Source organism: Salmo salar, chromosome 22 (assembly GCF_965601325.2).
Source record: "Salmo salar chromosome 22, fSalSal1, whole genome shotgun sequence".
Classification (NCBI taxonomy): domain Eukaryota; kingdom Metazoa; phylum Chordata; class Actinopteri; order Salmoniformes; family Salmonidae; genus Salmo; species Salmo salar.
In genome coordinates, this window is record NC_138312.1 from 25,505,940 (window position 1) to 25,990,566 (window position 484,627).

The following is a 484,627-nucleotide window of genomic DNA, read 5'->3' on the forward strand; positions in this document are numbered from 1 at the left end:
ATCTTTGTCCCCATGTGCAGTTGCAAACGGTAGTCTGGCTTTTTTATGGCGGGTTTGGAGCAGTGGCTTCTTTCTTGCTGAGCGGCCTTTCAGGTTTTGTCGATATAGGACTCGTTTTACTGTGGATACTGGGATTCATTTGCACTTTTCGCACCAAAGTACGTTCATCTCTAGGAGACCGAACGCGTCTCCTTCTTGAGCAGTATGATGGCTGCGTGCTCCCATGGAATTTATACTTGCGTACTATTGTTTGTATTGATGAACGTGGTACTTTCAGGCATTTGGAAATTGCTCTACAATTTTTTCCTGAGGTCTTGGCTGATTTCATTAGATTTTCCCATGAATGTCAAGCATAGAGGCACTGAGTTTGAAGGTAGACCTTGAAAACATCCACAGGTACATCTCCAATTGACACAAATGATGTCAATTAGCCTATTAGAAGCTTCTAAAGCCATGACATAATTTTCTAGAACTTCCCAAACTATTTAAAGGCACAGTCAACTTAGTGTATGTAAAGTTCTGACCCACTGGAATTGTGATACAGTGAATTATAAGTGAAATAATCTGTCTGTAAACAATTGTTGGAAAAATTACTTGTGTCATGCACAAAGTAGATGTCCTAACCGACTTTTCAAAACTATAGTTTGTTAACAAGAGATTTGTGGAGTGGTTGAAAAACGAGTTTTAATGACTCCAACTTAAGTGTATGTAACTGTGCACTATGTTCCTAAGATTTGTTGTTCATCATGTACGTTGAGAGGCGTGGGTCTTGGGTATAAAAGATCTTTGTACTTTTGTGTAATCACTTTTCAATGGTTCATTGAAGGTCAAGTGCTTTTGCAAAAGCATCTTAATAATTAAAGATGTAGTTTTAAGTATAACTGACTTGTGAGTGAAGTTTGTAACTCTCCTCATTTGGTAATGCAGAAATTAGCCACCACATTTGGCGACGGGGGTGGGATGTGAATCTTCACTCGGTGACCGCACCTGACGATCTGGGCAAATCGTGCACGAGGGATCCCTCAAACTTGGGATCTCAGGGAAACCACACTTCAGGAACGAAGCAGATGGACCCCCTTTTGATCTGAGAGGCAGCGAGCCGAGTGGATACCACATCTCGAACTTAGTTTTTTTTAAGAAACAGGTGAGCAAACCACACTTGAAGTCGAGTTTTTCGAAAAGCCACTGTTACGTGAGCTCTGAGTGTGTATTCCTTTGTGAGGGGGGCACCTTGGAGGCGTAAACAGGGCCGAATCAGAGGAGAGAAATCTGAGAGTTTGCGGACTCAAAGATACTCTGCCACTGGTCGGTTGCGGGCGACCTAGAGCCGTCCTGACACTGAATTGATCACAGTGGGGATTGGTGCGGTCTGTGGGGGTGAGGGGCCAGGGTGACTGTGTGTTCTCTGTGAAACATGGTACTTGGTGAACCCTGTTGGAATAAGAACCATTCTGAGAATGTCTGTGTGACTGTCTAAGTGACCCTCAGAGGTGGTGAATTCCAATTATTTTAAATGTGCTAGCCAGGTATGCCCTGGGTTACTCTGTGTGAGTATTTTTGTTAAAGTCACCACTAGGTAATCTTTGTAGGAGCGTTCTGTGTGAGCGGGGTAGGTTTACTCTGTGTGAGTAACCTTTCAATTATGTTCTTACTTTCTGTGTGAGTATCGGGCCAATCCTGCGTTGGTGATCCTTAAAGTTCTGTGTGAGTACCTAAGAATTTCTAACGTTTTATATGGATTCTATGAATATATGAAAATATGATAAATTGTATGTGTGTGTATAATCAATTACTAGAGATTTGATAAAGTAATGCTGAGAATATAATTAGATACAATTTAAACCACCCATTCGTAGACGTACGTAGGTTTTGAGTTGGTATCTTTAATGGATAATTTGATAAAGATGAGGTTTAAGCATTATTAAACTGTCTACAATGTTTGGGAAATTGTGCTCTAGAAACTGATTGGAGTGTGTCCACTTTTGGTTATCTTACCCTAACAATGTAACTATAAATGCTTATTGGATTATTGCTGTCTGGGTACAACAGTTGAAATAAAACTGCCCTTAAGGTCTGAAACTGTTTTATTTTTTCCTCCCAGTATGAGAGGTGTTGCTGGATTTATTGAATACACCGTTTTCTATAAAGTTAGAGCGAAATAAAGATGGAATCTTGACGTAATTTATAAAGTCGTACAAAGCCTAGGGTATCCATCAAACTAATTATCATTGCGTGATTGATGTGGTGTAGTAAAGTAGTTGAAATACGTTGAGAAAACATAATCTACTTTTATTAAAAGGCGAAAGATCTGTTTCCTAGTCTATGAATGTCGATTTTACTCTATGACTGCTGATCTATTCATTTGGCATGTGAATCATCGCCGGAGTAAAGCTTGGACCTTTAAATTAGGGCTATTTTCTGGGAACTGTCTCGGGAGTACGTGCCTGATTTTACAACTACCGACAAATGTAAAGTGGGTTTATTTGCGGGAAGTCTTGTTCATTTAAATAGCATTGGTGGTTCAGTGGTAGAATTCTCGCCTGCCACGCCGGAGGCCCGGGTTTGTTTCCCGGCCAATGCGCTAATGGACTAAAATCTAATGAATTCAATTATTGATATGTTTTGCCTGGAAAGATACGGTCGCTAGTGTTTGTTGAAGATATAAACTTAACGTTTTAATACCTTGTTTGATTCAAATTGAAAGACGAATTCATTCAACATAAATAGTTTTGATATATTTTTGATAATTCGTTGTCTGTTGCTGGAAATAACATAGCTCAGTTGGTAGAGCATGGTGTTTGCAACACCAGGGTTGTGGGTTCGATTCCCACGGGGGGCCAGCACAGAAAAAAAAAAAAAAAAAAAAAAAAATTGTATGAAATGTATGCATTCACTACTGTAAGTCGCTCTGGATAAGAGCGTCTGCTAAATGACTAAAATGTAAAAATGTAAACATACAGAGAATGTGAGTTGTATTTAAGTATCTGAATCAAGGAAGAGACAGTTACCTAAATCTAATCAATTATAATGAGCGGATAGGTAATTGCAATAGAGTAGTGGCACCGAAATGTGTTTTATTTTAGTTTAAAAGAGGTGAATGAAGTATTTTCTAAATTTGGCGATTTACATGTTATTTTTAAAGTCTTGGACATTTCATAAGTGTGAAGCCGAAAGAGAAGAGCAAGTTGTAAAGATTGGTTTTAATCTTACGATAGAGATAAGGCAGAACGTTGGTTGAGTAGGGGTTATATTTTTGCCTACAGGTTAAAAAAAAATAGGAGAGTTGGTTGTGAGCGCTGTGCTATATTTGGCGGTAAGCTATTCAGATCTGGATAGTTGAATCGTAAAAGGTTTGTGATAGTTTCTGGTTATTGATTCTTGGTTTGAATGTTTAGGTAACACCAGTGAATTTGAACAGGAAGTTAATGTATTCTAACATTATAATCTGTTTCCATTATGTGGAACAATGTCAGGTCAGTAAAGTGAATTACAGGTAGAGTTTATTTTTATTTTTACAGCGACAGTGCAAATTCATCACAGTTGTGTGTGTGTCTAATGGCAGGGTATTCCAGACATGGGAAGCTCTCACACTGAAAGCAGATTGACTGAAGGTGTTTTTCCTTAAGGGAACTATACAGTCATCTCTCATGGCGGACCTTCTGCTGCCACAAGGTTTGGGTTTTCTGTTTAACAAAAGTACTGAGTGGAAGGAGAGCCTGTATGCAGACAGACTGAATGGGTTTTAATGTTGAAAACAAGCCTGGGCCAAACTAGTAAAGTAGTATGTTGAGTGGGGGAGTATCATAGATTTGAAGTATAGTTTTGTTACCTCTATGGTTAAACAATTTCATATGTTTTGGAAATTAGCTAGGTTGAATTTGGTTGTTTGAATGACCTTTTTCATTTGTTTTTAAAAGAGAGGTTGGAATCAAGTATGATGCCGTGGAACTTAAAATCAGATATCACGTGGAACTTTTCTCCTGATACATAGACATCTGTCTCAGGGCCATCAGTTGTCTTTTTTGTGAGGAACATGCAGACTGTGTTTTGTGTTGGTTTTTTTGAGATGCAAACATGAGTCACTGAGCAATTTTGCATTCTGAACCATTACAGTAGTGAGTTCTTGTGTAGCTTGTTGTTTGTTATTTGCATGCATTGATCACTGTATCATCTGCATACATTGGAACTTCAGACCCTGTACAGACAGAAGGAAGATCATTAATGTACGAGCTGAACAGTACTGACCTTTGGGGAATGAAAACATTGTATATTATGAGTGGAAAAAAGTTAGTTTTGATTCTTACTCTGATGAGACAGCACAAACTTTTGAAAGGTTTGTTTGTACTAAATTTATGCAACAGGTTGAAATGATTTGACTGCTGGAAAGGGGTTATGGGTTTGTTTATTGTTTACTGTTTATTGTATATTTTTGGTGTTGATTTCACTTAATTAAACATTGTATAATCTGATGTGTTTGAGTAGGATTCTTTCCTCCGGGACGGATGGAAGTCAACTAATGTATGTATGTTAAAGGAGACATGGGAGAACACGTCTCAAACAACATTTTATTAAATGCCGGGGATTAAATATTGCTGATTCCTTACACTGAGAAATGTACTACGTTTTTTACAGAATTGTTTTTACATTTAGTGGGGTAACAGGAACAATCCAAAGGGGAAAAAGCTATCACATATTTGTTGGACACTGGTCTAGTAATGATACCAGGATAATTGTATCTAAGGGTAACGCATGTTCAATTAAGCATTCATATACATTGATGTAGATTAAAACTAATGATTAATGATTTGAGGGAGTACAGTGGAATTATTATTATTAGGTTTTGTTTGTAGTTAACTTTTGGGTTTCTGAATTGGTGTAGTATAATGAATGCTAACGAAGTGCTTTGTGTTTTTTCTTTGGGAAAATAGGGATTTCATTGTCTCTCTTTGGAATGTTTCCTGGGGCTATAATCTTGGGTGAGTGAGATTGAGGCCGTAAAATAGCAAAATGGAAAAGGCCTGGCAAATTTTTGTTTGTTTTTACTTCAGGGTTTGCAAATACACACACAACACATTTGTTATTACTATTTGTTGGTGTTTTTAAAATAATATGTTTGATTTGTTTTTCTATTTCCTTTGGGTTTGGTGAGTTTTCCATTTGACTTAGTGCTAAGATATCTTAAAGGGGTATACACACATGGAATTTTTAGAAGTTTGTATTTTCTGAGTTTTAATTAACCTCTATGGGCTAGGACCTACTCAACAGCCAGTTGAATCCTGTGGCGCGTTATTCAAATCCTTAGATATGCTATTACTTCAATTTTAAAAAAAATATGACTATTTTACACCATTTTAAAGATAAGACTCTCGTTAATCTAACCACACTGTCCGATTTCAAAAAGGCTTTACAACGAAAGCAAAACATTAGATTATGTCAGCAGAGTACCGAGCCAGAAATAATCAGACACCCATTTTTCAAGCTAGCATATAATGTCACATAAACCCAAACCACAGCTAAATGTAGCACTAACCTTTGATGATCTTCATCAGATGACACTCCTAGGACATTATGTTATACAATACATGCATGTTTTGTTCAATCAAGTTCATATTTATATCAAAAAACTGCTTTTTACATTAGCATGTGACTAGCATGTGACTAGCATTCCCACCGAACACTGCCGGTGAATTTACTAAATTACTCACGATAAACGTTCACAAAAAGCATAACAATTATTTTAAGAATTATAGATACAGAACTCCTCTATGCACTCGATATGTCCGATTTTAAAATAGCTTTTCGGTGAAAGCACATTTTGCAATATTCTCAGTAGATAGCCCGGCATCACAGGGCTAGCTATTTAGACACCCAGCAGGTTTAGCACTCATCAAAGTCAGATTTACTATAAGAAAAATGTTCTTACCTTTGTTGTCTTCGTCAGAATGCACTCCCAGGACTTCTACTTCAATAACAAATGTTGGTTTGGTCCAAAATAATCCATCGTTATATCCAAACAGCGGCGTTTTGTTCGTGCGTTCTAGACACTATCCTAAAGGCTAAATAAGGGTGACGAGCATGGTGCAATTCGTGACAAAAGAATTCTAAATATTCCATTACCGTACTTCGAAGCATGTCAACCGCTGTTTAAAATCAATTTTTATGCCATTTTTCTCATAAAAAAGCGATAATATTCCGACCGGGAATCTGCGTTTAGATAAACAGACAAAGGAAAACAAAACATTCAGTCGAAGCGGGCACGCGCCTAAGCCCATAGTACTCTGAGTGGCCACTTGCCAAAAGCGATAAAGTGTTTCAGCCAGAGCCTGCCTCGATATCGTTCAACGTTTTCCCGGGCTCTGAGACCCTATGGAAGACGTAGGAAGTGTCACGTTATTGCACAGATCCTGAGTCTTCAATAAAAAGAGCCAAGATGAAACACTACTTCTCAGACAGGCCACTTCCTGCTTGAAATCTTCTCAGGTTTTGGCCTGCCATAGGAGTTCTGTTATACTCACAGACACCATTCAAACAGTTTTAGAAACTTTAGGGTGTTTTCTATCCAAAGCCAATAATTATATGCATATTCTAGTTACTGGGCAGGAGTAGTAACCAGATTAAATCGGGTACGTTTTTTATCCAGCCGTGTCAATACTGCCCCCTATCCCCAACTGGTTAAACATGTGTATTCTTTTGATTATAAAATGTTCTGTAAACCTCAGATACAACATGTAGGAACTGTTTGACTATTTTCTTTAATTTGTCTAAAATAGTAAGAAACATTTCTGTGAAGGGGTCTGTATGACCTATGACCTGTGTCATGACTTTTCCTTGTAATGAATTTTGGGTCATTTGTTATACTGATTTCAAGGTAATTCGTGAAATTGATAATGATGATGGAGTTTAAAGTTCTTAGACATATTTGTAATTTGGACCTGTGATAGAGGGCATTGCCTTTAACCTCTTACATCTAGACGTTCCGCTAGCGGAACACCTGCTCCAATATCCAATGATAGGCGTGGCGCGAATTACAAATTCCTCAAAAATACAAAAACTTCAATTTTTCAAACATATGACTATTTCACAGCATTTTAAAGATAAGACTCTCCTTTATCTAACCACACTGTCCGATTTCAAAAAGGCTTTACAGCGAAAGCAAAACATTAGATTATGTCAGCAGAGTACCAAGCCAGAAATAATCAGACACCCATTTTTCAAGCTAGCATATAATGTCACAAAAACCCAGAAGACAGCTAAATGCAAAACTAACCTTTGATGATCTTCATCAGATGACACACCTAGGACATTATGTTATACAATACATGCATGTTTTGTTCAATCAAGTTCATATTTATATCAAAAAACAGCTTTTTACATTAGCATGTGACGTTCAGAACTAGCATACCCCCCGCAAACTTCCGGGGAATTTGCTAACAATTTACTAAATTACTCACGATAAACGTTCACAAAAAGCATAACAATTATTTTAAGAATTATAGATACAGAACTCCTCTATGCACTCGATATGTCCGATTTTAAAATAGCTTTTTGGTGAAAGCACATTTTGCAATATTCTAAGTACATAGCCCAGCCATCACGGGCTAGCTATTTAGACACCCGGCAAGTTTAGCCTTCACCAAAATCAGATTTACTATTATAAAAGTTTGATTACCTTTTGTTGTCTTCGTCAGAATGCACTCCCAGGACTGCTACTTCAATAACAAATGTTGGTTTGGTCCAAAATAATCCATCGTTATGTCCGAATAGCGGCGTTTTGTTTGTGCGTCCCAGACACTATCCAAAATGGTAAATCATGGTCGTGCGCATGGCGCAATTCGTGACAAAAAAATTCTAAATATTCCATTACCGTACTTCGAAGCATGTCAACCGCTGTTTAAAATCAATTTTTATGCAATTTATCTCGTAAAAAAACGATAATATTCCGACCGGGAATCTCCTTTTCGGCAAACAGAGGAAAAATCACAAAGACGGGGGCGGCCAGGGCACGCGCCTAAGCCCACAGTCCCTTGATCGGCCACTTGAGAAAGGCGATAATGTGTTTCAGCCTGGGGCTGGGATGACGACATTCAGGTTTTTCCCGGGCTCTGAGCGCCCATGGAAGACGTAGGAAGTGTCACGTTAGAGCAGAGATCCTTTGTAAAAGATAGAGATGGCAAAGAAGTTCAAGAAATGGTCAGACAGGCCACTTCCTGTAAAGGAATCTCTCAGGTTTTGACCTGCCATTTGAGTTCTGTTATACTCACAGACACCATTCAAACAGTTTTAGAAACTTTGGATTGTTTTCTATCCAAAGCCAATAATTATATGCATATTGTAGTTACTGGGCAGGAGTAGTAACCAGATTAAATCGGGTACGTTTTTTATCCAGTCGTGAAAATACTGCCCCCTAGCCATAACAGGATAACTTATCACCTGCACAGTGGCAGACTTTTCTGTTCACATAGTTTAACTCGTTTTAGGATGGTTCTTTTATGGTGATGTTGGTGCCGTCTATTGCAACGTTCATATTTGGGAATGCATTGATGTCAAAGAAACCCCTCTTGACTTCAACCTGTTGTGCAATGGTGTATGGAAATTGTATGTAACTGTTCGTTTTGCTGATGATTGCATCGGCTCATCGAGGGATGCAGATAGCACTTGGATGTGCACCGGAATGGCATGTGTTTGACTTTCTAAAGTAGGTCTTAAATTCTTGCAAAAATCATATAAGATTGGTTTTAGCAAACGATATCTGATGAGCCATTCAGTACTTTCTGCAAAAAAAATCACACCTGCCTGTCTCTATAAATGCACTCTTTGGGAAATGCAGCATGTGCCAAATCTTCCAACAGAGCAATATCAGCCTCTCATTCGATTTCTCATTATCTCAGTCTTTTATAGTATTTCATCAATGGTTTCACTTTCATACGTGCCTCTTATTCAACACATTTCTGTACTTTATATGGATTATTATTGTAACAAATGCACTGATGTGGTCAAATTATTGGATATAGCCTGTCAAGATGTTGCACGAATTCACAATGGAAATACAATGAAATCGAAAAATTATTTAGTTATTACTCTTACAATTTCAAAATGTTTCAACATACAGTATATTTTCCCCATTCACTAGGCTACGCTTGACAAGCAGTTCCCTTATTTCACCACTTGGTACTGTGCGTAAGCATAGTCATGGCTGTGCGTGCATTTACCACACTCTCAGGGAAACGTTCATGTTGATAAAACTCACACTTTGCTTGGAAATGATCCCACACATGGTTTACGCACAGATTTATGCCTACGCATGATTGATAAATGAGGCCCCAGGAATTTTGCAACCCTAGCTGTGAGCCATGTGGGTCGTGTCAGCCAGGCTAGGTTGTTACTGTAATGATGTTATTTTTCTGTTGCAGCCATTACCTTTGTAAAACATGTTTCATGAAGCATGCTTCCCATACGGCGAATGATGGGGAGTGATTGACTGAATTTATCTAATAACCTCTGAAGTTTTCTCTAAGAGTGCCCATCTGTTCCCCACGGAATCCAATCCAGGCATCCTGCGCTGTGTTCTGTTTAATATACAAAGACATGCTCCAGGTTTTTGAAGGACCTTCTTGGGAGTGGTGCCATAGTAGATTTAGACAAATGCACACATTTTTTGTAAACTGGTTTTAGTTCATGAGTCCCAATACTATATTTCCAATACCCCCTGTGGTCAAGTTATTGTGCTTTAGGTAATACAGCATCTACAAAGCCAAAAGCATGTACCTTCTCATATCCCCATTGAAAGACAAGAAAAAGTTGAATAATGACTTATAAAATAGTGTTGTTGAGAAGCAGATGGTTGGTTTGTCTCTCTTTGCTTAGTTTTTTTTCTTCTTCAAAACAAAGTTTGCAATGTAACATCTGCTGTGGAAAACATGCATTCTGATTGAGTCTTATGAAAGTCTATATCAAGCGGAAAGATATCAGAAATCCAATTCATGCATATCGAACAATGGCAGATTGTCTCTGACTGTGAGGTCAAATATTTCCCGCTGAATATTTATTTGGTTTAATATTTAATGGGGCTGTAAGGATACGGCTTGTGTCTGTGTGTGTGCACGCATATGTTTGAGTGCACACACACCCACACATGTTATTTTTAGGCACCAACCATGGATTTACAGATTTTTTTTTTTTAAATCACTCCAGCACAGCTCTATTGGCACTTGTCTTGGTTGTTCATCTTCTATATGATGCACAAACTAATCTAACTCACCTATCCCTACCTGCAAATGTGTTCCCTGAAGGACAGTTAAAAGCTTTCCCATATGATATATGGATATTTTTCTTCAAATTGCCTTACTGCTAATGTTCAGAATTGGTATAATGGCCATAGTTGATTTGGACACATGACCGGCCAGAGAAGTTAATGGAACATTCCAATCTCCCCGCATGAAATGAACTTGCTAATTGTGAATCGAAAAGCCAGTTCATATAATCTATGAAGGGAACCAGAGAACAAGCCAATTGCAATCTATCTGTTACCATTTTAGACGTGGCAATTGAATTAATATGTAAACTAATGACAGCAATGCACCAAAATTATGTTCATGTCAGTGTGCACACTATTCTTATTCATTTGCATCACTCAGAAGCTAGTAGAAAGTCAACCTTTTCAGATGGATTGGCAGGTCACGTCACTGAAGATGTACAGTCGTGAACAAAAGTTTTGAGAATGACACAAATATTAATTTTCACAAAGTCTGCTGCCTCAGTTTGTATGATGGCAATTTGCATATACTCCAGAATGTTATGAAGAGTGATCAGTTGAATGGCAATTAATTGCAAAGTCCCTCTTTGCCATGCAAATGAACTGAATCCCCCAAAAACATTTCCACTGCATTTCAGCCCTGCCACAAAAGGACCAGCTGACAGTGATTCAGTGATTCTCTTGTTAACCTGTTTGGGCTAGGGGGCAGTATTGAGAATTTTGGAAAAAAGATGTGCCCATTTTTAACTGCCTCCTACACCGACTCAGAAGCTAGAATATGCATATTATTGTTCAGGTTTGGATAGAAAACACCCTAAAGTTTCTAAAACTGTTTGAATGGTGTCTGTGAGTATAACAGAACTCCTATGGCAGGCAAAAACCTGACAAGGTTTCATGCAGGAAGTGGCCTGTCTGACAAGGAGTCGTGCGTCTTGCATCTGTTTATTGAAGAGTAAGGATCTTAGCTGTAACGTGACAATTCCCAGGGCTCCAATAGGCTCTCAGAACCCGGGAAAAACCTGAACGATGACGAGGCAGCCTCTGGCTGAAACAGATTATCGCCTTATCCAAGTGGCCGATCAGAGGACCATTGAATGAGGCGCGTGCACGATTCGCCCCCGTGGAGAAATTTCATTCGGCTGTTTAGCTTATTGCAGATTCCCGGGCGGAATATTATCGCTTTTCTACGAGATAAATGGCATAAAAATTGGTTTTAAACAGCGGTTGACATGCTTCGAAGTACGGTAATGGAATATTTAGACATTTTTTGTCACGCCATGCGCCATGCGCTCGACCGTTATTTACCATTCGTATAGTGTCTAGAACGCACGAACAAAACAGAGGATATTTGGATACGACGATGGATTATTTGGGACCAAACCTACATTTGTTATTGAAGTAGAAGTCCTGGGAGTGCATTCTGACGAAGAACAGGAAAGGTAAGAACATTTTTCTTATAGGAAATAGGATTTTGGTGAAGGCTAATCTTGCCGGGTGTCTAAATAGCTAGCCGTGATGGCTGGGCTATGTACTTAGAATATTGCAAAATGTGCTTCATCCGAAAAGCTATTTTAAAATCGGACATATCGAGTGCATAGAGGAGTAATGTATCTATAATTCTTAAAATAATTGTTATGCTTTTTGTGAACGTTTATCGTGAGTAATTTAGCAAACTGTTAGTAAATTCCCCGGAAGTTTGCGGGGGGTATGCTTTTTCTGAACGTCACATGCTAATGTAAAAAAGCTGTTTTTTGATATAAATATGAACTTGATTGAACAGACATGCATGTATTGTATAACATAATGTCCTAGGTGTGTCATCTGATGAAGATCATAAAAGGTTAGTGCTGCATTTAGCTGTGGTTTGGGTTTTTGTGACATTATATGCTAGCTTGAAAAATGGGTGTCTGATTATTTCTGGCTGGGCACTCTCCTGACATAATCTAATGTTTTGCTTTCGTTGTAAAGCCTTTTTGAAATCGGACAGTGTGGTTAGATTAAGGAGAGTCTTGTCTTTAAATAGCTGTAAAATAGTCATATGTTTGAGAAATTGAAGTAATAGTATTTCAAACGATTCAAAAATCGCGCCACTGAATTCAGGTGGCTGTTACGTAGGTGGGACGAATTCGTCCCGCCTTGCCCATAGAGGTTAACACAGGTGTGAGTGTTGACGAGGACAAGGCTGGAGATCACTCTGTCATGCTGATTGAGTTCGAATAACAGACTGGAAGCTTCAAAAGGAAGGTGGTGCTTGGAATCATTGTTCTTCCTCTGTCAGCCATGGTTACCTGCAAGGAAACACGTGCAGTCATCATTGCTTTGCACAAAAAGGGCTTCACAGGCAAGGATATTGCTGCCAGTAAGATTTCACCTAAATCAACCATTTATCGGATCATCAAGAACTTCAAGGAGAGTGGTTCAATTGTTGTGAAGAAGGCTTCAGGGCGCCCAAGAAAGTCCAGCAAGCGCCAGGACTGTCTCCTAAAGTTGATTCAGCTGCGGGATCAGGGCACCACCAGTACAAAGCTTGCTCAGGAATGGCAGCAGGCAGGTGTGAGTGCATCTGCACGCACAGTGAGGCGAAGTCTTTTGTTGGATAGCCTGGTGTCAAGAAGGGCAGCAAAGACGCCATTTCTCTCCAGGAGAAACATCAGGGACAGACTGATATTTTGCGAAAGGTACAGGGATTGGACTGCTGAGGACTGGGGTAAAGTCATTTTCTCTGATGAATCCCCTTTCCGATTGCTTGGGGCATCCGGAAAAAAGCTTGCCCGGAGAAGACAAGGTGAGCGCTACCATCAGTCCTGTGTCATTCCAACAGTAAAGCATCCTGAGACCATTCAAGTATGGGGTTGCTTCTCAGCCAAGAGAGTGGGCTCACTCACAATTTTGCCTAAGAACACACCCATGAATAAAGAATGGTATCAACACATCCTCAGAGAGCAACTTCTCCCAAACATCCAGGAACAGTTTGGTGATGAACAATGCCTTTTCCAGCATGATGGAGCACCTTGCCATAAGGCAAAAGTGATAACTATATGGCTTGGGGAACAAAACATCAATATTTTGGGTCCCTGGCCAGGAATCTCCCCAAACCTTAATCCCATTGAGAACTTATGGTCAATCCTCAAGAGGCTGGTGGACAAACAAAAACCCACAAATTCTGACAAACTCCAAGCATTGATTATGCAAGAATGGGCTGCCATCAGTCAGGATGTGGCCCAGAAGTTAACTGACAGCATGCCAGGGTGGATTGCAGAGGTCTTGCAAATATTGACTCTTTGCATCAACTTCATGTAATTGTCAATAAAAGCCTTTGACACTTATGAAATGCTTGTAATTATACTTCAGTATTCCATAGTAACATCTGACAAAAATATCTAAAGACTCTGAAGCAGCAGACTTTGTGGAATTAATATTTGTGTCATTCTCAAAACTTTTGGCCACGACTGTACTATTTGAAGGATTGTAGCCCTTTCCTGCATTCAATTGACCTAGTGGCCTCATGGGTGGAATGTTATTAATGTTTTTCAAAATGTATTCATTTATTAAGATTATTTTTTAAAAAAAATACATGTAGTGTTTCTATGTCAAACAGTTTTGTTATATTTCAGTCTTCTGTGATGTATGTTAAGTGTAATATTGGGATGCAAACTCAAAATGGAATATATTTCAAGTTGATATCTGACATGGTACATAACCATGTGTGTGAGGTGTAAACTTTTGTTCCAAAGTAGATTTAAGACTACCAAGAAACACTTAGTTTGACCATGATTTAGCCCACTGTAGTACATTACCAAGCACTTGTGTTTATTTAGCCTGTGATGAGACAGATCTGTAAATGAGTCCCTGGACAAAGAATGCTAAATCTGTCTGTTAGACAGTATATTCCCTGGTTCAGTGTTGGGTAGGTTACTTCCTAAATGTAATCCGTTACAGTTACTCGTTACCTGTCCAACATTTTGATCACTAATGTAACTTTGAGTCATTACTCAGTAATGTAATCTGATTACTTTAAGTTACTTTTGATTAATTTCCTCTTAAGAGGCATTAGAAGATGTCACGACTTCCGCCGAAGTAGGGTCCTTTCCTTGTTCGCGCGGCGCTCGGCGCTCGGCGTCGCCTGTCTTCTAGCCATCATCGATCCACTTTTCATTTTCCATTTGTTTTGTCTTGTTTTCCTCACACCTGGTTTCAATCCCCTCAATCACTTGTTTTGTATTTAACCCTCTGTTCCCCCCATGTCTTTGTGTGGGATTGTTTATTGTTTCATGTATGCGCATGTTAGGCTGGTTGCGCTGGGTTATGTCAACCCGTATTGTATTTCGTGTTCGTTGTGCCATGTGTTTTTGGTTCGCCTAATAAAAGGCTCTGTTTGCTACCCAATATCTGCTCTCCTGCGCCTGACTCCCTTACATCCATTTATGCATACCTAACAGAAGAAGACAAAAAGGATCCATCAAATGGATTTGGTGTGTCGTCATAGTGTTCTCATAGTGGAACAAACTTAAACGTTTACCTTTTGTCAATACAGAATTGTATGTCATTGAGAAAACAGAAAGGTGTCATAATTGTTTTTTTTTGCAAACATCCTTTCTGAATTTAAAAGTAATCCAAGAAGAAATCATCTCGTTTTTCAGAAGTATCTGTAATCTGATTACAATATTTTAGCTGGTAATGTAACTGATTACAGTTAGTGTTTTTGTAGGGCTTGTAGGAGAAGGCAGTTTTTAATGTCATACTTTAAGATGCATTTCAAATGCAGCTAATGGGTAAGTCTTAGACTATTTACAATGTGTATGGCCCAGTAGTGCGATACTAAATGTGTTTTTGTGATTGATCAATGACTATAAGTAAGGTTTTGAAAACTGGGTGAGGCAGTGTAGCTCCTTTTTAGGGTCAAACCAGTGCTTTGTGTTCTTAAATGTGAAAAATAGCAACATAGATATACTTGTTGTAATCTGTGTTTTGCTGATTGAAAATGGAGCCCTACTGTAGGTTTCAATTCACAACAATTCACAATTTACTGGAGATGGTATACAAGGACAGTGATAGTGTTGCAGGTCAACACAAATAGCCTAGTTCCATGCACAATACAAACTTTGTAAGAACTTGTTTCATTATAAGGTTTTACTGGTCTTGTTGAACCTATGCCCCTAACTTATGCAGCATATGTCTATGCAGTACATTAACTACTGTCACTGGCATCCAACAATGGTTCATTAGTATTTCAATAAGAGAAACCCCTAATGGAGGTAAAAGTCACATCCATTGAGTAAATGGGAGCATGGTGACGGTGACACCGGAGAGAGTGCCAGGTCTCCTGGACGATGATGGATGGTGACAATGGCTTCCATTATTTCAGAAGAGAAGGAGAATGCCTTTTGTGATGTTGAGGAGGACATTATTACACAATGCCCAGTCAAAACACATCAGACTAATGGAGGTCTTGGAGTTCATTCCAAAATATTAATTAAGTGTGTGTTGATAACAGGCGTACTAAATTATGGAGGGTAGACAGCTTAATGACATGGATGTACAGGAACAGGAGTATTAAAAAGCCCACTCCTTTTTTTCCATGGTCTTTATTCCTGGTAATGTTATGAAATGAGCAGTAATTAGTCTAACCAGTAGTTATGGTTGCTTTAGGCTACTCGTTTCGTTTTCGTTTCATGACTAAATAGAATGTAGTAATAATTTAGCTCTGTAACTTGCATAATGCAGACATCCAACATCTTGTTGAAAAGGGAACATACAGTGGGGTCAAAGCTTGTACAGAAAGCACCAGATCAAACACATTGTTTTGGTGTCAAGATATGATTTATATTTTCTAACAAATGTTTTCACACTTTAAAAACCAATGTTATTTATGTTAGGGATGACTTCCTTGCAAAAAAAACTGTACTTAAACGATGATCTGCTAATCAAAGTAAATTGCAGCATTTAGTGGAGATCCCAATGGCATAAAAACATAATTCCTTTCAGCACGATTGATGGCTTGTTTGCCCATGGTCCTCTGAGGCATGATGATTCTGTCTTTTCACACTGCATGTCTGCCGACAGCCCTGCTCCACGGTTAGCAAACAATGTCCAAATACTTTATTAATATTAAAGAAAAGCTATTTAGCCAGGTATCAATTATTCCACACAACATTGCTTGCTCCACTGCCTTCAACCTTCACTATCAGTGCACAGTGTAGAGACCACCTTATACAGAAAACCCTCTTCAAAGTAATGTAATAAAAAAAAGTAATGCAAATGTGAACTCAGTTACCAGGATTGATTGAAGATGACCCAGAGTTCTGGAATATACAGATCATATAGTATTAAGGGTGACGCATCAATAAAGTTATGCACCAATAAAGTTATGAATAAACAAAGTAACCAATAATGTATTTTCTGTCATGATAAATAATGTAATTCTGTAAGTTAATGAGCTAAAACAGCCCGTTGGAAACACTGAAATATAGAAAGACTGGTACAATGATAATTCTCTCATTAAAAGCTGTTCCAGAGTATTCATAGCCATTCATGCCAAATCAAAGTTAGACAAAGAAGGTGAGCAAGATGAAGCAAATAAAGAGTTTGGAAAAAACATGCTTTCCTGATTGATATTCAAATAAACCCTAGAGGAATCAACATGAAAAACGTAAGACAGATGGTCTCTGTGGCAGTCACTTTGGAATTTGCACATGTAAGAAAGTGATGGCAATCAAAACAAGGAACACACACTGAAATAACTTTATTCTTGACATTTTTCTTGTTTTTAATTTAATGCCCAACATCTCATCCTTTCCATCTCATCCCTTCATATTGGAAAACTGGTTCAGCATTTAATATGGCACTGTCCCACTGGGCACACACTGGTTGAGTCAACGTTGTTTCCACATAATTTCAATGAAATTACATTGAACCAACATGGAATAGACATTGAATTGACATTGGTGCCCAGCAGTGGTGTAAAGTACTTACAGTTTTTACAATCGCTTAAAGGCACACTCAGTGAAATCTTCAGACCAAGTCTGCAAAACTGCAAACACATTATCTGCTTTACACTCAGTTTGCAATTGTAAAACACACTTTTTGCAAAACACTAAACACATTTCTCTACATTAGACACATCATTCAAACTAACAGGTATTTTGAATTTGTATTTATTATGGATCCCCATTAGCTGCTACCAAAGCAGCAGCTACTCTTCCTGGGGTCCAGCAAAACTAAGGCAGTTTATACAATTTTAAAACATTACAATACATTCACAGATTTCACATTACACTGTGTGCCCTCAGGCCCCTACTCCACCACTACCACATATCTACAGTACTAAATCCATGTGCATGTATATTGCGTATGTTATCCTATGTGTGTGTGTGTGTGTGTGTGTGTGTGTGTGTGTGTGTGTGTGTGTGTGTGTGTGTGTGTGTGTGTGTGTGTGTGTGTGTATGTGTGTATGCATGTGTCTGTGCCAATGTTTGTATTGCTTCACAGTCCCCGCTGTTCCATAAACTGTTTTTTTAATCTGTTTTTTTAAATCTAATTTTACTTCTTGCGTCAGTTAGTTGTGGAATAGAGTTCCATGTAGTCATGGCTCTATGTAGTACTGTGTGCCTCCTATAGTCTGTTCTGGACTTGGGGACTGTGAGAGACTTATTGTGGCATGTCTTGTGGGGTATGCATGTAGTTTAGACAGACAGCTCGGTGCATTCAACATGTCAAAACCTCTCATAAATAAAAGTAGTGATGAAGTCAATTTCTCCTCCATTTTCAGCCAGGAGAGATTGACATGCATATTATTAATATTAGCTCTCTGTGTACATCCAAGGGCCAGCCGTGCTGCACTGTTCTGAGCCAATTGCAATTTTCCTAAGTCCTTTTTTTGTGGCACCTGACCACACGATTGAACAGTAGTTAAGGTGCGACAAAACTAGGGCCTGTAGGACTTGCCTGTAGGACCTGCCTTGTTGTTAAAAAGGCAGAGCATCACTTCATTATAGACAGACTTCTCCCCATCTTAGCTACTACTGCATCAATATGTTTTGACCATGACACTTTACAATCTAGTGTTACTCCAAGCAGTTTAGTCACCTCAACTTACTCAATTTTCACATTATTTATTGCAAGATTTAGTTGAGGTTTAGGGTTTAGTGAGTGTTTTGTTCCAAATACAATGCTTTTAGCGCTAACTTATTCCTTGCCACCCACTCTGAAACTAACTGCAGCTCTTTGTTGAGTGTTGCAGTCATTTCAGTCGCTGTAGTAGCTGACGTATATAGTGTTGAGTCATCCGCAAACATAGAATCTCTGGCTTTACTCAAAGTCAGTGGCATGTCGTTACCAAAAATTGAAAAAGTAAGGGGCCTATGGGGAATTCCTGATTCTAACTGGATTATATTTGATAGGCTTCCATTAAACACCCTCTGTGTTCTGTTAGACAAATAACTCTTTATCCACATTATAGCAGGGGATGTAAAGCCATAAAACATACGTTTTTCCAGCAGCAGACTATGATTGATAATGTCAAAAGCTGCACTGAAGTCTAACAAGACAGCCCCTACAATAATTTTGACATCAATTTCTCTTAGCCAATCATCGGTCATTTGTGTAAGTGCTGTGCTTGTTGAGTGTCCTTCCCTATAAGCATGCTGAAATTCTGTTGTCAATTTGTTTACTGTAAAATAGCATTGTATCTGGTCAAACACAATTTTTTTCCCCAGAAGTTTACTAAGGGTTGGTAACTGGCTGATTGGTCGGCTATTTGAGCCAGTAGAGGGGGCTTTACTTTTCTTGGGTAGCGGAATGACTTTAGCTTCCCTCCAGGCCAAGCTCTCTAGGGGGCTTAAATTGAACTTGTGGCAAATAGGAGTGGCAATATCATCTACTGTTATCCTAAGTAATTTTCCATCTAGTGTCAGACCCTGGTGGCTTGTCATTGTTGGTAGAAAACACACATTTTTTTCACCACACTGACTTTACGGAATTCAAAAGTGCAATTCTTGTCTTTCATAAATTGATCCCATATACTTGGATGTGTAGTGTCAGCGTTTGTTGCTGGCATTGCATCCCTAAGTTTGCTTATCTTGCCAATGAAAAAGTCATTAAAGTAGTTTACAATATCAGTGGGTTTTTTGATGAATGAGCCATCTGATTCAATGAATGAATCAATTTTTTCCCAAAATGTCATTTAAGGTGCCCCAAAGATATTTACTCTCATTATTTATATAATTTATCTTTGTTTCATAGTGTAGTTTCTTTTTATTTTTATTTAGTTTAGTCACATGATTTCTTAATTAGCAGTACGTTTGCCAATCAGTTGGGCTGCCAGACTTAATTGCCATACCCTTCGCCTCATCCCTTTTAACCATACAACATTTAAATTCCTCATCAATCCAAGGGGATTTAACAGCTTTTACAGTCATTTTCTTAATGGGTGTGTGCTTATTAGTAACTGGAATAAGTCGTTTCATAAATGCGTGTAGCGTCTGGTTGCTCCTCATTACACACCACAGACCAGCAAATATTCTTCACACCATCAACATATGAATCACTACAAAACTTCTTGTATGACCTCTTATACACTATTTTAGGCCCAGCCTTTGGAACTTTGGTTTTCCTAGATATGGCTATTATATTGTGATCACTACATCCTATGGATTTGGATACAGCTTCAAAGCAAATATCTGCAGCTTTAGTAAAAATGTGATCAATACATGTTGATGATTTAATTCCTGTGCTGTTTGTAACTACCATGGTAGGTTGACTGACAACCTGATCCAGGTTGTAGGCACTGGTTACAGTTTGAAAATCTTTTCTTGAGTGGGCAGCTTGATAGCCAGTCAATAATTAAAATCATCCAGAAAATATACTTCTCTGTTGATATCACATACATTATCAAGCATTTCACACATAATATCCAGATACTGACTGTTAGCACTTGGTGGTCTATAGCAGCTTCCCACAAGAATGGGCTTTAGGTGAGGCAGATGAACCTGTAGCCATATTACTTCAACAGTATTTGACATTAGATCGTCTCTAAGCTTTACAGGAATGTGGTTCTGAATATAGACCACAACACCGCCTCCGTTGGCATTTCTGTCTTTTCGGTAGACGTTATGAACATGTATTGCTACCACTGTATCATTTAAGGTATTATCTAAGTAAGTTTCAGAGATAGTCAGAATATGAATGTCGTCTGTTACAAGCAAGTTATTGACTTCATGGACCTTGTTTCTTAGGCTACATATGTTAATATGGGCTATTTGTAGCACTTTTCTGGGTTGCTAGATTGTTTTTAATGCTTTACTGGGAAGCTTATCAGGGGTAGACTTACTCATGTTATTTACATTGGAGCTGATAGTGCAGGATGAGGTGCATGAAGTGGTCTGTGCTAACAGTGTAACCCTGGTTTATAGGCTCATGATTACTACATACAATAGCTGTAGGATAAACAGATGTATTCAGTGCAATTATGGGTACATCAATTAAATGACTTACATTGTGTTTTCCAATGCCCCTAAGATCATGTACATTTGATGCAGCATTATGATGACTCATTGTAACAATGGTATGGATTAACTGAGCTGGTCTTGGATCATTTACCAGTCATTGTTTCAGCGCAGCCTTGAAATGCGTGGACAGAGTCCAGGAGCCAAGATGATTTGGTTGGACTCCGTCATTCCTGTAGGGTATCTTCTGTTTCCAGAAGGTGTCAAAGTTATCAATAAAAGTGACTCCAGCAGAGCTACAGTAGTCTTTTAGCCAGATCTGTGATGCCAGCAGTCTGCTGAATCTTTCACACTCGCGGCCCAACAATGGTACTGGACCTGAAATTATTGGCCGTTTTTTTGGAGTCTTTTAATGCTAAAATCAGTTCTTTAAAATCCATTTTATAAATGTTCCGAGCTAGCCCTCCTGATGTTGTTTGACCCCACATGGACTACAACAGTGTCAGCTCCTGGCATCTGTGGTAGAACAGTCGGAAGCAGCCTTGTTATGTCCTTTACTCGTGCTCCTGGGTAGCACAGGGTTTTTGCCTTGGGGACCGAGATTTTTGGAGTTTGTGCTGCAGGATGCAAATTTCTGTTTGAAAAAGCTAGCCTTTGCTTTCCTAACTGCCTGTGTATATTGGTTTCTAACTTCCCTTAAAAGTTGCATATTGCAGGGGCTATTCGATGATAATGCAGTACGCCACAGGATGTTTTTGTGCTGGTCAAGGGCAGTCAGGTCTGGAGTGAAACACGGGCTATATCTGTTCCTGGTTCTACATTTTTTAAGTGGGGCATGCTTATTTAAGATTGTGAGGAAAGCACTTTTAATTAATAACCAGACATCTTCTACTGACGGAATGAGGTCAATATCCATCCAGGATACCCAGGCCAGGTCGATTAGAAAGGCCTGCTCGATGAAGTGTTTTTGGGAGCGTTTGACATTGATTTGGGGTGGTCGTTTGACCGCAGACCTATTACGGACGCAAGCAATAAGGCAGTGATCACTGAGATCCTGGTTGAAGATAGCAGAGATGTATTTGGAGGGCAGGTTGGTTAGGATGATATCTATGAGGGTGCCTGTGTTTACGGATTTGGGGTTGTACCTGGTAGGTTCATTGATCATTTGTGTGAGATTGAGGGCATCAAGCTTAGATTGTAGGATGGCCGGGGTGATAAGCATGTCCCAGTTTAGGTCACCTAACAGCATGAGCTCTGAAGATAGATGGGGGGCAATCAATTCACATATGGTGTCCAGGGCACAGCTGGGGGCAGAATGTGGTCTATAGCAATCGACAAGAGCAACAATGTGAAAGGGAAAGCAGTGATGAAAAGCCATGCCACTACGGAAATACCGGTCTCTGAGATCATGCTCTCGAAAAACTGTACAATATGGTTTCTTTACACTGGGTACAATTTATAGTCCATTTGTTCCACAATAACATCATTCATAACAATATAGTTGGAGATTTACAAACTAGATTGAAATGATAGTAGTCCTCGGATAGTCCACTGCTTGGAAGACAGCAGATTGTAAAAATGCTATTTTTTCTTTGCATTGACAATTTATGGCAGAAAAATTTGACATTGTGCTAGAGAACATGGGATGAAGAGCAAAGCTGTCATCAAGGCAAATGGTGGCTACTTTGAAGAATCTTAAATACATTTTGATTTGTTTAACATTTTTTGGTTACTACATGATTCCATATGTGTTATTTCATAGTTTTGATGTCTTCACTATTATTCTACAATGTAGAAAATAGTAAAAAATTAAGAAAAACCGTTGAATGAGTAGGTGTGTCCAAACTTTTGACATGTACTGTATATATATATATATATATATATATATATATATATATATATATATATATATATATATATATATATATATATATATACACACAGTTGAAGTTGGACATTTACATACACCTTAGCCAAATACATTTAAACTACATTTTTCACAATTCCTGACATGTAATCCTAGTAAAAATTCCCTGTCTTAGGTCAGTTAGGATCATCAATTTATTTAAAGAATATGAAATGTCAGAATAATAGTAGAGAGAATGATTTATTTCAGCTTTTATTTCTTTCATCACATTCCCAGTGGGTCAGAAGTTTACAATCTATGCAACTCTCGATGCATGATTTGTCTTCTACTTGAAAACAGATGTGAATAAAACAGTAAATAAATAAATTATTACCACACAAAACATTTGATGATAATGGTTTATTGACGTGTGCCGGCAGTGTAACCTCTGACACTCGGAGCCATTCAATGTTGTTGTTTATGTATGTAGCTGTAGCATTAGAAATGTCATTCAAAAGGAGACATCTCACATATGCGGAAATTCTGGATATTTTTGTAAATTGAGTCAGAGTTTGAAAGTCAGGAACCATATTCTGACAGTAAGGAGCAGCCGCCCAGACTTGTGACCATTGTGAACCCTGAATCTTAGGACCCTTTGCCAACCGATCAAGTCCCAGGTCCCTCTGAAAATGCTGGTGGTGATGGAGGCAGACAAGTAGTGGGTGAAGTATGGCAGATCTGCGGTAGCTGGAAGGCCGCCAGCCATTTCACACCTCCTGGCCCTGCTGTTGGCTTTGAGTCCCAATCCGGAGTGTAAAGCCTCTTGCCATCTCCCTCTGAGGCAGAGTGCTGTTTCTGACAGAGGAGCTGGTGGGAGACATAGTGGAAGAGACCAATCACTATACCTTGGAGCTACAGTAGAAGAGAGAGCCAGAGGGAAGGGGAAGCTCACTAAATGGGCGACAGCTACAATTAATGAAATGTATACCTTCCTGGTGACAGTCCTTCTCATGGGAATAGTGAAGAACTCCCTAAGGGAATACTGGAGCACGGATCCTATGTTTTTTGCAACTCCCTTCTATGCCACTCTCTTTTCCCAAGGCAGCTTCCTAGTTCTGATGCAATGCCTACTGCCAATCTTAATGACCCTTACACAAAATAAGAAATGTACTTACCAGCCTGACATCAGCATTTGGTCAGGTCTTTGTGCCATACAAGGGCCTATGCATTGACGAGTCCCTGATGTTATGGAAGGGTAGGCTGACATTCTGTCAATATTTTCCCTCTGTCAAGTTCTTTGTTATGTTGTTGACAGAATTTGTCCAGGACATTATAGTCTACACAGGGTCCACCAATGACATCCAGCATTATGAGGGGCTTGAGATGTCTGGGTCCGTGATGATGACTATGCTGGCTCCTCATCACGGGAAGGGACACACCTTGTAAGTGGAAAATTGGTACAGCAGGCACACCCTCTTCAAGCATCTGCTCTCCAACCACAGAGGGGCCTGTGACACAGTCCGGTCGAACAGAAAGGAGATGACGGCATTCGGAAGCAGGAATATGCAGAGGAGGGAGGTGGAGATCAAGGACAACAGTCAACAGCTGGCAGTAAAGTGGCATGACAAACGAGATGTCCTTGTCCTCTCTACTGTCCATACAACAAACATGTTGGCCACAGGGAAGGTGGACCACCTGGCGGGAGAAAGAAAGATAAAACCAGACTGTGTGCTTGACTATAACCTCAAAATGGGGGCACTGGATAAGGCGGACATGATAAACAGTTTTGTGGAATGAGCTTGGTGGTATATATATTTTTCCATCTGATCGACACTGCTGTCCTCAATGGCCACATACACTACATGACCAAAAGTATGTGGACACATGCTCGTCGAACGTCTCATTCCAAAATCATGGCCATTAATATGGAGTTGGTCCCCTTTTGCTACTATAACAGCCTCCACTCTTCTGGGAAGGCTTTCCACTAGATGTTGGAACATTGATGCGGGGACTTGCTTCCATTCAGTCACAAGAGCATTAGTGAGGTCGGGCACTGATGTTGGGCGATTAGGCCTGGCTCGCAATTTATCACCAAAGGTGTCCGATGGGTTGATGTCAGGGCTCTGAGCAGTCCAGTCAAGTTCTTCCACATCAACCTCGACAAACCATTTCTGTATGGACCTCGCTTTGTGCATGGGGGCATTGTCATGCTCAAACAGAAAAGGACCTTCACCAAACTGTTGCCACAAATTTGGAAGCACAGAATCATCTAGAATATCATTGTATGCTGTAGCGTTAAGATTTCCCTTCACTGAAACTAAGGGGCCTAGCCCGAAACATGAATAACAGCCCAAGACTATTATTCCTCCTCCACCAAATTTTACAGTTGGCCCTACGCATTGGGGCAGGTAGCGTTCTCCTGGCATTCACCAAACCCAAATTTCGTCCGTCGATCTGGCAGATGGTAAAGCGTGATTCATCTCTCCAGAGAACTCGTTTCCACTGCTCAATGGTCTAAGGGCGATAAGTTTTACACCACTCCAGCCGACGCTTGGCATTGCGCATGGTGATATTAGGCTTGTGTGCGGCTGCTCAGCCATGGAAACCCCTTACATGAAGCTCCTGACAGACACTTATTGTGCAGATGTTTCTTCCAGACGCAGTTTGGATCTCGTTAGTGAGTGTTGCAACTGAGGACAGACGATTTCTACGTGCTTCAGTACTCGGCGGTCCCGTTCTGTGAGCTTGTGTGGTCTACCAATTCACGCCTGAGCCGTTGTTGCTCCTAGACATTTCCACTTCACAATAACAGCACTTACAGTTGACCAAGGTCTAGCCGGGCAGATATTTGATGAACTGACTTGTTGGAAAGGTGGCATCCAATGACAGTGCCACATGGAATGTCACTGAGCTCTTCAGTAAGGCCATTCTACTGCCAATGTTTGTCTATGGAGATTGCATGGCTGTGTGCTCGATTTTATACACCTGTCAGCAACGGGTGTGGCTTAAATATCCAAATCCACTAATTACTAATTTGAACGCGTGTCCACATACTTTTGTATATATATTATAGTTCACAGCCAGCTAACAGGTGAGATAATTACTGTAAACATTTTATTTTTGTCATTGAACATACTGTTCACATACAAATCATATACAGTTTCATTATGCAATTATATTGACAATATCTCACCAACCTACCCACACCCTCATTCTCTCCACTAACTCATCCTCCCCAACCCCTCTCCCTCTGCCTCACAGGTGAAGTGATTACCTACCAAAAGTACAGAGAGAACCTCATGAGAGAGCTGCTGGAGGAGCACCACAACCCTCAGCATCCATCCACTGGGAGCCTGCTGCAGACAATCCTCTACGCCTCACTGCGCAGGATTTTTCCTCCAAAGTCCCTCAATCTGCTGCTCAAGGCAGTCGCACAGAGGCACTGCAAGTTCTTCCACTCTATTGAGTTGTCAATCTTTTCTCAGTTTTTGTTGTTCAACCACTACCAATACTTCAATAAAATAGAAAACCATTACATATAGGCATACAGTATGTATTTTCTTGCTGTCGTGTCCTCCAGTAAAACTGTAAAGGAGTGTATGTTCAAACAGTATGTTTTTAGCATACAAAAGCTGGCCGTGGATAAATCCAATGGTTCACACTTTACGTTTTGCGTGAATGCCACCATCTGTCCATGGTTTCTGGTTTGGGTAGGTTTTAATAGTCACAGTGGGAACAACATCTCCTATACACTTCCTGATGAACTTAGTCACTGTGTCCGTGTATACGTTAATGTTATTCTTAGAGGCTACCGGGAACATTTCCCAGTCCGTGTGATCAAAACAGTCTTGAAGCATGGATTCTGATTGTTCAGACCTGCGTTAAATAGACCTTAGCACGTGTACTTCCTGTTTGAGTTTCTGCCTATAAGACGGGAGGAGCAAAATGGAGTAATGATCTAATTTTCCGAAGGGAGGGTGAGGGAGGGCCTTGTAGGCATTCCGGAAGGGGGAGTAGCAGTGGTCAAGCGTTTTTCCAGCGAGAGTACTACTGTACAGTCAATGTGTTGATAGAACTTCGGTAGAGTTTTCCTCAAATTTGCCTTGTTAAAATCCCCAGCTACAATAAATGTGGCCTCAGGATATGTGGTTTCCAGTTTACACAAAGTTCACTGTAGTTCCTTGAGGGCCATCATGGTATCGGCTTATGGGGGAATATACACGGCTGTGACTATAACCGATAACAATTCTCTTGGGAGGTAATACGGTCTGCATTTGATTGTGAGGTATTCTAGGTCAGGTGTACAAAAGGACTTTCTGTACGTTATCACAATCACACCATGAGTAGTTAATCATGAAACATACACCACCGCCTTTCTTCTTCCCGGATAGTTCTTTATTCCTGTCTGCGCGATGTACTGAGAACCCAGCTGGCTGTATGGACGGGGACAGTATATCCGGAGAGAGCCATGAATACGTGAAACAGAATATGTTAGAGTCTCTGATGTCTCTCTGGAAGGAGATCCTCACACTGAGCTCATCTACTTTATTGTCCAGAGACTGAACATTAGCGTGTAATATACTCGGAATGGTGGATGGTGTGCCTGCCTCCTGAGTCGGACTAGAAGTCCACTACGAATACCTCTTCTCCGCAGGCGGCATCTTGGAGCAATCTCTGGGAAAAGTTCAATTGCCCTGGGGGGTATGAACAAAGGATCCAATTCAGGAAAATCCGTGGTCGTAATGCTGGTGAGTTATTGTCGCTCTGATATCCAAAACGTATTTCCAGCTGTATGTAATAACACAAAAAACGTGCTGGGCTAATAATGTAAGAAATATCACACATAAAAACAAAATACTGCAAAGTTGCTGCCATGTATGTTGGCGCCATCTTACTTTAAGGAATACCCAGAGATTGCTCCCACGAATGCAATATTGGCAGCCATACCATTATGCAATATTGTGTGTAGATAATAAAGCAAAGAATATGAGCTAACACCAGACGGTGGGAACATTCACAACAGCTTTAAGAGTTGCAGCCTAAAACATATGATAGTATGTAAGACATGAAGATACCTAAATATATGCAGAAGATTAATTAATAGCTAATACATGAGGACTAGAATTAAGCAATCACTACAATTAGCATACAATACAATAGCATATGATAAAGTAAGAATAGAGTCACTAAGCTTTCACTAGAATAATACTACAAGAACGCAAAGATTGGCTGACAGGGAGGGACTACCTATGTCAAATGCATGCCACATGATTAGAATATGGCTAATAAATCAGAACCTCAACTTACTGCTGCAGATAAGGATGAAGTAGAGGGGGCTTAGACAAAAATATATTCAAAGATAAATTGTTTTCATTAAAAGCAATCACTTAAACATGAAAACACAGAATCTTGCACATTTCTCCATGTGCTTAAAACCTGTTGGGGCTAGGGGGCAGTATTTGAACGGCCAGATAAAAATGTACCCGATTTAAACGGCTTACTACTCTTGCCCAGAAACGAGAATATGCATATAATTAGTAGATTTGGATAGAAACCACTCTAAAGTTTCTAAACTGTTTGAATGGTGTCTGTGAGTATAACAGAACTCATATGGCAGGCCAAAACCTGAGAAGATTCCATACAGGAAGTGCCCTGTCTGACAATTTGTTCTCCTTCTGTGGCATCTCTATCGAAAATACAGCATCTCTGCTGTAACATGATATTTTCTAAGGCTTCCATTGGCTCTCAGAAGACGCCAGAAAGTGGAATGACATCTCTCCAGTCTCTGGGCGAAAAACAGCTGGAGATTTTGTGAGTGGTCAGGCTGAGAACAGTGACACTGGAGATGCGCGTTCATGGGAATTCTCCATGTTTTTCTTTCTCTCTTTGAATGAATACAATGTCACCCGGTTGGAATATTATCACTTTTTTATGAGAAAAATAGCATAAAAATTGATTTTAAACAGCGTTTGACATGCTTCGAAGTACGGTAATGGAATATTTTGACATTTTTTGTCACGAAATGCGCTCGCGCGTCACCCTTCGGATACTGACCTGAATGCACGAACAAAACGGAGCTATTTCAATATAACTATGGATTATTTGGAACAAAAACAACATTTATTGTTGAAGTAGAAGTCCTGGGAGTGCATTCTGATGAAGAACTGCAAAGGTAATCCAATTTTTCTTATAGTAAATCTGATTTTGGTGAGGGCCAAACTTGGTGGGTGTCAAATTAGCTAGCCATGATGGCTGGGCTATGTACTCAGAATAATGCAAAATGTGCTTTCGCCAAAAATCAATTTTAATCTGACACCGCGATTGCATAAAGGAGTTCTGTATCTATAATTCTTAAAATAATTGTTATGTATTTTTTTTAACTATAATCGTGAGTAATTTCGTAAATTCACCGGAAGTTTGCGGTGGGTATGCTAGTTCTGAACATCACATGCTAATGTAAAGCTGGTTTTTGATATAAATATGAACTTGATTGAACAAAACATGCATGTATTGTATAACATAATGTCCTAGGAGTGTAATCTGATGAAGATTATCAAAGGTTAGTGCTGCATTTAGATATGGTTTTGGTTTTTGTGACATATATGCTTGCTTTGAAAATGGCTGTGTGATTATTTTTGGCAGGGTACTCTCCTGACATAATCTAATGTTTTGCTTTCGCTGTAAAGCCTTTTTGAAATTGGACAATGTGGTTAGATTCATGAGAGTCTTGTCTTTAAAATGGTGTAAAATAGTCATATGTTTGAGAAATTGAAGTTATAGCATTTTTGAGGTATTTGTATTTCGCACCACACGATTCCACTGGCTGTTGGCTAGGTGGGACGCAAACGCCCAGGGAGGTCCATCAACACTTAATTGAATTAGGCTAGCCTCCCATTGAAGGTAGAGCTTGTTGTAATACCTCACTTTCACTATTTGACCATTTCAATGCACTGCATTAATGCACATGCTGGTCAGACAGAATTATCAAGACTAAATTATATTGAACACATACGACCTCTGTCTTGGAAACAGGAGACAAAGGGCTGTGAGACATGGTTTTAATTCTAGACACTAGAAAGGTAGGACGTATACAGAGGGTACGGGGCAACAGAGGACGAAGATCAGAGGGGCTAATGATCTTGGAGTGGGGGGGAGGTCTCGGCTTCCGGGGGTGTAGCCGCGGGGCTATAGCGGTATGCCAGCACATCTGGCTTGACCTTCTTGGATACCGGTCGGTGCTGCGGAAGCAAAGTGGCCCGGGCCTTACTGAACCCCTCCCGGAGGTCCTGGTACTCCACGGGGATTTCGGAGAGGTCCGGGTTTAATTTCCAAGCCCCCAGGAAGACGTCCCGGGGCAGGCAGAGCTGACTTCAGGCAATGAGTGTGGCAGGACGGGCTTCATCCCACGATGGCACCAGTAGCCCAGTCAATAGAGGGATTGTGTTGCTGGAGCCAAGAGAATCCCAATACCACAGGAACCTGTGGAGACTCAACTAGCAGGAATTTAATTGTCTCGCTGTGGTTCCCTGACACTTGTAGGTTGATGGGGGTGGTATGGTAGATGACCTGGCCTATAGAGCGCCTGTCCAGCGCTCTAACATCCATGGGAATGAAGAGAGGTTGAGTGGGGATGCCCAGCTCTGACGCCAGGGTAACGTCCATAAGACTCACATTGGCCCCCAAGTCGATGAGTACCTGGAGAGACTTGGACTGGTTGCCCCACAGCAGGATGGCATGGAGAGTGGGGCGAGTAAGGGGAGAACAACATTTTTCTTTAAGACTCACCAGAGTACTCACACCAACGAATGAGCTAGGTCTCTTGAAGGGACAGGTGGACACATAATGACCAGCAATACTGCAGTACAGACACCTCTGGATGTCAAGTCTGCATACGCGTTCAGCTGAAGACAGCCTAGCCTGTAGCTCAGTTGGTAGAGCATGGTGTTTGCAACGCCAGGGTTGTGGGTTCGATTCCCACGGGGGGCCAGCACAGAAAAAAAATGTATGAAATGTATGCATTCACTACTGTAAGTCGCTCTGGATAAGAGCGTCTGCTAAATGACTAAAATGTAAATGTAAATCTGCAACCTTCGGAGGCTCTTAGAGGAACTCGGGTAAGCTTGGATCCTCTTGGACGTAGACGCTGGGGACTTTCAGAGTTCATCAGATGCAAGGTGGGATCCTTGAGTGAGCGATTGGGACCGCAAACAAACCTCTTCTCCCTCCTACATTCCCATAGCCGACCATCGATCCAGATGGTTAAAGCGATGAGGTCCGTCGGTAGTTCCCAGGCTGCAAGTTCGTCCTTTACTTCCTCCGATAGTCAATAAACCAGAGAGGGTGTAAGGCACCGGAACTGCAGGCGGGCTCAGGGTCAAGTTAGGCAGAGGTTGGTAATCTAGAGTAGTGGGGCAAAGGTACAGGATGACAGGCAGGCTCAGGGCAGTCAGAAAGGTCAGATACTAGAAAACAGGAGCAAGAAACAGATGGGAGCAGGGAAATAAAACGCTGGTAGGTTCTAGGAACAAAATGAACTGGCAACAGACAAACAGAGAACACAGGTATAATAGACAGGGATAATGTGGAAGATGGGCGACACCTGGAAGGGACTGGAGACAAGCACAAAGACAGCTGAAACAGATCAGGGTGTGACAGTGGCATTACATTTTGTAGAGAGAGCTCAACAACCTAATGGTCTCATGTTTTCCAGTCTGCAGTGCTGTAAATAAATCCTATAAAATAATTTCAGGCATTGCTTTGTTGCACTGATAATGTGTCTCAATGATGTATACGACAAACAGATTGAATTTATATATGAGTATGAACTAATTTCGTCACACTTCATTTGGATAGTCTGGAATTTCCATCCGTAGATGCTCTACAGATGGTCATATTAGCAACAAACTGTCTGTTGATAAGCAACTGCTTGCTAAGGTTACGGTTAGGGTTAGGTTTAGAATAAGGGTCAGGGTATTGGTTTAAGGTTAGGTTTAGGGTTAGGGTTAGTACAAGGGTTAAGGTTAGGGTTAGAGCTGGAGCTAGGGTTAGTTTAAATGTTACTGATAGTCTGTAGAACATCTACAGATTGAATATCCAAATAAAGTAAAGCTTACTGTAAAGCACTATTCCAAACTGGAACATTTTCTAGTGTTTACTGCCAAATAATTGCAGGAATAAAATGCCATTTCAGCAAGGTGAGTTTTTTTTACTATAGATAACTTTTTTCTGAAACCTATTTGTTCTTCTTTATTTGTCACAAGAAAATAATTCTACAACACACCTGTCTTTGTATTGTGTCGGAAAACCATATATCTCTATTCAGATCATATTGGGAAAGTTAACTAACGAGCCATGAGATTTTGAATTGGACCGAGCTCTCTGACTCTCAGAATTTAGGGGCCAAACCATGCCATGATGTATGGGAGACTCCAGCAGAAAATCGATATGCTCACCACAATCCACGATTGAATCCACATGCCAACCACCACAGAGGGAAGATGAAACAGATTGTGGGCATGGTTTGTTACAGACATGCCATGCTGATATGGTCTCTGAGGCCTGCGTCTCACTTCAGTAAATCCCCTTGCCTGCAGGACGCTCCTACAGCATCTCTTTGATTGGATTGGAATATTTTGTTTTTTCAGTGCTGTCAGCCTCCATCCACCTTGTGTGAGACCGGTGGCACCTGCCATGACATAGTATGTTTTATCCCAGATCTTGTGTGTCCTTTAATGTACAGTGAATAACTAGCTTGGGGTTCTGATGCAGTGAGAACAATGGGAGTGAAATTAAAAGTAAGCAGTCTTTGCACACAGCTTTTGTTTTCCTGCAGTATTGTATCAATATCCTTGTGTGTTAGCATGATGTTAGTAACCCAGCAACTTAGGTAGAAACGCCTCTTTTTTCCCGTTTGCATGCATATTTGTGAATCTTAAGGATTGTTATATTTTTTTATGTGTATTAGGTTCTATATCAGCTTCCCAAAATGATCTTCGGTATCTACAGTGAGGGAAAAAAGTATTTGATCCCCTGCTGATTTTGCACGTTTGCACACTGACAAAGAAATGATCAGTCTATCATTTTAATGGTAAGTTTTTCTGAACAGTGAGTGACAGAATAACAACAAAAAAATCCAGAAAAACGCATGTCAAAAATGTTATAAAATGATTTGCATTTTAATGAGGGAAATAAGTATTTGACCCTCTGCAAAACATGACTTAGTACTTGGTGGCAAAACCCTTGTTGGCAATCACAGAGGTCAGATGTTTCTTGTAGTTGGCCACCAGGTTTACACACATCTCAGGAGGGATTTTGTCCCACTCCTCTTTGCAGATCTTCTCCAAGTCATTAAGGTTTCGAGGCTGACGTTTGGCAACTTGAACCTTCAGCTCCCTCCACAGATTTTCTATCTGATTAAGGTCTGGAGACTGGCTAGGCCACTCCAGGACCTTAATGTGCTTCTTCTTGAGCCACTCCTTTGTTGCCTTGGCTGTGTGTTTTGGGTCATTGTCATGCTTGAATACCCATCCACGACCCATTTTCAATGCCCTGGCTAAGGGAAGGAGGTTCTCACCCAAGATTTGACGGTACATGGCCCCGTCCATTGTCCCTTTGATGCGGTGAAGTTGTCCTGTCCCCTTAGCAGAAAAACACCCCCAAAGCATAATGTTTCCAGCTCCATGTTTGACGGTGGGGATGGTGTTCTTGGGGTCATAGGCAGCATTCCTCCTCCTCCAAACACGGCGAGTTGAGTTGATGCCAAAGAGCTCCATTTTGGTCTCATCTGACCACAACACTTTCACCCAGTTGTCCTCTGAATCATTCAGATGTTCATTGGCAAACTTCAGACGGGCATGTATATGTGCTTTCTTGAGCAGGGGGACCTTGCGGGTGCTGCAGGTTTTCAGTCCTTCACGGCGTAGTGTGTTACCAATTGTTTTCTTGGTGACTATGGTCCCAGCTGCCTTGAGATCATTGACAAGATCCTCCAGTGTAGTTCTGGGCTGATTCCTCACCGTTCTCATGATCATTGCAACTCCACGAGGTGAGATCTTGCATGGAGCCCAAGGCCGAGGGATATTGACAGTTATTTTGTGTTTCTTCCATTTGCGAAGAATCGCACCAAATGTTATCACCTTCTCACCAAGCTGCTTGGTGATGGTCTTGTAGCCCATTCCAGCCTTGTGTAGGTCTACAATCTTGTCCCTGACATCCTTGGAGAGCTCTTTGGTCTTGGCCATGGTGGAGAGTTTGGAATCTGATTGATTGATTGCTTCTGTGGACAGGTGTCTTCTATACAGATAACAAACTGAGATTAGGAGCACTCCCTTTAAGAGTGTGCCCCTAATCTCAGCTCATTACCTGATTAAAAGACACCTGGGAGCCAGAAATCTTTCTGATTGAGAGGGGGTCAAATACTTATTTCCCTCATTAAAATGCAAATCAATTTATAACATTTTTGACATACATTTTTCTGGATTTTTTTGTTGTTATTCTGTCTCTCACTGTTCAAATAAACCTACCATTAAAATTATAGACTGATCATTTCTTTGTCAGTGATCAAACGTACAAAATCAGCAGGGGATCAAATACTTTTTTCCCTCAGTGTATACCTCTGCTAATTTCCAATGATTGCCACCGCACTAGTGATGAGGGTACACACATTTGGGTTCCCAAGTGGCGCAGCGGTCTATGGCATTGCATCTCAGTGCATGAGGTGTCACTACAATCCCTAGTTAAAATCCAGGCTATATCTCATCTCGCCGTGATTAGGTGTCCCATTGGGTGGCGCACATTTGGCCCAACGTCCGGGTTTGGCCGGGGTAGGCCGTCGTTGTAAATAAGAATTTGTTCTTAACTGACTTGCCCCGTTAAAGAAAGGTTACATTTTAAAATATAATTTTAACTAGCCTATCATTTCCCATTTAGTTCTAGCACAGCTACTAATTTCATTTGTTACAACAAATAATTTCCCTATGGCTTTAAAGTTCACCTTAAAACACGGATTACTGTTATATTTAGCAGAATTTGTTTATATTGCTTATTATGTATTGGTATTTGTTCAAAGGGATCAAAAGAATAACAACATTCAAGCAAATTGGGAATCAAATGAAACAAACAAATTGTACGATGAGGTGAAGGGTAGGCCATAGTATATTTCCTTTGTTGTCAACACTTAATAATTTACAGGCCTTGTTCATATCCCTATTTTGTAAGCTGAAATTATTAAAAAAAAAAAAAATTGCCGAAGTCTCCACCGTGTTTGGATTCCTTTACTTTGTGTCAGATACCTCTTTAGATATGAACTTTTCTTATGTCCATTTGACAACTGTTTATTTGCAAAGCCAATTTGTAGTAAGAATGCTTGATATTTACATATTTGTTTCTTAACCTTGAAAGCAGTTTATGAACTAGGAGAGACTGCAATTCATACTATGGATTTGTTAAACTAGCCGTGTCCAGCAAAAGCTATAACTCTATGTCTCCCATCTAACATTTTATGCCCTCATCAGGCTAGTGACCTGGTGTAGCATAGAGCGTTATTGCTGAGGTCAAAAGGTTGTTCATGATAATTGATTGTTGGCAGTATGTGGGTGTTATTAATTTCTATCCTTTGGGTTACCAATGGAGCTTCAGGAAAATAAAAACTTGGTTACATATTGTATTATTGTATGTTAATTGGGTGAACTATTTCCATATGAGGTAAAGTTTGATAGTCACTTTTTTTCTCAATTATTTCTTTACACAAGATACACAAATGGTTGGATCCCAGACAAGCCCCCATGGCTGGTCGGTGAACACTGGTCGCTGCAAATTCCCCTGGCCTTCTAAGTAAAAATATTGATATCATGCAACGTTTGAATGCCAGGAAATCGTGTAAAAAGCCTCAACATCTGAGTTTGAGCATTATAGAGTGAAGATTTTGTGAATTTGTGAATTTCATGATCAGCTGAGGAGTTTTTTTTTCTTGGGATGTTGACATATCTTACGTCTGGTTTGTATGTATCTTAAGGGAGTAACCCTTAGGAATGACCCTGTCCTTGTAACCAGTAACCCAACAAGTTTAATCGAAGAAAATCAATATCTGTGGTCCTGACTCCACAGCTTGTCAAATAAAAAGAGAGTTGGTGCCATTTGTATATTTCGGGTGGTGTTGCTGACAGTCTGAATCTTTCGCTCAGAGCATGGGATGTCAGGAATGGTAAAAAAAATTGGGGCTTATCCAGAATACCTGAACAACTTTAGAAACATTTCAAGTCACCATTTTTTCTGTTTTCCTTTAACCTCACAGTGATTTATTAATGCAAAACCAATCTGTAAAGAATTGCAACATCAATCATATAAAACATTTGAGCCTTTTGAATGTTTTGTATGACCATTTTATCATGAGCTATATTTTGGAATAACTGCTTATAAATAGGGGCTAAATGTTTTATTTCACAATGGGTTCTGAAATGGGTTCTGTTAACTGGATGTAATAATGATGAGAGTATATTCTGTATTTTGGTCTTAACCTGTGATTTGATGTTGACATCCCCTCTGGATAAACCCTGATGTTGCTGCACTGGAAAAGTCCTTCCTTCCCTCCGCCTTTGATTAAAGAGACATGCATGAATGATCAGCCACAGCTGGCATCAGGCTGCATTTGTGAAGCTCTGTTATCCCAAACCCTGATTTTATTTTTGTCTGCATAGCTCTGTTTCCCTCCCTGGGCTATAGCATTATTCTGATGTCCATGGATGGCTACTGACACGGAAAACGCCCACATCAGGAAACAGAATTTCATGCCTTCATACACTCTTGGGTGAGAATATCCCTTTGCTGCAAGGGGAGCCCAGTGAATGTTATGGTTATGGCACAGAGAAGAGACTATTGGATAGGTACAATTCACAATGCAATGTCTTCAAATTCAGGGTCGTTTCTAGGATTTTTTTTAATGGTGGGGCAGAGGGGGGACCAAGCACCAGTCAGGGGTAGCCATGGTAAATCAGCAAATTGTATCACAAATGGCGTTGAAAATTTGCTTAAACTACAATGCATTCTGTTTCAACTGTTCATTTGTATTTGTCCCTAATCTATTAAAAATATATATTTTAAAATTAACACAGGGAAAATATTCAAGTTAAATACTGTAAATGTTAACTTAAGTGGTAACTCACTGGCATGGAATAATTATCAACCTTTGAAAGCAGTAATGATGAGATGGAATGATAGTCCTATTGTGCCTTCCTTCTTTTAATCACTGGTCGGATTCTGACTTGGTTAGATTGGTAAAAGCAATGAGGTGGGAACCTGGAAACCAATATTCATGGTTCTGGGTTAGGCCAATGCAGTTTCTGTGGGTGCATTTGTAAATTCACATTTATCTGTGGGTGCTAACAAAAGCTAGCTAGCAAGCTGCTGTAGAAAGTAGTGCTAATGCTTACATTCTTATGAGTTTTCATGAAGCAGCAGTTCTTCTGCCACAAGTCATTGCAGTAGCCACCCGAGTCAGCTGCTGTGCTCAGCTGACCCCAACGACCACGGAGAAACATGCTGATCTACGGACTGATTTCTGATAACAGTCAGTTCCTCTTAATTGTGTGGCTGCATGTCTACACCTTAATTTTTTTGTTTTAAATGTTGATGTCAGGAAGGAAGAGATGGCTGATTAGCTAGCTAGCTATGATCAAGTCCCTGCACTGGTGATCAATGTCATCCTTGCACAGAATTTATGCAGGAGATAGCCAATGGTTTCTTAAAAATATTTCACTATTCGCAAACTATTAAATTACTGTCACAACGTTTGTAATAATTGAACTAGCTATTTATTCTGCCTATTTCATGGAGAGTCATAGGAGAGTGCAGTGATATAAAAAAATGAGGAACTATGTTTACATTTTTTTGAATGGCAGATGCTCAGTATCCAATTTGAATATAAATTCCACGTCCTACAAGAAAAATCAGTTGAGGGACGAGCGTCGTGGAGGAGTGACACCATCTGACGTGAGACATGGCCTTACATGGAGAACATGTAAGCAAAAGAAAACTGCAAGACTGAATAGGAGAAAAAACAAGCAACAAACAAAGAAGATAGGCTTTTGAAAAATAACTATTCTTCATAAAATTGTAGTTATCTTAGCTAGCTGAATTGTTTACCAGTTGCTAAGCAGTGCTAGGGACTCTTTTGGAAGAAGCTAGCTAGCTAACGAAGAACAACAAAGAATATCTAGTTAACAGAAGAAAAGAAAGAGAAAATCAGGACAGAAGAAAAAGGATATCAAAGTGAAACAGTTCTCTAAAGACACAAGAGACAATAATACAAGAAACAACACTTCTGTAGCTTGTCAACTATGTGTCTGTCTATCCCTGTTCTCTCCCCTATGCACAGGCCATACAAACGCTTCACACCGCGTGGCCGCTGCCACTCTAACCTGGTGGTCCCAGCGCGCACGACCCACGTGGAGTTCCAGGTCTCCGGCAGCCTCTGGAACTGCCGGTCTGCAGCCAACAAGGCTGAGTTCATCTCAGCCTATGCTACCCTCCAGTCCCTAGACTTCCTGGCGCTGACGGAAACATGGATTACCACAGATAACACTGCTACTCCTACTGCTCTCTCTTCGTCTGCCCACGTGTTCTCGCATACCCCTAGAGCATCGAGCCAGCGGGGTGGTGGCACTGGAATCCTCATCTCTCCCAAGTGGACATTCTCTCTTTCTCCCCTGACCCATCTGTCTATCTCCTCATTTGAATTCCATGCTGTCACAGTTACCAGCCCTTTCAAGCTTAACATCCTTATCATTTATCGCCCTCCAGGTTCCCTTGGAGAGTTCATCAATGAGCTTGACGCCTTGATAAGTTCCTTTCCTGAGGATGGCTCACCTCACAGTTCTGGGTGACTTTAACCTCCCCACGTCTACCTTTGACTCATTCCTCTCTGCCTCCTTCTTTCCACTCCTCTCCTCTTTTGACCTCACCCTCTCACCTTCCCCCCCCTACTCACAAGGCAGGCAATACGCTTGACCTCATCTTTAATAGATGCTGTTCTTCCACTAATCTCATTGCAACTCCCCTCCAAATCTCCGACCACTACCTTGTATCCTTTTCCCTCTTGCTCTCATCCAACACTTCTCACTCTGCCCCTACTCGGATGGTATTGCGCCGTCCCAACCTTCGCTCTCTCTCTCCCGCTACTCTCTCCTCTTCCATCCTATCAACTCTTCCCTCTGCTCAAACCTTCTCCAACCTATCTCCTGATTCTGCCTCCTCAACCCTCCGCTCCTCCCTTTCTGCATCCTTTGATTTTCTCTGTCCCCTATCCTCCAGGCCGGCTCGGTCCTCCCCTCCTGCTCCGTGGCTCGACGACTCACTACGAGCTCACAGAACAGGGCTCCGGGCAGCCGAGCGGAAATGGAGGAAAACTCGCCTCCCTGCAGACCTGGCATCCTTTCACTCCCTCCTCTCTACATTCTCCTCTTCTGTCTCTGCTGCTAAAGCCACTTTCTACCACTCTAAATTCCAAGCATCTGCCTCTAACCCTAGGAAGCTCTTTGCTACCTTCTCCTCCCTCCTGAATCCTCCCCCCCCCCCCCCTCCTCCCTCTCTGCGGATGACTTCGTCAACCGTTTTGAAAAGAAGGTTGACGATATCCGATCCTCGTTTGCTAAGTAAAACGACACCGCTGGTCCTGCTCACACTGCCCTACCCTGTGCTTTGACCTCTTCCTCCCCTCTCTCTCCAGATGAAATCTCGCGTCTTGTGACGGCGGCCGCCCAACAACCTGCCCACTTGACCCTATCCCCTCCTCTCTTCTCCAGACCATTTCCGGAGACCTTCTCCCCTACCTCACCTCGCTCATCAACTCATCCTTGACCGCTGGCTACGTCCCTTCCGTCTTCAAGAGAGCGAGAGTTGCACCCCTTCTGAAAAAACCTACACTTGATCCCTCCGATGTCAACAACTACAGACCAGTATCCCTTCTTTCTTTTCTCTCCAAAACTCTTGAACGTGCCGTCCTTGGCCAGCTCTCCTGCTATCTCTCTCAGAATGACCTTCTTGATCCTAATCAGTCATTTTTCAAGACTGGTCATTCAACTGAGACTGCTCTTCTCTGTGTCACGGAGGCTCTCCGCACTGCTAAAGCTAACTCTCTCTCCTCTGCTCTCATCCTTCTAGACCTATCTGCTGCCTTTGATACTGTGAACCATCAGATCCTCCTCTCCACTCTCTCCGAGTTGGGCATCTCCGGCGCGGCCCACGCTTGGATTGCGTCCTACCTGACAGGTCGCTCCTACCAGGTGGCGTGGCGAGAATCTGTCTCCGCACCATGCGCTCTCACCACTGGTGTCCCCCAGGGCTCTGTTCTAGGCCCTCTCCTATTCTCGCTATACACCAAGTCACTTGGCTCTGTCATATCCTCACATGGTCTCTCCTATCATTGCTATGCAGATGACACACAATTAATCTTCTCCTTTCCCCCTTCTGATAACCAGGCGGCGAATCGCATCTCTGCATGTCTGTCAGACATATCAGTGTGGATGACGGATCACCACCTCAAGCTGAATCTTGGCAAGACGGAGCTGCTCTTCCCCCCGGGGAAGGACTGCCCGTTCCATGATCTCGCCATCACGGTTGACAACTCCCTTGTGTCCTCCTCCCAGAGTGCTAAGAACCTTGGCATGATCCTGGACAACACCCTGTCGTTCTCCACTAACATCAAGGCGGTGACCCAATCCTGTAGGTTCATGCTCTACAACATTCGCAGAGTACGACCCTGCCTCACACAGGAAGCGACGCAGGTCCTAATCCAGGCACTTGTCATCTCCCGTCTGGATTACTGCAACTTGCTGTTGGCTGGGCTCCCTGCCTGTGCCATTAAACCCCTACAACTCATCCAGAACACCGCAGCCCGTCTGGTGTTCAACCTTCCCAAGTTCTCTCACGTCACCCCGCTCCTCCGCTCCCTCCACTGGCTTCCAGTTGAAGCTCGCATCCGCTACAAGACCATGGTGATTGCCTACGAAGCTGTGAAGGGAACGGCACCTCCATACCTTCAGGCTCTGATCAGGCCCTACACCCAAACAAGGGCACTGCGTTCATCCACCTCTGGCCTGCTGGCCCCCCTACCTCTGAGGAAGCACAGTTCCCGCTCAGCCCAGTCAAAACTGTTCGCTGCTCTGGCACCCCAATGGTGGAACAAGCTCCCTCACGACGCCAGGACAGCGGAGTCAATCACCACCTTCCGGAGACACCTGAAACCCCACCTCTTTAAGGAATACCTAGGATAGGATAAAGTAATCCTTCTAACCCCCCCCCCCCCCCCCCCTTAAAAGATTTAGATGCACTATTGTAAAGTGGTTGTTCCACTGGATATCATAAGGTGAATGCACCAATTTGTAAGTCGCTCTGGATAAGAGCGTCTGCTAAATGACTTAAATGTAATGTAATGTAATTTCAATCAAATCAAAGTTTATCGGTCACATACACAGTTTTGCAGATGTTATCGCAGGTGCAGGGAAATGATTATGTTTCTAGCTCCAACAATGCAGCAATATCTAGCAATACAATAATAATACACACATAACCCAAAAGTGTTTTAAAAAAGAACAAGAAATATATCAGAACAAGCAATATGAAAACGAAAAAGTCAGAGTCCAGAATTTAAATATATAGTGCCTTCAGAAAGTATTCATACTCCTTGACTTTCAGATCTTCTTGTGTTATACACTGAATTCAAATTGATTAAAAAAAAAAGTCTCACCTATCTATACACAATATCCCGCAATGAAAAAGTGATAAAATGTTTTTAGAATTTTTTTGCAAATATATTGAAAAAGAAATACAGAAATATATAATTTACTACATAAGTATTCACACCCCTGAGTGAATACATGTTAGAATTATCTTTGATAGTGATTACAGCTGTGAGACTTTCTGGGTAAGTTTCGAAGAGCTTTGAATATCTGGATTGTACAATATTTGCCATTATTCTTTTCAAAATTCTTCAAGCTCTGTCAAAAACTCCCCAGTCCTTAATGATTACAAGCATACCCATAACATGATGCAGCCTCCACTATGCTTGAAAATATACAGTGGTACTCAGTAGTGTGTTGTATTGGATTTGCCCCAAACATAACAATTTGTATTCAGGACCAAAAGTGAATTGCTTTTTTTGCAGGTTGTAACACAACAAATGTGGAAAAAGTCAAAGGGTGGGAATAGTTTCTGAAGGCCAACCTCTATATGTGGCTGTAAATACTGTATATGGCTCAGAATAGAACAATTTTGTAACTTAAGCAGAACCCTCTGAAAAGGTTTCCAGATAGAACCAATTCAGGACAGCTATATACAGAACAAAAATATAAACGCAACATGTAAAGTGTTGGTCCCATGTTCAATGAGCTGAAATAAAAGATCTCAAACGGTCCCGTGTGGCTCAGTTGGTAGAGCATGGTGTTTGCAACACCAAGGTTGTGGGTTCGATTCCTACGGGGGACCAGTACGGAAAGAAAAATGTATGAAATGTATGCATTCACTACTGTAAGTTGCTCTGGATAAGAGCGTCTGCTAAATTCCTAAAATGTAAATGTGTTCTCTGACATCTCTCCCTAGCTCATGCCGATATACCCACTTGCTTCAAGATGTTGACTATCATCCCTGTGCCCAAAAAGGGTAAGTAACTGAACTGAATGACTACCGACCAGTATCACTCACTTCTGTCATCATGAGGTTCTTTGAAAGGCTAGTCAAAGACCATATCACCTCCTCCCTCCCCAACACACTTGACCCTCTCCAATTTGCCTACTGCCCTGACAGATCTATGGATGACACAATCTCCATTGCACTCCACTCTGCCCTTACCCACCTGGCCAAAAGGAATGCATTTGTGGCGATGCTGTTCATCGACTACAGCTCGGCCTTCAATTCCATAGTGCACTATAATCACATTACAAAGCTCACGGCCCTATGCAGCTATGTCCTGGACTTCCTGACAGGCCACCACCAGGTGGTGAAGATAACCTCTCTTGGGTAGGGGGCAGTATTTTGACGTCCGAATGAAGAAGGTGCCCAGAGTAAACTGCCTGCTACTTAGTCCCAGAAGCTAAGATATGCATATTATTAGTAGATTTGGATAGAAAACACTCTAAAGTCTCTAAAACGGTATGAATGATGTCTCTGAGTATAACAGAACTCATATGGCAGGCAAAAACCTGAGAAACAATCCAACCAGGAAGTGTGGAAATCTGAGGTTTGTAGTTTTTCAAGTGATTCCCTATCCAATATACAGTGTCTGTGGGGTCATTTTGCACTTCCTAAGACTTCCACTAGATGTCACAGTCTTTAGAACATTGTTTCATGCTTCTACTGTGAATGGGGAGAGAATAAGAGCATATGGAGTCAGATGACTGAGAAAATGACATGTGGCGCGCGCTCACGTGAGAGTTAGCTGTGTTCCTTTTCTTTTTTGAAGACAAAGGAGTCGTCCGGTTGGAATATTATGGAATATTTATGATAATAATATCCTAAAGATTGATTCTATACATCGTTTGACATGTTTCTACAAACTGTAATATAACTTTTTTGACTTTTTGTCTGAACTCACTGCGCAAGCACAGTGGATTTGGATTACTCGACTGAACGCGCAAACAAAATTGAGGTATTTGGACATAAAGGATGGACTTTATCAAAACAAATGAACATTTATTGTGGAACTGGGATTCCTGGGAGTGCATTCCAATGAAGATCAAAGGTAAGTGAATATTTATAATGCTATTTCTGAGTTTTGTTGACTCCACAAAATGGCGGGTTTGGTTTTGTGACTGAGCGCCGTACTCAGATTATTGCAAAGTGTGCTTTCGCTGTAAAGCTTTTTTTAAATCTGACACCACAGTTGCATTAAGGAGAAGTGTAGCTATAATTCTTTGAATGACAGTTGAATATTTTATCAACGTTTATGACGAGTATTTCTGTAAATTGATGTGCTCATTCACCGGAAGTTTTGGGAGGCAAAACATTTCTGAACATTACACGCCAATGTAAAATGGGGTTTTTGGATATAAATATGATTTTTATCGAGCAAAACATACATGTATTGTGTAACATGAAGTCCTACGAGAGCCATCTGATGAAGATCATCAAAGGTTAGTGATTAATTTTAGCTGTATTTCTGTTTTTTGTGTCACCTCTCCTTGCTTGGAAAATGGCTGTGTGGTTTTTCTTGTCTAGGCGCTGTCCTAACATAATCTAATGTTATGCTTTCGCCGTAAAGCCTTTTTGAAATCGGACAATGTGGTTGGATTAACGAGAAGTGTATCTTTAAAATGGGATATAATAGTTGTATGTTTGAGAAATTTGAATTATGAGATTTTTGTTGTTTTGAATTTGGCACCCTGCTATTTGGCACCCTGCTATTTCACTGGCTGTTGAATAGCGTCCCACATACCCCAGAGAGGATAAGCAACATTACCTCCTCGACACTGAATCTCAACACGGGGGTCCCACAAGGGTGCATCCTCAGTCCCCTCCTGTATTCCCTGTATACCCACGACTGTGTGGACTCACACAGTTCCAACTCCATCATCAAGACAACACAGTAGTAGGCCTGATTACAAATAATGACGTGGTGCCAGGTAAACAATCTCTCCCTCAACATTAGCAAAACAAAGGAGCTGATTGTGGACTTCAGAAGGAGCCAGGCTAGACACGCCCCCATCCTCATCAATGGGGATGCCATGGAGACGGTAAATAACTTCATATTCCTCTGTGTACACATTTCAGAGAAGCTGAAAATGGCACAACAGCAACTCTTCAACCTCAGAATGCTGTAGAAATTTGGCCTGTCCCTGAGGGTCCTCAAGGGGTTTTACAGGAGCACCGGTGAGAGCATATTGTCGGGCTGCACAGCCTGATACTGCAACTCCACTGCCACGGACCACAAGGTTCTTCAGAGGGTGATACAGTATGTTCTGCCGAATGCACCATTGGGTGCACACTGCCTGCCCTACAGGACACCTACAACACCAGATGTCGCAGCAAGGTCATCATGGACCCCAGCCACCCAAGCTATGCCCTGTTCTCCCCGCTTCGATCTCTCAGACACATGCAGTACAGGAGCATCATGACAAAAACTGGAAGGCTGGCCAATAGTTTCTATCCTCAGACCATCAGGCTGCTGAATAGCCACCATTAGTCAGCTACCTGCTCTCCCCTCCCCCCTGCTACTCCCCCTATGGACATTTCCCTCCCACACCTCCTCAATGGTCACTTATCTTACCTGCTCCCACTAGGGACATTATCCTCCACCCCTAACTTACTTTATCTCTGTCTCCACCCCAATGCCATTCAGTACTGTTGAAGTTGTTAATATGTACATTATAGATTTTCTTTAAATTGATTTTATTTCACTTGGTCCCATACCCCCTCAATGATCATGCTGTTCCCTCTATGGTCATCCCCCTCAACCCCCTCAACAGTCTATACTCTGCCTCCACCACATGGACATTTATTTATTCATCACTGCTACAGTTATGATGTATATAATGCTAATTCTATTTTTATTGTTGTTGTTTTTTATGACCATTTTAATTATTTTATTGGAGCTCAGAGCCTAAGATTTTCACTGTACCCTGCAATCACACCAGCAACCCTGTACATGTGAGAGAGTGAAGATTTTGTGAATTTCATGATCAGATGAGGAGTATTTTTTTCTTGGAATGTTGACATATCTTACCTCTGGTTTGTATGTATATATACGTAAATTGTTTGTGAAAAAAATGTTTTGGCCTTATTGCTATTAGCCCATACAAACACATTGATAACAAATTCACTACATGGAACAACAGATAGTCCCCAAAATATATCAGGACGTTTGTTCTTAATAAGTGTATCTCCGATATCTGAGAAATATAACAAAGATAATTTTTCATGTCGTTTTTTTTACATGTAATTAACCCCATATCTTTGTCATTGTCACGTTTTCTTAGGAGCAGGAAAGGGGCAGAGTCAAGAGCAGGAGACTGAGGTCCGGTAGTACAGAAGTTTTATTCCCCCGTTGAAAATAAGGTAGCCAAAAAAGCACAGGGTGCGCACAACACCCAAAGAGGAGAATCGTTCCAAAACGATAACGCACGGGGCGCAGCCCGGCAAACACAATACAGAAATGCAACACGAATACTGAATACTAAGGCAGCGCTAACTACCGTCTGCCCTCTTAGTGACATACAAACAATCCCGCACGAATTCCTGAACACAAAAGGACACACTAAATACAGTGCTACAATTTACTAAATTACTATTCGAAAACATTTTTAAAATGTAATATTGTCATTCTAAGATTTATAGATGAATATCTCTTGAAAGCACCTGTAATGCCAGATTTAAAAATAACTTTACTGGGTAATCACACTTTGCGATAAAAGGGGATGCGATACTCAGAAAAATAGGCTACCGTTACAGGTCAGCGCCATCTTGGAACAATCGCATATCAAATCTAGTCTTGTATACTATTGTCAATAATCCCTTACCTTTGATTATCTTCATCAGAAAGCAGTTCTAGGAATCCCAGGTCCACAACAAATGTATTTTCGTTCGAAAAAGTTAATCCTTTATGTTCCAATAGCTTGTTCTTGTTAGCGCGTTCTGAAGGCTGCACCAAAAGTTCCGTCGTGCGCGGGACTCCACTTTCGAAAAAATGCATTTTTTTATTTATTTAGGTTCGTTCAAACATGTCAAACGTTGTATAACATAAATCTTTAGGGCCTTTTTCAACCAGAGCTCCAATAAGATTCAATGGGGACGATTGCATTGTGTTTCAAAACGTTTCGAAAGGGGAGGGTAGCCAGGGGCGCCGGCGTCATAATGGTGATGGCCCTCTCCGTGTGACCACGTTCCACTGCGTCTCATTCATTTAGTTTTCACAGTAGAAGGCTCAAATCACTTTGTAAAGACTGGGGACATCTAGTGGAAGCAATAGGAAGTGCTCAATGAACCATTGCTCACTGTGTGATTTACAGGCAAACTGATGAAGTTGAGTCCGCAATTCAGAATTCCACTTCCTGTTATGATCGGTCTCGGGGTTTTGACTGCCATATGAGTTCTGTTATACTCACAGACACCATTCAAACAGTTTTAGAAATTTTAGGGTGTTTTCTATCCACAAGTATTAATTATATGCATATCCCAGCTTCTGAGTTTGAGTAGGAGGCCGTTTAAAATGGGCACAATTTTTTTTCAAAAATCGCTGTAGCGCCCCCTATCGTAGGCGAACGACAAGAGGTTAAAAGATATACAGTATCAGTCAAAAGTTTGGACACCCCTAATCATTCCAGGGTTTTTCTTTATTTTTACTATTTTCTACATTGTAGAATAATATTGAAGTCATCAAAACTACAAAATAACACAAATGGAATCATGCAGTAATCCATTTTTTTTTTTACAAATCAAAATATATTTTATATTTGAGATTCTTCAAAGTAGCCACCCTTTTCCTTTGATTACAGCTTTGCACACTCTTGGCAAAGAGTATATAAACCCTGGATAGCTGACACTATGTCTTGGCCATTTAGAGCCTTTGAAGCCACCGGGCCACCATTATCCTACTGCACTTTTAGGGGCTTTGATTAAATAGAGTCAATGTCCACGCCCCCACGAAAATCTAATTAGCATTTTTTTAAATCCCCATAAAACTCTGTCAGTTTAAACTAGCGCTATACTTTTTTGCACCACCATAAAAAAAGCCAGACTACGGTTTGGAACTGCACATGGGGACAAAGATCATACTTTTTGGCAAGCTTCCCCCTTTTTCCTCCAAACATAACGATTGTCATTATGGCCAAACAGTTCTATTTTTGTTTCATCAGACCAGAGGACATTTCTCCAAAAAGTACGATCTTTGTCTCCATGTGCAGTTTCAAACCGTAGTCTGTCTTTTTTATGTCGGTTTTGGAGCAGTGGCTTCTTCCTTGTTGAGCGGCCTCTCAACTTATGTCGATATAGGCCTCGTTTTACTGTGGATATAGACACTTTTGTACCTGTTTCCACCAGCATCTTCACAAGGTCCTTTGCTGTTGTTCTGGGATTGATTTGCACATTTCGCACCAAAGTACATTCATTTCTAGGAGACAGAACGCGTCTCTTTCCTGAGCGGTAAGATGGCTGGTGTTTATATACTGCTCAAAAAAATAAAGGGAACACTTAAACAACACAATGTAAGTCCAAGTCAATCACACTTCTGTGAAATCAAACTGTCCACTTAGGAAGCAACACTGATTGACAATACATTTCACATGCTGTTGTGCAAATGGAATAGACAACAGGTGGAAATGATAGGCAATTAGCAAGACACCCCCAATAAAGGAGTGGTTCTGCAGGTGGTGACCACAGACCACTTCTCAGTTCCTATGCTTCCTGGCTGATGTTTTGGTCACTTTTGAATGCTGGCGGTGCTTTCACTCTAGTGGTAGCATGAGACGGAGTCTACAACCCACACAAGTGGCTCAGGTAGTGCAGCTCATCCAGGATGGCACATCAATGCGAGCTGTGGCAAGAAGGTTTGCTGTGTCTGTCAGCGTAGTGTCCAGAGCATGGAGGTGCTACCAGGAGACAGGCCAGTACATCAGGAGATGTGGAGGAGGCCGTAGGAGGGCAACAACCCAGAAGCAGGACCGCTACCTCCGCCTTTGTGCAAGGAGGAGCAGGAGGAGCACTGCCAGAGCCCTGCAAAATGACCTTCAGCAGGCCACAAATGTGCATGTGTCTGCTCAAATGGTCAGAAACAGACTCCATGAGGGTGGTATGAGGGCCTGACGTCCACAGGTGGGGGTTGTGCTTACAGCCCATCACTGTGCAGGACGTTTGGCATTTGCCAGAGAACACCAAGATTGGCAAATTTGCCACTGGCGCCCTGTGCTTTTCACAGATGAAAGCAGGTTCACACTGAGCACATGTGACAGACGTGACAGAGTCTGGAGATGCCGTGGAGAACGTTCTGCTGCCTGCAACATCCTCCAGCATGACCGGTTTGGTGGTGGGTCAGTCATGGTGTGGGGTGGCATTTCTTTGGGGGGCCGCACAGCCCTCCATGTGCTCGCCAGAGGTAGCCTGACTGCCATTAGGTACCGAGATGAGATCCTCAGACCCCTTGTGAGACCATATGCTGGTGCGGTTGGCCCTGGGTTCCTCCTAATGCAAGACAATGCTAGACCTCATGTGGCTGGAGTGTGTCAGCAGTTCCTGCAAGAGGAAGGCATTGATGCTATGGACTGGCCCGCCCATTCCCCAGACCTGAATCCAATTGAGCACATCTGGGACATCATGTCTCGCTCCATCCACCAACGCCACGTTGCACCACAGACTGTCCAGGAGTTGGCACATGCTTTTGTCCAGGTCTGGGAGGAGATCCCTGAGGAGACCATCCGCCACCTCATCAGGAGCATGCCCAGGCATTGTAGGGAGGTCATACATGCACGTGGAGGCCACACACACTACTGAGCCTCATTTTGACTTTTTGAAGGACATTACATCAAAGTTGGATCAGCCTTAATTTTGAGTGTGACTCCAAATCCAGACCTCCATGGATTGATAAATTGGATTTCCATTGATTATTTTTGTGTGATTTTGTTGTCAGCACATTCAACTATGTAAAGAAAAAGTATTTAATAAGATTATTTAATTCATTCAGATCTAGGATGTGTTATTTTAGTGTTCCCTTTATTTTTTGAGCAGTGTACTTGCGTACTATTGTTTGTACAGATGAACATGGTACCTTCAGGTGTTTGAAAATTGCTCCCAAGGATGAACCAGACTTGTGGAGGTCTACAATTTATTTTCTAAGGTCTTGGCTGATTTCTTTTTATTTTCCCATGATGTCAAAGAAAGCAGCACTGAGTTTGAAGGTAGGCCTTGAAATACATCCACAGGTACACCTCCAATTGACTCAAATTATGTCAATTAGCCTATCAGAAGCTTCTAAAGCCATGACATCATTTTCTGTAATTTTCCAAGCTGTTTAAAGGCACAGTCAACTTAGTGTATGTAAACTTCTGACCCACTGGAATTGTGATACAGTGAATTATATGTGAAATAATCTGTCTGTAAGCAATTGTTGGAAAAATTACTTGTGTCATGCACAAAGTAGATGTCCTAATTCTTCAGAATAAAGAAAGTGCCAGAATTTTGCAGTCGTAAACTTGTGTCCGTTCTTTTTACTATTACAGGTATGTAACAGAACTTCCAAACGTTCTAAAATCAAAAGAACATGTAATAACATGCTATTTAACAACTTTGTCAAGGTATTATCACGTTAGGAAAGTTTTTGTGTCGAACTGAGTGAAAGAAGAACATGATTTACAATGAGTGAGAGTATATGTTAGCTTGATACAAGCAGAGACTATTTTACTGAGTAGCTTACAGTACTTGTACTGAATTTTGTCTACGAGATTTTATAAAGAATCAATTTTTTTGGGATTTCTGAGTTAGTTTTTACATGTTATTGGCTTTGTGTAAAATTGTGCTCACGAGCTGGTAAACTGGCGAGCACGCTCAGTCTGGAGCGTGGATTTTTAGTGAAGACAGTACGAGTGCATGAGAGAGAGACAATTTTGCGGAGGTGCTACTATCTTAAAGGTGAATGTATTGTTGTCAGTTTTGTATATTGTAGCGCTATATAGAACAACATTCAGTTATTTTTGTCTTCATATTGTATCTACTATTTTATGAATGTGAAATACATTTTGGTTTTCATGTGAAATCATACAGTAAGACAGGGTTATTTGTGAAAATGTTTTAATTCTGCTTTTTTTAATGTGAATGCTTTAAAAGTACGAACCAAAAAATTTACAATTGAACAATCAAAATAAAAACATTCTTCAGAATAAAGAACATTAGTCCGTTTTTTTTACTATCACAGGCCACCTCAGCTACAGACTGAGGCCAGTATCACCAGCTCCATTGCTGTCATTGTCAAGCCAAACATCTTAGCAGTTTGACATGATAATTCTTTAAGGAGTTGGCAAGAGAGCAGTAACAGACTGGCTCTCAGGCTAGTCTCAATGCAGTCTTTGCTGAAATCATGATCAATGATCTTGACTTCTGTTTACCACTTATTCCCCATCCCACCTCATAATTATTATTTCATTTTTTGTCATTGGGATGAAAAATCTCATAAGCTAGAGGTTTGAATTAAACATTTTTCATTTTCTTTTGTCAGTCCCATGGGAAAATGTCTCAATAAAACAGGCTACTTTTCTTGTGTGTGGACTGGTGATAAAGGCGGGGGTCTGTATGTGTTTGGAGGGGAAATGTAATATAAGAAACAATAAGTTAGCTAAGTCATATAAAGGCCCAGTGCGGTCAAAAACATGATTTCCTGTGTTTATATGTATTTCCTCACTTAGGTTAGTGAGAAATTGTGAAAATTATGATAATGCCCTTTTTAAAAGACCGCCTGAAATGTCAGACTGTTTGGGTGGATTCAAATTTTGGCCTTCCATTGTGACATCACCATCTGGTAAAATTAGTTAATAGCCCAATGAGAAAGAGAGTTCCAAATGTCTCTACCAATAACAGCTCATTTTCAGTTTTCCCCTCCCCACTCAGACCACTCCCAGACAGCTACATTCTTGACAATTTTAATTGAAAACAATCACAGTATGGTAATTAATTGTTACCAATAAATTATTTAATATTGGAAAAGGTGGACGTTCACTGTGGTCCTCTGGCCTAGCCACCAGCACCCCTAGGGCGTATTCATTACGGAAACCGTTTACCGTTTATTAAGACCCAAACGGAAGCAAACAGAGCAAAACTAGAGCCTCTATTGGACAAATTCACATAGGTCCCTCCCTGTTTCATTCCGTTTTCTTCTGTTTAAGAAATGTTTTGCAATTCGCGTTCACTACTTCATCCAAAGTCAACCATAACTCAATACCCTTCGCTACATTTTCTGGCCCCAGACCATGATCAATTGGGGTACTGTTAGATGACAAAGGCTTTCATGAAATGGTTTTAATTTCACATAATTTTCCAGAACAGATTATTTCTTCCTCTAATGAGCACTAATTTGGCCCATGTTGTGTGGAAAATGTAGTCGACAAAGTAAGGCATTGAGTTGATACATACACTGGATCCATTTTCCTTGTCATCCAAAGTCACAGGATTAACCTTATCTCAAAAAAGGTGAGTATTGATTACTTCTCTAATGCAGTGCATTTCAAACAGCAGATGTAAGAGACAATTTGGTCTGTTTCCAGAACCCAACCATTAACTGTGCTTTGAAATCAGTTGCTCCAGAAGGCCCAGTGGTGTTAATAGATGGCTGGCCTCACTGATAGGATTGTCCTGCAATTACTAATCAGTCTGCAGTGAACCCTCATCTCTCTGCACACGGCCTGGCCCTTTGCTCCTCTGTGACTGATTGTTTGTGCGGCCCTACCGATGCAGCACCCTGTAAAAAGAGCTTAGTCATTTTCTACTGTCTACTGACCACCATTAGAACCCCAGGCCTGACCACATGCCGCCTCTAGAAATTCACTTCTAACGACTGGACATCATGCATATCCTCACTTTGATGTTTGGACATTTTGGACATTTGGAGAGTTGACTAGTACAATTTGAAACTGATTATTAATATTGACACGGTTTGATTTGTATCTAATTAGAAACAGTAATATGTTATTCAAAGTTGAACATAATATATCTTTTAAAAATGTAACATAGAAATGCATTTTACTGATGAACCTGAGAGTTTTTGTTATTGATTATTTGTTATTGAATCTAAATTATGTGATAAACACGAGTGTGCTGTTAGTTTTAATAACAATCAGAAGAAAATGTAATGCATTAGTCACTGGAGGAAGAAGTGTGATTGCAGCCACACCAGAGAGAAACATGATGACTGTGACCCTTCCAACAGAGACATTCAAAGACACAAAGCATTTGGCAGCAGCCCTCCCTCTGACAGACTTCATCAGCAGTGGGCGAAATAAGTCTCTGTCAGTGTTTCATGCAGAGTACCAAAAGTCAACCATTAATATAGTTATTTCCCCCATACAGCACATTAAGGAAGATTACCAACAACTTTTTAGCCCCATTTACTTAGTGAACCCATATTGCAATTAGGTTATTGAAATATCCATTGATTTATCTAGATGGCTATACTCGTTTTAGATGTCGTTGGAGAAAAAAGCAATGCTAACTGAGGACCAGTGGGAGGTATCTATTGTTTACATTCCAGACACATACACTATCATTATATTATCATACATACTTTTTCAAGATGGCGTAGCAGTCAGACGTCTTTGTCCTTCGCCTTGTCGTGTCCCATGTATATATCTTTTTTATATATTTTTCTTCGCATATCTTTTTTATATTTTTCTAAACCTCAACTTCAAAATAATTTCCTGCAACCCGCCTCACCCAATGTAGTGTGGATCTGCTTTTTCTAAAGTTTTCTTTACCTCTGAATTGGAACCCCCCCAACAGAAGCTATCCAGCTAACTAGCTAGTAGTCAGCTAACCACTGCTAGTGGTCATCAGCTACCTTTAGCTCAGAGAGCTCTCGCTAGTTTGTACAACGCGATTCAAACCAGAGCATACGGACCTATTTTCTCTCCATATCCCCGGATTCCTACCGCAAGCTCTGAACCTTCTCACCTGGATCATCGCAGCTAGCCAGCTGCAATCCGAGTGACTACTCCTGGCTAACGTCTCTGTCCCGAAGCAAGCACCAATTAGCCCGGAGCTAGCCGATGCTAGGCCAATCTCCCGGCTAGCTGAAGAGGTCCATCAGACACTCCTGGACCCCTTTTACTGTCGGTACGGGGTACGGAACCGCCGTACCGGGGGTGGACCCTCTCTTTCTAATATTATCTGCTGAAATTGTTGCAACCCCTATTACTAGCCTGTTCAACCTCTCTTTTGTATTGTGTGAGATTCCCAAAGATTGGAAAGCTGCCACGATCATCCCCCTCTTCAAAGGGGAGACATTCTAGACCCAAACTGCTACAGACCTATATCTATCCTACCCTGCCTTTCTAAGGTCTATCATGGTGCCATCAGTTTTGTCACCAAAGCCCCATATACGACACACCACTGCGACCTGTATGCTCTCGTTGGCTGGCCCTCACGTCATACTCGCCGCCAAACCCACTGGCTCCAGGTCATCTACAAGTCTCTGCTTGGTAAAGCCCCGCCTTATCTCAGCTCACTGGTCACCATAGCAGCACCCACCCGTAGCACGCGCTCCAGCAGGTATATCTCACTAGTCACCCCCAAAGCCAATTCCTCCTTTGGCCGCCTTTCCTTCCAGTTCTCTGCTGCCAATGACTGGAATGAACTGCAAAAATCACTGAAGCTGGAGACTCATATCTCCCTCATTAGCTTTAAGCACAAGCTGTCAGAGCAGCTCACAGATCACTGCACCTGTACACAGCCCATCTGTAATATAGCCCATCCAACTACCTCATCCCCATGCTGTATTTATTAATTTATCTTGCTCCTTTGCACCCCAGTATCTCTAATTGCACATTCATCTTCTGCACATCAATCACTCCAGTGTTTAATTTGTATATTGTAATTACTTCGCCACCATGGCCTATTTATTGCCTTACCGCCCTTATCTTACCTCATTTGCACACACTGTATATCGATTTTTTTCTACTGTATTATTGACTGTATGTTTGTTTCTTCCATGTGTAACTCTGTGTTGTTGTATGTGTCAAACTGCTTTGCTTTAATCTTGGCCAGGTCGCAGTTGTAAATGAGAACTTGTTCTCAACTAGCCTACCTGGTTAAATAAAGGTGAAATAAATGTTAAAAATAAAGAATTATAACGCAAACAGGCACTGCTGCTCACCTTGCTTGTCAGTCAGTTTAAAGGTACATTTATTTGTTTGTGAATACCAGTTGAGTGCATTTTGGCAGGACGTTGTTGTCATCCCTAGTAATTATAAATTTTTCAGAAATATGGGAAAGTGTCATGACTCCTGCCGAGGGTGACTCCTCTCCCTGTTCGGGTGGCGCTCGGCGGTCGTCGTCACCGGCCTACTAGCTGCCACCGATCACTTTTTCCTTTTCTGTTGGTTTTGTCTTTATTAGTATCACCTGTGTTCCATTAGTGATTAGTTGGGTATTTAAGCCTGTTTCCCCACCTGTTCTGAGTGCGGGCTTATTTCTTACTTGCACTGTGTATTGTGTAAGTGGAACGTGTTTTGGGTCATTGTATTTTGATTACACCCTGTTGTTATTTTGGGTGTATACTCTCTTTGATGGTGCATTTATTAAAGCATGATAGCCAACGCTCTTGTTTCCTGCGCCTGACTCCACTACCACTACATCAAGCGTTACAGAAAGGCTGGAGCACTTAGTCTAGATAAAGCACATACCTTTACTACTGTCGGGGAGAGTGGGGTAAATTGAGAAATTCTTTACATTCATTTTCACTGCATCAAGAGAAATATAGTATTTTTTCTAATAAATATATCTACATACACTACAGGTCAAAAGTTTTAGAACAAGTGCTCATTAAAGGGGTTTTCTTTATTTTTTACTATTTTCTACATTGTAGAATAATAGTGAAGACATCAAAACTGTGAAATAACACATATGGAATCATGTAGTAAACAAAAAGGTTTTAAACAAATCAAAATATATTTTATATTTAGATTCTTCAAATAGCCACCCTTTGCCTTGATGACAGCTTTGCACTCTCTTGGTGTAGTACAAAATAGTACAAAGAACAAGTCTCGTTCTTTCAACAAAACATTGGCGACAACGTATTGTAGCTATGTCTCATGTCAATGTAACTGATGGGATTTGAACCCAGGTTTCCCACTGGAGAACCCAACGTCTTTGCCATTATACCAAAAGGAAATTATTTGGTGAATTTTTAAGTTGTAGGTAAGCTACCCATCATGAGACCATGAGCAACCATGACCGACTCATGTCCTCTACATTCAACCCCCTTTGACCTCCTCTCCCATGAGAGACCACTCCACATTGGCGCGCCATTGTAACTGGCGGGATTGGAATCATTAATTTCTTGAATCTTGCAAATCTCTGTTTTGGAAGATAGTGACAAAAGTTATCCTACTTACACTTTTTAGTCAATTTTTGGATTGCTATTGATGTTTATGAATACCCACATAAAAAATATGACAGTTTAGTATGGAATACTACAGTACTTACTATAGAATTCTATAGTAAATTGTAGTATACTTTAGAATACTATACTACACACTGTAGTATCCCTCAATCATGTGTAGTACTTACTATAGAATATTGTAGTATACTGTAGAATAGTAAATACTACAGTTTTATCCACAAAAAAAATCACTGTAGTAAATACTTCAGTAATGTCCGCAAAAACACTACGGTGTGCAAAACACTACACAGTATTAACTATAGTTAATCCTACAGTATACAATTTGCATATACACTTCCCATTTCCCTCCCCCATATTGCATTTTGTGCCACCTATAATTAAGAAACCTACAAGTACAGACCATATATTATGGCTATAGAGAAGAGCAGAAGCTCTGAGCTATCCATTCAGACCCCAGTCCTACCTATAGGTTATAGAAAATGTGCTCTTTTAGTTTTTCTCCAGTAGATTTCCTGAAAGAGAAAGCCTCCACATCTATGACAAAGATAATTAAACAAAAAGACTACAGTAAATTCTAGAGTAATGTCTGCAAAAACACTACAGTAAATACTACAGTATACTACATTCTGAAAAAACCCTCTAGTAAATACAGTAACACTTTACTTGACATAATATGTTATGACATGGTCATAACCATGTCATAATATGTCACAACAGCTGACATTACTTGTCATAATATGGTCATAGCACTGTCATGACCCATATTTACAACTGTTGTAAAAAATATTTTGTTATTTTATGGATGGTTAGGACAAGTACCTAAGACTGTCAAAACCTGCATATATTCAAATTATTTTACTCACTTTTGTTTAAAAGTATGTTTCTTAAATCCTTTGTTGTTGTATTGAATTCTTTAGTCATGTTTTTTTCTTCTTCATATTTAAAATAACTTGTGGAAAATACACTTTATGACACTATCAAGAACCATTATAACCATCAGAGTCATATAAGCCAGATACAGTAGGCCTATCATGTACATTCCCTTACTGAATATCAGTCATCAGTCAAAAAGAGGGTGTATTGTCCTCCTGAAATCTGCTCCTGCATTTATCCCAGTCATCAGCAACAGAGCATTGGGGTAGGTGCATGTCTGAAATCAATGTGTGTGCAATTACAATGATAATTTAATATGGTCAATTTAAAAAAGAGTATACAACATTAACATACTGTTGACACGTTGGCTATGGCGTAATGGAATGTTTTGCCTTGTGTGGTAGGTTTTTGTTGGTTTTGACACTCAAATATATAGGTTTCATAACCAGCCATAAAATAACGCAACATATCTCACAACATGTCTAAATATGTGTCATGACAGTTATGACCATATTATAACAGGTTAGGACAAGTTATGACATTGTGACATGGTTATGACCTTATCATAACGTGTTATGATGCTAGGTGTTGAGTAAAGTGTTACCGTAAATACTAGAGTATACTACGATCTGCAAAAACACTACATTAGGGCCTACCGAGGGGCGCAGCGGTGTAAGGCACTGCATCGCAGCGTTACGGCATCACTACAGCCTTGAGTTCAATCCCCGGCTGTGTCGTGACCGAGAGTCCAATAGGGTGGCGAACAATTGGCCCAGCATTGATATTAACTCCTAAGCCAATGTTGCTTTACTGGCTTCAATATTATAGTTTTCTCTGAGGCACTTCATCTCCAAACACCCCCCTCTCTTTGTAGATGCATTTATTGATATAATTAGATTTTATGTTATTTATCAGGATCCCCATTTGCCGACGCCAATGGTGACAGCTATTCTTACTGAGGTCCGAAACATAACGAAAAAGACATTAGATCGGACCTGGGGACCCCTGGTGGTTATTTCTTACAAAAACAAGAGGTAACGAAGTCAGTATTTCCTCAACTCTTAGCCTGTTTGGGCTAGGGGGCAGTATTGAGAATTTTGGAAAAATATGTGCCCATTTTTAACTGCCTCCTACACCAACTCAGAAGCTAGAATATGCATATTATTGTTCAGGTTTGGATAGAAAACACCCTAAAGTTTCTAAAACTGTTTGAATGGTGTCTGTGAGTATAACAGAACTCCTATGGCAGGCAAAAACCTGACAAGGTTTCATGCAGGAAGTGGCCTGTTTGACAAGGAGTCGTGCGTCTTGCATCTGTTTATTGAAGAGTAAGGATCTTAGCTGTAACGTGACAATTCCCAGGGCTCCAATAGGCTCTCAGGACCCGGGAAAATCATGAAGGTTGACGAGGCAGCCTCAGGCTGAAACAGATTATCACCTTATCCAAGTGTCCCATTAGGTGACAATGGAATGAGGCGCGTGCGCGATTAGCCCCCGTGGAGTATTTTAATTCGGCTGTTTAGTTTATTGCAGATTCCTGGTCGGAATATTATCGCTTTTCTACGAGATAAATGGCATAAAAATTGGTTTTAAACAGCGGTTGACATGCTTCGAAGTACGGTAATGGAATATTTAGACATTTTTTGTCACGCCATGCGCCATGCGCACGACCGTGGATTACCATTCGTATAGTGTCTAGAACGCACGAACAAAACGACGCTATTTGGATATAACTATGGATTATTTGGGACCAAACCTACATTTGTTATTGAAGTAGAAGTCCTGGGCGTGCATTCTGACGAAGAACAGGAAAGGTAAGAACATTTTTCTTATAGGAAATGTTATTATGGTGAAGGCTAATCTTGCCGGGTGTCTAAATAGCTAGCCGTGATGGCTGGGCTATGTACTTAGAATATTGCAAAATGTGCTTCATCCGAAAAGCTATTTTAAAATCGGACATATCGAGTGCATAGAGGAGTAATGTATCTATAATTCTTAAAATAATTGTTATGCTTTTTGTAAACGTTTATCGTGAGTAATTTAGCAAACTGTTAGTAAATTCCCCGGAAGTTTGCGGGGGGTATGCTTTTTCTGAACGTCACATGCTAATGTAAAAAGCTGTTTTTTGATATAAATATGAACTTGATTGAACAGACATGCATGTATTGTATAACATAATGTCCTAGGTGTGTCATCTGATGAAGATCATAAAAGGTTAGTGCTGCATTTAGCTGTGGTTTGGGTTTTGGTGACATTATATGCTAGCTTGAAAAATGGGTGTCTGATTATTTCTGGCTGGGCACTCTCCTGACATCATCTAATGTTTTGCTTTCGTTGTAAAGCCTTTTTGAAATCGGACAGTGTGGTTAGATAAACGAGAGTCTTGTCTTTAAATAGCTGTAAAATAGTCATATGTTTGAGAAATTGAAGTAATAGTATTTCAAACGATTCAAAAATCGCGCCACTGGATTAGACTGGCTGTTACGTAGGTGGGACGAATTCGTCCCGCCTAGCCCATAGAGGTTAGACAAGAGAGACTGGCATGCATAGTATTAATAGTAGCCCTCTTATTACAATGAAGAGCAAAATGTGTGGCTCTGTTCTGGGCCAGCTGCAGCTTAACTAGGTCTTTCTTTGCAGCACTTGACCTTATGACTTGACAATAATGAAGATAAGATAAAACTGGAGCCTGCTTTGTGGAGTGTGGTTTCAAAATAGTAGAGCATCACTTTATTACAGACAGATCTCTCTCCATCTTTACAACCATTGAGTCTATATTTTTTTACCATGACAGTTTACAGTCTAAGTCTCCTCAACTTGTTCCACAGCCACACCATTCATTACCAGATTCTAGAGCTTAGGGAATTATTTGTACCAAATACAATGCTCTTAGTTTTAGAGATGTTCAGGACCGGTTTATTACTGGCCACTCATTCCAAAACAGACTCTTTGTTAACCTCTCTAGGGTCGGTGGGACGAAATCGTCCCACCTACTCAACAGCCAGTTGAATCCCGTGGCGCGTTATTCAAATACCTTAGAAATGCTATTACTTCAATTTCTCAAACATATGACTATTTTACACCATTTTAAAGACAAGACTCTCGTTAATCTAACCACACTGTCCGATTTCAAAAAGGCTTTACAACGAAAGCAAAACATTAGATTATGTCAGCAGAGTACCAAGCCAGAAATAATCAGACACCCATTTTTCAAACTAGCATATAATGTCACATAAACCGAAACCACAGCTAAATGCAGCACTAACCTTTGATGATCTTCATCAGATGACAACCCTAGGACATTATGTTATACAATACATGCATGTTTTGTTCAATCAAGTTCATATTTATATCAAAAAACCAACTTTTTACTTTAGCATGTGACGTTCAGAACTAGCAAACTTCCGGTGAATTTACTAAATTACTCAAGATAAACGTTCACAAAAAACATAACAATTATTTTAAGAATTATAGATACAGAACTCCTCTATGCACTCGCTATGTCCGATTTTAAAATAGCTTTTCGGTGAAAGCACATTTTGCAATATTCTCAGTAGATAGCCCGGCATCACAGGGCTAGCTATTTAGACACCCACCAAGTTTAGCACTCACCAAAATCAGATTTACTATAAGAAAAATGTTATTACCTTTGCTGTCTTCGTCAGAATGCACTCCCAGGACTTCTACTTCAATAACAAATGTTGGTTTGGTTCAAAATAATCCATAGTTATGTTCAAATATCCTCTGTTTTGTTCGTGCGTTCAAGACACTATCCGAATGGTAAAGAAGGGTGACGCGCACGACGCATTTCGTGACAAAAAAATTCTTTTTATGCCATTTTTCTCGTAAAAAAAGCGATAATATTCCGACCGGGAAAGTGTGTTTAGGTTCAAAGACGAAAGAAAATAAAAACATGGGGTCGACTCGTGCACGCGCCTCAGCCCATTGTCCTCTGATAGAGCACTTGCCAAAAGCGCTAATGTTTTTAAGCCAGTGGCTGGAATTACATCATTCAGCTTTTTCCCGCCTTCTGAGAGCCTATGGGAGCCGTAGGAAGTGTCACGTTACAGCAAAGATCCTCAGTCTTCAATAAACAGAGTCAAGAAGCTCAAGGAATGGTCAGAGAGGGCACTTCCTGTACAGAATCTTCTCAGGTTTTTGCCTGCCATATGAGTTCTGTTATACTCACAGACACGATTCAAACAGTTTTAGAAACTTTAGGGTGTTTTCTATCCATATGTAATAATTATACGCATATTCTAGTTTCTGGGCAGTAGTAATAACCAGATTAAATCAGGTACGTTTTTTATCCGGCCGTGTAAATACTGCCCCCTACCCCCAACAGGTTAAGGGTTTTTAGTAACTTCATTAGCTGTGGTTGCTGATGCGTATATGGTTTAATTATCAGGATACATGGAAACACATACTTTGTTCAATGTCAGTGGCAGGTCATTGGTAAAAATAGAAAAGGGTAGAGGGCCTAGAGAGCTGCCCTGCAGTACACCACACTTGACATGTTTGACATTAGAGAAGGTTCCATTAAAGAAAACCTTCTGAATTATATTAGATAGATAGCGCTGCATCCATTATATGACAGAGGTTGAAAAGCCGTAACACAAGTTTTCTCAACAACAGGTTAGGGTCAATGAACTAAAATGCTGCACTGAAATCTAACAGTACACTTCCCACAATGTTCTTATTAACAATTTATTTTGACCAATCATCAGTCATTTGTGTCAGTGCAGTACATGTTGAGTGCCCTTTTCTATAATTATGCGGAAAGTCTGTTGATCATTTATTTACAGAGAAATAGCATTGTATTTGGTCAACAACAAAAAATCCAACAGTTTGCTGAGAGTTGGCAGCAAGCTGATAGGTCTGCTGTTAAAACCAAATAAAGGCCGCTTTTACCACTCTGGGGTAACGGAATGACTTTGGCTTCCCTCCAGGCTTGAGGACAAAGACTTTCCTCTAGGCTCAGATTAAAGATATGACAGATAGGTGTGGCTTTGTCTTTGTGCCCATCATTTCATTTTTACATTTTTCCATTATAACATTTTTTCCATCATTCTTTATATCATTGATCTTCATTTCATAATACAGGTTTCTTCTTTTCTTTGAGTTTAGTCACATAATTTCTCAATTTGCAGAAAGTTAGCCAGTCAGATGTGCAGCTAGACTCTATTAGCCATTCCTTTTGCCCCATCTCTTTCAACCATACAGTTTTTCAATTCCTCATCAATCCATGGAGCCTTAACAGTCAGTTTCTTAACAGGTGCATGTTTATCAATAATTGGAAGAAGCAATTTTATAAATTCCACAAGTGCAGCGTCTGAATGTTCCTTATTAATCACATCCGACCCAAAAAATGTTTTTACATCATCATATGATCTGTTATACACTATTTTAGGACCAGATTTGGGAACTTTGCCTTTCCTGGATATAGCCAATATATTGTGATCACTGCATCCAATGGGTACAGATACAGCATTAGAACAAAGTTCTACAGTATTAGTAGAAATGTGACCAATACTTGTGGATGATCTTGTTCCTGTAGTGTTTGTAAACACCCTGGTAGGTTGATTAATAACCTGAACCAGATTACAGGCACTGGTTACAGTGAGAAGCTTCCTCTTGAGCAGACAGATTGATGAAAACCAATCAATATTCTGATCCCCTAGAAAGTAGACCTCTCTCTTTACGTCACATACACAATCAAACACTTCACCCATATTATTTACAGTGGAGGAAAAAAGTATTTGATCCCCTGCTGATTTTGTACATTTGCCCACTTACAAAGAAATGATCAGTCTAACATTTTAATGGTAGGTTTATTTGAACAGTGAGAGACAGAATAACAACAAAAAAATCCAGAAAAACGCATGTCAAAATGTTATAAAATGATTTGCATTTTAATGAGGGAAATAAGTATTTGACCCCTCTGCAAAACATGACTTAGTACTTGGTGGCAAAACCCTTGTTGGCAATCACAGAGGTCAGACGTTTCTTGTAGTTGGCCACCAGGTTTGCACACATCTCAGGAGGGATTTTGTCCCACTCCTCTTTGCAGATCTTCTCCAAGTCATTAAGGTTTCGAGGCTGACGTTTGGCAACTTGAACCTTCAGTTCCCTCCACAGATTTTCTATGTGATTAAGGTCTGGAGACTGGCTAGGCCACTCCAGGACCTTAATGTGCTTCTTCTTGAGCCACTCCTTTGTTGCCTTGGCTGTGTGTTTTGGGTCATTGTCATGCTGGAATACCCATCCACGGCCCATTTTCAACGCCCTGGCTGAGGGAAGGAGGTTCTCAGCCAAGATTTGACGGTACATGGCCCCGTCTATCGTCCCTTTGATGCGGTGAAGTTGTCCTGTCCCCTTAGCAAAAAAACACCCCCAAAACATAATGTTTCCACCTCCATGTTTGACGGTGGAGATGGTGTTCTTGGGGTCATAGGCAGCATTCCTCCTCCTCCAAACACGGCGAGTTGAGTTGATGCCAAAGAGCTCCATTTTGGTCTCATTTGACCACAACACTTTCACCCAGTTGTCCTCTGAATCATTCAGATGTTCATTGGCAAACTTCAGACGGGCATGTAGTATATGTATTTTTGAGCAGGGGGACCTTGCGGGCGCTGCAGGATTTCAGTCCTTCACGGCGTAGTGTGTTACCAATTGTTTTCTTGGTGACTATGGTCCCAGCTGCCTTGAGATCATTGACAAGATCCTCCGGTGTAGTTCTGGGCTGATTCCTCACCATTCTCATGATCGTTGCAACTCCACGAGGTGAGATCTTGCATGGAGCCCCAGGCCGAGGGAGATTGACAGTTCTTTTGTGTTTCTTCCATTTGCGAATAATCGCACCAAATGTTGTCACCTTCTCACCAAACTGCTTGGTGATGGTCTTGTAGCCCAATCCAGCCTTGTGTAGGTCTACAATCTTGTCCCTGACATCCTTGGAGAGCTCTTTGGTCTTGGCTATGGTGGAGAGTTTGGAATCTGATTGATTGATTGCTTCTGTGGACAGGTGTCTTTTATACAGGTAACAAGCTGTGGTTAGGAGCACTCACTTTAAGAGTGTGCTCCTAATCTCAGCTCGTTACCTGTATAAAAGACACCTGGGAGCCAGAAATCTTTCTGATTGAGAGGGGGTCAAATACTTATTTCCCTCATTAAAATGCAAATCAATTTATAACATTTTTGACATGCGTTTTTCTGGAAATTTTTGTTGTTATTCTGTCTCTCACTGTTCAAATAAACCTACCATTAAAATTATTGACTGATCATTTCTTTGTCAGTGGGCAAACGTACAAAATCAGCAGGGGATAAAATACTTTCCCCCCGCACTGTACTGTAGTAGTTGGTGGCCTACAGCAACACACCAAAGAAATAGGCTTTAGATGTGCCAGGTGAACCTGCAACCACAACACTTTAATAACACCTGACATAAAATCTTCTCTAAGCATTACAGTGATATGGCTCTGCACACACAGTTGAAGTCGGACGTTTACATACACCTTAGCCAAATACATTTCAACTCAGTTTTTCACAATTCCTCAAAAATTCCCTGTCTTAGGTCAGTTAGGATCACCACTTTATTTAAAGAATGTGAAATGTCAGAATAATAGTAGAGAGAATGATTTACTTCAGCTTTTATTTCTTTCATCACATTCCCAGTGGGTCAGAAGTTCACATACACTCAATTAGAATTTGGTAGCATTGCCTTTAAATGGTTTAACTGGGGTCAAACGTTTCGAGTAGCCTTCCACAAGCTTCCCACAATAAGGGGTGAATTTTGTCCCATTCCTTCTGACAGAGATGGTGTAACTGAGTCAGGTTTGTAGGCCTCCTTGCTCGCACACACCTTTTCCGTTCTGCCCACACAGTTTCTTTAGGATTGAGGTCAGGGCTTTGTGATGGCCACTCCAATACCTTGACTTTGTTGTCCTTAAGCCATTTTGCCACAACTTTGGAGGTATGCTTGGGGTCATTATCCATTTGGACGACCCATTTGCGACCATGCTTTAACTTCCTGACTGATGTCTTGAGATGTTGCTTCATTATATCCACATCATTTTCCTTTCCTCATGATGCCATCTATTTTGTGAAGTCCACCAGTCCCTCCTGCAGCAAAGCACCCCCACAACATGATGCTGCCACCCCCTTGCTTCACTGTTGGGATGGTGTTCTTCAGCTAGCAAGCGTCCCCCTTTTCCCTCCAAACATAACGATGGTCATTATGGTCAAACAGTTCTATTTTTGTTTCATCAGACCAGACGACATTTCTACAAAAAGAACAATCTTTGTCCCCATGTGCAGTTGCAAACCGTAGTCTGGCTTTTTATGGCGGGTTTGGAGCAGTGGCTTCTTCCTTGCTGAGTGGCCTTTCAGGTTATGTCGATATAGGACTCGTTTTACTGTGAATATAGACACTTTTGTACCTGTTTCCTCCAGCATCTTCACAAGGTCCTTTGCTGTTGTTCTGGGATTAATTTGCACTTTTGAAGTACGTTCATCTCTAGGAGACAGAGCGCGTCTCTTTCCTGAGCGGTATGACGGCTGAGTGGTCCCATGGTGTTTATACTTGCGTACTATTGTTTGTACAGATGACCGTGGTACCTTCAGGCATTTGGAAATTGCTCCCTAGGATGAACCATTTATTTTCTGAGGTCTTGGCTGATTTCTTTTGAGTTTCACATGATGTCAAGCAAAGAGGCACTGCGTTTGAAGGTAGGCCTTGAAATACATCCACAGGTACACCTCCAATTGACTCAAATGATGATGTCAATTAGCATATCAGAAGCTTCTAAAGCCATGACATAATTTTCAGGATTTTTCCAAGCTGTTTAAAGCCACAGTCAACTTTGTGTAGTATGTAAACTTCTGACCCACTGGAATTGTGATACAGTGAATTATAAGTTAAATAATCTGTCTGTAAACATTTGTTGGAAACGAGTTTTAATGACTGCAACCTAAGTGTATGTAAACTTCTGACTTCAACTGTATATATAGCAACACCTCCCCCATAAGCCTTATTGTCTCTTCTATAGATGTCATGTCCTTGTATTGCTACTGCTGTATTATCAAATTAATTATCTAAGTGAGTCTCAGAAATGGCTAATATATATGAATGTTATCTGGTGCAAGTTTTTGATTTGATTAACCTTATTTATAAGGTTACATATCTTAATATGGGCTATTTTAGCCCTTTCCTGGATAAGTATCAGAGATAAACATAATATGGAAAAGAGCAAACAAAGCAGGAGAAAAACACTAAGGCAGATGTACACAATTTTAAATATTACAACATTACACTTCATAACACTTTTCACAACACATTAAGTGTGTTCCCTGGTAGGTTGATTAATAACCTGACACTGGTTACTACCACATATCTACAATACAAAATACATGTGTACGTGTGTGAAGAGTGCATGTCTTATCATGTGTATGTGTAAGCATGTGTCTGTGGGTGGGCTCCACCTCAATCTTTATGTGGTCCATCTTCAGTTTCTGTGATATCATTTCCCCGCTTTGTCTTCAGACTCCGTCCAAGTCTTGTGGAGATTCTACAATTCCATCCAGAACCATGTTGTTCCACCTGGATTGTCCCTCGAGATAATCAGATTTCTCTGTCATTGTTATCATGGATTCACGTACAGAACTGATGTCCTCTCTCAATGAATTACAGATGGCTGTCATCTTGCCGTTCTCCTGTTTAAACTCATCGAGCTGACACTGGGAGAACTGCAAACTGTTCTTCAGGTCCTGGAACTCTCTGGTCAGGTTGTCCATTATTTTATTAGTTTACTCCACCAGTATTTGGACACAACACTTGAAGCTATTTTCTTGTTGTTATAACAACTGCTTGTAGAACTATTTTTGTTTGTTTAAAAGATCCTTCACCTGTGATAAGAGACACCACTGTCCTCAACGGTACTCCCGCCGACTTTGATCTTTGTCATGGTAGCAACATAGGTTATGCTGTTACTCCTCACATGTCCAGACAGGGCAGGTCGCAGGGAAGATTGGAAACAACAAACAGCAGGGATCTAGACATCCACAAGCCCGGGACAATCTGAGGTACCAGTCACAATGGCTAACGTTCAAGCCCTCAAGAAAACCCTACTAGCTTGATGGGCTGCTAGCTTCCAGCTAGGCTAGCTGATATGTCAAGCAGCTCCTTAGACCCGGCCTTGGTCAGCAGGATCCCTGGCCAGATAGTAGCGGTCCCAGCAACTGATGCCATCCGCGTCGCAGGATCCAAACTGAAAAGGTAGCTAGCTATTAACTGAACTTTTCCAATAGACTTTCAAAACATTCCAAAACAACAAACCTTCTAAAACAACAAACCGAGCTCTCCCTCATTCTGCGTTCAAGAAAACTACATTTAGGCAGAGTGTTTGTGCTTATTTGATATGAATTCAGCCCTGGGTGAACTATTACTGGATTAATTTATTTTCACATTGTCCCTCATTCCGCTCATTCCGCGTTCAACAGGAAGTGACACATTCTGTAGTGCGTTCAAGAAAACTAAGTGTAGGTAGAGTGCTTGTGCTTATTTGACATGAATTCAGCCCTGGGTGAACTATTACTGGATTAATATATTTTCTTAATTAAAATAGCCTGTCCGTTGTTTTTTTTTTTTTTGCTGTGGATTTTATTTTTTTTTGCTGTGGAGTGGATTAGAATTGAGAATATTTGACCAAGCAGGAAGGAAGGCTGAATCAGAGCCAACCCGTGGGCAGCAGTTAGCCTAGTGGTTAGTGTTGGGCCAGTAACCGAAAGGTTGCTGGATCAAATCCCTGAGCTGACAAGGTAAAAATCTGTCCTTCTGCCACTGAGCAAGGCAGTTAACCCACTATGCCGTGGATGTTGATTTAAGACAGCCCCCCGGACCTCTCTGATTCAAAGGGGTTGGGTTAAATGCGGAAGACACATTTCAGTTTAATATATTCAGTTGTACAACTGACTAGGTATCCCCCTTTCCGGTAGACTGAATAGTTGACTGTCTAGGGCCCCAGAATATCAAATTTGCCCCCAAACTTGACATAAAAAATACAATGTGTTAATACAAAATTGTATTAAAATGTTATAGTTTTTTTGTGGTCAGGCAATAGGTCGTCATAAGTTCAGGGGGACCTCGTGCAACCTGCGCGAGTGGAGAGTTACAGATGTGGTATTATGTAGTGGCGGATGGGTGCAAGTTACACAAAAGCTGTGCTGCTGATAAGAGAGCGAGGAGGAGGGGGCAAGGCTAGGGTATGCATCTATCATGGCATCTAATAAAAGGTCATACCCGTCAGGTGCAGAGAAGAGGAAGAGGAGGAGGACAAGACGGTGCAAGGTAGAGAGAGGTACAGTTTGTTACCGTCTGTTATTAAGTATTTAGCTAACTATTAGCAAACTAGTTGTTAAAATCAATTTCTAGCTAGCTTCTGAAATAAATAAACACACCCAATACCACATATAAACAGATCTAGCCAGCCAAATGTTGAGGAGCACAATGCATATGCAGCCAAGTAGTTGAATGACAAACTTAATGATCTAGTTACTGTTCTGAAGGCAGGCGTGATAATTGATGCATTATGTTTGCAAATAAGGTACTTTTAGATAGGATACGTTTTGATAGCTTTGTTCCTGCCAGTTGCCATCCAAAAGATGATAATGATTAGTTGTACCATACGGATAATGACCAAAGACTTTAAACAAAGCTCAGCGAGTGAGTCAACTGGGCAAAGTGTACTTCCTCTGTGAAGATCCAAGGAACTGGGCTGTCACAATTGATATTGTATTAATTTAAAAGCTTCTACTCCAACCCTGAGTAGCTTTGCACTAGTAGAGTTGAATTGACCTGTTTCTAGGAAAGCTTGCTATTCTCATGTTGTGCTTCAATTTCACCTGGTTTTCTCGGGTCTCATAGCAAGGTCTATGTATCTCTGGGGATTCTGAATTGGGGCAGAGCTACTGTAAGGGCCTCTTGCCTATGCAGTTAGAACTCATTGATTTGCCAACCAAACACCTTGTACAGTTTTCTCCAAGAACACTTTAGGTTTGAATCAATTGAGAGAGAGCATCTTCACTTTCTAATAAACACATGGATAAACACATGAAGGTTGAAACAGAGGCAGTCCTTTCAACAGACACCCCTTCACCCTTTCCATCATCTAGCCCTTTAGAAAACACAGGCATGTTTCCATTTTGAATTGCAGGTATGTGACCCTTTTCCACCTTTGTAATATATTTCCTGTATTCACACGATTCATCCTGTTCTTTTGGTGGTGGACTATTCTTGATACACACTGGAAACTGTGGAGCGTAAAAAAAAAAGCATTACAGTTCTTGACACAAAACATTGCGCCTGGCACCTACTATCATACCCTGTTCAAAGGCACTTAAATATTTTGTCTTGCCCTCTGAAAGGCACACATACACTGTCCATGTCTCAATTGTCTCAAGGCTTAAATTGTCTCCTCCCCTTCATCTATACTGACTGCAGTGGATGTAAGTGACATCAATAAGGGATCATAGCTTTCACTTGGATTCACCTGGTCAGTCTATGTTATGAAAAGAGTGTTCTAAATGTTTTGTATAGTCAGTGTATAATTAGCTTTTAAATTAGAAAAAAAGGTACATTTGTAAGCCTCTCTTTGAACACATTCAAAGATATGCCAAGATCCCCCCCCCCATTGATTTCCAGGGGTGCTTTAGTGTTTATAAACCATCCGACCTGTTCTTTGTCAGTAATTAACAGCCCTCCCAGAGCCACACACCGAATGAATACACATCTGATCCTTAACACTAATTCAGTCAATCACCTCAAGGGAGATTTGACTAGCCATGTGAGGATATTCAGTTAGACCCATATGAAGATTTTCAGACAGACTGCTATGCAACAAAATGTGTTAAAACGTGTAACACAGTAAAATGTGTTTACTGTGTTACAGTAAATATTAAATCTGAACAAAAGTTGGATGATTGCCAAAGCGTTTGAATATACAGTATGTGGTAATATCACTAAGTGATTCCAATTACAAGGTCCAGTTCGCTGGTGTTCTTTTTTATAGTACATGTATGATCCATTGTATGGCCCTGTTGTAAGGTATATTCTGAAGCTATGACCATAAATATATGTTTTATTCCATTGAGTGCTATTCATAGCAGGTGAATCCGGTGTGTGGTTTGGCTTTGTCATTACGGGCTGCAGTATTCCCAGTTGGAGGCCTCTTTCCTCCATGGAATGACTAACGAGCCTTGCCTGGTATGACATGGTACACGTCTCTCTCCCAGCTCCCTCTGCAGTTTTGATTCAGGGGCTGGGGGATTGAGGGGCTTCAGTTGCAATTTGGGGAAATTATGTAATCACAGGAAGACAGAATTTTTGGACCACTCTCTGAGATTACTCTCCTCTCCACCAGTGATTACTGATCATTGGCAATAGAAAAAATAAGTATTCTCTCAATATGTTTTCTGTCTTCATTCTCACTTCATATGTCTGTGAAGACTCACTTTTGATGGGGTTTCAGAATTTCTATCTCTCTTAGTTTTTCAATCAGTATTCTGGGGTCTCTCCTCTTCTTTATTGTCTACAGGAGAGGCTACATGGTCCTGAGGGCATTATGCACAAAGTAGTGTCTTAAAACAACCACTTTGTTTGTTATTCTTAATCCTTAATCTACCCCTCATCTGATTCAGTTTTAATGGACAGAACTGAACATCTTTTCTTTATCAGAAAAAAACACTTTACCATTTATCACAGGTTGTTGCTTGGGAAATGGCAGACACTTACAGTGCCTTCAGAAACTATTCAGACCCCTTGACTTTTTCCACATTTTGTTACGTTACAGTCTTATTCTTATTTTTTTTTTAATTCAGCAATTTACACACAATACCCCATAATGTCAAAACAAAATAAGGTTTTTAGATATTTTAGCAAATTATTTAAAAAAAATATTTAAGTGTTTAGTACCTTTACTCAATACTTTGTCGACACACCTTTGGCAGTGATTACAGCCTTGAGTCTTCTTGGGTATGACCCAACAAGCTTGGCACATCTCTATTTGGGGAGTTTCTCCCATTTTTCTCTGCAGATCCTCTTAAGCTCTGTCAGGTTCGAGAGTTGCTGCACAGCTATTTTCAAGTCTCTCCAGAGATGTTAGATCAGGTTCCAGAGACTTGTCCCAAAGCCACTCCTGCGTTGTCTTGGCTGTGAGGTTAGGGTCGTTGTCCTGTCGCCCCAGTCTGAGGTCCTGAGGGCCCTGGAGCAGGTTATCATCAAGGCTCTCTCTTTACTTTGCTCCGTTCATCTTTCCCTCGATCCTGACTAGGCTCCCAGTACCTGTGTCTGAAAAACATCCCCACAGCATTATGCCGCCAACACCATGCTTCACCGTAGGGATGGTGAGCTCTCTGTAGCTCAGTTGGTAGAGCATGGTGTTTGCAACGCCAGGGTTGTGAGTTTGATTCCCACGGGGGGCCAGCACAGAAAAAAAAAAAAAATGTTTGAAATGTATGCATTCACTACTGTAAGTCACTCTGGATAAGAGCGTCTGCTAAATGACTAAAATGTAAATGTGTCAGGTTTCCTCCAGATGTGATGCTTGGCATTCAGGCCAAAGAGTTCAATCTTGGTTTCATCAGTCCAGAGAATCTTGTTACTCATGGTCTGAGAGTGCTTTAGGTGCCTTTTGGCAAATTCCAAGCGGGCTGTCATTGGCATTTTACTTTAAAGTTGCTTCCGTCTTGCCACTCTACCATAAAGGCCTGATTGCTGGAGAGATGGTTGTCCTTCTGAAAGTTTCTTTCATCTCCACAGAGGAACTCTGGAGCTCTGTCAGATTGACCATCAGGTTCTTGGTCGCCTCCCTGACCAAGGCCCTTCTCCCCTGATTTCTCAGTTTGGCAGGGCGGCCAGTTTGTTGTTATGTTTTTCACAATAGAAACTGACTGGTGAATGATGACTGGAGTAATTTTCATTCTAAGTGAGTAGATAAGATGTTTCTGAGCTCTAGGCTGTTTTGTTGTTTTGTTTAAGTATATTCATTAAAAGTAAATATGAGCACTCTACACGCTGCGCCTTGGTCCCCTTTATACGATCCACGTTACAGAACTACCCACCATGATTGGATCAAGCGGCGTGCCCGGGCAGAAATGGACACCTGGTCACATCAGGAGTGGATTGAGAGGAGAGACTGGACTTGGGGCCAGGTAATCGAGTGATATCGGAGCCTACCGGGGAAGAACGAGAGGCAGCCCCAAAACATTTTTTGGGGGGGGCACATGGGTAGTTTGGCTGGGCCAGGACTGGGACCTGAGCAAATTCCCCGTGCTTTTTGTGGTGAGCATGTGCCTGCCTCTCGCACTCTCTCTCCAGTGCGCCTCCATAGCACAGTATGTCCTGTGCCTGCTCCTCGCGCTCTCCCTCCAGCGCGCCTCCAGAATCCAGTACGTCCTGTGCCTGTTCTTCGCACTCTCCCTCCAGTGCGCATCCATAACCCAGTACGGCCGGTGCCTGCTTTGAGCACTCGGTCCTCAGTGTGTCTCCCCAGTCCGGTGAGATCGGTTCCTGCTCCACGTACAAAGCCTCCAGTGATAATCGATGGTCCGACGCCTGTAAAGATTTTCCATGGCACTACGCCTCTAGTGATGATCCATGGCCCGGAGCCTGTAGGGATATTCCATGGCGCGAAGCCTGAAGAAGTAATCCATGGCCCGGAACCTGAAGAAGTAATCCTTGGCAAGAAGCCTGGAGGGATTATAAATGGTCCGGAGCCTGTAGGAATAATCCATGGCCCGGCACCTGTAGAGATAATCCTTGGTAAGAAGCCTCCAGTGATGATCCTTGGCGCGGAACCTGTAGAGATGATCCATGGCATGGAGCCAGCAGCAACGGTCACTAGTCCAGAACCTATTATGACGCCACCCAGTCCGGAGCCTCCGGCGACGCTTTTCCGTCCGGAGCCTCCAGTGACACTCCTCAGTTCAGAGCCTCCAGCGACGCTCTTCAGTCCGGAGCCTCCAGCTACGCTCCCCAGTCCGGAGCCTCCAGCTACGCTCCCCAGTCCGGAGCCTCCAGCGACGCTCCCCAGTCCGGAGCCTCCAGCGACGCTCTCCAGTCCGGAGCCTCCAGCGACGCTCCCCAGTCCGGAGCCTCCAGCGGCGGTCCGCAGCCCGGAGTCTTCAGCGGCGGCCCGCAGCCCGGAGTCTTCAGCGGCGGCCCGCAGCCCGGAGTCTTCAGCGGCGGCCCGCAGCACGGAGTCTTCAGCGGCGGCCCGCAGCCCGGAGTCTTCAGCGGCGGCCCGCAGCCCGGAGTCTTCAGCGGCGGCCCGCAGCCCGGAGGCTTCAGCGGCGGCCCGCAGCCCGGAGTCTTCAGCGGCGGCCCGCAGCCCGGAGTCTCCAGCGGCGGCCCGCAGCCCAGAACCTCCAGCAATGATCTGCAGTCCGGTTCCTTCGACGACGATCCACGGTCAGGTGGTAATAAAGCAGAAGGATCAGCGGGTGGAGTGGGGAGTACGCCCAGAACCGGAGCCGCCTCCTATGCTGGAGGTTATGTGGACAGCATTTGAGCCGCCATAGACTTTTGTCACCCTCCCTACCCTCTCTTTGTGTTTTGTGGTTGTTTTGTTGGGTTTTGATTATGTTGCATTCGGAGTCTGCACCTTTGGGGGGGGTACTGTCACGTCCTGCCCCTAGTAAGATGTAATTTTCTATAGTAGAGTAGGTCAGGGCGTGACAGGGGGTGTTTTGGGTTGTTCTATGTTTTCTATTTCTATGTTTAAGTTCTAGTTTTTCTATTTCTATGTTGGGATTGTTTGGGTTGATCTCTAATTGGAGGCAGCTGATCCTCGTTGCCTCTGATTAGAGATTATATTTAAGTAGGGGTTTTTCATCCTGGGTTTTGTGGGTAGTTGTTTTCTGCTTAGTGTATGTCACCTGACGGAACTGTTGTTGGTCATTTTGTTATTTTGTTTAAGTATATTAATTAAAAGTAAATATGAGCACTCTACACGCTGTGCCTTGGTCCCCTTTATACGACCCACGTTACAGAATCCAAAATGACACAAGACATTATTCACATTTCACTTCCTATTGGGGAAAACATAATCTAAAACACAACCAAAACAAGCTGTAAATGCATCCAACAAGTTTGTAAAGCAGGGATTTTTGAAAGTCAGTACAATCCTTGTTCGGAAGCGAAACTTTATTTTTATAGTAAAAAAAAATTATGATTTGTTGAATTACTTTAGGAGAATTTAATATAGTGGAAATAGTTTTGGGAATTTTCTAAATATGTTCAATATTATTCAATTCTATGTCAGCTCTATACCTAGAAATGCCATTGTCCATAGCAAAGGATCCCAATTTCAAACTCTCCAAAAAAGTTTAAAATCCTAAAAACGGACACTAATGAATATTAACTTAAAAGGGATCTTGTGTTGTTTATTGCAATGGCCTGCTCTGACTTATAGAATATTTCTGGTTTGATCCCAGGCTATGTCGCAGCTGGCCATCACCGGGAGACCCATGAGGCGGTGCACAATTGGCCCAGTGTTGTCTGGGTTAGGGGATGGTTTGGCCGGCTGGGATGTCTTTGTCCCATCGTGCTCTAGCGACTCCTGTGGCGGGCGCATGCATGGTGACACGGTCACCAGTTGTACGGTGTTTCCTCTGACACATTGGTGTGGCTGGCTTCTGAGAGCAGTGTGTCAAGAAGCAGTGCAGTGCAGGGTTGTGTTTCGGAGGACACATGGCTCTCGACCTTCACCGATCCTGAGTCTGTACAGAAGTTGCAGTGATGGGACAAGACTGTAACTACCAATTGTGGAGAAACAAGGGGTACAAAATAAAATAAAAGATTTGATCTCAAATCCAAAGTGCTGGAGTACAGAGCCAAATTTAAAATTTTAGCTTCACTGTCCAAATACATACGGAGGGGAGTGTATATGATTTGATTTCACTGTAAGGTCTACACCTGTTGTATTCGGTGCACGTGTTCTGCCAGCGTGCAGGACAGCAAACAAATAATTGCCCACTGACGTACTTCTATTTCATTTGCTTGTTTAAAAGTCTATATATTATTGCATAATGCAGTATCCTCATTGTGAGGTCTTAAGTATTTAGCTTAATGGACAATATATGTCTATTTTGTAACAAACATTGCAGTGACATGAGACTGCTATAAGTCATTTAAAACCTATTACCAGTTTGGCTTGCAGCAGAGTGCTTTATATGGGTCTATTCCCAGGCGCGACAGCTCTGGTCATAAAGCTAAGAGGATGCTTTGAGACAAATTATTTGAACCAGTTTATTATAACAAATGGATTTGTTTGAACCATACAATTTAGTGTTCTTGAGTGACCTCTAAACCGATTTCATAGCTGAATTGTGAAGAGCAATAAGTAGGTCTATGTTCTGGGAAGACCATTGCATGTCTTATTAAGGGTAAAAAATATTTGGAGTGGCAAGGATCTTAGGTTTAGAAAATGAGCCATGTGTATTATTGTAGGTGGGTTGAATTGAAAATTACAAGACTACATTAACATCCACAAACCCGCTCGCATGACAATGGTGATGATACCACCATGGTTGAAAATGATTGTGAAGAAAACTGTTGAATAAACAATGAAGTAATTGCATGAACATAATGATTTTACCATGGTGGATACTTAGAATTTTTTAATTTAAATTGTATACACAATCCTTCCAACCAATATAATGTTATTTATATGGGGGATACAACCTTCCCGGCTCTGCAGAATTTGCTGCGAAGAGACAGAATCATTAGATAATTTGTTTTGGTATTGTCCATATGTAGCTTGTTTTTGGTCACAGGTCCAGGAATGGCTGAAGAATTGCAATATTTACAGTACTAGTCAAATGTTTGGACACACCTACTCATTCAAAGATTTTTCTTTATTTTAACATTTTACTTATTTAAAAAAAATCCTTGAATGAGTAGGTGTGTCCAAACTTTTGATAACATTGAGTTTTTATTGTGTATTTCTGGCATTTTTGAGCGACAGATTTGCTGATTGACTGACAGGTTAACACTTTTAGTCTTGGTTAGCTAGCTTTTGTTTGAAAAATATGCATCTGGACACATCTTTTTTGTTTTACCTGGATGCCAATTCCTAATCTTTTGAGAACATATTTTGAGGAGTCGCCTGAAGTGTGAGAGGAATGGGAGATGGAGGAATTCAGCAGTGCTGAGGCAGAGGGCTCATAGTGAGGACGACTATATACTATTCTGAACTTGTGTGGTAAGCTTTCTGGTGCCCAGAGCTGCTCAGGCATCACCCAAGTGGTTGCTACATAGAATGGAAGAGGAGAAGTCCAGTGTCTATAAGAGTCAGGCTGGTTCCCAGACTTTCACTCTACAAGATCATCAGCAGAATCCATCACCATCATATGACCAGCTCACTCTGCTCAAGCCATGAACTGACCCTCTCCATTTTCGGAGGATGCAGCTTTCAAAGACTTGGCATCTATTGTTTGACCTGTCATGATACACTACATGACCAAAAGTATGTGGACACGTTCTCGTCGAACGTCTCAATCCAAAATCATGGACATTAATATGGAGTTGGTCCCCCCTTTGCTGCTTTAACAGCCTCCACTCTTCAGGGAAGTCTTTCCACTAGATATTGCAACATTGCTGCAGGGACTTGCTTCCATTCAGCCACAAGAGCATTATTTAGGTTGGGCACTGATGTTTGGCGATTAGGCCTGGCTCGCTCGCAGTAGGCATTCCAATTCATCCCAAAGGTGTTCGATCGGGTTGAGGTTAGGGCTCTGTGCAAGTCAGTCAAGTTCTTCCACGACAAACCATTTCTTTATGGACCTCACTTTATGCAAGGGGGCATTGTCATGCTGAAATAGGAAAGGGCCTTCCCCAAACTGTTGCCACAAAGTTGTAAGCACCGAATGTCATTGTATACTGTAGCATTAAGATTTCCTTTCACTGGAACTAAGGGGCCTAGCCCGAAACATGAAAAACAGCCACAGACCATTATTCCTCCTCAACCAAACTTTACAGTTGGCACTATGCATTTGGGCAGGTAGTGTTCTCCTGGCATCCGCCAAACCCAGATTTGTCCTTCGGACTGCTAGATGGTGAAGCCTGATTCATCACTCCAGAGAACGCATTTCCACTGCTCCAGAGTCCAATTGTGGCAATCTTTACACCACGCCAGCCAACGCTTGGCATTTCACATGGTGATCTTAGGCTTGTGTGCGGTTGCCAGGCCATGAAAACCCATTTCATGAAGCTCCCAACTAACAGTTATTGTGCTGATGTTGCTTCCAGAGGCAGTTTGGTAGTTGGTAGTGAGTGTTGCAACCGAAGACAGATGATTTTTACACGCTACCCGCTTCAGCACTCGGCGGTCCCATTCTGTGAGCTTGTGTGGACTACCAATTCATGGCTGAGCCATTGTTGCTACTAGACGTTTCCACTTCACAATAACAGGACTAACAGTTGACTGGGGAAGCTCTAGCAGGGCAGAAATTTGACTAACTGATTAGTTGGAAAGGTGGCATTCTATGACTGTGCCACGTTGAAAGTCACTGAGCATTTCAGTAAGGCCATTCTACTGCCAATGTTTGTCTATGGAGATTGCATGGCTGTGCGCTAGATTTTATACACGTCAGCAATGGGTGTAGCTGAAATATCCAAATCCACAAACTTGAAGGGGTGTCCACATACTTTTGTATATATAGTGTATATGCCCTCAATCTCACACAAATGATCAATGAACCTACCAGGTACCACCACTCTTTCGTGTCGTCTGAGATTCCCAAAGATTGGAAAGCAGCTGCGGTCATCCCCCTCTTCAAAGGGGGGGACACTCTTGACCCAAACTGCTACAGACCTATATCTATCCTACCCTGCCTTTCTAAGGTATTCGAAAGCCAAGTTAACAAACAGATTACCGACCATTTCGAATCCCACCGCACCTTCTCCGCTTTGCAATCTGGTTTCAGAGCTGATCATGGGTGCACCTCAGCCACGCTCAAGGTCCTAAACCATATCTTAACCGCCATCAATAAGAAACAATACTGTGCAGCCATATTCATTGACCTGGCCAAGGCTTCACCACATCCTCATCGGCAGACTTAACCTGTTGGGGCTAGGGGGCAGTATTTTCACGGCCGGATAAAAAACGTACCCATTTAAACTGGTTACTACTCTTGCCCAGAAACGAGAATATGCATATAATTAGTAGATTTGGATAGAAAAACATCTAAAGATCCTAAAACTGTTTGAATGGTGTCTGTGAGTATAACAGAACTCATATGGCAGGCCAAGAAGATTCCATACAGATTCCCTGTCTGACAATTTGTTGTCCTTCTGTTGCATCTCTATCGAAAATACAGCATCTGTGCTGTAACGTGACACTTTCTAAGGCTTCCATTGGCTCTCTAAAAAGTTGGCAGAAATTGGAATGGGGTGTCTGCTGTCTCTGGGCAAAGTACAGCAGCAGAGTTTTGTAAGTGGTCAGCCTGGGGACAGTGAGACTGAGATGCACGTTCACGAGACTTCTCCATTTTTTTCTTTCAGCCTTTGAATGAATACAACGTTGCACGGTTGGAATATTATCACTATTTTACGAGAAAAATAGTAAAAAAATTGATTTTAATCAGCGTTTGACATGCTTCTAAGTACGGTAATGGAATATTTTGACATTTTTTGTCACGAAATGCGCTCGCGCGTTACCCTTCGGATAGTGACCTGAACGCACGAACAAAACGGAGGTATTTGGACATAACTATGGATTATTTGGAACAAAAACAACATTTGTTGTTGAAGTAGAAGTCCTTGGAGTGCATTCTAACGAAGAACAGCAAAGGTAATCCAATTTTTAGTGAGCCCCAAACTTTTTAGTGAGCCCCAAAATTTTTGTGAGCCCCAAACTTTGTGGGTGTCAAATTAGCTAGCCTGTGATGGCCAAGCTATGTACTCAGAATATTGCAAAATGTGCTTTCGCCGAAAAGCTATTTTAAAATCTGACATTGCGTTTGCATAAAGGAGTTCTGTATCTATAATTCTTAAAATAATTGTTATGTATTTTGTCAACATTTATCATGAGTAATTTAGTATATTCACCGGAAGTTTTCGGTGGGTATGCTAGTTCTGAACATCACATGCTAATGTAAAAAGCTGTTCTTTGATATAAATATGAACTTGATTGAACAAAACATGCATGTATTGTATAACAATGTCCTAGGAGTGTCATCTGATGAAGATAATCAAAGGTTAGTGCTGCATTTAGCTGTGGTTTTGGTTTTTGTGACATATATGCTTGCTTTGAAAATGGCTGTGATTATTTTTGGCAGGGTACTCTCCTGACATAATCTAATGTTTTGCTTTCGCTGTAAAGCCTTTTTGAAATCGGACAATGTGGTTAGATTAATAAGAGTCTGGTCTTTAAAATGGTTTAAAATAGTCATATGTTTGAGAAATTGAAGTTATAGCATTTTTGAGGTATTTCGCGCCACGCGATTCCACGGGCTGTTGACAAGGGTGGGACGCAAACGTCCCACCTAGCCCATAGAAGTTAATAGCCTTGGTTTCTCAAATGATTGCCTCGCCTCGTTCACCAACTACTTCTTTGATAGAGTTCATTGTGTCAAATCGGAGGGCCTGTTGTCCGGACCTCTGGCAGTTTCTTTGGGGATACCACAGGGTTCAATTCTTGGGCCGACTCTCTTCTCTGTATACATCAATGATGTCACTCTTGCTGCTGGTGAGTCTCTGATCCACCTCTACGCAGACAACACCATTCTGTATACTTCTGGCCCTTCTTTGGACACTGTGTTAACAACCCTCCAGACGAGCTTCAATGCCATACAACTCTCCTTCCGTGGCCTCTGCTCTTAAATACAAGTAAAACTAAATGCATGCTCTTCAACCGATCACTGCCTGCACCTGCCCGCCCGTCCAGCATCACTACTCTGGACGGTTCTGACTTAGAATATGTGGACAACTACAAATACCTAGGTGTCTGGTTAGACTGTAAACTTTCCTTCCAGACTCACATCAAACCTCTCCAATCCAAAGTTAAATATAGAATTAGCTTCCTATTTTGCAACAAAGCATCCTTCACTCATGCTGCCAAACATACCCTTGTAAAACTGACCATCCTACCGATCCTCGACTTCGGCGATGTCATTTACAATATAGCCTCCAATACCCTACTCAATAAATTGGATACAGTCTGTCACAGTGCCATCCGTTTTGTCACCAAAGCCCCATATACTACCCACCACTGCGACCTGTACACTCTCGTTGGCTGGCCCTCGCTTCATACTCGTCGCCAAACCCACTGGCTCCAGGTCATCTACAAGACCCTGCTACCCTTATCTTCTATGGGCTACGTGGGACGCTAGCATCCCACCTGCGGGACACAGCCAGTGAAATATCAGGGCGGCAAATTCAAAACAGCAAAATGTCATAATTCAACTTTCTCAAACATACAACTATTTTACACCATTTTAAAGATACACTTCTCTTTGATGTAACCACATTGTCCAATTTCAAAAAGGCTTTACAGCGAAAGCAAAACATTAGATTATGTTAGGAGAGTACATAGACAAAAATAATCGCACAGCCATTTTCCAAGCAAGGACATATGTCAATAAAACCCAAAACACAGCTAAATGAAGCACTAACCTTTGACGATCTTCATCAGATGACACTCCTAGGACATTATGTTACACAATACATGTATGTTTTGTTCGATAAATGTCATATTTATATCCAAAAACAGCATTTTACATTGGCGCGTGATGTTCAGAAAATGTATTCCCACCAAAACTTACGGTGAATGTGCACATCAATTTACAGAAATACTCATCATAAACGTTGACAAAATATATAACAATTATTTAAAGAATTAGATAGACTACTCCTGGATGCAACCGCTGTGTCAGATTTTAAAATAGCTTTACGGAGAAAGCACATTTTTCAATATTCTGAGTACATAGCTCAACCATCACAGCAAGCTATACAGACTCCCGCCAATTTCGGGGCAACCTAAACTCAGAATTAGTATTAGCAATATTGTCTTACCTTTGCTGATCTTCGTCAGAATGCACTCCCAGGACTGCTACTTCCACAATAAAAAAAAAATTATTCTCGAAATAATCCATATTTATGTCCAAATACCTCCGTTTTGTTCGTGCGTACAGATCACTTATCCAAAGGCATAACGCGCGAGCGCGGTACCAGAGACACCGTCAAAATGTTCCATTACCGTACTTAGAAGCATGTCAAACTCTGTTTAAAATCAATCTTTATGGTATTTTTAACGTAAAATTGCGCTAATATTCCAACCGGACAATAGCATATTCATTCAAGAAGAAAAACAAGGAACGGCGTGCTCACGGGACCGCGCATATCCAATCCCTCTGTCCACAGGCAGTCCACTGATTGACTGAGCTCCTATTATCTGCCCAGTGACAGGAGAATGCTGAAAGAACTTTCTGAAGGCTGTTGACAGCCAATGGAAGCCTTAGGAAGTGCAACGTGACCCCACAGAAACTGTAGTTTTGATAGAGAATCAAAAGAAGAACTACAATTCTCAGACTTTCCACTTCCTGGTTGGATCTTTCTCAGGTTTTTGCCTGCCATATGAGTTCTGTTATACTCACAGACACCATTCAAACAGTTTTAGAACCTTCAGAGTGTTTTCTATCCAAATCTACTAAAATGCATATTCTAGTTTATGGGCAAGAGTAGTGACTAGTTTAATTTGGGTACGTTTTTTCATCCGGCCGTGAAAATACTGCCCCCTACACCCCAACAGGTTATCTCAGCTCGCTGGTCACCATAGCAGCACCCACCTGTAGCACACGCTCCAGCAGGTAATTCTCTCTGGTCACCGCCAAAGCCAATTCCTCCTTCGGCCGCCTCTCCTTCCAGTTCTCTGCTGCCAATGACTGGAATGAACTACAAAAGTCTCTGAAACTGGAAACACATCTCCCTCACTAGCTTTAAGCACCAGCTGTCAGAGCAGAATCACAGATTACTGCACCTGTACATAGTCCATCTATAATTTAGCCCAAACAACTACCTCTTCCCCTACTGTATTTATTTATTTATTTTGCTCCTTTGCACCCCATTATTTCTATTTCTACTTTGCACTTTCTTCCACTGCAAATCTACCATTCCAGTGTTTTACTTGCTATATTGTATTTACTTCGCCACCATGGCCTTTTTTTGCCTTTACCTCCCTTATTTCACCTCATTTGCTCACATTGTATATAGACTTATTTTTCTACTGTATTATTGACTGTATGTTTGTTTTACTCCATGTGTAACTCTGTTGTTGTATGTGTCGAACTGTTTTGCTTTATCTTGGCCAGGTCGCAATTGTAAATGAGAACTTGTTCTCAACTTGCCTACCTGGTTAAATAAAGGTGAAATTAAAAAAAACATTAAAAAAAATATTGCTTGTTAGTTTTTTTGCTCTTGTAGCACTTTGAGATTCTATAAAAAGCGCTATAGACGTTTAATAAATTATTATTATTATTACATGAAATATAAACTATTATTTCAGCCTTTTCCTCCAATCCCATTGAAGGAATTTTCAGCTGACTAAAGTTAAAGGAATAACTAAGATGTGGTCCCAAAAACTGAAGCTGTGTGAGTTCTGCTTAGCACCTAATGTCACATCCTGACCAGTAAAGGGGTAATTTGTTTTTATAGTTTGGTCAGGACGTGGCAGGGGGTGTTTGTTTTATGTGGTTCGGAATTGTTGGTATATGTGTTTTGTAGAGGGGTGTTTGTTTAGATTAGTCCGGGGTTTTGGTTAGGTTCTATGTTGTGTATTTCTATGTTAGATCTAGGGTGTTTAGTTCTATGTTTAGTTAATTGGAATTGGGCCTTCAATTGGAGGCAGCTGTTCCTCGTTGCCTCTGATTGAAGGTCCTATGTATAGGGGTGTGTTTGTTATGGGAATTGTGGGAGGTTGTTTTTGCATTGTTATGTTTAGCCTGCAAGACTGTCTAGCTGTCGTTCGTTTTTTCGTTTTGTTGTTTATGTGTAATGTTCATCATAAAATAAATATGAGCATTCACGTACCCGCTGCATTTTGGTCCACTTCCTACGACGGCCGTTACACCTAAACCGTATTCATTGGATTGGTTGCCTGACATACAGTATATGACTGTCACCTTTATTAATTGAAGTACCTAGTTGGTAACATCTAATCTATGGTAACCTTTAATGTGCAGGCACATTTTTGGGGTCAATTCCATTTTTTTTATACAATTGAGACTTAAAATATCACGTTGGTTTAGTGAGATAACATCATACAGTAGAATTTATTTTGACCAATGTGTATTGCATAACTTGGCATAAAGGTAGAGAGTACTCAGAGGATATCTATTTTTGTAGCTAAAGCCACTCTAATCCCAACTGTGTAACCAATCCCAAATCTGTATCTGCCCTTGTCCTTGCTGGGAATTAGTAAATAAGTAATTTCCCCCTGCTCAGTCGTGGCTCCACAGAGCCTTGGAGATGCATGTTATTCCCTGTAGTTGTGGACTCAATAATTTTTGCTTTTGAAGTCAACTGAACATGACCCTTAGCCTTGACATATACTTATAGACACACTTATCATTCTGCTTTGCACAATGCCAGCAGATGTTTAGCAATTCATGACCATTAATTTAAAGTATCTTAATCTGTGTGTGTATTCTGTGGATTAGCACTTGGGGATCAATAAAGGGCGTTTGAATTACATTCCACTTACTCTTGCTGTATATACACAGTATCATACATAGTGGAACAATTAATGCATCACTATAAAATAGTGTCAAAACTATATTGCTTTCATATTGAACATATACATATAAAATTGCTTCATTTTTATTTCAGAGGTATAATATTGGTTAAAGGCTACCACTGAAAACAAATTAAACACATCATCCTATCTTTTAAAGCTTACTGTATGTTTGCTGGATTGTTGGGTATATGATTACAGCAAAATAAACCATATGACTGACCAGAGTCCTTAATTAACCAGAGAGTTCATTATAAATAAATAATAGATTGATGTTTTGTGTGGGCAAAAATGATAAATTAAGCCTTAAATAAACACCCCCGCACTCCACCTTGGTTAAATCTGGACTTGCTTTTGCATCTCTGCAACCCTGCCACCTCTTTTTATCACATTGTGCGATGTTAAAGAGCTCCAGACCTACATTAGAGCGCAGGTCAATAGCATTAAGAATGACTAATTAAAGCAATAAATTGCACCTGACTTTTTGCACTGAGTTGCACTCTGTACATCACTTTACATTAAACGACTTCGACCTAATGCCTGGCCTGTCTCACGGCCCTAAATACCCCCCCCCCCCATTCAAAAACTAGCCAATACAATAATCATTAAACGTTTTGGACACCTAATTTTAACACAAAATTCTCGTCATTAGAGACCCCCACTAGTAAAAAGCTATGTCCATGGGAGCCATTGACCATGCAATCTGAAATCACAGCAAAGGGCATTCAATTATTAAGCAGGTGTTTTGTGGTGATGAGCAGCGGATGTCTAATTCCTGGTGTGACATTTACATTTAAACCTCCTCTGACAGGGCAAAGCAAACCGAACACTATCTTATCTAGAAAATGCAGTAGGTGAAACAGCCACACTAGGCCCCCGATGAAGAAGTTAGTTCATTTATTTTACTTGGTGTATATGCTGTGTATTCTAAAAGCTGTGTGGTGCAACTTATTATGGAAAACATTGAAAAAATATCTCTCCATGTGGTGGTAGTTATTTTTATGGCTGGTGTTATTTGAGAGCTCACACCATATTAACATAAATCATGACCTGTTTTGCAATTATTCATGGTAATAATGCATATTTTAAAACTTTCATGAAGCATTTCTTATTTTACATTGTTTTCTGATAGACCCAGGTGTTATTAAATATGATACACTTGATGGTTCATATAGATTACAATATTATACAAAGTAATAAGGTAGTCAAATGGAGGGTGTGGGGTGGGGGTAGGTCACAGAGGTTAAAGAGATTAACTAGTACCTAATCAGATTGTGATGTGTAAAAGTTGTGTTACATGATGGTAGTAATGGGTGCTTAGAGCCAATCACCAGTTCGCCTCTGGGAAACTTAAGTAATATCTTATGTTCCTGAACAAAATCCATGCCCAGGATTGCTTCATTATATTTGTACTCTAGTCTTAAGGTTATTCTTTGGGGGGGTTGTGAGGGTAGCAATTGTCATTCAAATGAATAACCAAGCATGAGCTTGGCTGTAATTTAACCAATGGGTGCATGTTCTGGTGCCGTTTATAATAATTTCCTGAGGCTTCTCAGGCAATGGGAGCTAATTAGCGTCTTAATTTATCAGCACATTTAAGATAGGAAACTCTAAGTAAAATACAACAAACACCACAGGCGAGCATTTCAGATATTAATAGATTCGAAACATCCTAATGTTAGCTGATGTTTTTTTTGTTTTTTTATCTCATTACTGTTGGCTCAGGATGGAGGTTGCTCTGAAATCTGTCATGTGCTGTTTTGTGATGCTCTTCTAGAGAACAGGAATGCAAACCCAACAGATACAGAAAATATCTAATTCACCACTGTCTGTTTTCGAATGACCTAAAGGAGTTGGTTTTTGGATTTCAATTCTTTTTAATTTTGAGTCAGCAGAGTACAACCTCAATTTACAGTATCTACATTGTATGATGGGAAGTTTAATGTGCACAGACTAGAAGATGCCACATTAGAACACTAGAGAGCTAAATGGTATTCAGCTGACCAGTAGACGAGCCTGATGATGAATTGGCAGATACGCAATTAGCTAGACAATTACAGGATATCTCCAACCAAATGGGTCCAAATAGATTCTGCTGTACACCCATCGCTATAGAACTGACAGATATTCAAGGCAAGGTAATAATGATATGTCAAGACGCAAGGCCAGCAATAAATCGTTTGACCAATTAACATTTTTTCCAAGGTAAATGGGGAATGGAATGTTTCCTTCTCGGCTTCTCTTTGTGGGCTGAGTCACATGGCACATCTAGCTACATCTGAAAAATGAATGCTTGCAATCTCATTATGACAAATAACCTTTTGGGCCTGTTGCCATGGTAAGAAGAGAGGGATAACGATGTCAGCTGTGAGGATAAGTGCAGAAATTACATAGATGACTGGGATGGTGCTGAAAGACATTTTATGGAAGTCAATCTTGTTTGCCTGATCATTGTATGCCTATTAGTTTAGGTGTTGAACGTTGACGAGTTGGGTCCAAAAAATGGAAGGAAAGTACTCACATCTGAAAGTTAGTCTGTCTTTGCCCCTTGACAGTGAATGTAGCTTAAGGAGTTCAGCCAAACTCTCAGTCATTGCCAAGTAACCTTTGGCTGAATCCTAGCTCAAGATGGGGCCTACTCACACATAAGTGAGAGTTTCATGTAAAATGTGTATTGATGTGACTTGGGACTTGGTCGAAGCTGTTCCACAGGCGATCATGAATCGCAGAAAAAAATATAACAAAATATAACAATAGTCTCAAAGGGGGCGTGACCAATTTACTATTCATGTCTGTAAAATGCCACAGAATGCACAGATATTGTTACTAACAAGTTCTGTAATGTCACGGTGAGTCTGTATCTGATAGGGTCAGGTGAGCAATGTACCTTTGAGTAAAATGTGTTGGGGATCCAGGACGCGTGATGAGTGCACGTCTTTATGACACCGCCTGACACTAAAGCAGGTGCTCGTCATTTGTTTTCTTCAGCCGCCTCTGTTGGAGAAGGTCAAGGAGGGTAAGGGGACCTGGGCTACCACAAAGCCTGAGCTCACACCATTAAATCCTGCTGTGTATCAAACTAATCATAAGCAGAGAAAAACAGTTGTGTCTGGAGAGTGGAGAGTTTCTCTCCCTATAGTCTCCAGACACACAAACACCCCTCAGATCTGTCAAGCTGTTAATGTGACAGTGAATGGGGGAGACTTTATCCTAGCTACGGATTTTAATGAGTTTCTTGATTCCACACAGTGAGAAAGAGACTTATCAAGTGAGTTAAATGAGATCTTTAATTGAAGAACACTTGTATGGCCTGCTAATAGAACATGGGGAAAGTTGTCATTGAGTGCCCCAATGTCATGGATCCAAGGGAGAAGAAACATGATACACTTAGCGAGAGAACAACAGGTAGTTATTACCCTTCACACACTTTCAAGGCAGTGTTTCAGCATTTTGGTCAATCATCAATATACTGTATATGATTTGATCATTAACCCTAATCATTAATAGCAGTTTAATGTTTTAAAAATGCTAATTAACACCTTATGTTATTCCTGCTTCAAAAGATAAGATTTGGAAAAGCCTGGTTAGAATATCACAAAAATATTGATCAATACAGAAAAGCATATGTGATGCCATTCCTCCAAATTACTTTGCAGCATGTAAAGCTCTGCCACAGAGTTACACAACACTAACATGGCATTCTGAAAAAAGGTGGAATATAAGAAGGCTCTACCATGCAGCGCCATTATTGGACAATGCTCATTATTATTGATACCCAAATGGATCTGTCAATATCGATGGTAGCACAGCAATCCAATCACACAAGGATGCATGTGTGGATATACTGGACTACCATTGCACAGAAAAATATTCATTTTTTGACTAGTCAGATCAATAGCAAACTTCTTCAACTTACCAATTGTAATATCGCCAAGCTTCCAGCATGTCAACAGACCTCATTGAAAGAACACTAATTAAAATACTTAGTGTTTGAACTTTGAGATAAAATTTCTATGATTGCCCCAAAACATTTGGATATATAGAATGAAATACTTAGGTAACTGTGAGGCCATGAGAGCATGATACCCAGTGGTGACTTGTTTTGAGCCCCACCTGTTTAGCTAAAAAAAATAAGGCAGCTCCAAAATGCAGGTGTAGCAGCCTAGCTTTCTGTGGTGGTAAGGCAGCCAGCGGACAATACGGAGCTTAGGGATTGGTAATGTTCTCTAGTTGCACCATGATTGTCTCAGTGTTCTGTCACTGCAAAATCTATAGCAAGATCTCGAAGATTCAAGCCCCTTGGGTAGTGCCATAGAGTTACATTAGAAGTGCCTATCCAAGAAGGCTCAAGGTCATTGGCCACAGATAAGATTACTTAAAATCACGTTATATCTACCGTAGCTTTGAATAGACTAATCTTTTTTTATTGAACATTTATTTAACTAGGCAAGTCAGTTAAGAGCAAATTCTTATTTACAATGACGGCCTAGGAACAGTGGGTTAACCCTTGTGTAGTCTTAACATTCTGTATACTCCCCTTGTCCTAAGGGTAAAAAAAGAACAGTCTTTAACTTTTTTTGGCAACATATTCTTATATACTGTACAATGAGGAATTCAACTACAAAATACGAGTATTCTCCCATTTTTTTAACCATTGCCCCCACCCACAAGGTGTATAAACAACGATAAGAATAAAATAAGATACAAAACAAAAACGTGAAGAACATAAATCAATCAAATCTAATAAGCACATAGAACAGTATGCAAGTGTGTGTGCATGGACTTTGCAGATGTATTTCACATGTGCAGCACATAGTGTCTGATTTACAGTCCTTCTTTGGGGGGCAGAATTGGCATCTCCTTCTATTGCCTGCCCCAGCTGCAGCTTCAGGTGGATCAGGACAAGATTCAGCCCCCTGAACAGCTTTCACAAGCGCTGCAGAGGCTGCTGTACGGGGGAGGCGCTCCCTTCTTTGACTTATGTGGAGTTACAAGTGCCTTTCCCAGCTGCTCCAGGAACACCCTCCTTTTGTTCCACTTATCAGGCATCCAGGTAGGGTTGATCTTGTTCCGTATCACGAAGGCATTGTATGAGGATACATCAATGATGTTATGGAAGATGACCAGGGGCCAGCGGGCAGTCATCCTCCTGCAGCTGTAAGTTCCAATCACCTTGTCCAGGTTGTCCACACCTCCTTTGTTGTGGTTGTAGTCCAGGATGATGGCTAGCTTTCTGTCCTCATGATCACTGATCTCAGCCATTTTGTGCAGTGTGCTCAGGAGGACCACATTCTTGTTCCTCTTTGGGAGGTAAGAAACTAGAGTGGTGATGGGGTTGAAGGCAAATGTTGATGAGTTGGCCTCTCTCCCCCTTGTTGCGAGGAGTGCAAGGGGGAGCTCAGGCTTGTTCTTTCTAACTGTGCCAACCATGGTGATCTTCCTCTTCAGGAGCTGCTGGCTGAGTTCATAAGAGGTGAAGAAATTGTCACGTGACATTGTGCACCCTCAGTCCATCTGTCACATCAAGCACAACCCGCATCCTCTGGTTCTTCTCCGGGCCACCACTGGTCGGCTCCCCTGTGTAGACTTGCATCTTCCAAGCGTAGCTGGATTGTGCGTCACAGGCCACCCATATCTAGATGCCATACTTTGCTGCACATATACTGCCGGAAAGGACAGTGGCCTTTTGACAAAAGAGATTACTATCAGTAATTAGTATCACAGAAAACAATCACATAAATCAATGATATTACAGCAATACATAATAAAATTAACAATGAAAATTACTTACATTACATAAAAATGTACCTCTGAATGGAACCAGTTGCTCATCCACTGTTACTTCAGGCCCAGGGTTGTACAGGTATGGCAGACGCTCCACCCACTTCTCCCAGACCTCTCTTATGGCCGCCAGTTTGTCTCTCACACATCTTGCAGGTCTTGACTCACGGTTATCAAATCGTAGCATTCTTGAGAGAAAGTGTGAAAGACTTTCAGTGGCATCGTGGCACTTTTCTCAAAAGTGATTTGACTTTTATCAACTTTCAAAGCATAGTTACATTCCTATTGTTCCTCAACTGTAGTGTATGATATACTATTTGCGAGTCTCTCCAATCTGATGTAAAAAATAAATAAAATAAAAAACATTTCAAATTTTGCTACATAAGATCGAGCCGGTCGGTCACATATCTCTCTGGCATATTACATAATTTATACAGCAGCATACAAAATATTTTTGGCCTCACCTTGTTGTGCTGTGCTCACTTGAAAAGGTGAAAGGGACAAGGACAGGGTGAGGGGGGATACCTAGTCAAATGTACAACTGAATGCGTTCATTTTTTGCGTCATCACTGCAAGCCATCATGACTCTCAAAAGCCGTGACAGCCGCTGTTTACTTCTGAAGATAACTTTAGCGCCACCCTAAAAACCTCATTCAAATTCGACACAAACCTTCAAATAGGTATGTTATGAGACATTATGTAAACATTTTAGAGGTTATAAGTTGGACAGATTGGGTGAAAAAAGCTGTTTCCCACACGGCTTATCTCCCCCTTTCCCTATCATGGAGTAGGTTTCGATTCCCCAACCATAATTTTTAAACCCCCGACTGTAGTGAATACTCAGGGAGAAAAAGGTGTAGAGTCACGCGCAGAGCGCGGCAGGTGTTTATTTCGCCTTCGCAGAAGGCAGGAATCGTGGTCACAGGCAGGCAATGGTCATACACAGGTAGGCAAACAGGCATGTGAATCAAAACTAGGACTAAAGGCTATAACTGTTTCTCAAAATGAGCTAAGAAAAGGCTTAGTAGAGTCAAAATGAACAATACCTCACAACGGCACAAACAGAATGAACTGAACTAAATAAGGAGCTGATGAGACCAGGTGAGTGACTAACACAGGAGAAATCAATGAACAAAAATTAAAGACAGGGCTACGTTCAAGAACACAAAGAAACAGAACAAAGTTTACTAACAAAATAAATACAGAACCTTACACCGACGGAGCTCATTGCCTTCTTCAATCATGCAGAGAATGCAGCAGAAGGTGTCGTCATTGATTTTGCTGGAAAGGGGAGACATTGTGCTTTACAATGGTATTCATATTACAGTTCACCTGGAAGTGTTACATTTTTTGGGCGCGAAAATGAGGTCAATTGTATGTTACAGTGCGATGTACAGAAGTGCTTACAGTAATCCGGAGAAAGGTGTTTCATACAACAGCGTTCTGTGTGTACTCCTTTCGACTCCGTCTGCATATTTGCAATCAAACGGCAGAATTTTATCCATCTCCTTAGCTATCATACTCTAATTCTACTGATTTCAAAACTCAGTCCTCCAGAAAGTGGAGAGCAACACTTATGCAGATCTTTCAAAAAAGCTGCGTTAGAAAGAATTACCTACACATACTGACCAGCTCATGTTATAGACAGAAGTGCTACATGACAGACCAATCAGAACTCATCTCTCGGGATGTCCAGCCCACTCATTATCTCAGCCAATCATGGCTAGCGGGAAGGCTGCTGCCTTTTTCCGTGGCTAAACCAACTAGGCTCATAATTTAACATTTTTATTCATATTTAGAGATGGCATACAAGTTTGTTATTAAGGCACATGGAAGTTCAAATGGCTCTCCTGTGAAGTAGTAACGCGCAATATACAACTAGTTTCCTGAAACCAGTCATATATCTATAGGAAAGGGAAAGGGGGATACCTAGTCAATTGTACAACTGAATGTATTCAACTGAAATGTGTCTTCTACACTTAAACCAACCCCTCTGAATCAGAGCGGTGCGGGGGGCTGCCGCAATCAACATCCACGTCTTTGGCTCCCGGGGATCAGTGGGTTAACTGCCTTGGTCAGGGGCAGAATGACAGAGTTTTTACTTGTCAGCTCTGGGATTTGATCCAGCAATCTTTCGGTTACTGGCCCAATGCTCCAATCACAAGTATATTGTAGCTAAGAAAGTAATACTAAGTGTATTTTGTGCAGTAAGCTGTTAGTAGCCCCTAATCATTTGGTCATTTTTCCTTTCATAACTTAGACTACTGTTCGTACTACTGTTCTACTAGGTGCACATGCAGCCTATAGCCTGTTTTAGAGAAATGTCATAATCTAATATTGTAAGAGCTTTCATTGTCTGCTTATATGCCCCCTTTATTTATCCTATGGTTCTGACTTAGTGTACAGGGAGAATACTGTACGCACGACCCATGTTCTGAATTATGTCGCTGTACATTTAAAATGTGCTGAACAAATAGTTATATTGACTACGTCCATCCTAGCTCACTCCTTAATGTCTTAATCAAAATGACGGATTGCCTTGTATCCGCTCATCGTCCCCTTATGCCATAGTTTGTACATCTCAATTGTCAGTAGAAACCGCATTTGTTTAAGCAAGTCAGCCATATCAGCTATGTTTTATTTCAAGGCAGTAAATGAGGCTGAATGAACTGTTTCGCTGCCCGACAAGGCACTGCTGATAGCCAGGTGTAGCAGTGGTAAGGTGTTTGTTACATGTTAAAATCGCTACTGATGACACCAGCCCACACCTTTCCTAATTGTACACATAAAACACAGAAGCTGACATGCAAAATAGGACGAAAATATATTTTTTTCTGTCGCTGGGTTTGTCTGTGACAATAATTTAACCCATCCCTGTTTATTCAACATTGCTGCCCTTCTGGTCACAGTGCAGATAATCATGCTTTGCATGGATTTTCTGGGAAACAAGGTATCAAAAAGGGAAAGAAGAGAGAGAAGAAAGAAAGAAAGGAGAAGAAAGAAAGAAAGAAAGAAGAGAGAAGAAAGAAAGAAAGAAAGAAAGAAAGAAAGAAAGAAAGAAAGAAAGAGAATATAAATGAGGAAAGTAGAAATAAATAGCAGGGATATCAGGGTTAAATTATAAGGGAGGGGGCTTTACCTGTGTATGAGGGGGGGTGATTTACAAAGCCATCACCATACAGAGGCTGCTCCGATATGACAGATGCACGCATATGAAACAGAAAAAAACTGCCTGAGCTAGAAAAACATCAACAAGAGGCAAAGTGAAGCTGAACGGTGAAGAGCATCTCCACATTTGATGGAGGTATTTTCCAGTTGGCTGCCATCAAACACGTGCATCAATCAGACTGGCACAGATGTGGACTGTGATGAAAAGATTTCTGACAGGCGGTGCTGAAGAAAATACAACATTTGACAAAAGACTTGAATGATCATGACAGTCCAAAGGGAAAAGTAAAAAGTTATTGAACTAACGCCAGAGTCCTTTGTGTCCTTAAGGCAGAATTCTACTTAAACAAGTTACACTTGGTAGTTGTGCAGTGGTAGTAGTTTTTGGAGTTTTATGAGCACAACTGCAATTACTTTGCCAAATATTTATTATAATTTACATAATCATAATTTGAATATAAATAACTCCAAGCAGCATAACCCGTTCCAATGACTCAGTCTTGTCACTTGCTCATGTAGTCATAATGGCCATCCAACTATGTAATTGAACATTTTAAGCTGTTGAAGAGTTGAGTGATTCGGTAATGCATACTGCATTGGACTTAGACAACATTTGAATGTGGTTGTCTCCATTCACCACTCAACTCAGCAATGCATTCAAAATCCTAGAAAAGTTGAAAACATGTCAAATGTCCTTCAACAATGTGTGAATGTATGAGGAATGTTTCTGAAATGAGCTTTAGCTATTTGTCCGTAACATACTATACACGGACTGTCAAATAACCTAAAACATGAAGATATTATGAAGGGATTCCTTAATTCCTTTTTGTATCTCTGTCCTTTTGGGATATCTGCTTAGGAGATTAGTGGATGACAATCTGTTACCGTTAACTATGACAAGAGAATGACAGTTCATTTAGATGGAAAAAATGCTGGTGGGATTTCCGCTGGAGTGCCAGCGAGCTGCGTTAATACTGTTTGTGATAGCAGTTGACAGGATGCCTTTTGGGATTGTGACCTTTCATTTTAGAGAGGGGTTACAGTTACTTTATCTTCTGTCAATACATGCTACTCAAACTATCCTCGCAGAGCAACATATTGAAAGCCATTTTATAGATGCTTTGAATCTAGTGAACAGACAGTAGGGCAACATTTTCAGGCAGCTTAAAGAGCCACTGAACACTCCAATTAGCACGTTTTTCTGTTGCTCATTAGAAAAACAAGATTTAAGTTTTGGGGGTGTGTTTCCTGACCGATTCCGCCTTTGGTTAATGATGTTTGTCCTCCATGAAACGTCTGTAGATGCGGAAGCCTATTTCACTTCCTCAAAATGCACTGAATGAATCTAAGATAACTCAAGAATATGTAATAAATTCACGTTTTTGCATATTTCTCAAGTAAAATGTAAACAAAGTTTGGCTGCTGAGCAGGTCTGTCTCACTGTCTATGCTATTGGATAGAGAGCAATCACTGTTCACTCGCTGTTCACTCCATGTTAGTGGGCAAATGTACATCATCAAATCAAAACCTAACCTTCTTTTACCTATTGTGACGCACAGATGTTCCAAATTCCGTTTTAGACGAGACTGACTTTATGACCAAAATTATCCTATTTACACTTTGTAGTAAGTTTGGACATTAGAATAACTATTTCTGACTCATATCAATGCGTCATGGGCTGTTTTCAAAGGAATTTGTTGCTTTTTAAAAGGCAGAGGCATTGGGCGACATTGTGGAGATAAGAAATAACTATAACATTTCAAATAATTGGCACAGCACTTAATTTCAAACTTGTTTTGCATAATGCGGCTAATGGTTATATCGTGTGCATGACACACAGTTTATATATAGGACACATACTGAGAAGTAAGCTTCACAGTGTCACCAATGAAACACAATGTCTGAATGATACAAATTGTGCATCTTTCGTTTGAGCACAGCAACTTATTTGTTAAGTAAATATAAACATGTTGAGCACATATTGGACATTTACAAATATCTGTCATGATTCAGCTGCTGGGAAGTACAATACAGATGTATTGTCCTTGCTGGGAGGATCCTTCATCAGCAGATAAAGCATTGGCTCCATGAGTGCCAACACTCCAATAATGTCAGTATGGCTACTCAGTGGAGTCATTAGGCCTGGGCTTCCAGGGCTTCAGCCAAGGGTGTTTTTGGTCCAGCCCTGAACCTTTTGATGTAACATTTTTAAAATAATAATATTTTTTTCTGTCTGATATACAATACAATATACTGCGCTAGGCAGTAGCAGGCACTGCAAGAAGCCCTGGAGTGATATGGTGCCTGCTGTGATTGGTCGAGATTACAACGCAGCGGAGTGCTCATGCAGTGTTGACAATTTAGTGACTATGTCGCTAGATTGGGCGAGTTCAGACCCATCCAGCGTCTTTTATCGATAAAAGAGTATAGCGCCAAATGTAGCTACTTTTTAAGGCTGCCCCAGCGACTTTTGGTGTATTGAGCGACTTCCCTGTTTGTGTATGTGTGCCCGCTCGCCTGAGCTCAACTGTGCTGTTCTGCTCTGCAGTCTGCTTCCTCTCTGCGGCTTAGCCTCCGCCGACTGCTGGGTTTGTGTGCACCATTGGTGTGCACCCACTTGCACCTCTCCCCCCACTTCTCTCTGCTCTAGCCTCTCGGTCCTCCCCCCGCTGCTGCAGGAGTGACGTGAATTTATTAAATCGGTTCCTTGTTGTTACATGACACAACAGCTATCAAAGGCATAAATAATAATAATACTTAAGTAAATTAAATAACTTTTTTAGAAAAAAACTAACTTAATCAGTTTTTTCTGTTCTGTTTAATTATTTAATTGGTTCCTTTCTGTTCTCCTTCAAACGTTGTTTAGTTTTGCTGTGAAGAATTTCACATTGCATGAGATACTGAGGGACAGCATAAGCATTAAATATATATATATATATATATATATATATTATGCATGTATTAACATTATGGCATGACTTGTGTCTAGCAACTTCTAGAAACATATGAAGCAACTAATAACTACTTTCTATAAAAAAATGTGTTAGCAACATTGTGCGCACATCCCTTGACCCCTCCCCCATCCCCTCAGCACCGGTTAGATCTCAATGGCATCGCTCATAAAAACTCCTGTCACTCAGAGTCTGCAGCATAGCACAGAGCAAATATGGAAATTCTGAACTTCTGAAAGATAAGCAAAAAAAGCGAGCAGGTTGAGCATGAGCAGGCAGCAGTGAATGACGTGGAGAAGGCAGAACAGCCAGAAAGTCAAAGTGCAGCAGCAGAGTTAACCATAGGCTTTTGCAGGGTTGGTGATACCTAACTAGTTTGTCTCCCTCAGCATAAGGGTTGGCTAATGCTAATAAACTAGCGTTAGCACTCAGCATCCTTAAGCTATTGGATGTTGGTCAGAATGATCTAACAGTACATTTAGTTAATAGGCCAGCTACGGATGTTGATATAAGTCAAGTGTTTATTTCAAGTGAGTGTATTAAATCATTTTGATGGGTTTCGTTTCTGTAGCTAGCTACATATCTTCTGACAGTGACACAGTGCCCCCCTATTGACAGAAGCTGAACTTCACGACAACTAGATATTTAACCCCTGTTTAAAAATGGGCTAATGTTGAAGTGGCAGAACTGACTAAATGAAAAGAATCATAGAGTTCTTATAACCTATTTCATTCTACTATCAGGAATCAAGGTAAGACCCAAGTGCAGACCGTGTGAAGTAACAATGTTTATGGTAACAAAAGGGGCAGGCAAACGACAGGTCAAGGCAGGCAGGCAGGTTCAGGGACAGGCAGAGATCAGTAATCCAGAGGAGGAGCAATGGTACCAGACGGCAGGCAGGCTCAAGGTAGGCAGAGGTCAAAATCCAGAGGTGGGACAAAGGTACAGGATGGTAGGCAGGCAGGCTCAGGGACGGGTACAAGGTCAGGACAGGGTCAAAAACCAGGATAAAACACAGGAAAAAGAGACTGGGGTAAAGCAGGCGCTGAAAACAAAACTGCTGGTTGACTTGACGAACGAGACGAACTGGCAACAGACAAATAGAGAACACCGGTATAAATACACAGAGGATAATGGGGAAGATGGGCAACACCTGGAGCGGGGTGGAGACAAGCACAAAGACAGGTGAAACAGATCAGGGTGTGACATCTACAGGTAAACATGCTTGGCTCATATGTTAGTTCCATATAGGCTATATAACTATTTCTAAAAATAAATACAAATAAAACTGGCCATTATTATATTGGTGAAATTATTTAATTGAGCTTATATTGGTATTACTCTTTTTATTCACTTAGCTACTGACTTTTTCTAGTGTTGTTGTATTGCATAACCTGCAAGCAAGCATTTCATTGCACTGTGTAGTTCATGTAGAGTTAACTGCCAAAAAAATGGAAAGCAGGTGCTTTCTGTTATGGTTCCTGAGTTAATTAATTAACATCACATCTTGATAAGTGTTATGTATTTAAATGCTGGGCAGGCCATTATTTTGGCTACCATGGCTATGCCCCCATAGGATGACAATGCCCCCATCCACAGGGCATGAGTGGTCAGTGAATGGTTTGATGAGCATGAAAACAATGTAAACCATATGCCATGGCCGTCTCAGTCACCAGAGCTTAACCCAATTGAACACTTATGGGAGATTCTGGAGCGGTGCCTGAGACAACATTTTCCACCACCATCAACAAAACACCAATCATTTCTGGTGGAAGAATGGTGTCATATCCTTCCAATAGAGTTCTAGACACTTGTAGAATCTATGCCAAGGTGCAGCTATTCTGGCTCGTGGTGGCCCAACACCCTAATAAGACACTACTCACTGGGCACACCATGTCATTTCAACATGGAAATGTTGGTAATATTTGGTTGAAATGTTGATCAATTGGATTTAAACCTTTATTCACCCACTCAAAGAAACATGCAGAAGTTAGTTGATTTTGCAATGTGCTATCACTATGCTTTCAACCATTTAAAATCAAAAGACAGTACAAATGGGAATACACTGTCAGATATTTTGAATTTATACAACTTAATGTGTTATCACTGTGCCTCTTCTACTAGCACAACCAAATGATCTGGAATGCAGTTGAGATTACATTATAAATACATAGTGCAAGTGATCAAGATTCTGCACAGATTATTACAGCAATTGTGAAGATCGCCACAGACATGTGACCTTTGTATGCTATCTTGAACATGCACACTTTCTATGATTCCATAAGAAGACATTTATAGTTACATTAGACTGACATCAAAATGTGGCCATGAATGTGTTACTCATTTTAAGGTTGAATAACTATTGTTACATTAGTTTGTAAAATAACCTTAATTTAAGGATCTTTACTGTATTACAAAAATATATATTGAATTGTGTTTGGTTGACAACACAACCAAATATAAACATTTGAAGAATATTGTAAGAATATTTTAAGATAATACACAATGCAGAGGACTAGAGGTCAATATGGAATTCACGATCAATGGAAATAGTTGTTTTTCAGATCGACATCTGGTTAGATCTGTGTAGGGATTTCAGTCCAGGACTCATAGCTACGTGTGGCAAGATCTCATTGGTCTGAATCGTCTATACATTGAGCCTGAGCCGTTGGCCCAATTTTACTGCGAGGAATTCTAATTGATCAACCACAGGCTAGGGTTGGAGGTTATAAATTACATCCTGTCCCTTTGTTCTGTGGAGAAAACTGAAGACAAGGAAGAATGAACATCTCAGTATAACATCTATTATTTGTTCTCTTTGAATAAACCTATTTTTCTCCCCCTGATTTGCTTTGGGGTCTGTGTTATTGAAGAATAACATCAACTGCTAACAATATCTAATGCTTGGCTATCTAATGCATCTGAGCCACTGGCTTAATCCTTTAACTTTTATTGTTGGTTTAGTGAATCTAACATATCATTTGTTAATGTTTTGCCAAGTTAATAGGCTATTTACTGTATTTGTAAGGATCGTCGCTGGTAGAGACAAGAAGCAGGTACAGGGAGTGAACATTTAATGGCAACGGACATGGAACAGGACAGTGTCTGGACAAGAACACATAATGACATTAATGCAGACACAGGGAACAAACGGGGGAGGAGACAGTTATAGACGGGGCAATCAACAAAGGGAAGGAGTCCAGGTGAGTCCAATGAGCGCTGCTGATCATAATGATGGTGACAGGTGTGCATAATGAAGGGCAACCTGGCGCGGAGAGCGGGAGCAGGCGTGACAGTATTGCAAAAGTGAAATTGAATTGTGTTTGGTTGTCAACAAATTCCAGTTTGTCTACAAATCAAAGTTAAAGAATATGACTAAAATAAAGTTTGATTTGATTTAAATCAAATCAAATGTATTTATAAAGCCAATCTTACATCAGCTGATATCTCAAAGTGCTGTACAGAAACTCAGCCTAAAACCCCAAACAGCAAGCAATGCAGGTGTAGAAGCATGGTGGCTAGGAAAAACTCCCTAGAAAGGACAGAACCTTGGAAGCAACCTAGAGAGGAACCAGGCTATGAGGGGTGGCCAGTCCTCTTCTGGGTGTGCCGGGTGGAAATAGTCCTATACTTTAATTTAGATTTTGATTGGGATTGAGACGTAAATCCAATATATCAATTCATTAATTTGTATATAAACTGGAATTAAAGCCAGACTAAGTCACTGGCAAAGATGTAACTATCCAAGCAGAAGATACAACTTTAACTTGCGTTGAAAACCAACATTAATTCAATATCCAGTTTGTCTAAAAATAAAAAAAATTATATGTTGGATTCACATCTCCATCTCAACTAAATGTAATCAAACTTTAAATGCACTTTAAATAAAGTTTGATTTGATTTAGTCTGATTATTTAACTTCGATTTTTGGTCGAGATGGAGACATGAATCTAACAAAAATAATGATTAACTAGAAGATACAATTTGAAAATCAACCAAAGCTTGAAAGCCTAGTAGTAGTAAATGTTAGCTCTAGCCACAATTACAACCAACTGATTGCAGCATTACCACAAAATTGGAGGCGGCAAGTGGAAGGGTACGGAAAAAAATGTATGAAATGTTTACATTCACTACTGTAAGTCGCTCTGGGTAAGAGCGTCTGCTAAATGACAAAAATGTAAAATGTAAATGTAAGGGGAAGAAGGTAGGGAACTTGTTTGGCTGCCCATTATTAAAGACCAAAATCATCAGTTTTACTTGAGGACCAAAATGTTGATAGCGGCGCCAAACAGGTTGCAAAATAGTTGGGAATACATTTTTTTAAGTGCTGATTCCGTAGCACATGGTTTATGAACTGATATGCAAAACAACACTTAAATGATTAGACGCAGCATCCCAGAGTCGCCTCTTCACTGTTGACGTTGAGACTGGTGTTTTGCTGGTACTATTTAATGAAGCTGCCAGTTGAGGACTTGTGAGACATCTGTTTCTCAAACTAGACACTAATGTACTTGTCCTCTTGCTCAGTTGTGCACCGGGGCCTCCCACTCCTCTTTCTATTCTGGTTAGAGACAGTTTGCGCTGTTCTGTGAAGGGAGTAGTACACAGAGTTGTACGAGATATTCAGTTTCTTGGCAATTTCTCGCATGGATTAGCCTTCATTTCTCAGAACAAGAATAGACTGACGAGTTTCAGAAGAAGTACTTTGTTTCTGGACATTTTGAGCCTGTAATCGAACGAATCTGAAGAAGGCCAGTTTTATTGCTTCTTTAATCAGGACAACAGTTTTCAGCTGTGCTAACATAATTGCAAAAAGGGTTTGCTAATCATCAATTAGCCTTTTAAAATGATAAACTTGGATTAGCTAAAACAACGTGCCATTGGAACACAGGAGTGATGGTTGCTGATAATGGGCCTCTGTATGCCTATGTATATATTCCATAAAAAATCAGCCGTTTCCAGCTATAATAGTCATTTACAACATTAACAATGTCTACACTGTATTTCTGATCAATTTTATGTTATTTTAATGGACAATTTTTTTTTGCTTTTCTTTCAAAAACAAGGACATTTCTAAGTGAACCCATACTTTTGAACGGTAGTGTATGTTTTTTAACTCGCAATCTGTGGACTCCATTTACATTGTAGAAGCATCTCAAGGATGACCAATGGAAACAGGATGCACCAGAGCTCAATTTCGAGTATCATAGCAAAGAATAATTATGTAAATAATCTGTTTTCTAAAAACCAGTTTTTGTCTTGTCGTTATGGGCTATTGTGTGTAAATTGATGAGGAATATTTGTATTTCATCCATTTTAGAATAAGGCTGTAACTTAAGAACATGTGGAAAAAGTGAAGTGGTCTGAATACATTCTTAATGCACTGTACCTGTATGTGTTCCAGAGTAAATAGAACCACAATAGCTACTGAAATTGAGTACTGGCAGTGTCTGCTGTGGCAGGAGGGAAGATACAAATTACCTGAAATAAATCTGATCTCTCAATGTTCTAATCGCTCAATGTTCATCTCAAAATGAACCAAATGCATGCATTTACCTGTTGAAATTCTTATTTTCTTGGCTGGGGGAGGATGCCACTGGACCCCCCTACTTGCTTTGAGCTAAGCCCCTAATGTCTTCAAATCCTAGAAATGCCCCTGGGGATGCATATCCATGATGGAGCTGGAGGCATCCAGGCAGGACTCATACAGTATATCGTATGGTTTAAGATGGTCAATGCCCTTGGCAAATCTGCTTTCCTGTCCTAGCCCTTAGCCTACTCCAAAGCCTCCCCTACTGTATGTGGGGATTTCATTGTGTAGGGGCAACGAATTGTAACGTCCGCTTCCAACTCACACCCTCAAACACGTAGATCCCCTGAACGCAGCTCACTTTCGAGCCCACTTTCGAGCTCACACTCTCAAACACCTAGATCCCCTGAAAGCAGCTCACTCTCCAGATCCCAATCACCTGAATTATTTTTTTCATCTGGTTCCAAATTGATTTTCACTTTGGAATTACCTATCCAAATTTCTTCAATTGGGTTACACGCAATTACATAAATTCCATGTAATTCAAGAAATTAAGTTAGTTCAATAGCATTAAATAATGACTCCAACTTCAATCTTTACATAAGACATTTGTGATTGATTTATTGGCCACAATATTGTAACCAAATGGTGACCATTTTAACAATATAAACCCGATCAGGTTCTTTAGGGTCACATGCTCTTATGAAAGTTTCATTACAGATTCATTGAATAATGCTGGTATTCAATAATAATGAATTTAACAGTATGACACCAGTATGACACACTCTCACAGGTTGCTGAAAATAACAAAATGAATGCCACGTCCCCAATAAGCCGCCCACGCCTTCAACTCTTCTGATAGGCTGCCGCCACCACATTTCCCCCCACTGCTATGCAATGCGCATGCGCATTAGGTGTTGAAAGCAATATGGAAGCTTGCATTAAGTAAAAACTAAAATCACATTGACCTGTCAAATTTGTTATTTGATTTCAGACAATTTGAATAGAATAGGTTGAACGAACCAAAACATAATTTTCTATCATACTAATCAGTAAAAGCGTTTCAGAAGAACAACAGCGCAGTCCCACTTTTTGGAGAAAAAAAAGTTTTTAAACTCCCTGTAATATTAGCTAAGGCTATAGTGTATACTAAATGTGTATATTTATTTGAACCCTTGTTGTTTTTCAAGAGCTATGGTGGTGGGCAAATGATTTCCATTTTTTTGTTCATGCATATCTTATTTACATTTAAGTCATTTAGCAGACACTCTTATCCAGAGCAACTTACAGTAGTGAATGAATACATTTCATCCATTTTTATTGGCCCCCTGTGGGTATCAAACCCACAACCCTGGCGTTGCACACACCATGCTGGTGTTGTAAACACCATGCTCTACCAACTGAGCCACAGGGAGGACTTATACGGAGAAGGGTTCACGTAGTTGCTTGAATATCCTATTTTCCATATTAATGATCACTATATGTGCACCCCTTTTTCTTCTCATTTAGAATTCATCACTCCTAGTGACCATGCTCGTTCCAGATTTACAATCAGTACAATTTACCAGGAAACAGTAAGGATACAAGCCTAATGCAGTCATTACCACCAGTTCAACACTCTCTTTCAATGAACCCAATTTTAATGGAAAGCATATGGATTTGAATTGACATACTATTCCCATTTTAATAATTCAATATTTAATTTGTGTGACAGACTCAATGGGAGGCCCTTTTTCATCGACAGCCCACCATGATGGAGGACTTGCAAAGTGCTTTCATTTCGAAATGTTTGTACTACAGTGACATGATGTTTCAGATAAAATGCCAAATGAAAAATGGCACTGTACTAGTGTAGAAAATATTTTATATCACCGTGAACTCACATTCGATTATGGATTCGCGACCCAAGACAGAGATGGACAACATGATTCACACTCTATTTCTCATAGATAATAAATTAAAAGTAAAATCTGATACTATTTTGACTTACTATTTTCTTATTTAAAAAATGTATGTTAATATACTTTTTTCTTGACCAAGGAATTTACACTAAGCAAAACTATAAATGCAAAATGCAACAATTTCAAAGATTTTACTGAGTTACAGCTCATTTAAAAGGAAATCAGTCAATTTAGATAAATTCATTTGGCCCTAATCTATGGATTTCACATGACAGGGAATACAGATATGTATCTGTTGGTCACAGATACCTTACAAAAAAGGTAGGATCAGAAAACCAGTCAGTATCTGGTGTGACCACAATTTGCCTCATGCATCACGACACATCTCCTTCGCATAGTTGATTGTGGCCTGTGGAATGTTGTCATACTCTTCAATGGGTGTACACATTTTCTGGAGATTGGCTGGAACTGGAACACTCTGTACACGTCGATCCAGAGCATCCCAAACATAAGGCAATGGAAGAACTGGGACATTTTCAGCTTCCATGAATTATGTACAGATCCCTGCGACATGGGGCAATGCATTATCATGCTGAAACATGTGATGGCGGCAGATGAATGGCAACACAATGGGCCTCAGGATCTCGTCACGGTATCTCTGTGGATTCAAATTGCCATTGATAAAATGCAATTGTGTTCGTTGTCTGTATCTTATGCCTGCCCACACCGTAATCCCACCATGGGGTCTCTGTTCACAAAGTTGACCTCAGCAAACCGCTCGCCCGCACGACGCCATACATGCTGTCTGCCATCTGCTTGGTACAGTTGAAACCGGGATTCATCGGTGAAGAGCACCCTTCTCCAGCATGCCAGTGGCCATCGAAGTCGGTTACAATGTCGAATTGCGAACAGGTCAAGACCCTGATGAGGACACAGAGCATGCAGATGAGCTTCCCCAAGATGGTTTCTTACAGTTTGTGAAGAAATTCTTCAGCTGTCCAGGTGGCTGGTCTCAGATGATCCCGCAGGTGAAGAAACTGGATGTGGCGGTCCTGGGCTGTCCTTGGTTACACTTGGTCTGTGGTTGTGAGGCCGGTTGGAAGTGCTGCCAAATTCTCAAAAACAATTTTGGAGGCGGCTTATGGTAGAGAAATTAACATTAATTTCTCTGGCAACAGCTCTGGTGGACATTCCTGCAGTCAGCATGCCAATTGCATGCTCCGTCAAAACTTGAGACATCTGTGGTATTGTGTTGTCTGACAAAACTGCACATTTTAGAGTGGCCATTTATTGTCCCCAGTATAAGGTGCACCTCTGTAATGATGATGCTGTTTAATCAGCTTATTGATATGCCACACCTGTCAGGTGGATGTATTATCTTGGCAAAGGAGAAATGCTCACTAACAGGAATGTACACAAATGTGTGCACAAAATCTGAGAAAAATTATATTTTTATGCGTATGGAACATTTCTGGGATCTTTTATTTTAGCTCATGAAACATAGGACCAACACTTTAAATGTTGCGTTTTTATATTTTGTTGTTCAGCGTAGATATTTTGTTGTTTAGTCCACTCACTTGATCACAGTAACAATGAAATGTGTAATTTACCATCCATTCAAATAAAATAAAATAGTATTTGTCACATGTTCCGAATACAACAGGTTACAATGAAACGCTTACTTTCAAGCCCATAACCAAGAATGCAGTTTTAAGAAAAATACCTAAAACAATAAGAAATAAAAGTAACAAATAATTAAAGAGCAGCAGTAAATTAACAATAGTGAGGCTATGTACACGGGGCACCGGTTAGTCGAGGTAATTGAGGTAATATGTACATGTAGGTAGAGTTATTAAAGTGACTATGCATAGATAATAACAGAGAGTAGCAGCATTGTAAAGGGGAGGGGGGGTGCAGTGCAACTCGTCTGGGTAACCATTTGATTAGATGTTCAGGAACCTTATGGCTTGGGGTAGAAGCTGTTTAGAAGCCTCTTGGAACTAGACTTGGTGCTCCGGTACCACTTGCCATGTGGTAGCAGAGAGAACAGTCTATGACTGGGGTGGCTGGAGTCTTTGATTTTTAGGGCCTTCCTCTGACACTGCCTGGTATAGAGGTCCTGGATGGCAGGAAGCTTGGACCCAGTGATGTACTGGGCCGTACAAACTCGCATCTGTGGTGCCTTGCGGTTGGAGGACAAGCAGTTGCCACACCAGGCAGTGATGCAACCTGTAATGATGCTCTCGATTGTGCAGCTGTAGAAACTTTTGAGGATCTGAGGACCCATGCCAAATCTTTTCAGTCTCCTGGGGGGAATAGGTTTTGTCATGCCCTCTTCACAACTGTCTTGGTGTGCTTGGACCATGTTAGTATGTTGGTGATGTGGACGCAAAGGAACTTGAAGCTCTCAGCCTGCTCCACTACAGCCCCGTCGATGAGAATGGGGGCGTGCTCGGTCCTCTTTTTCCTGTAGTCCACAATCATCTCCTTTGTCTTGATCACATTGAGGGAAAGGTTGTTGTCCTTGCACCACACGTTCAGGTCTCTGACCTCCTCCCTATAGACTGTCTCGTCGTTGTCGGTGATTAGGCCTACCACTGTTGTGTCATCAGCAAACTTAATGATGGTGTTGGAGTCGTTCCTGGCCGTGCAGTCATGAGTGAACAGGGAGTACAGGAGGGAACTGAGCATGTACCCCTGAGGGTCCCCTGTGTTGAGGATCAGCGTGGTGGATGTGTTGTTACCTACCCTTACCACCTGAGGGCGGCCCATCAGGAATTCCAGGATCCAGCTGCAGAGGGAGGTGTTTAGTCCCAGGCTTCTTAGCTTGGTGATGAGCTTTGAGGGCACTATGGTGTTGAACACTGAGCTGTAGTCAATGAATAGCATTCTCACTTAGGTGTTCCTTTTGTCCAGGTGTGAAAAGGCAGTGTGGAGTGCAATAGAGATTGCATTATCTGTGGATCTGTTGGGGCGGTATGCAAATTGGGGTGGGTCTAGGGTTTCTGGGATGTGTTGGATGTGTCGGTAGTCATTTAGGCAGCATACCTTAGTGTTCTTGGGCACAGGGACTATGGTGGTCTGCTTGAAACATGTTGGTATTACAGACTCAGACAGGGAGAGGTTGAAAATGTCAGTGAAGTCACTTACCAGTTGGTCAGCGCATGCTCGGAATACACGTCCTTGTAATCCATCTGGCCCTGCGGCCTTGTGAATGTTGAACTGTTTAAAGGTCTTACTCACATTATCTGCAGAGAGCGTGATTACACAGTCGTCTGGAACAGCTAATGCTCTCATGTATGTTTCAGTGTTACCTGCCCCGAAGCGAGCATAGAAGTAATTTAGCTTGTCTGATATGCTCATGTCATTGGGCAGTTCTCAGCTGTACTTCCCTTTGTAGTTTTTAATAGTTTGCAAGCCCTGCCACATCCGACGAGCATCGGAGCCAGTGTAGTACAATTTGATCTTAGTCCTGTATTGATTCTTTGTCTGTTTGATGGTTTGTCGGAGGGCATAGCGGGATTTCTTATAAGCTTCCGGGTTAGAGTCGGTAGCTCTACACTTTAGCTCAGTGCAGATGTTGCCTGTAATTCATGGCTTCTGGTTGGGGTATGTACGTACAGTCACTGTGGGTATGGCATCATCAATGCACTTATTGATGAAGCCAGTGATTGATGTGGTGTACTCTTCAATGCCATCGGAAGAATCCCGGAACATATTCCAGTCTGTGCTAGCAAAACAGTCCTGTAGCTTAGCATATGCTTCATCTGACCACGTTTCTATTCACTGATTCACTGGTGCTTCCTGTTTTAATTTTTGCTTGTAAGCAGGAATCAGGAGGATAGAATTATGGTCAGATTTGCCAAATGGAGGGCGAGGGAGAGCTTTGTATTATGCGTCTCTGTGTGTGGAGCAAAGATGGTCTAGAGTTTTTTTCCCTCTGGTTGCACATTTAACATTCCCCATCCTATTCCCTGGCTGAGTGGCTGGTCTGGCAGATATTAGCTCCTTTAGTCTGCTGACCGTTTTGCCAAGGCTGATAAAATTACTCAGAAAATTGGATGTGGTCACTGAGGGACAAGCGGACTGAGAAATCAGAATTATTGCTAATTTGTAGGCCTATGTGATTTAAATTCCTTCCAGTGGTCTTTAAAAGGCTAGTGTTGGACTCAATAAGAAGATTAAAAGCAAGAATGGTTTTGTCAAACCAGGGGCTTGGGTGTGTGCTATTCACTTGCATGTCAGCTTTTAGTCTGGAGCATGGTATCAGGCCTGTTTGCTAGTTTAGCGGGGGATTAAGTATTTTTTGCAAGATCTTATAGCTGTCCATGCTCTGAATAATTAAAACCAGGCATACAGTGTGGGATGAGGGATGAAACCCAACCAATAGTTTTTCACCAGTTATTACAGTATATATCGTTCCCCTCCCAAACAGCAAACATTTAGACACAAAACATTTTTTATTGTCCATTGTTACCTTTGACCAACTCTGCACAAGCATCTCAACATTTTCTAAAGGAAAAAGCTATCTATGACAATATGCATAGAAAGAGGGTATACTGTATTTCCCTTTGGCATTGTGTAAGTTATCTGACTTTCACCTTGGCTGTAGTATTGTGAATGACCTAATAAGGTCATGATCAAAGTATATGAATAACTCAAATGCATGTGAAATTATGAATTATAGGGCAAAACATTGAAGGAGATATTCTTCTCCTGGTCTGTGATTAATTATATGGCAAAGGCATGACTGTGTACCAGCGTATGTGTAAGGAAAGGAGACGAGGCCAGAGGTTAAAGATGCAGTGACAGGTCACTGGATGGATCCAAAGCAGGAGCTCTACTGACCCACGTCTCTTTAACGGTTTCCTCTCTCTCTACTTGGATGCCAGCATCGCAAAGGATTGACAAATACCAAGCCTTCTGTCCTCTGGAAAGGTACACGCCCTTTATTGTAATTGGACACATACAAAGTATAAGCGCATATCACACTACTCAACATGTGCAACATTTCTTTATTTTTCTGACCCAGTGGTCTTCTGAGTGGCGCAACGGTCTAAGGCACTGCATCTCAGTGCAAGAGGCATCACTAGAGTCCCTGGTTCCATTCCAGGCTGTATCACATCCGGCTGTGATTGGGAGTCCCACAGGGCAGCGCACAATTGGCCCAGTGTTGGCCGGGTTTGGCCGGGGTAGGCTGTCATTGTAAATAAGAATTTGTTCAAAACTGACTTGCCTAGTTAAATAAAAAATATTAAAATTAAAACTCCCATTTCTCAAAACGACTACTAGTCATGTACCATATTGCTATAGATGTAAATTTCTAAAACCCAAACTGGTTGGAAAACCTTTTGTTATTTACTGTTTTTCTGGCACAATGGTGCCTCCTAGGCATTAGTATAAGAAGGTACTGTAGACATTGTCATGCTCAAATTGAGAGTTTGAGAATGTGTAGAGAATGTAAAATGTAGGGTTTACTTCGCCTGCCACCCGGTCTTTTAACGCACTTCAGCACATTCCTGTGTTCAGTAATGTGTGGTGCTTGGAAACAATAACACAAATGTTGTTTCCATGACAGAAAGGATAAGTATGTGAAGTTCTGTAAAAATCTGTGGAAGAAAAAGTAACCAATTGTCATACTTGAGTAAAAGTATAGATACCTTAATAGAAAGTTCCTCAAGTAAAAGTAAAAGTCACCCAGTAAAATACTACTTGAGTAAAAGTCTAAAAGTATTTTGTTCTATATATACTTAAGTATCAAAAGTAAATGTAATTGCTAAAGTAAAAGTAGAAGTATAAATCATTTCAAATTCCTTATTTTAAGCAAAGCAGATGGCACTATTTTCTTGTTTTTGAAGTGTATGGATAGCTAGGGGCACATTCCAACTCTCAGACATAATTTACAAAATATGTATTTATGTTTAGTGAGTGCGCCAGATCAGAAGCAGAAGGAATGACCATGTGTTGTCTTGATAAGTATGTGAATTGGACCATTGTCCTGTCCTGCTAAGCATTCAAAATGTAACAAGTACTTTTGGGTGTCAGGTAAAATGTATGGCGTAAAAAGTACATTATTTTCTGTAGGAATGTAAAAGTAAAAGTTGTAAAAAATATAAATAGTAAAGTACATATACCCCAAAAAACTACTTAAGAAGTACTTTAAAGTATGTTGACTTAAGGCCAAAGGACCACTGTATATGTTGATTAGAAAGCAAGTACCGAAGTACATCAAAAACAAGTTCTGACAAGTCTCAAGTAAATCTGACATGTTGGCAGAACTGGATGTACTATTTTGTGTTGTTTGAGATTTGTCTCTGTTCAGAAGATTTATAGTATATAACTTAATTTAAATAACTCTGAATGCAATTTAATATACTATAGGTTTGTCAGTGTCTCCCTCAATATATAGTGTCTCCAGACCTTTGTGCCCCAAAAAGTATGGGAACAATATGGTCTCTATGTCATCAGTCTTAACACAGCTTAATTGACCATACTGTACTTTAGAAACACAATGATTTTCAGCCAAAGTTGCCTTTACAAAATTATAAGTTGTGTGCTTTAGATTCAGCAGACGTAATGGGGTGCTTAAAAAGTTAATAACTTTGAATTAAAGTACTCATCAGCTTTTTGACATGTAATCTGTGACCAGGGCTCCAGAAGCTTGCAAGCTAATGACAACTATGGGGATTTAATTAAACAATGTTGCTCTCTTTTGAGTATCTTTGACTTTATGTTTCAAATACAATTCTACATAATTTCCCAGACAAACATGGTTTGATTTGAATAACGCCCTCACATAAACCACTTTGGATTTAATTAAGATGCCTGTTGGCCGTCCTGTCCACAGATGCCCCAGGCCTACTTTCAGCTAATGTCTGCCCACCACAAGTCTAAACGTTTCCAGAAATACTTTATATAATGCAATTTAAATAATGTGCTTTTGTATATTATATTAACTAATACCATATATAATTTTAAACATGATAGGGCCTGACATAGTATCAAGTGTAAATATGCATATACTGTATTTTATACCATCGATTGCATCTCGTCTATGCTGGTCGGTCATGGCCCATCCATATATTTATATGTGCATATTCTTATTCCATCCCTTCACTTAGATTTGTGTGTATTAGGTAGTTGTTGTGGAACTGTTAGATTACTTGTTAGATATTGCTGCACTGTCAGAACTAGAAGCACAAGCATTTCGCTACACTCGCAATAACATCTGCTAATCATGTGTATGTGACCAACAAAATTTGATTTGAAGTAACATTGACATTTGAATGACATCATTGACATGTCTGTTGTCAGACCAACTTAGGTAAAGTGTCACTGTAATTCAACAGAGAAATTCAAAAACACTGGATTGTCTTGCCATTGAGGTACTAGGAAACCCTGGACCAATCTGATAGTATTTTCATAGCTGAGAACAAGGTACAGTGTTGTTGATGTGTGCAATGTTGTGTGGAGGGCATATTATCAGACTCCCAGCTGACTGTCCAATGGAATCTTTCTCCCCAGTGGGCCTGTGTGCATATTTAGCCAACCCTCCTGACACAGCCATGAACTCACATAGAACCAGAACAAAGCCATTCACAACAAAAGGTCCACGCTTTGTCCTCCATTCATCAGGCTGATAACAGTAATAATCAGGGTAATGATGTCTGTTCAGGGGATCAGGGGAGGTAGGGAGGTGGATAACAGGGGGATGGGAGGGGGGTGGTGCTAATCTGAGAGACTTGTATGTAGTTCAGAGGGGTAGGGAGGGGAACCATGGCTGCTCACACTGAGATAAGGTTTCACCATGCCACCCCCTGCCTTTGGTTCTGCAGCTCCAGCCCCCAACCCAACGAGACTGGCCTGCTCTCTCCGATCCCCCGGCCAGGGGTTTTGCCAGCTCGTGATAAGATGCTCCTGAGCATTGCAAAACAGGCCAGGTATAAATCTGCCCTCCTCTTCACAAAAGAATGCTGTGGAGTCCCAGGAGGGGCCATGGGGATGAAGAAAAACACAAGCCAGAAACTTTTCTGGGGGAGCAGATAAGTGGTGCTCTGAGAGGACAGCCCAGCATAACCCCTGCTGAGCCACATGAAGACGGGCTCACCATGTGTCCTTGTTAGCCTGGTGCACCACAACCCTCACAGCCCTACAGTACACTGCATTACCTCTATATGCATTTGTCGTTCTGCTTTATAATGAGCATTTGAGTGTCTCCATGTAAGCCTATACAATTCATTTCTGTATGCCTTATGGTCATACATACTGTAACAGATACAAGACTAGTTGGCTTTTTGTGTAACACACAGACTGGTTGGTTGTTTAGCAACAAAACAGACTCATGCTCAACTATGGGGAAAAACAGATGGTTAGATTGTTGACAACATGTTAACTATATTTAGTCTCCAAGTGTTTATTGAAAATATAAATACATTTGCACAATGAGCAGTTGTTGTCTCAAATACATTGTTACAGTTGTTGTTTACCTAGCTAGCAATTTTTTTGGCCATATTGGCATTAACATGAAATAAGTCAAAACACCTAAAAAAATGACAGGGTATAAAGAACAAGATGAAACTAGCTGAAATGAGCCCCTTACGATTCCCCAAATGGCAGCTTCTTGTCATTGTTGCTAGCTTTCCAGCTGTTCAGAATCATAACAACGCGGGACTTCAGGTCACATTGATGCACACACATCATTTTCGTGACAATGTCAGCCAACCAGTCTATTAGTACTGGAGATTACGATACATACTGGCAAAAATTGGAATGTAAAATCACCCGCATAGTATGAAGAAAATAGCAGTAGCGCTTTATTTGACACCTAGCCTCATAACTCATTATGACATGGTCATAACCATGTCATTATGTAATTTTTACATTTTAGTCATTTAGCAGACGCTGTTATCCAGAGCGAGTTACGGCAGTGAATGCATACATTTCATTTCATGCATTTTTTTTTTTTTTGTACCGGCACCCCGTGGGAATCAAACCCACAACCCTGGCATTGCACACACCATGCTGGCGTTGCAAACACAATGCTTTACCAACTGAGCCACAGGGAAGGCCATAACAGCTGACATAACTTGTCATAACCTGTCATAATATGGTCTTAACGCTGTCATGACACATATTTAGACCTGTTCTGACATATATTGCATTATTTTATGGCTGCTTATGACACCTACATAAGACTGTCAAAACCCACAAAACCTACCACACAAGGCAAACCATTCCATTACACCATAGCCTAATTGTTAACAGTATGTTTATGTTATATAACATTTTCTGAAATGTACCATATTAAATTATCAATGTAATTACGCACACATTGATGTCAGACATGTACCTACCCCAATGCTCTGTTTCTGATAACTGGGATGAATGCTACCGACCGGGGTGGCAGGTAGCCTAGTGGTTAGAGCATTGGACTGCTAACTGAAAGGTTGAAAGATCAAATCCCTGAGCTGACAAGGTTAAAATCTGTCGATCTACTCCTGAACAAGGCGGTTAACCCACTGTTCCTAAGCCATCATTGAAAATAAGAATTTGTTCATAACTGACTTGCCTAGTTAAGTAAAATTAAAACATTGCAGGACAAGACACACTCTTTGTGACTGACATACGGGCATATATGATTTTGATGGTCATAATGCTTCTTGACAGTTTCATAAAGTGTGTTTTTAATAATATTTAAAATACAATGTAAAAAAAGTGACACAGAATGGTCATAATGCTTCATGATAATGTCATAAAGTGTATTTTCTACAAGTTATTTAAAATACAATGTAAAAAAAACATGACTAGCTAGGTTTCCATCCAAATTGGCGACAGATTTTCATTCAAATATTCTAAAATCTGCATAAATAAAATATGTGCAGAAGTTGTTTCCATCAAATTGACTTATTGCGGATTAAAGTCTGTGCGTGATGATGTAATACACATAAAAATAAATGTTGCAGTTAAAATCTCACTTGTTTTTGCAAACTTGAAAACAAGGACAATTAAATTGTTTCCACTGGGCTTCTCTTCCTGCTTGACTTCACCCATCGTATGAGGCGCGCGCCTGCAGCTAACAGTTTGAATGTCTCCCCCTAGCGGTAGCACTAAGAATACATGCATATAATGTTGTAAACAAACAAAGTTTAATTCCAAAATATGTAAATGTATAGAATCTCACAGGACATTTTGTTGTTGTTGTAAGGGTAATAATATAAGCCAGATAGGCCTATCATGTACACCAAATAGGGTGATTTGTCCTTCTGAGGCATTCAGCTATCAGTAACAGAGCATTTGGCTCGGCATATGTTTGACATCAATGTGTCTACAATTACAATGGTAATACAATGCCAATTTTAGGATATGTTATATATAGTAAGATACTTTTTACAAGTACAATGGATTGGTTTGCCTTGTGTGGTAGGACTTGTGGGCTTTGACACACTATTTTTTTATTTCACCTTTATTTAACTAGGTAAGCCAGTTGAGAACAAGTTCTCATTTACAACTGTGACCTGGCCAAGATAAAGCAAAGCAGTGCGACTAGAACAACAACACAGAGTTACACAAACAAACATATAGTCAATAACACAATAGAAAAATCTATGTACAGTGTGTGGAAGTATAGAAGAGTAGGGAGGTAAGGCAATAAATAGGCCATAGAGGCAAAATAATTACAATTTAGCATTAACACTGGAGTGATAGATGTGCAGATGATGATGTGCAAGTAGAGATACTGGGGTGCAAAAGAGCAAGAGGATAAAAAGCAATATGGGGATGAGGTAGTTGGGTGTGCTATTTATAGATTGGTTGTGTACAGGTACAGTGATCGGTAAGCTGCTCTGACAGCTGATGGTTAAAGTTAGAGAGGGACATATAAGACTCCAGCTTCAATGATTTTTGCAATTCATTCCAGTCATTGGCAGCAGAAAACTGTAAGGAAAGGCGGCCAAAGGAAGTGTTAGCTTTGGGGATGACCAGTGAAATATACCTGCTTGAGCGCGTGCTACGTGTGGGTGTTGTTATGGTGACCAGTGAGCTGAGGTAAGGCGGGGCTTTACCTAGCATAGACTTATAGATGACCTGGAGCCAGTGGGTTTGGCAACGAATATGTAGTGAGAGCCAGCCAATGAGAGCATACAGGTCGCAGTGGTAGGTAGTATATGGGGCTTTGGTGACAAAACGGATGGCACGGTGATAGACTACATCCAGTTTGCTGAGTAGAGTGTTGGAGGCTATTTTGTAAATGACATCGCCGAAGTCAAGGATCGGTAGGATAGTCAGTTTTACAAGGGTATCTTTGGCAGCATGAGTGAAGGAGGTTTTGTTGCGAAATAGGAAGCCGATTCCAGATTTAATTTTGGATTGGAGATGCTTAATGTGAGTCTGGAAGGAGAGTTTACAGACTAACCAGACACCTAGGTATTTGTAGTTGTCCACATATTCTAAGTCAGAACCGTCCAGAGTAGTGATGCTAGTCGGGCGGGAGGGTGGGGGCAGCAATCATTTGAAGAGTATGCACTTAGTTTTAATTGCATTTAAAAGCAAAGAAGGGCCAAATGTATACAGAACGGTGTCGTATGCGTAGAGGTGTAGCTATTCCCTCCGCAAGGCAATCAAACAAGCTAAGCGTCAGTATAGAGACAAAGTAGAGTCGCAATTCAACGGCTCAGACACGAGACATATGTGGCAGGGTCTACAGTCAATCATGGATTACAAAAAGAAAACCAGCCCCGTCACGGACACCGACGTCTTTCTCCCAGACAAACTAAACAACTTCTTTGCTCGCTTTGAGGACAATATTGTGCCACTGTCACGGCCCGCTACAAAAACCTGCGGGCTCTCCTTCACAGCAGCCAATGTGAGTAAAACATTTAAACGTGTTAACCCTCGCACGGCTGCCGGCCCAGATGACATCCCTAGCCGCGTCCTCAGAGCATGCGCAGACCAGCTGGCTGGTGTGTTTACGGACTTCTTCAATCAATCCCTATCCCAGTCTGCTATTCCCACATGCTTCAAGAGTGCCACCATTGTTCCTGTTCCCAAGAAAGCTAAGGTAACTGAACTAAACGACTATCGCCCCATAGCAATCACTTCCCTCATCATGCTTTGAGAGACTATTCAAGGATCATATCACCTCCACCCTACCTGACACCCTAGACCCACTCCAATTAGCTTACCGCCCCAATATGTCCACAGACGACGCAATCGCAATCACACTGCACAGTGCCCTAACCCATCTGGACAAGAGGAATACCTATGTAAGAATGCTGTTCATTGATTACAGCTCAGCATTTAACTCCATACTACCCTCCAAACTGGGTCTCGACCCTGGGTCTCAACCGCGCCCTGTGCAACTGGGTCCTGGACTTTCTGACGGGCCACCCCCAGGTGGTGAGGGTAGGAAACAACATCTCCACGCTGCTGATACTCAACACTGGGGCCCCACAAGGGTGCGTTCTCAGCCCTCTCCTGTACTCCCTGTTCACCCATGACTGCGTGGCCATGCACGCCTCCAACTCAATCATCAAGTTTGCAGACGACACTACAGTGGTAGGCTTGATTACCAACAACGACGAGACGGCCTACAGGGAGGCGGTGAGGGCCCTCGGAGGGTGGTGTCAGGAAAATAACCTTACACTCAACATCAACAAAACAAATGAGATGATCTTGGACTTCAGGAAACAGCAGAGGGAGCACCCACCATCCACATCGACGGGACAGTAGTGGAGAAGGTGAAAGGTTTTAAGTTCCTCGGCGTACACATCACGGACAAACTGAAATGGTCCACCCACACAGACAGCGTGCTGAAGAAGGCGCAATAGCGCCTCTTCAACCTTAGGAGGCTGAACAAATTTGGCTTGTCACCAAAAACACTCACAAACTTTTACAGATGCACAATCGAGAGCACTCTGTCGGGCTGTATCACCGCCTGGTGCGGCAACTGCTCCGGCCACAACCGTAAGGCTCTCCAGAGGGTGGTGAGGTCTGCACCGGCGGGCAAACTACCTGCCCTCCAGGACACCTTCACCACCCGATGTCACAGGAAGGCCAAAAAGATCATCAAGGACAACAACCACCCGAGCCACTGCCTGTTCACCCCAATATCATCCAGAGGGCGAGATCAGTACAGGTGCATCAAAGCTGGGACCGAGAGACTGAAAAACACCTATCTCAAGGCCATCAGACTGTTAAACAGCCATCAGTATGTTGGCTACTGAAATTGTTAGATTACTTGTTAGATATTGCTGCACAGTCGGAACTAGAAGCACAAGCATTTCGCTACACTCGCATTAACATCTGCTAACCATTGTCACGTCCTGACCAGCAGAGGGTGTTGTTGTGTAGTTTTGGTCAGGACGTGGCAGAGTATGTCTGTGTATGTGTGTTCTGGGTGTTGTATTTCTATGTGGGTCTGTGTGGCTCCCGATCAGGGACAGCTGGTTATTGTTGTTCCTGATTGGGAGTCATATAATTAGGAGTATGTTTGTCACTTGGGGTTGTGGGTGGTTGTGCTAACACTGCTAGTCTTTGGTATGTACGTAGCCTGTTAGCCGTTTTTGTTTATTGTTTTTCCCGTGGATACTTTGCTCTTATATATTAAAAAGATGAGTATCTACATTTCACAGTTTGGTCTCTTCAACACGGCTGTAATTATGACAACCATGTGTATGTGACCAATAAAATTTGTTTTGATTTGATTTGAGAATCACCAGCAGGAAGAGCGACATCATTGATATATACAGAGAAAAGAGTCAGCCTGAGAATTGAACCCTGTGGCACCCCCACAGAGACTACCAGAGGTCCGGACAACAGGCCCTCCGATTTGACACACTGAACTCTATCTGAGAAGTAGTTGGTGAACCAGGTGAGGCAGTCATTTGAGAAGCCAAGGCAATTGAGTCTGTCGATAAGAATGTGGTGATTGACAGAGTTGAAAGCCTTGGCCAGGTCGATGAAGACGGCTGCACAGTACTGTCTTTTATCGATGGAGGTCATGATATCGTTTAGAACTTTGAGCGTGGTGGAGGTGCACCCATGACCAGCTCGGAAACCAGATTGCATAGTCGAGAAGGTACGGTGGGATTCGAAATGGTCAGTGATCTGTTTGTTATCTTGGCTTTTGAAGATTTTAGAAAGGCAGGGCAGGATGGATATAGGTCTATAACAGTTTGGGTCTAGAGTGTCTCCCCCTTTGAAGAGGGGGATGACCGCTGTAGCTTTCCAATCTTTGGGAATCTCAGACGATACGAAAGAGAGGTTGAATAGGCTAGTAATTCGGCAGATAATTTTAGAAAGAGAGGTTCCAGATTGTCTAGCCCAGTGGATTTGTAGGGATTCAGGTTTTGCAGCTCTTTCAGAACATCAGCTGTCTGGTTTTGGGTGAAGGAGAAGGGGGGGTGAGGCTTGGGAAAGTTGCTGCAGGGGGTGCTGAGAAGTTGGCCGGGGTAGGGGAAGCCAGGTGGAAAGCATGGCCAGCCGTAGAAAAATGCTTATATGCTTATCGATTATCGTAGATTTATCGGTGGTGACAATGAGATGCTCTTATTTTCCATGGACTTTACAGTGTCCCAAAACGTTTTGGAAGTTGTGCTACAGGATGCACATTTCTGTTTGAAAAAGCTAGCCTTAGCTTTCCTAGCTGACTGAGTATATTGGTTCCGGACTTCCCTGAAAAGTTGCATTATCGCGGGTGCTATTCGATGCTAATGCAGAACGCCACAGGATGTTTTTGTGCTGGTCAAGGGCAGTCAAGTCTGGGGTGAACCAAAGGCTCTATCTGTTCTTAGTTCTACATTTTTTTGAATGGGGCATGCTTATTTAAGACGGTGAGGAAAGCACTTTTAAAGAGAAACCAGGCATCCTCTACTGACAGGATGAGGTCAATATCCTTCCAGGAACCAGGGCCAGGTTGATTAGAAAGGCCTGCTCGCTGAAGTGTTTTAGGGAGCGTTTGACAGTGATGAGGGGTGGTCGTTTGACCGCGGAGCCATTACACACGCAGGCAATGAGGCAATGATCACTGAGATCCTGGTTGAAGACAGCAGAGGTGTATTTAGAGGGCAAGTTGGTCAGGATGATATCTAAGAGCATGCCCATGGTTACGGATTTAGTGTTGTACCTGGTAGGTTCCATGATACTTTTTGTGAAATTGAGGGCATCTAGCTTAGATTGGAGGACGGCCGGGGTGTTAAGCATGTCCCAGTTTAGATCACCTAAAAGTACAAACTCTGAAGATAGATGGGGAGCAATCAATTCACATATGGTGTCCAGAGCACAGCTGGGGGCTGAAGGGGTCTATAACAAGCGGCAACAGTGAGAGATTTGTTTCTGTAAAGGTGGATTTTTAAAAGTAGAAGCTCAAATGATTTGGGCACAGACCTGGATAGTATGACAGAACTCTGCAGATTATCTCTGCAGTAGATTGCAACTCCGCCCCCTTTAGCAGTTCTATCTTGTCAGAAAATGTTATATTTAGGAATGGAAATTTGAGGATTTTTGGTGGTCTTCCTAAGCCAGGATTCGGACAGGGCTACGACATCCGGGTTGGCGGAGTGTGCAATATGTCACAACAGTGTTATGACAATGATATGACAGGTTATGCCAGCTGTTATGACACATTTATGGCCGTGTCATAACATGCTATGATGATAGGTGTCAAATAAAGTGTTACCAAAATAACACATTAATGGATAAAACAATGGCAACAGAACCACCAGTATATAAGTCTACCTTGGAATACAAATTATTTTGCAGTTGAAAGTATGCTGATAATGTTAATCTTATGACAACTATATACTGTAATTAGGAATGTGCTTTAGTTTGCATGTGTATATATGCATGTTTGTATGTGCACATGTAATGTCGTGTGTGAGAATGTGTTCTGCAGCTAACCATTTCAGTACCCAGATATTTCCGTTATTTGTTACTTATGTTATCAGCATCAAGATAAAATAATAAAAGACGTGCGAGGGGGAAAGAATAGATCAAATTGAAGATAGAGTTACAAAGAGATATGAAAGGAGAGATAATAAGACAGATAGATTAGAAACAAAGATATGCAGATTGTATAGCGAGATGATTGTCTTTACACAGATCCATGTATATCCAAATGCATACCTCACCAAGAGAAAAAGTAACAGACACCATCACACAATTTCTAACAGCTGCCCTCATGAAATATTGCACAGGAATAATTTCCAATGAAAATGAGACGAAGATAACTGGGCTTTCTGTTTATTTTTATGAATTATGGTGGCTCAAGAAGAGATTGTTGGCTTAAAATCATAATTTCATAATTTCTCTATGAAAATGTCATTCTTAGACACCAGCTGTCAGATTACAAGATGTGGCTAAAGATAGGGTTGGACTTGTACATATTTAACTGTGACATGCACACTAGAAATGTCCATCAATTAGTCACATAGAGTACTGTACATATAGCTCTGTGATTGTCTCAGTAAACCTTGTTGGTCATGCATAATTTGTTTTTTAACCTTTAAAGATTGTGAATGGTTATACTAATGGTTTATAATTATATACAGTATGTATAATATGCTAGATATTCTGGATATACTGCTTCAGTTTAGAATTTCAATATTCAATGTACGAAAATGTATGTTCATCTGTTTATGACCATCTCACAGGAAGGTTAAGGTTGTCCACCAGTGGTGTGGTGCTTAGATTTTGATGACATGTCATCATCTTGTCATGATGGAAATGATAATGGTCAACGAATGCACTACCCAATAAAACATCCATTTACACTGTGGTACATTCACAGATCAAGGATGAATGTTTTCTTATTAAACCAATGTATTAGGTTTAGTAATCTGATATATCACATTGCTAAGCCTATTACTACTGCTGTCACTACACAACAGCTGTCCGTAATACAATAGAAATATAGATAAAAGTAACAGTACATAACCCAGGCATGAATGCAATAGGCAATGAGCACAAAAAACACAGATGTTTTGATAGTGTACCTCGTGTCTTGACAGAATTTAATTAGTGTGCTTAACAATACAAGTCAACTCAACTGATTAAGGTAAACAGTGTGATTGTCAGTGCATTTATTTCTCTCCTAGAAATAACTTTTCATTTAATGAAATATTGTTGCACTTGTTATTTGGTTCTCCATCTGCTCCAGACAGCCTCTCTGTGTGCCAGGCCAACCCAGCCTATAGCATGGCTTAAATGTTTAATTTAACTGTGTTGCTTTCAGGGTGACCACACAGAGCAACCCTGTCAACCACCAACCTAACAGCCAGGAGGAACATCTCATTGAGCGCACAGTGACAGAATAGAGAAATATCTCTTCCTGAAGGAGCCAACTGACTAACCATTATTGTCAGGTGCCTGTAATTGTTCCCCTCCATTTAAAACCTGAAGACAGTAAAACTCAATACCCTTTCTGCTCCTACTCCTACTGCGGAGGCTACTCCTCTAAGGAAATGTTTTGCCCATGTTTTAAGCTTGAGGGTGAAACTGCAGAAGCTCATATGTCAAGCGACAGCAAATGCAGAACATAGTATTGTATCAAACACAGAACCTCTCTAGTCTTGTCAGGGAGAGGAGTACTCTTCCTCTGTTTGCCAGTTCACCCCCACAAAGCCACAGGCAGATACTCTATTAATCGTGTTGTCCCAATGTTGTATATAATTGCTCCATAAGTACATTTTTTTAAGAGGATGGAAAATAGAGAGCCAGTAGCCTCACCAGATTTCTCCACCTTTCTATAGGAACGGCTCTGTTGGCTTTGCACTTCACCACAAAGCCATTTATTTACAGCCCTCCACTTGAGCCAGTGTAAATATTCTTCACGAGAGAGAGAAGGCTGTCATCAAAGCACTGCACTTCATCAAAAACAACCCTTTCCTGTCAAGGCCTAATGTGGAGGTGTATATCATGACAGGCACTCGCCCTCTAAGCAGCTAGAGGCAAAGATTGTGGGGTTGTTAGGGAGCAGAGGAGCTCCCAGAGAGACCATCCACCTCCACTGCACTGAGTGCAGGTCCATTTCTACCAGGTGGTAATTAGACAGGAGACTTTTTAGAGCAGTGGGACTAAACCAACATTTCTTCCAAGAAAACAGTAATTTGGAGTAGGCTACTGAACAGTTATACCTGTATGTCTGCTAGGATTGGACAAGGTTATGTTGGTAAGGTTAGTTGAGGTTAGTTGATTAATGCATTACAGCCATTTGGGACAATTAAAGATATAACTGTGTACGGATAGTGCTGTTTTGAAGTGGCACACCTTCCTAGACATAACAATCATCCTAACTGCACTTGGTGATCATGAGAATAACCGAACATAAATTGCCTGTAATGCCCTTGTGTTCTGTGTGAGAGAAACCTACAGTTTTCAGCATGACCCTCTTGGAGGAGTCCTTATTGGATTAGCCTGCCATGCCACCAGACTGATGTGTGATCACTTTTATTCTATTTTGCAGTCTTTATTACACAAAATGTTCAGGGAAGGAGTCATAAAGAGCTGTTATGAATCACTTGCAGATGGATGTTTAGCCTGCAGTTAGTAATGTATAGTACAATATGAGACAGAGGGATCTAATTTGATTTCATTATGTGACTATTGTGCTATTATCAGGTCACTTTAGTCTGGTTTAGAACCATTAGTACAGATTGAAAAGCTATTTTCTGTGTCTATAGGTTGCTGGATTGGTATCTAGGCACCCTAGACCATGTAGAGACCTCCGGGGGCCTAATGAGCTCAATACACTAGAATGTATAATTTAACCATATGCCTAACACTTCGTCCTCTCAGGGTTTTATAATATTTGAAATATTCATAGGTTATTTAAGCTGCCACATTTATAGATCAGTTTACAGCTCTGAGAGGGCAAAGGGGTGCGTGGGCACTGCATGGGTGAAGGGAAAGTCACTGGCGAGGCCACAGTCCAGATAGTATCAACAGGACCTTTGACATCAAGACTTTTTTAAACAGCTCAGAGAATATGCTGAGAAATATGCAGTGGTGCTGGTGTACAGTTCCAAAGCTTGTTTAAACTCCTTACTGGCACAGAATGGTGTCCGCAGTTTGACACATTTCATCAGAGTGTATAAAAAGACCAGAGCAAGGGGAACTCTAATCTCTCTTTTACAGAACTGAAAATAATGAGTTTGAACCCAGGGTGATAACATATATTTACAGTTTGTCAACCTCTCATGTCAAATTTGATAATTACTCCTGACAACAGCAGTGAAGGAAACTATAGCGATCACAAGACACTTTGTTTTCCCCCCTCTATATTTATATTCACAGCCTTGATCTTTTGTGTTCATTAATGAATGCCATTAAACTTTCTCATGTCTTGTAATTATGTAAAGCATGTACTTGTTGGGCTGTAAAAAAAAAGAAATGCTGTGAAAAGACAGTCCTTGGTAAAGAAGAACAATAGCCTTCATCATGACACCATCCTTTTGGTGCGTCATCCAGGGGATAAATAGTAGCTTTGTCGTTGGTGATGAATACATACGTTTAGAGTGCAATGATAATTACCCCATGAAAAGTACAGTGGTATTATAAACATGTTGTCTAATTAGTGTATTCTACAGTTAAACAAGATACAATGGGAGATTACTCACAAGTAGGGTTGCAAAGCTACTGGTAATTTACCAAAGTTACTGGAAGTTTCAGTAAGTTTAGTAATTAACAGAACATCTATGGCAATCTATCGTAACTTTGGTAATTTATACTTGAGCAGCTTTGTCATTCAATTTTTTTTTTATAGGCCAGAAATAATTAGACACCTGTGATAATCTGAAGTACCCAAACGGGCCACTATGTACAGTTGAAGTCAGAAGTTTACATACACCTTAGCCAAATACATTTAAACTCCGTTTTTCACAATTACTGACATTTAATCAAAGTAAAAAGTCCCTGTCTTAGGTCAGTTAGGATCACCACTTTATTTTAAGAATGTGAAATGCCAGAATAGTAGAGAGAATGATTAATTTCAGCTTTTATTTCTTTCATCACATTCCCAGTGGGTCAGAAGTTTACATACACTCAATTAGTATTTGGTAGCATTGCCTTTAAATTGTTTATCTTGGGTAAAAGTTTCGGGTAGCCTTCCACAAGCTTCCCACAATAAGTTGGGTGAATTGTGGCCCATTTCTCCTGACAGAGCTGGTGTAACTGAGTCAGGTTTGTAGGCCTCCTTGCTCACACACTTGTTTCAGTTCTGCCCACAAAATTTCTATAGGTTTGAGGTCAGGGCTTTGTGATGGCCACTCCAATACCTTGACTTTGTTGTTCTTAAGCCATTTTGTCGCAACTTTGGAAGTATGCTTGGGGTCATTGTCCATTTGGAAGACCCATTTGCGACCAAGCTTTAACTTCTTGACTGATGTCTTAAGATGTTGCTTCAATATATCCACATAATTTTCATTTCCTCATGATGCCATCGATTTTGTGAAGTGCACCAGTCCCTCCTGCAGCAAAGCACCCCCACAACATGATGCTGCCAGCCTCATGCTTCACGGTTGGGATGGTGTCCTCCAAACATAACGATGGTCATTATGGCCAAACAGTTCTATTTTTGATTCATCAGACCAGATGACATTTTTCCAAGAAGTACAATCTTTGTCCCCATGTGCAGTTGCAAACGGTAGTCTGGCTTTTTCATGGTAGTTTTGGAGCTTCTTCCTTGCTGAGCGGCATTTCAGGTTATGTTGATATAGGACTCGTTTTACTGTGGATATAGATACTTTTATACCTGTTTCCTCCAGCATCTTCACAAGGTCCTTTGCTGTTGTTCTGGGATTGATTTGCACTTCTCGCACCAAAGTACGTTCATCTCTAGGAGACAGAACGTGTCTCCTTCCTGAGCGGTATGACAGCTGCGTGGTCCCATGGTGTTTATACTTGCGTACTATTGTGTGTACAGATGAATGTGGTACCTTCAGGCGTTTGGAATTGCTCCCAAGGATGAACCAGACTAGTGGAGATCTACACATTTTTTCGGAGGTCTTGGCTGATTTCTTTTGATTTTCCCATCCACCATACAAAGACTTAGGACCCAGTTCACGATCTCTATGGCTTCTTCTACGTGTGGCCAGTCTTTAGGCATTGTTTCAGGCTTTTACTCTGAAAAATGAGGGAGATACATCACTTTCAATGAGTGGACAGTGGAGATTTCCAGACATGAGTCCAGCACGTGATCGGGAGCGCGCCTTTCTTGCTTCTCCTTTTCTATTGACGAAGCTTTTGTCCGGTTGAAATATTATTGATTATTTATGACAAAAACAAGCTGAGGGTTGATTTTAGACATCGATTGACATGTTTCTATGAACTTTTATTATACTTTTTTGACTTTCGTCTGGATGTTGAGAGCGTGCTTTGTGCCTTTGGATTACTGAACTAAATGCACCAACAAAATGGAGGTTTTTGGACATGAGGGACATTATCAAACAAAACAAACATTTATTGTGTAACATGGAGTCCTGGGAGTGCCACCAGAAGAAGATCATCAAAGGTAAGTGATTAATTTAATCGCTATTTCTGACTTTTGTGAGTCCTCTCCTTGGCTGGAAAATGTCTGTATGATGTTTTGTGGCTAGGCGGAGTCCTAACATAATCAAATGTTGTGCTTTCGCCATAAAGCCTTTTTGAAATCTGACACAGCGGCTGGATTAACAAGACGTTTATCTTTAATCCTATGTATAACACTTGTATCTTTCATCAATGTTTATGATGAGTATTTCTGTAATTTGATTTGGCTCTCTGCAATTTCACCAGATGTTATTTGAGACAATGCATTACTGAACATGACGCGCCAATTTAAACTGAGGTTTTTGGACATGAAAAGGGACTTTATTGAACAAAATGAACATTTATTGTGTAACATGGAGTCCTGGGAGTGCCACCAGATGAAGATCGTCTAAGGTTAGTGATTCATTTAATCGCTATTTCTGACTTTTGTGAGTCCTCTCCTTGGCTAGAAAATGTCTGTATGGTTTCTTGTGGCTAGGCGCTGTCCTAACATAATCGAATGGTGTGCTTTCGCCGTAAAGCCTTTTTTAAATCAGACACTGTGGTTGGATTAATAAGAGGTTTATCTTTAAAATGGTGTATAATACTTGTATGTTTGAGGAATTTTAATTATGGGATTTCTGTTGTTTGAATTTAGTGCCCTACAATTTCACTGGCTGTTGTCGAGGTGGGATGCTAGCGTCCCAATGATACCAGAGAGGATAAAGGGGTTGCCCTAGTGACATCTTTAACCTGTAATGGAATTGTATTCTGGAAGTTGTTTCTGAAATGATGTCCCATAAGACAACCCTCATACTGTACATGAACAGTAACGATACATTGCACACCGCTTCCATCCCAAATTGTTTATTTTATGGCAGTGTAGTGAGGGGAATCTAGATTAAGTTGTAGACGTTTTGAGGCAACTGTTGTATTGAGCTGAATTTCTTTCCAGAGACACAATTTACATAGGGGTGTCACTGGCTGTTTCGGGGAATGAGCTTGACTGAAAGGGATTGTCTGCTTCTGTAAGTTGCAAAGCTGTCTCTTCTCAGCCCATATAGGATGAATGACAGACTCATTGTAATAGCCTGCCTCTGTCACAGAACGGATGTACCTGTCAAATCATTTAAATTACTACACATATCTCCGTTGGGATAAAAATGCTTGGATCAGCGCCGCAACGCTCCGGAACTTTAAAGACCAGAAAGTACACTCTGCTGCATTTCTGTGTTCATAAAAAACACAGTAATGATCGGTGGCATGTCTCTGTCCTCATACACAGTAGCTGACTAAACTTCTCTCCATGGTGAAGGACGTTTCTGATGAACTCCACCAATGGAGTTGAGCAGAGACCAGGCTTTGTGGAATTCAGCTCCGCCTAAAGCGATTCCAAGGTAAAAAAAAAAAAAAAATACATAATGAAACGCTTACCTTGTACCTATTTGTATTTGTATTTATTAGAGGCAGCAGCTACTCTTCCTTGGGTCCAAACACATTAAGGCACTTACATTACATTTAAACAAATACAAAACAGTACATCATATCAAATTATTACAGCACTACATATCTACAATACAAAATGTATAATACACCATACAACAATATTACAATGTACGTGTGTGTAGAGTGTGTGTGTGTGCTAGCGCTTGTGTGCGTGTGTCTGTACCTTTGTGTGTGTCTCTTCACAGTCCCCACTGTTCCATAAGGTGTATTTTTACCTGTTTTTTAAATCGGATTCTACTGCTTGCATCAGTTACCTGATGTGGAATAGAAATCCATGTAGTCATGGCTCTATGTAGGACTGTGCGCCTCCCATTGTCTTTTCTGGACTTGGGGATCGTGAAGAGATCTCTTGTGGCATGTATTGTGGAGTATGCATTGGTGTCCGAGCTGTGTGTTAGTAGTTTAAACACAGCTCGGTACATTCAGCTTATCAACACCTCTTATAAAAACACCTATATTGCATGTCTTTTGTTGTTTGCTAATATCCATACTTTTTAATAAAACATTTATCAAATGCAACCACCGGCTGTTTCTTTGTTGAGATTCAATTCCCATCTTATACTGTGGCAACAGCAATTAGCAAACAGTTGGTGGTTGTATTTGATTAACATTTATTGAAAAAGTATAGATCTAACAGTACTAAGCATGTGTTTGTAGGACTTATAGTTTTGAAACCGAAATTTACATTGAGGGTATTATACAATATTACGTGTTGTTTAGAAAATGCCACCAAAGGGGGTCAGAGTTAACCCATTGACAACAGTAGCGTTCAGGCACGCATGCACATACACACACATATACACAAATACTTACATTGAATTGTTTTCCTGACACGTCAGGGGTGGGGGGGTTGTAAACTTATTTTTTTAACTCAGTGAAGTTCAACCCCACTTTCATGAAAGAAAACAACATTTTAAATTATGGAGAAGGATGTAATCTTGCGTTTTCGTTTAATTTATACATTTCTCACTCCTCCATGTCCTCCATAGTTAATGGGTTCTTGTAGACCCTTGACTGTTCATAAATTAGAAGTCCAGCTCCGGCGCTGTTATAAATGGAGTGATCTAGCAAGACCTGCTCCACTCATGAATCTTCTGTGCTAGAGGTAAGAGACAGGGGAAACAAGCTACTATGGAGGCCCTATTTGACAATACTCAGATCCCCAGTCACTTTTATTGACACATTTAAAACAAAAATATGAAATACTGCTGGATCATGATGTGACAAATATTGGTTTTCCATCTCCATGCTGAAAATGTTTACATGGTATAAATTGCATTTTCACCCAAATCTAAATGTTACTTTTACAAAAAGTAACCCACCCTATCTGCCTTTTGGATAGAGAGAAAATCTGTTATGTTTTTTGAAATACTGCAAGTATCAATGCAGGGAAGGAGACAGATAAGCCTAGACACTCAATTGATTTTCAGCCAACACATCACTCACACAGTCTTTATGTGTTAAATTATTTAAAAAGTATTCTACAGCTTGGGAGGTGGGAGTTGATATCCTCCTAAAGGAGTTGGTAACTCATCAGTGTCATTGCTTATAACACATCAAGCATTTTCACACAGACATTTTCATCCCAGCTTGATTGCCAGCAGCAAGGCTGGTGTTTCCACATTTTCACTCCACAGTAATATTTTCAACCCGGGGTGACTCAATCTTGCTAAGGACAGAGATTGAAAAATTTCATCAGGGTTTGAAACACCTCCCCTGAGGATAAAATGGGTGGGTTCAGCTCTTGTTATATGGTGAGGATGTGCCTATCACATAGCCTCAAATGCAGACTAAGGTGGCCAGGGTTGGGGAATAACGGATTACATGTAATGTAAGGGATTACAAAAAAAACGCTAAATGTAATCTGTTACGTTACCAGCTGAAATATTGTAATCAGATTAACACTGAAAAACAGTACAAGGTGGGCTGTCAGATATACGAAAACATATTATGTGTGATTTTCTCAGACATGTTTTGTTTCTCCTTTCAACATGATTTCATTGCTTGCAATCAATGCAACACGAAGCAAAATCAGATCTATTAGTTTGAATCTTGTAGGGGGAGTGTGAACCAATAAAGTTAATTCATGATGAGTAATGAGGAACAATTCAAAACACGCGAGAGAAGAATCTTCCAGAAAAAAACGCTGGCGCGTTAGCGGAGAAGACAGTACCTAGAATTTTCGTCAAGGTAAGCATGGCGATTGATTTATTCAACGTTTGTCTATGTGGTTGTAGTCAGAATTGTAAGCAGTAACGCTATTAGTGATTGCTCCATATCCTCATTTTGTGCTCGAGTCTGAAACATATTGCCATGGCAGCTAAAGGTAAAAGGCGATGTTGCTAGCTAGGTTCTATGAACAGTAAAACAGGACTAGGTCAAGATTAACATTTTGCAAGGAGGTAAAGTTAGTTGGCGAAACACCATGATATTTACCTATTGTTCAAGAACTTTGAATTTACCAAGCCAATAACTAATTAATAAATCCTCTTGAGGATACCCTAGGATAGGGGGCGCCACAGCGCATTTTGAAAAGAAATCGTTCCCATTTTCAACGGCCTACTAATCAAACTCAGAAGCTAGGGCATGCATATACTTATGATATATGGATAGAAAACACCCTAAAGTTTCTAAAACTGTTTGAATGGTGTCTGTGAGTATAACAGAACTCAAATGGCAGTCAAAACCCCGAGACCGATTGAAACAGGAAGTGGAATTCAGAATTGTTGACTCGACTTCTCATCTTTCCCTATAAATCACACCGTTAACCATGGTTCAGTGAGCACTTCCTATTGCTTCCACTAGATGTCGCCAGTCTTTTCACAGTGGTTTGAGCCTTATACAGTCGAAACTCAGTGAATGAGAGTCATTGGAAATTGGTCACAGGGGATGGGCCATCACCATTATGACGCCGGCGGCCATGTCTACCCCCACCTTTGGAAACGGTTTTAAAGGCAATGAAATCATCCCCCTCGAATCTTATTGGCTCTCTTGGTGTTACAGGGCCTGAAGATTAATGTTTTACAACGTTTGACATGTTTGAACGAACCTACAGGCGGGAGAATCTCATTTTATCCGGAACTTCAGCCCTGCGCTTGGAGTGAGCCCTAGGACGCGCTACCAACAGCAGGCTAATGGAACGTGAAGTATGGACTTTTTCGACCGAAAATACATCTGTTGTGGACCTGGGATGCTTTCTGATGAAGACAACTAAAGGTAGGCGATTATTGACAATATTATACAAGATGAGATGTGACATGCGATTGGTCCAAGATGGCGCCGAGCTCTGTATATTAGCTCATTTTCTGAGTATCGCATCTCCTTTTATCGCAAAGTGTGATTACCCAGTGAAGTTAATTTAAAATCTGGTATGACAGGTGTTCTCAAGAGATATTCTTCTATAAATGTTAGATTGACAATATAAATGTAAAAAATCGTTATCGGATAGTAATTTAGGGAATTGTAGCATTGTTTACCGGGACGCATTTGAGGGGAAATTATTTAGTCAACGTCAGACGCCGATGTAAAATGCTGTTTTTATATATAAATATGACCTTTATTGAACAAAAGAATGCATGCATTGTATAACATGATGTCCTAGGTGTGTCATCTGATGAAGTTTGTAAAAGGTTAGTGCTGCATTTAGCTGTTTTTTGGTTATATGTGATGCAAGTGGTTGGTCGGAAAATGGCTCTGTTGCTGCTTTTTACGATGGACTCATCTAACATAATCTAATGATTTGCTTTTCCTGTAAAACCTTTTTGAAATCGGATGACGTGGGTCGATTCAGGAGAGGTGTATCTATAAAAAAAAAAATATATATATATATATATATATATATATATATTTTTTTTTTTAATTATGATTTTTTTTAATGCTAATTGGCGATATGATTTTTCGCTGGATTTTGATCCCGCTGACGGGATGAGACGCTGAAGAGGTTTTAAGGTTTGCTGAGGAGTGCACACTGCTTGAGCTAGCTAACATGCTAGCTAACTTGTTAGATATCTAATGCCTTGGTGCTTGTGCATAACATTGTCGGCAATCACTTTGCAGCAGCATTTAGTGTGCCAATTTATTTTGTGAGGTAAAAGTAAAAAAAAATAAAGTTAATTTATTTGCATAAAAATAAATTGTTTTTCATTACATATTTGGTATTTAATGATTATACTTCTAATCCTATGAGATTGGTGCTTTCATGCAGTTTAACAGTTTGCCCATGGCTGCCTCCATGTTGTAAAATGTGGTGCAAAGGTGACAGACTTATTGAAATGAGATGTGGAGTTCATTTTAGCAGTTGAACACTATTACTTTATATTGTGGGTGTCCATTTATCAATATACTTGAAATTATTTGACAAAAATACAAATTATTCAACGTATGTGCATATGAGTGGATGCAGCATAAATCAATAGGTAATTGAATCAAACACTTCATAATGAAAAAAATTATAGTTTCATGAACATAATATATATTTACAGGTCCATGATGTTTGCCTACTACATTTGTGCTGCTTTGTCTACCCATTCAAATGCTATATAGTGTTGGTGAGTACTGTTATCAGGTTGTTTTAATACCAAAAATAAATGTATCCTCCGAATGTCAGTCTTTAGGTCTTATGGTATTTCTGTTCTCTTTTTTTCAGTGTTGTTGTCACACTCTGACCTAGGAGAGCTGTGTTTTCTCTGTTTACTAAGGTCGGGGTGTGATAGGTGGGTGGGCATTCTGTTTTTTGTGTCTATGTTTAGTTCTTGTTTTTCTATGTCTATGTTGAGTTTTGGGATGATCTCCAATTAGAGGCAGCTGGTTCGTGTTGTCTTTAATTGGAGATCATATTTAAGTTGGGGTTTGTCTATGGGTTTTGTGGGTAGTTGTTTTCTGTTTTGTTCCTTGTAACCTGACGGAACTGTTGACGGTCGTTTTTGTTGTTTTGATTTAGTGTTTTCATTAAAGTAAAATATGAGCACTTTACACGCCGTGCCTTGGTCCCCTTTGTATGACTTACGTTACAGTTGTGTGAATGTGGAAATGTAAGGGGTGTTCAGAATTGGTGTTAAGTAGGTCCCAACTTTTGCATCATTACAAGTTAAAGCACCCACATTACGGCCGTACTGTCCGTTACCCATGTACATACATTGACTGTCCATGCTCATTTAAGACCTGGAATGCCTTAATTGTGCACCAAAATAAAGTCCACTCAACAGAGGTTTTTAAAAATATGACAGAGAAGTGTTCCTTTACTGTATGTGGAGGATGGAAAACCAGTTTGAAATACAAAGTAGCAAACTACCGCACTTGACTGGGATGTCCAGAGGTGACGATAAACTCCTTGAAGCACAAACCTGCAGGGAAGTCAAGTGCAGCCTATATTGTTAAAAAGCCAAAAAGAGCAGAAGTAAACTTTTGTCCCACGTATCCCTCAGGAGAAACAGAAGAGAGCCTCGAGGACATGCAGAAAGCTCTACTGTCCGATGTGAAGAAAAGGAACAACAGAGAGACAGTGAAGTTCAAAATGGAGAAGACGTTTGCATACAGGAGACATGAAGTTGTCCATGACGCACCCATGGTAGAGGACTTCATGGTAAGATGGCCTGCGCTCTTTGAAGTCATTGAGGTAAATTAGCCATGCTTGTCTTATTGTTGATCTATTGGGTATGTTATCTGGGATTTGTTGGTGAAGGTAGATGATTATTTTCCCTCAGCTTGCCACATAAGTGAGCCTTATTCAGAGTTCTCACCATTTGTGCTGACTGCCAAGTTATTTTTCTCTATAGAGAACCCTCTAGTTTGCTGCTTGTGTGATTATCTCCAGTCTATTTTCATTTCTGCAGTTTTTTAATCTAATTTGTTTAACTACTATTTTCAGGTCATGCTGTGTTTAAGCGAATCATCACAACCCCACTCCAGTCCAATTTTTTTTCTCAACTTGATATACACTCCGATAACCTGCTGAAGTTCTTCCAAAGAAGAGGAAGACAGCTGGGCAAAAGACTCATATCAATAATGGCACCTATGGCTGATGTGAGAATTCCTTATACTTCAAAAGACACATTCATATGTGGTACTACACCAAAAGTTGACTTCAAAATAAGACATACATTAACCTCTTATGGCTAGGGGGCAGTATTTTCACGGCTGGATAAAAAACGTACCCGATTTAATCTGGTTACTAATCCTACCCAGTAACTAGAATATGCATATACTTATTATATATGGATAGAAAACACCCTAAAGTTTCTAAAACTGTTTGAATGGTGTCTGTGAGTATAACAGAACTCAAATGGTAGGTCAAAACCTGAGAGATTCCTTTACAGGAAGTGGCCTGTCTGACCATTTCTGGAACTTCTTTGCCATCTCTATCTTTTACAAAGGATCTCTGCTCTAACGTGACACTTCCTACGTCGTCCATAGGCGCTCAGAGCCCGGGAAAAACAGAATGTCGTCATCCCAGCCCCAGGCTGAAACACATTATCGCCTTTCTCAAGTTGCCGATCAAGGGACTGTGGGCTTAGGCGCGTGACCTGGCCGCCCCCGTCTTTGTGATTTTTTTCCTCTGTTTGCCGAAAAGGAGATTCCCGGTCGGAATATTATCGCTTTTCTACGAGAAAAATGGCATAAAAATTGATTTTAAACAGCGGTTGACATGCTTCGAAGTACGGTAATGGAATATTTTGTCACGAATTGCGCCATGCGCACGACCCTTCTTTACCATTTCGGATAGTGTCTGGGACGCACAAACAAAACGTCGCTATTCGGATGTAACGATGGATTATTTTGGACCAACCCAACATTTGTTATTGAAGTGGCAGTCCTGGGAGTGCATTCTGACGAAGACAACAAAAGGTAATCAAACTTTTATAATAGTAAATCTGATATTGGTGAGTGCTAAACTTGCCGGGTGTCTAAATAGCTAGCCGTGATGCCTGGGCTATGTACTTAGAATATTGCAAAATGTGCTTTCACCAAAAAGCTATTTTAAAATCGGACATATCGAGTGCATAGAGGAGTTCTGTATCTATAATTCTTAAAATAATTGTTATGCTTTTTGTGAACGTTTATCGTGAGTAATTTAGTAAATTGTTAGCAAATTCCTCCGGAAGTTTGCGGGGGGTATGCTAGTTCTGAACGTCACATGCTAATGTAAAAAGCTGTTTTTTGATATAAATATGAACTTGATTGAACAAAACATGCATGTATTGTATAACATAATGTCCTAGGTGTGTCATCTGATGAAGATCATCAAAGGTTAGTTTTGCATTTAGCTGTCTTCTGGGTTTTTGTGACATTATATGCTAGCTTGAAAAATGGGTGTCTGATTATTTCTGGCTTGGTACTCTGCTGACATAATCTAATGTTTTGCTTTCGTTGTAAAGCCTTTTTGAAATCGGACAGTGTGGTTAGATTAACGAGAGTCTTGTCTTTAAATAGCTGTAAAATAGTCATATGTTTGAGAAATTTAAGTAATAGGATTTTTAAGGTTTTGAAAATCGCGCCACAGGCTTCAAGTGGCTGTTACGTAGGTGGGACGAATTCGTCCCGCCTAGCCCAGAGAGGCTATGTAAGAATGCTATTCATTGACTACAGCGCAGCGTTCAACACCATAGTGCCCTTGAAGCTCATCAATAAGCTAAGGACCCTGGGACTAAACACCTCCCTCTGCAACTGGATGCTGGACTTCCTGACGGGCCGTCCCCAGGTGGTAAGGGTAGGTGACAACTCATCTGCTGATCCTCAACACAGGGGCCCCTCAGGGGTGCGTGCTCAGTCCCCTCCTGTACTCCCTGTTCACTTATGACTGCACGGCCAGGCACGACTCCAACACCATGATTAAGTTTGCAGATGACACAACAGTGGTAGGCCTGATCACCAACAACGACAACACAGTGTATAGGGAGGAGGTCAGAGACCTGGCCGTGTGGTGCCAGGACAGCAACCTCTCCCTCAACGTGATCAAGACAAAGGAGATGATTGTGGACTACAGGAAAAAGAGGACCAAGCATGCCCCCATTCTCATCGACGAGGCTGTAGTGGAACAGGTTGAGAGCTTCAAGTTCCTTGGGGTCCACATCACCAACAAACTAACATGGTCCAAGCACACCAAGACAGTCGTGAAGAGGGCACGACAAAACCTATTCCCCCTCAGGAGACTGAAAATATTTGGCATGGGTCCTCAGATCCTCAACAGGTTCTAGCATGAATGCTGAATAAAGGGATCAAATTGGTTATGTCTCAAATGTAATCTGAATAGAATATAAATCTTGGTTAGAACCACTTAGTTTTAGCCTTGTAATAGGCGGTGTTCAAATATTACCAGCAGTTCTTGATTTAGTTGACACTTAAAATGACTCCAGCCTTGATTTATTTCTGTCTGTTTCATGCTCTTCAGTTTCACTTTGTGGTGACTTTTAGTCAAAATAATTAACATGCACCAATATGTACACATACCTACCTCATTCTTTGTCTGTTACTCCTTATAAAAAATAACTACCTCATTTTGTCACAAAAGGCATTAGAGTGAGTGCCCAATCATTGTTAGGACAACTCTTTTCATATAGCCTACATTTCTGTGATTTAGACCTGTGCAATTAATTGAACATTTAATATCAGTGACTGGACATTTGTCATTCCAAAGAGCTGAAACGTTACAAAAAATACAGTAATTTTTTAAACACATGACTTTTGCCTTCTTTGTCACTGATGCAAATGGTGTCTTGCTCCTTAGTTACACATATTTAGCATGTACTTTTTATTTCCCTATACATTTTTGTAAATACAAACACTAAGGTAGAAAATGGCAGCATTTCATCTTGTGCTTACATTAATTAAAGGGTTTAAACATTGTTCCCATGCTTGTTCAATGAACCATAAACAATTAATGAACATGCACCTGTGGAACGGTCGTTAAGACACTAACAGCTTACAGACGGTGGGCAATTAAGGTCACAGTTATGAAAACTTAGGACAATAAAGAGGCCTTTCTGCTGACTCTGAAAAACACTAAAAGAAAGATTCCCAGGGTCCCTGGTCATCTGTGTGAATGTGCCTTAGGCATGCTGCAAGGAAGCCTGAGGACTGCAGATGTGGCCAGGGCAATAAATTGCAATGTCCGTACTGTGAGACGCCTAAGACAGCGCTACATGGAGACAGGACGGACAGCTGATCGTCCTCACAGTGGCAGACCACGTGTAACAACACCTGCACAGGATCGGTACATCCGAACATCACACCTGCGAGACAGGTACAGGATGGCAACAACAACTGCCCGAGTTACACCAGGAACACACAGTCCCTCCATCAGTGCTCAGACAGTCCGCAATAGGCTGAGAGAGCATCCAGACTGGTTGCATCACTGCCTGGGAAATTGCTCGGCCTCTGACCACAAGGCACTACAGAGGGTAGTGCGTACGGCCAAGTACATCACTGGGGCTAAGCTGCCTGCCGTCCAGGACCTCTACACCAGGCGGTGTCAGAGGAAGGCCCTAAAAATTGTCAAAGACCCCAGCCACCCCAGTCATAGACTGTTCCCTCTACTACCGCATGGCAAGCGGTACCGGAGTGCCAAGTCTAGGACAAAAAGGCTTCTCAACAGTTTTTTACCCCCAAGCCATAAGACTCTTGAACAGGTAATCAAATGGCTACCCGATCTATTTGCATTGTGTGCCCCCTCCCCACCCCTCTTTTTACGCTGCTCCTACTCTCTGTTTATCATATATGCATAGTCACTTTAACTATACATTCATGTACATACTACCTCAATTTGGCCGACCAACCAGTGCTCCCGCACATTGGCTAACCGGGCTATCTGCATTGTGTCCATAGTATATGCATAGTCACTTTAACCATATCTACATGTACATACTACCTCAATCAGCCTGACTAACCGGTGTCTGAATGTAGCCTGAATGTACTTTTATAGCCTCGCTACTATATATAGCCTGTCTTTTTACTGTTGTTTTATTTCTTTACTTACCTATTGTTCACCTAATACCTTTTTTGCACTAATAATTGGTTAGAGCCTGTAAGTAAGCATTTCACTGTAAGGTCTACACCTGTTGTATTCGGCGCACTTGACAAATAAACTCTGATTTGATTTGAGAGAGGCTAGACTGAGGGCTTGTAGGCCTGTTGTAAGACAGGTAGGTACTCACCAGACATATATGGCAACAATGTCGCCTATGGGCACAAACCCACCGTCCCTGGACCAGACAGGACTGGCAAAAAGTGCTCTTCACTGACGAGTTGCGGTTTAGTCTCACCAGGGGTGATGGTCAGATTCGCGTTTATCGTCGAAGGAATGAGCGTTACAACGAGGCCTGTACTCTGGAGCAGGATTGATTTGGAGGTGGAGGGTCCGTCATGGTCTGGGGCAGTGTGTCACAGCATCATCGGACTGAGCTTGTTGTCATTGCAGGCAATCTCAACGCTGTGCATTACAGGGAAGACATCATCCTCCCTCATGTGGTACTCTTCCTGCAGGCTCATCCTGACATGACCCTCCAGCATGACAATGCCACCAGCCATACTGCTCGTTCTGTGCGTGATTTCGTGCAAGACAGGAATGTAAGTGTTCTGCCATGGCCACCGAAGAGGCCGGATCTCAATCCCATTGAGCATGTCTGGGACTTGTTGGATCGGAGGGTGAGGGCTAGGGCCATTCCCCCCAGAAATGTCCAGGAACTTGCAGGTGCCTTGGTGGAAGAGTGGGGTAACATCTCACAGCAAGAACTGGCAAATCTGGTGCAGTCCATGAGGAGGAGATGCACTACAGCACTTAATGCAGCTGGTGGCCACACCAGATACTGACTGTTACTTTTGATTTTGACCCCCCCTTTGTTCAGGGACACTTTAGTCAATGTGCTCCAGCACTCCAAAATCACTGAGTGGGTATTTCTCCAGAGGATTGTGAGTATGTTTATGATGGAGCAGCTTCTCAACCAGAATGGAGGTTGCTGTGTGTCATTCATTCACACTGAATTAGACTACATAATGTGATAATGTTAACTCCTTACAGCCACCAGGAACACTTCAAATATGCTTTGTAAATGTTCTTGTTGATACACAAACAATCAGTGAGAGCTAAAACAAACCATGAAGGGAAAGTATTCAAAATTCAGAAGATGCTAATTTATTCACAATGACACACCACCCCTGCCCCGATCCTATGATCCCTGGGCCTCTCCGTTACCACGTGGAAGATGGGCCTGTGCTGCGTGTGACATCTGTATCTGCCACTGTCCGTGCTGAGCCAGTCATCCTCCCAACTTCTTGGCTGTCAGTCACCAGTGTCCGTGTGCAGCCTGGGACACAGCTGTCACGGTGACAGGAACAATCTCCATGTCCTCACATCCTCCTGAACCGTTTGACTCAGAGGTAATTTAACTTTTTTTGTGAAAACTGAAGATTTACTCAGGTTTATAGAAAGGACATGAACAGAAATACAATTCAAGTATCACTCACATACAATGTCACATAATCTGATAATGAGATATAATCTGTTATATATTAATCACATTTAACCATACTAGTGGGAGTAAGATTTACACACACTCTAAACAGAGGTTATATGCATTAGCAGGTGCAGCATTATGCCTGAGAGCACCACCACTGTTTGTGTATGTGCAGTTACATTAAAAAATAAATACAATATACAGTACATTCAGAAAATATTCACACCTTGAACATGTGGAAAAAGATCCTTTGCTATGAGACTCGAAATTGAGCTCAGGTGCATCCTGTTTCCATTGATCATCATTGAGATGTTTTTACAAATCTGGTGCAGTCCATGAGGAGGAGATGCACTACAGCACTTAATGCAGCTGGTGGCCACACCAGATACTGACTGTTACTTTTTATTTTGACCCCCTCTTTGTTCAGGGACACATTATTACATTTCTATTTAGTCACATGTCTGTGGAACTTGTTCAGTTTATGTCTCAGTTGTTGCATCTTGTTATGTTCATACAAATATTTACACATGTTAAGTGTGCAGAAAGTAAACGGTGTTGACAGTGAGAGGACGTTTCTTTTTTTGTTGAGTTTATCTGTAAATATATTTTTCACAAGCTGTCAATCACATTTTGAAATGTACCCGAGCCCCGATCCTGGCCCGCCTCCAATTGACAGAGTGGATGTAAAAAATGTAACATTTCTTCAGATTAAGGAGAAAAGCTGTCGCAGCCAAAAACCTTTCTCATTGATAATGGCATTTTTTTAATTAAATATTGATAACATTGATTTAAAATGAAAAGGAATAGAGAGTAAGAAGATAATTTGTTCAGAACTGCATGCAAAGTAAGTTTTTAGTGAAGCTAGCTAACACAGCTCGCTAGCTAGCTAGCTCCTTTATCTTGCCACCAACTTTGCAGTGTGACTGACGAAGGAAAGAACTGTTTTGGAAATTAAAGTTTTGAGTTAATATGTCATGGATGTATACTCTTAAGGATCGGACCCTTTTTTTCAATTTTCGCCGAAAATGACATACCCAAATCTAACTGCGAGAGAACGGTCATACAATAAGATAGTAGCCTAGGGGTAATTTAGAGTTTGTCTGAGTGAAAAGTTTCAGACTGATCCAGTGGAGAATTACCTCACTACACAACATTTTGCATCAAGTCTGCCAGGAGTTTGCCCAAATATCCTGAATTGGTCAATTTATACATTTTAAAATACATAACTATAGAGAACATACAAAAATGCTATGGTAATAAACCATTTAAGTTTACACACTCCCAGGAATGTCATACATGATGGATCATTAGCTTCCCTACAGAAAAGACACATCTAGATGGCCAGGCTGGGTCTGTGTGGAGCCAGAGATAGCAGAGGGGTCAAACTGTAGAACTCCGTTCCTACATTTGAATATAACAATACATTTTTTCAGACAAAACTACACTACATTTTATCTCTGGGACCCTCAAGATTACTGAATGTAAGTACATTATTTACATTCAGAGGTGAATTTATCAAACCAGTTGTCGTGATAAGTGTTTTGTTGTTGTGCACTATCCTCAAACAATAGCATAATATTTTTTTCTATAATAGTTACTGTAAACTGGACACTGCAGTTAGATTAACAAGAATTTTGAGCTTTCAGCCCATATAAGATATGTCTATGTCCCGGAAAGTTGGCTGTTGTATACGTTTACTAATCACGTTATCACATATTAAGCAACAACCATCCTGGTATAGGGACACTGATCCCGTGGAGGTATTAATATAATTGAATTGCTAATAGTTATTGTTAAATGTTCTGGGCCACCTAGCTAGTTAGATTGTCAAGCAAAGTGCGGGTTGGGTTTATCTTACAGCAAGAAAGTTAAAACTGGCTAGATAGCTAGCTAGATTACTTTTGCCAAAACAATTATCATTATTTTCCCCCTCTTGCAGTGGATCCTTCTGGTCTGGAGCCTCAGCTGCCTATGGACAGTCACTTGCAAATCTAAGTTAGTCTTTTGTATCACTTAGCTAAATGTAAATGGGCTCGCTAACACATAATTAAATATAGGGGACCCACATGGGTCCTCAACCCCAAGTTTGGGAAAGTAAGGCGGTATGGTCCGGTAAGGCATCCAGGCCAGAAAAAGCGATAGAGAGGGCACACCTTATTGGTAAAACATGAGCCTATCACAATAATTAAAACAAAATGTCAAGAATACTGTAGGCTATTACACCATTATTTATCATTATCGCATGTCAGAGGCATGAAACATTTGCAAAAGGACTTGAAATGTGTGGTAGAGCCTACAATAGAACATTGCCATTTTTTCAAGGCAGAGATGAGTGGCCAACACTGAGACTGTCACGTCCTGACCAGTGAGAAGGGTCATTTTGCCATAGTAGTATGGTCAGGGTGTGGCACCTCAAGCTGAACCTCGGCAAGACGGAGCTGCTCTTCCTCCCGGGGAAGGACTGCCCGTTCCATGATCTCGCCATCACGGTTGACAACTCCATTGTGTCCTCCTCCCAGAGTGCTAAGAGCCTTGGCGTGACCCTGGACAACACCCTGTCGTTCTCCGCTAACATCAAGGCGGTGACCCGATCCTGTAGGTTCATGCTCTACAACATTCGCAGAGTATGACCCTGCCTTACACAGGAAGCGGCGCAGGTCCTAATCCAGGCACTTGTCATCTCCCGTCTGGATTACTGCAACTCGCTGCTGGCGGGGCTCCCTGCCTGTGCCATTAAACCCTTACAACTCATCCAGAACGCCACAGCCCGTCTGGTGTTCAACCTTCCCAAGTTCTCTCATGTCACCCCGCTCCTCCGCACACTCCACTGGCTTCCAGTTGAAGCTCGCATCTGCTACAAGACCATGGTGCTTGCCTACGGAGCTGTGAGGGGAACGGCACCTCCATACCTTCAGGCTCTGATCAGTCCCTACACCCAAAGAAGGGCACTGCGTTCATCCACCTCTGGCCTGCTCGCCTCCCTACCTCTGCGGAAGCACAGTTCCCGCCCAGCCCAGTCAAAACTGTTTGCTGCTCTGGCACCCCAATGGTGGAACAAGCTCCCTCACGATGCCAGGACAGCGGAGTCAATCACCACCTTCCGGAGACACCTGAAACCCCACCTCTTTAACCTGTTAGGGCTAGGGGGCAGTATTGACACAGCCGGATAAAAAACGTACCCGATTTAATCTGGTTACTACTCCTGCCCAGTAACTAGAATATGCATATAATTATTGGCTTTGGATATAAAACACCCTAAAGTTTCTAAAACTGTTTGAATGGTGTCTGTGAGTATAACAGAACTCATATGGCAGGCCAAAACCTGAGAAGATTTCATGCAGGAAGTGGCCTGTCTGAGAAGTAGTGTTTCATCTTGGCTCTTTTTATTGAAAACTGAGGATCTGTGCAATAACGTGACACTTCCTACGGCTTCCATAGGCTCTCAGAGCCCGGGAAAAAAGCTGAACGATATCGAGGCAGGCTCTGGCTGAAACACTTTATCGCTTTTGGCAAGTGGCCACTCAGAGTACTATGGGCTTAGGCGCGTGCCCGCGTCGACCGAATGCTTTCTTTTCTTTTGTCTGTTTACCTAAACGCAGATTCCCGGTCGGAATATTATCGCTTTTTTATGAGAAAAATGGCATAAAAATGTATTTTAAACAGCGGTTGACATGCTTCGAAGTACGGTAATGGAATATTTAGAATTTTTTGTCACGAATTGCGCCATGCTCGCCACCCTTATTTACCCTTTAGGATAGTGTCTTGAACGCACGAACAAAACGCCGCTGTTTGGATATAACGATGGATTATTTTGGACCAAACCAACATTTGTTATTGAAGTAGAAGTCCTGGGAGTGCATTCTGACGAAGACAACAAAGGTAATAACATTTTTCTTATAGTAAATCTGACTTTGATGAGTGCTAAACTTGCTGGGTGTCTAAATAGCTAGCCCTGTGATGCCGGGCTATCTACTGAGAATATTGCAAAATGTGCTTTCACCGAAAAGCTATTTTAAAATCGGACATATCGAGTGCATAGAGGAGTTCTGTATCTATAATTCTTAAAATAATTGTTATGCTTTTTGTGAACGTTTATCGTGAGTAATTTAGTAAATTCACCGGCAGTGTTCGGTGGGAATGCTAGTCACATGCTAGTCACATGCTAATGTAAAAAGCTGGTTTTTGATATAAATATGAACTTGATTGAACAAAACATGCATGTATTGTATAACATAATGTCCTAGGGTTGTCATCTGATGAAGATCATCAAAGGTTAGTGCTACATTTAGCTGTGGTTTGGGTTTATTTGACATTATATGCTAGCTTGAAAAATGGGTGTCTGATTATTTCTGGCTGGGTACTCTGCTGACATAATCTAATGTTTTGCTTTTGTTGTAAAGCCTTTTTGAAATCGGACAGTGTGGTTAGATTAACGAGAGTCTTATCTTTAAAATGGTGTAAAATAGTCATATTTTTTTTAAATTGAAGTAATAGCATTTCTAAGGTATTTGAATAACGCGCCACAGGATTCAACTGGCTGTTGAGTAGCAAGCGTCCCACCTAGCCCATAGAGGTTAAGGAATACCTGGGATAGGATAAAGTAATCCTTCTAACCCCCCCCCCCCCCCCCCAAAAAAAAAATAACATATAGATAGTACTATTGTAAAGTGGTTGTTCCACTGGATATCATAAGGTGAATGCATCAATTTGTAAGTCGCTCTGGATAAGAGCGTCTGCTAAATGACGTAAATGTAAATGTGGCAGGGGGGTTGTTTTGTGTGTTTTGGGGTATTCAATACGACGCCTGTGACAGAAGCACCCACCATAAGAAGACCAAGCAGCGTAGGAGGAGGTACGTTGAGTCGTGGACCTGGGAGGAAATCCTGGATGGGGCAGGACCGTGGACAAGGCCGGGAGAGTAACGCCGCCCGCCGGAGGAGATAGAGGCAGCGAAGGTGGAAAGGCGTTACTGGGAGGAATGGCTGGAACAGCAGGAGGAGGCTGAGAGGCAGCCCCCCCAAAAAATGTGTGGGGGGCATACGGGTAATTTGGCTAGGTCAGGGGGGAGCCCCTAACTTCCCGGGCGTACAAGAGAGAGCCGTGGAGCAAACCAAAGCCAATAAAGGAGTCAAGCACTGAGTTCGACGCGAGATTCCGGGAAATGGTACTGGCGGAAAGGGCACTGCGGAGCGGGCGTGCAGAGGGGCGAGAAATGCATTAAGGAGTGATGCGCACTATCTCGCCCATCCGCATGCACAGTCCGATGCGGTCGGTACGGGCTCCTCAGCGTTGCCGTGCGAGAGTTGGCCGGCAGCCAGGGAGAAGTGCGCCAGCACAACGGATCTGGCCGCCAGTGCGTCTTCTTGGCCCAGTTTATCCTGCGCCTGCTCTACGCACGGCAGCCCTCATTCCACAGCACAGCTGAGTTCGCCCGGTGCCAGCGCTCCGCCCGTGCCGGGCTACAGTGACCATCCAGCCAGGATGGGTTGTGCCAGCCCTAAGCGCCAGACCTCCAGTGCGCCTCCAAGGCCCAGTGTACCCTGTGCCTGCTCCGCGCACTCTCCCTCCAGTGCGCCACCATAGCCCAGTACGTCCTGTGCCTGCTCCGCGCACTCTCCCTCCAGTGCGCCACCATAGCCCAGTACGGCCGGTGCCTGCTTTGAGCACGCGGTGCTCAGTGCTTCTCCCCAGTCTGGTGAGACCGGTTCCAGCTCCTCGTAGGAAGCCTGCAGTAATGATCAATGGTCTGAAGCCTCCAGCGATAATCCATGGCACGAAGCCTCCAGTGATGATCCATGGCCCGGAGCCTGTAGTGTTAATCCATGGCACAAAGCCTCCAGTGATGATCCATGGCCCGGAGCCTGTAGGGATGATCCATGGCACGAAGCCTCCAGTGATAACCCATGGCCCGGAGCCACCAGTGATGATCCATGGCACAAAGTCTCCAGTGATGATCCATGGCGCAGAACCAGTAGTGATGATCCATGGCATGGAGCCTGCAGCGAAGTTCCCCAGTTTGGAACCTACAGAGACGCTCTCCAGTCCGGAGCTTCCAGCGACGCTCTCCAGTCCGGAGCCTCCAGCGACGCTCCTCAGCCCGGAGCCTCCAGCGACGCCCCTCAGCCCGGGGCCTCCAGCGACGCCTCTCAGCCCGGGACCTCCAGTGACGCCTCTCAGCCCGGGGCCTCCAGCGACACCTCTCAGCCCGGGGTCTCCAGCGACGCCTCTCAGCCCGGGGCCTCCAGCGACGGTCTGCAGCCCAGAGTCTTCGGCGACGGTCTGCAGCCCAGAGTCTTCGGCGACGGTCTGCAGCCCAGAGTCTTCGGTAACGGTCTACAGCCCAGAGCCTTCGGTATCAGTCTACAGCCCAGAGCCTTCGGTAACAGTCTACAGCCCAGAGCCTCCGGTAACGGTCTACAGCCCAGAGCCTACAGCGGGGGTCAGCAGCGCAGAACGGGGGCTACACCCGGAGCCAGAGCCACCTCCGTAGCTGGAGGATTGGCGGAAGGGTTGGGTGTAGCACAGGAACCGTCGTAGACAGTGGCCACCCTCCCTTCCCTCCCTTTAGGTTTGGGGTTTTTGTGGGTTTTTTGTTTAGGGTGCAATCGGGGTCTGCACCTTCGGGGGTACTGTCACGTCCTGACCAGTGAGAAGGGTCATTTTGCCATAGTAGTATGGTCAGGGCGTGGCAGGGGGGTTGTTTTGTGTGTTTTGGGGTTGGTTTGTTTCTAGGGGATTTGTTCTAGTTTTCTGTTTCTATGTTTCATTTTCCATGTGTGGCCGAGTATGGTTTCCAATCAGAGGCAGGTGTCTTTCGTTGTCTCTGATTGTAAGCCATACTTAGGCAGCCTGTTTTTCGTTGAGTTTTGTGGGTGTTTATTTTCCGTTAAGTTATTGTACCTGACGGAACTGTTGGTCGTTTTTGGTATTTTGTAAAGTGTTATTCATTAAAGTATTCAGAATGAGCACTATCCTCGCTGCGCCTTGGTCTATTCAATACGACGCCTGTGACAGGAGTCGATGGACGTTTAAAAATTGTCTTATGTCCGGCATATCACAAACCCACTGTCAGCGGCCTCTCTCTGCCACTTGCCAAGGTTGGTCTGGGCTGAGGTAGATCCGCCTTTGGCGGAGTTTGCCGTTGAACAGAGTGGTGAATGAATGCGCTGCTAACAAAGCAAATCCGGGGGGAGCAGGCAAACATAACGAGTATACCTGAATCACGTTCGCAGAGAGACAGGCATGATTAGAACTCTGACCAATAATATTATCATTCTGAGCATTGACCAATGCTGGGAACTCAATAATACGTGGGTAAACGATAATTAACCAAATAAAAAGTGAGTAAACGCTATTTCACAAATTAAAAGGTGCTTTGTCTTGGCAGTTGCATCCATGACCTTGACCCGGTATTCGATGACATTGATGGCTAAGGGATCTCTTACGATCAATCTTTTGGGAATGGCTCAGTCCAGCTCATTCATACTGGGCAACCTGTCTTTATCATCACACAACGAACTTCCAACAGCAGCATTCCCCTGCTAAATGACCACATTCATTATTCATCAAGGATTTCTGTCATAATCGATTTTGTCCGAGGGGCCTTCATTGCACACTGTGTTCTTAATCCCTACCTCGAGAGACTCTGAACTTTGTCATATCTAATTAGTCAGCTGGAGTCAGCTGCATTAAGACAGCCTCTCCAACCTCTCCATTATATGCATGTTAATCTGGCCAACCTGTGCTTTTGAATTCCATAACTGCCTAAACGTATTTCCAACATGGCCAGTCATATGATCTTACCTGACAGCGGAGTCATGAAGAGTGTGATGGGAGTTGCAGGGCTCCAGCACTCCAAAATCACTGAGTGGGTATTTCTCCAGAGGATTGTGAGTGTGTTTATGATGGAGCAGCTTCTCAACCAGAATGGAGGTTGCTGTGTGTCATTCATTCACACTGAATTAGACTATATAATGTGATAATGTTAACTCCTTACAGCCACCAGGAACACTTCAAGTATGCTTTGTAAATGTTCTTGTTGATACACAAACAATCAGTGAGAGCTAAACAATCCATGAAGGGAAAGTATTCAAAATTCAGAAGATGCTAATTTATTCACAATGACACACCACCCCTGCCCTGTTCCTATGATCCCTGGGCCTCTCCGTTACCACGTGGAAGATGGGCCTGTGCTGCGTGTGACATCTGTATCTGCCACTGTCCGTGCTGAGCCAGTCATCCTCCCAACTTCTTGGCTGTCAGTCACCAGTGTCCGTGTGCAGCCTGGGACACAGCTGTCACGGTGACAGGAACAATCTCCATGTCCTCACATCCTCCTGAACCGTTTGACTCAGAGGTAATTTAACTTTTTTTGTGAAAACTGAAGATTTACTCAGATTTATAGAAAGGACATGAACAGAAATACAATTCAAGTATCACTCACATACAATGTCACAATCTGATAATGAGATATAATCTGTTATATTTATTTTATTTATTTATTTCACCTTTATTTAACCAGGTAGACAACTTGAGAACAAGTTCTCATTTACATTTGCAACCTGGCCAAGATAAAGCAAAGCAGTTAGACACATACAACAACACAGAGTTACACATGTGAAAACTGAAGATTTACTCAGATTTATAGAAAGGACATGAACAGAAATACAATTCAAGTATCACTCACATACAATGTCACAATCTGATAATGAGATATAATCTGTTATATTTATTTTATTTATTTATTTCACCTTTATTTAACCAGGTAGACAACTTGAGAACAAGTTCTAATTTACAATTGCAACCTGGCCAAGATAAAGCAAAGCAGTTAGACACATACAACAACACAGAGTTACACATGGAGTAAAACAAACATACAGTCAATAATACAGTAGAAAATTAAGTCTATATACAATGTGAGCAAATGAGGTGAGATAAGGGAGGTAAAGGCAAAAAAGGCCATGGTGGCAAAGTAAATACAATATAGCAAGTAAAACACTGGAATGGTAGATTTGTAGTGGAAGAAAATGCAAAGTAGAAATAGAAATAATGGGGTGCAAAGGAGCAAAATAAATAAATAAATACAGTAGGGGAAGGGTAGTTGTTTGGGCTAAATTATAGATGGGCTATGTACAGGTGCAGTGATCTGTGAGCTGCTCAGACAGCTGGTGCTTAAAGCTAGTGAGGGAGATAAGTGTTTCCAGTTTCAGAGATTTTTGTAGTTCGTTCCAGTCATTGCCAGCAGAGAACTGGAAGGAGAGATGGCCAAAGGAGGAATTGGCTTTGGGGGTGACCAGAGAGATATACCTGCTGGAGCGCGTGCTACAGGTGGGTGCTGCTATGGTGACCAGTGAGCAGAGAGCGTACAGGTCGCAGTGGTGGGTAGTATATGGGGCTTTGGTGACAAAACGGATGGCACTGTGATAGACTGCATCCAGTTTATTGAGTGGGGTATTGGAGGCTATTTTGTAAATTACATCGCCGAAGTCGAGGATCGGTAGGAGGGTCAGTTTTACGAGAGTATGTTTGGCAGCATGAGTGAAGGACGCTTTGTTGCGAAATAAGAAGCCAATTCTAGATTTAACTTTGGATTGGAGATGTTTCATGTGAGTCTGGAAGGAGAGTTTACAGTCTAACGAGACACCTATGTATTTGTAGTTGTCCACATATTCTAAGTCAGAACCGTCCAGAGTGGTGATGCTGGACGGGCGTGCAGGTGCAGGCAGCGATCGGTTGAAGAGCATGCATTTAGTTTTACTTGTATTTAAGAGCAGTTGGAGTCCACAGAAGGAGAGTTGTATGGCATTGAAGCTCGTCTGGAGGGTAGTTTACACAGTGTCCAAAGAATGGCCAGTAGTATACAGAATGGTGTCGTCTGCATAGAGGTGGATCAGAGACTCACCAGCAGCAAGAGCGACATCATTGATCTATACAGAGAAAAAGAGTTGGCCCAAGAATTGAACCCTGTGGCACACCCATAGAGACTGCCAGAGGCCTGGACAACAGGCCATCCGATTTGACACATTGAACTCTATCAGAGAAGTAGTTTGTGAACCAGGCGAGGCAATCATTTGAGAAACCAAGGCTATTGAGTCTGCCGATGAGAATGTGGTGATTGACAGAGTCGAAAGCCTTGGCCAGGTCAATGAATACGGCAGCACAGTATTGTTTCTTATCGATGGCGGTAACGATATCGTTTAGGACCTTGAGCGTGGCTGAGGTGCACCCATGACCAGCTCTGAAACCAGATTGCATAGCGGAGAAGGTGCGGTGGGATTCGAAATGATCGGTATTCTGTTTGTTGACTTGGCTTTCGAAGACCTTAGAAAGGCAGGGTTGGATAGATATAGGTCTGTAGCAATTTGGGTGAAGAGTGTCCCCCCCCTTTGTAGAGGGGGATGACCGCAGCTGCTTTCCAATCTTGGGGAATCTCAGACGACACGAAAGAGAGTTTGAACAGGCAAGTAATAGCGGTTGCAACAATTTCGACAGATCATTTTAGAAAGAAAGGGTCCAGATTGTCTAGCCCGGCTGATTTCTAGGGGTCCAGATTTTGCAGCAGAAGGCTTGGGTGTGTAGCTGTGGGGGGTGCAGTGCTTTTGACTGCGGTAGGGGTAGCCAGGTGGAAAGCAAGGCCAGCCGTAGAAAAAAGCTTATTGAAATTCTCAATTATAGTGAATTTATCGGTGGTGACATAGTTTCCTATCCTCAGTGCAGTGGGCAGCTGGGAGGAGGTGTTCTTATTCTCCTTGGACTTTACAGTGTCCCAGAACTTTTTTGAGTTTGTGTTGCAGGAAGCAAATTTCTGCTTGAAAAAGCTAGCCTTGGCTTTTCTAACTGCCTGTGTATATTGGTTTCTAACTTCCCTGAAAAGTTGCATATCAGGGGGGCTGTTCGATGCTAATGCAGAACGCCACAGGATGTTTTTGTGTTGGTTAAGGGCAGTCAGGTCTGGAGAGAACCAAGGGCTATATCTGTTCCTGGTTCTAAATTTCTTGAATGGGGCATGCTTATTTAAGATGGTGAGGAAGGCATTTAAAAAAATAACCTGGCATCCTCTACTGACGGGATGGGGTCAATATCCTTCCAGGATACCCGGGCCAGGTCGATTAGAAAGGCCTGCTCGCTGAAGTGTTTCAGGGAGCATTTGACAGTGATGAGTGGAGGTCGTTTGACCGCTGACCCATTACGGATGCAGGCAATGAGGCAGTGATCGCTGGGGTCTTGGTTGAAAACAGCAGAGGTGTATTTAGAGGGCAAGTTGGTTAGGATGATATCTATGAGGGTGCCCGTGTTTACGGCTTTGGGGTGGTACCTGGTAGTTCATTGATCATTTGTGTGAGATTGAGGGCAACAAGCTTAGATTGTAGGATGGCTGGGGTGTTAAGCATGTCCCAGTTTAGGTCACCTAGCAGCACAAGCTCTGAAGATAGATGGGGGGCAATCAGTTCACATATGGTGTCCAGAGCACAGCTGGGGGCAGAGGGTGGTCTATAGGAGGCGGCAAAGGTGAGAGACTTGTTTTTAGAGAGGTGGATTTTTTAAAGTAGAAGTTCAAATTGTTTGGGTACAGACCTGGATAGTAGGACAGAACTCTGCAGGCTATCTCTGCAGTAGATTGCAACACCGCCCCCTTTGGCCGTTCTATGTTGTCGGAAAATGTTCTTGTTAGGGATGAAGATTTCAGATTTCATATATTAATCACATTTAACCATACTAGTGCGAGTAAGATTTACACACACTCTAAACAGAGGTTATGCATTAGCAGGTGCAGCATTATGCCTGAGATCACCACCACTGTTTGTGTATGTGCAGTTACATTCAAAAATAAATACAATAAACAGTACATTCAGAAAATATTCACACCTTGACTTTTTCCACATTTTGTGGAAAAAGATCCTTTGCTATGAGACTCGAAATTGAGCTCAGGTGCATCCTGTTTCCATTGATCATCCTTGAGATGTTTCTACAACTTGATTGGAGTCCGCCTGTGGTAAATTCAATTGATTGGACATGATTTGGAAAGGCACACGCCTGTCTATATAAGGTCCCACAGTTGACAGTGCATGTCAGAGCAAAAACCAAGCCATGAGGTCGAAAGAATTTTCCGTAGAGCTCCGAGACAGGATTGTGTCGAGGTACAGATCTGGGGAAGGGTACCAAAACATTTCTGCAGCATTGAAGATCCCCAAAAACACAGTGGCCTCCATCATTCTTAAATGGAATAAGTTTCGAAACACCAAGACCCTTCTTAGAGCTGGCCGCCCGGCCAAACTGTGGAGAGAACCTTCCAAAAGGACAACCATCTCTGCAGCACTCCACCATTCAGACCTTTACAGTAGAGTGGCCAGATGGAAGCCACTCCTCAGTAAAAGGCATAAGAGCCCGCTTGGAGTTTGCCAAAAGGCACCTAAAGGACTCTCAGACCCTGAGAAACAAGATTCACTGGTCTGATGAAACCTAGATTGAACTTTTTGGCCTGAATGGCAAGTTTCACGTCTGGAGGAAACCTAGCTCCATCCCTATGGTGGCAGCATCTTGCTGTGGGGATGTTTTTCAGCGGCAGGGACTGGGACACTAGTCAGGATCGAGGGAAAGATGAACGGCGCAAAGTACAGAGAGATCCTTGATGAAAACCTGCTCCAGAGCACTCAGAACCTGAGACTGGGCGAAGGTTCACCTTCCAACAGGACAATGACCCTAATCAAACAGCCAAGACAATGTAGGAGTGGCTTCAGGACAAGTCTCTAAATGTCCTTGAGTGGCCCAGCCAGAGCCCGGACTTGAACCCGATCAAACATCTCTGGAGAGACTTGAAAATTGCTGTGCAGCAACGCTCCTCATCCAACCTGACAGAGCTTGAGAGGATCTGCAGAAAAGAATGGGAGAAAGTTCCCAAATACAGGTGTGCCAAGCTTGTGGCGTCATATCCAAGAAGACACTATGCTGTAATTGCTGCCAAAGGTGCTTCAACAAAGTACTGAGTAAAGGGCCTGAATACTTATGTAAATTTGATATATATATATTTTTTTAATTCTTTATTACTGCAGTGACTTTTAAATAAGGTCATCTTTTGAGATGTAATGTTATCTGGTGGCTCAAAGAGAGACATGGCTTCATGCAATTGATTAACCACAACTGTTAATAAACAGTTAATATGTTATTTTTGAAAGCAGTCAATGCTTCCACTTATTGCAATGGTTAAATGGTTAACAGTGACCTATGGATGTCAATATATGGTGCCCTGCTGTTGAATATACAGGTAATTGCCAAAATAAAGGAAACACCAACAAAGTGTCTTAGTGCATTGGGCCACCACGAGCCAGAACAGTTTCAATGCACCTTGTCATAGATTCTGCAAGTGTCTGGAACTCTATTGGAGGGATGCAACACCATTCTTCCATGAGAAATTCCATAATTTGGTGTTGTTGTTGATGATCCTAATTATGATGGGGTGTTAATTGCTTAATTAACTCAGGAACCACACATGTGAGAAAGCACCCACTTTCAATATACTTTGTATCCCTACTTTACTCAAGTGCTTCCATTATTTTGGCAGTTACCTGTATGTTGCAATGAAAATAAATGTGCATTGACTGTTGGCAAGTGACTGTTTAGGCGTTCACCATCCATAGTGTTGGACACATGGTGCTGGCCTCTAATGAGACTGAGGGTGTCTGTATGTGTCTCCCATTACTCACAGCTGAATTCTAACAAGGGTGAGAGACAATGCTGTCATATCCCCCTCCGTGTGAGTACAACAGTGTCTGCATTCAGGGAGCTTTCTGTTCCATGAATAATGAAGAAATGCCTAATCAGGTCATACGAGTGTAAATCAACGAAGCACATCGGTGAAGTGACTTGTATTTCGACAGTACCTCATCAAATGGAGGGGGTTCATACTCATGCTCTGCAGAGAGCTCTGACAAAAAAAACTATCAGTTTAAACAGCTCAGCTGAAAAGGTATTCAGTTGTAATAGGTAATAGGGAGGGGATGATCAGACATTTTCTTTGTTAAATCTCTGTGGGCCCTATCTAGCCACCCAATTAAATGAATAATGAAATGTCATACATCGGAAATATCAGGGACGCTGAAATGACAATTAGTCTGGAATATTGCTTTGATGTCTGTGGCACATGGATCACCTAAAGCAGAGACACCCAATTACCCAGGGTAATTTCCCTGCAATAACCACCGACAATCAAACAACTGGGAAACAAGTCTCACTAAACAGGAATGCGCTGTGGTTATGCAATGTGTAGGCCTGTATTAAAAATATAATGAACCACTGATTGCTATTTTCCTTTTCATTAATTCAATGATCAGTGTGGGTGCAATGATTGAATAACATGTATGTGTACATTTATTTTGTAACTCTCGCGCACACAATGTGAAAATCAAATCAAATTGTATTAGTCACATGCGCCGAATACAACAGGTGTAGACCTTAGAGTGAAATGCTTACTTACAAGCCCCTAACCAACAATGCAGTTTAAAAAATACGAATCAGAAATAAAAGTTACAATTAGTTACAGAGCAGCAGTAAAATAACAATAGGGAGACTATATACAGGGGCACCGATACAGAGTCAATGTGCGGGTTCACCGGTTAGTCAAGGTAATTGAGGTAATATGTACATGTTGGTAGAGTTATTAAAGTGACTACACTAAAGTGTATGCATAGAAAATAACAGAGAGTAGCAGAAGCGTAAACGACGGGGGGGGGGGGGTCAAAATGCAAATAGTCTGGATAGCCATTTGATTAGATGTTCAGGAGTCTTATAGTTTCGGGGTTAAAGCTGTATAGAAGCCTCTTGGACCTAGACTTGGCGTTCTGGTACCGCTTGCCGTGGGGTAGCAGAGAGAACAGTCTATGACTAGGGTGGCTGGAGTCTTTGACAATTTTTAGGGCCTTCCTCTGACACAGCCTGGTATAGAGGTCCTGGATGGCAGGAAGCTTGGCCCCAGTGATGTACTGGGCCATACGCATTACCCTCTGTAGGGCCTTACGGTTGGAAGCCGAGCAGTTGACATACCAGGCCGTGATGGAATCAGTCAGGATGCTCTCGATGGTGCAGCTGTAGAACCTTCTGAGGACCCATGCCAAATCTTTTCAGTCTCCTGAGGGGGAATAGGTTTTGTCGTGCCTTCTACACCATTGTCTTGGTATGCTTGGACCATGTTAGTTTGTTGGTGATGTGAACACCAAGGAACTTGAAGCTCTCAACCTACTCCACTACAGCCCCGTCGATGAGAATGGGAGCGTGCTCGGTCCTCCTTTTTTTTTTTTGTCCACAATCATCTTTTTTTTTTAATGAGTTGTTGATTGAATATATCTGGTTGTTTTTACCCACAAAGTTCGAGAACTGATGGAACGTTGACTTGTTTGGTTTTGCTAGCTAGCTAGTCAGCACCGGCTACTTCTTGATCAATGAGACCTGACTGCATTGTGGAAATGGCAGAGCGCTCGTAGTGAGGATGACTACTGCTTTGGCCCCGGTTTCTCGATAGCGATGGAACTTAGGCTTTAGCAATGCATCGTTCCTATAACCGTCGAAGAACTCGCATGCATTTCCAAAAACATCTTCTAGGGAGAACTTTCATTAACCTGTTTGGGATAGGGGGCAGTATTTTCACGGCCGGATAAAAAACGTACCCGATTTAATCTGGTTATTACTCCTGCCCAGAAACTAGAATATGCATATAATTAGTCGATTTTGATAGAAAACACCCTACAGTTTCTAAAACTGTTTGAATGGTGTCTGTGAGTATAACAGAACTCATATGGCAGGCCAAAACCTGAGAAGATTCTATATGGGAAGTGCCCTGTCTGACCATTTCTTGTCTTCCTATAGCCTCTTTATCGAAAATATAGGATCTCTGCTGTAACGTGACATTTTCTAAGGCTTTCATTGGCTCTAGGAAGGCGCCAGAACGTGGAATGATAGCTCTGCAGTCTCTGGGCGAAACAGCAGGGGTTTTGGAGAGTGGTCCTTCTGAGGACAATGGCACTGGCGCACACGTGCATGTGACGACTCCATGTTTTTCTTTCAGTGTTTGAACAGATACAACGTCTCCTGGTTGGAATATTATCGCTATTTTGCGAGAAAAATCTCGTAAAAATTGATTTTAAACAGCGTTTGACATGCTTCGAAGTACGGTAATGGAATATTTGGATTTTTTTTGTCACGAAATGCGCCGGCGCATCACCCTTCGGATAGTGACTTGAACGCACGAACAAAACGGAGCTATTTGGATATAACTATGGATTATTTGGAACCAAAACAACATTGATTGTTGAAGTAGAAGTCCTGGGAGTGCATTCTGACGAAGAACAGCAAAGGTAATCCAATTTTTCTTATAGTAAATCTGAGTTTGGTTAGTGCCAAACTTGGTGGGTGTCAAAATAGCTAGCCGTGATGGCCGGGCTATCTACTCAGAATATTGCAAAATGTGCTTTCACCGAAAAGCTATTTTAAAATCGGACACAGCAATTGCATAAAGGAGTTCTGTATCTATAATTCTTAAAATAATTGTTATGTTTTTTGTCAACGTTTATCGTGACTAATTTAATAAATTCACCGGAAGTTTTCGGTGGGTATGCTGGTTCTGAACGTCACATGCTAATGTAAAAAGCTGTTTTTTTTATATAAATATGAACTTGATTGAACAAAACATGCATGTATTGTATAACATAATGTCCTAGGAGTGTCATCTGAGGTTAGTGCTGCATTTAGCTGTGGTTTTGGTTTTTGTGACATATATGCTAGCTTGAAAAATGGGCGTGTGATTATTTCTGGCTGGGTACTCTCCTGACATAATCTAATGTTTTGCTTTCGCTGTAAAGCCTTTTTGAAATCGGACAATGTGGTTAGATAAAGGAGAGTCTTATCTTTCAAATGGTGTAAAATAGTCATATGTTTGAGAAATTGAAATTATAGCATTTTTAAGGTTTTTCGTATTTCGCACCAGGCGCTACCGTTGGATATTGGCGAGGCGTTCCGCTAGCTTTAAGTTTATCGTTGGAGCATGGTTTGATACTAGAGGCCTTCACGGGTCAAAAAGTTGGATCCTTTCCGAAAAGGACCTGGGGCTTTCCCATCCGGACCCGATATGCATAAATTAATTTGTAAAATATTAGAGACCCGTTCTGAACAGACCCAAGGACAACTAGATCCTTTCCATATAGACCTGGTCTGATCCAGACCCAGTCCAATCCGAGTGAGGGAAGCAGCAGAATAATTCATTTTTAAGTTACTTTATTAACCGGAGCTGATAAAGCGGGAGGTAGAGAGAGGTGACGCTCTAGCAGGGGCCGTGCAGTGTGTGTAGGCTACTGTGAGTGTGAGCGAGTGACATGGAGAACAGGGAGGAGGGTGTGAGAGATGAGAGACAGCAACCAACTAAGTTTCATTGATTATATATCTCCTAACTTTTGCCCAACACAATGGCTCTATGACTGTAGCCTATTGCCCGCTTTGATGACTTATGATTGGCCAACAACAAGCTACATGTGCCACTCTCCTGAAAAGAGCAGAAGCATAATTTATACATATATGTATATAATACATAATCTCTCTCTCTCTCCTGCAGCTGTCGCAATCTGATCTGTATGGGTCTATCCGGACAAGTCATTTAAAATTATACATACACGTAACAATCATATCAGATCCGGCCCAGACCCGTGACATTATTTAGAATTCTGGATACGGACCCGCTTGGGTCCCGGATCGGGTCTCGGGTATTCAGCTACAGGAGGATCCGTGAAAACCTCTATTTGATACTGATAGGATCGAAACAAAGGCAGCGCTGCTTTCAGATCAGCTTTCTCAGTTCACATCTTACATTCAAATTATTCCACAATATTGACAACAGATCAGCTCCTATATATTATCACCTATATGGCTGCAAATATTGAGATGGGTTATTCTAATGATTAGGCTTCCCTATAATAATGCCATATAGTAGATTTGGCACATCATTGGAATGGAGCTGCAGTAGATAGAAGCTTTTTACGGACTCCTAACCAACTCTGCTATTTTGTGTTTTCTTTTAATACAAACTTTTTTGTACATAATGTCTCTACCATCATTTAACCGAAAACAGCTTCTGAAGATCAGAACAGAGATCATGAACCTCAATTTGGATGACAATTTCCAGCAGGTCTGGAAGTACTGCTTACTCCGGACCAGGCCCTAATCCCTGGGACTCGAAAGAGGTGGTGACGGCGCAAAAGAGGCCGACGTGTCGGTATCCTGACGAGACTACATTGGAGAGCAAATAAACCGCATTTACCCTAACCTCTTATGGCTAGGGGGCAGTATAAAAAACGTACCCGATTTAATCTGGTTACTAATCCTACCCAGTAACTAGAATATGCATATACTTATTATATATGGATAGAAAACACCCTAAAGTTTCTAAAACTGTTTGAATGGTGTCTGTGAGTATAACAGAACTCAAATGGCAGGTCAAAACCTGAGAGATTCCTTTACAGGAAGTGGCCTGTCTGACCATTTCTGGAACTTCTTTGCCATCTCTATCTTTTACTAAGGATCTCTGCTCTAACGTGACACTTCCTACGTCGTCCATAGGCGCTCAGAGCCCGGGAAAAACCTGAATGTCGTCATCCCAGCCCCAGGCTGAAACACATTATCGCCTTTCTCAAGTGGCCGATCAAGGGACTGTGGGCTTAGGCGCGTGACCTGACCGCCCCCGTCTTTGTGATTTTTTCCTCTGTTTGCCGAAAAGGAGATTCCCGGTCGGAATATTATCGCTTTTCTACGAGAAAAATGGCATAAAAACTGATTTTAAACAGCGGTTGACATGCTTCGAAGTACGGTAATGGAATATTTAGAATTTTTTTGTCACCATTTCGGATAGTGTCTGGAACGCACAAACAAAACGCCGCTATTCGGATATAACGATGGATTATTTTGGACCAAACCAACATTTGTTATTGAAGTAGCAGTCCTGGGAGTGCATTCTGACGAAGACAACAAAGGTAATGAAACTTTTGTAATAGTAAATCGGAGTTTGATCAGGGCTAAACTTGGTCGGTGTCTAAATGGCTAGCCGTGATGGCTGGGCTATCTACTGAGAATATTGCAAAATGTGCTTTCACCGAAAAGCTATTTTAAAATCGGACATATCGAGTGCATAGAGGAGTTCTGTATCTATAATTCTTAAAATAATTGTTATGTTTTTTGTGAACGTTTATCGTGAGTAATTTAGTAAATTCACCGGATGTTTGCGGGGGGTATGCTAGTTCTGAACGTCACATGCTAATGTAAAAAGCTGGTTTTTGATATAAATATGAACTTGATTGAACAAAACATGCATGCATTGTATAACATAATGTCCTAGGGTTGTCATCTGATGAAGATCATCAAAGGTTAGTGCTGCATTTAGCTGTGGTTTTGTTTTTTGTGACATTATATGCTAGCTTGAAAAATGGGTGTCTGATTATTTCTGGCTTGGTACTCTGCTGACATAATCTAATGTTTTGCTTTCGCTGTAAAGCCTTTTTGAAATCGGACAGTGTGGTTAGATAAAGGAGAGTCTTGTCTTTAAAATGCTGTGAAATAGTCATATATTTGAAAAATTGAAGTTTTTGTATTTTTGAGGAATTTGTAATTCGCGCCACGCCTATCATTGGATATTGGAGCAGGTGTTCCGCTAGCGGAACGTCTAGATGTAAGAGGATAAGTTCTGTTGGCGAACATACAGTCACTAGAGAACAAACTGGACGAGCTCCGTTCGAGACTATCCTATCAAAGGAACCTGAAGAACTATAATATTCTGTGTTTCTCTGGGACGTGGCTGAACAAAGACATGATTAATATACACTACCGTTCAAAAGTTTGGGGTCACTTAGAAATGTCCTTGTTTTTTAACCTGTTTAGGATAGGGGGCAGTATTGACACGGCTGGATAAAAAACGTACCCGATTTAATCTGGTTACCACTCCTACCCAGTAACTAGAATATGCATATACTTATTACATATGGATAGAAACCACCCTAAAGTTTCTAAAACTGTTTGAATGGTGTCTGTGAGTATAACAGAACTCATTTGGCAGGCAAAAACCTGACAAGGTTTGAGGCAGGAAGTGGCCTGTCTGACAAGGTGTCGTTCTTCTTGTCTCTGTTTATTGAAGAGTGAGGATCTTAGCTGTCCCGTGACACTTCCTACGGCTGCCATAGGGTCTCAGAAGGCGGCAAAAAGCTGAATCGTGGCTTTGCAGGCTCTGGCTGAAACAAAGTAGCGCGTTTGGGTAGTGGCTGGTTACAGTACTGTGAGACTCAGGCGCGTGCCCGCGTCGACTGAAAGCTTTGTTTACTTTCCTCAGTTTAGCTAAATGGACATTCCCGGTCGGAATATTATCGCTTTTTTACGAGAAAAATTGCATAAAAATGGATTTTAAACAGCGGTTGACATGCCTCGCAGTACGGTAATGGAATATTTAGATTTTTTTTGTCACGAATTGCGCCATGCGCACGACCCTGATTTACCATTTCAGATAGTGTCTGGGACGCACGAACAAAACGCCGCTATTCGGATATAACGATGGATTATTTTGGACCAAACCAACATTTGTTATTGAAGTAGCAGTCCTGGGAGTGCATTCTGACGAAGACAACTTTTATAATAGTAAATATGATTATGGTGAGTGCTAAACTTGCCGGGTGTCTAAATAGCTAGCCCGTGATGCCTGGGCTATGTACTTAGAATATTGCAAAATGTGCTTTCACCAAAAAGCTATTTTAAAATCGGACATATCGAGTGCATAGAGGAGGTCTGTATCTATAGGCAAAGTAGCAAAGAAAAAGCCAAATCTCAGACTGGCAAATAAAAATAAATATTAAGATGGGAAAAATAAAACAGACACTGGACAGAGGAACTCTGCCTAGAAGGCCAGCATCCCAGAGTCGCCTCTTCACTGTTGACGTTGAGACTGGTGTTTTTGGGGTACTATTTAGTGAAGCTGCCATTTGAGGACTTGTGAAGCATCTGTTTCTCAATGACGATCAAATCGTAGACCGATGTTCTCTAGAAGCTCTGCTAAGACAAGTACAAAAGCGCCAAAAATTGGAGAAAGTGTAAAACAATGAGTCACCATGACTAGGTGTAGAATTGCCGGACAACAGCTCCACCAAAATTAACACCTTTTGCAAGGACGTAAAAAATCTACTTACCGCCACTCTCACTTGAGACCCTATCCAGGGCCCGCTTGATCAAGAAACAAGCCCACGGGCTTTCACTATAGACTTGGAAACAAATGTTGCGACGCACAAGGTAAACGGCGTCGCAATAGCCAATTCCACTCGAACTCCGATAAGTCTATCTGTTTTCACCATGAACACAAATGACAACATCACGCCGTTGCGAACAATCACTCCAATTTTGGGGGATTATGACCACAAAATGCAACTCAAAAAGGCCATACCTCAAAACAGTCCTGGAGGACTGCTTAACCCGTGATGCGCTTATTGATTCGGGCTTGACAATACTGCTCATCTCTCAAACGTTGTTCAATGATCTCAATCCCAGCTAAACATTGGTGGAAAACGTAATGATGCGACACTACATTTTGAGGTTTCACTCGGACTACCTCGCCTCTCACAATGCAACTCATGTTGAAACTACACTTCAAAGGCGTATCGCTTGTTCACCCTATGTATGTGACCAGCCTCAAAACTGAACATCTGCCACTCGGAGCAGACTTGGTGGATTGTTTGGTCCTACTGATGGATTTGAAAAACAACCAATTGTGGTCACAAGTAACCATGCCGTCTCCATTGACCACACTGTCTTCTCCTAATGCTGGCTGCAACACAGTCATCCACAAGGACTATCTGTCAAAAGGACCCCTTGGGAAAAATGTTTCGACACTTCTTGGTGCAGAATCTGACTCAAGCCGATATTACGATATCTCGTCACATTCAATCAGTAAACCTGATTGACTATTCTTTTCTTCATTTCAGCAGTCTCTGTGAGTGAGCAACTACCCTCATCGATACTGTAGCTAAGATTCACTTCTCTTGTCCTTCAGACAATTCCGCAAGCACCGCTGCCGTCTCAGGAATAAAAGCATCAACGTGTAGAGTGGACTCTGCTTCTGATAATACATTTTCCGCTTTGAGAGGGACTGAAACCCCTTTCTATGAAACTAACGGCGTCAGTCCCGCCAATGACCCGGGGAGTCCAGTGGACTTTCCACCTCCCCCCAAAAATGGGAACAATAATAATTCCTTGCCATGTGTAGTCTCTACTACAATGCAACTAGTAAAATGCTCTAGTCATGTGTTCTGGTAGGATAACATTTGTTGAAAGTTGAACATTTACCCTGAAACCCCTTTGACTCTATAGCTACATTAATCACCAGTTTCTTCCCAGTGGTCCATAGGTCATACTTGTAGACTGTCCGATGCTAGTGCCTTACAGCTGTAGACATATCATGTAGGTATCTACTTAGGATAGTGCCCTACGCAACACACCACTAAGTAGGATCGACCTAGAGTGTTGGGCCGAAAGGTTGCTGGATCGAAACCCCAAGCTGACAAGGTAAAAATCTGTCATTCTGCCCTGAGCAAGGCAGTTAACCCATTGTTCCCCAGGCGCCGAAGACGTGAATGTCGATTAAAGCAGCCCCAAGCACATCTCTGATTCAGAGGGGTTGGGTTAAATGCAGAAGACATTTCAGTTGAAGGCATTCCGTTGTACAACTGACTAGGTATCCCCCTTTCCCATCTCTTATGGGATTAATTGCCACATAATAAAACATCACAATTCACTATGGTAATAAAATGATAATTCTTCCGGTGTTCTCCGCATTGTGCATCGCATAAAGACTGAAAAAATATATATATAAAAAAACACATAATTTACAAATAATACTAAACCATAGGTAAAAAAATATAAAGGAAAAAATGTATACATAATAGTATTCTACATTGTAGAATAATAGTGAAGACATCCAAACTATGAAATAACACATAAGGAATCACGTAGTAGCCAAAACAGTGTTAAACAAATCAAAATATATTTTACATTCGAGATTCTTCAAATAGCCACCTTTTGCCTTGATGTCAGCTTTGCACACTCTTGGCATTCTCTCAACCAGTTTTACCTGGAATGCGTGTCCAACAGTCTTGAAGGAGTTGCCACATACTGTATGCTGAGCACTTTTTGGCTGCTTTTCCTTCACTCTGCGGTCCGACTCATCCCAAACCATCTCAATTTGGTTGAGGTCATCAATCATCTCCAATCCAAAGTGAAATCTCGAATTGGCTTCCTATTTCGCAACAAAGCATCCTTCACTCATGCTGCCAAACATACCCTCGTAAAACTGACCATCCTACCAATTCTCGACTTCGGCGATGTCATTTACAAAATAGCCTCCAATACCCTACTCAACAAGCTGGATGCAGTCTATCACAGTGCCATCCGTTTTGTCACCAAAGCCCCATATACTACCCACCACTGCGACCTGTACGCTCTCGTTGGCTGGCCTTCGCTTCATAATCGTCGCCAAACACATTGGCTCCAGGTCATCTACAAGACCCTGCTAGGTAAAGTCCCCCCTTATCTCCGCTCACTGGTCACCATAGCAGCACCCACCTGTAGCACGCGCTCCAGCAGGTATATCTCTCTGGTCACCCCTAAAGCCAACTCCTCCTTTGGTCGTCTCTCCTTCCAGTTCTCTTCTGCCAATGACTGGAACGAACTACAAAAATCTCTGTAACTGGAAACACTTATCTCCCTCACTAGCTTTAAGCACCAGCTGTCAGAGCAGCTCACAGATCACTGCACCTGTACATAGCCCATCTATAATTTAGCCCAAACTACTACCTCTTCCCCTACTGTATTTATTTATTTGATTTATTTTGCTCCTTTGCACCATATTATTTATATTTTAACTTTGAACTTTCTTCAAACTACAAATCTACCATTCCAGTGTTTTTCTTGCTATACTTTATTTACTTTGCCACCATGGCATTTTTTTGCCTTTACCTCCCTTATCTCACATCATTTGCTCACATTGTATATAGTCTTATTTTTTTTTCTACTGCATCATTGATTGTATGTTGTTTTACTCCATGTGTAACTCTGTGTTTTTGTATGTTGTCGAACTGCATTGCTTTATCTTGGCCAGGTCGCAATTGTAAATGAGAACTTGTTCTCAACTTGCCTGGTTAAATAAAGGTGAAATAAAAGGTCGGGGGATTGTGGAGGCTTGGTCATCTGATGCAGCACCGCATCACTCTCCTTCTTTGTCAAATAGCCCTTACACAGCCTGGAAGTGTGTTGGGTCATTGTCCTGTTGAAAAACAAATGATAGACCCACTAAGCCTAAACCAGCTGGAATTGTGTATTGCTGCAGAATGCTGTGCTAGCCAGAATGCTGGTTAAGTGTGCCTTGAATTCTAAATAAATCACAGACCATGTCACCAGCAAAGCACCCCCACACCATAGCACCTCCTCTCCCATGTTTTACGGTGGGAAATACACATGCTGAGATCATCCATTCACCCACACTGCGTCTCACAAAGACATGGCGGTTGGAACCAAAAATCTCCATTTAGAAATTACAGTACTTTTTGTACATAGTCCTCCCATTTTAGGGGACCAAAAGTATTGGGACAAATTCACTTATACAGTGCGCTTCGGAAAGTATTCAGACCCCTTGACCTTTTCCACATTTAGTTACATTACAGCCTTATTCTAAAGTGGATTAAATAAATAAAAATCATCAGCAATCTACACACAATACCCCATAATGACAAAGTGAAAACAGGTTTCTAGAAATTGTTGCAAATGTATTAAAAATAACAAACAGAAATACCTTATTTACATAAGTATTCAAATCCTTTGCTTTGAGAACTGAAATTGAGCTCAGGTGCATCCTGTTTCCATTGATCATCCTTGAGATGTTTCTACAATTTGATTAGAGACCACTTGTGGTCAATTCAATTGATTGGACATGATTTGGAAAGGCACACACCTGTTTATATTAGGTCCCACATTTGACATGTCAGAGCATGTCAGAGCAAAAACCAAGCTACGAGGACGAAGGAATTGTCCGTAGAGCTCCGAGACAGGATTATGTCGAGGCACAGATCTGGGGAGTGGTACCATAACATTTCTGCATCATTGAAGGTCCCCAAGAACACAGTGGCCTCCATCATTCTTAAACGGAAGAAGTTTGGACTGAGCAATCAGGGGCTACATCGGTGTGAATGCATTTGAAATGAGCATTTGTGCATTCACACTGATGTAGCCTTATAAGTAGCACACAGATGCAATGTTCATTTCCTGTCACTGTTCCTAAAATAAGTGGTGTGGTTGTCATGGTAACAGCAGGTCGTGCAAAAAAAACACTTCAGAGACAAAAAAATGTGATTGGAGAGTCTAGACAGAGGTCGCATATATATGGATAGAGTTTGTATCAGGATTCACATCCACTTAGGCTGTGTTTACACAGGCAGCCCAATTCTGATATTTTGTCCAATTGTTAGTGGGGGAAAAAAAGATCAGAATTGGGCTGTCTGTATAAATTCAGCCATATGGAGGCGGTATAAATCGGAAGCCAAACGATAAGATTCCATGTGGTTTTTCTTTGTTAACACATTAGGGATAATATCAAATACTGTAGGGATCAGATATGCAAATAACTGGCAAAATATCTATATTGTGTTGCCTGTGTAAACACAGCCTTAGAGACACAGATGCTAATTTCAGCTTCTTGACCAAAATGATGTAATAGGAAGGAGTTAATGAGCGTTAAGCTATAGATGTTTTACTCTATTCAAAGTGTTGCTTTTCCGTCACACATGATGAATAAGGAATGGACAAGAGATAATTAAAAGACTCTTCTCCTCTTGATGAGACCATCGTATTCATTAAAAGCAGCAAACAAATGATCTGCCTAATGCATTAGCATAGTGCCTTTGCTACTTGAATGCAAACAAACCATTTGCTATTTAATGGTCTTAAAGAGCGATGTGACAGCTGTGGACACATTCAATTGTCAGATCGGAATAAATTAAACAAAAAAAATAAAAAAATAAAAGTTGACTAGTTATTAAAAGCATCATTTTGTGGCTGTTTGCTTTGTGGTGTTGGTGGTTACTCTGCATATCAGTCTGTTGACGCCATCGGTGTCAGGGCCAGCTCTAGCCTTTTGGGGGCCCTAAGCAAGATTTGTTTGGGGGGGGAATATTTTAGTGGACCCCTTCTTGATGGTGAAAAGTACATTTCCTGCAATTCTCCACATTTTGCCATGGGCGGAGAGAAAACTTAGCAATTTTAGGACAAATTTCAGATAATTCCACTCGTTTTGTAATGACTTATGCCGTTTTAATATGATATCTGAGTGAGAATGACTAACAAAATCAAATCAGGGCCCTCTTAAGGTCAGGGCCCCTGGGCACTTGCCCCCGTTTCCCGGTCAGTATTTGGCCATGATTACTACAAGTTTAGATGGCTGATTAGACCTACTACCCATCTGAAAATTGTTAGGTGACATTACTAATTGAGTGACAATCAGTGATTAACATAATAAGAGAAAAACTGCTGATGCACAACCAAATTTTGAAATTGCACCTGGTGTATTCTACTATTCTTACTCTCAATAGTATGTTGAGACCCCTTCTGAGTTCCTTTTTGGGCGGGGGGGCCCTAGCGGCCAGGGGCCCTAAGCATCCGCTTATGTCGCTTATGCCCGGAACCGGCCCTGATCATTCTTCATGCTCATCAATTGTCTCTGAGAGGGTATATGCTCATTAACATGGTCTTTGTACTTATCATGCTATACAGCGGTAGGAATGCCTCCCAGTGATCTTTTTAGGCCACACATTCCATCTTCTGTTCCAATTAAGGCGTTCACAAGCTTCCCAGCCGAAACAGTTCGGAAGAGTTTGTGCATATATTATCACAACATTGTGACGTTTTGTTCGTTTTGGACTTCATACGGGTTTTTCGGCTGTTCGGGCACAAAACATTTTTTCTCGAGGCCAGCCGAAGTCTACACCCCTTCATTCGTGATTCGTCAACTGTAGGGATTATTCAATAACGTCTTTGTTCTCATTCAACGAGAGATTATTTGTTTCTCTGCTGATTTTGTCATTGAGAAATACTGCAACAAAAATCTTACTTAGATGTAAAATTGCGTGACTAAGATCTCCTTGACAAAAACGTACATTTCTTTGAGTTATCTTAGATCAGTACTAACTATTTTGAGGAAATGTATACTGGCTACGATGTCTCAAATAGGACAAACACTACTATAGTACTATTGCTGCTTTTTTCTCATTTTTCAAGAGAAGGTCTTTTAAGGGAGTATGCGAGTACACTCATTCGGTTCGTCTAGCCGACTTTGGCTAGCAGCCAGCCAAACTGAAGCATGCTGACACTTTTAGTCCTGATTGAAATCACTCTTCCCTCCAAGCCAAGTGTTTCTACAGTATATCCACTACTTTACACTGGCCAAGGTCAAACCTCAATACAGCCCATGAATTTGGCATACACTGTGTGTGAATGTCAGATATTTAGAAAATGTTCTAAACCTTTAGGGTATTGGGAATAGTTACAGTGCATTCAGAAAGTATTCAGAACCCGTCCCTTTTTCCACATTTAGTTATGTTACAGCCTTATTCTAAAATGTATTCAATTACTTTTTTCCTCATTAATCTACACACAGTACCCCATAATGACAAAGTGAAAAAGGTTTTTAAAAATGTTTTCACATTTATTAAAAATAAAATAACATAAATACCTTATTTAGATCCTTTGCTATGATACTCGAAATTGAGCTCAGGTGCATCCTGTTTCCATTGATATTCCTTGATGTTTAAACAACTTGATTCCAACTTGAGTCCACCTGTGGTAAATTCAATTGATTGGAAATGATTTGGAAAGGCACACACTTGTCTATATAAGGTCATGAGGTCAAAGGAATTGTCTGTAGAGCTCCAAGACAGGACTGTGTCTAGGCACAGATCTGGGGAAGGGTCCAAAACATTTCTGCAGCATTGAAGGTCCCCAAGAACAGAGTGGCCGCCCAGCCAAACTGAGTAATCGGGTTAGAAGGGCCTTGGTCAGAGAGGTGACCAAGAACTCAGTGGTCACTCTGACAGAGCTCCAGAGATTTTCTGTGGAAATGGGAGAACTTTCCAGAAGGACAACCATCTCTGCAGCACTCCAACAATCAGGCCTTCTGTCCAGACAGAAGCACATGACAGACCGCTTGGAGGTTACCAAAAGCACCTAAAGGACTCTCAGACCATGAGAAAAAAGATTATCTGGTCTGATGAAACCAAGATTGAACTGTTTCGACTAAATGCCAAGTGTCACATCTGGAGGAAACCTGGCACCATCCCTACGGTGAAGCATGGTGGTGGCAGCATCATGCTGTGGCTATGTTTTTCAGCGGCAGGGACTGGGAGACTACTCAGGATCAAGGCAAAGATGAATGTAGCAAAGTCCAGAATCCTTGATGAAAACCTGCCCCAGAGTGCTCAGAACCTCAGGCTGGGGACGAGGCTTCACCTTCCAACAGGACATCGACCCTAAGCACACAGCCAAGACAATGCAGTAGTGGCTTCGGGACAAGTCTCTGAGTGTCTTTGAGTGGCCCAGCCAGAGACCTGAAAATAGCTGTGCAGTGACGATCCCATCCAGCTTGAGAGGATCTGCAGAGAAGAATGGGAGAAACTCCACAAATACAGGTATGCCAAGCTTGTAGCGTCATACCCAAGAATACTCGAGTCTGTAATCGCTGCCAAAGGTGCTTAAACGACGTACTGAGTAAAGGGTCTAAATACTTACTGTATGTAAATGTGATATTTCAGTTTTCCATGTCTAATACATTTGCAAAAATGTATCCAAACCTGTTTTTGCTTGGTCATTATGGGGTATTGTGTGTAGGGGGTATTGATGAGGGAAAATGATTTAATCCATTTTAGAATAAGGCTGTAACGTAACAAAATGTGGAAAAAGTCACGGGGTCTGAATACTTTCCGAATGCAATGTATCTATGAGTGGTTGTATAAAAGGGTACATGTGACAATTTAGTCATCTGTACTCCTCATCAATTACCTAAAAAAAAAACACAACTAATTTCACAGTTTTGATATCTTGTGTTTATAAGTGGTATGTTCACATTAATAAGAATTACGTCCTAGCTAAGGCTGTGTTTACACAGCCACCCTAAACCCAAAACGGATTTTCTTTCTATACCTCATCTTTTTTCTGACTGTCCACACTCAGTTTTACATGTGACCAAATCAGATTTGCTCATTCACACTGATGTAGCCTCTGAAGTAGCACAAATACACTACCGTTCAAAAGTTTTAGAACACCTACTCATTCAAGGGCTTTTCTTTATTTTTACTATTTTCTACATTGTAGAATAATAGTGAAGACATCACCGCTATGAAATAACACATATGGAATCATGTAGTAACCCAAAAAATGTTAAACAATCAAAATATATTTTAGATTTGAGATTCTTCAAAGTAGCCACCCTTTGCCTTGACAGTTTTGCACACTCTTGGCATTCTCTCAACCAGCTTTACCTGGAATGCTAGTCCAACAGTCTTGAAGGAGTTCCCACATATACTGAGCACTTATTGGCTGCTTTTCCTTCACTCTGCAGTCCAACTCATACCAAACCATCTCAATTTGGTTAAGGTCGGGGGATTGTGGAGGCCAGGTCATCTGATACAACACTCCATCACTCTCCTTCTTGGTCAAATAGCCCTAACAGAGCCTGGAGGTGTGTTGGGTCATTGTCCTGTTAAAAAAAAACAAATGATATTCCCACTAAGCCCAAACCAGATGGGATGGCATATCACTGCAGAATGCTGTGGTAGCCATGCTGGTTAAGTGTGCTTTGAATTCTAAATAAATCACAGACAGTGTCACCAGCAAAGCACCCACACACCATAACACCTCCTCCTCCATGCTTTACAGTGGGAAATACACATGCGTAGATCATCCGTTCACCCACACCCCATCTCACAAAGACACAGCGGTTGGAACCAAAAATCTCCCATTTGGACTCCAGACCAAAGGACACATTTCCACTGGTCTAATGTCCATTGCTCATGTTTCTTGGCCCAAGCAAGTCTCTTCTTTTTATTGGTGTCCTTTAGTATTGGTTTCTTTGCAGCATTTTGACCATGAAGGCCTGATTCCCACAGTCTCCTCTGAACAGTTTATTTTGAGATGTCTGTTACTTTAACTCTGTGAAGCATTTATTTGGGCTGCAATTTCTGAGGTTGATAACTCTAATGTACTTAGCAGAGGTAACTCTGGGTCTTCCATTCCTGTGGCGGTCCTCATGAGAGCCAGTTTCATCATAGCGCTTAACCTGCATTGACACGGCTGGATAAAAAACATACCCGATTTAATCTGGTTACCACTCCTACTCAGTAACTAGAATATGCATATACTTATTACATATGGATAGAAAACACCCTAAATTTTCTAAAACTGTTTGAATGGTGTCTGTGAGTATAACAGAACTCAAATGGCAGGTCAAAACCTGAGAGATTCCTTTACAGGAAGTGGCCTGTCTGACCATTTGTTGAACTTCTTTTCCATCTCTATCATTTACTAAGGATCTCTGCTCTAACGTGACACTTCCCACGTCTTCCATAGGCTCTCAGAGCCCGGGAAAAAACAGAATGTCGTCATTCCAGCCCCAGGCTGAAACACATTATCGCCTTTCTCAAGTGGCCCATCAAGAGAAACTAGCTTATGCGCGTGACCCCGACCGCCCCCGCCTTTGGGATTTTTTCCTCTGTTTGCCGAAAAGGAGATTCCCTGTCGGAATATTATCGCTTTTCTACGAGAAAAATGTCGTAAAAATTGATTTTAAACAGCGGTTGACATGCTTCGACGTACGGTAATGGAATACTTAGAATTTTATTGTCACGAATTGCGCCAAGCGCGTGACACTTCTTTACTATTTCGGATAGTGTCTGGAACGCACGAACAAAACGCCGCTATTCGGATATAACGATGGATTATTTTGGACCAAACCAACATTTGTTATTGAAGTAGCTGTCCTGGGTGTGTATTCTGACGAAGACAACAAAAGGTAATGACATTTTTATAATAGTAAATATGATTATGGTGAGTGCTAAACTTGCCGGGTGTCTAAATAGCGAGCCCGTGATGCCTGGGCTATGTACTTAGAATATTGCAAAATGTGCTTTCACCAAAAAGCTATTTTAAAATCGGACATATCGAGTGCATAGAGGAGGTCTGTATCTATAATTCTTAAAATAATTGTTATGCTTTTTGTGAACGTTTATCGTGAGTAATTTAGTAAAATGTTAGCGAATTCCCCGGAAGTTTGCGGGGGGTATGCTAGTTCTGAACGTCACATGCTAATGTAAAAAGCTGGTTTTTGATATAAATATGAACTTGATTGAACAAAACATGCATGTATTGTATAACATAATGTCCTAGGGTTGTCATCTGATGAAGATCATCAAAGGTGAGTGCTGCATTTAGCTGTCTTCTGGGTTTTGGTGACATTATATGCTGGCTTGAAAAATGGGTGTCTGATTATTTCTGGCTTGGTACTCTGCTGACATAATCTAATGTTTTGCTTTCGGTGTAAAGCCTTTTTGAAATCGGACAGTGTGGTTAGATTAACGAGAGTCTTATCTTTAAATGGCTGTAAAATAGTCATATGTTTGAGAAATTGAAGTAATAGGATTTTTAAGGTTTTGAAAATCGCGCCACAGGATAGCCGTGGCTGTTACGTAGGTGGGACGAATTCGTCCCGCCTAGCCTAGAGAGGTTAACCTGTTAGGGCTAGGGGGCAGCATTTGCACGTCTGGATAAAAAAAATGTACCCGATTTAATCTGGTTACTAATCCTACCCAGTAACTAGAATATGCATATACTTATTATATATGGATAGAAAACACTCTAAAGTTTCTAAAACTGTTTGAATGGTGTCTGTGAGTATAACAGAACTCATTTGGCAGGCAAAACCCTGAGACATTTTCTGACAGGAAGTGGATACCTGATGTGTTGTATTGACTTTAAACCTATCCCATTGAAAAACACAGGGGCTGAGGAATATTTTGGCACTTCCTATTGCTTCCACTAGATGTCACCAGCCTTTACAAAGTGTTTTGAGTCTTCTGGAGGGAGATCTGACCGAACAAGAGCCATGGAACGATGATGTCTCATTAGACACCTGGCGCGCGAGTTCATGTTGGGTACCCTCGTTCCAATACGTTATAAAAGAGTATGCATTCGTCCACCTTGAATATTATTCATGTTCTGGTTAAAAAAGGCCCTAATGATTTATGCTATACAACGTTTGACATGTTTGAACGAACGGAAATATATTTTTTCCCCTCGTTCATGACGAGAAGTCCGGCTGGCTTAGATCATGTGCTAACAAGACGGAGATTTTTGGACATAAATGATGAGCTTTTTTGAACAAAACTACATTCGTTATGGACCTGTGATACCTGGAAGTGACATCTGATGAAGAGAATCAAAGGTAATGGATTATTTACATAGTATTTTCGATTTTAGATCTCCCCAACATGACGTCTAGTCTGTATCGCAACGCGTATTTTTCTGGGCGCAGTGCTCAGATTATTGCAAAGTGTGATTTCCCAGTACGGTTATTTTTAAATCTGGCAAGTTGATTGCGTTCAAGAGATGTAAATCTATAATTCTTTAAATGACAATATAATATTTTACCAATGTTTTCTAATTTTAATTATTAAATTTGTGACGCTGACTTGACTGACGGTTATTGGAGGGAAACGATTTCCTCAACATCAATGCCATAGTAAAACGCTGTTTTTGGATATAAATATGAACTTGATAGAACTAAAAATGCATGCATTGTCTAACATAATGTCCTAGGAGTGTCATCTGATGGAGATTGTAAAAGGTTAGTGCATCATTTTAGCTGGTTTTATGGTTTTGGTGACCCTGTCTTTGACTTGACAAAACATTACACACAACTCTTGTAAATGTACTGTCCTAACATACTCTAAATTTATGCTTTCGCCGTAAAACCTTTTTGAAATCGTAAAACGTGGTTAGATTAAGGAGATGTTTATCTTTCAAAGGGTGTAAAATAGTTGTATGTTTGAAAAATTTGAATTTTGACATTTATTTGGATTCAAATTTGCCGCTCTTGAAATGCACCTGCTGTTGATGGAGTGCACCACGGGTGGCACGCTAGCGTCCCACCTAGCCCATAGAGGTTAATATTTTTTGCAACTGCACTTGAAGAAACTTTCAAAGTTCTTGAAATGTGTATTGACTGACCTTCATGTCTTAAAGTAATGATGAACTGTTGTTTCTCTTTGCTTTTTGAAGCTGTTCTTGCCATAATATGGACCTGGTATTTTACCAAATAGGGCTATCTTCTGCATACCACCCCTACCTTGTCACAACACAACTGATTGGCTCAAACACATTAAGAAGGAAAGAAATTCCACTTTAAAAAAAAAAAAAAGGTACACCTGTTAATTGAAATGCATTCCAGGTGACTACCTCGTGAAGCTGGTTTTGAGAATGCCGAGTGTGCAAAGCTGTCATCAATGTAAAGGGTGTCTATTTGAACAATCTCAAATATGAAATAGATTTTTATTTATTTAACACTTTTTTGGTTACTACATGATTCCATATGTGCTATTTCATAGTTTTGATGTCTTCACTATTTTTCAAAATAGTAAAAATAAAGAAAAACCCTTGATTGAGTAGGTGTTCTAAAACTTTTGACCGGTAGTGCATGCAATGCAAATTTCTTGTCAGTGTTCCTTTACATTGTGTGGTGGTTGGCATGATAATGATAATCCACTTATCCAGAGTGACTTACGTGAGCAATTAGGGTTAAGTGCCTTGCACATTGACAGATTTTTCACCTAGTCGGTACGGGGATTCAAACCAGCAAACTTTTGGTTGTAATGGCCGACCGCTCTTATTCGCTATGCTATCTGCCACCCAGACAGAGGTTGCATATGGAAGATTGGGTTTGTATCAGGATTTAGATCCACATATGGAGGACATATGGAAGCAATATAAATCAGAAGTAAAAGATCAGATTCCATGTGTTGTTTTGCTGTTTACACATTAGAAAAAAGATCAGATAGGTATCATATATGCAAATAATTGGCCAAAGATCTGAATTGGGCTGCTTGTGTAAATGCATCCTAAGCACTTTGCATGCCCTTACCACAGCCCAGGTCCCATAATTGCCTTCCCTGACCAGGGATACTGTGCCTATTTTGGTGGAAGCATCATGTTATGGGTATGCTTGTCATCGGCAGAGACTATGGAGTTTGTGAGGATCAAAATAAATATGACAGGAGCAAAGCCGAGGTAAAAAGTTAAAGGAAAACCCCCCTCAGTCTTCAGAAAACCCAACCATGGGACAGAGTTTCATTTTTCAGCAAGATAATTACACAAATGTAAATAGCAAAGACAGAACAAAATGGCTTTCCAAGAGGTGTGGAGTGTTCCTGAGTGGTCTAGTCTCAGTCCTGACTTACATTTTCTTGAAAGGGAAGACAAGGTTTAAATATTGCTGTCCATCAATGATTCCCCCCAACCAAATCTCGCTTAGGGCCCCCAAAAGACCAAAGCCGGCCCTGCTGGAACCAACCGATTTTCAATTACTGGCACCTTTCCACACTGAAAGGTGAGTCAGCTACACTAAACTGGTGGCCATCTCATTAATCCTCGGAGCAATGAGGAAAAACAATGGCCGACTCGCATAATCAGCAATTATCTAGCACTGCCACCAGAGAGTTCATAATTATCCACCCGTTTATTTCATTAGAATCAGAGGTGCTTCACGTCCCTCTTGGGAACCAACTCTAAAGTACACAAACCAATCTCCCTGATGAAAAGAGGGTTTACATTTGCAGTTTCCTCTACAGTTTAAGAAACAGTATCAATGAAACCTTTGAAGCACTGGTGTCAAATTGGAGATCCAGTCTACAGTATGGTATTTAGTTTGGCTGCTAGACTTTGGATTATCGGTAATATGTTTAATGATTTTTCCATCCCAAGCGGAAAAAAAAGTATACTTAAATATACAAAGAATTTAAATAATATACTTCAATTACGAGAACTTTTTTTCTAGTATATCTTATGTATACTATAAATATAATATCATTATCTTTCAACACACTTAAACGTGTACTTTATATTAATTGTTTTTTCAGTCTTTTAGTATACTATAAATATGCTATCATCACACTTTAATATACTTATTAAAAGTGTAATTTAAGTTATTGTTTCAGTCTTTTAGTATACTATAAATATACTGTCATGAACCTTCAATACACTTATTAAAAGTATACTTTACATTCATTGTTTTTCAGTCTGTTAGTATTCTATAAATTTACTTTCATCAACCTTCAACACACGTATTAAAAGTGTACTTTAAATTCATTGTTTTTCATTCTTTCAGTATTCAATAAGTTCACTATCATTAAATGTAAACACACTCATTAACACTCAAATTTCAAATCCTTTAATTGTAATTTAGTATATTTATTCCAACTACAGTTGGAGTTTGTTTTTAAGTTGAAGCATTGCTTTTTTTAAATGAAACTCTGCTTGTGAGTGATCACGTACACTATAAGTATACAGTGCCTTGCAAAGGCATTCATAACCCTTATATTTCTTCAAATTTTATTGTGTTAAAAAGTAGGATTACAATTGATTTATTAATTGTCATTTGTTGCCAACAATGAACTCCAAAATACTGTTCAATGTCAAAGTAAATAAATGTAAAGATTAATTAAAATTTGAATACTAAAACATATATTAATTGCTTAAGTATTTTGTTTAAGCGAGCTGAAATTAGTTGAGTCAAATTTGGCTTATCAAATCATAGAATATGTTACATGGACTGTGAAATAATAGGGGTTGACATTATTTTTTTAGGACTAACCCTTCCCCTGTCCCCCATACATACAGTATAACATCTGTAAGGTCCCTCAGTCAAGTATTTAATTTCAAGCACAGATTCAACTACAAAGACTAGGGAGCCTTTCGGAAGCCTCATAAAACGGCAGTGATTGGTAGATCGGCAACAATATCAAATCAGACATTGAATATCGCTTTAATTATGGTCAAGTTAATAATTATGCTGTAGATTATGTATTAAACCACCCAGACACATCAAAGATACAGTTTTCCTTCTGAACTGAGCTGCAGGACAGGAATTAAACTGCTCAGGGATGTTACCATGAGGCCATTGGGGATTGTAAAACAGTTACAGAGTTCAATGGCTGTGATGGGAGAAAACTGAGGATGGCTCAACAATGTTTTAGTAACTCCACAATAATGATTTAAATGACAAATGGAAAATAATAATACAAATAAATGCAAAGCCTTACATTTGGAGCATATCCAACACAACACATCACTGAGTAATTGCAGCCTTATTTTTAAGCATGGTGGCTGCATCGTTTTATGAGTATGCTTGAGTTTATCCGGATAAAAAGAAACTGGATGGAGCTAAGCACATGCAAAATCCTAGAGAAAAACCTAATTCAGTCTGCTTTACAGCATGCAATGGGACAGGACTTCACATTTTCAGCAGGACAATAGGCCAAATCTACGCTGGAGTTGCTTACTAAGAAGACAGTGAATGTTCCCAAGTGGCCAAGTTACAGTTTTGACTAAAATCTGCTTGAAAATCTATGGCAAGATCGGAAAATTGCTGTGTAGCGATGAGCACAAAATCTTGACAGCGCTTCAAGAATTATGAAAATAATTAAGGGCTAATATTGCACAATCCAGGTGTGTCAAGCTCTTAGAGAGTTAACCAAGAAGATTCACCGCTGTATTCGCTGCCAATGGTGTTTCTAGCATGTATTGACTCAAGGAGCTGAATACTTATGCATCAACTATATTTTAGTTATTTATTTTCTATTCATCTTTTGAAAACATTTATAGAAATCATTCACTTTGACATTTAAGTATTTTTTGTAGATTGTTGACAAATTACAATTTAAATCCATTTTAATCCCACTTTCTAACAACAAAATGTGAATAAATCTAAGGGATATGAATACTTTTGCAATAATAATAATGAGTTTTGAAGTTCTTTGTGGATTCCTGTTCAGAAGAGTGCAGAGAAAGTTGACAATGATAACAATTGTTTATTGCACAGCTGAGGAACATGCTTACTGAGCGTATACTTTTTCAAATCTCAAGAAAATGTACTTAATTATACTTTAAAAATAAGTATACTTAACCTTAAATGTCCACAAAATATATTTAAAGTTTACTTTCAAAAATATATGTGCACAAAAATGCATATTCCCCAGCATCCTTTTCAGCAGTTGAAATTTGGATTTATAACATGATATTATTCTTCAGATTTAGCTTATTCAAACGTTTTGATGTTGATTTTCAAACTGAATAATGTTGTACTTTTAATTAAGCATCACACATTATTGAAATGTTAAGTTATTACCACAACATGAACGACTAAAGTGTAAAATACCAATTGTGCACAGTTCGCAAAAGTTATTTTTAAATTAATGCTCCAGCCACTGATGGTTTGTAAATAGAATTTTAACATTGGCTGAGAAGATGCCTTGGTCAATCAAGGTAACATTTACATGGATTTACAGTAGCTAATTTGGTTAATCAGTAGAGATGTATTTGTAAAAGTATACTTGAAACATGATTATGAATTTTTTTTGTAAAGAAAATGCAGGATTTTAAATAGCATTTTAGTATATTTCAAATTTATGAGGAATAATAATAAAAGGTACTTAAGATGTATTCAAAGTACATTTGTTTTGCTATTTATCTAATATACTAATATACTTACAGTAAGTACAGAAAGGTGTCCCAATTCAGATACTTAAATGCTAATAAAATACAGATAAAATTGACATTAAATGTATTTAAAATTGTTCCAATTTAGATCATTTAAAATATACTTTAAATATGTTAATGAAGTATGATTTAAGTATATTAAATATTATATATAAAGGGCTCAATTCTATCTGTATGGTGGCAGGTCCGCGGTATAGCGCGATTGAAATGTAAAGGTAATTTCCCATTGAGCCGACATGTGCAGCGTTTACTGTGAATGCAGTCTCCGTGAACCCATGTGTATTTACATTGTGGAGGTCCCAGGGTCTGATCTAATTTTGAGAGCGATATGTAGTCTATTGCATTGCCTCCAGCCTTTTACATATAAACTTATCTGATTATCATGCTAACCATCATTGGGCAACCAATTGCAGCGCTCCAATAGATAACAAGTGTCGTCGAGACCGACGCCTCCGACAAGCTCACATTTCAAACGCATGAAAGGCAGTGGGCAAAACTGAGTTTTCTTCAAAAAAGAAATGATTTAAATCAAATCAAATTGCATTTGTCACATGCACCAAATACAACAGGTGTAGACCTTACTGTGAAATGCTTACTTACAAGCCCCTAACCAACAATGCATTTCAAGAAATAGAGTTAAGAGAATATTTATTAAATAAACTAAAGTAAAAAAATAAGAATTAACACAATAAAATAACAATTACGAGGCTATATACAGGGGGTACCGGTACCAAGTCAGTGTGCGGGAGAACAGGTTAGTCGAGGTCATTTGTACATGTAGGTAGGGGTAAAGTGACATTGCATAGATAATAAACAGCGAGTAGCAGAAGTGTAAAAACAAAGGGGGGGGATCAATGTAAATAGTCCGTGTGGCCATTTGATTAATTGTTCAGCATTCTTATGGCTTGGGGGTAGAAGCTGTTATTAAGGAGCCTTTTGGACCCAGACTTGCCGTGCGGTAGCAGAGAGAACAGTCTATAACTTGAGTGAGTGACTGGATTCTTTGACAATTTTTTGGCACTTCCTCTGACACCGCCTAGTATATAGGTCCTGGATGGCAGGAATGTTGGCCCAAGTGATGTATTGGTCCGTATGCACTACCCTCTGTAGTGCCTTATGGTCAGATGCCGAGCAGTTGCCATACCAGGCAGTGATGCAACCGGTCAGGATGCTCTTGATGGTGGAGCTGTATAACTTTTTGAGGATCTGGGGACCCATGCCAAATCTTTTCAGTCTCCTGAGGGGGAAAGGTGTTGTGCTCTCTTCACAACTGTCTTGGTGTGCTTGGACCATGATAGTTTGTTGGTGATGTGGACCTGAAGGAACTTGAAACTCTCAAACCACTACAGCCTCGTTGATATGAATGGGGAGTGTTCGGCCCTCCTTATCCTGTAGTCCACGACCATCTCCTTTGTCTTGCTCACGTTGACGGAGAGGTTGTTGTCCTGGCACCAAACTGCCAGGTCTCTGACCTCCTCCCTATAGGCTGTCTCATCGTTGTCGGTGATCAGGCCTACCACTGTTGTGTCATCAGAAAACTTAATGATGGTGTTGGAGTCGTGCTTGGCCACAGTCGGGGTAAACAAGGAGTACAGAAGGTGACTAAGCACGCACCCCTGAAGGGCCCCCGTGTTGAGGATCAGCGTGGCAGATGTGTTGTTGCCTACCCTTACCACCTAGGGGTGGCCCATCAGGAAATCCAGGTTCCAGTTGCAGGGGGAGGTGTTTAGTCCCAGGGTCCTTAGCTTAGTGATGAGCTTTGTGGACACTATGGTGTTGAACGTTCAGCTGTAGTCAATGAACAGCATTCTCACATAGGTGTTCCTTTTGTCCAGGTGGGAAAGGGCAGTGTGGAGTGCGATTGTGTCATCTTCAGATCTGTTGGGGCGGTATGCAAATTGTAGTGGGTCTAGGGTTTCTGGGATGATGGTGTTAATGTGAGTCATGACCAACCTTTCAAAGCTCTTAATGGCTACCGAGGTGAGTGCTACGGGGCAGTAGTCATATAGGCAGGTTACCTTCGCTTTCTTGGGCACAGGGACTATGCTGGTCTGCTTGAAACATGTAGGTATTACAGACTCGGTCAGGGAGAGGTTGAAAATGTCAATAAAGACACTTGCCAGTAGGTCCTGCGCATGCTCTGAGTACACATCCTGGTAATCCGTCTGGCCCTGCGGCCTTGTGAATGTTGACCTGGTTAAAGTCCTTGCTCACATCGGCTACGGAGAGCAGGATGGCTAAATAATTTAGCAGTACATCAGGGTTACTTGCTACTGTGATTCCTGAAATGCAGAGCCTGTTTATGGAATCTTTTTTGAATCTGCAATGATCAGCTGGTTAACTAGCTCTCATTTTGACCACCACATGTTGCTAATGCTAGCTAGCTAACCACTTAATATAACTGTTTTCTCAAAATGTTAGCCATGTTATAAATACAACTCCCATCTGCCTTGGAATTCAGGACAAGATTTGAGAGCACTAGTTAGCTCCAAATGTAGTTAGTAGCTTTGACTACATGCTGACAGTGAATTCAGAGACTCGCTATTAACATAATTGTACCTGGTTCTCGTGAAGCAATTGTAATGACAGTCCACCACAACATACCCGAGAGTTTCCTGTTTAGCAATTGGTAATCTAGGTTTAATATCATTGTGTATAAAACACAGTTTGAGATGATTGTGAGGGGATTTCGCTAGTAGTTTGAATAGAGATTTGGGCTTCCTGGGAAAATGTTATTCAAGGTTGCAACAGTAACCAAGGTGGGCAGGGCTTAGCGATGGGTAAATTATCTGTCGTTTTTCTCCATATTAGAGCCTTCAAGACGAAGTGGGTTTAGAAATTACCTTCAGCCTTCACACCCCTCACCCTGCAGGAATGCCTGTGAATAACCCAGAAGACTGAATCTCTATTAGTCCCACACCGTGTTCTGCTATTGTAAAGGATGTCACACCGAGGCACAAACACAGGACCTCTGCCCTGCTAGCACATGCGGTTGCCCACCTGAAGCATCTTACCAGTTGGCACCACTTGAAAAGCTAGCAATTTGGCGGCGCAAGTGGCGACACTTTAGGCTGAGGACTAAGTTTAACACAACCCCATATGCTACACTATGGTTCTTCGAAAGATAATAGATGGTGAGGAAACTAGGGATATGAATTAGTATGGATAGGCATTAATGTGGCATATGGTGTGGTCCATTTACATCTGCTTGGCCAATTTGTTGATTGGATGATTGATTAATTTAACTGTTTAACATGGGCATGTTGGGGGTATTTTGAGCATTAACGGTATTTTTTTCATAGTTGTTACAGATTTAATTCCACCTAGTAGCTGACTCTCCAAATTATTTCTGTAACATTCTCAATTTTAAGTGATTAAACCCTAGATTTGAAGAGCTATCTAATATTCCCTTTATTGTATCAGAAATGTGACGATTACCTCATAGCATACATTTTTTTCTAGGGTCAATATTATGTTATGAACAATAATCAGAATTAAAGGTTGTGTGTTACAGATGGTAGTTGTTTAAGGAAGAGAACAGAGCTGTCTAGTGGAATAATGGGAGGAATAGGGCAAGTTTGAAAGAAGAATAGGTGCAATATGAAAATGGAGGGAAGAAAGGCAAAAAGTATCTGTGAATACAGAAACCTTTTATGAATCTGCTCAGTTTTTACCAACAAGAAATTATAGTTGTGTGTCATCGTAATTATTTTAGATTAAAATGATCAGATAAACAAATGCAGTGTAAAGCAAGGTCAGTGCATAATGTTTCAAGCTGAACCTTGAAATGAAGACAAACCAAGATTAAACATCCTCCTACTCAATTTCACTTCATCAGCAAGTACATCTAAATGTAAATGTACTTTGCAGAATCATGCAAATCAAAGGTGACGTGTCCTACATAGCTTCCAAATGTGTAAACAATTTCATTCCTTTGCATTGCCTGGTAATGTTCAATCATGTTGTTAATCATACTCTTACATTCGATTTGAAAAAGGTAGACGATATAAAACAGTTGGTTGGTAAACTGTAAAAAAGCTGTCCTTGAACACAATGGTTGAACGAGGAAACTGAAAGCTCCAATTCCTGATAGTTGCTGATATGTTAAGAGCTTACCCTCTTATTAAGGGCACTTCTCAGTATTTGGTATTCAGACTTACCTTACACAGGTGCACAACAAGCTCTTTGGGAGTGCCTCCCTTATGTGCACTGAATAAATGTAATTCAACCACTGAAAACCCTCCTATTTGCTGGCCAACTGATTTCCTCATGGAGTTTTCATTCTTTAGTGTTTTCAGCAGTAGCGGTATGTAGGTAAAAACACTGGGAAAGCCAAGCCAAGCCAGTAAAAAAGCCATATTACAACCTATGTTGTGATAATTGTGTTTGCTCTATAACCCTTTCGATCATACGCCACCTTGATATACAATAAGGCCATAACAACAAAAAGACAACAGTCACACAGCGGCGGAATATATTCAACTACACATACGTTTGTTTCATCACAAAACCGGAGAGCAACATCTGTCTGGTGGTCCACAAAGCAAATATTGCTTGTAACAAACAGTTATGACCTGCAGCATGGTCAAGCAAGTTAATGTTTTTCACAGTTTACTAAACAACTACTGATTTAGAACCACTGGTGGTGCAAGTCAGCACAAAGACAATGGATGGGAGCACTGCCTCCGCTATTCCAGTACCATTTCAACTTAAACATTTAAGGATGGCTGCGCCCGGCTGGCGGGCGGTGATGGCCGCGCCCGGCTGGCGGGCGGCGATGGCTGCGCCAGGCTGGCGGGCGGCGATGGCTGCGCCAGGCTGGCGGGCGGCGATGGCTGCGCCCGGCTGGCGGGCGGCGATGACTGCGCCCGGCTGGCGGGCGGCTCTGGCGGCTCCGGACAGGCAGGCAGCTCTGGCGGCTCCGGACAGGCGCTCCGGACAGGCGGGTGGCTCTGGGGGCTCCGGACAGGCGGGCGGCTCCAGACAGGCGGGCGGCTCTGGCGGCTCCGGACTGGCGGGCGGCTCTGGCGGGCGGCTCTGGCGGCTCCGGACTGGCGGGCGGCTCTGGCGGCTCCGGACTGGCGGGCGGCTCTGGCGGCTCCGGACTGGCGGGCGGCTCTGGCGGCTCCGGACTGGCGGGCGGCTCTGGCGGCTCCGGACTGGCGGGCAGCTCTGGCGGCTCTGGACTGGCGAGACCCACTGGAGGCCTAGTCCTAGGAGGCGGCACAGGACGGACCAGGATGGGGAGATCCACTGGAGGCCTGGTCCGAGGAGGAGGCACAGGCTTAACCAGGATGGGGAGACCCACTGGAGGCCTAGTCCTGGGAGGTGGCACAGGACGGACCAGGCTGGAGAGATCCACCGGAGGCCTTGTCCGAGGAGGAGGCACAGGATAAACCGGGCTGTGGGGGAGCACTGGAGTTCTAGACTTTACGCTCTTTACCCATACTCCAGGCTGACTGCCCACTTTGGCCCGGCATGGGCAGAGAGCAGGCATTTGGTGAACTGGACCCTCCTAGCGCCCTGGAGACACAGTGCGCAGAGCCGGTGCAGGATACCCTGGCCCGAAAAGGCGCACTGGAGACCAGACGCGCTGAGCTGGCACAACCCGTCCTGGCTCGATGCCTGCCCTCGCATGGCACTTGCGGGGGGCTGGCCTATAGCGCACGGGGCTATGCACACGTACTGGGGACACCGTGCGCTTTACCGCATAACACGGTGTCTGACCAGTACTGCGCTGCCTCCTGTAAGCATGGGGAGTTGGCTCAGGTCTACCGCCTGACTCCGCCAATCTCCCCGTGTGCCTCCCCCCCAAAAAATTGGGGGCTGCCTCCCGTGTCCGTTGCGCTCCCTCTCTTCGTACCAGCGCCTCTCAGCTCTCGACTCTTCTATTTCCCATTGCGGGCGGCGATAATCCCCCGCTTGAGCCCATGGTCCTTTCCCATCCAGGATTTCCTCCCAAGTCCACGACTCCAGATAGCTTTTCTCCTGGTTCTTAACCTTGCTCTGCTCCTTACTCCGCTGCTTGGTGTTCTTGTGGTGGGTAATTCTGTAGCGGCTGTCGGAAGAGAGAGTAGACCAAGGTGCAGCGGAGTTAGTGTTCATCATGATTTTAATTTAATAAAGAACACTACACAAAACAAAACGAGAAAACTGACAGCCAAACAGTCCTGTCAGGTGCAAAACACTCAACAGAAACAATTACCCACAAAACCCAAAGGAAAAACATGCTCCTTATGTGTGACTCCCAATCAGCAACAATGAACTTCAGCTGTGCCTGATTGGGAGCCACACACGGCCCAAAACAAAGAAATACAAAAAAACTAGAAAACGAACATAGAACGCCCACCCAATGTAACACCCTGGCCTAACCAAAATAAAGAACAAAAAACCCCTCTCTATGGCCAGGGCGTTACAAGTCGTCACAAACCATGCCCCAGATTCCAGGTTTAAACTGCCATGCTTGGTCTGTGTTCCATGATGATTCCATGGTATTCCATGAAGTGGGCTACTTGTCCCAAATTATTTAACCTCTATGGGCTAGGTGGGACGCTTCCCACCTACTCAACAGCCAGTGTAATCCCGTGGCGCGTTATTCAAATTCCTCAAAAATGCAAAAACTTCAATTTTTCAAACATATGACTATTTTACACCATTTTAAAGACAAGACTCTCGTTAATCTAACCACACTGTCCGATTTCAAAAAGGCTTTACAACGAAAGCAAAACATTAGATTATGTCAGCAGAGTACCCAGCCAGAAATAATCAGACACCCATTTTTCAAGCTAGCATATAATGTCACATAAACCCAAACCACAGCTAAATGTAGCACTAACCTTTGATGATCTTCATCAGATGACAACCCTAGGACATTATGTTATACAATACATGCATGTTTTGTTCAATCAAGTCCATATTTATATAAAAAACCAGCTTTTTACATTAGCATGTGACTAGCATGTGACTAGCATTCCCACAGAACACTGCCGGTGAATTTACTAAATTACTCACGATAAACGTTCACAAAAAGCACAACAATTATTGTAAGAATTATAGATACAGAACTCCTCTATGCACTCGATATGTCCGATTTTAAAATAGCTTTTCGGTGAAAGCACATTTTGCAATATTCTCAGTAGATAGCCCGGCATCACAGGGCTAGCTATTTAGACACCCAGCAAGTTTAGCACTCACCAAAGTCAGATTTACTATAAGAAAAATGTTATTACCTTTGGTGTCTTCGTCAGAATGCACTCCCAGGACTTCTACTTCAATAACAAATGTTGGTTTGGTCCCGAATAATCCATTGTTATATCCAAATAGCGGCGTTTTGTTCGTGCGTTCAAGACACTATCCGAAAGGGTAAATAAGGGTGACGAGCATGGCGCAATTCGTGACAAAAAAATTCTAAATATTCCATTACCGTACTTCGAAGCATGTCAACCGCTGTTTAAAATAAATTTTTATGCCATTTTTCTCATAAAAAGCGATAATATTCCGACCGGGAATCTGCGTTTAGGTAAACAGACGAAAGAAAATAAAGCATGGGGTCGACTCGGGCACGCGCCTAAGCCCATAGTACTCTGATCGGCCACTTGCCAAACGCGATAAAGTGTTTCAGCCAGAGGCTGCCTCGATATCGTTCAGCTTTTTCCCGGGCTCTGAGAGCCTATGGGAGCCTTAGGAAGTGTCACGTTATAGCAAAGATCCTCAGTCTTCAATAAACAGAGCCAAGATGAAACACAACTTGTCAGACAGGCCACTTCCTGCATGGCATCTTCTCAGGTTTTGGCCTGCCATATGAGTTCTGTTATACTCACAGACACCATTCAAACAGTTTTAGAAACTTTAGGGTGTTTCTATCCAAAGCCAATAATTATATGCATATTCTAGTTACTGGGCAGGAGTAGTAACCAGATTAACCTCTCTAGGCTAGGCGGGACGAATTCGTCCCACCTACGTAACAGCCACGGCTATCCTGTGGCGCGATTTTCAAAACCTTAAAAATCCTATTACTTCAATTTCTCAAACATATGACTATTTTACAGCCATTTAAAGATAAGACTCTCGTTAATCTAACCACACTGTCCGATTTCAAAAAGGCTTTACAACGAAAGCAAAACATTAGATTATGTCAGCAGAGTACCAAGCCAGAAATAATCAGACACCCATTTTTCAAGCCAGCATATAATGTCACCAAAACCCAGAAGACAGCTAAATGCAGCACTCACCTTTGATGATCTTCATCAGATGACAACCCTAGGACATTATGTTATACAATACATGCATGTTTTGTTCAATCAAGTTCATATTTATATCAAAAACCAGCTTTTTACATTAGCATGTGACGTTCAGAACTAGCATACCCCCCGCAAACTTCCGGGGAATTCGCTAACATTTTACTAAATTACTCACGATAAACGTTCACAAAAAGCATAACAATTATTTTAAGAATTATAGATACAGACCTCCTCTATGCACTCGATATGTCCGATTTTAAAATAGCTTTTTGGTGAAAGCACATTTTGCAATATTCTAAGTACATAGCCCAGGCATCACGGGCTCGCTATTTAGACACCCGGCAAGTTTAGCACTCACCATAATCATATTTACTATTATAAAAATGTCATTACCTTTTGTTGTCTTCGTCAGAATACACACCCAGGACAGCTACTTCAATAACAAATGTTGGTTTGGTCCAAAATAATCCATCGTTATATCCGAATAGCGGCGTTTTGTTCGTGCGTTCCAGACACTATCCGAAATAGTAAAGAAGTGTCGCGCGCATGGCGCAATTCGTGACAATAAAATTCTAAGTATTCCATGACCGTACTTCGAAGCATGTCAACCGCTGTTTAAAATCAATTTTTACGAAATTTTTCTCGTAGAAAAGCGATAATATTCCGACAGGGAATCTCCTTTTCGGCAAACAGAGGAAAAAATCCCAAAGGCTGGGGCGGTCGGGGTCACGCGCATAAGCTAGTGTCTCTTGATGGGCCACTTGAGAAAGGCGATAATGTGTTTCAGCCTGGGGCTGGAATGACAACATTCTGTTTTTTCCCGGGCTCTGAGCGCCTATGGACGACGTGGGAAGTGTCACGTTAGAGCAGAGATCCTTAGTAAATGATAGAGATGGAAAAGAAGTTCAACAAATGGTCAGACAGGCCACTTCCTGTAAAGGAATCTCTCAGGTTTTGACCTGCCATTTGAGTTCTGTTATACTCACAGACACCATTCAAACAGTTTTAGAAAATTTAGGGTGTTTTCTATCCATATGTAATAAGTATATGCATATTCTAGTTACTGAGTAGGAGTGGTAACCAGATTAAATCGGGTATGTTTTTTATCCAGCCGTGTCAATGCTGCCCCCTAGCCCTAACAGGTTAAATCGGATACGTTTTTTATCCGGCCGTGTCAATACTGCCCCCTAGCCCTAACAGGTTAACTTGTAATACATGAAATATTATCCACTATTGCTAGCGACCCTCAGGATCAGCTACACAGACGTGACAGTATAAAGAAAGTTAATTTAACAATATAATTGAATGATTATAAATGCATGCTACAAATTGAAGGGAACTAAGTGGCGGTGGCTACCGATTGTAGCTCATTTTTAACATGATACAAATTGTTAAAATGAAAACATTCTAGAGCGCCCAAAAGTTAAATTCAGCCACACTTTCACTCTGCCCGGATTTGGCTTATCATCTCTTTTGCTTGGCGTCTCACCGATTCATTCCTGCAAGTTAGAAGGCCATACAATTTAAATTCTGCATAACCTGTCTGGGCTAGGGGGCAGTATTTTCACGGCCGGATAAAAAACGTACCCGATTTAAACTGGTTACTACTCTTTCCCAGAAATGAGAATATGCATAGTATTAGTAGATTTGGATAGAAAACACTCTGACCTTTCTAAAACTGTTTGAATGGTGTCTGTGAGTATAACAGAACTCATATGGCAGGGAAAAACCAGAGAAAATTCCAAGCAGGAAGTGGCCTGTCTGCGATTTTGTAGTTCTCCCTTTGCTTCTCTATCGAAACTACAGTGCCCGTGGGGTTATGTAGCACTTTCTAAGGCTTCCATTGGCTCTCTAAAGCGTTCAGAAACCAGATTGACGCGTCTCCTGTCTCCGGGCAGAGTACAGGAGCACAGTTTGTCAGTGGACTGCCTGGTGGCTAAGAGATTGGAAATGCGCATTCACAAGACCTCGCCATTTTTTCTCTTCCTTTTTGAATGAATACCGCATTGTCCGGTTGGAATATTATTCCTATTTTATGAGAAAAATACCATAAAAATTGATTTTAAAGTACGGTAATGGAATATTTGGACATTTTTTGTCTCGAAATGCGCTCGCGCGTTACCCTTTCGATAGTGACCTGAACGCACGAACAAAATGGAGGTATTTGCACGTAAGTATGGATTATTTGGAACAAAAACAACATTTGTTGTGGAAGTAGCAGTCCTGGGAGTGCATTCTGACAAAGAACAGCAAAGGTAATCCAATTTTTCTAATACTAATTCTGAGTTTAGTGAGCTCCGAACTTGGCGGGTGTCAAATTAGCTAGCCGTGAGCTATATACTCAGAATATTGCAAAATGTGCTTTCGCCAAAAAGCTATTTTAAAATCTGACATAGTGATTGCATAAAGGAGTTCTGTATCTATAATTCTTAAAATAATTGTTATGTATTTTGTCAACGTTTATCATGAGTAATTTAGTAAATTCACCAGAAGTTTTTGGTGGGAATACAATTTCTGAACATCACATGCCAATGTAAAAAGCTGTTCTTTGATATAAATATGAACTTGATTGAACAAAACATGCATGTATTGTATAATATAATGTCCTAGGAGTGTCATCTGATGAAGATCATCAAAGGTTAGTGCTGCATTTAGCTGTGATTTGGGGTTTTGTGACATATATGCTTGCTTGAAAAATGGCTGTGTGGTTATTTGTGTCTATGTACTCTCCTAACATAATCTAATGTTTTGCTTTCACTGTAAAGCCTTTTTGAAATCAGACAATGTGGTTAGATTAACGAGAGGCTTATCTTTAAAATGGTGTAAAATAGTCGTATGTTTGAGATATTGAAATTATACCATTTTTGAGGTTTTTGTATTTCGCGCCACGCTCTTCCACTGGCTGTTGAATAGAGTGGGACGCTAACGTCCCACCTAGCCCATAGAAGATAACAGCACAGCATTTCATATACTTCAATGTGGGAAAGGGGAACACATAGCCTACCTGTTGATATGCTTCAGTTTGCAGCCATATGACTGGTTTCAGATGTCTCCAGCGATCATATGGTAAAATAGATCTAAAACTATTGTCATTTATATTTACAATCCCCTTTACAAAGATATTGCTTATTTACCTAGATCTTATCAATAGCTCTTATCCATTTTCAAATTACAGTGCATTGACAATGGTGTTATTTCTATCAGGAAAATATTTATTTGATGTTTTTCCACTTGGAACCAACAGGTTGTTAATCGTTTCCTCGCACGTAAAGGTGGTGGAATTATGAAGGAATTAACTCAAAGTCAGAATATGGGGCTGTAGACACACCTCCCTCTGTAAACACACCTCCATTTATTTGATCTCCACACCAAAGTTTTTTATTTTATCTTTATTTAGCTAGGCAAGTCAGTTAAAAACAAATTCTTATTTTCAATGACGGCCTAGGAACAGTGGGTTAACTGCCTTGTTCAGGGGCAGATCGACAGATTTGTACCTTGTCAGCTCAGGGATTCAATCTTGCAACCTTGTGGTTACTAGTCCAACTGTCACGCCCTGACCTTAGAGATCTTATTTATTCTCTATGTTTGGTTAGGTCAGGGTGTGACTCGGGTGGGAATATCTATATTTTCAATTTCTTTGTTTTGAGCCGAGTGCGGTTCCCATTCAGAGGCAGCTGTCTATCGTTGTCTCTGATTGGGAATCATACTTAGGCAGCCTGTTTTCCACCTGAGTTTTGTGGGAGGTTGTTTTCTGTTTAGTATTCTGTTACCTGACAGAACTGTTGGCTTTTCGTTTTTGTTACTTTGTTCGAGTGTTTTTTGATCTAATAAAATCATGAACACTTTCCACGCTGCGCTTTGGTCCACTTCTCCTTCTAACAACAACGAGCGTTACACCAACGCTCTAACCACTAGGCTACCTGCTGGCCTAGTTTTTCCCCATGCGTCAGTTCAAGGTCAGAATACATGTAGAGAGAAAAGTGCATAAAATGGGAATAAAGTTCCATTTATGCACCCGCAACACAGCTCTGAATTCCCCCCTTAGAGAGAAAGGTGGTCTAAGAGGGATCGATTGTGTGGGGGAGTGCCTTTTGACTTGGTCAATTACCCACCATTGATATGTTGTTGTTCCAGTTGTGTTTGTACTCTTGATCTAGAATTAAACCTATGTGCCCTGAGTGGACCAATTAAATGGGGTATGGATTTCTCCACCACTGAGTCCAAGTCAAGGATGTCTCTCGTTATGAAGAAATGTGCACTAATGTCTTGTTATATGACGTCTCAACTATGTTAAAAGGTACTCTTTAATTGCTTGGAAAGAGTATTAACGATCATAAACTTCTATGAATAAATGAACAGACATGTTAACAGCATGTCAAATCATGAAATAAAATTGTATTTGTCACGTGCCGAATACAAGTCTAGACTATACCGTGAAATGCTTAATTACGAGCCCTTTCTCAGTACGACAATGAACAAATAGACTAAAATAAAATAGTAACACAATAAAATAGGAATAGCAAGGCTATATATATAGGCTAACAAGGAGGAGTACAGGGACAGAGTAAGTGTACGGTGGTACGAGGTAGTTGGGGTAAAGAAAATTGTAATCAAAATGTATTTTTTGCAGAAATGCCTTCTGGAACATGTGAACTTTCATGTGCCTTAATAACAAACTTGTATGCCATCTGTAAATACAAATAAACATGGCTCTCTCTGGATATACTGTCTGAGTCCGTACAGCCAGTTGTGTTCTCAGTTCATTGCGCAGACAGGAATAAATATCTCTCTGGGAAGAAGAAGGGCGGGGGTGTATGTTTCATGATTAATTACTCACGGTATGATTGTGATAACATGCAGGAACTCAAGTCCTTTTGTTCACCCGGCCTAGAATACCTCACAATCAAATGCCGATCATATTACCTCCCAAGAGATTTCTCTTCGGTTATAGTCACAGCCATGTATATTCCCCCTCAAGCCAATACCATGACGACCCTCAAAGAACTTTGCTGGACTTTATGCAAACTGGAAACAAAATATCCTGAGAATGCATTTATTGTAGCTGGGGATTTTAACAAAGCAAATTTGAGAAAATTTGTACTGAAGTTCTATCAACACATTGACTGTAGTACTCGCGCTGCTAAAACACTCGACCACTGCTACTCCAATTTCCGGGATGCCTACAAGGCCTGTGAGTGTGTTGCCAAGGAAATAACCTCTCACTCAACATCAACAAAACAAAGGAGCTGATCGTGGACTTCAGGAAACAGCAGAGGGAGCACCCCCCTATCCACATCGACGGGACCGCAGTGGGGAAGGTGGAAAGCTGACAAATCACTGACAAACTGAAATGGTCCACCCACACAGACAGTGTGGTGAAGAAGGCGCAACAGAGCCTCTTCAACCTCAGGAGGCTGAAGAAATTTGGCTTGGCACCTAAACCCCTCACAAACCTTTACAGATGTACAATTGAAAGCATCCTGTTGGGTTGTATCACCGCCTGGTACTGCAACTGTACTGCCCGCAACCACAGGGCTCTCCAGAGGGTGGTGCAGTCTGCCCAACGCATCACCGGGGGCAAATTACCTTCCCTCCAGGACACCTACAGCAACCAATGTCATAGAAGGCCAAAAAGATCATCAATGTCAACAACCACCCGAGCCACTACCTGTTCAGCCCGCTATCATCCAGAAAGCGAGGCCAGTACAGGTACATCAAAGCTGGGACCGAGAGACTGAAAAACAGCTTCTATCTCAAGGCCATCAGACTGTTAAATAGCCATCACTAGCACATTAGAGGCTGCTGCCCTATATACACTACCGTTCTAAAGTTTGAGGTCACTTAGAAATGTCCTTGTTTTTGATAGAAACTTTTGAAACTTTAGAAATTTTTGTCCATTTATAAATAACATCAAATTGATCAGAATTACAGTGTAGACATTGTTAATGACTACTGTAGCTGGAAACAGCTGTTTTTTAATGGAATATCTACACAGGTGTACAGAGTCACATTATCAGCAAACACCAATGGCACGTTGTGTTAGCTAATCCAAGTGTATCATTTTAAAAGGCTAATTGATCATTAGAAAACCCTTTTGCAATTATGTTAGCACAGTTGAAAACTGTTGTTCTGATTAAAGAAGCAATAAAACTAGCCTTCTTCAGACTTGTTAAGTATCTGGAGCATCAGCATTTGTGGGTTCGATTACAGGCTCAAAATGTCCAGAAACAAAGAACTTTCTTGTGAAACTCGTCAGTCTATTCTTGTTCTGAGAAATGAAGGCTATTCCATGCGAGAAATGGCCAAAAAACTGAAGATCTCGGCCAGTCTGAGATATGGCTTTTTCTTTGCAACTCGGCATGCCATTATGCTTGACAAGGATTCATTCTCTGTTGCAAGGAAGTGGTCAATTGATTAGTCAAATCCATGACAGAATACAATGCTTTCTTTCATCTGGAATCACAGACCAAAACATTGTTTTAATGAGTAATAGGCATCAATTCGATTTGAGTGACCAATTTTCTAAATAGCAACCTGTGTCTGCACTTTACAGTCATCAAACAACTTTGGCTGTGATAATTCCATCACCCTTTTGTTCTATTACAGCTGGGAGCAGATAAAAAAACACTGGCTTCCATTTGCATGGCTTGTACAACATCACAGATTGCCTCAAAGCTGCCTTTTGAAAGGGGAGGTCGAAGGTCCCTACCGAGCAATCATGGTGTGCTGTTGTCTGACGATGGCCCCATACTGGTCAGTAAAAAGGACACTGCTCAACTGATAAAAGTGCACAGCGTGATGTATCACATCCAGGCTTCACCGATGCCAAAAGGGTAATCTTGTTTTGTGATTAAGCAAATCTTGTCCTGTGAGCTGAACCAACACATAGCCTCAGCAGTTTGTAACAGTGACACAATAAACACAATAACTATGGTAACCAGAGGTTGATTTGTCTGCATATTCTATTTGTAGATGACTGTGAGTGACAATTACATCAATAAGTGAAATTCAACCAGCAGTTAATGTACAGTTTGAAAACAAGGAGCAGAAATATACAAAGATGAAATTCAGATCAATTTGTCTAATGCTGTGCTTTTGCAAGTTTTATCTCGAAATTAAGTCAAATTGCTTCCCTGGCCTATGATGCTGGTGGGTTGGAAAGGGAACTGGCTTTTCTGAGCTAGATAATACAGTGCCCTCTCTAATTATTGGGACAATTGGCTCTGTACTCCAGCACTTTGAATTTGAAATGATATAATGACTATGAGGTTAAAGTGCAGACTGTCTGCTTTAATTTGTGGGTATTTCCATCCATATTGGGTGAACCGTTTAGAAATTACACCACTTTTTGTACATAGTCCCTCTATTTTTGGAGACCAAAAGTATTGGGACAAATTCATTTATATGTGTATTAAAGTAGTCAAAAGTTTAGAATGTTGTCCCATATTCTTAGCACACAATGATTACACCAAGCTTGTGACTCTACAAACTTTTTGGATGCATTTGTTTTGGTTGTTTCGGATTATTTTGTGCCCAATAGAAATTAATGGTAAATAATGTATTGTGTCATTTTGGAGTCACTTTTGTGGTAAATAAGAATAGAATATGTTTCTAAACACTTCTAAATTAATGTGGATGCTACCATGATTACGGATGGTCCTGAATGAATCGTGAATAATGATGAGTAAGAAAGTTACAGACTCACAAATATCATGGTGTAATCATTGCGTGCTCGGAATTTGGGACCAAAAACTAAACTTTTTACTACTTTAACACATATAAGGGCATTTGTCCCAATTTGTTTGGTCCCCTAAATTGTGGGGACTATATCCAAAAAGTGCTGTAATTTCTAAACAATTCACCCAAATGGCTGAAAATACCCTCAAATTAAGGGTGACAGTCTGCAAGTTAACCTCATACAATAGTAATTGTCATTACAAATCCGAAATGCTGGAATACAGAGCGAAAACAATAACAAATGTGTCACTGTGTCATGCCCTGATCTGTTTCACCTGTTCCTGTGACTGTCTCCACCCCCTCCAGGTGTCGTTTATTTTCCCCAGTGTATTTATCCCTCTGTTTCCTGTCTTTCTGCCTGCCTGACCTTTCTGCCTGCCTTAACCACGAGCCTGTCTGGCACTCTGTACCTTCTGGACTCTGATCTGGTTTTGACCTTTTGCCTGTCCACGACCATTCTCTTGCCTACTCCTTTTGGATTCATAAACATTGTAAGACTCCAACCATCTGCCTCCTGTGTCTGCATCTGGGTCTCGCCTTGTGTCATGATAGTACGAACTGGGCATGACAGACCCAGCAGACTTGGACCTTCCCCGCCACGCTGTCTCCCTGCAGGGAGCCAACATTAGGAGACATGAGGAGTTGTTACAGGGCCTTTTGGAAGGGCTCAGTTACTTGACGTAATACAATGACCATGGGTTAAAGGCTATTATGGAGCAAATCAGGGAGTTAGCTCAGAGGCTGCCTGCCACCTTTGAAAAACCCCAATCACCCAGTAAATTATTCCCTTTCTGTGGTGAGTTTGTACAGCCTATCCCGGCTCCCCGAGAACCCCACTTACCTCCTCCGGAGCAATATTCGTGGAATCCTGGTACCTTCCGGGGTTTTCTCTCAGTGCTCGCTTATTTTTGAGCTACAGCCATCTTCGTTTCCATTCAGACCGATGAAAGATAGTGTATATTATTATGCTAATGTCGGGAAGGGCGCTCTCCTGGGCTACGGCAGTTTGGGAACAACATTTGTGCCATTTGTGGTCATCTGGAGGAATTTATGGCAGAGGTGAGAAAAGTATTTGAGTCTCCGGTATCCGGGAAAAAGGCGGCCAGTAAACTGCTTGACTTACGTCAAAACTCCCGTAGTGTGGGAGACTACGCGATTGATTTTCGCACGTTGGCTGCCGAGAGTGCCTGGAATCCGGAGTCTCTTTTCGATACTTTTCTGCACGGATTATCTGAGGAGGTAAAGGATGAGCTAGCTGCTCGGGAATTGCCGGTGGACCTCGACTCCCTTATCGCCCTTACCATCAAAATCAATGAACGCCTAAGGGAACGTAGGAGTGAGAGGAGGTCTGGTCTTGGGCACTCTCGTGCACCCGCTATGGCTCGTTCACCTTTGAGGGAATCTGGAAGTTTTCGAAGGCAGCTTTTCCGAGAGGATTTGAAGCAACCCGAGCGCTCTCGTGAATCTACGATGAGTGAGTTGAATACTCCTGAGCCAATGCAGTTGGGAAGTGCTAAGTTATCAGTTGGGGAATGCTCACGGAGGATGAACAGTAACTGTTGTCTGTACTGTGGAGCGGCAGGACATTTTATAGCTACCTGCCCTATTAGGAAACCCTTGTCTCTAGTGGGTACCAGCACTATGGTGAGTCAAACTGGGAGTTCACTAATTCCCATCACCCGCACACCCTTTTTTGTGCTTGTGCTGTGGGGAGACCAATCTAAGTCTCTCCGAGTGCTCATTGACTCTGGGGCTGATGAATGTCTTATGGATGGCACTATTGCTTCGGAGCTTGGTATTCCTACTCAGCCTCTCTCTGTTCCCATGGATGCTAGGGCACTGGACAGCCGCTCTATAGGGGAAGTCACCCATAGTACTGTGCCCGTTCAATTACGGGTTTCTGGTAACCACAGTGAGACCATACAGTTCCTCCTCATTGCATCTCCCCATGTTCCAGTTGTTTTGGGATTTTCCTTGCTTCAAAAGCACAATCCTGTGATTGACTGGACCAAAAGCTTCATCCTGGGTTGTGGATGTCTCTGCTATTCCCACTGAATACCATGACATCCTGGAAGTGTTCAGTAAGGCACGTGCTACTTCCCTTCCCCCGCACAGTCCTTATGACTGTGCCATTGAGCTTCTCCCATGCACAACACCACCTCGGGTTTGGTTGTATTCTCTGTCCGGAAAAGAGACCAAAGCTATGGAGGAGTACATAGAGGAGACTCTGGCCACTGGGGCCATCCATCCGTCTGCATCTCCTGCCGGCGCAGGGTTTTTCTTTGTGGAGAAGAAGGACAAGACCCTGTGACCGTGCATTGACTACCGGGGACTAAACAGCATTACGGTTAAAAATCATTACACCCTACCTCTCCTCGGGGGTTTGAACCTCTCCAGGGGGCCACAATGTTTTCCAAGTTGGACCTTCAGAATGCCTACCACCTGGTTCGGATACGCGAGGGGGATAAGTGGAAGACAGCCTTCAACACAGCCAGTGGACATTATGAGTACCAGGACATGCCACAATGCCTCCGCTGTTTTCCAGGCTTTGGTCAACGATGTGCTCTGGGACATGTTAAACTGTTTGTGTTCGTTTACCTTGATGACATCCTGTTTTTCCCCGTTCTGCCATAGAACATGTACTTCATGTCAGACAGGTCCTTCAGCGCGTCCTGGAGAACCAATTGTTCGTGAAAGCCGAGAAGTGTGAGTTCCACTGCTCTACTGTCATCTTTCTTGGATATGTCATTGCTGAGGGCAATATTCAGATAGATCCTGGAAAGTTGAAAGCAGGGGTGGATTGGCCTCAACCAATGTCCAGGGTGCAGTTGCAACGGTTTCTTGGTTTTGCTAACTTCTACCGCCGTTTCATTCAGGATTACAGCACCCTGGCGGCCACCCTCTCGGCAGAGGGTGGCCACCCTCTCACCTCTCTCAAGGTACCATTCAAATGGTCTCCAGCTGTTGACAAAGCCTTTGTGGACCTGAAGCATCGGTTCACAACAGCACCCATCCTCATCCATCTGGACCCCTCGCATCAATTTGTGGTGGAAGGTGATGCTTTGGGTGTTGGAGTAGGGGCCATCCTGTCCCAGCAGTCTGCCCAGGACCAAAAGCTTCATCCCTTTGCCTTCCTGTCCCATCGTCTCAATCCTGCAGAGAGGAACTACGATGTAGGCAACCGAGAACTCCTGGCGGTTAAGATGGCGTTGGAAGAGTGGAGGCACTGGCTGGAAGGAGTAGAACAGCCATTCTTGGTCTGGACCAACCATAAAAACTTGGAATATCTCCGTACAGCAAAGCGCCTCAACTCCAGGCAGGCCCGGTGGGCCCTCTTGTTTACAAGATTCAACTTCACCATTTCCTACCGCCCAGGGTAAAAAAATGTGAAGCCTGACACTCTCACCCGCCTATACATTTCCTCTGCCACACCCTCGACCTCCGAATCTATTCTCCCTACCTCATGCTTTGCTGCCACTGTGGATTGGGGTATTGAGAACCTGGTTTGTGAGGTGCAACGCTCCAAGCCTGGACCTGAAGGGGGTCCGGCTAACTGGCTGTTTGTCCCTAACCCAGTCCGGTCCCGGGGCCTGGAATGGGCTCATTCCTCCAGGCTGACCTGTCATCCAGGGTCTGGTCGTACACTAGCTTTCCTCCGACAAGGTTTCTGGTGGCCTACTATGGTTCGTGACGTCTCTGCCTTCGTTGCCACATGCACAGTGTGTGCTCAGAACAAGACTCCACGGCAAGCTCCTTCTGTCCTCCTTTGGCCACTACCGAAACCCTCATCGTCCCTGGTCTCATATCCCTTGACTTCATATCCCTGGACTCCAAGGCCGCCCATTTCATCCCTCTCTCCAAACTACCCTCTGCCAAGGAGACAGCCCAGCTTATGGTGCAGCATGTCTTCCGGATCCATGGACTCCCGGTAGACTTGGTCTCCGATCGGGGTCCTCAGTTCTCTTCTCAGTTCTGGAAGGCATTCTGCACCCTTATTGGGTCATTGGCCAGCCTGTCATCCAGATTCCATCCCCAAACCAACGGTCAGTCAGCGCGAGCCAACCAAGACTTGGAACCCACCTTGAGATGCCTGGTCTCAACCAACCCCACTACCTGGAGCCGTCAACTGGTCTGGGTGGAGTATGCCCGGAACACCCTTCCCTGTTCTGCCACGGGACTCTCTCCTTTTGAGTGCTCCATGGGGTATCAGCCTCCACTCTTCCCTCAACAAGAGCAGGAGGTCAGCGTACCCTCGGCCCAGATGTTTGTCCACTGTCGACGTACCTGGAGAAGAGCCAGGGCGGCTATTCTCAAGACCAACTCCAGGTATCGTCGACAAGCGGACCGTCGCCGGACCCCAGCTCCCCGCAAACGCATTGGGCGGAGAGTATATCTTTCCACTCGGGACCTACCCCTGTGGGTAGAGTCCCACAAACTGTCTCCCCGGTTCATTGGTCCTTTTCCCATCTCCAGAGGCCTGAGTTGCACTGCTGTCCATCTTGTGTTACCCCGTACCCTCTGTATCCACCCTACTTTCCATGTGTCCAGAATTAAGCCTGAGTCTCACAAGCCTTTGTCTTCTGTTTCCAGGCCCATCTCTCCCCCCGGGTAATTGATGGCCAGCCAGCGTATACGGTGAGACGCCTCCCGAAGGTTCGACCATGGGGTGCAGGGGTTTCCAGTACCTGGTTGACTGGGAGGGTTATGGCCCGAAGCAGAGGTGCTGGGTTCCATTTAAAGACATCTTGGACCCGACCCTCATCGCCGATTTCCGACACCCCGGTCAGCCAGGTATGCGCCCAGGTAGGACACCAGGTGGCATCCCGGGGGGGTACTGTCACGCCCTGATCTGTTTCACCTGTCCCTGTGATTGTCTCCACCCTCTCCAGGTGTCGCTTATTTTCCCCAGTGTATTTATCCCAGTGTTTCCTGTCTCTCTGTGCCAGTTCGTCTTGTATGTTTTCCAAGTCAACCAGCGTTTTTCCTGTTCTCCTGCTTTTTGCTATTCTCCTTTTTCTAGTCCTCCCGGTTTTGACCCTTGCCTGTTTCTGGACTCTGTACCCACCTGCCTGACTTTTCTGCCTGCCTTGACCACAAGCCTGTCTGTCACTCTGTACCTCCTATACTATGATCTGGTTTTGACCTTTTGCCTGTCTACGACCATTCTCCTGCCTACTCTTTTGGATTAATAAACATTGTAAGACTCCAACCATCTGCCTCCTGTGTCTGCATCTGGATCTCGCCTTGTGTCATGATACACTGTCCCAATAATTACGGATGGCAGTAATTGATTCCTGCAGTAATGTACAATGGATCATACATTTCTCACCATGAATTGTTTGTGAAATACTTGTTCTGTATTCTGCACAATTGTGAGTTCAATTGCGATTGGCAGATGTATAGATACCACCAGAAAGATGTCCACCATTTCTTACTCAGCTATTTTACCCCTACAAATGTGTTTCGGGGGTACAGTTACTCCATTAGAAGGACCCATCAAAATTCCATATGATAATTCTGGGAAAGAAATCCATGTGATTGTTTTGTTAAGGATTACTGAAATTAATATTTGTTATCTAACCGTTTTGTGTATAGTATCACATCTGTTGTGGTGCATTTGTAGAGCTGTTTTACAAAACAAATTAGCCACGGGAAACAATTGATTTATCGTTTGCGTGATGGAGCTCTACTTCTTCAGCAATCTTTAATTCAAAGGATTACAACCAAAACCATATTTACAGTATATATCTATAGCTGTATTTCTAAATGGCTCTGCGTATGACAGTAAGAACATCACAAAGGAAAAAAACAGACTGCAGTTTTTTTAAGTTGCCTGTTGCTTTGATAACAATAGATTCAATTGTTTTTTTTACATTCGATTATGTCACATGAAAACAGAAGGACTATGTTGCATGTTGCGTAACGGGAGTCATATGGATGACGTAATACAACGTGAGACTAGGATGACAGAGGTTTAAAAAACATTCCCTGTCAATGTTGGTTACATTGAATGTCCACACGCTAAGACTTAACACTTTCAGGCTGGTATGCTTCCTGTGTAGGCTGCAGCCTCCTTTCCTCATGCTATCAGAAGCAGAATTGTATTTTGAATAAATATAATTTCTTCCACCATTAATATTGATTTTCACTCCCTTTGAAAGCTAAGACTCCAAAACGACATTGTGTGTGCCAGTCAGTCCTGGGGCCCTGTGTAAAAAGTCCATTATCCAGCTTCACTTCTTTCTCAGATTAGAGATCAGCCTTGACAGGGAGGATTAGACCCTTTTCTAGTTCCCTTTGGACAGCCTAATTGAATCAAAATACACATCTTACACATCAGGTTGCAGGGGGAATTCGGTATTGGCTGACTTAAAAAACAAACTTATGAGGGCTGGGTATGTTTGTGCTTACCTGCATGAAAGCAGAGCATTTTGGCTAATAAAAAAAACGTACATACAGAAGATAATGAAGAGCACAGCCATGTCACAAAATGTCTACGGAATATGTTTGTACTCCTTCAATCTGCCATGTAGGGGAAAAGACCAACAAGTGTATTTCCTTTTGAGAGAGAGAGAAATATAGAGAGTGTATGTGTGAGAGAGAGATGCAAGAGAGGGAGGACGAGATGACTGCCAGGGAACTGATATGGTGTGTGCTGCTCACCCACAAGACTCTTGGCTGGTGGTACAGCTGTCATACAAAGGACACAGACAATAAATACTGTGGTATTACTGGGCATTTGTCAGATGGAGAAGATAGGAGAGGCAATGCTGATTCAGGGCACCAAACAGACACATAGTGAAATAATAGCCTCTCAATATGGATACCAAGGGGGGAAAGTATCGATTTGTATTTGTTATTTTCTATATTGAGGATGCAGCAAGTCATATTTTGTTCACCTTGTAAAACGGAACAGGGCTGTTGTCATATTCAACACATTATTTACCTCTGACTTGTTCATCCAAATAAACCAGTGATAGGAAGAAGAGAGAGCGAGGACTGAATTGACTATACCTGAATGCTAACACTCTCATTTTGTTTGAATAGTGGGAGAAATGTTGGAATAAAAGTGATTTTGATTTACTGCAAGACATAAAACAACATTTTATCTCCTCGATGGAGGTCCCAGTGAGATGGTAGCAGAGAGTTACAGCGATAGATATGAATTGAAGGTCACCCTTCAAATGACTAAACATTCTCATAAAATAAACGCAGCAAGTCAGGAAAAAAAGTACTCTGTATAAAATGTTTTATATTTCCAAAGGTAAATAAAGAGAAGGGAGAGGGGGCTACAATGGTGCTTATACCATAATGTAGTTTGAGGAGATTGCCTGTAAAATTCTTTAGCTTTTTACCAATTATCATTTTACACACTGTTAACATATAAATCATAACATCAAGGACTGGGACCAGGGAGCAGTGAATACACTAAACAAAAAAAGAAAACTATCATTGTTATTTTTATGAAGAGTGTAAGGAAGACGTACCTATTTTTCAATAGCCCTTCTCCCAGTCTCCGGACATGGCGATATATATCGCTGAAGATGATAAGTATTTAATATCACCATGGTGTCGAGCCATGGAGCGGACCTTGTCCTTAGAGACAGGCTGAATAATGTACAGCGATCAAAATTTTATCAATCCGCTGCATGATTAAAAGGCAATAAATAAAATATTTGGGTGAGTCGCTCCAGGAGCCTCCACAAAGCACTTTGTACAGACAGGTCTTTCCAGAGCAATGAGAGAGTGATGGGCCTGACAATTAGAGCAGCATGGTGGGAGTTGGAGCAAGGACCTCTGCTTACTTTTCTCCTGCATGGCAGGTCTGTCTGGGAAACTTAATACAATTAGATTTTTTATTTGATTTATTAGGATCTCCATTAGCCAACACCAATGGAGACAGCGAGTCTTACTGGGGTCCGACACATAACAAAAAGGACACTACAGACAATACTTTACATTTTACCTACATTTAAAAACAATAACATGTAGTGTGTGTGAGCATCTATCAGTTACACATACATGTCAGTACCAGTCGTGGCCAAAGGTTTTGAAAATGACACAAATATGAATTTTCACAAAGTCTGCTGTCTCAGTTTGCATGATGGCAATTTGCATATAGTTCAGAATGTTATGAAGAGTGATCAGATTGCAAAGTCCCTCTTTACCATGCAAATGGACTGAATCCCCCCCAAAAAACATTTCCACTGCATTTCAGCCCTGCCACAAAAGGACCAGCTGACATCGTGATTCTCTCGTTAACACAAGTGTGAGTGTTGAGGAGGACAAAGCTGGAGATCACTCTGTCATGCTGATTGAGTTCAAATAACAGACTGGAAGCTTCAAAAGGAGGCTGGTGCTTGGAATCATTGTTCTTCCTCTGTCAACAATGATTACCTGAAAGGAAACACGTGCCGTCATCATTGCTTTGCACAAAAAGGACTTCACAGGCAAGGATATTGCAGCCAGTAAGATTGCACCTAAATCAACCATTTATCGGATCATCAAGGACTTCAAGGAGAGCGCTTCAATTGTTGTGAAGATGGCTTCAGGGTGCCCAAGAAGGTCCAGCAAGCGCCAGGATTCTCAAAACTTTTGGCCAGTAGTAGGCTTGATGACCAACAATGATGAGACAGCCTACAGGGAGGAGGTGAGGACTTTGGGAGTGTGGTGCCAGGAAATTAACCTCTCACTCAATGTCAAACAAAACAAAGGAGATGATTGTGGATTCCAGGAAACAGCAGAGGGTGCACCCCCTTATCCACATTGACGGGACCGCAGTGGAGAAGGTGGAAAGCTTCAAGTTCCTTGGCGTACACATCACTGACAAACTAAAATGGACCACCCACACAGACAGTGTGGTGAAGAAGGCGCAAGAGAGCCTCTTCAACCTCAGGAGGCTGAAGAAATTTGGCTTGGCACCTAAAACCCTCACAAACTTTTACAGATGCACAATTGAGAGCATCCTGTCGGGCTGTATCACCGGCTGGTATGGCAACTGCACCGCCCGCAATCGCAAGGCTCGCCAGAGGGTGGTGCGGTCTGCCCAACGCATTACCGGGGGCAAACTACCAGCTCTCCAGGACACCTACAGCACCCGATATCACAGAAAGGCCAAAAAGATCATCAAGGACATCAACCAACCGAGCCACTGTCTGTTCACCCCACTATCATCCAGAAGGCGAGGTCAGTACAGGTGCATCAAAGCTGGGACCGATAGACTGAAAAACAGCTTCTATCTCAAGGCCATCAGACTGTTAAACAGCCACCACTAGCACATTAGAGGCTGCTGCCTATAGATATAGATTAGAAATCATTGGCCATTCTAAGTAATGGAACACTAGTCACTTTGATAATGTTTACATATCTTGCATTACTTATCTCATATGCATATACTGTATTCTATACAATTCTACTGTATCTTAGTCACTTTAAAAAAATTTACACATCTTGCATTACTCATTTCATATGTATATACTGCATTCTATATTATTCTACTGTATCAAAGTCTATGCCGCACTGACATCGCTTGTCAATATATGTATGTATTCTTAATTCCATTCCTTACTTAGATTTGTGTTTATTGGGTATATGTTGTGAAATTGTTAGATATTACTTGTTAGATATTACTGCACTGTTGGAGCTACAAGCACAAGCATTTCGCTACACCAGCAATAACATCTGCTAAAGACGTGTATGTGACCAATAACATTTTATTTGAGAGGGGGAGAGGCATTGTGCAGTGAGGTGTGTCTTTATTTGTTTTTTGAAACCAGGTTTGCTGTTCACTTGCACTATATAGGATGAGTTTCCTTGAATTTTGTTCTGGATCTGGGGACTGTGAAAAGACCCCTGGTGGCATGCCTTGTTGGGTAAGTGTAAGTGTCTGTGCTGTGTGTATGTTTACTATGCAAACAATTTGAAATTTCCAACACATTAATATTTCTTATAAAAACAAGAAGTGACATAGTCTTTCCTCAACTCTTATCCAAGAGAGACTGGCATGCATAGTATTAATATTGGCCCTCTGATTACAATGAAGAGCAAGACGTGTCACTATTCTGGGCCAGCTGCAATTAACTAGGTCTTTCTTTGCAGCACTTGACCATATGACTGGACAATAATCAAGATAAGATAAAACTAGAGCCTGCAGGACTTGCTTTGCGGAGTGTGGTGTCAAAAAAGCAGAGCATCTCTTTATTACGGACAGACCTCTCCCCATCTTTACAACCATTGAATCTATATGTTTTGACCATGACAGTTTACAATGTAAGGTAACGCCAAGTAATTTAGTCTCCTCAACTTGTTCAACAGCCACACCATTCATTACCAGATTCAGCTGAGGTCTAGAACTTAGGGAATTATATGTACCAAATACAATGCTCTTAGTTTTAGAGATGTTCAGGACCAGTTTATTGCTGGCCACCCATTCCAAAACAGACTGCAACTCTTTGTTAAAAAACCTCGCCAATATCCAATGGAAGAGCGTGGCACGAAATACAAAAACCTCAAAAATGCAATCATTTCAATTTTTCAAACATACGACTTTTTTACACCATTTTAAAGATAAGACTCTCGTTAACCTCTCTTGGGTAGGGGGCAGTATTTTCACGTCCGGATAAAAAACGTACCCGATTTAATCTGGTTATTACTCCTGCCCAGAAACTAGAATATGCATATAATTATTTGATTTGGATAGAAAACACCCTAAAGTTTCTAAAACTGTTTGAATGGTGTCTGTGAGTATAACAGAACTCATATGGCAGGCCAAAACCTGAGAAGATTCTATACAGGAAGTGCCCTCTCTGACCATTTCTTGGCCTTCTATAGCCTCTTTATCGAAAACAGAGGATCTCTGCTGTAACGTGACATTTTCTAAGGCTCCCATAGGCTCTCAGAAGGCGCTAGAACGGGGAATGATGACTCTGCAGTCCCTGGCTGAAAAACAGTAGCGCATTTGGAAAGTGGTCGATCTGAGAACAATGACACGGGCGCACGCGTGCACGTGAAGACACCATTTTCTTCGTCAGTCTTTGAACGAAAACAACGTCTCCCAGTCGGAATATTATCGATATTTTACGAGAAAAAGCGTTTGACATGCTTCGAAGTACGTAAAGCCTTTCAAAAAGGCTTTACAGCGAAAACAAAACATTAGATTATGTAAGGAGAGTACATAGCCAAAAACAATCACACAGCCATTTTCCAAGCAAGCATATATGTCACATAAACACAAAACACAGCTAAATGAAGCACTAACCTTTGATGATCTTCATCAGATGACACTCCTAGGACATTATGTTATACAATACATGCATGTTTTGTTCAATCAAGTTCATATTTATATCAAAAACCAGCTTTTTACATTGGTGTGTGATGTTCAGAAAATGTATTCCCACCCAAAACTTCCGGTGAATTTACTAAATTACTCATCATAAACGTTACATAACAATTATTTTAAGAATTATAGATACAGAACTCCTTTATGCAATTGCTATGTCAGATTTTAAAATAGCTTTTCGGCAAAAGCACATTTTGCAATATTCTGAGTACATAGCTCAGCCATCACGGCTAGATATTTTGACAACCACCAAGTTCGGGGCTCACTAAACTCTGAATTACTATTAGAAAAATGGTATTACCTTTGCTGATCTTCGTCAGAATGAACTCCCAGGACTGCTACTTCCACAACAAATGTTGTTTTTGTTCCAAATAATCCATAGTTATGTCCAAATACCTCCGTTTTGTTCGTGCGTTCAGGTCACTATCCAAAGGGTAACGAGCGAGCGTATTTTGAGACAAAAAAATACCGTACTTAGAAGCATGTCAAACACTGTTTAAAATCAATTTTTATGGCATTTTTCTCATAAAATAGCGATAATATTCCAACCGGACAATAGTGTATTCATTCAAAGAGGAAAAGAAAAAACAGCATGTTCGCGGGACCGCGCATATTCAATCTCTTTGTCACCAGGCAGACCACTGACAAACTGTACTAGTATACTCTGCCCAGAGTCAGGAGACGCCTCAATCCACTTTCTGAAGGCTTTAGAGAGCCAATGGAAGCCTTAGAAAGTGCTTCGTAACAGCTCAGATACTGTAGTTTCGATAGAGAACCAAAAGAAGAACTACAAATTCTCAGACAGGCCACTTCCTGCTTGGAATCTTCTCAGGTTTTTGCCTGCCATATGAGTTCTGTTATTCTCACAGACACCATTCAATCCGTTTTAGAAACTTCAGAGTGTTTTCTATCCAAATCTACTAATACTATGCATATTCTAGTTTCTGGGCAAGAGTAGTAACCAGATTAAATCGGTATGTTTTTTTCATCTGGCCGTGAAAATACTGCCCCCTATCCACAACAGGTTAAGGGTTACAGTGACTTCATTAGCTGTGGTTGCTGACGTGTATATGGTTGACTCATCAGCATACATGGACACACATGCTTTGTTTAATGCTAGTGGCAGATCATTGGTAAAAATAGAAAAGAGTAGAGGGCCTGGAGAGCTGCCCTGCGGTACACCACACTTTATATGTTTGACATTATAAAAGCTTACATTAAAGAAAACCTTCTGAGTTATATTAGATACAGCAGCTTTGAATCCATGATATGGCAGAGGTTGAAAAGCCATAACACATGTTTTCTCAACAACAGATTATGGTCACTGAAATCTAACAGTACAGCTCCCACAATCTTCTTATTATCAATTTCTTTCAACTACTCATCAGTGCAGTACATGTTGAGTGCCCTTCTCTATAAGCATGCTGAAAGTATGTTGTTAATTTATTTACAGAGAAATATCATTGTATTTGGTAAAACACCATTTTTTCCAACAGTTTGCTAAGAGTTGGCAGCAAGCTGATAGGTCTGCTTTTAGAACCAATAGAGGCTGCTTTACCACTCTTGGGTGGTGGAATTACTTTGACTTCCCTCCAGGCCTGAGGACAAAGACGTTCCTCTATGCTCAGATTAAATATATAACAGATTGAAGTGGCTATAGAGTCAGCTACCATCCTCAGTAGCTTTCCATCTAAGTTGTGGTTTCTAGAAACCTCTGAGAAATATAGGCCTATGCTTATTCATATGAGATTTAAATGGTCAGTATTACCAACATTTGCCATCCCATAAACCCGATCTAAGCCCATTGCTGTGCCTATTCCTAATATTTGTTACTATGGACAGACATACACTAAGAGCTTTGATGGAGGCCCATAATAACACCCAATATGACTGTGTATGTGGGCCCTATCTTTGTATTCTCTTAATGCAAATCGTCAGCCCCAGCCTCTTTGTCGAGGATAGTTGGTACATTGTGCTGTTCTTCCTTTATCATGGGTACTGCTGAGCTGGCGGAAATGAAAAGCAATGCAAATATGCCCAGCTTTTTGGAGCCAATAGATAAAGCATGAAGACCTTCAAACTGCATCGCTTCATTCGCTCCAGTTTAGCCTTGACCGAGCCATGCAAATTATACCTGAGATGCAGGGAGAGTGACGCCGCCAGCTTCACAGGTGCAAAGCTGGGGCTCAAGATAGCCAAATCTCTCCTGGGGCAGGGTTAATTGGGAAAAATATCATTAGAAAGGTTTAGAAAGGGGTTTGTGAAGTTCCCCTGGAAAAAAGGGAAATAATGCACTAACTACTGTTTGAGTTCTATTTGACAGGGGAAGCTTGCGCAGCATTTTGGGCTTTTTCTCAGTGTGTCGTTTTGCTTGCAGGGAAGGATGCATTCTATTGCTGACCCAGGTACAAGGTGCAATTCAGCAGAGCTTTATCAGATCAGTATTATGTTCCCTGTTCTATGGATGGTTTTGGGCACCGTACAGGTACAGCAGCACAGGGCATTATATGTTCTTCATTCTGCCTCTGCATTGTCTTCTGTTCTGTGGTAAGCAGTTCTCTCCAGGGGAGGCCTAATTTTTTATATATATATTTTTTTTTAATTTCACCTTTATTTAACCAGGTAGGCAAGTTGAGAACAAGTTCTCATTTACAATTGCGACCTGGCCAAGATAAAGCAAAGCAGTTCGACAACATACAAAAACACAGAGTTACACATGGAGTAAAACAACATACAATCAATGATACAGTAGAAAAAAAATAAGACTATATACAATGTGAGCAAATGATGTGAGATAAGGGAGGTAAAGGCAAAAAAGGCCATGGTGAGTAATAAGAGTGAGCAGCTTGGTAAATGAGAAATTGCTGTGAAAATGAAGAGAAATAAGGAGAAGCGAACAACAATGTGGATTATTCACACTCAAAGACTGTTGAAGCATATTATGATCCATTCTCTTCTGCGTTCTGTTGCAGAGAGTAGGCTACAGTGGGGAAAACATGATTATTAGCTGATCAACGTTATTAGCTGAAGACATTCCCCTGTTTATCAGCTGCTGTCAGCAGGGAGCTATCCTAGCTATTTATGAGGAGACATGGGGACAAGAGAGGGTGTTGAAGACATGCAACTGGCAGGTCAGGGGTTTGTAGCACACAGTCCTAATGGCCAACCAGGCCATCCAGAAACCGTAGTAAGCAGGGTCGTCAGCTGCTGCTTGGGCTGGGTTGGCAGACAGCAATGCTACACAGAGAGAATGTCTCCCAAACTGTAGAGAGCCAGCGATTAGATATGCAGCTGGTGTCCCACGTGGAAGGCTAGTGGTGTGGAGACATATGGGCAGATGGCGCAAGGAGGGTCACCAGGTCTAACAGACTGGGCTGGACCTCACTAACATGGGCTGTCCAAACAGAGAAATGTGAAGTCCGGTTCCAAATCAGACGAGCCAAGAGACACAGTGGTCTTTAACAGACAGATTAGACTCATATTAGGCATCACACAATAGGTCGAAATGTAGACAAAAGTTTTTTTTTTTTTGTAATTGAACTGCTTTAGACTTGCAAAGATACCTTCAAATCAACACACCAACCTTAATTCGAGCCCCACAAAAGATAATTGGAATATCATGTTATCGCTATGAAGTATTTATTTAACATTGACGTATTACACATGAATTATGAAACACTTTCAAAGTACAGTATGTAAGCATGTATTCATTAACGTACCAAAGGGAAATTGGAATTGACATTTAATGGAGTTAAGCAATGTTTTATATGTGCAATGTAACTTAACATTATACTGTACATCTAATGTTAAACTGCTCACTCTATCCACATATACAACTGATTCACATTATTTCATCATGTTCAAAAGTTAAACCGAGTGACTTATCATAAGCCTCTTTCTCTACCACAGGGGTGTCAAAGTCTATAGTATTATAAGGGCACATTATTTTCAATTATGTGAATGAGAGTCAAAGTATGGGTAGCTTCTAGTAGCTGCAAAATCAGTTTTATAGGAACAGACAGCATGGTTAGTATGAGTGTAAAGTTATAATAGACAATCTCCATTTATGAGTGTGAATAGATAAAATAATATTGAGGCTAAAATGATGGGAAAGGATGAGAGGACGGACACACATTAAGATACACATTAAGATATGAATCCCACAAGAGAAAGGGAAAGTATAAGATGATGAGAATGCGTACTGTAGATGCGAGAAGGAATTATACAACAAGCAAATGATCATGCTGTTTGTATGTGGCTGCTATGAAAGTCAACTGTGTTTGCGGTGGTCAGGGGTGTATTCATTCTGCCGATTCTGTTGAAAAACTTAAATGGAAGCAAACAGAATGAAACAGGGATAAACATACCTGAATTTGTCCAATAGAAACTCTCATTTGCAACTGATGGACTAATGATTACACCCTAGATCAACTAGATGCAGGCAAGATTCTGCAAGGCGATATTGAATATGTCATTTCTCTCTCCACCTGTTCACCTACGTCGTAAACTTTAATTTGGAAGCTAGGTTGTAACCTCATGATGGGTATAGGGAAAATTTGAGTATCATGTAGTAGCCTAAACCTATCGATGTTACATTGAGCTAGCTGGGTGAATGGAATGTGAATGACAATCATCCAATATGCTGTAATAGAAATAAGGCCATTCTCATTTAAAAAAAAAAGATTGGCCTCCCTCATCTTAAACAGCACCGACCGCCAATGATGTATACTACATAAAGGTTACTCAATCATACACTCTGGCTACATCCAAATAACCTTGACATGTGGGTGACCTCCAGAATAGTGTTGTAGAATAGTATTATCATAGGAACACTAATCAAGTCTTGTACAGTAGGCTTTCAACAGCTTTTATCATGTGCACTGTACATTTTGATAGAAACAACGCAACACTGTACTGAGTTATGTTTTCTGTTGACCTTGACCTGTTAAACAAAGAAACTGTATATTAATGCCGGGGAGACGAAGTAAAATAAAATAATGTTTCAGAACCATAGAAAGCATGACCTTCTACTGGGATGAAAAAGAGAACGCGGGTACGGAGATGTAAGGGGAATAATACAACAGATTCTATAGAAGTGGTGAAAAAATATGGAATCAACCATCATTTTCATCCAGCAGCATAGGAAACTCAAAATAACACTAAGTCTTCAACACCATGCATTCATAGCCAAACATCTGAATTAATTTGTCAATCAACTCTTTTCAAAGACATTGTCAAAGGTAGGCCATTTCCATTGTAGCAGAATAGAATAGAAACAGAAACAGGGCAGGAGATTACTATGTCTCTGTTAGCACACCAAACCACCGATGGCAATGGCTTCAAACAGGGAGTGAACGAAAGGAGATAAAAATGCTTAAGGACACTAGGGGATAGATTTATCAAAGGTTTGTGTGTGTTAAATTGCCACAAAAACCCATACAAAGCATTCTCCCTTTTAGGTGCCTCCACACAGCCACTAATGGCGTCTAGTTGTAGCCGTTGTCTTTTGTAGTTAATTCAGTAGGCCTTTTGATGTGTAACATAGGTTAAATGAAGTTTGTTGCATATTATCATGCTGGTGTGGATATGTATTTGCTTTAACTGACTTAAAATTGACAATATCATCGTCATCCACAAGAAACATGTATGGTGTGCATTTTGTACTTTGTAGTAATAGAAGTGGGAACATTTAAATGTAAAACTACTAAACTCTGATAGACCAGGACACATCAAAGACATTGCCTTCTATTCCCTCTCATATCTCAGATAACCTATCTATTTATGCAGCAGGAAAAAAAATCAGGCGATTAAGGACTCACAGTCAGCGTCCAACACGCTTTCATTTTTCTAAAAGCACAGATTCACTTGTGACACATTGACAGACATTTCACATATTTCACATTGCCAGGGAGTGCTTGAGGTTTGCTGAACTAATAGAACTAAATAACAGTGAAGTACTTTGTACACCTACAGTAGTTTCTCAGCTTTTCTCAGTCCTAAACAGATGGCTTCTCTCCCAAAGGATCAGATAAAAGAGGTCCATCTTCGGCACTGCAGCATGGTAGATTCAACAAAGTGTCACTCTCAAAGGAATGTGGTCCATTCTTACTCACAAAGGAAGGCTGTCAACCATGGGAGAGAAATCTGTGTGTGAGGCAAGCACTGTCAGCTCTGATGATGCTTGATTTCGGCATATCCATTTTTGTAAGGAGGGGAGAGGACCAGTTTAAGCTGTCACGAGAAAGGCTCTGGGCCTGTGGCTGAGAATGAGTAAGCAGGGCCATCCAGATCCACCAATGGGATGGCAGTGCCCCATGCTCAGATGGAGCATGCAGGAGCTCCCTAACACAAAGAGTCATCAACTGGCCTTGTGCTCTGTGCCAGCACTAATGTCCTTTTTCACATGGTTCATGTTCCTGGAATTACGGGATGGAGAGGATTCAGGGCTGGGGCAAAGATCTGCTTCTCCCCTCTACACTGCCTGAATGTTGATACCCAGATCACACTGTCAGTGGTAGTTGCCATACCATCAGGGTGGTTTCTGAAGACTCCACCCCTGCCTGCTCCGTTGTCCCTTCCCTCAGTCTGTGGAAGCCCCTGCCCCCAGATATGACCGCTGCCGAGGTCACTCTGTCCCTGCGCCCCCTGTCCCACTCACAGGGGCGTCCCCGCACCCACAACTCTGGGTCGTCACTGAACTCATAGATTAAGCCGTCCTCCAGGCTGTGCTCCAAAGACTCCAGGGAGGAGTCCGATGCTTCATCGCCCCCCGCCGTTAGAGGTCGCCCTGGCAACCCCGAAGTGGAGCGCAACCTGTACTGTAGCAGCACACCCCGCCCCTTGCCCCCCCCCCTCCCCCTGGGAGGAGCCTGATTGCGACAGAGACTCCTGGGAGGAGGAGTCACTGCGGTCCTCCTCTCCGCAGGCAGAGTCAGGTCCGTCCGCCACAGAATCCCTCTTCAGTAGCTCTGGGGACAGGGTGCTGGACGTGGCCACCAGGAAGTCCACCGGACCACAGTGGGCATTCAGAGAGGTCATCCCCTTTCCTGCAGGACAGAGATACAACCAGAAAAGAACAATGGTGACATACATACCCCCAGAAGCAACTAGGTATCCTCCTCCGTCATCTGTACCTGTTATTTTGGGGATGCCCTCCAGTTTGGGCACGGGCAGAGTGATGATGATTCCCTGAACAGTGCCCACCCACAGCAGCCCCTGGTAGATGAGCAGGCTGGTGACACGCATGCTCTTCTGGCCTACAACATAGGAATAGGGAAACATGGGGGTTTTGTTAAGTACTGTCTTAACATTGTAAAAATATGTTTTATTGTCACATACACCGGATAGGTGTAGTGAAATGTGTTGTTTTACAAGGTCAGCCATAGAAGTATAGCACCCCTGGAGCAAATTAGCATTAAGTGCCTTGCTCAAGGGCACACCGACAGACTTTTCACATTGTTGGCTCGGGTATTCGAACTAGCAACCTTTCAGTTACTGGCCCAATGCACTAACTGCTAGGTTACCTGTCCCCCTCATGTTGATATTCTTGATAAATATGGTCTGGTACACTCACTGCATTACACACTTCATTTCCAACCTCCCCTTCCTTGCCAAGACTCTGGAATGGACTGTTGCCTCCCAATTACAAACCCACCTACTAATCAGCAACCTATATATGGGTGCAAGTAGCCTAGTGGTTAGGAGCATTGGTCCAGTAATTGAAAGGTTGCTGGTTCAAATCCCAGAGTAGGTGAAACATCTGTCAGTGTGCCCTTCAGCAAGGCTCTTAACCCCACTCTCCAAGGGTGTCTCAGGGGGAATGGGATATGCAAAAGTGTTTTATAATCATTTGCAGTGGTGTAAAGTTCTTAAGTAAAAGTACTAATTAAGTAGTTTTTTGGTCTTTACTTTACTATGTATTTGACAACTTTTACTTATATTTCCCTACATTCCTAAAGAAAATAATGTATTTTTAACTCCATACATTTTCCCTGACAACCAAAAGTACTCCATTAAATGCTTAGCAGGACAGGAAAATGGTCCAAGTCACACACATCAAGAGAACATCCTTGGTCATCCCTACTGCCTCTTATCTGGCAGACTTACTAAACACAAATGCTTCGTTTGTAAATTATGTCTGTGTTGGAGTGTGCCCCTGGCTATCCGTAAATTTAAAAAACAAGAAAATGGTGCCATCTGGTTAGTGAAATGATTTATACTTTTACTTTTACTTTTGATACTTAAGTATATTTAAAACCAAAACTTTTACTCAAGTAGTATTTTACTGTGTGACTTTTACTTGAGCAATTTCCTATTATGGTGTCTTTACTTTTACTGAAGTATGACAATTGAATACTTTTTCCACCACTGAACTTGTGCATGTGTGAAATAGGACAAATGTAAGCACCCACCTAATTATTGTTATAATCGAGCCCCTGCAGTCTGGTTTCCATCCCCTCCACAGTACTTAAACTACACTCCTCAAAGTTGTCAATGACCTCACCTCTGCTGAAGCTGGTGCCCTCAACATCCTGATTCTCCTCGACCTGGGTACCGCTTTTGGCACAGTGAGCCATCAGATCCCCTCACTAGGCTTGAGGGTCTGAGCGTTGAAGGCACTGTACTCTCCTGGCTACAATCATACCTCGCATACCTGATCCACTACATCTCCCTCAATGGCCACACCTCAGCTGCAGTTACACAGGGTGTCCCCCAGGGCTCTGTGCTGGGCCCCTTACTCTTCATCCTCGCCCTTGGTCAGATCCTCTGTCACTTCTACCTTAAATTCCACTGCTATGCCGATAACACCCAGATCTACCTCAGCACCAAATCCCTTTTCAACATACTTCTAAACACATTAAATCCTGCCTCTCTGCAATAAAAACATGGATGCAACAAAACTTCCTCAAGCTCAACAGTGATAAAACGGAACTCCTCCTCATAGGCACCAAATCCACCTTCACCAAAGCTGGCAACCTCACCCTCACCATTGATGATACCACTGTCTCTCCCTCCCTCCCCCCACGCACGCAACCATGGCGTCATCCTGGACTCCACCCTCTCCTTTGATCACCACATAAGACAGACTGTCAAATCCTCATTCTTCACCTCCGCAACATTGCCAAAGTCAGGTCCTCCCTCTCCCATCCTGTTCCTGAAACCCTCATACATGTATTCTTCTCCTCCCATCTTGACCACTGCAACTCACTGCTCTCCGGTATCAACTCAATGGTTCAAAACTCTGCTGTCCGACACCTCACCCACAGTAAGTCCTGGCAGCTCATCACCCCTGTCCTCTGGTGGCATGGCTTGTGTGATATGCATGGGTGTCCGAGCTGTGTGCAAGTATTTTAAACTTCTTAAGGATCGGCGTCCCGTCAACAGGACAGTTGTAAATCATGCAGAGCCTCATGTTCAGATCGCAGATTTTAGAGAAACAAATGTCGGTACATACAAGTGTCTTATATCGGCTGAAAGATTACATTTCGTTAATATAACCACACTGTCCAATTTACAGTAGCTATTACTGCGGAAAAAAATGCAATGCTACTGTTTGAGGAGAGCGCCAAAAAAACACTTTTTTTCACCTGATAGGTTTGATAAATTCACCTCTGAATATGAAATGTGTACTTACATTCTGAAATCTTACTCTGATTTATCATCCAAAGGGTCCCAGAGATAACAAGTGTTGTTTTGTTAGATAAGACAATTTTTCATATCCTAAAAAGGTCCATATAGCATGCACGATTGATTTTGTATATCCACTCGTTCAATTTGCAAAGAAAGGAATCTGTGAAAATCTCACCTTAAACGTTGTTTCAACGAGTCAAATCACGTTTGTATGTATACCTCAGAGATCCTAGAACGTAACAAGACTTCACTATATCATTAGGGACACCAAATTTGTTAAGAGAGCGACGCCTTAATGGCACAATGATGACGCTGGCGGTCATCCCTTGAATGACTGTATCTTTGTCAAATAAGCACCAATCGGGGTCAAACAAAGCAAGCTAGATAGCCAATGAGCTGGGCTTTACGGCAGTATCCGGAAACCAGGTATATGTTGTAAAATGTAGCTACTAACCTTGTGCGACAGCATGTCTTTTCATTTTGGACACAAATTATAAGAGTATTCAGAGTTATGAAGTTATGAAAACTGGTTGTTTTGCAAATGTTGAATTTATAATCTGGCTACTCATACTTGGAAAGCTGAATCAAAGTCCAAGTATACAGATTTGACGATATTCTTGCAGGAAAATGTAATATGAATGCGAATGTCTCCTTCACGATTTGCCCAAATGTACCTGTGGACTTCACACTAAAAGTATTGTAGTTCACTCATACTTCAAGTTATCCGTCCAAAACTTTGCACATACACTGCTGTCATCTTGTGGACACTATCTGAATTACAACCAGACTGATGGCTAGAACCGGGACCTTTCTCTTCCATTTCAAAGATAGCGTATTTTCTTCTACCAGATCTATTGTGATGTATTCTCCAACATTCAATTCACATTTCCACAAACTTCAAAGTGTTTCCTTTCAAATGGTACCAAGAATATGCATATCCTTGCTTCAGGGCCTGAGCTACAGGCAGTTAGATTTGGGTATGTCGTTTAGGCAACAAACAAAACATTTAAAAGGGGGCTATCCCTAACAGACAGCTCGGTACCTTCAGCTTGTCAACACCTCTTACGAAAACAAGTTCTGATGATGTCAATCTCTTCCATTTTGAGCCATGAGAGATTGACATGCATGTCATTAATGTTAGCTCTCTGTGTACTTTTAAGGGCCAACCTTGCTGCCCTGTTCTGAGCCAACAGCAATTTTCCCAAGTCCCTCTTTGTGGTCCCAGACCACAATACTGAACAGTAGTCCAGGTGCGACAAAAACATGGCATGTAGGACCTGCCTTATTGTTAGTGTTGTTAAGAATGAAGAGCAACACTTTATTATGGACAGACTTCTCCCCATCTTAACTACTGTTGTATCAATATGTTTTGACCATGACAGTTTACAATCCAGGGTAACTCCAAGCAGTTTAGTCACCTCACCTTGCTCAATTTCCACATTATTCATTACAATATGTAGTTGAGGTTTAGCATTTAGTGAATGATTTGTCCCAAATACAATGCTTTTAGATTTCAAAATATTTAGGACTAACTTATTCCTTGCTACCCATTCCAAAACTAACTGCAGCTCTTTGTTAAGTATTGCAGTCATTTCAGTCACTGTAATAGCTGACATGTATAGTGTTGAGTCATCCACATACATAGACACACTGGCCTTACTCATAGCCAGTGGCATATCATTAGTACAGATTGAAAAAAGCAAGGGGCCTAAACAGCTACCATGGGGAATTCCTGCTTCTACCTGGATTATGTTTGAGAGGCTTCCATTAAAGAACACCCTCTGTGTTCTGTTAGACAAGTAACTCTTTATCCACATTATAGCAGGGGAGTGAAGCCATAACACATCAGTTTTTCCAGCAGCAGACTATGATCGATAATGTCAAAAGCTGCACTGAAGTCTAACAAGACAGCCCCACAATCATTTTATCATCAATTTCTCTCAGCCAATCATCAGTCATTTGTGTAAGTGCTGTGCTTGTTGAGTGTCCTCTATATGCGTGCTGAAAGTCTGTTGTCAATTTGTTTACTGTGGAATAGCATTGTATCTGGTCAAACACAATTTTTTCCAGAAGTTTACTAAGGGTTGGTAACAGGATGATTGGTCGGCTATTTGAGCCAGTAAAGGGGACGTTACTATTCTTGGGTAGCGGAATGACTTTAGGCATGGAGGGAAGCTGAGGGCACACACTTTCTGGTAGGCTTAAATCAAAGATGTGGCAAATAGGAGAGGCAATATCGTCCACTATTATCCTCAGTAATTTTCCATTAAGGTTGTCAGACCCCGGTGGCTTGTCATTGTTGATAGACAACAATACGTTTTTCACCTCTTCCACACTGACTTTACGGAATTCAAAAGTACAATTCTTGTCTTTCATAATTTGGTCAGATAGACTTGGATGTGTAGTGTCAGCGTTTGTTGCTGGCATGTTATCCCTACAGTAAGTTTGTTTATCTTGCCAATGAAAAAGTCATTAAAGTAGTTGGCAATATCAATGGATCCGAGTTGGCTTTTTTCCCCAAAATGTTATTTATGGTGCTCCAAAGCTTTTTACTATCATTCTTTATATACTTTATCTTTGTTTCATAGTATAGTTTCCCTCTCAACCATAACATTTTTCAATTCCTCATCAATCCAAGGGGATTTAACAGTCTTTACAGTAATTTTCTTAATGGGTGCGTGCTTATTAGTAACTGGAATAAGCTGACCTAAGTATGACCTCTTATACACTATTTTAGGCCCAGCCTGTGGAACTTTGGTTTTCCTAGATATGGCTATTATATTGTGATCACTACATCCAATGGATTTGGATATTGCTTTAAAGCAAATTTCTGCAGCATTAGTAAAGATGTGGTCAACACATGTTGTTGATTTCATTCCTGTGCTGTTTGTAAAAACCCTGGTAACTACCAATTGTGCTGTTTGTAAATACCCTGGGAACTACCAATTGGGGAGAAAAAGGGGTTAAAGTACAAAAAATATATATAATATTAAACTTAACAAGCTAGAAAACAAACCAAAACATTGTTTAGAAAGTCACTTTTAGTTGCCTAGTTTGCTAGATTGACATATATACTATAATGTTTAAATGGATGGGTTTACTGGTGTGAAAATACACCAGCTGTGCTATTTTGGAACACCATGCTGCTGATGTCATGCAGCCTGTCGTTTTTGTATTTGTACTTTTTCATAACGACAAATTTGATGTCGGAAGACAATAGAATGTTCATGATGTCACTGTGACAACTGTATGCAGACATGTCGATAGATGTAGCATAAACCAGCCTTTAGTCTTGAAATCTTTGGCTGTTTAGTACAATATCGTACTCACTCTGTTTAGCCTCATGTGAATCCTTAAAGAGATGGGTGGGCTAAGGCTTAAGAGGGTGTAAACGATGCTGAATGGGTGTAGACAAAGAAAACCTCTCCAGTAGGTGTACCAAAAAAAGTGGGGCCACAAGTTTATCAAATTTCAAAGCAGAAATACTTTCCCATTGTTCCCCAACTGTAGTGTATGAAATACCATTTTCTAGAGCATTTACTTTTTTTTAAGGTCTTTACTTTTATCCAATGTAAAAAACACAATTAAAAATGTTGCTACAAAAGACCGAATCGAGCCGGTCGGTCACATTCGTCTCTGGCCCTCTGTGTGACCTGTGTGATCACGTGAAATATACAGTATCATTTTTTTTTTAACATTAGATGATTTTAAAATCGAAATTTACAACGCTATAAAACATTATCCTAAATATACGGGGAACACTTAAACAACACATCCTAGTGAAAGAAATAATCTTATTAATTACTTTTTTCTTTACATAGTTGAATGTGCTGACAACAAAATCACACAAAAATAATCAATGGAAATCCAATGTATCAACACATGGAGGTCTGGATTTGGAGTCACACTCAAAATTAAAGTGGAAAACCACACTACAGGCTGATCCAATTTTGATGTAATGTCATTAAAACAAGTCAAAATGAGGCTCAGTAGTGTGTGTGGCCTCCATGTGCCTGTATGACCTCCCTACAACGTCTGGGCATGCTCCTGATGAGGTGGCGGATGGTCTCCTAAGGGATCTCCTCCCAGACCTGGACTAAAGCATCCGCCAACTCCTGGACAGTCTGTGGTGCAACGTGGCATTGGTGGATGGAGCGAGACATGATGTCCCAGATGTGCTCAATTGGATTCAGGTCTGGGGAACGGGCGGGCCAGTCCATAGCATCAATGCCTTCCTCTTGCAGGAACTGCTGACACACTCCAGCCATATGAGGTCTAGGATTGTCTTGCATTAGGAGGAACCCAGGGCCAACCGCACCCTCATATGGTCTCACAAGGGGTCTGAGGATCTCATCTCGGTACCTAATGGCAGTCAGGCTACCTCTGGCGAGCACATGGAGGGCTGTGCGGCCCCCCAAAGAAATGCCACCCCACACCATGACTGACCCACCGCCAAACCGGTCATGCTGGAGGATGTTGCAGGCAGCAGAACGTTCTCCACGGCATCTCCAGACTCTGTCACATCTGTCACATGTGCTCAGTGTGAACCTGCTTCATCTGTGAAGAGCACAAATTCGCCAGTGGCGAATTTGCCAATCTTGGTGTTCTCTGGCAAATTTTTACATTTTAGTCATTTAGCAGACACTCTTATCCAGAGCGACTTACAGTAGTGAATGCATACATTTCATACATGTTTTTTTCTCCCTGTGCTGGCCCCCATGGGAATCGAACCCACAACCCTGGCGTTGCAAACACCATGCGTTGCAAACCCCATGCTCTACCAACTGAGCTACAGGGAAGGCCAAACGTCCTGCACGGTGTTGGGCTGTAAGCACAACCCCCACCTGTGGACGTCGGGCCCTCATACCACCCTCATGGAGTCTGTTTCTGACCGTTTGAGCAAACACATGCACATTTGTGGCCTGCTGGAGGTCATTTTGCAGGGCTCTGGCAGTACTCCTCCTGCTCCTCCTTGCACAAAGGCGGAGGTAGCGGTCCTGCTGCTGGGTTGTTGCCCTCCTACGGCCTCCTCCATGTCTCCTGATGTACTGGCCTGTCTCCTGGTAGTGCCTCCATGCTCTGGACACTACGCTGACAGACACAGCAAACCTTCCTGCCACAGCTCGCATTGATGTGCCATCCTGGATGAGCTGCACTACATGAGCCACTTGTGTGGGTTGTAGACTCCGTCTCATGCTACCACTAGAGTGAAAGCACCGCCAGCATTCAAAACATCAGCCAGGAAGCATAGGAACTGAGAAGTGGTCTGTGGTCCCCACCTGCAGAACCACTTCTTTATTGGGGGTGTCTTGCTAATTGCCTATAATTTCCACCTGTTGTCTATTCCATTTGCACAACAGCATGTGAAATGTATTGTCAATCAGTGTTGCTTCCTAAGTGGACAGTTTGATTTCACAGAAGTGTGATTGACTTGGAGTTACATTGTGTTGTTTAAGTGTTCCCTTTATTTTTTTGAGCAGTGTACTTATTATCATGTTAATGAATGCAACCAGAGTATTTTCAGATTTCGGTATCAACAAATGCGGCAAAAAAGGAAGTACATGTAAAATGCTCATAAAATCATCAGTGTAATGTTTGGATTCAGTGTTGTGTCAAGTGAACTGTTGTGTCCTCACCTTTGGTCTAATAATTTTCCCATTATCTCCAAGCTGTTCCCTTTCAATTGCTACTATGGTTATGCATATGCTTTCCATGTTTCTTCTGTAAGAAACATTTCAATTTAGCCACATCGATATAGGCCAATTCCCACGAGTATAAAAGGTTAAAGGGTGAGGATTTTGGGAAAAGATCATTCATGAATGAATTATCTATTAATAGAGAGGCCGGTGGAAATGGAAGAGCATTGATCTGTAATAACTCAATCAATATTCCATGTTTCATGTGCACTCAGTGTATCCAGAAAAACCAGGTGCTCCTTTACCCATGAGCACAGCAGAAGAGAAGCTGGAGCATTTTCTCTCTCAGGCCCTGAGGACCCCTCTAGCCACCCCTCATCCTAGCCCCCCTAACCCCCCTTGCACCCTGTCTCCCAACTTTCCCTGAGGCCAACCTGCCACCCTCTCTCATTCTCATACATGCTGCATATTTCATCAGGAAGTGCTGGAGTAGGGAGGAAATGACCTCAGGATCACCGAACTATCTAAAGTCTAGACATCTGGACCGATAGGAATGTCTTCTACAAGGGTCTAACAAAAAAACATTTTGATCTGAGAAAAAAAAGCTTGGGCTTTCTGAAACATGACTCTTTTTATTATTATTTCCTTCTCCATCCATTTCATGAGAAAGGGCTACAACAGTGGAACCCTTGACAGTAATTATCTTTGTCTGGCTGCTGAAGCTTGATTTGGTGCACTGCCTTTTTCTCATTTTAGTTTTGTCCGACTCTGATGCTCAGTCCTTTTGACCTGGAGAATATCAAACTCTGTCTGGGCTGAGATGCATGGTGGAAGGAGGCACATTTGAATACATTCAGACAGCATTAGGGGAAAGGGAGCACAGGCTACACTGAATCAGCTCAAAATAAGCCTCAGAATCAGTGTGAGAGTTGAGGCACCAGGTTAATCAGGATGTAATGACTCCCTGGGCCATAGGTCCCTGGGCTGAGATTGAATCAATATGACAATGTGTGGAATGACTACCCTCAGACATACTCTTTTCTGTGTCTGCTGCGTGTTTATCCTGACTCTCCCATGGAAATACCTGGGTTGGCTGATATACAGTATATATAATGTATCATGAAGGTAGGAAGGTGGAGGGTGAGGAGAATGTATACATCATCCTAAAGGGGATTTAGTGAGAGGTAAAATGAGGGTGAGATGAAGACAGCAAATACGGGTGAGAAGAAAAGAGATGTGGCAGTACAAAATGAAAGGGAGAAAGATAAGGTGAGAAGAGAGAAAGTGAGAGAGGAGAGAAGAAAATGGAGAGACGCCAATAGAAAGAAGGGGGAAAAACTGGCACAATACCAGCGTTGCAGGGATGTTAAAGGAAAAACAAGTGTTTCCATGGCAACTCCTGCAATGAAAAACTTTGCCTGGCAGCATTTTAACAGCGCCTTCATGACTCTACTCCTTTTATTAATTCCAGCCTCTTACCCTACAGCTTCATTAGGGCTTCTCAGGTTCTGGAGGCTACTTATTCAGGTCAATCCCTGGAGCACAGGACCCAAGGAGCAGCTAGCTCCAGCAAGACAAGATACCTGTCCAGTGAGGAGCGCATCGTCGGCGTGACTTAATTGGTGCCCTCTCATTGCTCTTGTACAATGAGGGCCCCAAAAACAGACTAATGTATGCCATATGTTTTCCTCCTAACCCCACTAATACAACAGGTTAGGCTCATGCATTTGCATGTGCTTGAAGACAGATTTGATTGTGATAGAAAAATAGCAAAGACTTGTGGAGTTGACGTTGTGTCATACAACACCTGACTTAAGGGCAGGAGTGTTAGAGAGTGCGACATTGGGCTCTACTGTAATAACAGAAGGAAAATGTTGGTCCCTGGAATTAGAAGGTCAAGATGAATCCCTATGCCAACCTGAGGGTGGGCGTTCTGTACTGTACCTGGGTTGTGCAAAGATACTCGCGTGGAGATGTTGATTTCCTGCAGATGCTCCAGTGTCTCAGTGTGGAACAGGCGAATAGAAGAGCCCTCACTAAAGGCCATCCAAACTCCTCCCCCAGCCCGCACCATATGGGCCACGCTCACCATGGGGTCTGGGTGCACCTCAAACCTCTGGAAGAGAGGGAAGGGGGGAAGCTGTGAATAACATCACTATGGAAGCAGTGAATAACATCACCATGGAAACCATAGTAGAGATGGGACTTAAAATAGGCCTAGAGCTGGCAACCAAATGCTTACACACAGAACATGTAGATACAAATCAATGACCAAACAGTATGGCCACCGTTAGACCCGGTTTACATTGGTATTTTAAATTAGATATACTGTACATCTGAGTTTTTTATGAATACAATTAATTTTACATGTAGAGATCCTGAAATCTTTCTGATTGAGAGGGGGTCAAATACTTATTTCCCTCATTAAAATGCAAATAAATGTTAAAAATTTTTGACATGCGTTTTTCTGGATTGTTTTGTTATTGTCTCTCACTGTTCAAATAAACCTACCATTAAAATTATAGACTGATCATTTCTTTGTCAGTGGGCAAACGTACAAAATCAGCAGGGGATCAAATATTTTTTTCCCTCACTGTACCTCAGCAGTTCGTCACATGACCCTTATATCTGATAGCAGAGAAAGCTAACCCAGATAACATCACGTGATTTGACAAAAATCTGTTCTATTGCATTCTGACCACAACACTTTCACCCAGTTGTCCTCTGAATCATTCAGATGTTCACTGGCAAACTTCAGACAGGCATGTATATGTGCTTTCTTGAGCAGGGAGACCTTGCGGGCGCTGCAGGATTTCAGTCCTTCACGGTGTAGTGTCTTACCACCTCGTGGAGTTGCAATGATCATGAGAACAGTGAGGAATCAGCCCAGAACTACACGGGAGGATCTTGTCAATGATCTCAAGGCAGCTGGGACCATAGTCACCAAGAAAACAATTGGTAAGACACTACGCCGTGAAGGACTGAAATCCTGCAGCGCCCGCAAGGTCCCCCTGCTCAAGAAAGCACTGTCTGAAGTTTGCCAATGAACATCTGAATGATTCAGAGGACAACTGGGTGAAAGTGTTGTGGTCAGATGAGACCAAAATGGAGCTCTTTGGCATCAACTCAACTCGCCGTGTTTGGAGGAGGAAGAATGCTGCCTATGACCCCAAGAACACCATCCCCGCCTTCAAACATGGAGGTGGAAACATTATGCTTTGGGGGTGTTTTTCTGCTAAGGGGACAGGACAACTTCACCGCATCAAAGGGACGATGGACGGGGCCATGACCCATCAAATCCTCAGCCAGGGCATTGAAAATGGGTCGTGGATGGGTATTCCAGCATGACAATGACCCAAAACACACGGCCAAGGCAACAAAGGAGTGGCTCAAGAAGAAGCACATTAAGGTCCTGGAGTGGCCTAGCCAGTCTCCAGACCTTAATCCCATAGAAAATCTGTGGAGGGAGCTGAAGGTTCGAGTTGCCAAACGTCAGCCTCGAAATCTTAATGACATGGAGAAGATCTGCAAACAGGAGTGGGACAAAATCCCTCCTGATATGTGTGCAAACCTGGTGGCCAACTACAAGAAACGTCTGACCTCTGTGATTGCCAACAAGGGTTTTGCCACCAAGTAATAAGTCATGTTTTGCAGAGGGGTCAAATACTTATTTCCCTCATTAAAATGCAAATCAATTTATAACAATTTTGACATGCGTTTTTCAGGATTTTTTTGTTGTTATTCTGTCTCTCACTGTTCAAATAAACGAACCATTAAAATTATAGACTGACCATTTCTTTGTCAGTGGGCAAACTTACTAAATCAGCAGGGGATCAAATACTTTTTTCCCCTCACTGTACATGCTTCCAATGTGGAAGCATGTACAGTGAGAGAAATCTGGACATTTATAATACCGGTATAATACCGGTATAATACCGGTATATTGCATTCTGGCTATCAAAACAAATGACCATATAAAGTGTGACTTTACTGTCTGTCTGTAATTTACTTTACTGTCTGTAATTGCTTATTTACCATTGCTTTGCACATCACTATTTTATGGACCTGTATATAGACATTTTATCCATAATGAAGTTATAATATCATAGATATGACTTTATTAAACGTATGCATGCACATAAAAACTCACCCACACAGAAGCACGCACACAAATGTGCACACTAAAGAAAGTACTGTGGATCAATGACATAAGAACCCCTCTCCAAGATTTGTATTTAATAGTGTTGTATAATAATGTGGCATAATCACCTTCCTGTGTAAAAACCATACAGATTAAAAACAAAAAACTGTTTTAAATCTTAAATATGTAACTTTTTGGGCGACCTGACCAAGTTCACATAGAATTGTGAGTTATAGATCTGTCATTCTCATTGAAAGCAAGTCTAACAAGCGGTAGATCTGTTCAATGTGCCCTATTTCTATGCTTCCCGTTCTTAAGTTGTGTTTTTACGTCTTTTACTTTCGGTTCTGTGCACCAGCTTCAAACAGCTGAAAATACTCTATTTTTTGTTAATTAACAAATATTTCACAGTGGTTTAGATGGTACAATGATTCTTTGCGCTTGCTTGTTTTGTCACATAAACTGAAATTAGGCAAACTATTAGAATTTTAGCAACCAGGAAATGGCAGAGCGATTTCTGCATATTGCACCTTTAAGTGATAATTAGGCTGAAAAGAATGGAAATTCACATGAGCACCACAATGTCTACTCCACCCTTGCTCTACCAAGGTTTTCCAGCACACAGCTTTGTCCTACAGTACTACAGTAGCTATGTTGGTCTATTATACTTCAAACAATGTTTAGGCAGGTTTCATAGGATTCAAACCGTCTCAAATAGCCTAATTCATACTTTTAGAGGAGGTGCTCCCACAATAATGTGATTTGTACCGCATACAAGGTAAATTATAGAATTTTTCAGACACCACTAATTCATACTCTTCAGAGAGATAATGGATTTTACAGTGTCCTGCTATTAAAATGATGTGTGTATATATTAGCCCCACATCTTTAGGCTGTATGTATTTTTAGATATAAGCTTATTGGAAATTGTAGTATCACAATCTTTATTGCAAAAATAAATACAAATACAAACATAACTTTAAGCTACATATTCATTTGGCAGAAGTAATGAACTGTCTTTTGATCACCACAGCAATTGATTAAACAGGACCATGTTTGCATATTCTGAGCGTATGTCAATATTACACAGATACGCTAACGGTTACAGAAATCAGGAATACAGACAGGCTTTATCTATCTGAGTAACACACCACCACCTTTTGTTATGTTGGGCACCTACTGACCAAAAAACATATTTTATTATGAAAATAAAACATTTTCTCAATGACGTATTGTATCCAGGACCTCTATACCAGGCAATGTCAGAAAGGCCCTAAAAATTGTCAAAGACCCAAGTCATAGATTGTTTTCACTGCTACCGCACGGCAAACGGTACTGATGCATCAAGTCTTGAACCAACAAGACCCTGAACAGCTTCTACCCCAATGCCATAAGACTGCTAAGTAGTTAACCAAATAGCATTTCACTGTCAGTCACAATTGTTTTTTACAAAGCATGTGACAAATAAAATGTGATTTGATTTCTATTGCTAAAATAAAGGTTAAAGGAAATACAGGCAGGCACCACATTACTACGAGACAAAACAGCTCACTCAATCAAGCCTGATGGTCTTGTAAGTATAAAAGCAAAGCATGCTTTCATTTAATAAAAAATAGCTTGAAAAGGTAGTGGAATGGGATAACGTCTTAGTGTGGTATGTGAAAAATCCAATAATTTACCTTGCATGCGGTACAAACCACATTATTGTGGGAGCGCCTCCTTTAACCTGTTGGGTCTAGGGGGCAGCATTTGCACGTCTGGATAACATTTTTTTACCCGATTTAATCTGGTTACTAATCCTACCCAGTAACTAGAATATGCATATACTTATTATATATGGATAGAAAACACTCTAAAGTTTCCAAAACTGTTTGAATGGTGTCTGTGAGTATAACAGAACTCATTTGGCAGGCAAAACCCTGAGACATTTTCTGACAGGAAGTGGATACCTGATGTGTTGTATTGACTTTAAACCTATCCCATTGAAAAACACAGGGGTTTAGGAATATTTTGGCACTTCCTATTGCTTCCACTAGATGTCACCAGCCTTTACAAAGTGTTTTGAGTCTTCTGGAGGGAGATCTGACCGAACAAGAGCCATGGAACGATGATGTCCCATTAGACACCTGGCGCGCGAGTTCATGTTGGGTACCCTCGTTCCAATACGTTATAAAAGAGTATGCATTCGTCCACCTTGAATATTATTCATGTTCTGGTTAAAAAAGGCCCTAATGATTTATGCTATACAACGTTTGACATGTTTGAACGAACGGAAATATATTTCTCGTTCATGACGAGAAGTCCGGCTGGCTTACATCATGTGCTAACGAGACGGAGATTTTTGGACATAAATGATGAGCTTTTTTGAACAAAACTACATTCGTTATGGACCTGTGATACCTGGATGTGACATCTGATGAAGAGAATCAAAGGTAATGGATTATTTACATAGTATTTTCGATTTTAGATCTCCCCAACATGACGTCTAGTCTGTATCGCAACGCGTATTTTTCTGGGCGCAGTGCTCAGATTATTGCAAAGTGTGATTTCCCAGTAAGGTTATTTTTAAATCTGGCAAGTTGATTGCGTTCAAGAGATGTAAATCTATAATTCTTTAAATGACAATATAATATTTTACCAATGTTTTCTAATTTTAATTATTTAATTTGTTACGCTGACTTGACTGCCGGTTATTGGAGGGAAACGATTTCCTCAACATCAATGCCATAGTAAAACACTGTTTTTGGATATAAATATGAACTTGATAGAACTAAAAATGCATGCATTGTCTAACATAATGTCCTAGGAGTGTCATCTGATGGAGATTGTAAAAGGTTAGTGCATCATTTTAGCTGGTTTTATGGTTTTGGTGACCCTGTCTTTGACTTGACAAAACATTACACACAACTCTTGTAAATGTACTGTCCTAACATACTCTAAATTTATGCTTTCGCCGTAAAACCTTTTTGAAATCGTAAAACGTGGTTAGATTAAGGAGATGTTTATCTTTCAAATGGTGTAAAATAGTTGTATTTTTGAAAAATTTGAATTTTGACATTTATTTGGATTCAAATTTGCCGCTCTTGAAATTTACCTGCTGTTGATGGAGTGCACCACGGGGGGGACGCTAGCGTCCCACCTAGCCCCAAGAGGTTAAGAGTATGAATTAGGCTGTTTGAGAAGGCTTGAATCCTAAGCAACCTGCCTACACATTGTTTGAAGTACTTGATTAGAAAAGACCAATAGAACATCTGAATGTAGCCCTCTTTAAATCTTTTCCACAAAACCCAAGTAGGCCAGATGACTGGAGATTACCAAACCTGCTTTCTCAGAAGGCCATAGTGTGTCTCTCTTGAGCTTGTAATTAACTGCATCAATGATTCACAGACTGGGGCATCTTTTCTACTGTGTCAGTATACAACATCCTCCCACCCTCCAACTTCTCAAGACCACAGGAAAAGAGAAGGCTTTTCAGGCACAAACTCGGGCTCCCAAGTGGCACAGCGGTCTAAGGCACTGCATCTCAGTGCAAGAGGCGTCACTACAGTCCCTGGTTTGAATCCAGGCTGTATCATATCCGACGGTGATTGGGAGTCCCATAGGGCGGCGCAAAATTGTCCCAGCGTCGTCTGGGGTAGGCTGTCATTGTAAATAAGAATTTGTTCTTAAGTGACTTGCGTAGTTAAATAAAAACTTTTTTTAACTGAATGAGTCGCTGAGGAAGAGCAACGCGCCTTATCATGGCTAGGCATGCTACCCCCGAGGTCTGCACCATGACAGGGGCTGGCTCTGGCATCATCTCCCAGGTCCTCTTGGTTTAAGAGTCAGGGGCTAAGAGATTAGTCAGAAAGAGAGCGAGACAGTGAGAGTGAGAGAGTGTGAGTGTGAGAGAGAGAGAAAGAGAGAGAGCGCGAGGCACCAGCGGACAGGGATTTCCACCTGTTTGTGTGCTCTTGCCAGAGGGACCTCCTTTGTTTGAGAGTGGGGAGAGAAGAGAACCCTTTGATGTGTTTTCTCTTTTAATTGACTCCACAGCAGTAGGTGCATGCTCTGCTCTGTTTGGGAGGAGAGGATACTGCATCTCTCCCATTTTTCAAGTGCAACCACAAAAAAATATGTTTGGGTTAGGTTTAGAAAAAGAAAAGAACAGGGTTAGGGTTAAGTTTAGGGTTAGGACAAGGGTTAAGGTTAAGGTTAGGGCAAGGGTTGGTAGATTGTTAGTTGAACTATAACTGATAATCTGTAGAGCATCTACATTTTAAACACGTTTTGTTTTCTCCGGATGGACTATACAAATAAAGTGGTACCAAATGTTTTTTTTTCTGATAGAGATTTCAATTCAAGAAGCCTTATTTCAAAGAATTTAAGATCTAATTACAGACCAAGTTCAAACTTGTACAAAATGTAAAGAGCATTAACAATGTCAGTGAAACGTGAGAAATTATGAGGGGGGTTTAATCAGTGATTTTGGCATAAACAGACTTATTCATAATTAACAGACTAATCATTAACTGACACCTTGTCATCATGACACCTTGTCTAGCATATGTTTCACTGAATATGTCATTATCTGGCTGCTTTAAATTTGATCTGTCCCTGTACATTGGTGAGGCCAAACACAAAACTTAAAATTAAATGTAACCTTTATTTAACTAGGCAAGTCAGTTAAGAACAAATTCTTATTCACAATAACAGCCTACACCGGCCAAACCCAGACGACGCTGTACCAATTGTGTGCCACCCTATGGGACTCCCAATTACGGCCGGTTGCGATACAGCCTGGATTCAAACCAGGGTGTCTGTAGTGACGCCTCAAGCACTGAGATGCAGTGCCTTAGACCGCTGCGCCACTCGGGAGCCCAATGCCATAGCCACAGTAATAATTAATTGACTGGTAGGGTAATTTAATTGAAGAGGTTAGTGGAAGTGATATTTGTTTACAGGGCTGCATGACTGCCAGTCTTGACAACATTGGATACTGCCTGGAGTGTCCATCAGCCTATCAGAGCATATATTTGGCACTAAGGTCTCTTCTAAAATGGATGGTGATGCTGAACATGTAGTGGAGCACTCTTTCCTCACCATCAAATAGAGTGAAGGCAACAACTGCTCACCCAATTGACACCGTGGTATTAGGGAGCTGAGTTCTGCATTGCTTACAACCACGAGAGTGGAAGCAAAGCGTGACAGAGGTAATATGCCCCTACCACCCAGCACTGCTGTCACATAAACAGCAGCACCACCCGACGTCCTTCATCAGCAGAGGAGAGAAGCACTGCTGGCTAAAGCCCCAGCACTAAAGTATCACTAAAGTCCCACCGCCTGAACAGCTCATTAGCCCTGCATTACACTGAGAGCAATCTCAATTGCACTCCACACTGTCCTTTCCCACCTGGAAAAAAGGAACACCTATGTGAGAATGCTGTACCTGCCTAAATGATTCCCGGACACCCGAGACCCACTCCAATTCACATACTGCCCCAACAGATCCACAGATTATGCAATCTCAATCTCACTGCACACCACCCTTTCTCACCTGGACAAAAGGAACACCTATGTGAGAATGCTGTTCATTGACTACAGCTCAAAGTTCAACACCATAGTGCCCACAAAGCTCATCACTAAGCTAAGGACCCTGGGACTAAACACCTCCCTCTGCAACTGGATCCTGGACTTCCTGACAGGCCGCCCCCAGGTGGTAAGGGTAGGCAACAACATATCTGCCATGTGCTCAGTCCCCTCCTGTACTCCCTGTTCACAGACGACTGCATGACCAAGCACGACTACAACACCATCATTAAGTTTGCTGACGACACAACAGTGGTAGGCCTGATCACCGACAACGATGAGATGGCCTATAGGGAGGAGGTCAGAGACCTGGCAGTGTGGTGCCAGGACAACAACCTCTCCCTCAATGTGAGCAGGACAAAGGAGCTGATTGTGGACTACAGGAAAAGGCGGGCCAAACAGGCCCCCATTAACATCGACGGGGCTGTAGTGGAGCGGGTCGAGAGTTTCAAGTTCCTTGGTGTCCACATCAGCAACAAACTATCATGGTCCAAACATACCAAGACAGAAGTGAAGAGGGCACGACAAAACCCTTTCCCCCTAAGGAGACTGAAAAGATTTGTCATGGGTCCCCAGATCCTCAAAAAGTTCTACAGCTGCACCATGGAGAGCATCCTGACCGGTTGCATCACAGCCTGCTATGGCAACTGCTCGGCCTTTGACAGCAAGGTGCTAGAGAGGGTAGTGCGTACGGCCCAGTACATCACTGGGGCCAAGCTTCCTGAAATCCAGGACCTATATATTAGGCTGTGTCAGAGGAAGGCCAAAAAAATCAAGCCTCCAGTCACCCAAGTCATAGACTGTTCTCTCTGCTACCGCACGGCAAGCGATACCAAGTCTAGGACCAAAAGACTCATACCCCCAAGCCATAAGACTGCTGAACAATTAATCAAATGGCCACCCGGACTATTTACATTGACCCCTCTTCTTTGTTTTTACACTGCTGCTACTCGCTGCTCCTTATTATCTATGCATAGTCACTTTACAAATTACCTCGACAAACCGGTACCCCCACTCATTGACTCGGTACCAGTACCCCCTGTATATAGCCTCGTTATTGTTAAGGAAATATCTTGTGTTTTATTACATTGTTTTACTTTAGTTTATTTAGTAAATATTTTCTTAACTCTATTTCTTAAACTATATTGTTGGTTAATTAAGGGCTTGTAAGTAAGCATTTCACGGTAAGGTCTCCACCCACAGCGTACACATCACAGACTGAAATGGTCCACCCACAAGGACAGTATGGTGAACTGAAATGGTCCACCCACAAGGACAGTATGGTGAAGAAGGCACAACAGCGCCTCTTCAACCGCAGGAGGCTGAAGAAATGTGGCTTGTCACCTAAAACCCTGACAAACTTTTACAGATACACAATTTTACAGATGTACCTCTGTCTGGTACGACAAATGCACCGCCCTCAACCGCAAGGCTCTCCAGAGGGTGGTACGGTCTGCAGAACGCATCACCGGGGGCAAACTACCGGCCCTCCAGGACACCTACATCACCCGATGTCATTGGAAGGCCAAAAATATCATCAAGGACAACAACCACCCGAGCCACTGCCTGTTCATCCCGCTACCATCCAGAAGGCGAGGTCAGTACAGGTGCATCAAAGCTGGGACCGAGAGATTGAAAAACAGCTTCTACCTCAAGGCCATCAGACTACTAAACAGCAATCACTAACTCAGAGAACCTACTGCCTACATAGAGACTCAGTAGTCACTTTAAGCAATACCACTTTAGTAATGTTTACTTAACCTCTTCGCTATAGGGGGCAGTATTTTCATGGCCGGATGAAAACGTACCCAATTTAAACAGGTTACTACTCTGGCTCAGAAACTAGAATATGCATATTATTAGTAGATTTGGATAGAAAACACTCTGAAGGTTCTAAAACTGTTTGAATGGTGTCTGTGAGTATAACAGAACTCATATGGCAGGCAAAAACATGAGAAAATTCCAAGCAGGAAGTGGTCTGTTTGAGAATTTGTAGTTCTTCTTTTGGTTCTCTATCGAAACTACAGTATCTGTGCTGTTACATTGCACTTTCTAAGGCTTCCATTGGCTCTCTAAAGCCTTCAGAAAGCGGATTGAGGCGTCTCCTGTCTCTGGGCAGAGTTTTGTAGCTCAGTTTGTCTGTGGTCTGCCTGGTGACTAAGAGATTGGATATGCACGTTCACAAGATCACGCTGTTTTTTCTATTCCTCTTTGAATAAATACACAATTCTCCGGTTGGAATATTATCGCTATTTTACGGGAAAAATACCATAAAAATTGATTTTAAACAGCGTTTGACATGCTTCTAAGTACGGTAAAGGAACATTTACAATTTTTTGTCTCGAAATGCGCTTGCGCGTTACCCTTTGGATAGTGATCTGAACGCACGAACAAAACGGAGGTATTTGGACATAACTATGGATTATTTGGAACAAAAACAACATTTGTTGTGGAAGTAGCAGTCTTGGGAGTGCATTCTGACGAAGATCAGCAAAGGTAATACAATTTTTCTAATAGTAATTCTGAGTTTAGCGAGCCCCGAACTTGGCGGGTGTCAAAATAGCCGTGATGGCTGAGCTATGTACTCAGAATATTGCAAAATGTGCTTTCGCCGAAAAGCTATTTTAAAATCTGACATAGCGATTGCATAAAGGAGTTCTGTATCTATAATTCTTAAAATAATTGTTATGTATTTTGTCAAATTTTATGATGAGTAATTTAGTAAATTCACCGGAAGTTTTGGGTGGGAATGCATGTTCTGAACATCACATGCTAATGTAAAAAGCAGTTTTTGGATATGAATATGAACTTGATTGAACAAAACATGCATGTATTGTATAACATAATGTCCTAGGAGTGTCATCTGAAGAAGATCATCAAAGGTTAGTGCTTCATTTAGCTGTGTTTTGGGTTTTTGTGACATATATGCTTGCTTGGAAAATGGCTGTGTGATTGTTTTTGGCTAAGTACTGTCCTAACATAATCTAATGTTTTGCTTTCGCTGTAAAGCCTTTTTGAAATCGGACAATGTGGTTAGATTAACGAGAGTCTTGTCTTTAAAATGGTGTAAAATAGTCGTATGTTTGAAAAATTGAAATTATTGTATTTTTGAGGTTTTTGTATTTCGCGCCACGTTCTTCCATTGGATATTGGCGAGGCATTCCACTAGCGGAACCCCTAGTTGTAAGAAGATATCTTACATTACTCATCTCATATGTACAGTGCCTTGCAAAATAATTCATCCCCCTTGGCGTTTTTTCCTATTTTGTTGCATTACAACCTGTAATTTAAATTAATTTTTTATTTGAATTTCATGTAATGGACATACACAAAATAGTCCAAATTGGTGAAGTGAAATTTAAAAAATAACTTATTTCAAAAAAATTCTAAAAATAATAAACGGAAAAGTGGTCCGTGCATATGTATTCACCCCCTTTGCTATGAAGCCCTTAAATAAGATCTGGTGTAGCCAATTACCATCAGAAGTCACACAAATAGTTAAATAAAGTCCACCTGTGTGCATTCTAAGTGTCACATGATCTGTCACATGATCTCAGTATATATACAATAGAACAATGTTCTGAAAAGCCCTAGAGTCTGCAACACCACTAAGCAAGGGGCACCACCAAGCAAGCGGCACCATGAAGACCAAGGAGCTCTCCAAACAGGTCAGGAACAAAGTTGTGGAGAGCAACAGATCAGGGGTGATTAATAAAAATATCCAAAACTTTGAACATCCCACGGAGCACCATGAAATCCATTATTAAAAAATGGAAAGAATATGGCACCACAACAAACCTGCCAAGAGAGGGCCGCCAACCAAAACACACGGACCAGGCACGAGGGCATTAATCAGAGAGGCAACAAAGAGATCAAAGATAACCCTGAAGGAGCTGCAAAGCTCCACAGCGGAGATTGGAGTATCTGTCCATAGGACCACTTTAAGCCGTACACTCCACAGAGCTGGGCTTTGTGGAAGAGTGGTCAGAAAAAAGCAATTTCTTTAAGTAAAAAATAAGCAAACAAGTTTGTTGTTCGCCAAGAGGCATGTGGGAGACTCCCCACACATATGGCAGAAGGTACTCTGGTCAGATGTGACAAAAATGTTGCTTTTTGGCCATCAAGGAAAATGCTATGTCTGGCGCAAACCCAACACCTCTCATCACCCCGAGAACACTATCCCCACAGTGAAGCATGGTGGTGGCAGCATCATGCTGTGGGGATGTTTTTCATCGGCAGGGACTGGGAAACTGGTCAGAATTGAAGGAATGATGGATGGCGCTAAATACAGGGAATTTCTTCAGGGAAACCTGTTTCAGTCTTCCAGAGATTTGAGACTGGGATGGAGGGTCACCTTCCAGCAGGACAATGACCTTAAGCATACTGCTAAAGCAACACACAAGTGGTTTAAGGGCAAACATTTATGACTTAAAGATTGCTGTACACCAGCGGAACCCATCCAACTTGAAGGAGCTGGAACAGTTTTGCCTTGAAGAATGGGCAAAAATCCCAGTGGCTAGATGTGCCAAGCTTATAGAGACATACCCCAAGACACTTGCAGCTGTAATTGCTGGAAAAGGTGGCTCTACAAAGTATTGACTTTGGGGGGGGTGAATAGTTATGCACGCTCAAGTTTTCAGTTTTTTTGTCTTACTTCTTGTTTGTTTCACAATAAAAAATATTTTGCATCTTCAAAGTGGTAGGTATGTTGTGTAAATCAAATGATACAAACCCCCCAAAACTCTATTTTAATTCCAGGTTGTAAGGCAACAAAATAGGAAAAATGCCAAGGGGATGAATACTTTCGCAAGCCACTGTATATACTGTATCTTATACCATCTATTGCATCTCTCCTATGCCGCTCGGCCATCGCTCATCCATGTATTTATATGTACATATTCTTATTCCATCCATTTAGATTTGTGTGTATTAGGTAGTTGTTGGGGAATTATTAGATTACTTGTTAGATATTACTGCACTGTCGGAACTGGAAGCACAAGCATTTCGCTACACTTGCATTAACATCTGCTAACCATGTGTACAGAATGTGACCAATACATTTGATTTGATTTGATTTTACCTGTTGTATTCAGTGCATGTGACATAACATTTGATTTGATTTGATTTGACAATGTGTCTGTTCTTAGGAGAGGAGCAAATCCACAGCCACAGTCACACAGCCATGGAGGTGAAGGAAGGAAGGAGGGGGATTGGGCATGGGTAGGAGAGTGAGAAGGAGGGGAGTGGGCATGGGTAGGACAGGAGGAAGGAGGGGGAGTAAGCATATTCCTATCTTATAGAGTTGAGAGGAGAGGGAGGTAGACATGCCAAGCCTGTCAATATTGATCAAAGGCCCCTGTGTCGATGCCGTCTTCCTTGGTTAGACTCTGACGACAGGCCTGATTTAGAACCCTTCTTTTTGAGGGCAGATGGACCATTCCCACAGCTCTGTCATAATGCAGAACACACACACAGGTCGCTTCAAACCCACTAAGGGAAGAGAGGAGGAGAAGGAGGAGAGATGGATGCAGATCCACAGGACTGTCTGAGGGGCTTTATTCTGTTTGCTCGGTACACTGCGATATCACACCAGTGTGGCGCTGCCCATTTACACAGGAGCTGTGCAGGGAGCGCAGTGTAGCCTTCTGTGTTAACTGCCGGCTCTATCAAGGATCATCAATTCAAGATAGAACAGCCTTACTGTCAGCTCTGCTCTAACTTAGGTAAATGGGCTAGACCACTAAAGTAGTAGAGAGGGGTGAGTCTGAGTGATCACGACCCTGGCCTGCGCCCCCATCACAAAGTTATTGCTCAGCCCCAGGGGCAAGTGCTGCTTCCCTGATCCCAGTTCCGCATCACAGCCCCAGTGAAGTCAGCCCTCTAGGGTGTGCATTAGTAAGGAAGACAAAGTTATGAAAGGAGCGACCAGCGACGACCTGAGCACACACGCCTGTTCAACGCGGAGGAGGGATATGCTGGAGCCAGCCAGACAGAACCTTGTCTCCTTTGCGTGGTCACTCAGCTGACTAAGCTCTGATCTCCAGAGGACTGGACAGGCAGGAAAGTGTACAAGCACAGAGAGCCACTGCTGCCTCAAAGCTCATTCTGTACTCAGGCTAAGTAACAATGTATAACTCAAGGAGTTTTGAGTTCGAATATATTTTACAATTCCAATAGGAAGTGTGTTGAGTTGAAGGAAAAGACAGGATATTGTTGGGCTTGTTGAGACTATTCTGTGCATGAGCCTCTGCTCTAAGGCAGTTGTGAAAAGTATGCCAGGCGGAAGTGAAGATGCTTTTCAGGAGCATTTCAGGAGGTATGTGTTTGTGTGCTGTTGTGCAAACTATAAAACACTTGGTGCATCTCCTATTGTACCTGGGTGGCAAGGCTGGAGCCCTCGATGACGGTCACAGAGTTGGCACAGCTGGCCCACATAGAGTCCTCCAGTACCAGAAGAGTCCGCACCGGCTCTGGGCCCACAATAACAGTCCTGCAGGAGTCTGGCTCCCACAGCTCACCTGAGAACACAACACAACCAACACTCAGGATTAGAACACTTTAAACTGAAGATTTAAGATCACTTTATTCGTCAGTTACACAAGATCCAACCGAAATGTTACTTCCGCTTTTTTTATCCCAACCCATCCGAAGGATCCACATACATACAGGTTGTAGAAGGGTGCCCGTGGAGCAGTTGTTGTGGGTGGTAAAGTGCCTTGTTCAAGGGCACAACGGCAAGCAAAAGCATCTAGAATTTGATACCAGCAATCCTTCGGTTGCCAGCTCACTTCCCAACAGATTAGAACTGTCAACCCTTCGGCTGCTGGCTCGCCTCTCTAACCCCTAGGGTACCTGCCGCCCCATTACTCCTACTTTACAATGGACAAATCAAAACTCTGCTAAAACAGCTGACAAAATCATGACTCGTTATCACCAGTTTATGATTATGTTTTAAATACATGCTACACTTTCTGTTTGACTATGAAATGTAGTGATTCAGCAGCTGTTGCCTTGAGCAAGGCAATTAAACTATATTTCTTCTATTTACACTGAAGCAACTTGCCCTGGTGTTTGCTAGACAAATATTCCAAACTGAAAACACATACAAATACTTATACTTACTGTTTCACAAACACACATGTGCATGCGCAACTACGCATGCACATGTGCGCACATACACACAAATAGACATACACACATACTGTACACGAGTACTCACGTATGCACACACCAGCTTGAATCACAATTTGATGAAAGCAGTGTCTCTGGAATATGTTTTGAGACTTGGGCGCTAAACAATAATTCATTCTTAATACCATATGCTAATATCTGCCATACACTTTAATCAGCTTTCCAACTTCTTTATCGCAACATTCTTTTTTTTGCACATCAGTGTGAAAATGAAGCAGACATTTTTCCTTTGAGTTGTAATCACGGGGCACCCATACCTGCTTCTGTGGCAACGTGTTATAAAGCGCATTACATAAGCATTTCATTTGCAGTGCGTTAATGAAGCAACATTTAAGAAGAAAGTGCACACAGCCATTTAATTAACATTTTTAGTTGTTTATATCTTGCCTTTCAAAACAGAATAGCTTCACAATGACTTGCACAGGTTAATTGCTTGTCGTGTTCTAAATGTCATTCTTCCACCTTTTCAAATTCAGTCTTTTAAAAGTCCCCTCGGCCAATGCACAAGCGATGTCACTGCTCTACCACATGCACCACAAAAGGAAAAAAGAAATTGGGATTTTCAGTTAAGCAACAATGTGCTGGGAAGGCTGTTCATATGCCTTTTGATAGAAGTCCCATGTGAGGACTTGATATTTTCCTACTCCTGCAGACATGGTTTCCAGGCAGTAGCGTACCATCCAGGGGCATCAATCTTTAACAGCTGTGCAAAATGCACAAACATTGCCTGACACCATCCACGCTCCACTCCAGAGCTTTTCACCTGTCTTCTCCCTCTTTTTTATTTATTAATTTTACATAACATGAATAGTCATATTTAATCGACACGCAGCACACTGGCGTAATTAATCATCCTTTCTGCATGGCTGGAGGTGAGAGCAGAGTAGAGTGCTGTGGAGATGCAGGCAGCCACACTGACACAGCCAGGACAGACGCACCACACCACACTGCACAGTGATAAAGCCATTGTGCTCCCGCAGGCTGAGGTGACTGGGAGAGTGAATATTGAGATTGTGCTAACTAAACCTCCTGGCCCTACTGTATGATATGCCTGACTGACCAAAGCACAACCATGCCAACCACTGTATGGTGACTTCAGGTGTCATTTCTTCACACTGGCAGGGAATATCACCAACAATGGGCAATAAAATAGGTATTTTAAGGCAATATTTTCCAAGGTTGCTAGTCTTAATTAAGTTGCTTTTCACAAATGTATCCACTTGATGGAATCCCCTGAAAATCCTATCACGCATTACATGTCTCCCAAGCAGACTGAATGCATGACAGAAAATATGTTTCTTGCACACTCACTGAAGCATTCACTGCAGCAGATTGAAACATGCATTAGCATGTACAAATCGACAGATGTACAAATTGAAACAAGGAAACAGTAAGACTCATAATTGCACTCCTAATTTGATTGGATTACTAAATCAAAAGCCATTTTTGTTACAGATACAAGCCCTGTTCATAATGTCTAATAACAAAATAACCTATCCATTTTAATGTCACATTCCATACAATATAATACAATTCTTACACATTGTTGCTATAGTAGGCTAATGAGTGAATGCAATGATTATCTGAATTAATATCAATTACTAGCTAATATTTGTAAGAGTATTAGTGGCGTGACATAATTATAAATGTATTCCATTCTCCTGCTTTAATTGTACTGCAATTGCTTTCATTGCTATAATGGTGATAGCTTGAAACATGTATTTCTGAGTGTCCATCTATGACTACTGACATAAATAAATTGCTATGTTAGTAGTGTGATGCTTCAACACAATTCTGCCATTTTGGATTTAAATCTGAGGACTATATTCCTGACATACAGGGAGATACCTTTTTTTTATTATTCTATTTTTTACCCCGTTTTTCTCCCCAATTGGTAGTTACAGTCTTGTCTCATCGCTGCAACTTCCGTACGGACTCGGGAGAGGCGAAGGTCGAGAGTCGTGAGTCCTCCGAAACACAACCCAATCAAGCCGCACTGCTTCTTGACACAATGCCCACTTATCCCGGGAGCCAGCCGCACCAATATGTCAGTGGAAACACAGTACACCTGGCAACCATGTCAGCATGCACTGTGCCCGGCCCGCCACAGAATCGCTAGTACGCGATGGGACAAGGACATCCCTGCCGGCCAAACCCTCCCCTAAGCCGGACGAAGCTGGGCCAATTGTACGCCGTCCCATGGGTCTCCCGGGCGCGGCCGGCTGCGACAGAACCTGGACTCGAACCCAGAATCTCTTGTGGCATAACTTAGACCACTGCGCCACTCGGGAGGCCAGGGAGAGACCTTCTTACCTCCATTACTTCTTCCATAGACCATCATGGTTCCATCCCTGAGCCCAGCAAACAGGAAGTTGGTGCAATGTTTAAGGCACAGGACAGGGCAGCTATGAGGTTTCCGCAGGTTCAACAGGCACTGGGCCTCAGTGTTCACACTGCCATACACCAGGATGCTGGTGGGAAAAGGAGCAGGTACAGCGTAAATGAACATAATTTATGAAGACCGAGTACCTCGTTAATGTGTCATTTGATGTAACTGGGCACTTTGGTGCTTCAGTATTGTGTGTGCAGCCTCTCGTTCTTTCTCGATTCCATCTGAACTTCAGTGACTGTGCTGAGCTTTTTGTTTTCTTTACAATTACTTTTTATTTCTTGAAAGCGAACGTTAACTAACTTCGGAGTTGACAGTCATTCTATTGTGTCCCGCTAAAATAAATGCTGAAATTGTGCTGCTATTACACTCTGTCTTTTCCAATGATGTACATGTATATATAAACCCTGGATTGCTGATGCTGTCATAATACCAAAGCAAATCTAGCGGTCACACAGGGAAATGATTCCAATTGTTTTTCCACCATAAATTTTTCCCATAGGGAATTTTAGAAACACTTAAAATAAGGGTTGTGTTTCGTGTAGATCTACCCTGGAATTACTTTTTGATAACCATGTAAATCTCTCTAGGTATTTTGACTCATATTGTGGTACTCTATGGGTACTAAAATGTACTCCCCAGAAGGAGCAATTCCATAGGAATTAATATAATTCTACAATTTCAATATAATGTTTCAAGAACAAAATTACTGTAACGATCGTCGAAAGGAGGAGACCAAGGTGCAGCGTGGTGAGTGCTCATGTTCAGTATTTATTATAACTCAGAACACTAAATCAAAATAATAAACAACGGAAAACGAACGTCACGTTCTGCAGGCTTACTCAGCTGTACAAAAACAAGATCCCACAATGAAGGAGGGAAAAAGGACTGCCTAAGTATGATTCCCAATCAGAGACAACAATAGACAGCTGTCTCTGATTGGAAACCATACTCAGCCAAAACAAAGAAATACAACACATAGAATGCCCACCCCACACCCTAACGTAACAAAATAGAGAAATAAAATGTCTCTTTCAGGTCAGGGCGTGACAGTACCCTCCCCCCCAAAGGTGCGGACTCCCGGCCGCAAACCTGAACCTATAGGGGAGGGTCCGGGTGGGCATCTACCCATGGTGGCGGCTCCGGTTCGGGGCGTAGCCCCCGCTCCGCCCAGTGATCCCTCCGCTTTTGTGCCACCGGACCGTAGATCCCTCGCCGGAGGCTCTGGGCTGCGGGCCGCCGCTGGAGGCTCCGGGCTGCGGACCGCCGCTGAAGACTCCGGACTGCGGGCCGTCTCAGGAGGTTCCGGACTGCGGGCCGTCTCAGGAGGTTCCGGACTGCGGGCCGTCTCAGGAGGTTCCGGACTGCGGGCCGTCTCAGGAGGTTCCGGACTGCGGGCCGTCTCAGGAGGTTCCGGACTGCGGGCAGTCTCAGGAGGTTCCGGACTGCGGGCCGTCTCAGGAGGTTCCGGACTGCGGGCCGTCTCAGGAGGTTCCGGACTGCGGGCCGTCTCAGGAGGTTCCGGACTGCGGGCCGTCTCAGGAGGTTCCGGACTGCGGGCCGTCTCAGGAGATTCCGGACTGCGGGCCGTCTCAGGAGGTTCCGGACAGTGGGCCGTCTCAGGAGGTTCCGGACCGGGGACCGTCGCTGCAGGCTCCGTGCCACGGATCACCCCTGGAGGCTTTGTGCCATGTATCATCACTGGAGGCTCCGGGCCATGGATAATCACTGGAGGCTTCGTGCCATGGATCATCCCTACAGGCTCCGGGCCATGGATCATCCCTACAGGCTTCTTGCCATGGATAATCACTGGAGGCTCCGGGCCATGGATAATCACTGGAGGCTTCGTGCCATGGATCATCCCTACAGGCTCCGGGCCATGGATCATCCCTACAGGCTTCTTGCCATGGATAATCACTGGAGGCTCCGGGCCATGGATTATCACTGGAAGCTTCGTGCCATGGATCATCACTGGAGGCTTCTTACATGGAGAAGCCACAGGTCTCACCGGACTGGGGAATGTCACTGGAGACTCCGGACTGGGGGACGTCGCCGGAAGATCTGGACTGGGAACTGTCGCCGGAAGCTCTGGACTGGGAAGGCGCACTGGAGCCCTGATGCGTGGGGCTGGCACAGGTGGTGCCAGATTGGTAACACGCACCTCAGGGCGAGTGCGAGGAGCAGGAACAGGACACAGAGGACTGGGCAGGCGCACTAGAGACCTGATGCGTGGGGCTGGCTCAGGTGGTGCCAGACTGGTGACACGCACCTCCGGGCAAGTGCAAGGAGCAGGCACAGGGCGTACCAGATTGGAGACCCTCACTGGAGGCCAGGTGCATGGAGCAGGCACAGGATATACTGGGCCGTGGAGGCGCACTGGTGGTCTTGAGCATAGAGCTGGCACAACCCGTCCTGGCTGGATGCTTACTTTCACCCGGCAAATGCGGGGCGCTGGCACAGGACGCACTGGGCTGTGAGTGCGCACTGGCGACACCGTGCACATCACCGCTTGCTCAGTCACTCGCTCCCCATGGTAAGCACAGGGAGTTGGCTCAGGTCTCCACCCTGACTCTGCCAATCTCCCCATGTGCCCCCCCCCCAAAAAATTGGGGGCTGCCTCTCGTGCTTCCGTCGTTGCCGTGCTACTTCCTCGTCTCGTCGCCGCTCTGCTCTCGCTGCTTCCACCTGTTCCTATGGGAGGCGATGCCATCCAACCTGGATCTCCTCCCACGTCCAGGATCCCTTTCTGTCCTGGATGTCTTCCCAGGTCCATTTCTCCGGACCACGCTGCTTGGTCTTTTTGTGGTGGGATCTTCTGTAACGATCGTCGAAAGGAGGAAACCAAGGTGCAGCGTGGTAAGTGCTCATGTTCAGTATAACTCAGAACACTAAATCAAAATAATAAACAAGAGAAAATAACTACAGTAAACTGGCAATATCTTGCATCTCAAATGCAAGAAGACTGTTTTCTCGTTCTGAGAAAGTAATGCAATCACGACATGCAGTAGAAATGTGAAAATATAGACAGTAGACAGGAAAATAAGAAATGGTTTTGCACCGGGATTCAACGTGTATGAAATCAACTCTGATTTCTTGGTCCGATCTACTACTACTAGTCTGAGAGCAGCCTTACATAAATTGAATACAGATTATGACTCTCTGTGAAAACAAATTGAAGTCAGAGTAGGATGATAGTGGTGATACCAACAACAGTAAATACAAGAATATCGCTGTGTAACTCACACTACAGTATTTGACCATTTCTCTAAGAGCTGTGTTCTCCTCACCTTCCATCATCTAGTCCCAAACAGATGGTGTTCCCCACCCCAGTAGAGCTCCTGAAGGCTACAACCTCCACCTCCTCTGAGGGTCTGGGTTCAGGCACATACTCCAGACACCTCACTGGGGCCCCCACCTGGAGGGTCTTCACTGGACGCAGTGTGGGCCTGTTCAGGGAGAATATCTCCACCTGCCCCTGGGTGACATCTCCTCCGCTGGCCACCTGCAGAGAGAAAAGTGGGTCAGTAAAATACTCATTTACTAGTCACCTGCAGAGAGAGACGGTGGGATACTCCTCACTGGCTACCTACAGTGAGAAAAGTTGGGTCATTAAGATACTACAGCACTAGTCACCTAGAGTAGGGGTTGCCAAACCTTTTCACTCAGGCACCCCTACCAGCATTAGGGAATATCCCACGTACGCGCCACATCTATTTCTATGTCAATTTCTCTGTACAAACCCCACGTCGGTGGAGAAAATGTGCAGTTTTAAAGCAAATTTCCTTGCAATTTCATACAAATATCACACGTATAATGTGTATTCATGTTATATTTAGTGACTCAAAAAATTACTACAAAATCTATGGACTAGAAAAACCTAGCTAAAAAACGTTAGCAGACATAGGCTCGTTGATCTGGACATTTCTGACAAGCTATAAATAGTTCTCTAAGGTATGCAATGACTTACATGACAAGAGGAAAACAGATGATACACTACCAAATTTCGAAATTGAACCTTGTGCATTCTACTATAATAACTTTCAAGAGTAAGTTGAAATCCAGACTGAATTCCTTAAAAAAAAAGTTGGAAACCACTGACCTAGAGAGAGAGTAGGCAGGCACCTATGGTCAGTAAGATACAGTATACAGTTGAAGTCGGAAATTGACATACACCTTAGCCAAATACATTTAAACTCACTTTTTCACAGTTCCTGACATTTAATCCTAGTAAAATTCCCTGTCTTAGGTCAGTTAGGATCACACACTTTTTCAGTTCTGCCCACAAATGTTATATGGGATTGAGGTCAGGGCGTTGTGATGGCCACTCCAATACCTTGACTTTGTTGTCCTTAAGCCATTTTGCCACAGCTTTGGAAGTATGCTTGGGGTAATTTACCATTTTGGAAGACCCATTTGCAACCAAGCTTAAACTTCCTGACAGATGTCTTCAGATGTTCAGATGTTCAGATATCATCTATTTTGTGAAGTGCACCAGTCCCTCCTGCAGCAAAGCACCCCCACAACATGATGCTGCCACCCCCATGCATCACAGTTGGGATGGTGTTCTTCAGGCTTGCAAGCCTCCTGCTTTTTCCTCCAAACATAACGATGGTTATTATGGCCAAACTATTTTAGTTTCATCAGACCAGACGACATTTCTCCAAATGTATGATCTTTGTCCCCATGTGCAGTTGCAAACAGTAGTCTAGCTTTTTTATGGTGGTTTTGGAGCAGTGGCTTCTTCCTTGCTGAGCGGCCTTTGAGCTTATGTTGATATAGGACTCGATTTACTGTGGATATAGATACTTTTGTACCTGTTTCCTCCAGCATCTTCACAAGGTCCTTTGCTGTTGTTCTGGGATTGAGTTACACTTTTCGCACCAAAGTACGTTCACCTCTAGGAGACAGAACGTGTCTCCTTCCTGAGCAGTATGACAACTGCATGGTCCCATGCTGTTTAAACTTGCATACTATTGTTTGTACAGATGAACGTGGTTCCTTCAGGCGTTTAGAAATTACTCCCAAGGATGAACCAGGCTTGTGGAGGTCTACAATTTATTTTCTGAAGTCTTGGCTGATTTCTTTCGATTTTCCCATAATGTCAAGCAAAGAGGCACTGAGTTTGAAGGTAGGCCTTGAAATACATCTACAGGTACACCTCCAATTGACTCAAATGATGTCAATTATCCTATCAGAAGTTTCTAAAGCCATGACATAATTTTCTGGAATTTTCCAAGCTGTTTAAAGGCACAGTCAACTTAGTGTATGTAAACTTCTGACACACTGGAATTGTGATACAGTGAATTATAAGTGACAATTGTTGGAAAAATGACTTGTGTCATGCACAAAGTAGATGTCCTAACCAACTTGCCAAAACTATAGTTTGTTAACAAGAAATTTGTGGAATGGTTGAAAAATGAGTTTTAATGACTCCAACCTAAGTGTATGTACACTTCCGACTTCAACTGTATCTGGGTCAAGACATCTTCTCCCCTAGCCACCAGCAGAGAATGAGGTGGTCATTTAAAGGTCAGTAAAGACCGTCGGTCACAGCAAACATGCTTCCCAGTCTAAACAGTTTGGGTATATATTATGATTTGTCCACTTTTGTGTTCGGCAGGTTTTTTTTACGGCTGTTTGACATTCTTCTTGAGGCCTAGTCCAAGTTTGGTAGCCGAAGTCTACGCCCTCTTCGTCTGTGGTTGGTCAGCAGTTATTTCTTGCCATTCAACAAAAGACAAATAGTTTTCAGAAAATAAAATTCGCTTGAGAAATACTGCACCAAACATCTTAGTGAATGTTAAATTGTGCAACTAAGACCTTCTCTGCAAAAATGTCAAAATTCATTACAGATTTCTTGATTTATCTTAGATGAATTCTGACTATTTAGAGGAAGTGTTATGGCTATGTTGTTTCTACGTTGGCTCAAGAAGACAAACTAATATTTCTGCTTCTTTCTCATTTTTCAAGCAGTCTTTTAGGGGAGTTTGCGAGGCACAGAAGTTTTCTTCACCAAGCCGAGTTCTGCTAGGATCAAACCAAACCTAGTATGCGGGTGCCTTAACACAACACAGGCAAATAGGGTCTGGGTGAATGGTGGTTGAGAAATATGTTGGATAGGAGACTATGGGCCATCTTTTTTAGTGACTTGCTCATGCTTACAATATGCACGTCTTGATAGAATTTCAGAAGACGGAGAACACTTCGTCTTCTGTAATTCCTCTTAGATGTGATATTCGCACCTGTCAGCAGTTTCAGCAGAGACTAAAGTTAAAATCAAATATCCTTTCAAATCCTGTCTATAGTCCTCCATCACTTTTAAATATCCCTCAGATTCAGAGACCACAGACTGTAATGGATTCATAATGTCATCTCTAGAACATCAAACAATTTCTAAAACTCAGATCTTTTCATCAACGGAGAACAGAGATATAAAAAAATACTGTACTTTGAAAGGCTGTGCATCGCTTGACAATTGAGGGTTTTCTTTAAGATGATTGATTTAATGCTTGAGTCAGGTACTGAGCAATGACAAACTCAATCCCAATGAAGGGATGAAATACAGCAGTTGACTGTTGAATCAGATGACAAGGTGACCCCTGTAAAACTCATCTTCACAGAATGGACAGAATGAGACAAGGTCATTAGGAGGGGGGGCACATTGACCAAGTTCTAACAGTCAGTATCTAAATAATATATGTGAAAAGGTTGATAGTGTATCTGGTTAAGTTGTCGCCAACGAACATGGCTGACCTTTTACAGTTTTGTGTAACTTAATCTTTTACTTATTGTCTACATAATGTTGCTGCTAATGCCTCTTATGACCAAAAATAATTTCTGGACATCAGAAAAGCAATCACTCACCACGGACTAGAAGAAACGTTTTCCTTTAACGAGTCAGACAAGAAGGATATCCTGCTTTCACTGGAACAGGCCCAGATCCACGCCTTTTGCGTGAAGAAAAGACGCCGGAAAAGGGGACGCAGATCGGGGATCCTTCTGAGAAGCCGGAGGCGAGCGAGTAAACTCCCAATGCCTTCCATTAGTGCAATCGTTAGAAAATAAAAAATTGATGATCATCCTACCAACGGGATCTCCAAAACTTTAACATCCTATGTTTCACCCAGACGTGGCTGAACGAAGAAACGGACAATATAGAGCTGGCGGGAATTTCCATGCACCGGCAGAACAGAGATTCTACCTCTGGTAAGATGAGGGGTGGGGGTGTGTGTCTTTTTGTCAATTTTTGTCAAACAGCTGGTGCGCGATGTCTAATATTAAAGAAGTCTCGAGGTATTGCTCGTCTGCGGTAGAGTACCTTATGATAAGTTGTCGACCACACTATCTACCAAGAGAGTTCTCATCTGTATTATTCGTAACCGTCTATTTACCACCATAAAGCGAAGCTGGCACTATGACCACTGTCAACCAACTCTATAAGGCCATAAGCAAAGAAGAAAATGCTCACCCAGAAGCGGCGTTCCTAGTGGCCGGGGACTTGAATGCAAGCTAACTAAAATCAGTTTTACCAGATTTTTACCAGCATGCAACCAGGGGGACAAAATCCTAGACCACCTTTACTCCACACACAGATGCATACAAAGCTCTCCCCGCCCTCCCTTTGGCAAATCTGAGCATAATTCTATCCTCCTGATTCCTGCTTACAAGCAAAAACTAAAGCAGGAAGTACCAGTGACTCGCTCAGTACGGAACTGGTCAGATGACGCGGATGCTAAACTACAGGACTGTTTTTGTAGCACAGATGGAATATGTTCCGGGATTCATCCAATGGCATTGAGGAATACACCACCTCAGTCATTGGCTTCATCAATAAGTGCATTGACGACATCGTCCCCACAGTGACTGTACGTACATATCCCAACCAGAAGCCATGGATTACAGGCAACATCCGCATCGAGCTAAAGGCTAGAGCTGCCGCTTTCAATGAGCGGGAGACTAATCCGGAATCAGATGGTTTAGTCACCAAAAATACATTGGAAGTAAAATGCATTAAAAAAACAAATAATGAAAGAAAAGCATTGTATGTTAGAATTTTGTATAGGCCACCATGTACTAACAGTCAGTATCTAAATAATATGTGTGAAATGCTTTATGGTGTATGTGAAGTAAACAGAGAGGTCTACTTAATTGGAGACTTGAATATTGACTGGTTTTTATCAAGCTGTCCACTCAAGAGGAAGCTTCTCAATGTAACCAGTGTCTTTAAATCTAGTTCAGGTTATTAATCAACCTACCAGGATGTTAACAAACACTACAGGTACATGCATTGATCACATTTTTACTAATACTGTAAAACTTTGGATGCAGTGATAACAATATAGTGACTATATCCAGGAAAGCCAAAGTTCCAAAAGCGGGGCCTAAAATACTGTATAAGAGGTCATACAAAAGATTTAGCTGTGACTCTTATGTGGATGATGTTAAAAAATATGTGTTGGTCTGATGTGATTAATAAGGAGAATCCAGATGCTGCACTTGATGAATTTATGAAAGTCCTTCTTCCAATTATTTATAAACATGGACATGTTAAGAAACTGACTGTTAGAACTGTTCAGGCTCCATGGATTGATGAGGAATTGAAAAACCGTATGGTTGAAAGAGATGGGGCAAAAGGAATGGCTAATAAGTCTGGCTACACATCTGACTGGCTGACTTATTGCAAATTGAGAAATGATGTGACTAAACTCAACAAAAAGTAGAAACTGTATTATGAAGTCAAGATCAATGATATAAAGAATGATGGAAACAACTTTGAAGTACTTTAAATGAAAATATGGGCAGAAAGACAAATTCAATTCCATCTTTCATCGAATCAGATGGTTTATTCACCAAAAAACCATTGGAAATAAAATGCATTAAAAAAACAAATAATGAAAGAAAAGCAGTGTATGTTGGAATTTTGTAAAGTTGGTACTGGCATTGACAACTTACATGGAAAGATACTAAGGATGTTACTTGACTATATAGCCACTACTATCTCTCATAGACCCACTCCAATTCTCATACCACCCCAACAGATCCACAGATGACGCAATCACAATCGCACTCCACACCGCCCTTTCTCACCTGGACAAAAGGAACACCTATGTGAGAATGCTGTTCATCGACTACAGCTCAGCATTCAACACCATAGAAGCTCATCACTAAGCTAAGGCCTCTGGGACTAAACACCTCCCTCTGCAACTGGATCCTGGACTTCTTGAGGGGCTGCTCCCCAGGTGGAAAGAGTATGCAACAACATGTCTGCCACGCTGATCCTTAACACTGGGGCCCCTTGGGGGTGTACTTGTCCCCTTCTGTATTCCCTGTTCACACACGACTGTGTGGTCAAACACGACTCCAACAACATCATTAAGTTTGCTGATGACACAACAGTGGTAGGCATGGACAACGATGAGACGGCCGATAGGGAGGAGGTCAGAGACCAGGCAGTGTGGTGCCAGGACAACAACCTCTCCCTCAATGTGAGCAAGACAAAGGAGCTGATCATGGACTACAGGAAAAGGCGGGCCGAATCTCTGCCCAGAAGGCCAGCATCCCGGAGTCGCCTCTTCACTGTTGACGTTAAGACTGGTGTTTTGCGGGTACTAATTAATGAAGCTGCCAGTTGAGGACTTGTGGGGCATCTGTTTCTCAAACTAAACACTCTAATGTACTTGTCCTCTTGCTCAGCTGTGCACCGGGGCCTCCCACTCCTCTTTCTAGTCTGGTTAGAGACAGTTTGCGCTCTTCTGTGAAGGGAGTAGTCCACAGCATTGTACGAGATCTTCAGTTTCTTGGCAATTTCTCGCATGGAATAGCCTCAGAACAAGAATAGACTGAGGGGTTTCAGAAGAAAGGTCTTTATTTCTGGCCATTTTGACCCTGCAATGGAACCCACAAATGTTGATGATCCAGATACTCAACTAGTCTAAAGAAGGACAGTTTTATTGCTTCTTTAATCAGGACAACAGTTTCCAGCTGTGCTAACATAATTGCAAAAGGCTTTTCTAATGATCAATTGGCCTTTTCAAATGGTAAACTTGGATTAGCTAACACCACGTGCCATTGGAACACAGGAGTGATTGTTGCTGATAATGGGCCTCTGTACACCTATGTAGATATACCATAAAAAAAACTGCCGTTTCCAGCTACAATAGTCATTTACCACATTAACAATGTCTACACTGTATTTCTGATCAATTTTATGTTATTTTAATGGACAAAAACTGTGCTTTTCTTTCAAAAACAAGGACATTTCTAAGTGACCCCAAACTTTTGACGGTAGTGTATGTAAATTAAAGTATTTTGTTTGTAATGTCTTTTCATTATGTGTCGCACCTCAGTAAGACTAGCTGTCGCCTTTGGCGTCGGCTAATGGGGATCCTAATAAATCAAATAATAAGTCAAATCAAATATTGGCCTTGTGTCAAGCCTGCCAATGTCACTACAAGGGAAGGGAAGAGAGGCAGAGGGTAAACCTAGAGCTGTAGCAATTTCAATTAGGAGGCTCCAAATCACACTCTCCAATCATTAAGTGAAGTCGTCATGGGTTTTCAACAGGATTCTCCAAGCTGTTTTTCTCTCTATGGGACTGATGCAACTGTCCAACTGAAGTGTATTGTCCCTCCCAAAAACTGACACTGAATAGCAAAGATGGATTTTCCACAGGAGTCACATTATGTGAATAAGACTTGGGATAAATATAGTCTTTAGACCCTTTCGACTCCCCTCCCTGGCCTTATTTGCATGCAATCATTTGTTAGATTTGTATCAGCATGCTGATCTGGAAGGGAAAAGTCCCTTGGGCTCTGGCTAGCGAGCCAGAGCAAATAATGGACTGTTACACGGGGAAAACTACGGAGACGAGCTCCCCGAAAACAAAGCTTCAAGACAAGTGGCTCTGTGTAACAAGAGCCTGAAGCAATCCCAACTCCCTCATTCTCCTACACGTAACCACCCACACATCCAACTGCCCCTGTCCTTCTCCATCCAATTCCTCCACAGACCCAGTGAAATGACTGTGTCCTGACAAACTCATCACTACATGTTTGTGGGAATAGATATCTGGAGTCGTGCCCTGGCCAGAGTTCTATTGTTTTGTCAGAGTGCAGCAGGAATTTCCTTAAAGTATCTAACTGCTCTGACAGCAGTAATTAGATGGGTCTGGAACGAGGGAGGCAGTGTAAGAGGATGAAAATAGACATGCCTTGGTGGTGAGGCTAAGTGAACGCTCAAGTGAACGCTGAAGTTTGTAACGTTGGCAATGACTCATTCTAAAATCTTAGCTCTTATTCTGTTTCAGTCCCGCTTTGTTTACCACGTTACACACCATGAGGATGAATCTGAACTTGTCTGAAATCTGGAGTGGCTGAGGACGAGGGAGCGAGGAGAGGTCATTTATGGTATAAGGGGGAAATACACCAGTCAGAGAAGGGGAATGAAGCGGCGAATGTAGACAGGCAGGGAAATGCATGTGAATCAGACTGATTAGAAACAATGGCATTGCTGTGATCAAAGCCAGCAGAAATCCCACCAGCCCATCTCACTTTAACATGATTAGTGTCATCCCTCATTTGACAAGCCTGCCAGGGAGGTAGATCTGAGACGAGTGGGGGAGTGAGCAGAGGAGAGCAGAGCGCCCGACCAGTTGTTTATTCATGGTTCCACTAGCTCTTATTATGATATTGTGTATCTTCCAAAAAAGAATAATCCTAACTTTGGGATGTTGTTAGGAAATAAATTACAGGCATGTGACATAAAGTAGATTGGGAAGAACACTTACTTAGGTGAAGATATATGCTGTTTGAAAAGCTTTGTGTGATGATTGCATGGTAGGTAACAGTGGATGCTGGATTGTTTGCAAAACTTGATCTTTCAAGGTAGGTACTGTATCATGTGTTGCAACCTGTCACACATGTGGCCTACATAACTGCAGCACTTGACGTTCTCAAGCTCAACGTTGCCAAAACATTGCAAAACACTTCAATCATTGTTATTTATTTATTATTTAAGTACTGTACAATCGTGGCCAAAAGTTTTGAGAATGACACAAATATTATTTTTCACAAAGTCTGCTGCCTCAGTTTGTATGATGGCAATTTGCATATACTCCAAAATGTTATGAAGAGTGATCAGATGAATTGCAATTAATTGCAAAGTCCCTCTTTGCCATGCAAATGAACTGAATCCCCCAAAAAACTTTTCCACTAAATGTCAACCCTGCCACAAAAGGACCAGCTTACATCATGTCAGTGATTCTCTCGTTAACACAGGTCTGAGTGTTGACGAGGACAAGGCTGGAGATCACTCTGTCATGCTGATTGAGTTCGAATAACAGACTGGAAGCTTCAAAAGGAGGGTGGTGCTTGGAATCATTGTTCTTCCTCTGTCAACCATGGTTACCTGCAAGAAAAACGTGCCGTCATCATTGCTTTGCACAAAAAGGGCTTCACAGGCAAGGATATTGCTGCCAGTAAGATTGCACCTAAATCAATAATTTATCGGATCATCAAGAACTTCAAGGAGAGCGGTTCAATTGTTGTGAAGAAGGCTTCAGGGCGCCCAAGAAAGTCCAGCACGTGCCAGGACCGTCTCCTAAAGTTGATTTAGCTGCGGTATTGGGGCACCACCAGTACAGAGCTTGCTCAGGAATGGCAGCAGGCAAGTGTGAGTGCATCTGCACGCACAGTGAGGCGAAGACTTTTGGAGGATGGCCTGGTGTCAAGAAGGGCAGCAAAGAAGCCACTTCTCTCCAGGAGAAACATCAGGGACAGACTGATATTCTGCAAAAGGTACAGGGATTGGACTGCTGAGGCCTGGGATAAAGTCATTTTCTCTGATGAATCCCCTTTCTGAATGTTTAGGGAATCCGGAAAAAAGCTTGTCCGGAGAAGACAAGGTGAGCGCTACCATCAGTCCTGTGTCATGCCAACAGTAAAGCATCCTGAGAGCATTAATTTGTGGGGTTGATTCTCAGCCAAGGGAGTGGGCTCACTCACAATTTTGCCTAAGAACACAGCCATGAATAAAAAATGTTACCAACACATCCTCCAAGAGCAACTTCTCCCAACCATACAGGAAGTTTGGGGATGAACAATGCCTTTTCCAGCTTGATGGAGCACCGTGCCATAAGGCAAAAGTGATAACTAAGTGGCTCGGGGAACAAAACATCGATATTTTGGGTCCATGGCCAGGAAACTCCTCAGCCCTTAATCTCATTGAGAACTTGTGGTCAATCCTCAAGAGGCGGGTGGAGAAACAAAAACCCACAAATTCTGACAAACTCCAAGCATTGATTATGCAAGAATGGGCTGCCATCAGTCAGGATGTGGCCCAGAAGTTAATTGACAGCATGCCAGGGCGGATTGCAAAGGTCTTGAAAAAGAAGGGTCAACACTGAAAATATTGACTCTTTGCATCAACTTCATGTAATTGTCAATAAAAGCCTTTGACACTTATGAAATGCTTGTAATTATACTTCAGTATTCCATAGTAACATCTGACAAAAATATCTAAAGACACTGAGGCAGCAAACTTTGTGAAAATGTATATTTGTGTCATTCTCAAAACTTTTGGCCATGACTGTACATTGAGTGGGGAAGATGGCCAAAGAGCCTTTGTTGATGCCCAATGCGCCAGCTGGGTGCACCAGTGGAGTGAATAAAAAGTGTGCTGTGGTCTCCTCAACAAAAAAATATTGGGAGTAAAACAAGGTTCAGCAATGATAAAGTCTACTATTATTGTGATTTCTGGTGCATATTCAAGGTCAAATAGAGCATAGTCTCTTCCACATAAACATAATTGTCCTCTAAAAGGCAGGGATGCATCCCAAATGGCATTCTATTAGCAACATTTTAGTGTAGTATTTTTGACCTGAGCCCTATGGGCCCTGGTCAAAAGTCTTGGACTATGTAGGGAATAGCGTACCCTTTGGGATGCAAACCATGTATACCCCCTCAGAGCTAGACAGGGCCTGGTGCTCTAAAATCGAATTGTATTTGTCCCATACTTCGTAGACAACAGGTGTAGAATAACAGTGAAATGCTTAGTTTAAGATAAAATAAAATGAAATAGAAATGGTGACACAAGGAATAAATACAGTACACAGTCAATAACAAAATAGAAAATAACATAGCTATATACAGGGAGTACCAGTCCCAAGTCGATGTGCAAGGGTATGAGGTAATTGAGCTAGCTATGTACTGTACATTTACTGTAGGTTGGGGTAAAATGACTAGGCAACAGGATAGATAATAGACAGTAGCAGCAGTGTGTGTGTGTGTGTGTGTGTGTGTGTGTGTGTGTGTGTGTGTGTGTGTGTGTGTGTGTGTGTGTGTGTGTGTGTGTGTGTGTGGTGGTGTCTGTATATGTGTGTGAATGTTATGTGTGTGTGGGCGTATGTAGACTGTGTGTGTGTGTTGGGGTGTCAGTGTAAGTTGTGTGAGTAGAGTTCAGAATCTTCAGGATAACCACTAAAACAATTAAGTCCCAGATAGGGAGCACAGCCTTTCTAGCTAGGTCCTAGAGGGCTTCTTCCACTGTCTGGCATTATCCACCCAATTTATCCACCTGATTTATCAACCTACTTTAGGAGGATTACCCCATCAATTGCCCATTCTTCACAGAAAGGAGGGGCACCAAAAAATGAAACTAAGATTAACAGATGATTTTCTGAGGCATGGTTTTTCACAGAAAGTGGTCCTATTTTAAATCCAGCTAAATTCCAACAAGTCCAGGGATTGTGGCACTTTTGTCTGCCAGTGAAATTTGCTCCACTCATCACAAAACCCCTCTGTAGTCTTTTCTTTCTCCCACACTCTCGTATACTACCAAAACGGTTTCGAAAGGGTTCTACCTGGAAACAAAAGGGTTCTACCTGGAAACAAAAATAGTTATTCAAAGGGTTCTCCTATGGGGACAGCCAAAGAACCCTTTTAGGTCTAGATAGCACCTTTTTTACTAAGAGTGTACAGTGGGGCAAAAAAGTATTTAGTCAGCCACCAATTGTGCAAGTTCTCCCACTTAAAAAGATGAGAGAGGCCTGTAATTTTCATCATAGGTACACGTCAACTATGACAGACAAAATGCGATTTTTTTTCTCCAGAAAATCACATTGTAGGATTTTTTATTAATTTATTTGCAAATTATGGTGGAAAATAAGTATTTGGTCACCTACAAACAAGCAACATTTCTGGCTCTCACAGACCTGTAACTTCTTCTTTAAGCACTCGATATGTCAGATTTTAAAATAGCTTTTCGGTGAAAGCACATTTTACAATATTCTCAGTAGATAGCCCGGCATCACAGGGCTAGCTATTTAGACACCCACCAAGTTTAGCACTCACCAATATCAGATTTTCTATTAGAAAAGTTTGATTACCTTTCCTGTTCTTCGTCAGAATGCACTCCCAGGACTTCTACTTCAATAACAAATGTTGGTTTGGTCCAAAATAATCCATCGTTATATCCAAATAGCGGCGTTTTGTTCGTGCGTTCTAGACACTATCCGAATGCTAAATAAGGGTCGCGCGCATGGCGCATTTCGTGACAAACGATTTCTAAATATTTCATTACCGTACTTCGAAGCATGTCAACTGCTGTTTAAAATCAATTTTTATGCCATTTTTCTCGTAAAAAAGCGATAATATTCCGACCGGGAATCTGTGTTTCGGCAAATAAAGGGAAAAACAGAAAGACGGGGGCGGCCAGTGCACGAGCCTAAGCCCTTTGTCCTCTGATAGACCACTTAGCAAAAGCGCTCGTGTGTTTCAGCCAGGGCTTTGAATTAACCTCTTGGGGCTAGGTGGGACGCTAGCGTGCCACCCGTGGTGCACTCCATCAACAGCAGGTGCATTTCAAGAGCGGCAAATGTGAATCCAAATAAATGTCAAAATTCAAATTTTTCAAAAATGCATATGATGCAGCTTTCAAGTTGAAGGCGATTGATCTTGCTGTTGGAAAAGGAAATAGAGCTGCTGCACGGGAGCTTGGTCTTAAGTCATTCAGCTTTTTCCTGGGCTCTGAGAGACCATGTGAGCCGTAGGAAGTGTCACGTTAGAGCAGAGATCCTTTGTAATGGATAGAGATGGCAAAGAAGTTCAAGAAATGGTCAGACAGGGTACTTCCTGTACAGAATCTTCTCACGTTTTGGCCTGCCAAATGAGTTCTGTTATACTCACAGACACCATTCAAACAGTTTTAGAAACTTTGGAGTGTTTTCTATCCAAAGCTAATAATTATATGCATATTCTAGTTTCTGGGCAGGACTAATAATCAGATTAAATCGGTACGTTTTTTATCCAGCCGTGAAAATACTGCCCCCTAGCCATAACAGGTTAACCTCTTGGGGCTAGGTGGGACGCTAGCGTGCCACCCGTGGTGCACTCCATCAACAGCAGGTGCATTTCAAGAGCGGCAAATTTGAATCCAAATAAATGTCAAAATTCAAATTTTTCAAAAATACAACTATTTTACACCATTTGAAAGATAAACATCTCCTTAATCTAACCACGTTTTACGATTTCAAAAAGGTTTTACGGCGAAAGCATAAATTTAGAGTATGTTAGGACAGTACATTTACAAGAGTTGTGTGTAATGTTTTGTCAAGTCAAAGACAGGGTCACCAAAACCATAAAACCAGCTAAAATGATGCACTAACCTTTTACAATCTCCATCAGATGACACTCCTAGGACATTATGTTAGACAATGCATGCATTTTTAGTTCTATCAAGTTCATATTTATATCCAAAAACAGCGTTTTACTATGGCATTGATGTTGAGGAAATCGTTTCCCTCCAATAACCGGCAGTCAAGTCAGCGTAACAAATTAAATAATTAAAATTAGAAAACATTGGTAAAATATTATATTGTCATTTAAAGAATTATAGATTTACATCTCTTGAACGCAATCAACTTGCCAGATTTAAAAATAACCTTACTGGGAAATCACACTTTGCAATAATCTGAGCACTGCGCCCAGAAAAATACGCGTTGCGATACAGACTAGACGTCATGTTGGGGAGATCTAAAATCGAAAATACTATGTAAATAATCCATTACCTTTGATTCTCTTCATCAGATGTCACTTCCAGGTATCACAGGTCCATAACGAATGTAGTTTTGTTCAAAAAAGCTCATCATTTATGTCCAAAAATCTCCGTCTCGTTAGCACATGATGTAAGCCAGCCGGACTTCTCGTCATGAACGAGGGGAAAAAATATATTTCCGTTCGTTCAAACATGTCAAACGTTGTATAGCATAAATCATTAGGGCCTTTTTTAACCAGAACATGAATAATATTCAAGGTGGACGAATGCATACTCTTTTATAACGTATTGGAACGAGGGTACCCAACATGAACTCGCGCGCCAGGTGTCTAATGGGCCATCATCGTTCCATGGCTCTTGTTCGGTCAGATCTCCCTCCAGAAGACTCAAAACACTTTGTAAAGGCTGGTGACATCTAGTGGAAGCAATAGGAAGTGCCAAAATATTCCTAAACCCCTGTGTTTTTCAATGGGATAGGTTTAAAGTCAATACAACACATCAGGTATCCACTTCCTGTCAGAAAATGTCTCAGGGTTTTGCCTGCCAAATGAGTTCTGTTATACTCACAGACACCATTCAAACAGTTTTGGAAACTTTAGAGTGTTTTCTATCCATATATAATAAGTATATGCATATTCTAGTTACTGGGTAGGATTAGTAACCAGATTAAATCGGGTACATTTTTTTTATCCAGACGTGCAAATGCTGCCCCCTAGACCCAACAGGTTAAAGAGGCTCCTCTGTCCTCCACTCGTTACCTGTATTAATGGCACCTGTTTGAACTTGTTATCAGTATAAAAGACACCTGTCCACAACCTCAAACAGTCACACTCCAAACTCCACTATCGCCAAGACCAAAGAGCTGTCAAAGGACACCAGAAACAAAATTGTAGACCTGCACCAGGCTGGGAAGACTGAATCTGCAATAGGTAAGCAGCTTGGTTTGAAGAAATCAACTGTGGGAGCAATTATTAGGAAATGAAAGACATACAAGACCACAGATAATCTCCCTTGATCTGGGGCTCCACGCAAGATCTCACCCCGTGGGGTCAAAATGATCACAAGAACGGTGAGCAAAAATCCCAGAAGCACACAGGCGGACCTAGTGAATGACCTGCAGAGAGCTGGGACCAAAGTAACAAAGCCTACCATCAGTAACACACTACGCCGCCAGGGACTCAAATCCTGCAGTGCCAGACGTGTCCCCCTGCTTAAGCCAGTACATGTCCAGGCCCGTCTGAAGTTTGCTAGAGAGCATTTGGATGATCCAGAAGAAGATTGGGAGAATGTCATATGGTCAGATGAAACCAAAATATAACTTTTTGGTAAAAACTCAACTCGTCGTGTTTGGAGGACAAAGAATGCTGAGTTGCATCCAAAGAACACCATACCTACTGTGAAGCATGGGGGTGGAAACATCATGCTTTGGGGCTGTTTTTCTGCAAAGGGACCAGGACGACTGATCCGTGTAAAGGAAAGAATGAATGGGGCCATGTATCGTGAGATTTTGAGTGAAAACCTCCTTCCATCGGCAAGGGCATTGAAGATGAAACGTGGCTAGGGTCTTTCAGCATGACAATGATCCCAAACACACCGCCCGGGCAACGAAGGAGTGGCTTCGTAAGAAGCATTTCAAGGTCCTGGAGTGGCCTAGCCAGTCTCCAGATCTCAACCCCATAGAAAATCTTTGGAGGGAGTTGAAAGTCCGTGTTGCCCAGCAACAGCCCCAAAACATCATTGCTCTAGAGGAGATCTGCATGGAGGAATGGGCCAAAATACCAGCAACAGTGTGTGAAAACCTTGTGAAGACTTACAGAAAACGTTTGACCTGAGTCATTGCCAACAAAGGGTATATAACAAAGTATTGAGATAAACTTTTGTTATTGACCAAATACTTACTTTCCACCATAATTTGCAAATAAATCTATAGAAAATCCTACAATGTGATTTTCTGGATTTTTTTTTCTCATTTTGTCTGTCATAGTTGAAGTGTACCTATAATGAAAATGACAGGCCTCTCTCATCTTTTTAAGTGGGAGAACTTGCACAATTGGTGGCTGACTAAATACTTTTTTGCCCCACTGTATATGAAAGTGAAGGGTCAGCCAATATAAATAGAATATTACAGAAGGATATTAGTATCAAAAGGTGTCATGGTTAATGTTTGTTAAATACTTTGGTGTGCGCGTGCATGTCTGTGTGCATGCGTGTGTGCATGTGTGTGTTTGTGTGCATGCGTGCATGTGTGTGTGTGCCTGTAAGCACTGCATGTGTCACTCACCCAGAGGTAGCCTTGAGGTAGCAAGGTGCACCCTGCAGAGAACTGTACCGGATTGTGAAGGGCAGCTTCAAGCTAAAAAGGAAACAAAACAAATATTAAGCAATAAAAAATATTACCAGTGACGTGTAGGCAGGCTTCCCCCAAAAATGTACCCCCTGGCAAACTCATCTCTACTTGTTTGTGGGAATAGATATCTGGAGTCGTGCCCTGGTCAGAGTTCTGTTGTGTTGTCAGAGTGCAGCAGGAACTTCCTGAAAGTAACTAACTGCTTTGACACCAGTAATTAGATGGGTCTAGACCGAGGGGGGCAGTGTAAGAGGATGAAAATAGACATGCCAATTCGCAAGAGGCTGAATATTTCTCACCGGAGAAAGCATAGGTGGCTAGCTAGCTAGCTAAAATTGTCTGTTTCTTAAATTAGCCATGCAGGGAGATAAGGATTTGGACTTGTGGTTTTACTTAATTCTCCGTTCTGGCCAATGATTATAAAGGTGATTCTGATCCATTCGTAAATTCGTACATAGTGCCCCTGGCTTGAGAGGATGGAAGTTCAATATGTAGCTAAATGTAGTAGGCTGATGTTAAGTAGCTGACTCATCATTGCCCATGAAAGGAAGTTAGGCTAGTGAAAAAAGCGTGCACTGTATGACGGAGTCATAGACTATTTCATCAACATGAAAGAGAGGAGGATGGCTTTGGCATTTCTCTACAAGTAGGGTGAGTCAACATGTTTTTTCTACTTACTCACACACACACAGAAATCACAACCATGGACAGCCAAATAATTTTTAGCTTATGTTGATTGGACTAAATTGTTTTTGGTATCTTTTAGTTTTCACTGTATTAGCATAGATGATTTGATGATGGTGCTGGAATAGTGGAGACAGCTCCTGTTTTCTTTGCTACGTGCAGTAACTCTCCGTGTATCTAAATCAATAGTTGTTCAGTATCGTTAACCCGAAAATGTCGGAAACATTAACTTGACCATGCTGTCGGTCATGCAACTGTTTGTTACATGCAATACACTTTGTGGACTTCACCAGACAGAGGTTGTCTTTGGTTTTGTGATAAAACAGGTGTGGTTTAATTTATTCTGCCACTGTTTCTTCTTATTGTCTCGGCCTTAGGCCTATATATCACAGTCACAAGGCATATAAATCTAACAGGTTATAAAGCAAACAAAGCACTTATCACAACACAAAGGTTGTAATATGGCTTTTCATTTCTGGCTTTGCTTCCCCAGTGATTTTACCCATGCAACGCTACTGAATATTATATATTGTTTTGTTCATTTAGATAATTAAATATTCATCCCCATATGGTTTAGGTACAGTTGCTCTTCTAGCTGGAGACTGATTTCCCTTGGGATTGACTCTACACATCTGGATCGGCTTATAGAGCCCTGTAAGAGGATTAGATTCAGCCAAGACATAGGCCCGTTTCTCAGTGGTGTGGTATCAATTCACGTGTTCCATCGTCAACACGTGTTACCATGTCCAGCAGATCTAAGTTGTCAACCTGTGAGTGACGTTTATTTCCCTGGAGTCTGACAGGTGTTTTTCCATCTAAAAAGGCCACTCTTTTCATATTGGGAACTTCCTTTCAAGCAGCACTCACAGCACAGTTCTCCTACTGACAAAATGACAGTACCACATTGAGAAATTGCACCAGGCATGGGAAATTGATGGGGATGCACTGTTTCATGTTGAAATAAACAAAGGATGTTTCTTTAAAGCTTTTCATTTGGTAGGATGTCAATCATAATAGTGGCCTCCTGCAACGAAGGCATTTTATGACTGTCTAAAATGGGCTAACATACAGTACCTTGTCAGAGTTTGAACCATGGTTTCCATAGCTCCTACTGTTATAATAGCACCCTTGCCCTTTCACTACAGCACAGACCTCTCCTACCTACTGCCCACAGCCATCTGTAGATTCTGCTTCTCAACACCCCCTCACATACAATAAATGTACATGTACTTGGTTTGTGCTATTTGCACCCTCACAATTGAAAGAGCACAGTTAGTACCTGGGACCTGCAGAACAATTGTAGCCATTATGTTGCTCCTGAATGAGAATTTATTTGGGTATGAATGGATGATGAAAAAAAAAACTTTAGCATCAACTCATTTTCTATTACTAAAAAGTTTGGGAAGGTACAGTATACAGTACATGAAAAACAGGGAATCCACTGGAGGACTTTAAGTGCTATTGGAGTGTGACATTTACCTTGACCATAACAGACCAGTCCAGAGTTGGAGCAGTATGAATCGCTGCAATACAAGGGCTATAACTGGCTAAGCACAGCTCTCAGATCTATGAGTCAGTAGTAAAACAATAGAAATAGACATTCAGAGAATAAGAGCAACAACAGCAGTCTTAGGCCTGGAGGCTTTCAGTGTTGGCCAATGAATAGCTGCTTCTCAATCTTGGTGTCCCCATGAGACAAAGCACTGTCGGCATGCAGCCTCCCTGACCAGCACTATAGCCATGGCTGTGAGGGAATGTTTATTGGTGGTGGTGATGCTGGGCCATGTGGCAAACAGAACATCTAATTGTGTGGTGCTGGGGTGGGAATGTGGCTCAACGAGGTCAGCTATGGATGCTGCACGCCATTTACTGTTGTCCAAAAGGCAGGAAACATCAATCATGGGTAATTTATAACATTCACTTGCCAAATCCCTCCCTCTCTCCCTTGCAGGGTGTGTTTGTAAACACAAAACACACCCCCCCAAAAATTATGCTGGACAGATGACTGCTTCTGCCCATCTGTCCAGTGAGTGCGTTCCTCCACATCCCCTCGGTCTCTCTACATCTATTCACATTCATCACGCAGATGCACTGTCTCTCTCCATCAATCTCTTGCTCTGCCTCCCCTTTTTTCTTCTCTCTCTCTGCTTATAGAGCCCACGTGTTCCAATCTCTCTCCCTCTCTGCCTGTCTCTCCCTCGCTATTCCTCTTGGCTAGCTACGAGGAGTGAGATGTTTTTTGATTGGTAATTAAACGGCAGTAATAATATGGCTCCATATGGAAGCCCTGCGGTTAGAAGGAGGAGGCTGGTAGCTGAAGCAAAGGGACAGCAGCGTAGCGATGGGCTACTGCTGGTTTTGTGGGCTGCAGACAGTGGGTTTTATTAGTCACCGGAGACCGCTGGCCTTTGCAGGTAATTTTCACAGTCAGAGTTTGATTTGTCTCTCTCTCTCAAATATATATATATACACACACACAGTACCTGTCAAAGGTTTGGACACACCTACTCATTCCAGGGTGTTTACATTGTAGAATAATAGTGAAGACATCAAATCTATGAATAACACATATGGAATCATGTAGTAACCAAAAAAGTGTTAAACAAATTAAAATATATTTCATATTTGAGATTCTTCAAAGTAGCCATTATTTTCCTTGATGACAGTTTTGCACACTCTTGGCAGTCTCTCAACCAATGTCTGTTCATTGACCTTTCAACTCTGAACTATACTGTATGTTGAGTGGATTGTTGACTGCTCAATTTTTGCAAATCTTATAATAAGGTTGTTTGAAAGGATCTACAGTCCCCTCTTTAGAATTTCCATGACAGTATACAGAAGATAGCCCTATTTGGTAAAAGACAAAGTCCACATTATGGCAAAAACAGCTCAAATATGCAGAGAGAAATGATGTAATGAGTGCGTTGAGAGTCGGGAAGCAAGTTCAGGAAGTGAGTGTTTTAATAAATAAAATAAACAATGAACGCGAAACACAAACAACGCACCAACATGAAAACAGAGTCAGAAATAATGAAGCCTCGGCAAGGAACCAAAGGGAGTGACATATATAGGGATGGTAATCAGGGAAGTGATGGAGTCCAGGTGAGTCTGACGATGCGTAGGTGCGCGTAACGTCGGTGACAAGTGTGCGGCTTAACGAACAGCCTGGTGACCTAAAGGCCGGAGAGGGAGCACACGTGACAAACGACAGTTCATCATTACTTTGAGACATGAAGGTCAGTCAATGCGGACATTTTAAGAAGTTTTAAAGTTTCTTCAAGTGCAGTTGCAAAAACCATCAATCACTATGATGAAACTGGCTCTCATGAGGAGCGCCACAGGAAAGGAAGACTTAGAGTTACCTCTGCTGCAGAGGATAAGTTCATTAGAGTTAACTGCACCTCTGACTACAGCCCAAATAAAGTAACAGACACATCTCAACATCAATTGTTCAGAGGAGACTACGTCAATCAGGCCTTCATGGTCGAATTGCTGCAAAGAAACCCCTACTAAAGGACACAAATAAGAAAAAGAGACTTGCTTGGGCCAAGAAACACGAGCAATGGACATTAGACTGGTGGAAATCTGTCCTTTGGTCTGATGATTCCAAATTTGAGATTTTTGGTTCCAACCGCAGTGTCTTTGTGCGACGCAGAGTAGGTGAACGGATGATATCCCCATGTCTGGTTCCAACCGTGAAGCATGGAGAAGGAGGTGTGATGGTGCTTTACTGGTGACACTGTTGTGATTTATTTAAAATTCAAGACATACTTAACCAGCATGGCTACCACAGTGTTTTGCTGCGATATGCCATCTCATCTGGTTTGTGCTTAGTGGGACTATCATTTGTTTTTCAACAGGACAATGACCCAAAACACACCTCCAGGCTGTGCAAGGGCTATTTGACCAAGAAGGAGAGTGATGGAGTGCTGCAGCAGATGACCTGGCATCCACAATCACCCAACCTCAACCCAGTTGAGATGTTTGGGATGAGTTCAACCGCAGAGTGAAGGAAAAGCAGCCATCAAGTGCTCAGCATATGTGGGAACACATTCAAGGCTGTTGGAATAGCATTTCAGGTGAAGCTGGAAATAAATTCCACATATTAACTTTTAACAAGGCACACCTGTTAATTTAAATGGATTCCAGGAGACTACCTCATAAAGCTGGTTGAGAGAATGCCAAGAGTGTGCAAAACTGTCATCAAGGCAAAGGGTGGCTACTTTGAACAATCTAAAATCTAAAATATATTTTGATGTGTTTAACACTTTTTTCATTACTACATGATTCTATGTGTTAATTCATAGTAGTGTAAATAGTAAAAATAAAGATGTGTGTGTGTGTGTGTGTGTGTGTGTGTGTGTGTGTGTGTGTGTGTGTGTGTGTGTGTGTGTGTGTGTGTGTGTGTGTGTGTGCATGTGTATATATATATGTGTGTATGTATGGCGCTGCAGGTCGCCTAGTGGTTAGAGCGTTGGACTAACTGAAAGGTTGCAAGATCGAATCCCCGAGCTGACAAGGTAAAAATCTGTCGTTCTGCCCCTGAACAAGGCAGTTAACCCACTGTTCCTAGGTTGTCATTGAAAATAAGAATTGTTCTTAACTGACTTGCCTAGTAAAATAAAATAAAATTAATATGTGTGTGTGTGTGTGTGTGTGTGTGTGTGTGTGTGTGTGTGTGTGTATATAGCTAGGCCCTTGACCAAATTGAACTAAATGCAGACAGCAAGTGCTAGATTATGCACATCTTTAGTGTTGACAATGACTAGCGGACGCTCAATAATGTAAATCATAATGCTGGAAGGTGTGAACCAGTTCCACCTAAAACGTACAGGAAGCATCGACAGGTACAAAGGCAGCATGTGGGGTTTCCAGCGATGCACACGCCATTGAGGTTGCCAATTCTAATAAGGTGTCAGTGAGGAACCATTTAAAAATCTAGGTTCCGCTAAGGCAATTGTCAGTCAGCAGCCCACTCTCCCTCACCGTCTACTACAGCTGTCTGCCAAGGAGAGCAGACAAGATCCCAGTTGGAGGGGGGAGGATGTAGGGTGGAGGGAGGGAGGCAGGTAAGCCAGATCGAGCGGAGATTTGATGGAGGACTTTGGGGAACGTGGGGAAGAGAGGGGAAGAGGATCAGCAGGTGAGCTAATTAAAGGGGGATTTGTTGGTGCGATGAGAGGGCGGTCTCCCAGCTGCCGGTTCCCAATGACCCAACGCCCGACACTGAGTCTGCCCCACCCATTACCCCAAGGGTGCGCCAGTCCATATGCCGCCTTCAGATTGACACTATGGTTAGTGTAGGCCAGAGCCGCACTGCAGCATGCTAGGAAAACAGGGGAAGGATGTATAGCCATAGATATTCCTACACACATCATCAGGGACTGGCCTTCCCCTCTATGATAGTCACTATTCATGTTTTATATTGCATCAATGGCAGCCAAACAGATATGCATCAACATTTGCTGTCAAAGCCAATAATCTGGCCTGTGATTGAAGGTACTGTCACTGGTAACAGTACACAATAGAACCATGTTTTATACTATTTATACAGTTTACATGTGTTGTCAGGCTTTTGTCTCTGGTTCGACAGAACCAATTAATGTTGTTCTCCTCCTGAGGGAAACACAGGTGGACGTGTGTGTTAACCCTTAAAGTTAAGTTCCTGTGCAGCCGCTGTGAAATATATACTCCACTATGTCTACATTTACCGCACATTAGATGTGTGAAGATTGCTGGGCGTGCTTCTACGAGGCACAAATATCGAACCCAGTGGACCTGTAACGTTATCAATGAGAAGTCACACTGCAGCAAACAGGCTTTGCATTGTCTGTGTAATGGATTATCTTTATTGGAAAGTGTGCTGTATCATCACTGATGGGATGTCTTTTAGAGTGTGATTCCTGAGCTTACAGTTTGGGCCTGCCCAGCAGAGAATTGTGAGTTTGTTTGCAGATGTATTATATTTTAAGCTCAGAATTACAACAACAAAACAAGCCAAGTTAAAGCAACCCAATGGATTTAGGTATAATACACCCAAGGCAAAGCTCCTCCTCCCTCCCCTCCCTTCTCCTATCCTTTCCTGCTCAATACCACATAGTCACAGTGCCCCCCTCCCAATTCCACATAGCAATCTCTCACACGCACTAACAGACACTAATAGAAAACCTCCGCTGTTTATTAACTGATAATTGACTGGCTCTGGCGCCTGCTCCCAACTGCATCCCTCACTGCACCCTCCCATTGCCGTAGGCTACAGTCAGGATGGCCGGGAACTGAATTTCCAGTCAAACTGAAATGAATGGCTGCAGGTAAAGCAAACTAAGCAGGTTAGGACTTTCAGGGGTTTTATTGTGAACATGCAGACAAGACTGTGTGGCAATTCACCATTACCATCCACACAAACTGCCTTGAGCATGTGCTGGAGAATAGGATGTGTTCATTACATGATACATGTTTAGTATTCTGTACAAGGGAATCACAGTGGATTATTTCACAGGAATGTAATCAATAGAGGGTTAGGATTGAACAGTGACAGTCAGGTAACGCCCCCTTCCCAAAAGTAAACCAACACATACACACACACACACACACACACACACACACACACACACACACACACACACGCACACACGCACACACACACACACACACACACACACACACACGCACACACACACACACACACACACACACACACACGCACACACGCACACACACGCGCGCACATGTGTATGCACACACAGGCACACACACACAGTCAGTGGCAGTATTTATAGAGACTCTCTAAGACAGCTTCCAGACTTTTAATTTTTATTTCACCTTTATTGAACCAGGTAGGCCAGTTGAGAACAAGTTCTCATTTACAACTGCGACCTGGCCAAGAAAAAGCAAAGCAGTGCGACAAAAACAACAACACAGAGTTACACATAAACAAACGCACAGTCAATAACAGAATAGAAAATAAACATTTAAAAATCTATGTACTGTGTGTGCAAATGTAGAAGAGTAGGAAGGTAGGCAATAAATAGGCCATAGAGGTGAAATAATTACAATTTAGCATTAATACTGGAGTGATGAATGTGCAGATGATGATGTGTAAGTAGAGATACTGGGGTGCAAAAGAGCAAGAGGGTAAGTAATAATATGGGGTGAGGTAGTCGGGTGTGCTATTTACAGATTGGCTATGTACAGGTACAGTGATCGGTAAGCTGCTCTGACAGCTGATGCTTAAAGTTAGAGAGGGAGATATAAGAGCACATGTCTCTGCCACCAATGGGACAGACCTGTGTTTGCTTGTTAGTTGTTCAATATCGTCCAGTGAATCTAACCCAGAAGGATGGCAGGATCAAAGTTGAGACACACTGCTCATGTTATCATTTCATGAGCTGGATGTCATCCAGCGATTTAAATTCCATGAGCGTCAACGGACAGAGATCAAAGTGTCAACCACCTGCTGTGCTTGCAGCCCTCTATTACTCAGAATATTCAAAGTCATTGGAAGACTATGATTAAACCATCTGCAGCAGTAGGAATTCATTGAATAGGGTGCTGCTCTCTTTCTGTTTTTAACTCTTCATTGACCCGTAGCTAAGCTCATAGTGTGGTCAAAGCTCCGGGCTAAACATATGGCTATCAGCTTATTATTAAGCCTAGCCAGGGATGTCTCCTTCAATTTTATAAGTACTGACTGTAGAGTAACGATTGGCTGTCTCCTTTGGCTATCCCACAGATCATATCAGGCAATAACTGGAATGAAGTGGGAGAGTGGTTTTGCATATTTCTGCTCTGAGCGCAGCCTGACATTGCCAGGACATCACAAACTCATAATCGTGACTCAACACAGATTTTTCTCTTCCTTGTGTCCTTCACAGCTGCTCGCTGACCGATTGCAACATGTCCGACTAATGTGATGCAATTTCCGCATGTCGCTCCCTCCGTCCCCGCGGTCATGGCGGGCGGTTCCAACTTGCCTGGATGAAAGCGATGGACTCTCCCCCGATGAATAGGTTTCAAAAGAGGACCACAGGTCAAGAGTTCTCTGTGGCGTCAATCGCCTCCCTCCATCTCTCCCTTCATCCATCTTTCCCTCTCTCTGCCAGGCACAAATCTATCTGCATGAGGCCAAATTGTTCTGGGCTATGGGGATCTCTGCCCACCTATAAGATGTCACAACCACAACGGCGTCTCGACAGGGGTTCTGGATGGCACCAAACGGGAGGCACAGGGTTTAATCCTCCAGATCAGATGGCATGGGACTCAGAACAAAGGGTCCTCTGGTGCCCCCTGAGACAAAAACAGTGGGACGTGGGCACAGTTGCCAAGGCGTCTCTACATAGAATCAAGTAATATCCTGGGTTTGGAATTTCCCCTGTACCATTCTATTGTGGCCTGACTGGCTTGACAAAACAGAAATGCAATGCACGACTCTCTCAAAAATACTAATACATTTTCTGTTTTTGTATGCCGCGACTTGATACATTTTCTGGACAATGTAAAAAAAACAAGCCGACTTATACATTTCTGAATATGAACACGGTAGTCATGGAGGTAGCTAGTGTTCTAGTAAAATCTGGCAGTGGGCCATGTATTGGGTTCAGGTAGAGGGGTGACTGACACGAGTAATTAGTAGAGAAGAACAGAGAGAAGGAGAGAACAAACACAGATCGAAGGAGAGAACAAACCAACACAACAAACAGACAGGAACAATGCAACAGGAACATTCAGAAACAGGGTGGGATGCAGAACTAGTTTGCTTTGTTTTCTTTATAGTGATGCAATGATTTCATATCATTCTGGCACATTAGTCTCCTTTTATATCAAGCAAAAGTAGGCTAAGATTTAGCCCATCTGCTGTGTTCCCATCCTGGTTGTACAATGTGGCTGTGCGCTATCTTGACAGGAACAGAGTGAAGTGAGACGCTGGGCTGAGGGTGGAGGGGTTGAGGACAAGGGTGGCTTTCCCCACTCCCAGGCATTGCTAGAGCACGGATGATTTCCAGTAATTAGTATGTTAAATGTCACAGCAACAGATCAGCCTCATTGTAGATGACCTCACAGTCCAGCCGTGCAACGGCTCAGGCTGCCCCTGCATCTGAACACCAGCACCACACTGTCCTCTGTTGGTATGGAGTGTAGTAAAGAAGACAAGACATGGATGGAAGCAAGCTGAGGAACACTCAACTCTGTTCTCTTATATCGAGGTGGAGTTGACTATTGAGAACTGGTCGCTAGCAACAACATTGAGTCACCATCAGTTGATTCTTTAAAAAATGTCAATTCTGAAAATGCTTACCTGTACCTCAGTGCCGGTCGGTGCAGTTTAAATTGAGGGAAGATAAAACAAATTGAATAAGCATGGCCTTATTTCTATTACAGCATATTGGATGACTGTCATTCATATTCCATTCACCCAGCACAATGTAACGTCAATTGGTTTAGACTACTACGTGATGCAAACATTTTCCCTATACCCATCATTAGAATGCTACAACCTAGCTTCTGAATGAAAGTTTACCACGTAGGTCGAGAGAAAAATTTGAGTCGTCAAGGTGACACATTCAATATCACCTCGCACACGCTTGCCTGCATATAGCTGATCTAGGGTGTAATCATTAGTCCAACAGTTGCAAAAGTTTCTACAAATTCAGGTATGTTTATCCCCGTTTCGTTCTGTTTGCTTCTGTTTAAGAAACATAAAAGCTCTTCCTCAACACGCCTGATCACCGCAAACACAATTCACTTTCATAGCAGCCACATACAAAGACCATGATTATTTGCTCGTTGTATAATTCCTTCTCATATCTACGCGCTCTCCTCCACTCACCATTTCCCTTTGCTTGTGGACTGTAACCAGGCGAAAACCTTTCCAACCCAAACCTTCACACCATAACCATGTCATGACATTGCCCTCTTTGGGTACAGTGAGCACCATCCCCCTCTCTCTGCACCATCCCCCTCTCTCTCTCTCTCCCCTACACCCAAGTTGCTGTTAGGCAGGTCATAAATTCTTGGAGGAGATTCTTCCTCATGGCCAGACAGTATATAGAGAGAGTGAGTTTCATTGAGAAAACAAAGGAATTTCTTCCACCTCACAGAACTTGAGAACTGAACAATATTCATGTTCTGGAGAATGTATAAAAGGTTGGTGAAGCAGCCAGCTACGAACTGGTCCGTTTGGTACAATTTTGTGAAACTCATGAGAGACAATACAGCCACATTACCATGACCCTGTTTATACAAGAGTCTCAGTTGTGAGGCTTGCATCTAATTGTGGTATAAAATGAATGAGTAAAAATGAAAATATTTGTGAAATGATGTGATGCTATGTAATGATGTTAATGTGAGAGAATTGTATTTCTGTTTAAAGTTTCACTAAGTCATTGGCCCGCCCCCAGGAGCACAGACATGACCTGGCGTCATGGGACAGCCCTTTTCTATGTTCCGAATAAAACCCCCACCTGGGTTTTCCCACTTCAGACCAAGCTTACCTCGATTACCAAGAGGGCTAAGGTTTGAGTATAGACCATGCTTCTCTCAATTCAGAGAGGGCTAAGGTTTGAGTAGAGACCATGCTTCTCTCAATTACGAGAGGGCTTAAGGTATGAGTAGAGACCAAGCTTACCTCAATTACGAGAGGGCTAAGGTTTGAGCCCATTGCTGAATTCTTAACCATACCACGTGGTTAAACTCTGACACTATCTAACCAACAGAATAGGAACAAATCTTTGATACTAATTACTAGTCTGCAGCTAGGAATTCGGTATCATTGAACGTGAAGACCGGCAACCGCTGAAACATCTATTCTTTAACAACATTGCTGAATGTTACACTGAACTACCCATTTTAACCACAGGAGAGAGAGTGAGTGTGCGGACAAACTCTCCAACAGAAACGAACTTTCCAACAGAGATCAAGACGACACACTGAGCGTAAATATATATATTGATTGCAATTATTTCCGAATGAGTGAGTGTTCATGTGCAAGGGATTAGCATTTAATTGTTATAATTATCAACTTTGTAGTGTCTTTTATCTCAGTCGACCCCCACTTCCCTTTTGTCCACCAAGCCGCCATGCCGGTTTAGCCCACTAGGGCACATTCCCCTATCATTTCCCTGTAACCATATCTACTTGCTTGTTTGTGCATTTCTGTGATTATTTATTTAGTTAATAAATAAATGATTTAAGACAATTGATGTATGGATGACTCATAGTGAAGACTGGGTTCGTGCAGATAACCAACAATTTACAACGTTTGGAATGAGACCAACGTGAGGTAAAGAACAATTCATCATTAATTAGAAGACTAATTGATCAGATATTAAACTATCTGAACATTATATTAGGAAAATTATAACTTTGTAATATGAATATTTTCCTTGGTGCCCGGACTTCCTAGTTAATTACATCTACCTGATTAGTTAATCGTGTAATAATAATTACATAGTATTGATTTGGTAAACTAAAAATAAGTCTTCAGTTCAATGATGTCAAAGACACGACAACCGCGAACCGCTACACACAGCCTACATCGTTGTCACCATATTAGCTAACGTCATAGTCAACATAGCTAGCTACTAGAACTAACGCTTTAATAAACCCGCTACAATCATGCAGTACAGTGTACAGCAAGCAGTTTAGCAGTTACACCGATGGCCCCCAGTGGCAATAAATTAATATAGCTAGCACTCTTTCTTGCTTCTCCTTCATTTTTGAATAAATACATCTTATTTCTCTTTCTTTGAGTAAACTACTAGCACATTGTATGCATTGCAGTGCTAGCCTACTGTAGTTTATTCTTTCCGTACTAGATTAATTTATTGATCCTTTGATTAGGTCGACAACTACAAGAGCTCTGATACATTGGAGGACGTCCTTCGGACATTGTCATAATTACTGTGTAAGTCTATGGAAGGGGGTGAGAACCATGAGCTTCCTAGATTTTATATTAGAGTCAATGTACCCAGAGGAGGACCGAAACTAGCTGTCCTCTGGCTACACCATAGTGCTACCCCAGGGAGTGCTGTTGAGGCTACTGTAGATCTTCATTGCAAAACAGTGTGTTTTAATAAATTATTTGGTGACGTGAATATATTTAGTATAGTTTTATCTAATATTTTATTTTCTGAAATTCACTGAGGAGGATGGTCCTCCCCTCACTCATATGAGGAGCCTCCACTGCTGTATCTATGTTTGTCCTGTACAACTGCTGTCCTTCCGCGGGGTGATGAAATTCATACTTACTAAAAAAAACTTTTATCGAATACAACCACCTACTTTTTCTTAATTTGTGTTGCTCAACTCAGCGCGAATGTGCGCCAATTGAATTGGTCAGTGCTATCCGGGTTCCTTGGGACGTCCCTAACCTAAACCCTAACCCCTATTCTTACCCTAACCTTAACCCTTACCTAACCATTTTTAATTTCAACTTCAATGGTGTAGGGACGTCCCAAGGATCCTGGATTACACGGATCCAATTGAATCTCAATTTACGTACGTAGTATGTAGTACGTAGTACGTAGTATGTACTATGAGCAACACAAATGAGGAAAAAGTCAGTGGTTGCTAAAAGTTTATCAAAGGTATGAATTTCAGGACCGCAGTTGTACAGGACAAACTTAGCGTTTTCACAATTACATTTTTACAAGAATTGACTGATGGTGACTCAATGTTGTTGCTAGCAGTTATCTAAAGTCGACTCCGCCTTGATATAAGAGAACAGAGTTGAGTGTTCCTCAGCTCGATGGAAGCCAGACAGAAAAAGCTTTAAGCAAGGAAAAACTGAGGGTTGTGATAACCATTTTACTACCATGGTAATCACACAAACAAATGTGACCAGACAGTCCACATTTTCTGTCAAACCATACGTGTTATGGCTATCCATTAATATAGTTGGGGAGTATTCATAAGGATGTTGACATCATTCAGAGGCTTGAACGGATGATAATGTAAAGCACGTGATTAATCCTACCTTCACATATATTTAATTGCCATACTTTAGGTCTATTTCCAATAAAACTCATATACTTCATCAGTGCTATTTGAGTTTACCTCTGAAGACTCTACAGACCGCAACAACACTAACAATCTCACAGGGGGGAGCCCAATATACCCAGCAGGAAGCTAGGGAGCAGAGTTGTGCAGACTATCACCAGCTATATAAAACATTATCTTGGCTCAATACGTTTGGCATCTGATACTCTTTAGTACTGACATGAAGAGATCCACAAAGATGAGACCTTGGTATCTGTCTACACTACATCTAGGTTAAGATGTTGGAACAGCCACAACTCCAAGTGAGTTGTTTTCTCTAAAACCCAGAAGTGTGGCTCTTGCCCTGACCCTGTAAAGAGTGCTTCTTTGATAGGGAGTGTTAAGCAGTAGAAGCTTGTGTGCTGTCACTGTGTCCCCATGATGGTGACGGTGACAACCTAGGCTAGGCGTGTCTGGACTGCAGCAGGTGTTTTTTTGCTGAGCCCAGCGACCCTACCGCGTTGACCGGGAGGCCCAGCCGTATCCAGGCGACACGTCTGCTGTGATCCAGCTAGCACAGAGAAATTAGATTGACACTTCCTCCTGCATCCCCATAATCCTCCCTCCGAGGGCCTGTCTCCTTGTCCCGTTTGAACTGTGGGGATGAGCAGTGGCTGACTGTTTGTGTGGAGAGATCAGTTGTCCTCTGACGCTGGGTGACACACCGGGAGAGAGGAGGAAGGAGATGAATAAACAAGTGACAGATTAGGGCTGTTTGAAATGAACCCCACTTCACCAGAAATCTATAGCCCTCCTAATGAATTACGCTGCTCCTGTGAGACAGGGGGGCTGGGGAGGTTACGGCTTTAGCAATTAATAAAGCAAAGCCTTGATGAGGGATGGGGAAAATGGCTGCAGGGATGGAATGTGCTTTTCAAACAGGCAAGCACAGGCACTTTTTCACCCCGCTGTTTGTGTGTTTATGTTTGCCAGAGAGATAGCGCTGCAGAGTAGAAAGGGAGCCTGCTACGTCCCAGCGGATCTGTGTTGAGGAAGAGCTTTTAATCCATGCTATGGCATCTGTTCACCACAAATCAGAGAGGAGGATGATATCTGCTGCTCAGAAAGGAAGAGAACGACCTTCATGAAGAACAGAGGAAGAGAGCGATTGCATAAGGTGTCATCCTGATGACTTTACCCAAAAACATGTTGGGGAGGAAAAAAATAAACCAACAGATGGATGTTGCATCAGGGAAAAGGGCACCTTTCTCCCTTTCCCTTTCTCTCCCTCTTTTTTTTATCCCTATTTCATGGGCACGTCATCTATGGCATGGTGACAAGCACACATACAGCCTTCAAATTGAGCCACCTTTTCCACCAACGAAATAACAGCTTCGAGTCATTGTCATAAATCAGCAGATCTTTCAAACCCAACGGAGCTATAAAAAGACTCCATTAACACTTACAGCCTGAGACCAGTAGTGATGGCCCCTCTACAAACTCATCTCCAGCACTCTGAGTCACTCCTTTAGGGCCAGTAGTAGAACACGCCACTGCCTCCTCTCTTATCCTCCCATCAGCAGGAAAGATGGATGAGACAGAGAGCGAGAGGGACATGTACAGCACACAGCACACACACAAAACAAGTCTAGTAAACAAGCGCAGAGAACCCAGTGACCATGTTTAATGTGTCTACACTGCACTGAAATGGTCTCGCCATGACGTCTGTTTAATGGATTTAAAAACCCAATAACAGTGACCTTGCTTGGCGAGGCTAGTGATCTCTGTGTACTAATCGAGTGTATTAGGCAGTCTCTGTTGCAGTCTCTGTTTACAGGAGCTAATCCTCAACAACAAAAAATAGAAAAAGCTTGTCACTATCCACTTCAAAGACTACATAATGAAATCTGCAAAGGCATTATAAAGAGCTCTAGTGCTGCATACCAGCCATCACCATCTTCATTCCTTCTAATGCCCTTATAAATGGAATGTGGGGGAAAAAAACTATTCTGAGAATCTTTATGGCCTTAGATCTCTTAGAGCCCTATGAGACGCTGAGGAGGATGCTTTTTCAGTCTGGAGGAGACGTGGAGGGATTCTGCTGTGTGTCCAGGTGCAGGCACACCCATTTCTCTCACTGCTGCCTTCGTGATCAAGAACCGCCATCCTCTGAGGGCGGTTTGAAAGTGAGAAGTTTGATGTTGCCACATTCCTGGGCTCTAGGGAGACATGTTGTATGCACAAGCATGATCTTAACTGAGACAAGCATGTGACATGCTCTACAGTGAGCACCACAGCACACAAGTGATGTGATGTCCTCCTTAGAATGGGAAGAGAATACACATGCTTGTTATAGCTTCCAGTCCCTACTGGATTGGCTGTTGATACCTAGCACTACCTAGCCTGGTTGTTAGCTTGCTAACACCCACATGAAGGTGAAGTTAACATGGCTATCTGAATTATCGTGTTACTTGGAAAGGGTGGTGAGGAGTATAATATTATGTCTACTCTGCTATATTATAGTGCAGTTAAACACAGTCATTTCCCATTGAGGGCAATCAAAGAGTACTTGCTGCAGCCCAGGAGCTAAAAATACATTGTCTCAGGGATGATCTCACTACAAAGGTCCTACGCTGTGTCTACACTTCAGACTTACATGCAGGTTCTGCTATCAAAATGTGAAGATTGCATTCAAAAGACAGGACTACAGTAGATGCACAAAAGTCCCATTGTGGTCTGATTGTGTTCAGATCTGTCTTTTCAATGTAATCTTCGTATTTTGACAGCAGAAGTTGCATGTAAACTCTGAAACAATGTCCCCCACGGAGCTACTATACAAATCATATCAAATTGTATTTGTCACATGCGCCGAATACAACAGGTGTAGAACTTACATTTAAGTGCTTACTTACAAGCCCTTAACCAACAATGCTTTAAGTCAAGAAAAAAAATACAAATATGTGTTAAGGAAAAAATAGATGAGTAAAAATGAATTAACAAATAATTAAACAGCAGCAGTAAAATAACATGCAAGGTTATATACAGAGGGTACCTGCAGTAGCAGAGAGAAGAGTCTATGACTAGGGTGGCTGGAGTCTTTGACAATTTTTAGGGCCTCATTCTGACACCGCCTCATATAGAGGTCCTGGATGGCAGGAAGCTTGCCCCCAGTGATGTACTGGGCCGTACGCACTACCCTCTGAGTGCCTTGCAGTCAGAGGTGGAGCAGTTGCCAAACCAGGCAGTGATGCAACCGGTCAGGATGCTGTCAATGGTGCAGCTGTAGAACCTTTTGAGGATCTGAGGACCTATGCCAAATCTTTTCAGTCTCCTGAGGGGGAATAGGCTTTGTCGTGCCCTCTTCCCTGTAGCTCAGTTGGTAGAGCATGGTGTTTGCAACGCCAGGGTTGTGGGTTCGATTCCCACGGGGGGCCAGCACAGAAAAAACAAAATGTATGAAATGAAATGTATGCATTCACTACTGTAAGTCGCTCTGGATAAGAGCGTCTGCTAAATGACTAAAATGTAAATGTAAAAATGTTTGGACCATGATAGTTTGTTGGTGATGCGGACACCAAGGAACTTGAAGCTCTCAACCTGTTCCACTACAGCATCGTCATTGAGAATGGGGGCGTGCTCGGTCATTCTTTTCCTGTAGTCCACAATCATCTCCTTTGTCTTGATCACGTTGAGGGAGAGGTTGTTGTCCTGGCACCACACGACCAGGTCTCTGAGCTCCTCCCTATAGGCTGTCTCATCGTTGGCCTACCACTGTTGTGTCTTCGGCAAACTTGATGATGGTGTTGGAGTCATGCCTGGCCATGCAGTCATGAGTGAATAGGGAGTACAGGAGGGGACTGAGCATGCACCCCTGAGAAGCCCCGTGTTGAGGATCAGTGTGGCAGATGTGTTGTTCCTTACACTTACCACCTGGGGGCGGCCCGTCAGGAAGTCCAGGATCCAGTTGCAGAGGGAGGTGTTTAGTCCCAGGGTCCTTAGCTTAGTGATGAGCTTTGAGGGCACTATGGTGTTGAACGCTGAGCTGTAGTCAATGAATAGCATTCTCACATAGGTGTTCAATGGTGGAACAAGCTCCCTCACGACGCCAGGACAGCGGAGTCAATCACCACCTTCCGGAGACACCTGAAACCCCACCTCTTTAAGGAATACCTAGGATAGGATAAAGTAATCCTTCTAACTCCCCCCCCCCCCCCCTTAAAAAGATTTAGATGCACAATTGTAAAGTGGTTGTTCCACTGGATATCATAAGGTGAATGCACCAATTTGTAAGTCGCTCTGGATAAGAGCGTCTGCTAAATGACTTAAATGTAATGTAAATGTAAATGTGTTCCTTTTGTCCAGGTGGGAAAGGGCAGTGTTGAGTGCAATAGAGATTGCATCATCTGTGGATCTGTTGGGGCGGTATGCAAATTGGGGTGGGTCTAGGGTTTCTAGGATAACGGTGTTGATGTGATCCATGCCCAGCCTTTCAAAGCACTTCATGGCTACAGACATGAGTGCTACGGGTCAGTGGTCATTTAGGCAGGTTACCTAAGTGTTCTTGGGCACAGGGACTATGGTAGTATACTTGAAACATGTTTGCATTACAGACTCAGACAGGGAGAGGTTGAAAATGTCAGTACGACACTTGCCAGTTGGTCAGCGCATGTTCGGAGTACACATCCTGGTAATCCGTCTGGCCCTGCGGCCTTGAGAATGTTGACCTGTTTAAAGGTCTTACTCACATCGGCTGTGGAGAGCGTGATCACACAGTCGTCCGGAACAGCTGGTGCTCTGATGCATGTTTCAGTTTTACTTGCTTCGAAGCGAGCATAGAAGTAATTTAGCTCATCTGGTAGGTTAGTGTCACTGGGCAGCTCGTGGCTGTTTTTCCCTTTGTAGTCTGAAATAGTTTGCAAGCCCTGCCATATCCAACGGGCATTGGAGCCGGTGTAGTATGATTCAATCGTAGTCCTGTATTGATGCTTTGCCTGTTTGATGGTGCGTCGGAGGGCATAGCGGGATTTATTATAAGCTTCCAGGTTAGAGTCTTGCTCCTTGAAAGCGACAGCTCTACACTTTAGCTCAGTGCAGATGTTGCCTGTAATCCATGGCTTCTGGTTGGGGTATGTACGTACTGTCACTGTGGGGATGATATCACTGATGCACTTATTGATGAAGCCAGTGACTGATGTGGTGTACTCCTCAATGCCATCAGAAGAATCGCGGAACATATTCCAGCCTGTGCTAGCAAAACAGTCCTATAGCTTAGCATCTGCTTCATCTGACCACTTTCATATTGACCGAGTCACTAGTGATTCCTGCTTTAGTTTTGCTTGTAAGCAACAATCAGGAGGATAGAATTATGGTCAGATTTGCCAAATGGAGGGCTAGGGAGAGCTTTGCATATGTCTCTGTGTGTGGAGTAAAGGTAACATGCTGATGGAAATGAGGAAAAACTGATTTGAATTTCCCTGCATTAAAGCTCCCGGCCACTAGGAGCGCCGCCTCTGGATGAGTGTTTTCCTGTTGCTTATGGCCGTATACAGCTCATTGAGTGTGGTCTTAGTGCCCGCATCAGTCTGCGGTGGTATATAGACAGCTACAAAAAATATAGATGTAAACTCTCTTGGTAAATAGTATGGTCTACAGCTTATCATGAGATACTCTACCTCAGGCGAGCAAAACCTCGAGACTTACTTAGATTTCGTGCAGCAGCTGTTTACAAATATGCAAAGGCTGCCACCCCTTGTCTTACCAAAGGCCGCTGTTCAATCATGACGAAAAAGCTTAGAACCCGCCAGGTGTATGTAGGAGCAACAGATGTAGGATCTTAATTTGATAACTCTTTTGTTGCTGAGAATTAAAGGTTTAAAAGGCTTCTTAACCTGTTGGGGCTAGGGGGCAGTATTTTCACGGCTGGATAAAAAAACGTACCCGATTTCATCTGGTTACTAATCCTACCCAGTAATTAGAATATGCATATACTTATTATATATGGATAGAAAACACCCTAAAGTTTATAAAACTGTTTGAATGGTGTCTGTGAGTATAACAGAACTCATTTGGCAGGCAAAACCCTGAGACATTTTCTGACAGGAAGTGGATACCTGATGTGTTGAATTACCTTTAAGCCTATGCCATTGAAACACACAGGGGTTGATTAATGTTTTGGCACTTCCTATTGCTTCCACTAGATGTCACCAGCCTTTACAAAGTGTTTTGAGTCTTTTACTGTGAGATCTGACCGAACAAGAGCCATGGAACGGTGATGGCCGATTAGACTCTGGCGCGCGAGTTCATGTTGGGTACCCTCGTTCCAATACGTTATAAAAGAGAATGCATTCGTCCACCTTGAATATTATTCATGTTCTGGTTAAAAAAGGCACTAATGATTTATGCTATACAACGTTTGACATGTTTGAACGAACGTAAATATATTTTTTCCCCTCGTTCATGACGAGAAGTCCGGCTGGCTTAGATCATGTGCTAACAACACGGAGCTTTTGGGATATAAATGATGAGCTTTTTAGAACAAAACTACATTCGTTATGGACCTGGGATTCCTGGAAGTGACATCTGATGAAGAGAATCAAAGGTAATGGATTATTTACATAGTATTTTCGATTTTAGATCTCTCCAACATGGCCGTTTGTCTGTATAGCAAAGCATATTTTTCTGGGCGCAGTGCTCAGATTATTGCAAAGTGTGATTTCCCAGTAAGGTTATTTTTAAATCTGGCAAGTTGATTGCGTTCAAGAGATGTAAATCTATAATTCTTTAAATGACAATATAATATTTTACCAATGTTTTCTAATTTTAATTATTTAATTTGTGGTGCTGACTTGACTGCCGGTTATTGGAGGGAAACGATTTCCTCAACATCAATGCCATAGTAAAACGCTGTTTTTGGATATAAATATGAACTTGATAGAACTAAAAATGCATGCTTGTCTAACATAATGTCCTAGGAGTGTCATCTGATGGAGATTGTAAAAGGTTAGTGCATCATTTTAGCTGGTTTTATGGTTTGGTGACGCCCGTCTTTGAATTGACAAAACATTACACACAGCTATTGTCAATGTACTCTCCTAACATAATCTAACTTTATGCTTTCGCCATAAAACCTTTTTGAAATCGGACAACGTGGTTAGATTAAGGAGATGTTTATCTTTCAAAGGGTGTAAGATAGTTGTATGTTTGAAAAATTTGAATTTTGACATTTATTTGGTTTCAAATTTGCCGCTCTTGAAATGCACCTGCTGTTGATAGGGTGCACCACGGGTGGCACGCTAGCGTCCCACATAGCCCCAAGAAGTTAAGTTTGTAATTTCCACATTAAAATGTATCAATTTATTATAATCCACATAATAATTAATATTTCCTGTAGAAAACTTGCTCAAATTAAGATCCGACATCTGTATGTCGGATCTGGCCCCTTCGGCCACATCTCTTTTAATCTGGATGTCTTTTTTGTCTCGCCCTCAATCAAGTCAGACTGCCAAGTGAGGCTGCCAACGTGGGAGAAAGAGATGTTGGGAGCTTTGTCACAGAGAGGCGTGTGCTTCCCAGTCGTAGTGCAAAGGCAGAACTGCAGAGAGAGGAAGGGAAACAGGAGAGAGAGATAAGAGAGAGACAGAAGAAGAGAGAGGGAGAAAGAACCCTGCTCCAAACCCTGCTCCATTAGCCTGGCCTTGGAGCGTCTGAGTGGGACATACGCTACATGGAATGGAAATAGACGGCCTTGGGAACACAGCAGACCACTTCCCTGTGACATTCACGGTGGAGAAAGGAGGAGAGTGGAGTGGTGAAGCTGGACCCTAGCTGGGGGATTCAAGTTGAGCACCACAGACAAGCCAACTAAAACCCTTTTAACACCCAGCAGAGTTAGACAAAGGCAACAGCCTACAGCCACTTCCCTGGACAACATGAACACTCACTTTCACCCCTCTGTATTAGTTTTATGAACAACAGGTTCACATGTGGTTGGTGAGGTGGGCAATGGGGTAGGGGTATGGTGTTCTAATAATACAATACATTCTACAAAGACCTCATTTCAACATACAGTAGAGCTTAAAGTTGGAGGCATTGCATGGTTAACATATTCTAATTAGTTCCAAGAACAACAAAGGGCTACAGTATGTTTTACATTAGCAATGACAGACACTGCTTATGTGCCTCAGAAGTGGGTCAAACCATGCCTGGTAGATTGGGTCGTGTGCGTGTGTGTCAGTCAGTCCCTACTGATCTCACTCAACAGAGACTTGTGATAAGGGTTTTCTCTGGTGCCTAACGACTTTGCCCGGCAGCCCTCTCCATCTCCCAGCGAGCAGAGCAGAGCAGTGTTCAGAGTACAGAGCGCACAGCAGCGATCAGTGGGCTGAGCTCCCTCAGGTGACCCATACTCTGCTCACATGTTGTTCATGCTACGCTGCTTTGGAACTTTATTTTTCTTTCGTAACGACTCTGGCCCCTTCGGCCACATCTCTTTTAATCTGGATGTCTTTTTTGTCTCGCCCTCAATCAAGTCAGACTGCCAAGTGAGGCTGCCAACGTGGGAGAAAGAGATGTTGGGAGCTTTGTCACAGAGAGGCGTGTGCTTCCCAGTCGTAGTGCAAAGGCAGAACTGCAGAGAGAGGAAGGGAAACAGGAGAGAGAGATAAGAGAGAGACAGAAGAAGAGAGAGGGAGAAAGAATGAGAGAAAGACAGGGAAAGAGAGAGGAAGGGATAGAAAAAGAGAGGAAGGGGGGCTGCTGTTGAGTTAAGCCCTTAATCACAGGCTGTTCTGCATGAAAGACTTACCACCTTCTCTTTGGTTAAAGAGAAAACATATTCAGCTCGCCTCTCCCAGCCCCTTGTTCCCACATCCTCTACATCAACAACTAATGTGCACACAAAAACATTAATTTCAGAAACTCACCCACACAGTCACATACTGTCATGCAAGCACAAACACAAAAACAAAGCTGTCTCTCATCCCAAGGAAATAATTCGGTATCAGGCAATTTCATGGTCAGCTCATATTAATGACAGATATGCCCTTCTATTGGCATGCGCAGGTGCTTCATTTGTTAGTGTCAGAAATAGAGAATGTGGGCAAATCCTGAAGCAATGTGGTACTTCTGGCTCCAAGTCCATGAATTGCTTTGGCTCACTCTCTCAGCAGGTGTACCAGATATTAGTCGAAGAATCCAGAAGCTCCATGCGATCCTCTGGGAGTGTTCTAAAACCCACAGTAATAGAGAGGCATGTTTGTCTCCTCTAGACTCAACTTTTCCAGCTGCCGAGGACCCCCCTTGCTCCGTTGCCCACATAGTTTCCAGACAGACTATTGGGTTGTGTGTGGGATCTTAATCTAATGTCGGAACATTGATTTATGCTTGGGTGTCCCACGACCATTAAGGTAACTGCCTGATCACTTTATAACATCCTCCTCTGGTGGTAATTTGGAATCCCCCACCCACCTTGCGATGCAAGCCCCATAACCGCATTATAGCTAAAAATGTAGTCTGAATATCATCTTCCAGCCACTGCAAATTGATTTTTATAACTCTTTGACGGAGTCCTGAAACCCTTTTAGTCTGTCTCTCACCTGAGTTTGCCATTTGATCTATGAGAGGCTCCCAACTCTTCACAGGCTCTATCGATCGCCACTTTCTAACCAGCTTTGCTGTGGAAGGTACAGTGTCACCTTGTAATTCTAAGACTCCACGGTCGTGTCTAGAGTTGGCAGTTAATAAAGTTTTGGAATTTTAATCATGAAGTTTTGATCATAGAATTCCGAACACATCATGCATCTACATTTACATTTAAATGTGCCCACATTGTTTCCGGATTCCCTTTTCCCACGCTATATGCAAATGCAAGTATGCATTCTGAAAATGGTGGAATAGGCAAATATGTTAATTACACAACAACAACTTGATGGCAGTAGCTAACTACTGTAGCTAAGTAGCCTGCTAACTTCTGTAACTAGCCAGAAAGCTAGCAAGCAAAGCGAAGTGCTGATGACGTCACCAACTGTATGCACTTCGGTAGCCTGATTGTGTCCAGACAGGAAATATCTGCACACAATGCACCTCCTGTGGTGGTCAGACAGATCTGAACACAATCAGAACACAATGTGACTTTTGTGCATCTACAGTTGAAGTCAGAAGTTTAAATACACCTTAGGCAAAAACACTTAAACTCAGTTCTTCACAACTCCTGACTTTTAAAAAATCACTGTCTTAGGTTAGTTAGGATCACCACTTTATTTTAAGAATGTGAAATGTCAGAATAATAGTAGAGAGAATGATTTATTTCAGATTTTATTTCCCAGTGGGTCAGAAGCTTACATACACTCAATTAGTATTTGATTGGCATTGTCTTTAAATTGTTTAACTTGGGTCAAACATTTCGGGTAGCCTTCCACAAGCTTCCCACAAAAAGTTGGGTGTATTTTGGACCATTCCTCCTGACAGAGCTGGTGTAACAGTCAGGTTTGTAGGCCTCCTTGCTCGCACACACTTTTTCAGTTCTGCACACAAATTTTCTATAGGATTGAGGTCAGGGCTTTGTGATGGGCACTCCAATACCTTGACTTTGTTGTCCTTAAGCCATTTTGCTACAACTTTGGAAGTATGCTTGGGGTCATTGTCCATTTGGAAGACCCATTTGCGACCAAGCTTTAACTTCCTGACTGATGTCTTGAGATGTTGCTTCAATATATCCACATAATTTTCCTCCCTCATGATGCCATCTATTTTGTGAAGTGCACCAGTCCCTCCTGCAGCAAAGCACCCCCATAACATGATGCTGCCACCCCCCATGCTTCATGGTAGGGAGGGTGTTCTTCGGCTTGCAAGCATCCCCCTCTTTCCTCCAAACATAAAGATGGTCATTATGACCAAACAGTTCTATTTTCATCAGACCAGAGGACATTTCTCCAAAAAGAACGATCTTTGTCTCCATGTGCAGTTGCAAACCGTAGTCTTGCTTTATTATGGTTGTTTTGGAGCAGTGGCTTCTTCCTTGCTGAGTGGCCTTTGAGCTTATGTTGATATAGGACTCGTTTTACTGTGGATATAGATACTTTTGTACCTGTTTCCTCCAGCATCTTCACAAGGTCCTTTGCTGTTGTTCTGGGATTGATTTGCACTTTTCGCCCCAAAGTACGTTCATCTCTAGGAGACAGAACGCATCTCCTTCCTGAGCGGTATGACGGCTGCATGGTCCCATTGTGTTTATACTTGCGTACTATTCTTTGTACAGATGAACGTGGTACCTTCAGGCGTTTAGAAATTGCTCCCAAGGATTAACCAGACTTGTGGAGGTCTACACATTTTTTTCTGAGGTCTTGGCTGATTTCTTTTGATTTTCCAATGATGTCAAGCAAAGCGGCACTGAGTTTGAAGGTAGGACTTGAAATACATCCACAGGTGCACCTCCAATTGACTCAAATGATGTCAATTAGCCTATCAGAAGTTTCTAAAGCCATGACATCATTTTGGGGAATTTTCCAAGCAGTTTAAAGGCACAGTCAACTTAGTGTATGTAAACTTCTGACCCACTGGAATTGTGATACAGTGAATTAAAAGTGAAATAATCTGTCTGTAAACAATTGTTGGAAAATCACTTGTGTCATGCACAAAGTAGATGTCCTCACCGACTTGCCAAAACTATAGTTTGTTAACAAGACATTTGTGGAGTGGTTGAAAAATGAGTTTTAATGACTCCAACCTAAGTGTATGTAAACTTCCAACTTCAACTGTAGACCTGTCTTTTCAATGCAATCTTAATATTTTGATAGCCTAGGACCTTTGTAGTGAGATCATCCTGAGACAGGGTATTTTTAGCTCCTGGGCTGCAGCAAGTACTCTTTGATTGCCTTCAATGGGAAATTAGTGTGTTTAATTGCACTGTAATATAGCTGAGTAGACATAATATTATACTCCTCATTCATGGTTGTTGCTGCGATCTGATTATTGATTGCGTGGTGATGTCGATAGGGGGCGGCCATTCTGTTTAGCCCTACAGTGTGCCTCAGTTCATGTCTGAGAAACAATTCTAAAAACTATCGAAGAACCCACACTACTCTGTTTAACTAGAAGACTTGAGTCGAACAAAGAGGCGTTTTAACCTGGAACTCACCTTCCTGTCCGAGGATTTGGTGGTAAAGACAGGCACACGGCAGGCCAGTAAAGGCCAAAATGGTGCCATGGTCTTCCCTTCATCCTCTGCACAGAACCATCCTGGTGTGTTCTCCTCTCCTAGAAGAAAAGACAACAGGTTTTAATTCCAATCAATCATATGTCGTAATGGCATATACCTTGTAACTGTATTTGTACTTACTGCAGTTGAGCCTTCCAAGTGGGCTCTTTAGGACCCACATCAAATAAGCAATCACAAGAAATATGAAATACTTGACTGAACAGTGGACACGGTCTATTTTCTTGTTTCCAAAACAAAGTGTAACCCGATGAATTGGTTTCAGGTATGTAATATGAATAGGATAATTAGAATTGTGTGTGTGTAATCAGTCAGAGCAAGGGGAGATGGGACCAGGTACAGCCCACGCCCAGCAGCTCCATGCTAGGCCAACACTGATTAAGACACTGGTGATGATCCTTTATTAAAGAGAAAATAACAGCAAGAATCTGCCCCAGCAGGAGAAAGGCAATCGCTGGTTAATAAAGAATTTGGCTGGCGCATGACATCTGAATACCTCGAAGCCACTACAACAGGTGCACCTGCTCGCCAGACACAACACAAATCTGCCAAAATACCTCCATTAAGTAATTTCGTAACTGTCAATTGCAACTAACTAAAAGGCAATTGTGCGTGCAATCAAACAGCTTGTTTTAATTTACTCCCTGTGTCTTGTGCATAACTGCATATATCAATATGCAATAAGCCACAGAAATACAGAGTTGCTGTTTCCAAAGCATTAACATCACAGTGTATCTTAAACACCTCATTTGGTTTGAGATGTGCGACCAGTTAATTTGACAGGGGCGGTTGTTTTTGCTATTTGGCTGTTGCAGTGCAGGTAGGAATACAGGAGACTTAAGGGCCAATTAGTTGAGTTCTGTCTCCACAACTCATAACATTTCAGATGGGTTTCCCTTAGAAGGACTGGTACACAAAAAGAGGGAGTGAATTTGCAGGTGATACAGTACCTCAAGATGTCGCACTGCTTTTAAACCCTTATTCTCAGATTTTCCATAGATAAATATGTACTGGAGACACGTACATTTAACACCTCTTAACTCTGCATAGCTTCATGTTTACAAGCCTCAGTACAGTACTGAATAATTGTTCATGATGATACACATTTATAACCTCCTTGAGATTGATGACCTTCAAAATATGAATCCATTCAGTGATGTCTGGAGTGAGTGAGAGGACAGGGTCAAGGTCAAAGCGCCTTCTGTTGACAGGCTTTCATATCTGATACTCATTTCTTATGATAACTTATTCCATATTTCTCTGAACCAGTGTGAATAGGAACAGTGAAACCTTGCGTGTGTCTTCAGAATGATAGAGTTGAGATGTCTTTTGACAACAATGCTAAGAAAAAAAGAGGAAAGTCCAGGCTTTCTCGTATGCCAGAAGAAAAAACATACTGTATCGCTAAAATCCACTAGTCTAAATCACTGAGGGGTGGTATTTATGTTGAAAGTTAGGTTGCAAATGATGATGTACTGTAGCTCCCTAGTGTTGGCCATTGAAATACATGGGCACATGCACTATGTCAAATCAATACACATTAGAAATGGTACAGCATTTGACCAGAGCAACCAGATGAAGTATCCTGCCAGAGAAGACTACCTGACAAATCAGAGGAGCAGGCTCAGACAGATCATCAACTGATTAATCAATAATGATGAAGTTGGGCTATTTAGTGTTTGGGTTGCAATCATGTATAAAGTATTCATAACTGCAAAGTATTCCTAAATGATCTCCCTCTGAGATGATCTCTGAACCTTTCTCAGATAGAGCTCTTCCCAGGGAGGATCAGGGCTATGAGGGTAATTTATTAAAAGGCTCTAATTGAAGGCAGATTGCCCGAAGCTGGTCCGCGTGGGTCAGAGGTTCCACTGATTTCCTTTGCAGAAAGGTGCTCAGCACCTTTCTTCAGCTAATCATTCAATGAGCATAAATAACACTCAACTACTGTATGTTTGGCAACCAAGTGATTGTTGGTTCAGCAAAGGTATTGGTCCTGCTGATGTTATTTGTTGTGGAGGGTGATATTAAATACCTGAGTACATCCAAGACTGTTACCCATTCTGATTTCCTTAAGTACTGTGTGCATGAAGGGAGGGAGAAGAAAAACAAAATACAGGCATTGTGAAAACACACCCTGCCATTCAGCTTTTCCTGTGTATTAATGATGACAAGTAATGGTGCCTGCCCCTCGGAACAAACAGTCAACACACAACCAGTCTAATGTAGGCCTTAATGAGAGAAAGACAGACAGTAAACTTCGCTCACAAGCACACATGGGCATGTGCATACACACACACACACACACACACACACACACACACACACACACACACACACACACACACACACACACACACACACACGGCCAAAGTCACTAATGAATCAGAGATAATACATTCTATTCACAAAAGACCCTCTAACCCTTTCAGATAGAGCAGAAAGCCAGAGCTCCACAGCCAAAGCTCCACAGCCAAATATCTCTGTCCCTCCCTCCCTCCCTCCCTCTCTCCAGCTGCCATTATTCTGCTTAATGTTGTGTTGTAAACTGAAGCATCAAGGTGAAAGATAAACAAACAACGTGTCTCATCAGGTCTGAATGAAAGAGGGAGGAAAGAGAGAGGGGAGCTCGGCCTAGCCACAGTACAGCACTGGTCAGTACACCACTGCCAAATGTGGAAAAGAACTAGAAAATATCAGTTGTGACAGATTACACACCATCACATAAAATTGCTGTCAGGAGCTGCGTCTGGATGTCAACCACTCAAAAATAAAACCTTAGAACCAATACACTAAGGATGGATAGTCTGGAGGTAAAACAGTCATCCTGTCAGTAAATGCTAGGAGTGGTGGTAGGAGTCAGGCGCAGAGAGCAGAGGTAAGGAGATAATGTGTTTATTCCTTAACACAACAAAAACGGTCGACGCCAACACAACCGGCGTGAAAATGCGAGGTGCCCAAAAACAACAGGCGCACAGCACGCACATAAAACAACACTATACGATCGCCAGCACATCCAATAACAAACACATTGACGCAAATAATCCCGCACAAACCTGGGCGGGCTAAACAGGCTTAAATAACCATAAATCAAGAGAACCAAATGGGGAACAGGTGCAAACAATAAGACATACCAAACGAAAAGGAAAAAGGGATCAGCGGCGGCTAGTAGGCCGGTGACGACGACCGCCGAGCGCCGCCCGAGCAGGCAGGGGAGTCACCTTCGGTGGAATTCGTGACAGTACCCCCCTCCTGACGCGCGGCTCCCGCAGTGCGCCGCCACCGGCCTCGAGGGCGACCCGGAGGACGAGGCGCAGGGCGATCCCCATGAAGGCGGTGGAATTCCCTCAGTAGTGGGGGGTCCAAAATGTCCTTCCTAGGTACCCAGCACCTCTCCTCCGCACCGTACCCCTCCCAGTCGACGAGGTACTGTAGGCCCCCCCCCCCCCCCCCGAAGTCTGGAGTCCAGAATGGCGCGTATCTTATACGCCGGGGACCCCCCAATGTCCAGCGGGGGTGGAGGAACCTCCGGCACCTCACCTTCCTGCATGGGACCAGCCACCACCGGCCTGAGGAGAGACACATGAAACGAGGGGTTAATACGGTAGTAAGATGGAAGTTGTAACCGGTAACACACCTCGTTTATCCTCCTCAGGACTTTAAACGGCCCTACACACTGCGGGCCCAGCTTCCGGCAGGGCAAGCGGAGGGGCAGGTTTCTAGCCGAGAGCCAGACTCGATCCCCTGGTGCAAACACAGGGGTCTCACTGCGGTGCTGGTCAGCGCTCTTCTTCTGCCGTCCACTCGCCTTAGTGAGTGCGTTTTGGACGGCTCTCCAAGTGTCCTTCGAGCGCTGCACCCAATCCTCCACCACAGGAGCCTCGGTCTGGCTCTGGTGCCATGGAGCCAGGACCGGCTGGTAGCCCAACACGCACTGGAACGGTGACATGTTGGTCGATGAGTGACGTAGGGAATTTTGGGCTATTTCTGCCCATGGGACGTATCTCGCCCATTCCCTGGGCCGGTCCCGGCAATACGTCCTTAGAAACCTACCCACCTCTTGGTTCACCCTCTCCACCTGCCCATTACTTTCAGGGTGGAAACCCGAGGTCAGGCTGACCGAGACCCCCAAACGTTCCATGAACGCCCTCCAAACTCTGGACGTGAACTGGGGACCCCGATCAGAAACGATGTCCTCGGGCACCCCGTAGTGCCGGAAGACATGGGTAAACAGGGCCTCCGCAGTCTGCAGAGCCGTAGGGAGACCGGGCAACGGGATGAGACGGCAGGACTTCGAGAACCGATCCACAACGACCAGGATAGTGGTGTTCCCCTGAGAGACGGGAAGGTCAGTGAGGAAGTCCACTGACAAGTGCGACCACGGCCGCTGTGGAACGGGGAGGGGGTGTAATTTCCCTCTAGGCAGGTGTCGAGGAGCCTTGCTCTGAGCGCACACCGAGCAGGAGGAAACATACAACCGCACGTCCTTGGCCAAGGTGGACCACCAGTACTTTCCCCTCAGGTTCCGCACTGTCCTCTCGATCCCAGGGTGACCCGAAGAGGGGAGATTATGGGCCCATCGAATCAATCGATCACGGAGACCAAGCGGCACGTACTGGACACCTGCCGGACACTGCGATGGTGCAGGTTCCAACCGTAACGCCCGTTCGATCTCCGCGTCCAACTCCCATACCACCGGAGCTACCAAGCACGACGCTGGAATGATGGGAGCCTGGATCGATGGTCCTCTCCTCGGTGTCATATAGGCGGGACAGTGCGTCGGCTTTCGTGTTCTGTGCACCTGGCCGATAAGAGATCGTGAACCGGAAACGGGTAAAAAACATGGCCCACCTGGCCTGACGCGGATTCAGTCTCCTAGCTGCCCGGATGTACTCGAGATTACGGTGGTCAGTCCAGATGAGGAAAGGGTGCTTAGCCCCCTCAAGCCAATGTCTCCACACCTTCAGAGCCTTGACCACAGCTAACAACTCCCGGTCCCCCACATCATAGTTCTGCTCCACCGGCCCGAGCTTCCTGGAAAAGAAAGCGCACGGGCGGAGTTTGGGTGGCGTGCCCGAGCGCTGTGATAGCACGGCCCCCACCCCAGTCTCGGACGCGTCCACCTCCACTATGAATGCCAAAGAGGGATCCGGATGAGCCAGCACGGGAGCGTCGGTAAACAGCTCCTTCAGGCGACTGAACGCTCTGTTCGCCTCTGCTGACCAGCGCAAGCGTGCCGGACCCCCTTCAGCAGTGAGGTAATGGGAGCAGCAACTTGACCAAAGCCCCGGATAAACCTCCGGTAGTAATTGGCAAACCCTAAAAACCGCTGCACCTCCTTTACCGTGGTCGGAGTCGGCCAATTACGCACGGCTTTAACGCGGTCATCCTCCATCACCACCCCCGAGGTGGAAATGCGATACCCCAGGAAGGAAACGGCTCATTTGAAAAACTCAAATTTCTCAGCCTTAACGTACAGGTCATTCTCCAGCAGTCGTCCGGAGAATGACCTGCGGGTGGCGGAATAGATCAGGATGTCATCAATATACTACACCACACCCTGCCCGTGCAGGTCCCTGAGAATCTCGTCAACAAAGGATTGAAAGACGGCTGGAGCATTCTTTAACCCATACGGCATGACGAGGTACTCATAGTGGCCCGATGTGGTACTGAATGCGGTTTTCCACTCGTCTCCTCCCCGGATACGCACCAGATTGTATGCGCTCCTGAGGTCCAATTTCGTGAAAAAACGCGCGCCGTGAAATGATTCCACCGCCGTAGCAATGAGCGGTAGCGGGTAACTAAACCCTACTGTGATAGAATTTAGACCTCGATAATCAATGCACGGACGCAGCCCACCATCCTTTTTCTTCATGAAAAAGAAACTTGAGGAGACGGGTGACATGGAGGGCCGAATGTACCCTTGTCTCAGAGATTCCGTGACATATGTCTCCATAGCCAACGTCTCCTCCTGTGACAATGGGTACACGTGACTCCTGGGAAGTGTAGCGTTTACCTGGAGGTTTATCACGCAATCCCCTCGTCGATGAGGTGGTAATCGGGTCGCCCTCTTTTTACAGAAAGCGATAGCCAAATCGGGTGACATAAACAGGCTTAAATAACCATAAATCAAGAGAACCAAATGGGGAACAGGTGCAAACAATAAGACATACCAAACGAAAAGGAAAAAGGCATCAGCGGCGGCTAGTAGGCCGGTGACGACGACCGCCGAGCGCCGCCCGAGCAGGCAGGGGAGTCACCTTCGGTGGAATTCGTGACACATCCACTCCAGTCTTGAATGCTGCTGTGGGGCTGCTTCTCTATGCCATCTGGCTGCCTCATATACAACTAAACAAAAAAGAATCCTATAATATGACTTCTATTTCCTGGTTACCCAAACTGCCTGGCTACCCAAACTAATGTTTCTTCTCCACGATGAGTCTGGATTTGCCTCACTCACCTACGATTTCTAGAAAGCAAACACATTCTTGGTCCCAGAAACCGATGGGTTGGGCCAGAGCCAGCCTACATGATGACGTTATCCGAACTTTGATTGGTTAGATACGATCCAATCACTGATGAATTTTCTTTTTACAACACCCCTCATTTTGAAGTCACACACCAACTTATAGGATGGCAGATTCAGACTGAATGTACAGTACCAGTCAAAAGTTTAGACACACCTAGTCATTGTAACGACCGTCCAAAGGAGTAGACCAAGGTGCAGCGTGGTGAGTGTTCATCTTATTATTTATTATAAATCAGAACACTTAAACAAAATCATAAACAAACGACTGTCACGTCTTGCAGGCTATAACAAGCAGTACAAAAATAAGATCCCACAACTACAGGTGGGGGGAAAGGCTGCCTAAATATGATTCCTAATCAGAGACAACGATAGACAGCTGCCTCTGATTAGGAACCATACTCGGCTCAACACAAAGAAATAAGACACCATAGAATGCCCACCCCACACCCTGACCTAACCACATAGAGAAACAAACCGTCTCTCTCAGGTCAGGGCGTGACAGTCATTCAAGGGTTTTTCTTAATTTTTACTATTTTCTACATTGTAGAATAATAGCGAAGACATCAAAACTATTAAATAACACATATGGAATCATGTAGTAACCAAAAAAGTGTTAAGCAAATCAAAATATATTTTATATTTTAGATTCTTCAAAGTAGCCACCCTTTGCCTTGATAACAGCTTTGCACACTCTTAAAAGCCAACAGAAATAACTTCAAAAGTATAACTTGAAATGAAACCAAGTCATTTGCATGACTACTGATTTCAATAAGATTTTCTGCCAACTTACAAGCAAATACTTTATGAATCTATTGTTACAAATCAGCTTGCAAGGTTGCTAGCCAACTAGGCTACTAACATTAGCCCTACTAGCCTGCTAACGTTACGTTAACACAGAATGAGTCAGCCAGTAGCTATCAACACCTAGCTTACAACTACATTAAATAAAACCAAGGTTTTGTCAAATCAATAACGGTTACTTTGGAAATACATCCAACCAGTTATCAAATAATGTTACCGGTATATGCATTTATCTTAGCCAGCAAGCCAGTCATCCAGCAAGCTAAAGTTAGTTATTTTAGCCTGCTAGCTAGCCTAGCCAGCTAACTAGCCTAGCTACCCAACCACCATGGGAGACAGAGCTAAGTAATATGACAGAAATCAACAGCAACTAGTCTAGCAAAGGCAGGAACCCACAGAAACACACACAAAAATGGCAGCACGGAGAGTTAGCTAATCAAATTAACATATAGTGAGGTAAATCCAAAGTAGATAGACTACAGAGACAATAATACAAAGTTGACCAAACAATTTGGAGGGTGAAAAACAAATGAAGACCATACGAAGTACTAGCTAAACAATTAGAGCAGGCAGGAATGGTTTTCTACTTTCCTTTTGAGCCAGAGGCAAGCCTGTCAGTGGTGCAGGAGAAGTCAGAGCTACATGGAATGGAAAAGCAGAGCAGGATCATGTGGCTCCCACGTGTGGGGAATCTGATTGGTTGTTTACGTTATACCTCCTCATGATTGGTGTATTGTAGCTCACCACTGCCAACAAATCAGTATGGCAAGTGGTTTACGTTAGCCAGCTCGAGCTAGTTAACGCAGAGTAGATTCTCCATATGATGTTGAGAAATAGTCCATTGTGAGTATGTTTGAAGAAATCATAACTTTGTTTGTAGTTATAGGTAACCAGATCATGACTACAACTAAGTTACTAAGTCTTTGACCACACTGTATTGTTCATTTGATGAGTAAAAAAATCATGCTTCCTACCCTTAAGTGAGTGCCAGTGCCTACATTCTGATATAGGATGCATTGATGTGTACTGAACCTGTCGTCCATAATAAAGCAAAGTGTACTGTGGTAAACTGTGCTGTGGTATACTACATCAGTACAAAATGTACTGGACTTACTGCTGAAGACCACATTTTTATTTATTTTTAACTTTTTCTAGGTAAGTCAGTTAAGAATACATTCTTATTTACAATGACGACTTAATCCGGCCAAATCCAAATACACAGACTGTAGTATGACCGTAGCCAACAATTAATCTGTCCTTCATGTATTTCTTGCCATTGAAAACCGAACAGAAACATTTACATATTGCAAAATTGCCTTTTCAAAATGAACATTCCATAGAAGTCAAGCAAGTCGTTGCAGTGAACTATCAAAAAGCTGCCCCAAAATAACCTTGTCTTGGTCATGTAGGAGTCTGTGATTTTGAATAGCTAAACCATTAGCAAGAGAACGCTCAATTGCATTCATCAAAATGTCAGGCCTTGTTCCCTTGACTTGATCAAATGTAGCACAATGAATGTTGGACAACTGTCTTTAAAGCTTCACCAATTGGACTAGGCCATGGACGATCTGCTCCCACTTAGTTTTTTTTATTAAAACACACTCTACCACCTTTGGTTTAATGAATGAGAGCTCTCTAGCTGTTGTCCAAGTTTAAATGCTGTATTTTGACCTTCAACTATTCATACTCAGTGTGATCTGTTCTATTTGGAAGCCTATTAATGTGGTGGGAGTCGGGGTCAATTCCATCCAAGTTTTAATCCATTCAAGAATTGAATAGCATCCTGTGACAAATTGACATGTCCAATTCAACAGACAGGAGTTGAAATGGTGATTGATCCCAACATGGAAAGGTGCATTCAAGCCATTCCACATAGGGGTTTAGTTTCTCCGGTTGTGATGTTATATTCAAATCAGGCTTGTGTTTCAAGTCTTTTGCTGATGATGATTTAATTTCCAGAGTGCAGCAGTCTATCAACCCTATGATACAAAGTTATAGACTAATTAAATATACCAGCGCAATTGATATTTCCTAGGGATCAATGCAAGAGTGGGATTTGTTAATTAAATCCCTGATAATGTATTACTCATCATAAACATTTCCCACTGTTTGAGCACAGTGAGATGTTGAGATAATCTTTGCGGTCTGACAGATTCATTTCGGGGTGTAGAAATGTTAAAGCTTAGCAGCATACAGTGGAGCATGTGGCAACGGCTTTATTGTTTGTATTTGACTCATCATCACTAGGCATCTTTCCATCATTCTTATCCAGTGCTGAATAACTACAACAAAAAACATATAGAAATTGATGTTGCTTAAGCAAGGCAAATAAACGTGCAGTTGCCATAACAACCATAATACGTAACGTGAGCCCTGAAGGAGATACATTGAATGACACCACAGAGGCACAATACTACACTGTAAAGGGGACACTACAGGGCAAAAGAGATCAAAAGGACATGGCAAAATGCTCAACCATTTAAGGTTTAAGACTTGCTGCTACTACAATCTGTCCCCTATACATTATAAATTGATGGAGCACTATAACCAAATATGAGTTAAATTGGTACAACATTCTCACTCGCAGGTACAACAATATAACCTCTTACAAGGCATGCCTCAAAATATCTTAATGACTAGAAACAACAATATCATGCCCCCACTATTGCAGTGGTTCCCACCGGTGTGCTGCGGCACTGGTGTACCTTGAGGAACTCTCAGATATGCCCTGAAACTTTTCCTAATCTTGATACATTTTTTGGAACACTCGCTTATAAACATGACCTGTGGAATGCAGATGGAATCTTTACTTGGGAGTGCTAGTGCCTGTCAGATAATACATTAAACGGCACATGGTGTATTGTTGTTGTTGTTTCAAGTCCAGTGTGCTCAGGCTGTTACATTTGTATGATTTGAGGGATGTGCATCACAAGCAAAGCCATTTGAATCATTTTACTTCTTCTATGAAAACCATTATCATAGGCAAGTCTGATTAGGCTTAGCCAGAGAGGTTGAATTTTTAATATATGATTCTTGGCTTAGCTACACCACAGCCTCTGCCAAAGCTGCAGCCCCCCCTGAAAAATCTGAATAAAAAATGTTAATACAATTAATACATTTTATTTTTTTAAACCCAAAAGTGGTCATTTTTCTTATTTTACCAGAGCTACATGTTTTTCTTTCTGTTTCATATTCACAGGACTCTCTTAAAGGGGTACACAGAAATACACCACCATGAGTAAGGAACTGTGAAAACTATGAAAATTATTAAAAATAAACCATACTTCATCTATAAAAAATTGTCACAGAAAATCGATGATTTGCAGTATGGATCAGATGAGATGGAGGTCATTACCAATAATAGGGAAATTGTAGATGTGCTGCAGAATTGTATATCCCATCAAGGGGTGCCATGGTTCAAAAAAGGTTGGGATCCAATGCACAATTGGTCAAAAGGTTTATGACGCTCCAAAGATATGGTCCGGTACTGTATTCTGTGGGGTGGAAATACAGTACCATTCGAAATACAGTAATTATTTCCCGCCACAAAATGTTCACACAATGCACCATAATTTATAGTATGCCGCAGTAAAACATTTGGGTATTTTACTGTTGATGATACCCTAAGTTACAGTATAAATTACAGTTTTCCATTAACTTGTACAGAACTTGAACTGACAGCATGGATCTGAAGGACATCTCTTCAACTTGAACCTACAACATGGTACAGGAAGCGCATGGCCCATCTCCTGTGTTCTGCTCCCCGGTGCTTCATCATAGTGCTTGTTAGCAGTGGATTAAAGACATGCTCTGGAACTTTGGTGACTAGTAAGTGTTTTTTAAACCTCACACTTTGGGCTGGATGTGTCAATGTGTAGTTCATACAGACATCATCTATGAGCAGAATTAAAAAAAATCTTAATTAGCCACGAAATCCCTAGTTTGAAAGCGACTGTTTACTGGAAGCTGTGCATCGCCATTTCCCCCCTCCTGGGCCAGCCTAGCAATTCGAGTTCCATCCAATAAGGTTCAGCCCTTCGCTATTTGAGTGACAGCTAGTGAGATGCACACACAGCAGAGTGAGAGAGAGAGCAATGACGTGGTGCACATATCTGCACATATGTGACATACAGTAAGTAGTACACCATTTAGGGGAACACTTTTGGCTTGTGAGCACTACTTTCAGAACTACTGGCTAAAAAGTATACAAAACTACTGGAGAATCTCTTTAAGAGGGCGTCTTAGAGTGTGTGCCAGGACGGTCAAGCCACACTCCACTCCTCAAGCATTGTCTATCAATCGGCTGCTGGGGAAGAGGAGAGTCTGACACACTTAGAGATAGCAAGGTAACCGCAGGCCACAGCCCCCTGCCTGCCCTCTGCTCCCTGTGGTGGGACTGATTGCTTGTCTCAATCATCCTTTCCACCCTCCCATCCCTTTCAACCTCTCTCTTCTTGCCTCTATCCACTCCTCTGTCTCTCTGTCTCTGGCGCCTCAACTCCTCTCACTTGTCTGCTCTGCTTGTGTGGGCCGTCAAATCAGCAGTCCTAACCTTGCCTGGAAAGGCTGGAAGTCCATACATTGAAATAGTAATTAATTATTCTGCACAAAATGAACCTATTAATTATTAGGCTATGTGTCTGGCTATGTTATTGTAGGACCCTCTTAGAAACATTAGTCCCAATTGAAGTGGCATAGGAGATGCTGCGGAACACGTAGCTTTCCTGAGTTCTGAGTGTGCTGCAGCACCACTGTTGGGCAATTGTGGACATGTGGTCCCAAGGTGACACAATTCGAGAGCTTGGGACTATAAGGTTATAATTGGCAAAATGTAATTATTGACATATCCTTGTTCTGTTCAATGTTCTCTACCTATGTAGTATTCTAAATACCCCAATTCATGTTATTAAGTACAAAAGAATACAAGACAAAAGTCGCTGTCACCAATCAAACCAATAAGGGTTTTGGAACTTTAAAGCCAATATCTCAGAATCATATTTTTGTAGATGTAACCTTATCAGCCCAAGCTCTCAAAGTTTTTTTTACTGGAGGCATCTGTTCTATATTGTGTCTGTGATGTAAGGCCTTACTGCTGGATGCATCCAAAGTAAAAACCTCTACATCAACAAACTTTTCATATCTGGCAGACATTCCTACTGTATATATAATGTATGTGCCCAAGACAAAGAGCTACGCTACAAGACAAATCATGCTATTAATGTGCTTCAAGTTGTACCTCAGGCATACAATTATGTTCCTGTAGCTTAAGTGTAAGCAATGAGATGTGATTGATGTGTTTTGAAAGTACACTTTGGGGATAGCATTTGGCAAATTGGCACTAAGCGTATTCTGTGCGGTACAGTAAGGAGTGTACATGAAAGCATACCTGAGGGATATAAGTGTGTTATATAAATGGGGGGTTATAACATAAACACTGGTAGCTACAAGGCTGAGTATGGCTCCAAAATGAGCTTTGTGATGTTTAATAGCTCACTAAATCATGCATTCGAGTGTTTGCTATTTGGGGCATCAGCCATTTGGAGACATTTTGGAGCAAGGCAACCCCTCTCTGTCCGTACAGGATACAGCTGAGTAGAGTTCAACTGCTGATTGAAATAGAAATGACCATGAAATGACAAGAGGGCCTAGTGATGGCAGGCCATCCGTGAAATTACATCAACAACTCCCTTATTGTAATTACATTTGGTTAAATGGGAAAGCAAAGTGGGGGTGTAATGCAATTAACATGTAATTGACATTCTGGCCGGGTTGATGCAAATCCATTTTGTTCACACTGTGGCCTCAACAATGTCTCAATGGATTTTCACCTATATTGCCTATCATAAGTAGCCCCTTGGATTTCTTCACATTTTATGTTGTTACAAAGTGGGATTAAAATAGATTTAATTGTCTATTTTTGTCAACGATCTACCCAAAATATTTTGTAGTGTCAAAGTGGAGTTTTGTTATCCTAAATTGTATTAACACTAACAAAAAGTACCTTGATTAGATAAGTATTCACCCCTTGAGCCAATACATGTTAGAAAGAGCTTTTGCAGCGATTACAGCTGTGAGTCTTCTTGGGTACCTGAATTATGCAATATTTGCCCATTATTCTTTTCTAAATTCCTCAAGCTCTGGCAAGGTGTTGGGGATGATGGCTAGACAGCAATTTCCAAGTCTTACCATATATTTTCAAGCAGATTTAAGTCAAATCGTTGCCACTCAGGAATATTCACTGTCTTCTTGGTAAGCAACTCCAGTGTATATGTGGCCTTGTGTTATAGGTCTGGTGTAAAGAAAACTGAAGCAGGTTTTCCTCTAGGATTTTGCATGTGCTTAGCTCCATCCGTTTATGTTAATCGGTCTTTGTCAGTCTTTGTCAATGTCAAGCATACCCATACCATGATACCGCCACCACACCATGCTTGAATTTAAGGTGGCAGTTACTCAGTGATGTGTTGGATTTTCTCCAAACATAAGGCCTAGCATTTAGGCCAAAAGGTGTATTCCTCTGCCATTACTTTTTTTCCAGTATTACTTTAGTGCCTTGTTGCATACAGGATGCATGTTTTGAAAGATTTTTATTCTGTATATTCCGATCCTATTCTTTTCACTCTGTCAATTATGTCATTATTGTGGAGTCACTACAATGTTGTTGATTCATTCTCAGTTTTCTCCCATTGAACTAGCTGTTTTAAAATCACCTCATGGTGAAATCCCTGAGCAGTTTCCTTCCTGTCCTGCATCTCAGTTCAGAAAGACAACTGTGTCTTTGATGTGTCTGGGTGGTTCAATACATAATCCATAGCATAATTATTAAATTGGCATGCTTAAATAAATATTAAGTGTCTGATGTGTTATTGTTACCCATCTACCAATCACTGCCCTTCTTTATGAGGCTTTGGAAGAGCTCTCTGGTCTTTGTAGTTGAATATGAGCTCGAAATTCAATACTTGACTGTGTGACCTTACAGATGTTGTGTGTAAACAGGGAAATCCTGTCAACCACTATTATTTCACACAGTGTGAGTCCATGTTACTTATTATGTGATTTGTTAAGCCATATTTTACTGCTGGACTAATTTAGGCTTGCCTAAACAAACGGTGTGAATACGACTATATTTTAGTTATATCATTTTTAGTAATTTGTAAAGATTTGTAGGATTTTCTTTTCACTTTGACATTGTCATATTTTGTATAAAGTGTAAGTACACAACATGGCCAAAGGTATGTGGACACCTGCTCGTCTAACATCTCATTCCAAAATCATGGGAATTGATATGAAGTTGGTCCCCCCTTTGCTGCTATAACAGCCTCCACTCTTCTGGGAAGGCTTTCCACTAGATGTTGGAACCTTGCTGCGGGGACTTGCTTCCATTCAGCCACAAAAGCATTAGTGAGGTCGGGCACTGATGTTGGGTGATTAGGCCTGGCTCGCAGTTTGTGCACGGGGGCATTGTCATGCTGAAAGAGAAAAGGGCCTTCCCCAAACTGTTGCCACAAAGTTGGAAGCACAGAATCGCTTAGAATGTTATTGTATGCTGTAGCTTTAAGATTTCCGTTCACTGGAACTAAGGGGCCTAGCCCGAATCACGAAAAACAGCCCCAGACAAGTATTCCTCCTCCACCAAAATGTACAGTTTGCACTATGAATTGGGGCAGGTAGCGTTCTCCTGGAATCCGCCAAACCCAGATCTGTCCATCGGACTGCCAGATGGTGAAGCGTGATTCATCACTTCAGAGAACGCGTTTCCAATGCTCCAGAGTCCAATGGCTCCGAGCTTTACACCACTCCAGCCAACGTTTGGCGTTGCGCATGGTGTGCGGCTGCACGCCCATGGAAACTCATTTCATGTAGCTCCCGATGAACAGTTCCAGTGCTGACGTTGTTTCCAGAGGCAGTTTAGAAATCGGTAGTAGGTGTTGCAATCGAGGACAGACGATTTTTACACGCTACGAGCTTCAGCACTCCCTGGTCCAATTCTGTGAGCTTATGTGTCCTAACACTTCAAGCTGAGCAGTTGTGCTCCTAGACGATTCCACAGCTCTTCAGTACGTGCCATTCTACAGACAATTTTTGTCTATGGAGATTGCATAGCTGTGTTTTATTTTTTTTTACCTTTGCTTAACTAGGCAAGTCAGTTAAGAACAAATACTTATTTACAATGACGGCCTAGGAACACTGGGTTAACTGCCTTGCTCAGTGGCAGAAGACAGATTTTTACGTTGTCAGCTTGGGGATACGATCTAGCAACCTGGCCTAACGCTCTAACCACTAGGCTACCTGCCGCCCCTGTGTGCTCGATGTTATACAGTGGCTCAAATAGCCGAATCCACTAATTTGAAGAGGTGTCCACATACTTTTGGACTTGTAGTGTATGTTAGGTCTAAATGTATAGTCCTACAGTAATAAACCTATTCTATACGTAACTATTGCAATACTGAGTATAAGGAATAAGGAAGCCAGAAAAATAAGTGCATATAGAGTGCATACAGGCAGGTAAAGTGATGGAGAGAATGTTTTATGACAGGTCATAATGTTTTATATTAAAAACATTCCTAATATTGAACTTTTAATAGGCTTTTGGAAATGTTTGTCCCTCTCACTGAGTAGCTAGCTGCTATCTGTGTTTTGGGGATCTTTCCACTTAAACCGCAACAACCACTTCGTTATTTGCTCATCACCATTAAAAGATTTCCAATAACTTGAGCTTGAGAAGCATCGTGAGATTGGCATTGGGGTGGTTTGTTGTTGTGCAACCAATCTATTCTGCAAAAACATTCGCTTTCCAAGTAATAACCGGATAATACAAACACTTGGCAAAAGTTGGGTAAGGGGAGGAAACAATTCAAATCAAAATACCAAACAAACCACATTTCCACACTGTTGTCCTAGTCTAACAAAACCATATTGTTTGTACGGTCATGGGGTTGAGAATATACTACATAGACTAAAGCTTTCAGAATGGTTCTAAAATGTGTTTTGAGAGTAATTTGGCTTTGCATTTCGTCCATGTTAATGTAGAAGTGTTTAGCAACATATTCTATTCTTATTTACAATAAAAGAGACTCCAAAAGGACACTATACATTTTTAACCATTTACAGTATTTCTATTGGGTACAAAATAATCTGAAACACAACCAAAACAAACAGCAAATGCATTCAACAAGTTTGTAGAGTGACAAGCTTAATGTAGTCATTGTGTGCTAGTAATATGAAACCAAGTACTTAACTTCTTACTACTTTAATACACAAGTGAATTTATACAAAAAATGTACAAAAATGTTTGTAATTTGTAGATGGTTCACCCAATATGGATGAAAGTACCCTCATATTAAAGCTGACAGCACTTTACCATCATTGTCATTGTATCATTTCATGTGTCACTGTCCCAATATTTTGAAGTTAACTATATAAGCTATAATTGCTACTGTGGAAGCTATCTATGAGCTACATAATTTCAATAGATCACCTGTCCTAATCAGCACTGCTGTGTTGTGGATGCTGCTGTGCTGTGGTATACTCAACTGAAAGTATCCTCCCTGCCTGATTTTTTTTATGCCTTTCTGACAGTCAGACACCCCACGGGCTCTGCTGGAGAGCCTACAGACGTACTCCAGCACTGACGTATGCAGCACACTACCTCATGCCCCACTGTGAGACACAGAGCTGCAGCACCATGCAGAGATCCACTCTAGTGGTCTTTTCACTGGCATTTCTGAGGACAGAGAGATATGCAGATGTCTACAGAAACTAACACTGTGGATAGATAGCCAAACAGACATGACTACTTTAGCCTATAACACATAACAGTAGACTTAGTCCTGGCCCTATCGATCCCTTTGCAAGTTGTCCCTGGGGCTGTGTATTCCTCACCACCACAACAGGATGATGTTCAATTGCATCTCTGGCTGCTCATCTGTAAAATGCATTTCATGTTGTGGTGTTTAATCTGGTTCCAGTAACTTCCTTTGAAACCTTTACAGATTTGTGTACAGGAGCTTACTGTGAAGCCAGCGGCCTCTGGGATTTAAGCAGCCCAAATACAGAGCCGGCCCAAGTAACACGCTATCAGGACGCTTAGAGAGCAATACCATAGACACAAAACCATGAGTACTGTATGTATGTGTGCATGTGTTTTTGGGTGAGTCAAGGGGAAGTCATGGGGGGAGTGATGGGGGAGCTAGTTTCACCATGGCAAATCAGATTAATATCATGTACAGTAGCCCTGGCTGGCTAGCCCCGTGTCAGTTGCTCAGAGCACGCTTTGATGAACCTCCCAATGGATGGCCTCCAGCATCCCTGGGTGGATTCACTCCGGTTATAGAGCCAGGCTATAGGTAGTGGGGAGTGGGGAAGGGGGAGACTGGAGGGGGAGGCAGTAGGAAAGAAAATCACAGTGCTGCTCCCTGCTGGAAAGGGACCAGTGCTGATGCAGTCTCCTCAGACTGTGTGTGCCTTCATGCTCAGCTCAATATGGCCTAGCCTCTGAGGCCAAGCACACATTATACAGAACACATTATCCCTGGGGGACGTCTTTGGTTAATGTGATTCAATAACACATAACACCAGACTTTCACTGAGCCAATGACTGTAAAACAAACCAGAAAGTGCCTTAGCAGGAGCACAGCTGCCTTAACCACCTTATCCTATATATTACTACTCTTTTGCAAGGATTTGTAAGTGAAATGTTGTAACTACTACTCTATAAAGCCTAAACAACACCATAGAAATCAATTCACTGTGTATATTTTGCAGCTTGTATTATGTAACTGGTGTTTTGTTTCAGTAAGGGTAAGGAAGGGTCATGTAATGTAGTACTCACGCTGCGCAATCTTGGCCAGGTGCAGCCGGTTGACCCAGGAGATCTTGCTGAGGGGGTTGGGGGTGTTGAAAACCACCATGAAGCTGACGGGACGTCCCGACCTGGAGGGGAATGCACACACACAAGTTAAAACAACTGACTCATGCTCTGTGGGGACCTCATCAAGACCGTTGTTCTACTGTCTACAGAAAGCAGCAGCTAAAAGCCCATCTGTGTTTTATGGGCCATTCACTGCACCGGAAAAGAGCCATAAGTGTAGGAATAATGGTATAGTGCTCCATAGAGCAAATCAGAGCAAATCAATAAAGACAAATACCACATACAAATGCTCTGCAAAAGGCCTGTTCCTTCTCAGTGACAGTCCACACAGAGCAAGGAAAAAGTTCCAGGTGCTATTTCAGACTTTCAAACTGAAATTCCAAAAATTCAAGTTCTCTTTAGGTCTACACAGTGTCATATAAGATAGGTCTATGGTCATTAGCTTCCCAAAACCAGGACACCGCTGCAGACTGGTCTATGGATGTATGTTTGGATACGCCATGGGATTGTGATATGGTTGGATTATGTGATTATGAAATTCTGGTCTGCTTTTTATTTGGAAGCTTAGTCGTATGTGACTATTCAATGCTGTAGGCCTATCTATTTTACACATGTTGTAAACAAACCCCCCTTCTGCATTAATAAAGACATACTGTAGATATTCTACTGTACTATAAGAATGCCTCCTCTCCTCTTGAGGTACTTCTGGGGACAGGATGACGAGGGGGAGAGGGAAAGGGAGGAGATGTCGAGACCTCTCCCTCAGCGTCAACAAAACAAAGGAACTGATTGTGGACTACAGGAGACAGACGAGGGAGCATACCCCCATCCTCATCGACGGGGCCACAGTGTATAGGGTCAAAAGCTTCAAGTTTCTCGACGTGCACTTCATTGAGGACCTGAAATGGTCTCACCAAACTGATACCCTGGTGAAGAACAGTGCCTCTACAATCTCAGACAGCTGAAGAAATTAAGGACCTCAGTCACCCGAGCCACGGACTGTTCACTTGGCTACTGTCTGACAGACAGTACAGGTGCATCAGTACCTAGACCAAGAGACTAAAAAACAGCTTCTATTGCCAAGCTATCAGACTGTTGAACAGCCATCACTAGCCATCTACCAGGTGATGCACACTACTCACACACACACAAGCTATCACACACCCACACACACACACACACACACACACACACACACACACACACACACACACACACACACACACACACACACACACACACACACACTCACTGTTGTCCCATGTTATAGAGACATTAAACCACTGAACATAGTGTATTCTCAACATAGCTCATTCTAATAGTTTAATTACACTGTTTATACACACCACACATTCATTTATATACTTGATTCTTGACATAGCTCACTCTAATATATCTACTGCTGTACATTTCCTTCTTAGTAAATCGTGTGTAAATTCATCCACTGTATATACTGTACGTATACCGTAAATTCCGGACTATAAGCCGCAACTTTTTCCCAGGCTTTGAACCTCGCGGCTTAAACAATGACGCGGCTAATATATGGATTTTTCCCGCTTTCAATTTCTTTTTTCCCAAAAAACACATTCTGTGACGTGCTCAGTTTTTTGGCGGCATGAAGCTTTCATTAGACCAATGAAATTGCCGAACGGGTTACGGTCAAACAACTTTTTTGTTTACTGTTTAGATTAAATCGAGCGCTCTCAAACTTCCCATCATTCTGATTACGGTAGTCATTTTGTCACCTCATCATGGCAAAGACACGGAGAAATTTATATGATGCAGCTTTCAAGTTGAAGGCGATTGATCTGGCTGTTGGAAAAGGAAATAGAGCTGCTGCACGGGAGCTTTGTCTTAATGAGTCGATGATAAGACGTTGGAAACAGCAGCATGAGGAATTGACTCATGCAAAAAGTGCAAAAAGACAACTAAAGCTTACTGCTAATTATAATTTTTTTGTTACAAGCCGTGTTTCGTTAAAGCCTATTTATTTTTGTTACAAGCCGTGTTTCGTTAAAGCCTATTTATTTTTGTTACAAGCCGTGTTTCGTTAAAGCCTGTGTAAAGTTCATTTGTTTCAATGTACCAGTAGGCACCTGCGGCTTATAGACATGTGCGGCTTATTTATGTTCAAAATATTTATTTCTTTTTAATTCAGTGGGTGCGGCTTATATTCAGGTGCGCTTAATAGTCCGGAAATTACGGTAGATTGCATTTGGATTACTGTTACAGTGCTATCTGGGTTGTTAATTACATTTGTTTCGACATTTCTTGATTTTTATTTAAAAGAAATATTATAACAATTTGTGTATTACATTTTACTGCATAGTTAGGAGCCAGTAACATAAGAATTTCTCTGCACCCGCTATAACATCTGCTAAACCTTGGATGCGATCAATAAACTTTGATTTGATTTGAAGGAGTAAGAGTCCTGTAACCACAGAGCCGTAACAAACAGCACATTTCACCTCCCCCTGTTTCAATCAGGATGGTGGAAGTGATGTAAAGGTCAGATGATACGGCATGCGCCGTTGGACCCTGAAGGTAGAGACGCCCAGATCAGATAAGAGAAGGGATGAGAGGGGAGCATGAACTGCTAACACACAAAGAAGGAGCCAGGGAGCTGGATTAACAGGCCAGAATCCCCACTCTGCCCCCCTGCTCCTCGCCCCTTGGCCCCCGACATGCCTCTTACACCCTGGGTAAAAGCTGACAGTTCTGGACCTGAATGTGGGAATAATGTGATCCTTGAACAGGGGGAGCTCAGTGTGGAACTTTTTAAAGGTCTTAGGCCTCCAGTAGTGGCTCAGCACTCTGAGATCAGCAGCTGTGATTGTGCTACCATGTTACCTCTCAACAATGGCACACAGTTTTACATTCACCAACTCCTCCTGCTGACACTCATCCTTGCAGTCTCTATGCAATACTTGTCTTAAATGTTAGTTTTTCCTCTGTTCTACATGAATAAACAAGGACACAGATACTACTTGCTTCAGGTTGAGTGATAAAAGATACAACAGCAGTACACATCCCCAGTGACTCGTATCTCTCTCTCTCTCTCTCTCTCTCAAATCTGCTTCTGTCATACCTGCCTGCTCAGACTGAGTGAGAGCGTGAGAAAAGAGGAGGACAGAAAGATGTGAGTAAGATCTCCAAATTATTTGACATGTTGAAAAAGTGGGGCTTTCACACAGAGATGTAATTCATACCCTTCACTGCTTAAATACAGCAGAAGCAATTTCCTGAAGAAAGAGAGAGATGAAGCAAGAGGGGAGGGAGAGGGGGAGAAAGATGAGAATGAAACTGGTCACTTCATCAGATTGCCAGGGAGGGTAATACTTGACGCTCACGCTGCTCCAAACATGCTAATCAGAGCAGACTTGGAGTCATCCCATCGCCTGATTGACAGGCGCAGTGCAGGTGTGCTGGTACACAAGCAGCATGAGGAAGTAGGCACGGGCATGATGGCGGAATAGAGTGGAGCAAGGACCCGGCCCACAGCCCAAACCCGGGCTGATGTATGGCTGCTGGTCACTGCTGAGGCACACATGTGTCATTAATGCACAAAGAGTGGACAGACACAGAGGTCCTGTGGGAGCATCAGTGTGCCTAGGCCAGACCTGGCTGGACGGGGAAAGTCACAACTTAGCTGCTCATTGCAAGGGGAGTGAATGATGCACGTGCCATGCAGCAAGTCAAAGGTCTTCTTTCCACACTTGGCTTATATATGTGTGTGTATAGCACCATTAAAGCAGCCATAGTTAAAGCAGATGTTAATGATGCGTTGTCACACGTACGGCGGTTCAGTAGAGATTCCCCTCACGTCCTCAGCTCAGTCTGTCCCTGCTCTGCGTGGAGGGATGGAGGGAAAGGAGGCTGTGATGTGCTGCTTGCTTGGAAACTCCCAGGATGACAGGAGGGGACCGACTCAGTAAAGGGGGACTCTGCTGTGGACCCACTCTCCCTCCACCACTCTCACAGAGACAGAGCAAGACTGTATATCAACCTGTGTGCATGATTGAGAATAGAGAGAAAACAAGAGAGAACAAAATAGAGAAAATAGAGAAAAGAGAGAAAGAAGGAGACAGAGAGAGAGACACAGAGAGCAAGATGCCAAGAGCAAGAGAGACACACAGAGAGAAAGAAAGAAAAAGAGAGAAAGAAAGAAAGAGATAGGTGTGCCCAGTCTACCCTCTGTTCTCTCCTGCAATCTGCTACCATTGCACCTTGGGTCGTGTCTGAATGGCTGAGGCACCCACCGCGCCAACTATCACCCCCCACACCCCACCAATCACTACCAAACCCAGCCCTAAGGCACTCTGCTGGCCCTGCCACCTCAACAGCCAGCCCTGCCGGCCAAGCAACCACCCAGCCTCCAGCAACAATTAGTCTGCTATCAGACCCTGCTCAGCTCTCTCTCTCTTTATTACTTTATCGCATGCCTCTCTTCACAATATACTATAACCATCACTACACTCTACACTGGAGTCCAGGTCTGTATAGTACTCTACTTGCTCAAAGCATTTCCCCCACTTTACATTGTAGAAACCTGCTTCTCTGTGTGGCAGAATGAGGTCTGTCAGCTGCTACAAACAGATAATGTTACACTATCTGATACAACCCACAGAGATGGGGTACGGGGGTCTTCCTCCCTGGTCCATGCTGCTGCTAATGACATTATCAATGGGACCAAGGGGATGTGGTACTCCTCAAAGGGGATGCTGGGACTTTCTTGTATGCATGACATCTGGCTCCACCAAACATCGAGAAAGCAGCTTGGGCCTGCAGGGGGGGGGGGGGGGGGGGGGGGGGGGTACCAATCTGCAGTGCTGTGCTGCTCAAGCTGTCACTTTAGGTTGGATGGGTACATTTAGGTCTTCACTGCTGTCACCCTGCCTTGCCCCGTTTATGTTATGGAGGTGGATCAAGGTCTCTTTCCCTCCCTGCTCATAATACTCCCCTCCTCCCCCTCTCATCCTCCACACACTAGCAGCCACAGCACGACTCCCACTCTAATCTGTCTTCATTCTCTATCCTCCTCCTCTACTCTCAGCTGAGTCCATAGCCACTTGAGCACATTACGATAAGCACATTCAGACTCATCACAGTGTGAGAGAATTATAGAAGCTCCCATTAAGGAGCCTTTAGATTTAGAATATCTAAAAATGACAAAATTACCTGTCAGTCAAAGACCACTTTATGTGTGTCCTTGAGCTGAACTACAATAGCTTTTTTAATTTTTTTTATTCTGTCCGAACAAATGAAAAACACACAATACTGGCTATACCTGTAATATGAATGGAACTCCATGAAAATAACATGGCTAATACTATCATTCCATTTGCGTTCTCAAGGAAGTGAATATGTGAACGATCAGTTAATGACCAATTGCGGTGCACACCTCTAATTTGCCAGCCAGCTGTGGCAGAGATGGGGTCAGGCTTTTAACACTGGCTGAGCGTAATGCCAGGTAATGTGCTCAGTGAGGTTAAGCGAACGCAACGTCAGGCTCCTGCATCATCGTAACGTTAGCGCCCAGGCACATTAAAATGTTTGTCACCGGCCATTCTCTTTTAGTGTTGAGTGTGATGGCCTGTTTTCCGAGTTATGGATGAGGCAATTTCTCCAGCAACCCATTTTGTGGAGTCAAGACGGCAGTGTAAAACAAGCCCTTGCAGTTCAATTTGTCGTCTTTAAATCGTAAAATCACACAAGTGTGAAGATAATGGATGAATTCCACACATTGGGTGGTACTACAGTATGACTTTAACACAAGGCCCAGTAATATTGATGTAATACTCACTTGTCTGGTCTCCCAGGCACCTGCAGGCGTAAGCGGCACTTGTTGGCACTCTGAAGCTGATCCTCCTTGATCCGAATGAGTCTCTGTAGAGCTAGACACCAGTCCTGGGCCACAGTCGTGTTCAGGTTCTATGATCCACAAACACACAAGAACATTCTGCTGTGACAAGAAAATATAGCTACAGTACATACTCCCATGTGCACAATATTCTTATATCCACTCCTACATGATGCACTTCTGTGTACATTCACAAGCTAACATTCATATCTCATGCTTACACTCACACCTTTATATTTATGGACAGTACTGACATAAACTCAGCAAAAAAAGAAACTTCCCTTTTTCAGGACCCTGTCTTTCAAAGATAATTCGTAAAAATCCAAATAACTTCACAGATCTTCATTGTAAAGGGTTTAAACACTGTTTCCCATGCTTGTTTAATGAACCATAAACAATTCATGAACATGCACCTGTGGAACGGTCGTTAAGACACTAACAGAATGGCAATAACAACTTCCCGAGTTACACCAGGAACGCACAATCCCTCCATCAGTGCTCAGACTGTCCGCAATAGGCTGAGAGGGGCTGGACTGAGGGCTTATAGGCCTGTTGTAAGGCAGGTCCTCACCAGACATCACCAGTAACAACATCGCCTATGGGCACAAACCCACCGTCGCTGGACCAGACAGGACTGGCAAAAAGTGCTCTTCACTGACGAGACGCGGTTTTGTCTCACCAGGGGTGATGGTTGGATTCAAGTTTATCGTCAAAGGAATGAGCGTTACACCGAGGCCTGTACTCTGGAGCGGGATCGATTTGGAGGTGGAGGGTCCATCATGGTCCGGGGCGGTGTGTCACAGCATCATCGGACTGAGCTTGTTGTCATTGCAGGCAATCTCAACGCTGTGCGTTACAGGGAAGACAACCTCCTCCCTCATGTGGTACCCTTCCTGCAGGCTCATCCTGACATGACCCTCCTGCATGACAATGCCACCAGCCATACTGCCCATTCTGTGCGTGATTTCCTGCAAGACAGGAATGTCAGTGTTCTGCCATGACCAGCGAAGAGCCCGGATCTCAATCCCATTGAGGACGTCTGGGACCTGTTGGATCGGAGGGTGAGGGCTAGGGCCATTCCCCCCAGAAATGTCCGGGAACTTGCAGGTGCCTTGGTGGAACAGTGGGGTAACATCTCACAGCAAGAACTGGCAAATCTGGTGCAGTCCATGAGGAGAAGATGCACTGCAGTACTTAATGCAGCTGGTGGCCACACCAGACACTGACTGTTACTTTTGATTTTGACCCCCCCTTTGTTCAGGAACACATTATTCCATTTCTGTTAGTCACATGTCTGTGGAACTTGTTCAGTTTATGTCTCAGTTGTTGAATCTTGTTATGTTCATACAAATATTTAGACATGTTAAGTTTGCTGAAAATAAACGGTGTTGACAGTGAGAGGACGTTTCTTTTTTTGCTGAGTTTACTTACACTCTCTATTAAAAGAACCCACCACCCCTTCCTCATAAAACTGCTTCGATTTATAGACCCTTTCATCAACCCACGGCAAAGCACTTTTATACCATCAAATACGTCATACACATTACATCTCCTACACCACTTTTACAGTTAAGTCCCTCCAGTCAAACAGTAAGAATCAAATAAATTGATGAAGTCAATGAGCCATGCAGAAGTATTTCCTATATTTGTTTGGTGGACATTTATAATATAACTGGGCTGAGTGTGAAAATCAGTAATATGGCGTAAAGCCCATTTTACTCCACCTTAAAAAAAATAGAGATCCAAAAGGCCACCTTTCCACTGAGAGGCTCTTTGGAAATTGCTGGAGTATACTGTGACTGTGTTATGGGTGTTGCTATATAGTAAGTAGTGGGGTGGGGTGTTGCTATATAGTAAGTAGTGGGGTGGGGTGTTGCTATATAGTAAGTATTAGGGTGGGGTGTTGCTATATAGTAAGTAGTGGGGTGGGGTGTTGCTATATAGTAAGTAGTGGGGTGGGGTGTTGTTATATAGTAAGTAGTGGGGTGGGGTGTTGCTATATAGTAAGTAGTGGGGTGGGGTGTTGCTATATAGTAAGTAGTGGGGTGGGGTGTTGCTATATAATAAGTAGTGGGGTGGGGTGTTGTTATATAATAAGTAGTGGGGTGGGGTGTTGTTATATAATAAGTAGTGGGGTGGGGTGTTGTTATATAATACGTAGTGGGGTGGGATGTTGCAATATAGTAAGTAGTGGGGTGGGGTGTTGCAATATAGTAAGTAGTTGGGTGGGGTGTTGCTATATAGTAAGTGGTGGGGTGGGGTGTTGTTATATAGTAAGTAGTGGGGTGGGGTGGTGTTATATAGTAAGTAGTGGGGTGGGGTGTTGCTATATAGTAAGTAGTTGGGTGGGGTGTTGCTATATAGTAAGTGGTGGGGTGGGGTGTTGTTATATAGTAAGTAGTGGGGTGGGGTGGTGTTATATAGTAAGTAGTGGGGTGGGGTGTTGCTATATAGTAAGTAGTGGGGTGGGGTGTTGCTATATAGTAAGTAGTGGGTTGTTGCTATATAGTAAGTAGTGGGGTGGGGTGTTGCTATATAGTAAGTAGTGGGGTGGGGTGTTGCTATATAGTAAGTGGTGGGGTGGGGTGTTGTTATATAGTAAGTAGTGGGGTGGGGTGGTGTTATATAGTAAGTAGTGGGGTGGGGTGTTGCTATATAGTAAGTAGTGGGGTGGGGTGTTGCTGTATAGTAAGTAGTGGGGTGGGATATTGTTATCTAGTAAGTAGTGGGATGGGGTGTTGCTATATAGTAAGTAGTGGGGTGGGGTGTTGTTATATAGTAAGTAGTGGGGTGGTGTTATCTAGTAAGTAGTGGGGTGGGGTGTTGTTATCTAGTAAGTAGTGGGGTGGGGTGTTGCTATATAGTAAGTAGTGGGGTGGGGTGTTGCTATATAATAAGTAGTGGGGTGGGGTGTTGCTATATAGTAAGTAGTGGGGTGGGGTGTTGCTATATAGTAAGTAGTGGGGTGGGGTGTTGCTATATAGTAAGAAGTGGGGTGGGGTGTTGCTATATAGTAAGTAGTGGGGTGAGGTGTTGTTATATAGTAAGAAGTGGGGTGGGGTGTTGCTATATAGTAAGTAGTGGGGTGGGGTGTTGTTATATAGTAAGTAGTGGGGTGGGGTGTTGCTATATAGTAAGTAGTGGGGTGGGGTGTTGCTATATAGTAAGTAGTGGGGTGGGGTGTTGTTAAATAGCAAGTAGTGGGGTGGGGTGTTGCTATATAGTAAGTAGTGGGGTGGGGTGTTGTTATATAATAAGTAGTGGGGTGGGGTGTTGTTATATAATAACTAGTGGGGTGGGGTGTTGTTATATAATAAGTAGTGGGGTGGGGTGTTGTTATATAATAAGTAGTGGGGTGGGGTGTTGTTATATAATAGGTAGTGGGGTGGGATGTTGCAATATAGTAAGTAGTGGGGTGGGGTGTTGCTATATAGTAAGTGGTGGGGTGGGGTGTTGTTATATAGTAAGTAGTGGGGTGGGGTGGTGTTATATAGTAAGTAGTGGGGTGGGGTGTTGCTATATAGTAAGTAGTGGGGTGGGGTGTTGCTATATAGTAAGTAGTGGGTTGTTGCTATATAGTAAGTAGTGGGGTGGGGTGTTGCTATATAGTAAGTAGTTGGGTGGGGTGTTGCTATATAGTAAGTAGTGGGGTGGGGTGTTGCTATATAGTAAGTAGTGGGGTGGGGTGTTGTTATATAGTAAGTAGTGGGGTGGGGTGGTGTTATATAGTAAGTAGTGGGGTGGGGTGTTGCTATATAGTAAGTAGTGGGGTGGGATATTGTTATCTAGTAAGTAGTGGGGTGGGGTGTTGTTATATAGTAAGTAGTGGGGTGGGGTGGTGTTATATAGTAAGTAGTGGGGTGGGGTGTTGCTATATAGTAAGTAGTGGGGTGGGGTGTTGCTGTATAGTCAGTAGTGGGGTGGGATATTGTTATCTAGTAAGTAGTGGGGTGGGGTGTTGCTATATAGTAAGTAGTGGGGTGGGGTGTTGCTATATAGTAAGTGGTGGGGTGGTGTTATATAGTAAGTAGTGGGGTGGGGTGTTGCTATATAGTAAGTGGTGGGGTGGTGTTATATTGTAAGTAGTGGGGTGGGATATTGTTATCTAGTAAGTAGTGGGGTGTTGCTATATAGTAAGTAGTGGGGTGGGGTGTTGTTATATAGTAAGTAGTGGGGTGGGGTGTTGCTATATAGTAAGTAGTGGGGTGGGGTGGGGTGTTGCTATATAGTAAGTAGTGGGGTGGGATATTGTTATCTAGTAAGTAGTGGGGTGGGGTGTTGTTATATAGTAAGTAGTGGGGTAGGGTGTTGCTATATAGTAAGTAGTGGGGTGGGATATTGTTATCTTGTAAGTAGTGGGGTGGGGTGTTGCTATATAGTAAGTAGTGGGTTGGGGTGTTGCTATATAGTAAGAAGTGGGGTGGGGTGTTGCTATATAGTAAGTAGTGGTTAGGGGTGTTGCTATATAGTAAGTAGTGGGTTGGGGTGTTGCTATATAGTAAGAAGTTGGGTGAGGTGTTGCTATATAGTAAGCAGTGGGTTGGGGTGTTGCTATATAGTAAGAAGTGGGGTGGGGTGTTGCTATATAGTAAGTGGTGGGGTGGGGTGTTGCTATATAGTAAGTAGTGGGGTGAGGTGTTGTTATATAGTAAGTAGTGGGGTGGGGTGTTGCTATATAGTAAGTAGTGGGGTGGGGTGTTGTTATATAGTAAGTAGTGGGGTGGGGTGTTGCTATATAGTAAGTAGTGGGGTGGGGTGTTGCTATATAGTAAGAAGTGGGGTGGGGTGTTGCTATATAGTAAGTAGTGGGGTGGGGTGTTGTTATATAGTAAGTAGTGGGGTGGGGTGTTGCTATATAGTAAGTAGTGGGGTGGGGTGTTGCTATATAGTAAGTAGTGGGGTGGGGTGTTGCCATATAATAAGTAGTGGGGTGGGGTGTTGTTATATAATAAGTAGTGGGGTGGGGTGTTGTTATATAATAAGTAGTGGGGTGGGGTGTTGTTATATAATACGTAGTGGGGTGGGATGTTGCAATATAGTAAGTAGTGGGGTGGGGTGTTGCTATATAGTAAGTGGTGGGGTGGGGTGTTGTTATATAGTAAGTAGTGGGGTGGGGTGGTGTTATATAGTAAGTAGTGGGGTGGGGTGTTGCTATATAGTAAGTAGTGGGGTGGGGTGTGGCTATATAGTAAGTAGTGGGTTGTTGCTATATAGTAAGAAGTGGGGTGGGGTGTTGCTATATAGTAAGTAGTGGGGTGGGGTGTTGTTATATAGTAAGAAGTGGGGTGGGGTGTTGCTATATAGTAAGTAGTGGGGTGGGGTGTTGCTATATAGTAAGTAGTGGGACGGGGTGTTGCTATATAGTAAGTAGTGGGGTGGGGTGTTGCTATATAGTAAGTAGTGGGGTGGGGTGTTGCCATATAATAAGTAGTGGGGTGGGGTGTTGTTATATAATAAGTAGTGGGGTGGGGTGTTGTTATATAGTAAGTAGTGGGGTGGGGTGTTGCTATATAGTAAGTAGTGGGGTGGGGTGTTGCCATATAATAAGTAGTGGGGTGGGGTGTTGTTATATAATAAGTAGTGGGGTGGGGTGTTGCTATATAGTAAGTAGTGGGATGGGGTGTTGCTATATAGTAAGTAGTGGGGTGGGGTGTTGCTATATAGTAAGTAGTGGGGTGGGGTGTTGCCATATAATAAGTAGTGGGGTGGGGTGTTGTTATATAATAAGTAGTGGGGTGGGGTGTTGTTATATAATAAGTAGTGGGGTGGGGTGTTGTTATATAATACGTAGTGGGGTGGGATGTTGCAATATAGTAAGTAGTGGGGTGGGGTGTTGCTATATAGTAAGTGGTGGGGTGGGGTGTTGTTATATAGTAAGTAGTGGGGTGGGGTGGTGTTATATAGTAAGTAGTGGGGTGGGGTGTTGCTATATAGTAAGTAGTGGGGTGGGGTGTTGCTATATAGTAAGTAGTGGGGTGGGGTGTTGTTATATAGTAAGTAGTGGGGTGGGGTGTTGCTATATAGTAAGTAGTGGGGTGGGGTGTTGCTATATAGTAAGTAGTGGCGTGGGGTGTTGTTATATAGCAAGTAGTGGGGTGGGGTGTTGCTATATAGTAAGTAGTGGGGTGGGGTGTTGTTATATAATAAGTAGTGGGGTGGGGTGTTGTTATATAATAACTAGTGGGGTGGGGTGTTGTTATATAATAAGTAGTGGGGTGGGGTGTTGTTATATAATAAGTAGTGGGGTGAGGTGTTGTTATATAGTAAGAAGTGGGGTGGGGTGTTGTTATATAATAAGTAGTGGGCTGGGGTGTTGTTATATAATACGTAGTGGGGTGGGATGTTGCAATATAGTAAGTAGTGGGGTGGGGTGTTGCTATATAGTAAGTGGTGGGGTGGGGTGTTGTTATATAGTAAGTAGTGGGTTGGGGTGGTGTTATATAGTAAGTAGTGGGGTGGGGTGTTGCTATATAGTAAGTAGTGGGGTGGGGTGTTGCTATATAGTAAGTAGTGGGGTGGGGTGTTGCAATATAGTAAATAGTGGGTTGTTGCTATATAGTAAGTAGTGGGGTGGGGTGTTGCTGTATAGTAAGTAGTGGGGTGGGATATTGTTATCTAGTATGTAGTGGGGTGTTGCTATATAGTAAGTAGTGGGGTGGGATATTGTTATCTAGTAAGTAGTGGGGTGGGGTGTTGTTATATAGTAGGGTAGTGGGGTGGGGTGTTGCTATATAGTAAGTAGTGGGGTGGGATATTGTTATCTTGTAAGTAGTGGGGTGGGGTGTTGTTATATAATAAGTAGTGGGGTGGGGTGGTGTTATATAGTAAGTAGTGGGGTGGGGTGTTGCTATATAGTAAGTAGTGGGGTGGGGTGTTGCTATTTAGTAAGTAGTGGGGTGGGGTGTTGCTATATAGTAAGTAGTGGGGTGGGGTGTTGCTATATAGTAAGTGGTGGGGTGGGGTGTTGTTATATAGTAAGTAGTGGGTGGGATATTGTTATCTAGTAAGTAGTGGGGTGGGGTGGTGCTATATAGTAAGTAGTGGGGTGGGGTGGTGTTATATAGTAAGTAGTGGGGTGGGGTGTTGCTATATAGTAAGTAGTGGGGTGGGATATTGTTATCTAGTAAGTAGTGGGGTGGGATATTGTTATCTAGTAAGTAGTGGGGTGGGATATTGTTATCTAGTAAGTAGTGGGGTGGGGTGTTGCTATATAGTAAGTGGTGGGGTGGTGTTATATTGTAAGTAGTGGGGTGGGATATTGTTATCTAGTAAGTAGTGGGGTGTTGCTATATAGTAAGTAGTGGGGTGGGGTGTTGTTATATAGTAAGTAGTGGGGTGGGATATTGTTATCTAGTAAGTAGTGGGGTGTTGCTATATAGTAAGTAGTGGGGTGGGATATAGTTATCTAGTAAGTAGTGGGGTGGGTTGTTGCTATATAGTAAGTAGTGGGGTGGGGTGTTGCTATATAGTAAGTAGTGGTGTGGGGTGTTGCTATATAGTAAGTGGTGGGGTGGGGTGTTGCTATATAGTAAGTGGTGGGGTGGGGTGTTGTTATATAGTAAGTAGTGGGGTGGGATATTGTTATCTAGTAAGTAGTGGGGTGGGGTGTTGCTATATAGTAAGTAGTGGGGTGGGGTGTTGCTATATAGTAAGTGGTGGGGTGGGGTGTTGTTATATAGTAAGTAGTGGGGTGGGATATTGTTATCTAGTAAGTAGTGGGGTGGGGTGGTGCTATATAGTAAGTAGTGGGGTGGGGTGGTGTTATATAGTAAGTAGTGGGGTGGGGTGTTGTTATATAATAGGTAGTGGGGTGGGGTGTTGTTATATAGTAAGTAGTGGGGTGGGGTGTTGCTATATAGTAAGTAGTGGGGTGGGGTGTTGTTATGTAGTAAGTAGTGATGTGGGGTGTTGTTATATAATAAGTAGTGGGGTGGGGTGTTGCTATATAGTAAGTAGTGGGGTGGGGTGTTGCAATATAGTAAATAGTGGGTTGTTGCTATATAGTAAGTAGTGGGGTGGGGTGTTGCTGTATAGTAAGTAGTGGGGTGGGATATTGTTATCTAGTATGTAGTGGGGTGTTGCTATATAGTAAGTAGTGGGGTGGGGTGTTGCTATATAGTAAGTAGTGGGGTGGGGTGTTGCTATATAGTAAGTAGTGGGGTGGGGTGTTGCTATATAGTAAGTAGTGGGGTGGGATATTGTTATCTAGTAAGTAGTGGGGTGTTGCTATATAGTAAGTAGTGGGGTGGGATATTGTTATCTAGTAAGTAGTGGGGTGGGGTGTTGTTATATAGTAGGTAGTGGGGTGGGGTGTTGCTATATAGTAAGTAGTGGGGTGGGATATTGTTATCTTGTAAGTAGTGGGGTGGGGTGTTGCTATATAGTAAGTGGTGGGGTGGGGTGTTGTTATATAGTAAGTAGTGGGGTGGGGTGGTGTTATATAGTAAGTAGTGGGGTGGGGTGTTGCTATATAGTAAATAGTGGGGTGGGGTGTTGCTATATAGTAAGTAGTGGGGTGGGGTGTTGCTATATAGTAAGTAGTGGGGTGGGGTGTTGCAATATAGTAAATAGTGGGTTGTTGCTATATAGTAAGTAGTGGGGTGGGGTGTTGCTGTATAGTAAGTAGTGGGGTGGGATATTGTTATCTAGTATGTAGTGGGGTGTTGCTATATAGTAAGTAGTGGGGTGGGATATTGTTATCTAGTAAGTAGTGGGGTGGGGTGTTGTTATATAGTAGGGTAGTGGGGTGGGGTGTTGCTATATAGTAAGTAGTGGGGTGGGATATTGTTATCTTGTAAGTAGTGGGGTGGGGTGTTGTTATATAATAAGTAGTGGGGTGGGGTGGTGTTATATAGTAAGTAGTGGGGTGGGGTGTTGCTATATAGTAAGTAGTGGGGTGGGGTGTTGCTATTTAGTAAGTAGTGGGGTGGGGTGTTGCTATATAGTAAGTAGTGGGGTGGGGTGTTGCTATATAGTAAGTGGTGGGGTGGGGTGTTGTTATATAGTAAGTAGTGGGTGGGATATTGTTATCTAGTAAGTAGTGGGGTGGGGTGGTGCTATATAGTAAGTAGTGGGGTGGGGTGGTGTTATATAGTAAGTAGTGGGGTGGGGTGTTGCTATATAGTAAGTAGTGGGGTGGGATATTGTTATCTAGTAAGTAGTGGGGTGGGATATTGTTATCTAGTAAGTAGTGGGGTGGGGTGTTGCTATATAGTAAGTGGTGGGGTGGTGTTATATTGTAAGTAGTGGGGTGGGATATTGTTATCTAGTAAGTAGTGGGGTGTTGCTATATAGTAAGTAGTGGGGTGGGGTGTTGTTATATAGTAAGTAGTGGGGTGGGATATTGTTATCTAGTAAGTAGTGGGGTGTTGCTATATAGTAAGTAGTGGGGTGGGATATAGTTATCTAGTAAGTAGTGGGGTGGGTTGTTGCTATATAGTAAGTAGTGGGGTGGGGTGTTGCTATATAGTAAGTAGTGGTTAGGGGTGTTGCTATATAGTAAGTAGTGGGTTGGGGTGTTGCTATATAGTAAGAAGTTGGGTGAGGTGTTGCTATATAGTAAGCAGTGGGTTGGGGTGTTGCTATATAGTAAGAAGTGGGGTGGGGTGTTGCTATATAGTAAGTGGTGGGGTGGGGTGTTGCTATATAGTAAGTAGTGGGGTGAGGTGTTGTTATATAGTAAGTAGTGGGGTGGGGTGTTGCTATATAGTAAGTAGTGGGGTGGGGTGTTGCTATATAGTAAGTAGTGGGGTGAGGTGTTGTTATATAGTAAGTAGTGGGGTGGGGTGTTGCTATATAGTAAGTAGTGGGGTGGGGTGTTGCTATATAGTAAGAAGTGGGGTGGGGTGTTGCTATATAGTAAGTAGTGGGGTGGGGTGTTGTTATATAGTAAGTAGTGGGGTGGGGTGTTGCTATATAGTAAGTAGTGGGGTGGGGTGTTGCTATATAGTAAGTAGTGGGGTGGGGTGTTGCCATATAATAAGTAGTGGGGTGGGGTGTTGTTATATAATAAGTAGTGGGGTGGGGTGTTGTTATATAATACGTAGTGGGGTGGGATGTTGCAATATAGTAAGTAGTGGGGTGGGGTGTTGCTATATAGTAAGTGGTGGGGTGGGGTGTTGTTATATAGTAAGTAGTGGGGTGGGGTGGTGTTATATAGTAAGTAGTGGGGTGGGGTGTTGCTATATAGTAAGTAGTGGGGTGGGGTGTGGCTATATAGTAAGTAGTGGGTTGTTGCTATATAGTAAGAAGTGGGGTGGGGTGTTGCTATATAGTAAGTAGTGGGGTGGGGTGTTGTTATATAGTAAGAAGTGGGGTGGGGTGTTGCTATATAGTAAGTAGTGGGGTGGGGTGTTGCTATATAGTAAGTAGTGGGACGGGGTGTTGCTATATAGTAAGTAGTGGGGTGGGGTGTTGCTATATAGTAAGTAGTGGGGTGGGGTGTTGCCATATAATAAGTAGTGGGGTGGGGTGTTGTTATATAATAAGTAGTGGGGTGGGGTGTTGTTATATAGTAAGTAGTGGGGTGGGGTGTTGCTATATAGTAAGTAGTGGGGTGGGGTGTTGCCATATAATAAGTAGTGGGGTGGGGTGTTGTTATATAATAAGTAGTGGGGTGGGGTGTTGCTATATAGTAAGTAGTGGGATGGGGTGTTGCTATATAGTAAGTAGTGGGGTGGGGTGTTGCTATATAGTAAGTAGTGGGGTGGGGTGTTGCCATATAATAAGTAGTGGGGTGGGGTGTTGTTATATAATAAGTAGTGGGGTGGGGTGTTGTTATATAATAAGTAGTGGGGTGGGGTGTTGTTATATAATACGTAGTGGGGTGGGATGTTGCAATATAGTAAGTAGTGGGGTGGGGTGTTGCTATATAGTAAGTGGTGGGGTGGGGTGTTGTTATATAGTAAGTAGTGGGGTGGGGTGGTGTTATATAGTAAGTAGTGGGGTGGGGTGTTGCTATATAGTAAGTAGTGGGGTGGGGTGTTGCTATATAGTAAGTAGTGGGGTGGGGTGTTGTTATATAGTAAGTAGTGGGGTGGGGTGTTGCTATATAGTAAGTAGTGGGGTGGGGTGTTGCTATATAGTAAGTAGTGGCGTGGGGTGTTGTTATATAGCAAGTAGTGGGGTGGGGTGTTGCTATATAGTAAGTAGTGGGGTGGGGTGTTGTTATATAATAAGTAGTGGGGTGGGGTGTTGTTATATAATAACTAGTGGGGTGGGGTGTTGTTATATAATAAGTAGTGGGGTGGGGTGTTGTTATATAATAAGTAGTGGGCTGGGGTGTTGTTATATAATACGTAGTGGGGTGGGATGTTGCAATATAGTAAGTAGTGGGGTGGGGTGTTGCTATATAGTAAGTGGTGGGGTGGGGTGTTGTTATATAGTAAGTAGTGGGTTGGGGTGGTGTTATATAGTAAGTAGTGGGGTGGGGTGTTGCTATATAGTAAGTAGTGGGGTGGGGTGTTGCTATATAGTAAGTAGTGGGGTGGGGTGTTGCAATATAGTAAATAGTGGGTTGTTGCTATATAGTAAGTAGTGGGGTGGGGTGTTGCTGTATAGTAAGTAGTGGGGTGGGATATTGTTATCTAGTATGTAGTGGGGTGTTGCTATATAGTAAGTAGTGGGGTGGGATATTGTTATCTAGTAAGTAGTGGGGTGGGGTGTTGTTATATAGTAGGGTAGTGGGGTGGGGTGTTGCTATATAGTAAGTAGTGGGGTGGGATATTGTTATCTTGTAAGTAGTGGGGTGGGGTGTTGTTATATAATAAGTAGTGGGGTGGGGTGGTGTTATATAGTAAGTAGTGGGGTGGGGTGTTGCTATATAGTAAGTAGTGGGGTGGGGTGTTGCTATTTAGTAAGTAGTGGGGTGGGGTGTTGCTATATAGTAAGTAGTGGGGTGGGGTGTTGCTATATAGTAAGTGGTGGGGTGGGGTGTTGTTATATAGTAAGTAGTGGGTGGGATATTGTTATCTAGTAAGTAGTGGGGTGGGGTGGTGCTATATAGTAAGTAGTGGGGTGGGGTGGTGTTATATAGTAAGTAGTGGGGTGGGGTGTTGCTATATAGTAAGTAGTGGGGTGGGATATTGTTATCTAGTAAGTAGTGGGGTGGGATATTGTTATCTAGTAAGTAGTGGGGTGGGATATTGTTATCTAGTAAGTAGTGGGGTGGGGTGTTGCTATATAGTAAGTGGTGGGGTGGTGTTATATTGTAAGTAGTGGGGTGGGATATTGTTATCTAGTAAGTAGTGGGGTGTTGCTATATAGTAAGTAGTGGGGTGGGGTGTTGTTATATAGTAAGTAGTGGGGTGGGATATTGTTATCTAGTAAGTAGTGGGGTGTTGCTATATAGTAAGTAGTGGGGTGGGATATAGTTATCTAGTAAGTAGTGGGGTGGGTTGTTGCTATATAGTAAGTAGTGGGGTGGGGTGTTGCTATATAGTAAGTAGTGGTGTGGGGTGTTGCTATATAGTAAGTGGTGGGGTGGGGTGTTGCTATATAGTAAGTGGTGGGGTGGGGTGTTGTTATATAGTAAGTAGTGGGGTGGGATATTGTTATCTAGTAAGTAGTGGGGTGGGGTGTTGCTATATAGTAAGTAGTGGGGTGGGGTGTTGCTATATAGTAAGTGGTGGGGTGGGGTGTTGTTATATAGTAAGTAGTGGGGTGGGATATTGTTATCTAGTAAGTAGTGGGGTGGGGTGGTGCTATATAGTAAGTAGTGGGGTGGGGTGGTGTTATATAGTAAGTAGTGGGGTGGGGTGTTGTTATATAATAAGTAGTGGGGTGGGGTGTTGTTATATAGTAAGTAGTGGGGTGGGGTGTTGCTATATAGTAAGTAGTGGGGTGGGGTGTTGTTATGTAGTAAGTAGTGATGTGGGGTGTTGTTATATAATAAGTAGTGGGGTGGGGTGTTGCTATATAGTAAGTAGTGGGGTGGGGTGTTGCAATATAGTAAATAGTGGGTTGTTGCTATATAGTAAGTAGTGGGGTGGGGTGTTGCTGTATAGTAAGTAGTGGGGTGGGATATTGTTATCTAGTATGTAGTGGGGTGTTGCTATATAGTAAGTAGTGGGGTGGGGTGTTGCTATATAGTAAGTAGTGGGGTGGGGTGTTGCTATATAGTAAGTAGTGGGGTGGGGTGTTGCTATATAGTAAGTAGTGGGGTGGGATATTGTTATCTAGTAAGTAGTGGGGTGTTGCTATATAGTAAGTAGTGGGGTGGGATATTGTTATCTAGTAAGTAGTGGGGTGGGGTGTTGTTATATAGTAGGTAGTGGGGTGGGGTGTTGCTATATAGTAAGTAGTGGGGTGGGATATTGTTATCTTGTAAGTAGTGGGGTGGGGTGTTGCTATATAGTAAGTGGTGGGGTGGGGTGTTGTTATATAGTAAGTAGTGGGGTGGGGTGGTGTTATATAGTAAGTAGTGGGGTGGGGTGTTGCTATATAGTAAATAGTGGGGTGGGGTGTTGCTATATAGTAAGTAGTGGGGTGGGGTGTTGCTATATAGTAAGTAGTGGGGTGGGGTGTTGCAATATAGTAAATAGTGGGTTGTTGCTATATAGTAAGTAGTGGGGTGGGGTGTTGCTGTATAGTAAGTAGTGGGGTGGGATATTGTTATCTAGTATGTAGTGGGGTGTTGCTATATAGTAAGTAGTGGGGTGGGATATTGTTATCTAGTAAGTAGTGGGGTGGGGTGTTGTTATATAGTAGGGTAGTGGGGTGGGGTGTTGCTATATAGTAAGTAGTGGGGTGGGATATTGTTATCTTGTAAGTAGTGGGGTGGGGTGTTGTTATATAATAAGTAGTGGGGTGGGGTGGTGTTATATAGTAAGTAGTGGGGTGGGGTGTTGCTATATAGTAAGTAGTGGGGTGGGGTGTTGCTATTTAGTAAGTAGTGGGGTGGGGTGTTGCTATATAGTAAGTAGTGGGGTGGGGTGTTGCTATATAGTAAGTGGTGGGGTGGGGTGTTGTTATATAGTAAGTAGTGGGTGGGATATTGTTATCTAGTAAGTAGTGGGGTGGGGTGGTGCTATATAGTAAGTAGTGGGGTGGGGTGGTGTTATATAGTAAGTAGTGGGGTGGGGTGTTGCTATATAGTAAGTAGTGGGGTGGGATATTGTTATCTAGTAAGTAGTGGGGTGGGATATTGTTATCTAGTAAGTAGTGGGGTGGGGTGTTGCTATATAGTAAGTGGTGGGGTGGTGTTATATTGTAAGTAGTGGGGTGGGATATTGTTATCTAGTAAGTAGTGGGGTGTTGCTATATAGTAAGTAGTGGGGTGGGGTGTTGTTATATAGTAAGTAGTGGGGTGGGATATTGTTATCTAGTAAGTAGTGGGGTGTTGCTATATAGTAAGTAGTGGGGTGGGATATAGTTATCTAGTAAGTAGTGGGGTGGGTTGTTGCTATATAGTAAGTAGTGGGGTGGGGTGTTGCTATATAGTAAGTAGTGGTGTGGGGTGTTGCTATATAGTAAGTGGTGGGGTGGGGTGTTGCTATATAGTAAGTGGTGGGGTGGGGTGTTGTTATATAGTAAGTAGTGGGGTGGGATATTGTTATCTAGTAAGTAGTGGGGTGGGGTGTTGCTATATAGTAAGTAGTGGGGTGGGGTGTTGCTATATAGTAAGTGGTGGGGTGGGGTGTTGTTATATAGTAAGTAGTGGGGTGGGATATTGTTATCTAGTAAGTAGTGGGGTGGGGTGGTGCTATATAGTAAGTAGTGGGGTGGGGTGGTGTTATATAGTAAGTAGTGGGGTGGGGTGTTGTTATATAATAAGTAGTGGGGTGGGGTGTTGTTATATAGTAAGTAGTGGGGTGGGGTGTTGCTATATAGTAAGTAGTGGGGTGGGGTGTTGTTATGTAGTAAGTAGTGATGTGGGGTGTTGTTATATAATAAGTAGTGGGGTGGGGTGTTGTTATATAATAAGTAGTGGGGTGGGATGTTGCAATATAGTAATTAGTGGGGTGGGGTGTTGCTATATAGTAAGTGGTGGGGTGGGGTGTTGTTATATAGTAAGTAGTGGGGTGGGGTGGTGTTATATAGTAAGTAGTGGGGTGGGGTGTTGCTATATAGTAAGTAGTGGGGTGGGGTGTTGCAATATAGTAAATAGTGGGTTGTTGCTATATAGTAAGTAGTGGGGTGGGGTGTTGCTGTATAGTAAGTAGTGGGGTGGGATATTGTTATCTAGTATGTAGTGGGGTGTTGCTATATAGTAAGTAGTGGGGTGGGGTGTTGCTATATAGTAAGTAGTGGGGTGGGGTGTTGCTATATAGTAAGTAGTGGGGTGGGGTGTTGCTATATAGTAAGTAGTGGGGTGGGATATTGTTATCTAGTAAGTAGTGGGGTGTTGCTATATAGTAAGTAGTGGGGTGGGATATTGTTATCTAGTAAGTAGTGGGGTGGGGTGTTGTTATATAGTAGGTAGTGGGGTGGGGTGTTGCTATATAGTAAGTAGTGGGGTGGGATATTGTTATCTTGTAAGTAGTGGGGTGGGGTGTTGCTATATAGTAAGTGGTGGGGTGGGGTGTTGTTATATAGTAAGTAGTGGGGTGGGGTGGTGTTATATAGTAAGTAGTGGGGTGGGGTGTTGCTATATAGTAAATAGTGGGGTGGGGTGTTGCTATATAGTAAGTAGTGGGGTGGAGTGTTGCTATATAGTAAGTAGTGGGGTGGGGTGGGGTGTTGCTATATAGTAAGTGGTGGGGTGGGGTGTTTTTATATAGTAAGTAGTGGGGTGGGATATTGTTATCTAGTAAGTAGTGGGGTGGTGTGGTGCTATATAGTAAGTAGTGGGGTGGGGTGGTGTTATATAGTAAGTAGTGGGGTGGGGTGTTGCTATATAGTAAGTGGTGGGGTGGGGTGTTGTTATATAGTAAGTAGTGGGTGGGATATTGTTATCTAGTAAGTAGTGGGGTGGGGTGGTGCTATATAGTAAGTAGTGGGGTGGGGTGTTGCTATATAGTAAGTAGTGGGGTGGGATATTGTTATCTAGTAAGTAGTGGGGTGGGGTGTTGCTATATAGTAAGTAGTGGGGTGGGGTGTTGCTATATAGTAAGTGGTGGGGTGGTGTTATATTGTAAGTAGTGGGGTGGGATATTGTTATCTAGTAAGTAGTGGGGTGTTGCTATATAGTAAGTAGTGGGGTGTGGTGTTGTTATATAGTGAGTAGTGGGGTGGGATATTGTTATCTAGTAAGTAGTGGGGTGTTGCTATATAGTAAGTAGTGGGGTGGGGTTTTGCTATATAGTAAGTAGTGGGGTGGGATATCGTTATCTAGTAAGGAGTGGGGTGTTGCTATATAGTAAGTAGTGGGGTGGGATATAGTTATCTAGTAAGTAGTGGGGTGGGTTGTTGCTATATAGTAAGTAGTGGGGTGGGGTGTTGCTATATAGTAAGTAGTGGGGTGGGGTGTTGCTATATAGTAAGTGGTGGGGTGGGGTGTTGTTATATAGTAAGTAGTGGGGTGGGATATTGTTATCTAGTAAGTAGTGGGGTGGGGTGTTGCTATATAGTAAGTAGTGGGGTGGGGTGTTGCTATATAGTAAGTGGTGGGGTGGGGTGTTGTTATATAGTAAGTAGTGGGGTGGGATATTGTTATCTAGTAAGTAGTGGGGTGGGGTGGTGCTATATAGTAAGTAGTGGGGTGGGGTGTTGTTATATAATAAGTAGTGGGGTGGGGTGTTGCTATATAGTAAGTGGTGGGGTGGGGTGTTGTTATATAGTAAGTAGTGGGTGGGATATTGTTATCTAGTAAGTAGTGGGGTGGGTGGTGCTATATAGTAAGTAGTGGGGTGGGGTGTTGCTATATAGTAAGTAGTGGGGTGGGATATTGTTATCTAGTAAGTAGTGGGGTGGGATATTGTTATCTAGTAAGTAGTGGGGTGGGGTGTTGCTATATAGTAAGTAGTGGGGTGGGGTGTTGCTATATAGTAAGTGGTGGGGTGGTGTTATATTGTAAGTAGTGGGGTGGGATATTGTTATCTAGTAAGTAGTGGGGTGTTGCTATATAGTAAGTAGTGGGGTGTGGTGTTGTTATATAGTGAGTAGTGGGGTGGGATATTGTTATCTAGTAAGTAGTGGGGTGTTGCTATATAGTAAGTAGTGGGGTGGGGTTTTGCTATATAGTAAGTAGTGGGGTGGGATATCGTTATCTAGTAAGGAGTGGGGTGTTGCTATATAGTAAGTAGTGGGGTGGGATATAGTTATCTAGTAAGTAGTGGGGTGGGTTGTTGCTATATAGTAAGTAGTGGGGTGGGGTGTTGCTATATAGTAAGTAGTGGGGTGGGGTGTTGCTATATAGTAAGTGGTGGGGTGGGGTGTTGTTATATAGTAAGTAGTGGGGTGGGATATTGTTATCTAGTAAGTAGTGGGGTGGGGTGTTGCTATATAGTAAGTAGTGGGGTGGGGTGTTGCTATATAGTAAGTGGTGGGGTGGGGTGTTGTTATATAGTAAGTAGTGGGGTGGGATATTGTTATCTAGTAAGTAGTGGGGTGGGGTGGTGCTATATAGTAAGTAGTGGGGTGGGGTGGTGTTATATAGTAAGTAGTGGGGTGGGGTGTTGCTATATAGTAAGTAGTGGGGTGGGGTGTTGCAATATAGTAAATAGTGGGTTGTTGCTATATAGTAAGTAGTGGGGTGGGGTGTTGCTATATAGTAAGTAGTGGGTTGGGGTGTTGTTATATAATAAGTAGTGGGGTGGGGTGTTGTTATATAGTAAGTAGTGGGGTGGGGTGTTGCTATATAGTAAGTAGTGGGGTGGGGTGTTGTTATATAGTAAGTAGTGATGTGGGGTGTTGTTATATAATAAGTAGTGGGGTGGGGTGTTGTTATATAATAAGTAGTGGGGTGGGATGTTGCAATATAGTAATTAGTGGGGTGGGGTGTTGCTATATAGTAAGTGGTGGGGTGGGGTGTTGTTATATAGTAAGTAGTGGGGTGGGGTGGTGTTATATAGTAAGTAGTGGGGTGGGGTGTTGCTATATAGTAAGTAGTGGGGTGGGGTGTTGCAATATAGTAAATAGTGGGTTGTTGCTATATAGTAAGTAGTGGGGTGGGGTGTTGCTGTATAGTAAGTAGTGGGGTGGGATATTGTTATCTAGTATGTAGTGGGGTGTTGCTATATAGTAAGTAGTGGGGTGGGGTGTTGCTATATAGTAAGTAGTGGGGTGGGGTGTTGCTATATAGTAAGTAGTGGGGTGGGGTGTTGCTATATAGTAAGTAGTGGGGTGGGATATTGTTATCTAGTAAGTAGTGGGGTGTTGCTATATAGTAAGTAGTGGGGTGGGATATTGTTATCTAGTAAGTAGTGGGGTGGGGTGTTGTTATATAGTAGGTAGTGGGGTGGGGTGTTGCTATATAGTAAGTAGTGGGGTGGGATATTGTTATCTTGTAAGTAGTGGGGTGGGGTGTTGCTATATAGTAAGTGGTGGGGTGGGGTGTTGTTATATAGTAAGTAGTGGGGTGGGGTGGTGTTATATAGTAAGTAGTGGGGTGGGGTGTTGCTATATAGTAAGTAGTGGGGTGGGGTGTTGCTATATAGTAAGTAGTGGGGTGGGGTGTTGCTATATAGTAAGTAGTGGGGTGGGGTGGGGTGTTGCTATATAGTAAGTGGTGGGGTGGGGTGTTGTTATATAGTAAGTAGTGGGGTGGGATATTGTTATCTAGTAAGTAGTGGGGTGGGGTGATGCTATATAGTAAGTAGTGGGGTGGGGTGGTGTTATATAGTAAGTAGTGGGGTGGGGTGTTGCTATATAGTAAGTAGTGGGGTGGGATATTGTTATCTAGTAAGTAGTGGGGTGGGATATTGTTATCTAGTAAGTAGTGGGGTGGGGTGTTGCTATATAGTAAGTAGTGGGGTGGGGTGTTGCTATATAGTAAGTGGTGGGATGGTGTTATATTGTAAGTAGTGGTGTGGGGTGTTGTTATATAGTAAGTAGTGGGGGTGGGATATTGTTATCTAGTAAGTAGTGGGGTGTTGCTATATAGTAAGTAGTGGGGTGGGGTTTTGCTATATAGTAAGTAGTGGGGTGGGATATTGTTATCTAGTAAGGAGTGGGGTGTTGCTATATAGTAAGTAGTGGGGTGGGATATTGTTATCTTGTAAGTAGTGGGGTGGGGTGTTGCTATATAGTAAGTGGTGGGGTGGGGTGTTGTTATATAGTAAGTAGTGGGGTGGGGTGGTGTTATATAGTAAGTAGTGGGGTGGGGTGTTGCTATATAGTAAGTAGTGGGTTGTTGCTATATAGTAAGTAGTGGGGTGGGGTGTTGCTATATAGTAAGTAGTGGGTTGTTGCTATATAGTAAGTAGTGGGGTGGGGTGTTGCTATATAGTAAGTAGTGGGGTGGGGTGTTGCTATATAGTAAGTGGTGGGGTGGGGTGTTGTTATATAGTAAGTAGTGGGGTGGGATATTGTTATCTAGTAAGTAGTGGGGTGGGGTGGTGCTATATAGTAAGTAGTGGGGTGGGGTGTTGCTATATAGTAAGTAGTGGGGTGGGGTGTTGCTGTATAGTAAGTAGTGGGTGGGATATTGTTATCTAGTAAGTAGTGGGGTGGGGTGTTGTTATCTAGTAAGTAGTTGGGTGGGGTGGTGCTATATAGTAAGTAGTGGGGTGGGGTGGTGTTATATAGTAAGTAGTGGGGTGGGGTGTTGCTATATAGTAAGTGGTGGGGTGGTGTTATATTGTAAGTAGTGGGGTGGGATATTGTTATCTAGTAAGTAGTGGGGTGTTGCTATATAGTAAGTAGTGGGGTGGGGTGTTGTTATACAGTAAGTAGTGGGGTGGGATATTGTTATCTAGTAAGTAGTGGGGTGTTGCTATATAGTAAGTAGTGGGGTTGGGTTTTGCTATATAGTAAGTAGTGGGGTGGGATATTGTTATCTAGTAAGTAGTGGGGTGTTGCTATATAGTAAGTAGTGGGGTGGGATATTGTTATCTAGTAAGTAGTGGGGTGGGGTGTTGTTATATAGTAAGTAGTTGGGTGGGGTGTTGCTATATAGTAAGTAGTGGGGTGGGATATTGTTATCTTGTAAGTAGTGGGGTGGGGTGTTGCTATATAGTAAGTAGTGGGTTGGGGTGTTGCTATATAGTAAGTAGTGGGTTGGGGTGTTGCTATATAGTAAGTAGTGGGGTGGGGTGTTGCTATATAGTAAGTAGTGGGGTGGGGTGTTGCTATATAGTAAGTAGTGGGATGGGATATTGTTATCTAGTAAGTAGTGGGGTGGGGTGTTGCTATATAGTAAGTAGTGGGGTGGGATATTGTTATATAGTAAGTAGTGGGGTGGGGTGTACCTGGTATGTCCCCTGTAGTGTTCCCACCAGTAATGTGACCTCCTCCAGCACAGACATGTCGTGCTGCAGGTCCTGGAGTTCCTGGTAAAGCCGTGGAGGACCCAGGATCACTTTCCCTGTGGTCAACACACAACACAGCCTGTCACACTACAGTGCACACATCAACAGGTTACACCAGTTAACATGTCACACACATCAATGCTCCTGAAGACATCATGAATCATCTCAAGGTCAAACAACAATCCCCAAATGGAACTGCATTTCGAAACTTTCCTGAACTACAATAACTAGTGGAAGTGATAAAGAAAACGTGCACTTGTTGAAACTCTCGTTCCACTAAGAAAGGAGTTCAATGTGTGATGGATCGATCACCACCGTTATTTGTTGAACAGTCTGAATGATGTCGGGAGTCTGAATGCATAACTAAAAAGCAGATAGAGAGAGGCCATTTGGAGCTATATGATGCCCTTTTCCCAAACAAAAGGAATGCAGGTGTCTCATTAGATGTGAGATTCACCAATCGATTTTGAAGCACACTCTTTAAAGTCTACCTCTCCAACCTCAGGGAATCAATAGCTCTACCTCTCACTGCCATCCTCCCTCCCTAATGCCCTGGTCCACATCTCTACACAAGGCTCCAGGAGCACAACACAATTCAATGTTGCAGCAAGATGTAGCTGTAGCCTTGTCCTGTGCTGTCATCACAACCACATAATCAAGTAGCAGTCCGGCTTTGGCACAAGGCAGGTAACTGAAGCATGGCCCTTTGTGGGAATCTAGTGGCTGTGTAAAGCCAGGGGGTGGCTGTGTGGCTGTATCGACAAATAGTCAGAGAGTGGAGAGAGGCAGGTATTGTTCTCTTAAGAGAGCCTTTGTAACCTTTAAGCCTTTAGTGCAGAGGAGGCTGGCGAGCGGAGCTATAGGAGGACGGGCTCATTGTAATGGCTGGAATGGAATAAATGGAACGGTATCGAACGCAACTATATGGAAACCACGTTGAACTCCGCTCCATTCATTCCATTCCAGCCATTACAATGAGCCCATCCTCCTGTAACTACTCCCACCAGCCTTCACTGATTTAATGGGATCTCTCACATGGACGGGCATAGACATCTGACATCTGTGAGACACGATCAATAGCAGACACATCTGAATATAAAGAGGTGTGCCTGCCGCGAGTCTCTGTAAACAATGGCTTCCCTGTAGCTGTGGGGCTTTGGGATTCGCTGGCACACAGGTCCGCTGTGTCCCCGCCTGCCTAGAGTTGGCCCCAGCCCCAGAGGTGAATGTGCTGAGTTGTAATCCAGCGTAATCCCGTTGGTGTGGCGGGATTGGTTTTCACACTCAGACACGGTCAATCACACTGGCCGCCAGGCACGAAGCAGCAAGGCAGGGCTGAGCCCACAGGGGCCCCTGCCCTTCCTCCCAGAGGCAGCCGCTTCATGTAACAACAGCCAGCAGGAATCTTCATCCTCAGCATATAGTCCAGCTGGTGCTGCATCCAGCTCTGGGAACTAACCTGAGGGAATTTACAGCAGCCACTGCTTCCAAATCCCCAATATATCAAATCTGCACCAAAGCCATAGACTAATCCCCATCCAAACCTGGACACCAGCTCACTGCATGTAGATGAAGCATAGATTCAGTGTAGCATTGCTGTGCATTGCAGTCTCGTGTCAGTATCAGTATAAAAAACTCTGTAATGGTGGCAGGGAGAAGGTAAGCCTGTGTGTGGGTACATGGGGATGGCACAAGACCAGACACAGTGGGGATACAAAACAGTTCCCAGAAGGCCAGCCTTCTCCATCAATAAGGAAGGGCATCAGGGCCTGCAGGAGATGAAAAATGAGCCCATTTCTCGCCAAGCCGTGGGAGTGTGGGATTTAGGCCGGACCCCCCCCCCCCCCCACAGGGGACAGGTAACTATAAATAGATGTGGAGCGAAAGAGAGCGAGAGAGCAAAATAGCAAGTGAAAGAGCGAGCGAAAGAGAGAGAATCTGAAGTCAAATGTCTACTGATGATCTGGTACTTCTGTCCCCAACCAAGGAGGGCCTACAGCAGCACCTAGATCCTCTGCACAGATTCTGTCAGACCTGGGCCCTGACAGTAAATCTCAGTAAGACAAAAATAATGGTGTTCCAAAAATGGTCCAGTTGCCAGGACCACAAATACAAATTCCATCTAGTCACAGTTGCCCTAGTGCACACAAAAAACAATACATACCTTGGCCTAAACATCAGCGCCACCGGTAACTTCCACAAAGCTGTGAACGATCTGAGAGACAATGCAAGAAGGGCCTTCTATGCCTTCTAAAGGAGCATAAAATTTGAAATACCAATTAAGATCTGAGTAAAAATACTTGAATCAGTTATAGAACACATTGCCCTTTATGGTTGTGAGGTCTGGGGTCTGCTCACCAACCAAGGATTCACAAGATGGGACAAACACCAAATAATTCATGCAGAGCAGAATAAGTCCGATTCCCGCTAATTATCAAAATCCAGAAAAGAGCTGTTAAATTCTACAACCACCTAAAAAGAAGCGATTCCAAAACCTTCCATAACAAAGCGATCACCTACAGAGAAATGACCCTGGAGAAGAGTCCCCTAAGCAAGCTGGTCTGTTCACAAACACAAACAGACCCCACAGAGCCCCAGGACAGCAACACAATTAATGCCAAATAATGAGAAAACCAAAAGATAATTACTTGACACATTGGAAAGAATTAACAAAAAAACTGCACAAACTAGAATGCTGTTTGGCAGAATGCCTGACCACTGTGACTGACCCAAAATGAAAGAACGTTTTGACTATGTACAGACTCAGGGAGCATAGCTTTGCTATTCATAAAGGTCGCTGTAGGCCGACCTGGCTCTCAAGAGAAGACAGGCTATGTGCACTCTGCCCGCAAAATGAGGTAGAAACTGAGCTGCACTTGCCAAATGTATGACCATATTAAAGACACATATTTCTCTCAGATTACACAGACCCACAAAGAATTAGAAAAACAAATCCAATTTTGATAAACTCCCATATCTATTGGGTGAAATACTACAGTGTGCCATCACAGCAGCAAGATTTGTGACCTGTTGCTACAAGAAAAGGGCAACCACTGAAGAACAAACACCATTGTAAATACAACCCGTACTTATGTTTATTTATTTTCCTTTTTTTACTTTAACTATTTGCACATCGTTACAACACTGTATATAGACATAATATGACATTTGAAATGTTTTGGAACTTGTGTGAGTGTAACATTTACTGTTCACTTTTTATTGTTTATTTCACTTTTATTTATCTATTTCATTTGCTTTGGCAACGTAAACATATGTTTCCCATGCCAATAAAGCCCCTTGAATTGAAATTGAATTGAGAGAGAGCGAGAGAGAGAGACAGAGAAAGAGAGAGAGGAGAGAGCGAGAGAAGGGGGTGATAGACCCTTTAATGTCAACTTAAATCATCCCACAGCGATGCAGTAAACTTTTAAGACTTTAAGGCTTAATCTTCAGAGAATCTAAACCTAATCTTGGCATCCCTGTTAAACTGTTGCTGTTCACTGAGCGTGACACGGTCAGACGCTGCTGTAAAAGGCGCCATTAATATTTAAAGGCCGTTCCATTACATCATGATAAGGCTTTGTATCTCCTCCTTCCCATAGCACATTTATCAGTGATCTCTCCACCAATCTGTACGCACAACAGAGTTTTGTGAGGGGTGAAAAAAGGCCTGTTTCGCCATTAGATTCCTATCTAGTGCTGCTGCTTCTCTAATTGGAGCTGGAGAGGAAGGGAATAATCTCTGCAGATTGATGACACCACTCTAGATATGTTTGTGGTCTATCAGAGAGTGAAATGAGACTGTGGAGGGTGCAGCTCTGTTTTCCCACTGTATCTCTCGCAGATAAAAACAGCCCAGGCAAATGGAACCAAGTGACCATCATCGCTATTCTTTTCACAAACACATCCTCAATCAGAGTGACAGCGCTGCGTCACCAGAATTCACTGGGATAGTTCACAGTAGCAAACAGATTAGAAGGCTGTGCTGAGTCAGACCATGGGGCTGAGACTAGGAGTCTGGCCAAGTGATGAGATTAGCTGGACTACAGGGATAGAGAGGCGATGGATGGATCACTCAGTAGGTTTACCAACCTGGGGGACAGGCACTGCCAGGGTGCTTGGCACCTCCATGTTGGAACAGGGTCTCCTTGGCCTGGGAGGCCTCCTGACCCACCTCCACTACCTGGACCTGCAGCAGGGGGGCACTCCACTTCATGGTGTACTTAGGACCAACAGGTACTAGGCTGCTGATATCAAGGGGCCCCCTGGTGGTTGAAAAGAGAAGAAAACAAGCAAACAAGTCAACGCTTCTCCCAGCATCCCTCTCTTCCTAACAGCAGGACTAATCCCAAACCACCAACAGGAGGAGAACTGAGGTATAGCTCCTTATATTGTCACATAAAGAGCTGAGAAGCTGAATTAGAATCCTTCTGATCAGCTGTGTTCACGGCAGACAGCGGGACCCCCGGCTATGAGCAGAGTTAATTTCATATTCATATATTCCTGTAATCACGCATACAATCAACGTTATGATCACGTTGTCAAAATTCTAGAGGGCAGACAAAGTCAACTTCAGGGGAATCAAGTTGAACGAAACATGGGGTGATAACTACTTTGAAGGCTGAACAAGAGAGCTTTGAGGTATGAACGTCTCAAACAGGAGCTTTGTAAATGGAGGAAAATATTTGCTGTTTACCTTTAGCTCTGAGACGATGTGAACAATGGTGCTGTCATAGAGGATAAATTGTAGAGGGACCAAGAAGTATTTTATGTCAGTGATCTAGGACTCTTGTTGCTCTAGTTAAGCTGCCTGCAGTTTGTTTAAAGCTGATAAAGCTCCTGTTCCTCCAGATAGTGCTAGAGAACGCCTATTAGCTATTGCTCTTTGCTATGCAGTTTGCCTAAATATATCCCTGTAAAGCTTTGTAGGCTGAGCCTTGTGGTGCTGCTGCTGTGGAGCTGGGAAGGTGTTTGTGTATTCAGACTGTAGAGCTGTTTAGCAGAACTCACTCTACTCTACAGAGACACCACTTACTTGACGTTGATGTTGGCACAGATGAGGATATCGTTGAAGAGGAAGACTTTGCGCTCCTTAGACTTCAGGACCTGGCCTCGCTCCCCATACACCGTCTCAATCAGTGTCTCACAAAGCACCAGAGACCCCTGGTCTGAGATCAGTTGCTAAAGGGGCAGAGCAATCAGGACACTGTCTCAAAAGGCACATCACAAATGGCAAATTCTCCAGGGTTTCAGTTCAATTGCTAAGGAGCACAACAGGCAGCCTAAAGACTGGTTAAGTGAGTGTCTCATTTGGGATCAGTGTCAGATCAAGGGAGATTTGTCCAGTCAGTGCACACAGAATACATTCACATGCGACCTGTCAGTCAGGGCAGGTGTTTTGTGTGCCTGTTTTGCATGTTATTTTGGCATTAATACGTGTCACATATTAGTATACAAACAATGTAAAAAAAAGAATGTATAGATTATTGACTTAATAAAGCAGAATACAAACATAGTCTCTTTTTTGCTTTCTTGAGTATGAGAGCTCTAAAATGCAGGTGTTTCAGCCTAGCTCAGTGCTTTCTGTGGTGGTGGGGCAGCCAGTGGAATATGTGGAGCGTAGGGGTTGGTAATGTTCTCTAGTTGCACCGTGATTGGCTCAGTGTTCTGTCACACATGGGGACACTTCGTCAACGCAAAATTTAAAGGTAGAGCTCGACAATTCTAGCCACTTGGGTGCTGCCATAGAGTTACGTTAGAAGTGCCCATCCAAGTAGGCTCAAAGTCATTGGTCACAGATAAAATTACATCAAATCAAGGTACAGTGAGGGAAAAAAGTATTTCATCCCCTGCTGATTTTGTACGTTTGCCCACTGACAAAGAAATGATCAGTCTATAATTTTAATGGTAGGTTTATTTGAACAGTAAGAGACAGAATAACAACAAAAAAATCCTGAAAAACACAGGTCAAAAATGTTATAAAATGATTTGCATTTTAATGAGGGAAATAAGTATTTCTCTCAATCAGAAAGATTTCTGGCTCCCAGGTCTCTTTTATACAGGCAACGAGCTGAGATTAGGAGCACACTCTTAAAGGGAGTGCTCCTAATCTCAGTTTGTTACCTGTATAAAAGACACCTGTCCACAGAAGCAATCAATCATATTCCAAACTCTCCACCATGGCCAAGACCAAAGAGCTCTCCAAGGATGTCAGGGTCAAGATTGTAGACCTACACAAGGCTGGAATGGGCTACAAGACTATCGCCAAGCAGCTTGGTGAAAAGGTGACAACAGTTGGTGCGATTATTCGCAAATGGAAGAAACACAAAAGAACTGTCAATCTCCCTCGGCCTGGGGCTCCATGCAAGATATCACCTCGTGGAGTTGCAATGATCATGAGAACGGTGAGGAATCAGCCCAGAACTACACGGGAGGATCTTGTCAATGATCTCAAGGCAGCTGGGACCATAGTCACCAAGAAAACAATTGGTAACACACTACGCCGTCAAGGACTGAAATCCTGCATCGCCCGCAAGGTCCCCCTGCTCAAGAAAGCACATATACATGCCTGTCTGACGTTTGCCAATGAACATCTGAATGATTCAGAGGACAACTGGGTGAAAGTGTTGTGGTCAGATGAAACCAAAATGGAGCTCTTTGGGATCAACTCAACTCGCTGTGTTTGGAGGAGGAGGAATGCTGCCTATGACCCCAAAAACAGCATCCCCACCGTCAAACATGGAGGTGGAAACATTATGCTTTGGGGGTGATTTTCTGCTAAGGGGACAGGACAACTTCACCGCATCAAAGGGACGATGGACGGGGCCATGTACCGTCAAATCCTGGGTGAGAACCTCCTTCCCTCAGCCAGGGCATTGAAAATGGGTCGTGGATGGGTATTCCAGCATGACAATGACCCAAAACACACGGCCAAGGCAACAAAGGAGTGGCTCAAGAAGGAGAAGATGGAGTGGCCTAGCCAGTCTCCAGACCTTAATCCCATAGAAAATCTGTGGAGGGAGCTGAAGGTTCGAGTTGCCAAACGTCAGCCTCGAAACCTTAATGACATGGAGAAGATCTGCAAAGAGGAGTTGGACAAAATCCCTCCTGAGATGTGTGCGAACCTGGTGGCCAACTACAAGAAACGTCTGACCTCTGTGATTGCCAACAAGGGTTTTGCCAGCAAGTACTAAGTCATGTTTTGCAGAGGGGTCAAATACTTATTTCCCTCATTAAAATGCAAATCATTTTATAACATTTTTGACATGCGTTTTTCTGGATTTTTTTGTTGTTATTCTGTCTCTCACTGTTCAAATAAACCTACCATTAAAATTATAGACTGATCATTTCTTTGTCAGTGGGCAAACGTACAAAATCAGCAGGGGATCAAATACTTTTTCCCCTTACTGTACATCTACAGTAGCTCTGGACTGATCATGTCAACATCATACTTTCAAAATCTTAGCAAGCTAGCAGTCATCATCATGAAGTCGACAATCTATCGGCAAATCCTTTTCAATCCTTGTCATATGAAGATAAAAAATTCGGAGAAATTATAGATAAAACGTATCGGTGCTCAATGGACATAAACATTATACAACAAGTTGAAAATCCCAAATTCAACAATGAGTGGTTTGGAAGGAATCAGTGGTTAACTGCAAGCATTGCAAAGCAATCACTAGCCTGCTATTCAGTGGAGTGGGTGTGTGGTCCCATGTCTAGGTTTAAGGGTCTCTTTTCCAAGCTTAAAAGGATAAACAATCCAGCATGACTTCTGCCAAACTCAAAACAACTGTAAACTCGTAACTGGGAAATCTTAAAAAACGAGGTCCGACTGGGAAAATACGTTTTGAACGGTCATCTAACTCGGAATTGCAAGTCGAGAACTCGGGTCTCTTTCTAGAGCTCCGACCTGAAGATCACAGACATCATGACTCAAACTTGTTTTTTGTAGAGTTCAGAAGTTCACCAGCACCATAAATCCAGAGAATGGCAGACTTTGATGACAAAATTTTCCCTCGAAGGACCGCCGTGCCACCTTCCTGTTCAAGTGAGCACAGCACAACAAGGTGAGTCAAAAAATGTATTGTATGCTGCTGCATAAATTATGTAAAATGCTAGGAAGATATGTACTGTATACTACTGTAGCTAAGAAAGTAATACTAAGTGTATGTTGTGTAGTAAGCTGTTAGTAGTCCATGTGCCTCAATCATTTGGTCCCTTTTTGGCTCATCATTTCCCCTACTGTTCTGACTTGGTAGTGCACAGGTAGCCTATAGCCTGTTTTAGAGAAATGTAGTCATTGAATATTGTAAGAGCTTCATTGTCTGCTTATATGCCCCCTTTATTTATCCTATGGTTCTGACTTGGTGTACAGGGAGAATACTGTAAGAACGGCCCATGTTCTGAATTCTGGCGCTGTACATTTCAGAAGTGCTGAAAAAAATTGTTATATTGACTACGTCCATCCTAGCTCGATCATTAATATCTTAATCGAAATTACGGACTGCTTCTTATCGTCAACTTATTCCATAGTTTGTACATCACAGATGTCAGTAGAAACCACATTTGTTTAAGCAAGTCAGCCATATCAGTGTTGTTTTTTTAAAGGAAGTAAATGAGGCTGTTTCGCTGCCAGACAAGGCTCCTCTGGTAGCCAGGTGTAGCAGTGGTAAGGTGTTGGGACTGTTTGTTGGGACATTGCTGTTGGAACAGCTTTATGTAGGCCCTAACAGTTTGTTGGCACCGTTTGGCACCGTTATAGAGCAATTAATGTATTGTTTAGTGTTGGGGGTTTTTCCCCACCAAGATTTACATGCTAAAATCGCCACTATATACACACAGACACATGAAAATATCCACAGAAATGTCTTTGTATACTGCAGTATGTGAGAACACACAAGACATACTTTTCCTAAGGTACATATGGCAAGGGTAATCTGATTGAAAGCATTACTTGGTTCAGTCATTTTTTATGTACAGCTGAATCAATACAGTCAGTTTTATGTATTCTAAAACAATCTTCTGAAAAAAAGAGTCATTACAACTACAGTAAAACAAAAGACTGAACTAACGGTAAAGTACAAATATGCAGCTCAGATAGTGTCCCACTCTGATGTTTCTGTTTGTTCGATAGAAACACCATTTTTATGAATAATAATAATCTGTGTTTTGTCCATTTTACAACGCACAGTGCTCTACATCCCATCACATCTCACAAAATGGATTGTTATATCTGTGGAGAATCAGTAGCTGTGCTTGGCTTTTGTTCAGATGGCTTGGGAAATGAGTCATTAGTCAAACAGTAGCCTGTCTTCTATGATCACAGAACTACAGCACCCTCCAGAGGCAGAGAGACGTAAGTCATGGAAGGCCCCTCTGAAAAGTCCCAAGTGTCAACAGTGTGTATGCATGTGTGACTGTTTTGTGTGAGTGTGTGTCTGAGATATAGACTGAAACGGAAACCTCAGCCTGTTCCCACTCACAGTGTTATCTCCCATATTCCACTGACTTAGATACTTAGTGACAAATAATTAATATTTCATTGGATGTTATGGGATAATGGAAGAGAACTGCTTCCTATTGAAATTCTGCAGTCTCACCGCAGTAAATGGAATTCTGTGTGGAGCTGACGAGATTGGCCAAATCAGCTCATCTCAGGGCTCTGGAAAATTCACCACCATGGACCAATAGAAAGAAAGAGAGAGGGAGGCACAGAGGGAGGGAGGGAGGGAGGGAGGGAGGGAGGGAGGGAGGGAGGGAGGGAGGGAGGGAGGGAGGGAGGGAGGGAGGGAGGGAGGGAGGGAGGGAGGGAGGGAGGGAGGGAGGGAGGGAGGGAGGGAGGGAGATGATGGGCTCCAGGTGGGGACAAAGAGAGGGAGGAAGAGGGAGAAAGTGAGCAAGAGAAAGAGAGGGAGAGGGAAGAAAATAATAGCAGAAGAAAAGGAGGGGGGAAATGATAGGGAGAAGGACAAGGAGAAACGGGGAGATATAGCTTCCAATTAAATGTCTCATTTACCCCTTAATTCCTCTTATTCAAAAATGCATTTGTTCAGATTTGCAGTGTCTGGACTGTAATTCCAGTGTGGTAATGGAGAAGAAACGCCGTGGTGTTTAGATACTGTTCAGGGGCCATAATGGACATAATATCTGGGCAAAGATTTTTCAAAAATAAAATGCTTTCCTAGACTAATGTTTGGGAAAGTAATGTAAGTGATGGCTATATATGCTAATGCATAGGTGTTTGGCTCATGCTGATAACACAGAGGAGGTAGAGGAAGGGCTCTGGGGTTGAGCCACACAGTAAGCAGGTTGATTACTCTGTGTGCGTGCGTGTGTATGTGTCAGTGTCGGTTTGTGTGTGCCGGTGTGTGCTTGTGTCGGGGGGTGCGTGTGCGTGCATGTGCTTGCGTACATATGTATTGCAGTGTTTCTGTCACCTTGCTGAGCGAGCGGTCGCTGACACTGCGTGCTAGCTGCTGAGTCTCAGCTATTTGGTTGGCCACACGCTTCTGTTCATTCAGCTTCTCGGCCAGCATTTCTAGTTCAGTCAGAGCCAGCTGCAGAGGCAGGCAGTCTACGTGACCCTTAGGTGTGTTCTTCAGCATGTCCTGACAGAGAAACAGTGAAGAGAGAAACAAACACTAAATAAAGTGAAGAGGTGTTGGTTTGTGTGTAAGTGTGTGTGTGCATTGTTTTCTGTGTTTTTACGGCCCAGAGCCTAGTAAGCACATTGTTCTCATTTTCATATTTCTTTTAAAAATCCAAGTATTTATTGAGTTCATCCCAGATCTGTGTGTGTGTCTGGCTTACCTGCAACTGTGTGTGCTTGTGGACCTGCATAAATAAGGCCTTGTATTCTGTGTGTGAGTCCCAAAAGAGTTTCAGTGCTTTGAGTTTAGTTCCCTGTGTAATATATGGTTTAACACAGACACTCCCTCTCCAGGGTGCTGAGTTTGAGGGAAGAGGAAAATGCCTCATTCACATTCACAACTTATCTTTTGAAGTCATGGATAATCAACCCCTACTTATGGATAGAATGAGGTACTGCAGTTCCAGTACGCAAGTTGAAATCAAAATCTTTCCACACACAATGTTGAGACAGGAAACGTAAAGGAAGACAAAGAAGCCTACTGCATTAAAAGCTTATATGGTTAGACTAGCTAGGTAGAACCATGCATGGTGTTATACCGTATCTCATGTATTTATCCGTTTTCAATGGCTCAATGTATCATCGCATGTGTTAATCTCTTGATTAGGTCCATAAAACATTTTCAGATTGTTTATCTGTTCGTTTTCTCATGTGACATTATCTTGTCAATGTTAGCAGTGAAGGTGCTGTTAAAGGCATATACCTGCAGTAAAAGGATGAACTGGGGAAAGCGTTGGATGGGTTTCACCATGAGGCCGTATAGGGTGATCCGGTCAACACTGGACGCCTGCTTCTTCTACACAACACAGGATAAGACGTTTTAGATAAACAGCATACCATAGTAAAATCAGGAGATAAGCAAAAACACAGAGAGAAAGACCCCTCTAGACACCTCTTATTCAGAGGACAAGATATGGAAAGTGCATGATTGTGGGAGTAGGAGTGGGTTTAGGTTAGTAAGGTGTGGAGAAATAGAATCTGGTGGCTGTGCTGGTCATTAGAGAATTGGGAAGTGGATGTGTTCACATGCCACATCTATTTATATGGGCACAAGCACTGTTCATGAAACAAACTGTTCACACCCCACATGTTGGTGGAGAGAAAATGTTGCAGTTTTAAAGCTTATTTCCTGCAATTCTACACATTTTGTCATGGGGTGCAGAATTGTTTTTGCAGTTTTAAAGCAACTTTTCTTGCAGTTCTATACATTTTGCAATGTCTAATGTGTATTCATGTGAAATTTGAGCGACTTGAACATTACTACAAATTGTTTAAATTTCACCTTGTCTATTCTACAATTACAACTTTCAAGAGTAAGTTGAAGCCGGACTGAGATCCTTAAATATACTGTATGGGGCGGGGAGAGTTGTGAGAGTTGCTAATTGGTGCAATATAAATATTCTCTATGATTAGTGCAGAGTTTTGCAACAAGTAAACACAACCAGGCCAGCTTGAAAATATTTGAATAAAGCAACTACACTTTTATGTAGTTGCTGTCCGCACCCCGCGAAAATCGAATTAACATAATAAAAAAATCCCTATAAGAATCCCTCTATGGAAAGAGGTGTTCTCCATTTTGCTCTACAACCTCCACAAGTATCAGGAGACTGGTCTGAAGTTGGTACAGCCGATCTACCAACTTCTGTCTCTAGCATCCGAACCGGATGTGACCCCTCACACTATGACCCCTCTGTGCAAAAGTGAGACTCTGATGAACATTTACATGCTCAGGCCTCACAAGGCTCGTCTGAAGGTCCGTCGGTACCAGTTAAAAAATGTATGGAAGATTATATGGAGTTTGTTTAATGCCAAAAATATGGGGTTAAATATATGTTCAAAAAAACAACCAAATATTTATTATATCTCTCAAATATAGGATAGAAAATTCAGAACAAACTTCCTTTTTGTAACGAGGGTCGTATAAAGGGGTCCAAGGCGCAGCGTGTAGAGTGCTCATACTTTACTTTAATGAAAACACTTAAAACAAAAACAACAAAACGACAGCCAACAGTTCCGTCAGGTATACTAACAAAATGGAAAACAACTACCCACACCAACACAGGAAAACAGGCTGCCTAAGTATGGCTTCCAATCAGAGACAACGATAGACAGCTGCCTCTGATTGGAAACCATACCTGGCCAAAACATAGAAAACAAAAACATAGAATGCCCACCCACCTATCACACCCTGACCTAACTGAACAGAGAAAACACAGCTCTCCTAGGTCAGAGCGTGACAGTACCCCCCCGCCCCCCCAAAGGTGCGGACTCCCGGCCGCAAACCTGAACCTATTGGGGAGGGTCCGGATGGGCATCCATATTTGGCAGCGGCTCTGGTTCCGGGCGTAGCACCCCACACCCGCACACTGATCCCCCCGCTTCTGTGTGTCCGGAGGAACCAGACCGTGGGTCATCGCCAGAGGCTCTGAAACGCCAACCGCCACTGAAGACTCTGAGCTGAAAGCCACTGCTGAAGGCTCTGGGCTGCAGACCGCCGTTGAAGACTCTGGGCTGCAGACCGTCTCTGAAGACTCGAGGCTGCAGACCGTCTCTGAAGGCTGGGGGCTGGGGAGCGTCGCTGGAGGCTCCGGACTGGGGAGCGTCCCTGGAGGCTCCGGACTGGGGAGCGTCGCTGGAGGCTCCGGACTGGGGAGCGTCGCTGGAGGCTCCGTACTGAGGAACGTCGCTGGGGGCTCCGGACTGAGGAGTGTCGCTGGTGGCTCCGGACTAAGGAGTGTCGCTGGGGGCTCCGGACTGAGGAGCATCGCCGGAGGCTCCGGACTGGGAAGCGTCATTATAGGTTCCGGACTAGTGACCGTTGCTGCTGGCTCCATGCCATGGATCATCTCTACAGGTTCCGCGCCAAGGATCATCACTGGAGGCTTCGTACCCTGGATTATCTCTACAGGTGCCGGGCCATGGATTATTCCTACAGGTTTCGTGCCATGGTTTATCCCTTCAGGCTCCGGACCATTTATAATCCCTACAGGCTTTTTGCCAAGGATTATCTCTACAGGCTCCGGGCCATGGATTACCTCTGGAGGCTTCGTGCCATGGAACATCCCTACAGGCTCCGGGCCATGGATCATCACTAGAGGCTTCGTGCCATGGATCATCTCTACAGGCTTCGGACCATCGATTATCACTGGAGGCTTTATTCGTGGAGCTGGAACAGGTCTCACTGGACTGGGGAGACGCACTGAGGGCCGAGTGCTCAAAGCAGGCACCGGCCGTACTGGGCTATGGAGGCGAACTGGAGGGAGAGTGCGAGGAGCAGGCACAGGACGCACTGGACTATGGAGGCGCACTGGAGGGAGAGTGCGAGGAGCAGGCACAGGACTTACTGGACTATGGAGGTGCACTGGAGGGAGAGCGCGAGGAGCAGGCACAGGACGTACTGAGCTATGGAGGCGCACTGGTGAGAGAGTGCGAGAGGCAGGCACATGCTCACCACAATAAGCACGGGGAGTTGGCTCAGGTCTCACCCCTGGCCCAGCCAAACTACCCGTGTGCCCCCCAAAAAATAAATTTGAGGGCTGCCTCTCGTTCTTCCCCGGTAGGCTCCGATATCTCTCTATTACCTGGCCCCAAGTCCATTTTCTCCTTTCCGTCCACTCCTTATGTGACCAGGTGTCCATTTCTGCCTGGGCACGCCACTTGATCCAATCATGGTGGGTAGTTCTGTAACGAGGGTCATATAAAGGGGACCAAGGCGCAGCGTGTAGAGTGCTCATACTTTACTTTAATGAAAACACTTAAACCAAAAACAACAAAACGACAGCCAACAGTTCCGTCAGGTATACTAACAAAATGGAAAACAACTACCCACACCAACACAGGAAAACAGGCTGCCTAAGTATGGCTTCCAATCAGAGACAACGATAGACAGCAACGATAAACAGAGAAAACACAGCTCTCCTCGGTCAGAGCGTGACACTTTTGATATGTTTTTGAAACTGTCTGTTGTTCCATGTAGTGAATCTGTTATTCAATGTGTTTGTATGGGCTAATAGCAGTAAGGCCAAAAATAATTGTTCATCAAATAATTGTTCATTTTCACTTCAAGGGGTCTTAAAATTCAAAATCAAATAGCTAAATGATCCTTGGTATGACCTTCTTAAAACAATTCCGTATAGCTTAGTAGACCCCTCCCCCCCTCCTTCCCCTCACCCGGCTTAGACAGGGCTTAGACTCTGATGGGTTAACCAAGTATCAAGACACCAGTAGAATTATACTATGAGGGCCAAATTAAATAGTAGATGAAGGTCAACAGTGACCGTGGGTTAGAGTGTATTGAAAGAACAATAGAGAAAAAAACATGGGCGGTTCTACTTTGTGACTCACCTTTAAGAATTCCAGGAAAGCTGGTTTGGACATGCATGCCTTTTTTATGAGTGCCATGGCATTGGTGAAGTTATTGACATAGTCGCTGTAAACATCTAGCACCATCGACTTAGAAAACTGTAAAAACACAGAAAGGTGGGGTTATGGGAAACGCAAGAGAAACAATCCTTGGATTTCACATCAGGAATCTGTTGGGTTTTTCATGGAACAAATTCATTCAGGAACTAGTCATGCTTGGTCATTTATTTGTAAAAGCATCTGACAACATTAAGTTCCTTGAAAGTCAGTAGCTCCACAGCTCATCTAACAATCCTATTCATGGAATGGAAGGGAAGAAAAGGGTAGAAAATTGCCATTTAAGTGTGGTATTTAAGACCCTGACCTGTTTACCATCCAGGAGACCAACAAACACCCTTCACAATCCACAATCCTGCTGCGGCGGCACACAGTCATTCGCTCTCTTTTGATTAAACACAAAGCAGGCAGTAGTAGCTGAAGAAGCAGTCTCACATAAATTAACCTTCTCCTTCATCTTCTCTGCAAGCCAGCCACAAACAACACACAGATAGTATGAGACCAACTAATAGCATAAAACATTAACAGCTGGGTAACAAATCCACTGTCAGGTGAAAAAGAGAAATGAATGAGGAGTGTTTAGTCCCAACACCCAGCCTCCCTCCCACCTCTCAAAATAGGCCCATTTGGCTGGTGTCAGGATATCAATGGAACATTACAATAAACAAGACCAGAAGGAGGGCAGAGGGATCAAAATGGCATCTTTCATAGGTAAATAATCAGCAACCCTTATGGATGACCACGTTGCAGAGGGTCACAGCAGCACACTCATACATTAGTCCAATAGTCCTGTGCCAATTCTATAAACACACATTTTCAGAGTGTATATGCTGCAGAAGAGATATTCATCTCAGCTGTAATTGTCTCCATGTTTGAAGTTAGTGATGTTTGCTCAATTTTAAGTGCAGCTCATTATAACTGTGTCTGTGGAAATTGTCTTCCAATGCCCTATGGGAAAACTGACACACTCTCTCACACGCACGCACGCACGCACACACACACACACACACACGCACACACACTAACCGAGGCCACAAATAGGTCCCCAATCTTCTCACTGCTGTCCCACTCAGCCACACGTGACGCCAGTGCGATCTGGAACATGGAGTGACACTGAGTGATCTCCCGTAGGCGGTAAAATACAGGCCGGATCTTCTGTGGGCTCAGGATGCGTGGGTCCGCCTCCAGCAAGGGCCTCTGGTACTCCTGGTGAAATAGTATACCCAGGTTAACTTGGATTAGGTGTGCTTTACGGTGGAGAACGAAATAAAACACACAAGTAGGCCCTGATCATAAAAAGTATCACATCAATAGCAACATCTCTCAACAGATACAACAGCACCATCACGTGTGCCTTGGACCCTTAATGAAAGGTACATTGATGGAATCGTCAGTTAGTAACAATCTTATAAGTAATTGTAATTAGTCAAGATGCTGTAGAGTATCAAACTAGTCAACTATGTAAAACGTGTGACTGCAATGTCTTTTAAGATGAGAGTCATGGCTAATGTAGCCTGTACAATCAGAAACTGCCAGATGCAGTCAGCAGAAAATGAAAGTGAAAGCAATGAAAGTCAATGTTTGGAAACAACAATAGATGACAGACTAGTGGTACTATTGTTGTTTTACGAGCCTCCCCTGCCCAACCATAAATCCTCCACAGCAAATGAATTATCGACAAGTGGAATATGGACATGGGGAATAACACAGGCAATTTCTGATATTACAGGACTGAAGTCGCAGTTCTTAATGCCTAATAATTGCGCTCTTGGCTTTTGTTTTTATCTTTCCTTTATCAGTGAGTTTGGACTTGAATGGTATGCAAAATCACAAAAAAGGCTAAACATCCCAAATTATCAAACATGCCACAACAAAGGTAATACATCGTATATTCACAGAAAATATTTTCCAGAGCATAACCCTCTCATTGATCACACCTGATCCCATTTCAGCAGGTGTGTCACTCTTCATCTGATAGGAGAGATAACGAATGATTCTCTCTCTGCCACAGAAAAAGAGAGACAACAGAAAAAAGAGTGAAACCCATGCTGTGATTCTGTGAAAACCTGACAGAGAGAGAATCTCTTTATTAGCATCAGCGGGGCACCACAGATGTAAAAGGAATCTATTTCATCATGATTATTTATATGTAGCAAGCCTGGTTATTTGATAAATCTCTCCAGTTTTCCTTTCAGCCTCATTCTTAAATGCTGAAAAGATTAACGTATTACATCTGTCAGAGTAAGGGTAGGGTGGAGTGGAGGGGTGGGGCAGGGAGAAAAGGACTTACCTCAAGGATTCTCCTGAGGGATTCAAGATATCTGCGCTCACTCTGAATGATGGAGCCCAGGATGTGACGTCTGACCACCTGAGGACAGAAGAGGCCAATCAGGAAACATACAAGTCGAAGATCAAAGGTCACACACAGAAAAGGGCATGATGGGAGTTGATTGTATGCCATACAGCCTCAATTGTGTGTGACAGGTTGTTTGATAGTACTATGCCTGTGTGTGATTGTAATTTGGTAAGAGAGTTTGGGTGGAGTAGCCTTCTATGCATGAGGCCTGGATTTACCTTGAGGTTTCCCTTGAAATGAGTAGCGCTGTACTTAACTGTAGCAGACATATTCCTCCCAAACGTACTACCGAGTCAGTGTTGGCAATAGAAAAATAATGTTTGCATCATTGCATGCATATAACATTACCTAAGAGATTCACAGAATCCTCTGACAGACACACACACACACAGAGACAAACAAACATATGTTATACACACATACAGACCTGCTGGCTGCTCAGTCCCTCAGGCATAGGGCTCAGCTGTGCAGGAGGATGTTTCACATCTGACACAGCCACATCCAGGTACCCTGCGTCATCCTCCACATCCTCTGCACAGGGGCACACACGCACACAAACACACACAGAGGCACATTTAAAGCTTTCATATCTCAACTGGAGTAACACTCCAAATGTACTACCTCTTAAACATGAAGAGATTAGCACTCTGCAAGAAAAACTCAGGAGGGAAAAATAAATTTTAAACAATACTGTATCTTAATAGAAGTAAAAGAGGCGAACAGACAGTACGTCTTCAAAAACACGTTCAAACACTCGGACTTCTCAGCTTGAGTACGAATGTGTTCAAAAAGCACTTCAAAAATTCCCAACTTACATTTTAGTCATTTAGCAGATGCTCTTATCCATAGAGACTTACAACAGCGAATGCATACATTTCATACATTTTTTCTCCGTACTGGTCCCCCGTGGGAATCGAACCCACAACCCTGGCGTTGCAAACACCATGTTCTATCAACTGAGCCAACTGAGCAACCATACAGACGCAGATACTAAAACTGCTTTTCACCAGCCAACACCATTCCAATTAATGATTTTGGAACAATAATAGTGTCTCAGTATCAGAAATATAAAATGCTGCACAGATTCCCCCTGATCAACAGCTAAAAATAGAACCACTGGTCTGTTTGATTGTTTGAAGATGTGTTTGAGTCGTGGCTCTGTTATCTGTGGTTTCTGGAGCTGCTCAACACTCCATTAATGGATGGTAATCTGGTTCCATTGTGCAACGAGGCTTCCTGGGGTGCAGCCTGTCATGTGAGATTTTCTGCCCATTGCTCTCCTACACATCAAAACCTTCAGTTGGCCACAACATCTGTCTTTAATGGGAGCAAGCCAGCTCGACATATCCCGGCTGTTTTGTTTGAAATATCTTCCATTGTTAAGATCATTTTTCCAGGAGTCTTTTTCTATTTTAAAGCTGGGATTGGAAAAACAATGGGAAGCTTTCTCCTTTATCTGCCTTAACATTAGTTTTGGCCCGGCTAGCATCAAACAAATTCTTCACCGCAGCTTAATTCAAAAGAGGCGACTGAAATGTATGTGAACTCCGATCTTCCACAGAAACTCTCACTTCACTACAAATTCATACATATCGCTATAAGAGGGAGACTTTAATCTGACACAGTCATTTGACAAACAATCGGTTTGAATAACTTTTTCTCAGATTACCTGAGTGGTCCTTCTTGTGCAGGAAGGAGACTTTCTGCATAAAAGCTATTCTGGTCTTGTCCAGTCCATCCTTGGTCCCCGCTCCTGGCGGCCTTCATTAGCTGATGAACCTGGTTCAAAAGGACAAAGAGACTAGAAGAGTTAGTCCACGAGGAGAGGGAGAGTGGAGCCAGGAAACACTGCACAGTAATCCACACACACAGAGAGAGAGAGAGAGAGAGAGAGAGAGAGAGAGAGAGAGAGAGAGGAGAGAGAGAGAGAGAGAGAGAGAGAGAGAGAGAGAGAGAGAGACTGAAGATCTGAGAGATGGGGCACTAGATGCATCAAGCCATTAATGCCGACATCTGCGCATCTCCGTTGGTCTAGTCTCTAATCAGGAAGTCTATGAGGAGATTATGGTAGCAGACTGGGCTGTAGTTGTGGGGAGGTAGTGGAGTCATGCTCAGTGTGGCTCCATTCATCTAACCACAAACCCCACTCTGAGCATCACTGAAGCCCTGCAGAGTCATGTAAAGCCTGCGGACCCAATATACACACATGGTGACAGTATTTTTAAATGATGTCACTATTTTTAAATGATAGAAACTAGGTTATCAACTGGGAGCAACTGGCAACGTGTTTGATGCAAATGTGTTTTACTTATTCATGTGTCCCCAAAACTGATACTAAACTAGAAGGAGGGAGACAAATCTTTCATGAGAGCGACAGTCTGGAGGAGAGTACAGAAACACAAGGGGGGGGGGGATGGTAAAGAAAGTTAATCATGTGAATATCTAATCAGTTAAAATGCACATCATACTACAGAATACATATTTTGGCTTTAGTCATTGTTATCCTTGCATAGCCTCCTGGGTGCTGTAGTTTTGAGGTCTAGGCTGAGATACCTTGGTGTCATGTTGTGTTCTCTTACTGCCAGTGATATACCTTGGTGTCGTAGTTGTTTTTGACACCCTGCTTCATGACTATTTCACGTTTGGTCCTGGCACAATGCTCCCTCAGCCGACGCACGTCAGGAGAGTACTGCTACAGTACGGGGAAAGGTGTCAAAGCAGTGGGGTGTGGGGCATGTCAGGGCAGGTCGCATTAAACCACACAACAGGGCACAGGGATGAAGGAAGTAAGATGAGACGGCGGAAAATGGAGGGGAAATGATCAAGGCAAAACAAGCAAGGCAACAACAGGATTAATCACAAGTATGGAGATTGGAAATTTAGAGCACTGCGCTGGTCATAGGGTAATGTCAACCGAGACTAATAGCACTGATCTTGGTGAAGGGAGTGTTGTGCAGGAGGGGAGGCGTGAGGCACACTCCTACTGTGATATTTATTACAGTAATGCCTCCATCGTTACTGCCCAAACATAACAAACAATTGTTCATAACAAGTAGGTAATCGCTCCCCTGTTCTGAGGATATAATTTCATACGATATTAGGATATTATTAAATTAAGTGGTATCAGCGTTTACAATACATTATTATTTTTTTTTTAATATTTAAGGGAATATTTTCCACATCTATGTACCAATAGCACTAGCTCAGGCAAATATTCCCTACAGACATACATGCAACAGGGATGAGACTGGACCAAGTCTGACCAAATAGAATAGAGCACAACGTCAATGAGTAAATACTGCCCCCATGTGGAGGAGGGAGAGGCTACAGTCACCTACTGTATGGTTATAACCATAGATTTTATATATAACTGTTATAACATACAGCACCTAGACAGTGTCATGGCATTGGTGCCTTTCAAGTGACAAGGGAGCTTGTTTACTCTCAGGCCACAAAGCGAGATACAACCCACGCAGACAGGGTTGATACATTTTTCATGTCCTTTGTATTTTCCCCACCAGTTTCTCACATGAATAAAAAAGCATGCGTGAGGAGCAGTAACATTGGCTGAAATATTCTCTTTGAGTCATGTCTTGTGCATTTAAGACAAACGCACAAAAACAAAAAGACAGACATAGATATACAAATGGAATACCATCTCTCCTACCTTGCTGAGGGTTGGTAGTTTGCTCTCGGTATCAGACTGCCTCTCATAGCTCTCAAACTCACTGGAGCTCCAATCGTTGCCTGCACCCTGGGGCCCTTCTTCTCTGTGCACATCCTCATAGATCATGTCCCCTGACACACACACACAGAGATGTGCTGACATCAATACAGCACAAATACTGAAAGTGCATTTTTAGACAGCAGACCCTCAAGCTTAATCAAGCACAAGTCAAGTTTTTTAAAAGGAACCAAATGACATTTTAACCCAAGCCTGATGTCCATTGATCTGATGTGCCCACAATGCACAATAAAAGCACTCAGTGGCCCCAGCCCCGGCCCTTACCCCAGAACTCACCTTCGTCAGGAGAGAGTGGTCCCTCACAGGGCACGTCATCATAGATCACCTCTAGGATCCCTGTCTGGGGCTCTGCATCAGCCTTACCATCAGCCACATCTACTGGTGAAGACAGTAAAGACCACTCACATTCACAACCCCTAACCATAGAGCCAAGAGGAGGGCCTCGCACTGGTAATCTGGCAAAGCAACCAAACTTCAAGAGTATTGCACACTGCATTTTGCCCCCATACATGCATTTGATTATGCCATCATTTCTGTTACATACCAAATATTTAGTAAATTTACATTTATGCAATCGTATTTGCATCAGTTCTGATTCATCTCAAACATCAAATACCTATTATTTTATTAGCAGTGACTTAGAAGGGAGATAGGCCTTGTGCATTGCTGTTATGTGTGCTAGGTGTGCACTCTTAGAAAAAAAGGGTTCCAAAAGAGTTCTTCGGCTGTCCCCACAGGAGAACCCTATTTAGTTCAAGGTAGAACCCTTTTGGGTTCCATGTAGAACCGTCTGTAGAATGGATTCTACATGGATCCAAAAGGGTTCTACCTGGAACCAAAAAGGTTCTACCTGCAACTAAAAAGTGTTCTTCAAAGGGTTATCCTATGGGGACAGCCGAAGAACACTTTAAGGTTTTAAGAGTGTGGGATTGTGCTGTGGAATTGTGGCAGCATGATCCACCTTGTTTGTAATGTATCGAACCTATCTATCTCCACAGTTCGCAGAATTTGTCATTAACTGCTTTGAGAGTGTTTCAGCCTAATTTAGTTTAGGGGATTTATTGATTCGCTTTTAAATTGTGATTTGTCTGGAACGGTTCTTTATAAGCCCCAAACAATCCCTGGATTCAATGAATCTGATGAGAGATGTAGATTCAGACATGGATTAGCCGACACTGCTTTAAGGATCTAAATAACCTGGGACACAATCCAAGAGAGAGACACAGTGTTATTCTACCACAATAGTGACTAACTGAGCAGCACTCTCTGTGAAGAATGTGTACTGAATGAAAAGGGAATAACTGTATCTTGGCCATCAACTCAGTCCTCTGGGAACAGAGGAGGTTTTACCTTGGTTTGCTGAATAACTTTTTATCACAGTATAACGTTGCTTTCTTCAGTTCGTCAATTTGTAAAATCATAGAATTAGGGTAGTCTTGGGATTAAGACCCAAGAATTAGGGGGGTGTCCGGTGGCTATTTGAATAATTGTTCAGCAGTCTTATGGCTTGGGGGTAGAAGCTGTTAAGGAGTCTTTTGGTCCTAGAGGGATAGTGCTATTGGTTGTTGGCTATAAACAGGAAATAGCTCATTAATCCCATAATAGCGGCAGTACTTCAGACATTGAAAACACAACCACTCATGCCAATTATGTCACAATAATAACACCCTAGCGAATCAGAAAACTGAGGTACACTACAATTTTGACATACTGTCCATGCATGATGATAAACACCAAAATTATCATTATAAACAATATTGACAAAAACAGTAAAGGACATATGTGAAAGAGAACTAATGAGAAAGGTGAAATAATGGAGAAAGGTGTGGATTAGTCAGGCTCCATACAGTCTTTGAGTGGACCACCTTCAAAAAGCCTAATGTCAGCATTGCTGACTGAGTCAAAATCCAAGAGCAATTTCCCTTTGTGGAAATAGACTAATAGTCCACTATTGATCCGCATCCTGAATTAATTTAATTAATGTCTATGTGTAAATCAAATCATAGGAGGGAGAGAGTATGTATTAGCTGTTGCCCTCCATGAAGGTTACAGAAGATTACAGGCCAATACAGTTTTTACTGTAAAACAATGTCAACAAATATGCAATGCTACCAACAACAAGCCTGTCACGTCCTGACCAGCAGATGGAGCTATTGTATTAGTTTTGGGGTCAGGACGTGGCAGTTTTTGCATGTGAATGATTGTGTTGTTGATTGGGACTTCCAATGAAGGCAGGTGTGTTGAGTTGCCTTTGATTGGAAGTCCTATATAGGTGTGTGTGTTTTTCTTTGGGGTTGTGGGTGGTTGATTTTGCACTGCGTTTAATAGCCTGCAGAACTGTTGCTGTTGTCACCTTTATTGTTTTGTTAAGTGGATGCTTTACTCCTTTTTTTGGAAATTAAATATGAGTATTCACATACCTGCTGCGCCTTGGTCTTCTCTCCATGACAACTTCTGTTACAGAACCACCCACCAAACCAGGACCAAGCAGCAGAAGAGGAGGAAGCCACAGGAGAAAAAAAGGGAGGAATGGACATGGGAGGACGCCCTGGACGGCAAGGGAGCCTACACCTGGGAAGAGATCCTGGCCGGAAGGGATCGCCTCCCATGGGAACAGGTGGAGGCACTCAGGAGAGTGGAGGCAGCTGGACAGAGGAACCAACAGGAACGTTATGCTGGAACACGGTTGGGTAGGAAACCCGAGAGGCACCCCCAATAATTTTTTTTGGGGGGGCACACTTGTAGCTTGGCCAGGCCAGGGAAGAGCCGTAAGCCAGCTACCCGTGACTACAGGGAGGTGCGTATGAGGTGGAGGGCGCCATGGTACGCTGAGGTACGCACCATCTCGCCTATACGGATGCACAGCCCAGTCCGCCCAGTACCAGCGCCCCGCAGGTGCCAGGGCAAGGTGAGCATCGAGCCGGAAGGGGTGATGCCAACCCTGCACTCAAGACCGCCAGTGCGCCCTTTCGGTCCGGTGTTTCCCGCTAGACGCACTAGCATGGAGGTGCGTGTCTCCAGGCTGGCACGTCCAGTACCAGCCCCACGCATCAGGAGTCTAGTGCGTCAGCCCAGCCTCGCCAGTCAAGAGTCACCAGAGCTGCCCGCCAGTCGTAAGTCACCAGAGCTGCCCGCCAGTCGTAAGTCGCCAGAGCTGCCCGCCAGTCGTAAGTCGCCAGAGCTGCCCGCCAGTCGTAAGTCGCCAGAGCTGCCCGCCAGTCGTAAGTCGCCAGAGCTGCCCGCCAGTCAACAGTCACCAGAGCTGCCCGCCAGTCAACAGTCACCAGAGCCGCCCGCCAGTCAACAGTCACCAGAGCCGCCCGCCAGTCGTAAGTCGCCAGAGCCGCCCGCCAGTCAGGAGTCGCCAGAGCCGCCCGCCAGTCAGGAGTCGCCAGAGCCGCCCGCTAGTCAGGAGCCGCCAGAGCCGCCCGCTAGTCAGGAGCCGCCAGAGCCACCCGCTAGTCAGGAGCCGCCAGAGCCGCCCGGCTGCCCGGAGCTGCCAGAGTGGCCAGACTGCCCGGAACTGCCAGAGTGGCCAGACTGCCCGGAACTGCCAGAGTGGCCAGACTGCCCGGAACTGCCAGAGTGGCCAGACTGCCCGGAACTGCCAGAGTGGCCAGACTGCCCTGAACTGCCAGAGTGGCCAGACTGCCCGGAACTGCCAGAGTGGCCAGACTGCCCGGAACTGCCAGAGTGGCCAGGCTGCCCGGAACTGCCAGAGTGGCCAGACTGCCCGGAGCTGCCAGAGTGGCCAGGCTGCCCGGAGCTGCCAGAGTGGCCAGACTGCCCGGAGCTGCCAGAGTGGCCCAAGTGGCCCGCATGTCTTCCGACCCAGCCCGAGTGGTCCGTCTGCCAGGGTCAGCCCGAGTGGCCCGTCTGCCCGGCGTAGCTATCGGCGCCACCAAAGTGGGCGACGCCGAAGGTGGAGCGAGGTCCACGTCCTGCACCTGAGCCACCTCCAGGATAGGTGGGTTGGGGAGGGAGGGTGTAGCACAGTGCCGTCGGTGACGGCAGCCACCCTCCCTTCCCTCCCTTATTGTTTAGGGGTTATTGTTTATGGGTTTTTTTGTTGGTGTTTTCTGTTGGTAGGTGCATTCCGGGGTCTGCACCTTGAGGGGGGGGTACTGTCACATCCTGACCAGCAGATGGAGCTATTGTATTAGTTTTGGGGTCAGGACGTGGCAGTTTTTGTATGTGAATGATTGTGTTGTTGATTGGGACTTCCAATTGAAGGCAGGTGTGTTGAGTTGGCTTTGATTGGAAGTCCTATATAGGTGTGTGTGTTTTTCTTTGGGGTTGTGGGTGGTTGATTTTGCACTGCGTTTAATAGCCTGCAGAACTGTTGCTGTTGTCACCTTTATTGTTTTGTTAAGTGGATGCTTTACTCCTTTTTTTGGAAATTAAATATGAGTATTCACATACCTGCTGCGCCTTGGTCTTCTCTCCATGACAACTTCTGTTACAAAGCCTTGTGGTGAAGGTTATGAAGGCTATACTGTAATTGATGTGAGCTTGCTCATGTCTGTCTATATCATGTTTCATGTATCTCTGTACTATGCTGTTGTGTACCTTCAGAGTGTTCCCTCAGGCTAGAGCTCTCCTTGGGCATCTCCACACTATGGTCCTCCCAGTCAGTCTGCTTTTCCACAAGTAACGCCTCTCCCGGACCAGAACCTCCCTGGGCCTGCTCTCCCACGGAGGGTGCTGCCACACTGGGCTCAACCAGCTCAACGGGGCCAGAGACCCTAGAACATACCAGACAGAGTAGTGAAATCAGTTATGACCACTCTAGGCTGGGTGCTGTGTGGCTCATTACAAATTTAGTGCAGTGTGGATGAGGAGGAGGAGGAAGAGAAGGAGGAGGAGGAGAGGTGGAGTAGCCGGGGGCCAAGCACTGCCGTCCCAGCATGCTAACACTCCCATTAAACCTGGCACAGCACATATGTTCCTAGTGCAGCTCAGTTCTGCTAGGTTGGTCAGTCCTATTCACTGTGGTGTGATGATTCTGCTGACCGCTGTTGTGAGGGGTTGAGAGTCCTCTGGTCCAGGTCAACTCATGTGAAACCATGAATATGATAATGTGACCTTACTTCCAGCTTGTTATATTAACTGTGAGCTATGAAAGTTCCCCCTAAACTATACCCCTTGATCACCTGTCATATCTAAAGCCTGACCATAATAATGATTAGCTTTAAATAAAAACTGGCCTGTAATATTGCCTTTGACACAACTCCCAATAATACTGATCTTGTCGGTATTCTGTAGAGCTACCACTTGCTTATGTTTTCAAGCTACCAGTCAGATTTACAACAGTCCTCCCACATTATACAGCTAGGTCTGGGATGGAGAAACCAATCTCATTAAATGCATCCCTCCCACCATCCCTGTCGGCTATGCCAACAGCCAGTGAATCAATCAGTCAGCAAGATACTGTACCTCTCCCCTGTTCCAGACATGCCTGACAGACCGCAGTAGTTACATAACTACGCAGATAAGTTGAAAAGGAAATATTTTGCAGCCAAATAGCTTGCGAGCAGCCTGTTGGCCAGTTGGCAAGACAGCGATGAAGGTGTTAGCTAATGCTTGTTTGAGTAATGTTCAAACTTAAAATCCCCTCCCTAGTAATGTCCGCAAATAAAAGTTGCAAATCTTCACCTTCATTGGCTCCGCAAAGACACCAGACAGAATCAGTTAGAAAGCAGCTCACATGCATTTCCCATAACTTTGGTTTCAAAGGGGGATTTAACAAGACATTTTGTGAGAACAATAATATTATTTCAATGTTGGAGGAGTATATATTTTATGGTTAATCTTTGCAGGCCTACACCCTTCACTTGTCTATATTAGTCCCTGTGCGTCATAGGCCTGTAGGAGAGAACAGGGGAGCAGGGCAGGGAACGTTTTTCAATGCAAATAGAATAGCCTGAGGCAAAGCACAGCATGAGCACTGAGCAGCCTGAATGCAAGGCTTTTACTGTCTAAGATCTGTTTCAACTCCCTCCAGCTACAGTACTGTCAACCCAGGGAAAGTTCTTTAAATGTCTTTCCTCCTGTCTCTCTGTGGAACAATGCTGACCATGCTGATGATGGGCTAGATATACAGTACCAGTCAAAAGTTTGGACACACCTATTCAATGGTTTTTCTTTATTTTTACTATTTTCTACATTGTAGAATAATAGTGAAGACATCAAAACTACGAAATAACACATGGAATCATGAAGTAACCAAAAAAGTGTTAAACAAATCAAAATATATTTTGATTTTAGATTCTTCAAAGTATCCACCCTTTGCCTTGATGACAGCTTTGCACACTCTTGGCATTCTCTCAACCAGCTTCACCTGGAATGCTTTCCAACAGTCTTGAAGGAGTTCCCACATATGCTGAGCACTTACTGGCTGCTTTTCTTTCACTCTGCGGTCCAACTCATCCCAAACCATCTCAATTGGGTTGAGGTAGGGTGATTTTCGAGGCCATGTCATCTGATGCAGCACTCCATCACTCTTCTTCTTGGTCATATAGCCTTTACACAGCCTGGAGGTGTGTTGGGTTATTGTCCTGTTGAAAAACAAATAATAGTCCCAATAAGCCATGGGATCACCTACTCCGCGTCTCACAAAGACACGGCAGTTGGAACCAAAAATCTAAATTTTGGACTCATCAGACCAAAGGTCTAATGTCCACTGTTCATGTTACTTGGCCCAAGCAAGTCTCTTATTTTTTTGGTGTCCTTTAGTAGTGGTTTCTTTGCAGCAATCCGACCATGAAGGCCTGATTCACACAGTCTCCTCTGAACAGTTGATGTTGAGATGTGTCTGTTACTTGAACTCTATGAAGCATTTATTTGGCCTGCAATTTCTGAGGCTGGTAACTCTAATGAAGTTATCCTCTGCGGCAGAGGTAAGTCTAGGTCTTCCTTTCCTGTGGCGGTCCTCATGAGAGCCAATTTCATCATAGCGCTTGATGGTTTTTGCGATGGCACTTTCAAAGTTCTTGAAATTTTCCCGCATTGACTGACATTCATGTCTTAAAGTAATGATGGACTGTTGTTTCTCTTTGCTTATTTGAGATGTTCTTGCCATAACATGGACTTGGTCTTTTACCAAATAGGGCTATCTTCTGTATATCAACCCTACCTTGTCACAACACAACTGATTGGCTCAAACGCATTAAGAAGGAAAGAAATTCAACAAATTAACTTTTAACAAGGTACACCTGTTAATTGAAATGCATTCCAGGTGACTACCTCGTGAAGCTGGTTGAGAGAATGCCAAGAGTGTGCAAAACTGTCATCAAGGCAAAAGGTGGTTACGTTGAAGAATCTCAAATATAAAATATATTTAGATTTGTTTAACACTTTTTTGGTTACTACATGATTCCATATGTGTTATTTCATAGTGTTGTTGTCTTCACTATGATTCCACAATGTAGAAAATAGTAAAAATAAAGAAAAACCCTTGAATGAATAGGTGTGTACAAACTTTTGACTGGTACTGTAGCTTCATTGTTATCAATTCCCTCCCTCTATCGAGTCTAACCTAACAACACACCACCTATTATATCAACTGCATCTCCCATCTGCTGTGTGCACCCGGTAAGTCATAAAGCATTGTACACAGGTCTGCATACAGTATGTGTCTACTGTGACATTGTTTACTTTAACAGTTTGCAGATCTACCACTCAGTTGAGGAAGGGTGGAACGCAGATAAAGAAAAAGGAGTGTTGTAAAGTGGGGTTGCTTCGGTGGAGTGTTAAATGTGTTTACCTTTAAGGTTACAGCTCAAATGAACATAAGACAGAGCCATATAAATGTCAGGTGTCAAGTTGTCATGGTGACCTTTGTCTAGGACTTTTCATCTTAAGGGTCTCACTTAATGAAAGGTATCTGTTAAAGGTCCTAGAATCAGACGTACCTAGACACACACACACAATACCACTGCTTTCCTGGGTTGAGGCTATTCTGCAACAATGTTTCTATTCAAAGTATTCTTTGTGATGCAAGTTTTACCAAATGTGTTAAATGTGCAACAAGATGGAAAAAATCTCTAGACCCCTTTTACTCCACACACAGAGTCGCCTAAAAAGCTTGCACTCCATTTGGCAAATCTGACCACAATTCTATCCTCCTGATTTCTGATTACAAGCTAAAATTAAAGCAGGAAACTCCAGTGACTCGGTCAGAATAAGCATATGCTAAGCTATAGGACTGTTTTGCTAGCACATGCTGGAATATGTTCTGGGATTCTTCCGATGGCATTGAGGAGTACACCACATCAGTCACTGGCTTCATCAATAAGTGCATCGATGACGTCATCCCCACAGTGACCGTATGTACATACCCCAACCAGAAGTCATGGATTACAGGCAACATCCGCACCGAGCTAAAGGGTAGAGCTGCCGCGTTCAAGGAGCGAGACTCTAACCCGGAAGCTTATAAGAAATCCCGCTATGCCCTCCGACGAACCATCAAACAGGCAAAGCATCAATACAGGACAAAGATCGAATCATACTACACCGGCTCCGACGCTCGTCGGATGTGGCAGGGTTTGCAAACTATTACAGACTACAAAGGGAGGAACAGGTGAGAGCTGCCCAGTGACACAAGCCTACCAGATGAGCTAAATGACCAACTGGCAAGTGTCTTCACTGACATTTTCAACCTCTCCCTGTCTGAGTCTGTAATACTAACATGTTTCAAGCAGACCACCATAGTCCCTGTGCCCAAGAACACTAAAGTACCCTGCCTAAATGACTACCGACCCGTAGCACTCACGTCTGTAGCTATGAAGAGCTTTCAAAGGCTGGTCATGGCTCACATCAACACCATTATCCCAGAAACCCTAGACCCACTCCAATTTGCATACCGCCCAAACAGATCCACAGATGATGCAATCTCTACTGGACTCCACACTACCCTTTCCCACCTGGACAAAAGGAACACCTATGTGAAAATGCTATTCATTGACTACAGCTCAGCATTCAACACCATTGTGCCCTCAAAGTTCATCACTAAACTAAGGACCCTGGGACTAAACACCTCCTTTTGCAACTGGATCATGGACTTCCTGACGGGACACCCCCAGGTGGTAAGGGTAGGTAACAACACATCCTCCACGCTGATCCTCAACATGGGGGCCCCTCAAGGGTGCACGCTCAGTCCCCTCCTGTACTCCCTGTTTACTTATGACTGCACGGCCAGGCACGACTCCAACACCATCATTGAGATTGCCGATGACACAACAGTGGCAGGCCTGATCACTGACAACGACAAGACAGCCTATAGGGAGGAAGTCAGAGACCTGGCCGTGTGGTGCCAGGACAAACACCTCTCCCTCAATGTGATCAAGACAAAGGAGATGATTGTGGCCTACAGGAAAAGGAGCACCGAGCATGCCCCCATTCTCTCGACGGGGCTGTAGTAGAGCATGTTGAAAACTTCAAGTTCCTTGGTGTCCACATCACCAACAAACTAACATGGTCCAAGCACACCAAGACAGTCGTGAAGAGGCACGACAAAACCTATTCCCCCTCAGGAGACTGAAAAGATTTGGCATGGGTCCTCAGATCCTCAAAAGATTCTGCACCATCGAGAGCATCCTGACTCGTTGCATCACTGCCTGGTATGGCAACTGCTTAGCCTCTGACCGAAAGGCACTACAGAGGGACCAAGCTTCCTGCCATCCAGGACCTCTATACCAGGCGGTGTCAGAGGAAGGCCCTAAAAATGGTCAAAAACTCCAGCCACCCTAGTCATAGACTGTTCTCTCTGCTACCGCACGGCAAGCGGTACCGGAGCACCAAGTCTAGGTCCAAGAGGCTTCTAAACAGCTTCTACCCCCAACCCATAAGACTCCTGAACGTCTAATCAAATGGCTACCCAGACTAGTTGCATCCCCCCCCCCCCCCCCCCCTTTACGCTGCTGCTACTCTCTGTTATTATCTAAGCATAGTCACTTTAATAACTCAACCTACATGTACATATTACCTCAATTACCTCGACTAACCGTTGCCCCTGCACATTGACTCTGCACCGTTACCCCCTGTATATAATATAGCTATTGTTAGTTTACTGCTGCTCTTTAATTATTTGTTACTTTTGTTTCTTATTATTTTTTTAGGTATTTTCTTAACTGCATTGTTGGTTAAGGGCTTGTAAGTAAGCATTTCACTGTAACGTTTACACCTGTAGTTTTCAACGAGTGTGATGAATACATTTTTATTTGATTTAATTTGAAATATATCTGATTCTTAGCTGAAACAGACACACAGTGCAAATGCTCGGACACACACCTTACACCTTGATGGTGGAAAAATCTATTGATATCTCCACTAGGAAAGGGAGAATGTTGACCCACAGTGGAACAGTGTACTCAGCAGAAATCTTCCCGAATAGAAACTGCAGAGACTTAACAGTTCCTTCTCTCACAATCAAACCCTATTCAAACACACAGACACAGACATACTTTATCACAGTCACTCAGCTACCCCACTTTCTTATCACAGGAAAGCACACAGGAATGGCCAGCCCTGGCTCTCCTATCAGCACAGGACCAGTGGACCCAGGACCAGTGGATCCCACCAAGGTTGGGGATCACAAATGAAGAGGGTGATACAGTACACTGGTTGATAACATGTTTCTATTGTACATTCTAATGAACCCCCTAACTCATATATAACTTTTATACTGCATTCTGCTGTCACATGTGCTCCCTCTCCGGCCTCTAGGTCACCAGGCTGCTCGTTATGGTGCACAACTGTCACCATTGTTACGCGCACCTGCGCATCGTCAGACTCACCTGGACTCCATCACTTCCTTGATTACCTGCCCTATATATGTCTCTCCCTTTGGTTCCTTCCCCAGGCGTCATTGTTTCTGTTTCATGTCTGTGCGTTGTTCAAGGTTCTTGTTTTGCATTATGTTCCGTTTATTTTATTAAAACACTCACTCCCTGAACTTGCTTCCCGACTCTCAGCGCACATCGTTACAACTGCTATAACCTGCAGACTGTAGACTACTTGTTTAGGCTACTGATTCAGTATTTTTTTTTTCTTCCTCACATACCCTCAGTCACAGATGGGCTGTCTCCTTTGACTTCCTTTTCCGAACATATCAGTCCAACCTTTCAAATTTGACACACACTTTCTCTATGAAAATAGAGTTGTATCTGATTTTGTGTTATGCAAATATATTGATAACCTAATGAAGACAGATATTTCCTCTTCCGAGACTAAACCACACGGTCTCCAAGGATGTAATACCAATTCCCACATATTGTGATAGCATATAAAAAGCAGGGAGTCTCTTACCGCCTGGGTGGGTCGCTAACTGGAACATCTGTGGGGACATTAGAGCCAAGAAAATAATGTAAAAAAAATGCTAACGTCATGTTACTCTTTACTTTTTTACTTGTGCAACATGTACCATATGGGAGGAACAGTTAAAACATTTGTAATTCATCTAAGTAGGTTTCAATATGAGCAAAACCTTTCTAAATGTACCTTGTTTTATGAATAGGAAGGTAATTCCTGTGTCTCAAAGACAATTGCTGTTGAAAAGACAATCGGAATCTTAATATTAGCTGTATATAGGCATTGTGTGTATAGCAGCTTTTATGAAAGATATCCGTGCCCAAGCTATTATCTAATTTATACAGAGACAATGTAAACCCTCTCATTTGCCTGCAGGGCTGAGTCCCAGCCTGATGCCGTCTCCTCCACCAGCCGCTGGTTATGTAACAGGCTTTCACTGTAGAGCATCATCAACCCCAGAATTCCCCAGCGGGGCAGAGGAATGCTCCACAACCCACTTAGCGGATTACTGTACTACATGTAGGCTTTGTGAGAAGCCTTTTAATTAAGCACTAGTCACTTCATTTTGTCCAGCAGAAGTTCCCGTAGATTAAAATCTTCCGCTTTGGCTGGGAGTGTAATTAACAGAGCTTTTTTGGCAGCATGACTGAGTCAGGTAGTCAATACTATACTGATAACAAGAGTTTCACTGCTCTTTATCCAATTACAACAAGGTTTAACCTGGCTCTCTTTATGTCTGTCTGTCTGAAGCTATTATTTTTATTTATTTTTATTTATTTTTTATTTCACCTTTATTTAACCAGGTTGGCTAGTTGAGAACAAGTTCTCATTTGCAACTGCGACCTGGCCAAGATAAAGCATAGCAATTCGACACATAAAACAACACAGAGTTACACATGGAATAAACAAAACATACAGTTAATAATACAGTAGAACAAAAGAAAACAAAAAGCCTATAAGTAATTACAATATAGCAATTAAACACTGGAATGGTAGATGTGCAGAAGATGAATGTGCAAGTAGAGATATTGGGGTGCAAAGGAGCAAGATAAATAAATAAATACAGTATGGGGATGAGGTAGGTAGATATATGGGCTGTTTACAGATGGGCTATGTACAGGTGCAGGGATCTGTGAGCTGCTCTGACAGCTGGTGCTTAAAGCTAGTGAGGGAGATATGAATCTCCAGCTTCGGAGATTTTTGCAGTTCGTTCCAGTCATTGGCAGCAGAGAACTGGAAGGAAAGACGAGCTAAGGAGGAATTGGCTTTGGGGGTGACCAGTGAGATATATCTGCTGGAGCGCGTGCTACGAGTGGGTGCTGCTATGGTGACCAGTGAGCTGAGATAAGGCGGGGCTTTATCTAGCAGAGACTTGTGAAATCACTTCATGAACTGACAGCACCTTATGAGACCAGTGGAGAAAAGTCACTCACAATGTGATGTAATAGAAAGAACACTTTACCTGGAGAGGCTGTGGCGTATTGTCCCTGGGAGGGGCCGTCCTCCTGACCAGCAGGGGGCATTGCATTGAGGTGCTGTTGTGAGTGTGCAGTGGGTGTTAGTGTGTTGTCTTGTGGTGGGTTTGTAGCCTCCTTAAATGACTGGTTTGATTTTTGACTGGCTTTTACAGAGTCTGAGACAAGGTCTTTACAATCTGCTGGCTCTTCCTCTTCATCAGCACTGTCGACAAACTCAAGCTTCTCCCCTTGCTCTTCATCCTCCTCCTCCCCTTCCTCCCTCTGTTGCTGCTGAGGCATCACAGAGGACATAAGCTCTAGAACAGAGAACAGAGACAAAGGGATAGTGAAAATGTTGAAGAAGAAAAAACATAAATAATATTCCTTCACAAAATTAGCTACAATTTAGAAACTGATTTGAGTTTGTTTATATACAATGTCAAATGTGTAAATACACAAACCACAAAAGGTATAATAGTTGTAAGTACTAATAAAGTGTACTAACCGACCTATGTAACTACAAGCCATTTCCATCTAAAAGGACCCATGAGCACCAACATGTGAAGTTCATAAGAGCATGTCAAATTGGGTGTCAAATGAAAACTAAGAGTCTAGATTGTTTAGACATTAAGGCATATTTTCCATCGTAAAAATTAGGAAAAAGCAAAGACTGATGGAACAGGAGTCTCAGAAAACATCTACCAGAAAAAGTCTTAAAAGATAGTATAAATACATCAAAACACAATAATATTGAAGTAAAGAACCCTGCCAACTAATATCAACACTTGTACTTAACAAAAAAATTAAATGCAACATGTAAAGTGTTGGTCCCATGTTTCATGAGCTGAAATAAAAGATCCCGGAAATGTTCCATACACACAAAAAGCTTATTTCACTCAGATTTTGTGCTCAAATGTGTTTACATCCCTTTAAGTGAGCATTTCTCCTTTGCAAAGATAATCCATCCACCTGACAAGTATGGCATATCAAGAAGCTAATTTAACAGCATGACCATTACACAGGTGCACCTTGTGCTGGGGACAATAAAAGGCCACTCTAAAATGTGCAGTTTTGTCACACAACACAATGCCACAAATGTCTGAAGTTTTGAGGGAGCGTGCAGTTGGCATGTTGACTGCAGGAATGTCTACCAGAGCTTTTGCCAGAGAATTGAATGTTCATTTCTCTACCATAAGCCGCCTCCAACGTAATTTTAGAGAACTTAGTAGTAGGTCCAACCGGCCTCACAACTGCAGAGCATGTGTAGCAACGCCAGCCCAGGACCTCCACATCTGGCTTCTTCACCTGCAGTATCGTCTGAGACCAGCCATCAGTCAGCTGATGAAACTGAGATGATAAAGCCCTTTGGTGGTGATGTATTCTGATTAGCTGAGCCAGCTCCCAAGTGGGTGGGCCTAATTGGTAATGGCATTTCAGAAAAATCGGTAACGGAATTTCTGAAATCGAATTGGCAACAATGGGAAATCATAGTAGTAACAAACCACAGTTGAATTCACAAGTTTGGACAGCACAGTGCATATTTATACATTTGTGTACCCGTTCACGATACATCACCATGAAGAGAATGACATTTATATCCATAATTATGCATTTCTGTGTTTTACAAATCAGGGACCCATGATGATATTCCATTGCCGCAATTCCGTTACCGGGTGTAAATCCACTTCACTTACTGTAGTTCAAAAACAGTCAATATGTCATGTGATAGCTGACACCCCATTATTTCTGCAGACATAGCTGAATCTTAATTCAGAGGCGATATATAACAAAGTTTTTGAAAAATGTGGACACAAAAACAGAAACTCTGTTACCAAACTTTTCATGTGTTTTTGTAAAATGTTCAGTGTAAAATGTTAAAAGTAGTCTTTCTGCATAGAGTTGTATGGTTTGTTAAACTTTGAAATCAATGGTTTTTTGGGGGCATGACATTTTAAGAGAAAAGTGAGTCTCAGCGCAATTACGTTATCATGGAATTTCCCTGCCATGAAAAGACAAAGGTTTCAGGACACTTCATGTAAAGTTGAACCTCATTTTCAAATAGTTGATCAAGCATTTTGGTAAGGCCTATTTACTTTGTGATCTTTTTTATTGACTGATATAGTTGTTTCAACTTTACACAGTCAAAGAAGACTCTATAATCTGTAGTTTGTGTATGGGTGCTGGGAACTATCAGGATGAAACTGACAAATTGAATCATGTTAGAATGGGCTCCGCTTCCTCCTACTACACAAATTGTTTTAGTTTTATTTGATCTAAATTCCAGAGAAAACAATGGTGTGAAATGTTAGACTCATGCTGTTTACATTTAAATGAATTGTAATACAAAATAACATTTAGACAACTGCAAGATATTTTGGGGGAAAACAGTCTATTCCCAGATTCACAGGCAAAACCACAGGTAACTGCTAAAATAAAGGAAACACCAACATAAAGTGTCTTAACGTTAGTACCGACTAGTGTCATTTTGACCCCAGAGGCATGCTTTTAATCATAGCCCAAAGGTGGTTTATTCAATTATTTAAATGTTTCATGACTTTTTTTAATCAACTTCCCCCCCAACAAATATACAGTAAATACTGGTTTAGTGTTTTTGTTTCAAAATGTCCTTAGGGGTCATATTGACCCCAGCCAAAAACAGCTAATTCCGCATATAGTAATTCTGCCTATTATAGTATATAATTTGATAAATATGACTTTTATTTGAATCTCTGTAGACATAATTCCAAGTTATCAATACCACCAGAGGGTGGAAGGGACCTGTATTAGAGATTCTGACCAGATACACAGATCATTTCCCAAAATATAGTTCCCCATGTACTCAGCTAAGTTTGTACAAAAATTCAAAAACAAAAATTACCTGACAAATAAGCTTAGTTGCATTCAAAATAGTGCATAAAAGTATGTCAGTGGTATAAATACTTGCTAGAACTGTAATACAGAAACCAGCTACCCTCTAAATGTACACATAGTGCTGTATTGGTATGCACACTCTGAAAAAGAGTTATTCTACAGGAAACACCAGAATTCTTATAATATCCTCCAATATTCTATATATGTAATTTGTTAATGGTAGTTGGGTTGCTATAACATTTGGTTTGAAGTGATTTTGAGGACGGGCATGTTTTTTGAAGCATTCTGCCATAGGCCCCACCACTTCCATTGTTCAAATCAAATCAAATTGTATTTGTCACATGCGCCGAATATCACTGGTGAAATGCTTACTTATACAAGCCCTTAACCAACAATGCAGTTTTAAGAAAATACCAAAAAAAAGTAGGAGATAAGAATAACAAATCATTAAAGAGCAGCAGTAAATAGCAATAGCGTGGCTAGGGGGGTAGAAGCTGTTTAGAAGCCTCTTGGACCTAGACTTGGTGCTCTGGGACCACTTGCCGTGTGGTAGCAGAGAGAACAGTCTATGACTAGGGTGGCTAAAGTCTTTGACAACTTTTAGGACCTTCCTCTGACACCACCTGGTATAGAGGTCCTGGATGGCAGGAAGCTTGGCCCCCGTTTCACTAGCAGCAATGCTAATGCCGGCTGTATTCCATATTCTTGGTCATTGTCTCTCAGGATCAATCTCAGGATCAATGGATGAATCACATTTGTCAATACAATTAAGTACATACATTATTTTTGGTGTCCCGCCCCTTTAAATGACAGTCGTTTTTACCACATAAATGACAACATTTGTATTTACTCAATTCTAAAAACTACATGATATTACAATCAAATAATAAATCAGCTTTTTAGTACTTATATGGATTGTAGCCACTCGGACAGCCGATGAAACTGTTGGTTTGCACAACCAAAGAATTTCTGCACATACTGTTATAAACCGTCTCAGGGAAGCTCATCTGCGTGCTCGTCATCCTCACCAGGATCTCGACCTGACTGCAGGTCAGCGTTGTAACTGACTTCTGTGGGCAAATGCACACCTTCGATGGCCATTGGCACGCTGGAGAAGTGTGCTCTTCACGGTTTCAACTGTAACGGGCAGACAGCGTCGTGTGGGCGAGCTGTTTGCTGATGTCAACGTTGTGAACAGAGTGCCCGGTGGGGTTGGCGTTGGAGTTATGCTATGGGCAAGCATAAGCTATGGACAACGAACACAATTGCGTTTTATCGATGGCAGTTTCAATGAACAGAGATACCATGATGAGATCATGAGGCCCATTGTTGTGCAATTCATACACTGCCATCACCTCATGTTGTACTCCACACTGCCCTTTCACACCTGGACAAAAGGAACAGCTATGTGGAAATGCTATTCATTGACTACAGCTTAGTGTTCAACACCATAGTGCCCTCAAAGCTTATCAGTAAGCTAAGGACCCTGGGACTAAACACCTCCCTCTGCAACTGGATCGTGGACTTCCTGAAAAGATTTGGCATGGGTCCTGAGATCCTCAAAAGGTTTTACAGCTGCACCATCGAGAGCACCCTGACGGGTTGCATTACTGCCTGGTATGGCAACTGCTCGGCCTCCGACCGCAAGGCACTACAGAGGGTAGTGCATACGGCACAGTACATCACCGGGGCCAAGCTTCCTGCCATCCAGGACCTCTGTACCAGATGGTGTCAGAGGAAGGCCCTAAAAATTGTCAAAGACTCCAGCCACCCTAGTCATAGACTGTTCACTCTGCTACCACATAGCAGTACCGGAGCACCAAGTCTAGGTCCAAGAGGCTCCTAAATAGCTTCTACCCCCAAGCCATAAGACTCCTGAACATTTAATCAAATGGCTACCCAGACTATTTGCATTGCCCCCCCCCCCCCCCCCCACACACACCCCCGTTAGCAAATGTGCCTGAGCAGACAGTGTTGAAATGAGAAAATGTGCAAGAATTGAAGGTGTAAACAAATTTTACACTAATCAGAAGAATATTGAAATACCCTGTACAAAACAAATCTGCTCCTCCCTAGGCACAGATCAGGTTCCACCTGTCACCAGAGGGCGGCAGAGACCGTCCTAGAGACATTAATGACACAGATGTGTCCTATTTACTCATTATGATTTCCCTGTTAAAAGAGATGTGTTTTCTGTTGTCCTTTGCTGAAGCTTGTGCCGTGTGCGGGGTCTGAGGATCTCATCTCGGTACCTAATGGCAGTCAGGCTACCTCTGGCAAGCACATGGAGGACTGTGCGGCCCCCCAAAGAAATGCCACCCCACACCATGACTGACCCACCGCCAAACCGGTCATGCTGGAGGATGTTGCAGGCAGCAGAACGTTCTCCACAGCGTCTCCAGACTCTGTCACGTCTGTCACATGTGCTCAGTGTGAACCTGATTTCATCTGTGAAGAGCACAGGGCGCCAGTGGCGAATTTGCCAATCTTGGTGTTCTCTGGCAAATGCCAAACGTCCTGCACGGTGTTGGGCTGTAAGCACAACCCCCACCTGTGGACGTCGGGCCCTCATACCACCTTCATGGAGTCTGTTTCTGACCGTTTGAGCAGACACATGCACATTTGTGGCCTGCTGGAGGTCCTTTTGCAGTGCTCTGGCAGTGCTTCTCCTGCTCCTCCTTGCACAAAGGCGGAGGTAGAGGTCCTGCTGCTGGGTTGTTGCCCTCCTACGGCCTCCTCCACGTCTCCTGATGTAGTGTCCTGTCTCCTGGTAGCGCCTCCATGCTCTGGACACTACGCTGACAGACACAGCAAACCTTCTTGCCACAGCTCGCATTGATGTGCCATCCTGGATGAGCTGCACTACCTGAGCCACTTGCGTGGGTTGTAGAATCTGTCTCATGCTACCACTAGAGTGAAAGCACCGCCAGCATTCAAAAGTGACCAAAACATCAGCCAGGAAGCATAGGAACTGAGAAGTGGTCTGTGGTCCCCACCTGCAGAACCACTCCTTTATTGGGGGTGTCTTGCTAATTGCCTATAATATTGGGGGGTAATATTAATGTATTACAACATGAAGGACAAACAATACAGCATCAAGAGACTATCAAACATGTATCAGTCTTTCCGCAACAGAGCAGAGCCATCCTTATGTGTGAGGGTGCGTGTGCATGATAGTGATATAAAATATATGTCATAGTTTCCTTTTTCATGATCACAATCTTGTGAAACCCCAACCCTCTAAGATCCCCCCCACAGTTCCCCAATAGCTGTCAACCATTCAAGACCCCTCCCACAGTCCGCCCCCCCCCCCCCCCTCCCCCCCCAAGAGAATGAACTAAAGAGACAAAAGGAAAAGACAGAAGAAAACAGCAAACAACAATGCAAAATAATAATAATAATAATACATTTAAAGCAAAGGACATCAAGGACAACTGAAATCATAACAGCAATGCCAACTGTATATGTTTGTGTGCATGTCTGGCACTATTACATGTATGTGTGTGTTCTTGTATGTGTTTATTTGAATGAGAGTATGTGTATATGCATTTGTACAAACACCTGCACGGCATCAGCCTCAGGCAAACCGGTATTAGTTGTAAAAACACTGCCACTTAGTGTCATTCAAATGTACTTTTATTATGTTTTATTTAGACTTTTTTTCTTCCTTTATCTTTTGACAATCATTCTCTCTCTCACACAGCAACTCCACTCCCACTTGTCTCCAACTCCACATACCAACCCTCAGCTTCCCTCAGCCCATCCCATCTATCTCTGCTGGCCACCCACTTAGTGTTTCTACACAACACATATCTTTCAACTATGCTATGATGTTTGACGTACAATTTCAATCTATCTAATCGAATAGAATCTACAGATTGCATGTTGAAGATAAATACTTTTACTAAGAGTATTAGTATATTAGTAATTGACTGACCCGGTCTCTCCAGATCTCCTAACAGTACTATTTCTAAGGTAAATTTTAGATCAATGCTATGCATTTTCAGCCATTCCTGAACCTGAGACTAGAAACAGGCTACCTGAGGGCAATACCAAAATAAATGGTCTATTGATTCTGTATCCTCACAACAAAATCTTCAGAGCTTCGATGATTTTATGCCCCAAATATTCAACATTTTGTTGGTGGCAAGAATTCAGCGCTTTCCTGAGCACCCTAAGCCCCCCGAACCCATCATTGAGGAGTCCATGCAGCTGAAACTCACACGTCTGAGCCCACAGGAGCATGACAGGCGCATGCGTGTTTCCAGCTGCCTCTACTGTGGAAATGCCAGGGCTCGCCAGGACAAGGGGAGAACCTGACAAGCTGTGCAATTACCCCCCGGCTACCCAGTCTGTCAACCCTCCACTGGGACAACTGTCAGCACCAGATTCAAGCCTTCGTGGACTCTCGGACCGCAGATAACTTCATTGATCAAGACTTCGTCAGAGAATTACAAATCCCCTGCGTGAAATGTCCTATCCCTCTGCAGTTTCAAGCCTTCAATGGAGTTTCAAGCCCATTGGCTCCGGCCAGGTGGAATATCAGACCAAGCCCATTCTACTGCAGGTTGGGGTGAATCACTCAGAGACTTAGTTTTCTTTTGATCACAGCTCCCGAGAACCCCCTTATCCTAGGGTACCCCTGGGTAGCGCTACATAACCCACTACTCTCCTGGTCCACGGGACCCCTACTAGACTGGGGAAAGAACTGCCAGACTAAATGTCTAAGACCCCCACCTGGAGCCTCGCCATGTCCCCCTGCATCCATTGAAGACCAAGACTTCTCAATTCTCCCTCCTGAATACTTCAAACTCCGGGAGGCCTTCACCCTCCCTCCTCATCATCCTTACGACTGCGCCATAGAACTCCTACCCGGCTCCACCCCTCCCCGGGGCCGTCTTTAGTCCCTTTCGATCCCTGAAGCTGCAGTCATGGACAATTACATCCAGGAGTTGCCGGAGTCAGGTTTCATACACTCCTCAACATCCCCAGCTGGTACAAGTTTCTTCTTCGTGGGAAAGAAGGATGGAGGTCTGTGTCCCTGCATTGACAACCGAGGGCTGAACAGGATCCTGATAAAGAACTGTTACCCATACCCCTGATGTCCACTGCCTTGGAGCTGGCCCAGGGGACCCAATTCTTCACCAAACTGGACCTCCGCAACGCTTACAATCTGGTGAGAATCAGGGAGGGAGATGAATGGAAAACTGCCTTTATTAACACCCCTAGTGGCCACTGAGTATTTAGTCATGCCATTCCAATTATCGAGCTCACCGGCAGTCTTCCAAGCATTGGTCAATGACACTCTTAGGGATATGTTGAATCAGTTCATCTTTGTTTACCTCAACAACATCCTGATCTTCTCCAAGACTCTTCCGGAACACATCCTGCACGTCCGCCAATTCCTGAGACGCCTCCTGCAGAGTCAACTATATGTCAAGATTGAGAAGTGTGAGTTCCATGTATCCCAAGTCTCTTTCCTGGACCACATTATCTCGACAGATGCCCTGTCCTGCCAACACAATGTCTCTAACGAGGAGAGGGACTCCGAACCCATCATCCCCAGCTCCCGCATTGTGGCTCCCATATTATGGAGTCTAGAGACCACGGTACAACAAGCCCAGACCCGAGATCCTGACTCCGATGGGGGTCCCACTAACAGACTTTATGTTCCACGAACAGCCCATTCTCGAGTGCCACAAGGGGGACACTACTCTAAATTAACTTGGCATCCAAGGGTTAATCGGACACTGGAGTTCCTGAGGAAGAAATTCTGGTGGCCCAAAATGATTGAGGATGTGAAATTCTTTGTTGCAGCTTGTTCCACCTGTGCCCAAAGCAAGTCCTCACAACAGCGACTGGCTGGGTTGCTCCAACCTCTGCCCATCCTCAGCCGGCCCTGGTCCCACCTGTCCTTAGACTTTATCACAGGGTTACCTCCATCCCAAGGGCTTACAACTATCCTGGCGGTTCGTTGATCGGTTCTCCAAGCCAGCCTATTTCATAGCCTTACCCAAGTTGGCCGCTGATCTCATGATTACCCATGTCTTTCGACTACACGGACTTCCCCAGGAAATTGCCTCGGATCGTAGGCCCCAGTTCGTCGCACGGTATTGGAAAGCCTTCTTCTCCCTGTTGGGGGCGTCAGTGAGTCTGTCCTCGGGGTTCCATCCACAGTCGAATGGGCAAACAGAGCGGGCCAACAAGGAGCTGGAGAAGTTCACTGTTTCATCTCCACCCAGGCCAGCAACTGGAGCAAGTTCCTCGTCTGGGCAGAGTACGCTCACAACACACTGTCGCCGTTCGAGTGTTAGTTCGGGTTCGCACCCCCCCTCCCCGTTTCCTGAACAAGAGGCCGAAGCAGGGGTGCCATCAGCCGAGGCGTTCATTTGATGATGTCGCCGCACCTGGATAAGAGAGCTATCCTCCTTGCTCTGCTAATCTGCCCAACACCAACACCAGGCAAACCGGCACCGAAGGACTCCTTGGCTCCTCCGACCGGGTCAACGAGTGTGGCTGTCCACCCGTGATCTTCCCTTAAAGGTGGACTCGCGGAAGCTCACTCCACGCTACATAGGACCATTCAAGATCCTGAGTCGCATCAACCCGGTCACTTATCGTCTCCAGCTTCCCAGGTCTATGAGGGTCTGTCCATCCTTCCATGTCTCCCGTCTCAAGCTGGCAGTCCCTTCTCTCCCCCCACACCTGCCCCTCCAGCCCCACGACTTGTCGATCGTTGCCCGGCCTACACTGTCCAGCATCTGTTGGAGGCTCGTCAGGTCCGAGGCACCCTGCAGTACCTGGTGGACTGGGAGGGCTATGGCCCAGAGGGGCGGGCGTGGGTGCCTGCCTGGGACATCATGGATCCGGGACTCGTTTGGGACTTCAACCAACTACGTGGTGGTTTCCCTGGCTCCGCGGCTGGAGCCGCTCCTAAAAGGGGGGGGTTACTGTCATGGTTCCACCTGTCACCAGAGGGCGGCAGAGACCGTTCTAGAGACATTAATGACACAGATGTGTCCTATTTACTCATTATGATTTCCCTGTTAAAAGAGGTGTGTTTACTGTTGTCCTTTGCTGAAGCTTGAATTATGTGCCGTGCGTGTTTGTCTCCTGGGTGCGTTTGAGACTTAGTGTTTGTTGTTTTCCCAGTGTTACTGTGATCCTTCCACTACCGTTTCTCAGTAAAATATTATGTTTATTCTTAACCGCTGATTCCTCATCTGGTCTCTTCTCTGCACCTGGGTCCAACCTCACCATGTCACAGTATGCTGTATTACCTACATTTCGGCATGTGGGTCACTAGCAACAGGTTGTTTTGACCAGTTTGCTTTCTCAGGATTGTAAAAAACTCCAATCCTTTAAGCATGGCAGAATTATGGTTGCCCCCAGAACCACAGAGAGAGAGACATGAAACAGAGAGGGGATTACAGTTCCAGTATAAAAGCAGGACATATGGCTGAGAAAGGCTGTTAGCATAATTAGGGGCTTTCCTAAAGATTAATGGAGATATCTATACCCTGAGAGTGATGAGCCCATACAGGTTGTTTTAAATTTGAGCATAAATACGTGTCTGGCCTAAATACCTAAACTTTACACCCTGGGGGGGATTTATATCTATAGCAGAGCACCACTCCTGAGTCCTGGACTTCTGGTGAACTCTCACAGTACAGCTTGTGCTTTACATTTTGATTATTGCTAACTGTTTCCTCTGCAGGAACATTCCTGGCCCTGATAGGACTGTCTGCACGGCCCTCTGGCGAATGACAGCATAGGGTAGAGAGGGGTGGACATGATCATCGGTGCCTACGCGGGAAAGGAGCTTGGCGCTGGCCCACTTGGAGATTGCACAATTCCTTTTCAGTCCAAATCTTCCCCTGAATACAAAGGCTGACTCAAGAATGTCAATTACAGTTTTACAAGCCTCATCAACGCAAGCAGTCTCCTGACAATTCTGAGGAAATCCGGTCAGTTTTAGGGAAGTGAGGTACTATAATGTTGTTGGCATGGTGATGGCTTGGAATTACACAGGGATACTTTTACTGATCTTAATTTGAAATAATATTACACATGACAAGCGGCAAAGTAGGCCAGGTTTGAGACTCACAGACTCTATCCTTTAGGGGTAATACTAACCATATCCACACGGTCGGTGCAATTCTAGTCATGTGTGAACCCAGCCCACCATGGACTCTATCCCGTTCACTGTACCACAAACCCAGTTTCTCCAGCCGGCCCACTTACTGCTCTAATAAACAATGAGCCTTTTGTAGGAGGAGAAACCTCTGTTCACACTCAGAAAGCGTTGTTTCTGTGTTGATAACTGAACTGCTGGGCTAGCTGGGAGTTAGATCACAGGTCAGAGGGTCACGGACATGCTGTGCTCTATGTGATGTGTCAGAGCCAGGCTCTGCTCAGTATAATGGAGTATCTGTGGGATAAAATCTATGATAACCACTGTCCTCTTGGGGTTCAATACTTTAGCTGTCTACCGCCATGTATAATGGACCACCAGGATCACCAGGGTTTTTCCAAAAGAAGAAAAGCAGGACTGGTAAAATAATCTTTCATAATAAGTTCTGCTTTGGCATGTCTTACAGCTACTATGGTACAAAAAAAAACGTGCACAATGAAAACTAATGAGCTCATGTCACTTTTTACATAAAAAAAACGTACTTGCCATTGCCAGCAAAACATACAGTGTACAAAACATTAGGAACACCTTCCTAAAATGAAGTGTTACCATACCCCCCTCAGAACAGCCTCAATTCATCAGGGCATGGACACTACAAAGTGTTGAAAGCTTTCCACAGGGAGGCTGGCCCATGTTGACGCCAATGCTTCCCACAGTTATGTGAAGTTGGCTAAATGATTCAAATAACCAACTCATTATCAAGCTTTGATTATTTGAATCAGCTGTATAGTGCTATGGCAAAAAACAGCACTGGCCCCAGGACCGAGTTTGGGAAACCCTGTACTACCATACCCCATTCAAAGGCACTTAAATCTTTTGTCTTGCCCATTCACCCTCTGAATGGCACACATACACAATCCATGTCTCCATGTCTCAACGCTTAAAAATCCTTCCTTAACCTGACTCCTCCCCTTCATATACACTGATTGAAGTGGATTTAACAGGTGACATCACTAAGGGATCATAGCTTTCACCTGGTCAGTCTATGTAATGGAAAGAGCAGGTGCTCCTAATGTTTTGTACACTCAGAGTAGTTTGTTGCTGTTGTGTTCCTCACTAGGTGTCACGGTTGTCGTTGGTAAAGGAGGACCAATATGCAGCAGGACTGTGTATGCTCATCTTGACGTTTATTTAAACTATAATCAAGTGAACACCAGAACAACAAACAAACAAACAAACAAACAAAACAAACAGTCTTGAAAGGCTCACTCACGCTAAACAAGAAACAATCTCCCACAAAATACAAACACACCCTAATATATGGGACTCTCAATCAAAGGCAAATAGACCACACCTGCCTTCAATTGAGAGTCTCCACCCCAATTACCTAAACATAGAACCAGACTCACTAGACTAAACATAGAATTACATGAATATCAAACAGTGCCCAAAAACCCCGGAATACATAAATCAAATGCCCTCCTAAATAACACACCACCCCGAACCACATAAAACAAATACCCTCTGCCACGTCCTGACCAAACTACAATAACAATTAACCCTTATACTGGCCAGGACGTGACACTAGGCTCCTCAAACTCTGGAATCCCCTCCTCATGTTGAAATACTTTGTACGACATACATTTAAAAACTAAACTTTGTGTGCAAAAGCCTTTAGACAGCCTGTCAAAAGAGACTAGGACAAGAGGAAACAAAGGAGATTGAACTAGTTCTGTCCTAAAGCCATTCTTGAGGAAAATTGGATAGCTTGCATAATGGAGATGAAGCAAATACACCCTAACCCAAATAAAGAGGTCAGCAGCACCGCTATGGTGTGGTAATGTTTGGGGAAGGTGTCATGATGTCAAGGAGATCTTGGATACACATAATTATATATGTCTCTAATTTGATACACATAATCAAATACACCACATTCATATAATATCTATAGAAGTATGGATCCATAGAGCTTTGTTGGAATTCGAACATGAGTGGGGAGAGATCGGCTGAACTGAATGTGGCGTTTCACCCACAAAAACTTGGGGAAAGTTTCCAGAATTTTGTTTCCCAGTAACCCCATTTCATCCATCCCAGTCACCCCCCTCCCCCCAACATCCACACACACCCTCATACTCTACTCACACACTAACGTTATTAACATGCCACATGAACAACACCTGTTGCCATGTTGTGTCCATTGCTGGCTGCATGCATAATGCCCAGGCCGGGCAAGTCATTGGTCAGACAGGGAGAGGCAGTCAGGGTACATCATTGGACAATAGAACAGAGCAGCTGGTGGAGAGTAGAGACTGAATTAACAGCAATGGAATTCTTACAGAAGACAGCCTTCTTTTATCTAGGGTCTTCCTTGGGTATTTTATGCAGGGTGGTTTGACTGGTTTCAAAACTTCCTCTCTCTCGTGGGTGTCTTCTTCAACAAGATCCATGGACAACAAACAGTTGGGAGAAGTGACAGTCCGAGGCAGCTCCCTTCCTACTTCCACTGAATATCAATTTCCCAAAGGAAATCATCTAATCAAAGATAGGGTTGTAAGACAACCCATTTAGATACAAGCTAACCACTTCTGACCAGATTGACTGTCATTTTAGCTGTCAAAAGCAGAGCTCCATGAGTGGGAGTGTTTGTAACACATACTAATGGATTGTATGCCTCCACCATGATTCTCCAACCAACTCCTGACAAACATTTCGCATAGGGACTTGTTAGAGTATCTGACTGTCAGATTTAGCTCACAGTAGAATGAATCATATACCATAACCCAGTTTGTTTTTCTCCTATTCTAAGCTCCATTGTAAACTACAGTATACTGTACTGATTACTGAATATGGAGAATATACAGCATCGTAGACTGTATGGTCAGCATAGTGAAACCTTCATGATGGGCTGCTTTCATATGCACTGTCGTGGTCTGTACTGTTCAGACATGCAGGTTTACATTATTCATACAAGAGTCACATTGGCCTTCAGTTGCCCTCCCCTGCTGTTGCTGTGGCCACTGTGTGTGATGGTAGTCACACTACTCAAGGACGCCGTTGGTGTTACTGTATCCTCACCGCCTCTCTATCTCTGCTGTGACCACTGACTGTATGACTATACCTCAGTCCAAATACTGCAGGTAAGTCACCTCAGTAACAACAATGTAATTGTAATATAAATATTCTGATGTCGGTGTATGGTTAAGCTATGGTAAGTCCGGAAATGCATCCGTTTTTATCTCCTGTCAAATAATTTCTGGGTAACAATTTTTCTATTCAAATGATAAAAAATAAACAAAAATATATTTTTAGCAAGTAGCAAATTTCTCAAGCAAGAATTTTGCTAGGACTGTCTGGAGGTCGTCTGAGTGGGGAGGGAAAAACTGAAAATGTGCTCTAATTGGCAGAGAGGTTTAAAACTCTCTTTCTTATTGGTCTATTAACCACTTTACCTCCTGCTGATGTCACCAGGCAGGCCAAACTCCATTCCACCAAAACAGGCTGAAATTTCAGGCAGTCTTTTCAAACAGCTGTAACACTAAAAGGACATTATCACAATTTTCACAATTTCACAGTATTAGTATGGAAATATATTTAAAACACAGGAAATCATGTTGACTGTACTGGGCCTATAATAATACACATAATGACCTGGGTGTCCTGTCATTGGCTCGTTGGACTAATCTTTTTATTGGCCAGTTTGGAGCATTTGTGTGCACGTTCATTTGTTGATACTTCTCTATTGTTAAGTCTCGGCCAGCCAGGGTTGTTTTTCAGTATCGGAATACAGAATTGTTACCTATTACAATACAGAGGGTGGTTGGGCTGTCCCTTTGATGCAGTCTTAAGAATGTCACTTTGTTATGAATGTATGAATGCAAGTTATAGCACAGTTACAGCAAGTATGAGGGAATTGACACGATGCAAACAGAGCGATACCAAACAGCTCTATACCAAACATCCTCCTATGTACCTCAATATACCAACACACTACTCTCCTACGAATGTACTCCTAAATCTCCTTACCCATTCCCTAGGGCTTCCAGGAGTGGGAAGGCCTCAGCTGTGTATTGTCTGTGGCATGAGAGGAGAAGGAGAGTGGGTTCCTATTCATAGGAGAAGCTTTATGGTTTAAGCTACAGGCCAGACATGCATGGACTATTAATGGAACTTGATTGTCAGACAAGGGGAAAAGAAACTAACAGTCTGACTGCTAGAACATCCGGCTAGAGAGAGAAACACAGTACATCTTTCCAAAACGCAGATCAGAGGACCCTTCTCCCTTCTCTTTTCGCCTCTGTTGAGGTGAGGCAGCGTGAAATTCATACAGGGAGGGGCTATTGTACTCCAGGAAGCAGACCCTACACTAGGGCTGGATAGGGACTCCTGTTTCAGCCTGGGGTGATGTAGGGGGTACAGACAGTATTGTAGTGCAGTGGAGTAGCTCTGGCCCAGCTCTGACTGGAATCAACGGATCAATGAACCATCCTCCCAAAGGGCCAAAAGATGGTGTCTGTCTCTGGACCATAGTGCCTCATGGTCTTACCCCTGATAAGATGGGTAGTGAAACACCTGACACAGCCCTGAAGACTAGTCCTGGCATAATTATTTGTGAGAGAGTGTATTCAAATAGAGGCCACCCAGCTTTGGGCAGTGCTCTCCTCTCCTCCTCCCCAACTCTACCCCAAGCTGAAATCTTTCGGACACAGGGATTGAGAGTGCAAAACAACACACACTCACCCACCCCCACTCCATCCATGGCCCCTCTGACAAAGCTCCTGTCTTTGTTGCTTGGAAATATATATATTTTTTTAAGAAACAGAAAAAGAGTAATCAGAGGAAAGAGAATATAGTAGAAACATTCTCACCTTCTGGTCCTCAGTAGTTCCACTAACAAGCTTCAGTTACTCCCTTTGGGCTTTTAAGGTTACTTCCCATGAACGTCCTGCTTCTATACTGACAGGTTCCTCATACTTATCACCCTGTCTGCTTTTGAAGCTGCTAGGGCTCCAGCCTCAGGCAGAGTAGACTGGAAATATCCTGCACTATTTACTTTCCCACACCAAGTAAGTTCTTCCCTGCTCTGCACACTAGCTGCTCTGAATGAGGCTCCCCCTTCTCCCCTCTCTCTCACTTCTATGGTTCAGTCTCCCCCATCTGTTCCTCCCCTCTCTCTTTTTCAAACTGTTTTGCCCTGTCTTTCTCTCCCTCTTCCCCTCTCTTTCTCTCCCCTCTTGTTTAGTCCCTCCCTCCCTCCTCCACTCTCCTGCCCCCTGCAGCTTATCAGACAGCAGCACAAAGCAGGCCAAAGACAGAGCACAAATCTTGGCATTGGCCAATAGAAATGCTAGAGTAGGGCACATGCCCCAATCAGAGCAGATATGCAGATGTCATGGCTGGGTCAAGAGGAATTAGGAGTGGACACTCAGGGTGAAAGGGGGAATAGTTTTAGTGATTACATCACCAAGGCAAGGACTTGGGGAATACAAGGAATGAAGTACTGTATTTGTAAGTAAACACATCTTCCTTTTCATATATATATTTCAAAACATTTTGGTCACTATTTAGTCAGGGCAAGAGAATCTGTGATTGGCTAAATGTCTTGACCTCTGACCTATTATGTCAATGGCTCTATTTCTGCTCCTAAGTACATTTACTGTACGGCCAGGCAGTCAGTGACCTGAACTGCTGGTAGACATCAGGATGAGATTTGATCAGAGGTTAAGCCCCATTAAAAAGCCTGCAGTTCAAAAGTCAAACTCTAAACAGTTCTAAAATCACTCCCATCTACAGAGACAGAATATATATACACTACCGATCAAAAGTTTTAGACCACCTACTCATTCAAGGGTTTTTCTTCATTTTTACTATTTTCTACATTGTAGAATAATTGTGAAGACATCAAAACTACGGAATAACACATATGGAATCATGTAGTAAACAAAAAAGTGTTAAACAAATCAAAATAAATGTTATATTTGAGATTCTTTAAATAGCCACCCTGTGCCTTGATGACAGCTTTGCATACACTTGGCATTCTCTCAACCAGCTACACTTTGAATGCTTTTCCAACAGTCTTGAAGGAGTTCTCACATATGCTGTGCACTTGTTGGCTGCTTTTCCTTCACTCTGCAGTCCAACTCATCCCAAACCAGCTCAATTTGGTTGAGATCGGGGGATTGTGGAGGCCAGGTCATCTAATGCAGCACTCCATCACTCTCCTTCTTGGTAAAATAGCCGTTACACAGCCTGGAGGTGTGTTGGGTCATTGTACTGTTGAAAAACAAATCATAGTCCCACTAAGCCCAAACCAGATGGAATGGCGTATCACTGCAGAATGCTGTGGTAGCCATGCTGGTTAATTGTGCCTTGAATTCTAAATAAATCACAGACAGTGTCACCAGCAAAGCACCCCCACACCATAACACATCCTCCTCCATACTTTACAGTGGGAAATTGACAAGCGAAGAGCATCCGTTCACTCACACCGCGTCTCACAAAGACAAATCTCCAATTTGGACTCCAGACCAAAGGACACATTTCCACTGGTCTAATGTCCATTGCCCATGTTTCTTGGACCAAGCAAGTCTCTTCTTCTTATTGGTGTCCTTTAGTAGTGGTTTCTTTGCAGCAATTCAACCATGAAGGCCTGATTCACACAGTCTCCTCTGAACAGTTGATGTTGAGTTGTGTCTGTTACTTGAACTCTGTGAAGCATTTATTTGGCCTGCAATTTCTGAAGCTGGTAACTGTCATGAAGTGAACTCTGGGTCTTCCTTTCCTGTGGTGGTCCTCATTAGATCCAGTTTCATCATAGCGATTGATGGTTTTTATGACTGCACTTGAAGAACATTGACATTTTCTGTATTGACTGACCTTCATGTCTTAAAGTAATCATGGACTGTCGTTTCTCTTTGCTTATTTGAGCTGTTCTTGCCATAATATGGACTTGGTCTTTTACCAAATAGGGCCCCCCCATGAAGCTGGTTGAGAGAATGCCAAGAGTGTGCAAAACTATCATCAAGGCAATAGTTGGCTATTTGAAGAATCTCAAATATAAAATATATTTTGATTTGTTTAACAGGTTTTGTGGTTACTACATGATTCCATATGTGTTATTTCATAGTTTTTATGCCTTCACTATTATTCTACAATGTAGAAAATAGTAAAAATGAAGAAAAGCCCTTGAATGAGTAGGTGTTCTAAAACTTTTGACCATTAGTTGATATACATGGCAAGGTAAGCAAGCATCTACTATGTTACGGTCAAGGAATTGATCACTTCTCCCAGCTAAAAGCACTGGACTCTTGGATGAAATCAGGTCTATGCTCTGAAAAAGTGTTGGATTTTATTTACAATTTCAATCTGTTTTGGGAGTGACCGCAGTTCCTAAAAAAGGGACAGCCTGCACCTGAACAGGAGAGGAGCTTGGATGCTGAGTGCTAACATTGAAAGACTACTTAAAAAGGGATGGGATATCAGTCCTTGCCCGGAGCAGGTAACCCTTATTGAGTCTTCTATTAATCCACATCCTCATTCGAGGCATAGACCAAATGGCACAGTTCTAAGCAATCTTTTATCTATACCATTTCAAGCCAACCGCATGGCTATTTCATATAAGGGTTATCTACTGATAATTAGCATGTTTGTGTTAGATACTCTGTCTGATATGAAATCCCGCAGTTGTGGATTTGAGCTGATTCATGTAAATGTCAGAAGTTTGATTTAGAAAATGGATCATATTGTACTTCTGTCTTCTCAAACACGGACAATTAGATAATTACTGAGACATGGTTAAAAAACAAGTCTGTGCCAGACTCTGATGTGTCTCTGAATGGATATAATGTTTATATATCTGACAGAGCTGGCAGGGGTGGGGGTGTTTCCATATTCATAAAGAACAACTTGAATGTTGCTGTGTGTATTACCATCTCTGTCCCAAAGCAATTTGAATGCCTAGTCTTAAATGTGTCCCTTTGTAAGAATGCCAAACTAATGTTAGTGGGAGTTTATCGCCTTCCCTCTGCCTCCGTATGTGCTGTCAGCAAATTGTCTGACCTGCTGTCTAACTATGCTAAATCCAAATTATTATTAGTGGGTGATCTTAATCTGCATTTGTTGAGGAAAATCTAAGGAAAAAGGCTAAGGAAAATCAAATCCTTGGTTCACACATGAATTGACTGAGAAATGACAGGAAAGAAATGTAGCTTGTGCTAAGGCTAGACTGAATGATTGTACGTCTGATTGGCAGTCCTCCAGACATTTGAGAAATAGATGGTTAGAAAAGCAAAATCAACATATTTCTTGAATTGTGTATCAGAGTGGTGGTAATCCAGCTAAGTTCTGGAAAGTGGTCAAATCTTTGAAACAAAACTCCACCCCCTCGTTGCCCCAACAGGCTTTGACAGCCTCTGGTCCCATTTTAGACAAAATGAAAATGTGTAGTGCTTTTAATAACCATTTTGCTTCAGCTGGCCACCTGTTTGAAAGAATAGTCTCTGAAACGGGGAGTCTTTTAGCCACCTCAGAACAGATTGTGGAGAATGATGCTCTAACAGACTCTGATACTTTATTTTAATTTCAACCATTTGACGTCTACGATGTATTAAAACAAATCAAATGTTATTGGTCACATACTATCACGACTTCCGCCGAAGTCGGCTCCTCTCCTTGTTCGGGCGGCGTTCGGCGATCGATGTCACCGGCTTTCTAGCCATCGCCGCTCCATTTCTCATATGTCCATTTGTTTTGTCTTGTTCCATACACACCTGGTTTTCATTCCATAATCACACTGCATGTATTTAGTCCTCTGTTCCCCTCCATGTCTTTGTGTGTAATTGTTTCGTGTTACGTGGTTATCGTTATGCGCCAGACTGGGTTTTCATGTTTCCGTGTTTTTTGCACACGGTTTGTTTATTTTGTATTACAGTGTCTTGTATTGAACATTTATCGCGCCTTACATTTTTGCCTTGTGGGCTGGAGGTTTTCAAGAAGCTGTGTTCTTCTGTTATTTTCTCTACTGCCATAATAAAGTGTGCGCTTGTTCAATACTCCCTGCTCTCCTGCACCTGACTTCTCCACCAGCAGCGCACAGCCCTGACACATACACATACTTAGCAGATGCTATTGCGGGTGTAGCGAAATGTGTTATGTTCCAAGCTCCAACAGTGTAGTAATATCTAACAATACAAAACAATACATGCAAATCTAAAAAGTTAAAGAATGGAATTAACAAATATATAAATATTAGGACGTACAATGTCAGAGTCTGGAATATTCTGTAAATATGCAGTATATGATGGTATGTATCGACCTTATAGACAGTATATGGATAGAATATGTAGTATATTAAGTGCCTTGCTAAAGATCCGTGTAAAGAAATCCACAGGGGCTGAGTCACTTGACCCATTCTTACTACAGCTCTCTGCCCCAGTCATTGTTTAACCTTTAACCTGTATATTTTACTTGACAATTGCTACTGGTGTTTTCCCTAAGATTTGGAAAGCAGCAGATGTACTCCCCTTACATAAAGGCGGAGATCCTTCTGATTTAGATTGGAGATGGGGCGGTAATTATCTTGCCTAGCCAGGGTACAAGAATCCCTGACCAACTCCCAGCTAAGAACTTGTTTAACTGCTCACTCTATTCTCAGTCTGGTTTTAGATCTGGATATAGCACTGTTTCAGCCACTCTGCTTGTGTTAGATGATGTGTTAAATTACAACAAAAAATAACATTGTGCTGCCCTATTTATAGACCTTTCTAAGTCATTCGACACCGTTGACCATTCTCTATCCATTAAAAACCTTGAGGCGTTACTACAGACCCGGGTTTGATCCCAGGCTGTGTCACAGCCGGCTGCGACCCGGGAGACCCATGAGGTAGCGCACAATAGGCCCAGCGTCGTCTGGGTTAGGGGAGGGTTTGGCCAGCTGGGATGACCTTGTCCCATCGCGCTCTAGTGACTCCTTGTGGCAGGCCGGGTGCATGGATGCTGACTTCGGTCGCCAGCTGTACAGTGTTTCCTCCGACACATTGGTGTGGCTGGCTTCCGGGTTAAGCGATCAGTGTGTCAAGAAGCAGTGCGGCTTGGCAGGGTTGTGTTTCAGAGGATGCATGGCTCTCGACCTTTGCCCCTGTTGGATATCACAAAATTGGGGAGAAAAATGGGTAAAAAAAAGTACGAAAGAAAACTAAAAACTTCAGAAATGGGCCTGGACAATAAGTATTGCAAACAGTATCTGACAGACAGGACACAATGTGTGCTTTCTGATGGTGTCAAGTCTAGTTTTCTCAATATTATGAAAGTTGTACCGCAGGGGTCGGTACCTGTTCTCTTTACTATTTACAGTATATAAATAATATTGGTCTATTTATTACATTCTGTAATATTCGTCTGTATGCAGACGATATGGTTATGTATGCCATTGCACCGACTGTTGACCAAGCTATGTTAGAGTTGCAATCTGATTTTGTTGCATTACAGAAAGCCCTTGATGATTTAAAACTTATTCTAAATATATGTTGTTCACTAATTCACTGAAAAATGTCTCAGATGGGCTACATATTCACTCATTGGGTGGCTCTCTCAATGAGCGGGATCCCGCTTATAAATATCTGGGCGTTTGGATTGATAAAGATCTAACGTTTAAAAAACATACTGATGAGCTAGATAAAAAGCTACAATTCAAAATGGGCATCTTTATTAGAAATAGATCTTGCCTCTCCATGAACAGCAGGAAGCAGATTGTGCAGTCAACTTTCCTGCCGGGGAGTTGGACGGAGACATGTTGGGCTGGGGAGAATGTGGGCTCCCGAGTGGCACAGCAGTCTAAGGAGAGTGCATCTCAGTGCAAGAGGCATCACTACAGTACCTGGTTTGAATACAGGCTGCATCACCTCCAGCCATGATTGGGAGTAGGGCGGCGCACAATTGGCCTAGCGTCGTCCGGGTTTGGCCGGGGTAGGCCATCATTGTAAATAAGAATTTGTTCTCAACTGACTTGCCTAGTTAAATAAAATAAATAAATAGGGGGGATAGGCCCACCACTTTTCGTTTCTATTTTCTTTACATACCAATTGTATTATTATGATAATTTCTCTGTATGTAATTCTTTTTTCTCCGTTTTTTTGGAGTGGCCTAGGATATAAACTTTGTAAATGTACATGAGTATTGTACCTGTAACCCCCCAAAAAAAGCAAAAAGATAATACAAGCAAAAATACAACAGCTTTTCTCCAGTTTCTTCATTCTCTTTATTGATGCTTCAGAGCAACTTGACTTACGTGACTTAGTCCTTTCAGCTCCTCAGCGGTGCATCTCCATCTAACTCTGTTCTGGAACGTTTTCTTGAAATAATTCCAGGTGGTTCCTGTCTTCTTCATCTCCTTCTCATTTGTCCTGTTCCATGCCTTTTTTGGGCGGCCAACCTTCCATTTGCCCTGTGGGTTCCACTCAGAGCAACAGAAAGTCTACTTAAAAATTAAGCTTTACAGTTCACACATACATACATACTCAAGCTGAGAATTTGCTTATTTTCTCAGATGTGCATTTATCAAAGCAACAATGAGGTATGTCTATTGTTGTCGAGAGGATTTATTAAAATACATTGAACAAATACACAAAGTACAAAGTAAAAGATTACAATTAACTTTTTTTCATTGATTTGCAATTTAGCACAAACATCTGTACCATTATAATAACACTGCTTGAATTCAATAGCTCTCTCAAAGCTAGCTACGCAGAGCAACCATCTCTTTCTTTACCAAAGTGAACCTTCATACAAAACATTTCACATGCTGTGCATTCTCTGCAACAAAGGTGCCTTTACCATGGTCTTTTGGTAGCTTTTGAAGCCTTGTTTATAAGCATGTACATATACTGTAAATATATTTATAATATTAGACTGAAGCCTTCTTACATACACATTACATTCATACTGACTTCAGTTTGATTGCATTTAATTTAAACAATTTGATTTCAGTCACTTCAGCACTCCGTAAGGAAACAGACGTGGATTTGATTGAACACATTCTGTGTGCACATTGCAGTTCTATGGCAACTACCCTGCAACATTCATTTTCTCTCACGCATACTATGAACACTGAACAAAAATATAAATGCAACATGTAAAATGTTGGTCCCATGTTTCATGAGCTGAAATAAAAGATCCCAGAAATGTTCCATACACACAAAAAGCTTATTTCTCTCAAATTTTGTGCACAAATTTGTTTATATCCCTATTAGGATGCATGTCTCCTTTGCCAATATAATCCATCCACCTGACAGGGGTGGCATATCAAGAAGCTGATTAAACAGCACGCTCATTACACAGGTGCACCTTGTGCTGGGGGCAATAAAAGGCCACTTTAAAATGTGCAGTTTTGTCACACAACACAATGCCACAGATGCCTCAAGTTTTGAGGGAGCGTGCAATTGACATGCTGACTGCAGGAATGTCCACCAGAGCTGTTGCCAGAGAATTGAAGGTTCATTTCTCTACCGTAAGCTGCCTCCTACATCGTTTTAAAGAATGTGGCAGTACGTCCAACCGGCCTCACAACCGCAGACCACGTCCAGCACAGTGGGGGAGAAACCCTTTTGTGGGGAAAAACTAATTCTGATTGGCTGGGCCTGACTCCCCAATGGGTGGGCCTGGTGGGTGGGCCTGGTCATGCTGCCACCCAGGCCCACCAATGGCTAAAACCCTGCCCAGTCATGTGAATCCATAGACTAGGGCCTAATTAATTCATTTCAATTGACTGATTTCCTTATATGAATTGCAACTAGGAAAAATCTTTTAAATTGTTGCATGTTGAGTTTATATTTTTTTCAGTATAGTTAGGTACATGATCGATAAGAGTATGAGAGAGACAAAACACTGGAAATCTTAGTATTTACATAGCATTGCTATTTGCTTCTGTCCAGTGACACTATTCCAATTTATGACAAGGTGTGGGTCTTGTCCAAACCATCCAAACCAACACTTTAGTCCACACAGGGACCCTCATATGACTTACAAATTGAGTAACAGGCTGAACAGAAACACTGGGACTGCACACTCCATGGACAGAACAGCACTGATAAACAGTCACTCAATTGGGTGCAAAATAATAGCTTACGAACTGATATGTGCCCTATTTGTTGAAATTCCTATCTCAACTTCAGGTGAAGTGCTTTGTCTGAGAAGACAGTGGCCCAATCCCAAATGGAGCCTTAAGACTTACAGTACGCCCTATGCCCTTGGGAGATCTTAGAGGATTTGACGGGTGTAAGCAATATGGTTATAGCTCCACCTTGCCCTATGATACACTATGTGGAAGTTTCACCATGTTGCTTATACCGTTCAAATCCTCTCAGACCTCCACAGGTGCATAGGGAGTAGGGCTTAGGGGTCCATTTGGGATCAGCCACTGAAACAATATGTAGTTACACATTCCAGCCAACAGAGGGCATGACAGAGCACCTCAGGAGGTTCATATAAAAAGCCTAAAGAGCAGAGCTACAATCAGACCCTGTATACAGGAATCTCTTCAGTTCAGGATGGTCCATTCACAATTTCTTTCTCAAAACCTCCACATACTGTAAGTGCTAGAGCCCTGTCATTAAAAACAATACAAATAGGTAATGCCTCTATTACTCTTTGAGAAAAATAAGAGCAAACATTGCAATGAGAAAATTGAATACACACATTCTTGAAGAATCTGAACAAATGAAGTCTCATTAAACATATAAACCAGTAGTTTCACTTTGGACAATCACATTAGCAGACAGATGGAATAAACAGTATTGTCAAGTGAATCCATGCTGTCGCTCTGATACAGTTTAGTCCTCACAACACGCAATGCAATAACCAGTTCTCTTCCAAGGAACCCATATATAAAAAGAAACATAAAAATACATTTTGATACTTTTACTGTAATGCTCTCCAACCTTGTTCCTTGATGGCTAATATCTATGAAGATTCTAATCTATTGATGATTGAATTAGCTATCTAATTCAACCACTGTCCTCACTTCTTAATGGAAACAATTTCACCCAAGTCTAAGATTATCAGCATACAATCTGGGACGTTAGCCATCCAGGACACGGAGTACGCAGCCGTCTTTTAGTGGCACTAAAGCAGTAAATACTGAAATAACACTTTACCTTAACATGAAGAACACACAATAAAGCACTTTTCATGGAAAACATGAAACCTAGGCCAAAAGGTGACGGACGCAGTGTCATAAGCACTTTTTTGTTTTAGCATTTCTCAAAATGGAAGAGGGAGGGAGGAGCTGTATGTGTAGCAGGCAACAGCCAATAATCACATTCAAATGTTAAAGAAATACATGTACTATACCATTGGCAGAAATAGGCTAGACTTGAGTCTCTTCTGAAATGTACAAATGGTTACAAACTGTACCACAGTTAGATATGTTCTGTAACTTCTATGTGATCGTCACTTTTTGCACTAATCCAGCCTGTTACATTGTTATGCATGTATGCATTAAATTCACAATGATTATGCAAGGCAAAATAAACAGCAGTCTCTTGAACTATGTACATTACAAAGGGGAACCCTTAGTATATTAGTAGCTAATGCAGCTCTGTAACTAGGATCCCTTTCTCCAGAGGCGGGAGATGGCAGTCTTTATGGGGTGAGGCATAGTGCAGCTGTACTTCCTTAAAGTCACTCTTATTCCTACAAGTTCCAAATCAAGGCTCTGCCATGAAACACATGTACTAAAAATGACCAGAGAATTGGCTGCTGTATGTGCACCCACTTATCATCTCTATAATTCTAGGAGGGGAGACTTATGCCTTCGTGGTTTTCCTTCTATTTGTATGTAGCTAAAGCACAAAGCTCCAGCAGAGGTCAGTCCCGATGCACAATGAATAGGCCAATGATGAACGCAGGAGGAAAAGACCCAGAACGAGGGAACGAGGGAGCAGAGTCAGGCCTAAATGGAATAAATAGACACAGATACGTCTCATTACAGCAGCCTTGGCACCTCCACTGGCTCATCTTCATGTGAACTTTGACTTTCCCAGCTCTCCCTGTAGCCAAGACAGGGCAGTTGCAGTCATCCTATAAGATCACCACGGTCGTGTTCCTCTGCCCAGCCGTTGCTGACACATGGCAGATCTTACAACCCCTGGATAGGTATTTTACGTATAGCAATGTGGTGCCCGATGGCACAGTCGATGGCGTAGCACCCAACCATTAGTTGATGCATGCAACGTCTGAGCAGGGGAACAAGCTTCCACATGTCAGGTAGCAGAGGTCGTATGAGGTCGTTTGACTCTCACGTCCTAATAGACAGTTCCTCTGCTTGACTCGCCAACCTAAGTCATAAAAGCAAATAGCTACTGCAAAGTATGTTGAAGAATCCTTGAAAGATAGAAGTGCAATTGATACGACAGACAGATACATCAGTGTAATGTTCTTAGTGTTATCCTATGATCCATAGACATAGAACTTCTTTAGGAGTTCTCTGGGGGGTTGATTCTGTAATCATTGATACAGTAGTTGACATCCCTTGGCTTGGCTGACTCCAGATCAGTTTTGGAGTAGATTATCTAATCTTCAATACAGATAACATCACTGGGCTTGCCTGACTTAAGGTCAGGGGTGGTGACATCTCTCAGGTGGTCGCAGGACTTCTTGTCCAAGTGGCTGGATGGCGGTGGGGGGCCGTTGGACACTAGAAAGGGAAAAATGATTGGGGGGGAGTGAAGGGATACCAAACAGGGATACCAAACAAAGGGTGCTCAGCAAAAGAGATAACCCAAATAAAATATTTGAAGCTATGTATTCCCTAACATATTATTAGAAAGAGAAGCAGAGCAGTAGTTCATCTTACAGTGCTCCCTCTTTTTCATACATTCTGTCCACGGCTGTTCAGCTGAAACATCTTGTCTTACAGTTAAAAGTCGTGTAGAGACAGGCCACTTACCACTGACATAGGGTCCCAGGGGCATCTGGCTATAGTTGACCATGGCCTCACCTGCAGGCCCCCGGAAACTGCCCCCAAAGCCAGTGCTGTACATCTGGGAACAGGCAAATGAGCCCTGGCCGAACGGCTGGAGGTAGAGTAAACATTTTACACATCCTGTCAATGATGGAATCAACCAAAACTACCTATCACCATAACAGAGCCAATGACAGTACAGTACCTGTTGGGGCGGAGGTTCGTTGCCGCGGCTGGTGAGGCGGCTGAGGATGCTCCTCTCAGACATCTGCAGACGCGAAGACACTGGGGGGATCCGGGACAACATGTTAGGAAGCCGCGTCACATCCGCCTTCATGTCACTTAACAGCTCCTCCAGCTGGTTCAGTACTGGAACACACACACACACACACACACACACACACACAGACACAGACACAGACACAGACACACACAGACACACACAGACACACACACACACACACACACACACACACACACACACACACACACACACACACAGTCAATAACAAGAATGCACTTACGTATCCAATCTTATCTACAGTTCATGCAATGCTTAATTATTATTCACCCAGATCTTGAGTTTGTAGACAGTGTTTTAGTCCTGCTGCTGTGTACACACTGGGAGATGACAGACCTTTGTGCAGCACGGCGTTGGCTGGCTTGTTTCCAGCCAGAGACTCCTTGGACAGGTGCTGGTGAGACTCAGCCAGACACTCCACCTCAGCAAAGCGAGTGTTCAGGGCCATGGCCGGGTGGCTGGGGTCCTGGGTCATATTCAGGTACGCTGCCCTCCTCAACTGCTCCTCTATCACCAGAGCCTGCTCCAACAGCTAGGGCAGAGTGGGAGGGTGGGAGAGAAATGTCAATGAAATTGAGAGAGAGCGAGAGAGAGAGAGAAGGGGGGTGGTGAGAGAGAGAGAGAGCGAGAGAGAGAGAGGGGGGGTGAGAGAGAGAGAGAGCGAGAGAGAGAGAGAGGGGGGTGAGAGAGAGAGAGAGCAAGAGAGAGAAGGGTGGTGAGAGAGAGCGAGAGAGAGAGAGAGAGCAAGAGAGAGAGGGGGGGTGGTGGTGAGAGAGAGAGAAAGAGGGGGAGATTGAATGTTGCCTTCAGTTGTCTTGTCCACTTTTCAGATTCAAGGTGTTCACAGATGTGTTTGTATGACAGCGATAAGCACTTTACCTTAAAGCGACGAGCCAGGAACTTGTTCTTCATCTCCAGGTAATTTCCCTTGTGCATCTCAGTCTTGAAGGGCTCATTGTGGATGGCATAGCGTGGGTCGTTCTGAATGTCCTGCCAGCGGGCATAGCCATGTCTGAGGTTCCCCCGTAAAGGAAAACAAACATGATAAAAGGGCTTCACATCACAAACAGAGAGACCTGCACACTGTGAATTCCGAACAGCTGTGTTAGATGCAGAGGAAGGATACGTTACGATGCCAGCCAGTAGCCAGTAGTCGTGGCGACGGTGCCAGATGTCATACATCTTCCCAGATGACACAGCAGCCCGCTCCTCGTTCTGCCACAGGGTGTGCAGCTCTGAGATATAGTAACACATCAGATCATACTTCTACACTATATAGACAGAAGTATGTGGACACCCCTTCAAATGAGTGGATTCGGCTATTTCAGCCACACCCATTGCTGACAGGTGTTTAAAATCGAGCACACAGCCATGCAATCTCCATAGTCAAACATTGGCAGTATAATGGCCTTACTGAAGAGCTCATTGACTTTCAACGTGGCACCGTCATAGGATGCCACCTTTCCAACAAGTCAGTTCGTAAAACTTCTGCCCTGCTAGAGCTGCTCCGGTCAACTGTAAGTGGTGTTATTGTGAAGTGGAAATGTCTAGGAGCAACAACGGCTCAAACGCGAAGTGGTAGGCAAGACAAGCTCACAGAACGAGACCATAGAGTGCTGAAGCGCATAAAAATTGTCTGTCCTAGGTTGCAACACTCTCTACCGAGCTCTAAACTGCCTCTGGAAGCAACGTCAGCACAGTCAGCACAATAACTGTTCGTGGGAACTTCATGAAATGGGTTTCCATGGCCGAGTAGCCGTACACAAGCCTAAGATCACCATGCGCAATGCCAAGCGTCGGCTGGAGTGGTGTAAAGCTCGCCGCCATTGGACTCTGGAGCAGTGGAAACGTGTTCTCTGGAGTGATGAATCATGATCTGGCAGTCCGAAGGACGAATCTGGGTTTGTCGAATTCCTACCTGCCCTAATGCATAGTGCCAACTGTAAAGTTTGGTGATGGAGGAATAATGGTCTGGGGCTGTTTTTCATGGTTTGGACTAGGCCCCTTAGTTCCAGTGAAGGGAAACCTTAACGCTAAAGCATACAATGATATTTTAGATGATTCTGTGCATCCAACTTGTGGCAACAGTTTGGGGAAGGTCCTTTCCTGTTTCAGCATAACAATGCCCCCATTCACAAAGCGATGTCCATACAGAAATGGTTTGTTGAGATTGGTGTGGAAGAACTTGACTGGCCTGCAGAGAGCCCTGAACTCAACCCCATCGAACACCTTTGGGATGAATTGGAAAGCCTACTGTGAGCCAGGCCTAATTGCCCAACATCAGTGCCCGACCTCACTAATGCTCTTGTGGCTGAATTGAAGCAAGTCTGGAGTGCTGTACTTCCCATTGACATGCTCAAACTCCTGGACCTGGCTACAGACACAACAGTGAGTTAACAATCTAACAACAGAAGACTTGGATTTCTCCACCATTCTAGACTTGTTGCATTTTATTGAAGGCATGCTATCTAAAACCTGATGCTAGAGGCAGGGAACCAGCTTTACTCAATCTAAACATAAGCTACAAGACATTTCTCAACCCTGTTAGGATGTAATGTTCCATCATCTAGTGGAAAGCCTTCCCAGAAGAGTGGAGGCTGTTATAGCAGCAAAGGGTGGACCAACTCCATATTAATGCCCACGATTTTGGAATGAGATGTTTGACAAGCAGGTGTCCAAATACTTTTGGTCATGTAGTGTATGTAGTGTTCCTACACCTTAGCTGTTTCTCCTGCTCATACCTCACCTGTGAAGCCTCCGTCGGCAATGTTGAACATGAACCTCATCTTGAAACCATTCTTCTCCAGTAATTCCCTCCTGACCTCCTCCATCTCCTCCTGTGCTTCTTTTTCTCCATTCAGCCGTCCCTCGGGCACGAGCAAGTCCTCGCTCTTGGCCTCGTCTGAAACAACTAAGGAAATGGAACAACTAGCTCACATTTTTGAGGTCCTCTTTCAGCAAAAAGTGTCACTCAAAGAGTGACAAGGTTTTAATGTTTTTCGCTGTTCCGCAAATACCTGGATTCAGTTCTTTCTCCTCAGGTTTGGCTGGGGCAGGATCACTGTCTCCTTTTTCTAAGGACTTCTCTGTCTCTCGACAGGGCTCCGCTAGAGGGTCATTGACAAACAGATGACCACATCAGAACAGAGACATGTCACAACTAATTTTTATGAAGTGGGACAAACCAAAGCCATTACACCAACCATTTACACCTCATTTGATTATAATAACCATGTAATGCACTGCTCACCTTTTGGTGAGCTTTGATTGGACGACAGCTCTGTCTGTATGGATGGAGGCGCTTTAGGATTGATGGATGGCTCTATCAGTGTGGAGGGTATGTCTGTCATTTCACTACTCTCCTCTGAGGAGACTGGTTTGTCCTCTGTGCTGCCTTTCGCTGTCTCATCACTGTCAGGAGTGATGTCCGTCTTCTCTACCTGGGAAGATGACTCTGTACTAACATGAGTCTGGAGAGACAACCATCACAGATGGAGAGGGAGTCAGAGTAAAACAAAAAGGAGACAGTTTACTTTAAAAGGTGACAGTTAGAAGGTGGCATGTGTTTTGTATTATAATAATAATTAAATTATATGTATGGGGAGATGTATGAAGACAGTAAAGGATAGAGGGATGAGAAGGATAAGAGAGGGGAATAAAGGGACATTTCTGAAGAAGCGTGAACTCTGACCTCCAGTTCTGGTAGCTTCTTGCATTCCTGTTCTGTGGGCTCCTTGTCTTCAGCAGGCCCTGAGATCGAGTCCATCTTCTCTGTAAAAACAGCAAAACAATCACCAACAGTGTCTTTCATTTCCTGTCTAATGAATCTAACAAACTACGCTGAGATCTGAAACACACACACATACCACACACACTGGACAGGATGAGGATGTGACTCTGACCTGGTGGGACAGGACTTCCAGGAGGCTGGGGTGTGGCTGCAGGGCTGGCAGGGACGGGGGTGTTGGGGTCAGAGGACAGACTCTCCGTCAGTTTCTTCAGCTCCAGTCCAATAGGGATCAGGTCTGGAGTGCTGTATTTCCCATTGACATGCTCAAACTCCTGGACCTGGATACAGACACAACAGTGAGTTAACAATCTAACAACAGAAGTAACTGGATTTCTCCACCATTCTAGACTTGATGCATTTTATTGAAGGCATGCTATCTAAAACCTGATGCTAGAGGCAGGGAACCAGCTTTACTCAATCTAAACCTAGGCTACAAGACATTTCTCAACCCAGTTAGGAGGCTAACTTACTGCTTTCTGCTGGGTTTTATTAATGTAACTATGGAGTCATTGGATGACTGGTTGATGTGTACCTTTTTCCTGACCAGAGACATAACCCCAATCCTGGTGAGGACATGCTGGCGGGACAGCCCTTCTCGTGGAACCCCATCTGCAAAGGTCTCCGCCCCATCTGCCCCGGGCTCACAAAGATGTCTCATGAACAGGGACACGTAGGCCCTAATAGAGACATGGTCACATTCATACAGCTAATCAATTTCCGATCATAGTAACAAAGATACTTGAACTGGGGCCTCCCGAGTGATGCAGTGGTCTAAGACACTGCATCGCAGTGCTAGCTGTGTCACTAGAGATTCTGGGTTCGAGTCCAGGCTCTGTCGCAGCTGGCCGCGCCCGGGAGACCAATGGGGTGGCGCACAATTGGCCCAGCGTCGTCCGGGTTAGGGGAGGGTTTGGCCGACAGGGATGTCCTTGTCCCATCGCAGACTAGCGACTCCTGTGGCGGGCTGGGCGTAGTGCCCACTGACACAGTCCCAAGATGTACGGTGTTTCCTCCGACACATTGGTGCGGCTGGCTTCCAGGTTAAGTGGGCATTGAACTGAACTGTAGCTCAGTTGGTAGAGCATAGTGTTTGGCAACGCATGGTGTTTGCAACACCATGGTTGTAGGTTCGATTCCCACGGGGGGGCCAGCACAGAAAACAAATGTATGAAATGAAATCTATGCATTCACTACTGTAAGTCGCTCTGGATAAGAGCTTCTGCTAAATGACTAAAATGTAAATGTAAGAAGCAGTGCGGCTTGGCTGGGTTGTGTTTCGGAGGACGCGCGGCTCTCGGCCTTCGCCTCTCCCGAGTCCGTACGGGAGTTGCAGCAATGAGACAAGACAGTAACTACCAATTGGATACCACGAAATTGCGGAGAAAAAAGGGAAGAAAAAAATAACTAAATAGAAAAAGATACAACAAAAAATATATAATATTTTTTTTAATACTTCAACTGACATTGTCTTGCATTTCGTATGAGAGTTAACAGTAGACTGCAGCTGAACCCCAGTTAAAATAACCCTGAGTACAGGAGGAGCTTTAAATACCTGAACTCTTTCTCACTCTTCCCTCTCAGGTCTCTGACCAGCCAGTGAGAGTTGAAGGCGTCCTGAGGAGGCATGCCCCAGCGCATGATAGCGTTGAGGAAGGCCTTCCGCTGACGGGCGTTGAACCCCAGCACCTGGCACAGGGCATTATACCCATTGGTCAAATCAATGTGCATACACATGTTGTCTACTACATTAAAACCAGAGTGCTTTCTTCCTTACCTCGATGTTGCCCCCTACGCGTGCCAGCAGGGGTGGCAGAGGTTTGTCCCTGTCACTCTTCAGCTGCCTGCGAGAATGCCTGCGCCCACCTACAGAGAAACACCCCCCCCCACCACCATCAGCCAGGTGCCTCAGCAACATCTTATCAATGATAGGTTCCAGGCCCATCTACACAGGACAGAGCAGGCACTGAGAGAGTTAGTTATCTATAACGTAGTGATTACGCAGGTCTCATTGACACCCACCTTCCGGCCTCTCCTCGAAATCTTCGTCCTCGTCCTCGGACCCCACGGAGTACTCGGAATGATTGTCTGAAAGATCATCCTGCCACTCTGAGCCACAGATCAGATCAGAGAGAAACAGCACAGTGCATTCACTTGTGTAGGGGCCTACTGGGGGAGGAGGGGAGGGAGGGCTAGCACCGCAGACCGCTACAGTGGGCATGCACACTAACACTACTCCACTACACCACAGGGGGGCAGGCATTCTTTCAAAAACTACTACTGACTAGCAGCAGAGCCTCTGTCTGTTCTGTCCTTCCAGCCACTACACTGGTGGACTGTGCACTTCATCAACACTTCATGTCTCTGAGTGTGCATTTGCTTTAGATGGGTTTAAATGTTTCCCTTTCAGTCTCAAATGCCTGTTGTTGAACTATGGGGTGTAGTGTTATAAGAGGAACTCTACACAACTTACATACTGCAACGCTATAAGCAATATAAAGCAATCAAGCTTCTAAATGTGCTACTATTTTCAAGCAAGCTGCTATAGTTTTTGAGAAAGATAATTTGAAAAATACAATTTTACTGAGTAAATGTATTTATTGGTTTCTTTTCAAGATGAAAGTGTGATGAATTGAAGGTTATTTGTTGATGTAAAAATATACATTTACCGATTGTAAGGTTGTGTCATTAGATTTGGGGTGGGGTCATGCAAAATTATTAGGAAAAAAATGGCCAAAACAAATGGGGTCCCCACTGAAAAAGTTTGAATACCACTGTTCTAGAGTGATGCTAAGTTCACTCAAATGTTTTCTAAAAGGAGGGGGACCAATAAGCATAGCATTACTGTTACAGTAAAGGGATACTTCAGGATTTTGGCAATGCAGCCCTTTATCTACTTCCCCAGAGTCAGATGAACTCATGGATCAATTTTTTATACTCTGCATCCAGTATGAAGTAAGTTAGAGGTAGTTTTGTGAGCCAATGCTAACTATCATTAACACAATAACTAAAAGTCTATGGTATCTACTAACATGCTAGCAGTTAATACGTCCAGTCATTGAGTTAGCAGTTGCACTAACGCTAGAGACATGAAAATGGTATCCATGAGTTCATCTGACTCTGGGGAAGTAGATAAAGGACTTCATTGCCAAAATCCTGAAGTATCCCTTTAAAGCAGAAGAGAATAGCAGGCCAGAGTGTACAGCACAGTATGAGGCAAACCTTGGTCCTCCTGAGACGTGTCGTTGTAGTTGACCTGCTTGCGGATGCGTTTGCCTTTTCCCAGGTTGCGGGCCAGGTCCTCCTGTTGCTGCTCATAATGGTGCCTCAGCAGCTTCTCCCAGTAGTCTGGATCCACATTCTCCTCCTGCTTAATGATCTCCCGCTGGGGCTCCTCCTGAAGACACACGCATGCACACAACGTGAGAATACTGAACAAGGATACTATTGGGTAAACAAAATGGTTGGCTACTACTGAATAAACACTGGTAATCAATGAGAATACAATGAAGAGACTGCTGAATACTCACACATACACACTGTGAGAATACATAACAGAGCCACTCCTAGACATAACAACGCCCATGCTGACTGAGTGTGTGTCCTCACCTCTGCGTCCTCGTCTTTGACCACGTACTGGGCCACCTTGAAGGAGCTGAGGTATTCGTTCATGTTCTGGATCTCAGTGTCCTCCGTGGCATTCTGGCTGCGGTCCAGCAGCTTGGAGATGGCATTGTCATCATAGTGAATGACACTACCCTCATCTCCATCCTTTATGTCCCCTGGAATAAACACGAGTATCACAATATATCAGAGGGATACAGGCTGGTTTACTTTACATCCATGTCAAATCTAGAAACAATATTACAAGAATGCAAATTGGTTAAATGTTCAGTTCAAAACTGACTTTTCAAAGAAAAATGCTAAACCCTTGGGGTGAATTGTATATTGATCCCATACAATAATCCCTACTCTGTTTTTTTCATTTATTTATTTGGCGACCCCACTGCAGTTCCTCCGCGACCCCAACTTTGAAGCCCACTGCTCTAGATATACCTCTGGTAACACGAGTGGCACACTATAGCCTTTCCCTGGCTGTGTGTCCATAACTATAGCAGCTTGCTTGAAAATAGTGGCACATTTAGAAGCTTGATTGCTTTATATTGTGACACAGTGTAGTCAGTGTGCGTACCATTATTCTTACAGAGTTTTTGATGGGAACCCATGGCCCGTGCGGCTGCCTCCATCTCGTCCTTGAAGAGTTCCTCGGTGCCGAACTTGAGGATGTCGTCCAGCTCCTGTTTGGACATGGAGCCGGTCTTGGAGCCCAGGCCGGGCCTCACCACCAGGTGGGTCAGCATCATCTTCCTCTTGGCCACCTGGGTGATGCGCTCCTCCACGCTAGCTCGCGTCACAAAGCGATAGATCATCACCTTCTTATTCTGACCTATACGGTGGGCCCTGCTGAATGCCTGCAGCAGAGAGATGGAGGGAGGGAAAGAGAGAGCGGCAGAGACAGTTACAGAGTTAGAAATAAAGAAACATAACAGGGAGTCAAGGAGGAAGACAAATAGAACGAGATAACACTGTGAGGGTTATAATGCATTCAGAAGACAGTATACTGTATGTAGAGTATGCCTGTGTTAGTGTGTACCATGTCCCACAGTACCTGGATATCGTTGTGAGGGTTCCAGTCTGAGTCGTAGATGATGACGGTGTCTGCCGTGGCCAGGTTGATGCCCAAGCCTCCAGCTCGGGTGGAGAGCAGGAAGCAGAACTGCTGAGCACCCGGTGCTGCAGTAGGAATCAAGGCGCACAGTCAATGAGTGAGTGAGTACGCGAGTGTGAGTGCTGTTTGTGCTCCCTGCTGGAGAAAGACAGAACAGCAGCGTAACTCACCGTTGAAGCGGTCGATAGCCTCCTGTCGTAGTCCCCCTGTGATGCCTCCATCAATGCGTTCATATTTGTAGCCCTCGTATTCCAGAAAGTCCTCAAGCAGATCCAGCATCTTAGTCATCTGGGAGAAGATGAGAACTCTGTGTCCTTCATCTTTGAGTTTCTTTAGCATCTTCTGGAGCAGGGTGAGTTTGCCTGAGGACTTGACCAGCTGGTTCCCATCATAAGAGCCATTGGATAACACTGGTGCTTCCTGCATATACACAATGAGCAAATAACCCAACAAGAGACCACAGCCCCGTACACACAGACAGTCAAGTCTCACTGATAAACAAACATACCTGCATGTTGGCAACCTATCAACTTCTACAATACACACCAGTGGAGGCTGCTGATGGGAGGACGGCTCATAATAATGGTTGGAATGGAGTCAATGGAATGTTACCAACCACATGGAAACCACATCATTGATGTGTTTGATACCATTCCATTCACTCCATTCCAGCCATTATTATGAGCTGTCCTCCCCTCAGCAGCCTCCACTGATGCACACATTTAGAAACACACAAGTCCTCCTAAACATCAGTCCCTCCCCGCAGCCCTTAGCATGGCCTCCCCCCTCTGCCCCCTCTCCTTCTCCCCTCCCTCCCTCCCTCCTCCCTCTACCCGGAGAGGGATCCCATCTCTCCTCCCTCCCTCACCACGGCTGCCACGGGGAACAGGTAGGGGTGGTTGCAGCACTTCTTCAGGTCCATCATGATGTTGAGCAGGGACACCTGGTTTCCCCCGCCCTTGGAGTTGAGCGCCTCAAAGTTCCGCGTCAGGATGAACTTGTAGTACTTCCTGTGGGTCAGAGGTCAAACATGAAAGGTGGGATAGGCCTGGGGGAACAACTCTGAAGAGGTTTTATACAACAATGGGAGGTCCAATAGAAAAGTACTAGAAGAGGACTAACTAACTTCTGCATGGGGCTGAGCTCCACTCGTACAATGAGCTCTGTCTTGGAAGGCATGTTCTTGAAGACGTCAGCCTTCAGTCTCCTGAGCATGTGTGGGCCCAGCAGATCATGCAGCTTCTTGATCTGGTCCTCCTTGGAGATGTCTGCAAACTCCTCCAGGAAGCCATCCAGGTTACTGCACACAGAGCGAGCACAGACACAGCAAAACGGTTTATAGACACCACTTATAGACAGCACAATCCCCATTTCTTCCAGTCGATGTTAAGAGGAGCAACTGACTCTTAAGTGTCCGCCATGGCTTTAGGCTGTACTGTAAGCCTTAGTATGCAGGGATTTGAAAGGAGAACCCTGTGGTAACCATTGAATGTCCCTCAGCATTAGGTCTTTACTCTCTGCTACTGCAGCAGGTAAGAGGCCCAAGAGGCAGGCTGCCAGGCTAATGGATGGCCCCAGGAGGAAGTACAGTACAGCTCTTACTTGAATCTCTCTGGGGTGAGGAAGTTGAGCAGGTGAAACAGCTCCTCCAGGTTGTTCTGCAGAGGAGTACCAGTCAGTAGCAGCTTATAGTAGATCTTATAACCGTTGAGAATTCTGAAAAACTGAGGAACAGTGACAGCGACATTAGACACTCAACCAAGCCACAAATAACGTTGAGTCACAATGCTATACAAGGTTGATGATGTTGAAAAGGGAGGAGATAGATAAGATACTGATAATAGATTGTAACGAAATCAGAATTTGGACCTTAAGGAACACTATTAGCCAATTTACCGTTCACCAGTGACAAAGAAAATAAAGACCAATTACATCCATTTGTAGAATGCATTGGTTTAATTTGAGGTGGGTTACCTTTGACTGGTTGTTCTTCAGTCTGTGGGCCTCGTCCACCACTAGACAGGCCCAGTTAATGGAGCCCAGAATGGTCTGATCGATGGTGATTAGCTCATATGACGTCAGCAACACATGGAACTTGATGGCCGTGTCTTTCTGTCAAGACCGAAACAGAGAGTCTATATATGACCACCACTCTCCTTTGGCCTGTAAATGACATGCTTGTCGATGTTTACTGAGATTCAATACATTGTAAGTGTAGTTTATAGGGATACCTTCATACGGAAGACCTTGCGGCCTGTTTTGACCACACTGTCCTCAAAGGTGAACTCGTTCTCCCTAATGACCGCCCGGCTTTCTTTGTCCCCAGTGTAGGTCACCACGTAGAAGTCTGGGGCCCACATCTCAAATTCCCTCTCCCAGTTGATGATGGTGGACAGGGGGGCACTGACCAGGTACGGCCCTTTGGAGTGACCCTGAGAGGGGAGGACATGTTTCAGCCTTGTTTCAGTCATGACTAAGGACACTATTTGACGATATACGCAACAGATATTGCATTACTTTCATCACAACTGATTCTATTGTGTTCTATTGTATTTACTTAATAACGTCATAGAACATTAATACTAAACAAATAGACCCCTGTCCTGTATGAGCCGGTTCTCCTCACCCACCTCCTTGTAGAGTGAGTAGAGGAACACGATGGTCTGGACAGTCTTGCCAAGGCCCATCTCGTCTGCCAGGATAGTGTCTGTGCCCTGTGCCCAGGAGAACCGCAGCCAGTTCAGACCCTCCAGCTGGTACGGGTGCAGGGTTCCCCCAGTGGCATTGATGTACCAGGGTTGATGTTCAAACTTGATGGTAGGCTAGTGACGGAGAGAGAACAACCAGAGGTGTATCAGCTTATTGTTAAGCCAATAGTACAGTATGTTTTAGTCCCTAGTAATGATTCCCACTCACATCTATAATTGGAGCGTTAGGAGGGATTTCTCTCTCCCTCCTCTTCTCCTCCTCTTTGCCCTTCTTTCCCTTTCTCACAACTAAAGGGCGCTGGTCGTCACCAATCATCTGCTCCCTGTCAAATCACAGGAGACGTCAGCAAACAGTCTACTCAGGTTGTGAAATCATTTGAAATATGTTTGTCTGAAAGTGCATGCGTAAGAGAGAGAGAAAGAGAGAGATACAGTGAAAGAGAGAGAGACAGAGACACTTCTGTGAGTATTATGTTTACTGTTAATTTGTATTGTTTATTTCACTTTTGTATATTATCTACTTCACTTGCTTTGGCAATGTTAACATATGTTTCCCATGTCAATAAAGCCCCTTGAATTGAATTGAATTGAGAGAGAGAGAGAGAGAGAGAGAGAGAGAGAGAGAGAGAGAGAGAGAGAGAGAGAGAAAAAAGTGTGAGTTCTGAGCTGACCTGTGGTCCCAATAGGAGTGTTTGGCGTTGTGATACTCAGGGACGTCAAAGTCATCCACCTCCCAGGTGCACTGGTCATAGGGCAGGTCTCTCCACTTGATCAGGTAGTGCACATCCCCATCCTTATCATAACTGTAGGGAACGCAAGGAACAATGACAATCACAACTCTGGGAGCTTCAGAATACCAAAGGAAAGGTTGCAATTACATATTTCAAACCTGGGACAAAAATGTATGGTTGAGAATCCTGTCTCTAGTTTATTCCACTGTATATCAAGTGCTGAGCGTGAGTCTGGGTGAGAGAATGTCCCGACAGGGAGAGGAAGGTGTGTGAGTCTGGGTGAGAGAATGTCCCGACAGGGAGAGGAAGGTGTGTGTGTCTGGGGTGAGAGAATGTCCCGACAGGGAGAGGAAGGTGTGTGAGTCTGGGTGAGAGAATGTCCCGACAGGGAGAGGAAGGTGTGTGAGTCTGGGGTGAGAGAATGTCCCGACAGGGAGAGGAAGGTGTGTGTGTCTGGGGTGAGAGAATGTCCCGACAGGGAGAGGAAGGTGTGTGTGTCTGGGGTGAGAGAATGTCCCGACAGGGAGAGGAAGGTGTGTGTGTCTGGGGTGAGAGAATGTCCCGACAGGGAGAGGAAGGTGTGTGAGTCTGGGTGAGAGAATGTCCCGACAGGGAGAGGAAGGTGTGTGTGTCTGGGGTGAGAGAATGTCCCGACAGGGAGAGGAAGGTGTGTGTGTCTGGGGTGAGAGAATGTCCCGACAGGGAGAGGAAGGTGTGTGTGTCTGGGGTGGGCACCTGTGGTTGAGGATTCTGTGGATGACCATCCACTCTGGCTTGATGCCGTAGCGGTAGAATCTCTCCTCCATGGCAGCGTATTGCGGGTCTTTACTCTTCCTCTTCTCGTTGTTCAGCTCCTCCTCCCCAGAGCCGTAGTCATACGGAGGGGGCTCGTCCATGTCGTTCTTACGCTGGTAGTTACGGTACATCACCGCGTGGTACAGCTCCAACTGCACACACCACAGACAAGACCAACGATGCTGCAGAACATTCTTGTCGTATTTGTGACAATGTGCTGTAGCAAATGTAGAGTCTTGTAACTTCTGCAAACTAGATTTTTAAAGTGAGAGTAAGCCAGTATATTTCACCATGGCTGACTTTCAAACACTGACAAACCCCTCAGCAGCAGTCAAACAGACAAATGTGTGTCTCACCTGCAGTTCACTGACCCAGGAGCAGTGCCAGTAGGAGAGACCAGCCCACTTGACAAACAGCTCCCTCTCCGGGTGGCCCTTCAGGGGGGGCTTTACCAGCGGGTCCACAGTCTCTCCATCGGGGCCAGGGGGCACCTCAGTTGGTAAGGGGGGGTCCCCCCAAATCCAGTGGAGAATCCTCTGTACTTTCCCCTTCGGAGGTGGGCACTAGAGGGGAAAAGAGAGTTGTGCGAGACAGCATGGCATTATCTCTCTGTTCTCTCTTGGGAGCCTGCACAGAGAATGACACTTTCATTTTGTTTCCAGCAGTCTATTTTAATAATGGAGAGCCAAGTGCATTCTCAAAAATAACATGGTTCATCAACTGGATCATCCCACTGACTGGTGGGAGAACTTGTCACTCACCATGCAGCGTGGGCACAGCCACTCCCCATTGGGTATCTCAGGCAGTGGAGGGTTGAGGCAGTGGATATGGTAGGAGGAGGGGCAGGTGTCACAGCACAGCAGCTCCCCTCCGTCTTTACACACTCTGCAGAACTCCAGGTGGTCGTCCTCTTCCTCAACCGCAACCTCTTCTTCCTCATCGTCATCATCTTTGGCCTCCCACTGGATGCCCTCCTTCTCCTGAATGCACAGATGAGGGATAGTGATAATGTGTATTTTTCTACAATGTGATAGTGATGATGTACTTCTGTTGTGTTTAGTGATAGTCCAGGTTAAGGTGTACTACTCACACAGTGGGGGCAGCTCCACTTGCCCTCGGGAGCTTTCTCCAGCTCGGGGTCCAGACACACCAGATGATAGGCTTTGGGACAGGTGTCACACAGGATGATCTCCCCTCCCTGCTGGCACACCTCACAGTAGTCCTGGTGGTCTGTCTCATAGCCGTCCCCATCCTCTCCTGAACACAAGACAGGAAACACAGATAAAAGTCAATGTAGTCTGTGTCTTCACACACACAGCAGTGACAGTCATTAGGTTATGAGGGTTTTGAAAAGGTAGGAGGATATACAGTATAAACTAGTGGAACTGGTTAGTGTAGATAACGGACATAGCATACTTTTCCTTTTTTTCCGACCCTTCCGGGCTTTCTTCTTGGCATTCCCCGAGGTATCAGAGCGCACCGAGGCACTGTGGATGCTGACATCATCAAAGTCCGACTCCTCCAGCCCAAAGTCCTCCTCACTCTGCCAACAGACACGGAGTCATTCACAACCACACAGTCAATCAGCAATGAGAGCCAATGACGTTCACACACAAGTTTGGACATAAAACCCTAAAATGAATATTTTGGTTGCTGTATAACTAAGACAATAAGCACATACACTGTACCTCATCCATACCTGAGTGTGGGAAGAACAATCTACTGTATCTTCTTAAGTCATAGTTATGTGACTGAAGGTAAGAAAGAAGACATGTGCCGCTCCAAACCTTACCGAGGATGCTTTCTTCTTTGATTTGGTCTTCTTCCCTTTACTTTTCTTCTTTACCTCCTTTACAGTCTTTGTTTTCCGTCGAACCCCAGGCCCTATAGGACAACAACATCCAGCACAGGCCAGAGAGGTATAGATGGTACTTTATTAGTACATTTCAATACATACTGATATACAGAATTCTTTAATGACAGCCCTTACCCTTTCCCTCTTTCGTTTTGGCTTTTCTGATTTGCCCAGGCTGAGAGCTTGACAGTGTAGTGATCTCTTTGACAGAGGTGGGCGAGGCCACGGTGACCGTTTCCACGGCAGCAGCCACCGCGGCAGCCACAGCAGTTGCAGAGGTGCCTTTGAAGGGGTTGTTAGCGCTGAACTCTCGCCACTTGGCCCCTAACACTGTCATCATCTTTGACATGGGGATCTTAGGGTTCTTCTTGGCAATAAGTGGCCTGAGAAAAGTCAGGGAAAGAGAAAGAACACTGTAATCTTTCTATGTTGTTATTTTCTTAGTTAATTATATACTGTAACAATCTGCACTAGTGACTTTTATTCACCAGAACTAGTGGTGACCCATCTGTGTGACATCCCCTCTGTGTTGTGTGAGTACTTTGATTGTGATTTGTCAACCAATGTCTTGTGGTTCAGCACATTGGTCTCTCTGAGATACTGGGTCAATGCATTCAGTCTCTGAGCTTCCAGGCTGTCACACACAGCCACAACATCTCTCTCTCTCTCTCTCTCTCTCTCTCTCTCTCTCTCTCTCTCTCTCTAACAAACGGTCCAGTGTTTACCACACTGCTCCAGTTTCTCTAGAGTTTTTATTTGGATATATTCAACTACAACTACACAGCCATGAGAGCCATCCATAGACAAGAAAGGCAGTATATTATGATCCTACATGCACAGTACCTGAGGAACTGGCTGAAGGCCTTGTAGTTGGTGAGGGTTGTATAGTCCTCCTCTGTGAAGCCATACTGCACATCCTCCAGACCCCACTCCTGCATCAGCTGGCTGGACGACTTGGGCTCCTGGGGCACAACAACACTGAAGTAAGAGTTCAGTCTATAAATCCACAAAGGCCCCAAACAATATCAAATTAACATCAAACTAGACAGAGATGTTTTAACAGAGGCACTCTTACTGTACCTTATTATTTTCATCATCTTCGTCATCATCATCCTCCTCCTCCTCCTCTTCTCTCTTCTTTCGTTTGGGTTTCTTCTCTTTCTTCTCCTTAGGTTTCTTCTTCTTCTTTGTGGTAGGGGCGTAGGTGCTGCTCTCGCTCTCTGAGCCAATCTCTGGACCCTGCAGTGGACGGTCATCCTCCCGCTCTGAGGCCTGCTCCTTCAAGTCACTGCCACCACCTCCTACTCCTACACCTCCTCCTCCCTGTCACACACACAGATACAACATTGTTTATCATCTCAACACTATCATTACTTTCACTTACAATCTCACCCCATCTGCCTGTCAATCATTCAGGAGACATTTGATGCACAGACAATGAGTCAGCAAATATCACTAACATACAGTCTGTACTTCAAGAGGAAAGATAGTCCCCCATACCATCTGGATAATGATGACCATTTGTAACCGTTTCAGGAAGCTAGGCGTATGTCGCACGTCACTACTTCACAGGAGAGGCATTTGAACATAAACATTTATTTTTAATCAAAATGCTTTTTTGGCAGAAATGCCTTCTGGAACATGTGAACTTTCATGTACCTTAATAACAAACGTGTATGCCATCTGTAAATATGAATAAAATGGTTCAATTACAAGATTAGTTGGTTTAGCCACGGAAAAAGCCAGGAACCTTCCCACTAGCCATGATTGGCTGAGATAATGGATAGGCTGGACATGCCGGGAGATGAGTTCGAATTGGTATGCCACGTAGCCCACATCTGCCTATAACATGAGCTTCTCAGTATGGGGCGGCAGGTAGCCTAGTGGTAAGCGCATTGGACTAGTAACCGAAAGGTTGCAAGGTTGAGCTGACAAGGTAAAAAAATCTGTCGTTCTGCCCCTGAACAAGGCAGTTAACCCACTGTTCCTAGGCCATCATTGAAAATAAGAATTTGTTCTTAACTGACTTGCCTAGTTAAATTAAAACGTATGGATAATCTTTGCTACTGTGGATTTTTTGAAAAATATAATGTTAGCCATGGAGAATTGCAAAAGTGTTGCTACTGCTCTCAACAACAACGCTCCCCTGAATTTAGCAGGGGCTATTGACGAAGACCAGTGGGGAAAAGTTGTGATGGACTGCTTTATGCACAGGGTCAGTGAGAACCGGAGTGACTTGACACAATGGGCCAAACAAGCTGTAGCTCCAAAACAAAACGGAAACGACACAGCTAGATGTCTAACTTAGTTAAAGTGGTTCTAGTCTGCCGTGAAGCATTCATCCATGTATACGGGTAAGAGTCTAGCTACATTTTCAGATATTATAAGTTTCTAATTTTGTCAGAAAGTCGTTTTCATTGCAAGTTAAAGCGTACTGTTCGCTAGCTAGCGAACGTTAGCTTGCTGGCTCACTAGCTAACGTTACGTGTATGATCTGTGTAGTAATATTATTTGTATCTCAGAAAGCTATTTGCATTGCTATTTATAGCCTAATGTTAGCTAGCTACAGTAGCTAACATTGAAGTTAGTTGGTTAGCCTTAGCTACCTGCAGATTCATACAACAGCATTTCATGCATGGTGGATAGCTATGACAATCAGTTTGTACGGTAAGGGTTGGGATTACAGTTCATTGTTTAGCTAGCTATCTAGCTACATGTCAAAACAAAAGACTTCACTTCGCCAGATGATTACATGATCCATCAAGTTAGCCAGGTGTGTCTGGGGGTGATTATGGCCATCTATTGTATTTCATGAACATGCATACATGTCTAGACAATAATGACCCATCCACTTAGCTAGATGTGGCTGGGGGGTAGGTATAGCATTTTGTTCGCATGACCGCATGACCCATTATCTAATAATTATATAAAATTATATATTTTTATCTGGACACTTTCTATTTTTGATAGCTACTATGCAAATATGCAAGTAACCATTTCACTATACCGTTTACACCTTCTGTATCCTGTGCATGTTACAAACAAACACGGATTTTATTTGATATACTGTGTGTTTACCAGAGACGGTAAAGTGAAGAACAACATGACCTGCACCAAAGTTATATTGGGATATAGGCCAAGAACTAGATAAATTGTATTTTTACTAGAGGTCGACCGATTAATCGGCATGGCCGATAAATTAAGGCTGATTTCAAGTTTTCATAACAATCGGTAATCTGCCTTTTTGGAGCGCCGATTATAGACGATTATATTGCAATCCACGAGGAAACTGCATGGCAGGCTGACCACCTGTTACGCGAGTGTAGCATCAAAAGGACCTGGTGGCTGCAAGGAGCCAAGGTAAGTTGCTAGCTAGCATTAAACTTATCTTGTAAAAAACAATCAATCTTAACATAATCACTAGTTAACTACACATGGTTGATGATATTACTAGGTTAACTAGCTTGTCCTGCGTTGCATATAATCAATGTGGTGCCTGTTAATTTATCATCGAATCACAGCCTACTTCAACTTCGCCAAATGGGTGATGATTTAACAAAAGCGCATTCGCGAAAAAGGCACAATCATTGCACAAATGTACCTAACCATAAACATCAATGCCTTTCTTAAAATCAGTACACAGAAGTATATTTTTTTAAACCTGCATATTTAGCTAAAAGAAATTCATGTTAGCAGGCAATATTAACTAGGGAAATTGTGTCACTTCTCTTGCGTTCAGTGCAAGCAGAGTCAGGGTATATGCAATAGTTTGGGCCGCCTGGCTCGTTGCAAACTGTGTGACCGTAATTAATTTGCCAGAATTTTGCATAATTATAACATAACATTAAAGGTTGTGCAATGTAACGGCAATATTTAGACTTAGGGATTCCACCCGTTAGATAAAATACAGAACAGTTCCGTATTTCACTGAAAGAATAAATGTTTTGTTTTTGAAATTATAGTTTTCGGATTTGACCATATTAATGACCAAAGGCTCGTATTTCTGTGTTTATTATATTATAATTAAGTCTATGATTTGATATTGGATAGAGCAGTCTGACTGAGCGGTGGTAGGCAGCAGCAGGCTCGTAAGCATTAATGCAAACAGCACTTTACTCCGTTTGCCAGCAGCTCTTAGCAATGCTTGAAGCACCGCGCTGTTTATGACTTCAAGCCTATCAACTCCCGAGATTAGGCTGGCAATACTAAAGTACCTATAAGAACATCCAATAGTCAAATGTACATGAAATACAGATGGCATAGAGAGAAATAGTCGACGCGTCATAATTCCTATAATAACTACAACCTGAAACTTCTTAACTGGGAATATTGAAGAACTGGGAATATTGAACCACCAGCTTTCATATGTTCTCATGTTCTGAGCAAGGAACTTAAACGTTAGCTTTTTTACATGGCACATATTGCACTTTTACTTTCTTCTCCAACACTGTGTTTTTGCATTATTTAAACCAAATTGAACATGTTTCATTATTTATTGGAGACTAAATAGATGTTATTTATGTATTATATTAAGTTAAAATAAAAGTGGTCATTGTTCATTCAGTATTGTTGTAATTGTCATTTTTACACACACATATATATATATATATATATATATATATATATATATATATATATATATATATATATATAAATAAATAAATAAATAAATAAATCGGCCGATTAATCGGTTTCGGCTTTTTTTGGCCCTCCAATAATCTGTATCGGTATCGGCGTTGAAAAATCATAATCGGTCAACCTCAAATTTTTACCTGGAGTTTTGCCTTATTTTAGGCTACTACTTTCCACGGTAGTCTTGAAATCTTTGGTTGTTTACTACAGTACCTTACTCAGTATGTTTAGCACATGGCCTCATATGTAAATACTTAAAGAGATGGGTGGGGCTAATGCTTAAGAGAGCGTGAATGATGCTGAATGGGTGTAGACAAAGAAGAGCTCTCCAGTAGGGCCATTTTCTAAAAAGTGCGGTTACAAATTTATCAACTTTCAAAGGAGAATTACTTTCCCATTGTTCCTCAACTGCAGTGTATCATACACCATTTTGTTGCTGAGTCTCTACTTTTATCCAATGTAAGAAACACCATTTCAAATTTTGCTATATAAGACCGAATCGAGGTGGTCAGTCACATTTCATCAATTGAATATCTAGCACCCAGCTTGTTGAGAGCTCCATAGAAGTCATGATCAGAGGCTTGTTAACCTCTAAACTGGCTGCTGCTTACACAGAGAACTGCAACAACACAGTAACATACACCTTGACAAGCTGCTCAATCACATCTCCCCCTCCCAGCCACAGTCAATAAGACTAGGGCAGGTATTGTCTCCTTCTATTGTCTCCATGGCCTCGCTATGGCAACATCTGGAAGGCTACACAGATGAACGTTTATAGATAAAGTGTATGAGTGAGCACTGGCATTGGGTTGTGTGCGAGTGTGTGTGTGTGTGTGTGTGTGTGTGTGTGTGTGTGTGTGTGTGTGTGTGTGTGTGTGTGTGTGTGTGTGTGTGTGTGTGTGTGTGCATGCGTGTGCGTGTATGTGTGTGTGCAGCTTGTTGCCTGTTGCACAGTTGGCCTGTGTGGATCCATGGAGAGACTCGCAGGCGTCTCGCTCTGTGGCGCAGGGGAAAGGCTCACGTTGCCGCAGCGCCCGCCAACCCCACCGCCAGCCCGTCTGTGTTGCCATGGCGACCAACCCGTGCAGAGTCTGGAGCTCTCTCTCTCGCTCCCTCTCTCTCTCTTACCCTCACTCTATAGCAGCAGCAGCCAATGAAACGGTGCCATCCAATCAGACACGTTTGCATAACGAGCTTGTTATGCAGAGGCCTGTGGTTGCAGAGCCTGTGTTCCAGCGCCCGTCTAGACAAATCTCATTTATGCATACGGAGAAGGAGAGAGAATGAGTTTGGAGGGAGGTCCAAATGAAAAAGGGTGGAGGGGTGGTGGAAGTAGTAGAAGCAGAGAAGCAGAACCTCCGTTAATCTAGAGAGAGAAACTGCAAAGTGACTTAACCCAACCACTGACGGCACACACTGGGTTCAATGTTACACAAACACATCACAGGGCACATAAGACCAGTGTGGAAAGAAAGAGGAGGACTCTCCTGGAAGATCATGAAAACTAAATAAAGTCCTAAAGCATAACCAAATTGTTTATTGCTATATATAATGCCTTCCCTTTGGTATCAACTTCATTTCTGTTCAGCATCTAGTTTCAGTACTAAATTAAATTAGTACATACTAATTGTATAATGTGCAACCATTATTTAAGAAATGAATGTCAGATTGAATACACAAACTTCACATCCTAACGATACCATAAACACCCAACGGCGTACAATTGTACAGTGCAACAGGGGGGAAAACACTGCTGACTATCAACACGCAGTGCCCCTAAAGGGATTTCTCTCCTTAAAACTGATCTAGCCAGTCATCAGTACTAACAGCTCTCCTGTGGTGTGCTTGGGCCCTGCTAGAGGGAGTCTGAGCACTGCTTGCTTTCTCAGCTCTGAGACTGACCTGGGGGAGAGAGGCCCACTGACAGGGCTGTAACCTCCATTGATCCGTGGCCTATGTCTGACAGTAGACTTTGGGGATTGTAAGTGAATAACAGCTAGTAGTGGTTTCCCTTAACAGGGAGTGCTGCCTGATAAACACGTACAGTGTACTGTCTAGCAGAGCTTGTGAACTGAGCATGGAAAGAGAGCGGTATGGAGAGAAAGAGAGAGTCGTGAGAGAGAGGAAAGAGACAGGGAGAACCCTCATTAGCACAGCGGGGTCCAATGCTCAGTGTTTATCGTGGCCAGCCAAAGGGCCGGTGACAGGCTGGCCACCAGAGCTCCTCACAGTGCAGCTGGCAGCCCTGGACAGGGACATCCCTGCTCTGTCATCGCCACAGTTCAGAACACTGATCAACCGCGAACACAAGCAGGGGACACACAAATGAGAAACAGGCACCGCAAAGTCAACACAAACTGTATAAAGAGCAAGGCCCTCAAACGGCAGAGGGATGTTTTACACCAAATACTTTCCTCCGGCTCACTGTCACTGTGTTGCACCAAACATTTTCCCCTGACTTCACTATGATGTCTTTCAAGGCCCACTTGTGGTTAACCTCAAATAGCCAAGAATCTAAGGAGCAGTCGTGAAAACAAATAAAATACAGGAGTGGTTTGTTGTCTTTTTTGATATATGGTGGTGGTGTGGTATGTGGAGAGCCTCAGCTCAGTGCTGCTGTTTAAAGCCTGTTGTCTGAATGCCAGGAACTAATGCCTGGTAGAGTTCAGCTGTCAGAACAGCTCTGTCACAATGTTGTTGTTGGAACCTACTGGCACACGCTCTAGCACTCCTGACCGACCGCCCATTTTGACCGCCACAGGGACAGGCACTTCTCCTGATCCACAATCTACACTAGCACTCAAAGCCCACAGCTTACACTGGCACTCACGCTGGCACTGGTGCCAAGTGCCCCTAAGCCAAAGACACTACTGTTTCTCCTTGAAATTAGAGAATAGTCCAAGAAACCAAATATTGTACCCCAGTAAAGAAATCGGAGTTCAATCCCAGCCAATATAAATGGCTGCTCAGGGACTACAGTATATGGCACAACATCTACTGTAGCTTTTTAGAGGTTCTGTGTTATTGTGCATGACATGATTGTAATGTGATAGTTTACCTCCTTTTTCCTCTTCTTGACTTTGGGCATCTTGCCCTCCTTCATCTTTTTGGGTTTCTTCTTCTTCTGTTGTTTGAGGGAGTCGTTGTCAGTGAAAAAGCTGTCCAGAGGTGTGAGCGGGACAGTGTTACGTTGACCCTCCTCATCCTCATCTAGACACACAAACACAAACATGGCCTTCAGAACCACATGATACAAGTATTCACAACTTTGACTCTTATTGTAACACACACAGATTTCATGGGGCTTCTGTTAGTCATCACTTTACCATCCTCCCCCTTTTACCTTACATCCTATCCTGTTAGCCAGGCAAGACTCAAACCTTAACTTAGTGGGCTGCTAGTTCTCTGTCAATTGTATTGTCTCAATATTGTTGTATACATATAAGCATGCTGACAACAGTGTATAACGGTGCTCCAGACTTCAATACTGCCATAGTGGGTCACAGAGGAGTAAGAGAGACAGCAGGGCCAGGGAGACTGCCTTAGACAGTAGACAGTACATCACTATAAAGAGACACTCCCACGGTGCCTCCTCACACACAAACACACAGACTGGAGGGCATGAAATATGCAGCACATGTATCAGAGTCAATCAGCCAGCCGACACTAGACTAGCCCTGCAGCCTACCACTCCCAGAGGGACACTGAGTAGGGAGGAGGGGTTCCCCGTCTTCATAGCACAAACATTGGCTTGCAATCCACTTATCCTCCATTTAGCCAGGCTAGTCAAGAGGGGCCACACAGACACTAGGAGCTTCCAAGGTTCATTATCAATGAGACACCCATAGAATTGTCTATCTATACATTCCCATTCACCACTGGATACGCTGGATGCATCTTCCCACATGTGTCCGGCAAACGGTGCCAGAGCATTTGCTCTCAGACCAACAGGCTCCAAAACAGCTTCTACCCCCAAGACTGCTAAATAGCCAAACTGCTAAATAGTCAATAATGGTACCCAAACTATCTGCGCTGACTCTATCTTGCTCTGACCCTACACAAAGCAAAATATACACACAACATATACAGTGCATTCAGACCCCTTGACTTTTTTCACATTTTGTTATGTTACAGCCTTATTCTAAAATGGATTAAATAAATGTTTTCCTCATCAATCTACACACAATACCCCATCATGACAAAGCGAAAACAGGTTTCTATAAATGTTTGCAAATGTATTAAAAATAAAACCAGATGCCTTATTTACATAAGTATTCAGACCCTTTGCTATGAGACTCGGAATTTGAGCTCAATTGCATCCTGTTTCCATTGATCATCCTTGAGATATTTCTACAACTTGATCGAAGTCCACCTGTGGTAAATTCAATTGATTGGACATGATTTGGAAAGGAACACATATGTATATATAAGGTCCCACAGTTGACAGTACATGTCAGAACAAAAACCAAGCCACGATGTCGAAGGAATGGTCCATAGAGCTCCGAGATAGGATTGTGTCGAGGCACAGATCTGGGGAAGGGTACCAAAACATTTCTGCGGAATTGAAGGTCCCCAAGAACACAGTGGCCTCCATCATTCTTAAATGGAAGAAGTTTGGAACCACCAAGACTCTTCCTAGAGCTGGCCGCCCAGCCGCCCGGTCTGATAAAACCAAGATTGAACTCTTTGGCCTGAATGCCAAGCATCATGTCTGAAGGAAACCTGGCACCATACCTAGGTTGAAGCATGGTGGTGGCAGCATCTTGCTGTGGGGATGTTTTTCAGTGGCAGGGACTGGGAGACTAGTCAGGATCGAAGGAAAGATGAACAGAGCAAAGTACACAGAGAACCTTGATGAAAACCTGCTCCAGAGCACTCACGACCTCAGACTGGGGCGAAGGTTCACCTTCCAACAGAACAATGACCCAAAGCACACAGCCAAGACAATGCAGGAGTGGCTTCAGGACAAGTCTCTGAATGTTCTTGAGTGGCCCAGCCAGAGCCCAGACTTGAACCCAATCGAACATCTCTGGAGAGACCTGAAAATAGCTGTTCAGCGATGCTCCCCATCCAACCTGGGAGAAACTCCCCAAAAACAGGTGTGCCAAGCTTGTAGTGTCATACCCAAGAAGACTCAAGGCTGTAATCGCTGCCAAAGGTGCTTCAACAAAGTACTGAGTAGATGGTCTGAATACTTATGTAAATGTGATATTTCAGTTATATAAATAATAAATAAAATATGATTTTGCATTGTAATTATGGGGTATTGTGTGTAGATTGATGAGGGGGAAAAAATGATTTAATCAATTTTAGAATAAGGCTGTAACGTAACAAAATGTGGAAAAAGTAAAGGGGTCTGAATACTTTCCGAATGCACTGTACTTACACATTACACACACACGCACAATCACACACTTTTACACTCATTATTTGCTGCTGCTACTCTGTTCTATATTTCCCTCGTATTATCTATCCTGATGCCTAGTCACTTTACCCTGCCTTCATGTACATATCTACCTCAAATACCTTATTATCTATCCTGATGCCTAGTCACTTTACCCTGCCTTTATGTACATATCTACCTCAAATACCTCGTACCTCTGTACAATGATCTGGTACTTGCACTCCCTGTACATAGTTCCATTCTCATGTATTTTATTTTATTATTCTTGTGTTACTATTTTATTTGTATTATTATTTTTAAACTATGCATCGTTGGGAAGGGCTCGTAAGCAAGCGTTTCACGGTAAAGTCTACACCAGTTGTATTTGGTGCATGTGACAAATAAAACTTGATTTGATTTAGATTGAGTCGTTCTCCTAAACATGCATCATGGTAGCTACCCACTGGGCACGTACAGTACTGGTCAAAAGTTTGGACACACCTACTCATTCCAGGGTTTTTCTTTATTTTGACTATTTTCTATGTTGTAGAATAATAGTGAAGACATCAAAACTATGAAATAACACATATGGAATCATGTAGTAACCAAAAAAGTGTTAAACAAATGAAAATATATTTTATATTTGAGATTCTTCAAATTAGCGACCCTTTGCCTTGTTGACAGCTTTGCACACTCTTGGCATTCTCTCAACCAGCTTGGGAAGTCACCTGGAATGCATTTAAATATTATGGCAAGAACAGCTCATATAAGCAAAGAGAAACGACAGTCCGTCATTACTTTAAGACATGAAGATCAAATAACTTTGAAAGTGTCTTCAAGTGCAGTCGCAAAAACCATCAAGCACTATGATGAAACTGGCTTTCATGAGGACCGCCAAAGGAAAAAAAGACCCAGAGTTACCTCTGCTGCAGAGGATAAGTTCAATAGAGTTACCAGCCTCAGAAATTGCAGCCCAAATAAATGCTTCACAGAGTTCAAGTAGCAGACACATCTCAACATCAACTGTTCAGAGGAAACTGCGTGAATCAGGCCTTCATGGTCGAATTGCTGCAAAGAAACCACTACTAAAGGTCACCAATAAGAAGAAGAGACTTGCTTGGGCCAAGAAACATGAGCAATGGACATTAGACCGGTGAAAATCTGTCCTTTGGTTTGATGAGTCCAAATCTGAGATTTTTGGTTACAACCCACGTGTCTTTTTCAGACGCAGAGTAGGTGAACGGATGATCTTCGCATGTGTGGTTCCCACCATGAAGCATGGAGTAGGAGATGTGATGGTGTGGGGGTGCTTTGCTGGTGACACTGTCTGTGATTTATTTAGAATTCAAGGCACACTTAACCAGCATGGCTACCACAGCATTCTGCCGCCATATGCCATCCCATCTGGTTTACACTTAGTGGGACTATCATTTGTTTTTCAACAGGACAATGACCCAACACACCTCCAGGCTGTGTAAGGGCTATTTGACCAAGAAGGAAAGTGATGCGGTGCTGCATCAGATGACCTGGCCTCCACAATCACCCAACCTCAACCCAATTGGGATGGTTTGGGATGAGTTGGACCGCAGAGTGAAGGAAATTCAGCCAACAAGTGCTCAGCATATGTGGGAACTCCTTCAAGACTGTTGGAAAGCATTCCTCATGAAGCTGGTTGAGAGAATGCCAAGAGTGTGCAAAGTTGTCATCAAGGCACAGGGTGGCTACTTAAACCCTGGAATGAGTAGGTGTGTCCAAACTTTTGACTGATAATGTGTCAATTAAAAGTCTATTCCACGTTGGTTCAACATAATTTTATTTAAATGACGTGTGGGTAGTGCCAGCTCTATAGTTATTAGGTCAACATGTCTGCAGTACCTCACACTGGGAGCTCTTTCATGTCTGAGCCACAAAATTATTTGCACCCTTGATAAAGATGAGCAAAAAAGACTATAAAAGAAATAATACAAATACTGAGCTATATTGTACGCTCAAAGAACTTCATGAAAATAGAGCTCTTTGGCCATGCACACCAGTGTTGAGTGGCGTCAAATAAGGATGCATATGCAGAAAATTATCCCATAACTATTGTAAAATATGGTGGTGGATCTTTGATGTTATGGGGCTAGTTTGCTTCACTGGTCCTGGAACCCTTGTTAAAGTCAACGGCATCATGAACTTTAACCAGTACCAGGACAATTTATCCAAAAACCCGGATGCCTCTGCCAGTAGGCTGAAACTTGGCCGCAAATGGATCTTCCAGCAAGACAATGACCCCAAGCACACATCAAAATCCACAAAGAAATAGTTAATTGACCACAAAATCAACATGTAATGGCCATCTCAGTCTCCAGACTTGAACCCCATTGAAAACCTGTGGTTCGAATTAAAGAGAGCAGGCCATAATCACAAACAAAGGATATCAAGGATCTGGAAAGATTCTGCATGGAGGAATGGTCTCAGATCCCTCCCAATGTGTTCTTCAACTCATAAAACATTTTAGAAAAAGGCTCAGTTCAGTTATCCTCGCAAGGTGAGGTATTGAAAGGTATTGAAAACAGGGGTGTCAATCATTTTAACCCCTATCTTTTTGAGAGAAAAATAATTAAGTGTTAAATAAAATCTATGTTTGCAGCCTGCCAGGCATGTCATCACTACGACAACTCAGCTAATGTTACAGCTCTTTCAAATGCACTCATGATAAAATTGGCTGAGATGACAAGAAACGCAGTTGTTTATTTAAGACATACAGGAAGGTTGAGAGCGAAAATCTGCTGTTTCCATCTCAAGACATCTAATTCTCCTCCTTGCTGATATGTGACACCCGCCATAAGTTACCTCCAAGTTGACAAGAAATGGCCACTACCATCAATGCAATTGAGACAAACACATTATGTCTGCACATGTAAAAATGTATTTAATGCACCACATCTAAGTGTGTGATCCCAGAGAGAAGCCTCTGGCGTTCTGGCAGCTATTGTTCTAATGCTCTGTGATGTCTTCCAGAGGTGGCTGCTTCGTAACCGGGTGATGAGGGGGATCACTGTGGCATGTGGCAAAGGACAGCTGGCACCAAGCCCAGTTTGAACTAGACTGCAGCCTCACTTGGCACACTGTGCCCACGTTGGAGCGTGGACGGCGGGCAGGCAGCACCGCTCTGACCTTCTTGCAAGGGCTTGGCCACCGGACCGCTCCATTAGAAGGGAGATTCATGACCCTCTCATTCCTGAGAAGTCCAGTATTTACAGGAACACGCATTAGGCAACTCTCTCTGACAGGCTCCTTATGGAAATACCCAGTTAATGGTGCCCTGACCGCCAATGTGAAGAGAGTGACTTCAGTCTTCTCCTATCATTGAGAGGGTGTTTATAGCTCACTCTACTTATGTCTTAGGACACACAAAGGCACCCTCACACGCATTTACTCCAAAGCTTGGAGTAAAAAAAACAGCTTCTATCTCAAGGCCATCAGATTGTAAAACAGCCACCACTAGCAGAGAGAGGCGGCTGCCTACCTATAGACTTGATATCATTGGTCACTTTAATAAAATGGAACACTAGTCACCTTAATAATGCCACTTCAAGAATGTTAACATATCTCGCATTACTTATCTCATATGTATATAATGTATACTGTATCCTTTTCTATCTATTCTTTACTATCTATTGCATCTTAGCCGCTCTGTCACTGCTCATCTGTATATTTTATACTTATATATTCTTATCCCATTCCTTTACTAGATTGTGTGTATTAGGTTTTCTTCTGGAATTTGTTAGATATTAGGTTTTGTTGTGGAATTGTTAGATATTACCTCTTAGATACTGCTGCACTGTCGGATCTAGAAGCATAAGCATTTCGCTACACTCACAATAACATCTGCTAACCATGTGTATGTGACCAATAACATTTGATTTGATTTGATGTTGGTCTTTCTAGTTGCGGATATGCTGTTATAGTGTAGCATTCTGAATTGTGGACTGTATGACTTCATGATAGAATCAGAGTAGTAGTCATTGACTGTGAGTTCATTTTCCTGCTCCTGGGTCTTGGGAGTTAGTGATAATAAATGGTGGCAGTGCAGTCTAGATCTAAGGGTACAGAGTGATGGTGTGTGAGTGAGTTAGATGTACTGTGGGTCAATTTAGGGAAAGTCAGCAGGAGCCTGGTGGTGGCGGGGTATAATCTGGCAGCTGATGTAACAAAACAGCTCCTTTGTGATTTGCTATTCTTTCTCATGCAACATAAATATTATGAGATCACATATTATGACAGTGTAATTAGAACATACATGTGCAGTTGGAACAAAAATGCAGTGGTAACAAGTGTGACAGAGTAAACACATAAAACACACATTTACTTGGGTAAACATTACACACACGCGCACACACACGAGCACACACACGCGCACACACACACACACACAGATGGACAAAAATGGTGTCAGCTTTCACAGTGGAGTCTCCAGAAATAGCCCCCACCAATCAGGGATGACTTTAGTAGGCACACAAAAGCCCATGCTAATCTTTCAATTTCATTGAAGGACGAAACAATTTCAAAAAGAAACAAGACAAAGAGAAATATCAGAGGCAGTAGCAAAAGGTAAAACTGAGACACAAAGACAGCGCTAGTGACATGACCAAGAACGGGACAATGGGAAGAACAACAATGAGTTTGAGGCAGTGAGTGGTGGAGTGTATGGCTGTGACAGCAAACAGTGGAAGCTACTGTACTGTGGGTCCTCAGCTCTCCCTCCATGGCTTGTGGAGGGCCCTTGCCAATCCTGAAGTTCATTAGACTGCTGTCAAGGTTGGCTGGGTCGTTATGAAGAACATTCTCATTAAAGCATCAGGCACATGCATGTTTAGGAAGATGCTACATGCACAATTATAGAACAGAACTAATTGATACACTCAGGGAAACTAAATCTAAAACACATGAAGAACCAACTGGAACATAACAGGAGCAAGATTTCTTTATTAACACATTCCATAGCTATTTGTATGCAATGAACCTCTCTTTTTAACCACTAGTTGTTGCTTTATTGGGGATATGCATCAGTGATTGCTTTATCCCTCAGGTTGCAGCTGTCAGACTGCATGTACTGAAATCACAGAGCTCTCACCCCTTCTAAAGATAACCAGTTCTTTACTAAATTGTACCAATACAAAAAAGGTTATTTTGTTAGTCAGTTTGCTCCATAACACCCATGACTACATTCATTAACCTTTTCTGTATGTTCCAAAGTCAGAAATGTTGTTGGAAACTATTTTAAATGCGACATAATAATGTACATGTATTGATTCCATAGGCTACTATCAGAAAGAAGCTCAGACACAGGCATGTTGGTATTAATGACAGGCCAAATGCAACCCCCCAACTATCCACAGTGCATAAAACTCTTACAAGCAAACAGCATGAAATTCAAGCAAAATACTTAACATACAGAACAATACATTACAAAGGTGGGCCTAACGCGATGTCATTATTGCACCATGATAAACTGGTGCCATAACCAGCCAACCATTTCACACTAATAGGCTAATGCAAATGCTATGAGGGCAGGAGGGCATATTGGTCTGCCCTGGCTGCTAATCCAGGAGTAAATCATCTGGGGCCTGGCACTAGCTGGACGAGAAAACTATGAATGTATGATTCTATTTACTGAACTGACATGGTAGTATAAAAAGACAGGCTCCTGACCTAGGCACTTGCTGTAGGGCACTTCATCACCTCACCCCTGGCTCAGCCACTGGCTCCCCAGAGATGTATGACCTGGTTGACAGCCATGGATGGAGAGATTTATGAACCAGGCTCAGGGGCCACATAGACACCCTCTTTACCTAGCAGTGTAAATAAGAGGCATGTCCTGTTGCAGATGACCACATGAGTTGATGGGTTTACAGATCTCATCCACCATGCTCTCACCATTCTAACTTTGGAGGGTTCACGTGGTCTTGGCTGCATTAAAATGTGTAGGCCTATTAGTTTTGTTTCACAGTCATATTCTGTGAAAGACTAACACAGCAGTAGTCCTGTGTGGCTCAGTTGGCAGAGCATGGTGCTTGCAAAACCAGGGTTGTGGGTTTGAGTCCCACAGGGAACCAATATGAAAAGGTATATGAAAAGGTATAAAACTGAATGCACAAATCACTCTGGATAAGGGTATCTGCTAAATTACTAAAATGTGCATTAACAAAGACACCATTGTGGAAAATGGCAGGTGCAATTAACTAGTATGATGGATGTGTTGAGAGTATCAACCCATTGTGCTGGTTGACAGCCACAATCAGTTTGATTACACTTGACTTATCAACAGGACAGTTGCCCTAACCAGTGTTTTCCTGGTACACGTGGGTTCAGTCACAGCCCAGCACGTTTGTGGCCACTACCGAATCAATTGGACAAGAGCTTCAAAACAATTGGGACACAGCTGTTCAATTTTGATGATGGTGCATCACCAGGGAGAGTTGGACAGTCTATGGACATTCATTTAGTAATAATGTATAACCTTTTATTCGGTTGTCACAGCATGTGAGGTGAAACTTCTGACATCAAATGGAAACACAAAAAAATATTATATTGTTGCCCAACAGAAAAATAAAGGGGCGCATCCTCAAAACAGCACGAATAAAATGGTGTGCATGTGCCTAATTCTAATAAGAAAAATGTAGGCTATATGCTGATCGCAATCAAAGCCAAATGGAGATCGGTGGCCTAACATCTGAGCTTTTAATTTTTTTTAAATATCGAGAATGCACGGATTCTAGGCTGTCCCCCTTTTCTCGGACCGGCTCATTTCAGTACCACAGATGGTGGCTTTTCATTCGTCTATCTATATCATATTTGAAGATGACACAGTGGCGACAAGTGCAGACATGTGCCACTGAGGAAAACAACGGGTTGTGCAAAAATTGAAACGCTTACTGCACCCCACCCTCTTGTCTCCTATAACGTATAGTACGACAAGCCCTTTTCCCGCATTCAACTAGGCGTAGCAGCGCAAAATATCTGACGGGCAGAAACTCCCCCCACCTTACTTCACTCGCTCACCTGGTATTTCGTCTTCAAAATCCATGTCCTCTTGTCCCTCGTCTTCATTGCTTAACGACCCAGGCATCTTTATCGCATACCAAAAAATCTCTTGCCTGAGAATTAACTGAAAGTTAACCCTCAAAACGCCACTGTTCACCTCGTATTGCCTCTCCGAAAATAATTATATGGGTCTTGTGTAAATAAAATGTATATCTGTATATTTTCAAGAATAATGACTTCCCTCTTTTTGTAGGAAAACATGTATTTCCTTTTACACTCTTCTCCATCCAAGTCCTCCAGTCTGAAAATAAGAAAGAGACAAAACTGGAACACACATGCCCAGATTGTGACGTCTGGTCTGTTGCCATGACAATCCATCCCATAATTTTCACCACAACTAGTTAAGTCATGCTCCCCTAGTTACCACTTTTACTAGTCGTATGCAGTGCTGCAAGTAGCAATGTCACTGTGTGCATCTCTTCCCGTCTGTCTCTTTGCCCGTTTTCCCAAGCAAGTCTGTAGAAATTGAGGTTACACCAGGATATGGGGGAAAAACTTCACTCAATCCCCTCCTCAGCCCCCACTTCGCATGTCGTCTCAAATGGATTTGATGCAGTGTAATGTATCCAGTTGTAAAACAATCTAAATCCAACTTGGTTTGAATAATCGCCAAAATTGCGTATTTAATGAAACGTAGGCTATTATGACAATGGCAAGAATCATAAAGCCGAGTTAATCTATCTATTGGCATTATTAAACTTGAGGCAATGTGGGTAATTCGTCTTTAAACTTTAAAATATAGGATGCAAACAGCTCGCTGACATAAGGGCAACGATAATATGTTTGTTACCATAGACATTAAAAGTGTTTGTTACATGTAGCGGTCATTTCGGCTACATTGCATTGCGTCTTGATTTGAAGGCGGCGCATGTTGAACAGTCAATGTTACAAAGTAATATTCTACAGAGAAGGTATTCGTTCGTGAAATTATTGCAACCTACACTAAACTTGTTTGAATTGACAATTTCCAAAATATTATTCCTTTTGTTTTATCAATTATTTAGTCAAGGTATGCATGCATTCGACAAACTTACTTGCTTTTTCACCTACACGAAATTGCAAGTGCGCAGCCAGTGCTGTGTTGATTGCTTAGAACAGTTGTCAAGGTTACACTGCAACCTGAACTCAGGGGTAAACATAACATAGTACATTTAAATCCGGGAACCACAAATTAATATGAAATGTTACGCTTTGTATTGGTATTTATTAACTTGTGGATGATATGTTAATTTATTTTATTTTTGAGGGGGTGGATCAGCTTTAATATTGAGGATAGATTGTTGCTTCCATCAATGTAATTGTCTGCATCATTTCCAATCCCTCATATATGTTTTTGGAAAATATATACACTGCTCAAAAAAATTAAGGGAACACTAAAATAACACATCCTAGATCTGAATGAATGAAATAATCTTATTAAATACTTTTTTCTTTACATAGTTGAATGTGCTGACAACAAAATCACACAAAAATAATCAAAAATGGATCAATCCAATTTATCAACCCATGGAGGTCTGGATTTGGAGTCACACTCAAAATTAAAGTGGAAAACCACACAAAATAGGCTGATCCAACTTTGTTGTAATGTCCTTAATAACCTGTTAGGGCTAGGGGGCAGTATTTACACGGCCGGATAAAAAACGTACCCGATTTAATCTGGTTATTACTACTGCCCAGAAACTAGAATATGCATATAATTATTGGCTTTGGATGGAAAACACCCTAAAGTTTCTAAAACTGTTTGAATGGTGTCTGTGAGTATAACAGAACTCATATGGCAGGCAAAAACCTGAGAAGATTCTGTACAGGAAGTGCCCTCTCTGATCATTCCTTGGGCTTCTTGGCTCTGTTTATTGAAAACTTAGGATCTTTGCTGTAACGTGACACTTCCTACGGCTCCCATAGGCTCTCAGAACCCGGGAAAAAGCTGAATGATGTAATTCCATCCCCTGGCTGAAAATCTTTAGCGCCTTTGGTAAGTGGTCTATCAGAGGACCATCAGACTGAGGCGCGTGCACAGGGCGACACCATGTTTTTATTTTCTCTCTCTTTGAACGTAAACACGCTTTCCCGGTCGGAATATTATCGCTTTTTTACGAGAAAAATGGCATAAACATTTATTTTAAACAGCGGTTGACATGCTTCGAAGTACGGTAATGGAATATTTAGAATTTTTTTGTCACGAAACGCGTCGGGCGCGTCACTCTTCTTTACCCTTTCGGATAGTGTCTTGAACGCACGAACAAAACGCCGCTATTTGGATATAACTATGGATTATTTTGAACCAAACCAACATTTGTTATTGAAGTAAAGGTAATAACATTTTTCTTATAGTAAATCTGACTTTGGTGAGGGCTAAACTTGCTGGGTGTCTAAATAGCTAGCCCTGTGATGCCGGGCTATCTACTTAGAATATTGCAAAATGTGCTTTCACCGAAAAGCTATTTTAAAATCGGACATAGCGAGTGCATAGAGGAGTTCTGTATCTATAATTCTTAAAATAATTGTAATGTTTTTTGTGAATGTTTATCGTGAGTAATTTAGTAAATTCACCGGAAGTTTGCGGGGGGTATGCTAGTTCTGAACGTCACATGCTAATGTAAAAAGCTGGTTTTTGATATAAATATGAACTTGATTGAACAAAACATGCATGTATTGTAAAACATAATGACCTAAGATTGTCATCTGATGAAGATCATCAAAGGTTAGTGCTGCATTTAGCTGTGATTTGGGTTTATGTGACATTCTATGCTAGCTTGAAAAATGGGTGTCTGATTATTTCTGGCTGGGTACTCTGCTGACATAATCTAATGTTTTGCTTTCGTTGTAAAGCCTTTTTGAAATCGGACAGTGTGGTTAGATTAACGAGAGTCTTGTCTTTAAAATGGTGTAAAATAGTCATATGTTTGAGAAATTGAAGTAATAGCATTTCTAAGGTATTTGAATAACGCGCCACGGGATTCCACTGGCTGTTACGTAGGTGGGACGAAATCGTCCCACTGGCCCTAGAGAAGTTAAAACAAGTCAAAATGAGGCTCAGTAGTGTGTGTGGCCTCCACGTGCCTGTATGACCTCCCTACAACGCCTGGGCATGCTCCTGATGAGGTGGCGGATGGTCTCCTGAGGGATCTCCTCCCAGACCTGGACTAAAGCATCCGCCAACTCCTGGACAGTCTGTGGTGCAACGTGGCGTTGGTGGATGGAGCGAGACATGATGTCCCAGATGTGCTCAATTGGATTCAGGTCTGGGGAACGGGCGGGCCAGTCCATAGCATCAATGCCTTCCTCTTGCAGGAACTGCTGACACACTCCAGCCATATGAGGTCTAGGATTGTCTTGCATTAGGAGGAACCCAGGGCCAACCGCACCCTCATATGGTCTCACAAGGGGTCTGAGGATCTCATCTCGGTACCTAATGGCAGTCAGGCTACCTCTGGCGAGCACATGGAGGGCTGTGCGGCCCCCCAAAGAAATGCCACCCCACACCATGACTGACCCACCGCCAAACCGGTCATGCTGGAGGATGTTGCAGGCAGCAGAACGTTCTCCACGGCATCACCAGACTCTGTCACGTCTGTCACATGTGCTCAGTGTGAACCTGCTTCATCTGTGAAGAGCACAAATTCGCCAGTGGCGAATTTGCCAATCTTGGTGTTCTCTGGCAAATTTTTACATTTTAGTCATTTAGCAGACACTCTTATCCAGAGCGACTTACAGTAGTGAATGCATACATTTCATACATGTTTTTTTCTCGCTGTGCTGGCCCCCCATGGGAATCGAACCCACAACCCTGGCGTTGCAAACACCATGCGTTGCAAACCCCATGCTCTACCAACTGAGCTACAGGGAAGGCCAAACGTCCTGCACGGTGTTGGGCTGTAAGCACAACCCCCACCTGTGGACGTCGGGCCCTCATACCACCCTCATGGAGTCTGTTTCTGACCGTTTGAGCAGACACATGCACATTTGTGGCCTGCTGGAGGTCATTTTGCAGGGCTCTGGCAGTGCTCCTCCTGCTCCTCCTTGCACAAAGGCAGAGGTAGCGGTCCTGCTGCTGGGTTGTTGCCCTCCTACGGCCTCCTCCACGTCTCCTGATGTACAGGCCTGTCTCCTGGTAGCGCCTCCATGCTCTGGACACTACGCTGACAGACACAGCAAACCTTCTTGCCACAGCTCGCATTGATGTGCCATCCTGGATGAGCTGCACTACCTGAGCCACTTGTGTGGGTTGTAGACTCCGTCTCATGCTACCGCTAGAGTGAAAGCACCGCCAGCATTCAAAAGTGACCAAAACATCAGCCGGGAAGCATAAGAACTGAGAAGTGGTCTGTGGTCACCACCTGCCGAACCACTCCTTTATTGGGGGTGTCTTGCTAATTGCCTATAATTTCCACCTGTTGTCTATTCCATTTGCACAACAGCATGTGAAATGTATTGTCAATCAGTGTTGCTTCCTAAGTGGACAGTTTGATTTCACAGAAGTGTGATTGACTTGGAGTTACATTGTGTTGTTTAAGTGATCCCTTTATTTTTTTGAGCAGTGTATATATATATATATATCTATATATATATATATATATATATATATATATATATATATATATAGTTGAAGTCGGAAGTTTACATACACTTAGGTTGGAGTCATTAAAACTCGTTTTTCAACCACTCCACAAATTTCCTGTAAACAAACTATAGTTTTGGCAAGTCGGTAAGGACATCTACTTTGTGCATGACACAAGTCATTTTTCCAACAATTGTTTACAGACAGATTATTTCACTTATAATTCACTGTATCACAATTACAGTGGGTCAGAAGTTTACATACACTAAGTTGACTGTGCCTTTAAACAGCTTGGAAAATCATTTGAGTCAATTGGAGGTGTACCTGTGGATGTATTTCAAGGCCTACCTTCAAACTCAGTGCCTCTTTGCTTGACATAATGGGAAAATCAAATGAAATCAGCCAAGACCTCAGAAAAAGAATTGTAGACCTCCACAAGTCTGGTTCATCCTTGGGAGCAATTTCCAAACACCTGAAGGTGCCATGTTCATCTGTACAAACAATAGTATGCAAGTATGAACACCATGGAACCACGCAGCCATCATACCACTCAGGAAGGAGATGCGTTCTGTCTCCTAGAGATGAACGTACTTTGGTGCGAAAAGTGCAAATCAATCCCAGAACAACAGCAAAGGACCTTGTGAAGATGCTGGAGGAAACAGGTACAAAAGTATCTATATCCACAATAAAACAAGTCCTATATTGACATAACCTGAAAGACCGATCAGCAAGGAAGAAGCCACTGCTCCAAAACCTCCATAAAAAAGCCAGACTACGGATTGCAACTGCAAATGGGGACAAAGATCGTACTTTTTGGATAAATGTCCTCTAGTCTGATGAAACAAAAATAGAACTGTTTGGCCATAATGACCATCGTTATGTTTGGAGGAAAAAGGGGGAAGCTTGCAAGCTGAAGAACACCATCCCAACCGTGAAGCACGGGGATGGCAGCATCATATTGTGGGGGTGCTTTGCTGCAGGAGGGACTGGTGCTCTTCACAAAATAGATGGCTTCATGAGGAAGACAAATTATGTGGATATATTGAAGCAACATCTCAAGACATCAGTCAGGAAGTGAAAGCTTGGTCGCAAATGGGTCTTCCAAATGGACAATGACTCCAAGCATACTTCCAAAGTTGTGGCAAAATGGCTTAAGGAAAACAAAGTCACGGTATTGGAGTGGCCATCACAAAGCCCTGACCTCAATCCTATAGAAAATTTGTGGGCAGAACTGAAAAAGCGTGTGTGAGCAAGGAGGCCTACAAACCTGACTCAGCTACACCAGCTCTGTCAGGAGGAATGGGCCAGAATTCACCCAAATTATTGTGGGAAGCTTGTGGAAGGCTACCTGAAACGTTTGACCCAAGTTAAACAATTTAAAGGCAATGCTACCAAATACTAATTGAGTGTATGTAAACTTCTGACCCACTGGGAATGTGATGAAAGAAATAAAAGCTGAAAGAATTTATTCTCTCTACTATTATTCTGACATTTCACATTCTTAAAATAAAATGGTGATCCTAACTGACCTAAGACAGGGACATTTTTACTAGGATTAAAAATCAGGAATTGTGAAAAACTGAGTTTAAATGTATTTGGCTAAGGTGTATATAAACTTCCGACTTCAACTGTGTGTGTGTGTGATATATATATATATATATATATATATATATATAAACATTCAAATATATATACACACATACATATATACACATATACACATACACTTTAAAAAATATATATACCTTCCTTTTTTATTCCCGCAAACTCTACCACCCCTCCCACAATAGGATTAAACTAATAAACAATAACACTTAGGCTTCTACTTCCACTTTATACATACTATACACAATTTACAGACACAATCTATTTTACAACAGTTATATTTTGTTTGTTTTTAGTACTGGCCTTCCTCTATTTCTGATGCCCATCCAGTTCGATTTCTCCTTCGTATGATATGTTACCAATTACAATTCGTCTCTTACTGAGTATACACCTTCGTAATATTGAGTTCACTCCAATGCTTCCCACAGTTGTGTCAAGTTGGCTGGATGTCCTTCGGACCATTATACACACAGAAAACTGCTAAGCGTGAAAAACCCAGTAGCGTTGCAGTTCTTGACACAAACCGGTGCGCCTGACACCTACTACCATACCCGGTTTCATATTAGTCTGTATGTAAATCCGAGACACTCCATTTAGTATGATACGTTACGTCGCGTATGTTATGTATTCATTTGTGGATGTCCATCAACTATTTTGTGTGATATGTTACAAATTACAACTCATATGTTACGATTTCCAATTCGAACAATATGTTAAGAATTCGCAAAATGTACAATATGATACGAATTTCCAAAACATATGATATGTTAGGAATTCCAATTTGTTGTGGATAATGCTATCATTAGCTAGCTGGCTAACGTTAGCTAGACTAGGGGTAAGGGTTAAGGTTAGGTTAAAGGGTTTAAGGTTAGATTTAGCTAAAATGCCAAGTAGTTGCAAAGTAACTAAAAAGTAGCAAGTCATTGAAAAGTTGCTAAAATGCTAGTTGTCTTGATGAGATTTGAACATGCAACCTTTGGTTGCTAGGCATTCGTGTTATATGCCCGCTCACCTATCCACACCCGACTAACCACCCTCCTTTAGTTTTTGTCTTAAGTAACCTTCTGTTTTATGTAACCACACCAAATGTAACATTTTATACTAATTCCAGTGTCTCGGATTTACTTTTACTATGTTATGTCTAGTCTATGAGACCAGGCTGGAATGGCACACACAATCCATGTCTCAATTGTCTCAAGGATAAAAAAAAAAATCCTTCTTTAAGCTGTCATCTCCCTTTCATCTCGATTGAAGAGGATTTAGGTGACATCAATAGGGGATCAAAACTTTTACCCGAATTCACCTGGTCAGTCTGTCATGGAAGAGCAGGTGTCCTTAATGTTTTGTACACTTAATGTATGTTACGAATTGCAATTCCTACTGAAAGAGAGCTACCTGCTCTACATACTTCAGTGGTTTGTGACCTACTGACACCGCCCCCAGATAGAGGGGAATAAAGCAGCTAAAGAGTGAACACACACAGGGAACTTTATTCACACACAGGAGAAGATGAATATGGGGGTGCATATGAGAATGTACATGGGGATGGTTCTGTAGGAAAGGTAATGGTTCTGTAATGGACAGAAACCGAGGTAATGAATACACACATACTGAATGAATATACCAGGGCACAAATCAAGATACAGAACAGAGCAGTAATAAACGGCAAAGGACTGTATAGATTGTATATGCTATCTGCAGAGTACTATACAACACAGCAAACACACAGGGGCAACATAAAATATGCAATAGTAGTAACTAACTATGAAGAACAATATACAAATGTCACAACTCACTTTGGGCACCCACCCCATCTCACAAGTTCAGAGATATGAATGAGTCCAGTTGTTGATGGGCAGAGACAGAGATGTTGCTCTCTGCCACTGCTTGAAGGAGACTGGAGGTATTGTGTGACCTGTATAGTCAACCAAGTAACCTACCTAGCAACCTATCAGGGCACAGGTCACAAAGAGTTTGAGAGGCAGGTTTATGGTACCCCGTAGACGCTCAGACTACAAAGTGTAGTGCATCTAAGGGGTTGTGAGGTGCTGATAAGTCACCGGCAGGGAATTCCTAACAGCCACCCCTAAATATGAGCAGCAAATGTACTAAAAATGAATTCAGGCTACAGCCCGCCACCCCATCAGAGGCAGGCAAGGAGCAGCCAGGGAACAGAGTGCTGAGGTTGTCCATATTGATGGCACTTCAGAGTAGGGCCAGCCCACTGTAGCAAGTCAGGTGCTGGGGGGGATCCCCCACAGAGGTGGGCCAGGAGTGCCCCCATGTCTAGGGAGGAGAGCAGGCCCAGCGGCAGCGACTCCCCAACTGAGGCAGGCCCCAGCAGCGGAGAGCAAGTGCGGGGGTGTTTCCCCACAGGGGCTTGCTGTGCCCCAGTAGAGGAGAGAAGGCCTGGCTGCGACGGTTCCCAAACTGAGGCAGGCAAGTCCCCCAGTGCAGGGCCCAGGGCAGGCCCCAGAGCAAGGCCCAGATCAGAAGGCAGTGCTGGTGAGTCCAGGGCAGATGGTGGATCAGCTGGGACCCCAGGAGCAGGAATATGTAGTGCCTCTGAGACAGGACCCTGGGGGGTGAAGTCTGGGTAGTCGCCGGCGATTAGGTCTGGTGTGTCCCACACAGTCACGTCGGGGGTTGAGTCCAGCAGCAGCAGGACCAGGACTGGAGATCGGTCATGTGGTGCATGCTGGGCAGGGGCATCCAGGACAGAGGCATCCTGGACACCCCAAATGGGACCCAGGGCTGTGGATGGGTCAGGTGAAGCTGTACTGTCAGTAGCTGGTGATAGTGGTGTGGCTAGGTCTTCCCATGGGCCCAGGTCAGGGCTGGACCGCTCATCAGAGGTAGCAGCAGACAGGTCCGGTGCTGCTGGAGGGTCCCCTAGTTCAGGGACAGGCTGAGAGTCAGAAGCAGGCATGATCTGGTGGCGGTGAGGAATTGGGTCCTGTCAGCAACATAGGCTCACTACCACGTGGCAATTCTGCTGGAGTCGCATAGACTGCCCGGGCCAGGGAGAGGGATCCCCCAGAATCCACAGCAGTGGAGGGGGGATCGGGAATGACATCTGTAATAGACTCAGTCTCTGAAGCAGGCAACTCCAGAGGAATGTGATTGACCACATGAAACAAAGGAAACGTGCAATATTTATTTTTTAGAAGCGCTGCATTTGAAAGCAGATTCAAAAAGTCATTGCAACCATAGAGATCCTATTACATTACTCGAGTGGCTGTCATAAAACTTAAAAGTTCCAGAATTGGGTGAAAATGGCAGCCAGGGAGAAATCCAAAGCAGTCTAATTGGAATGAATGGCAGTGACATAATCCAGATTTTTCTGGATTATGTAAAAGGAATGTGTATCAGAAATTGTGTAACACAATTGTCAACCTAAAATATTTTCATATAATTACAAATACAGTTTATACCGGTTTTATACACATGTTCTGTATAAATAGCCTCTAAAATACATGTAAACGGACCATAAATGTCTAAATTGTTTTCTTGGAAAACTGTGAGTGCTATTATTTTATATTTTTTATTTCACCTTTATTTAACCAGGTAGGCCAGTTGAGAACAAGTTCTCATTTACAACTGCGACCTGGCCAAGATAAAGCAAAGCAGTATGACAAAAACAACAACACAGTTACACATGGGATAAACAAACGTACAGTAAATAACACCATAGAAAAATCTATATACAGTGTGTGCAAATGTAGTAAGATTAGGGAGGTAAAGCAATAAATAGGCCATAGTGGCAAAATAATGACAATTCAGCATTAACACTGGAGTGATAGATGTGCAGATGATGATGTGCAAGTAGAGATACTGGGGTGCAAAAGAGCAAAAAATAAATAACAATATGGGGATGAGGTAGTTGGGTGGGCTATTTACAGATGAGCTGTGTACAGGTGCAATGATCGGTAAGCTGCTCTGACAGCTGATGCTTAAAGTTAGTGAGGGAGATATAAGTCTCCAGCTTCAGTGATTTTTGCAATTCGTTCAAGTCATTGGCAGCAGAGAACTGGAAGGAAAGGCGGCCAAAGGAGTTGGCGGCTTTGGGGATGAGCAGTGAAATATACCTGCTGGAGTGCGTGCTACGGGTGGGTGTTGCTATGGTTACCAGTGAGCTGAGATAAGGCGGGGATTTACATAGCAAAGACTTATAGATGACCTGGAGCCAGTGGGTTTGGCAACGAATATGAAGCGAGGGCCAGCCAACGAGAGCATACAGGTCGCAGTGGTGGGTAGTATATGGGGCTTTGGTGACAAAACGGATGGCACTGTGATAGACTACATCCAATTTGCTGAGTAGAGTGTTAGAGGCTGTTTTGTAAATGACATCGCCGAAGTCAAGGATCGGTAGGATAGTCAGTTTTACGAGGGTATGTTTAGCAGCATAGGTGAAGGAGGCTTTGTTGCGAAATAGGAAGCTGATTCTAGATTTAATTTTGGATTGGAGATGCTTAATGTGAGTCTAGAAGGAGAGTTTACAGTCTAACCAGACACCTAGGTATTTGTAGTTGTCCACATATTCTAAGTCAGAACCGTCCAGAGTAGTGATGCTAGTCGGGTGGGCAGGTGCAGGCAGCGATCGGTTAGAGAATATGCATTTAGTTTTACTAGCATTTAAGAGCAGTTGGAGGCCAGGGAAGGAGTGTTGTATGGCATTGAAGCTCGTCTGGAGGTTAGTTAACACAGTGTCCAAAGAAGGGCCAGAAGTATACAGAATGGTGACGTCTGCGTAGAGGTGGATCAGAGAATCACCAGCAGCAAGAGCGACATCATTGATGTATACAGAGAAAAGAGTTGGCCCAAGAATTGAACCCTGTGGCACCCCCATAGAGACTGCCAGAGGCCCGGACAACAGGCCCTCCGATTTGACATACTGAACTCTATCAGAGAAGTAGTTGGTGAACCAGGCGAGGCAATCATTTGAGAAACCAAGGCTGTTGAGTCTGCCAATAAGAATGATTGACAGAGTCGAAAGCCTTGGCCAGGCCGATGAATACAGCAGCACAGTAATGTCTCTTATCGATGGTGTTTATGATATCATTTAGGACCTTGAGTGTGGCTGAGGTGCACCCATGACCAGCTCTGAAACCAGATTGCATAGCGGAGGAGGTACGGTGGGATTCGAAATGGTCGGTAATCTGTTTGTTAATTTGGCTTTCGAAGACCTTAGAAAGGCAGGGTAGCATAGATATAGGTCTGTAGCAGTTTGGGTCTAGTGTCTCCCCCTTTGAAGAGGGGGATGACCGCGGCAGCTTTCCAATCTTTGGGAATCTCAGACGATACGAAAGAGAGGTTGAACAGGCTAGATAGGGGTTGCAACAATTTCACCAGATAATTTTAGAAAGAGGGGGTCCAGATTGTCTAGCCCGGCTGATTTGTAGGGGTCCAGATTTTGCAGCTCTTTCAGAACATCAGCTATCTGGATTTGGGTGAAGGAGAAATGGGGGAGGCTTGGGCGAGTTGCTGTGGGGAGTGCAGGGCTGTTGACCGGCGTAGCGGTAGCCAGGTGGAAAGCATGGCCAGCCGTAGAAAATTGCTTATTGAAATTCTCAATTACTGTGTATTTATCGGTGGTGACAGTGTTTCCTAGCCTCTGTGCAGTGGGCAGCTGGGAGGAGGTGCTCTTACTCTCCATGGACTTTACAGTGTCCCAGAACATTTTTGAGTTTGTGCTACAGGATGCAAATTTCTGCTTGAAAAAGCTAGCCTTAGCTTTCCTAACTGTCTGTGTATATTGGTTCCTAACTTACCTGAAAAGTTGCATATCACGGGCCTATTCGATGCTAATGCAGAACTCCACAGGATGTTTTTGTGCTGGTCAAGGGCAGTCAGGTCTGGAGAGAACCAAGGGCTATATCTGTTCCTGGTTCAACATTTTTGAAAGGGGCATGCTTATTTAAGATGGTGAGGAAGGCACTTTTAAAGAATGACCAGGCATCCTCTACTGACGGGATGAGGTCAATATCCTTCCAGGATACCCGGGCCAGGTCGATTAGAAAGGCCTGCTCGCTGAAGTGTTTGACAGTGATGAGGGGTGGTTGTTTGACCGCGAACCCATTACAGATGAAGGCAATGAGGCAGTGATCGCTGAGATCTTGGTTGAAAACAGCAGAGGAGTATTTGGAGGGCAAATTGGTTAAGATGATATCTATGGGGGTGCCCGTGTTTACGGATTTGGGGTTGTAACTGGTGGGTTCATTGATAATTTGTGTGAGATTAAGAGCATCAAATTTAGATTGTAGGATGGCCGGGGTGTTAAGAATGTCCCGGTTTAGGTCACCTAGCAGCACGAGCTCTGAAGATAGATGGGGTGCAATCAGTTCACATATGGTGTCCAGGGCACAGCTGTGGGCAGAAGGTGGTCTATAGCAAGCGGCAACGGTGAGAGACTTGCTTCTGGAAAGGTGGATATTTAAAAGTAGAAGCTCGAATTGTTTGGGTACAGACCTGGATAGTAAGACAGAACTCTGCAGGCTATCTCTGCAGTAGATTGCAACACCATCCTCTTTGGCAGTTCTATCTTGTCAGAAAATGTTATAGTTAGGGATGGAAATTTCAGGGGTTTTCGCAGTCTTCCTGAGCCAGGATTCAGACACGGCTAGGACATCTGGGTTGGCAGAGTGTGCTAGGGCAGTGAATAAAACAAACTTAGGGAGGAGGCTTCTAATGTTAAAATGCATGAAACCAAGGCTTTTACGGTTACAGAAGTCAACAAATGATAGCGCCTGGGGAATGGGAGTGGAGCTAGGCACTGCAGGGCCTGGATTAACCTCCACATCACCAGATGAACAGAGGAGTAGTAGGATAAAGGTACGGTTAAAGGCTAAAAGAACTGGTGGCCTAGTACGTTCGGGAACAGAGTAAAAGGAGCAGATTTCTGGGCACGGTAGAGTAGATTCAAGGCATTATGTACAGACAAAGGTATGGTAGGATGTGAATACAGTGGGGGTAAACCTGTGCATCGAGTGACGATAAAAGAGATATTGTCTCTAGAAATTGAAGCTCGTCTGGAGGTTTGTTAACAAGGTGTCCAAAGAAGGGCCAGAAGTATACAGAATGGAGTCGTCTGCGTAGAGGTGGATCAGAGAATCATCAGCAGTGAGAGCGGCATCATTGATATATGCAGAGAAAAGAGTCAGCCTGAGAATTGAACCCTGTGGCACCCCCATAGACTCTGCCAGAGGTCCGGACAACAGGCCCTCCGATTTGACACACTAAACTCTGAGACGTTGTTGGTGAACCAGACGAGGCAGTCATTTGAGAAACCAAGGCTGTTGAGTCTGCCGATAAGAAGCCATGGCCAGGTCAAAGTAGACGGCTGCACAGTAGTCTTTTATCGATGTTCGGTTATATAGTTTAGGACCTTGATTGTTTAGGACCTTATAAGACACAATATCAGTACTTGTTGCATTTACAGTGACTTCAGAAAGTATTCATGCCACTTGACTTTTTCCACATTTTGTCTTACGGCCCGAATTTAAAATTCTATTAAACAGATTTTTTTCACAGTGGCCTACACATAATACCCCATGTCTGTGGAATTGTTTTTCAAAATGTTCACAAATTAATAAAAAAATGAAACGCTGAAATGTCTTGAGTCAATAAGTATCAAACCCCTTTGTTATGGCAAGCCTAAATAAGTTAAGGAGTAAAAATGTGGGTAAGTCTCATACGTTGCATGAATTCACTGTGTGTAACAATTTTTTTTTTTAATGACTACTTCGTCACTGTACCCCACACATACACTTATCTTTAAGGTCCCTCAGATGAGAACTTAATTTCAAACACAGATTTAACCACAAAGACAAGGGAGGTTTTCCAATGCCTCGCAAAGGGCACAAAAAAAGCAAACATTGAATATCCCTTTTAGCAGAATGGTATATGAATAAACCTAGTCACTACAAAGACACAGGTGTCCTTCACCATGAGTCCAATGGTGACTAAAATAGTTTAATGGCTGTGGCAGAAACTTATGATGGATCAATCACATTGTAGTTACTCCACAATACTAACCTATATATAATTGACAGAGTAAAACGAAGGAAGCCTGTATAAAAGGAGAGCTTCAAGTTCCTCATCCACACACACGCACAGTAGTGAAGAAGCCATGACATGACTCTTCCCCCTCAGGTTGTAAAGGTTTGGCATGGGCCTAGAGTTGGGCGGACATCCCAGTACATCACTGGGGCCGAGTTCCCTGCCATCCAAGACCTCTATATCAGGCGGCGTGAAATGAAGGCCCGGAAAATCCTTAAACTCCAGCCAGACTGTGCTCTCCACTTCAGCACAGCAAGCAGTACCATCGCAAGTCTGACACCAACAGGCTACTGAACAGCTTCTATCCCCAAGCCATGACTGCTCAAAATGGCTAGACAGACTATTTTATTTTTGCACCGTCTCTACGAACACTCAAAAGGGCCCTACACACTCCATTTGCTCACACATAATATGCACATATTTATACTGACTACACGCACACCCAATCACATAAACTGCTGGTACTCTGTTTATCATATCCTGTTGCCTAATCACCTTACCCATATCACTCCAGTATCCCTGCACATTGTAAATATGGTACTAGAAGTGACTGACCCTGTATATAGTATGCTTGCTTACTTTATGGGTGTTCTTATACATCGTGTTTTTTTCCTACATTGTTATTTTTAATACTACATTGTTAATGATTACTGCATTGTTGGGTTTAGACTTTGCAAGAAAGGCATTTCATTGTACTTGTGCACATGACATTAACTTGTAAGCACAGAACTCATCCTCACATTATAAAGAATACAGGTTTTCAAGTCTAACCAGCTCATTGCAAGAGTAGTTACAATGATTTCCAAACATTATGCAGATTTAGTCCCAAATCAGCAAATAAAATCCATGGGAGAAGCTTTTGTTCTTTAAACATTTTATTGACAAAAGAAAGCATGGATTTAATCTTCGTCCTCCTCCTCTTCCTCATCCTGGTTGATCTGGAAGTATCGCAGTTCATAACTCTCCTTGGTGTTGGCCACCACACGCAGCCAGTCCCTCAGGTTGTTCTTCTTCAGGTACTTCTTGGTCAGGTATTTCAAGTACCTGGCACATAGAAGGGCAGTGTCAGCAATATAAAACAACATTGCAAATTACACTGACAAAGATGCACTGTAAATGTGTTACATTTTGAGGACTTTTCAGGCTAGGCTGGGGTTTATTCTGGAGGGTGCAACATTACAGAACGTTCAGATAGAACAGACAATATAACTTGCAGAACCTCAAATCATCAGCTCCATATTTAACCGTTCGATCTGCAATGTACCCCCCCCCCCCCAAAAAATGCACTCTCCGGGTTCAATTTAGAGCAGGTCTTGGCACCCCCATAACAAATCAGGGATCCCACCTAAGAATTTAACATTTCTATGTGAGACACCCCCAACAACTGTCAGAGATAGACGTCAGGCACCCCCAAGACACTTCAGTCATCTACAAGAGTCAATGTATAACTTAAACCCTGACCCCCCCATTACATAAAGCCTAGATGTACTAAATTACCACGCATTAATGCTAGTCAAATGGCATTCACATCTTAAGTCAACTGTGTAAACCTGACCAACAACTGAATCTGTTCAAAATTCGGAACCTATCCATATCAGAAGAAAAGGATCAGGGATACATCCAGGGATCTATGTGGAGGGTACGGATGTAAAAAGGCTTGTTTTAAAAAGAGCCCCGTTTTGCTTCCCTGCCTGTACTGCAACATCTATATTATAATACCGTAAAGCCAAAATCACACGGGGAGACATCCGTCAACGGTGTGAAATGTGTCCGCGAGAGTGGCGAGTGTTAATTCACAGACCGCGTAGCATAACCAGCATAATTGTCATGAAAAGCCATAAACAGTTGTATTATCTTAAAATCGTAGTAGCCTAAAAGGCACTAAGTAGACCAACTATACATTTCTTTTCTGTAAATGTATCCTGTTATTTTAACAGCATTGTGCCGCGTAGAGGCAAGAACAATAGACTGGCGTCATACTTTGACAAGCTATACGCGAGTGATGCCGTTGACGCTCGCAGCCCGTCTGTTTTATATCATTTAGTCCCGTGCATTCCATTTCAAGCACGCTCGTGCATAATATTATTTTTTTACTAAAAAAAATAAAATTTAAAAAACACTGCTTGCCGTGTGAGTCGGGGCTTAAGCCACAAAATTACGACACGATATGCTCCTACAATTTTGTGCTGATTTTCTTAATTTTAGGCCCACAAGAAGTGCCATCCAGAGACATGCCAATGGCCACTTCATATTCAGCTGTGTTTTGTATTTTTGTTCATTTTCAATTTTTTTGTGTTTTCCCTGCCCCATTATTCCCAACATGCCCTCCAATCTAACCCTCAAACCCTTACAAAATAAAGGTTCATAATGAATCAATTAAGCACTAGGCCCACACAGGAGGGAGAAATTTGATTAAAAGCATTGCATTTCAGAGAAAGCAAGTGCCACACTCCCACGGGAAATACAAAAGTAATATGTAATATGTAATATATATATATATTTTTTTTTAAACTACAAAGTTAAAATATAAAATGGCATATCCAGAGACTGAAAAGCTAAATAAACAAAAAAACATTGAGGGGGGAAGAGATTGCACTGAATCAAATTATTAATTGCCAATTATTTACTACCCGTAAGGGCGGGGTGTCGCTAGTGTTCCATATTTTCCTGCCAAGTCAAAAAGAAACAGTGAGCGTTCTCTTAACTTTTTCTACTCATATTCATCCGTCTATTTAATGATAGTATTTTATGTGAAACTCTAATAATCACTTTAAAAGCACTCCTTCAAACAATGAATTAGACTTGGGATTTTCTCCACTGTCCATCCGGTAAGACAACAGAAAGCCAATCAAAGCCCAACATCGATGGCAAAACTGCAATGAGCAGATAACTCTTTGTGCCATGTTGCTTGCTGCTTTCTTAAATGCAATACCACAACACAACTGACAGTTCCACCTTCCTAATAAAAACAAGTGAAAATGCAATACATGCATAACTGTGGACACAAACCAAGTGCCACCATCAGACAACACAACATAAAATGGAAGATGATGTTGCTCACCACAAGGGCAATTCATAAGCTAAATCAAGATTTCATTCAAACATACCTTTTGGAGAATGGCACCTCAGAATTCACAGAGATTTTGCTCTTGCTCCTTTCAATGGACACCACGCCACCACCTAGGTTCCCAGCTTTACCGTTGACCTTGATGCGCTCCTGCAGGAACTGTTCCTGTAAAAGACGAGGCCAAAAAGGTGGATTTTGGGACAAATATGGAACCATACCCAACTGAATACTACCTGTAATGAATATTACATACTGCTGCAAATATTCTGTCAATATGAGAACCATAAGTTGAATATCATTTACATTTTAAACATGGTCCTTTAGCAGACTTCAGTAGCAATGTACAGCTAGTGAATTTTCATTAAGGTAGTTATGTACGACAACCACATAGTTATAGTAGCCTAGTCTAGAACCAGGCTTCCCTAATCGGAAAGCCTCCTGAATTCAATGGCAGAAAGTAGCTACAATGGGGTGGAAACCCGGTGTAAATCATTAACTCCACACATGTTAAACTAATCAAATCCCTTGCTTGTGCGGGGCTCTAAAAGGTGCCCACTAGATTAGTGCCGTAGGCGCAACAGTGCGTGAGGATGGCCGGGAGTACAAAAGTATTGAGTACAAAACAGAATTACGTTTTTCTCCAGGTTTTCTGCAATGTTGCAAACTAGCATACGCAACAACTCCGCAAAATGTGTCCTACGCGGTTGGAAAACAGTGACAAACATTACATGCAGCACCCCTTCTATAGGCATGTGGGGGTATGGGTCTTGAAATGTAACATCCACTGGAAGCTGGCAGACCATTCGAGCAGTTGACTTACACAAAATTCTCCAGACCTCCAAAAGGAGGCATGACAACGTGATTTGGAGGTATGGCTACACGAGACTAAGGTTAGTCACTAAAACTTCAATACAGCAGCCATCATCAAAAGCAGTGCTAGTAAGAAAAAAACAAGTGCAATTGTCATTGCAACTTTCAGGATATGACTTAATTTACTATTTCCTTTTTTTTCTCTTCCTGAAACCTGGAGTGTGTGTGTGTGTGTGTGTGTACTGTGTGACACCAACTGCAAAATATCAGTAGTATGAGCCACACTAACCATCACACTTGTACTAAATTGAAGACAGAGCCTAGTATGAGTATAATGCAGATAAGGGACATCTGGATTAGGAATCATGTGCCTAGCCTCTTTGCTCCCGGAGACCTGTACACATTGGGCTCCAGTCACTGAAGGTTACATCCCGTATGCACGAAAACATTAGGGTTGGGTGGTATCCAGGTCTTCATATCGTCCTTCTCTTACCACAGGATTAACGGTATTACCAGTTTAGTACACAAGTGGGCGCAAAAAAAGTCCATTGGGCGTCTTACCAGAATTCAAACAAAATTAGCACAAGTAACAGTGAATTTGCATGAAGGCTGCTAGATAATGTATTCAACTGAAATGTGTCTTCCGCATTTAACCAAACCCCTCTGAATCAGAGAGGTGCGGAGGGCTGCCTTAATCGACATCTTCGGCGCCCGGGGAACAATTGCCTTGCTCTGGGGCAGAAAGAGAGATTTTGACCTTGTCAGCTCGGGGATTCGATCCACCAACCTTCCGGTTACTGGCCCAACTCTCTAAAAATAAATAGGCTAACGAGCGCAAGCGAATTGCAAAGACAGGCAATCCAGCTCAAAGTTAAACATATATAGGTAGGAGCTACCGAATGTCATTTTTGGTGAGTTTCGACATTTACAAGCTATTGTGAACGAGAGACATTGTGCAAATGAACAATGTTTTGACGCATGCCGTACAGGCTCTCCAGCAGCATGTCTACACACTGTGTCTGTGTGGAGTCGCTAGGGCAACGGGCTCAGAGAGGGGAGGAGCAGGTGGGCTGAAAATAGAGAGGACAAAAAACGCAAGGAAATCAAGTTAGCAGCAGCTGTACAAATAAATTAACCAAAGGGCTTTGCCTTCTCAAACACTGCAGAACGCTAACACAATATGACACCCCGTCACCTTAAATTCAGCCACTTATAAACTCAGCAAAAAAAGAAACGACCCCTTTTCAGGACCCTGTCTTTCAAAGATAATTCGTAAAAATCCAAATAACTTCACAGATTTTCATTGTAAAGGGTTTAAACACTGTTTCCAATGCTTGTTCAATGAACCATAAACAATTAATGAACATGCACCTGTGGAACAGTCATTAAGACACGAACAGCTTACAGACGGTAGGCAATTAAGGTCACAGTTATGAAAACTTAGGACACTAAAAAGGCCTTTCTACTGACTCTGAAAAACACCAAAAGAAAGATGCCCAGGGTCCCTGCTCATCTGCGTGAACGTGCCTTAAGCATGCTGCAAGGAGGCATGCAGATGTGGCCAGGGCAATAAATTGCAATGTCCGTACTGTGAGACGCCTAAGTCAGCGCTACAGGGAGACAGGATGGACAGCTGATCGTCCTCGCAGTGGCAGACCATGTAACAACACCTGCACAGGATCGGTACCACACCTGCACAGGATCGGTACCACACCTGCGGGACAGGTACAGGATGGCAACAACTGCCCGAGTTACACCAGGAACGCACAATCCCTCCATCAGTGCTCAGACTGTCTGCAATAGGCTGAGAGAGACTGGACTGAGGGCTTGTAGGCCTGTTGTAAGGCAGGTCCTTCCCAGACATCACCGGCAACAACATCGCCTATGGGCACAAACTCACTGTCGCTGGACCAGACAGGAATGGCAAAAAGTGCTCTTCACTGACGAGTCGCGGTTTTGCCTCAGCAGGGGTGATGGTCGGATTCACGTATATCATCGAATGAATGAGCGTTACACCGAGGCCTGTACTCTGGAGCGGGATTGATTTGGAGGTGGAGGGTCCATCATGGTCTGGGGCGGTGTGTCACAGCATCATCGGACTGAGCTTGTCGTCATTGCAGGCAATCTCAACACTGTGCGTTACAGGGAAGACATCCTCCTCCCTCATGTGGTACCCTTCCTGCAGGCTCATCCTGACATGACCCTCCAGCATAACAATGCCACCAGCCATACTGCTCATTCTGTGCGTGATTTCCTGCAAGACAGGAATGTCAGTGTTCTGCCATGGCCAGCGAAGAGCTCGAATCTCAATCCCATTGACCACGTCTGGGACCTGTTGAATCGGAGGGTGAGGGCTAGTCCCCCCAGAAATGTCAGGGAACTTGCAGGTGCCTTGGTGGAAGAGTGGGGTAACATCTCACAGCAAGAACTGGCAAATCTGGTGCAGTACATGAGGAAGGGATGCACTGCAGTACTTAATGCAGCTGGCGGCCACACCAGACACTGACTGTTACTTTTGATTTTGACCACCCCTTTGTTCAGGGACACTTTATTCAATTTCTGTTAGTCACATGACTGTGGAACTTGTTTAGTTTGTCTCAGTTGTTGAATCTTATGTTCATACAAATATTTATACGTTAAAACTTTTTCAGGCTAGGGTCTTTTTTCTCTCAATTTCCACCTGACTGACGTGCCCAAAGTAAACTGCCTGTTGCTCAGGCCCTGAAGCCAGGATACGCATATAATTGGTACCACTGGAAAGAAGACACTTTGAAATTTGTAGATTTGTTCAAATAATGTAGGAGACTAACACAATAGATGTGGTAGGAGAAAATCCAAAGAAAAACCAAACTGAATTTTTTTTGAGAGCCCATGCTCTTACAATGGAAAGTATAGGGAAATAATTAAATCTAGCTCCCAGTATACAATTCCTATGGCTTCCACTGGGTGTCAGCACTCAATGTTCAAGGTTTCAGGCTTGTTTCTTCCAAAACGAGTAAGAATAATGAGTTTTACTACAGAGACAGTCTTGGAAATTTGTGTATGCGCGAGCAATGAAGAGAAGACGCACCTGCTAATATCGTTTTCCTATTGAACATACTTCTTCCCGTATGAAATATTATAGTTTGATTACATTTTAGGGTATAAGAGGAGTCAATAGAGACATATTTTGACTTGTTTTTAACAAAATTTAGTGGTAGATTTTTTAATTCCTTTCTTTGCATGTTGAACGAGTGGATTACTCAAATCGATGGCGCCAACTAAAACAGACTTTTTGGGATATAAAGAAGGATTTTATCTAACAAAACAACGCTACATGTTATAGCTGTGACCCTTTGGATGACAAATCAGATTAAGATTTTCAAAACGTAAGTGAATATTTAAATCGCCATTTGTGAATTTATGAAACCTGTGCCGGTGGAAAAATATTTTGATGTGGGGCGCCGTCCTCAAACAATCACATTTTATTTGTATTTATTTATTTCACCTTTATTTAACCAGGTAGGCAAGTTGAGAACAAGTTCTCATTTACAATTGCGACCTGGCCAAGATAAAGCAAAGCAGTTCGACAACATACAACAACACAGAGTTACACATGGAGTAAAACAAATATACAGTCAATAATACAGTAGAAAAATAAGTCTATATACAATGTGAGCAAATGAGGTGAGATAAGGGAGGTAAAGGCAAAAAAAGTCCATGGTGGCAAAGTAAATACAATATAGCAAGTAAAACACTGGAATGGTAGATTTGTAGTAGAAGCAAAATAAAATAAATAAATACAGTAGGGGAAGAGGTAGTTGTTTGGGCTAAATTATAGATGGGCTATGTACATGTGCAGTGATCTGTGAGCTGCTCTGACAGCTGGTGCTTAAAAGCTAGTGAGGGAGATAAGTGTTTCCAGTTTCAGAGATTTTTGTAGTTCGTTCCAGTCATTGGCAGCAGAGAACTGGAAAGAGAGACGGCCAAAGGAGGAATTGGCTTTGGGGGTGACCAGAGAGATATACCTGCTGGAGCGCGTGCTACAGGTGTGTGCTGCTATGGTGACCAGTGAGCGGAGATAAGGGGGGACTTTACCTAGCAGGGTCTTGTAGATGACCTGGAGCCAGTGGGTTTGGCGACGATTATGAAGCGAACGCCAGCCAACAAGAGCGTACAGGTCGCAGTGGTGGGTAGTATATCGGGCTTTGGTGACAAAATGGATGGCACTGTGATAGACTGCATCCAGTTTGTTGAGTAGGGTATTGGAGGCTATTTTGTAAATGACGTCGCCAAAGTCGAGGATCGGTAGGATGGTCAGTTTTACGAGGGTATGTTTGGCAGCATGAGTGAAGGATGCTTTGTTGCGAAATAAGAAGCCAATTCTTGATTTAACTTTGGATTGGAGATGTTTGATGTGAGTCTGGAAGGAGAGTTTACAGTCTAACCAGACACCTAGGTATTTGTAGTTGTCCACGTATTCTAAGTCAGAAGCGTCCAGAGTAGTGATGCAGGACAGGCGGGCAGGTGCAGGCAGCGATCGGTTGAAGAGCATGCATTTAGTTTTACTTGTATTTAGGAGCAGTTGGAGGCCACGGAAGGAGAGTTGTATGGCATTGAAGCTCGTCTGGAGGGTTGTTAACACAGTGTCCAAAGAAGGGCCAGAAGTATACAGAATGGTGTCGTCTACATGGCATGCTTTCGCTGTAATGGCTACTGTAAATTGGACAGTGCAGTTAGATGAACAAGAATTTAAAACTTTCAACCGATATATGTACATAAATGTTTAATATCCGTCATTTTAGGATTATTCATTTGAATTGCGCGCTCTCCAGTTTCACCGGAAGTTGTCCCGCTAGCTGGACCCCTATCCCAGAGGTTTTAAGTTTGCTGAAAATAAACGCAGTTGACAGTGAGAGGACGTTTCATTTTTCGCTGAGTTTAGAAAGTTAAACTAGAGGTCGTATTAACGCATAAATCTATTTTTCACGCAGGAAAATTAGATAAAACCAATAAGAAACATCATGCTGGGTTTTGTAAACAGATGTAAAATGCTTCTTATTGTAATTTCTGCTCGGCATCAGATTAAGTTTGTGCTTCAGTTGCACTTCTAAATAAGCCTATTTTCGCCGATAAAATACAAGATCAACTATAAGAAAAACATTAGGACATGTAGCTGTCTACATTCTTTCTATGACAGGCCTAAACATTAGAAAAATGATGGCCATGCATCGTTTTTGCAAAGAAGACCTTGCTTTTTCCATTATGAGCTCATTTACTTGTGGTTGCCAGTTATTTCATTTTCATCTGATGAAAATGAAGCTATTTTATACCGAATGTGTTTTCCGTGAAGGAAAACTATACTAGCACGTCCCTGATCATTCAATCGAAGCAACAACAAAAACACACACCAAAAAAAAAAAAAAAAAAACACTTGACTTTCAATATAAAAACACGACCCCTGGACTCTGATGATCCTGCTGCAGCGTTCTCCTGTTATGCTATTTACAAACACGTGACTGGCTCAACGTTGCTGGGGAACTAAGCTTCACAATGTAAAATATTATAACATGTGAAATAACAACGCAATCTGCTTTATCTCCTAACGCATTGCACAAGTTAACTGCAGGTATTTAGTTAAATAGCTGAAAATATTAAAACGTATAGAAAAACTGAAGTTTCAAAGGTATTGAAAAACCATCCCTTAAATACGGTATACTGCCCAAGCCTAGAAAACATGTACCAGCCCTCTAGCTTACCCATTTCCGAGAAACTTTCCTCCCCACTGAAGGCAAATCTATAATACCTTATCAGTCGTTACGGTTATAAAATGTTTGAACCATGGTAAAATAAACATTTCAATTAAAATGTTCCGACGCTCACTCACTCCATACTAGATCCCAGATGGAAGCGCACATTTATGGAGATAAGAGTGTATTCGGTAAACTCAGGTAGTGGAATATAAATGTTTCTTTTCACACATCTTATAACCCGTACTGACTGGTAAGGCATCCCGGATTATAAATGTATCTTCGGTGTTCAGAAAAGTTGATCAGGTATAGGTCAACCAGAGGGCTGGCAAATATGCTTTCGGGGATATGGGATGTAGCCTTCAGTGACGGGTCTCCGGGAACTAAGAGGCTCATTTGTGACATGCAATGGGTACATTGCAGCTAGTGACTGGAACGAGCTGCAAAAAAAAAAAAAAAAAAAAAAAAAAATCAAATAAAATAAAATAAATATTAAAAAAACACTCACACTGGACCGTTTTATCTCCATCTCTTCATTCAAAAACACAATCATGGACACTCTTACTGACAGTTGTGGCTGCTTCGTGTGATGTATTGTTGTCTCTACCTTCTTGCCCTTTGTGCTGTTGTCTGTGTGTAACAGTGTAGGTTCCGTCCCTCTCTTCGCCCCAACCTGGGCTCGAACCAGGGACCCTTGCACACATCAACAACTGACACCCACCGAAGCATCGTTACCCATCGCGCCACAAAAGCCGCGGCCCTTGCGACGCAAGGGGAAACCCTACTTCAAGTCTCAGAGTGAGTGACGTCACCGATTGAAACGCTACTAGCGCGCACCACCGCTAACTAACTAGCCATTTCACATCGGTTACATGTGCCTAGTAATGTTTGTACCCTGTTGTGCTGCTGCCATGTTGTTGTCATGTTGCTACCATGCTGTGTTGTCATGTGTTGCTGTCTTATGTCTCTCTTTATGTAGCGATGCGTTGTCTCTTGTCGTGATGTGTGTTTTGTCCAATATTATTACTTTTAATCCCAGCACACGTCCCCGCAGAAGGCACTTTGCCTTCTGGTAGGCCATCATTTTAAATAAGAATTTGTTCTTATCTGACTTGCCTAATTAAATAAAGGTTAAATAAAATAAAAAAGTAAAATGTCTAGTAATAAAGTAAGACATTTAATAGGATATTGCATGTTTTTTCTCTAACATCGGCTACTTACAAAGTTGGCAGCATCCATGATGCCATCCTCCACTGGGTGAGTGCAGTCCAGGGTGAACTTCAGGGCCTGCTTCTTCTTCTTGCCACCCGTCTTGGTCTTTTTGACGACCTGCTTCTTCTGTCCGGACATTGCAGAGGGTCTAACGTTATTAACTACAACATGATAAATACTGAATGAGACACCATACTGTGTCATTTTAGTATCTAACGTGCTAGATTGTTTTGAAATTAGCAACTTGATTGATTTGTGTTATCAAACTGGTCCGGAAATGTTTGGTTGTGACGTGTGTAAACTAACGATGGGACAAGACTTTAGCATATCAATTTGGTAACACATTTGATTAAACATATTTTAAAACGGTCACTAATGGTACTATACGTAACACACTAACTTTTAGCTAGTGTATTTCCCGCTGGCTAGCCATTCATCGTTCACGGTTACAACTAGCATTTGCCAACTAGCTAGCTGTGTTAGCTACTATAGCTAAATTGCTACAACGTGGTTCAATGGGTGCAGGCCCAACTGGTAAACAAAGCAATCGATTGGTGCTACAAGTCTTCTTTGGAAACACAGTTCAATGTGGATGTATTACGTCAACATTAACTACAATAAACGACAGACAAAAAGTGATATACTTAGCTATACAACCTATTTCAACGTGAGTACTCACAATCGGAGCCATGTTGGCCGGCGATTCTTGTCCAGAAAGGAAGAGGCAGAGTTTGCTAAGTCCTATATCCGGTCTACATAAATCGATGAAATCCATGAATCTGTGATAGATTCATCCAGGAGATATTCTATGCCCAGTTTGAGGTATAAGTATTTGGGCAAAACAAGTTGAATAATTCTTCTACACTTTGGCTACAGACCATTTTGAGGGTAGTCCAATTCCACAATTATTATTGACAATTAGTATAACTTCAACAGGCATATGTAGGCTACAGGTATCCTCTAAATCCTGTTGTTGCCAAAAAGAAAATAGCTTCTCTCTACAATTGAGTCAAAAAGCCTGCCCTCATTTCAATATTTCTGAGACTGCAGCATAGGGGTTGGTGGTGATACCCATTCAATCCCTGATTCCTGGTTAACTATGGGGATAATATTCTATATTGGGGGGATTTTTCCCCTGCTGACATGGCAACAATGTCTGATTTCCCTTTTGTCATCTGTGACAGTATGGTTGCACCGTTGGCCCATCCCCAGTCCCCCACTCTGTGAGCAGAATGGCTGCTGGCTAGGGGAGCAGTCAGCTGCCTGGCGTCAGGGCTCAACCAGGCCACTCCAGAAGAGTTTCTGCATTGCTGTCATTCCTGCTGGGGGTAGTTGATAGTACCACTGAAAGGTAAGACAGTAGCGCTCCGTGCTGTCCATATGTAGGAACAGACTCCATCCACTACACTTTTACAGTGAGCTCTTCTGTTGGGGGTGCCTTGTGTTTGGTTGGACATATAGAGCAGTAGGCTACAATAGAAGTACTAATATGACAAAACAATAGAACTTTCATGTGACATCATGTGTGTTTTTTCATCACAGCACTGAGGACTTCTACCATGGCTGGCAAGGTAAGTGAAAGAGGGAAGTTATCTCTAACCTAACTGTTCCAACTAAATTAGACTAAAGTTATGGGAGTATTATGTACTGCATTAGCCTGGGTACCAGTGTGTTAATGCTAATATTCCAGTTCCACTCCTTGTACTCCGAGTCATTGGCATTGACACGGGGTACAAGGAGTGGAATGTTAGCAGAAAGTGGCTGGTACCCAGGCTAGTCCTGCATCACATTATTCCATTTGAAAAATTATCTATTTGATCTCAAACTCTATATGTGAAGTCAAACATGATGTCCTACTTACATCGTAGCTGATTTTAAATGTCAGTTTAGTAAAAAAATAAAAAAATAAAGGGATTCACTGTCACTATACTCTCTCTGTAGATGGCAGGGGGTGTCCTCTCTCCTTTGGATAATCTGTGTGGAGTGGACTGTGCCAATGTCCATCCCCTGTTTTGTCACCTGTGCCATGAGCAGTACCAGCACCCATGCCTCTTAGACTGTTACCACATCTTCTGTGCGCGCTGCCTACAAGGCAGAGCCAATGAAAGCCGTCTCAACTGCCCCCTCTGCGGGTAAGGGACTGAACTTAACTTACTGAAAGATGCTTTCTGAATACACAAGCTGTGCATTTAATTTGACACTATTGTTAGTCCAAGACTACCTAAATGCCCCCAACCACATTTGTATGTTTGTGGTGACCTACAGTTACTTGTTTAAACATTGGGTTTGAGCATAAGGCATTGCATCTCAGTCTTGGCAATGAAATAGGAGGAATCCCGTTAAGAATCTGTGTAACTCTCTCCAGTTCTACAGGGCGCTTAGAGCATGCATACTGCACAGCCAACTCTGATCTACACATGAATGGACAGGGACTCGCCTATCCTTACAATCAATACCAGCCTTAGTGGATGAAAGTCAAGCAGTCTGCTAAGGACTATGGCTCAGAGTGACCTGGTCCAGCCCGACCAGGGCAGGATGGTTTGAGCGGCTGGGACAGCTGCAGGGTCAGCCCTGGCTCTGAGTTAGCACCATGTTAAGGCCACCATGCAGTCACACTACACAGGCATCTTGGCAATGGAGCCGGGAGCTCAGGGCAATTAAATGTGACCTCACAGTGCCCTATCCATTTTATCCCTTACTGGAGAATGAGTCATGGCCAACAGTATTACCTAAAGGCCCTCTGGATTAGCTCTCACTGATCAAAGAGCAAACGGCTATGTGGAACAAAACTTCTCCAGGAAAAAGATTATACTGGAAATAAAACTAATCTTAGATTGGGCCTTTTCTATCACTAAAGAGAGTTTTCAGCATATGACCTTATCACTTGTCTTTGATTATCTTCAAACCCGAAAACACAAGCAGATACACAAAGAAGTGGTGGCAACCCCATTTAGATCACTGGATCAAGTAGTGATGAGCAACACATTGGGGATGATGTTACAGCCAAACTGATACACTGCATCGTACAGATTCCCCAATGTGCACACACTGGTTGAATCAATGTTGTTTGAAATTACATTGAAACAATGTGGAGTAGATGTTGAATTGTCATCTGTGCCCAGTGGGACAGTATGCAGCTGACATGATCAGTCATTTCAGTCCATTACCTGAATACATCCCGAGGTCCCCTGATCAACTCCCCAACGTGATGCCAAACAAACAGTACATTGCTGAAATCATTTCTGTCCAAATCGTTCCTCTGACATTGGGTAATTTTGAAACATCCTGGGTTAAGTTGGATTTTCTTTGTAGGGGAGAAAGGGGATGACCACAGGTCATCAGACTGTAAAATAATCTTACAACTCGCTGTAAGATTATTGCTTTTGCGGGTTCTGATAGTATCAAAGCCTACAGCTAAATCTGTCCCTGTAGATCTCTAGTGGTCCAGAGGGGCTTTGTTGCCCTGCCTGCCCGAGCCCACAACTGCTATGGTTGCTGCTTTGTTCTGCAGTTGCATTGTCCCCCCAGAACCTGAGGTGATGGCTCCCTGTGGCTCCTGATGGCTGATGGCTCCCTGTGGCTCTCGACCAGGCATCATTTATATCAGAGTTCTCCTCATTCCAGGTATTGAAGAGCTTGCAGGAGTGAGCAGATGGATCTATGGAGTGGACCATTGGGTAGTAGGCTACTAGAGTGAAGTGTGTTCCGAGGGGAGATAACCCAGTGGGCACACTCTCTCCCTGCAGGTCCCCCTGGCCCTGTGGCCTGTGCATGGGCAATACGGAAGTGCTGTTTGTTGCTATTTTCATCAGTACTACCAACCATCAGTGGTGGGAAAAGTACATAATTGTCATACTTGAGTAAAAGTAAAGATACCTTAATAGTAAATTACTCAAGTAAAAGTGATAGTCACCCAGTAAAATGCTACTTGAGTAAAAGTCTAGAAGTATTTGGTTTTAAATATACCTAAGTATCAAAAGTAAATGTAATTGCTAAAATATACTTACGTATCAAAAGTAAAAGTACAAGTATAAATCATTTCAAATTCCTTATATTAAGCAAACCAAATGGCCACTTTTCCTATTTTTATTTACGGATAGCCAGGGGCACGCTCCAACTCTCTGACATCATTTACAAATGAAGCATGTGTTTAGTGAGTCCGCCAGATCAGAGGCAGTAGGATTCTCTTTCCTCCTCGCCAATGTTTATCTAGTTTGCATAGCAACAGGGTCTATTGTGTGCTACTAATAGCAGTGTAGCAAATTCCCGTGATTACATGGTTCTTGAGTGAGTGGATGGCAGTGGTGTAAAGTACTTAAGTAAAATGACTTTTTGGGGGCATCTGTACTTTACTATTAATATGTTGGACAACTTTTACTTCACTACATTCTTAAAGAAAATGATGTACTTTTTACTCCGTACATTTTCCCTCACACCCAAAAGTACTCATTACATTTTGAATGCTTAGCTGGACAGGAAAATGATCTAATTCACACCTATCAAGAGAACATCCCTGGTCACCCCTGTAATACTGCTAGAACCAGGTCAATGTTAGAGGTTGCATACTTAAACTCTAAAATTAATTATTGTTTGACATGTTTATGACATGCCATTTGTCTTACCTGTAGTAAAAAAGTACTGCCACGTACTGAATTCAGAATATGTTAGCAAAGCTTCTGTGATTAGATATGTTGCACCATCTGCTGGAGAGCCTTGGGAATGCAACTCACTACTTTTTATGATCAGTGTAGCGAGAAACTAAAATTTGAATGAAGCACTGCATAAAACATTTTTACTGTGCTTTTGTTGCTGGATCCATCTGTGTCACAGATACCCATCAGTTGTAAAAGGAATGAATGCACTCCCACCAGAGGACCGTCTGCTGAAGTTCCTGGTTGATAATTCTACTGATGACTGTGAAGAGACAGTCCAGTGTGCCAACTGTGACCAGCAGAGCAACAAACAGGTACCTCACAACAGAAATAACTCTAACAAACCATGCTATAGATCTTAATAGAGAGCATTTATTATCATGGATCATATGTGTGTGTGTGTTATAGGACACAGGGCCAATGTACTACTGTAACACGTGTAGCCAGCCCCTGTGTGGAGCTTGCAGGGATTCCACACACAAGGCCAAGATGTTCTCCCACCATGAGATTGTGTTCCTGGCCAAACGCACCAAAGTGTGCCACCGGATGTGCTGTGAGTACCACCTGTATTATGTTCACACTACAACAAGTGCTCAGCGGCTTCTAGCTATAATTACATTGTTATCTAATAACCTATGGTGACACTTTACATTAAGTTTCCCCTAATACTACGTAACGAACACAGTAAAAACTGTTAACAACATAGATTTTACTAGGCTAACCAGGAGAAATTAAGAGACAAGATAACATTAGGTTTAACCCTTTTAGTTACATTGTACAATGTAACAATCTGAGAAAGAACTGTGTAATTACACTTTACATTAAGTTGCTTGTTCCTGCATTGTAAATACATGTACATGTATATCCCTTGTAACAATGTTGTAATTAAAGAGTTGGTTGTTAAAGATTGTTACATTGTAAGTACAATGTAAGTAAAAGGGTTAATCCTAATGTTCTCCTGTCTCCTAATTTATCTTGGTTAGCCTATTGTCTGCAAAGGTTATTACATTGTAACTGCATAGTAACTATAAAGATTATACCCTACTGGGCTACACTTTACATTCAGTTGCTTGCTCCTGGGTAGGTACATGATAACTACAAGTATATTCTATGTAACTACAATGTTCTTACATTACACTTGATTCAGTATAGCCTTTGTGCCAGGTCATAACATAGAAATAAACTAATTGAAAATGGCCAGTAGTTAATGTGCCTTGTTACAATTGTTGTTACCAGGTCCTAGCCTATCTATCAACCCAGGTATTACATGTGTATTCAATGGTAGTGGAACCTTGTAGTGGAACATGTACCAAGATCAGATTTTGGTTTGAGTTATTAACATGGTAATTCACAGGTGACTTTCAAATGTGTAATTACAAAACAGTTATATAGTGGAACAAGAGAATGTGTAATAATAACATCATTCGTCACACATGTAGAATAACCTTCATCAAGTGAATGTGTTATTAAGTGTTACCTAACCTATTGACACAATTGTCAACATGTTCATGGGATGATTATCTTATTGTGAGGAAACAGTGATAGTGATGGTCTAACATAATGTTTGTCTCCACAGCTCTCCACGATGAGCCCTACATCATGTTCTCCACAGAGAAGAAGTCGATGCTCTGCATCAAGTGTTTCAGAGACATGCAAGTGTGAGTGAAGCTCGTACTACAGCGACGCCACAGATTCAGACAGGAACGCTGTGAGTAAAGCTAATTGATGTTTCTGCTAAATTCCACAGAGAGAGCCGGATACACTGCATCGATATTGAGACAGCATACATGCAAGGCTGTGAGATACTAGACCAGGCAGTGCTGGTAGGTGAATTGTGACTTTTGTTCCCTAGATACATTGTGTGTTATCCCAGCTAGAAAAACAACGAGAGTTGCACACTCTATGTTTAAACTCCAGGTATTTATTGGGTAAACCACCAACGTCTCGGCATCACTGTGCCTTCTTCAAGGTAATATCATGAATGCTTGAACCAGGTTATGTAGACAAAACAGTGCAATTAGTGCAACCAATTACAATAGTGAGGGGTGTGTCATAATTATCAGGTTAATTAGAATTATTTTTGTGAAATTGTTAAGACAATAGTTTACAGCTTATTGAATATATTAGGCTATTGTTATCATTAGCATAAGATTATCATCAGCATACATGATTGTTTCATTGAATTTCACATATATATATTGTTTCCAATTTCATTCAATTTTTGTTACATGTAATATTTTGGTTAAACCATAATGCATAATAAGCATCAACAGGGGAACATATTGGATGTACGTGGATAAGCTGTAGAAATAATATATTCATTTATAAGACTTGTTCATAGAAAATATAATTGTTCATTAGAAGGGCCTGTGATCCAGTGGTGTAAAGTACCTAAGTAAAAATACTTCAAAGTACTACTTAAGTAGTTTGTTGGGTTATCTGTACTTTGCTTTTCTATTTATTTTTTTGACAACTTTTACTTTTACTTCACTACATTCCTAAAGAAAATAATGTACTTTTTCTTCTATACATTTTCCCTCACATGCAAAAGTACTTGTTAAATTTTGAACGCTTAGCAGGACAGGAAAATTGTCCAATTCACGCACTTATCAAGAGAACACGTGGGCATCCCTACTGCCTCTGATCTGGCGGACTCACTAAACACAAATGCATAATTTGTAAATTATGTCTGAGTGTTGGAGTGTGCCCCTGGCTATCTGTACAATTTAAAAACAAGAAAATGTCACCTGCTTTGCTTAATATAAGGAATTTGAAATTATTTATACTTTTACTTTTGACGTTTATTTTAGCAATTCCATTTATTTTTTATACTTAAGTATATTTAAATTCAAATACTTTTAGACTTTTACTCAAGTAGTATTTTACTGGCAGACTAACTTTTACTTGAGTAACTTTCTATTAAGGTATCTATACTTTTACTCAAGTATCACAACTGGGTACTGTTCCCACCACTGCTGAAATCAAAGTCAATATTGAGACCACTAGAGGTCAATGTTTTTAAACAGGATATCCAGTAGGCATCCCTCCGTAGTACTAGGATCTCGATGTTACCTACTCTCCTTTGTAGAGCAACATGCTCAATGCCTGTGTACATTCTGAGAACAACATGTTTCTAAGAGCTTGGTGAGAGCGTGGTTGTCCTATGGTTATTTTGCATACAACCTTCCACAACTTTCTGGGAATGGTGCAGGGTAGTTGCTTGGTTTTGGAACATTCTCAGCACATTTAAGGAATTTGACAAAAAAACATTATTTTCTTAGAATTTGATTACTTTAACAGAACGTTTCCTAAAAGTTCAAACTTGGTCTTTCAATTTTGGTAATGCTCTTGGAATGTTCTCAAACTGGTTTGACATTGGGAATGTTCTCAAATAGTTCAGTACTTCAGCATAATGTTTCCTACAGGTTTCCTCATGGTTCTATTCAAGCTAATGTTCTCAAATTGTTCTGAAAACGTTAAGAAAAGTTCAAGAAAAACGTCAAGAAAACTTTAGTAACATTCAGAGAACGTTCTAAGAATGTTATTTAAAGAGTAACTTTCATGATATTTTTTATTTTTTTTTACATCGAAACCCAGATGTTTTAGGATTAGTTATCGTGAAACACGTAAATTCTGGTCTTCATTTTGACAGTTTGTATATATTTATTTTGTCTATTAGTAGTAAATTAGTAGTAAATCTAGCTGTTTTTGCCCCTATAGTGGTTCAACTTTACCATTGAAATCGTGATGTAGAGGCACCTTGAGAAAGTACCTACCTCTACGTTATCTCAAGGGAGGGGTTCTGTATGAAATCCACTCCGTTCTAGATGTTCTGGGTGGTACCACCTCAAGGCTTACTATAAAAGCAGGTGACAGCGCGCCTTATTTGGCAATGGTATTGGTACTCTCAGTGGAGTTTGCCGATATATTTTGCATGATGCTTTCTTAACTTGACTACTGACGTTACACAAAATTCAAAAGGCAGTAAGACACATTTACGTTTTTGACAGTTTTTGCTTATCTTTTCATACACATCTATGTGCTTTTACAAAGAAAAACAAAACATGTAGGCTATCAGAATTATACGTTTATATTCGTAGCTACATCGATCAAAACAAGAAATAGATGACAATGCTATTCTTGTCAATTATTTTTATATTTTCACTACCATAATGTCTGATTGGTGGCGCAGTCTGCTAAAACAGTTGGCTCATATTTAGTCGTTATGAGTTCTAATCCCACATGGAGCAGTTGTCTTTTAAATTTTTTTAAATGTAATATACAATTTTCATCCCGTGCCTACACACTTCTAATTCTGAAAAGTGAAAGCATACCTGTGAGAGGGGTCGCCCTGGTACTGTAGTAGTTGTAGGTTTTTATGCAGTTCCCAAGACCAGTCTGTGAGTTACGTTGACCACTGGAAAAATAGTTCCTTTGTAAATACTGCAATGAGGATTGGATTGAATTGAGCCCCTAATCCTTCATTTGCAAGGTGATGTTTGCACTTCTCTTCCCAACACAATACCGCAATAAATGTTAGCCCACATTTACATTTTATTAGGGGGGGTGGGGTATTCAAATTTACACCGCAAGTGGCAATAGATGTCAGGAACTCGGCGTTATGCCACTGTGAGCTAACTGTCCAGAGCCGTATTTGTATGCAATGCACATAACTGTGCTTTAGTGATAAAGTGTTGGGATCAGGTACAACTAGATTTACCCACCCCCAAAATGAATATTTATAAGCAATTTCCCCCACCCACAACTTCTCACCAGAATGCATTTTTAATTTTATTTAAAGGTATTGGGCAATGGCTGAAATTGGGGGTGAGAGTTACTCTTTAAAAACATACATTCCATTCTGAGAACGTGAAGAAAATGTTCCATAGAAACAATCTTAAGTGTGGTCATGTGTGTTGGCTGCAGTCACTAATTGACCACACCTGATCTTAATGAGTGCTTGTTTCCTTCGAAATGGGTTCTATTTGGATAGACTGAAATGAACAGCTTTGTATGTGTAAAAAAATACAGTATGCTAGCTCCATCCTGGTGGCACAGTGGACTAATTCCATGGATAGAGAATAGAAGATTATATGTTCGAAGCTCTTTGATCCCATGTCAAAATAAAATGTGTTTGCATGATTGTTGCCTAAGGAAATTATATTCCATATGTTCAAACAAGTTAACTGAAAGTAAGTTAGCAATGTTATTGAATGTCTTATTGAAACATTCAATGAAAGTTTTAAGAAAGTTATTCAAAAACCTCTAAATAACCTATAATTTCCTTTCTCAGTGTTAATAAAACCCCTCATGAAAACCTTCAAGGAACCAGAGTAAAATGTTCTCACAACCTCCCTGCAACCTAAAAATAAACGTTCCTAGAACATGCAAAATTGTAACTACTACAGTATGTCAGGAATCATATTGCTTTGTTCCCAGAACCAATGTGAAACCAAAAAGATACATTCCCACAACTTCCAAGGACCAATGTGCGCTAGCTGGGATTACATTGATATTTCACAGTCACCACCTCTGAAAATCGCAGTTTTCCTCTGTAGGGGAGAGATTGAGCCATTTTTTACATTCAGCATCATCTAACAAAGATACACTACATGACCAAAAGTATGTGGACACCTGCTCGTCGAACATCTCATTCCAAAATCATGGCCAGTAATATGGAGTTGGTCCCCCCCTTTGCTGCTATAACAGCCTCCACTCTTCTGGGAAGGCTTTCCACTAAATGTTGGAACATTGCTGCGGGGACTTGCTTCCATTCAGCCACAAGAGCATTAGTGAGGTCGGGCACGGATGTTGGACACTGATGTTGGGCGATTAGGCCTGGCTCGCAGTCTACCTTCCATTCATCCCAAAGGTGTTTGATGGGTTTGAGGTCAGGGCTCAGTGCAGGCCAGTCAAGTTCTTCCACATCAACCTCGACAAACCATTTCTGTATGGACCTCGCTTTGTGCACAGGGGCATTGTCATGCTGAAACAGGAAAGGGCCTTCCCCAAACTTTTGCCACAAAGTTGGAAGCAGTGAATAGTCTAGAATGCCATTGTATGCTGTAGTGTTAAGATTTCCCTTCACTGGAACTCAGGCGCCTAGCCCAAACCATGAAAACAGTCCCAGACCATTATTCTTCCTCCACCAAACTTTACAGTTGGCACTATACATTAGGGCAGGTAGCGTTTCTCCTGGCATCTGCCAAACCCAGATTCGTCCGTCGGACTGCCAGATGGTGAAGTGTGATTCATCACTCCAGAGAATGAGTTTCCACTGCTCCAGAGTCCAATGGCGGCGAGCGTCACAACACTCCAGCTGACGCGTGGCATTGTGCATAATGATCTTACTCTTGTGTGCGGCTGCTCGGCCATGGAAACCCATTTCATGAAGCTCCCGACGAACAGTTCTTCTGCTGACGTTGCTTCAGAGACAGATTGAAACTCGGTAGTGAGTGTTGAAACCGAGGACAGATGATTTTTCGGCGGTCCCATTCTGTGAGCTAGTGTGGCTTACCACTTTGCATTTTAGACGTTGTTGCTCTTAGACATTTCCACTTCACAAAAACAGCACTTACAGTTGACAGGGGTAACTCTAGCAGGGCAGAAATCTGACGAACTGACTTGTTGGAAAGGCGGCATCCTATGACGGTGCCACGTTGGTATTTTATTAGGATCCCCATTAGCTGTTGCAAAAGCAGCAACTACTCTTCCTGGGGTCCACACAAAACATGAAACATAATACAGAATGACATAATACAGAACATCATTAGATAACAACAGCTCAAGGACAGAACTACATACATTTTTAAAAAGGCACACGTAGCCTACATATCAATGTATACACACAAACTATCTAGGTCAAATAGGGGAGAGGCGTTGTGCTGCGAGGTGTTGCTTTATCTGTTTTTTGAAACCAAGTTTGCTGTTTATTTGAGCAATATGAGATGGAAGGAAGTTCCATGCAATAAGGGCTCTATATAATACTGTACGTTTTCTTGAATTTGTTCTGGATTTGGGGACTATGAAAAGACCCCTTGTACCATGTCTGTTGGGGTAAGTGTGTGTGTCAGAGCTGTGTGTAAGTTGACTATGCAAACAATTTGGGATTTTCAACACATTAATGTTTCTTATAAAAAGAAGAAGTGATGCAGTCAGTCTCTCCTCAACTCTTAGCCAAGAGAGACTGGCATGCATAGTATTTATATCAGCCCTCTGATTACAATGAAGAGCTAAATGTGCCGCTCTGTTCTGGGCCAGCTGCAGCTTAACTAGGTCTTTCCTGCCGCACTGAACCACACGACTGGACAATAATCAAGATTAGACTAAACTAGAGCCTGCAGAACTTGCTTTTTGGAGTGTGATATCAAAAAAGCAGAGCATCTCTTTATTACCATCTTTGCAACCATTGAGTCTATATGTTTTGACCGTGACAGTTTACAATGTAAGGTAACGCCAAGTAATTTAGTCTCCTCAACTTGGTCATTACCAGATTCAGCTGAGGTCTAGCACTTAAGGAATGATTTGTACCAAATACAATGCTCTTAGTTTAAGAGATATTCAGGACCAGTTTATTACTGTCCACCCATTCCAAAACAGTCTGCAACTCTTTGTTAAGGGTTTCAGTGACTTCATTAGTTGTGGTTGCTGATGCATATATGGTTGAATCATCAGCATACATGGACAAACATGCTTTGTTTAATGCCAGTGGCAGGTCATTGGTAAAAATAGAAAAGAGTAGAGGGCCTAGAGAGCTGCCCCGCGGTACACCACACTTTACATGTTTGACATTAGAGAAGCTTCCATTAAAGAAAACCCTTTGAGTTATATTAGATAGATAGCGCTGAATCCGCAATATGGCAGCGGTTGAAAGCCATAGCACTTAAGTTTTTTCAACAACAGGTTATGGTCAATGATATCAAAGGCTGCACTGAAATCTAACAGTACAGCTCCCATAATCTTCTTATTATCAATTCCTTTAACCAATCATCAGTCATTTGTGTCAGTGTAGTATATGTTGAGTGCCCATCTCTATAAGCATGCTGAAAGTCTGTTGTTAATTTGTTTACAGAAAAATAGCATTGTATTTGATCAAACACAATTTCTTCCAACAGTTTGCTAAGAGCCGGCAGCAAGCTTATAGGTCTGCTGTTAGAACCAGTAAAGGCCGCTTTACCACTGTTGGGTAGCGGAATTACTTTGGATTCCCTACAGGCCTAAGGACAAAGACTTTCCTCTAGGCTCAGAATAAAGATATGACAGATAGGAGTGGCTATAGAGTCAGCTACCATCCTCAGTAGCTTTCCATCTAAATTGTCAATGCCAGGAGGTTTGTCATTATTGATCTGTTAACAATAATTTTTCCACCTCTTCCACACTAACTTTACAAAATTCATACTTGCACTGCTTTTCTTTCATTATTAGTTTTTTTTATGCATGAATATAATTGCTCACTGTTTGTCGTGGGCATTTCCTGCCTACGTTTGCCCACTTTGCCAATGAAATAATCATTAAAATAATTGGCAACATCAAATGGTTTTGTGATGAATAAGCCATCTGATTTGATGAAAGATGGATTTGAATGTCTTTCTGTCCATAATTTAATTTACTCAAGTTTTTTTCCATCATTCTTTATATCATTGATCTTATCTTCATAATAAAGTTTATTCTTCTTTTTGTTGAGTTTAGTCACATAATTTCTAAATTTGCAGTAAGTAGGCCAGTCAGATGCCCAGCCAGACTTATTAGTGTAACGGTTGTCGTCTGGAAAGGACCAAAATGCAGCAGGTTGTATACTCATTTTCTTTTAATAGGCGAAAGAAGGAAAACCAAACAAACACGTATACAAAAATAACAACAATGATGATGATGATGATGATGATGATGATGATGATGGACGAAAGACAGTCTTGTCAGGCATAGACAGCTAAACAAGAAACAACCTCCCACAAATCAAACACAACCACACCCTAATATATAGGACTCTCAATCAAAGGCAACTAGACAACCCCTGCCTTCAATTGAGAGTCCACACCCCAATTAACTACACATAGAAACAGACTAACTAGAAAGAACATAGAAATAGACTAACATATAGCAGTGACCAAAAACCCCGGAAATAATGAATCAAACACCCTACTACATAAACCATCACCCCGACACACATAAACAAAATACCCTCTGCCACGTCCTGACCAAACTACAATAGCAAATAATCTTATTACTGGTCAGGACGTGACAATTAGCCACTCCTTTTGCCCCATCTCTTTCAACCAAACAGTTTTTCAATTCCTCATCAATCCATGGAGCCTTAACAGTTATAACAGTCAGTTTCTTAACAGGTGCATGTTTATCAATAATTGGAAGAAGCAATTTCATCAAGTGCAGCGTCTGGATGCTCCTCATTAATCACATCAGACCAACAAATATTTTTAACATCATCAACATAAGAGTCACAGCAAAATCTTTTGTATGATCTCTTATACACCATTTTATGCCCAGCTGTTGGAACTTTGGTTTTCCTGGATATAGCCACTATATTGTGATCACTGCATCCAGTGGGTACGGATATAGCTTTAGAACAAAGTTCTACAGCATTAGTAAAAATGTGATCGATACGGTGTGGATAATCTTGTTCCTGTAGTGTTTGTAAACACCCTGGTAGGTTGGTTAATAACCTGAACCAGATTACAGGCACTGGTTACAGTAAGAAGCTTCCTCTTGAGTGGACAGCTTGATGAAAACCAGTCAATAATCAGGTCCCCAAGAAAGTAGACCTCTCTGTTTACATCACATACACTATCAAGTGTTTCACAGATATTATTTAGATACTGACTGTTAGCACTTGGTGGCCTACAACAACACCCCAAAAGAAAAGGCTTTAGATGTGCCAAGTGAACCTGCAACCACAACACTTCAATAACACTTCACATAAGATCTTCTCTAAGGATTACAGGGATATGGCTCTGAATATATACAGCAACACCTCCCCCATAAGCATTTCTGTCTCTTCTATAAATGTTATATCCTTGTATTTCAACTGATGTATCATCAAATGAATGATCTAAGTGTGTCTCAGAAATGGCTAATATATGAATGTTATATTATTTTAGCAAGTTATTGATTTCATGAACCTTATTTCTAAGGCTACATATATTAATATGGCCTATTTTCAGCCCTTTTGTCACGTCCTGACCAGCAGAGGGAGGTATTGTATCAGTTTTGGTCAGGATGTGGCAGGTTTTTTGTATGTTAAGGGTTTGTGTTGGGGATTGGACTCCCAATTGAAGGCAGGTGTGTTGAGTTGCCTTTGATTGGGAGTCCTATATAGAAGGGTGTGTTTTTCTTTGGGATTGTGGGTAGTTGTTTTTGCACTGCGTTTGTATAGCCTGTAAAACTGTTGCAGTCTTGCTTATTGTTTTTTCACTGTGGATGCTTTACTCTTTTTTTTAAATTAAACTATGAGTATCCACATTCCCGCTGCGCCTTGGTCCATTCCTGAAGACAACTGTGACAGAACTACCCACCACAAAAGGACCAAGCAGCGGAAGAGGAGGAAGCCACAGGAGAACAGGGTGGATGAATGGACATGGGAGGACATCCTGGATGGCAAGTGAGTCTACACTTGGGAAGAGATCCTGGCCGGAAGGGATCGCCTCCCATGGGAACAGGTGGAGGCACTCAGGAGAGTGGAGGCAGCTGGACAGAGGAACCAACGCGAACGTTATGCTGGAACACGGCTGGCGAGGAAGCCGGAGAGGCACCCCCAAGAAATGTTTTGGGGGGGCACACGGGTAGTTTGGCCAGGCCAAGGAAGAGCCGTAAGCCAGCTACCCGTGATTACAGGGAGGCGTGTATGAGGTGGAGGGCGCCATGTTACGCTGAGGTATGCACCATCTCGCCTATACGGACGCACAGGCCAGTCCGCCCTGTACCAGCGCCCCGCATATGCCAGGGTGAGGTGAGCATCGAGCCGGAAGGGGTGATGCCAACCCTGCGCTCAAGACCGCCAGTGCGCCTCGACGGTCCGGTGTTTCCCGCTATACGCAGGAGGTGCGTGTCTCTAGGCTGGCACGTCCCGTACCAGCCCCACGCATCAGGCGTCTAGTGCGTCAGCCCAGCCTCGCCAGTCAGGGGTCGCCGGAGTCGCCCGCCAGTCAGGGGTCGCCGGAGTCGCCCGCCAGTCAGGGGTCGCCGGAGTCGCCCGCCAGTCAGGGGTCGCCGGAGCCGCCCGCCAGTCAGGGGTCGCCGGAGCCGCCCGCCAGTCAGGGGTCGCCGGAGCCGCCCGCCAGTCAGGGGTCGCCGGAGCGGTCCGTCTGCCAGGGTCAGCCCGAGTGGCCCGTCTGCCCGGCGCAGCTATCGGCGCCACCGAAGTGGGCGACACCGAAGGTGGAGCGAGGTCCACGTCCTGCACCTGAGCCACCTCCAGGATAGGTGGGTTGGGGAGGGAGGGTGTAGCACAGTGCCGTCGGTGACGGCAGCCACCCTCCCTTCCCTCCCTTATTGTTTAGGGGTTATTGTTTATTGGTTTTGTTGGGGTATTGGGGATTTTTTTGTTTTCTTTTTTTTAGGTGCATTCCGGGGTCTGCACCTTGAGGGGGGGGGGGGGGTACTGTCACGTCCTGACCAGCAGAGGGAGGTATTGTATCAGTTTTGGTCAGGATGTGGCAGGTTTTTTTTGTATGTTAAGGGTTTGTGTTGGGGATTGGACTCCCAATTGAAGGCAGGTGTGTTGAGTTGCCTTTGATTGGGAGTCCTATATAGAAGGGTGTGTTTTTCTTTGGGATTGTGGGAGTTGTTTTTGCACTGCGTTTGTATAGCCTGTAAAACTGTTGCTGTCTTATTGTTTTTCACTGTGGATGCTTTACTCTTTTTTGAATTAAACTATGAGTATCCACATTCCCGCTGCGCCTTGGTCCATTCCTGAAGACAGCTGTGACACCTTTCCTGGGTAGCTTATCAGAAATAGACATAATATTGAAAAGAGCAGACAAAACAAGAGAAAAAAATACATTCAGCAGTCCATTAATCAATTGGTGTGTGTACTGCGGGGTTAAGGCTACGAACCCATAGGCTTGGCTCTCTCATCCCTTCCAGGCTTCTGGGAGAGAGGGTGGACAATGAGTCGGGTGGGTTTTCCAATCCTGTGGGCGCGCTCCACCTCAATCTTCCTGTGGTCAATTTTCAATTTCTCAGAGATCATTTCCCTCACTTTGTCCTCAGACTTCATCCATGTCTCATGTGGAGATTCTGCAATTCCGTCCACAACCATGTTTCGCCTTGATTGTCCCCCGAGATAGTCTAATTATCTGTCATTGTTATCATGGATTCACACACAGAACTGATGTCCTCTCTCAATGACTTACAGATTGCTGTCATCTTGCCGTTCTTCTGTTTTAACTCGTCGAGCTGACCCTGGGAGAACTGCAAACTGTTCTTCAGGTCCTGGATCTCTCTGGTCTGGTCATCCATTCTTTTATTAGTAGAATCCATGAGTATTTGGACAAAACCCTTAACTATTTTCTTGTTGTTTTAACAACTGCTTATAGGTCTCTTGTTTGTTTAAAAGATCCTTCCCGTGTGATGGAGACACCACTGGCACTGTCCTCAACGGTACTCCCGCCGGCTTTGGTCTTTGTCATGGTAGCTAGCAACGTATGTTAGGCTGTTACTCCTCGCAGTTCCAGACAGGGCAGGTCACGGGGAAAATTGAAAACAACAAACAGCAGGGATCTAGACAGCCAGAAACTCGGGATAATTCGCGGTCCCAGCCACAATGGCTAACCGCGTCGCAGGCTGAGTTCAAGAACACCTCGCTAGCTTAATGTCCAGCTAGCTAGCAGGTTCGCTAGCTGCGATGCCAAATAGCTCCTCAGACCCGTCCTTGATCGGCAAGATCACTGGAAAGTTGAAAGTCACTGAGCTCTTCAGTAAAGTCATTCTACTGCCAATGTTTGACTATGGAGATTGCATGGCTGTGTGCTCGATATTAATTTTATTTTTTGAATTTTTTTACACCTGTCAGCAACGGGTGTGGCTAAAGTAGCCAATTCCACTAATTTGTGTGTGTGTGTGTGTATATATAGTGTATCTGCATACATGTCAGGATGTGCTGTATGCCTGGAAATAATCAGAATTAATGTAAACATTACAGTTTTTAAAACATAGCTTGTCCAAAAAAAAGTGGTCTCTTGACACAATTTACTCCGGGTATGAGGTAAGTTGAGCTGCGGGACAGGGTAAATTATGCTGCGTTCACAAACTAGTAGGAACTAGGAAAGTCCGAAATTTCCAACTTGCTAACTGGTTGAACGTGGCACATGTATCGGCACAGGTATAACTACAACCAGTTAGCAAGTCAGAAATTTCTGTTTCATAGTTCCATCTAGCGCATGAACGCGGCAATAAGCCCCCTACAAATTGCTGTATTGAATGAAATATTACCACTACATTTTAAACCCATTCAAACACAATTCAACACAATCACAACAGCTATTTGTCATTGAATAATTTTAAGCATATTTTAACACAGGCTTAATTAACACCTAACAAACCCTTTGTCCTTTTTTACACTCATCAATAGGCCTTGTTACGTCATATGCCAGTGAAAATGCCTTGCATTACGCCTGGGAAGAAAACACTTCAATTAGCTCAAATTGCCATAGGCTCAACTTATGCCAAGGCAAAAAAAAATCTAAACTCAGCAAAAAAAGAAACGTCCTGTCAGTGTCAACTGCATTTATTTTCAGCAAACTTAACGTGTAAATATTTGTATGAACATAACAAGATTCAACAACTGAGACATAAACTGAACAAGTTCCACAGACATGTGACTAACAGAAATTGAATAATGTGTCCCTGAACAAAGGGGGGGGGGGTCAAAATCAAAAGTAACAGTCAGTGTCTGGTGTGGCCACCAGCTGCATTAAGTACTACAGTGCATCTCCTCATGGACTGCACCAGATTTGCCAGTTCTTGCTGTGAGATGTTGCCCCACTCTTCCACCAAGGCACCTGCAAGTTCCCGGACATTTCTGGGGGGAATGGCCCTAGCCCTCACCCTCCGATCCAACAGGTCCCAGACGTGCTCAATGGGATTGAGATCCGGGCTCTTCTCTGGCCATGTCAGAACACTGACATTCCTGTCTTGCAGGAAATCACGCACAGAACGAGCAGTATGGCTGGTGGCATTGTCATGCTGGAGGGTCATGTCAGGATGAGCCTGCAGGAAGGGTACCACATGAGGGAGGAGGATGTCTTCCCTGTAACGCACAGTGTTGAGATTGCCTGCAATGACAACAAGCTCAGTCCGATGATACTGTGACACACCACCCCAGACCATGATGGACCCTCCACCTCCAAATCGATCCCGCTCCAGAGTACAGGCCTCGGTGTAACGCTCAAACGCGAATCTGACCATCAACCCTGGTGAGACAAAACCGCGACTCGTCAGTGAAGAGCACTTTTTGCCAGTCCTGTGTGGTCCAGCGATGGTGGGTTTGTGCCCATAAGCGACGTTGTTGCCGGTGATGTCTGGTGAGGACCTGCCTTACAACAGGCCTACAAGCCTCAGTCCAGCCTCTCTCAGCCTATTGCGGATAGTCTGAGCACTGATGGTGTAACTCGGGCAGTTGTTGTTGCCATCCTGTACCTGTCCCGTAGGTGTGATGTTCGGATGTACCGATCTTGTGCAGGTGTTGTTACACGTGGTCTGCCACTGCGAGTGCGATCAGCTGTCCGTCCTGTCTCCCTGTAGCACTGTCTTAGGCGCCTCACAGTACGAACATTGCAATTTATTGCCATGGCCACATCTGCAGTCCCCATGCCTCCTTGCAGCATGCCTAAGGCACGTTCATGCAGATGAGCAGGGACCCTGGGCATCTTTCTTTTGGTGTTTTTCTGAGTCAGTAGAAAGGCTTCTTTAGTGACCTAAGTTTTCATAACTGTGACCTTAATTGCCCACCGTCTGTAAACTGTTAGTGTCTTAACGACCGTTCCACAGGTGCATGTTCATGAATTGTTTATGGTTCATTGAACAAGCATTGGAAAGTGTTTAAACCCTTTACAATGAAGATCTGTGAAGTTATTTGGATTTTTACGAATTATCTTTGAAAGACAGGGTCCTGAAAAAGGGATATTTCTTTTTTGTGTATGGTCACATATAAACAAGGGTGGCTCAACATACCCCACTCTCCCCTAACGCACTCACGACTCCATGGCCTAGTATGAATCTCCCTCGGCAACTCTGTTTCCATGCTGTATTTTACTTGACATAATATAGGATGCTTATGTTGTCGATTTTGAAAAGATACCGGGTGGGTCTTGAGTTTGAGATAAAGCATATGATCATGTGTGTGGTTTAGTTACAGGTGAGTGAGAATATATACCATGACAATGTGTGAGCCTTGCTTTCTCTGTAGGCAGTGAAGGAGCTGCAGACATCGGCCCGTGAGGCTATTATCATGCTGAGGGCCATGATAGGGGAGGTGGGCTCCAATATGGAGGAAGAGGAGAATGCAATCTGTAACATCTTCACCAGTATGCAGGTAAGACATCACTACAGGACTCTTTTCAGGTCACCTGAAAAAAAAAATATTATGTTGTTATTGAGATTTGAATGTATTAAATAAACATTGTGAAGTTTAACTATCTAAGTGCAACAATAGTGAAACAATAAATATGATTCCATATTTGAATATGTGATATGCCCTTTAAATGGAATATATAACTTTGAAGATGCTATGATGGTGCCTCACCACTGGGTGACTCTCTTGCTCTTTTTGTTAAAAGTTTGCAAGGGTCTTCAGCTCTCAACAAAAACTCCATGAATGGACCAATCCCATACTGGTACAATTACAAGACAATGTGTACCACAAAACTACATTTTAGAGGAAATGAATCAGAAGTTAAATCCCCAGACAGTTATTTTCAAAAATGGAGGGTGGCAAACAAGGCCAACAGTCTTTTTCACATTAGACCGACTACTAGCAGACGTTTCCATATCCATTTTCCTTGTGGTTAACTTTTTCTCTGCTCTCAACTGACAGGAAAGACTGGCTGAGAGGAAGAAAATTCTGTTGCGAGCGGCTCAAAGGTACTACATTACTTTGCTATGAAACTGTTGCTTTGATGCCAGAAAAACTATGGATAGGAAATCTGATAGGCATGGATTGAATTTAGCAATTTCCCCTAGGTCTCAATGTGCTTTACATTGTCAAGTTGTACATAGTTAGAAAATATTTTTTACCAATACGAATGTATTGCAGCGATTATTTCGTTCACACCCTGGTTGTAGGCTTGTTTCTATTTGGCCCCATGAGATAGACTTCACAGTAAACAATTCAAACAATAATGACTAGGCAAACAGAGTGAGGACTGCTTTAACACAACTACTCATCGTTCCACGTCCACAGCTGCAGTTCATGGTTACATTTAATCAATGAAAATGTGTAGATAACCTCTGGTATTGATATTTACTCTCTGGTAGCAGTCCATTACAACTAGTGGAGCAGGAAGCTAGATCCTGAGGGCCACTGGACTGCAACATTACTGCCTCTGAAGTCTGTATGGGAGAGAGTGTATCAGGTTGCATTGTGTAGAGATCTTCATTGAGATTTTTGTGCCCCGTGTCCTCCATCTTTCTCGGCTCGCTGCCTAGAAGCGGCCCAGTGACTGTCTGGATTCCCAGAAGGGAGTTAAAGGCTATTTATGGCAAGCTGTGTGTTTCCGTCTCAGTGTCTGTCGGTGTGTATGTGTTTGTTACGGAGAGCAGAACATAGATAAGGACCTGGAAACATGAAGTATGGGTTTCTGTATTGCTTAACCCTCTGCATCAAGGGGATAGATGTGTAGTGGAAATGTGTGTGTGTTTGTAGCCAACATGAAGAAAAGGAGAAGGCGCTAAAGGAGCAGCTCTCACACCTTGCTGTCCTCCTGCCAACCCTGCAGGTTAGATCATCATATCTCTATATCCCCAGGCCTGTAATTAACAGTGTAGGCCAATAACTAGTTGTTACCTAGTTGATACCCATAAATACATTTGACAGTGGTATAGATTGTTCATTATTACCTGAACAGTTTATTATTCACGAGCCCTCCAGTGTGGTTGACCTCTGAACCTCTCTGATGCCCTCTCCAAGGTTCACCTGGTCACCTGCTCAGCCTTTCTCAGCTCAGCCAACAAATTTGAGTTTCTGGACATGGGATATGTGAGTACTGGCACTTTATATTCTGAAGAGAATCAAAGATAGAATGGGTAAATTAACCAGAGGTTTGCATCAAACATGGTGGCTCTCTCCTCCACAGCAACTAATGGAAAGGCTGAGGAGGATTTTGAAGCTCCCTCATCAACTGCGACCAGTGCAAAGCAGTAAAGTGAGTGTGGCTTGTCTACTCTGTTCTTACAAAACAATGTGACTTCAATCCACACTGCCCTTACAAAAAAATATTACCGTTTTGAAACTGCAATAAAAGTGCAGTAACTGCAGTTGATTGTGGTATTTTGGACGCAGTAATTGCAGAATAACTGCAGTGTACTGCAGTTTAACTTGTTATGGATAGGGGGCAGTATTTTCACGGCCGGATAAAAAAACGTACCCGATTTAATCTGGTTATTACTCCTGCCCAGAAACTAGAATATGCATATAATTAGTAGCTTTGGATAGAAAACACTCCAAAGTTTCTAAAGCTGTTTGAATGGTGTCTGTTAGTATAACAGAACTCAAATGGCAGGCCAAAACCTGAGAAGATTCTGTACAGGAAGTACCGTGTCTGACCATTTCTTGGCCTTCTTTGTCATCTCTATCCAAAACAAAGGATCTCTGCTGTAACGTGACATTTTCTAAGGCTCCCATAGGCTCTCAGAAGGCGCCAGAACGTTGAATGATGACTTTGCAGCCCATGGCTGAAAAACAGTAGCGCATTTGGTAAGTGGTCGATCTGAGAACAATGAGACGGGTGCGCGTGAAGAGTCCATTTTAGATTATCAGTCTTTGAACGAAAACAACGACTCCCGGTCGGAATATTATCGCTATTTTACGAGAACAATCGCATAAAAATTGATTTTAAACAGCGTTTGACATGCTTCGAAGTACGGTAATGGAATATTTTGAATTATTTTGTCACGATACGCGTCCGCGCGTCACCCTTCGGATAGTGTCTTGAACGCACGAACAAAACGCCGCTATTTGGATATAACTATGGATTATTTGGAACCAAACCAACATTGGTTGTTGAAGTAGAAGTCCTGGGAGTGCATTCTGACGAAGAACAGCAAAGGTAATCCAATTTTTCTTATAGTAAATCTGAGTTTGGTGAGTACCAAACTTGGTGGGTGTCAAAATAGCTAGCCCGTGATAGCGAGCTATCTACTCAGAATATTGCAAAATGTGCTTTCACCGAAAATCTATTTTAAAATCGGACACCGCGATTGCATAAAGGAGTTCTGTATCTATAATTCTTAAAATAATTGTTATGTTTTTTGTGAACGTTTATCGTGAGTAATTTAGTAAATTCACCGGAAGTGTTCGGTGGGAATGCTAGTTCTGAACGTCACATGCTAATGTAAAAAGCTGGTTTTTGATATAAATATGAACTTGATTGAACAAAACATGCATGTATTGTATAAGATAATGTCCTAGGAGTGTCATCTGATGAAGATCATCAAAGGTTAGTGCTGCATTTAGCTGTGGTTTTGTTTTTTGTGACATTATATGCTAGCTTGAAAAATGGGTGTCTGATTATTTCTGGCTGGGTACTCTCCTGACATAATCTAATGTTTTGCTTTCGTTGTAAAGCCTTTTTGAAATCGGACAGTGTGGTTAGATAAAGAAGAGTCTTGTCTTTAAAATGCTGTAAAATAGTCATATGTTTGAAAAATGCACTGCAAAATGTACTGCAAAATTACTGCAGTACATTTCTTTTAGTTATTTTGGACGCAGTATTTGCAACATACTGCAGTTATACTGCACACTGACTGAAATCTTTTTTTGTAAGGGTGAATTTGCATTTAATACTATACACACAGTAAATGTGTTGTCTCTTCCTTCAAAGAAAGGTGCTAGCCAAGCTCTGACCCAGATGATCTCTCTCTCCCCTCAGATTAACACAGACTACAGGGTTGAGTTTGTTCGCTGTCTGGAGCCCCTACTGCTGCTGGGACAGCGCCGCCCAGCCTCCATTACCGGAGCAACTAGTATTGCAGCCCTGTGAGTCTGCTTGTCCTTTAACTCTTGTGCAAAATATTCTTCGCTAATCTCTGTCTTTCAGTGTACAAGTGGGGCTTTTTAATGAGACCAAATCTCTGGACCCAAATGTTTGCACATATAAAATATGAGATGATATGAAAATCTCCTTAGATTAAAAGATGAGATATAATATAAACAATTCTTGGAAGCACAACTGGCAGATAGTGATAACCACAGAGAGAGGGAAGGAGACGCCATTATGAGCCCCACTATGTCAGTTATCCTGTCTGCCTGTAAGCTCTGGCCACAGACATGCTTAGGCTACGTAACTCACCTTTTTGGTGGCGGTCTTCCTGTTATAGCGGGCGCTAGTCCCGTCCTTTCCGTGCCAGAAATACGGGTGATAACAGTGGGCTGGGCCAGAGTGACCAGCGCAAAGCCAGGGTTCCAGGAAACAGCTTTTTCCAGCAAGGCTCTGTGTCTGTCTGGATATCACAACACAGTCTGGATCCCAAGCAAACCTTAACACACGACAGTATGTCTCTCAATACACACACATACTGGGGTGTGAATGTATTTGGCTGAAGTATAAAAAATAAAAAAAATAAAAATGACTAAAAGTATAAGATACAGTGTGGACGACTGGACCCAAATTCAAGGACTGGGCTTGCACTGAGTTTAGCTGTTACCAGAGTTTTAACAGAATCAAAATGTCGCCTTCCAGAGCCTTGATTCCTAGTTGGTGTAAGCTATAGTTGTAGGTATTTGACACAGACATAGAGATTCATTTGTTTTCAAATGAAATGGAGGCATTTGTTCTCATAAAATCATTCAGATGCAGACTCTCTCCCTGTCCATGTGGACACAAGGGACGCATGCTCCCTGACCAATTTTCCACATCAATCACTCCCAACTGTTCACAGGTCTGTAACTCCCCCTTTTCCCAAACCCCCAACATACTGACAGTCCTCCCTCCCAACCAGTGCCCCTCCATGTAGGATACGGAGTGGGTGGGGACGGCACTGAGCAGGCTGGCACTATTTTTATCAGAATTTCACAGAACTCTCCAGGATTCATCTGGTAGCTAGGCACACAGGAGTGGCGGGGCCAATTTGTTCCATGCCACTGATGTCACTGCTTTTGCCAATGTCTTAAATTGGTATCAGTGGTGGGGGCAGCAAGTGGATGCTCAGAGGACTAAATGCGTATGGCAGGGTGAGAAAGAGACACTCACAGCAAACAATCAGAGACTCACTCTCGGGATAGTTCTACTGCTGTATCAGGGCATGTGCCAGGCAAGAAATCAGGACTGAAAGCATTCCAGAGCCCAGGTAAGCTGCATGTCTTCTCCAGCTGTGTGCCGATAAAGTTTTCCGTAATTATAGAATATCTGTCTTTACCAACTGGCTAATGATATTTCCACCTGTTATATATTCCAGAGTTTATTCCGAGTTTCATTGGTAACATACATAGCCCTCCCTCATTCATGGTGTACAATTGTAAACTATGGCAAACATTTGGTTAAAATTGTAGTATTGAGTGTTAGGAAGGTCTGTTAAAGTGGTCTACAGTATTACATGAATAGCTATCTATTACTCCAGTGGTAGTCGTGGTGGTAAGGAGTGAGGGAAAGACAGGTCAGGGCCCGCTGTCTGTCTGTCCTGGTTGTCTCAGTCTTAAAGTTCACTGGAGACGGGGAGAATTTTATGTTTCATGTTCAGCCAGGTCTCAAAAGCTACTCAAGTACAGTCTTCAATATTTATCATTTCCATTTGTTGCAAAAACAGTATATGAAGCAATGGTTCTATTGTTCAAAATGTTATAGCAAAGTCATTTTCTAACCTGGAACTCGACAAGCAAATGTTTTACATTGTTAGTTGTAAACATGGCCTTCAGAATGCCATTATCTGAATAGCCTGTGTTGATATATGGTTTTGAGGTGCAGGCTTCAACTATGAATCGCTCTCTCTGGAGCATTAGCAGTGAGAAGACCTGAATATAATATGGAACATAACAGTATATTTATATAAAATGGGATAGATAGGCTGTAAAAGCTACTCTCTGATCCATTCTTTATGTAAGTATATAATTAGAGCCTTAAATAACTGTTACTTAGGACGAAGCTTCCCAATGAATGATGCCCTGTGGTTTTCTCTCCCCTCCCTCAGGCGCCATTCCCCCCTCTCCATGTCGTGCCGCTCCCCGTCCCTCAGTGACATGCCCCTGGGCTCGGCCGCGGGGAGAAAGTCCACCTCCCACCGCTACATCTGCACCAAGGTCCTCCTGGCAGAGGGGGGCGACACACCCTTCACTGAGCACTGCCGCAACTATGAGAACAGTTACAGGGTGAGTGACATGATCACAATGACAACAACTATGGGTAGAGTGACTTGGCCACTTCACTTGTGATAGGGTGTCTGTGATAGTGTTGGTGCGTGCGTGCGTACATTCATATGTGTGTGTGTTTGACACAGACCCTCCAGACTGAGATCCAGAACATGAAGGACCAGGTACAGGAGCTACACAGGGACCTGACCAAACACCACTCCCTTATCAACACAGACACCATGGGGGAGATCCTGGACCGCTCCCTGCACATCGACGGACAGATCTCCACCCAGTACTCCTCTGTGGAGACCATGAGGGCTCTGTTTGAAGAGGTACGTCCACAGGCCCCATATCTAACAGTAGCAATATGTTTAGGAGATCAAGCAGCTTATCAATCCTTTAATATATCCTATGTTTTGTGCACATGAATGACTTGGCCTTGTGAATGATTTGGCCTTATTAAAGGAAGTAAACATTATTTCCCTTTAGATTTGGGAGGAGACCTTTCAGAGGGTCACTAATGAGCAGGAGATCTATGAAGGTAAGGTTTACCCATAAACTAAACATCAATCTGTTGTATGTATGTACATGTGGACTTGGTAACATGCATCATGATCTAATCCCATCTTTGGATGTGATGCATGTGCTTTGTTCTGTACTTTGACATGGCATTTGTGTTCGACCACATTCTAGCACAGCTCCACGACCTGCAGCAGCTGAAGCAGGAGAACTTGTACCTGACCACCATCGCCCGACAGATTGGACCATACATCCTGTCTATCGCCAAGGTTAAAGAGCGCCTAGAACCCAGGTAATAATGATATACGGTTCCCTTACCAACTACAACTCCATCGATACAAAATACAGAAATTCAATGTCAAATATATAATTAAGTAAAATACTGGTCAATCCAGATTTCAGGAGCCCAAAGAGCTTCATGATGACCGCACAGAAACCATGCTGAAAATCTATGAGGACACCTCTATTGCCATGGACGCACATCACAGGTACCTCGCAACACATAACTGTGGTTAGTCTTTATACTGCAGAGAATATAAATAATGATCGGAAACTGGGACAGATTCCATTTTATAATCATGAAGGTGTTGTATGTACCCTCTCTTTGTTTTCCTTGGCAGTGAAGACCACACCTGTCCCACTGACAGTGACTGGGAAAGGAACATGGACAACCGCTCCCTTATAATACAGTCTGATGAGGCTTCCATCAAGACCAATGACTACCATTGGCCAGGAAGGCAGACAGCCAATTACAATGAGATGCCATTATAAAGCAGAATGTTACACTCCCCCCCCCCCCCCCCGTTTCCTGCGTGGCCTCCAGCTCAACACAACAGGACAAGGACAGCATGTGACATTCTCCTCTGTTCAGATAGCCGCTCCTGACATTTCATGGTAACATTTCTTGGCAGGGAGGTGTTGTCATCAGCTCAGAGGTGAGTCCTTAGACAAACAGGTCTCACAGGACTCCACTGACACTCACTGGACTCAATGACTAACAAACTGGAGTCAATGGACTCACTAAGAGGGCGGTGAATCCCCTCCAATCTCACTTGTCAATGTGGAAAGATAAATCTGATGGACCAGTAGAGCATCACCTCATTATGGACTGAATGGATGGAGGATCTGGAGTTTTATGCTGAGGAAGTGACTGTGACTACCATGTCTCAATCAACAATGCATGGTTTTAGACCTGCAATAACATACAGAGGGAGAGTGCTTCCTCAGTTGATATTTCTAAAATGGTCATATGTTGTTATGCTGTGTTGTCCTGAAAGGGCTATTCATTTGATTGTATGGTTCTAAAACCAACGGTTGTATTTGTATCATATGATCACTAGTTATATACAGTACATAGTGGAATGTATCTGATGATGTATGGCTTGTTGGTCCTCATCCTCAGGTCATAGATAGTGCTGGTGTGACCTCAGTAAATACAACAGTCAAATGTAATGATGCACATCAACTTGTATTGTCAGTGTGTTACCCAAGAATATGCAGCAAATTGGTGAAGCCGAGCTTTTGTGAGGGATGGCAAACATGTTGTGTCAGGCGCTGCTCCAGAATCTCCCATGTGTTCAATCGGCCATCGCATATGGTTTACATCGTTGTCATCCTCATCAAACCATTCAGTGACCACTCGTGCCCTGTGGATGGAGGAATTGCCATGCTATGGGGGCATAGCCATGGTAGCCGCAATACCCCATAATGACAAAGCAAAAAAATGGTTTTTAGAAACGTTTGCAAATGTATAAAAACCAGAAATACCTTATTTACATAAGTACTCAGACCCCTTGCTATGAGTCTCGAAATTGAGCTCAGGTGCATCCTGTTCCCATTGATCATCCTTGAGATATTTCTACAACTTGGAGTCCACCTGTGTTAAATTAAATTGATTGGACACGATTTGGAAAGGCACACACCTGTCTGTATAAGGTCCCACAGTTGACAGTGCATGTCAGAGCAAAAACCAAGCCATGAGGTTGAAGGAATTGCACGTAGAGCTCAGAGACAGGATTGTGTCGAGGCACAGATCTGAGGAAGTGTACAAAAACATTTCTGCAGCATTGAAGGTCCCCAAGAACACAGTGGCCTCCAATATTCTTAAATGGAAAACGTTTGGAAACCAGCAAGACTCTTCCTAGAGCTGGCCGCCTGGACAAACTGAGCAATCGGGGGGAAAAGGGCCTTGGTCAGGGAGGTGACCAAGAACCCAATGGTCACTCTGACAGAGCTCAAGAGTTCCTCTGTTGGGATGGGAGAACCTTCCAGAAGGACAACCATCTCTGCAGCACTCCACCAATCAGGACTTTATGGCAGAGTGCCCAGACAGAAGTCACTCCTCGGTAAAGGCACGACAGCCCACTTGGTGTTTGCCAAAAGGCAACTAAAGACTCACAGACCTTGAGAAACAAGATTCTCTGGTCTGATGAAACCAAGCTTGAACTCTTTGGCCTGAATGCCAAGCATCTCGTCTGGAGGAAACCTGGCACCATCCCTACAGTGAAGCATGGTGGTGGCAGCATCATGCTGTGGGGGTGTTTTTCAGCGTCAGGAAGACTAGTCAGGATCGAGGCAAAGATGAATGGAGCCGATAACAGAGAGATCCTTGATGAAAACCTGCTTCAGAGCGCTCAGGCCCTCAGACTGGGGCGAAGGTTCACCTTACAACAGGACAACGACCCTAAGCACACAGCCAAGACAACGCAGGAGTGGCTTTGGGACAAGTCTCCGAATGTCTGTGAGGGGCCCAGCCAGACCCCAGACTTGAGCCCGATCGAACATCTCTGGAGAGACCTGAAAAATAGCTGTGCAGCAATGCTCCCCATCCAACCTGACAGAGCTTGAGAGGATCTGCAGAAAAGAATGGGATAAACTCCCCAAATACAGGTGTTCCAAGCCTGTAGCGTCATTCCCAAGAAGACTCAAGGCTGTAATTGCTGCCAAAGGTGCTTCAACAAAGTACTGGGTCTGAATACTTATGTAAATGTGATGTTTTTTATTATTTAATAAATTAGCAAACTTTTCTGAAAAACTGTTTTTGCTTCGTCATTATGGGGTAATGTGTGCAGATTGATGAGGACTAAAAAAAAAGTATTTGAATAAGGCTGTTTGTTACGTAACAAAATGTAGAAAAAGTGAAGGGGTCTGAATACTTTCCAAAGGCACTGTATGTGGAAGTATCTGCTGTCAATATACTTTGAATCCCTCATTAAGTGTTTTCATTATTTTGTCAGCTACCTGTAAATATTTATCTGGTGTAAATACTATTCTTTATTTGTCCTTTCCCATTTTCTTGTTTATTAATTTTTTTGTCTGTTGAAGACATGTCTTTACAAAAACGTATTCCCATCTTATAAGAAAGTCATTGCTTCACCAGTAATTAATATCCCCCTTTGTATTGTGGATAGAAGCAGGAATGACCTCTATGCTGGAAAACCAGGCCTACATACAGATGGATGATATAGAGCACAGGGTGAAGGTTATTTACGTTACAGTATGTGATTTTAGGTCGGTTCAGCCCCGCTGCTTCTCAGAAAATATTGAGGTCAGGCTGAACCTTCAGAACAAAACAGGGCTGACTCTCCTCTGCAGAGGAGTCAGGGGTTCACACTCATTAAAAACACATTTGTGACAGCAGAGTAAAAAGTGAGTTTGCAACTGCTCTGGCCATCCACTGCCTCCCCAAGGTTGTATATCATCTCATTGAACATCTAAACCAAACCTTGTTTCATCCTCTGTCCACTACAGAGGATATTGATGACCTGTGACTGATCCCAGCCAGGTGTTGAACAGTAATTGGAATCAATGTTGATCCCCTCATCACCACGGTGACAGGTGCTGGGGCAGCCATAGAAAAATGTTAGAGGGCAAGAGAGTAGTCCCATGGGATTGGGGATCCTCAAGGAAAAAAAACATCTCACTAGCACCAACCGAACCTCTTCACATATACACATACGCTCACGTGCGCACGCACAAACTAACACACAGGCTCACTGACAATGTCAATGCATGTTAATGCAAGTCAATTTCCTTCACTATTCCCTGTCTCTCAGCTGTATAATTGAAGGCTGTCTCTCAGCAAAGGTTTCTAATCTGATCACTGTCTCTCTGAAGGTCACACTGTCCTCGGTCTCCACGGCTACAACAGGGAGCTGAGTTGCTGATGGAACAGAGTGACAAGAACACACTGCCCAGTCCACACAGGAGAACCACACACCCACTGAAACTAGGGCAGTGACACACACAGTATGGGTCTCACACACACACACACACACCAGCTGGAGTTCTAGAAGGCCTTTTTCCAGCTCCCGCCGTTAACATGCGTCATTTGACCTGATCTTTTCAGTGTAAACAGACAAGATCACAATGCGTCCATTAATCAACTACACTTGTATAAAAATGTGGGCACAATTAGAATATGTTCAAGATCAGGACAAAGACTGCATGTTAGAACCAGGAATAAACAGTCTAGGTAATTTGTAAAGTGACTATACATAGATAATAAACAGCGAGTAGCAGCAGTGTAAAAACAAAGGGGGGGGGGTCTCACCTTGCTAGTTTAAGATGAATGTACTAACTGTAAATCGCTCTGGATAAGAGTGTCTGCTAAATTACTAAAATGCAAATGTAAATCACACTCCTGTGGAGACAAGATAAAGACAATGTACAGTAGCAGTGTGGTAGCCTCTCAAAGCCGCCTGATCCCGAGAGCTTACATTAATGTTGCTGTGCAGCGTGAATCAGTCTGGTACAGCTCTAGATAATACACTGGGACCGTGGCCTTTTCTTGATTTCCTTCCATCTGCCTTTGAGTGTCGCAGTACGGAAGGAAGTAGGAGAAAACAGGGAACTGTTGACCCTTCCTAACAATGACCTCACATAGTGGTAAATACTGTATGTCTTCTATGTGAGGCTGACAAGGTGTGCAAAGTGAGAAATATTCTATAGGGAACAGCCTTACTGTCATTCCTTCTTTTACACAGAATCCTTGCAAAATTCCAAAGTAATGCTAAAACAAACAAAGGAGAAATTGCCTGTTCCACTTATGTATGCGCACGGTCTTGTTCCATGTAATATAACAATAAAACCCAAATCCCTGCAAAATCCTTCACCATTGGATGTCATTTTGGATTTGGTGATCAGTCCAATATTGATGAGGCATTTCTTACAATGCTTAAAATCCATACTCTTATGGCTTCGGAATTCACTCACAGAAAACCTCAGGAGGATCGTTGCTAACACAATGAAAGACCTGACAAACGGAGCTCTTTTTTTTGCCCAGAACAACAAATGCAGTCACTGTGTCCTTGACTGGGAGGGATCACAGGTGTGTGTGCCAGAGGATGTGTCAACCCAGTAGCACACCATGCAGGACTCAGGAGACAAAGCCCAGCAGCCCCTGTATTAATCAACAGCTGGTTGGGGCTGACAGCCCCTGCTCTACTCTGCCTCCTCTTCCCCTTCCTCCTCCTCCAGCCTCCGTTATCGTTAGGAGCTCAGCAGGAATGAATCATTAACAGATCAGTTACTCGTTAATTAAGACCTCTCCCAGATGCTCTCACAGGGGGAGAGAGAAAATGAAGAAAGGGAGAGAGAGGAAGGAGAAAGGCACTCAACACTGAAGCCAGCATGTGGTGTGATATGGGTATTTCAGAGATGGGGAGCAATCTTATAATTCCTATAGAGGCTCTTCTTCCTCAGAGATGCAGTGGAAGCTACATGAACAAAGACAAGGCGTATGCAGCCTTAGCCAACCTGATGACAATGAACCATACAAGGGTTAGCACACAGCAGGTACCCGGTACTTTCAATTCCAGGAGGCATAGATTATCACTCCAACTACATCGGGTTCATACAGGAGAGGTGGTAGACTATCAAGCAACACTACTGATGTGTGATGATCACAGGCCAATTTTAAGTTACATGCTGTTTCTCTTCTCCCATGTGAAAAGTGCACTGGTGCGGCACTCCACACAAGTGTCAGGAGAAGAACTGCATACCAGAGTGATTTCTCCCCTAATAGCCAAATCCTGAATTCTTCTTAGATTCCTTAGATTTTCTGTTCAAATCTACTTTCACAATGTATAACATATAATACCTACAAGATAAATACAGTTGAGTGTGAAAAGGGCAGGGCTGTAAACCAATGTAGACCTGTGTCCTGTCCAGTCTATTCTAATAAATCAAAGCAGTGGTGGGGCTGTGGAGCCGCTGCTCCTGACAGGGAAGATCAGGGCCAAGGTTAACAGAGACATGTCTGAGAGGAGAGAGACAGAAAAAAGAGAGAAGAAAGAGAGGGTGAGAAATTAAGAGGAAGGGGCATGGTAGGAACATCATTAAGGAGATGGTACCGCCTGTTATTTTTTTTTAGGGGGGGGGTACCTTAATAAATACGACTTCATACTGCACTATAAAAATGTTCAAGAAGAGTTCAAGTGGGTTCTATTATAATGCCTGTCAGACAGGCTCTCTGATAAAGACTCAATGCAAACAATTTAGCCAACGATAGGCATGTGTTGTGCACTGTGAAAGAAACAGTGATCTGTGTTGTTCTGACTACGTCTTATATAGAGGCAAGTGAAAAACATCCGTTGTTTGAGCTAGAAAATTGTTTAATTGTCTAGTGTTTTCATAGACAAGTGCAAGGGGTATAACATTTGCCTAAGGAACAAAGCATTTGCAAGGAGCATAGCATAATAATTTTTTTAAGTACATTTTGCATGCATTTCTGTCTACCCTGGATAATAATTCAATTAAACACTCCATGCCCATGAACAATGTAAATGATATGTCAGAGGTGTCATTTTTTTATTAACTTGTAGATAGAATTTCAAGGTGGTGAATGTTTGGTATTCACCCATGTTACTCAAATCAATGTGGCTGGTAACTCAGATCAATAAAGAGTTTGTGTTTTATCAAGAGAACAACTCAACACTGCTGGGACATACACATTGGTTTTTCGAGTAAATTCCCTCACAGTCATTGTAAGACTAAGAGTAGTGTTCTTTGACAAAGGCTTAAGTGCATTTAGATAAGAAAGACAAAAATGATTTATTTCAGCTTTTATTTCTTTCATCACATTCCCAGTGGATCAGAAGTTTACATACACTCAATTAGTATTTGGTAGCATTGCCTTTTAATTGTTTAACTTGGGTCAAACGTTTCTGGTAGCGTTCCACAAGCTTCCCACAATAAGTTGGGTGAATTTTGGCCCATTCCTCCTGACAGAGCTGGAGTAACTGAGTCAGGTTTGTAGGCCTCCTTGCTCACACACGCTTTTTCAGTTCTGCCCACAAATTCTCTATGGGATTGAGGTCAAGGCTTTGTGATGGCCACTCCAATACCTTGACTTTGTTGTCCTTAAGCCATTTTGCCACAACTTTGGAAGTATGCTTGGGGTCATTGTCCATTTGGAAGACCCATTTGTGACCAAGCTTTAACTTCCTGACAGATGTCTTGAGATGTTGCTTCAATATATCCACATCATTTTTCTTCCTCATGAAGCCATCTATTTTGTGAAGTGCACCAGTCCCTCCTGCATCAAAGCGCCCCAGAACATGTGACGCACCGGGGTGGCAGCGATTGGGAAGGTGTTCTTCGGCTTGCAAGCTTCACCCTTTTTCCTCCAAACATAACTATGGATCATTATGGCCAAACAGTTCTATTTTTGTTTCATCAGAGCAGAGGACAGTTCTCCAAATAGTACGATCTTTGTCCCCATGTGCAGTTGCAAACCGCAGTCTGGCTTTTTTTATGGCGGTTTTGGAGCAGTGGCTTCTTCCTTGCTGAGCGGCCTTTCAGGTTATGTTGATATAGGACTCGTTTTACTGTGGATATAGATACTTTTGTACCTGTTTCCTCCAGCATCTTCACAAGGTCCTTTGCTGTTGTTCTGGGATTGATTTGCACACCAAAGTATATTCATCTCTAGGAGACAGAACGTGTCTCCTTCCTGAGCGGTATGACGGCTGCGTGGTCCCATGGTGTTTATACTTGTGTACTACTGTTTGTACAGATGAACGTGGTACCTTCAGGCATTTGGAAATTGCTCCCAAGGATGAACCAGACTTGTAGAAGTCAAAAAAATTTATTCTGAGGTCTTGGCTGATTTCTTTGATTTTCCCATGATGTCAAGCAAAGAGGCACTGAGTTTGAAGGTAGGCCTTGATATGCATTCACAGGTACACCTCCAATTGACTCAAATTATGTCAATTAGCCTATCAGAAGCTTCTAAAGCCATGACATAATTTTCTGGAAATGTCCAAGCTGTTTAAAGGCACAGTCAACTTAGTGTATGTAAACTGCTGACCTACTGGCATTGTGATACAGTGAATTATAAGTGAAATAATCTGTAAACAATTGTTGGGAAAATTACTTGTGTCATGCACAAAGTAGATGTCCTAACCGACTTGCCAAAACTATAGTTTGTCAACAGGAAATTTGTGTGTGTGGTTGAGCGGTTGAAAAACAAGTTTTAATGACTCCAACCTAAGTGTATGTGTAACAGTATATCTTCCGTCCCTCTCCTCTCCCCTACCTGGGCTCGAACCAGGGACCCTCTGCACACATCGACGACAGCTACCCTCGAAGCATCGTTACCCATCACGCCACAAAAGCCCCTCTGCAAGGGGAAGAACTACTTCAAGGTCTCAGAGCGAGTGACGTCACCGATTGAAATGCTATTAGCGCGCACCCCGCTAACTATTTCACATCAGTTACACTCACCCCCCTTTTGACCTCCTTTTCCGCAGCAACCAGTGATCCGGGTCAACAGCATCAATGTAACAGTATAGCTTCTGTCCTTCTCCTCGCCCCTCCTTGGGCTCGAACCAGGGACCCTCTGCACACATCGACAACAGCCACCCTCGAAGCATCGTTACCCATCGCTCCACAAAAGCCGTGGCCCTTGCAGAGCAAGGGGAACAACTACTTCAAGGTCTCAGAGCGAGTGACGTCACCGATTGAAACGCTATTAGCGCGCACCCCGCTAACTAGCTAGCCATTTCACATCGTGTTACATATGTATACTTCCGACTTCAACTGTATCTGTTAATCTCCCAGTTTAAAGGTATGACTTGCCCTTAAAAGCTAGAATCCTTAGTTGCTACATACATTTGACTTATAAATGAATGATATATACCCAATGATTATTGAAAAATATAACTTATGAATGCCTCAAGCATAGTTCAACTGTCGTACCCCATCAGAACCGAAAATATAAGTTTGTTTTACTCCAATGTTTGTAAACAATGGTAAACAAATAGCTGCAAAACATGATTAAAAGTATCATTTTAATATAATGGAAGGTCAGTCCTTTCATCCATAGCTCTGTCTATAATTTGAGAGTGGTTACATTTCTCCAGGCCCATCCCCCAGCTTTTTACCAAAACAGAGGCGGGGTGAGGCTTTCCTATTGTTTCAACTGCAGATTATAGCTTTAACCCAGACGGTATGGAAGGCACCAATCCACTGGGCACACACACTGGTTGAGTCAACATTGTTTCCATGTCATTTCAATGAAATTTCGTTGAACCAACATGGAAAAGACATTGAATTGACATCTATGCCCAGTGGGAAGCGTCTCATACTGTGTGTTCAGACAGAGATACAAGTCTGATATCAAAAAGTACACTCACAGTGAAAGGATGTCATAGTACCATTGCAAAACAAATGACTCGCATGTGACTACATGTTGATCTTCTCAATACACTCCTGATCCTGAAACAGGAACTACCCTTAGAGGGTTATGTTCTGTTTCACAACAAATAGATCAAATTATTTAAGTCCTTCCTAAAAGCTGCAATGCGTGGTACAGTCAGATGGGGAAGTAAAACTAGAAACATCGAAGAGATGGTGGTGCTGAGAATAGCTTATGGATAGCTTACAGTAACATAAGGCTTACTAAAATAACACAAAACCAGAGCACTGGTTATTACAAACACTGACAATAATACTGTTGGAAACATGTCATGTCCATCTTTCAGGGTTACGACCAATGTTCCCTATAAGGTTTTTCGTCACTGAGCAAATTTCAGATCTGCTGAGTGCAAACTTGAACATTGTGAAAATTCTGTGGAACTTCCGGCACGTGTTTACTGTGAACACTGAGGCTGTACCCAGCTTTAAGTTACAGTTATAACAGTGTTCAAGTAGGCTACTGTGGCTATTTGATGATAATGTAGGCCTTCCAGAGTGGCCAACCATCAAAAACAAGGGAGAAAATGCATCCCATAACATTTTAACATGGAAATAGCTGTTCTATCATTCAGCCTACAGTAGCAGTCAAAGTATGGTGTTCAGTGTAGGCCTACAGTTGAAATAATTTGAGAAAAAAAACATGAAGGGCGAGACATTAACCTGTTTATCTACTTGTCTTATCTAAGTGACTTACATTTAGTTGTGTTGCTTGATGCAAGAAACCACTTAACAAAATAAAATGCACCATTAATGCACCATTATTCCCTACCTTCTGCCTTTTGGCAACTTTGCTTATTCAAGCCTGTCTCAAAATACAACACTGCCCTTTTAAGACTAAAAAAAACTATTTACCGGACTCTCTTTTTCAAAGATGTCTAGAAATGCACACATTTTGTGCTCTTGTAGGAAGCAATCACTCCCCCATTGCTGACTACAAATGATCTATAACTGGGCTAATAACTCACTCACTGGCAAAGGATATGAACAAACGTGTACACTGCGCTACATGTAGCTCTCGCTTTGATCTCAAGACAAGCTCATTCTGTAAAAACAGTCCAGTTCAAAGTGAATGGCACTGATCCATATATGGCAATGGTATATTTGCATATAGGCCTACTGCAGCTCTGATTGGTTATGGTGCACCGGTCTGTGTAGAGTACCGGCCTGAGTCTTGCCTGTCAATGCAACAGAATCCTACTCTGACACATACTGACTACAACAGTTTTGCATACCAAGTCTTGCATAGTTTGTTTTGCTTCATTATGTTGCATTGAAAGTAGATAATATTGCGTTGATTCGATCACAGTTCCGGATGCTGGAGTGAGTAGTCGTGCTGCACCTCGCTCCGCGGGTAATATTACATTTCATTACATTACATTGGAACGATTTGATTAGTGTATTGTTAGCTAGCTACATAGTTGTATCTGCTGTCTTTGTATCAAGGATAAAGGTGTAGCTCTCAAGGTTAGCTAGCCAGCTGTATTCGTTCGTTCGCGCCGTTTTCGAAACGGCGTCAACACCATAACACCACTGCTAGCTAGCCAACTTTACCAATTAGCAGTGCTGTAGAAACTATATACATTCCAACGGAACGATTTGACTAGTGTAATGTTAGCTAGCTACATAGTTGTCTTTGTATCAAGATAAAGGCGTAGTACAGAGTAACTATCGAGGTTAGCTAGCCAGCTACATTTTCTAACAGTCTACAACGCGCCCACTGCTAGCTAGCTAACCCTACCAGCTAGCTGTATCATTTTTAGTCAATAAGATTTTTGCAACGTAAGCTTAACTTTCTGAACATTCGAGATGTGTAGGCCACTTGTGTAGCTAGCAGGACTGACTTTGTGTTAGCTAGCCAACGTTTAATTACTTCTGCGTTATGAACTAGACACGGACACGAATGATCCATTGGTAGCTTGTTGTTACCAAGTATTGGTGCTAACCGTGTGTTATAAGATGCTAGCATGCTAGTTAGCTAGGGCGTCATAGGACACGGTGCACTAAGTGGGTTTTCACGGAAGAATACTGTACCAACTTATCTAGCGGAATAAACTAAGTTTGAGCCTATTCCTGGAAACATTGAACAACTGTAGTTTACATCAATTTTAATTTCTAGTAGAAGCTAGAAAAGTTAGATTTTAGCGTTTTAGTGAATTGTTAGTGAGGGAGGCCCTGCTCTCTCGCTCCCCCAGTTGTTTAGTTAATTTTCATGCCAATCTCCTTTGCATTAGCGTAGCCTCTCCTGTAGCCTATCAACTATGTGTCGGTCTATCCCTCTTCTCTCCTCTCTGCACAGGCCATACAAACGCTTCACATAACGTGGCCGCTGCCACTCCAACCTGGTGGTCCCAGCACGCACGACCCACGTGGAGTTCCAGGTCTCCGGCAGCCTCTGGAACTGCCGGTCTGCGGCCAACAAGGCAGAGTTCATCTCAGCCTATGCTACCCTCCAGTCCCTCGACTTCTTGGCGCTGACGGAAACATGGATCACCACAGAAAACACTGCTACTCCTACTGCTCTCTCCTTGTCCGACCACGTGTTCTCGCACACCCCGAGAGCATCTGGTCAGCGGGGTGGTGGCACTGGAATCCTCATCTCTCCCAAGTGGACATTCTCTCTTTCTCCCCTGACCCATCTGTCTATCTCCTCATTTGAATTCCATGCTGTCACAATCACTAGCCCATTCAAGCTTAACATCCTTACCATTTATCGCCCTCCAGGTTCCCTTGGAGAGTTCATCAATGAGCTTGATGCCTTGATAAGTTCCTTTCCTGAGGATGGCTCACCCCTCACAGTTCTGGGTGACTTTAACCTCCCTACGTCTACCTTTGACTCATTTCTCTCTGCCTCCTTCTTTCCACTCCTCTCCTCTTTTGACCTCACCCTCTCACCGTCCCCCCCTACTCATAAGGCAGGCAATACGCTTGACCTCATCTTCACTAGATGCTGTTCTTCTACTAATCTCACTGCAACTCCCCTCCAAGTCTCCGATCACTACCTTGTATCCTTTTCCCTCTCGCTCTCCTCCAACACTACTCACTCTGCCCCTACTCAGATGGTATTGCGCCGTCGCAACCTTCGCTCTCTCTCCTGCTACTCTCTCCTCTTCCATCCTATCATCTCTTCCCTCTGCTCAATCCTTCTCCAACCAATCTCCTGATTCTGCCTCCTCAACCCTACTCTCCTCCCTTTCTGCATCCTTTGACTCTCTATGTCCCCTATCCTCCCGACCGGCTCGGTCCTCCCCTCCTGCTCCGTGGCTTGACGACTCATTGCGAGCTCACAGAACAGGGCTCCGGGCAGCCGAGCGGAAATGGAGGAAAACTAGCCTCCCTGCGGACCTGGCATGTTTTCACTCCCTCCTCTCTACATTTTCCTCCTGTTTCTGCTGCTAAAGCCACTTTCTACCACTAACTTCCAAGCATCTGCCTCTAACCCTAGGAAGCTCTTTGCCACCTTCTCCTCCCTCCTGAATCTTCCTCCCCCTCCTCCCTCTCTGCGGATGACTTCGTCAACCATTTTGAAAAGAAGGTCGACGACATCCGATCCTCGTTTGTTAAGTCAAACGACACCGCTGGTCCTGTTCACATTGCCCTACCCTATGCTTTCACCTCTTTCTCCCCTCTCTCTCCAGATGAAATCTTGCGTCTTGTGACGGCCGGCCGCCCAACAACCTGCCCGCTTGACCCTATCCCCTCCTCTCTTCTCCAGACCATTTCCGGAGACCTTCTCCCTTACCTCACCACGCTCATCAACTCATCCTTGACCGCTGGCTACGTTCCTTCCATCTTCAAGAGAGCGAGAGTTGCACCCCTTCTCAAAAAACCTACACTCGATCCC

At 42.7% G+C, this 484,627-nt stretch overlaps 5 protein-coding genes across 8 annotated transcripts; 1 reads left to right on the top strand and 4 right to left on the bottom strand.

Moving 5' to 3' along the window:
* Window positions 1-207,085: 207,085 nt before the first annotated feature.
* On the bottom strand, window positions 207,086-347,926 carry LOC106582977 (rho guanine nucleotide exchange factor 10-like protein). The gene is given in 24 exon segments (XM_082967444.1): window positions 207,086-209,089; window positions 209,091-209,278; window positions 209,366-209,488; window positions 219,443-219,614; window positions 228,521-228,543; window positions 233,603-233,725; window positions 236,712-236,869; window positions 240,075-240,289; window positions 256,118-256,189; window positions 281,976-282,094; window positions 300,212-300,312; window positions 306,054-306,181; window positions 326,399-326,514; window positions 330,551-330,723; window positions 331,494-331,639; window positions 336,898-337,068; window positions 337,813-337,905; window positions 341,454-341,570; window positions 342,555-342,734; window positions 343,819-343,896; window positions 344,312-344,415; window positions 345,554-345,663; window positions 347,552-347,682; window positions 347,906-347,926. Coding segments are annotated over 22 exon segments (2,997 nt in total). The 5' UTR covers window positions 345,594-345,663; window positions 347,552-347,682; window positions 347,906-347,926; the 3' UTR covers window positions 207,086-208,732.
* Window positions 347,927-351,300: 3,374 nt separating this feature from the next.
* LOC145862617 (uncharacterized) lies at window positions 351,301-376,595 on the bottom strand. The gene is made up of 4 exons (XM_082967443.1): window positions 376,267-376,595; window positions 360,402-360,713; window positions 358,937-358,964; window positions 351,301-352,374 (listed from the first exon to the last, which is right to left on the bottom strand). The coding sequence occupies exons 2-4, from the start codon at window positions 360,706-360,708 to the stop codon at window positions 352,161-352,163; spliced, it is 549 nt and encodes a 182-aa protein (XP_082823569.1). The 5' UTR covers window positions 360,709-360,713; window positions 376,267-376,595; the 3' UTR covers window positions 351,301-352,160.
* Window positions 376,596-382,976: 6,381 nt separating this feature from the next.
* Window positions 382,977-420,441, bottom strand: LOC106582976 (ATP-dependent chromatin remodeler CHD5). Of its 3 annotated transcripts, none has more exons than XM_082967445.1 (39): window positions 419,322-420,441; window positions 409,950-410,101; window positions 403,340-403,582; window positions 403,103-403,221; window positions 402,395-402,642; window positions 402,197-402,288; window positions 401,821-401,947; window positions 401,495-401,661; window positions 401,166-401,384; window positions 400,761-400,967; window positions 400,345-400,556; window positions 399,550-399,681; window positions 399,087-399,201; window positions 398,801-398,992; window positions 398,402-398,602; window positions 398,145-398,282; window positions 397,773-397,894; window positions 397,297-397,470; window positions 397,039-397,180; window positions 396,341-396,590; window positions 396,111-396,235; window positions 395,646-395,913; window positions 395,051-395,223; window positions 394,664-394,838; window positions 393,464-393,550; window positions 393,219-393,307; window positions 392,997-393,130; window positions 391,977-392,121; window positions 391,557-391,722; window positions 391,346-391,425; window positions 390,905-391,124; window positions 390,672-390,761; window positions 390,401-390,565; window positions 388,781-388,889; window positions 388,534-388,666; window positions 387,991-388,186; window positions 387,559-387,722; window positions 387,339-387,465; window positions 382,977-387,086 (listed from the first exon to the last, which is right to left on the bottom strand). In XM_082967445.1, exons 1-39 carry the CDS (start codon window positions 419,386-419,388, stop codon window positions 386,962-386,964), a joined length of 6,090 nt encoding a protein of 2,029 aa, XP_082823571.1. In that variant the 5' UTR covers window positions 419,389-420,441; the 3' UTR covers window positions 382,977-386,961. The 3 variants fall into 3 exon arrangements, with proteins under 3 accessions (XP_082823571.1, XP_014022110.3, XP_014022106.3); XM_014166635.3 differs by having other exon boundaries at window positions 393,464-393,529; window positions 395,634-395,913; XM_014166631.3 differs by having other exon boundaries at window positions 395,634-395,913.
* A 14,003-nt stretch (window positions 420,442-434,444) lies between these two features.
* On the bottom strand, window positions 434,445-445,229 carry LOC106582975 (large ribosomal subunit protein eL22). The gene is made up of 4 exons (XM_014166626.3): window positions 445,085-445,229; window positions 444,415-444,531; window positions 436,695-436,819; window positions 434,445-434,631 (listed from the first exon to the last, which is right to left on the bottom strand). The coding sequence occupies exons 1-4, from the start codon at window positions 445,178-445,180 to the stop codon at window positions 434,487-434,489; spliced, it is 483 nt and encodes a 160-aa protein (XP_014022101.1). The 5' UTR covers window positions 445,181-445,229; the 3' UTR covers window positions 434,445-434,486.
* A 288-nt stretch (window positions 445,230-445,517) lies between these two features.
* On the top strand, window positions 445,518-474,369 carry LOC106582974 (RING finger protein 207). 2 transcript variants are annotated; one of them, XM_045705393.2, is made up of 18 exons: window positions 445,518-445,976; window positions 446,347-446,537; window positions 449,236-449,371; window positions 449,466-449,610; window positions 450,634-450,715; window positions 450,805-450,880; window positions 464,476-464,601; window positions 465,103-465,149; window positions 465,931-466,003; window positions 466,195-466,263; window positions 466,361-466,429; window positions 468,155-468,261; window positions 470,409-470,586; window positions 470,715-470,900; window positions 471,058-471,109; window positions 471,262-471,379; window positions 471,483-471,575; window positions 471,672-474,369. In XM_045705393.2, the coding sequence occupies exons 1-18, from the start codon at window positions 445,965-445,967 to the stop codon at window positions 471,856-471,858; spliced, it is 1,947 nt and encodes a 648-aa protein (XP_045561349.1). In that variant the 5' UTR covers window positions 445,518-445,964; the 3' UTR covers window positions 471,859-474,369. The 2 variants fall into 2 exon arrangements, with proteins under 2 accessions (XP_045561349.1, XP_014022100.1); XM_014166625.3 differs by having other exon boundaries at window positions 445,524-445,976; window positions 471,708-474,369.
* The last annotated feature ends 10,258 nt before the right edge of the window (window positions 474,370-484,627 follow it).

Excerpts from the sequence above, each read along its gene's own strand:
- LOC145862617 (XM_082967443.1), bottom strand. The coding sequence starts at position 360,708 with ATGTCCTCTGTGATGCCTCAGCAGCAACAGAGGGAGGAAGGGGAGGAG. Across the intron at positions 358,965-360,401 it reads ATACGCCACAGCCTCTCCAG|ATGTTCCAGTTAGCGACCCA; the intron begins GTAAAGTGTTCT and ends ATGTCCCCACAG. Across the intron at positions 352,375-358,936 it reads GTTAGCGACCCACCCAGGCG|GGTCTCTGGCCCCGTTGAGC; the intron begins GTAAGAGACTCC and ends GGTATGTTCTAG.
- LOC106582976 (XM_014166631.3), bottom strand. The coding sequence starts at position 419,388 with ATGCCTGGGTCGTTAAGCAATGAAGACGAGGGACAAGAGGACATGGAT. Across the intron at positions 392,122-392,996 it reads AAGAGTGAGAAAGAGTTCAG|GGCCTACGTGTCCCTGTTCA; the intron begins GTATTTAAAGCT and ends TGTCTCTATTAG. Across the intron at positions 388,890-390,400 it reads TGCCGACGGAGGCTTCACAG|AGCTGCACACCCTGTGGCAG; the intron begins GTGAGGTATGAG and ends ACTATATCTCAG.
- LOC106582975 (XM_014166626.3), bottom strand. The coding sequence starts at position 445,180 with ATGGATTTCATCGATTTATGTAGACCGGATATAGGACTTAGCAAACTC. Across the intron at positions 436,820-444,414 it reads TCATGGATGCTGCCAACTTT|GAACAGTTCCTGCAGGAGCG; the intron begins GTAAGTAGCCGA and ends CGTCTTTTACAG. Across the intron at positions 434,632-436,694 it reads GAGGTGCCATTCTCCAAAAG|GTACTTGAAATACCTGACCA; the intron begins GTATGTTTGAAT and ends TCTATGTGCCAG.
- LOC106582974 (XM_045705393.2), top strand. Across the intron at positions 446,538-449,235 it reads CTCAACTGCCCCCTCTGCGG|ATACCCATCAGTTGTAAAAG; the intron begins GTAAGGGACTGA and ends TCTGTGTCACAG. Across the intron at positions 470,901-471,057 it reads TGAGGGCTCTGTTTGAAGAG|ATTTGGGAGGAGACCTTTCA; the intron begins GTACGTCCACAG and ends ATTTCCCTTTAG.